The following is a 491046-nucleotide window of genomic DNA, read 5'->3' on the forward strand; positions in this document are numbered from 1 at the left end:
CCTGTAATGACTGGTGTTTCCACACATTTTCTTCACACAGTTGCTTCTGAGTTTGGCAGTGCCTTTGATTTGAAAACGAATTTCAAACTTTAGATGATCACACAGAACCTTTTTGGCATCATGGAAAAGAATATTTAGATCATAAAGACTTAAAGGAATGTAAGCTCGAGTTCCAAGTAGTTTAAACTTTCATTACGGAGATGCCGAAAGCCACATTGCTCTGCCTACACAAGGATGTTTATAAGTGATGCCATTTGTAACTCTGACTAATTAAATGAGAATTTAAAAGGATGTGAGAAAGAAAAGCAGGGATTAAAATTAATATTAACTGAAACATATAAATTCTACAGGATAGCAAATACCAGGATGGTGATGGTTCCTATTCACATCTTCTGGCATCGCGGGAAAACCACCTTGGAAAAACCAACAAATCCTTAAAATAACAGAAAAGCGCCAGCACTAACAGTGGTATACTTAGTAATCCCTGGGAAAATTCAAGGAAAGGAGAGTAATGAAATTCGTCACCTGCTGACTGGTTTCTGCTGCTTCAGAAAACAAAGAGCACATCAGATCAGGGTTCAGAATGCACGGCCAGAAAAGAGCGGAATTCCTAACAGCAAAGTAACCGACTCCATTACGAACACAAATCGCATTACCCCGTCCCAACCCCCAAACCACTGGTTCTCCAAAACTCAGTCCCCAACCAGCCACAGGAACATCTTCTGGGAACTCGCTAGAGGTACAAATTCTCAGGCTCCACCAAAGACCAGATGAATCAAAACTGGGGATAAGGCTGGATAATCTGTGTTTTCCTAAATCCTAAAGATTATCTTCATACACACTAAAATTTGAGATCCCCTGCCTTAAATGTCACATGATCCCTGAAAAGTAGAGATGCCCTTGAATTCTAACGGTTGTAACAGTTAGCAGTTATCAACACTTACCGTGAGCAAAGTGCTCTGCATCTTACTTATATTCACTCATTTAACCCTTACGTCAACCTTGTAGCTGCTATGTCCACGCCACCCACTAGCTCAACGGGGCACAGCGAAACTGAGTTCCTAAGAAAAGACAGTGGTCTTATGAGAACAGTGGGTTTCTTGAATGTAGACCTACCAGTAGCATAAACTGAGGAATGAAGAGAGGATTTTCATGTACATTTGAGGCAACCATAACTGGCAAAAATCTTCATAAAATTTTGAAATTTCTTTGGAAAGGCAAACGGGTCAAGGTCTAGTTTTTTCATGAATTAACTTCTTGAAATGGTTCCATTCTGATATCCTTCCTTCTGGTCCAGAATGGGATCTGGACTGGGGCCAGCTAGCCAGACGCATGGAGTAGTGCTAGTGGTAAGTAGGATGGCACGTACCAGCACATTCTATCCCTGCGGCCAGCCCCCCAGCCTTAGGAAATGAATGGATATTCTTAGCATCGGGGGATAGAAAATATAAAATAATTCATTTCTGATCATTTGACATTTTTAAGCATGAATCATCTGATGAAAAAATTAGATGAAGATAAAGATAAAGATGATGGGGTTAAAGTGTTTAAATGACAGCTAAAATCAGGGGGAAAAAAATAACAGCCTCTTTTTATCCCCTTATTTAGTTCTACTACCTCTTGTAGTGATCCTGGCTTGAAATCTTAAGGTCTTTTTGAGCATTCCTTTCTCCTCATTCTCTCACCCAAGAAATCACCAAGCCTAAAATTACATTGCTCAGACTCTTGTATATGTCACTTTCTTTCCATTACAACTTCCCTTGCTTTATCTCAGGCCCTTATGATCTCATCCTGGATTACCCCAACGGTGTCTGAATCTCCTTCTCATATTTATCATGGAGACCAGCCTCAAAGCCACTTTTTCCATGATACTTCCTTGCTCAAAACCCAGCAGAAATATTCCCTTAGTGACAAGGTAAAGTCTAAACTCCATAAATGTAAACATCTTCACAGCCTGGCTCCAGCTTTATCTCCTGATGTGAATCCTAAACCCGGATTGCAATGATCTCAGTGTCATGAGATCGAGCCCCACATGGGGCTTCTCGCTCAGTGCAGAGTCCGCTTGGGAGTCTCTCTCCTCTCCCTCTGCCCCTCCCCCCTATGCAAGTGTGCTCACTCTCGCTCTCTCTCTCAAATAAATAAATAAATCTTTTTAAAAAAGGGTTCCAAATAGATCTAATCCCTAAAAAGAATTTCTGAAAGAAATAAATAGCACTTTTAAAAGGACTATAATTATAATCAACGAGGCTAAAGAAAATATTGCATTCTTTGGGAAAAAAAAACAGTTGATAACAGTTAATAGGGAGAAAGAAGAGAAAAAGAAGAAAAGAAAGAATCAGCATTTTTGGAAATTAAAAACAATGTGGCTGAAATAAAACAAATCAACAGATGAGTAAATAGTAAAGTGGATATGCATATGAGAAAAATTTCAACTAGTGATTTGGAAGATCATAAGAAGTCTCCCAGAGTAGAATAAAAGGGACAAAAAATAGGTCTTGGCAAAAACACTAAGGAAAAAAACATAAGGAATCAAGCATGTAGTGTAAGAAACAAAATTAGCATTCTCTACCAACAGTGTGATGTCCAGCAAAACATTTAGAAAATTATTAAAATACATATGAGTTTACTAAACCAGATGGAAACAATATCAACATAAAAATCAGTAGCTATCTCACATGCTAACAACCACAAATTAGAAGATGAAGCCCATAAAGATTTCATTCAGAATTCAAGCAACACTCATATAATAATTGAGAATAAAGATAAAGTAAATGTGCAAAAGATATTTTTAGAATAACTGTCAATCTTACCAAGGACATATAATAAGCCTTAAATCTTAGAGAAACACCATGTTCCTGGATAGGAAGATTCAATATTGTAAGACTGTGAATTTGCCCCAAACTAATTTATAGATCAAAGAATATCCCTTCTTTTTAGTCACTTGAGTTTCAGTTAAAGAGATTTTACTGAAATTTTTTTCATTATTTCAAAAAGATTAAAATAAACACTTATTTTCTATAATGCATATAATAAGTCATTTATAAGACCTCTCCTTTTTTATTATATATTTTAATAAAAAAGAAAATTGGATTCAAAAAAATTACCAAAGAAGAAACATTTTTGCATTATTGAAACTCAAGTGACTAAAAAGAAGGAGAATATTATAGGGTTGAGATTTATCAGTGTTTTTTAAATAAAAAGAATTGGAAAAACCTGTTGTTTGTTCTTCTAATTTACAGGTTCTTTTTAATAATACAGCTTAGATTTTATGAGATTATATTTTAAAAGCAATAGTAAAAATAATATCCAGAGATGTTACAGTAAAAAAGTAGTTTTTTCTAATTTATTCCTATATATTTCATCTTCAAAATAATTCCTGATTTGCATTTAATAAATCAAAGAAAATACAAAAAGTGATTTGATTTCCAGATATATGTAATTTCTATCAATAAATTAACAGACCAGAAAAAAAATAAAGAAATCCCTCGTCATTCTAAAATCTATATAAAATAGATTCATGAATGAGCAAGATCATTTTAAAAAAGAAGAAAATCTGGCCTGACATACTACTCAATTAGGGTAACTAAAAATCAGCAAGAAACTAATCCAGAAATATACAGACTGGACAGTAAACAGAATAGAGACTCCAGAAAAAGATCCATGCATATAGGACATTTATCATCATGATGGTACTATTTCAAACCAGCAGGAAAATGAAGACTAACAGTAATCAATGTCATTAGGATCCATGGCTTTTAACCTGGTTTAAAAAGAAAAATAACAGTTATTTTATAATCTTATCTCACATCATAGGCAAAAATTCTTGATATAATAAAGAGCTAAAAACAAAGCTATAAAAATGTCAAAGAACTAACAAATACAGCTATTTTCATAGCTTTGAGAGGGCAGGTCTTCTTACAGAAGACACAAACCTCAGGTGCCATAAAGGAAAAAAAAATACCTGGCTTATTTGACTACATTAAAAACTAAAATGTCCTGTTTGGCAAAAAATAAATAAATAAATAAAGGTTTTTTTTTTTTAAAGAAAGCATCAAGTTAAAAAGCAAGCAGCACTCAGGGAAAAAAAGTTTACTGTTTATAAATAGAAAATGGGTTAAAATCCTTAATATACAAAAGTAAGGACTTCTTAAAATCTAATAGATAAATAGGCAATGAATTTTAACAGTTAAGACAAATAGACAAAAAATTCTCATTCTCAGTTTTAATCTAGGAAGTGAAAGTACTAGTGCTAACATTTATGAAATGCAGATGTCACCTCTTTTTGAATCAGATTAGTGAAAGCAGCAGAAACCGGTAATATCTAGTATTGGCGATGGTGTGAGAACATTGAGCATTTTCCATTCAATTTTGATTGGAGTATAAATCAGCACAGCCTTCTGAGAAGCATTTTGGTAGTTTTTACTGAAATTTAAACTGTGCTTACCTGCTTAACCAGAAATCATACTTCAAGGAATTTATTCTAGAAAAACTTGCACATTGTCCTGCTCTGTGCATCAGTCGTTAAGCATCTGCCTTCGGCTCAGGTCATGATTCCAGGGTCCTGGGATCGAGCCCCACATCGGGCTCCCTGCTCCATGGGAAGCCTGCTTCTCCCTCTCCCACTCCCCCTGCTGTGTTCCTGCTCTCGCTATGTCTCTCTCTGTCAAATAAATAAATAAAATCTTTAAAAAAATAAATTTCAAGTCACATATGTGCTATCTAAAAAAATTTGTTATACCTACATACCAATGAGCATTTTTGACAATAATTAGATATTTAAATAATCATTAACATCATAACATATATAAATAATTAATGATTTTAAAACAAATTCTTTAAAGATAATTTCTTTAAAAATACTGACCACATTGCCTACCATTGCATACCCTTAACAACTGCATAGTAAATATTTACATGGAAATTCTCTGTCTCTAATTTTAGGTACAGTGTGCAACTTTATTGTGTCAGTTGAGTCAATATGGTTCTCTGCTACAGACCAGGACAGTAGGCAAAAAAATAACCCCTCAAAGATGTCCACACCCTAATCCCCAGAACCTGTGAATGTGTTATTCAGCAATAAGGGCCTTCTAAGTGTGACTAAATTAAGGTGTTTGAGATGCGGTGATTATCCTGGGAAATCTGGATGGGCCCAGTATAATCACAAGGGTCTTTAAAAGAGCAAAGGGGAGGTAGAAGAATCTGTTTCAAAGTGATGTATAGTATGAGAAAGATTCAAATGTCTATTGCTGGCTTTAAAAGATGGAAGGAGGGGTGCCTGGTGGCTCAGTCGTTAAGCGTCTGCCTTCGGCTCAGGTCATGATCCCAGGGTCCTGGGATCGAGCCCCGCATCGGGCTCTCTGCTCAGCGGGAAGCCTGCTTCTCCCTCTCCCACTCCCTCTGCTTGTGTTCCCTCTCTCACTGCGTCTCTCCCTGTTAAATAAATAAATAAAATCTTTAAAAAAAAATAAAAGATGGAAAGAGGCCATGAGCAAAAGAATATGCACAGTTTCTAGAAGCTGGAAAAGGCAAGGAAATTAATTCTCCCCTAATGCCCCCATAGGAATTTAACCCTGCAGACATCTTGACTTTTAGCCCAGTGAGACCTATTTGGGATTTCAGACCTCCAGAATTATAAGATAATAAATTTGTATTGTTTGAAGCCGTAATGTAAAAAATTGTTTTAGCAATAATATATAACTAATACAATCAGACACTGTATCAGGTGATACAAACACTACCACATGCTCTTGCCTTTGAGATCACAGCCCTTCCAGTGGAGGAAATAGATACAAACTATAATTCTTCAGATAGATATTAAATGTCAATTTATAAGACTTTCTGATTCTTTTTAATTATGCATAATTTTATTATATCTGCTGATACACTGTCACTTTAGAACTCTGTAGAAGTCTGCATGTTATATAAAATTGATCTTGGTGGCTTGATTATTGGCTGAGAGTAAATAAACTTACAACTTTGTCCTAAATACCTCAGTCTTTACTATTAGGGTATGCTTCATGTCTTCCCGAATTCTATAGATAATGTTATGAAATTATTTATTATTAAAATAGGGATAAAAGGGACATTCACTTTCTATATTTCATTGTCAGCTTCACTTCAGAGTTTGGCAGACATTCATTAAATACATTATTGAGCATTTATGCATAAAACAGTTTGTGTAATAGATTTTTGAATCCTGAAATTTTTAGAAAGTAAGCAAAATGTTTGTGTCAGTTGGAAGTTCTTAAATGTAATTTAACAAATGAACCACATGGGAATTTCCCACTGGGGAAGAGAATTGCTGGCACTGCCCACAGTATTAGGGCCCCACTTACAACAGTCCTGTGAACCCCTCGTGGGCAGAGACAGGAAATGCTTTGTGAATATGCAAGCGGGAAGAAGTTTGTTAAGCTTGTAATCTGCAGGGCTGCTTCTACAGCGATTGCAAGTAGGTCTCCTCATCAGCCAAAACTAAGAGGAAAAAGGACAACTCAGTCTAGTTACCCCCTTGATGGAAAATTTCAAATATTTATGAGATGTTTTCCCTTGTGGCATATTTTACATTTCCTACACAAAATTTTCTCCAAATTAAAGTGCTTTTATGAGACTTTCAGTATCAGTCAGGGTCAAGTCAAGAGGCAGATATCACACCATTTCTCTTTTTCAGAGATAATCAAATAAAAAGCCTGGCCCCTAAAGTTGGTAGCAAGGTAACTGAACAGACAAGAGAACTCTAAGGTATTACAAAGGTAGCAACTACAAGAAGGAGTTAGCCCTCCCAGGACCAGGGGAAACAATAGAAAATGTTAGAATTATTAAAGTTGGGCCCTTAGAGATAGGAGCTGTGGAGTTAAAACTCAGATCTCCGAGAAGGTGGTGGCCAGGGAGAGTTGGTTTCTCTGAGATAGGACATTTTGAAGTGAATTCTGCAAGTGTCAGAAAACTTGAAATTGGACTCAGCTGCCGCCACCTGAAAATTCTGCTGCCACGGCGGCAGGGGGTGGGGGGTGTTGCCGGCGTGATGAGCACAAGAACCCCAAATGAACTGGAGTCCATGGGAAGAAAGCGGAAAAACTGGCAAGGAAAGTCTTTTCTTCTTCACACTGCCTCCCCTATGCAAGGTTCAAACAGGAAGTCCCAACTCCAACATCACAGAGCAGAATACAAAAGCATGGATATGCAGCTGAAAAACAACTTAACAACTGGTTCAGCCCTTCGACTATGCACGTCCATGGATACCCTTTCCTATAAACACAGAACAACACAGCTCTGTTTCCACGTAACAAGATGCAAATGAATTTGTATTAGTACAAACGATGTTGTATTAGTACAAACGAAGACACCCCTCTGTTCAAAATCAATGGAGGAAAAAAAAAATCTCAACAGTCATGGTATCTATCCCTATGCAATGCTACTCCCCCAATTTGGCCACGGTCCTATCTAAGGATTTTGATGGACTCCTGTCTCACGTTGAGGTCTTTCAACCATTTGGAGTCTATTTTTGTGTGTGGTGTAAGGAAATGGTCCAGTTTCATTCTTCTGCATGTGGCTGTCCAATTGTCCCAACACCATTTGTTGAAGAGACTGTCTTTTTGCCATTGGACATTCTTTCCTGCTTTGTCAAAGATGAATTGACCATAGAGTTGAGGGTCCATTTCTGGGCTCTCTATTCTGTTCCACTGATCTATGAGTCTGTTTTTGTGCCGGTACCATACTGTCTTGATGATGACAGCTTTGTAATAGAGCTGGAAGCCTGGAATTGTGATGCCACCAGCTTTGCTTTTCTTTTTCAACATTCCTCTGGCTATTCGGGGTCTTTTCTGGTTCCATACAAATTTTAAGATTATTTGTTCCATTTCTTTGAAAAAAGTGGATGGTATTTTGATGGGGATTGCGTTGAATGTGTAGATTGCTCTAGGTAGCATTGACATCTTCACAATATTTGTTCTTCCAATCCATGAGCATGGAACCTTTTTCCATTTCTTTGTGTCTTCCTCAATTTCTTTCATGAGTATTTTATAGTTTTCTGAGTACAGATCCTTTGCCTCTTTGGTTAGATTTATGCCTAGGTATCTTATGGTTTTGGGTGCAATTGTAAATGGGATGAACTCCTTAATTTCTCTCTCTTCTGTCTTGTTGTTGGTGTATAGGAATGCCACTGATTTCTGTGCATTGATTTTATAGCCTGCCACTTGACTGAATTCCTGTATGAGTTCTAGCAGTTTTGGGGTAGAGACTTTTGGGTTTTCCACATACAGTATCATATCATCTGCAAAGAGTGAGAGTTTGACTTCCTCTTTGCCGATTTGGATGCCTTTGATTTCTTTTTGTTGTCTGACTGCTGTGGCTAGGACTTCTAATACTATGTTGAATAGCAGTGGTGAGAGTGGACATCCCTGCCGCGTTCCTGACCTTAGGGGAAAAGCTCTCAGCGTTTCCCCATTGAGAATGATATTCGCTGTAGGTTTTTCATAGATGGCTTTTATGATATTGAGGTATGCACCCTCTATCCCTATACTCTGAAGAGTTTTGCTCAAGAAAAGATGCTGTACTTTGTCAAATGCTTTTTCTGAATCTATTGAGAGGATCATATGATTCTTGTTCTTTCTTTTGTTAATGTATTGTATCACGTTGATTGATGTGCGGATGTTGAACCATCCTTGCAGCCCAGGGATAAATCCCACTTGGTCAACACTTCTTGATCTTAAAGACTCTTCAACAATAAATTCATATACACCCCACTTAAATGTCTACATTTAAGGGAATGGAGATATTCCCTTCTACAAGGGAAACAAAAATTTTGCCTCTAACCTGACCCCTCTCCATTCTACTTACATCTATCCTATCTTCCACGATCTAGGTCTCTCCCCTGTGTTTGATAATTCCGGGTATTTTAAATCCTTTAAAGCCACTCTTGCAACAAAATTATTTATGACCTTTTGGATTGAAATCTTGTTTTAGAACCAAAATATTAGAACTTGTGCCTGCCAATCTGAATGATAACTATAGGAGAACATGTCCCTTTTCAATTTTTCCATCCTTTCTCCAGCCATCTAAAATGTGGCAGTAAGTGCCTCCCCTGGGGACTCTGCTGCCAACTTATAAGGGAAAAATGAAACCCTTGATTCAAGTTATTTAACCTGGGATACACTTGTCCACAAACCGTAAGTATTAGAGAAGCAAGAGCATTCATGGAGTGGCAAATCCCTCATCTTGAATTTTGTTTATTCAGGCCAAGAATTTGTTCTGTTCTTCTTCCTACTGAGCAAATGACTTGAAAGTTTGTTTCCAGTTTCAAAACTTGAGTTTTGTAGCATTTTCTTAAAAATATACTAATATTTAGCCAAATTTGTTTGTTTTGTTATTTGTTATTTTATTTGATCTCATGATAACCTTGGGAGATCAATATCACTGCCATTTCACAACTCATGAAGCTGAGGTTTTACTAGCACTCAAGATTATGGGACTGAAACCAAGATTTTCTCACCCAAATGTCTTCTAAACCATGAAAGCCCCTAGGAAATTTAACTTTATTTACTTTTTTTTAAAGATTTTACTTATTTATTCGACAGTGAGAGAGGGAACATAAGCAGGGGGAGTAGGAGAGGGAGAAGTTGGCTTCCTGCTGAGCAGGGAGCCCGATGTGGGGCTCGATCCCAGGACCCTGGGATCATGACCTGAGCAGAAGGCAGATGCTTAACGACTGAGTGACCCAGGTGTCCCCAGAAAATTTAACTTTAATAGCCTCCAGAATTTCTTCAACCTGTCTCATCTTTAGCCTTTCTAATTATATTCCATGCTATATATTGAAAATTATGCATATTCTAGCCATTGTAAGGATATAATGTTTTTTAGTATTTTGTTTATATTCCATATGTCTAGGAAACTTGCTATTAGTATCCTCTACATATGAATTGGGTGCCTTTCTTTTCCTTTAACTCAATGTAAAAATTCCTTATTATCTCCTTTTGATTATTCTTTCTGTCTGTATTAAGTAAGCCTGTTTCCTACTGTTTATTCCCATAGTCTTCCAAACTTTAAAATTAGAAGCTATTAGAGCTTCCTCTTTTTGAAGATGGTCCAAATTCCAAAGTATCAGATAATATGAGTCACAGTACCTGGAATGAATAAGTTGTTGAATGAGTTTTTCAACAAAGGTGAAGTTTGTTGGACACCTTTATAAATTATCCTAATTCTGCACTAGAGTTCCCTCAAATTCACATGGATTCTGTCTTGGCAATATACAATTCCCCTACTGGAAGGAAAATTCACTTGTATTATTAAGCAAAAATAATCTGTTTTTTTGCTATTATAAGCTAATGAAACTTATCAATAGCTTGTCTTTCTTTATGACTTGGCATCATCACAGTACTTTTTATTATAAATTCTACTCCTTTGGCAGTCTGTTTCAGAGATTTAAGTCATATATATGCTGTTAGGATTTTTCTTACCCTTTTCCTTTTCTCAGCTCAAAGAATTTTTTGTATTTACTATACATAAAGCATCTTGTGAAATCATTTTTTTAAAGATTTTATTTACTTATTTTGGAAGAGAGAGAAAGCTCGAGTGTGGGGGGGAGGGGCAGAAGGCAAGGGAAAGAATCTCAAGCAGACTCCCTGCTGAGTGAGGAGCCCCACTGGGGGCTCAATCTCATGAGCCTGAGGTCACGTCCTGAGCCAAAATCAAGAGTCGGATGCCTAACCGACTGAGCCACCCAGGCGCCCCAAGACATCTTTTATACAGTGTTGTTTCACTGTACTTTTTGTTTAATTATTACAATTATTTATTTTGCAATAATTTCAGACATAGATATTACAAAGAGTTCTTATTACTCTTTACCTAGCTTTGCTTTATTTGGATTTTACTAGCTTTTCCACTAATGTCTTTTTCCTATATGAGGATCTAATTCAGGATTACATCATCATCACCATCACAGATGATGTTACCAGGCTGCAGAGTTAAAGTCTGTCTGCCAGTTTTCTTTGCTGTAAAGTTATTATCCTTCCTACTGTAGTTAGTAAATATTTGGGGGAGGATGGTGACGTACTGAAAATACTCTGCTTCTCATTAAACATTCACCCACCAATGTAAGCATTCACTGGTGGCTTCTGCCTACCATAGTTACTAGTGTGATGTTCTAACGATTTTCTATTTCCTTCATTCCTTCTACAAGCATTAACTGAAATATTTCTGCAAGAAGGACTTGTCCCTTAGTCTCACTTATTCATTTATTTAATCATTCATTAGGTCAGTGTGAAAAAATAAATATTTTGTTATTTGAGCTGTAATTCAAATACTTTGGGTTTTTATGCTCTTGCTTGGATTATATGTTATTCCATTTGTTCTAACTCTGGCCATTGAAAGTTCTTTCAGGTTAGCTCCTATATCCTCTTGGTGTGTCTCCACACTTTTTTTTAGTATTTCCATATTTTCTGGCATCACCTGACATCTAGCCTTATCTCGAATTTTTCCTCCACAGCCCTGGAATCAACTATTACTCTAAGACGCTCTGACACTATTTAATAAGAGGATAATATTTAGAAAGCAAGACTTGGGAGTTAAGTATGTTCATGACGACTATGAAATCACTGCTTCTAGGAACCTCACATGTATGAATACCTTCTAATGCATGCACATATATCTGTATTTATTTCTGTATTTGTATATCTGTATATATTTAAAAAAATATATGGTTGATATTGATATCTCTGACTCCAATCTAGCACCACAGGGCTCATTCTGTTATTACTATGTTTATTTATAAATGCTTTGACAACAAAAGAAACGTGGCTTTCATTATCTACAGTAGATCTGCCTATCTATTCAACCCTATCATACATGTAAAGTAGTTTCAGATTTGCTAACCCACGCCCACTTGAAAAACAAAGTTACCAAGTACAGTGCATTGCGTGTCATCATTTTTGTCTTTAGCTTTATAGTATCCAGTCAAAAAACTGGTTTCCAAAGTCACTTAGGTCAGCTCCTTCCTTCCCTATTCCTTTCAGTGTAGTTTATCATTCGCGTGTCATAGTCAAGATCGCATCTTTGGTCTTCTTGATGTCCTGGTTGATTTTTTTATTAATTTACATACTTTTCATATAGAGTGGTATGGTTTTGACCAACGCATAAAGTTCTGTATTGACCACCACAGTACCATACAGAACAGTGCAATCAACCCCAAAATTCCTGTGTGCTGCCCCTTTGTAATTAATCTCTACCTCAGCTTTTAACCACTATCAATCATTAATCTGTTTTCCAACTCTGTATTTTTGTCTTTCTGGGAATGCTATATAAATGTGATTATATAACATACAGTTTTTTGTGCCTGGCTACCTTCACATAGCAAAATGAACTTAAAATTTACCTGATGTGTGTGCATGGTGGGGGTGGGGGTGGGAGGGTGGTTTGGCAACTTTCAGAAGGATACCGTGAGTAGCTCCATGGATTCACTCCTTGGTGAAACAACCATAGCTGGTAAAAATCATTATTAAGAACAACCATTTATAAAGTTTCTCTAAATTATCCTAAGGATATATAGCAAAGGAAGAAATATTTACTCAATAAAATCTACTAAATCTCAGTAAGAACAGCAAAAGTCTGTGGCATTTGGGCCACAACCCACTCCCTCCACCAATCCCCCCTCTCTTAGGCACCCCTGAGATCAGCAGGATAGAAGCTCCACTCCCAGTGGGTGCCTCCAAGAACACAGGGCTCCCTATCCACCCAGACCCCAGGCAAGGGCTACAGTATTTCTCCAGAAGGTGCAAGCCAACAGTATTTTTCATTACCAACCCTCCCCTACACCCAACCGCCCCCTCGTCAGCTCAGTACTGCAAAGTCTCTGTTTCAAGCAAGAAATGTTAGAAGTATAGGTCTGTCTTCTTCCACCCAGCTCTGACTCATAGAACAGAGGCTTTACCCCAGGTATGACAGGCCAAGAATACTGAGATCCCAGTTACTCTTGTCCCATCTTGCTCATAGAACAGAGATTCCACACTGGGAAAAGCAAACAAAAACACCAGAAGCTACCATTCCCACCAAGTGCCCTGCTTATAAAGCAGGGGTATCATTCTGAGAACCTACCACCGTCCCTGTCTACATCTCCAGAACAGTGCCTCAGAGACTTTGCCCACAGAGAGAAGGAAGCAATAAGAATGGAAAGATCAAGAATTCTCCCAAAGGAATTGACTGTATTTGGAAAGAGAATGGGTAAGTTCAGGACTAAGGATGCTCTCAAAAAAAATGGAAATTTGCTGGTAGGAAATTAATAGGAGGCTAGCAGCTATATGAAAGCAAAACAAAAGTAAACTGGAGGCCAGCTTATTTATCAGAGAGAACCAAAGAAAGAGAAAACTAAATAGACCCCTTCTTGGGGTCAGAACAAATCACAAAGACGGGCCTCAGAAAACTATCCCCTCAAAGGGGAACCAATTTAGTTGGATCAGACTATAGGGCTATTCATGCCCAGAGGCATTGCTAAAAACAATACAGAAAAACCTGGCAATTAATGGAGCCTAACAACCAGATGCGATACCAATCAAGGCAGACAATTTAACAGAGCGATTAGGGAAAATCAAAGAGAGATCTGCTAAAACCCCTGTAATCCTATGCTGAGACTACACATGCCCAAGGCGACACCTTCTGAATATAAACATCAGAGGGTTCAAACTGTAAGGGGGGAGGGAGAGGAGAGACTTCACTGAATCAGACCAGAAAAGTCTAATGACAATAACAAATAAACAAGAAATAACAACAAGCACTTGCAGAGTGGTGGTGAGGGACTCTGTACCCTAAATTGCTTATAATACATTATCTAAAATGTCCAGTTTTCAACAAAAATGATGACAAATGCAAAGAAACATGAAAATGTGACTCATACACAAGAAAAAGAGTAGGCAATAAAAACGACTTCTGAGAGTATCCAGATGTCAGACCTAATGGATAAAGACTTCAAAATAAGCATTATAAGTATGTTCGGAAAACTAAAGGAAACCATGCCTAATGAATTACAGGAAAGAATGATGGAAAGGTCTTGCCAAATAGAGAATATCAATAAAGGGAAAGAAATTATTTTAAAAGGACCAAATGAAACTTCTGGAGCTGACAAGTACAATAATTAAAATGAAATATTCACTAGAGGGGCTAAAAAGTAAATTTGAAGTAGGAGAAGAAAGAATGAATGAACCTGAAGATAAACTGATAGATTATACAGTCTGAAAAATAGAAAAAAGAATGGAGAAAAATGAAAAGACTCAGAAAAATGTGATACCATTAAATACAACATAGGCATAATGAGTGTACCAGGGAAGAGGAAAGAAAGGAACACAAAAATATTTAAATAAAAAATGGCTAAAAATTTCCCAAATTTGATGAAAACATTAATCTACACATCCAAGAAGCTCAACGAACTCCAACTAGGATCAATTTAAAGAGATCTAAACCGGACACATCTTAATCAAAATGTTGAGAACCAAAGACAAAAAGAAAATCTTGAAATCAAGAAAAAAACAACTTGGAAAACAAAAAGGGAACACCAATAAGATTGGCAAGTGATTTCTCATCAGAAACAATGCAGGCCAAAAGGCAGGGGATGTTATATTGAAAAATTTTTAAATTTCAAAAAAACAAACAAACCTGTCAATCAAGAATCTTACATACATACATCTTATAAAATTATTTGTCAAATAATTATTTTTCAAACAGTTTTTCAAAAATGTAAATGAACTGGGGTGCCTGGGTGGTGCAGTCAATTAAGCTTCCAACTCTTGGTTTCAGCTCAGGTCATTATCTCAGGCTCCATGCTCAGCAGGGAGTTGGCTTGAGATTCTCTCTCTCCCTCTCCCTTTGCCCTTCCCCCCTCTCTAAAATGAACAGATAAATCTTTTTAAAAAATGTAAATGAACTAAAGGCATGCCCAGATAAACAAAGACTGAGAGAACGTGTTGCTAATAGACCTTATAAGACATATTAAAGGAAGTTCTTCTAGTCCATAGGGAAAAACCAGTAAAGGCAAGTATCAAAATATGAAAGACATAATAAATGTATATTTCTTCTTTCTTCTCTTAATTAAATACAAAGGAAACCTTATTAAACATATACATATATGAGACCAACTCATTATATGAGTTTTTAAATCATTATATGAGGCCAGTATTACCCTGAAACAAAAACCAAACAAGACATAAGAAAACTACATGCATACATACATACTTTTATGAAAATAGACCAAAAAAAAAAAATCCTCAACAAAATACTAGCAAACCAAACATAGCAACACATAAAATGGATTATATACCATGACTGATTGAAATTTATCCCAGATATGCAAGTTTGGTTTGACATCTGAAAATCAATTAAAGTAATACACCATATCAATTAAAAAAAGACAAAGCTTACAGATCATTTCAATAGACACAGAAAAGCAACACTCTTTTCTGATAAAAAGCATTCAGCAAACAAATTCAAAGTAACTTCCTCAATCCTGATAAAAGGCATCTATGGAAAAGACCACAGCAAATGTTATACTTAATGGTAAGAAATTGAATGCTTTGCTCCTTAGATCAGGAACAATGCAAGAATGTCTACTCTTGCTACTTCTATTCAACATAGTACTGGGGGTTCTACCTAAGGAATTCAGGCAAAAATTGAAATGAAAAACCATCCAGATTACATAGGAAGATACCATGATCTTATATACAAAAAATTCCCAAGGAATCCACATTGCCTCCTAAAAAATTTTCTTGGAACTAATAAATGAATTCAGCATGATTGAAGGAAAAATCCATTTTATTTCCATGCAGTAGTAATTAAAAATATAGAAGTAAAATTGAGAAATCAATTCCATTTACAGTATCATCAAAAAGTAAAATATTCAAGTACAAAATTGGCCAGAGAAATACAAGACTTGCACACTGAAACTACAAAATACATTTTGCAATAAATTGAAGAAGATGAAATAAATGGAAAGACAGCATCTTTTGCTAAAATGGCAATACTACCAAAATGATCTGCAGATTCAACACAATTTCTATCAAAATCCCAACTAACTAATTAGCAGAAACTGACAAGCTACTCCTAAAATTTATGTGGAAATGCAAAAGACCTGGGAAAAAAATCTTGAAAATGAAAAACAAAGTTGGGGTACTCCCTCTTCATTTCAAAACTCTGACAAAGCCACAGTTCAAGACAGTGTGGTACTGGCAAAAGAACAGACATACAGATTAATGGAACAGAAATAAACCTTCACATTTACTATGAACTTTTTCATAAGGGTGCCAGAAAATTCAATGCGGGAAAGAAGAGTCTTTCAATAATTGGTGGTGGGCCACGGATTATTTATATGTAAAAGGAAAAAGGTAGACTCCTACCTCACACCATATGCAAAAACTACCTCATGGAATTAATTAAACTAAATGGATTAGAAACCTAAATGTAAAAGATAAAACTATAAAATTGTTAGAAGAAAACATAATCATAAATCTTTATATCATTGGATCAGGCAATGGTTTCTTGGATACAACATCAAAAACACAAGCAAAACAAGAAAAAAAACAGATAAATGAGACTTCAGCAAAATTAAAAGCATTTGTGCTTCAGAGACCATCAAGAAAATATAAAGACATCCCATGGGATGGAAGAAAATATTTGCAAGTCATATATATGATTAGGGACTTGTATCCAGAAGACATAAAGAACTGTTATAACTCAATAATAACAGACAAATAACCGAAGTGAAAAATGGGCAAAACATTTGAATAGACATTTATCCAAAGTAGGCATACAAATGGCTAATAATCACTTTGGAATATTTTCAACATTATCATTAGTTAAATGCAAATCAAAACCACAGTGAGATACCTCTTCATACTCACTTCTATGGATATGAAAGGAAGAAAGGAGAGAAAAAAATAAAGTAGAAAAAAAATAAAGTAAAGGAGGGAGGTAGAGGGAGAAAGAAAGATGGAGGAGGAAGGCAGGCAGGCAAGAAGGGGGAGACAAAGAAAGAAAAGAAAAAAGAAAAGAAAAGAAAGGAAAAGAAAAGAAAAAAGAAAAGAAAAGAAAGAAAGAAGGAAGGAAGGAAGGAAGGAAGGAAGGAAGGAAGGAAGGAAGGAAGGAAGGAAGGAAGGAAGGAAGGAAAAGAAAGAAAGAAGATAAATATTGGCAAGGAAGGAAGGAAGGAAGGAAGGAAGGAAGGAAGGAAGGAAGGAAGGAAAAGAAAGAAAGAAGATAAATATTGGCAAGGACATGAAGGACTTGAAACCTTCATGCATTGTTTGTGGGATTGTAAAATGGGGCAGCTACTTTGGAAAACAGTTTGGCAGTTCCTCAAGAAGTTAAATACAGAGTTACCATATGACCCTCCTGGCTATATATGCAATAGATATTAAAACACGTGTCTACACAAAGCCTGTACGTGAATTTACATAAAAGCATGATTCATAATGGACAGCATGTGGATACGAACCAAATGTCCATCAACTGATGACTGTATAAGTAAAATGTGGTGCACCTATACAAAGGAATATTATTCAGCCATACAAAGGAATGAAGTACATACTATCACATGGAAGAATCTTAAAAACACTACGCTAAGTGAAGAGCCACTCAGAAAAAGACACATGTTGAATGATTCTATTTATATGAAATGTACAGAATAGGCAAATCCATAAAAACAGAAAGTATTTTAGTGGTTACAGGAAGCTAGGAAGAGGGTAAAATGAAGAGGAAATGCTAATGGGGCTTTTTTTAGGGGTTATACAAATGTTCTGCAATTAGATAGTGATGATAGAATTCACGATGCTGTGAATGTGCTGAAAACCATGGATTATATACTTTGAAAGGGTAAATTTCCAGTATATGAATAATATCTCAATGAAGCTCGTAGCTTTAAAAAGGTCGCACACTGTATGACTGCATTTACTTAACATTCTTGAAATGACAAAATTATAGAGATGGAAGGAAAATTCATGGTTGCCATGCATTAGGAATGCGGCAGTGGTTGATGTGAATTGAAAGAGGCAGCAGAAGGGAGATAGCTGTGGTTATGGAACAGTTCTGTGCCTGAATTGTGGTCATGGTTACACAGATCTACACATTCATGTAATAAAACAGCATGCACTATACATATACACATTCTACTGATGTCAGATTCCCAGTTTTGCTGTTAAGCTATAATTATGTAAGTAAGATGTAATCATTGAGGGAAGCAAGTGAGGAGTCCACAGGACCTCTCTGTATCATCTTTGGAACTCCCTGTGAATCTAATTATTTCTAAATAAAAAGTTAAAAAAATATTTTAAAAACCTTCAATGGTCTTCAAATCCAATCTTTGTCAACCATGTCCTAATGATTAACCTGCTTCTCAATGAGTTTCTTAATACCTGAAAAAGACACCCTTGCATATAGATATAACATATTGCAGACTTTGAGGCAAATATATCCCTTGTTGCAAAGAAATTATTGGTACTCCTGTTTATTGATTAGTCTCCTATTTATTTAGCACCAACCTAGTATTGTGATTCTTTCTCCCTGGTGCTTAGCACACTGCTTTGCACACAGATGACACTCATGAAATATTGGACTATGAATGAACTGTGATCTTTAGGTCTCAGCAAACAGCTGTGGTAGCTCCATTTCATTACTGTAAAGCCTGGTCTAAAGGCAATCTCTAGTTAGGGCACCTTCCTTTTTGCATCCTTAAAGATTATTCTCTAGAGCAGTTTTGGTTCACAGCAAAACTAAAAGGAAGGTACAAAGAGTTTCCATATATCCCCATCCCCCACACATGCATAGCCCATTATCAACATCTGCCACTAATTATACCTTTACAAATAACCAACAATGATACATCACAATAACCCAAAGCATCTTCTTTTCCACATATAAATTTCTCAGTCTCTGAAAAGTCCTTCTTTCATTGTACTTCACTATAGTTTGCAGGAATATACTTCTCTGAGCCTAAAGACCATGCAATTGCCACTATATGTATGAGAATTTCATAACTTAGGTGAGCCCTAGTTGTATTCGTAAACTTGTTTGGAATAAGTCACTTAAAAAAAAAAAAAGAGCCACTTTTTCAATGACATAATGATATAATGTTATTGTGTGCCCTGGTCAGAGGACCCCAGAGTATAGAACAGCACCTTAGTACTTAGTCTACTATATGCTCCTTCATATAGGTGTCCCAGCTTCCCCCTACTGCAGTGGCAATTTGAGGATAAAATGGATCTCCATGGGACTAGGAACTGAATCGTATCCTGGAGAAAGCTCTCTAAAACAGATTACAATCCGAGATGGCTAGGAACAGGGATTAAAATGAGATCTTAGTCCAGTTGCAACACAGTAATACTGTTCCCCAAGACGCCCACACATGTCTATAATGATTAAAGTAGCCGATTTCCTGTAACGACTCTTGGGTTCCCCATTTCATCTCCTACCATAACTCCACATGCCATGCTCCAGCCATAACCCACCACCTGAGCTTCTCCTACAGCACCCCACCCCGCCCCCGGCCACCAGGCAGTTCCACATCACCCATTTCTTTGCTTGGTTAATGCTTCTGCCTAAAGTACCTTCTCGTCCACCATTGCATTTTCCAGAAAACATCCAGTCATCTTAAAAAAACACAGATCAATAAAAAGTGCCTTCGTTTGAAGTACTTTCACATGCACTATCTCACTGAAGTTTTTTTTTTTAATTAATGAGGCAGAAAGCATTAGAACCTCCATTTTATAGAGGAGGAAGCTGAGACACAGGAAGGTTGAGTGGTGCCCACAGTCACTCCATGAAGAAGTGGCAGAGCCCAAATAAAAGCCAGTTCTGTCCAATTATAAAGACCATGCTCATAAACAACACTCTTCTCCTTCCAAAGCATTCTGTGCTTCTACCATAGAATCCTCGGGGAATCTTCTAAAAATCCAGATACCCTTAATTCTGTAGTAACCTGTGGTATCAGAATCCCTGTTGCTGGAGCATACAGCATCTCTATTTTGAAAAAGTTCCCCAGGTGACTAATGCGTACCCTGTTTGAGAATCACTGCCTGATGATATAAAAGGGTTTACAACTATTGACACTTCCACGTAGCACTAAAAAATTGGATAGCATCTGAAACCAATTTTGAAAATTTAACCATTTTTCATAAAAGTTAAATGAGACATATCTATTTTGCAAAAATGAGAATCTGCAGAGAAGTATTTCCAAGAGTAACTGCATTCTGGTAACATTTTAATTACATTTTATAAATTAGCAAAAATCTGTTTTGTAAAGAAAATGAATTTAAATTATCTTTCATTTAAATTTTTGACAAGGAATCAACTACAATTGGGTGGAGAAGATCTGAACATTTGATTGAGTGTATGCCTGTCTCAGTGGTCCTCAGGCATCAGAAATAAAATCTCAACTATGATGCAGAAATATCAGGAAGAGTTCAGGCATCAACTACTCAGTGTTTCGTGTCTCTGAAACAGTAAAGGGAGAATTATTATAATCGGTCCATTTGAAATGTAAGGAAACACAAAGAATGGCGTAGAACAGTCCTCTGACATTTTAATAAGCATTGTTTTAAAGGGACAGAAATCTGAGGAAAAGGCAATGAAATCTGAAATTTTATTTTGCATGTTTATATAGGACTTCCCCTTTGCCCCTTTATACTTTAATTTTTTTAATGCAAGCCCCATTGTTCTTGCAGTTAGAGAACATGAGGTATTTGAAATAAGATTTTTTGGTGTGGTTTTTTTTGTTTGTTTGTTTTGGTTTTTTACTTTTTATTTGGAGATAATTTTAGACTTAAAGAAAAGTTGCAAAGCACAGCTCTCAAATACTGCTCCACCCAGCTTCTACCATTAACAGCTTTCCTAACCACCGTAAAACTATCAAAACCAAACATTGTACATGGGTACTATATTCCTTACTAACAGAGAAACTGTTTGATTTTTGAGAAGGATCACACTGGCCCTTCTCTCTGGACCAGGAGACAATCCAGGATCCCACATACTGCATGTAACTGCCATACCTTTTTTAGTGTTCTCCCATCTGGGACAGATCCTCAGGCTCTGCCTGGCATCACCTGGACACTTTTGAAGAACACTGGTCAGGGATTTTATGGAATGTCTCTCAATTTGAGTTGGTCAGATATTTTCCCACGATTAGATTAAAATCACGCATTCTGGACAAGAAGGTGATGTTATCAATCATTTCAAAGGACTCATGATGCTGATAGACCTTTTTGTTTGTTTGTCAGAGAGAGAGAGAACACAAACAGGGGGAGTGGCAGGCAGAGGGAGAGGGAGAAGCAGACCCCCCGCTGAGCAGGGAGCCCGACGTGGGACTCGATCCCAGGACCCTGGGATCATGACCTGAGCAGAAGGCAGATACTTAACCAACTGAGCCACCCAGGCGTCCCAATGCTGATAGATCTTATTACTGGTGATACTACTTGGGTCACTTGGTTAAACTGGTATCGGTAAGTCTCCTTCAGCATAAAGTTACTTGTTTTTCCTTTGTGACTGAGAACATGGAAGGATACTTTGAGATTCTACAAATATCCTCTTTTTCACTGTAATTTTAGCAACCATCACTGGTTCTTTCCTGCAACCGTTTTTACTGTGATGTTTACCTAAAGGTAATTTTCAATTCCCCTCACTCCTTCTATGTTTATTAATTGGGATCCTACAATCTAACCAGCTCTTTCCATTCTTCTGTATTTATTTATTGATTCAATTATTTATTTATATTAGGATGTACTCGTGGATATTCTATGGATTACGATTCATTACTATAATTATCTTATATTTATTTTGTTACTCAGATTGTCCCACTCTGACCCTTGGGAACTCTTTGAAGTTGGCTCTTTTGTACTTCTTCCATGTTCCCATCAATTTGTGAGCACTTCCTCACTGTCACCACAGGATGAATTATACTGTATTTGCTGTGAAAAATTGGGTGAATGATTTAAGATTTAGTACTGCTCAGACACGAGAAAATAGATTTTTTTCTCAGTCTTCCTGACCACTGCTGGCTCTGATACTTTATTCCTCTTTCTGAAAATTCTGTTTTCCCTCATACTCTAAAATATTTCATTTGCCAGAGAACAGTGAAGAAGTGTTAGATACACGTCAAACGCCTGACACAGAAAATTGATATTTATGGAAAGTAGTTTAAGGACAAGCTAATGATTCATTCCTACAGGTCAGAAGATTTTCTTTCTCTTTAGCAGAAAACCCTTTATTTTAATAAAAAAGTAAACAAAACCCCAATATATAAAGCATTCAAAAGTAAGAGTGTATTAGTATACACATATTAATACTAATATAATGTTCAAAACTATAACATCTGCTTACCCTACAATCAGTATAAAAATTGGGGCTCTACATTATAGTTCCAGTTATTTAATGACCTTTTCCATTCAATTTATTTCTATATTTTGTTTTGAGTACACATTTCATGAAAACCTTAATTTGCATGACAAAGCAGTTGCAAAGTATATGAACTTTTTGAGCACTTCTATTTAACAATGTTAAGGTTCTCTTCAAGGAAAATTATTCAGGAACTTTTCTAAAAAAAGTAAGAAATTTTGCTTTAAAGTTGAAACATCCAGGTTCTGGGTACTACAGAGAAATAAGTATACTCCACACTGTCTCCCACTGAATGTGGATAAAAAACCTCGACAGAATACATGGAGCAGCTATTTGAGGATTCAAAAGTAAACAGCAGCAGATGGATTGGGGAAGAACAGAATTCAAATACCACCATACAAGCAGTAAGTTTACCAATTTTTTTACTGCTGTATCCCCTGGTCTGAACTCATTACATAGGAAACAAAGAAGTGAGGGCCGGGACTTTGCTATAGGTTGAAGGTTTGTGCCCATCCCCCATGCCACCCTAATCCTTAGGTTGAAATCTAGTCCACCAGTGGGTGGTATTTGGAGGTGGAGTCCTGGGGATGGGGGGGCGGGGATCAGGTCACGAGGGTGGAGCTCTCAGAAATGGGATTAACACCCTCATAAAAGAGGCCTCCTCCGAGTGTGCCCTCCCCTCTTCTGCCAGGAGAGAACAAAGCATAAAATCAGCCGGCTATGAACCAGGAGGTGGATCCTCACTAAGACGCCAAATATGTCGGCATCTTGATCTTGGATTCTCCAGCCTCCAGAAATGTGACAAGTAAGTTTCTGTTGTTTATTGGGGACACAGTCTAGGGTATTTTTGTTATAGCAGCACGAATGGATTAGGATAGATGCAAACAGGGAAAGCTCGGGGAGAAGCCTTTTAGTTCCGGTTCAAGGAATGGGAAAGGGAATGCGTAAGACTCAACGAGAGACAGGAAACCCCCTGTTTCTTCTCTTTATCTATTCTCCTAGACCCCAGCTCTCGGGCAACGCTGTGGTAAGACGGTAGCAGCAACATTGACCAGCAGAGACAATGGGAGCCAGCAAAAGACCAACTCCTAAAAGAAGGGAACATTCCTTGAAGTTTGATGGAACTATAGTTTTCAAAGGGTGGACTCAAATCTGGTTGCACTTTTTTCCTCACTGTCCCGTTGCCACTTGGCCCCAAAGACAGGTGCAGTTGTGAAAGTGAACATGAGAATAGCATAACTAAAGCCATAGTATCTGGCCAGAGGACCAAAAAGAGGCACCCCAGGAAACTGGAAATTACCAAGGAGATCTTGAGAGAAGAACTTGGGAATATACTGCATTACACTACTTATGAATACCTGGACACATGCATACTCAAGGTCAACAAATCACACTTTGAGAACTGAATTAACAGATACAACACCACCCAGAACCCAGGCTGGCTATGAGGTGGTATATACACACCCCCAGGTTTGGATAGCTCTTCAAAAGTTTAGAAAATTGAACTGACATTAAGACTATTTCCCTTCAAAGGCTAATCAGAACTTAGTCTGAACCAATCACCTTGAAATGACCAATGTCATGTGAAAAACAGAGGGTGTGAAAACAAATGAATAAATTGAACTGAAAAACAACTGAAAAAAAATGACAAGGTCTCAGCGATCTGTGGGACAATAACAAGAATGTATGAATATTCTATTCATCCTGTTTACAACTACATTGTAGGTCTACATTGTGCTTGTAATTAGGGACACAAAGACCAATAAACACAAAGGAACCCGCTTTAAGGGAGTATATAAGATATCCTACTCTTTATAAAACTCAAGACCTAACTCTTCATGCTCATTCACATACAACAAATTAAACCCTCTCAACACTAATTTGTTCTTTGACAATGAACTTCTAACCTCTTGTGGTATCTTTTTGTTTTTATTTTGAGATATAATTTATATAACATAAAATTCATCCCCTTAAAGTGACTTTAAATATATTCTCAAGTTTGTGCAACCATCACCACTACCTAATTCCAGAACATTTTCATCACCCCAGAAGGAAACCCCATATTCCCTAGCAACCACTCCCTTACCCCTCTCCTTCCCTCAGTTCCTGGAAACCACTAATATATTTCTGCTCTCTGAATGGGTTTTATCTATTTGGAACATTTCATATAAATGGAGTCATACAATATGTGGCCTTTTATGTGTATCTCCCTTCACTTAGCATAATGCTTCCAAGGACCATTCATGCTGTAGCATGTACCCTTTTATGGATGAATAATATTCCAGTGCATAGATATACAACCTTTTGATTATCCATTCACCTGCTGATGAAAATTTAGGTTGCTTGTGTCTTTTTAGATATTACGAATAAAGCTTCCATGAACATATGTGGGCACATTTTGTACAAATCATATTTTTTGAAATCTTATACCTAGGACTGAAACACAGGGTCCAATGGTTACTGCATGTTTAACGTTTTGAAGAACGGCCAAACTATTTTCCAAAGCAGCTATACCATTTCACGTTGCCACCAGCACTGTGCAAGGGTTCCAATCCATCTATACCCATAACAACACCTGTTACTGTCTTTTTCACTACAGTCACCCTAGTTATATCACACTATAATTTTGATTTATATTTCCCTAATAATTTGTGAGCTGAACATCTTTACATGTGCTCAATGGCCATTTGTATATCTTCTTTGGACAAGTGTCTCTTTAAATCCTTTATCCATTTTTAATTATTGTATTTGTCCTTTCACTGCTGAGCTGCAGGAATTCCTTATATATTCTGGATACTAAATACTTATGGTATCTTTGACTCTAACTTGTAGGATTCCCAATGTACAAGTAGTCACTAGTCCAATCACTTCTTTTTAGTGTGGCTTTTATCTCTTATTTTCCAGACCCAACATAATCATTATAGTTCAGGCTTTTAACACCTGATGCCTAGATGAATCATTCAGCAACATAATCTTCTAATTGATCTAGGGCAAAAGCTTTCTAGAAGATCTTCTTTCCTGTGGTTTTAAAAGCACCCATCAAATCATCTTGCACTTGGCATCAAAATTAATATTTCCTACATATGAAGTTCTTAACTTACATGGCTTTATTAGGAAAGTCTTCAAATTCAAATCAATGCCTATATTAGCCCAACAATCTTTAAGAATTTTAGAGGTTGATAATATTTCAGAATTTAGGTACAAGGTTACTGTCCCTTTTTCATGAGGCATGAGTGAAGGCAGTACAGAGAAGCAGGTAAAAGAAGCAATCACATTAAAAATAACTCCCTACACACAGGATCTGGTATTCAAGAGGGCACGTTCTGCATGGAGCACTGGTGTTATATGCAAACAATGAATCATGGAACACTACATCAAAAACTAATGATGTCATATATGGTGATTAACATAACATAATAATAATAAAAAAGGAAGAAATGCATTTGAATTGCTGAAATAGTCTTTTAAGTTTTAATTTGAAAGAGAAAGAAACAAAGTCATGCTTTAAGAGCTTTGAGGGAAAAGGTAGATGAGGTAATGCTGAGCTGGTAGGGAGTCAGAGGCAAAGAAAGGGGAGGAAACATAGACTGATAAAGGATAAGGACTCTAGGGGCGCCTGGGTGGCTCAGTAGGTTAAGCGTCTGCCTTTGGCTCAGGTCATGATCCCAGGGTCCTAGGATCGAGCCCCACATCGGGCTCCCTGCTCAGGAGGGAGACTGCTTCTCCCTCTCCTGCTCCCCCTGCTTAGGCTCTCTCTTTCTCTCTCTCTCTATCAAATAAAAAAATAAATAAATCTTTGAAAAAAAAAAAGCATGAGGACCCTATCCTTAGTGAGTGAGTGAGGGGCACACAAAGTGTCTGTAACAGAAGGAGAGGTACATCAAGGAAGGTGAAGAGGACAAAGAAGATACTTAGTGCTATATATATAATATATAAGACCATTTTTGTTTCTAACACTGGGCCCACAGGGAAAATCCAAATCCTTTAGAGTAATATTTGAGTGCTTCACGATTAGGACCCAAGTTGCACTTCCAACTGAATCTCCTACCATCTCCTATAATGATTCTCAAAATACAGTTTGTACCAGAATAATTCTAGGAAATCCACATAAGCCAATTCCTGAACCTCATCCAAACACATTAAAAACCACTGGGCTTGGTTAGTTCCAGAAATATGAATTTTAACAAGGCCCCTGGATGATTCTAACCCAGGTGTTCTTTTGGAGAACACTCTAAAAAAACTACCATAAAACGTTTACATTCGTCTTTCAAAAAGGAGCAATAAATGGGAGACCAAACCTAGCAAGGTAAGGACAAAGAGACTAAGAAACCCAGCAGAGCACAGTCAGACCTTCTTAAAGGTGTAAGTATAAGTGGAAAGAGGGTGAGCACAAAGTACAAAGTAAAAGAAATTTAGCACATGGATATTCTGATAGGGTAAAGAACTTCAGGATCTCCCAGAAAGGCAGGGTGGAATGCAAGAGGGTAGGACTTCTGAAATGATGAGTAAACTGCTCAGCAGACCCTTTTCTCAACAACATAGCAAGTTAGCTTCTGGAAATTATTGTTAAAAATAATTTAAAGTCCCTGGAAATTATTGTAAGGACATACAGCAGATGAAGAAATATTCTCTCAAGGAAATCTCAGTCTTAGAAAGAAGTGAAAGTCTGGGGGGGGGGTGCGGAGCAAGATGGCAGAGCAGTAGGAGACCTAGATATCGTCTGGTCTCAGGAATTCAGCTGAATAGGGATCAACCCATTCTGAACACCTACGAACTAAGAGGAGATCAAAGAGGAGAGTACCAACAACTCTCTGAACAGAGAAGCGACCACTTACTGGAAGGTAGGACGTGTGGAGAAATGAATCCGAGGCGATATTCGAGAGGATAGACGGCAGAGGAGGGGGCCTCCGTTGGCAGCTTCTGGCAAGTGATAGAGCCGCGGAGCACAAAACCAGACCTTTTAGAAGTCGGCTCCGCTGAGGGACGTCGCTCCAGTGGCTAAGTGTGGGGTGGAATCCTCCTGGGACAGTGTGGTCTCAGGACCCTTGGGGTCACAGAAAGACCAGGGGTGCCTGAGTGCAGCAGAGCTCCCAGGTATCGGAGCGGGGAAGCCGGCTGCAGAGATGGAGCCGAGGCGCGGGCTCTCAGCGCAGGGTTACCATAAACTGTGATCCGCGGCCCACTCAGGCCACTGCTCCTCCAGCGGGGACCCAACAAGCAGCAGATCGGGGAAGACTCCCCTTTCTCCCCCAGGAGGAGCGGCGTGGGAACGCACCGCAGGGATCTGCTGGGTTTGGAGACTCCACACGGGGTCGGGTGCCAGAGATACAAACCTCAGTCACAGGCCGGATGAGCACGGAGTGCGGCCGGAGACCAGGGACACGGAAGTGACTGCTTTTCTCTGGGGGCGCACTGAGGAGCGGGGCACCAAATTCTCAGCTCCTCTGCGTGGAGATTGGGAGGCCACCATTTTCACCCTGGTCCTCCAAACCGAGAGCTTACAAGGAACAAAAGCTCCTGAGAGCAAACCCAAACAGTTTGCTTAGCCCCGACCGAAAAGCACGGGGCAATTCCGCCTCCGGCAAAGACATTTGGAAACCACGGCAACAGGCCCCTCCCCCAGAAGATCAGCAGGAACAGCCAGCAAGCCAAGACCAAGTTTACCGATCAAGGAGAACAGGAGAACTCCAGCGCTAGGGGAATACCGCACATAGAATTCATGGCTTTTTTTTTTTACCATGATTCATTAGTTCATCTAAGTTAATTTTTTTAACTGTTTTTTTTTAATTTTTCTTTTTCCCTTTTTCAACCAACATCTTATCAATCCCTTTCGAAAAAAAAACATTTTTTATTTTTCATTTTTTAGAGTCATACTTTATCCCTTCATAGTAGTTACCCTTATTTTTGGCATATATATATAAGTTGTTCTCTCTTTAAAATTTTGAGATACAATTTCTTCTAACAGATCAAAATATACCCTAAATCACTAGTGTATGGCTTTGTTCTAGTCTCCTGCCTGATCACATTCTCTCCCTTTTTTCTTTTTTTTAATCTTCTTTCTTTTTTCAAACAACTTATCTTATCAATCCCTTTTATAAAATCCTTTATAATTTTCATCTTTACAGTCATCGTCCATCCCTTCATTGTATCAACCCTTATTTTGTACATATATGTCTTTCTTCCTTTAAAATTTTCGGAGGCACTTTTTTCTGACAGACCAAAATACGCCCAAAATCTAGTGTGTGGCACTGATCTATGCACTAGCCTGATTATATTTGATCATATTCTGCCTTTTTTTGTATTGTTCTGTTTTTGTTTTTATCTTTTTTTCTTTTTTTTTTCTCTTTCTTTTTTCTTTCTTTTCCCCTGGTTTCAGGTCTTTTCTGATTTGTATACAGTATATTTGCTGGGGACGTTGTTAACCTGTTAGCATTTTGTTCTCTCATTCATCTATTCTCCTCTGCACAAAATGACAAGACGAAAAAAATCACCTCAGCAAAAAGAACAAGAGGTAGTACCGTCAGCCAGGGACCTAATTAATATGGACATTAGTACGATGTCGGACCTAGAGTTCAGAATCATGACTTTAAAAATACTAGCTGGGCTTGAAAAACGCGTGGAAGTTATTAGAGAAACCCTTTCTGGAGAAATAAAAGAACTAAAATCTAACCAAGTCGAAATCAAAAAGGCTATTGATGAGGTACAATCAAAAATGGGGGCACTAACTGCTAGGATAAATGAGGCAGAAGAGAGAATCAGTGATATAGAAGACCAAAAGATGGAAAATAAAGAGGCTGAGAAAAAGAGAGAGAAACAACTACAGGATCACAAGGGAAAAATTTGAGAGATAAGTGATATGATAACCCAAAACAACATTAGAATAATTGGGATCCCAGAAGAAGAAGAAAGAGAGAGAGGGGCAGAAGGTATATTGGAGCAAATTATAACAGAGAACTTCCCTAATGTTAGGAAGGAAACAGGCATCAAAATCCAGGAGGCACAGAGAACCCCTCTCAAAATCAATAATAATAGGTCAACACCCCAACATCTAATAGTAAAACTTACGAGTCTCAGAGACAAAGAGAAAATCCTGAAAGCAGCTCGGGAGAAGGGATATGTAACCTACAATGGTAGAAATATTAGATTGGCAACAGACCTATCCACAGAGACCTGGCAGGCCAGAAAGGACTGGCAAGATATCTTCAGAGCACTAAACGAGAAAAATATGCAGCCAAGAATACTATATCCAACTAGGCTGTCATTAAAAATAGAAGGAGAGATAAAACGCTTCCAGAACAAACAAAAACTAAAGGAATTTGCAAACACGAAACCAGCCCTCCAAGAAATATTGAAAGGGGTCCTCTAAGCAAAGAGAGAGCCTAAAAGCAGCAAAGATCAGAAAGGAACACAGACAATATACAGTAACAGTCACCTTACAGGCAATACAATGGCACTAAATTCATACCTTTCAATAGTTACCCTGAATGTAAATGGGCTCAATGCCCCAATCAAACCACACAGGCTATCAGATTGGATTAAAAAACAAGACCCATCGATATGCTGTCTGCAAGAGACTCATTTTAGACCCAAAGACACCCCCACATTGAAAGTGAGGGGGTGGAAAACCATTTACCATGCTAATGAACACCAAAAGAAAGCTGGGGTGGCAATCCTTATATCAGACAACTTAGATTTCAAATCAAAGACTGTAATAAGAGATGGAGAAGGACACTATATCCTACTTAAAGGGTCTATCCAACAAGAAGATCTAACAATTGTAAATATCTATACCCCTAACGTGGGAGCAGCCAATTATATAAGGCAATTAATAACAAAAGCGAAGAAACACATTGACAACAATACAATAATACTGGGGGACTTTAACGCCCACCTGACTGAAATGGACAGATCATTTAAGCAAAAGATCAACAAGGAAATAAAGACTTTAAATGACACGCTGGACCAAATGGACTTCACAGACATATTCAGAACATTCCATCCCAAAGCAATGGAATACATATTCTTCTCTAGTGCCCACGGAACATTCTCCAGAATTGATCACATCCTAGGTCACAGATCAGGTCTCAACCGGTACCAAAAGATTGCGATTATTCCCTGCATATTTTCAGACCACAATGCTTTGAAACTAGAACTCAATCACAAGAGGAAAGTCGGAAAGAACTCAAATACATGGAGGCTAAAGAGCATCCTACTAAAGAATGAATGGGTCAACCAGGAAATTAAAGAAGAATTAAAAAAATTCATGGAAACCAATGAAAATGAAAACACAACTGTTCAAAATCTTTGGGATACAGCAAAGGCAGTCCTGAGAGGAAAGTGTATAGCAATACAAGCCTTTCTCAAGAAACAAGAAAGGTCTCAAATACACAACCTAACCCTACACCTAAAGGAGCTGGAGAAAAAACAGCAAATAAAGCCTAAACCGAGCAGGAGAAGAGAAATAATAAAGATCAGAGCAGAAATCAATGAACTAGAAACCAAAAGAAGACTAGAACAGATCAACGAAACTAGGAGCTGGTTCTTTGAAAGAATTAACAAGATTGATAAACCCCTGGCCAGACTTATCCAAAAGAAAAGAGAAATGACCCAAATCAACAAAATCATGAATGAAAGAGGAGAGATCACAACCAACACCAAAGAAATACAAACAATTATAAGAACATATTATGAGCAACTCTATGCCAGCAAATTAGATAACCTGGAAGAAATTCCTAGAGATATATCAACTACCAAAATTGAACCAGGAAGAAATAGAAAATCTGAACAGACCTATAACCACTAAGGAAATTGAAGCAGTCATCAAAAATCTCCCAAGAAACAAAAGCCCACGGCCAGATGGCTTCCCAGGGGAATTCTATCAGACTTTTAAAGAAGAATTAATACCTATTCTCCTGAAACTGTTACAAAAAATAGAAATGGAAGGAAAACTTCCAAACTCATTTTATGAGGCCTGCATTACCTTGATCCCAAAACCACACAAAGACCCCATCAAAAAGGAGAATTACAGACCAATATCCTTGATGAACATGGATGCAAAAATTCTCACTAAAATACTAGCCAATAGGATCCAACAGCACATTAAAAGGATTATTCACCAAGACCAAGTGGGATTTATCCCTGGGCTGCAAGGATGGTTCAACATCCGCACATCAATCAACATGATACAATACATTAACAAAAGAAAGAACAAGAATCATAGGATCCTCTCAATAGATGCAGAAAAAGCATTTGACAAAGTACAGCATCCTTTCTTGATCAAAACTCTTCAGAGTATAGGGATAGAGGGTACATACCTCAATATCATAAAAGCCATCTATGAAAAACCTACAGCGAATATCATTCTCAATGGGGAAACGCTGAGAGCTTTTCCCCTAAGGTCAGGAACGCGGCAGGGATGTCCACTCTCACCACTGCTATTCAACATAGTATTAGAAGTCCTAGCCACAGCAATCAGACAACAAAAAGAAATCCAAGGCATTCAAATCGGCAAAGAGGAAGTCAAACTCTCACTCTTTGCAGATGATATGATACTGTATGTGGAAAACCCAAAAGACTCCACCCCAAAACTGCTAGAACTCATACAGGAATTCAGTAAAGTAGCAGGCTATAAAATCAATGCACAGAAATCAGTGGCATTCCTATACACCAACAACAAGATAGAAGAGAGACAAATCAAGGAGTCGATCCCATTCACAATTGCACCCAAAACCATAAGATACCTAGGAATAAATTTAACCAAAGAGGCAAAGGATCTCAGAAAACTATAAAATACTCATGAAAGAAATTGAAGAAGACACAAAGAAATGGAGAAACATTCCATGCTCATGGATTGGGAGACCAACACTGTGAAGATGTCAATGCTACCTAGAGCAATCTACACATTCAACGCAATCCCCATCAAAATACCATCCACTTTTTTCAAAGAAATGGAACAAATAATCCTAAAATTTGTATGGAACCAGAAGAGACCCCGAATAGCCAGAGGAATATTGAAAAAGAAAAGCAAAGCTGGCGGCATCACAGTTCCGGACTTCCAGCTCTATTACAAAGCTGTCATCATCAAGGCAGTATGGTACTGGCACAAAAACGGACACATAGATCAATGGAACAGAAAGAGAGGCCAGAAATGGACCCTCAACTCTATGGTCAACTTATCTTTGACAAAGCAGGAAAGAATGTCCAATGGCAAAAAGACAGTCTCTTCAACAAATGGTGTTGGGACAATTGGACAGCCACATGCAGAAGAATGAAACTGGACCATTTCCTTACACCACACACAAAAATAGACTCCAAATGGTTGAAAGACCTAAACCTGAGACAGGAGTCCATCAAAATCCTAAGGGAGAACACAGGCAGCAACCTCTTCGACCTCAGCCGCAGCAACTTCTTCCTAGGAACATCGCCAAAGGCAAGGGAAGCCAGGGCAAAAATGAACTCTTGGGATTTCATCAAGATAAAAAGCTTTTGCACAGCAAAAGAAACAGTCCACAAAACCAAAAGACAACCGACAGAATGGGAGAAAATATTTGCAAATGACATATCAGATAAAGGGCTAGTATCCAAAATCTATAAAGAACTTATCAAACTCAACACCCAAAGAACAAGTAATGCAATCAAGAAATGGGCAGAAGACATGAACAGACATTTTTCCAAAGAAGACATCCAAATGGCCAACAGACACATGAAAAAGTGCTCAACATCGCTCGGCACCAGGGAAATCCAAATCAAAACCTCAATGAGATACCACCTCACACCCGTCAGAATGGCTAAAATTAACAAGTCAGGAAACGACAGATGTTGGCGGGGATGTGGAGAAAGGGGAACCCTCCTACACTGTTGGTGGGAATGCAAGCTGGTGCAACCCTTCTGGAAAACAGTATGGAGGTCCCTCAAACAGTTGAAAATAGAGCTACCATACGATCCAGCAATTGCACTACTGGGTATTTACCACAAAGATACAAATGTAGGGATCCGAAGGAGTACGTGCACCCCAATGTTTATAGCAGCAATGTCCACAATAGCCAAACTGTGGAAAGAGCCAGGATGTCCATCGACAGATGAATGGATAAAGAAGATGTGCTGTATATACATAATGGAATATTATGCAGCCATCAAAAGGAATGAGATCTTGTCATTTGCAATGACATGGATGGAACTGGAGGGTGTTATGCTGAGTGAAATAAGTCAATCAGAGAAAGACATGTAATATATGACCTCACTGATATGAGGAATTCTTAATCTCAGGAAACAGAGTGTTGCTGGAGTGGCAGGGGGTGGGAGGGATGGGGTGGCTTGGTGATAGACATTGGGGAGGGTATGTGCTATGGTGAGCGCTATGAATTGTGCAAGACTGTTGAATCACAGATCTGTACTTCTGAAACAAATAATGCAACATATGCTAAGAAAAAAGAAAAAGAAGAAGATAGCAGGAGGGGAAGAATGAAGGGGAGTAAGTTGGAGGGGGAGACGAACCATGAGAGATGATGGACTCTGAAAAACAAACTGAGGGTTCTAGAGGGGAAGAGAGTAGGGGGATGGGTTAGCCTGGTGATGGGTATTAAAGAGGACACATTCTGCATGGAGCACTGGGTGTTATGCACAAATAATGAATCATGGAACACTATATCAAAAACTAATGATGTAATATATGGTGATTAACATAACAATAAAAAAAGAAAGAAGTGAGAGTCTGGCATTTGAGGCATGGCTCACTCCACTGACATCCCCTTTCCACCACCACCACCAAGCTCCAGAATTCCACGTGATGAAAGCTTTAACCCAGCACTCTACTCCAAGTAGGTGAGGCCAAGATAATGGGAGCTTCCTCTCTGCCCAGTTCTCACTCTGGGACTAGAGTTGTATCCCATTAGGGACAGGCAACTGTCTCTCTGACTTCCCTTAGCCTGTATTGCAGAAGCTTTATTCCAAGCAGGCATAGGCAGGAGGACGTACGTAGTAGGTCATAAAAATAAAGAGCTCCCCAGCTCTCCCTGAGGGGACTGAGGTTTTTGTTTTTTTTTTTTTTTGAGAGGTTGGAATGACCAGGCCATTTCATCCTCAATGACCTAAGGGGGTTGTTGAAAACAACAGGGATCTTTTTGGAGAGCAATTAAAAGAAAGCTGGTAGCTCCAGAACACAAGCAAAACAGCAGATAATCACCAAAAATTTAAAAGAGAGAACCAGGGAAGAGACCTTTGAGAAAAGCCCTCCTGGTCTCACAATCAACTCTTCATGTTAAGGAAGAGGTGCATGCATGCCAGGCTGTGCCCACTAGGAGCAATCAGAGCAATCAGAGCAAGACGTGGAGACAGATGTGAAAGCATTCATCACGCTGCATCCTGTCCCAGCAACAAGTCAAAAGCCTCACTGGCATGGGCTCAAACAATCTCCTACCAAACACTGACTTAAGTAAGCTACTCTGACCCACGGTGATGCCTAGGAAGCTATGCTTAAACACCAAATCACACTTATCTTTGCAAGTCTGGGCAACTGTGTGAGTGCCCAAGGTTGTGCTCTCTCAGAAGCAGATCACTGAGGGAATCCCCGAATTATTAGTCCCTGGCTGAAAGGAGGGAAAAAAAAAAAGTAAATTCCCTTTGCTGTGATAGCAGCTTCCAAGTCACACACACAACCAGCTACAAAGGATAAGAATCTAACTGGCTAAGAAAGACCTTTGCCCAAAAAGTGGCCTATGCAACTCAGGAGAGACCTGCAGGTAAAAGATAAAAGCAAGTGGAAACCATCTGAGCTGGGACCTCGGGGGTTATACATTGCAGGGAAAATGGACTTCACAGAATTGGTGCAGCCAAGTCACTGCTGTTTGACCTGTTAAGAAACAAAACAGCTCCTGGGGTCGAAGGGGATCTAATATGTCCAGATATCAACAAATTATGAGACATGCAAAGAAACAGTAAAGTCTGACCAATACACAGAAAGAAAACACTGGCAATAGAAACCACCTTTGAAGAGGCCCAGATGGTGGACTTAAGCAGGAAAAAACTTCATAGCAGCTATTATAAATATGTTCTAAGAACAAAAGGAAGCCATGCTTAAGTAATTAAAGGAAGATATGAGGACAATGTCTCATCAAAGATATCATATCAATAGAGAGATAGAAATATTCCAATTATTGAAAGGAACCAAATGGAAATTCTGCAGTCAAGAAGTACAATAACTGAGATGAAAAATTCACAGGAGGGGCTCAACCATGTATTTGAATTGTCAGACGAAAGAATCAGCAAATTTAGAGATAGATGAATAGAGTGTATGCAATCTGAAGAAGAGAGGGCAAAAATGAAGAACAGAGCCTTAGAGAAGTGTGAAACACCATTAAGAGCCCAAACATACACATAAGTAGCAGAACCATAAGGAGATTTGAGAAAGAGATGAACAGTATCGAAGAAATAATGGCTTAAAACTTTCATGAAAGTTTTCATGAAAAACATTAGTCTATACATCCAAGAAGTTCAGTGAACTCTAAGTATGATAAATGCAAAGAGAGTCACACACACCCAGACACATAATATTCAAAATGTTCAAAGACAAAGACGAAACCCTGAAAGGAGCAAAAGCAAAATGACGGATAACATATCAGGGAGCTGAATAAGATTAACCTGTAACATCTCATCAGACATCGTGGAAGTCAGCAGGCAACATATTAAAAGCATTAGAAGTAAAAAACTGTCAAACAAGAATATGATATCCAGCAAAACTATCTTTCACAAATGAAAGCAAAGTAAAGATAATCCCAGTTATACCAAAACTGAATCTGTTGGTAGCGGACTTATAGTTTAATAAATATCAAAGAAAGTTCTTCAGACTGAAAGTAAATGATACCATAGAGCACTGTGAATCCACACACAGATACACAAAAATAATACCAGTAAAATAATCACATAAGCAATTATAAAAAATATAATTACATATTTTTCTTTTCTTCTCTTGGCTGATTTAAAAAACTATTGCAATATACAATATGTATATAGTGTACTGTTGGACCTATAATATATAAATGTAATGTATTTAGCAATAATAGCACATGGGGAGTGAATAAGAGCAAAAAGGTGTACTGGATTAAGGAAAGAACATCAGATCCAACTCAAATCTTTAACTCAAATCCATAGGAAGAAATTAGGAAAATAAAATAAAATAAAAAGATTAATATAAAAAATCTATAAATATGTATTTGCTCTCATTTCTTTTATCAGCTGTCTTGAAAGATTCAATATAACATATTATATAGAGTAATAATTATAACAGTGTATTGCTGAGTTTCTAATATATATATAGATGTTAGATAGATGATACATAGATAGATAGATGATAGATGATAGAGAGAGAGAGAGATGTAGGAGTAAAGTTTCTAGATTTCACTGTAACTAAATCAGTATAAAAGTGAAGTCAATTCTTTTTTGCCCATCTTCCCACCCCTCTTGCCTCTGGCAACCGTCAGATTATTCTGTATTTACAGGTCTGATTTTGCTTTTCATTTGTTCGTTTATTCATTTGTTTTGTTTCTTTCGTTCTTTTTTTTTTTTTTTGATTTCACATAAAGGTGGAATCACAAGTCTTTCTCTAGGACCCTCTAAGTCAATCCATGTTGTCACAAATGGCAAGATCTCATATATTTTATGGCTGGGTAATATTCCACTGTGTGTGTGTGTGTGTGTGTGTGTGTCACTGTCTTTATTCATTCATCTATTGATGGACACTGGGGTTACTTCCCATATCTTAGTTATTATAAATAATGCTGAAGTAAACATAGGGGTGAATATATTTTTTTGAATTAATGTTTTCACTTTCTTTGGGTAAGTACCCAGTAATGGAATTATGGGTGAAAGGTAGTGGCAAATACAGGCTTCCAGTTATGGAATGAATAAGTCATGGGAATAAAAGGTGCAGCTTAGGGAATATAGTCAGTGGTATTGTAATAGTGCTATATGTGACAGATGGTGGCTGTACTTGTAACACAACATAACCTAAAAAGTCGCTGAATCACTATGTCATACACCTGAAACTAATGTAACATTGTGTGTCAGCTTTACTCAATTAAAAAGAAGCTGAAGTCAATTCTGATAAGATATATATTATAGGCCCTAAAGAAACCAATTTAAAAAAGCTCAAAATGTCATTTAAAGTTATGAAAGGAATTAAAATATTATACTAGAAAATATCTACTTAATAAAAAGAAGACAATGAAAGGAACAGAGGAATAAAAAAGAATGAGGCACATAGAAAACAAAAAGCAAAATGTCAGGTGTAAATCCAACCACATCAATAGTAACTAAGTATAAATGGCTTAAACAATTCAATCAAAAGGCATACATTTTCAGATTGGATTAAAAAAATAGGATCCAACTATATACTGTCCACATAAGAGATACTTTATATTCAAACATGCAAATAGGTTGAAAATAAAAGGATGAAAAAGATGTACAATGAAAACAACAATCATAAAAGAGAATGCAGTGGCTATACTAATATCAGAAAATAAATATTTTTAAAAATCTTACTAGAAATAGAAATTTATCCCTTTATCATCATAATAAAGGGATAATTCTTTAAGATGATATTACAATGGTAAGCATATGCATGTAACAACAGAGCCCAAAATATATGAGGCAAAACTGACTGAAAGGAGAGACAGACAATTCACGAATAATGGTTGGAGATTTCAACACCCAACTTTCAATAATGTATATAGTGACCAGGCAGAAGATGAACAAGGAAATTTAAGAATTAAATTTAAATTAAATTAAATTTAAGAATTAAATTTAAGAATTAAACAATGGTAAAAACAAACAAGACCTGACAGACATCTATAGCATTCCAACAGAATACACATTCTTAAGAACACTGCGAACATTCTGCAGAATGGATCCTATGCTGGGACATAACATAAGCCTCAATAAATCTGAAGGAGCTGAAATCATTCAAAGTATGTTTTTCAAACACAATGAATGAAATCAGAAATCAACATTAGAAAGTTTGAGAAATGCACACAAATGTGGAAATAAATAAAAACACTTTTAAATAATCAAAGTTCTGAAATTAACCCTTACATTAATGGCTAATTGATTTTGAACAACAGTGCCAAGAAAATTCAATGGGAAAATATTGGTCTTTTTAACAAATGATGCGAAAACAACTGGATATATCCATATGCAAAATAGTGAAGTTAGACTCCACACCTTACAGCATAGCATGCATACACACACACACACACACACACACACACACACACACACACACACGCACGCAAAACAGATCATAGACCTGAATGTAAGATGTAAAAATTATAGAACTCTTAGAAAATTTAACTGTAAATATTCATGTCCTTAGACAAGCAATGGTTTCTTGAGTATAACACCTAAAGCACAGGTAATCAAAGTAAAAGAGACAAATTGCAAATTCAGGCTCCATCTTAACTGCTGAGTTCTTACAGAATGTAGAACTCCATTTCAAGGTCCTGTAAGCTTTGAATACACCATTTTGTATCTCTTCCTCTTTCATCATTAATCAATCATGTTAGATAAGTTCTTCAAATATCAATGGTTCTCAGTTCCTGTCAATCGTTGCTCATGTTCAGTACCACCAATAATAAAACTAAAATGCTTTTTAATATAATAACTACAATAAAATGATAATGAAAAATGTTTTCATTTGAATAAATCTGTGAAATCATAACCTTTAATACTGGCTGTAAGAGAGACAGAAACACATATGGAGAGAATAGCTTTACAAAAAAAAAAAAGGAAACTTTCAGATATTCTCAGGTCACAAATAATTTCAGAATCACTGAACAGTAAAAGTGGAAACCCTCTATTAAATTCCTCTTAATCATTGAAAAGGAATTTATTAGTAATATGACAAACTGATTGCAAAAGGTATTTAAAAGGATGAAGAGTTCTTTGGTAAGTTGGGAGATACAGGCTTCCAGTTATGGAATGAATAAGTCATGGGAATAAAAGGTGCAACATAGGGAATATAGTCAGTGGTATTACAATAGTGCTTAAGTGATTAAGACATTTTGCAACTCCTTGTCAGATTTTAAACTTTTGTTAATTCATTAAATAGGATTCTTTATGCCTATTACTTCTCACTGCTAAAATGCCCAGAACATTTATGTGTAACTCTTCTGTGACACTGGACACACTTTACCTTAAACTGGACTGTGGGACCTCCTTGAATGTTTAATAGCTTTATCTTTGTTGATTCACTGCTTTCCATCATACCCTCCCCTTGCCAAATACCTAATACATGACTCTATGTATAATATAGCATACATAATATAGTCTTGTATAGTACATACATTGTGTGTGTGTGTGTGTGTGTGTGTGTGTGTGTGTGTGTATGAAGAGAGAGAGAGAGAGAGAGAAGGAGGGAGAAAGAGAGGGCAAGCACGCGACAGCCATCAGTTACTATTTGCTAAATGAATGAATGAATGTCTGAGTGAGTAAGCGGATTACATTTCCCCTTGCCCTGAACCATGCCTCTCGCATTTTCATAAAAAGATCAAAGGAAGGCTTTTTTTCTTTAACATAAATTCTACAATCTTATTTCCATCAACATCAATCAAGTAATGTCCAAGGCATTCCAGTTGGATATCTAAGTATATTTGTGTTATAATTCAAAGAAATTGGTGCCTCCAAATTTCTTAGCTATATTTAAAAAATGAACATAAAATGCCAGTAATGTTATACTATGTCCTTAATTTTTATTTGACATTTCAGTGGGTTTCCTCTTACATAATAAGAGATGAGGTTTCTTGCATTAGGATTCTTCTCAACAAAATAAAATTAGACATTACTGCCTAATACTTTATATTTTAATATAAAGTTGAAGGCTTTAACTCTCCATTTTTATTTCATTTAATCACTTAAGCCTAAAGCACACTATTTCTTCAAAAATTTAAAGTATATTCCCAGGTATCATAAGACAAACACACACATAATATATCTGAATTTGTTCACCACCTAAAGTGTGTCATGTATGTTCAGAAATACACACAAAATTTATTTTTTTGTCTCCTTTGTCTACCAGGAATTATTTCCAGACATATTGTTTTATCTAGATTTTCATCAACTGTTTTCCAGTTGCAGGGAGCCCTGTATGTGTATGTTTCCCAGCAGTGTTAGAGACAAGGATAGAATTGTGCTTGAGGTGTGTAAGCCCACCAGGACTATACAACCGCATTTCAACAAATATTAGCTAACGTTACGGAGAAGGCAATCTTTAAAATGCATCAAAAACGCGGGTATGTCTGTGAATGTGCACGCGCGTGCAGGAGCGCGTGCATGCATGAGTGTAGAAAGGGCTTGAAAAACAGCTTTGTATTTTGGGGTGCTTCTGACACTTACTATATGAATACTGAAAGCTTTTTTTCCCAGATGCTCAGATAGTTTGCCAGAATGTGCTAAAAAACCAAATCGCTTGGAGAATATGAGCTAGCCTAGAGATTAATAAAACCTCCAACTTCACAGGCTTCCACAAATAATGATATGAAAACAACAGATAATTTTAAGCTATCAAATATTTCAATACTTCACTCTGTTTGCTTCTATGACATATTTATCCCATACGAAAGATTTGCTAAAGGAGTTGTAATGGCCTTCTGGGACAGGAAGAAGAAGGTTTCTGTAGAAAATGTTAAATTAATTTTGATGGTGATACAAAGTTAAGGAAGGGTTGTTAAGGGATGGCTTGCTGCCATGGGGTGGGGTTTTGTTTTGGTATCCTTTTAGAGGCTGCAGGTGTTTGGCACCAGCTAAAATCAGGGCCAGCTGTGATATTTCAGTTCTGATACTTCCCTCCCAATAGTTCTCAGAAGTGATGCTTCAGGGTGATGTCTTACACCTGATGGATTCAACTTGTGTGGTAGAAATGTGAAGACTCTGTTAAATAACACCAGTTTGGCGACACCCTTTTGCCCTCTCTTCCCCACCCATGGGTCATGGCATCAAGGAGAGGAAAAAAAAAAACATTAATCAGAGATTCGTCATTCATATCAATATATTCTTTAATTGCGCAGTTCAGTTGAAGAATACACTTAGAATCGCCAAATACACAGTCTTAAGCAAAATGCAAAAATCAGGGTAACACAATCTCTTTTGATTCTCATGGTAGATAATGATGCTGTTAAATGCTCTCGGTGGTGGGATCCATACCTATTTTTGCAGGAATCTGAATAGTTTTTATTAAAAGCTGCATTTTCTTTTAAGTTTGTTTGGGTTGGAAAACCTCAAACCATAATGTATTTCATGCACATGTTCCCCAGGGTATGTTAAATAGGACCATACTGAGGTCATCTAGCAAGTTTTTTAAGCTTTTTAAGAATTCCTTTAATGTACTACACAATCTTGGCCTGATTAAAAAAAGATATTTTAAGAAAGCACTTAAAAAATGACTCTTAAAGTCGATATGCAGATAATCCATATTGCATTTCTATAGAATACACAGAGTTCTCCACAGATAATTTATCACCGAAGGAAAAAAAAAACAATAAAACTACCACTAAAAGGTTTTTGGATCAAAATTCCTCTAAGCTATCAGTAAATACAGACCAAAACCCCCACAGTATTCTTGACTGACTTTAACAGTGGATGCTTGGAGGACCCTTTCAACCTTTCAGAGTCTGCAGCAGATAATCAGAGGCTAAAATAAAAGGTAGACAACGTTGCATCTATCCAAGAAACAAAAAATCATCTGCTCTTTCAGCTGAGTCAAAAAAAAAAAAAAAAATCAGGTTTCCTCAGAACATGAGGCCATGATGAAATTATTTAGGTTCGAAATAGTTTCTACCATCAAGTACATTTTTGTTGTCTACCGAGCTCAAACCATAGATGAACGGTGACTGGTCCACTTGATAAGCAGGCCCCCAGAAAATCCTCTCCTGCACTTTGATGCTTCTGACTTTCCTTTTTTTCTTTTTGGTTAGACACACCCCTCTTCACTTCATCAAAGCCTCACTTCCAGCGCCATGTTCCAGGCCTTGTACTTCACCCAAATCAATTTTCCGTGGAGTAGCAGCTGTGCTGGCACAGTGAGCACGAGAGCCAGCCACGGGCGCCAGTGGCGGGTCCCACATCTGAGCACACGTGGCCAGTTCCATGCACCCCCGGGCCAAGAAACTCTACAGCTCATCGGGGGAAAAACAAGGGAGGACACCTTAAACGGAAATGATACTTTTACAGAAAATAAAAAATAAGAGGAGTTTCAGCCATCAGAAATGATGAAGGGTTGAGAAGTTCTTGGCACAGAGTTCGCGGATGCCTTTTCTTAAAAAGAATATTACAGCTCGATTTTTAAGCTAGGGATCCCCAACCCCACAGCCACACTGATTTTGTTTGTATCCGCCAAACAAAGGTCTTTGCATCCACCAAACAAATATAACCTTGAGCAAAGGTCTCCACCGAAGGTGTTTTTTAACAAAAATATTACCTTAAAGAGTACCACTGTAACCAGAGTCACTCCTGTGTCTTGAGCCTTTACCTCTGGCAATCCCTACTGCCCTTGATAAACATTATCTCATGTAACACGACAATATAGAGAAAAGATCCTATTACACCCCTTTACAGTTGAGAAAACTGAAGCCCAGTAAGTTTATAAAACTGCCCAACAATTTTGACTCCGTGGTCTTAAACATTAGGCAGTACTTTCCAAAGAAAGGCTATAGACAGAGGCTGTCAGCCCCAACCAGGGGACGCACAATAGCCCCTTGATCATTTGGAAAACCTATACTTGCCAGAGTTTAACCAACTCATTCATTCACGGATTCATACAACAGCATTTACTGTGTATCTGCTACCCATTTTAGATTTATTTTTTCAGAAAGGAAGAGAATTACTAAATTCATGCTAAATCCCTAGCAGTTGGTACATAAGTACAATAAAGGTTTGTCAAATGAACTTTTGAAAGTAGTCCTAAGACATAACTCCCTGATTTTTTCACATTTTACATTCCTTCCAAAATTCAAAATGATAATGGAATTCTTTTTAAAAGAGCCAAGTGTCCTTACCTCTCGTGCCAAACAGTCCTACATACAATGGCCACAGTCGTCCGTGCTAATTTTTAAAATGTAACAGTATTGCATTGCTCTCTTAGTCTTTCTAAAACTCCAGATAAATTTTATGTGCACATTTGGCATTTAAACTGTAAAGAACAAAATTATATATAAAAAAGACCAACTCCACTCTTGCAACTAGGGTAAAATTGTCAGTAATTATCACTGGATGATTAAGATTTTTTGATGTTAGAATAGTAACAGGAGCTACTTTTTGGGGATAAGAAGGCAATTTTCAGAGACTCCTGGGGTAGTAGCAAAAGCTAAAAATATGCCGTAGACCAATATTAGAAACTTCATGTGGGTCCAAAAGAGTTGAGATAGAACAATTAAAGTAATTAAACCGAACTACAAGGGAAAACTGGGAATGAAAAACCTAACTATCCTATTTTCAATCTGAAGCAGCCCATAAGCTGAACAATTTGAAGGGTGGAACCTTGGTTCCTTGTTCATCAAAACCTAGAAAACAGGTAATGTTAGAAGATACCCAGTGATTCGTCTCGGGTTAGCCTGGTGATGGGTATTAAAGAGGGCACGTTCTGCGTGGAGCACTGGGTATTATGCACAAACAATGAATCATGGAACACTACATCAAAAACTAATGATGTGGGCACCTGGGTGGCTCAGCTGGTTAAGCAACTGCTTTCGGCTCAGGTCATGATCCTGGAGTCCCGGGATCGAGTCCCGCATCGGGCTCCCTGCTCAGCGGGGAGTCTGCTTCTCCCTCTGACCCTCTCCCCTCTCATGCTCTCTCTCTATCTCATTCTCTCTCTCAAATAAATAAATAAAAAATCTTTTAAAAAAATAAAGTAAATGTAAGCCATTTATATTAAAAAAACTAATGATGTAATGTATGGTGATTAACATAACAATAAAAAATTTAAAGAGAAAAAAACTAATGATGTAACGTATGGTGTTTAACATAACATAATAAAAAAAAAGGAAGAAGATACCCAGTGATTTTTAAAATAACATTCTTTGTGCCTGAAAATACACAGGTGAAGCAACAGAAATGTTGATGATAAAACTCTTAGAAATGATCTCTAGAGAAACGTGCCCTCAAATCGAGTTAAATGCCAAGTCCTACACAGCTTGGTACCATTTTTAAGAAGGAAAATGATAGTAAAACCCACCCATTCCCCATTCTCTGGGGAATGGTGAGTAAAACTCACCCAACCTCATTCATTCAAAGTTATGAGTGAGAACACTGGTCCTCCGAGTCTAGTACATTTCAGAGTGTGCTCACTGCTGCCTCATGGTATGGAGCTATTAATCACCAGACATTAAACCACTGATGCAGCGAGGACCCTGTCATATAAACCCAGTACATATCCAGCGGGGCCCTTAATCTCAAATACTTATCGGCCATTGTTTTATTATGGACAAAGCCTTGGCATATTCACGATGTTGGCAGGAAGATAACACACAGCAGAATTCCTGAATCCACTCACTTTTTTTCTCCAGTAAATATCATGAACACTGAATTAAATACATGTCAATTCTCCCTGAAGCAGATACTCATGTAAAAGATAGGTACCAAAGTTAGAGTTAGGTCAGTTTTCAACAAAGTTCTCCTCCCCTAGAAAATCATATTTCAGTTTCAATAATTCATTTCAAAGAAAAACCAGTTATAATATAAAGAATATTTTTAGACCTATAATTTTGAAGTGTTGGAAGCTGATAAGATATGTGAATAATCATAGTGAAAGTTTCATAGAAAAATGGCGTTCCTCTACCTTTGGGATTAATATGCGAATCTGAGAAGCAGTAAATTGCTTGCAGTGATACTGATTAATGTAATAAATCAAAAATTATTTTGATAGCCTTTAAAAATAATAATTCGAACAACGTTATAGAAAAAAACTCATTTTTTCAGGTGATCCTGATTCCTGGGGCCCAAAATGAAGCTTATAAGAATTTTTCAGTACAAACCTCTATTCAAGTACAATTGATTCTTCACAAATAATGCACTTACTAATCACAACATATAAAAGCCTCTCATTTGCAAAATTAACCATGACTTGCTTTGTACACTTTAAGATAGCTGTCTGGTGAGATGTGGGCTGCAACTATAAAAGTTGTCATACTTCCTTCTACAGAGAATGATCTCTGAGGGCCTGAGCCTAACCTCTCAATTATCTACATTTCCCATTTTTCAGGAGAAACAAATGTCCTGACCTTGCAAACTTTATGTAGAGACTGCTGCAGAAATATGTTAGATCTGATGGACGTAAAAGTATGATTGTAGACAGCCAGTTCTAAATTGATTCTTTTTACTTCAGACCCACAGTCTAACTCAACCGTCAAAAATCACATTACATGACTTAAGCTCAAGACCAATGGCTCGCATGTATTTACGTGAATCAATCTGGATAAAGAGAGGCAATTTCTTGTGATTTTTAACTGCCATGTACTAAAAACTTCAAAAACCAAACCTGGGGTTCTGCAAATACGTTCTTCATGTCGTTGATTGGGCCATACGCAACCCCGCTGCCTTCAAAGAGGTATAACCACGTGCTGGTCATTTCTTTTTCAAACCTAGGAACAGACCCAAAAAAGATGCATTTTTACACAACAGTTTTTTCTCATATGGCCCTCTTTTGAAGCAACCAATAATGACAAAAATATGTTTCTTAGGCTTTCTTTGCTCCTAGTTTTAAGAATGTTGCCTAACTCAAACAACTTGACTTGTCCAGGAGTGGTAAGAATAGCCACCCAGCTCCCATTGTTTGAAGGTCCACCATTAGACATACAATCCCTCCTATTTCTGTGTCTGTGTGGTGGAGAAGACAGATTGTGTGGGAAGTGGTTTTAGCTGAGCTTCAATTGTTGTTGTATTGAGCACCTTATAAATATAACAATATAATTGCAATTTTGAGCATAATGTCATTGTGCAAAGTATTTTTTAGGTCTTGGGCATAGTACATCAGTTTAAGGTAGATTGATACACTAAATTATTCCTCCAAACAAAAAATAAACAAATGTAGTTGTTTTAAAAGAAAGCTATATGTTCGGAGTGCATGGGTGGCTCAGTTGGTTAAGAGGCCTACTCTTGATTTTGGCTCAGGTCATGATCTCAGGATCCTGGGATCGAGCCCCACATTGGGCTCTCTGCTCAGGAAGGAGTATGCTTCTCCTTCTCATTCTCCCTCTGTGATCTCCTTCTCTCAAACAGATAAAAATCTTTAATTTAAAAAAAAGAAAGCTATATCTTCTACCTCCATTATATTTAAAGTACACCACAATTAACAACCACAACCATTGGCCTAAACACAACTTTAGCTACTTATTTGCACTATGACTTACTAATCAGAACAAATCTAGGCATCTGAAGACTGATATATCAGTTTAGCCAGCAACACTCAAATCCAGCCAAGTCCTTTACCTCTGTTTTGTTTTTTCTATAATTTATAATTAGACTTCACAGACATAAAAGCTTATTTGATTGCCTTTATTTTCTCTATTATGTCTCAAGGAAAGGGGACCTAATTCATTAATGAGATTCACCGTTTGTTTGTTTTTTTAAGAGTTTATTTATTTATTTGACAGAGGGAACACAAGCAGGGGGAGTGGGAGAGGGAGAAGCAGGCTTCCCACAGAGCAGGCAACCTGATGTGGGGCTCAATCCCAGGACACTCGGATCATGACCTGAGCCAAAGGCAGACACCCAATGACTGAGCCACCCAGGCACCCCGAGATTCACCATTTTATATTTCTTCTTCACCATTTTATATTTCTTCTTGTTAAGACAGTGAAACAGAAATAAAATCTTGGATCCTCAAAGACAACTCAACAGTCATAATTTGTAATATATGAAGAATTTAGAATTACTAATTGTTAAAATAGCAAGCTATTTCTAGCTAAGTAATAATCTAGGTGAAAAGAGATTTTTTTTTAAAAAAGCATTAGGTATGAGGAATTCTTAATCTCAGGAAACAAACTGAATGTTGCTGGAGTGATGGGGGGTGGGAGGGATGGGGTGGCTGGGTGATAGACATTGGGGAGGGTATGTGCTATGGTGAGCGCTGTGAATTGTGCAAGACTGTTGAATCACAGATCTGTACCTCTGAAACAAATAATGCAACACATGTTAAAAAAAAGAAAAAGAAGATAGCAGGAGGGGAAGAATGAAGGGGAGTAAGTTGGAGGGGGAGACGAACCATGAGAGACGATGGACTCTGAAAAACAAACTGAGGGTTCTAGAGGGGAGGGGGTGGGGGGATGGGTTAGCCTGGTGATGGGTATTAAAGAGGGCACATTCTATGTGGAGCACTGGGTGTTATGCACAAAGAATGAATCATGGAACACTACATGAAGAACTAATGATGTAATGTATGGTGATTAACATAACAATAAAAAAATTAAAAATAAAATAAAAATATAAATAAATAAATAAAGCATTAGGTAAAATAGATTATTGACAACAAGCAGAAGGCTTCACTACTATGGGAGGGCAAGTGGAAATACAGTAGAAATAGTGTTCATGGACTTCTACTCAGCAATCTTAGATATAGCTAGAATTAATCTTAGGTTTGCAGATTCCATAGGAAATTATATTTGAGAATGCACTACTTCTTCCACTGTTTAAAACAAGGGTAAAAACAATATCAATACTTTGAGGGCACTTTCCTAATCTCATCATTTTGATGAATGAAGATTTTTCATTGTCCATTTTTAATTATAGCCAGTAATGTTAACTATCCCTACTTAGTACACAATCAAATACTTCACTTCTACATACTGAAAAGCATTCTTTCATGGGAACACCACCATGCAAGATGAAATGTCTTACATTAATCGATTCTTCACACCTTATTTTCTTTTCAATGACTATTCAAATCATCTCCTGGCCAAGACTTCCTAAGACATATATATCACCAGAATGATATATGCTGAAAGAATAAAAGAGATACTTTGAACCTGGAGCCTTTTCAATCCGGGTGTCAATCATTTAAATTTCCATAAGCAGAGCGTTATCGTGGTTAACCTGATAAATTTTCAAGACATGTGAATTTATCACCACCGGACTCACCCAAGTGGCCTCAAAGAGGTGAACAGAAAAGGCACGTCAAGATCCAAACAAACCCACTGCTGCAGGCTTACCAACAGAAGACTCAGGGGAATAGTTGAAGTTTTAGTATTTATATAAGCTTTTCACCACTGGGCAAAAGAGAGGGATTTATTTCATGTCATGGAAAACAACGGATGCACTTTGGAAAGGAGACTGGGGAGCAAGACAGTGTCTGGAGCTGCAGTGGTGACCACTGTTTGTGGACGTGTGTGGGCGTGGGCGTGGAAGTGTTCATAAATGCCTTCAACTCAAGCAGCCAGAGACAGAACATCGCAGCATTCTGCTGCTCCCGGAGGACACATCCCTCATTTTCTTCTGAAAATCTATCTCTTGATCTAAATCTGATGTGGAATCCTTTCCTTTATCTATGCAAAAAAAAACTGTAAGCACATGTTTTTATTAACCACAAAAATGCTGCTAAAAAAAAATGGAAATAGCTGTTCTAAATCACTTAGGGCAAAACAGTACTGAAGATAAGACAGGAAGGGTGTCCTTCAATGCGGTGTAGGGAGCCTCAAAGCTTCAGCCTCCTCTGGGAAGTTACTTGGAAACTCCTAAGACAAGTCAGATTTCATTGTGAACTTGCCAAATCAACCCATATATTAAATTTTAGATTTTTGCTGAATTTGCTTGCTGTAGATTGAATCATTTAGGTAGATGAAACATTGGTATGTTTAAATTTCTTAGCATCAAAATTTTACTTAAAGAACAAACAAAATACTTCTCTTTAGAGAATGGATTAAAGTTGCAGCCAAATCCAAGACAAGAGAGAAACCAAGATATACAGGCCATGAAGATGGAGTTGGAAATAATTCTAATATTAATGATTACTAAATGATGGTTAGTATATTTTATAGCTTTTCTCCCCAAAAGCACACTGTAAGAGAAGTATTATTCTCATATGACCAACAGGAAACCCAGGTTTGGAGAAATTAACTTGCTCAAGTTCATAAAGCTTTTTTCCCTCCAAACTTTTTTTTGAGGTATGACTGACCAATAAAAATTATATATATTTATTTTGTATAACATGCTTTTTTAGAGTGTGGTGCAATGCAGTGATTTAATATACATATACATCATGAAATGATTACCACAATCAAATTAATTTACACATCCTTCACCTCATGGTTACCATTTGTGTGTGTGTATGTGCGTGTGTGTGTGTGTGTGTGTGTGTGTGTGTGGTGAGAACATTTAAGATCTACTTAAGAACATTTAAGTATAAAATATGGCATTACCTTCAATGACCATACTATACATTCGATTCTCAGAACTTTTTCATCTTATAAGTGAAAGCTTGTACCCTTTAACCAGTTTCTCCCCATTTCCCCCATACCCTAGTCCTGGGCAACCACCATTCAACATTCTGGTTCTGTGAGTTTGACTTTTTAGATTCCACACATGAGTGAGATCAATGCAGTATTTGTATTTCTGTGTCTGGCTTATTTCACTTAGCACTAAGATGCTTCTTCACTTCTGTCCTCTATACCTCAAGATACATCTCCTTACATTAATACCCACTCATTCATTCCTGATGCTTTTAGCAAGAGTTTGTTTTGTCCCAGTCATGGGGATTACAACAGTAAAAAAAAATCCCTGTTTTCAAAGATCATACAATCTAATGGAGAACACAGCTAAGGAAATTGATGATTTGCAATGCAAGATAACAAGACAAAAATGAGTGTACAGCCTACAGCTGAAGTACCAAAGAAGGAGACCTGAACTGGGCCTGGGGAGTCAGGAAAGAATTCAAAAGCCAGGTGACATTTGAGCCAGCTGCTGAAGGATGAGTTAGCATTTTCCATGTGGAAGGTGGAAAGAAGGGTCTTCCAGAGAGAGCGATGTGTACAAAGACCCAACCTGGAAAGAATCTAAAAACTCCTGTGCCCTGAATGGCGAAGGACAAAATGGGAAAAGAAGGTTAGAACCAGAGTGCAAGGCATCTTGTCTGCTATGCTAAGGATATTGGATTTCCACTGGCCATGAGGCACCCAGAGAAGTCTTTCAGTGGGGGGCTGACATAATCAGGATCGGTACAGGGAATGGAAGGATACAAATGAGACCAGAGGCAAAGAAACTTGACAGGAGGCAACAGACTCTCTCCCTCTGATGCATCTTAAATCTCCCCCTCTATCAATATCTTCTGTGTTATTGTCAATAATAAAAAAATTTGGGGGGTGCCTCAGTCAGTTAAGCATCTGCCTTCAGCTCAGGTCACGATCCCGGACTCCCGGGATTGAGCTCCACATCGAAATTAATAATAATAATAATAATAATAATAATAAAGTTTTCATTCAAAGAAAAAGTTTTCTTGATATTCTTACCCTTTTGTTCCTATCCTATTTAGCCATTTCCAATCTGCCACGACTGCCTGAGCCTCTGAAATTTGACTTGTTCACCAACACCTTTTCTTGCCCGATCACCAGGAGTCTTCAGGGACCACTACCCAATATTCTTTTCATAGTCCTCATCCTATCTGCTCTCTGTGCATTTGATGCTGTTGACTATCTTTTTTTTTTTTAAGATTTCATTTATTTATTTGACACAGAGAGAGAGATAGTGAGAGAGCGCACAAGCAGGGGGAGTGGCAGGCAAAGGGAGAAGCAGGTTCCCCGCTGAGCAAGGAGCCTGATGTGGGGCTCGATCCCAGGACCCTGGGATCATGACCTGAGCTGAAGGCAGCTGCTTAACTGACTGAGCCACCCAATCCTATCTTTATATCCTATGCTATTGTACTTATTGGATTTTTAATACCTCTTTGGCCCTTTCTGTTTCTTTTATTAATTCTTTTACCTTTTCCTTCCAGTCCAAATTTTCTTTGTTCTCTTTCACTCATCTAAGTAATCCTGTCATCTCCATACAGATGATACCCAAATCTTTATTTCCAGCCCTAACCTTTCCCCAAGCCCCTCTTCCTAGTTACCAAGGGATATTTCTACTCAGATACACTATCATCCCCATAGACACAACATGCCCATGGATGATTAAGACTTCCCTTTCCCCTTGCCTGAATTCACACTCTTGGCTAAATTGGGAACTCTTTTTTTTTCATCATCTCTTATAATTTATACATAATTGGCCTATAGAATCAAGTTTTCAACAGTTAGGAACTATTTATCTAGTCCCACTGTTGCTACCACCGTTCAGGCCCTTGACTCTTCACACTGGGACTATGGCAATAGTTGATTAAAAACTCACTGCCTCCCAAGGTAAACAAAGGCAAAAATGAGCTATTGGGACTTCATCAAAATAAAAAGCTTTTGCACAGCAAAGGAAACCGTCAACAAAACCAAAAGACAATGACAGAATGGGAGAAGATATTTGCAAATGACATATCAGATAAAGAGGTAGTATCCAAAATCTATAAAGAACTTACCAAACTCAACACCCAAAGAACAAATAATCTAGTCAAGAAATGAGCAGAAGACATGAATAAACATTTTTCCAAAGAAGACATCCAGACGGCTAACAGACACATGAAAAGATGCTCAGCATCACTCAGCATCAGGGAAATATAAATCAAAACCACAATGAGATATCACCTCACACCTGTCAGAATGGCTAAAATTAACAAGCAAGGAAATGACAAATGTTGGCGAGGATGCAGAGAACCCTCTACACTATTGGTGGGAAGGCAAGCTGGTACAGCCACTCTGGAAAACAGTATGGAGGTTCCTCAAACAGTTAAAAATAGAGCTACCTTATGACATAGCAATTGCACTACTTGGTATTTACCCCAAAGATACAAATGTAGTGATTTGAAGGGACATCTTCACCCCAATGTTTATAGCAGCAATTTCCACAATAGCCAAACTCTGGAAAGAGCCCAGATGTCTATCGACAGATGAATGGATAAAGAAGATGTGGTATATAGATATACAATAGAATATTACTCAGCCATCAAAAAATGAAATCTTGCCATTTGCAATGACCAGGATGGAACTAAAGGGTTTTATGCTAAGCAAAATAAGTCAGTCAGAGAAAGACAATTATCATATGATCTCACTCATATGTGGAATTTAAGAAACAAACCAGAGGAGCATAGAGAAAGGAAGGGAAAAATAAAATAAGACAAAATCAGAGAGGGAGACAAACCAAAAGAGACTCTTAACCATAGGAAACAAACTGGGGGTTGCTGGAGGGGAGTGGGGTAGGGGGATGGGGTAACTGGGTGATGGGCATTAAGGAGGGCACGAGATGTAATAAGCAATGGGTGTTATATATAGCAGATGAATTACTGAACTCTACCTCTGAAACTAATAATACACTATATGTTAATTAATTGAATGTAAAGAAAATAAAATTTGATTTAAAAAATAAAATTTATTACCTTCAATTTTCCTCCTTTCAGTAAAATGAATTTTAGTTATGTCTCAAATTTGTCCAATTGTCTCTTTCCCAAGGATTACTATCTTCTCTCACACTAGAGAAACAGACTGTTTCTTCACTGCTAATTTAGAACACAGTTGGCACTCAATATTTGCTGAATGAATAGGCAACTAATTCGTCAGAATAAGAGAGTCTCGGTCACATTAGCTTGAATAAGTGGGGTGGATTACTTTCTCCCAAAATCTTGCTGAGACTAGGTTTATTTAGACATTGTGGTTGGGAGAAGAAAGACAATTTGAAGGTCTTTGGTTTAAATGTAATATCACAGTATCTCCTCTTTTCTTTCTTATTCCACACTGGTCTCTAAATTCTTCATAGAAATATGTCTTATGGAAAATAAATTTCAATTTCCCAACAACTAACTTACAAACATAATATTTCGATTTAGGGACTATGTCATCCAGAAAAATCATAAGATCTTAGGAATTCTAAAGACCTTAAAAATTATCTATTATTTGGGGCATCTGGGTGGCTCAGTCAATTATGCATCCAACTCTTGGTTTCAGCTCAGGTCCTGATCACATGGCTCATGAGATCGAGCCTAGCATCGGTTCCCATGCTCAGTGGGAGTCTGCTTGGATACTCGCTCCCTCTGTCCCTTGCCTCACTCATGCACACACACTCTCTCTCCCTCAAATCAATAAATAAATCTTTAAAAATATTATCTATTGTTTACTGTGTCCTACAAAACCATCCTATTGTGTGCACTGAAAGTATTTCTAGTAATAAGGAGCACACCGGCAGCCCAATTACTAAAAGTATCCAAACACAGGAAGTGTGCTACAATAGAAAAGGCAGGAGATGTGGATAGATCTGGGTTTCAGTCACAGCCCCAGCACCTCCCACCTATATGACCTTAATAAAATTGTCCGTTAATAACATCCACAATTTTTCAACTCAAATCTTAACTCTCACAACAATCCTGTGAGATAGGTATCAGCATTATGCTCATTTGAAACATGAGCAAACCAAGGTTTAGAGAGTTTAAGTAACCTTTTTAAGTCATATCAACATTAAGTAGTCAAGCCGGAAGTCTATATTGGGTTCCAAGCCCATGTGTTTAATTACTTTCTACTGCTTGACTCTAGGTAGCAAAGTCCAGAACAGCAGACCAGACAAAGCTCTGTGAGTCATGGGCTTCCAAAGACCAGACCCACAGAGGGCTTAAAAAGGAGTAGTTGAAGCCTAGCATCTTGACGTTACTATTAACTGAGAATCTTTTATGTACCAAACACCATAGGAAATATTTTGCATATTATTATTTCAAGTCATCACAATCCTGTGAGATGAGTTTTATGATTCTGATGACTAAAGAAATTAAGGCATAGAAAAATCAAGTAGGGAGGTATATGTAAGAGAAATCTATCAGCTCAAATCTATCAGCTGGTGGGATCTTGAACTGGTCTTTATGCTCGTTCAGTAGGGTAGACCGGCTAGAAGTCAGCATCAACCCAATCAAGTCCAACACACAGTGCCATCCTTAGGTCACGGCAAATCAGAGTTGGGGGACAGAGGGAAGTTAACCCTGTACTGGGTAAGTCACCTAGGCTCCAATATTCCCAATTTCTTTCCCAGTGACCATTGATCAAATCTATGGTCCCATAATGTCTCATAATATTGACCACCATATTCCAATCTGATCTTTTCAATTATCTTATGAGAAAGGACAAGTTATCCTTATTTTGAAGATGAAAAAATTAAAGCATAATTGAGACTCATGCTCCATCCAGTCTTTGTATTCCAGACTCAGAGCTCATCTCACTATGCACTCCTGCCATTTATGAAAGATAATAAACAAATCAATAGATGAAATGTATTTCCTAACCTTACCTAGCTTTGTGATGGTGGGTAAGTTGTTTAAGTTCTCTGAGCTCCAATTTTCTCATCCACTATAAGAAAATTATACTTGTAGATTCCTTAACACAGCACCCAGCATATAGTATCTAATAACTGCTATTTCAGTTAGTAGTAATGTCACTTACACTAAAAATAAGTAACAATAATAAAATGTCTAAAATTGCAAATCCAAGGAATTGTAACAATTTTTATAGCAGATCCTAATTACTGTTGATCATCTCTCAAGATATTCTATGGTTATAAAAGTATAAGTATACATATGTCAAATCATTATGCTGTGCACCTAAACCTAATATAATGTTACACATCAATTACGGTTGACCCTTAAACAACATTGGTTTGAACGATGTGGGTCCACTTATACACAGATATTTTTTTCGATAGATACAATACTGTCAATGATTTTCTCTCCCTTATGATTTTTCTTAAAACATTTTCTTTTCTCTAGCTTATTTTATTGTAAGAATACAGTATATAATACATATAACATGCAAAATTGAGTTAATCAATTGTTTACATTATCAGTAAGGCTTCTAGTCAACAGCAGGTTATTACTAGTTAAATTTGGGGGTAGTTAAAAGTTATACACAGATTTCAACTGTGTGGGGGTCTGGCAACCCTGACCTCCATGTTGTTCAATGGTCAACTGTATATCTCTATCAAAAACTATTTTTAATTTTAAAGATAAAAAGTCAAAGTCCAAGACTTCTAAAATGTATATACATGCTACCTTGTTGTTATTGCTTTTTCTAGAAAATACCAGTGTTTGTACTGAAGCCTCTAGGGGATTGGTGATGAAACCAGCATCAGGAATCTCCATTGGTCTTCATTATACCTGGAAATCCCATAGTAGATAGTGACAATGCAGAGATTTCAATCTAAGTAAGGAGTAATAAAGCAAACACATTTCACCAGGCTAGCAACCAGGAAAGCTGAAACAGTTTAAAGAGGTACCAACATCAATATAGCTTGTAGAGAAGCCACAGAGGTTAAATCTTGTCTTTTTGTCTCATCCTAGTGGTTCAGAGGAAGTCCAAAGTCTCAACTCCTATCAGTAATAAAAGAGAATGCCTACTGGGAGTCATGCTGTGTCCATAACTAGGTGAGGTCTCATTTTCCTAAGAGGTCCTTAGGTGCCCCGCCCAAATCTGGTGATTTAAAAGTCAGTGATGGCAACTGGGAGTCCTTGCCCTTTATCTTCACCTCCCACTAGAGTTTGTGAGATGCTCAGAGACACTTTCTTCCATGATCTTCAGAGTTTCTTGAGCAAAGAATATGGCAAGATTTGTGGCAAAAGTAAAATTATATCCCTCTTCGTTTCATCAATCTTTCCCCACTTTCGGGTCAGAACAGAAAAGTATTTCAAGGATAAACTATATACAGAGACTCTGTGACAAGACTTTAAATCTTTGAATCCCCTCAATCATTTTTCCACATAAAAATTCAGGACTCAAAAATGTAAGTTATTTTGGGGTTCTAGTTAGTTGTATTTTCAGAGAGGTTTTATATGAAAATCCAAATGTAACTGAACTAACATTGGAATACAACTTTATGTTGTAAAAGCAATCTTCAACACACACAATGATTTATTCATATAATTGGAAATATGAATCAATTTGCAAAAAAAATTCATATTTTTGCATAAGTAGAAAAGTATACCTGGTCTCGTTGCTATACTGTTTCTATGGTAGCATTGTAGATTTGCCAACCATGGTTTTCTGAAAATATGTTTCAAAATTTATATACCCAGAACCCATAATCTTTTAAAATTTGTATACATTAGTTCCATCCCCTTATATTAGTAAATATAAATACATTTGTGGATTTCCCCTAAGAGTGGCTCTCCAGAATAGTGGAGAAAAACTTCTCTTCACATCCCACCTTCTTGATTTATGAAAGACTGTGCCTTTAAACTCCAAGTAATTTTGCAAAAAAACAGAAAGCTAAATAAATATCTTGCAGAGCCTTAACAAAAACAATGGAGATTTGCAAAATACATTACACTGGAAGACAGTAAGAACTGAATACAACTTTGTAAAGATATGCTGTCCACATAACATAAAAGTTTTCAGAAGAGTTTACTTCAATATCATAGCAATGCTTCCCTAACATTTTTAAAAGAAAATTCAGGAATATTATCCACTAGAGTTAGTTCTTAAATTATTAAGTTTGTTTTTATTTTATTCTTGTAAAATATTTCAAACATGCGAAAAAGTCCATGAAAACTATGAAAGAAACAAACTGAGGGTTGCTGGAGTGGTGGGGGGTGGGAGGGATGGGGTGGCTGGGTGATAAGACATTGAGAAGGTTATGTGCTATGGTGAGTGCTGTGAGTTGTGTAAGACTGTTGAATCACAGACCTGTACCTCTGAAACAAATAATACATTATATTGTTAAAAAAAAGAAGAAGAAGATAGCAGGAAGGGAAAAATGAAGGGGAGGAAATTGGAGGGGGAGACGAACCATGAGAGATGATGGACTCTGAAAAACAAACTGAGGGTTCTAGAGGGGAGGGGGTGGGGGGATAGGTTAGCCTGGTGATGGGTATTAAAGAGGGCAGGTACTGCATGGAGCACTGGATGTTATGCACAAACGATGAATCATGGAACACTACATCAAAAACTAATGATGGAATGTATGGTGATTAACATAACATGATAAAAAAAAAGAAAACTATGAAAGAGAAAACTAAAGAAAAGAAAATAATACAAATACTTATGTCCCCTCAACCACCCTCATCATTAGAATCTTAACATTTTAGCATATTTGCTTCACATCTTTAAGGAACAAAATATTACTAACACAGGTGAAGCCCCTTTTGTACCTCTCCTTTACCTTACTGTCCTTTTTATTCTCTTCAGAACAAACACCATCCTATTATATATGTGTATGTATCTGTTTGGATTAATCCATGAGCAATATAAGGTATCATGTGGGTTTTTAAACTTTACACCAGAACTTGCTTTCTTATTGAACATTTTAATTTTAAGATCTATCTGTACACATACATAAGGATTTGGCTCAAGTGTTTTATCCACTGGGTGCATTCCTGTGTGAATATTCCACAGTTTATCTTTTCTCCTACTTATGGTCCATTATTGTTTCCAGTCTCTGATACCCACAACACTTCAATGGAACCTTATACATTTCTCTGTCTATTCGAATAGGATTGATTCCCTAAGGTATATATGGAGAAGCAGAATTGCTGAGTCATAAAGTAGACACATCATCAGCTGTATTAGATTTTGCCAGACTGTTTTCCAAAGAGCTTAGTGTCGATTTTTGCTTCTTCTGTGCTCCATATTCTCGACAACTTTTGTTACTGTCAGACTAAAGTTTTGTCGGTCGTGTAGAGGTAAAATGGTATCTCATGGTTACTTTAAATTAAGTTGCATTTCTCACAACTGAAGAAATTAAACATCTTTTCACAAGCTTAAAGGCTATTACATGGGTTTCATTTTTTTCTTTTCTTTCCTCTTCATATTTTTTGCACATTTCTCAGTTGGACTATTTTTCTTTTTTAATGGATTTATGCATTTTAAATTTCTTCTAGACTATAGCTCATCTTTTAATCTTATTTACCTTTTCATACAGAAGCTATTAATTTTAATGCAGACAAATCATGATTCTTGTCCTGTAAGGTTTTTGCTTTTCATGTTGGCTTAAGAAGTAGTTTCTAGCTTGTAAGCTTGTCATGAGGAATTAAATGTAAAGGTGTATATAACAGTGCATGGTACAAGTCAGTGTTTCATAGGTTACATTAAATAAATAAAACTACACTTTACTGAAAAGGGAAACTGTTGGCAAGGAGGGGGAACAAACTAGAAGTTTTGGAAACAAAAATTTGGTACAGGGCTACATTTCATAAATGGACAGCCTACAGATAATGTCTCTTTGGAAAAATCTGAGCAAACCAAATCAAACCAGTAGGATTCCACAAGATGCGGGCTGAAGTCTACAAAGAAGTAACTATAAACAGGCCTGTGACACTTCTAGAACACACAGACAAACAGCTGGAATTAGTTGGTCGGGCGTTTCTACCGTAAACAGAACCACAGATTTAATATTTCCTGTAATCTTCTCAGACCTTATTTCCTCTTTAGGAATTTATCTCTACTATTACTGATAAATTATGGTTAAAGTTATCCTTTTTTCCCTCTAGCATTCATTCACCAGCTCTCTCCTTTGTCTGAATGTCAAGCCACAGGCCACACAAAAGATGGAGTAACAGGGGTGCCTGCGTGGCTCAGTCGTTAGGCATCTGCCTTGGCTCAGGTCATGATCCCAGGGTCCTGGGATCAAGCCCCACATTGGGCTTCCTGCTCCACAGGAAGCCTGCTTCTCCCTCTCACACTCCCCCTGCTTGTGTTCCTGCTCTGGCTGTGTCTCTCTCTGTCAAATAAATAAAATCTTTAAAAAAAAATCTTAAAAAAAAAAAAGATGGAGTAAGAGTCCATCCGGGGAATCTAGTCACTTCCTTCCAGTACAGGGCACTTAGAAGTTCTCCTACGACTTGCTCTTAAACACATCAAGACACTAGGCTGAGTAGCCACTATTTCTTAAGGTTCACACGAATTATTACCACATTCACAATTCTGGTCCATATGAATGATCATTCACAGTTCAGAAACATACTCTCTTTTGTACAGATTTTAAATGAAGAGTGGGTCGTATGTTACAATGGTTTGACCAGGATTAGCTGTGACTGTCCATACAGCCCAAGCAGCATCACTGCAAACATGATATAGGGAAGTTGCCCACATTGCCAAGGTCCAGTGATAACTTACACCAGGGCTTCTCACATTAAAAAGTAAGCTTCCTGAATTGAGATCTCTTTATGAAGAACCACTAGGAGAACTATACACAATTATTGTAGAAAAAATATATAAATATCAACAGACACAAAAGAAAAAATAAAATCAACAATAACCTTACCACACAGAAATAATCTGTTTATACATAACCTTTAGCATTTTTGTATGAATATGTATTTTTTAAGAAATTTAAAACGGATCATAATGGGTTTTTTCTTTTTTATTGTGTTAAAATACACATAAAATTTACCATCTCAACCATTTTTTTAAAGATTTTTATTTACTTATTTGAGAGAGAGTGGGAGTGAGAGATCACAGAGGGAGAGGGAGAAGCAGACTTCCAGCTGAGCAGGGAGCCCAACTGTGGGGCTTGATCCCAGGACCCTGGGATCATGACCTGAGCCAAAGGCAGAGGCTTAACTGACTGAGCCACCTAGGCACCCCCAATCTTGACCATTTTTAATTGTACAGTTCAGTGGCATTAAATACATTCACAGTGTAAAGCAGCCATCACCACCATTCATACCCATAACTCTTTTGATCTCATAAAACTGAAACTCTATACCTACTAAAAACTAACTCCCCATCTCTCCTCCTCTCCAGGACCTGGCCCACCATTCTTCTTTCTGTATCTATGATTTTGACTACTCTGAGTACCTCATATAAGTAGAATCACACACTCTTTGTCTTTTTGTGACCAGCTTATTTCATTTACCCTAATGTCTACAAGGTCCACCCATGTCAAAGAATATTACAGAATTTCCTTCCTTGTTAAGACTAAATAGAAACTACAAAACATTTTTGAAAGAAATTAAAGACCTAACTAAATTGAAACATGTCCCATGTTCAGGACTTCTTATACTTAAAATAGTATTATTCAAAGCAATCTATAGATTCAGTGCACTTCCTATTGATATAGGAAATTGTAGAAATAGAAAAACCCATACTTAAATTCAAATGGAATCTCAAGGGACCCCAAATAGCCAAAACAATCCTGAAAAAGAACAAAACTACAACACTCATACTTCCTGATTTCAAAACTTATTACAAAGCTACGGTAATAAAAGCAGTGTGGTTTCAGCATAAAGACAGACATAGAGACTAAGGGAATAGAATAGAGAGCCCAGAAATAAACTCTCACATTTACACTCAGATGATTTTTGATAGGGTGCCAACACCATTCAAGGAGGGAAAGAGCAGGTTTTTGACAACTGGTGTAAGGAAAACTGTACATCCACATGCAAAAGAATGAAGTTGACCTTATCTAACACCATATACAAAAATTACCGCAAAATGAATTGTGGACCTAAATGTAAGACCTAAAACAATAAAACTCCTAGAAGAAAACATAGCACAAAAGCTTCACAACATTGGATTTGACAATGATTTCTTTGATAGGAAACCAAAGGCACAGGTAACAAAAGAAAAAATAGACAAATTGGACTTCTTCAAAATTTTACAAACTTGTACATCAAAAGACACTATTCATAAAGTAAAAAGGCAATACACAGGATGGGGAAAATATCTGCAGATGTGTATCTGATACAGGATTAACATCCAGAATATACAGAGAATTCCAAAAACTCAACAACAAAACCACACAATTAAAAAATGGGCCAAAGCTCCAAGTTCTCAGCTCCTCCGGGTGGAGATTGGGAGGCCACCATTTTCACTCTGGACCTCCACAGCTGTACTGAGAGCTTGCAGGGAACAAAAGCTCCTGAGAGCAAACCCGAGCAGATTGCTTAGCCCAGACAGACAAGGGCAGGACAATTCCGCCTCCAGCAAAGACATTTGGGAACCACGGCAACAGGCCCCTCCCCCAGAAGATCAGCACGAACAGCCAGCAAGCCAAGACCAAGTTTACCGATCAAGGAGAACGGGAGAACTCCAGCGCTAGGGGAATACTGCACATAGAATTCATGGCTTTTTTACCATGATTCATTAGTTTTTCAAAGTTAATTTTTTTAACTGTTTTTCTTTTGAATTTTTCTTTTTCCCTTTTCCAAACAACATTTTATCAATCCCTTTTTTAAAAAAACATTTTTCATTTTTCATTTTTAGAGTGATATTTTATCCCTTCATAGTAGTTACCCTTATTTTTGGCATATATACATAAGTTGTTCTCTCTTTAAAATTTTGAGATACAGTTTCCTCTAACAGATCAAAATATACCTTAAATCACTAGTGTATGGCTTTATTCTAGTCTCCTGCCTGATCACATTCTCTCCCCCTTTTTTTTTTAAATCCTCTTCTTTCCTTTTTCAAACAACTTCTTATCTTAATTCCTTTCATAAAATCTTTTATAATTTTCATCTTTAGAGTCATCTTCCATCCCTTCATTGTATCAACCCTTATTTTGTACATATATAAGTCTTTCTTCCTTTAAAATTTTGGGAGGCACTTTCTTCTAACAGACCAAAATATGCCCAAAATCTAGTGTGTGGCACTGATCTATGCACTAGGCTGATCATATTTGATCATACTCTGTTTTTTTTGTTTTGTTCTGTTTTTGTTTGTTTTTATCTTTTTCTTTTTCTTTTTTTTCCCCCTCTTTCTTTTTTCTTTCTTTCCCTTTCTTTTCCCCTGGTTTCAGGTCTTTTCTGATTTCTATAGAGTATATTTGCTGGGGACGTTGTTAACATGTTAGCATTTTGTTCTCTCATTCATCTATTCTCCTCTGGACAAAATGATGAGACGAAAAAAATCACCTCAGCAAAAAGAAGAAGAGGTAGTACCGTCGGCCAGGAACTTACTCAATGCGGATATTAGTACGATATCGGACCTAGAGTTCAGAATCATGACTTTAAAGATACTAGCTGGGCTTGAAAAAAGCGTGGAAGTTATTAGAGAAACCCTTTCTGGAGAAATAAAAGAACTAAAATCTAACCAAGTTGAAATCAAAAAGGCTATTAATGAGGTGCAATCAAAAATGGGGGCACGACCTGCTAGGATAAATGAGGCAGAAGAGAGAATCAGCGATATAGAAGACCAAATGATGGGAAAAAAAGAGGCTGAGAAAAAGAGAGAGAAACACTACAGGATCACGGGGGCAGAATTCGAGAGATAAGCGATACGATAAGATAGAACAACATTAGAATAATTGGGATCACAAAAGAAGAAGAAAGAGAGAGGGGGCAGAAGGTATATTGGAGCAAATTATAACAGAGAACTTCCCTAATGTGGGGAAGGAAACAGACATCAAAATCCAGAAGGCACAGAGAACCCCTCTCCAAATCAATAAAAATAGGTCAACACCCCGACATCTAATACTAAAACTTACGAGTCTCAGAAACAAAGAGAAAATCCTGAAAACAGCTCGGGAGAAGAGATATGTAACCTACAATGGTAGAAATATTAGATTGGCAACAGACCTATCCACAGAGACCTGGCAGGCCAGAAAGGACTGGCAAGATATCTTCAGAGCACTAAACGAGAAAAATATGCAGCCAAGAATACTATATCCAGCTAGGCTCTCATTGAAAATAGAAGGAGAGATAAAAAGCTTCCAGTACAAACAAAAACTAAAGGAATTTGCAAACACGAAACCAGCCCTCCAAGAAATATTGAAAGGGTCCTCTAAGCAAAGAGAGAGCCTAAAAGCAGCATAGATCAGAAAGGAACACAGACAATATACAGTAACAGTCACCTTACAGGCAATACAATGGCACTAAATTCATACCTTTCAATAGTTACCCTGAATGTAAATGGGCTAAATGCCCCAATCAAAAGACACAGGCTAACAGATTGGATTAAAAAACAAGACCCATCAATATACTATCTGCAAGAGACTCATTTTAGACCCAAAGACACCCCCACATTGAAAGTGACGGGGTGGAAAACTATTTACCATGTTAATGGACACCAAAAGAAAGCTGGGGTGGTAATCCTTATATCAGAAAACTTAGATTTTAAATCAAAGACTGTAATAAGAGATGAAGAAGGACACTATATCCTACTTAAAGGGTCTATCCAACAAGAAGATCTAACAATTGTAAATATCTATACCCCTAACGTGGGAGCAGCCAATTATATAAGGCAATAACAAAAGCAAAGAAACACATTGACAAAAATACAGTAAGAGTGGGGGACTTTAACACCCACCTGACTGAAATGGACAGATCATTTAAGCAAAAGATCAACAAGGAAATAAAGACTTTAAATAACACACTGGACCAAATGGACTTCACAGAACATTCCATCCCAAAGCAATGGAGTACACATTCTTCTCTAGTGCCCATGGAACATTCTCCAGAACTGATCACATCCTCGGTCACAAATCAGGTCTCAACCGGTACCAAAAGATTGGGATTATTCCCTGCATATTTTCAGACCACAATATTTTGAAACTAGAACTCAATCACAAGAGGAAAGTAGGAAAGAACTCAAATACATGGAGGCTAAAGAGCATCCTACTAAAGAATGAATGGGTCAACCAGGAAATTAAAGAAGAATTTAAAAAATTCATGGAAACCAATGAAAATGAAAACACAACTGTTCAAAATCTTTGGGATGCAGCAAAGGCAGTCCTAAGAGGAAAGTATATGGCAATACAAGCCTTTCTCAAGAAACAAGAAAGGTCTCAAATACACAACCTAACCCTACACCTAAAGGAGCTGGAGAAAAACAGCAAATAAAGCCTAAACTCAGCAGGAGAAGAGAAATAATAACGATCAGAGCACAAATCAATGAAATAGAAACCAAAAGAACAGTAGAACAGATCAATGAATCTAGGAGCTGGTTCTTTGAAAGAATTAACAAGATTGATAAACCCCTGGCCAGACTTATCCAAAAGAAAAGAGAAATGACCCAAATCAACAAAATCATGAATGAAAGAGGAGAGAGCACAACCATCACCAAAGAAATACAAACAATTATAAGAACATATTATGAGCAACTCTATGCCAGCAAATTAGATAACGTGGAAGAAATGGGTGCATTCCTAGAGATGTATCAACTACCAAAACTGAACCAGGAAGAAATAGAAAACCTGAACAGACCTATAACCACTAAGGAAATTGAAGCAGTCGTCAAAAATCTCCCAACAAACAAAAGCCCAGGGTCAGATGGCTTCCCAGGGGAATTCTACCAAACATTTCAAGAAGAATTAATACCTATTCTCCTGAAACTGTTCCAAAAAATAGAAATGGAAGGAAAACTTCCAATCTCATTTTATGAGGCCACCAATACCTTGATCCCCAAACCAGACAAAGACCCCATCAAAAAGGAGAATTACAGACCAATATCCTTGATGAACATGGATGCGAAAATTCTCACCAAAACACTAGCCAATAGGATCCAGCAGTACATTAAAAGGATTATTCACCATGACCAAGTGGGATTTATCCCTGGGCTGCAAGTTTGGTTCAACATCCTCAAATCAATCGACGTGATACAATACATTAACAAAAGAAAGAACAAGAATCATATGATCCTCTCAATAGATGCAGAAAAAGCATTTGACAAAGTACAGCATCCTTTCTTGATCAAAACTCTTCAGAGTATAGGGATAGAGGGTACATACCTCAATATCATAAAAGCCATCTATGAAAAACCTACAGCGAATATCATTCTCAATGGGGAAACGCTGAGAGCTTTCCCCTAAGGTCAGGAACATGGCAGGGATGTCCACTCTCAGCACTGCTATTCAACATAGTATTAGAAGTCCTAGCCACAGCAATCAGACAACAAAAAGAAATCAAAGGCATCCAAATCGGCAAAGAGGAAGTCAAACTCTCACTCTTTGCAGATGATATGATACTGTATGTGGAAAACCCAAAAGACTCCACCCCAAAACTGCTCGAACTCATACAGGAATTCAGTAAAGTAGCAGGCTATAAAATCAATGCACAGAAATCAGTGGCATTCCTATACACCAACAACAAGACAGAAGAGAGACAAATCAAGGAGTCGATCCCATTTACAATTGCACCCAAAACCATTAGATACCTAGGAATAAATGTAACCAAAGAGGCAAAGGATCTGTACTCGGAAAACTATAAAATACTCATGAAAGAAATTGAGGAAGACACAAAGAAATGGAAAAATGTTCCATGCTCATGGATTGGAAGAACAAACATTGTGAAGATGTCAATGCTACCTAGAGCAATCTACACATTCAATGCAATCCCCATCAAAATACCTTCCACTTTTTTCAAAGAAATGGAATAAATAATCCTAAAATTTGTATGGAACCAGAAGAGACCCCGAATAGCCAGAGGAATATTGAAAAAGAAAAGCAAAGCTGGCGGCATCACAATTCTGGACTTCCAGCTCTATTACAAAGCTGTCATCATCAAGACAGTATGGTACTGCCACAAAAACAGACACCTAGATCAATGGAACAGAATAGAGAGCCCAGAAATGGACCCTCAACTCTATGGTCAACTCATCTTTGACAAAGCAGGAAAGAATGTCCAGTGGCAAAAAGACAGTCTCTTCAACAAATGGTGTTGGGACAATTGGACAGCCACATGCAGAAGAATGAAACTGGACCATTTCCTTACACCACACACAAAAATAGACTCCAAATGGTTGAAAGACCTCAACGTGAGATGGGAGTCCATCAAAATCCTAAAGGAGAACACAGGCAGCAACCTCTTCAACCTCAGCCACAGCAACTTCTTCCTAGAAACATTGCCAAAGGCAAGGGAAGCAAGGGCAAAAATGAACTCTTGGGATTTCATCAAGATAAAAAGCTTTTGCACAGCAAAAGAAACAGTCCACAAAACCAAAAGACAACCGACAGAATAGGAGAAAATATTTGCAAATGACATATCAGATAAAGGGCTAGTATCCAAAATCTATAAAGAACTTAACAAACTCAACACCCAAAGAACAAATAATGCAATCAAGAAATGGGCAGAAGACATGAACAGACATTTTCCCAAAGAAGACATCCAAATGGCCAACAGACACATGAAAAAGTGCTCAACATCGCTCGGCATCAGGGAAATCCAAATCAAAACCTCAATGAGATACCACCTCACACCCGTCAGAATGGCTAAAATTAACAAGTCAGGAAACGACAGATGTTGGCGGGGATGTGGAGAAAGGGGCACCCTCCTACACTGTTGGTGGGAATGCAAGCTGGTGCAACCTCTCTGGATAACAGTATGGAGGTTCCTCAAACAGTTGAAAATAGAGCTACCATACGATCCAGCAATTGCCCTATTGGGTATTTACCACAAAGATACAAATGTAGGGATCCGAAGGGGTACGTGCACCCCAATGTTTATAGCAGCAATGTCCACAATAGCCAAACTGTGGAAAGAGCCAAGATGTCCATTGACAGATGAATGGATAAAGAAGATGTGGTATATATACACAATGGAATATTATGCAGCCATCAAAAGGAATGAGATCTTGCCATTTGCAACGACGTGGATGGAACTGGAGGGTGTTATGCTGAGCGAAATAAGTCAATCAGAGAAAGACATGTAATATATGACCTCACTGATATGAGGAATTCTTAATCTCAGGAAAGAAACTGAGGGTTGCTGGAGTGGTGGGGGGTGGGAGGGATTGGGTGGCTGGGTGATAGACATTGGGGAGGGTATGTGCTATGGTGAGCGCTGTGAATTGTGCAAGACTGCTGAATCACAGATCTGTACCTCTGAAACAAATAATGCAATATATGTTAAGAAAAAAAAAAAGAAGAAGTTAGCAGGAGGGGAAGAATGAAGGGGAGTAAATCGGAGGGGGAGACGAACCATGAGAGACGATGGACTCTGAAAAACAAACTGAGGGTTCTAGAGGAGAGGGGGGTGGGGGGATGGGTTAGCCTGGTGATGGGTATTAAAGAGGGCACGTTCTGCGTGGAGCACTGGGTGTTATGCACAAACAATTAATCATGGAACACTACATCAAAAACTAATGATGTAATATATGGTGATTAACATAACAATGAAAAAATTTTTTAAAAATGGGCCAAAGGACTCAAATAGACATTTCTCCAAAGCACATGAAAAGATGCTCATCATTACTCATTAGTGAAATGCAAATGAAAACTACAAAGAGATGCCACCTCACACTCATTAGTATGACTACTATCAAAAAACAAAAAACAAAAACAAAAACAAACATTAAAAAAAACAGAACCACAAGTGTTAGCAAGGATGTAGAGAGACTGGAACTCTTGTGTGCTGTTGGTAGAAATGTAAAATAATATAGCCACCTAGAAAACCATATGGATTCCCTCAAAAATATTAAAAATAGAATTGCCATGTGACCCAGAAATACCTCTTCTGAGTGTATACCTAAAAGGAATGAAAGTGGGGTCTCAAAGACATATTTGTACACGTGTTCATAGCAGCATTATTCACAATAATTAAAACGTGGAAGCAACCCAAGTGTCCATGGATGGATAAATGGTTCACAATGTTTTGAAAGCATTTAAAATCTGGCAATCATACGTCCAATGGTCAGGAAAGAGTTACATACCCACGGCATTTGGATATTTGTGTTTTATTTTCCTAAGGTGTGTGAATATTGTTTCAATAAACATCCTTGCAGCTAAATCTCTGTTAATGATCTTATTTCCTCAGGATTCATTCCTAGAAATGAAAAAGTTTTAAATGTGCATAATTTCAGAACACTTATATTTCATTCACTGAATAGGTATTTATTGAGTTCCTACTAAGTGCAAGGAAGTGTCTAGGGTTATAGCAGTGAACAAGACACAAAAATTCTCATCTTCTTGAAGCTTGTCTAGGAGAGAGGATAAATGAGTAAAATCCATATTACTTGTGGAAGTGCTATGGAGTAAAGTAAAGCAGAAAATAAACCCTTTCCATGAGTGGTTGTACCATCAATAGGATGACTTAAGAAGGCCTCAATGAAAAGAATAAATGTTGTCAAATGTATTGTATGAACAGTTTCTCTTACAGAAACTCAGAAAATAGGTATTATTTTTATCATTTGATTTGCTTTTTCCCAATTTGGTAAGCCAAAAAAAAGCATTTTGCTAATTACTAATGCTTTTATTTGTGTATCTTGAGTTACAAAATGTCTGATTGTATTCTTTCAACAATTTTCTACTGGGTTTTCTTCTTATTAATGTGTAAAAGGTTTTGACAAGTTTTGTATTTACCTTTAACTTTATTTATGGTTTTTAATGTATGTAATTTTTAGAATAATTCTGATTCTCAAGGACATAGGTGATAATAGAATTAGAACCCATAATTACTCATTTGCGTTATCCTACATCATATACACAATAATCTCGGCATAACTATTTTAATCCTACCACAAATATGATTTAAAAAATTTTTTTTACTATGCGGGCCCCAATTCTACCCCCATGTTTAATGTTCTGTATCTATGTATCTACATAGTCAGAATACATTGCCACTGCATATTATACTCTTTCCCTTCCACTCTCATTTGGTTATATTATATATATATTTCACATATATAAATGAGGCTTGCCACCAGTCTTTAGATCACTATCTCTACAGCCAATTTTGTTATCTGAAGCTCAATCTTTAGTAGATTACTCAATTCTTGCATAATTATTAATAATTTGTATCCTTTTTTACTTTAAGGTCAGATTTAATGGATATGAATATCCTTAGCTTTCTTTCTTTGAGTATCTTTAAAATGTTACTCCCTTTTTTTCTGGCATATTGTTCCTGAGGAAAAAAATTTGATAATTTAAATTCTTTCCCTTATAAATAATGTGTTCTTTTTTGCCTAAAGACTTGAAGCATATTTTTTTCTTTAAGTCCAAGAATTTTACTATGTCTTAGTGTTGTTTTTTAGAGTCAATACTCTCAGGTACATGGTAAGTTATTTCAATATATAGTTCAAATCATTTATTTAACCCCAGGAAATTTTCTTCAATTACAATGACTACCTTAAAAGTCTGGGAACAGATATTATTATGTTCTTAAATATTAAAAATGTCTTTTATGAAGTAAACAACTTCTTCCTTAGGGTACCAAATATGTGAGGATACCACATAAAGAAAGGAAGGAAATAAACACAAAATTCAGTGTAGCTGCTCCTTCTTCCCAGGGGGCAACAGAAGATGACATAGGTTAGTAACACACAAGTGGACTCACATTCTGGTTTTCGAATGAGTAGTACTTTCGTGGGTGTTCACTAATATTCTTTTGCTTTAACATTTAAATAAATATTACCTATTTTTTAAAGATTTTATTTATTTATTTGATGGGGGGCGGGGAGGGAAAGAGCACAAGCAGGGGGCCTGTAAACGGAGAGGGAGAAGGCTCCCCGCTGAGCAGGGAGTCCGACGCGGGTCTCTATCCCAGGACCCTGGAATCATGACCTGAGCTGAAGGCAGACGCTTAACTGACTGAGCCACCCAGGCGCCCCTTACTTACATTTTTTAAAATGTCTTTTATGACATAATGTATATTAGTTTGTGTTTCCAGACTTTATAGACACCCTGTTGTTTCCGTATTTGTTCTTCTCCCCTACTTTGGTTTCATACCTTGACTCCTATTAATCATGTGTTAGGTTTTTTCCCCACCATCTTCAACAGTTGATGCTTTCCTCCAATTCTTATTTGAAATATATTGTTCCATTGCTTTTTAATTTTTACAATTTTCTTTATTTTCACTATTTTCCTTAAGAATTATCTGTGTCGATTCCCTCTTGTGTTCGTTCTAATTTAATCCTGATTTTTTTCTTTTGTACCTAATATTTTCCTGAGTTCTTTCACTTAATTTCTGTGTGTTTCAAATTCTTAGTCAAGTTATTCTTTCATATCTTCTATCATTTTTAGTGTCTTTTACTTCATTTTTATCTGTTGTATGGGTATGTCTTTACGGCATATTTTCATTGCCTATAGGAATATGATTCTGCTTATTCTCTTTTTTAAATTTTATAATAACTCTGTATAGGATTTGAATCTCAGCACTTTCCTGTTACTTTCTTCTTTTTTATCTAAAATTAGTTTTCCTGAACTTTTAGAAGGAGGTTTGGTATAAATAGCATTCCTAACTTAAAGAATTCCATCTTCAGTTTTTTTGTGTAATATTAAAAAATATACGGCGTAGCGTGTTTTCCAAAACTTCCTGGCTCTGTCCTCCCCTCTTTTTTCTGTATGTTCTGTCCTTATCACTCATGTCCATATCCTGCTCAATTTTTCTTTCACTCCGAGCAGTTTTTCAGCATGGAGCCCTCTTCTGGAGGGTGATTTTCAACAATTCAGAGTAGCTATACAGCCCCAGAGCTTATCAGGAACCCCTGCACTCAGCTCCTAGTTTCAGTTGCTGTTCTCCAAATTGCTCTTCCCATGCTGAAGAATACCTCTAGATTATTCTGGACCTGAGCTGAAGTCTATGAGAGAGGCCCCAGTGCTACCCTCTATTGTTTCCCTTACAGAGAGATGCTGCTATTATTCTGGTCCCATGGATTTTGATGGGGGTTCAAGAAGATTCACTGTCCTTTTGTTATAAATGTTTTCCATGTTTTTTCTCATTTTGTTCTTTAGTAGCTCAGTTTTTATGTGAAGATTTGGGAGACCCAGAAACAATGCTGTCACCACCATGTTCCCAGAAATTCAAGGGTATTATTTTTTAAGAAATTTGGAGAAGCTTCCTTATATTGCAAGTCAGGTGCCATTTTGAGCTGCAATGAAGCTCATTTATGATTCAATTTTTTTAAATTTTTCCTGGCCAAGTTCAACCTCTTATCGCCTGACTAGCAGGTATCTTTTCATTACTTGCTTCTAGTCCTGAGCAGGATTGAAATATAGAACCCACGTGATTTATGATGCCTACCTCTTCTACTCACTTAAAATACACATTTAGACCATCAGCATCGTACCAAACATAATATAAATCCAGGTATATGGTAATGGAAAGCACCTCACCATAAAATGCAAGCCTGCAACTACTCCTTAATTTTCCTATCTCAAAACAGTTTTTTTTAATATATCTCTATTGAATTTGATTTGCATTCACTAAACAAAGGATATTTTCAAGTGAAGTACAAAAATCTACTACTTCACAAATTTACCCACTTTCTCATCTGTGTCTTTCATGAATGAATAGCCTTAGGAAAGAAAGGGCACATTATTTTGTTATTGTACACAACACACTAACATGAAAATGTTATGAAGGAAAAGAGTTATAGGATAGAGAATGCTATTTTTTTCCCAAAGGATCCCAGAGGTAGAATGAATTCTATTGGCAATGTCCTCCAAACCTTAAAACCCAGAAACGTGGTCCTCCAACCTGCTTTTGCAGGTTCATAGTACAGGAGGTACTCTTCCAGGGAAGACAGTACTTCAGAAGGGACTCACTTCGTGTTTGGAAATCTCTGAATAAAAATTCTAGCTTCCCAGTCTTTCTGCTCCTTTCCCACCCTCCCTAGCTCCACACACCCTGGTCTCCTTTCCCGGATAGAGAACCTAAGATTCCTTCCAGGTGAGAACCAATGCTATAAATGGTTGAACTCAACTGTTCACATCCATTCTAGAATCTGACTCTGGAAATGTCTTCCCATTGATCCTTGCTGAGTCCTGAGAAGCCTCACACCAGGGCGCCTGGGTGGCTCAGTTGGTTAAGCGACTGCCTTCGGCTCAGGTCATGATCCTGGAGTCCCGGGATCGAGTCCCACATCGGGCTCCCTGCTCAGCAGGGAGTCTGCTTCTCCCTCTGACCCTCTTCCTTCTCGTGCTTTCTATCTCTCATTCTCTCTCTCAAATAAATAAATAAAATCTTTAAAAAAAAAAAAAAAAAAAAGAAGCCTCACACCATGTTCTTCCCCACACCAGTCGTTTGCAGATCATGGCCTTCCAACAAGTCCTCTCTTCTCTGAGTTAAACACCCTGACATCTTTACCTACTCCTCAACTTGGCATATATAAAGAATTTAAACAATTCATAGCCTCCCCATCAGTAGGGAAAAACATTTTATTCAAAGGGAAAAGATGAAAATAAATCATCACAGAAAAACATGCTCAGCCCCACTTGTAATTTAAGAAATGCAAGTTAAATGATTTGAGGTATCATTATACACTGTAAGGAGTGGGGAAAAAAGTATGGTTACATATTACTGAGGTCCTACAAATTAACTCAGATTTTCTTGAAAACAATCTGTTAAGAAGTAATAAGAACTATAAATCTGTTCGTGCAGTTTGAGTGATTCCATTTGTACAGTGATATTCAAATCAAAGTTTCTAATGCAGTAAAAAAGTAAAAATATCCTAAATGCCTAGAAAACAGCAAAATGCCTTTGTATACTACAGAATATTTATACAACAGGTTAGTACATAAGCAATTTAAAGTAAATATATAGCCAATATACAGTAAATACTTTATACAATATACACAAAAATACTTTAGGAAACGCAAAAACAGAACTCACAATTGTATGTGCATATAATTATATCTAATTATGTATATACATTAACAAAACTCCATAAAACAATTTGGCAAGTTATAAATAGCACTAAATGTTCATCATATTCTCTTTTTCTTCAAAATTTCTCAAATCCTTAAAAGAAACCAAGGTGATTAAAGCAGTCTCATGGCTTCATGAAGAATATGGGGATCCCCACTAACCATAAGTACTATGGAGCAGGAAAAGGGCCTGGTCCATTTTCTATTGTATCCTTATACCAGGACAGAGCCTGCCATTTGAAAGCTGACATTTATATAGCATATTCTATGTGCCAGACATTGTTTTAAGCTCTTTACATGGATTACACATTTAATACAACAAGCCTGTAACATAAATGCTATTATCATCCCCATTTGATAGATGAGGATCCTGAGGCAGTGAGAGGTTTAGGTGACTTGGCAAGGTCACATAGTCAGTAAAAGGATGAGAACCCAGATAGTATGAGCTCCAGAGTCCATGCTCTTCCTGCCCCTCCCCTGTGCTGTACCACTTCAGGAAATGAGGAGGTGAGCCATAACAGCTGGTTGAATATACGTATATATGGAAGAATGGATCGATGGATTGATCAATTGACTGACAAATCATTTGCGTTTACGCTCTCTGGAACCTGAGAAAGGCAACTGACATATTAAACCCCTTTCCACTCTGGCGCTGTGCCAGGTGCTTTCATACATTATCTCACTAAATCATAGGAACAACGTTGCCAGGATGCATTATTACTGCCCATTTGTTAATATGAAGAAAGTGGGTTTTGTTCACTTGCTGTGGAATCTTGGAGAAGTCACCCTGAGACACAAAAATGATGCTTAGCAGAGTAGGAGCTGAACATATATTTGTTGAATGCAGGACTTTAAAATAACTTTTGAATACTTAGAAAAAGAAGTTGTAAGATTTCGCAGCCAATATGGTTTTCTTAGAGGCAAGTAACACCAAGCCCATCTATTTTCTTTTTTGATTGGGTTCTAGACAGGTATGTGAGAGAAATACTGTGGGCAGTGTTCCTGGATTCCACCAGAGCTACTCACAGGGTCATTAAAAATATCGCCTGTGGATAAGATGGAGAAATGTAGTTTGCATAATGACATAATGTGTAAATTTGAAGCCAGGCGACCATATACCCAGAGAGTTCAGTTTCAATCCTGGGTAGTAAGGATGGTCTCTGTTGTGGAACCGAAATGAGAATCAGGATGATGTCATGTTGGTGAGAGTTGTGCATAACAAGAAGCTGGTAGAGACAGCAATCAAGTTGGTTTAAACAGAGCCAATTTTGTCTTAAACAAAATTAATAAAAAATGTATTTAAGTCCAAAACTAATAAATGCACAAAGAAACAGGGCTTAATAGTAGCCAAAGGTGTTTTTTTTTTTAAGGTGATTTGTGGTCACTTAATACGAGTCAACATGTCAAGGGCTGCCAAATAAGAGTGAAAACTTGGACAGCAACAGAACTCTTACCCTAAGCAAATTAACTACCGCCCCACGATACTGCTGCTTGCCCTGTACCTACATGAAGTAACACTTACCTCGGGTCTGCCATATGCCAGGCATTGTGTTGAGAGCTTTACCTCTGTGTATTCACTCATTCAATGCTTTCACCAATTCTAGGGGTAAGGATTATTATTAATATCCCCAAAAATCTAGACTATCAAAGTCACACAGTTTGCCTAATCTCTTAACAATTAACAGGAGAGGACAAGCATCGAAAGCGGAGCAGTCTAATTCCAGCTTCAACTTACGTTAACCACGATTCGATCCGGCCTCTGACACTCATGGCTGCAGGGGCTGTGGATGCCCCAGGGCACGTGCCCTTGACCAGCATGAGTTCGGCTGCAGCTTAAGACAGTTCCAGCCTGTAGACAGCTTCCTATCTCAAATGCCTGCACCTTTTCCTTCTATGTGGGCTTTCTCCAACAGCACAGGAACTGGCTGCACCCCCAGGGCAATCCTGCAGCACCAGGGATACAAGATGGTAGATAAAGGACCAGTAATCCCCATTTTCTGGTGAGACAATTCTGAAGCATGTTCCACACTGTCTTCAATGTTTCCAGCAATACTGAGCCCCAGCTGCCCTCAATGGCAACCCGCTCATCAGTGCACCCTTCTCTGTCTTATTTTCCCCTTGTTTATTTGTGTTTCATGAGATCATTTCCCTAAAAAATTACCTGTACCCAAATCCTTGCTTGGGTACAGGGTCTGCTTTGGGGGAATCCCAACTAAGATACCACCCTTTGCTATTTCTGAATCACTCTTAAATCTTCTGCTAACTTCAAGTAATTAAGTAATTACTTAGTTTAATTTATTTAAGAATTTAAGTAATTTGTCTTTTTAATTGTACCATGGATAGCTCTGCCATTAATTATATGTGCTTTGATGGTTTTATGTTATAATCTAAACTAGAGCATGTCTTGGGGGGAAATAAAAGGGGTTAGCATGATTTTCTTCAGGGTCACCAACTAAACCCAATAGTGGCTTTAGGGAAGGGAAAATGGGAAAATAATGGAAGAGGTATATGAGACAAGAATTTTGAACTTAATCACTATAACTCAAATGAAATGTAGGTCCTTGCCCACCCTGTCACCCACCAGTGGACTCCCAGGACCAAACTACAGAACTGCCTCATTCTCAGGAATATTTCTGAGAGGCATGAGTTCCTGAAATCATTTTCTTTTTGGATAAGCTCAAAGGGAGTTACCGGTACTTAGAAAAATAAATCAACCTGGGCTGGCAAACTGGAAAACTCAATCATGCCACCATTTGTTACTGCGTTTGTAGATCACAGTCCCACTCTTCTAACTCCAGGAGTATTTCCCCCCAGGAGTCCTTTTAGGAGGCAGTGAAGTGGGACTGATAAATCAGTAATGCTCAGGTGCTGCTATCTTAGAGAATGAACAATTCAGACTTAGAAACAGCCTGGGAATGGGGAAAACAAAGGCCACTTGGGAAGGTGTCCTAAATGCAATCTTACTTTGTAGCTATTTTTTTAATTTTCCCGAAAAATAGCATTTTAATAATTACATGTTGTCTTCTGCTATTGTTGCATGGAAAAAAACAAGGGAACTCGCTCTCATAAAATTATTGACATATCTCAAATATACAGCTTTTGCATGTACATGTTGCTTTAAGATGCTTCATATGGTTACTGTTACAACAAATATGTAAGTTTTATTGAACAACACCATAAACAACGATGCATAAATTGTTAGGAGATTCTATTTTTGGCAGAATTCATTGGTGGACTGTGTTTCATCAAAATGTTCTTTCCCCCACTGAAAAATGAAAAGCTTTGTAGCACACAAACAAAAGACATGGTCCTTTTTCTTCTTAACCAACTTTACACAGTCAAAGCAAAGGATATATATAACTTTCTCGGGAAATTTATAAGGAAGAAAACTATTAGTGAAAACAGTAAAATGTAGAGGACATTATCACAAAAATTTAGCTACTTACCCAGATTAACATTAACGTTAGAAAAAAATAAAAAATATCTTTGATTTTGATATTCACACCAAGTGAAATTAAGAACATGAACTAATGACAGGAAGCATTTCCTTAAATAGCATTAACTTCTTACCTTAATTTTGACCTCTATGTTCTGTGCTATTCTTGGCCCTCAATGACCAAATGCTTATAATAAAATTGTTGGTATGTTTACCAACTAGGTCAGAGCACAGCATTTATTTTTTGGTTTTATTTTTGGTGTTATGTTGTTTGCTTTCTTAAAATGGGTGAAATTGTAATTCTCTCCTGAGACACCCATGGTTAATATTAACTAATACTTCTTTCGGTGCCTTTCCTTTGCTGTTAATATAGTTTATAATTTTGCCTTTTTAAATTAATATTATATAATATGCATCTCCCTTCCTATAAAATATTATCACTAAATTTAATTTTTGGTGAATGCACAATATTCTAAAATAAGTACTTACCTATTACCCTAATGCTAGATGTTTATGTGCTTTGCATATTTCATTATTCTGAGCAACTCCGCAAGCGTCTTTATCTTGATTCCTCTAAAGAGATTTACTAGAACGTAAAGGACGATTATTCTAAAATAGAATTACTAAGTCACTAAGATTAGTCACTTCAATGCTCTATACACCTACTGTCCAATTGCTTTCTCCTCAGCATGTTATGAACTTCTATGTCTTACTATGCATTAGGACACATTAATTATTACTCATATTTAATAAATACTTGAATGACTAAAAAAAGAAAAACATATTTGACCATCTTTATTTGCATATATTTAATTACTTGTAAAACCAAGTGCTTTTTCATATATTAATTTGACACTAGGATTTCAGGTTTTATAAGCTATTTCTTCAAGTTAATCTGCTGAGGTTGTTGTGGGTTTTTTTTTTTTTCTAATCTATTTGACTGTTCTCTTTGTAAAATAACTACCATTATCTGTAGTTACTGTTGGAAATATTTTCCCCACTTCATTTTTCCTTCAGTTTATTTATTGTGTTAACACTAGAGCTGTTCTAATATACAGTAGGAATTGTCATCTCTAATACTTTTTAAAAATTCATTTAGTCTATTTATTCTTGAAGACAAATTTTAGAATTTGCTAAATTCCAGAATTAACTCTGTTGAAATGGTGTTTGGATTTTGTTAAACTATTAATAATGGGGAAAAGTGACATCTTTACAATATTTAGTTTTCCTAGCAATAAGTTTTTGTAGTTTTGTTCCCATGTAACTCCCATCTATACCTTATTACCCTTTTCCCTAGGTGTTTTGTATTTGGTGTTGCTGCTGCTAGCCACGTATGGAATCCTTCCTTCATTACATTTTCGATGATATAGGAAAGTATTATTTTCTGTACATTGATTTTGTATTTGACAGCCTGCTTAACTCTATTGTTAAGTTGTAAATTTTTCTTAAAAGTATTATTCCTTTAATGTAATACACAGATCATTTTTTAATACTTACTTTTTTCATCTGACAAATATAATCATTTTAGTGAACAACCTGCATTTATTAGTGTGCATTCAGATATCAATTTTATTCTCTCTCCCAACTTTCAACCCATTCTCTGAATTTAGTTTTTTCCAAACCCTGGATAAAATTCTGGAAAGATTCTGTAGGCTTTCCAATTTGTCTTAGGCAATGAATGCATAGTCCTTTCATTCTGGGGTTTAAATAATCCGGTTCAGTCCACAAACTACATAACTCTACTCTGCTGCAATAGTAACAGTCAGAACCCCTGTGCAAATTCATTTCTAGGTTTCCTATAACTCTAATACTTGAGATAACTCTACTTAATTACAGAGTTTACTCTTTTAATATATATATATTTTTTAAAGATTTTATTTATTTGATAGAGAGAGACACAGAGAGAGAGGAAACACAAACAGGGGGGTGGGAGAGGGAGAAGCAGGCTTCCCGCAGAGCAGGGAGCCCGATGTGGGACTCGATCCCAGGACCCTGGCACCATGACCTGAGCCAAAGGCAGACGCTTAACAACTGAGCCACCCAGGCGCCCTCTTTTAATATATTTTTGTAATCTATCTGATATTACTTCAGTATCTAGTTTCCTAAATTATATTAGATTATATATCCTGATTTCCAAACTGTGTTTCAAGGCATGCTAACACCCTTTGATATGTTAAAAGGAGTTGAGGCTAGTGGAATAGAAAGGAGAAAAAAAAGTTTCTCTTAGCCACATTAGTTTGGAAATCACTGCTTGCTACATTTCTCCCTAGAGATTCATAATATACATCAGCATATTAATCTTGTAAGGAATTCTCTAAAAAAAATAAATAAAATATTTGTCTTCATTTTAAATATTGGCTGGCCTTGGGACTCATTTAGACAAATAAAATGTGATAGAAGAGACATTGTGCAAGTTCTGGAGTCCAGACCTCAAGAAGTCTTGTTTGCTTCTGCCTTTGCTCTTCAGCAGTGTCCAAAGACCACCATTATTATAAGCAAGTCTCTCTAGCCTGAAGGATTAAAAAGATGAGAAAGAGAACCAAGTGGCTCCATGTAGCCAACAGCCAGCGCTAGACATGTAAGGCCATCCTGAACTTTCTAGCCCAAATAACCCACTAACTAAAAGCAACCACTTAAGTGGACCCCAAATCCAGCAGAACAACCAAGCCAACCCTCAGAATCATGAGAAATAATAAATCACCATTGTTTTAAAACAGGGGCTCAAAAACTCAAAAATTTGATCCATGGGTCACATTTAGTCCACCTGTTTTTATACAACCCTCCAAAATCCTCCAGAATTTTATACAACCCAACAAATCCAAAAATGGATTTTAGAAGTGACATCACCAAGAAGCAACATACATCATTCCTGACTTTGTTAGCCCTCACAAAAACAACTCACAACTATTTAAGAACAAGACACCACTGAGAGAATCCTAGAACAGGGGGCTAAGGCTGAAGGACCCCCCCTGCCCCACACAGATCAAGGCAGACTGCATTAGAAGACTAAAAGAAGTGGCTACACCTTGACCATATTGCTCCTTACCCAGGCCAGTGTAGCACCACATGCAGAGGTCTCCCCTGAGGCTATGTTTCTTCCAGGAGGGGAACGAGAACCCAGGGGAAAAACCAGACGCATCTCCAGCATTGTGGGTCACTTTGCAGGAACCCCTACTCTGATCTCAGGCCACAGGGATTATAGGGGAATCTGTGGGGAGCAACCACTGGGGATCTGACCGTGAAGGAGGAAAGGAGAGGGGCTTGCAACAACCAGTGCATACTTGTACAGCCTGAGTAGTAATCCCAACCAGTGATTTTGCTCATTGCAGAACCACATCAGGGGCACACTCTGACCGGAGGACTTAGTGGAGTGCAGATCTGCCTGATTTGGATCCTCAAACAAGGAGCTTTGCTGGCCCTAGAGCTGGGTTTGCTCAGGCCCAGGCAAGTTGCTGAATCACAGTCCCACCCTCCTGGAGAGTGTCTTCCAGCCCCATCTTCCAGCCCAGTACAGCCCAAGCTGAGAAATAAGCAGGCAAAGCTAATCACCCTCAGAACAGAGTTAGTACAGCCATGAAATGATCCCATGCTACATACAAGCAAAAGATTAATTCATAGCAAAGGCTGATGGTAGCTCCCAGCCTTGCCCAATAAGATGGCCTGTTTGGAAAACTGAGAGTAGCCAGGTGCAGCCCTTCCCTCTACCACCCATGTAAGGGAGCTGAGCCATAGCCTCACCCACTATGGGGAGTGTCCTTCAGGCCCATCTGACTAGAAGGGCCAATAGCAACTCCTGGAAGCTGTGCAGCCTAGTGGGATTCAAGTGGAGAGGTGGGCTGGCAGAGCCCATAGTTTGCAGAACAAAGCCAGTAGCTTTGTTTGGTCAGGGATCTTAGGGGCAGGTTGGCTTGAGTTAAGAAAATGAAGAGCTTTACCAGCTTTAGAGCTGCTTCTCCTACTGTCCCCGGGCAGGACTCTAATTCATAGACTCCCTTACCACTGAATACAGTGTGCAGCCTGTCCAAACAGGGAACCTAACCAAAACACCCAGGAAGCTGCAGAGCTCATTCAACAGCTCTACATAGAGTGGCACTTGAACATAGAGCACAGCCTGTGGCTTCCCCATCTGCAGAGCAAAACCACTGGCCTCACCTGACCAGGGAATTCAGTGTATACTCTAGCCTGACTTGGGTCCCCAAGCAATGAGCTATACAGGCTCATTGGGTTCTGTCCTGCTGCCTTGCCAGGGCAGGGAGGCTAAATCAGAGCTCCAACTACTACTGAATATAGTACCCAGTCCCCACAATCTAGTAAGTCTACCAGAGGATCCAGGCAACGATGGGCCTATCTTAAATCCTTCCATGGACAGGGAACCAAGCCAGCAGTCTTACACAACTATCTTCAGGCATTGCCACAGCAGCTTCATCCCCATCCTCACAGCTTAAACAGTTGCCTTGCCCCAAAACAAATCATAAATCAAAACAGTCCCCACCTGCCCAAGGACATTACTGGGAGACATACCCAGAAACCCAAACTGACTGGTGAAGAACTGTCTCTGCCAAGATAAACCTGTTAAGTCTGGAAGAAGAGCCTGATGACTCAAACGCAGAGATACCAACATAAGGAATCAAGGATGGAAAACAGGTAAGTACGACATCAGCAAAGGAAAGTAATAAAGCTTTAATAAATGATTTCAAAAATATGGAGATCTATGAACTGTCAAACAAGGAATTCAAAATAATCCTCTTAAAGCAGTTTAGTGAACTATAAGAACACAAAGACAACTAAACAAAATTAGGAAAACAATGCACAAGCAAAATAAGAAGTTTGACAAGAATACAGCAGCCACCAAAAAGTAATAATAATAATTAAACAAACAGAAATCGCAGAGTTCAAAAATACAGTAACTGAACTGAAGAATGCAATAGAATTTCAAAGGAAACCTCGAACAGCATAAGAAAGAATCAGTGACCTAGAGAATAGGACATTGGAAATTATCCAGTCAGAGGCACAAAAAGAAAAAAGAATGAAAAACAGTGAAGAAAATTTACAGGAATTACAGGACACAATGGAAAGAGACAATATTTGCATTATGGGAAATCCAGAAGGAGAAAAGAAAAAGAGACAGAAAGTATATTTAAAGCAAAAATAGCTGAAAATGCCCCAAACCTGAGGAGAGAAAAGGACATCCAGATCAATGAGGCCCAAAGGACCCCAAACTGGTTGATCACACATAGGGCTACACTGAGACACATTATAATTAAGTTGTCAAAAGTCAAAGACAAAGGAAGAATTTTAAGAACAGTAAGAGTAAAGAGAGAAGTTACATACAAGGGAAACTCCATTTAAGACCACCAGCAAATTTCTTAACAGAAAGTTTTCAGGCCAGGCAAGAATGGGATGACATATGCAAAATATTGAAATAAAATTGCTGTCAGCCAAGAATGTAGGTATAGACCTGTCAACCTGTCCTTCAGAGATGAAGGAGGGATAAAGACTTTCCCAAACAAACAAAAACTGAAGGAATTCATTATCACCAGATCTGCCTTACAAGAAATGCTGAAGGGAGTTCTTAGAGTAGAAGTAAAAGAATGATAATTAGCATCATAAAAACATAAAAGATAGTGTATATCTCACTGGTAAGAGTAAATATGTAGTTACAGTCTGCAATATGCTGAGTAGTGCATAATTCACTTACAACTCTTGTATGAAAGTTTTAAAAAATGAGCATAGTAAAAATAACTACAATATTAGTTACATGGTATTAAAATCATGTAAATTTTAACAGCAATAGCCAAAAACATGAGAAAAAGGAGCAGTAAAAGTATAAAGTTCATGAATTCTATTGAAGTTAGGTTGTAATCAGTTTAAAACAGGGTATTAAAAAATTAAGACATTTTAGGGGCACCTGGGTGGCTCAGATGGTTAAGTGTCTGCCTTCAGCTCAGGTCATGATCCCAGCATCCTGGGATCGAGCCCATGTCGGGCTCCCTGCTTAGCAGGGAGTCTGTTTCTCCCTCTCCCTCTGCCTGCCACGCCCCCTGCTTGTGCTCTCTCTCTCTCTCTCTCTCTCTCTCTGTCAAATAAACAAATAAAATCTTAAAAAAAAAAAATTTAAGGCATTTTATGTAAGCCTCATGGTAACCAAAAAGGAAAATGCTGTAGTCATTTTAAAAAAGAAAATAAAGAATTCAAAGCATACTGATACAAAAACATCAAAACACACACACAAAAAGACAGCAGGATAAGAAACAAAAAACAATAGATCTCCAAAAACAACCAGAAAATAATCAACAAAAGACAAAACTAAGTCCTTATTTACCTATCAATAGCTACTTTAAGTGCAAATGGATTAAATTCTCCAACTAAAAGATATAGAATGGCTACATGGATTTAAAAAAAAAAAAGATCCAACAATATGCTGTCTACAAGTGACTCAGTTTAGCCTGAAAGACACACATAGACTGAGAGCAAAAGGATGGGAAAAGACATTGCAAGCAAATGGTAACCAAAAAAAGGGCAGGATTAGCTATACTTATATCAGACAGAATAGACTTTAGACTAAAAATGGTAAAAGGAGACAAACAGGGTCATTATATGATGCTAATGGGGTCAATCCATCAAGGAAACATAACAATTGTAAATATATGTGCGCCCAACATTGGAGGACCTGAACATATAAAGTGAAAACTAACACAGCTAAAATAAGAAATAAACAGTAATACAATAATAGCTGGGGACTTTAATACCCGACTCTTGACAACAGATAGATCATCCAGATAGAGAATCAATAAGAAAACAGCAGATTTGAATAACACTATAGACCAAACAGACCTAAAAGATATATAGAGAACATTCTATACAACAACAGCAGAATACATATTCTTCTTAAGTGCACATGGAACATATTCTAGATTAGGCTATGTTAGGCCAAAAAACAACTCTTAGCAAATTCAAGAAGATTGAAACTATAACAATTATTTTCTCTGACCACAATGGCATTAAACTAGAAATCAATAACAAGAAAAAAACTGGAAATTCATGAATACATGGAAATCAAACAACACTCTCCTGAACAACCACTGGATCAAAGAAAAAATTAAAGTGGAAACAAAGTTTCTTAAGACAAACAAAATGAAAACACAACATATCAGAACTTGTGGGATGCAACAAAAGCAGTTCTAAAAGGGAAGTTCATAGCAATTAAGGCCTACGTAAGAAGCAAGAAAGATCCCAAATAAACAACCTAATCCTATGTCTTAAGGAACTAGAAAAAGAATAAACTGAGACAAAAGTAAGCAGAAGAAAGGAAATAATAAGAATTGAAGCAGAAATAAATGATATAGAGAAATGAAAAGCATTAGAAAAGACTAACCAAACTCAGAGTTGGTTCTTTGAAAAGATGAACAAAACTGACAAACCCTAAGCTAAGTTAACCAAGTTAAAAAAGAGAAAGGACTCAAATCAACAAAATTATAAGTGAAAAAGGCTTTACAACTAACACCACAGAAGTTCAAAGGACCATAAGAAGCGATTATGAACAGATATACACCAATAAACTGGACAATCTTGAAAAAAAATGAGAAAATTCCGAGAAATATATAACTTACCAAGACTGAATCAGGAAGAAATATAAAATCTGAATAGGCAAATTATTAGTACAGAGATTGAACCAGTAATGAAAAATCTCCCAACACAGAAAAGCCCAGGACCAGATGTTTTATCAAATATTTAAAGAATTTACACCAATCCTTCTCAAACTCTTTGAAAAAAATCAAAGAGGAGGAAACACTCACAAAATCATTTTATGAGGCCAGCTTTATCCTGATACCAAAAAAAAAAAAAAAAAAAATTCTGCAAAAGAAAACTACAGACCAATATCCCTGATAAAAATAGATGCAAACATTCTCAACAAAATATTAGCAAACTGATGTCAGCAGCACACTAAAAGGATCATATGCCATGATCAAGTGGGATTTATCCTTGGGATGCAAGGATGGTTCAACATATGCAAATCAACCAATGTGATATATATCACATTGACAGAATGAAAGAAAATAATCATATCATCATCTCATTAAATGCAGAAAAAGCATTTGAAGAAAATCAACATCCATTCATGGTAAAAACTCTTAACAAATTAGGCATAGAGGGAATATATCAGCATAGTAAAGACCAAATATGACAAGCTGATAGCTAACATCATACTCAATGGCGAAAGACTGAAAGCTTTCCTTCTAAGATCAGGAACAAAACAAGGGTGCCCACTCTCACTACTCTTATTCAACATAATACTAGAAATCCTAATTAGATCAATCAGGCAAGAAAAAGAAATAAAATTTCACAAATGGAAAAGAAATAAAATCTTCTCTATTTACAGATGACATGATTATATATACAGAAAATCCTAAATGCTCAACCAAACCCTGTTAGGTCTAATTAATGAACTAAGTGAAGTTGAAGGACACAAAATTAACATACAAAAATCAGTAGTATTTCTATACACAAACAATGAATTTCTGAAAAATAAATAAATAAATAAATAAATCCCATGTATGATAGCATCAAAAACAATAAAAATAGTTAAGAATAAGTTTAACTATGGAATTGAAGGATCTCTACTCCGAAAACAACAAGACATTGATGAAAGACAGTAAAAAAGACACAAAGAAACAGAAAGATATCCTATGTTCATGGATTGGAAGAATTAATATTGTTAAAATGTCAAAAAGCCATTTATAGATTCAGTGCAATCCATATCAAGATTCCAATGGCATTTTTTACAGCAGTAGAAAAAAACACTCTGAAAATTTATATGAAGCCACAAAAGACTCCAAATAGCCCAAGAAATCCTGAGAGAAAAGAACAAATCAGGAGGTATCACACTTAATGATTTTAAGCTATACTATAAAGCTATAGTCATCAAAATGGTACTGGAATAAAAACAGACAAATAGACCAATGCAACGGAATCAAGAATCCAGATATAAACCCAAGCATATACAGTCAATTAACATTTGAAAAAGAAGCCAGGAATACTCAATGGAGAAAAGACAATCTTTTCAACAAATGGCACTGGGATAATTAAATATGCACAAATAAAAGAATGAAAATGGACCCATATCTTCTACCACTCACAAAAATTAACTCAAAATGGATGAAAGACTTAAATGTAAGACCTGAAACCATGACAATCCTAGAAGAAAACATAAGAATAAAGTTCTTTCATGTGGGTTTTGATAATGGTTTTTTGGATATGATACCTAAAGCACAAGCAAATGGACAAAATAAAAAATAAACAAGGAGGATTACATTAAACTAAAAGTTTTTGCAGAGCAAAAGAAACCATCAACAAAATGAAAATGCAAGCTACAGAATGGGAAAAATATTTATAAACCATATAGCTGTTAAGGGGTTAATATCCAAAATATATAAGGAACTCATACAACTTAATAGTGAACCAACCCCCCAAAATAACCCAATTAAAAACTGGGAGAAAGTCCTGAATAGACACTACTCCAAGGAAGAGATACAAAAGGTCAATAGGTACATGAAAAGATGTTCAACACCACTAGTCATTAGGGAAATGCAAATTAAAACTACAGTGAGATTATGTCACACCAGTTAAAATGGTCATCAAAAAGACAAGAGATAACCAATGCTGGTATGGATGTAGAGAAAAGGGAACCTTGTGCACTGTTGGTAGGAGTGTAAATTGGTACAGCAACTATGGAAAACAGTATGAAGCACCCTCAAAAAATTAAAAATAGAACTGCCACATATGATCCAGCAATTCCACTTATAGGAATCATATAAGTGGTTTTTTTCATATCCAAAGGAAATGAAAACATTAACTCAAAAAAAAAAAAGATATCTGCACCTCCATGCTCATAGCAGCATTATTTATAATAGCCAAGACATAGAAACAACCTAAGTGTCCATCAATGAGTGAATGGATGAAGAAGTTGTTTTGTGTGTGTGTGAGTGTGTGTCTGTGTGTGTGTGTGTGTTACATGACATATATGTGAACATACATTCTTTATTATTAATTAATATCATTATTAATATTATTTAGTAATTATAACATATCAAATACATAATATAATATTATTTATTATAATTTTAATATAATTATTATTTTACTATTATCCCCATGTATATGAATATATGAATAAATATTATTCAGCCATAAAAAATGAGGAAGTCCTACCATTTGTGACATCATGGATGGAACTTGAAGGCATTATGCTAAGTGAAATAAGTCCAACAGAGAAAGATAAATACTGTGTGACCTCACTTATACGTGGAATCTAAAAAAAAAGATCAAAGTCATAGAAAAAGACATCAGACTTGTGATTACCAGAGGTGGAGGGTAGGGGGAAGGGGAAATGGAGAAAAGTGGTCAGAAAATACAAACTGCCAGTTGTAAGATAAATAAGCACTAGGGATGTAATGTACAACATGATGACCACAGCTAGCACTGCTGCATGACGTATAGGAACACTAATAGAGTAAATCCTATGAGTTCTCATTAAAAAACGTACTGCATGGAGCACTGGGTGTTATACACTAACAATGAATCATGGAACACTACATCACAAGCTAATGATGTAATGTATGGTAATTAACATAACATAATAAATAAAAAATGGATTTAATATTGTTAAATGGTTGGAAGAAATCAAAAGAAGAATATCTCATAGCACATGAGAACCATATGAAATTCAGCTTTCAGGGGCACCTGGGTGGCTCAGTCCGTTAAGCTTCTACCTTCGGTTCAAGTCATGATCCTGGGGTCCTGGGATCAAGCCTGGCATCGGGCTCCCTGCTCTGTGAGGAGTCTGCTTCTCCCTCTCCCTTTCCCTCTGCCCCTCCTCATGTTCTCTCTCTCATGATCTCTCTCTTACTCTCTCTCTCTCAAATAAATAAAAAAAATCCAAAAAAAAAAAAAAAGGAATTCAGCTTCCAGTATCCATAAATAAAGCTTTAGTGGAATACAGTCATGCTCACTCATTGAAGTCCTGTCTACGGTTACTCTCTCACTACAGTGGTAGAGTTAAGCAGCTGTGGTGGAGATCATTTAGTCCCCAAAGTCAAAAATATTTACTATCTAGCCCTTTATAGAAAAAGTTTGCTGACTCGTTTTAAAGCGTTAAGTTTTAGGATGGTTTGCCATACCACAGTAGGTAACTAAGATTTTAAAATTGTAATCTTATTTAAAATTTTTTTACTTATACACTGAGTTTTATAATTTTATCTATGCTTGTATTTCTAAATTTATTATTGGTTTTTAAAATATCTCATTGTAGCTGGATTTTCTTTGTTGAAACTTACTAAGATTTTTTTTTGTAATCTAGTCTATAATCAGTGTTTGTAAATGTTCCCTAGACACTAGAAAGGATTCTGTGCTCTGTTAGCTGAATATACAGTGTGATATGTATCTACTACTTTCACCTCATTCAGTATAGTAAATAAGTCCTCTTTTTCTTTAATCTGCTTTAGAAAATCGCATGTTAAGTTATTATAAAAACAATTATGTTTCTAACAATTTCTAACTTTCTAACAGTTCTACCTTTCTATGTTTTAGAGTAGGTTTCTATATCCTGACATATTTAAAAATAGCTTGGAGCAATCAGTTAGTCTTATTTTGCAGATATAGTATATATCAATGACCACCAGAATGGGTAAACCCCAGGGCCATGAAGATCCAGGCCAGCACTCTGATTTTTCCTTTTTTGTTTCCCTTCATTAAATTGAACAGAGTACTGAGACTTAAATAAACTCAGACATTCCAGTGTCTGGATTTTTCTTTCCAAAGTTAGCAAATGAGAAAAAGAAAAACAATTCACAATAGAGGGAAGAAAAATCATTAAGAACGGAAAATGTAAATTTTACAAATTCAAAGATTAAAAGTTGTGTGTGTGTCTGTGTGTCTGAGGGTGTATTTATAAATGTCGGGGGTTAGGTGCAGAATGTCCACTTATTTTCTTTCCCTGGCCAGTATTATTCTAAATATAACATTTATAGTTAGAGAAAAGAGGGGAAAAAAGCAGTTATTCTGTGAGTACTATGGAAAAGGCATTGGTAATCAGGAGATTTCCAACGTGAGCCTCACCGATGAGCTGTGTGTTATTGGCCAAAACGTATTAAACTAGAACTAAGGTAGGTTTAGTCTGACATGGGGAGCAGTGAGAAGCTTGCCAGGACTACTGTGGACTGTCCAGGTGAAGGCGGTCAGAAGCAGTTGTTCCCCAGGGATGCTGGACAGCTGGTGGAAATCAGGACTCAGCAGGGATGTCATCTGTCAGCACTGGAGGAGAGGTGGAGTCAGCTTTTACTAGAAACATCAGTTAACCTGAGACCAAAGATCAGAGGAAGGCCTATGCTACAGGACCAAAGCTAAGAGGGATGAGAATGGAACACAGGCAGGGGCAAAGTAGTTGCCAAACAGAACCCAGTCTGGGCCAAAGGCAGGCAGGAAATCGGGCAGGGCAGGGACAAGTCTGGGAGTCTGAGAAGCAAACCAGAGTGTCAAGAGACTGAGTCAAACTCCAGATTCTCTGTCCAATTCAAGTCAAGAGCAAAACAAGGTCAGCCAGAAAAGTCTGGAGAACCGTGCCTACATCCTCCCAAAAGGAAGGCCATCTGAGTTAGCTTTGTGGAGTCTCCTACCGGATTGCACGGAGCCTCTAGCCATGATGCTGTAAGATTCTAGCTCTTACTCTAGGAAGGGGTTAAGTCCGCCGGTATTTGAAGCTCTATCCCGCTCCCCAAGTGTTTAGGACTCTAACATTCTATAAATCTAAAAATATACATTAAATTCCAATGGAGAAACAAGGGGATTAAATGTTTTATCCAGGGAAACAGAGTTTACTGGACTCCCTCCCACCACCATTGCCCCCTCCCCGCCCCCCGGCCGCCTCCGCACATACATACAAATATCCCACCACTACCATCTAATTCTTTCTACTAAAAGGCAGCATGGAATGGTTTATAGCCCTCCTGGAAAGAAAAAAAAAATGGGGGGAGCAGAGAGGAGGGAGATGACATTCCATTTCATCCTGACTCCCTTAAAGCCCTCATTTGAGTCTCAGTCACAAAGAATTCTCTTAACAGGGTGGAAAGCGCCCTGGTCACGAGGAGCTTGTTTGGAGTTGCAGTAGTCCTCTTTGCATCCTGTGAGCCAAAAGGATACATTCCAGGGCCGTGTTTCTTTCATTCTTTCTCCCTCCAGGCTGATTTTATAGCAACAACACATAGCCACTTAAATCTATCTCTAAAGAACCAACATTCAGAAAATGTACCACATAAAATACAGACATTTTACAAGGAACCATCTATTAGCTGATAATGGCCGAGCTGCCATGGAATGCATAAAAAAAACACATGTGACCCTCACCAAAACATCAGATCCATTTATCCCAATCAGCCCTCCGCAGTGAATGCCAGATAAACCTACAATAATATGATTCAAAGCATTATAAGAGGTCGGTGGGAGGAGGGTGCAATAAACTAAATATGTAGGTTGAGGATATACAGAAATCACATGAAATGCAGCCTCATAAGATACTAATAGAAGTCGGGGGAGGGGAAGCCTGGCAGGAAGATTTTAAAATGTGATCATATGGGAAAGAGAATATTAGACCAACCAAAGAGTTGCAGAGGGAGCAAACAATAAGTTTCTCTATATATATTAAAAACATGTAGACATGGGAGAGCCGATGGTTGCCAGGTTTAGAGAGGGGAGGAATGAATCAGAGTGAAAAGAGACTTCCCCAGCCTCCCAGCCCTGGCAGAAGTATCAGCGAGAAGAACTCGATCCCTGGGACTCCTGACTGTGACTGCGCTCAGCCTTTCACTCTGCTCTTCGACTCGCTTGGGTAGCCTGAGCTTTAATGATTTCTCCACTTTCTCCACGTTGAAATCTAGTCTGAGGAGAAAGTCTGAGAAAACTTACTTCCACTAAGGAATAGGAGTGCCCAGCGGAGACTCTGCTGGAGATTCTCTCCCTCTCCTCCCTCTGCCTCCCGCCCCGCTCTCTAAAATAAATAAATAAATCTTTAAAAAAAAATCGATAATTGCCTAACCCCTGAAATCAGCAAACTATGTGTAAGTAAAGGTTATATTCCATGGAATAGAGGTTCTTTCAAGCCCTTCTAAGTTCTATCCTACAGGTGGGCACTAATAAAATCCTCTCTGTTCTCTAAGCAAACCACTTATTCAAGAAGCCTTCATGCAAATAAGTGAAATCCAATTCGGAAGGTGATACATAATATCCACTTCTAGTTTCGTTTTAAAACAGTTTAGATTGTAAAAGGCAGGCTAAGGATAGGGAGATGGAGCCAGGAAAGGAAGACAGAGGAAGGACTAAAACAGGGATTTAAGAAAGGGGTAAGGGGAGGAGTAAATGACAGACAGTTGTTAGAAATTAAATATAGAGTTGAGCCTTAAACAGCACAGAGGCTAGGGGCGAACTGGGTGGCTCAGTCCTTAAGCATCTGCCTTCGGCTCAGGTCATGGTCCCAGGGTCCTGGGATCGAGCCCCACTTCAGGCTCCCTGCCCTGCAGGGAGACTTTCTCTCTCTTCCTCTGTCCCTCTGCCCGCTTGTGCTCTCTCTTTCTCAATCGCTTTCAAATAAATAAATGAAATTAAAAAAAAAAGAACAGCACAGAGGTTAGGGGCGCCAACCCCCCGCACAGTTGAAAATCTGTGTTTAACTTTTGACTTCCCTAAAATTTAACCACTAACAGCCTACCGTTGACCAGAAGCCTTACCGATAACATGAACAGTAGATTAACACGTATTTTGTACGTTACGTGTGTTATCTACTGCATTCTTACAAGAAAGTTAGCTAGAGAAAAGAAAACGTTATTAGGAAAATCACAAGAAAGAGAAAGTACATTTACAGTCCCTTCCTGTATTTATGGAAAAAAATGTAAGCAAACCTGTGCAGTTCAAACCAGTTTTGTTCAAGGGTCAACTGCAGCTTCATTTTCTACTAAGAATAAAAACTAAGGAAATTATAGATGTTGTTTAGCAGAAAATTAAATTCAACAGCTTTCAGGAAGGCCAAAAATATCCATTAAAACTGAAAAATTAACTGTAAAAATGACACAGAGGAACTCATGGATATATTTTACTTCCGAGTTCAAAGGCCCCACCTGAAGCTTTTCACAGAGGCTATTAACACCGCATAGCAACTAAGGAATACAAAATGTTTCATTCTTTATGAGGGTGCAGCCACAAATGCAAGGAATAACTTAAGTAGAGTGTTCACAAGTTCCAAATTCATTGCCCACACTGAGAAACAAGTGTCTCTTGAAAGGGAATAGACTATGAGCCATTAAGGTCCACTTTGGGTTTAAAAAAACAAAGCACTATTAATAGCCTTTATTAAGAATGCAGTACAAAGTTAAATGTATTCCAGGTCTTTTGAGCTATTTTTAATATTTCAAAAGCGTTCAACAGAAATCATTTATTTAGCTGCAAGGAGGTCACACAGGCCAGCTACACAATATCATGCTTTCCTGTCACTGGAATTAAATCAGTACAATAATAGTTGTTCTATCATCCTAATCAGGATTTGACTGGCAGTTACATAGAACTTTATTAAATAAAAATTGTGGAACTCATGAACTCTTTACAGCTTGGGAAAGAAAAATTTCTCCAAAATAGGGGTTCATAAGTAAAAAAAAAAAAAAAGGTACAGGAGAAATTTGATGGTAAAAGAAATTGGGGAACTGTAATTTAGGATGCTGAGGGACTGAGATTGTCCTAAAATAGACTGAGCACGGCTGTGTGCGGAATGTTGTGAAGCTGCTTTCCTGTGTGTTCTGGGTTTTAATTCTCAGGACGATGTAGGAATTGTTATGAACATTGTGTACTCAGGAAGCCCCCAGCCTGAGAGGAATCAGAGCACCAGCTCAAGGCCACAGAAGAAGACTCTGGCCTCACATTCAGGCCTTTTGACTTTCTGTGATCACAATACAGTCCTCTTAGGTGAGTTTAGAAACAGTTCCCATTTCCGGCTACCTTTGTTCTCTTTTAATTTGGACCTGACACTGGGAACTTTCCCTCTTTTCCTTTTGGCCAGTTCTGCCAAACTTGGATGGTTTTGCCCCTAAAAGAACATTTTTTTTTTTTTTTGAGTGCTGGAAACCCAAAGAGCCATTAGAAATAAAAATCAAAAAAGATATAGTCTCTTATGGTGCGTCGGTGTAGATTCATCGATCGCAACAGATGTCCCCCTCTGGTGGGGGCGTTGACAGTGGCAAGGCTGTGCATGGGTGGGGGCGGGGGTCACACGGAAACTCTCTGAACCTTCCTCTCAATAGTGCTGTAAACCTAAACCAGCTCTTAAAAACACAGTCTCTAAAAAAGTAAGAAATTAAGAAATTCTAAGATTATTTAAGAAATTAGAAATTGTCTTATCAAGGAGGACAACAGATGATAATTGAAGAGAGTAGATGCTTGGACGCAGTGGCGTGGGAGGGGCTGCTTACAACAGACAAGTGAGGCAGGAAAAGCTCGGAATCGGGTGCTCATTCTGAAGGACTGGTAGCAGCCAAGGAGACAAAGAAGCTTCCTTTATCCTTTTAGCAAAAAGCAATGAGCAGATGGGAAGACACAGAGGATTAAAACACCAGGCCACATTATAAGGAGTTGCAACAAGGTGGGAGGCAATTACATGTGTTAAGGTAAATAGTTTAGGGGCACCTGGGTGGCACAGTCAGTTAAGCATCTGACTCTTGGTTTCGACTCAGGTCGTGATCTCAGGGTCATGGGGTCGAGCCCCGCAGCAGGCTCCACACTCAGCTTGGAGTCTGCTTGAGACTCTCTCTCTCCCTCTCCCCCTGCCTCTCTCCCTCACCTCTCTAAAATAAATAAATAAATCTCAAAAAACAAAAAAAGGCAAATTGTTTAAACTTTCTCCTCAAAGCTTTGGAGACTCCCTGAAAGACCTAGGCAAGAAGCAAAAAGACCAAATTTGCCTGAATGGTACCAAGATGTCAGTTTTTAAAAATTAACATCATATTTAGGCACCTCTGACATTACAATCCTTCTATCAACAGCCAAAAAATGCTCCAGGTCCAACTCTCCAATATTCTGAACAAGTCAATTAAAAATAATTTGACACCAAGTTTTGGAAGTGATCAGTTAAGATGAAGCACTTTAATAAATCTTTGATTCAGTTCAACAAAAACTTGTTTAGCACTTCCGTTTAGAAGGCCCTGAACTATGGCATTTAATTTCACAGCGTTTTAATACATTAAACTCTGAAAATAAGTAAATATTCAATTACATATCAGAAGCTTAAGAAAAATCAGATCATTCAAAACCAAAAATAAGGGGTGCCTGGGTGGCTCAGTGGGTTAAGCGTCTGCCTTCAGCTCAGGTCATGATCCCAGGGTCCTGGGATCAAGCCCCGCATCGGGCTCCCTGCTCAGCGGGAAGCCTGCTTCTCTCTCTCCCACTCCCCCTGCTTGCATTCCCTCTCTCACTGTCTCTCTGTCAAATAAATAAATAAAATCTTAAAAAAATAATTACTTATTTCACCAAAGAAATTGCCACAGCATTTTAAAAGGTAAATTTATCTTACTCTGTTAATTTTTATTTATGTCATCTTAGTGTAACCAACTTTTTAGTGATGCCTTCACTAGGACTATATTGACATACATTTGCTGAACACGTGTAGCATTTTTCAAAAAGCAATTTAAAAGTTGCCATCAGTTTCTTTACAAGCTACTTTATTTTTCTTTTCCTTTGACATGTTTTCTCCCTAGGAAATTACACTCTGGCCAATATTTCCTCCTTTGTGGTTTCTTTTTTCTTCACCAACTTCTGTTTTTCCTTTAAGACCCATCTCAGGTGGCACCCACCTCCAGGAAGCCTTCCCTGACTTGACCACATTGAGGTAATGGTCCCTTCTCTAGGCTCTCGGCACCCTGTATGTTTGCCACGGCACTCAGCACACACTACTTAAACCACTGCTTTACTTGTTTATTTTCCTAATTTGATCATGAACCCCTCAAGAGCCCAGATCTCCTCCTCCATCTCTGTCGCTTCAGGACAAGTGCACACGGTCAGTGGCCAGTAATGGTGAAGAAAGGAAGGGAGAGAAATAAAACTAATTGTATTTCTATTTTCCCCGTCATTTCTCGTTTCCTTCCTCCTCATTTCATGTCTTCCTATTATTTCTCCCCAACTCCCAACACTATGTCTTTATCCTTCTCTTCTTGGTTTCAACACACACTATGATTTTCAATCTCTCCCTTGAGGTCCTTACGATTGCAAAAATGCTGATCCAGGACATGAGTAGCACAGGCTCAGGAGACGTTGCTCCCTGGCATTGCAAAGAAGGGGTTTGTTTTAACGGGCCCTGGATTAGTCTCTATTATATCTCTTCTGTGTTTTAGCTGGGGACTTTTAACATGCTTTAGCTTTGCACAGTTTTCAGTCTTCGCAGCTGGGTAAACAGACTTTCTGCAACACCCTGGATAAAATGGCAAGCTCAAGGGAAAAGTCTTCACCTTTAAATTAAAAAAAAAGAAATAAAGAAAAAGGGAAAAAAAGGGAAAAAAAAAAAAAAACCTTGTTCATGGCCACGGTCGGGGAATAGTAACACCTGAGAGCACCTGAGGGGAACTGTGTGTGTGCTGGCTGTGGACAACTCAGCTGATGACAAAAACATGCGGCTGCCTTCCTAAATGAGCCTGGCAGCTCTCAGAAAGGAGCATCAGACGGCAGTTAGCAAGAATAACAGAAAAGTGAGGTAAGTGACTGACATTTCTGGTAGGCTTTCAAACAAAGTCTATAGATTTCATAGGAAAACACCAAGGTGACTGTAGTTAACAGTGCTGTGTATTTGAAGGTTGCTAAGAGAGTACATTTTAAAACTTATCTTAAGAAAAAATTGTGTGACTATGTGAGGTGATGGATGTTAACTGATTGCGATGATCATCTTGCAATATATACAAATATCAAATCATTATGTTGTATACCTTAAACTATAAAATGTCATATGTCAAGTATGTCTCAATAAAACTGGAAAAAAATGTGTTTTCAGGGGCGACTGGATGGCTCAGTCAGTGAAGGGTCTGCCTTTGCTCAGGTCATGATCCCGGGGTCCTGGGATTGGGCACCACATTGGGCTCTCTGCTCAGTGGGAAGTCTGCTTCTCCCCCTCACTCTCCCTCTGTTCTCTCTCTCTCTCAAATAAATAAATAAAATCTTTTTAAGAAAAATATGTCTTCAGGCTAGATAGAAAATAGCGGTTGCTGAGAAACTCACTTTATGATGAAAATAATTCCTTTATTTCACAAGTTTAAGAAACTATTATGAAGTCCATCATAACTTTTACAACATGATTTTCTGGCCACCTCCCCCACTCTCTCCCTAGACCCGCTTCCCCCCCCCCACTACCCACCCCCTCCTTTAATACCTCCTCCACCCACTCCCTCCCTGGACCCACCTCCCTCCACACTCCCTCCCTGGACCCACCTCCCTCCACACTCCCTCCCTGGACCCACCTCCCTCCACACTCCCTCCCTGGACCCACCTCCCTCCACACTCCCTCCCTGGACCCACCTCCCTCCACACTCCCTCCCTGGACCCACCTCCCTCCACACTCCCTCCCTGGACCCACCTCCCTCCACACTCCCTCCCTGGACCCACCTCCCTCCACACTCCCTCCCTGGACCCACCTCCCTCCACACTCCCTCCCTGGACCCACCTCCCTCCACACTCCCTCCCTGGACCCACCTCCCTCCACACTCCCTCCCTGGACCCACCTCCCTCCACACTCTCTCCCTGGACCCACCTCCCTCCACACTCTCTCCCTGGACCCACCTCTCTCTCTCTCTCTCTGGACCCACTCCCCCCACTCTCCCTTTAGACCACTGAGCTCCAGGCTCACTGTCCTCTTGCTATCCTTAAACTCCCACCCATGCACCTGCTGCCTAACAAGCTTCTCCCAGTTATCTGCAGGCCCCTTCCCTCACCTCCTCCAGGACCCTGCTCAAATGTCACATTATCAGAGAGGCCCTCCCTGACCAGCTTCAGTGGAACAGCGAGCCTCACAACCAACTTTTGGCACTCTTCATTTTCCTTCCCCGCATTATTTGTCACCAAGTTACGTTGTCTCATCTAATTCTCTATCCCCAGTGCTCAATAAATATTTATTGAGTAAATAAACAAGGAGTAACATTTCATGTACCACTTTAGGGAGGCAATAGGACATATGGAAAAGAAACACAGCCTTTTGAAATTCTAACTATTCACTGTGTGTCGAACCTTGAGACTAACCTGCCTACACTTCAGAATACTCATCTGTAAAGTGGGACTAATAACATTTCTCTGGTAAGTCAAGGCATCTAATAAATGCTGGTTCCTCACCTTTCTTTCTCCCTGCCTCCTTTCTGTGGTTGGGCATTAGTGTGTCTGTGATTCACAGGTCCTGAGACAGCTGTCCAGTGAAAGGAACAGTATGTTCCGCACACATGGAACAGCACCATCCCCAACAGGTAAAGCAGATCCTGTTTCAGTCTGAGAACTGGGAAGCTGGAGCTGAGGAGTGGAAAGATGTCTCTTCTTTTCTGAAAGTGTTGTCATCTGACCGGGACCCCAAACAGAGACATCTGAGGATGGTTTCCTGAAGCTGTAGAACGGACCCTGAAGCATGACTGTGTTTCAAAATGATAGTAAGTCTGGGAAGCATTCCAGACAGAGAACAAAAGACACAGACTGGGAGTACGGCCCTAGCAGGGGCTTTACGCTGAGAAAAAGGTGGAAAGAAAAGATCATATCAGGCTGTAGAAGACCATGACATCAGATCTAGAAAGACCAGATTTAATCCTATAATCGAGAGCCACTTAACATTTTGAATATTTCATAGGAAATATAGAATCGTCTTGTGAAAATGATACATGTTTGCACTTTCATAGAGAATTCTGAATGTTGAGCACTGAACGGTACTAATGAATCCAGTGACGTTTGCTCAGGAAAATAAACGACAGTGTTGTAAATGGGAACGAATCACATCCTAATCTCCCCTGCTCATCACTGTTTGATCCACCAGGTGGAAGAGACTTGAGCTGGCAGAGACTGAAGAACTGTGGGTCACAGGAGAGCACCAAAAACCGTCAACAAGCTAACACCGGAGAGCAGGAAAGCCAACCTCTGGGCAGCGCGGGCTCCCTGTGGTCTGTGTTTGAACAGCAGGACCTAGGACAGTGTGACCTCCCCTATCAAATTTCCTCTCTTCAGGCTACCCCTCGTCTCTTCCATGGGATTCGATTCCTTATTCCTTGTTACATCTGAATAAAGACATAAGAACCTGCAGGGTTCCAAAATGATGAAATTTCCACTTCTGCATGTAGAAGAGGAGAAAGAAAAAGGTGGCAAATTATTTAATTCACCCCAAACAGAGAAAATAGAAATTAATGTGTTACAGATGCTGCTAAAAGTCTCTCCACAGCAGAATTCTAGGATAGAATATAGCCAGGAATAAACATTTCAGGGCCTTGGACACCAGTAACTTAACTTTGTGGTTCTTGTAGTTATAAAAGTGCTGGCATCTAAAGAACAAGATGACACTTGTATCTGCCAAGGTTTTGTATTTTTCTTGGGTCCACTCTTCTCACAGCATGGATGTGATTTATTTAGACTATCAAAGAGCTTTTGATAAGGCTCTCACAAATGCCTATTATTGAAACTGGGTAACCGTGGTGTGAAAGGAAAAAGTCCTATCAATGAATTAAATTGATTAAAAACTGCTGGAGAGGCAAAGAGGCAAAAAGCAGAAATAAATGGCCAATTCTCATGTGGGGAAAGGTTAATGACTGAGGGCTCTTGGGCTCTGTGGTAGAATCAGACTGATACTTCACCAACCACCAGGACAGGAGAGCCCATCCTTGTTCCTGTGTTCTCTGCAGATCAGCCCCACACAGAGCCCCCACTGATCAAAGAGCCAGGGGCACAAGGAATTCAGAGAACGGCCTGCAGTCCAGGGAAAGGCAAATAGGTAATGAACGTTGTCGATCCACCCAAAGATGCCCAAGTCCCAGGGGGACAGAAAGAGAAATGACAGTAGCAGAATTTTATTGTCTAAGAACTTTGATACACACTACAGAGAAAGACAAAGGCCCTTTCAAAAGACAAGACATGATATTGGAACAAAAGTCCTTCATTTATGGGCATGATGGGGGGAAAAAAATGTTCCACACTGAAGAACAGCTCATGTGGGCATTTAAACCAGCAAAAACCACGACGGCTACTCTATATAGAGATGTTTAGACATAAATAAAAGTGAAACTGGTAGGAAAGATTAAGAATCAGTACCCTTCTCTGAGGGAAACTTGAAAGGTTTGATGCAGGTTTTAACAAAAGCATAACCTGACATGAAGGAAATAATCTGGAAATCAAATACTCTCATTGATTAACATTAATCCCTTATGACCCATAACTCAATCTGGCATTTTCAAAACATCATCATGACAAACCTCACAGAACTTTCGACTTAAACTTTCTTTGTCTCAGTTTCCTCGTCTGTAAAACGGGAATAGAATTTACATCACAGGATGACTGTAAGCATTAAATGGGATCAGGTATGTAGAGCATTTAAACAGCAAAGGTAAAAAAAATTGTTAAATTATTGTTGTTACTGGTATTTATAATAGACTAAACCCAAACACATGCTACAGAAAAGCGATCTATTTCAAGCCATTGTAACTTTTCTTATTGATATCATTGTTATGAGTCACTATTTATTAAGGCACATAAAATAACTTTCAAATAAAGAAAAAAACATAGCTTTGAAATATCTTTCCACTAACCCATTCTGTGAAATGGAAGACAATTACAAGTTAATCTAAAAAAAGCAAAACACACACACACACACACACACACACACAAATCAGGCAAATGCTAAGGATACAGTCATTCTTAAATGTAGCAACAGTAGATCCAAGCTTACCGTGCAGATAGTATTTTGATAAGCTCTTTTCTATTCTGTACACGAAGGTGGTTAGTTTTATACTTGAAGTCATCAATCAGTTCAGGCAAATTCAAGATCTAAAGGGGAAAAATAATTTTAATGTATAATTCACAAGTTTTCGTGTACCTGCCTGTGAGTGCGATCATTCCGGGCCTACCAATACGCTCCCCAGGATCATTCCTTGCTGATCTTTACACTTCCAGACCTATTCCACCAACAAAGGAATAGAGACGGAAGGATCATGCAATCAGGATGGGTAATGCTATGACTGAGTTTGTCATTTATGAGAAGTTTTTGCTACATTTAAGTATGTGCCTACAGATGGGAGCACGAGCAAGAGTTATCAGATCCCCATAATAAGTCTTGTCTAGAGAGAGTAGGTAGAGAGATACAAAACTGGATAAAACTGACCTAGTTCTGAGAACCAATATCATAAGTACAAGTCTGCACTTACATGAAGGCCATCATCAACATATATCCTTTAGGTACATCCACTTATTTGTTCCACATGTAAATAAAATAATATTATCTGTCCCAGAAGCCCTATCCAGGATGTTGTACAAGGTGCTAAAATAAGGAAAAGCATATACATTTGCCCCAAATGCTCACCATTAAAACAATGTCAAATTAAAAGATATTCTTCCTTATAGAAGTGTCACTATTTTTCTTTAATATGTCTCCCTGAAGGAATAACAAATAGAAATGCTTTTATATACTTCCTCTTTTGCTCCTCCTCAATAAAGGGAAAATCTATCTTGCAAGTCCCTTTGGACATCTTGCAATTTTAACAAGACCATAATGAAAGTACCAAGTGGATTTGGAATGGAAAAGAAGTTTTATAAAGAATGTGTGGAGGCAGTGTTTGGCAGTTATGTTGGAAAGTCAGAGGAGCATTTATGGGCTCGGGGCAGGCCATGTGGCCTACAGAAAGCTTCACTACCCCAAGTAATGTATTTGCTTGAAATATAAACATTTAATGGTTTCATTTGTTTCCCACAGTTTAAATAAAATCAATCCATTAATCATCTCATAAAGGACAGAAAAGTGAAGGAGGTCCCCTGGAGTAAAGAGAGCATCTCCACTGTGTCATTTCTCTTTCGCAGGCTTCGCTTACTCGTTTCCTTGAGGAATAATAAAGACAGCAGTACTCCCCCAGATTTTAAAAAGCATCACCACATAGAGCGCCCTTTCTGAAAACCTCCCTGTCACCACACGTGATCCCAGAAGCAGCCCCCAGGCTTGTCCAGGAATGGAAACCTGCCCTCTCCTCCCTAGGAGTGAATAAGTCATTCCCAGAAGAAGCAAGTGCCTTCACCAAATCACAGGTTAAACCCGTAAATCTGGCCTCACCCAGAAATAGTATAAGCTGCATAAAAAGCTGCTCAGTGATTGTCCGCAGTGGTGACCGGGACGCCCTCGGATGTTCTCTGCATCTGACTCATCGGACCTCTTCTCTCTGTGTAAGGTGGTATGAAACAGTGGGTCAAAGTAATTCTGGTTCTGGCCTCAGCCATGCTGTTGTTCACAATGTTTCTAGAGAGACTGCTTCCAGTGCTGGGATCATAAGCATCCCTCACGTGCTTGAAAAAGTGTCGCCTGGGGTGGAATGAAGCGATGTTAGTGAAAGTACCTGACATATTGAGCACCAAATACACGTGAAGTATTCCAACAAGGTGCTACTTCCCCCCACAGAAATAATGAAGTATGCGTTTGTTCAAAGAAGACAGACGGGAAAGAGGGAGGAAGGGAGTGGGGGAGGGAGAATGTCTTTAATGAACCTTCATTTTCTGTGAATGTTTCTACTGTACATAAGAGTTCTGGGTTGACCTTTTGGTGCCATTTGGCTCCGGGCTCTCAGTTTCTGACAAAAAAAAAATCTGTAGTCAGCTGAGTCCGTGTTCCCCCACAGGTAATATTATTTTCCTCTGAGTGCTTTCCAAACTTTTGCCTTGGTCCTTTGTTTTCAGTGGGAAGACTTGGGTGTGTTTAGGCATGGATTTACTTGGCTCTATCTTATTTGGGGCTTGCTGAAATTATGAAATTTGTAGGTTTTTGTCTTTCACCAAGTTTGGGAAGTTTTCAGCAATTATGTCTTCAAATATTTCTTCAGCATGTACTCTTCATTCTCTCCTCCTGGGATTACAATGACATCAGTGTTACTTTTTGTTACTGTCCCCCAGGCTCCTGAAGATCTGTTCTTTCTTTCTTTCATTTCTTAGGAGGGGATCATCTTTTTTTCCCCTCTCTGTTGTTCAGAATGAATAATTTCTATTTATCTATCCTCAAGCTCCTTGACTGTCTCCTCTGTCATCTCCATTGTGTCACTGGGCTCATCCGGTGAGGGGTTTCTCTTTTTATCTGGTGGTCGTATTTTTCGGTTCTACAGTTTCTAATTGGTTCTTCTTCAGATCTTCTCTTTCTTTGCTGGACATTTCTCCTTTCCCATTTATTTCAACAGTATGTGTGATGCCTGGTGGAGCATTTTTATAATAGCTGTTTTAAAGTCTTTGTAAGTTAATTCCAACATCTGTGTCCTCTTGGCATTTGGCAATTATTGACTGTCTTTTCTCATGCAAGCTCTAGTTCTTCATATGCTGAGTAATTTTGGATTGTACCCTGGATGTTTTAAATATTATATTATGAGCCTCTGGGTCTTGTTTAAGTCCTACAGCAACATTTTACTGTTATTGTTTTTAGCAAGCAATTGATCTGGTTAGGTCCAGGCTGCAAGCCCCTACCTACCTTCTCTGTGCTTTGGTTCTAAGTGTTAGTTCAGTTCTCAAAGCCCTTGTGGTGCTGTTCAAATCCATCCCGCATGTGCCCCACTTAATGGTCAGGCTGCCTCCTGAGCAGTCATCTGTGGGTTAACTCAGTTCGCAACTTCTCTGGTGTGCTGGTTAGGATCAGATCAGCGGTACCTGCAGCTCAGGGCTGAGAGGAGGAGTTCACAAACACCTTCAAGGCTCACTTTCCAAAGTTCATCCCTTTCTGCGGGCTCTCTGGTTTCCTGGGGCCCCCCCTATAGTTAGCCTACTTCCCAGCATACTTCCAGGGAGGAGGTCCAGAGGAAAAAGCCACAAGGATTCACCCCTCTTTTCTGGGGATCACAGCACAGAGATAAAGAGGAAAAGTTCTCCTTCCTCGGAGTTTTAATTCCTGTTCATCTGCTGCTCCCACCACAGGGTTGTTTGTGGAGTATGGCATGAGAAAACAGACAGGAAGCAAAGATGCAGGATTTCCACACACTCTCTCTCTTAGAGCTCACTTTCGTGCTCCTCACTCCAGGAATGAAGGGCATCTCCTAGGGCTCAGCTCTGTTTCCTAGTGCCCACTTCCATGTTTTCGGCTCCACTGTATCCATGTAAGGAAATCACTGTAGAAAAAACTGGTAAACTTACTGCTGCTTTAGAGGTACTTTTTTTTTTTTAAGATTTTATTTATTTATTCAGCGGGGGGGAGGGAGGGAGAGCACAGACGGAGAGTAAGAGGGACAAGCAGACTCCCTGCTGAACAGGGAGCCCGATGCAGGCCTGGATCCCAGGACCCTGGGATCATGCCCTGAGCTGAAGGCAGAAGCTTAACTGACCGAGCCACCCAGGTGCCCTAGAGGTACTTTATTTTTTTTCAGAGGAACTGTAAATTCTGGTGTTCTTCCCCAGTTCTCCTACTACTTACTTTTCAGCATCCTCTTAGAGATGCTCCATGCATTGTATCCAGGTTTTATCACTGTGTTCAGTGGAAGAGATAGGGAGAAGTACGCTTACTCTATCTTACCCAGAACCAGAATCTCCAAACCTAAGTTTTATAGAGGCCATTTATGAAGTGCAAACTGTGAGCCAGGACTGGACTGAGTATTTTACTTATTTAATCTAACTCTTACAAAACTCCAAAAGTTATATATTAGGAGAGTTATATATTATAATCTTCATTTTACTGTGAGAACACAGATGCTTATTAGCAAAGATTAAGTGTCTTGCCAGAGGTCACCTGACTAGTGTCAAGACTCACGGTATGCCTTAGAAGTATGCTATAATGTCCTCAGACCACCTGCTCCAAAATCAACGACAAGGCTTATTAAAATCGAAGTTTCCTGTACCTCACCTCAGACATACTAAGTCAAAATCTTTGGGAATGAAGCTCAAGGAGACTTCTTCTGCATGCTAAAGTTGAGAACCAATGCATATTGCCTCTAATAAAAGAAACTTTCAGTCTAAATGACTTTTAAAAGGATGTCAATGTACTTCAAATAGGAATACCCATTAGTGTTGGCATCAATCAGCTTAAAATAGCTTACATATGCTTATGTTCCCTACTCTTCTGTATCATGTTAAGAGACATAAAATAGGATTTGCTCTAAGCCAAGGTTCACTTTATATGCAGAAAAATTTTCTGAACCCCAAGCCTTGAACCCATTGCTCTTGCTCTCACTCTAATTCCTGACAATAAGAACTCCTTAATAGGACCCGTCCCCAAGAAGTATTAGCCAGCCACTATATCAAATTCCATTTTGGAAAGAGACTAGGCCTAAGTAAATTCTACTCATTCATCACAGACAATACTGCTATATTTCTCCCTAGGAGATAGAGCTGCCCTATCTTTCATTATGGGCCTTACTTGGCAAAAGAACAATTGATGGGCTTACTGTAAAAAACTGGGAACCTCATCTTCTACAAGGCCGGTTTGAATGACAAGCCCCTCAGTAATAGATAAATCTGAACAAAAAATACTTAGAAGAAACCCACTATATATGGGATAAGGAAACAGGTCATTTTTCTTAGGTTAAAAGGTTTTTAGGGCATGTTTACATTTAAGGATATATAAAGTCAATCAGATTGCAAGGTTTGCTCAAGATGCCTAGTAAATGAGGCAAATAACATTAAAGTCCTCTATGCATAAAATTTTTCTTATGAGTATCTCAAAGAATTTGATAGACATGGTCTTAAGGGCTCATAGCAGGGATTATCGTTCATAACTCACATATGGAAAAGCAAGGTCAAGGATGCCATTCTCAAAGGCCCTCTGATGGTCTCCTTTTAAACAAATGTATCATAACACACCATCACAATAAGTCATATTTTAGTACTCAAACTTATGGCAAATATTCTGCTTTGAAATAAAAATCTTTTTCAAAAAATGTTCTTATGGATATTTATGAGGAAGTTCAAAAGTTTCAAACTGATCAGCAGTAATGAATCAAAAATAAGAAGAATTCAGTACAGTTATTTTCAACAGTGAAGAATATGTCAACCAGTAATTCCCCCCCCCACCCCCCTTTCTGGAGAGAGAAAACTCCAAAACATATGGCCCAGGAAGAAAATCTGTACTCATTTATAGCAATGAACTGGCTTTTACATCTCTGCAGCTAGAGTACGCAAATGACTTCACAGGCAACGGCTTCCGTATGTTTCATATTTTTAACATTGACCGCTCATAATAAAGATTCTTTGATCCGAGATCAAATGTTTGAATCCATTTTCTCTCCGCTTACTCAGAGTCACCGTTATGAAAGCTCCCCCTCTTTCCCACCTCAGCTGTCCCAGCCTTTCCTGTAATAGGAACTGTCTCCATTTGTCACCTTCTCCGTGGTACTTCCCACCCCTTTGCTGTGGTTTTTCGCTGTGCTCATTAACCTCTCATACAAAAGAGCCACAGTAATAAATAATTTTTGGACATAAGAAGTTAACGGCAATAAAGAGGGCTGCCCTAAGGAATTCACAGGCTTCTTTAATGAAACTGAAAGCTCACAGTGAGTGCTTATCTATGATTAGTGCAAGAAAATAAACTCCCCATCAGAAAAACATCCCCAGCAGGTGAGACCTCTCCCTACCTGCAAGAGAAATTAAAACAAAACCTTAAATACAGATTTTTAAAGCTAGATTATATTTCTGGGATTAGAACTGGAAAAAGTGAACAAGAACCTAAAGACAAATAAAAACAAAAAGAAACAAAAATCTAGGTAAGTAGTAAAAACATCAAATAAAAAAAATATCCAAGTGATGCCAAAAACTTAAAATCTTCAACATAAAATTATCCTTAATGATTCCAAGGCCTTTTTTAAAAAGCTTGTTGAGGAGCAACATTTTTAATATAACCTTAATTGCTAAACCTTAAATTAAAACATGAACTCTGCAGAAAGGTACTCATTAAACAAAGGCTAATTTGAAAAAAAAATGTTTAGTTTTCTAGTGGCTAATACAATAAATTTGGTATTACATTGTATTTGAGCCTAATTAGATCTCATGTTGTTAACAAAGAAATAAAAAAAAAAGGAAAGCGAGAAGAAAAATATCCTGGCATTAAAAATCCCTTTAAAATCAATTATTTTTCTTTCCCTTTTTTCATTGGACTGGTAGTCAGGTTCCTTTGGTGGATAATTTAGGCTACTATGTACTATGGTTCATTTCGAAATACAGCCGGATACCTCAAAAAAAATATATATATAGTCAGAATGCTAATTCAGGCCATGTCCTTAGCATTTGCGAGTGTAAAAATGGCACCCGGTTAGGGGCGAAAGCAGGGGATCTTGAGTTGGCTATACACTTAACAACATTGTTCTAGGCGAAACTGAACTTCCCTGGCTTTCTACAAAACAAGTTATTGCATAGATCATCCGCCCATCCCAGTGATTACAGATTACCTTGCACACAGTAGCAAACTGTTGGTTATTTCCTGCTCCAACCACAAGATATCCATCCTTGGTTTTAAAAGCCTAAAATAAATGAATAAATAAATAAATACAGAAATATATAATTTAATATATTGAAAATACCACAAAAATTAGTTATTAATTTCTAAAACTTCTATACAGAGAGCATGCTCTAAAGCAACATTGTTAATTAAATCCATATCAATTCATTAGTATATTTTGCTCTTATATTTGCACAGTTATTTTTATGTGGCATTTCAAAGCATTTCCTGGCTCTTCAACTAACTGTTGTAACATGGAGCAGGGGGGACTTAGGAAAACAAAAAAAAATTCTAAACTAAACTAAAATAGTTTTGTTGTAATGCATAACATGAAATTCTGTATTCATTACAGTATGGATTATTTGGCCTTCCCAAAGTTTTGTTTTGTTTGTTTCCATTTTTCCTTAGAGGGCAAAGAGCAAGAGGGTAGACTGCTTTCTACAAAGGGTAAAAAGAATAAATAGAAGAAGGGAGGGAAGGGAAGGAGGGAGGGAGGGAGGGAAGGGAAGGAGGGAGGGAGGGAGGGAAGGGAAGGAGGGAGGGAGGGAGGGAGGAAAGGAAGGAAGGAAGGAAGGAAGGAAGGAAAGGGGAAATGGGAGGGTGGAAGGGAGGATGCGTAAGCTGATACATTTCGTCTTTGAAGATCTCAAATGTAAACTCTTGGACAATCATCACTTTTCAGTAAGTGAAAATTGGCACATCTGGATCTCTGCATCTCATGTGGTTTTATGTACCTGAAAAATGTTTGTTGCTTCTAGGAGACATATTCCTTTGAGCAGCAAAAAGAATGTAAGTAATTGATCCTCCCACCTCCCAAAGCCCTAGACCCTCTGGAGAACTCCCTTCTCCACATCTGATCACAGTGCTGGCTAGAGGAACGGAACCTATCCTCAGAAGCCTCATTCCCATTTTCCTAAGTAAATGAGTTCCTTTAGTTTCCTTCATTTCCACGTAAAAATTGCTCTGTATTTTCACCTACTTTTTCTTCACTTACTGCCGCCTCTGAGAAAGATGACTTCTATCTTCCTTGCCGGGGCTTGCTCCTATGCGAACCCCAGTCCCATCTTTACTCACATCCTTCAGAACCCTGCTCAATCATCTGTGATCTCTTCATTCCCACTGGGTCCTTTTTTTCTGCTTCCAATTAGGCTTAGGCCTACACTAAAAATATTAACGGCAACAAAACAAAATTCCCATCAGTCCTGACACGCTTCTCAAAACTATCTTGAAATTTCCTTCCTTCCCTCCATCTCTACACGATATAAAAGTTCCACCTGCCTGTACTTCTTCACCAACACCACATTCTAGTGCCCTTTGTCATCAGGATTCTTATCCCATCACTACACTGACACTATTCTTTCTGGATCCCTCTGTATTACTTGGTACTGTTAACCATCCCTTCCTCGAGGAATCTGTCTTATCTCTAGGCTCCATCTGGGTTCATCTCCAATCTCTCTGACCTGTATTCCGCATGCCCCCTTTTCATGATTTTCTTGTCCTTAGCCTTCAGCATTCCTTAAGGACCTGTATGTGGTCCTTCACTACACTTCCTTCTAATGGTAGTCACTAGGCACATGTGGCTATTGAATTTAATTAAACTAAAATTAAATTAGCCAATCACAAAAGACCACATACTGTGATTGCATTTGTATGAAAAGTCCAAAATAGGCAAATCCATAGAGACAGAAAGCTTAGCGGCCAACCATGGCTGAGAACATTTGGGAGAATTTGGGGAGTAACTACTAATGAGTACGCAGTTTCTTGTGGGGGTGATGAAAATGTTCCAAAATTGTGGTAATGGCTGGACAACTCTGTGAATACACCAAAAATCACCAAATTGTACACTTTAAATGGGTAAATTGTATGATTTGTGGATTATATCTCAGTAGAGATGCTATTAGGAAAAATTAAAGTAACAGTTCAGCTCCACAGACACACTGGCTACAAGTCAAGCATTCAACAGCCACATAGTGGCTGCCATATCAGCACAGAGAGAGAGCACTTCCATCATTTCCATCACTGCTGTGTGGTGCTGGGAGACCAAAGCCAGTAGTTCGTAGGTTTTCTTTTTATTCTCCCTACCAGGCCTAACATGATATCTGAAAAATGTTAGGCAATGAATAAGTGGTTGTAAAATGTAATGAATCTCTCAGATAACTGCTTCCATATAATAGGATTGTGGCTAAAATGGATCTCAAGCAAAATACTATAATGGGGTTTATTCTATTTACATTTTTGCTTGTTTGGTAATGAATGCTACTAAAAAGATAACACATGAACTATTTTAAATGTTTGTTTTCCCTTTCACAGGGCAAAAGCAAAGTTAGTGTTATAAATAATGCATCAGTGTTTCTCAAACTATAGAAAGGGAATTTGCAATGGTGCTGTGAGCGAGGGGCAAAGGATTTTGAGCAGAGATGTGTCAACAACATAGTTGATAACTATGAAGGTACGTTTGCTTGGGTGTTTTGTTTTGTTTTGTTTTGTTTTGTTTTTGCAGGGAAAAACTGAGTTGGGGAGTGGATAAGTAATGTGAAGTAACAATGTGTGTTACCAAGTATAATGTGAAAAAAGCTTTTCAAAATTTTAGATTAGTGACATGATATTCAGCAAGTTTAGAATTTGGGAGATCCTCATTTTCTTTTAATTAATTAAGAAGCATTTCTTCCTTAAGCCTTAACTATACCATGAAATATATCTTTACCAATATACAATTTGCAAAATTTTGAGCACAGAGAACTAATGATCATAGAAAAATGAAGACTGAATAGTAGCTGAGCCACCAAACACAATTAAAGATCACCAAATAGATTTATAAGGATGAAGGTAAGACTGAGTTCTTTAAATACTTATTTGTTCCCTGTTACTATTGCTACAGTGTTTATTTAATAAATATATTTTTAGTAAAAACTTAAAACAATACTATTGGCTGAAGACTAAATAATTATGTCCCCCCAAGTTTCACATGTTGAAATCCTAACCCCAGTATGATGGTATTATGAGTGTGGAAATTAATAAAGGGAAACCCCACTAAAGTAGAGTCAGGAGACTAGAAGGAAAAGTCATACCACTCGGTGTGAATTACAAAAGAACTCTCAATTACAGACCCAACAGAAGAATTAGCAACAGGAGATAATGATCGATTATAGGCCCTACAGGAAAAGATGTACAGTTGACCCTTGAACCACACCATTGCCCCAAAACACAGTTGAAAATCCACGTATAACTTTTGACTCCCCAAAAACTTAACTACTGACAGCCTACTGTTGACCATAAACCTTACCAATAACATCAATAGTCAATTTATTAATGAAAGAAAGCATGGTCATATTTTGTATCTTAGATGTATTATATACCCATATTCTAACAATAAAGGAAATTAGAGAAAAGAAAATGTTAAGAAAGTCATCAGGAAGAGAACATACATTCATAGTACTGTACTGTACTTATTGAAAAATTTCCAAGTATAAGTGGACCCGTGCAGTTCAAACCTGTGTTGTTCAAAGGCCACTTGTCCACTGAATTGTCTATAAGAAATCGACTACCCCTGCAACTCAGCCAATGAGAAACCATCATCACCCTGAACTCTTGCTTTTGTCCAATGGTCTTTCATTCAAAACAAACCCTCTCAACTTCCTCCTTCATCTCCATAAAATAACATTCCTCTCCCTTTTTGCTTGGACTTGCCTATAGTTTTGCCATAGCTTGCATGTCCTGGTTGCAGTTCTCTGTTATTCCCAAATAAACCCATTTTTGCTGGAAAAATAACTGCCAGTTTTATTTTTAAGATTAACAAGAGCAAGAGCATGGCCATCTGCGAACCATGACACCAAATCTGCCTGGGCTCTCATCTTGGACTTCCCAGCCTCGAGCACGGTGAGAAATAAATGTCTGTTGTTTAAGCCACCTAGACTATCATATTCTGTAATAGCAGCGTGAGGATTAAGAAATTGGTACTGAGAAGTGAGGTGCTGCTGTAACAAATACCCAAAAATGTGCAAGCAATTTAGAACCAGGTAATGGGTAGAGGCTGGGAGAGATCTGAGGCACATGCTAGAAAAAGTCCTACACTGCTGTGAACAGCCTGTTCTGAGCTGTTGAGAGCTCAGAGAGAAAAGAGGAGAGCTGTAGAGAAAGTCTCAATCTTCTTAGAGAATACCTAAGGAATGCTGAACAAAATGTTTAGAAATATGGACAGGAAAGGCCATTGTGATGAGGTCTCAGATGGAAATAAGGAACATGTGTTTGGAAACTGGAGGAAAGGCAATCCTTGTTCTAAAGCAGCAAAAAACTGGACTGAATCATGTTCATGCTCCAGTTTTTTGTGGAAGGTAGAACTTTGCAAGTGATGAAATTAGGTATTTAGCTGAAGATATTTCTAAGGAAAATATTGAAGGTGCAACCTGGCTCCTTCTGACTGCTTATAGTACAATGTGAAAAAAGAGATTATACTTAAAGACAGAATTTTTCTGGAAAAGGGAAGCAGAAATTGAAAATCTGGAAAATTCCCGGTCTATATATATTGTAAAAAATAAGAAAGCATGGTCAGAAGAAAACACCAAGGATGTGGCCAGGTGACTGATTGATTGTCCTTCAGTAGGTAAATATATAAATAAACATCCAGACAATGGAATATTATTCCACATTAAAAAGAAATGAGTTATCAAGACATGAAAGACCTGGAGGAAACTTAAAGGCATATTACTAAATTAAAGAAGCCAAGCTCAAAAGACTACATACTTATGATCCCAACTATATAACACTCTGAAAAAGGCAAAACTATGGACATAGTAAAAAGATCAGTGGTTGCCAGGGATTGGGAACAGGAAGAGATAAATAGGCAGAACACAGAGGAACTTTAGGGCAGTGAAAATACTCTGTATGATACCATGATGATGCCTACATGTCATTATACATTTGTCCAAACCCACAGAACGCACAACACCAAGTTGTATGTTGTGAATTCTAATGTAAACTGCAGACTTTGGAGGATTATACTATGTCAGGGTAGGTATATCAGTTATAACAAATGTAACACTCTGGTGAGGGATGTTGATAATGGGAGGAGGCTGTGCATGTATAGGGAAGGAGGTATATGGAAAATCTCTACACCTCCTGTTAAATTTTTTTCTGAACCTAAAACTGCTCTAAAAACTAAAATTTATGTTTTTTAAAAAAAGGACAGCAAGAATCATCCTTGTCGTGATGATAATGTTCTGTATCTTGACTATATCAATATCAGTATCCTGACTGTTGATATTGCACTATAGTTTCATACAATGTGACCAATGGAGTACACTAGGTAATGGGTACATAAGATCCATCTCTATTATATCTTAAAATACATGTGAATCTACAGTTGTCTCAAAAAAATTTTTAAGTTTAATTTTTTTAAGTGATGGTGTATTAGATTAGGGCCCTGACAACAGAGATGGAACGAAATAGAGTCAAGAAATATTTAAAGCAGCATTATTTACAATAGCCAAATTATGGAAGCAGCCCAAGGGTCCATCGATTGATGAATGGATAAAGAAGATATGGTATACACAAACACACACACACACACACACACACACACACACACACACACACACTGGTTATTCAGCCATAAAAAAGAATCAAATCTTGTCATTTGCAATGACATGGATGGGGCTACAGAGTATCGTGCTAAGTGAAATAAGTCAGTCAGAGAAATACAAATACCATATGATTTCATTCATATGTGGAATTTAAAAAACAAAACAAACGAGCAAAGGGAAAAAAAGAGAGAGAGAGAAAGACAAACCAAGAAACAGACTCTTAATTATAGAGAACAAACTGATGGTCACCAGAGGGGAGGTGGGTGGGGGATGGGTGAAACAGGTGATGGGGATTAAGGAGGTCACTTGTTGTGATGAGCACTAGGTGATGTATGAAGTTGTTGAATCACTATATTGTACACCTGAAACTAGTATAATACTGTATGTTAATTAACTGAAATTAAATAAAAACTTTAAAAAATATATTTAGGTGGTAAAATCTGCTATAGTTGGTAATGACTTGAATGTGATGGTCAAGAGCTGAAGACTGGGGGAGAGCAAGATGTCATGCTGAGCTTTAGGTTTCTGAGGAGCTTTTGAGATACTCCTGTGGAAATTCCAAATGAACAGAACTTGAAGACCAGATGCAAGTCTAAATTGTAGATAAAACTTAAGAGTTGTTCATTATAATCTATAACTGAAGCCATCCCATAGACGAAGTCATTTAGGAAGAGAGTTCAACAGTTGAATAGGAAAAAAAAGGGGGGTAGCCAAGGGATGAGCCTGAGGGTCACCCCCATCTCAAGTCCAAGCAGCGGAGGAGTTATTCACAGAAGTAAGAGGAGGACCAAAGAATGCCCACAAGGTGGTCTTTGCTTCCCTCAGCAAATGCTGTTCTGGTGTCACAATGTGGACCGAATGAACTTTGAAGTGAATCACGGACTAAATAACAGTTAGGGGAATGGGGAGAGCACATGCAAACATCTGTTTGAGAAATCTGGTTGTGGTGCTCACTTCGGCAGCACATATACTAAAATTGAAATCTGGTTGTGATGGAGAAGAATCAGCAAAGCACAGAGAACACAGACTGAGAACGTGCAGGCTCCATGTTGGTGTGGTGGTGGGAAGCTGAGCAAGTTCCCACTGGATGCTTCTACTTTCTTTCTTTCTTTTTTTTTTTTTAATGAAATAAGGAGTGAGGTCATCAACTGAGAGTAGGGTTGGGACATATGAAACTGGAAGCCTGAAAAGAGTGGATAAGTTCTGACACCTCATTTAAGAGAATGGGACAGCAGAGTCACCGGATACACGTAGTTGTACTGAAAGCCCCACTGAGTGATACTCTCCATCATCTCTCAGACATAGAATAAATGGATATTTGCATTTACTGGGGTTTTGTCAGAGGAAAATAACAAAAAGATACAGATGCAGGAAAATAGGAAAACTGGCCAGAATGTTACTGGGTGATGGGCCATGGACTATCTGGCGATGGAAGAAGGTGGTGAAAATGGGAGGATGTTATAGATAGGGCAAAGGAAAAGGTGTCAGTGGATAAGAAATCCTGATGAAGTCAAAGAACAGTCATGATGGAAATGGTTGTACATCCAAGGTGGAAGAACAGGAGACCATGGATGGTCAGAATGTCAAATGCTTCATTCGGTGCTTGTTGAAGTGAAGCAGATCCAGTGGGATGTGAGAGCCACAGTATAAGATCCATAGACTCATTGTCAAAAGGTAGGGACTCAATAAATATCATCATTATTAAATAATTACTAATATACTGCATTCTACCTGAAATGAACTTCCTACTGTAGTCTAAGCCCTCAGATCCTGACTCCTGGGCCCTCGTCTACTCTGCAAACAACTCCTCTCTCTCTCTCTTTCTTTCTCTCTCTCTCCTCTTATTCCCTCTCACTCTCCATACTGAGCAAGTGACAACATGCCATGCACACACACTGCTAGTAGGCTTTCCATCACAGGGAGAACTCGCATCAAAAGCATCTAATTGGGCTACAAACTCTCATGGCTGGGGTGTTTCTCTTATAAGGCGTTCAGGCCTCAGGAGAAAAGAAAACACTGCTTCTGCATGAAATGATGGGGGAGAGGGCAGCAGTGGCAGGTGTCTACGGTTTTAAAAGAACGAGGCCAAACACAAGCCATTCTTCTTAGGACACCAGATTTATTATTCCCGAGAAAAGAAATGCTCCTTGCTGGGGGTTGCACTGATTCAAAGGTGACAAGTGTCACTGGTACGGGAGATCACACAGAAACTGCATGGTTTTCTTCACATTCTAGTCACGACTTACCTCCTCTCTTAGGGTATTTCTCAAACTGGGAAAAATATTGATGGGTCAAGGGATTAGCCATGTCAAGGCAACTGCACCACTTACAAGCAATTTGGGAAATGTAAAGACAAGAGAGCATGGGGAGTCAGAGTTGAGCAGTTTCAGGTGTAAAAAGGGACCCCACTGAGAGACTGAGGGTGGCGATATAAGTTACAGGAATAGAGAATACTGAGCAGACGTGAAGTCGAGAAATGAGAGGGTCAATCTAGAATTCCCATTGCTCTTGGAAGTTTCTATTGCTTCCTAGATGTTCTTCTTTCCCAGCTTCCAGACATGCTAACCTGGATGGATGATCTCTTAATTAGTGAGCTGGCTATGGATAAAACCTCAGAAGGACCTCTAGAAGTTCTTCAGCAATTCAATATATTAGCTGGTCAAGTGGAAAATGAAAAAAATAAAATAAAACTGAACCTTTCTGTGTCACCCTCTTAAGCTACGATATTGATGCATCAGTACTTCCTCTGGTCTAAATACAGTACACACAATGGGTAGTGCGTCTACTTCAAAAACAAGAGCACAAACTCCCAGGCTCCGGGCTTCCCGGGGCTACCTAAGTTTTAACAAGATTTTCTTCCACAAAAGGTAACTGTTGCAAAATGACTTCATCCTCCACTGGAAAAAGACATTCCCTGAAGTTTAACTCACTGCCATGAGAATGTTTTCTGGAATGTCAAGCAGTTACTGACTTTGGGTCTGTGCTAGTACACGGTGACAAATATAGAGCACTATTTCCTACCACAAACAGTTCAGTTCACCTTATGGTGCTGAAGCTGGCTGAGCCAGATGGCAATGAGGCACAAACCGCTTACAACTCAAGAACAGTGTCCTCCATGGGATGGAACTGTGCAACAAGTGGTTAAGTAAGGCCAGGAGTCGCCTACTATTTGGCTTTGCCTGGACATTTTTTTTTTTTCACGGTTTAAAAAAGTGTTTATTATTTCTGACTTTGGTGATATTAATCAAAAAAGTACATATGGGTAGTTATCAATCAATTGGTGCCATCATGAAGCACCTCTTAAATGGCCCATATGGCGCTCAGCCCTGGGGAGAGCGCAGAGAAGGAGCTGAGACTTCTGTCCTCAAAGTAGCTTCTCACTGGGTAGGGAGACAGGCCTCTAGGGCACATTTGCCTCTCTCCTAACAGTACCCATTCTCCTTTCTTCCGTGAAGGCGCTCTCCCCTGCCCTTTGGTCCTTGTGCTTCTGGGAGATCTGACTCCACCCCTACTCCAGGTCTGAATAGAAGTCAATCTCCTTCCCACACTGCCCTGGCCATGGGCTATGAGATTTTGACTGGAAGAGTGGTACCAAGGTCTTCCTATCTCCCACTGCACTGGAAGCTGGAAGGACAGAGTCCTGGGAGATGCTGGCAGTCGCCTTACGCCCAGGCGAGGCCACAGAATGAAATCGACACTGAAAGTATGGAACTGAGAAATGGGGAGAGGAAAACTGGATCTCAGGCACAACACTTGGACCCTGGATCAAGACTTGCCTGAAATGAACAACCCTCCTGGACTCTTCAGTTGCAAGAACCAACAATTAATTTAATTTAATTAATTAATTAATTAATTTTTGCCTAAGTCAGTTTGGTTTGCATTTTTGGTCACTTATAAGCCAAAGAATCTTAACTAACATAGAGACACTGTCTATAAAATGGAGTGAGCAATAAATGCCAAAGGTGAAGGGACCGCCATTATGGGCTGTCGGGGGGGGGAGTAACAGCGGAGGCGGAAAGGGGATGTCTGGGCTCCCGATGGGGACGGTGTGGCTGAGGGGCATTCTTTTTTTTTTTTAATTTTTTATTGTTATGTTAATCACCATATATTACATCATTAGTTTTTGGTGCAGTGTTCCATGATTCATTGTTTGTTCATAACACCCAGTGCTCCATGCAGAACGTGCCCTCCTCAATACCCATCACCAGGCTAACCCATCCCCCTACCCCCCTCCCCTCTAGAACCCTCAGTTTGTTTTTCAGAGTCCATCATCTCTCATGGTTCGTCTCCCCCTCTGACATACTCCCCTTTTCTTCCTCTCCTGTTATCTTCTTCTTTTTCTTTTTTCTTAAAATATGTTGCGTTATTTGTTTCAGAAGTACAGATCTGTGATTCAACAGTCTTGCACAATTCACAGTGCTCACCGTAGCACATACCCTCCCCAATGTCTAGCACCCAGCCACCCCATCCCTCCCACCCCCAACCACTCCAGTAACACTCAGTTTCTTTCCTGAGATTAAGAATTCCTCATATCAGTGAGGTCATGTGATACATGTCTTTCTCTGATTGACTTATTTCACTCAGCATAACACCCTCCAGTTCCATCCACGTCGTTGCAAATGGCAAGATCTCATTCCTTTTGATGGCTGCATAATATTCCATTGTGTATATATACCACTTCTTCTTTATCCATTCATCTGTCGATGGGCATCTTGGCTCTTTCCACAGTTTGGCTATGGTGGACATTGCTGCTATAAACATTGCGGTACACGTACCCCTTCGGGTCCCTACATTTGTACCTTTGGGGTAAATACCCCGTAGTGCAATTGCTGGATCGAACGGTAGCTCTAATTTCAACTGTTTGAGGAACCTCTATACTGTTTTCCAGAGGGGTTGCACCATCTTGCATTCCCACCAACAGTGTAGGAGGGTTCCCCTTTCTCCACATCCCCGCCAACATCTGTCATTCCCTGACTTGTTAATTTTAGCCATTCTGACGGGTGTGAGGTGGTATCTCATTGAGGTTTTGATTTGGATTTCCCTGGTGCCGAGCGATGTTGAGCACTTTTTCATGTGCCTGTTGGCCATTTGGATGTCTTCTTTGGAGAAATGTCTGTTCATGTCTTCTGCCCATTTCTTGATTGGATTATTTGTTCTTTGGGTGTTGAGTTTGATAAGTTCTTTATAGATTTTGGATACTAGCCCTTTATCTGATATGTCATTTGCAAATATTTTCTCCCATTCTGTCGGTTGTCTTTTGGTTTTGTGGACTGTTTCTTTTGCTGTGCAAAAGCTTTTTATCTTGATGAAATCCCAATAGTTCATTTTTACCCTTGCTTCCCTTGCCTTTGGTGATGTTTCTAGGAAGAAGTTGCTGCGGCTAAGGTCGAAAAGGTTGCTACCTGTGTTCTCCTTTAGGATTTTGATGGACTCCTGTCTCACATTTAGGTCTTTCAACCATTTGGAGTCTATTTTTGTGTGTGGTGTAAGGAAATGGTCCAGTTTCATTCTTCTGCATGTGGCTGTCCAATTTTCCCAACACCATTTGTTGAAGAGACTGTCTTTTTGCCATTGGACATTCTTTCCTGCTTTGTCAAAGATAAGTTGACCATAGAGTTGAGGGTCCATTTCTGGGCTCTCGATTCTGTTCCACTGATCTATGGGTCTGTTTTTGTGCCAGTACCATACTGTCTTGATGATGACAGCTTTGTAATAGAGCTGGAAGTCCGGAATTGTGATGCCGCCAGCTTTGCTTTTCTTTTTCAATATTCCTCTGGCTATTCTGGGTCTCTTCTGGTTCCATACAAATTTTAGGATTATTTGTTCCATTTTTTTGAAAAAGGTGGATGGTATTTTGATGGGGATTGCATTGAATGTGTAGATTGCTCTAGGTAGCATTGACATCTTCACAATGTTGATTCTCCCAATCCATGAGCATGGAACGTTTTTCCATTTCTTTGTGTCTTCCTCAATTTCTTTCATGAGTATTTTATAGTTTTCTGAGTACAGATCCTTTGCCTCTTTGGTTAGATTTATTCCTAGGTATCTAATGGTTTTGGGTGCAATTGTAAATGGGATCGACTCCTTGATTTGTCTCTCTTCTGTCTTGTTGTTGGTGTATAGGAATGCCACTGATTTCTGTGCATTGATTTTATATCCTGCTACTTTACTGAATTCCTGTATGAGTTCTAGCAGTTTTAGGGTGGAGTCTTTTGGGTTTTCCACATACAGTATCATATCATCTGCAAAGAGTGAGAGTTTGACTTCCTCTTTGCCGATTTGGATGCCTTTGATTTCTTTTTGTTGTCTGATTGCTGTGGCTAGGACTTCTAATACTATGTTGAATAGCAGTGGTGAGAGTGGACATCCCTGCCGCGTTCCTGACCTTAGGGGAAAAGCTCTCAGCCTTTCCCCATTGAGAATGATATTCACTGTAGGTTTTTCATAGATGGCTTTTATGATATTGAGGTATGTACCCTCTATACCTATACTCTGAAGAGTTTTGATCAAGAAAGGATGTTGTACTTTGTCAAATGCTTTTTCTGCATCTATTGAGAGGATCATATGATTCTTGCTCTTTCTTTTGTTAATATATTGTATCACGTTGATTGATTTGCGGATGTTGAACCAGCCTTGCAGCCCAGGAATAAATCCCACTTGGTCATGGTGAATAATCCTTTTAATGTACTGTTGGATCCTATTGGCTAGTATTTTGGTGAGAATTTTTACATCCATGTTCATCAAGGATATTGGTCTGTAATTCTCTTTTTTGATGGGGTCTTTGTCTGGTTTTGGGATCAAGGTAATGCTGGCCTCATAAAATGAGTTTGGAAGTTTCCCTTCCATTTCTATTTTTTGGAACAGTTTCAGGAGAATAGGTATTAATTCTTCTTGAAATGTCTGATAGAATTCCCCTGGGAAGCCATCTGGCCCTGGGCTTTTGTTTCTTGGGAGATTTTTGATGACTGCTTCAATTTCTTTAGTGGTTATAGGTCTGTTCAGGTTTTCTATTTCTTCCTGGTTCAATTTTGGTAGTTGATACATCTCTAGGAATGCACCCATTTCTTCCAGGTTATCTAATTTGCTGGAAGAGAATTGCTCATAATATGTTCTTATAATTGTTTGTATTTCTTTGGTGTTGGTTGTGATCTCTCCTCTTTCATTCATGATTTTGTTGATTTGGGTCATTTCTCTTTTCTTTTTGATAAGTCTGGCCAGGGGTTTATCAATCTTGTTAATTCTTTCAAAGAACCAGCTCCTAGTTTCGTTGATCTGTTCTACTGTTCTTTTGGTTTCTAGTTCATTGATTTCTGCTCTGATCTTTATGATTTCTCTTCTCCTGCTGGGTTTAGGCTTTATTTGCTGTTCTTTCTCCAGCTCCTTTAGGTGTAGGGTTAGGTTGTGTATTTGAGACCTTTCTTGTTTCTTGAGAAAGGCTTGTATTGCTATACACTTTCCTCTCAGGACTGCCTTTGCTGTATCCCAAAGATTTTGAACAGTTGTGTTTTCATTTTCATTGGTTTCCATGAATTTTTTTAATTCTTCTTTAATTTCTTGGTTGACCCATTCATTCTTTAGTAGGATGCTCTTTAGCCTCCATGTATTTGAGTTCTTTCCGACTTTCCTCTTGTGATTGAGTTCTAGTTTCAAAGCATTGTGGTCTGAAAATATGCAGGGAATGATCCCAATCTTTTGGTACCGATTGAGACCTGATTTGTGACCTAGGATGTGATCAATTCTAGAGAATGTTCCATGGGCACTAGAGAAGAATGTGTATTCCTTTGCTTTGGGATGGAATGTTCTGAATATGTCTGTGAAGTCCATTTGGTCCAATGTGTCATTTAAAGTCTTTATTTCCTTGTTGATCTTTTGCTTAGATGATCTGTCCATTTCAGTCAGGGGGGTGTTAAAGTCCCCCACTATTATTGTATTGTTGTCAATGTGTTTCTTTGCTCTTGTTATTAATTGCCTTATATAATTGGCTGCTCCCATGTTCGGGGCATAGATATTTACAATTGTTAGATCTTCTTGTTGGATAGACCCTTTAAGTAGGATATAGTGTCCTTCCTCATCTCTTATTACAGTCTTTGTTTTAAAATCTAGTTTGTCTGATATAAGGATTGCCACCCCAGCTTTCTTTTGGTGTCCATTAGCATGGTAAATGGTTTTCCACCCCCTCACTTTCAATCTGGGGGTGTCTTTGGGTCTAAAATGAGTCTCTTGCAGACAGCATATTGATGGGTCTTGTTTTTTAATCCAATCTGATAGCCTGCGTCTTTTGATTGGGGCATTTAGCCCATTTACATTCAGGGTAACTATTGAAAGGTATGAATTTAGTGCCATTGTATTACCTGTAAGGTGACTGTTAACTGTCTGTTGTCTGTGTTCGTTTCTGCTCTTTGCTGCTTTTAGGTTCTCTCTTTGCTTAGAGGACCCCTTTCAATATTTCTTGGAGGGCTGGTTTCGTGTTTGCAAATTCCTTTAGTTTTTGTTTGTTCTGGAAGCTTTTTATCTCTCCTTCTATTTTCAATGATAGCCTAGCTGGATATAGTATTCTTGGCTGCATATTTTTCTCATTTAGTGCTCTGAAGATATCTTGCCAGTCCTCTCTGGCCTGCCAGGTCTCTGTGGATAGGTCTGTTGCCAATCTAATGTTTCTACCATTGTAGGTTACATATCTCTTCTCCCGAGCTGCTTTCAGGATTTTCTCTTTGTCTCTGAGACTCGTAAGTTTTACTATTAGATGTCGGGGTGTTGACCTATTATTATTGATTTTGAGAGGGGTTCTCTGTGCCTCCTGGATTTTAATGCCTGTTTCCTTCCTCACATTAGGGAAGTTCTCTGCTATAATTTGCTCCAATATACCTTCTACCCCTCTCTCTCTCTCTTCTTCTTCTGGGATCCCAATTATTCTAATGTTGTTTCGTCTTATCATATCACTTATCTCTCGAATTCTGCCCTCGTGATCCTGTAGTTGTTTCTCTCTCTTTTTCTCAGCCTCTTTATTTTCCATCATTTGGTCTTCTATATCGCTGATTCTCTCTTCTGCCTCATTTATCCTAGCATTTAGTGCCCCCATTTTTTATTGCACCTCATCAATAGCCTTTTTGATTTCGACTTGGTTAGATTTTAGTTCTTTTATTTCTCCAGAAAGGGTTTCTCTAATAACTTCCATACTTTTTTCAAGCCCAGCTAGTATCTTTAAAGTCATGATTCTGAACTCTAGGTCTGACATCGTACTAATGTCCGTATTGAGTAGGTCCCTGGCTGACGGTACTACCTCTTGTTCTTTTTGCTGAGGTGATTTCTTTCGTCTTGTCATTTTGTCCAGAGGAGAATAGATGAATGAGAGAACAAAAGGCTAACAGGTTTACAACGTCCCCAGCAAATATACTGTATACAAATCAGAAAAGACCTGAAACCAGGGGAAAAGAAAGGGAAAGAAAGAAAAAAGAAAGAGAAAAAGAAAAAAAAAAGAAAAAAAAAGATAAAAACAAAAACAAAACAATACAAAAAAGGCAGAATATGATCAAATATGATCAGGCTAGTGCATAGATCAGTGCCACACACTAGATTTTGGGCGTATTTTGGTCTGTTAGAAAAAAGTGCCTCCTAAAATTTTAAAGGAAGAAAGACATATATGTACAAAATAAGGGTTGATACAATGAAGGGATGGAAGATGACTGTAAAGATGAAAATTATAAAAGATCTTATAAAAGGACTTGGTAAGATAAGTTGTTTGAAAAAAGAAAGAAGATTTAAGAAAAAAAAAAAAAGGAAAAAGGGAGAGAATGTGATCAGGCAGGAGACTAGAACAAAGCCATACACTAGTGATTTAGGGTATATTTTGATCTGTTAGAAGAAACTGCACCTCAAAATTTTAAAGAGAGAACAACATATATATATGCCAAAAATAAGGGTAACTACTATGAAGGGATAAAATATGACTCTAAAAATGAAAAATAAAAAATGTTTTTTTTTTTTTTTAAAAAAGGGATTTATAAGATGTTGGTTGAAAAAGGGAAAAATAAAAATAAAAAAAACAGTCAACAAAAATTAACTTTGATGAAATAATGAATCATGGTAAAAAAAAAAAAAAACCATGAATCTATGTGCAGTATTCCCCTAGCGCTGGAGTTCTCCTATTCTCCTTGATCGATCAACTTGGTCTTGGCTTGCTGGCTGTTTGTGCTGATCTTCTGGGGGAGGGGCCTGTTGCTGTGGTTTCCAAATGTCTTTGCCGGAGGCAGAATTGCCCCGCCCTTGTCGGTCCGGGCTAAGCAAGCTGCTCCGGTTTGCTCTCAGGAGCTTTTGTTCCTGCAAGCTCTCGGTACAGCTTTGGAGGACCAGGGCAGAAATGGTGGCCTCCCAATCTCCACTCAGAGGAGCTGAGAACTCGGGGCCCCGCTCCTCAGTGTGCCCCCAGAGAAAAGCAGTCACTTCCGTGTCCCCGGTCTCCGGCCGCACTCCGTGCTCACCCGGCCTGTGATCGAGCGTTGCTATCTCTGGCACCCGACCCCGCGCGGAGTCTCCAAACCGAGCAGATCCCTGCAGTGCGTTCCCGCACCGCTCCTCCCCGGGAAGGAAGGGGAGTCTCCCCGGATCTGCTGCTTGTTGGGTCCCTGCTGGGGGAGCCGTGCCCCAACTGGGCCGCAGATCACAGTTTATGGCCACCCCGAGCTGAGAGCCCGCGCCTCTGCTCCGTATCTGCAGCCGGCTTCCCTGCTCTGATACCTGGGAGCTCTGGCGCACTCAGGCACCCCCGGTCTCTCTGTGACCCCAAGGGTCCTGAGACCACACTGTCCCGGGAGGATTCCACCCCCCGCTTAGCCACTGCAGCGACGTCCCTCCGCCGAGCCAACTTCTAAAAGGTCCGATTTTGTGCTCCGCGGCTCTATCACTTGCCAGAAGCGGCCGGCGGAGGCCCCTCCCCTGCCGTCTATCCTCCCGAATATCGCCTCGGATTCACTTCTCCGCACGCCCTACCTTCCAGTAAGTGGTCGCTTCTCTGTTCAGAGAGTTGTTGCTACTCTCCTGTTCGATCTCCTGTTGAGTTCGTAGGTGTTCAGAATGGTTTGATCCCTATTCAGCTGGATTCCTGAGACCAGACGAAATCTAGGTCTCCTACTCCTCCGCCATCTTGCTCCGCCTCCTGCCTGGACATTTTTCATCATCGTAAACAAGCCACCTTGAAGACCTATTTCTAAATACAAACCCTGGCCCTGAATTTTAGAATAGCCTTGAGAGACACATGATATGCTGATTTCCTGCAACCCCAGATCCAGGCTGGGATTTTCCAATTCCACAGGAAACCTGAATGTCCAAAAATATACTTGAGGTTCTTCAAATCAATTTAATCTCATTTCAAATCAAACATTCCTATGGTCTTCAATCACACAGTTTCTGATATGGAGACCATGGCAAGGAAGAAAATGGAAACTGTCTTAATGTTTCTATATTCTTCACAAACTGTCAATGGGTATTATTTTTCTTATAAAAGAAGTCCTTTGTCATGAAAACCTGCTGTTATTCAAAAAGGCAGTCATCGTGCATATTGGACACAATGGAATATGGCACATGGCATTATTTTTCCTGGAAAGTATGGGCCAGAATCTGATTTTGATGATCCTGAATTGATTTCATTATCAAGAATAATAAGGAGATTATCTGAAATAGCCTACCAAAAGCACCCACCATTTAATGGCAAGCAACAAAAATCTTGGATGAGTCCATATTGATTTTTCAGGAGCACTTCAAGGTAAAAATTACTTGACTATGTTAAGCATTTTTTTTTTTAAGAGAGAGTGAGCGGAGGGGTGGGGGCAGAGAGGGAGGGAGAGAGAGAATCTCAAGCAGGCTCCACGCCCAGCATGGAGCCCAATGTGGGGCTCAGTCTCACAAACCTGAGATCATGACCTGAGCCAAAATCAAGAGTTGGAGGCTTAACTGACTGAGCCACCCAGGCACCCGTGTTAAGCATTTTTAGAGTGCTCCTTGTCTTATCTCAAACATGTTACAGCAATCACAGTCCCATACTAGTTATGTACCATCCATGAAAATATTATTTCTGAAAACAAGCCTACATTGATCTCAGACTAGTTCAAAACATTCATAGACCAGAACTTTATTCAAGATGTCACTTTCAAGAAAAAAAAATCAAGCTAGAAAAGGATATTGACTATAGTTACAATAAGAATATTCTAATGTGGATTGTAGAGTGGCTTGCCAGTAAGGTTTTCTAAACATAGCTTAATTCCATCATATTTCAATATTTTTCAATGACAAAACATAGGGCATCGACAATAGGAACAGGGTTAGGGTGAGGCCCTAACATTAGACCTGCCCACTAGACCTGAAGAGGCAGTGAGGTACAGGTCCAGTGACAGCAGAATTTCAGCCCAGAGTATGAAAAGTTTGAATAAGCATAGTTCAGGAAAGCAGTTGGCAAGATAAAGTATAGGGGTACAGGTAAGGGACAGGTTGAGAAATTCTGACAGAATAGTTCTGGAAAGTCCTACAGTAGGCAGTTGGCCACTGAGATGTACAGACAGAGGCTACAGGGTCCCAGTGATGGGAAGGAGGCTCAGAGACTTTCCTCCAAATTCCCCCACAAGGAATTGTGAAAACAAGGCAAAAGGTAGAGGGACAGGAACCAGGCAGTTAACTAGGTGAGAAGCTCAGAGATGGAGAAAAAGCAGAAAATTCAAAGGTGAAGATTATGTTCAAGGGGAGCTGGAGAATATAGGTCCTATAGTCAGAACAATGCGGGACTTAGTCCCCCTAATTAAGGACTTCTCTTTCTTCCCATGATCAAAATTTAGCCCATGCACAATGTCCCTTTTCAGAGGCCATTTAGTTGGCTGAAAGATCTCTTTCCTTATCTCCCTAATACTCATAGCCAAGGGTTTCCTAACCCATTATGATGTTTGGAGGCAAGGAAGTTGCTATCCTATAGGATGTGAGGAGAAATCTCCTCGCATCTCACATTGGGCAAGGATCCATTCATACTGCCACTACTCCAGCCACGAATTCCATCATCATCACCCCAATTCAGTATCCATGGCAGAGGTTGTTATGTAACTCTGGTAGTCCATCTTGAAGCATATAGGATCATCCTCAGTATGCTTTCCAGCAAACCCTGCAGAGAGCTACTCCCAAGTAATTAGACATGAACTGGAATTGAAATTTATTTTCCATCCAATATAAAATGGGTTCCCGTACAGAGGCTTGGAATCAAACTCTACAGATTCTCAAAACATCTTTGGGCTTGGCCTAAACATCATGGGAAGCTACTCGGTTTACACAGTGGAGAATAAGCACTTTAGAAAGATCCTGCTAACTCACAGGAAGAGGTAAAATGTAGTCCTCGTGGGATAACCAAGTATCTAAAACAAGTCAACTCCAGGGTCAGAAAAAGGGCACGGGAAAGCTCTGTCTTAAATATCTGTAGGCATTTCTAATTAAGGAAAGTGATAGAAAAGGTGGTAGGCTACAAATTCAGACTTTTCTGAGATTGCCATATTCAAGGGTCTGGACCAGTCCCTTACAGGACTTATTCCTTCTCTGGGTGATCAGCACCTGAGAGCCTGACCCAGGCAATCTAACGTGTATGTGAGTTAGATTAAGGTAGACAACAGGATGATAATTGCCACTGTAGAGTGAGAAAGAACCATATTAGAAGCCAGAATCTTTGAAGACTAAATGTTCAATAAATTATTTCCCTGGGAAACTAATAATAGAAAGGAAAAACTGTCAAATTGAGCATGGATGAATTACTTCTTGTCTCAAGTTTTCATTCATCTGGATACTGAGTCAAGCCTGAATCTGTCGATGGAAAGGTCAGTAGAGTCTTCTGTGTGTGGCTCCAAGAAACGGGGGTAAATGAGCCTTCTCGTTCAACAGGATAAGTCAGGCAGAATTAATAGAGAAGGGAGATCTCAAAATGTCCCTCAACCATTTACATTTCATGAAATACTCACACAAGAAGAAACAAGATGCACTCTGAATATTATTCTGCACATTCCTGTTCCAATCACTGGTGACCCAAAAAAGTTGGATTCACATGGGCAACATACACCATGACTGAGGTCATGGGAGTGTTATTGCAAGGTTCTTTTGCATCAAAATTTAGACCAACTGGGAGGCTGTCCCTTCCAAAGTAACTTAACAGCACAGCATTCTTACAAACACCCTGAACAGAATTTTCGGTAAGTCCTTCCAGTAGGTCAGAAGGTGCAGAAAGCAATAATTCCTTTCTGGTCTCCATAAGCACTTAGAAGATATTTGGTACTTCCGTGCATCCCTGCCAACATTAATAGGTCATATTAGCTAAAAAGTCAAAGGTAGCAGGAGATTCTGTTTTATTTTAGAGTTTATCTATTTTCTTTGTTTTGTGGGGTTTTTTTAAAGATTTTATTTATTTATTTGACAGAGAGAGACATAGCGAGAGCAGGAACACAAGCAGGGGGAGTGAGAGAGGGAGAAGCAGGCTTCTCGCTGAGCAAGGAGCCCGATGCGGGGCTCGATCCCAGGACCCTGGGATCACCACCCAAGCCGAAGGCAGACGCTTAATGACTAAGCCACCCAGGTGCCTCTAGAGTTTATCTATTTGAATAACTGTTATATTTTAGTTCCTCTGGGATTCACGTTCTGTAAATGAAGGTGGAAACTTATTCTGCATAAGAATTTTTATGCATAATAACAGAATGTGCTGAAATAATTTACCATTCCCTGTATCTTCAAACACTACAATCCTTCAACCCAATTGCATTAAATATGTTTAATTTTCATCTCAAACCCTATTTGAAGAAGCAGTTCCATACTTCATGTGGCTGACCATTCCTCAACCCTGGTTGACTAGAATAGTGTGGATACCATTCCCAAGCCAGCTAATAGATTCACTAGACAGGAATCAATTACATCAACTTAAGAATTTAGAAGGTCATGTCGAGGTAGGGCTGAGATGACCATATTAGGCTTAAATAAGTAAGTAAGAAAGCCTCAGAAAGACCACAACTGAGACGAAAGATGAGACTACACACAAAAGAAACAGATACAGACCAAGCAACTGCTCCCTGTCTGATGGTATCCTGATTCTCATGAAACCACACTATGTTTTTGGTTCTGCAAAAACTCTAGAGCCTTACAATAACCTCCCCCTTATCTATCTCATCTCTATAATTCAGAATTAGTTTGACTGCATTTCTGTTTGTTAGAACCAAAAAAGACTTAATCATAGATTTCCTAAACTGTGCTATAAGGTGGAAATTTAGGATCAATATATGACTGGAGTTCTCTTGCATAGTAGAGTTTTGGGGAGCAGCAAACAAGAAGGCTGGGTCTATATCTTATGGGCTCAATGTCTATTTGCCTAGCACAGGGCCTGATACATAGGAGATCCTTATACTTATTTGAAACTTTTTTTTTACTAGAGATTTTAAACTGGTATTTCCCAAACTTATTCCACAAAACACTATTCCATAAAGTGTTAATGACAGTCTTCTCTCTATTTTTCTCTCTCAGCACCATACACACACACACAAACTTTTTCATTTCTTCACTCAAATATGTTTGAAAAACGTGGGGCATTTGAAAAGGGGCAGGGAACTCATCAGATCTGTACAGAAGCAAAGACCCTACTGTCATTCAGAAGAATCTACAGAGTGTGATCTTTCGTTTTCTTTAGGGTAAGTTTCACAGATTAACTGATTTACTTAAAGTCTGATTTAATATTATCCCCTAACAAATAAACTATGCTGGCAATTTTATACAAGTCCTTAAGTAAAGGCTTTGGCTAAATGCCAAAAGAAAAATGCTGTAACGTATTTTACTTTAATCCATATTTTCCAACTAATTAGCTCAGTTCTTTTTTAATATGACAGCTAATTATTTAGATAGGGCAGGGTTTTTTTAAATGACCTTGAAATCTTGTAAATCAGGCGTTTGCAAAGACCAAATAATATAAATTCTTCAGGAACCTCTCTAAATGTTACAAAATTAAAATTCAGGTGACCACATCTATCCTGGTAAGCCCTGAGTTATATATAGAATTGTTGAATCATTATGTTTTACACCTGAAACTAATACAACATTCTATGTTAATTTTACCTCACTAAAATAAATAATAAAATAAAATTTAGTTTTTAATTATCTACACTATGTACAATAGATTATTTTGCTTATCAGATAGTAATTCCTCTCTGCTTCCATTTTCCTACCATTCACTCCTTCCTTCCATCCCTGGGATTGTGCTCATCCCAGAACACCAGCAAAACTACTCTCAAATGACATCCTAATCACAATATTTTTTCTCAAAGGCCTCACCTTTCTTTATCTCCTTGTTCCCAAACCTCCCATTTTACCATAGGGAGAAATGACACAATCATACTTCCTCCCGACTCCAACTTCTCCCAATCTATGGGATTTCCTAAGCTTTTCTCCTCAGCTGACCTCTCTTCCTCCTCCTTATCCTTTGGCTCTGTGACCTCACTTACTCACAGAGATTCAACCCTAACTTGACCAACCCACCTCCAAGGTGGTATTCAAAACTCAACTACTTAACTACCATCTAAACCAGGACAGGAACAAGTTGGGAAACTGCAACAAAGAAACACCCTCAAAAAGCTGGGACACATAAAGAGCTATTCCACCAGTAAAGTTGTAAATGAGAAAGATCCATTCATAAGAAGAGGGGAGAAAAAAAAGACTCCCCGGAATAATCCTAATCATGGTTTTTCCTTAAAAAGGTTCAAATTTATCGGTGATGCCATGGATTGCAAAAGCCAAAAAATTAACAAAAAATGGGTCCCTGCTTTCCACGGCCTTTGGGTACTATGCAAGAAGCAAATACAAATCCTACTTAGAAGGAAACCCTCAACCCAAATTGAAGGTGATATTCACTGAGGTAGTCCCGTTGTATTTGAGCCTATAATCCAACGTTATACAATATACACAGAAATAAGCTACCATGAGCCAGAGTTGGAAGAAACAATGAAAAGCAGAATAGAATCACAAGATCTTCAAAAAACAGTATTTCTAGAAATATAATATAAAATAAGCATGGTTAAGATCTTTTTAATATAGTATAGATTCAAACATATGAGAAAAGTATAAGTTACTCTTAAGAAAGTTACATTTTTGAAAGAACAAATATCATTTTTAAAAGGAAAATTGAAATTTAAAACTCAGTAGACATGTTAAAAAGCTGAAATAAGAATTCTTGCCTGAAATAGAGATTTGGAAAAATAAGCTAGATAGAGATTTGGAAAAATAAGCTAGATAGAATTAAGCAGAAAGAAGAAATCAAAAATTTTAAAGTGATACTAAGAGACAAGGAGGTTAAAATGAAAATATCCAATTACAGTTATAGATGGAGAGAACATAGAGAATGGGGGAAACACAGTATATAAAAGATGATGCCTGATAAATATCCAGAATTAATTAATTCTATAAACTCAGTGAATTCCAAGTGGGACATACAAAAAGAAATGGACAACTAGATAAACCATAGGAAAACCACCAAAGAATACCAAAGCCAAAGTAGGCATGTTAAAATCATCCAAAAAGAAAGGGCAGAATACCTGTAAAGCTTGTCATTTATACTAACAGCAGAAACCTCAAGAGCGATAATAAAACTGAGATATAACTCTAAACAAGATTTTTATACCTAACTAAAATATTCTTGAAGTATGATCTTGAAATAAACTCATGTTCAGACTAGCAAAATCTGAGAGAGTTTATCACCAACAGATCCTCACTGAAGTGGTTTCTAAAAAATATGCTTTAGGAAGAAATTGAATCTAGAAGGAATGAGATACAAAAAGGAATGTGAGAAAAAAATGCAAAATATATGAGTTAATCTGAAATACTAATATGAAAAAGAAGAAGGGGGATGGAAGAAGAGGGGAGGAGTGATCATCGTAGCAGTGGTGGTGGTGGTGGCAATATGGCAGCAATGGAAATGAGTCACAAAGATCTCCCTTAAAGAGAGAACCTGATGTGAGGTGACATCAGCAAAATGGCAGAATAGGAAGTCCCAGGCCCTTTCCCCCATGGAAACACTGATTCAATAACAAAACATAGATTAATTTCCTTTGTGAGAAATTCAGAAAATGGTTAAAAGCCTGGTGCACCCCAAGTGAGAATGAAACGAACCACATCAAAGTCAGTAGGAAAATCTGTGGCACTCATTTGCCATATTCCCTCCCCACCCCAGCTCAGTGAGGCATTATTGAGCAAAAACTCCCCAGCTGCTGACTTTTCCTTGGGGAAGGAAAGAAAAAAACAAAACGTATGGCCAATATGCAGATTTTCAGGTAGCCCTTTGCTACCTGAGGAACTGGATTTATCTTGCCTGAATCCAAGTGCTAACAAGAAGGGATGTTAGGTTGTGGGCCACTGAGAACAAAGGTGAGGGTGAGGACTAGCACACACTCTCTCACCATAGTCCCTCCCCCTGGTTCACTGTAGAAAAAGTGAAAGAAACCTCCCAAGTCCTGGCTTCTCCTTGGGGAGGGAAAGAGTTGGAGAATGTGTATAATTTTCCATATTTTCAGGGGGTTGCCAAGGGACAAGTTTCTGTTGTGCAAGTCTCAGAACACTTATAAGGACACAGCATACTCTAGATGCCTTAGGGTTGCAGACTGAAAAAGAGCCTTGGGTTGCATGCTACAATTTCAGAGAAACCACAGTATAACAGACCCAGGGTTGTACAGTGAAGTGGCTTCTCACTCAAAGGCAGGGAAAGAGGAATGGAGTTTGCATTCAATATTCTAGCACCTCAGGGGCTGATCAAGTGACTAGTTTCTGTCTCTCCAGTCTCAGAGCACTGATCAGACACAACATATACTAGATATCTGGGGCTGGGACCGAGGGGCGGGGGGTAGGGGGGGATGCCGAGGGGAGGTGGAATGAGGATAAAACGTTGCTGGGAATTTGTGTCACTTCCAGAGAATCTGCAGTAATGCAGACAGACACCAGAGGGAGCAAAAGATTATGAGCTCCTGAAAAACAAAACTGGCAAATCCCTCTAATTATAAATTTACACAAACCAATCCAGATAATATGCATCCACCAAAAAGATTTGAAGAACCCCTAGAATATCTAGCCAGGATAACTGGTAACAGTCTTTCCCTGTACAAAGCCACCCCATAAAAACTGGAAAGGTGGCCATGTTTTTTCAAGTACATGAATCCCAACACTAAGTTAGTTACAAGGTACATGAAGAAACAGATACATATTGATCCAATCAAAGAAACAAAATTAATCTACAGAAACTGATCCTAAAGAAATGGGTATGTTTGAGTTACTTGATAAAGAATTCTAAATGCCCATCATAAAGATGCTCAATGAGCTCAGGGAAATTATGCATGAACAAAATGAGACTACATCAAAAACAAAGAAAATATTAAAAAGAACGAAACTATTCCATTATATATATGGACCACATCTTCTTTATCCATTCATCTGTTGAATGGCATCTCAGCTCCTCCCACAGTGTGGCTATCATGGACATTGCTGCTATGAACATTGGGGTGCATGTGTCCCTTCTTTTCACTACATCTGTATCTTTGGGGTAAATACCCAGGAGTGCAACTGCTAGGGTAGCTCTATTTTTAACTTTTTGAGGCACCTCCATACTGTTTTCCAAAGTGGCTGTACCAACTTGCATTCCCACCCTTAGAGCTAAATACAATAACTGAACTGAAAAACAAAGAATTTGTTGTTCACTAAATTGAACAACAGCAGACTTGATCAGATTGAAGAAAGAATCAGTGAACTCAAAGATAGGTCATTTTAAATCATTCAGAAGAAAAAAAAGAAAAAATGATGAAGAAAGCATAAGGAACTTATGGGACACAATCATACAGACCAATATACAATTATAAGTATCCCAAGGAGAATAGAAAGAGGATCAGAAGGGTTATTGGAAAAAATGGCTAAAACTTCCCAAATCTGGGGGAAGAAATGGATATCCAAATTCAAGAAGCCACTCCTCCCCAGAAATCCAACTAGAATAAACCTAAAGCAGTCAACACCAAGGGGCACCTGGATGGCTCAGTCAGTTAAATGTGTGCCTTCAGCTCAGGTCATGATCCCAGGGTCTTGGGATCAAGCCCCACATCAGGCTCCCTGATCAGTGGGGAGTCTGCTTCTCCCTCTCCCTCCACCTCTCTGTGTGCTCTTTCTCTCTCTCTCTCCCTCAAGTAAATAAATGAATTAAAAAAAAAAAAAAGTCTCAGGGCACCCGGGTGGCTCAGTTGTTGGGCATCTGCCCTCAGCTCAGGTTGTGGTCCTGGGGTCCTGGGATCAAGCCCTACGTCAAGCTCCCTGCTCCACAGGAGGCCTGCTTCTCCCTCTCCCACTCCCCCTGCTTGTGTTCCCTCTCTCACTGTGTCTCTCTCTGTCAAATAAATAAAATCTTAAAAAAAAAAGTCCACACCAAAATACATTATAATTAAAATGCCAAAAGTCAAAAACAAAAAGAGAATGTTGAAAGCAGGAGGGGAAAAAAAGGCAACTCATCACACACAAAGAGGTTCCCATAAGACTATGAGCAAGATTTCTTAACAGAAATCTTACAGGCCAGAAGAGATGGGATGATATATTCAAAATGCTGAAATAAAAGAACTAACTACCAAGAATAGGATTTCCAGCAAAACTGTCCTTCAAGGGCGCCTGGGTGGCTCAGTTGGTTAAGCAACTGCCTTCGGCTCAGGTCATGATCCTGGGGTCCTGGGATCGAGTCCCACATTGGGCTCCCTGCTCAGTGGGGAGTCTGTTTCTCCCTCTGAGCCCACCTTCCTTTCATGCTCTCTTTCTCTCTCATTCTCGCTTTCTCTCTTATTCTCTCTCTCTCAGATAAATAAATAAAATCTTTAAAAAAAAACTGTCCTTCAAAATAAAAGGCAAATATTTTCCCAGATAAACATAAGCTAAGGAAGTTCATCACCACTAGATCTGTGTTATAGGAAATGATAAAGGAGTTACAACTGATACCACAGAAATATAAAGGGTCATAGGAGACTACAGTGAACAATTATATACCAACAAATTGGAAAACCTAAAAGAAATGGATAAATTACTAGAAATATACAATCTTCCAAGACTGAATCATGAAGAAATAGAAAATCTAAACAGACCCATAATGAGTAAAGAGATTGAATCAGTAATTAAAACCTCCCAACAAACAAAAGTCCAGGATAAGATGGCTTCGCTGATAAATTCTACCAAACACATAAAGAATACCAACATAATTAGCCATATAATTAACAGCAATCCTTCTCTAACTCTTCAAAAAACTGAATAAGGGGAACACTTACAAACTCATTTTAATGAGTTTGGCCCTGATGCCAAAACCTGACAAAGACACCAAACAAAAAAAGAAAATTACAGGTCAATATCCTTGAGAAAAATAGACGCAAACATCTTCAACAAACCAAATTCAACAATGCATTAAAAAAGGTCATACACCAAGATCAAGTGGGATTTATTCCAGGGATGCAAGGATGGTTCAACATCCACAAATCAATCAACATTGATAAGCCACATTAACAAAATGAAAGATTAAAAAAAAATACATGATCAGCTCAATATATACAGAAAAAAAATTTGACAAAATTCAACATGTATTTATGATTTTAAAAATCTCTCAACAAGGTATCTATAGAGGAAATGTACCTCAATTTAATACAGACCATATATGACAAACCCCAGTTAATATCATAATCAATGGTGAGGGGTGCTTGGGTGGCTCAGTCATTACGCGTCTGCCTTCGGCTCAGGTCATGATCCCAGGGTCCTGGGATTGAGCCCCGCATTGGGCTCCCTGCTCAGTGGGAAACCTGCTTTTCCCTCTCCCACTCCCCCTGCTTGTGTTCCCTCTCTCACTGTCTCTCTGTCAAATAAATAAATAAAATCTTTTCAAAAAAATCATACTCAATGGTGAGAAGCAGAAAGCTTTTCCTCTAAGATCAGGAACAAGACAAGGATGCCCACACTCTTCTCACTTTTATTCAACATAGTATTGAAAGTCATAGCTAGAAAAATTAGGCAAGAAAAAGAAATAGAAGACATCCAAAATGGAAAGGAAGAATTAAAACTGTCACTAGTTACAAATTACATGATACTATATGTAAAAAATCTTACAGACATCATCAAAAAACTATTGGAGCTAATAAATGAATTCAGTAAAGTTGCCAGATACAAATTTAATATACAAAAATCTGTATTCCTAAATACTACTAATGAAGTATCAGAAATAGAAATCAAGAAAAAAATGCCATTTATAACTGCATTAAATAGAATAAAATATCTAGGAATACATTTAATCAAGGAGGCAAAAGACCAGTACTCTGAAAGCTATAAGGCACTGATGGAAGGAAATGAAGACACAAATAAGTGGAAAGATATTCTATGCTCATGGATTGGAAGAATTAATATGTTAAAATGTCCATACTGCCCAAAGGAATACACAGATTCAATGCAATCCCTATAAAATCTAATGGCATTTTCCACAGAACCAAAAAAATTAATCCTAAAATTTATATGAAACCATAACTCCAAATAGCCAAAGAAATCTTGAGAAAGAAGAACAAAGCTGGAGGCATCAAGCCCCTGCTTTCAAACTATACTGCAAAGCAGTAGTAATCAAAACAGTATGGTATTGGCATAAAAACAGACATAAAAATCAATGTAACAGAATAAAGAGACCAGAAATAAACCCAACCATATATTGTCAATGTATGAAAAACGAGGCAAGAATATACCACAGGGAAAGGACAGTCTCTTCAACAAATGATGATGGAAAAACTGGATAGTTACATGCAAAAGAATGAAACTGGACCACTTTCTAACATCACATATAAGATTAACTCAAAATGGATTAAAGGCTTCAACGTAAGACCAGAAACCATAAAACTCCCAGAAGAAAACATGCAGTAAGTTCCTTGACATCCATCTTAGCATTGGTTTTTTGGATCTCACTCCAAAGGTGAGGGCAACAAAAGCAAAAACAAACTAAACTGAGTAACTAAAAGGCCTCTACACAGTGAACGAAATCAAAACAAAACAAAAAGATAATCTACTGAATGAGAGAAGACATTTGCAAATCATATATCTGATAAGGAACAAATATCCCAAATATATAAAGAACTCATACTACTCAAAGCATAAAAACAAACAATCCAATTAAAAAATGGGAAGAAGGCATGAATAGACATCTTTCCAAAGAAGACCTACAATGGCCAACAGACACATTAAAAGATGCTCAGGGTGCCTGGGTGGGTCAGTTAGTTAAGTGTCTGACTCTTGATTTCAGCTCGGGTCTTGATCTCAGTAGGCTCAGGGCATGGAGCCTACTAGATAGATAGATAGATAGATAGATAGATAGATAGATAGATAGATAGACAGACAGACAGATAGATAGTACTCAACATCACCAATCATGAGGGAAATGCCAACCAAATCTACTATAAGATATCACCTCACACCTGTCAGAATGGCTAGTGTCAAAGAGAAGAAATAACAAGTGCTGGCAAGGATGTGGAGAAAAGGGAATTCTCATGTACCTTTGGTTGGAGTGTAAATTGGTACAGCCACTATGGAAAACAGTATGGAGTTTCCTCAAAAAAATTAAAACTAGAACTACCATATGATCCAGAAATTCCACTTTTGGGTATTTATCTGAAGAAAATAAAAACACTAATTTAAAAAGATCCATGTAACCTTATGCTCATTATGGCATTATTTACAATAGCCAAGATACAAAAGCAACCCTAAGTGTCCATGGATAGATGAATGGTTAAAGATATGGTACACACACACACACACACACACACACGAATATTACTTAGCCATAAAAAAGAATGAAATCTTGCCATTTGCAACAACAGGGATGGACCTTGAGGATATTATGCTAAATGAAATAAGTCAGAGGAAGACAAACACCACTTGATTTTACTTATAAGTAGAATCTAAACAAACAAACAAAACAAAACCCAAACTCATAGATACGGAGAATAGAGTGGTGGTTGCCAGAGGGGATGGGGATTCTGGGAGGCAGGTGGGAAGGGGTTTGAACTGGGTGAAGAGGATCAAGAAGTTCAAACTGCTACTTAAAAAACAAGAAGTCATGAGGGTGTAAGGTACTGGCGAATACAGTCAGTAACATTGTATTAACTTTGTATGACAGATGGTAAGGAGACTCAGTGTGCTGGTCAGTTTGCAATGTATACAAACATCAAATCACTACACTATACTCATGAAACTAATATAAAATTGTCAATCATACTTCAGTTTTTAAAAAGACAAAAAACAATTAAAATTGCAATAGCAAGTCCTTCCCTATCAGTAATTACTTTAAGCATAAATAGATTAAACCCTTCCAATCAAAGACATAGAGTAGCTGAATGAATAATAAAACAAGATCCAATTATACAGTATGTACAAGAGACTCCCGATAGATTTAGGTCCACACATGGGCTGAAAGTGAAAGGATGGAAAAGACATTCCATGCCAATAGTAACAAAAAGTGAACAGTGGTGGATATAAAATGTCTTCCTACTTCCATATCTTCTACTCATACCTTAGCACCCACTATTTCCATAAACATTCACTGATCATAAACCCAGATATTCTCCAGTGATCTAAAACTTCAAGAGCCCGAGATCCAATTCCAGAATTCTCACAAGGTGGTTATCTTGCATGTGCAAGCAGAGTCGGGAGAGAAACTTGCAGTTAGGCCAGTCCAGGCTCTCCTGGCTCCAGATGTCAAGGCAACACGTCACAGTAATATTAGGTCTGATACCATATAGGGCTTTTTTTTTTTACTTTAATTTCAGCATTTTAAAGATGTCATCACATTGTCTCCTGGCCTCTACAGATTCTGTTTAAAAATCAGTCATTATTCTTTATGTTTCTCCTTCATACATAATGTCTTTTTCCCCTACTCTGGACTTCATCTAATCAATAAAGATTAATTAGATTCTGATGTCTTGAAGTTTTCAGTTGCCTGAGATTCTTGAATCAGGGGGTTGATATCTTTCATCAGTTTAGGAAAACTCCCAGCCATAATTTCTCCAAACATTGCTTAATCTACTTCTCTATCCCTTCCTTCTGGGATTAAAATTACACATATGTCTGAGTGTTTGCACGTGATCTATCTATACCTTATACTTTTTTCTGCTTATATTCTTTTCTTCTTCCTATCCTTTTTTTCTATCTTTTTTTTAAGATTTTATTTATTTATTTGAGAGAAGGAAAGAGCAAGAGAGAGAGAGAACAAATGGGGGGGAGGGGCAGAGGGAAAAGCAGATGCCCTGTGGAGCAGGGAGCCCAATGTGGAACTCGATCCCAGGAACCTTGGAATAATGACCTGAGCCGAAGGCAGATGCTTAACCAACTGTACCACCCAGGTGCCCTCTTTTTTCTATCTTGAACTTCAGTTTGGATTTTTTTTTTTTTTGACTTGTCTATAAATTCACCAATTCTGTCTTGCTGTGTGTAGTCTGTGATAAAATCCATCTAATGAGTTCTAATTTCAGATATATTTTAGTATTCTCTAATGCCCATTTAATTTATTTTACATTTCTGTGGAAATAGCCTATCTTTTTTTAAAAAGATTTTATTTATTTATTTGAGAGAGATAGAATGAGAGATAGAGAGCACGAGAGGGAAGAGGGTCAGAGGGAGAAGCAGACTCCCCGCCGAGCAGGGAGCCCGATGTGGGACTCGATCCCAGGACTCCAGGATCATGACCCGAGCCAAAGGCAGTCGCTTAACCAACTGAGCCACCCAGGCGCCCCTAGCCTATCTTTTCAATTATCATTATTTTGTCCATCTTTTCCTCTTATTTTTAACCTATTAACCACGATTAATTAAACCCAATAAAATAAAAAAATCCATATATCTGGATCATCTCTGTGTCTGTTGCCATTGATGATTTTATCTTATTAGTGATTTTTTTTCCAGCTTTTTCACATCTACAAATTTTCGGTTGTGGGTTAAACATTATAAAGAATATATGGCTAAGGTTCTGACTGATGTTAACTTCTTATAAAATTCCAGGATGCTTATGTTAAGTTTTGTTATGGCCAGCATTTTGAATTACCTGAGATCTTATCATGAATTGGCTTTAGCCTTTGTTAGGGTTGGTCTGTTTCAGTATTTTTCTTACTCATAGACATTGGTCTTTATTCAGAGGGTGTGGTCTTTCCAGGTTCTCAAAGTATTGGCAAGGCCTACTTTTGGCGGAGCATGTTGCAATTTATAAAGAATTTTCAGGGCCGCCTGGATGGCTCAGTCCTTAAACCCTGCATCGGGCTCCCTGCTCAGCGGGAAGCCTGCTTCTCCCTCTCCCACTCCCCCTGCTTGTGTTCCCTCTCTTGCTGTGTCTCTCTCTTTCGAATAAATAAACAAAATCTTTAAAAAAAAAAACCTCCAAAAAAAAGGATTTTCATATATGTTGTTTTATTTGATCAAATAGGTTCTCCTACTAAGAGAACTAAAAAAGAGTATTCTACACATACAACAAAACATCCAAAAGTTCTCCAGATTTGCTAGGCTATTCCTTGTCCCAGGACTATTTATTCAAGCCACCATCATTCATTCATTCAATACATATTTATTATGCACCTACTCTATCTGCTGGGTACCATATTAGGTGCTGGGAATACAAACTCAAATAATATATTTCCAAGAAGTCTAGTGTAAAAGCTTGCGATCCTGCGAATAAAGGGAGAAATGTGAGGGCTAACAAAAACAAAATGTCTTCTGTCTTATTTGTTTCAACATTTTTTTTTAATGGTTGTTTTTTGGCTTTAACTTGCAATGCTATGTCTACATCCTAAGAAGAATCTGGGAAGATCTAATGTACAAATGAATGGTTCTTATTCATTGTAAATTTATTTACGTCTATTCTATTAATCTTTAGTGCACAGGTTTTGCACGTAGTATGCCCACATCATTTCCTTACTCGAGCTACTTCAGGCTGCACAGATTTGCCATAAAAGTCTATGATCAATAGACAGAAATTAAGCCATAGAAACAGCTAAAACAAACCATATATCTTCAGGTCTTAGGATAGATCAGAAATCTGTGGTTGGGACAAATTTGTTGCTGACATTTTTGAGGTTGAGATGGATTATTATATGGCTTTATCAAAACCTGGAGCAGCATTTTGGAGACTAAACCCTAAACAGAGCTATAGCCAGTCAGCACAGAATTGACAACTCATTTTGGAGCATCAGCAAAAAAGAAACAAACAAACAAAAAAACACATTAGAAAATGCCTATCTAAAAGAAGAGATTTACTAGTTATTAGTCAGTTTTAAACTAGGTGGTTATAAGAAATACTAACCTGATGTTATTTAAAAGTCATCTTTCTAAAACAATGGAGGAGGAAAGTCCCCCCGTGATCTCTGAGTCTAGTCAGAATACAAACATTGAAATGCATCTTTTACTCAGAGCCTCTTGAGTCTGAGATATATCCAGCTCACTTGTGTATCTTGGAAGGCATCAGATTCCAGATGCTTCACTCCCTAAGATACTGATTACCCCACCTTGTTACCCAGCTCAAGGAAAAGGTTTCTGCCTTAATTTCTCTACAAAGTACCCCTTTTGTCTGTTCAGACTAGAATGCTATCCTAAATTGGGTGCCTTTGTTCGGACCTGAGAACATGGTAGGTAAGTTCTCGAAGCACTTTCTCAAGGGGTAGAATTCATCAGATCCTATATCAGATCTTCTACCACGGAGAGACTGAGTACTTGGACTTGTAGTGATAGTTACTATTTACTAAGCAGTTCCTATACTTGCCAGACACTATGCTAAACTCACTTTGTGATTTACCTTGTTTGATTATCAGCACAACCATAAGATATAAGTATTATTATAAATTTACTGTTGAGAAAACCAAACTACTGAAAGATAAGTGACTTCCTGAAGCTATTGATTAGCAGAGCCTCCCTGGAGCTTAGATGCTCTTGCTTTTCTGACTTTGAATCTACCTCCCCACTACTTGGACTGGTGCTTGACTTTCTGGGTCAACCTAACATCCTTAGGTAATTGCTACCTGAACATACCTGAGATCACAATATCCTTCATAAATGGGGTATAGCTCCATCCAGGTAATTTCATGGGGGCCACCCTCTCCCACCAGGTAAGGGTCTCCAGCACCAGCCTCCCCCAACCTTTTCCTTCAGCTATATGCTGTATGTCATAGAGCTGATGGTCACCTTGTAGAACCCCCAAACCACCTGTCCTATGTTTATAAAAACTTCAATTTTGTCTAAATCCCATTGTCATTTGTCCTCCCTAAATGTTCTGGCTTAGAGACAAGAGACCGGGATTGTGTTACTAACTTACTATATAGCCTTAGGCAAGTCACTTAAACTTGTCAGGTCACAGTTTCCTCACATAAATTTAGGGTGTTGGACTGGTCCCTTCCAGCTATAAAATCTGTGATTTTAAGATCAAACATGAAATCCTGATAGAAGGATTGTAATAAAACAGTGAAAAAAGAAAGAAAATGGTCTGGTCTAGAAGATCTTGCTTATTTTAAAGCAAGTGTTTGGGGCTATTTTATATATGTTTACATGCACTTAGAGACATTTAAAATGAGGACATTTTATAAGGTAAGAAACAAGAAAGCCCTCACACATGATATTTAAAATGTGGCTCCAGAGTTCACAACACCCTCATCATGTATAAATAGAACATAGCATTTACAACCACTTACTCTATAATATATTTCTTTTGGCTGAGAGGTAATGTTCAACTACATGAGTTTCTCAGAACACTGACCTTTGTTCTTTATGTTGTTGAATAAAGTAACGCTATTTTGTAAAGACATAGTGTCCTTAGGCACTCAATCTAATTATTACTGTGTTTCTTGTAAGTAATTATAATGGCTCCATTCACGGAGCACCCACTATTGGGTGTGACTCCATGCTTGGTAATTTACATACATAATCTCATTCTTCCAAAAGACTGCCAAATATTATTATCCCACTTAACTCAGAAGAAAATCAGGCCTCCGAGAATTCAGTAGCTTAGCTGAACACCATTAAATGAGAATCCGAGTCTGTCCAGCCTGTTCTGCCATTCTGCCTCAAAATAACTCAAAATAAATCTGTTGGCTATTTAAATAATAATATTAGTAAAATTTATTGAATCCTTATTGTGCAATAACCCTCTTAAGCCTCCCAGCAACATTACCAGCTAGACACTATTATTATCCCGTTTGCAGGTATGGAAACGAGATCACAGAGAAGATAAGCAGCTTGTGCAGGGGTTATGCAGTGAAAAAAAAGATGAATGCTCTCAAACCCCTTCCTGCAAAGCGCCTACCATGGGGGAAAGCTCTAAAGGAAAAGTACTCAAGTTTCTTCTCAAGTTTTACAAATTGATATTTAGGATGATTAGACTGACAAGACAATGATTACAGTCTCAACTCTGTCTCTACGATTGCTTCAGTTCCCCACACCTTGGTTCCCTTCTTTTTTTTTTTTTTTAGATTTTATTTATTCATGTGAGAGAGAGAGAAAGCATGAGCAGGGGGAAGAAGCAGAGGGAGAAGCAGGCTCCCCGCTGAGCAGGGAGCCAGATGTGGGGTTCGATCCCAGGACTCCAGGATCATGACCTGTGCTGAAGGCAGATGCTTAACCAACTGAGCCACCCAGGCGCCCCTTTGGCTCCCTTCTTTATGAAAACTACATTGGGCAAATTTCTATGCCCATTCCAGTGAAGTCCAAGATGATGATGATGATGATGATGATGACAATGATATCTTATAAATGATTATTTTATACTCAACTATTCCTATCATTTAACACACTACACATTAAAATTTAAACATCCAGATGCTTGGATGGCTCAGTCGGTTGAGTATCCAACTCTTGGTTTCAGCTCAGGTCGTGATCTCGGGTCATGAGATCAATGGAGCCCCGCGTTGGTGTTGAGCTCCACACTCAGTGGGGAGTCTGATTCTCTCCCTCACCCTCTGCTCCTCCCCCTGCTTGCACGCACGCTTTTTCTATATATATATATATATAAAACAAATAAATAAATCTTTAAAAATTAAATAAAATGTAAACGTCAAAAAAATTATAAGAGAAAGTGTAATTGATCACTCTGAAATAGTAAGGCTTGTTTTTTTCTTCTTGAAAATTGAGTATAAACAGTCTGTTCAGCCTACAGAGAGAAATATAAGAAATATTTTGTCAAAGAAAGAAGAAAAACTTCAAAATGGGGAGCATAAATAATATATGGCCAGTTGTAAAATATGTTTTAAATATCATAAAGTTTATGATAAACCTTAATTCCAAATAAACCCCTTGATGTTGTAAACAGACACTGTGCTAGAGTGTTTAAAAATATATACGCAGAATCAAATTCTCCATTGCAACATTATTTTTCCATTACCTTTTCAATAGCATCCTATGAAAACACACACATATAGAAGATGGATACTTTATGATAGCAACACATTGGAGCCAGTGTAATGAGGTTTATGTCAGTGTTTCCATTTAAGCTACTTTTTTCAGTAGTTAATGACTGCACATAAAAACGCAATTAACCGAAATCTGGCATCTGTGTTCTTAGTAAGTAACATTTTTAAAAAGTGGGGGGAGGAAAGCAACTGTTGACCATTTGGAGGAAGATTTTTTCAATTATTCTGAGGAACAGGTACCGTATAGGAAAGTTAAATAAAAGCTTTTGGCAATTAGATTTATAATATATTTTGGAAGTTTTGCCGAACAAATTAAATCATCTCTTTTCCTATAAAATAATCTGTGATTTCAGACACATGTACTATTTTACCAGATATGACATGCATCAGCAGTAACATTAATATTGTTCTACAGTCCCTTGTCATAGTATTTGGGAGTCCAGGTATTCCTAGAAAGGTGGTATAAGAAAGAGTAATAATGGGGGCGCCTGGGTGGCTCAGTCGTTACGCATCTGCCTTCGGCTCGGGTCATGGTCCCAGGGTCCTGGGATCGACTCCCACGTCGGGCTCCCTGCTCCGCGGGAAGCCTGCTTCTCCCTATCCCTCTCCCCCTGCTTGTGTTCCCTCTCTCGCTGTGTCTCTCTCTGTCAAATAAATAAAATCTTTTTAAAAAAAGAAAGAGTAATAATGAAATTAAATGTGAAATGAGACTCAACTTAGAATTATACCCCTGAAAACTGCTGACAGAGTTGGGAAGACACATCAGTGTCAGCTTTGCCGCTGGCTACTTTGTGTGAGGCAAGCAAACGATATAATCTCTCTGTGCCACATTTTTAATCTGATAATAATAATAGTACATATCTCATAGGACCCACTCATTCAAAACCTTGAGCACCTACTGGGGCAAATGGTTATAAACTAGACTTCCCGGGACTCCCTTTATTAAACTACAGTATAAGGTATTACATCATGGAAATTGCTCAAAATCAAGCAACTTTTAGTGATTTTATGTTTTAAAAGGGATGTTTGTTTTGGCAGCTGGTTAGTTGTCTACGATGGCAGGATGAAGAGCAGCAAACCATTTCAAATCATATTAATTGCTTGGCCATTAAAGAACATCTGCTTGGTTTAAATAAGACAAATCAGCAAAACTATCCAAAGTGGCCGATGTTTAATTCAACAAATATTCACTGAGCCTCTAGTTTATTTAGGGGAAGCACCAAAGATCACATCCAATATGGATTGACTGGAATATCTTGAAGAGGTAACAACTCCCAGTGTAAGATTTTCACTCAGAAAAAAAGAATGCATTCTAGGTAGAAGAAAAAAACATGCACTAACAGAACACACAAAATAGCCAGGAATATGTTTCGTTGTCACAAAAGGTTCAAAGAAAGTGAAAAACTGAGTCAGGACAAGTGTAAGCCAAATTGTGAAGAGCCCAAGAAAGGGTTTACACATGATTCAGTGAAAGATGTCTTGACAGTTTTTCCAAAGGATTAAATGAAATAATACACGTGGTAACTTTTAGCATAGTGCCTGCCACATACTAACCACTAAAACTGCTAGCCAATCAGTTGTTTATTTATTAAAAATTTAATTACACCTCATTCTAACCACTAACAAAATACTACCAACATAAACAAAGAACCCCCCACTTGCTCCCACCTTATCGCATGCTTATTATAAATTTAAGACTAACTTAGAAGCATTTAAATCCATTTTAATTGGATTCCACAGACTTCTAGGAATCAAATTTTTAAAAAGTACAAATAGTTCCTTCAGTCACCTAGACCTGGTCTTAGTCTGGGAGCAAATGGCACAAGTGGTAGAACTGGAATTCTCCAAAACATGGTCAATATTTTAGTATCCACAGAAAAGAGTTGAGGCAAGATAAAGAGCTCAGGGCTGGGAGAACAGAGCCCTTTTCTGAAAACTGTTCATTTAACCCTAATGGCTCAGGGTTAATGCACAATCGTGGGGATGGTGACAACTACTAGCCTTGGGGAATTCTCAAGGAAGCATTTCCTGACACCCTTCGAAAGCAGGTGCCGTACCTACTGTTTGGCTCACCACTATGTCCCGTGCCTGGCACACATTAGGTAATTGGTAAATATTTGTTGAAGGAATAGACGACAAAACAAACCAACAGGCTCATGGAATCAGGGCCAACCATCCTTCTAGACCAGAGGGCAGTAGCAATACTAGGCCTGGATTCTGGTAACGTATCCTAGAGTCTGGTCTGGTCAGGACAAGGAGGAAGATGTCACTTGCCTTATGACCTCTCAGTGCAAATGTGGATGATCCAAGAGGTGAGGTATTAAGGAGAAAACAAAGGAAAAGACAGCAACAGATCTCCAGGAACCGGACAATAAGACGGAAACTCAGGAAATTAGATGTAAGTGGAAAGCGGAAGGTAGAAACTAGAAATATCCCCAGAGCTGCAGAGGGTAGCTCCTAAAGGTCTTTGAAGGGCACCAGAGGTCTCAGGAATCAGTTAAGAGGCATGTATACCTGGCTGGACAAGACAGACTTTGAAGATCCAAAGATGTGGGAAAGTCAAGAAGGGGACTCAGTGAGAGAACACGAAGTGAGAACATGAACAGATGCATTTGATGAGAACCTAACTTGTTAAAGGAGATGCTGAAAACACAGTTGGAAAAATGGGTTGGAGCCTTTGACAGCATCCATGTTACCAAAGCTGGATTTTAGTCAATAAAACTTTCAAGCGCCTCTGTAAAGTTTATGAGCAGGGGAGAGACCTGATCAAAGCTCTGCTTCCAGGTTCAAGAGAGTCTATATCAGAAAAAAGAAGGGAGAAGGTAAAGTTTGTATAGGAGTTCAGGCAAACAAAACTGAGCCACTGAGTCAGGGTTGTGTCCATGGAAATGGAGATGCAAATCCCAGCAGCACAGAGAGCCCGTAACAGAAGCTCCCCTGTAGCACTTAGAAACTTCAAAGAAATGTGCACACATCACCTTTCTAAAAAGCAACTACATAATGGGATCTGACTCCTGGCCACTTCTATACCTTTGTGTCCCATCACAACTCTCAAGAAACTTTCTCTGCACTAGAAGCAGTAACGCACCCCACACAGTTACCCACAAACGGAACCTCACAGAATGCTACTCCTTGTCACCAGAATGTCCTCCACCCACCTTCTTTATTCTCACGCCTCAAAATTCACCTCAGCTTCTGATGTTCCTGAAGTTCTCTGATCTCCCTGTCTGTGTCCTCCATAGCAGCCTTCCATTGCCTGCCTCGGTATGTGCCCCACACGAGGTGCTGATTCACATTTTCTGTTCTCCCTCCCGGAGCTACCACCCATCACAGGGACAGGAAATTGAATTAGGGGCACAGGCTCCTTTTCTGCAGTTTACCACCCACATAACAACCTTGGGTCCCTTTCTCTTCTGCAAAATGCATGTAATACCTATGTCACAGGACAATTGCAAGAAGCCTAGGAGACAGCACCTGGAAACATTAAAACAGTGACTGGTGTAGCAGAAGCATTGGATCATACAGCTCTTTCATTGACATTTCTGCTGCTGTTGCAGATTAAAAAATGAAGCAGACTGGGCTACTTGCCCAAGGTAACCACCAAAGTCAAGGACTAGAACCAGACTTCCTATCGAGATCTCTAGTCTCTCAACCTGCTTCCATCCAGACAGGTCTCTTGGCAGTGGACCTCCCCAATAGCGGACTGGGACTATAAATTCACAGAGAGATACCAAGCTCTTGAATCAATTGGCCATTTCTTCCCACAGATATTAGACAAGAATAAATGTGAAGAGGGAGCACCAGAAGTACAAACTGAACATAGTGTATCATTGTGGCCAGAAAAAAAAATGGGGGGAAAGTAGCTTTTTACTGATTAATAATTATAACTCTCCTCCTTTTCCTTCTAATTCAAGCAAAAAAAAAAAATCACCTTTCCCCCTTTGCTAATGAATCAAGTGATTCATGAGTATATTGGGGATTCTGTCTAGGTTTAGAGTAAGCTAGCAATATACAAAAGTGGATGTGGTTAATTAAGTAAAAGGGGGAAAAAAACGAATGCCTGCTGCTATCAGATCTCTTTTTGCACTACTTTTTAGTAACTTTGTCATCAGCCAAAGAAATTCAATCAATAAAACCCATGAAGAACTATCCATTCATAGTATCCATTTACAATACATAAACATGAGCTTTGCCTTTTGCTCCATATAGTGGGAACTCACTGCCCCACAAACGAACACATTCCTTTATGATTCCGCTGCATTTCATTACATCAAAAAACTTAGTTAACATACTTTACACTAATGTTCTTCTTTACAATTACCTCTCCTGCCATAATAACTTGCAAATACACTTACAGCATTATACTGTAGGCAGGGACTAAGAAAAAAAACAAAGTGTTCTTTCAGGACCCTAATGAATCTTAAAATTCTGATTATAAACACTACAGTTTATGGATTCTGATGCTTAAGAACGCATTTTAATTTCTTTTCACTACTCCAAAATTAAGTTGTCCAACATGCAGAGGATAAATGGGAAAATGTCACTTCCTCTATTTTACAAATGAGAAAAACTAAAAATGATGATGCTCTTCATTTAAAGAACCTCCTGATAACTGACAGATTATACAAGTAATGTTGTCACTGCCTATCCAGACCCCCCATAACCTGCCCACTTATTACTGCTGCAACCAAAGTGGCTTAGGCCTTCCTCTACCATGGAACCCCTCTCCTGCCATAGTTGCTGGGAGTTAGGCAATGGCACCTGAGCAGTGGCAGCTCATCAACAGGCCAGCCAGTGACCTCTTCCTGACTAAAACTTTGAACTGATCCAATCACATTATTCTCCCAAATTTTTGATACTAGGAAAAGGAGATGCTGGGTCATTAGATGTGAAGCTCCTAGCAAAAAATACATTATGAAAGTGACTGAGGGACATGGCAAGGCAATAACACACGTGCCCCAAAATAAGGAAGGAGCAAAACCAATACTGAGTCGCTGGGAAGGAAGCCAATCGTTGGGAGATCCCAGTATCATCCAAGGAGAAGCAGAGCGGGCTGAGAGACCAGTTCCTAGAGAAGACACAGTTCCTGAGATTTCCAATCTGTGACTCCTTACAAAGAACGTCTTTTGACACAGTGGCTCTCTGCTTGCAATCAGAAACACAGTGATTTCTAACATAGTGTCTATTGGATAATCGGTACCACTATTTCAGAATTAAGGGAAAAAAACTGTTTCACAAAATGTAAAATTCAAATACATAACAGAAAGGAACATTTCTCCTCTTCAAACATCAGAAAAAACACACAACTTTGGGGTTATATTCACACACAAAAATACATGTTTGTCTTAAACCAGATGACATGTGAAGCTTGGGGCTCATATGAAATACAAATGCTTATCAGATGTATTGATTTTCTATGTTACATAATAAATTACTATAAACTTAGAGGCTTAAAATGGCACCCACTTATTATTTCACAGTCTCTATATGGCAAATTTGGGCACGGCTCGGGCTGGGTTCTCTGCTCTGGGTCTCAACAGCTAAAATCCAGGTGATGGCCAGGGTATGTTCCCATGGGAGGCTTACCTAGGAAAGGATCCCCTTCCAAGCAACCTGAGTTGGCTGATTCATTCCCTTGTGGTTGGAGGACTGAGGTCCTCAGGTGCTAGAGGCCACACCTCCACAAAAGGAGTTCACAATGTGGCTGTTTGCTTCTTCAGAGTCATCAGGAGACTGTCTCTCACCCCAGTCCATTAAGACAGAGTCATATCCTGCAACATAATCATACCAATGACTATCCCATCACCTTCCTAATGTTCTCTGGGCTACAGAAGCAAGTCTGAGTTCCACCTGTGTCCTGGGGGAGGGAATTAGACAAGGGCATGGGACCACTGACGTTCATCTCCTAATTCTGTCTACCACTTCAGACAATTATCATCACTGAGTACTGTGCTTCTCCCTTTTCTGTTTGCAAAATAAGCTCATCAAAATTCTTCTACTTTGGAAATGTGTTCAGAAAATTATGAAGAAACATTAGTTCAAAATGTGAAGTCCCACACAGACACCCTGTAGTGTAAGTGCTGACAGTAATCTCTGCTTGCCTAGGCATCCATTTCAAAGAGGCGTCCACTTCAAACAGGGGTTTGTTTTGTTTTGTTTTTTTAAAGTATGTTCCGGACCCAGCATGGAGCCCAATGCAGGACTTGAACTCAGGACCCTGAGGTCAAAGACCTGAGCTGAGATCAAGTGCCAGCCACAGGACTAAGTAGAGTCAGGTCACCACCAACAACAACCCCCCAAAGCACTTTTCTCTTAGAGATGTTGGTTGGTTTCTAAATTTGGTCACTCGTCTTTTCTCTTCCCCTCACTTTAAATTCCCACTCTTATATTTTAAATTCACCAATAAAGAGTGAGGTGGCAAAACCCTAGGCCTCTACCCTCAACCCTACTAAAAGCAGAATCCCCAGCCCATGCTCTTGCTCTCTCTCTCTCTCTACCTGTGATCCCAGTGTGGCCCCAGGTGTGCTGTGTAATTTCTAGGTCTTATAAGTGATAAAACTTTAATTTTCCAATGTTTCTTGATGGTTGTTGCTGAAGGGTGTCTTGCAATCCTATAAGAACCAAAAGGGATGGACCAACCACAACACTGGTGATTGATAGGCTGAAACCAGCACAAAACACACCCTCACTTGCCAAAATCAATACAGATTACCAAACTGCAAAAATGTTCTTATGAAATTAACACTTTTAAAGGAAATAAAAATAATTTTAAAGAGAACAAATCCCATAATCCCAAGGCAAAACTGATGAACATTCTCCATAATATTTTCCACTCATCATCCAGAAAGATGACAGATAGATGATAGATAGATAGATATAGATTCATGTATTTATGTTTATACAGTGGTTGTCATAGCACAGAAATAAATGAGATAAGCCTTTCCCAATACAGTCTATTAGGTTTCAGTGCCTGAAGATTCCATCAAGTTGATACATCATAATTTAAAATACCATGCTCCATTAGATACAGATTTGTTATTAGTTATTGCCATAAATAAAATTCCTCAGGAAAAATTCACAAAAGTGGGAATTTTGAGCCAAAATATAAAATCACCGCATGTTTCTTGAAAAGCATTGTCAAGCAGTTTTCAAAAAGTAGATTACCAGGTGCCTGGGGAGCTCAGTCGGTTAAGCATCTGCCTTTGGTTCAGGTCATGATCCCTGGGTCCTGGGATCGAGGTCCACGTCAGGATCCCTGCTCAGCTGGGAGCCTGCTTCTCCCTCTCCTCCATGCTTGTGCTCTCTCTTGCTATCTCTGTCACTATCTATCTCTCTCTCTCCAATAAATAAAATCTTTAAGATAAATTAATTAATTAATTAATTAATTAATTAAAAAGTAGATTACATAGTTTTATAAGGCCAAGGCAATGTGAAACTATTTAACTTCATTAAAACATCAGGTATCATCTATTTTTTGTGAATTTAAAGGTTGCAAAATTAATAATTCACATTAGTTTAAAAACTAGTAAGGCTGAAATAGCCTATCTATATTTATGTATAGGTTGTATCATTATTAATGTAAATCAAGTTCTTTGATCAATTTTCTATTGATGTATTTCTTTTCAATCCATAACAGTTCATTATATAGTATAGGTCATAAAATGAAGATAATTTTATGTAGCAATTTCTTTTTTAAAATGCATTCTATACTAACATATTTTATAAATAAATGTTTATACTTTTTTAAAAATGATAGAAAAAGACTAAAATTAAAAGAAAAACAAAACAACCGCCATTCAAGAGCAAACACAGAGAGAGCAGGAGTAGTAATATGAATCTTTGATGAGGCAGAATTTAAGTTAAAAGGATTTAACATGACAAAGAAAGGCATTATGCAATAATACAAAACATGATTTATACAACGAAGGTTTAATTTCAAAAACATATAACTTAAAAGTTAAATAACAAGAATGTTATATAAACAAAGTAAAGCAACTCAGAAGTAAAACAAACAAAACAAAATAAATAAAGCTAATAGAAATACAAGGAGAAATTCATAAATAACACAATCAGAGAGACATATTAATCTTTCAAAATACCATAGGGCTAGTACATTAAAAATATGTAAGCACATAGAAAAATTAAATAATATAATCAATAGAAAAATTGAATAATATAATCAGAAAACAAGACTCTATATATATATTATATATAATTTCACATACTATAACTGGAAAACATTTTATTTATTAATGTCCACAGAACACTTTTTTAAATAAATCACATACTTGAACACACACACACACACACACACACACACACACACACACACACTGCTTAAAAAGATTCAAAACCCAACAAATTATATGGGTCACTTCTGATTATAACCAGTAAGTCAGAAAAATATAATAAAAGTTAATAAAAATAAACCTCTTTGGAAATTGATCATTATTTTCTTAAGTAATCCCTAGATCAGAAAATCAATGAAAACCGCAATTACTAATTATCTATAAGATAATGAAAAGGAGAGACTAGTTAATATTCTTTATCTTACAGAAAAATGTAAAGTCTCAACTATTATTATTAAAAAATAAAAACTGGGGGCACCTGGGTGACTCAGTTGCTTAAGCTTCCGACTCCTGATTTCGGTTCAAGTCATGATCTCAGGGTCGTTAAATGGAGCCCCAGACAGGGCGTGGAGGCTACTTGAGATTCTCTCTCTCCCTCTCCCTCTGCCCCTCCCCCAGACACACTCTCATGCACTCTCTCTCTCTAAAAAAAATAACAGAAAATGAATAAATAACAACTGAAATAAAGGAACCAAGTATACATTTTAAATATTTAAATAGAAGCTACAAAATAAACCAAAAGAGAGTACAGAAATTAATAAAAGAAAAAGCTGATGAAATATATGAGAGAAAAACAGAAAAAAATTAAAAATTGACTCTTTGCTAAGACCAAAAAAATACATAAATTCTCACAAGTCTGATAAAGAAGATAAATAGTTAAAGTAGACAAAAAGAAATTAAAACAGAGACATAACAGATATAGAAAAAATTAGAAAAAAGTCTGAAAATTTTATATGCAATTCTGAGAACATATGTGAAAGCCTAACATAAATGGCTAATTTTCTAGAAAAATATGAACTACCAAAACTAATGAAAGAAGTAGTAAAACCTGAACAAACCACTAATGATGAAGATTATGAAGGCAATTAAATTATCATAATTTTAAAACTAATAATTTTTAAAGACATTAGGCCCAGTTAGATTTACAACTGAACTCTTTCCAGTATTTTTTTTTTAAGTTAAATTTTAGGTAGTTAACATACAGTGCAATATTGGTTTCTGGAGTAGAATTCAGTGATTCATCACTTACATACAACACCCAGTGCTCATCACGAGTGCCCTCCTTAATACCCATCACCCATCTAGCCCATCCCCCAGCCACCTCCCTCCATCAGCCCTCAGTTTGTTCTCTATCGTTAAGAGTCTCTTATGGCTTGTTTCCCTCTCTCCTTTTTTCTTTTCCCCTTTCCCATATGTTCATCTGTTTTCTTTCTTAAATTCCACATATGAATAAGATCATATGGTATTTGTCTTTCTCTGACTTATTTCATTTAGCATAATACACTCTAGCTCCATCCATGTCATTGCAAATGGCAAGATTTCGTTCTTTTTGATGGCTGAGTAATATTCCAGTGTGTGTGTGTGTGTGTGTGTGTGTGTGTGTGTGTGTGTGTGTGTGTGTACCACTTCTTCTTTATCCATTCATCAGTCAGTGGACATATGGGCTCTCTCCATAGTTTGGCTATTGTTGATAATGCTGCTATAAACATCAGGGTGCATGTATCCCTTCAAATCTGTATTTTTGTATCCTTTGGGTAAATACCTAGTAGTGCAATTTCTGGACAGAGTAGTTCTATTTTTAACATTTTGAGGAACCTCTATACTGCTCTCCAGAGTGGCTGTGCCAGTCTGCATTCCCACAAACAGGACTCAAATTCCAATGTTATTTAAATTATCCCCAATTGATCTATCAATATTTGCAATATTTCAAAAGAATGATACGCTATGATCAAAGAGGGAAACCAAAGATGATCAAGAAATATATCAAATGAATTGCATCCAAAACTTTTAAAAAATTCATATTTATGTATGAGTCTATAAACGGCACTAAATGGCACTTTATAAAATTCAGCAGTATTTTCTACTAACAGCCCCAAGTAAAATTGAAAGGAAATAAATACAGTAAAGACTATATAAAAAAGACTATATAAAAAGGCAAACATCATTAAAATCAGGATGACCCTTTATCCCAATTATTAGCCAAAACTGAGTTTTGAGATTCTAATATATGAAGATAAGAAATAAAGTAACTAACATACCTAGAAAATTAGACCTAGAAAACTCAAGACCCTAAAAAGAGAGCTGCTACAATTCATAAAGTAATTTGATAAGGTGACTAAGTATGTCATATGCAAAACCAACATTTTATATCTAACAAACACAAGAAATTAAAATAAGAAAACAAAACTGCTATTCACAATAGTGAAAAAACCTATGAGGTATTAAATTTTATTCTCAAATACAAAATAAGATTTTAACAAGTCAAGAGGCAAACCAGGTCCCTGAAAAGGAAGATTTGATGCCAAAATATAAATATATGTCCTCCCAATATGCACATACTTTGAAAGCATATATGTTTCATTTCTTCATTTCTTCTGGGTTGAAAGCAATCCAATTAGAATCATCATCATTTTGATTAGGTTAAAATGATTTTAATAATCATAATAAAATTTTAAAAAATGATTTTAAAATTCACGTGGAAGAATAAATGTGTAAGAAGAGAAAAAATACGAAAATAAGAGTAAGTTGAGGACTTGCCAACCATCTACTAACACTATAACATCATCTTAGTCAAACAAGAAATAAATAATTCAGTGGAATGGAAGAGAATCAGTAGTAGGTTCCAATGTATACAAGAATTTAATATGACAGAGATAAAAAACTATTTAGTCAAAATACTGTCAAAACTAGCTATCCATCTGTAAGTAAATTAAGTTGGACATTACTTCCCATCATATAAAGAAACATATTTCATATGGAGTAAAGATACAAATGTAAAAATAAGATAAAAATGGAATAAAATTTAAGAAAATAAATGGTGAGAAATCTTTTAATCAAGGACATTTTTTAATCAAAGGTAGAAAGCCCAAAAGCTCTAGAAGAAAAGTCAGATATATTTGACTAAAAACAAACACAGTCAAAGATGAAGGTTGGAATGGGAAAATACCAATATAAAAAGAATTCCTACATGTTGATAAGAAAAAATATTAAAACAAGCAAAAATATAATATGAATAGGAAACACAAATATCCAATATTATATAATAAAACAGCATTGCTCTTCAATTCCTTACCCATTAGGATTGGCAAAAATTTTAAAGAGTGATAATACCCATTATTAGAAAAAATTAGAGGTAGGACAAGAGAATTTACTGTTTACTGTTCACGAAAATGTGAATTGTTTCTTTGTTCCCTTAGTTACAGCAATCCCACTCCTGATAACCTATCCTGTGTATATAATAGCCATAGTTTATTCATATTTAAAGGAATGTTTATTACAGCATTTATTACCATGGCAAAAAAAAAATGGAAACAGTATACTGTCCATAAACAGGAAATAAATCATGTTATATCCAAGCCATGAAAAATTATGCAACTCTTTAAACGAAGTTCTTGAAAATGAAATACCCCAATAAGTATTATTACTGGATAAGTATTACTGCCTTTTCTTTACATTTTTCAATATAATAAAGAAAATATAATTCAGTGCTGTGATTTACAATTATTAATGACATGCAAAGATTTTTTTCATGTTGTTATTAGCCATTCTTATTTTCTTTTGTATGTGTTATCTCTTACTATTGCTCATTCTTCTATTAGGATTTCTGTATTTTCCTTATTGGTTTGCAAAAATTCTTTACATATAAGCACTTATTCCTCGACCATCAAATCATGTTATAAATGTTTTTATTTACCATACAATAGCGTATGTGGAGTGAGCTTTCTCACATACAGACACTTTACATCTTCAAATAGTTGAATCCATCAGTAATTTAATTTATCCTTGTATTGGACTTAAAATGTACATTGCCACCCAAAGAGTGTATAAATGCTTTCCCATATTTTCTTTGAGTATTCACAGAGTTTTAATTTTTTACATGTAAATCTTTAATCCATCTGGAGTTTATTTTGGTGTATGAAGTGAGTTAGGAATCTGACTCTCCTACTGAAATAGGGTTTTTGCCTGAAACAGCAGAGAGGAGCTCCAGGAAGGGGGTCACACACAGCCAAACAGTATACTTGAGGGGAAGCCAGGAGAAAAAGAAACTTGCTATGCAAAGCTGGCCTACAGAACTGCAGTTTCCCTACATATAGAGAAGAAACCACACAGAGAGAAAACTTCCCTGCTTGGGTGTCCCGTGTCTCCAACTTCTTCCAGATTGCTGGGTCACTAATATAAATTTACCCCATAAAGCCATTCCACTGTAGAGCTTAGGCAAGAATCCTAATATTATACAAGAGAATATTGTGAAAGGGCTCTCCCAAAAATCCATTCATGCAATTTATTGGTAAGTACATGGTCAGAATACATCTTTTTCACTTAAGAATATATCGATATGAAGATGAAATAATACCCATAAAGATGTTATGCCCTATAAAAGAAAATAAATACAACATGTAAGAGGTACTGTATATTTTAATGTAAATATGTAAGAGCATATTTTAATGTAAATATGGCAGAAAACATAAATAAATTTTAGAAAGCATTTATTTATACTCTCAAGTAAATTAAAGAAAACACGCTGGACTCTCCAAACAAAAAGAGTAAAGATGAGCTAAGGAAAAACCCTTGTAGGAAATAAAAACCAACAGAGTTAAGACAGACTGATTAAATAGAATTTAAAATTGCACTAAAACTCACACTTGTAAAGGTCAGCATCTATATTGCAAAAAATCTAAGTCATCAGAAGAACAAACTTTTAAACTTAGCCAAGGTGGAAAAGAAAGGGCCAAGTATTAAAATGGTCCAAAAATGATAAAAAGTATAGAAGATATAAAATGGAGATTCCACATAAAAATAATGTATTTTACTAAAGAAGAAATCTAAACAAATGAAACAAAAACATCTAATACTGCATGATAAATCTCTCTTAAATAAGAACAGTTGTTGTTTAATCTTCTCTTGGAAGAATTAAGAAAGAACAAGCATCAGCTACTTTTACAAACTACAATTCCTCTGAGCAGTAATAAGAATGTTGTCTTGGTCAGCACATTCAGCCACCAAAAATTCTTAGTTCCTGATTAAACTTTGTCTCCCTAACACGATAGAATAGATGCACCTATAAGAATTAAGCACTCCATTTGTGAGTCAAACTTAGTAGGAAATAAGTCAATGAGAGGAGAGTGGCTTCTGATGTGAGTCATAAGGACTATGGACAACTAGGAGCGTCTCTGGTCTAACAGACAAGATTTTGGGGGTTTGGAACACTATAAAAGGAATGATCAGATATGAAACCCTACTGGCGCCATCTAACTTCCATTCTCGAGCAGAATTCCTTTCCAACATATTTGCCATCAACAATGCCCAACCAGAAGAGGAGCATTTGAGCACTTGATCAGGGTTACTAAGTAAGATGGTGGGTTAAAGGGGGCAGGAAGAATACCCTACCATATTTTTTGTCCACCACACTCAATAAATTTCCTTTTTTACATGGCTGATTCATTGGCTTATGTCAGTGGGTTAGGGAGGAGTGAAATGAGCCCATTTTGCCAAGTCTATATTCTTTCTTCAGCTTAATCATAGTTTTTCCATAAAAAATAAGATTACTGAGCTAAATAAAAAATAGAAATCTGCTGACCAGAAGGCTTCACTCTACACAGGATACAACTAATTAGACCTAGAAAAACCCTGATGAATATTTTTCAAAGATAAATAGTACTTAAGTATTTTTTTAAATGGTAGGTTGACCTAGATGACTTCTTTACAATATGACATATGGAATAAAATAGTTTTCTAATGGGGAAAGATTGCTTAAGAATTCTATAGCCATACAAATTGTCACTCACTTGTAAAGACAACAGAAATATATTATCTGATATGCAAAGACTTATAAAATATGCCAGCTATGTATAATGGAGGAAAAATAAAATCTTGGAGGCGTATTTCAGTCATAGCCAGGTTAAATAAGACAAAAACCCCATGAATATGCAAACTGAGCTAAGAAAGAAATGGGAATGAGTATTGCCACCACTTAACCTCATAATTATACCTATACAGCTACTAAAATATAAATATAAAACAGTATAATAATTATTGAAAGAAATGATACATGAGTTAAAAAAATAAGCAGTGACTGAAAAAAAGTAAATAGTAACTGAGAGGAAAACTGAGATGAAAAGTAACAAAATATGCAAACAGAGATCTGGAAGTTGTAGAAGGAAGAAAATCAAAAGATGTAAATTCCTTTAACCCATATCAAGAGAAACAATCAATACAGTTTGTTTCTTAAGGTGGGCAATTAGAAAAATATAGTTTCAAGTAAGTTTTCTTGACACAAAATAATTTTTAGTAAAAATTAAAGCAAATACATACCCTCCAAATTCTTTCTTGAAGGAATACAGCAACAGGAATACAGAAAAGGGCAATACAGCGAGGTTTCAGAAGACACAAAACAAAGGGAACAACAGAAAAGGTTTTTTTTAATTCAATCATATGTCAAGAAGCAGAACCAAATATATCGGTAATATACGAATAAGCATTTATTTTAAAACTATATTTTAAAAGACATATCTAAATCAAAATTATTCCAAAAAGTTTAAAGTATATATAAGAATAAAAATGATAATAGCAAATACTGAGAGTGTATAGAAAGCTCTAGGCAACATCACAGGCATTTTACATCTAGTTACTGATTGAAATCCTCAAAACATCCCCATCTTACAGATGGTATAAAACTGAGGTACAAAGTAGTTAATTAACTTGCCTGAGGTCAAGCAGGTAGTACGTGGCATAGCCATGACCAAACCCTGGGAGGCTGGCCCCAGAGCACATGAGAGTCACAATACTGCCACCTGAAAGCAAGACAGGGGTGTGACTCAATGTGACCCCTGCAGATCTGTCACTCTCTCTGTGGCCTTCATTTCTGGACCAGGTCATACCAAACAAATAAAATAATGTCACTCAAGGAAACAAAAATTGTAGAATTCAGGACAAAACAATATGAAATCAAATTTAAAAATAATTAAAAATAACTAGATGAATGAGGGGAAGTTAATATTATACAGCTCAAGATCTGAATTGGCACTAATTAGAAATAATAAAGGATTGTATGGTGGCTTTGTAAAACCATAAGCCTCTGAATGATGGTTTGCTTCTTGAGGTCAGTAAAATAAAAACATAAAGGCTGTTTTTCCCTTAAAAAAAAAAAGAAATAATAAAGGATTCTGGTGACGTATCCAGCTACGAGCCATATATATATCATAAGCACTTACTAGCTGGCAAACATAATGGGAAAAGATCCTACCCACTGCAATTCCCAAAACATGTAAGATACCCAGGAATAGACAAGAAAAAAGCAAATGACTTAACATAAAAAAAAATCTGCAAACCCTGGCTGAGGGGTATACTATAAGAGTTGATTCATGTCATGTTCCTGGAAGAGATGATTCAATTATGGTTAACAGGTCAACTCTAGCCAAATTAATTTTTTATACTTAAGGCAATTCCAATCAAAATCAGAAACAATGTTTTTAACTTGACATTTTGACTCAAAATCTCTCTCCAAGTAAACACAGATAATAATAGGCAAGAAAATACTGAAAGAGAATAATGTTAAAAAACTCATAAAAGTAGAAGTCTGGGGTGCCTGGGTGGCTCGGTTAAGTGTCTGCCTTTGGTGCAGGTCACGATTCCAGGGTCCTTGGATCAAGCCCCAGTTCAGGCTCCCTGCTCAGCAGGGAATCTACTTCTCCCTCTCCCTCTACCCCTCCCCACTGCTCATGCTCTCGCTCTCTCTTTCTCTCTCTCAAATAAATAAAATATATTTTTTTAAAAGTATAAGTCTGAAACTGCTATAAAGCTAAAATAATGATAATAGAGATTAACTGGGAAAAAATGGAATAGAACATGAAGTCCAGAAAGTGGGCCTGTGTGTGTGTGTGTGTTCATAAAATTAGTTCGTATCACTGCGGGATTAAGTTAATGAGTGGTTATAAGTTAATGAGATAATGAAGGGAAATCCATAAAAATATGAACTGGACTTCGGCAGTAAAATTACAAATAATTTTCACCTTGTTGTGTTTCCATTTGCTTTGTCTTTCCTCAGCATTTTGATATTTTCCTGAGCTCTCCAAATTTCCAACATGGAGAAGGTTCTAACTGTGTAATTAGAAAAACCTCATGAATGTTATTTTAATGGTGTGGATTCAATTAGAGTTGTAATTAGGATAGAAAAATATGTTGTTTTAATCCTATAAACATGAGATTCCTTCCAAAGTGAAAGGCAACTGAGGGATACAAACGGCTTTGGTAACAAACTATAACCCAGATGAGGTGTGAAAGAGAAACGCGGTGAAAATCGCCTTAGTGAGCTGGGCACTGCCCTAGAAAAGCAGGGCTTGGGGAGAGGCTGCAGTGGGAACCAGGTCAGAAAGGTGTTCGGTGAGGCCACCTTCTGCAGGTAGGAAGGGGATGCACCCCAGGAGGGATATAGAAATCATCGAAGAAAGCCCATCCTTCTCAGTTGGCAGAGACCTGTTTCTAATATGGTTTCTCGAATAAAAACAGTCAAATCAAAGTGACTATTTTTTTCTAAATTACTACTAATGTAGATGAGCATCTCTAGAAAAAAAAATCACTAAAGAATATGTTCTCAGTAGTGGCTCCAACATACATGAGGAATAGAACAGACACACACACATACATTGTACACTGGAAATCAGGAGCGCCTGTCATTTAAAAGAAAGATGATAACTGGAAGGAATGCTCTAGGAATATTGTCTTTTTCTTTTTTTTCCAGAAAGGCACCACCTTCAACTTCCCTATTAAATTAATGACCACCAAAAGATCACAGAAAAGGACTGTTGGTTTGAATGACTTGGAAAAGCTTGCTGGCCTCAAAATCAACAGGTCACTAATATCCTTCCAAGGGAAATAGGTAAAACAGGACTAAAGAAAACATCTGAACTCAGGGGTAGGTTAGTGAGTTAACGGTAATAGAAAACTATCCCAGCCCCATTGGGGACTGAATCAGATGGCTCTTATTTCGGAGAATGTGTCCTGTTTTAAGCTAAGATAGTCTAGTTTAGATTGAATATAAACGAAAATGTTCTTCTCGGATAAGTTGCCAAATCTGCGTGCATTGAGAAATAGATTGGGAGGGGTGTAAAAAAAGGGTACTCCTATTACATATACTCCTTAAAAAGCCTTCTAAAGGCTCACACTTGCCAAATCCTTTTGCTGAGGACTGCCAAAATTGAATGAGGAAAGATCAAAAGCAAAGTATTGTCCATGGTGTTTATTCTTCAATACTTACAGACTGAGCTCAATATAATTCTTTTTTTTTTTTTTGGCATGATCCTCCTAAGTTCTGAAGCTATTTCTATCCTTTTACAACTTAAATTGGACTACTTTCAAACATATATATCAGATGAGAAATAATGATACTCATTTTGTTTTTTAATTTTTGCCATGGTAGTAGTACCATGTACACAAAATTTGATGTCCTCATCAACTTCATCAAAAGATCTATGATTAGGTGAATATGTTTACCTTAATTTCATATAATATTCTAACAAATGCATTCTGACTTTTATTTTGTTTTAATGAAACAAAATAACTGGAATTGCTCTTAGATTTAAAAGCCATTTCATCCAGCTCTTGAAATACTGCATAGCTACGTTTATTATATTTTTATTTGGGAAGCCAAGTAAGTCAGGGGAAAATTTGTCTTCAATCAACACACAGGTGTTGACAGCAAAAGTTAATCTTATGACAACAAAACCCATTGCAAGTATTTTTCTATGAGCTTGTGCATATGAATCCTCATTTTCATTCATATTTTCTGTTTTCTTTGTTGTAGTCTTTTAAAAGAAGACCTTGGAACTCTTTTTTTCTCCCCCAAAACTGTACTTAACGATCTCACATACATATCTGAAGCCTATTGAAAAACAAAATGTATTTAAGTTTTATTTTTGTAAGCTGAACTTCATTTCAACATGTTTTTAAACCAAGAACCTAATATATCATTATATTTCCCAGTTTTCCATTTACATGTATAAATTAAAGCTTAGCAAAAATAGCAAATAAAAAGAGAAGGACCTTTTGTTTCTACTCCCAAGCCAAATGATCACTGTAAAAATTCAGAATTCTCTAAGCTGTCAATGAATATGAATAAGCAATATTATTTACTCTTTATGACTAAGTTACAACTTTCTGAATAAAAGAGATTTGTATTAATCGCTCAGAACTGAACTACCCCTAATCAGATTAGCTCTCCAACACAAATAAGCTGCTTCACGGATTCCTAACAACATCACAGTAAAATCTGCTGACAGCATTATAGGATTTCAGAAATTGAAAGGGACATTTCCTTATTCTGAAAAATGCTAAGTTTATAAAATATTTTCTATAATAAGAAACACTGATATCATAAGAAGCAAAGTAAAATATGCTTTGTCATAAAATAAAATGTAAAACATGACATATTCAAATGCTAACTTTAAAGCAGGAAATATATTATCTTAATGATAATTTAAAAAAAAGACATTATCTTCATTACAGAAATGGAGAAATTGAGGTCCATATTCACGTAACTTCTTTTGCCCAACATACTAACAGTTAAATAACAGTTTGCTACCACACCTACAACTCCTACCTCTTTAAAACCAGCATCAAACATTGGTGTGAGTGAGGTCACTATGTCCTCACTGATCAGGACTCACTTACTCTTTCCAGCCACATGACTAGTGATCAATAAACTGATACCACAGCCTTATCCCAATAGTCCAGGATATTTCAATTCTTCTGGTCTCTGGGGTATCTGCTGAGGGGCTCTCACCTTTGATTTCCTATGCAGGAAGATAGTGAGGTTTAGGTGTGGAATTTGGTGTTAGGTGATGAAGAAGCCTAGAAATTAAACCACATACCCCAGCTCAGTATACCAGAGAGCTTTGCTGTGGTGTTTCAAGCTAAAGCCCAGCTAATTCCATCAAGACACTAGAATTAAGAACAGGAACCACTTAGTCCCAGCACTACAAGGGCACATTTCTCTGTCAGCAGTACAGACTTAGCAAAGCATTGGCCTAAAAAGTATTTTTCTCTACAAGAAGCTATGTTACTAAAATGACAGAACATCAGGAACTCCTCTATGCACAAAGAGCAACAAATGCAACCAGGCACCTCTCAAAGGAACAACTTTCCTCATATCAAGGAAGCTAAAAGACAACAGAGGTCATGGCCCGATACACAAGGTGTGCAAGGTGTCAGGGGCCTTGCCTTCCTAGTTAGTAAGGCTGATGTCACTTTCCCTCTTCTACTTAGAATCGTGGAGCAGTAACTCTGCAAGGAACCTCATCAGCTTTACTTCTTCATCTCACTGATGAGAAAACACAAGCCCGGTGAAATTCAGCAACTTGCCCAAGATCATTCGGTCAGAGCAAAGCTTCCTGAGATGCAGGCAGGGGCCCTCCCATTGCACAGGGCAGTGTTCCTGTGTCTGCTTCTGTTCCGAAGTGACCTGCACCTATGCACTTTGTGTTTGGTCCCTGCATGAAACCAGTACAGTTCCTGTCTGGATCCCCGCCTTATCTCCTTTTCCTGTGTCACTTAAAAACTGAGAAAGAAAACCCACAGAGAAAGAAAGAAAGAAGATAGAAAGAAAAAAGAAAGAGAGAGAGAGAGAGGGAGGGAGGGAAGGGAAGGGAAGGGAAGGGAAGGGAAGGGAAGGGAAGGGAAGGGAAGGGAAGGGAAGGGAAGGGAAGGGAAGGGAAGGGAAGGGAAGGGATGGGAAGGGAAGAGAAGAGAAGGGAAGGGAAGGGAAGGGAAGAGAAGAGAAGAGAAGAGAAGAGAAGAGAAGAGAAGAGAAGAGAAGAGAAGAGAAGAGAAGAGAGAAGAGAAGAGAAGAGAAGAGAAGAGAAGAGAAGAGAAGAGAAGAGTAGAGGCCAAGACTGGAATGATGATTCCATCAAGATTGATTACACTTCATCAGCCAGCGAGCCAGTCAGAAAGAATCACCAGGAGCAGATGCTGCTTCCAAAATTAATCTTCAAAGAGATTAAAAAGGCATGTTCACACTGTAAACTCAACCTGTTTGCCATATAGACAAAGAAAACACAAAAACATGCTTGCCATCAAACTGCATCAAATTAGTTCCATTCTCCTATGAAGAAATTGAGTAGAAATAAGTTATGAATCATCTGAGCACATCAAAGCCAGAGACAAGGGCAGTCTCAGACTGAGATTAAACATTTTAGCTACTCTGACCTGTGTCCCGGTCACAGACCATGTTTGGTCACATATCTTGTGAATTTCACAATGGATCCTCCATTTTTATGGCTGTATAACTTTCCTCTTTTGCCCAAAATACTAAGTTAAAAATATAGTTATTTTTAATTGCTATTCCCTTCAGGCTTGCAGTCCCTCTAACAAAAGCCTGTGTTCCTGAAAGTGTTATCATGTTTTTAATACAATAAGATAAATAAATTGTGCCATACTCAAGTGTGTGGTAAATAAAACCCTACCCAGCTTCATTCAGCATGACAAGTCTTGTTCTATTTATTAGTGAACAAAACCTGCATGGGATTCTTTATTTATTGACAGAAGGATTTTTATATTGTTTGGCTTCTCTACTTCATTATTTTTGTGCTCAGTCGGCAGCTAAGGCCCTTGCATTTTTGAACCTAGTAAAATCATGGAAAATGACGGCAAAAAAGAAAATCACTGTGTTTAACTTATAGTTTATAGTTATCTACTCCCCAAAGGCAAAAGAAGGAAAATGGAAAAATATATGTAAGAGTGAACATAGGACATGAGGAACAAGGTCACAGCTTGAAACGTAGTAAGTAACACAGATACCAAGACCAGATAATGCCTCCCTTCTTACGATCCTGTATTGAGCTGCCTCTAACTATTGGCAATGAAGTGAAGTGCAACATGAATTTTCCAGTAAAAAGTCTCTGGTGTTCTCACCTAAATCAATGGAAGACAGTAGTCCTCATCACTAAAACCACACATCAATCAGCAAGTTGGCAATGCTCGCTCTGGAGAGTCCAAAGCTTAAGCCGTTTGGAGACTGAACTTCCTCTCACCCTAAAAAGGGTGGATCCTCCCCAATCAGGATGAAGCAACAGGAGAGGACTTTCTGAAAGTTGAGAGGAGAAAAAGAGACTGAGAGAGAGAGAGACTTTATTTCCAAAGCCATTTAATGTAGCGCTTCATAAACGACAAATAGGAACCTCCATCCCCACACATTTAGGCCAAAAATAGAAAAGTCAGATACACTTTCAAAAGTGGAATTTTCGGAAAGAACACAAAGAAGATGGATGCGAATAAAGAGTCCCTGCAGAACAAAGAAAAATCCTGCCGTCTCCGCCATAGTGTATTGTTCATGGGCTTTACTTCCCTATGTTACCATCAATTTTGCTCCATGGAAGGTTATAAAAAGAAAAAAGAAAATGTCTGCTTCTTCCACCAAAAGCTGCCCTTCTTAACTGAAGCAGCTGATTTCCAGGCCATACGATGTCAGAAAGCACAGTAAGAGAGGACAGCTTGACTTTGTCCATCAGCCATAAACTGCGCTCCTGTAACCTTCTCTATTCGCTCATCTTTAAAAATCAACACAGATCACAACAAATCATCTCTAATGTCTCAACCAGCTCAAAAGAAAAACTGAGAGGATCGTAGATGCTCGGTAGCATGGGTTCTGGAACCACCCTCCCTAACAGTGTGAGCTTGGGGTAAGATGCCTTATTTTCTTCTGCAGGCCTTCATTTCTTCATTAGAAAAAGACTGGGGGGCACCTGGGTGGCTCAGTTGGTTAAGCGACTGCCTTTGGCTCAGGTCATGATCCTGGAGTCCTGGGATCGAGTCCCGCGTCGGGCTCCCTGCTCAGCGGGGAGTCTGCTTCTCCCTCTGACCCTCCCCCCTCTCATGTGCTCTCTCTCCCTCATTCTCTCTCTCAAATAAATAAATAAAATCTTTTAAAAAAGAAAAAAAGAAAAAGACTGGGAGGTGGGGGTAGATAATAGCACTTATTTCATAGATTGGGCATAAGGGATAAAGAAGATAATCCATAGAAAACATTAGGAACAGTACTAAGACACAGTAAATGTTCAATAAATATCAGCTATTATTGTTATGCGTGCTCACTGAATGAGGCAATCTGGAATGTCTGGTTAAAAAAAAATATTAAAGGGAGCAACCTGGAGCATTTCTGAAAGATTAGTGGAAAGAAATGGGATCATGGTTAAGGGCAGAGGAACCCTAACTAAACTAGAGTACTCTAAAAGTTGGGATTGGCTTTTCCGTAGGGATCCTTCTTTATTCAAATAGTGTATATTCACCAGGTTGCTTTCTCGTCTTGATTTATGGCTCTTGTTATTTCTGGTCTTATGTAAACTTCCCTTCTAGGAAGAAGGATTTGCTATTTTAAGTTATTAAACTCATTTCTAGCTGAAATCAGAATTTGGTCATTGTGAGTACATTCTGCCTAGGGCTTAATCACTCCTTAGATTAACTGAATGGCCAACTTCCAGATTGCAAAATTGAAGTACAAACCTCAAGGAATGAAGAGTCCTTAACCTACCTTTCTAGAACGCTCACAAGTTTAACTGACTCTTCTCTGCTTGGCCCCTAACGGTGTGCTGTGTAAGTTAGTAAATTAGCAGCCTCTCAAATTCTGTCCACTTCCGTCTTATCCAGTCTTCAGTGCCCACCACTTCTACTCTACTGGGCTGCAGAGCACCCACAGGACGGAGCCTTTGTCTACATCATCCGAAGGTCTGGCCCTGTTGCCACCTGATATAAAACACACCCCAGAGCAAGATAAAGTAAAATGAGCAAGGCGCTACTGGATCCTGTGTTGTCATATTATGATTTCTTAGGTTTAGTGTTAATAAAAGCCCAAGCAGATTTTTTAACCAGCTGGTAATGAGGGAAAATTCTCCTTTTTAAGACCAGAGACTGCAATATATTTTTTTTAAAGATTTTATTTATTTATTTGAGAAAGAGGGTGAGCACAAGCAGAGGGAAGAGGCAGAGGAAGAGGGAGAAGGAGACTCGGCCAGGATCCTGGGCTCATGACCTGAGCAGACGCTTAAACGACTGAGCCACACAGGCGCCCCGAGACTGCAATTTTTAAAAAAGTGTATCCGAGACAAGTCCAGAAGGAAAAAGCATTGGCCAATTACCTTTCCTTAATCTCAGAAGTTAAGAAGAATAATTGAGGATTAACAAGAAAGGGGTGAATCACAGATAGATTAAGATGAAAAAAAATGGTATAAAATAAAAGCATTTTAACAACTTCAGAGAGATGAATTACGCAGCTTTTTTGGATGATTACTTGTATTAGAGAGTTTCCTCAGGCTCTATCTACCCCGTCTAACTACAGATGTGGCAAGCTTTGCTGCCTCACACCCCACTTTTCCGGGGTATAGGCTCATACTCTACCTGTGGGAATTGGGTTGAAAGCGGTGTGATTATCCAAGGACACCGAAAGGTGGGTTGCCACTTAGGTGAGTAGGGTAGGAAGTAAGCAAAATGTGGAGGCACAAAGATCCATCACGTCGTTGAAAGTCAATGGAAGCCCTGCTGGCAGGGGGTGAGGACCTCACGCTTGCCACAGGGAAGGCAATAACAAATTCTTACTCAGATGGAGACTCAAGGTGGCTCCCAAGAGGTTCCCATCACAGTGGGCACTGGGCAACCTCTAGAAACTAACTCTGCGCCTATTCATGACCCCTGATTAAGAGCCCTTTCTCCTCCTTCTAGCTCACTCTCTCCTTCTTGCCCCACCAGGGAATCTTACCTAGTCTTCGTGAAGAGAAGCCCTGTTCTGCCTCATTGTGTATAATGGTCAGTTGTTGTACCTTAAATCTGTCGCCCAGCTTCCCATTCTTCTTTCTTGTGGCAACTGGACCTCCATTTTTTTCAGAGGAACTCTGAAAAACTCTCCCATTGTCAATTTATGCACTTGGGTAAAACTGACTCTACTCCTTGAGAATCAGAGTAAGATTATGAATTAAAATAAGTTAATCTTCCGACACAGACTCTGTCAGAAAAGAGAGGAAGAGGGAACACTTCCCAACTCATCTTATGAGGCCAGCATTACCCTGATACCAGAATCAGATAAAGATATTACACAAAATAACTCAACAAACAAATATCACTCAAGAATATGGACATAAAAATTAAGCGCACGCACGCGCACACACACAACAGAATTCAGCAACTTACACAACTTATCCAATACATCATGACTTTGTAGGGTTTATGCCAGGAATCAAGGTGAGATCCATTAACGTAATTCACCATACTAACAGAACAAAGAAGAACATCCACATAATCATCTCCATTGATGCAGAAAAAGCATTTAACAAAAAACACCAACTCATGATTTTTTTAAAACTCCTCAGCAAACTAGGAATGGAAGAGGACTTCTTCAATCTGATAGATGAAATCTATATAAAGCCTACAACTAGCATCATATTTTATAGACACTAAAGCATCCTTCTCTAATATCAGGTAAAAGCTGGGATGCCTGTTTTTACTCTTTCTATGCAACATTATACTGGAGGACCTAGTCAGAGCAATAAATCAAGAAAAAGACACGAATGGCATACAGATTAGAAAGCAGAAAGTCAAATAAGCTAGTGTGTTCATTTCACTGTCATGGCCTCTATTTGGAGATGGACACATGACCCAAGTCAGGCCAGTGAGGTCCAATTCCTAAATTTGAGTATGAACTCTCTTTTCTGTTGTGCTATCTTTTCTTGTGCTGAAGAGACTCTCAAGTCTCTAAGGTCCATCTCAAAGTCTGAGAATAGAGCTACCCCATTAAGTGCAGGGCCTGAAAATGACCTAGGGACATTGAACCATGAATCACGCTGGTTTGAGAGGACTTCTAACCCTGGACTGTTCAGCTATATGAAATAATAAAGTCCTTTTTTGGCTTAAGCCAATATGGGTTATCATCTAAGAGTCTTATTTTTTTTTTCTAATATCTTCTTTCATACCTTAAATCTCTGCAGGGGCCAGACTTTTGAATTCTTTTCCTGCTGTTTTTTCCTACCCCAAAGGTTGACTCTAAATCTACCTTGCATGGGTAAAGTGACATATAAATTAGGATATAAGTCTATTATCCTGTCACATGTGTGAAAAATAAATGTAATATGGTGAAAATTTTTTTTTAATCTCTAACTGGTGAGTCAAAGCCAATCCTCTGTAAACCTCTTCCAAAGCTTGATAATGTAGATTCATCTGTGATACTTCTGGATTCACTTCCCCCATGGCAATCATAATGAAATGGCAACCAGACACGGCAGATTTGTGCAGTGTAGATGTATAAAACATATATTTAATTATACTGATTATGGCCAAATTCAACAGGAGATATGAGAAGTATATACTACACACTGCATTTTCAAGCATGAAGGCTCAAAACAATTACTTTCCTCCACAACCCCAGGCCATCCCTTTATAAGTCCATCCTTGGTTCATTGCACATATTCTTCCTAGACTCCTACAAAAATCCTTCTCCAAAAGATGCTAACTAAGCCACATTTTTTCCACTCTGATTACTCTACACTTGTTTTATCTGTGGCTACTGTCATTTTAACATTATTTTGTTGTTGTTGTTTTTTTAAAGTATGCTTGTCATGGAGCCCAGCATGGGGCTTGAACTCACAACCCTGAGATCCAGACCTGAGCTGAGATCAAGAGTCAGATGCTTAACCGACTGAGCCACCCAGACACCCCATGACATTTTATTAATATGAAGACTGAACCTCATAATTGAAGTCATGTATTCTTTTCTAAGACCTCAGCTCTACTTGGTCAGAATGTCTTAGGATGGGCTAAACCCAAAAGAAGACCTTATTTGCTATATGATCACGGGCAGCACAAGTTTGGGAGACATAAAAGTGAGATCAGGAAGGGGGGGGGCCAATAAAAAATGAGATAATGATCAGATTCATGGTGTGGCCAGTTGAGACTCAATCCCATGGGGGCCCTTCTGGTAAGCCACAGACAATCTCTCTCAGAACTGTCTCATCAGGGAAGAGACAAGATGGGATATATATAACCACTGACAGCCATCCCTCACTGGTTGTGGGTTGCCCACGGAGGCATGAACTCCCTGGCATTTCTGAGCTAGCCTGTGTGGGTTAAGCAAGCAACTAGGACCCGGAAGTAAGCCCTCAGGCAGAGAAGCAGAGACACAAAGACTTGAGACGGGAAGCCAGCCATGACCACACTGTAGGAAAACTTAGAAGTAGATGCAAGCAGTGTGGAGTGAGATATCAACAGCATCAGTTACACAGTTACGCACATTATAAGCCGTCTCACATCTGTGATCACAAGAACACCGACATTCTTCTGTCTCCTCCTCATTGTCTCATGGATCTCTCTACAGTCTCCACACGCCTCTTCATTCCCCTACTTCACATATCATATTTCTAATTCTAAAATAGATACAATTCCCGTATTAAGTATAATCTATTCTCTTTTGATCAACATTATCCAAAAGACAAAAGAAACTTATGCCTGATATAATCTGTCCTTTTTCTGACCAGTCTGTCCTTGGGCTCCTCAAGAATGATCTTCTTGAGGAAACAGGAGCATTAACTTTCAAGAGTTTCAGGAATAAAGAAGACATAGTCCCTGCTCTCTAGCTGCCTAGCAGAGGGAAGAATTCAAGGTCACAAATAACTAAAACATAAGGCAGAATGAGCTAAGTGCCATAAGAGAGGTACATACAAAGTGCTTTGAGGGCCCAACGGAGATAAATATCACATCCAGTTGGCAGGATCGGGAAGGATATGTGAATGAGGGGGCTTGTGAGCTGAGCTTTGTAGGATGGATGGGATTTTGTCAGTAAAAGGTGGCTAGAGGGCTTTCTAAATATAGAGAATATTATAAGCAAAGCTCCAACCACAGAAAAATGCACACTCCTCTGAGAAACAGTCTGGTTTGGCCGAAGCATAATGTACACATCACAGAGGTATGCTGGGGGATATGGCTGGAAAAGACCACTCTGCATGCATTTTTAACCATTTCAGTAATTTATCATCAGAGTTTTCAACTCCTCAAAGTGGCATGACATCAATGTCTCTGGTGGTAAGGTCCATCAGCAGCATATTATTTTTTTAATACCAGGTTAGTGTTCATATTGTAAAATGTCTACAGTATCAAACTTGTTGAAAGGAAATGTAGGAAGTCAGAGGGGGTCATTCCCTGATGATCATATAAGGATGGTATAAAATTTAAGGGTCTGTGATCTTTTTTATCTCTGCCCAAATAGCTTAAAGAAAGAAGTGATGGTCACTGTTTTACAAAAGAGTGAGAATGAGCTAATAAAAAAAAAAAGATGAATGAACAAAATAAGTCAAGGCTTAATATTCTCTTCAACAGGTGTCCAAATCTACACATATATGTGAGTTTAAAAGGAAATTAGCCAAAGTAAATAGTGTGGGAAATCAATGTTAAACACATTTGTATGCATGTGGTTTTTCTCCACATCCTAGGGGAATTAATATTTTAGTCTTGCTACAGTTCCCTTATTAATCTTACTCTTACCAGAGTCAAATGGGAAGTAAATCTGCTAAAGCGTAATAACTGAAGCTAAAAGGAAATTGTTTCTTTCTTACAGAACAAATACTTCAGCCTGAAAACTGTTTTTGGACAGTCCTAATAGTTGTTTTGTCAACCCACAAATACACAGCCTTAGCCCAACTCATAAACACACAGTAGCATGAGCTCTTCTAGATCATACTAATCTGTCCCTACTTTTCAGAGCATACACATGTCGGAGTTGTGATAAAAGGTATTTTGAGTCACACTTTAATGTTCTTTCTAATTTACCTGAAATGAGTCTTAGTAGGAGCATTATTTGCTAAACAGTTTGCTTTTTGAATCTCTGCAATGCAAAAAAGGCAAGGGTCACTTCTTTGGGTAACGGCCTCACTATGAGTGTATAGGCTAATTTTGAGATATTTAATATTCATCTGTGATTTCCATGATTTTCCTCCCACAAGGCTAGGCTAAGATGACCTCTTATATGCTCTTGGATATAGTTTTCTGGAGTCTCAAAAAAGTTCTTGTTAGAGGCTGTCACATAAATTCAAGGTGTTTCTTAAAGAAAAGTTTGGTTCTGTCTTCAGGAACCACAGTTTGCCTGTTCTGTAGGAAGACAGATCCTCTCTATGTGCTAGAATAGAAATTAAAGTCCTCGTTTTCATAGCAGAATGTTAACTCTCCATTTAGAAGTTCTAAGACCTAAAGCAAGACTATCTGAATTGTTAAGCAATTCAGAACATCCAGAAGACAGCTTCTTGCCACAGAGTTCTCCTCAAATGCTCTGTAGCTTTTATTAAAAGGTTGCTGAGACAACTGGATGGATAAAGAAGCTCCCCTACTAGGTTCCTCAAAAAGTTGAAAATAGAGCTACTATACGATCCAGCAATTGCACTACTGGGTATTTACCCCAAAGATACAAAGGTAGGGATCCAAAGGGGTACGTGCACCCCGACGTTTATAGCAGCAATGTCCACAATAGCCAAACTGTGGAAAGAGCCAAGATGTCCGTCAACAGATGAATGGATAAAGAAGATGTGGTGTGTGTGTGTGTGTGTGTGTATATATATATATATATATATATATATATATATATATATATAATGGAATATTATGCAGCCATCAAAAGGAATGAAATGTTGCCATTTGCAACAACGTGGATGGAACTGGAGGGTGTTATGCTGAGCGAAACAAGTCAATCAGAGAAAGACATGTATCATATGACCTCACTGATATGAGGAATTCTTAATCTCAGGAAACAAACTGAGGGTTGCTGGAGTGAGGGGTGGGTGGGAGGGATGGGGTGGCTGGGTGATAGACATTGGGGAGGCTATGTGCTAGGGTGAGTGCTATGAATTGTGTAAGACTGTTGAATCACAGATCTGTACTTCTGAAACAAATAACACATTATATGTTTGAAAAAAAGAAGAAGAAGATAGCAGGAAGGGAAGAATGAAGGGGGGGAAATCGGAGGGGGAGATGAACCATGAGAGACGATGGACTCTGAGAAACAAACTGAGGGTTCTAGAGGGGAGGGGGTGGGGGGATGGGTTAGCCTGGTGATGGGTATTAAAGAGGGCACGTTCTGCGTGGAGCACTGGGTGTTATGCACAAACAATGAATCATGAAACACAACATCAAAAACTAACGATGTAATGTATGGTGATTAACATAACATAATAAAAAAATAATAAATAATAAAAAAATTTAAAAAAGAAGCTCCCCTATTTTCTGAGCTGGTTGGGAATGGGAGTAGGATGGTCTGGAGCAGATGAATGATTCTCAGACTTGAATCTGTATATATCCCACTTGAGAATTTTGTTAAAATGCAGATTATGAGTCAGGAGCGCTGGGTCAAGGCTCAAAATTCTGCATTTCTAACCACCTTCCAGGTGATGCCAATGTTAGCTCAGGACCACACTTTGAGCAGCAAGGGTGTAAAGCAGGAGTCAGCAAACTTCAGCCCATGCCCATATGGCCCATGAGATAATGGTTTTTACATTTTAAATGGCAGGTCGGGGGGAGTGGATATCAAGAGAAGACTATTACTTCATGACATGTGAAAATTATATGAAGTTCACATTTCAGTGGCCATAAGCAAAGTTTTACTGGAACACAGCCATGCTAGCTTATTTACATATTATCCATGGCTTCTGTTGAGCGACAGGGACTGTAGAGCCCACAAAGCCTGAACTACTTACTATGTGGCCCTTTCTAGAAAACATTTGCTGCCCTCTGGTCTAAAGCAGTGGTTCTCAACTCTGGCCACATGGTCACATCTCCTGCAGAGCTTTAAAAAATATTGGTGACCATGTATCACCCAAAATCAGTCAATCCAGAAGCTGAGGGTGATGGTGGTGTCATTATTTCTTGAAAGCTCTCCCAGTGACTCCTATTAGCAGTCAGGTTTGAAAACCACTGGTCTAAGGAAATACCCCCTTCAAACCCATGTCTCAGCACCTATAGACAAGGTCACCAAAGTCAAAGCTCGAAGTCCAGGTCAAGAACTCACGGCTTGTTCCTGCATGACCCTCTGCATTGTGGTCACTAGGAGCTAAGACACAATACCAAGCACAAGTCTTTAGGTGTGTTGTTGCTGTTCTGAACTCCAGCACTTCAAGACTAGTAACAAAGCTTTCCCACTCTATGTATCTCTCACCACATCCACTTCCAAGAATTGTCATTGCTTCCTTCTTCCTCCAGATGGCTGAAACCAGCAAGCTGCATTATCACCAGACTAACACACATGACTTGTAAATGATCTACAAGTACACCCATCTTCATTCCTCTCCTTCCTTCCTCCAGCAAAGGAACGGCCCTGTAATCCCATGCCAGGTCCCCATCTCTTTAATCTAGCCCTGAGGCCTCACTTGGGGCCTGCTCATGGGTCGTATCTTCTCCTGTGTCTTTAACCTCTCCCTCTCAGGGGCCTCCTTTCCCACAACCTAGAAACCTGCTAAATTCTATTCCCTCCCTTCCAGAAAAAAAAAAAAATAACTACATGTATATGTACATTACATATATATATATATATATACACATACACAATACACACACACACATATATTTATATATTCTCCTTTAGCTACTACACAGTCTTCTCCCTTTATCAACCAAAATACTTGAAAGAAAACTCCTAACCTGCCATCTCAATTGCCAGCCTAACATTTGTGTCTAAAACCAATCTGTCATGATTTCTGTCAACACCATTGATCTCTTCTTGTGAAAGTCACCAGTTATCTCCATTGTCTTGTTCAGTGGATGTTTCTCAACTCTTGTAACACTGCTCTATAGCACTGCAAACCTGTTTATCAACTCCCTGAAACTGCTTCTCTGATGCCACACACTGTTGGTCATCATATCTCTGATTATTCTTACTCTGTCTCCTTAGTAGGCTCCCCTTTGTTCACCCAACCCAGGTACCCCAGCTCGATAGCTCACTATTCTCACTTGCACCATGATCTTGATCACTTCAGAGCATGATGTGAAAATATAAAATGTAAAGTTCTACAAGAACATCTGCTAATTTTTAAAATGTGAAAATGTTCTGACTTGTGTTTTTCCAGTGATTTGTATTTAAACTAATTTCAATTCCAAAACCAGAATTCTCTCATTATATTATAAGCCTGTTATAATTACCCTAAGGAAAATAAAATGTAACCTATTACCAACATGCCTACTAGCCTGCTTCATTAAATGCTTATCATTACAGCATATTTTTCAGTGGTGTGTAAGGGGGACTCAAACAAATATATTCCAGGTGCAAACTCTGTTATTCAACAGACTGAACCAGATTCTTTTTTTTTTTTTTTCAGTCTTAACCTTGGGACTTTCTACTTCATTTTTCTACTTTCAGTTGAAAAGTGGGTGCAGGCATGTAGAAACCAAAACTCACAGAGGCTTTGACAGTATGGTGGGTCTGAGCCACTCTCCTCCTCCCATATGCAAAGAAGATGTTTCCTTCTGTACTTGTAACCAACACCAACTCATCCACTCACACCCTGTGTTTCCTTGGGTGGGTAAAAAACTCCTTAGGCCTCATATCCTTCTCTGTGAAATGGGGATAATAACCTATCTCAGGAAGGTTTAGGGAGCATGAATGAGAATGCACAAAGACGTAAAGGACTTAGCACAGGGTCAGGACACCTACACATGGTCCCCTTACACAGACTTACTGAGTACCAGGCAGTGTTCTGGGTATTTGATATACATTACTTCCTTTAAGCTTTACCAGCCCCATGGGGTAGGTACTATTATCATCCTCCTTTAACAGATGACAAGCCATCTGTAAACCACAGTTCTGATTCTTTCACAGGACAACAGGACCAGATAAATGGGATTAGCACTAACCACTCCAAAGGGTTCAGCAAGAAAAATAAATCCTAATGCCCTAAGGCATCCATTGCATGGAACAAATTAACTTCTCTCCTATCAAACTAGAAAGTACCATCCACAGGAGAATTATGAATAACAGTGGTTCAAATAGTTTTCTGCTTTCTGTTGTTCAGTTGAAAAACTCCAATAGAAAAAACTACATATACCCTCAACCCTATCCAATTACTCTCTGCCTTTGCCTCAGCCTAACCCACAGCCATGGTCCTATTTACCCAAGTTACAGAGTCTGATTCCCTATAGTAAAGAAATCAGACCAGACAGGTAGGTCAAGAACATTTGTTTTCGAGGGATGTGATATAAAAATCTATACTTGGGTATGTGGTGGAATAATTCATTGAGATATCAGCTAGCTGTTTGGTTTTACTGCTGTTGAATGACGGAAAAGAGTGAAACAACATTTAGTAGTTTGTATTTTCAATTTGGCCTTCTTATACTCCACTCCTACCTTCTAAGAACGGATGACCAGGCCTTCTGCACTCCCTTGCCACAGTGTGGGCTGCAGGGCTGAGGCAGAAGTAACCTGAAGAGAACCTCCTTTCCTTGCCAGAGTTTTCCAAAAGCCTTGTGCTATGGAAAAAAAAACAACAACAAAAAAAGCTAATGCATTCTGGGTGAGAGTTACAGATAAAGGTGGGGACAGGGATGGCACAAGCAGTCCCAGGCTTAATGAAGGGCCGGAGGTCTGTGGGATCTTCAGTAAAGGCATCTAGGGCCTCCCCCTTCCAGAGTTCCAGCAAAGAGGTTGGGTTTCCATAGGAAACGCCAGCAAAGTGGCCACACAAGACTCCATTCGGAGCACCTGAGCCCCCTAACTCCCCACACGCTGGGTGACACAGTAGCCACAACACCATCAGATCCCAAGGGACTGCCTGGGGAGATGAAAGCTGGTATATTAGGCAGCTCAACTAAGGGGCTCTGGAAAGGTAGGCAAGGCTTTTGTTGTTGTTGTTGTTGTCAAAATGAGTAAGAGTTATGGATGCCAAAAACATCCTACAGTGCACAGGATAGTTCGACATGACAAAAACTGTTCAACCCAAAATGCCAGTACGCTGGGTTGAGAGAAACTGGTGGACAATGGGTATCAAAGTGGAAACTAATTTGGACCAAGACCAAGGATCACCTCTGAGCGCTGTTCTGGGCGACACCCCCAGGAACCGGACGCCATAACTTTGTCAGTGAGAGAGGGAGTGCCTTTATGACTGAAACTGAATTCCCTTTAAGCTAGTGGGATGGGAGTTCAGAGTTGGGTTTAGGTTTATTTAAAAGAAATAAGTAATGTGGCATTTCTTACAAACACTGGGGCTTCCTGAGAAGATTGATATGCCCTATAGCTATTTCATTTTTAAGAGTATAGTGTCAAAGCCTTTCTGAAGGCATGATCAGCTCCAATCCTGTCTTCTGAACACTCCTTTTGTACTCTATTTTGTACTGTAATGGTTCTGAAAATGGCTTTCCAGATTGCATCTATGTCTAAATGCAATGAAGAAAGAACCAAACCATGTTCCTGTCCCTAAGAGAACACTCCATATTTCTTTATTCTGAATTTCTTGTGAAAAAGGCAGCAGTGATTATATTTTTAAAGTTTTATTTTTAAGCTATTTTATTTATAATCAATAAAATCTGGTTAAGCATCTGTATATGCATCCATCCCACCTAACAATTGTTACATGTCACAAGAAGATTGGCAAGAAAGGACTTGGGCAATGCTTTATAAAGTGACACAAATTATTAGTTTCATGAGAAATGTCCACACATCACCTTAAAAGCTGTAAACAGCCACGTGCATGAAAAAAATAATAATAAGATTAGAAAGAGACATGAAGCATTTTCAACTCTTGTAGAAAAATAAATTTGAGGAAAGGAATAAAGCATTCTTGATGTAGCATCTTCTCCACAAGTGAAAAAAATACTATATGGTATAATTAATCTTTATACCTTTCCTAAAAGGAAGGAGGGGACAACACAATCCCTTTTTGTATATGGGAGAAGCAGCACAAGTTCAGGTTTCTTGCCCAAGGACAGTGATCGGTGGAGATGGTATCCAAATACTACATGGACGGGGCGCCTGGGTGGCTCGGTTATTAAGCAATTGCCGTCAGCTCAGGTCATGATCCCGAAGTCCCAGGATCGAGTCCCACATCAGGCTCCCTGCTTGGTGGGGAGCCTGCTTCTCCTTCTGACCCTGCCCCCTCTCATGCTCTCTCTCTTTCTTACTCTATCTCTCTCAAAAAAAAAAAAAAAAAAAAAACTTACAATACTACATGGAGATGAAGGTGCTAGTTAGATCCCATTCTCTTACTGTATCTTTGTACTGTATCTTTGTAAAAAGATGTCGCTCACTGAACACTTAGTATATAGAAGGCAGTGTGCTTCTGATATTCATCTCACTAAAGTCTGACTAAGAGGTAGATCTAATTTTCCCCATTTTACAGCTGGAGAAACTGAGTGCAGTGACATTAAGTAGCTTATACAAGGTCACCCAGCAAGTAAGTACTGACTGAAATCCAGCCAGGATGGTTGGACTCCAAGGCCATGCTACCAGCCATGAGTCCTCCTTCTCTTTTTACCCCTCACACAGTAAGGAGAGTCATGCATTTCAGAATTAATACGGATTTTTCCTAGTGACCATCAAGGACTCTGGCACTGACAACTAAAATATGAACTAACAGAACTATTTTCAATTTCCTTGAAATGTTAAGATCATTGAAAAGAGCCCTGGCTTTATCTTCCATATCACACCGTACTTTTAATTACTTGTTTAACATGTCAAACACAAGACCCTTGAGGATAGGACTCTCAACACTTAATCACAGTGCCTGGCACATAGTAATCTCTCAATAAACCTTTGGTGAATGATGATAGGAGGAATTCTTAATCTCAGGAAACACACTGAGGGTTGCTGGAGTGGGGGTCGGGTGGGAGGGATGGGGTGGCTGGGGGATAGACATTGGGGAGGGTACGTGCTAGGGTGAGCGCTGTGAAGTGTGCAAGACTGTTGAATCACAGATCTGTACCTCTGAAACAAATAATGCAACATATGTGAAGAAAAAAAAAAGAAGATAGCAGAAGGGGAAGGATGAAGGGGGGGGAAATCGGAGGGGGAGATGAACCATGAGAGACGATGGACTCTGAAAAACAAACTGAAGGTTCTAGAGAAGAGGGGAGTGGGGGATGGGTTAGCCTGGTGATGGGTATTAAAGAGGGCACGTTCTGCGTGGAGCACTGGGTGTTATGCACAAACAATGAATCATGGAACACTACATCAAAAACTAATGATGTAATGTATGGTGATTAACATAACAATAAAAAATTTAAAGAAAAAAAAAAAACCTTTGGTGAATGAATAATTGAAGGAGCCAGCAGCCTCATAAGCTAAAGGACGTATGGCATAGTGTGGTAACATCTGGCTCAGTAAGACTCCATTGTCAACTGCTGGATCATGATTGACTTAAAGTGAACCAGTGGTCCAAAGAGACAAAACAAGAGCAGAGACGAACAACTGAAACTCCACCTAACTACAAAGCCTTTGAAAACTCTTCACAGGAGAACTAATGGCTATCCCCCCAACCTAGTCATGAAACTCTCATACTAGGTTTTCTCCACATTTCCTAGATCACACTTACTTCTATTCTTAAATTGCATGTATTCATCTTTGTATCCCCAGCATCCCTTAAAGTAACTATGCATTCAAGCTTTCTTTATGTTCTACCCAGTGTCCTTAGCATTGACCTACGGTTATGATTTATTTATGCCCCTTTTTAATATTGGCTCTCCTTTATCTTAGTACTTATCTACAATCAAGTCTCATATTCCAAATTTATTTCCCACTATCTATCCCTTGACCCATTTTAGTATCATCTAAAGAGAACTACCTGCTGATGTCCTGACAACCTTCTTCTTTGCTCATGCAGTTCATTTTGCACCAAATGCCCTTCATTTTCATGCTTGAGCCCAGCTCAATTATCATTCTCTCCAGGAAGCCTTCACAAACTCATTCCAAATTGACGTAATTCTTTCCTCATCTCAATTTCCGTATTTTATCTGTATTTTTCTGTTGACATGTATAATTTTACTCTATAAATTCAGATACCGTTTTATATTCCCTACTAGATGATAAGCTCCCTAAAGTCAAATGCCACCTATTATTCACTTCTGTATCTTTCACAGCAAGTAGCACAGACTCTTCCACTAGCGGTGCTTTATAAATTGAGTAAATAAATGAACGAACAAGAAGTTAACTGCATCTTTGTTCTGTTATTCTTATGTCTTGAACCAGGCTTAATAGAAAGGGCATTAATCATAAATCCTAGTTCAATTTTTCTCAGAAGTAGCTATGAATCTTAGGCAAGTTACTTAACCTCCAAGGGTTCTGGTTTCCTTGTCTGAAAAAGGACATGAACTAGAACTGCTCTCTCAGGCCAGTATGAACGTGTCAATACATTATACAGTATAAAATATGTAAAAAATTCCAAGCAGAGGGAATATGATTCTCCTTCTTACGCTTTGCCTAGTAACTCTCAGTGTTTTTTCAGAGCTCAACTCATCATCACTTCCACAGAGAAATTTCCCTGATGACCATGACTACATCAAATCCCTCCACATAATGCTCTTACAGCGCTATAAATCTCCACTCTTCAGGACTTAAGATACTGATGATTTTTATTCGTTTCTGTATTATTTAATTAAAGTCTATCCCCATGTATCCCCTCTATATTTAATAAAATGAATAAATGAGTGTAATCTATCTTAGAATATGAGATCTTACAAAGCAGAAGTATTTTTTTCAGTAGTTTTCTTTGTAACTTATATAACCATGTATGTTTTAGCACTTAAATGCTTTTCAAAGATGATGGACAAAAGCTAGGTGATCACAACTTCAAAGAGTTAACATAGTTTTCAAAACATCTAATTTGACATTTCATGAAAAACTATATATTTAAAGAATATGGTCTCAGACATTTCTAAGCATGAAAACTAAATTAAAATTCTTTTGTTTTATTTCAGCTTTTTGCTATTTTCATCTGTATTTTTTCTCTACTTAACAGAAATGTATCTATAAAAGAACTCATTACATGTGTTTTCTTGGATCATTAGTTAGGTAAAAATACCAATTTAGAGATTCTATGTAAGATACAGAAAGTAAACCCACTATTATAAGCAGAGAAAAAAACAAAAATGTTTCTTCGTAAATAGACACAATTTAATATTTGATTTTTAAATCAACAAATAAAAATTAAACAGATTTAATTAGTTAAATGAAATATCAGTGAAATCATCTTTTATAAATGCTAATCTTTCATGTGAATAATAAGGAAAGACTACAACTTGTCTTAAGGATACAGCTAATCAAAGCAGTAGGAAATAAACTTTGAAATGCTCAACTTGATATGAACATTTGAAACTTACTGGTTTCTTTATCTCATGAATATATCTGAATTAACACAAATATAGTAGATTTAATAAGTTGTAACACCTTATTCCTCACTACGTCCCCATAAGCCATTATCATTAGCGCTGTAATTACGAGTTAAAGGTATGATCTTAGACACAAAGCCAAAGCTTCGTATCTTCTTTCACGTGCTCCTTTCTAAAAACTTGGGGAGTATTCTTTTCCATAAAATGGAGAAACTGACTGAGACTAGTAACCCATGACCTCTTCCTATCCAATAAAGTGGAGTGGAAGTGCCAAATCCTTGAGAGTGATGTTCTCTCAAGGGACAACATAAGATGAGCTAAGCTCATTCATTCCCTTCCACCTTAAAATAGCTCTTCACTTTTTCAATCATAAATATATGAAGAGTATAAACATGTGAAGAGTAAACCTACAAGCAATAAAATTCTATTCCTGACAACATAATTCTGAGAGTCACTAGATTATGCAAGATCCTGAAAAATGTATTCAGTCTATCAGAAAAGCCACATGCCCATAAAACTCTTAAAACAGGCTACCCAGGGACATATGAAAATAAATATATGACAGAGCAGTGCTTATATTTAAAATACCTTAGGTGTTTTTTGAAAAATAATACCACCACTATTAAATAAGAGTCCATGTCTTAATTACCAAACTCAAGAAATTTCTAGGGTTATACAGATACCCCTCCCTTGATGGTAGGACCTACATTTACTCCAGGTCTATGTAATCAGCAGCACTTGCATGATGTGTTGCATGAATAAGTTCAGTTCATCAACCTCTTCTAAAATAACTGTCCAGGGGCGCCTGGGTGGCTCGGTCAGTTAAGCATCTGACTCTTGGTTTCAGCTAAAGTCATGATCACCAGGTCCTGGGATCGAGCCCTGTGTTAGGCTCCGTGCTCAGGGAGGAGTCTGCTTCTCTCCCTCCCCCTCTGCCTCTGCCCCTCCTCTCAGATGTGCACTCTTTCTCTCTCTCTAAAATGAATAAATAAATCTTTAAAAATAAAATAACTGTCCAAAGAAAAGAATATAAAATAAATATAAACACAAATGATTATCATGAAAAAAAAAGATCACTCATTGATCTGTTCCTTAACTAAAACCATTTTTCCAGATGTTATGTAGTTATCTGGTTTGATGGAATTTTTGTGTGTCTGTTTGTGGTTTTTTAATAATTAGGATATCTGGTACAGTGAGAGAGACAGGGGGATGACATATTACGGACTTGCCAATATAATCCTTAATGTATTAAATTTCATTACATCCACACTAGCACACCACCACTGGGTCTCGAGAGTCTCCTGAGACACAGAAATAACCTCATCACACTGGTTTAAGAAATTACTGAATTTTATAATTTTTTCTGAACGACCAATCAATAAATTTAGGGGTTTCTTGTGGAGAGGGGGTTGTTTGTTTCATTTTTTACAAAAGCAAAACTGGTAATGCTTTGTAGATGGGGCTTTTTTTTTAAGGAATTGGAGTTTAAAAGAACATAAAATTGTGAAGATAACATATTCACATTTTAATATTTTATCCATGTGAACAAAAAAAAGTACTATAAGACTTGGGCAAACAAATCTAAATAATACAATTGCCTTATAACATTCTTGCACAAGTGAACTAAAAATACAACTTACATATTATCAGAAGTTTCACATTACTACTACTACTATTTCTATTATTTATATATTACATATCCAGCCACATTCAGGATCTTCTATTATTTATATATTACATATCCAGGCACATTCAGGATCATACAGACCTGCAACATAATACTATTATAAGAACTGAGTTGACTCTTGAAGAATCAAATGAAAACAAAATGGATTCTATCTCTCATTTTCTCAACACGTTCCACTGTACTCCTCCCACTGAGAAGAAATATTAGTACATCCTACGTGGAAATGGCATTGCTAGAGTGGCACAAACTAGGAGTGACTGCAGTAAGAAATTGACCTCATTAACAAACTACAACCAGAAAGAAAGGGCTACACACTTATTTTTTAAAACCAAAACTCTCACTTGACAGACATTTACTATTTATTTTAAAGTAAATAATTCTGTATCATCTCAAAAAGTCAGTACAAAGCAGAAACTGAATCACTAAACCTCTACCCCCAAAACCTAACAAAATAAATACAAAAAGGAAAAAGAATGATAATGTGCAAGCAGCAAACGGAGGAAGACAGCAATAACACAAGTGTTGATACGTGCCATCAGAGAAAAGAGACTGAAGATTTATGATAGCAACCTTTAGCTCCTTTCATTATTGTCAAGAAGCATTGTGGAGATGAGAGAAACTGAATCCAGAAAATTCTGAAAATTCTTACTGATATCCCCTAATCAGGAATGAAGTAGAATCTAGGGGATGAGATGCAACCCAAAGAAAAGGCCAACAGGAATGGGGGGGGTGGGGGGAAAGGCCAGTAATGCCACTTCAGAGCAGAGCATCTAGTCCCTCCAGAGGTAAACCATAAATACAGAAAGCGTGATTCAAAGGATGCACCATTTGGCTATTCCCTGTTTAGGAGGCAGGCTACACACTCTCCATTACCTCAAAAAAGAAACAGAAACAAGGATTCACAAAAAGCAAAGAGAAAGAAAAAAGAAATCATGCTAAAACTATAGTGAAGTCATGAGGCAAAACTACTGTGAAGTTCTCTCCCCTCCATCCTTTAAAAACACTTTACCCAAGGGGCGCCTGGGTGGCTCCATCGGTTAAGCATCTGACTCTGGATTTCAGCTCAGGCATGATCCCAGCGTTCTGGGATCACCCGCATTGGGCTCCCTGCTCAGCGGGGAGTCTGCTTGAGGATTCTCTCTCTCCCTCTTCCTCTGCCTCTGCCCCTCCTCCCGGTTCATGCACTCGCGCACGTTCTCTCAAAAAATGAATAAATAAAATCTTTAAAAAAAAAAAAAAACCTTTATCCAAAAGCCACGTGTTGGAGAGACATCAAAAAAAAAAAAAAAGAAAAGGAAGGCTAAAGACCCCCAAAATCCTCTCCTCCACATAACAATAAAATCATTGGCAAAAATAGTCGATAACAATTTTCCAGGACTCTGAAAATTAACCAAAGGCTTGTGGCAATTCAGAGAGCATTTATTTCAGAAGAACAGCTAAATCACAGTAAGAGCAGTGAGGTTTATGGCATTTTAACTTGACCTGTTCCCATCCCCCAGCTCTCAGCTACACAGCAGCCTTGAAAATCAATAGTCTGCGATCAGAGTGAAAACCAGCAGTCTAGCAGCCACTAGAGGATACAGAATGGGGTTGGAACATTCAAAGCCTAATTAACAGATAATTGTCAGTATTTGACCTATCTGGAAGACTCCATTTGAAAGCCTTCTTTTTTCATTAAGTTTTTTTTTACTTTTAATTCCAATACAGTTTACATACACTGTTGTATTAGTGTCAAGTGTACAAGATAGTGATTCAACAACTGTATACATCACTCAGTGCTCATCACGACAAGTGCACCCTTTATGGAAGGCTTCTTTTTACCTGACTCTGACTCGGAGTTCCCTCAGTGTGAACAGCCTTGTCTCTGGGGGCATTTATTAATTGTTTAACATCACTGCTGACTGAGGCAATGGTTAACAATCGGGACAAACAAAAGCCTAAGCAAAAAGCTTATCAAGGGAAATCTGGGGAATGAAAGAAATGTCCATTAGGAGTTTTGAAAAGCGTCAAAATATTCCTGGAAATCTAAAAGGTCCATTCACATGTATGGGGCTGTTCGCTTGCCCAGGGCTGTGCACATGCTCAGAAAAGAGCTAAGACCCTAGCTCTCAGCTGTGACTGACCTTGAAGCTCTGTGCAAGCAGGAAGTGAAAAGGAAGGCAGAGCTGTCAACTGCCTGGCTGAGTGTGAAAGACATATGTTCCAGGGAGCCCCTCAGCAGAAACTGGGAAACTTACTGGTTCCAGGCATTTACGCAAATCTCTGTCCATTCATTAACTGATCACCTGGCTAACAGAGGTCACACACAACGAAGAATACAGGCTTTACAGATTTAGCTCAGAAAAATCATTAGGCAAACAACGACAACAAATCCTGAAGAGAGAGTAGAATCTGATTTCCAGACTTGCCACATAATATGTTTTTCAAGTCCTCAGACTATTCTTTATTTACATTTTAACATGAAAAATTTCAAATACAGAGAAGAGTTGAATAAAGTTCATAATACCCATATATCCACTACCTCGAATCTACAATTAACATTGTATTGCATCTTTATCACCTATCTATCCATCCCTCTATCTACCTATCAATATACACCTCTTTTTCTCTTCATTTTTTTACAGTGCACTCCAAAGTAAGGTGCAGATAATCAGTATCTGTCCCCCCAAATACTTTAGCAGATGTATCATTACTTAGTGTTTAATATTTTTTTAGTTTTTTTCCCCTTAGGTAAAATTTCTATACAACAAAATGCACAAAATTTAAGTATACAGAAATTTGTGCAACCTAAACCTCTCTCAAGATACAGAACACGACTCACCCCCCCAAAAGGTCCCTTCTACCCTTCTCAGTAAATTTCTCACCCTTTCCTAGCCCCCCAGAAGCATTCACTGTTCCAATTTTTCTACCCAGATTATCTTTACCTTTACCAGACCCAACCATATAAATGGACTCATACAATATGTACTCCTTTATGTAAGGCTCCTCTCACTCAAAACAATGATTTTTAGAACCATCCATACTATTTTTTAACATATATTTAACATTAATTTACCTACTTCATGAAAATGACAAGATGAGACAAATGCCCACTACGATAAAGAAGGGGATTAGGTAGTATTCCAGAGGAAGACTAAATTCTAGAACTAAGATAATGTGGCCCCTTTTTTCATATGTGAATTCATCTTTCAGGGAATTAGCTGATAATTCCCCAATAAAGAGAGATGGAATGTCCATTTTATTTAGCACATCAATGTCATTGAATCCGATGCTAATGAGGTCATCAGAGTCAACATTGTGAACTATGGCTGCTTTGAATCCTGTTCTCTGTGAATTTAAAACCTTTACATCAAAATTACAATCAAATCTTCTAATTAACACAATGAAAGTGCCAGATGAATTGTCTTTCAGTGGTGGAGGCATTACAGGTTCATAGGCATTCTCTGGCTTCGAGTTAATCAAAAAACCCTTTAAACCTTCAGCTGGAAGTCTATAACCAAATCTTGCTGGGAGGTCATCAAATGTCTGAGATGCATTTTTAAAATTATATGCTTAAATGCCTGCTTTTACCATAGATTTAAGAATACAAAGAGCTGCTTCTCCCTCTCCCACTCCCCCTGTTTGCATTCCCTCTCACTGACTGTGTCTCTCTCTGTCAAATAAATTTAAAAAAATAAAATAAAGAATGCAAAGAGCTGGACAGTCAAGATGGTATAGACTTGTGTGGCCAACAGAATGAGCATCTCTATGGAGAGCAACATCTCAATATAAAATCACCAGACTGGCTGATGGGGCAAGGATGAAACCTTATCCCCTCTGCACAGTGTCCAAGCTGAGATCCAGATGGATGGAACCGAGACCCACCAATGCCTTAGACAGAGTCCCGGTCACATTGTTAGAGATGCAAGCAGCCCAAAGGCTGAAAGTAAGAACCAGTCACCCAGCTAGGAGCCATGCTGACATCAGCACTCCGGGCCTGACATGCGTCATCCCCAGGACTCAGCAAAAGTCAAACCTGCCACATAATATTACATTAAATGTGCAATTTTCAAAAACAACAACAAAGATATGAAATAGGCAAAGAAACAAAATTTACGGCCATTAACAGGGAAAAAAGCAGTCTACAGAAACTGTTTCTGAGGAAGGCCAGCCATTGGACTCACTGGACAGACTTGATTAGCCTCCTATGGCTGCCATAACAAATAATCATGAACTTGGTGGGTTTAAGCAACATAAATTTATTCTCATATAGTTCTGGATTTCAGAAGCCTGAAATTGAGGGGCTGGTATCACCACATTCCCTCCAGAGTCTCTAGGGAAGATTCCTTTCCTTGTCTCTTCCACCTTCTGATGATTGCCAGCACTCCTTGGCTTGAGGCTATATCACTCCAATCCCTGCCTCCATCTTCACATCACTTTCTCCTATTTTGTGTATCTCAAAACTCCCTCTCCCTATCTCTTATAAGGATGCATGTGATTACATTTAGAGCCAACCCACGTAATCCAGAATAATCTCTCACCTCTCAAGATCCTTAACTTAATCACATATTTTGCCATAAATTACTCTTCTGCCATGTAAGGCAGGCTCCAAGGATCAGGACATGAATATATCATCAAAGCCACCATTCAGCCCACTACAAAAATTTTAAATCAGCTATTTAAAATATCTTCAAGGAATGAAAAGAAACCATGTGTTCTGAACTAAAGTATGAAAGCAATGTCTCACCAAATAAAGAATATCAATAAAGAAATTGAAATTATAAAAAGAACCAAATAGAAATTCTTAAGATGAAAAGTACAATAATATAAATTAAAAATGCACTTAGAAGAGCTCAATAGCAAATGTGAGCTTACAGATGAAAGCAAAGTTGAAGATAGGTCAATTCAGATTACCTAGTCTGAGTAGCAGAAAGAGAAAAAAAATTAAAAAAAAATTAAAAACCTTCAGAGACCTGTGGAACATAATCAAGTTCACCAATATAGGCATAATGGGTATCCAAAAGGAAAAAGGAGGTGGGGGAGAGAGAAAGAGGAAATGAAGAGACAAAAAGAGAGAGATAAAGAAAATAAAACAAAACAAATTTAAGGAATTGATAGCCAAAACATCCTATCTTTGATGAAAATATTTTTCTTAAAAAACCACCTATACATCCAAGAAGCTCTGTGAACACCAAGTTGGATAAATCAAGAGTTCCACATGTAGACATAACATAATCAAACAATCAAAAGATAAAGACAAAGAATCTTGAAAGCAGGCAGAGAGAAGAGACCAATCACATAGAAGAGAGCCTAAATAAGATTAACAGCTGATTTCTCATAAGAAATCATAGGGGCTAGAAGATAGTGGGATGACCTATTTATAGGGCTAAAAGAAAGGAAAATGTCAACCAAGAATCCTGTATTGGGCAAAACTATCCTTCAAATACTAAGGACAAATTAAGATAAAAAATGAGAAAATTCATTGGAAGCAAACGTGCCCTACAGAAAGTACTAAAGAGTTCTTCAAACTGAAATGATAGGACATTAGAGAGTAATTCAAAATCATATAAAGAAATAAAGAATACCAGTAAGTCAACTACATGACCAAATATAAAAGACAGTATAAATGTATCTTCATTTGTAACTCTTTTTTTCTCCTCCTGGTTTAAAAGACATCTGCATTAAAGCAATAATTATAAGTCCATGTTGATGGATATATAATTATAAAGATAAAATTTGTATGAAAATCACAGCAAAAAGGAATAGGGAGAAAATGAAGCTGTAGAAAAAAAGTTTTATATAATATTGACATGAAGCGGCTATAAATATATAAACTAGATTTTTTAAAAGATTTTATTTATGTATTTGAGAGAGAGAGTGTGTGTGTGCACGTGCATGCAAGCTGGGAGAGGGGCAGAGAGAGAGGGACAAGCAGACACCGCACTGAGCACAGAGCCCTACAGGGGGCTTGATCCCACAACCCTGAGATCATGACTTGAGTAGAAAACCAAGAGTCAAATGCCTAGCTGACTGAGCCAAACAGGCACCCCCCCAAACAAGATTTTTGGGTTCACATGAAAAAATATCCAAGATATATTAAATGAAAATTGCAAATGGCAGAAACATATTTCTATTATAATCAAAATCGTTTCGATAACAAGTAGATAACTGGTTAACTATATAGAAAGATAAATAAAACCAATGACAGATACATACCATATAAAATTTCTAGAAAAATACGTAAGGATGTATTAATAGTAATTAACTGAAAATGGAATTAGAGGGAAGGAGAAGTTTTACTTTCTCTTTACAGCCTTTTCTGGCATTTAAACTTTCTACATTCAAAATGTAATCATTATATAATTTTTTAAAGAATTAATATTCTACTTCAGCAGTATGAAACTGTCATCATATATATATATATATATATATATATATATATATGAGATTCCCCTGTTGCTATTACACATTAAATTCCTGTTACAATACACAATGGAAAAACATCTTCCACACCCTCCATCTGACATGGGAATCTATGGCACATTCTCTTAACAATACCCATCGTATTTTTTTCTTCAATTCTATTCCAACTATCTATTCATTTGCAAATACTTATTTGAGGATCCATTCTGTTGTGGAACTAGATTCTGAATTCATAATCCCTGTCCTTACAAAATTTACATTCTCTGAGGATACTGTGGGGTACATTACTATGAGGATATGTTACTACAAATATGTAAGTAGACAAAATAATTATAAGTTGATTAATGCTGTGGTGAAAATTAACAACACATAAAGAACAGAATAAAGGTGGAAGGAACTTACTTTTTAGATAGGGCTAAGGAACTTACTCTTCAGATAGGTCAGAGGTAATCTCTCATAGGAGGGATAGTTGTGCTGATAGGTAAAGAACTTAAGGAATAAAAACAAATTAGCTCCATCTTCTCCATTAGAGAAGAACATTACATGCAGGAAATAAAGCATGTGCAAAGGCCCTGAGGTGGAAAAGAAGCCCATGATTTCAAAATCCAGATTTAGATATAAATACAGATATAGATATCCATAGGTAATTTCTCATAACCTTATTTCTCCACCAAAGGCTCAAAAGTCCATTGGAAGAAAAGAAGCAATGCCCCCCACAAAGTATCCAATCAAAGGGACTTGCCTTAATTAGGTATCCCAGGAAACAATCTTATACATATGCAAAAAAAAAAAGAAAGAAAGAAACTGCACTTTCTACTCTTCCCCTGACCCTAAAACATTTATCAATAAAACAACATGCTTCCAGTGTCCCATAAAATTGTACTACTAACCTCAGCCAATGTTCAGAGCAACACTCAGGACTTTACATCACTTACCACGATTCCTTTTCCAAGTTCAGAACACAGCTTTGTGTTCTGTCTACATTAGTGTTGTCCCAAGAAATTGGACCCACCTCAATTAAGCTTGAAATTTCAGGACCTCCCTTCCAAGAACTCAGCCTCATAGATCACAATATAATTTCTACTCACTTGGACTATGGCCAACTCATCCAATCTAGATCTCATGGAAGTGGGGGGGGGGGGGGCCTTGGGAGACGTAGGAAAAGCAGCATCCATAATCCAGTCCTTAACAACTTCCTACCAAAGTTCCCTGGATAAAAACCTACGCTCAGCCCAGATGAAATCGCTCTCTATGTTCACCTTCATGTTTTCCTCCATGTTCTTGTTCATGTGATTCATTCCACTCAGGACTGCATATTCAAAGAACATCAGAGTCTGAGCAGATATTAGAAGTGAGAGCAGTTAGATGGGAGAGTAGTGGAGACTGAGACAAGTAGAAAATGCTTTTTCTACCTAAAGCATTCAAATTCAGACTTTTTAAAAAATATCTTATTTATTTATTTGACAGACAGAGAAAGCACAAGCAGGCAGAGAGGCAGGCAGAGGGAGCAGGAGAAGCAGGCTCCCCCGCTGAGCAGGGAGCCTGATGCAGGGCTTGATCCCAGCACCCTGGGATCATGACCTGAGCCGAGGGCAGACACTTAACCAACTGAGTCACCCAGGTGCCCCTCAAATTCAGACTTTTTAAAAAACACCAGACTAGTCATACCAAACTCATCTGCAGGCTGAATCCAGTAAATGGATCATTCATGTAGTGTGTGACATCCTTAGTTCCACACATCTAGATTTTGCATTTCCTTGAAGGCTTTCAGGTCTTGCCTCTCCCATAATATGTGTGCTGATCCCCTTAATATGGACTAACACTTTGCCTCTCTATCCAGTTGATGGAAAGAAAGAGTAAAGAATATGGAGCCAGAAGACTTGAGTAAAACTCACTTGCTCACCTGTGACTGAAGGCAGTATCTCTGACCCTCAGTTTCCTCATGTGTAAAATATGAGGTCACTTTGAAGGTTGAATCAGAAAATACAAGCAAAAATCACCATATAAATATTAATTCAATTTGTAATTATTGATTTTCCTCATCCTCAACCCAGAAATAGCTTTTGCTCAGGGCTAGATTAATTAATATCCCTCTTTCCTGAATCTTTTCCTGTATAAACACTTGCCCAGGAAAGTACCCGACACATTTGATCAATGTTTTGTCTTATGGTTTATACAGTAGCAACGTGCATCTCTAACATGGTGCCAGGTAACTTAGATGCTTCACTAGGAACTTCAAGTCTTACTTCACAGCAAAACATTAAAAATTAAAAAAAAAATTTACCAGAACATTTTTGTATTTGACCAGATACAAAAAGGGGCCTAGGTATATATGCCAATGAACTGCAGACATAAAAAGAAAAAATTCATATAGCTATTTTGTACCTACCTATGTGAACTCTTTATGATAATGAATTCAACTTGCATATACTTTTTATCTACAGAATATTTGAAACATCCTCACAGATTTCTATTACTCCTGTCATTGACTCATTCCTATTAAAACCAGTTATCTTGTCAAAACCCCTGAAAATACTTTCCAAAAGTGATTTTCCACAAACAGAATGAGTCAATCATAGATAAGTCACTTGTCTATCTCTGCTGTACAAAAATAAATTTGCATTCAACTTCCAATATCAAGGACAATCAGAAATACACACATACAGACAGACTGACATCCACGGACACTCAGTATCTTCCTGATTTAAATATGAGGACTTCCTTGTATTACATTCTTTCTTCAAGAATACATACTCTCCCAATGAACAATTTTCACATTTGAAATTAATATCCTCAGATTATATTAACTTAAGAGTAATTTTTTTACATTTTTTATTTTATTATGTTATGTTAATCACCATACATTACATCATTAGTTTTTGATGTAGTGTTCCATGATTCATTGTTTGCGTATAACACCCAGTGCTCCATTCAGTACGTGCCCTCTTTAATACCCATCACCAGGCTAACCCATCCCCCCACCCCCCTCCCCTCTAGAACCCTCAGTTTGTTTCTCAGAGTCCATAGTCTCTCATGGTTCGTCTCCCCCTCTGATTTCCGCCCCCCTTCATTTTTCCCTTCCTACTATCTTCCTTTTTTTAAACATAAAATGTATTATTTGTTTCAGAGGTACGGGTCTGTGATAATTTTAAAATCTCATAATTTTCAGGGATAAAATCTATAAAACTTTAGGGTTACCTTCCACTGATCTAAATTTGATATAAATCTTACTCTATTATAGTGAAGTGGAAAACCACAGAATTAAATACCTGTTATTTCTAGAATCATTTAACTTCTTCATACAAAGTGAAAGGGGACAAAAATGGGACTTTCTAACTTCAAATCACATCACCTAGGAATTCACACTATCACAATTTTACTCCTTTAGGTTTCACTGATAGTGTTCTCAATTATGAGTTCTCTGAAACTGTTTAGTAATAATTACTGCTATGACATACAATTAAACCAAATGATATAATTTTTATATACAGTATAAATTTTTACTTTTAGAGTTGGCTTTTACAAATAATTCTGTCTTTATAAATTTGTGCTACAACTTATTTTTATGAAAAATCAATATGGATTTGAGATTATGAATTCTTAGAGGACAGCATACCTAGGTTACTTGCATTGAATCTTTCACAGTTATTTGATTCATGATGTATCTGCTCCTTATAGTCACATTTATTGCTATGTTTTACAACAAATAGTACCTTTTCTTGTAAATAAACATTCTTCATGGAATATTCTTTTTTCTTAGAAAGCATTCCCTATAATCTTTAATTTTCTCTTTCAAAGTTTAAATAGATATTGGTTTAGTGGCCTGAATAATTTTATAGCTTTCCATTGACATCAAAAATTAATTCTATTAAGAATGAAAATAACATTTGAATGGTGTTTTCCACCTGAGAAAAATCTATATCCCTCAGGAATATATATGTACCAGGAAAATCAGAAGAAGCAAAAGTATGAAAGATATCCCTATACAAATGGTAAATAATGTAAAAAGAGCTCAAAAGAAAAAAGTGTTTAAGATCAGCTATGGTTCTTTTTTTTTTTAATCAGATTCATGCATTTGGTGTGGAAATAAGAGAAAATTATAAAAACAGCTAACCATTCAGTATGTTTCAACAGCCAGTTTTATTAATCAATTGCACAGTGCTTTGTGAACATTAATTAATTAAAGATGTAAGGTCTATGATCTGCAGTACATTTCGTAATGGCTTTAATCGGTCTTCAAAATGCCAGATGACTAATAAGAAAGAAGCAGACACCTGACAGATGATGTTACAAAAACTGTCTCCGTGTGAATCCGCCAGCTCTTCAACTCTTATTCCATTGCTGGACTTATAAGAAAACAGGAAGAGCGTCAGAAAAATAAAATTCAAAAACAAAACTTAAAAAAAAAAAAAAACCCTCAAGCCAGTAAGACCATGTCAAAAACACACACACAACCCTGGATCTCATTTGAAGCATGTTACATAATCCTGATTTTTTAAAAAACACATTGTACTCCTCATCCTATAATATTTTTAACACACACATATATACACCCCAAGCAAATAATTATGTTTCCTGTTTATTTAAAAGAATTATAAAGAATTTCCTGTGAACATGACTTTTAAATTAGGGAGGAGAAAATCAAAAGATTCTTTTCTTCCCATACCTCAGGAAATGAAATGGAAGTTTTGTTAATAATCTTTTTGAATATCAGTACAATGCTAAACATTATCTCTGAGCAGTAATGATTAAGGTACTAAGGAAACAATACCAAAAGTCTTTAATGACTGAAAATGTCTTCTAAAAATATTAAATTTAATGAACCTCTGGTGCATAGCTGAGACTTCTTAGTGATATTTTTAAACAATGTGTACTATTTTTTCAAGTTCCCAAACATACTCAGTTAGCAGAAAACAAAATATAATGAATTCATTATCTATATTTTTTTAAATTACTTTAGAAACTTGAAGTGCCTAGGAAATCATGCCCTTCATCTGACTCCACACCTCCATTCCTTGAAGGTTAATAACTGACTTTTTTTTGTACAGTAACCTTTCCTACTCTTTCCTCACTGGCATCACTGCTTACTGTCTGTGTGCTCACAAGCTGTAGGAGAAATCAAAATAACAAATCAAACAAAGCACTGAATGCAAAGCGTAAAAAAAGAGTTCCTGGCTCATCCGGCACTATATTTAACTTCTGGAGTCATGAAAAGTAACCAAACAACATTTACTGAGCACTTATATAGCAATAAACTGTTTTCAAGTAATTGAGAGAGAGAGAGAGAGAGAGAGAGAGAGAGAGAGAGAGATAATGCAAATTGAATAAGTCACAGCTGAGAACTTGGTCAAAATGGATTCTTCTTTTCTGGCATTTTTATGACTGTTTGGAATAATAAAACAACTAGCATAAAAGAAACATGGTCTTTTGAGTTGGGACTACCTAGTTCTGTATCATTTGTTACAAAAGTCTCTGGGCAAGTCATGTCACTTCTCTGAGAATCAGTTCATCCATCTGTAAAATAATAATAATAATATATGTTGCACAATGATACTAGGAGTTATTTAAGATGAAGTGTTTAACACAGGACAGGTGCTTGATAAATTAGCACTGAGCTTGTTATTTGTTGGTTTGAAGCAAATTGTGTTCACATTTTTGCACAGATGCAAATTATAGCTGAGGCACTTTATAAAAACACTGTTTTCTTATTAAAAAGTAATATACACAAATTGTAGAAATGTTTAGAAAACACTGAGAAGCAAAAGAAAAAATGAAAATCACTCCAAATCTTAAAACTGAGATAACCACAGTTAACCTTTAAGTATATCTCCACCTCCCTGCATCTTTCTCTCTCTGTCCCTCTCCCTCTCTCCCTTTCTCACTTTACACATTACACCCATCCTAAGCATGTTGAAAAGAACCCCTGCGGGTGAGGATCCCTAGGTACAGTTCTTCCTGTAGCCCCAGCTACATATAAAGCAATCAGCTTCATACAGAGAGACTTAGCAATTACCCCTTTGGCGGGAAATTACTCTTTTTTGATCCTTCAGGTTGGGCAAAGTTAGAATATGTGTGCAGGGAGGAGCAGGCAAAGTTCAGAGCCCCACAGATCTCCCGTGAAGAGGAATTTACATTTTGAAAAGGCCTCCAGATGATTTTGAAAATTAGCAAATTGGGGAATCCATACATTATAGGAAAATGGAACTTTCTTCAATTTTATGATTGCCTAGTTCTGAGTAGTGGTAAATTAAAATCAATACTAATGTCAGCTGTGGATATGTAGCCAATGAATATACTCTGTCCTTCAAGTCTGAACTTCAGACAATGGCAGGCAAAGATGACCACTCTATGCCATCATTATATCAGGCCAGTGGAGGAGAAGCATCTAGTCAAGAGAGAGTAAGAAAGAATACGGAACTCAGAATACAAGCAGTCAAGGACAAGGGATCCATTTGTTTACTTATTCTTTTTTTTCAAGACAATACATACTGAGAACCTACTATGTGCCAAACAATGTGTTACATGAGAGCAATACAAGAATAAGCAAAACAGATCCAGCCCTTGCCCTTACTGAATTTATGACCTATTAAGACAGATAATGAACATTACACAAGTAATCACAAAAAACAACACATATATATAAAGTCTTAATAAAGGGAGATTTGACTCAGTAGGCAAGGGCAGGAAGAATGTAGTCAGGGAAGACTTCCTGAGGAGGTGACTAAAAGATTAGTAGGAGTTTATGAGGCAAAGAGAGGAGGCAGAGAGTATTCCAGGGAGATGGAAAATGTCAGGAAGAAAGGCTTGGAGGCTGGAAGAAGAGTGACTTGTGTGAGGAAATGAGCAGGCAGTTTACATGGAGTGCAGTAGAGACGGAAGAGAATGGTGGAAGATGAACAAGGGCAGGGAAGCAGGGACAGACCATGCGAGCCAGGAAGGCCAAGTTAAAAACTGGGTCTTCAATGCTTGTGAGGCCAGAGTGGCAGCAGGGGAACAACGAGAATCTGCAGTATTCTGAGGGATGATGGACCAGAGTGGGGGCAGCTGTGATGGAGGTAAGTGGACGTGACAGTAGAGATCTGAGAGACACTGAAAATAGGTATCTTTACCTTACTTAGTTGAATCTTACGTTCTTAATTTCCATTATATTTATTCTTACTCTTATCTTCCTATTCATGGCAAATGATGTTGGGTTTCGTTGTACAGAAGTAAAACAGTTTGGGGGGTTTTTTTTGAAAGAGAGAGCATGTGGGGTGGGGGGCGCAGAGGGAGAGAGAGAATCTTAAAGCAGGCTCCATGCCCAGTGCAGAGCCTGTCACGGGCCTCACACTCACCATGACTTGAGCCAAAATCAAGAGTCGGATGCTTAACAGACTGAGCCACCCAGGCACCCCAACACTTTTTTTTTTTTAAATAAGGGATATTTTTGGTGTTGTATAGTGAGGTGATATACTTTTAGTAAATATCTTAATGCCAGCAGTTTTTTCAAATGGGTTAGGTTTTTTTTGGTTTGTTTTTGTTGTTTGCATTTCACTTTGTAATTTTTAAAACTAGAACTGTTTTCATATATTATTAGATTAAATCATATTTTACAAGTAAAATGACTAAAAGCAAATTCTTATCCTATCACATAGGTCAAAACTACATTTTTTTCTGGAATTAGATAGTAGTAATAGTTATACAAGCTTGTGAATATACTAAAAAAACCAGTGAATTGTACTTTTTTAAAGGATTAATTTTATGGCATATGAATTATATCTCAATTTTTTTAAACTATATTATTGCTTCCAGACTTAAGCTTCACTTTCAACTTTCCCTCTCTGTTGGATATAATCATTAATACTTAGAGCTATACAGTACTACAACAGAAAAGGTAACCACACACACACACACACACACACACACACACACACACACACTGAGGCCAGATACATGTATGAATGCCTTTGCCAAGCTCCCTTCTCTAGCACGCAGACTTAGTACCCGAGTCTTTAACCACAGCAGTCCTTTCCATCCTACACATCCTAGCAAGGGATACTTTAGTTGGCAGTGATGGAGACCTTGGAGGATCATGATGATTGATTACTTGATTGGTTGGTTGATTGGTCTTTGAACAAGGTCATCCGAATCAAGCACATATGATGCAGCTACACCTGATGCCCCTGAAGAGTACTGTTTCCTTGGACTCTGAGTCAGCCCCCTTGTCTTCCTGTCCTCTAGGACCTGACTCGTAAGTGTTATGGTACTCCATATTCTTTACTGGGATCTCTTCTCACTCTAAGCCAGAGCTTCTCAAACCTTGACCCAGGTGACCCTGGATCAGTGAAGTCAGAATCTCTAGGGACAGGTCTCAGGCATTAGAATTTTTTTAAAGTTGCCCAAAAGATTCGAGTGTGCAGTCAGGAAAGAAAACTACTGTTCTTCATTCCCTCCTGAGATAATCTCATCCACTCAGTCACTTTAATTAGCATCTTTATGCCAATGACACAAAAATTTGTACCTCTGGTTCCCACCGCCTTCACCATTCAAATTAAAACAACACTAAACAACAAAATAAAATTTTACTTTTTAAATTAACATAAAATTTAAAAGTATGCTGAAGTTTAAGTAACTTCTTTCTAAATTTTTCTCATTTTCTCTCTCTTTTTTGAGGTGTGAGGTGCCTGTGCTTTGCTGGTATCCCAAAAAAGTGACTAGAATGCCTGCCGGGAAATCAGACACATGCTAGAATTTTCCTTTCCTTTCCTAAGTTTCCTTAAGAAATCAATTTAGGAAAAATTACAGATGTTGGAGCAGGGAGGAATCTCCATCTGAAGATCCCATAAGCACCAAAAAAATCAATGTGTCTAAAAAAGAACTCATCATTTCCCCATTTCTCCAGACAAAACCTGCCCTTCCTCTCATGTTTCCTATCTCAAGGAATGGCACCAACAACCACTCGGAGGCTTAAGTAAAAACCTTGGGCATCAAAATTAAATCCTCCATGTTTCATATATCCTCACTTTCAATTACAGACCAAGTAATATCACTTCTAAATCTTTAACAGGTCTTGTCTCTGCTTTATCTCCATCCTCTTAACCACCATTTCCTCTCGCCTGGAGTACTGCAACAGCCTCTTGACTGGTGTTCTTACCCACAATCTTTCCTCGTTCTGCACTACCACCAAAATTGTTTTTCTAAACACAAATGCCTTTGTGTACATAAAACCTTTCAGAGGCTCCTTCCTGCCCTTAGGATAGTGTTCACATTTCATAACATGGTTTGCAAGGCTTGTACAAACCTCTCCAGATGTTTTCACGGACCCCTCTGCTGCTAGCCCAAGGCCCCTATCACTGCTTCACCTGGCTTCAGATTTCCTCTTCTGGGAAATTTCTCGTCTCCCAAAACCAGGTTAGGTGCCCCTTTCATTCATGCCCATATCATCATGCACTTACTCTGTTACTACAGCAATCACTAACTTGATTGTCTTCCCAGCAACAAGTTAGCTCCTTAGGAGCAGAGACAGTGCCTTATTCTTCACTGTTACCCAGTGCTTGGCACATTGTAGGTGCTCAGTATTGTTGAAATAAACATTTATTTATTTATTTATTTATTTAATAATAGCCATTAGTATCCATTCTCACAAATTTCAATAAAATCCGCATTAATCCTCTTCAAGAAAAGTTAGAATACAAGGAAAACAGTAGTTAAAAAAATCTTGCACACACATGTACAGCAGACCCATGGGCTACCCTGTGGATATTAAAAGGCTGTAGTTCATTTATCCAACATTTGTAAGTAGTTACTGTTTAACTCTGCCCATAATGACCTTGTATTATGCAGTGTCAACAGTCACCTAGTCATCTCATATTAAGAAATATTAAAGCATGAAATCTGTCATTTAATATAAATAATAGCTACCATTACCATTCTCCAAGCACTGTGCTTGGCAGTTGACACATATTGTCTCATTTAATCTCCATAATCAAGCTCTAAAGTAGATCATATTACAACTTGTCAGAGGAATAAACCAAGGCTCAGTAAGGGTAAGCACCTTGCCTACAGAACACAGTTAGGATGTGAAAAAACCAGTATACCAACCCTTCTCTTATATACCCTTGTAGCAGAAAAAGAAAATGAACAGGAAACTTGTACTTACATAGCGATGTCACATTTAATCTTGCTCTAGTAACAGAACACAAAGTTAAGGTTGCGGGATTGATAAAATAGTGCATATCCGTGGAACACACCCCCATGCCAAAGCTTAAGAGCTGACTGAGTTCTTTACTTGCATGTGATCTAAATGAGTTTGAAATGTAGCATAAAGTACACTTTTGGCTAACAGTCACAGTTACCTGTATCCTAGAGTCAAAACACGTTCCTGAAAGTACACATCAATTGGGGAGGGGAAACTTTATTTAAATACTCTAGCATATTAAAGAGCTAAAATACACTGAGTTCACCCTCCTGGAAAATGCAATTAGCTACTACCTTCTTTGGCTTGAAATTCTTTCCTTGTAGAAAATTCTTTCATTTTCTCTACATAACTTGTTTTAATTGAAGTATAACTGACATGCAACATTAGTTCAGGTGTGCAACATAATGACTCCACATTTGTATACATTGTGAAATGATCACCACAGTAAATCTAGTTACCATCCCTCACCATACAAAGTTACAAAACAACTTCTGTGTGTGTGCTGAGCTTTTAAGATTTATTTTCTTAGCAACTCTCAACTTTACAATACAATATTATTGACTACAGCCACCATGCTGTACATTACATCCCCATAACTTATTTATAACTAGAAGTTTGTACCTCTTGATTCCCTCCAACAGTCTCATCCATCCCTCACGTTCTCCCCTCTGGCAACCATCAATCTATTCTTTGTATCTATGAGTTATGTTTTGCTTTATTTGTTCATTTGTTTTGTTTTTTTAGATTCCATATATAAATGAAATCATATGGTATGTGTCTTTCTCCATCTGACTTACTTCACTTAGCATAATATTCTCAAGGTCTATCCACATTGTCATAAATAGCAACATTTCATTCTTTTTTATGGCTAATATTCCTGTGTGTGTGTGTGTATGTGTGTGTGTGTCCATATCTTCTTTGTCCATTTATCCATTGGACAATCCATTATCCATCAATGGACACTTAGATTGTTTCCATACCTTAGCTATTGTAAATAATGCTTCAATAAACATCAGGGTGCATGTAACTTTTGAAGAAACTGTCCTTTCCCCATTGCTATCCTTGGCTCCTTTGTCATAAATTAATTGACCATATATGCTTGGGTTTATTTCTGGGCTCTTTACTCTGTCCCATTGATCTCTATGTCTACTTTTTTGCCAATACCACAGTGTTTTGATTACTATACTTCGTAATACTGTATGAAATCAGAGTGTAATACATACAGCTTTGTTCTTCTTTCTCATAATTGTTTTGACTATTCAGGATCTTTTGTGGGTCCACACAAAGTTTAGGATTGTTTGTTCTAGTTCTGTGTAAAATGTCACTGGAATTTTCATAGAGCTGCATAACATTTTTAAGGGATTTAATGATAATACCTAATGGTAAAGAGTCCTATTGAAATAGTCTCCAGAGAGTTTTACTTATCTGCTACACCTCTCTCACACCTGAATTACCTGATCCCATATATGTGTATGATATAAGATAAATCATTCATTCATTTCATTCATCCAACAGACTTATTATAGGCTATATTTTATATGCCAGAAATTGTCTATCATTTACTTACTCAAAAAACACTTACTGGGCATCTATGTGCTGGAGATTTAATGCTAAACAATAAAGTCAGCTTTTCCTAATTTTGTATGCCACCTGTTAAGCAGTGCCTTACTATCGGTATTGTTCAGTGTCTCTGAGATTCTAAGTGACTCAAGATAATCAGTAGACTCAGCAGTCAGCAAACAATGGCCTACAGACCAAACCTAGTCTGCTGCCCATTTTTGTTCGATCCACAAACTAAGAATTATCTTTACATATTTAAATGGTTAAAAAAGCAAAAGGAAAATAATATTTTATAATAGATAAAAAATTGTATGAAATTCCAAGTTCAGTGTTCATAAATAAAATTTTTATTAGAACACAGCCATGCTATCTTTTCACATCTATGGTTGCTTTTGCACTACAAAAGTCGAGTGCTTGTGACAATGACCCCATGTGGCACTCTCTCTCATGGCTGTGCACCTGCGTGGCATATTATAAATCACAGTGATGCAGTTTTTCATATGTATTACCTAACCACAACTTTTTATGACCAGTGCATACCCATCATGTCAAAACAAGAGGAGAAGTGTACCATACTTTTAGCACACACTGGAACATGGACTCTTTTTTTATTAAATTAGATACCAAAGTATTTTGTTTATTATTCAGAGATATTAGATCCATGTGAAAAGAATACAATATACACAATTAAGTGCTCATCACAATATTCCAACTCCTAGGAAAAGCAGTGGTCAGAAAAATCATAAAATTCAAAACAGAATATCTCATCACAGAATTTCTTCATAAAAGTATAAAATAATAAAAATGAGACTGCAACCACAGTCAGTTTCTGAGTGGCTCACATGTTAGCCAAGCAAGGAAAGCCTTTTACCAATGGTGAGCTAATTAAATTGTGTTTGATTGCAGCAGCTGAAGCAATGTGTCCAAAGAAAATAAACTTGTTTAGGACTATTAGTCTTTTGGTAAGAACAGTTGTTCAAAGAGTTGAAGACATTGGGAGCAATATCAGTAGTCAATTTAAAAATGAGGCAAATTATTTTGAGTGGTTTTCCTTGGCTTTGATGAATTGACAGATGTTATGGATACTGCTCAGTTTTCTTTATGAAAAGAGTCAATTTTGCTGATTTTGAAATGATGAAAACCTAGCCTCTATGAATAGGCTACATGGCACAACTACAAACAAGACTATTTCCAAAGAAGTTGAAAAAGCACTAATTCAATACAACTTAAGCTATGTGTTACAACTTAGGGTGGTAAAAATTATGCGTGGAGCAAAAGAGACTCAGTTGGACAAGTTTGCAGAGTTTGTAAAAATGCCGGGTGTTCAAAGCCAAGGGCTAGTCATTGTATTATTCATCAGCAGGTACAACTGAGGAAAACATTTCAATCTATCAAATGACATTCAGCCTGCAGTGTTAATGGTGATTTTCATTTGCTCTGATAGCATTAACCATCGTTAGTCTCATGAAGTTTTCTCAAAAATAATAGGGGCGCCTGGGTAGCTCAGTCAGTTAAGCAACTGACTTGATTTTGGCTCAGGTCATGATCTCAGGGTTGTGAGACTGAGCCCCACAACAGGTTCTGCACTCAACACAGAGTCGGCTTGAGATTCTCTACCTCTCCCTTTCCCTCTGCCCCTCCCCTCTGCTTGCACTCTCTGTCTCTCTAAATAAATAAACAAATAAAATCTTAAAAAAAAAAATAGAAGCTGAATAGTCTGACCCAACTCTCCCACACAGCAGCACCATGAGCTTAACAATGGTCAAGTCTGACTGTGATTTTTTTTTTTTTTAAGCTGAGGGTCAAGAATGAGTCTTTTCCTTGAAAAGAGAGCTACCATATGATCCAGCAATTGCACTACTGGGTATTTACCCCAAAGATACAAAGGTAGGGATCCAAAGGGGTACATGTACCCCAATGTTTATAGCAGAAATGTCCATAATAGCCAAACTGTGGAAAGAGCCAAGATGTCCATCGACAGATGAATGGATAAAGAAGATGTGGTACACACACACACACACACACACACACACACACACACACACACCCCAATGGAATATTATGCAGCCATCAAAAGGAATGAGATCTTGCCATTTGCAGTGACGTGGATGGAACTGGAGGGTGTTATGCTGAGCGAAATAAGTCAATCAGAGAAAGACATGTATTATATGACCTCACTGATATGAGGAATTCTTAATCTCAGGAAACACACTGAGGGTTGCTGGAGTGGTGGGGGTGGGAGGGAGGGGGTGGCTGGGTGATAGACATTGGGGAGGGTATGTGCTAGGGTGAGCACTGTGAAGAGTGCAAGACTGTTGAATCACAGATCTGTACCTCTGAAACAAATAATACAATATATGTTAAAAAAAAAAAAAAGAAGAAGCTAGCAGGAGGGGAAGAATGAAGGGGGGGAAATCGGAGAGGGAGATGAACCATGAGAGACGATGGACTCTGAAAAACAAACTGAGGGTTCTAGAGGGGAGGGGGGTGGGGGGATGGGTTAGTCTGGTGATGGGTATTAAAGAGGGCACGTTCTGCGTGGAGAACTCGGTGTTATGCACAAACGATGAATCATGGAACACTACATCAAAAACTAATGATGTAATGCATGGTGATTAACATAACAATAAAAAATTTAAAAAAAAAGAATGAGTCTTTTCTGAATAAGAACCACCCTCAACCACTATAAATGAACAACTGAATAGCTTTGGAACTGAGCCTTTCCTGCAGAACTGATAATGCTTTTTAATGAATTCAGCCCAAAATTATAAGGCAAAACAGAACTAACATGCAAAACTTTTACGGTGATAAAGTCATTTCGTTGACAACTAATGTTTGAATCACAAGTATTGTCAGCCTGCTTTATGTATTTTCCATGCTGGCAAAAGTTAAAACAAAAAGTGAGAGTCCCATTCCCACACAAACTTGCAGCAGATATGTTTTCTGAGTGCAAACTATAGCAGTGTTTTTCAGACTTCCAGGCAATTACAAAGGACACTTCCATATTTCAAAATCCATTTAACTGTGCAATTGAGGACCTTCCACCTGACTTTCAATTTTAAGTGATTAATCTGCAATATCCATGTAAAAGGAGAGCACCAGGAGAAAAATCTACTAAATTCTACAAATGCTGTTCAGGCAATGAATATGCTTGATTAAAATCAGCTGCTGGTGGATTGATATCACTACTTGGCAGTACCTTTTCTGAACAAAAAACACTTTCAAAGATGAAATATGTAAATTCTTACTACAGATCAACATTAAGGGAAAAACATTTGCAACAAATTCTGGCAATAGGGAACACTAACTTTGTACCCCAATTAAATAAAAATGTTACCATCCCCCCAAAAAAGATTTCCATTCCTCTCATTAGCAAATCTGTTTTATCAAAAAAAAATTGTACTCATTTTATTTATTTAATTAATCAAACTTTTGTGAAAATTTATTTTCTCTCTTATTGTATAAGTACTTGCATAATACCCTCAATTTTGGCTCTTGGCTTGCAAAGCCTGAATTACTATCTAGTCCTTTACCAAAAAAGTTTGCCCACCCCTGCTCAAAAGGGTTGGGGGTGGGGCACCTGGATGGCTCAGTCGGTTAGGCTTCCAATTCCTGATTTCAGCTCACGTCATGATCTCAGAGTCATGAGATCGATCCCTGCATCAGGCCCTGCACTGGGTGTGGATTCTGCTTAAAATTCTCCCTCTGCCCCTCCCGACTCTCACTCTCTCTCTCTACGGAAAAAACAAGATTGGTGGTAAAATGGAGCATGTCACAGTCTTCAAGGAGCATAAACTGTTTATATCTCCCAAAAGTAGAATAGGTTACAAAAATATAAAAATAAAAAATTATCATAGATTATGATTGATATAAATCAAAAAGTCTTTAAGTATAACCTTGTCTGAAAAAGGAACAAAGTACGACATACCTCCTAAGACTCTTACCAAAACATCTGACACAAATTATCACATCAGGAATGATGAAGAAAGAATCTTTGAAGAGGCTGGACTCCCTTTGGGTCCCACAGCCTCCACAAAGATGCTCGACGTCCCTAGTTGAGAATCCAGGGAAGTCAAGTAACAAGGAGGAGGTCAGAAGGATCCAGTGGCCTGGAAATTAAGAGTCCTCCTTATTTATCTGGGCACCATGCAAATCTCCTGGACTTCCATACAACTTAATGGAGAGGTCAAGCACCAAAATAATGACTGAGATACAATTTCCCAAGATGAGTTAAAGGTTCACAGCCAAATGTGAGTCAATGCAAAAAAAAAAAAAAAAATGCATACGTATTTGTGGACACAAGTCATAGTTGTACATGAGATGGCCAACTTCCTAACCATGTGAGGACTGAATGGAATAAATTATACAAAGTATTTAGCTAAGTGCCTGGGGCCAAAAATATTGGCTATTATTAAAAAAAATATTGGCTATTATTAATATTTATCCAGCCACATCTGTTACTACTCTCCTTTCACATTCCATGCCTCCTGTGCTCCTTGTTATTCCTGAGTTGCCAATCTTTTGCACTTCTGTGCATCAGCACATAATGTTCCTTCTCCCTGAAATTGCCATTTCTTTTTTTTTTTCTATTAACATATAATGTATTATTTTATCAGGGGTATAGGTCTGTGATTCATCAGTCTTACAAAATTCACAGCGCTCACCATAGCACACACCCTCCCCAATGTCCATCACCCAGCCACCCCATCCCTCCCACCCCACCCCCACTCCAGCAACCCTCAGTGTGTTTCCTGAGATTAAGAGTCTCTTATGGTTTGTCTCCCTCTCTGGTTTCATCTTGTTTCATTTTTCCCTCCCTTCCGCTATGATCCTCTGTCTTGTTTCTCAAATTCCACATATCAGTGAGATCATATGATACTTGTCTTTCTCTGGTTGACTTATTTTGCTCAGCATAATACCCTCTAGTTCCATCCACGTCGTTGCAAACAGCAACACTTCATTTTGTTGATGGCTGCATAATATTCCATTATATATACACACCACATCTTCTTTATCCATTCATCTGTCGATGGACATCTTGGCTCTTTCCACAGTTTGGCTATTGTGGACATTGCTGCTATAAACATCGGGGTGCATGTGCCCCTTCGGATCCCTACATTTGTATCTTTGGGGTAAATACCCAGTAGTGCAATTGCTGGGTCGTAGGGTAGCTCTATTGTCAACTTTTTGAGGAACCTCCATACTGTTTTCCAGAGTGGCTGCACCAGCTTGCATTCCCACCAACAGTGTAGGAGGGTTCCCCTTTCTCGGCATCCCCGCCAACATCTGTCGTTTCCTGACTTGTTAATTCTAGCTATTCTGACTGGTGTGAGGTGGTATCTCATTGTGGTTTTGATTTGTATTTCCCTGATACCGAGGGATGTTGGGCACTTTTTCATGTGTCTGTTGGCCATGAAATTGCCATTTCTGCCTTATCGCCTGATTATTTTACTTTGTCCAACCTCCATCCATTCTCAGTGTACTCTGTCCTGCTCAGTACTCTTGACACTGACCATATGGACTGCAGGACCCAGTTCCCTTGCCAGCCGACTTTTAACTAGATTTGACCAATGGGAAGAGGAAAAAATGGAGGTATTTCTTAGCAGCTCCCTCCCAGCTTAGGCATTGCACCTCTGGAAGAAGCCAGGTGCCTCCGTGACTGCAGCCTCAACCGGCCCCTCGTCCACAGTACCAGCTCTCAATGGGCTCCAGGACCTCTGTTTCCTCCTTGTCCTGTTGGCCGTGTAAAGAGGTAATAGTTTCCCACTCGGAGCGCCTCCCCATCCCTTCTTTGCCTTCTGCCTACACTGTCACATGCAGTACCGGATTTAAACTATCAGGGCTGAATTTGTTTCCTGCTAACCCCCTGGCTGATAAATCTGCCTAGCAGATTCTTCTTCAGCCTTCTACATTCTGCCTGAATAGATGCACTTCTATGAAACCCTGCTCAGCAACACTTTTCCTGAGGACTCCCTTGTTGGTGTTCCTCTCATACTTTCTTCATCATATTGTGACTGGTTTTACATGTCCCCAACAGAATGTCAGCTCCTTAGGAAACAGAATCATACCTTGTTCACTGATTAATCTGTGGCACCTTATATAGTGTGGAAGAAGAGAGGGAGGAGACGGAAACACTGTAAATGTCCTCATTTACTCTCTGATGGGGAGGAAGGCAGAGGGAGCTGGAAAATGCCTAAAATAATGGCCTATTAATAGGGTTCCCCATCCCACTTGTTTTCCTCAATGTAGCACTTTTTCCTTAAAATACTTTCTAAGACTCTTAAAACAAATATCATAAAAATGAAAGCAGAAAATAGTGATAGTCATCAAAAGAGCTGTAACATGAACCTGAGACAAACCCAGAATCTTCAATTTTATCAGAAGTGACTGAGTGGGGGGAAAAAGGAGAAAGAGAGAGAGAGAGAGATGGGGGGAAAGGTTCAGACACATTCATGTTTGTTATTGATGAAGCTGATGATGGGTGTCATATTTGTCATACTTAAGATGCTATAATATTAAGACTAATTAATGGTAAAATCTTCAAATTTTATATCATATGTGGTAAAAAAAAATTCAACTCCATCAGGCAAAAGTAACAGCACAATAGAATCTTGAAATGACTAGACTATAAAAGCAGAAAAACTGATACTAGTTTGGCCTAAAAATTGATTTTATTGGGGCACCTGGGTGGCTCAGTAGGTTGCCAATCGATTTCGGCTCAGGTCATGATCTCAAGGTCATGGGATCAAGCCCCGCATCGGGCTCTGCACTGAGCATGAAGTCTGCTGGAGATTCTCTCCCTCTCCCTCCCCTTGCTCAAACTCATGCTCTCTTTCTCGCTCATTCTCTCTCTCAAATAAATAAAATCTTTTTTAAAAAATTGATTTTATCTTTACTACAAGAGTTATTTACTACAAAAATAAGTATCTGAGCCTAATTTCAGAAAACTGCAGTTTTTGTTCGTTTGAGGTGTTTTTGTTTTACCCAGTTGTCAGGTACCCTTCATTCTCAATGTGTACACAAATCACCTGGAGATCTTGGTACACTGCAGACTCCGATTCATTAGGTCTGAGATGGAATCTGAGATTCTGTGTTTCTGTCAAGCTCCCTGGTGAGATCTATGCAGCTGGTCTGTTAGGAACTTTGAGTAGTTAGACTGTCTGTCCCTGCTCTTGTAGTTTCACTTCATTTTTTTTTTTTATTTTATTTTTATTATGTGATTTTCTCAAGCTTTAGCTGCATCAGAATCACCTGGAGGCTTGAGAAAACACAGATTCTTGTTGTATCTTGACTCTGATGGTAGGACACATAAAATTTCATTTAACTAAACACACTCTCCAGTGTATGTTAAACAGGTGAAAATGGATCTCTATATTATTTCTTCAGATTACATGTGACTCTACAGTTATCTCATAACAAAAAGTTCACACACACACACACACACATATACACATTTCTAGGCCCTAACCCCAGAGTTTCTGAGTCAATAGACCTGAGATGTGGCCTGAAAATTTACATTTCTAACAAATTCCCAGGTAATGCAGGAAGTCTGTGGACCACACCTTGAGAACTGCTGATGTCAAATAGAAAACCATTATTTGGCTGCAGATTAGAATCACCTGGGGAGCTTTTTAATAGCTCTTAATACTCAGTCCCACCACAGAACAATTAAACAGTCATTTCTGGGGGTGAAACTTGAGCATTCATATTTTCTAAAAAGCTTCTCAGCTAATTCTAATGTAAAGTCAAGACTGAGAACCACTAGTCTAGAATTAAAATCTTTATTTGTTCAATCATAATCTACCTTACATCATTTAAGAAAAATGTACATATTAGCAAATTTTCCACAGACTAAAAAATGAAGTCAGAAAACAAAAGTTGGCAAAGCTGCCATTAAGTAGAACCTTGCTTTTACCCCAAACTCTAAATGTGATGTCAGGCAGTCATTAAAGACTGCTTATAAATGTTTTGTTGACAAAATTAAGCCTTATTTGTTCTGGAGATTTTCTAAAAACAGCCTTGGAACTCTGATCACAGTTATTACCTAATCCACAAGGGTGTGGTATGAATTAATGAGATAATGCTAGTAAGGGCTTGGAGAATCTTGGAAGGATAGTGGAAGCAAATACGCACTATTATTAGAATATTATATTGAATCCCAAAATAAATCTCGTAATACATTCAAGGAAATAGGAACATAATTGGCTTATTTTTTAAAACGTGGAAATAAACATTAAAATATTTTCATGGGAAATCATAAAATTTGACAAAAGGGAATCAATTATTGTCATATTTCAGGATGGAACATACTTTCTAAGCATAACAACTGCGAGGTCACCAAAGGAAAATTATTAAATGTAATACCTAAGCATAACATTTTATACATTAAACACGGAAACAAAGCTAAGAGACAAGCGAGGGAAAAAGCAGTTGCCACAACCGCGAGGGGGGAGTGGTATTGCCGACGGCACAGCCAGCCCACAAGGGGACCAACGGCACGACACTCGAAAATCACAGTCCATTCAGTACAGACTTAATAGCCGAGAAAAAACATTCAAAATCATTAATATAACAAAGAAAAACAAAACAGGAATGAGTATGTTTCACCTATCAAATAAGCAAAGATTTTTTTAAACAATGTGTAATTTATAAAAAGTGTAAAGTATTATCTATTACTCTTCCCATATTTCCATTTGAATGGATATATTATTATACACATGAAATGGTTTCTCTATTTTATATATATATATACACGTATGTATTTTTTTTTTAGAGAGAGAGCAGGCACATGTCAGAGGGAGAAGGGGAGGGGCAAAGGGATAGAGAGAATCTGCAGCAGGCTCCACACCCAGTGGGGAGCCCAATGGGGGGCGGCTCAATCTCATGACCCTGAGATCATGACCTGAGCTGAAATCAGGAGTCTTACGCTTTACTGACTGAGCTGCCCAGGTGCCCCAAATGAAATGATTTTTAAAATAAGAAAAAGAACATGACCAGGATAAAGTGTACTGGAACGGAAATTTTGCAGATTTTCCGCTAGGTATATTCTAAACAAACCAAAATACCCACTGAGAACTCACACGAGTAAAAATCAACACTGATGAAAATGCAAAAAGACCTTGTTAGAGCCACGAGATAACACCACTGGTGGGAGCAAGTGGTACAGCCTCCATTTTGCAACTGAGAATAAGCAGTATTTGAAAGCAGGGATCTGGGAGGAATTTTTGCGCTGACAACTCCAAACAGAAAGCAGAATAATAAGGGCTAGAATCAAATATTTCAGACAGGAGACTCAGTTTATACTTGGAAAGAAAGACTATTATAATGTCAGATACAGAAAGTTAGTCGCTGAGCTCAATCAACATACTGGAACCAAAGGGTGGTGAAGTGACCTAATTTCCCTGATGGGACTGCCCACTCCTGTAATGCCTTTTGAATCTAAATTTGTATTAGTGAGTATTTCACATTAAGATTTAGAAGAAGCCTTTAGAACAGCAACCAGTAGTGATGAGCACTAAAGAGAAGCGAAGCCACCTACTTTGTTTGCCAGCAAACACCAGACAACACAGATGAGAACTCAATGAGGATTATACATAAGAGAGATGGAGAGGACCTATAAAATATTATACCATATAGGGGCACTTGGGTGGCGCAGTCTGTTGGGCGTGGGACTCTTGGTTTCAGCTCCAGTCATGATCTCGGGGTTGGGGAATCAAGCCCTACAAGGGAATCCAAGCTCAGTGCAGAGCTTGCTTGGGATTCTCCCCCACCACCCTCTGCCCCTCCTGCTTGAGCTCTCTCTCTCTCTGAAATAAAGAAATAAATCTTTTAAAAAAATATTCTACAACACAGAAGAAAAAGAACATAGAACTCCAGAAACATGAAAAGACAAAAGTTTCAAAATTATTTATGCACATGCTTTATTCACTCAACGAAATTCAAGGAAATGTGGTCTCTCCAAAATAGGAGATAAGCCATAAGATTTTGAGACAATAGCACGAGCCAAGGGTCAGAAGAACTTACAGTAGAGGCAGACAAGATACTATGACAAAAGTATATTAAAAGCAAAAAGCGAGATTCAGCACTGCAGAGACTGGAGTAAGTCATATGGGGAACAAACCTCAAAAGTTCTTCCAGAATGAAGAAGAAAAGGAACAAGAATGAAATTGAGGAGACATAATAAATATGGAAGACAGACAGATAACCGACAGAGAGAGAATCTGGTATTTCTAAAGAAGAGATAAAAAGATAATGGGAGGGGCGCCTGGGTGGCTCAGTCGGTTAAGCGGCTGCCTTCGGCTCAGGTCATGATCCCAGAGTCCTAGGATCGAGCCCCGCATTGGGCTCCCTGCTCAGCGGAGAGCCTGCTTCTCCCTCTCCCTCTGCCTGCCGCTCTGCCAACTTGTGCTCTCTCTCTCTCTCTCTCTCTCTCTATTAAATAAATAAATAAATAAATAAATAAATCTTTTTAAAAAAAAGATGTGGGAGTACATCTTCCTAATTAAAAAAAGACAGGTTTGTAAATTAAAGACCCAAAAAATTACTAAATTAAGATCAATCTAAAAATATCCTGCTGCAAATTTCAATTCCAAGGGGGAAAAAAAACCACCATTTTGATAAATCAAAGATGAGATTCGTTTTTATAAAAAACTAAAACTAGGGGTGCCTGGGTGGCTCAGTCGTTAAGCATCTGCCTTCAGCTCAGGTCATGATCCTGGGGTCCTGGGATCGAGTCCCGCATCAGGCTCCCTGCTCAGCGGGAAGCCTGCTTCTCCCTCTCCCACTCCCCCTGCTTATGTTCACTCTCTGGCTGTGTCTCTCTCTGTCAAATAAATTAATAAAATCTTTTTTTAAAAAAACTAAAACTAAATTTGAATTATTTGAAATACAAACAATAATCAAACACCTAAAATTAGAACAAAGACCTGCTGACAAATAAAGGCACTAATAAAACTATAAGAAAACATTATATAATTATAGAGCAGTGATCATAAAGGAAGCTGAACAGCTGAAGAGACAAATAACTACTATGAACTAAAAATTATTCCCCAAGAAAAAGCCCTGGAGTCAGAGATTTTAGGAAATTTTTTTATCAAACATTCAAAGAAAAGATACCTCCTATTACATAAAGGGTCAGCTTCAAAGTTGCTTAGAGACTAGCTCTTAAATGTTCTCACCACACACACAAAAAAAAGAAAGGATAATTATGTGACTTAATCAGGTTGTTGGTTAACACTATGGTGCTAATCATGTTGCAATGTATAAATGTACCGAATCAGTGTGTTGTATACCTTAAACTTACACAATGTTATATGTCAGTCATATCCTAATAATAAAAAAAGATTTAAAGAAAGAAGTTCAAAGCTTCATAAAACCGGAAAACTTACTTTGATCCCCAAATCTAGCACTGCCCTCAAATTACAACCTGAAACATAATAAAGAAAACTTAAGACTCAATGCTTAGAAAAACAGATGTAAAAATTTTAAGTAAAATGTTACCAAATTAGATCAGCAACATATAAAAGAAAAATAAACTATGACTGAATACAATTGGTCCCAGAAATATTTGAATAGCTCAATATTAAGAAATCTATTACACTAATGCATTAATCAGTAAGTGAAAGGGAAAATCCTTGCCCAACAATCTATATGCTCGGTGAGATTCCTAAGAAAACTTGAAAGGGATTTTCAACTTGAAAAAAACTTTTTCCCTATTTTGAAAGAAATCATCAACAAAAAATCTAAGTAAATACTGAAAATGAAAACAAGGGGCAGATGTTCACCACAGAATATCAGAGCATATTATGGAGTCCCAACGTGACACAGGTTTGAGAGGAGACATCAGTAGAAGCAACAGAATCGAGAAGCCAGAAAATGACCAACATATGTAAAATTAATATGTGACAAAATTAGCACTTCAAAGAGTGGGCAAAGAATAGATTACTTAAATATTCTGGAATAATCAGCATGTTATTAAGAGGAAAACACTGTTAAAATTTACTTCATATGACATAGTAAAATAAATTGCAGGTGAATTTAAAATCCAAAAAATGGGAAGACAAAATTATGAAAGTACTTTTAAGAATTACTCCAAAAACATAAATCTTAGAAGACTGATGGATTTGATCCCATTAAAAAAACAAACTATTCTGTATAAATAAAACCACCACATATAAAATTCACATGCGAATAAGAAAAATACTGCAACTATATATCAAAAGATTAATACTGTCAACATATAAAAAGTTTTACAAATCAATAAGAAAAAGATTAACTCCACAAATGATTAATGGAACAAAAAAGGCAAAGAAGCTTACTAACCAATAACCAATAGAAAAACGGTAGTGAAGGCAGAGGAAGCAGAACATATAAACCCCTAGGGTTGAGCTAGAGCACAAGACAAAGAGCAGGTGCTGATGATGGCTGGGGAGAGAGTGACAAGATACTAAGAATTTGAAATAGGAAAGAAAAACAGGATAGATCCCTTCTATGACATGTTAAGTTTACATTTAAACTCAAGTGAAAAAGATGTACCGTTGATGCTTTTCAATGTCATAAGTGACAATAATCTAACATAATAATCAAATCCATAAAAATGCTAGGAAAACCAAGTGGGTAATTTCCTCTTCTAAAAATCTTTGATAGTTCTATACATGCCTATTCATCACATCATCATTTTTTAACCCATTTTTAACACTAAAAACCATGTTTTTGAAAGATACATAATGATATGGCAGATGCTCAGGATAAAGGAAAATGGAAGAGATAGACATGCACACCTATATATACATATCTCTCCAACCTCTCCAAATATACACACAACCACATACATAAAGACAGCACACACACATTAAAAAAAGAGAAAGAAGTGACTAGAAAAAATGCACACAAATTACAGTAGTAGTTATATTATCTCTTGGATGCTGGATTTCAGTATTTTCTCTTTTACATACTCATATTTATTGTCTATAAAAAACTAACATTAGGTTATTCTGGCTATCTCAAAATTTAATTTGCCATCCATGCAGCTCAACTCAGTATATTTACACATAAGTAAAAATATTATTTCCATAAACTTTTCTTATCCAGTCAATTTCAACTGTTAAATTATAGAATTTCATTGTTTTTGTTATTATTTCCAATGGCTTCCTGATAAACTTTGTAATTTACTGAACATTTCTTTGTTGGCAACAATGACATTCCATATATAAATTTAGAAACATTCAAGCTTATATTAGAGCAAAATCTATAATCAGAGCCACACAGGGTCAAGAGAAGACAGAAATCCAACTGTAAGCAGGACCAACCTCTCATCCCACTTAAAACATATAACATATGACACATATATACACATGTGTACAAATATATGTGCACATATCTTTACGTACATGCACACAAGTTATGACATAATAGGCAAGTCAAGGGTCCACCCAATTCCATTTTTCCATGTATAACAGTATCACTAGTATTTATAGTTTCTTCACTGATTTGTGGGTATTTTTACCAGGCTTCATAAAAATGATTACTTCCTCATATGTATTATGTCTACACAATCCAAAAAGGCTTTTCTATAGGCAAAACTAAATGAGAAAATCCAGATCTTAAGAGAAATCAATTTACTGTTTTATATAAAATAAAATACTTCTACAAAATACCTAAGCATAAAAAAAAAATCATGTAATTATTATTAATCCTGGTAGATAGCCTGTCCTGGGATCCTGGGAAAGGACGAGTGTTTTATTCATCCTTAAATATTTCATGGGGGTACAATGAAGAAAGACAAGGTGATGAGATAGTTCTAAGCACAGAAAATGTGGACCATAGTTAGAAACATGAATGATCTTCAAGCAAGTACCCAAGAACAGAACCAGGTAGGAATGCAAAAGTCAGCTGTCAAAAACAGACTAGAACAGCCACAGTCAAATCATAAATGACTATTCAAGAAGTCTAGAACTTTAAGGATATTTCACAAATCAATAAGAAAAAGATGAAAAACCATTAGTAAAATTGCTTAGTGATCTGAACAGGTAAATTACAAAAGCAGAACTAAAATATGACTAAAATAAAACTCTTCCTCACTTGAGATCAAATAAATATCAATTGAGATAAAAAGGCAGTATCATTTTTCATCTGTAAGTAGGCAAAGTTTTTTTAATGATCATATCTAGCGTTGCTGGCAAGAGTGAGGAAAAATCAACACTTCCATATATTGTTGATGGGTTATTTTTTTATATCTTTAAAATTTAGGGCTGTCCACCTGCAAAGGAAATATTTATGTCTCTGTGTGAGATAGGGAAGAAAAATCTTTCCTAAAAACAATGGCAACTTCTTACATGGCACTTAACCCAGCCAGGTCCAAGTACTAGAATATTAGTCTGCTCAGGCCGCTATAACAAAACACCACAGACTAGGTAGCTTCAACAACAGACATATATCACAGCTCTGGAGGCCAGAAGTCCAAGATCATAGTTCTAGCCAATTAAGTTTCTGGTAAGAGCTTTCTTCCTGGCTTGCAAACAGCCAGTTTCTCGATATGTCCTGACATGGCCTTTCCTCAGTGCATGCACAAAGAGGGGGCGATGGGGTGCACAATGGGCTCTCTGGTGCCCCCACCCTTGTGACCTCATTTAGCCTTAATTACATTCCATAGAGTAAATATAACCACACTGGGGGGCACAAACTTTCAGTTCCTAATATTCCACCCCTGGCCCCCCAAAATCCATGTGATTCTCACATGCAAAACACATTCATTCCATCTCGACAGCCCCAAAGTCTTAACTCATTACAGCATCAACAGTAAAATCTGAAGTCTTATCTGAAATTCGCCTAAGTCAGGTTTGGGTGACACTCAAGGTACGGTTCATCTGAGACAAAATTCCTCTCCAGCTGTGAACCTATAACACCAGACAAGTTATGTGCTTCCAAAATATAAGAGTGGGACAGGCATGGGGGAGACATTCCAATTCCAAAAGGGAAAAACTGGAAGGAAGAAAGGAGTGACAGGTCCTAAGGAAGTCCGAAATCTAGCAAGGCAAATTCTAGTAGATCTTGCGACTCCAGAATAATCCTCTTTGGTTCAGGGCCCTGCCCTCCAAGCCTGCTGGAGGCGCAGCATCATCCCCATGGCTCCGTGGGACTGCCACCACAGCTCTCTACAGTGGTTACCCGGCACAGTGGAACCAAAGAGGGGAGGCCCCCCCAAAACCAAGGAGCAAACAGCCTCAACCTCTGGGCCTGTGGTGGGAGGGCAGCCCTGATGATTTCTGAACTGACCTTAAAGTTAATTTTACCTTTTTCTTGAAAGATAACCAGTATTGCAACTGGATGGCTCTATGATCCCTTTCTGGAGAATCCCAGAGGTCCACAGCCTTCCTTCATTCCATCCTGTCTCCATCCCCTTCAGTTCAAATGGCGGCATCATATAATCTTTTTATCAAGTAATACTTAGCCATGCCTTTGGTGTTCTCTTCTGAACATATTTTCTCGTTTTTTGCAATATGGACAGGCTGAGAAATTTCCACATCTTTAAGTTCTAGTTCCTTTTAGTTAACAATTCTTCTTCATCTCTCTCCTCTTGTATTTTACTGTAAGAAGCCACACTGGGGGCTAGGGCTTCAGTATATGAACTCTGAGGGACACAAACATTTAATCTGTATATATACATAATGATGTATATATGTGCACGTGTGTGTATATATATGCAGATAAGATACATGAACATATATGCACATTTGTGAATATGCATATATGTGTATATATAGGTATTTATGTGTGTATACACGTTTTTAGATTTATAAAATTCTAAGTACAGCCTGTAAGGTGGATTCTATTTTACTATCATTTTTATAGTTGAGGACTTGAAGCACAGAGAAGTTATATAATTTTCTCAAGGTCACATAACCAGAAAATTGTATAACCTGTATTCAAGCCTAGATAATGTGGCTACACAGTCTATGTTTTATTCACTATCCCATAGTTATTTTCTCTATGTTTCATTCTCTATGGAATGAAAAGAAGAAAACAATAATAGGTACAACAGAGGTGTTTTTTTTTAATTATGGGAGAATATGCTTAAACTTTATGAGAATAAATTAGAACACTTAGATTACATGGACAAATTTATAGAAAAAATGTAACTGAGTAAAACTGACTTAAAAAGAAATAGAAAACCCAATATATAGATTTTTAATCTGTTTTAAAAATCTGTAATTTAAAATCTATCCATCCAAAAACTACTATGCCCATTTAGCCTAATAGACTGTTTCTACAAAACTTTTAAACAGGTAATTCTAATCTAGAGAATGGCAAAGGAATGGATATTCTTTCTCTCGTTTTGTGAGATTTACATAAACACCAAAACCAAACAAGAACAACATGAGAAAAGAAAGTTCTATGCCAGCTTACTTATAATGTAAAACAGATGTAAAACTCTAGAAAAATAAATCTATAAAGGTGTAAAAATGATATGTTATACCCACAAGTTTTCCTGGGAATGCAAAAAAATGATGTAATATTAGAAAATCTGTTTATATAATTCAGGCAAAGTTGAAGATCTACATACCTATGGTCCAGCAATTCTACTCTCAGGTCTAGGTTCCAGAGAACTTCAGACACATGAACAACAACAAAAATGTACAGAAATGCTCATGGCAATGTTGTAAAAGTAAAAAATGGGAAAACAATCTAAACATCATTCAACAGGTGCCATACCGATAGAATGGAATAATGTAGGGCCTGAAAAACGAATGTATTTGAACTATTTGTGTTAATGCAGATAAAACCTACAAAATGAGTTCAAAGATAAAAAGGCAATTTTCAAAATGATGTATCAGCACCTAAAACAGTACTATGTATTGTTAAAAGGCATATATGTACATACAAGACTAAAAGTATTCACGACGTTGATAATACCAGATTCAGGACAGTATTCATCCCTGTACAAGGAGGCGAGGGAGCAGAAGGTCCCCACTGCGCCTGCCGAGCCACGACTTGTACACACACAGGCTGTGAATGCTCAAACCCTCTTCTCGCCATTCTCCCTCTTACTTATCAACCTTCTACGCAGTCTTCAAGATTTAAATCAAATTTCATATCCTATACAAAGACTTTTCTGATTCTTCTGGTTACTTGCTCTTCTGGGATCCCACAGTTATTGGTACAAACCACAATTAAAGCACTAATCATAAAATTCATTTGTCTCAAAATCCTGTCTTCCCCACTGTGGCTCCTTCTACAAACTCTGGAGGATCCCACTTAAAGAAATTCAATTCAGTTCAGCAAGTCTCTAGTAGGAATCAAGCCCTAGATTCTTAATCCTTGGCTGAGTGCTATGTTGCTAAACATATTACATGTTTCCTGCCTTCAAAAAGATTATATTTACCAAAAAACAAAAAAAAAACCATTTTAAAGACAAAACAATATACATAAAGCTATTAGAGATGCTATCCATCAAACATGCTAGGTAGAGGAAAGAACAATTTTGGAAGATCATGATGGAAATGAAATTTAAGCTGGAACTCTGAGAGAGAAGGGCCCAAGGGGTATATAGAGTGATACTGAATGGATCTTTGGAGACACTTTCTATTTTTCTTAAGATTTAATTATTTATTTGAGAGAGAGAGAGTGAATGCACGAGAGGTGGGTTGGGGCAGAGAGGGACAGAAAGAGAGAATCCTCAAGCAGACTCCCTGCTGAGCACGGAGCCCAACTCAGGGCCCTGAGACCATGACCCGAACCACAATGGAGTTGGCCACTCAACCAACCGAGTCACCCAGGCACCCCGGAGACACTTTAAAGAAAGGGTCAGCAAATTTTTTCTATGAACAGCTCACTGTAAATATTTTCAGCTTTGCAGGGCGTATGGTTTCTGTCACAACTCTTCTGTTGTAACACAGTAGCAGCCATAGATAATACATAGTCAAATGCCCATGTCTGTGATCCAATAAAACTTTATTTATGAACACTGAAATTTAATTGCACAGAGTGTTCATGCATTATATAAAATCCATGGGTTCATGTGTTACATAATATTCCTTGGATTTTTTTTAACCATTGAAAAATGTAAAAACTGTTCTTAGCTCATAGACCACATAAAATCAGGCACAGGTTGGATTTGGCCCATGGGCCATCGTTTGCCAAGCCCCAATGAACTAAATCGACCTGAAGGTAGGTTGAGGACTAGGAGCTGATAATGAACGCTAAATGCTGGAAGGTCAGGACGGATGTGCATATGAAGAGCTTATAAATACCAAAATAAAATATACATACTAATAAATAATGCAAACAAAAACATCAATAAGACAATGTTTTGTGAACTCATGTGTGCGGAAACACATCCCAAGCTGGCAATTTAAATTTATAATTTCCTGAGTTTTAGGAAGTAAGAAAGAAAAGAAAGCGCAATTATTGAACCAGAATGTATCTCACCACAGTTGCATCGGGGCTAATACAAGCCTGTGGAGTAGCCACTATTCGCCCTTCTGGAAACGTTTACATGGAAGGCATGGAGGAAAAAGAGATCAGACTTCCTACTAATAAAAATTTTTATAGGTGAAAAAGGGGCAGGAATGGTGGGAAGAAAAAGATGTATTTTCAAGCTTGAGGATCAGCCCAAGAGATTCTGCTCTCGATCAAGTTTTGTGAAATGCCATCCTCTCTATAGGTATCTCTGGTTCCTTTTCCTTTTTCTTTTTTCCTAAAAGATTCTATGCCTGAAATACCAGGCATAGTTTCAAAGAGGTTTCTGATTCCTTGGCTTTGGAAAAATCTAGATTTAAGTCCCAACTCTGCCTCATTTGTGGTCACCCTGTCCAGAAACTTTCTATGAGGTGACACGCTGGTAATTATTATAGATAAATATTCATGAGTTACTAGTCCACAAATTAATTTATATTTTGCAAGTAATTATAACAGCTGTGAGTTAGTGAGCCGATGGTAATCTCTAATAAATATAACAATAACAATCTTAGGAATTAACAGATGGATTAGGATAGGACATTTTGAGATAAACCTGAGAGTGAAAAGCTGATGCAGATCTGTGTACTTGCGTATAACTATGGAAATCACTCCACAGCTTAGCCTTGATTTTAAACAAACAAACAAACAAAGATGTTTATCAACAGTCACTACTGCACATAGAAAGCTTCTTATATGCCACACTTCTAAAATCGGCAAGATAGTTTAAGCTACATCACTTCAAGACTGAGGGCGACCAACTGTTAAGATATTGGGACTGTCTCATAACTTCTGATATTCTGGGAATGGAAGGTGTTGATATGGGTAATAGATGGCCAAGACGTTTCTAAAAGGCTCTTGAGAATGAATGCCAAAGTACTCTCCACAGGGCCCACCACTCTGAGTTAAACATCTAGTAATTACTAACTAAACAGAGACATGTACCTTTGGGTGGAGGGAACTCTATGATTGATTACTCTGTTGAAAAATCAGAGTTCAGAAAAAGATCATTTGTCTCTCATTTACTTTCCTGAGATTTGATTTCACTTTACGTCCCTCATCCTCATCCACAAAGCAAGGAGTGATAGCTCAGATCTTTCCTCTCCATTATTCTGCTGGTCTATAGCTTACAGAAAGGTAGCTTTCAACTAAGTATAAAGTCCTTAGTGACAATTAGAGCTGTTTAAAAATTAAATCGTCTCCCTTGTAGGAAGCAAGCTTCTTGTAGCTGAGTTGGAGAGAAGCTGGATCAGCATCTGGAATGGACTATCCTGGGCCAGGTGAATGAGAGAATGAATGATTTCTTCCAACAAAGAGAGTCTAATTTCATCAGGTCCCCCCCGAGACTCTGCATTCAATAGTTGCCATGGACTGTGGTTCTGGGCAATTTTACATATATTTAATTTGGTCCCTGTAACAATTTTTGAGGACTGTGTCAGGAGTTGAAACCAGGTATTTCTCATGTTCCTTTCTAAGATAGGACAGTCAAAACCAAAACAACACAAGACACAATGGTTTGGCTTCACATGGGATCCTCCAACATGTGGCCTGTTTAGAAGGATGAAATGACTGTGGAGCCAAATTCCCTTCCTGGCTCCTAAACAAAAGCGGTTTCTAAATCATTCAGAGACCACAGTTTTACAAGTTGAGTCTGGCTGCTCCCTAAACAGGGAGCACTTCTCACAATACAGGAGCCTCCCTGCCACCTTCTTCACTTACACAATCTTTCAAAAGCTCGTTCCTGTTGATTTTTTTAAAAGATTTTATTTATTTATTTGACAGAGAGAGACACAGCCAGAGAGGGAACACAAGCGGGGGGAGTGGGAGAGGGAGAAGCAGGCTTCCTGCCACGCAGGGAGCCCGATGCGGGGCTCGATCCCAGGACCCCGGGATAATGACCGGAGCCAAAGGCAGACGCTTAATGACCGAGCCACCCAGGCGCCCCTCGTTCCTGTTGATTTTTAATTTCACTGGCCAAAAGAGCTCAGTCCTGCACCCTCTGAAATTTCATTGTGTACTCTTCCAGATTATCTATAAACACATTTACTAAAGAGGCCCAGCAGAAATCCCCGGAGGGGCCTCCCTGTTTACACATCTCCATCAACAGCAGGCTCACACATCCTCCTTTTGTTTCCTCCATTCATACCTACGTGTGACAAAATCGTCCTCCTAATACGGCAACACAATCTGGAATAGCTTTGTTGTAAAACTTTGTTAACTGACTCCTTGAAAGTCCAAACAAATTACATTTGTTGTTCTCTTCCTGGTGCTTCTGTGCCTCCTCCAACAACATGTTCTAGAAAACAGAATGCTTTTCTCCATTCATTACACTAAGTGGTCAATGATCCTACAATTTTTGAAGTTTACCAACATGAATGAGATTCACCAGTAGACTTTCAGCAGGTCTCTACCTTAGAATGGAAACAAGAGTGGAATTCACTAATAGAGAAAAATAAGTGTAATAAGTTATCTTACACTTGGGTCATTTATTCCCTTGAGCTTCTTCAGACCCTTATAAGGGACGCCACAAAGTTTCAGCAATTTACTTATATCCAGCACACCAAACAGGTAGAACATCCGGTTCCCTTACCGCCATTTGATCTAATACTACATCTCTCGCCTCTTTGCTTCAAAAGACATGATGACAGTGGAAATTTCTGTTTCAACAAAGACCAAAGCAAAGAATTCACTGAGGCTCCAGATCGCCTTTCTTCCCCGTGAGCACATCTTTCGCACCCTGATCATCAAGCAGTCCCATTGATTCCCCAGCTGACCTTCTGCCTTTCATGTATAAAAAAGCTTTTATTTCTGGATGACAGTCCTTTTTGTGCTGTTTCTTCAATTCCTTTACAGTCTGACTTATTTACACCTGACCTGTCACACTTTGAGGCCTTCCCTGTTCTCACTTGAACCATTTTTTGCCTCCTTCCCCCCCACACCCCTACTTTTGTTTCTTTTACACTTTATGAGATGGATGCAAAAGTTTTTATATGAGCTCCTAATCTTTGGTATGTGACATATTTTCCTGCCCTTCCATTAATGTTTTTAAAGCATTTCCAGGTTTCCTACAAGTTACAGCTTTTTAAAATATTACTTTCAATGTTAACTTCATGCACACATTGATTTGATCATAGTTCCATTCTCTAAAACTGAATAATAATGTGACAGGATATTTTTCTTTTTTTTTTTTTTTGCCTTTTACTCCCCTTCAGAAGGTTGAATGTAATTGAGTTGTGAGCATTATTACAATAGTCACAGATAATTTCCTGCACCAATCCCTGTCTAATCTGAGGCCCAAGCCCAGTATAATTCCATTCCTTCCTTAATTCTGAAACTTCTTGCCTTATGAAACAGATATTTGTGTGAGATCTTCCAGTCTCAGGGTGTGATTTCCCTTATAACTATTATTTGGTCTAATTTTCCAGTGTTATCAAAAGAATTTCAATATCTTTACCCAAATTGGTCTTTGGTGGGGAATCTTAACCAGGGTCCCCGGATGGGTTCTAGGAGGTCTGAGAAGCTCCTGAAATCATAGGCAAAACCATGTATAGACATGGAATGTGTACTTTTCTGACAAAGAATTCCACAGTTTTCATCAGTTTCTCTCAGAAATTATCAAACAAGTTCAAGATCTACTTGTCCAGTGTCCCTAAGTATATTATTATTGAGCACGATTTTCTCATCCACAGTCTTTATTTCTCCAGCACTACTGTGTGCATTTTTGTTTACTGTTTTATTATACCTATTCTGTTTTCATTATTTCTGTATATAAAATGTTATAATCCCATCAGTTCATCCATCCCTAATATTCCCATACATTTCCTAACCCTGCAGGACCAGTTTTCTCCAGTTTCTACCAGTTTTCTCCTTCTACCAAGCCTAAGGGGAGAAAAATGGAATTGGGATCCTTACTTGCTACCAATCATTCTATTGACTATTTTTTATACTTCTAGAGTTTATATATCCAGTATGCATTTAAATACTTGAGGCTTTGCTTCTCTACAAAACTGTCAATTTTCTGTTTATACAGATGGATGGTTTTGCCATCCCATCTTCATCCAGCACACCACAGAACCCCCTTCTCCTCTCACTACTCCTTCCCCACCCCACCAGCATTGCCCTAGCAAGGTCTGTGTCAAACTGGGTCTCATGCTTCCTCTGCACTTATCAACTTTCTCCCAATTTTTAGGTTAAACGCTAAACTGCCACTTAACAGATTTGCTACACACAGAGCTCATTTTCTGGCCCCCCACATTAACACAACACCTCAATGCACCATTATATTTGCTGAACAAACCTCAGATTCTTTTGCAATCTACACAGTAACACCATTATAAGTTTTATGCCCTACCCCCCCTCTTCTTTGAACTGGACTGAACTTACTGATTTGACTCCTTGCAATGGAAACAGGAATGATATGGGAGGGGGAAAAAAAGATTGTTCCATGCCCTCTGTAAGGTTTTTTGAGAACGCATTTTAAACAATTACCAAAAATATATATTAAAATTAACTATGTAAAAAAAAAATCCAATGCAGATTCCAAAAGTCTAGCAAAAAACGTGAGAGTGTATTTTTAAGATGCATCATGCTCACAGTTCTTAATATTTTTAATCCTCTCCTACTTGAAGCAGTGCACTCATACAGTTACTGTTGCATCAAAATCTCCATTGTTCTTCATCAACAGGATATTATCAAACGGTAATAATGCAATTGCCTACAATGCAATTGCAAAGACTCGTACAAGAATGTTCTCAGGATGAAAGATCTCCTCAGCCTTCTGCACAGCAGCTTATCGAGTCGGCTGCTAACCAGGTCATGTTCCAGTGACCCCCACGATCCAGAGGTCCTCCAGGACCACAAAGGTCATTCCAAAGCAGTTAAGATAATAAAGAGCCAGGCAAGCTGAAACGAATGTTGCAGAAATTCATGGAGATTTGGCAGTTTGCATCTCAGGGGATCTTTCTGTTAGAAACGACGTTTAAATTGGTGAACAGGATCCTGGGCCAGCCTGTCATGCGGATGTACCAACTATCCTAACAACGCTCCCAATTCTGCCAAACTCGATCACCATTTTATGAGGAAAGTTCCACTGAGCGTTGCAGTGTAGACTATGGGGAGAACTTCTCTCCTTTCTCACCTTGCTGCAGTCCTAGGATCCACATCCTCCCCACCACTCTCCTACCCTACTGATCTGTTCCGCACCAACCCACCTCCTCATCACACGCACACATCTGCCAGGCAGAGGGAAGGAAGACTCCTCCTTGATTTGGAGCTGTCCTCTGGGAGAGACAAAGATTAGGAACCGGGGCTCCTGCCACAGATGGTGGAGGTGAGAGAAGAGGGTAAGCCACAGGGCTGGGGTCTGTGGGATGGGCACAATAATGATGAGAAAAGCTACCATCAACTAAACATGAATGTCCCAGACTCTAAGCCACATACTTTAGATGCATGGTTTTGCTGAATTATCACCACCACCCACGGAGGCAGGAAATATTATCCCGATTTTACAAATGAAACTGAGGCTCCGTGAAAGGAAGCAGTTTGCCCAAGGTCTGACTCCAAAGCCCATGCTTTTAAATAATACATCTAAAGTCTGCTGCTGTATCTGGCAGCATCTGACAGCTCAGCAGCAAAAATTAAAAAGACAGGAGGGAAGGATATTCAACAGTAAAGGGGATGGTGGTGGAAAATCCTGTCCCCACAGAAGTAGAAATCTGGATCATGGCTAGGAATGGGAATGAGCATTTTCGGCTTGTTTTCCATAATTTGATACTGCTTTTGAAAATGAAATTGATTTCCAGGAAAATGCTTGGAATGCTTCCTTCTGGTCCTTGTCATTAAGAATCACATCACAATAAATGATGTTGCAAAAAGGACTCTAAAGCTTAAAAGTAAACACTACAGCCACCTTAATTATTTTGAACAAAAGAAAAATTATATTTAAGTAAAACCATATTGTTTAACATCAATAAGAATATTTACCTGACTGAAATCAATCCAATTAAACATTCTGCATTTATATGGTGATATTATAAATTAAATGCCCCTCCCACAGACCAAGGAGAGGAAACATACACTCACCAAACACAGCAAAGCGCACACACACACACACACACACACACACACACACACACACACACCTGCTACTTTATGAGTTGTTTGCTACCCTTGTTAACTGAAACAGATGAAAAACCACATCAGACTCAGAGGGAGGAGAGTTTTGCAAGGGTTTGATTTATTTCAAGAACTAACTTTTCTCAAGCTGGGCATCTGGCAAAAAAAAAAAAAAATGGACATTCTAAAGCATAGTCCTTAACCTTTTCACCCCCTTTCCTAATATGCAGACCGAACCAGTTGTTAACAGGACTTGTCCTAGGGGCCTCATACGTCTCTGGAAGTATATCATCTCCCTGTGGATTTTACTCTACAGTAAAAGTTACCATAAATGTCCCTTATATTCATCTTCATGGCTGGAACTAACGCCCTACAAGATTACACTTGGGGCATTTCTTTCTAAGCAGAGTGAACTCGATCTTTTTTGTAAAACCACCCTTGAGACACCCCAAGAATTCAGAAAGGTCCGCACTTCCTCCCACAATCACACAGAGATTGATGCTAATTTCAGGATACAGCCTTGCTTCCTTTCTGCTCTTAATCACTTCTATGGAAATCAAAGCTTTACGTTTATTCTGCATCGCTGTGCTGAGCAGGCCGGGATGCTGTTCTCTCTGTAAGGCAGTCAGTCCAAGCATCTGTAGCATATTCTGTGCTAAGGTTATATAATGACAGAACTGGCCCAAGCAACAATGGGCTCCAAGGAGGGAGATGGAAGGCATGAGTGCTAATTCAACAAAATGAAAATCATCCCCAGGAATCACTCCCCAGGACTTTGAACCAAAAAGAAAGGTAGTTTTACCTTAAATTATCAATGTGAATATCAGTAGCTCTAAGGATAGGGAGGAAATCACCTAATAATGTGCTCATTATTCACAGATTTTTTCCAAGTCCCCATTGAAAAGTGCCATCCCATTATCCAGGTTACAAGAGTGACATCTAGTGGATTCTTAATGCAATGACCAAAAGGATTTCACATGAACTTTAGACCAGGGCTTCTCAAAATCTAACATGAAATCGAAATCACCTGAGGATCTTGTTAAACGGCAGATTCTGGTTCAGTAGAAGAAACTAGAATCTATTCTTTCTAACAAGCTACAGGTAATGCTGATGCCACCGCTCCATGGACCTTTAAGAGTGGCCAGGACCTAGAACATTTCGCACCTGCTTTTACCTTCAGGAAAGAAAAGAGGGAAGGGATATTTGAGAATCGTTTCCAGGTTAAAATTAGGCCAAATGAATTAACATGATTTTTTTAAGTTCCCAGTTCACTAGCTCAACTCAGCATGCACACTTACAATCTCCTGTCTGCACAGAGTCCCGACACCAGTATTCCTTATCCTAAATGCCAGAAACAAAACCAAGATGGAAAAGACCTTCCTTCACAACCACATTTATTTGTGGCATGATTTGCTCAAGTCTCCAACACAGGATCACTTCAGAACTTAACATCTTGCAAGTTTTCTTTCATTGTTATTATTTCATTTGCCCAATAGTGATTTATAATATAAAAGTAATTGGTACCATTATCAGTTCTTTTTTTCCCCCAGGTACCCTGCACCTGAGCAGGAAGCCGTCGGGGTATTGTCTAAGCGCCAAGCACACCTACTCAGAATTTCAGCAACATTTGCCCTGGACACCCCTAAGAACAGAACAGGTTGTGTGACTACATCCAAATCCAGCCATTTCCAGAATCCAGTCCTATGTGATTTATCTGAGCCAGAGAACCTTGACCTCCATGCAGAACCACCAGGCTGTACTCTCCGCTGTAAGGTCAGGTGTGAGCAACTCCACAGAGGGGCCCCACTCGGACTCCTCCTGCCAGAGCTTCCACCTCAGCTACACAGACCCCGTCTTTGGTTCTAGGTCACAGTTCTAAAAGCCATCAACATTGAGGAAAAGCAGTCTCTCTTACCCCAAACACACACACAAACATGTACAAAACCCACTTTCTAGTCCAGTAAAATCCTGTAGGGCAAGTGGATTGATCTAAGACCATCACTTCTTCAACAGTGGAACTCCTATTTCAAACAAGGAAACAAACAAAAGTGGAGCTGTTTGGGCTGAAATGGAGCTGGAACACTTGGAGATCTGCCTACTTGATTTCTCCCCAGGCTGCCTGTCGCTACGCACCCCTGAATACTCCTCTTCATGCCCCAAATACTCCTTCCCACCCTAAATCCCACCCCCAGCTACCACCCAGTTTGAATCAGAAACGATGGGTCTCACAATAGCTAAAACTATCCCAAGCTCCTTTATCACTCAAGGACAATATTGTTTTCATTACCCAGATGGAGCCAGAGATACCTGTTTCATTATAACTTGACTTAGTTATGATTCTAACAGTTTTAGCAGCAGCAATGAAAGGATTTACTCAAAGGATGTACCACCTGATTTCCTGATGGAAATTTGCTTTTAAGTCATAATTAAGGATCTCTGTAATGAGTAAACAACAGAATTGTTGATACCTCTTCCATTACTCTTGGCAGTCCTAAAGGGGAAAATAGGTAGAGGAAAATGTCACATAATTCTTCCTCAAAAGGGGGACAAAGATAGAAAATGAAACTCAACATGCCAGTTTCAGTAAGTAGGACTGCATCGCTTGCTTACATAGTAGGGAAATCTGCCTTGGTAGAATTCCAGTTACAGCACTTCCACGGGACCTCGGGCAAGTTAGTCATCTCTATCCTCAGTCTCCTCATCTGAAAGTGAGGATAGCGCAGTACCTATTTCAAGGGGTTGTTGTGAAGACTGAATTAATGTATGTTAAGGTAGTTAATAACCAACACGGAGTCATCATTCAATCAACATTACCTCTAATGATGATTACAATTATTCACATATTATTAAGAATAATGACTATTAATATTCTCCTTTAACTGAATATTCAAAATGGTATTTGATTCTCTTGGATAATTTTAGCCAAAATTTTTTAGGTATGATTTATTCCTTTTTTTAAATTCAAGTGTAATTAACCTACAATGTTATATTAGTTTCAGGTACAGAGTATAACAATTCAACAATTCCATAAATTTCTCAGTGTTCATCAAGATAAGTGAGCTCTTAAACCCCTTTATCTATTTCACCCACCCCCCCCAACCCACCTCCCCTCTGGCAGCCACCAATGTGTTCTCTGTATTTAAGAGTCCATTTTTTTGCCTTTTTGTTTGTGTTTTGTTCCTTAAATTTCACATATTAGTGAAATCATATGGCATTTGTCTTTTTCTGTCTGACTTACTCTCACTAAATATTATACCCTTTAGGTCATCCATGTTGTTGCAAATGGCAGGATTTCATTCTTTTTTATGGCTGAGTAATATTCCATTATATATATGTGTGTGTGTGTATATGTATATCACATTTTCTTTATCCATTTATCTATGGATGGACATTTGTGTTGCTTCCATATCTTGGCTATTGTAAATAATGCTGCATAAACATAGAGATGCGTATATCTTTCCCAATTAATGTTTTCATTGTCTTTGGGAAGTACTGGATCATACGATAATTTTATTTTTAATTTTTTGAGGAACCTCCATACTGTTTTCAATAGTGCCTACACCAATTTGCATTCCCACCATCAAATTTTAGCCAAAATTGACAGGTATAAACAACATACAGTCCCATCGATTCCACATATATATTGAGAATACTAAGAATGCAAGAGAAGCTAATAAGATCCTAAAGGAATTTCAGCTATATTCCTTGAGATACAGTGCCTGTACTTGTGTCTCTATTTCACCTCTTAGTGAAATGCATTAAAAAAAAAACATATTTATCAACTGGAGGCAATTCTGATTTTTAAAAATTCCATTAGTTTTTGAACAGTCATAACTATATTTATTCTTTGTGCAATATGTTCTTAAACACCATATTATCTAATTTATTTTAAATTTAAGAATTTTAGGGGCACCTGTGTGGCTCAGTTGGTTAAGCGACTGCCTTCGGCTCGGGTCATGATCCTGGAGTCCCACATCGGGCTCCCTGCTCAGCAGGGAGTCTGCTTCTCCCTCTGACCCTCTTGCCTCTCGTGCTCTCTATCTCTCATTCTCTCTCTCTCATATAAATAAATAAAATTTTTAAAAAAATAAAAATAAAAAAATAAATTTAAGAATTTTATTTTAAATCAAAGCAAGCTGAACTTTTTCTCAGGAAAAGCCCAGACAGTGGCAGCTATTTATGCCAGTAGCTGGCATATCTGCCCTTTTTTTATCTGCCTGCTGGACTGCTCAATTCTCTATATTTTTAGGATTGTGCCAAAGTCCTCATCACTTGGCTTCAAAGTAACCAGAATCTTCAAATAAAAAAATTTGTTTTGTTTTAACAAGAATCCAAAATTCATAAGGACCTGAGGCACACATAAGCTTTATAGCAAATATTCAAAAGCTACCTTGCCAAAAGCTTTGGAACAAAGGGGATGGGAGAAATTCAGACAATTCATGCCTTAATTTAACAAAACAAAAAAAAAAAAGACTTTTGAATATTCTAATGTGTCAGTACTGAGTTTTCAGAAACCTGTGAGATGTAACCTAATGTATTCCCTATCACCACCAGCACTTCTGTTCCAAATGAATCTCTAGGTATTTTTTACTGGGTAAACATTATCAAAGTTCATTGCAGTCTTAAGGTTACAAGAACAGAGTGTTTAAAATATTCTATAGTTATCTCGCTTTTTAAAACTGGGGAACAAATCACCACAATTTTTGGCTCTCAAAGGGAGATGTATCTTTTATAGAGATAGGTTCCCATCTTGTGGGCTTCTCAGAGATTACTTCTGAAAATCATTTTTGTCATGCTTCATTTTGTTAACCGTGAGTTTAGACTAAATCTCAATTAACCAGACAATTCAGTAAACTAGAAGTTCTATTCCCTTTGACAACTAGATGATATTGCTATATACAATTCTCCTCAAACTGTATTTCTTTCAAGAAGTTGGTATGAGAGTTCTCAGTACAAGGAGAATTTTTTTCCTTTTTTCTTTTTTTTTTCGTAACTATAAGAAAAGATGGATGTTAGCTGAAGCTATTATAATCATTTCACAATATATGTAAATCAAACCATCACACCATATGTCTTAAACTTAGACAGTGATGTATATCAATTATTTCTCAATAAAACTGGGGGAGAAAAGAATGCTACATTTTGGTAATGGCTCAGCTCTGTAATTTCTTTAAAAGATGATCTAAGATCAGTTTTATAAAACAAACAAAAAAAATACCATAGCATGTTGCTCTCCTTTCCATTTGGAAAAAAAAAAAAAAGAAATTGAAGTAGAAATTCCCTTAAGAAAGAAATTCAACTATGTACATTTATTCTTTATTTTCTCTGCCCCTAAGCTGCCATGGATAGTTTTCATAGAGATTATTTAGTAGCTTCCTAGAAACTATTTTACAAAGTTATAATCATTAGTTCAACAAAAATAAAAATAGGAGCCACTTTCCATTGAATTCTTACAAGAGTCAGGTATGGCACAAAACACCTAGCATACACTACCTCATTTAATTCCTTCAAAAAACATGGAAACAATTATAATTATTGACCTTTTTGCATAGGAAGCAGCTAACACCAGGGATATTAAAAGACTTGTCCAAGATTTCACAGTCAATAAGTGGCGGAGTCAAGTTATGAACCCAGGTCTGACTCCAAAGCTCAAGCTCCCCCAGCTGTGCCTGCTATACGGCTTTTGAATTCCTTGAAATCAAGGGCCCAGTTCTTCCTCATCTGGAAGTCTTCAGGAATTAAACCACTGTCTGCTCCATAGGGGACTCAAGAAATTATTGCTTAATTGAAGAATCAAGAGTCATTTGAAAGCATAAATTGAAAACACAGTAGACAGAAACCTACAATTAATTGCCCCACAGCTCAGAATTCAAATATATTTCAAGGTCCCTTATTAGGTTTGATACCTTCTAGAGTCATAATAAATAGGTCATCTGTCAAAGAGATGATGGAAAAAGATTAAAAGAATTCTACCATCTATTGAAGAAACTAAAAGACAGGCATCCATAATGTATCAAGCACCAAAAGAACCATTAGTTTGGATATAGCAGGAAAGGAAACAAGTTCTGAAATATTAAAACCATGGTTCTGATCCAGGTCCTCTGACATTCTACCTATGGCTATAGCCAAGTTGCTTTCTCTCTCTTGGTCTCCCTTTCATCAGTATAAAATAAGAAAAAAATTATATATACACACATAAAATGGTTACAGAGTATATGTTCAATGGAAGCCTGCATGATTTTTTTACTGTTATTACCAATGCATCAATTAAATTAAAGATGTGATACTATATGCCTGTTTAAATTATACTTTCAAACTTCAGTGAATGCTTTAGTGTAACTATGGTAAAAAAAAAAGTCACACAAGAAGAGACACATGTATATCATTTATATTTTCACTTTTTGAAAAAAAAATCCTTGACATGGGTTAAAAAAAAAAAAAAAGATTCCCAAGGTTACCTAATCTATTATGATTCAACAGCATTTTAATGTTTTCTAAGGAATGATAGCAAAGTGCTGCATCTCTTCAAACTTGGAATTTACTGCCTGTCTGAGTCTCTGCTTGTGCCAAATTAAATATACAGTATGTCCATACCAGAAATAACATAGCACAGCTTCCTGCTCTATTCCTTGGTTGAATGAGTCCAAACTGAGTAAAGGAAGACATGATTTTATTTAATCATCTGAATAATTGTTTTCTTCAATTTCTTGAATTAGAAGGTACTCCAGGAAAAAAAAAAAAAAAGGTTTAAAAGAAATTGCCATGTGAATTATCAGGCCATTTAAAGGAAAAATTCTTTTTGAAGGCCCTACATTTGAAAGGCTCAAGAAAAAGCATAAAAAGAGTCATGTTAATGAACTGCTCAGAAAGTCAGCTTCACCTAGCTACTCCACAGCACCCAAACTGCTGAGGACTGACGACTGCAGCATCTCTTGGCCTGTGAGGTCCAAGTAAATTGTAGACTAATGCTTCTTCCCAGCAGATACCAGCCAGAACTCTTTTGAGGAATTTTGTAATAGAAGAGCATGGAGAAATGGGATGGTAGATGGAAAAAGATGCCCTGGGGGTCTAAGGAAGGTTGCTGGGTTTTTTTAAGGTGAAGGACATGGTCGTATCATTAGCCACTGATAGATAATGCAGGTGTTAGAGGAGATAAAGTGCAGGAGCAATGCCTTTAAGTAGGGAAAATGTGGGAAGGGACAAGTCATCCATTGTGATAGGAAGGAATGAAGTGAACACACAAGTAGGAGCTTGGGGGGTATGGCAGAAGAGAGATGAAATAGTTCTCTTCCAATTGCATCCGTTTTCAGTGAAATAAGAGACCATCTTTGGCTAAGGATGCAGAGGGGGGATGATCTGAGGAGAGAGAAGTGAAATAGTCATCCCACAGAAAATAAATGTGTAGGTAGTGTGCCAGGATTGTGGGTAAGGCTGAGGGCCCACTTGAGAAAGATGGCCGTGAACTGAGAGTAAGACTGTTGACAAGGTAGCTATGTTTTCCTCCCGCCATACACTACATGACTGTAGGCATGGAAGAGAAGGAGAATTAAGTTTAATCAGCAATGGGATTCTGCCAGCTGAATACAAAGGAGATGGTATAGTCACCAAGAAAAATAAAGTCTCGATCAGGAACATTTTTACTCATAGTGCAGCATCAGTATCACCTGCAATCAGGCAATGCATCTTCACAAGATCTCTATTTAGAGATTCAGATGCATCTGAAAGTCTGAGAAATACCTGAGTGGTGGCCAAGTAAAAACAAGAAAAATCATTAAGGATGTCACTGGGGTCATCTAAGTGGATTGTAAAGCCACGAAGATTGTTGACAGAAGAAATGACTGGGTCAAAGGAAGAGATGCACAGAGCCATATGGGAATGAATGTCCAGGTCATAACAGTTGACCTGGAAGGCTTAAAGTCCTGGTGGTGATTGAGGCAAATGTCTAAAGGATGATGAGATTGGTGTTCTTTTAAGGGAAGGAGGTAGTTGTGGTTGTCTCATCCCCAGGTTTGGTCTCTTTGGCAGTTTATACCGATCACGAGGGCGACGCTGTCACTGAAGAAGCTGTGGTTTTACAAGAAGGACACAGAACCCCGTGAGCTTCTCCAAGGCCTGCTGCAAGGAGTACAGACTGGGAGAGAGATGGTCTTATGAGGAACACAGAGAGAGCTGAGTAGGCTTCCGTTAGATCCACATGCGAGCACGTTCCTAAGGGCAGAGAAGCAGTACGTTGTTAAGCATTTAGGATAAAGGTGGCCACCCAAAGATCTGTGCTTGCACTAACAAGCACAATAATTCTGTTTAAGAGTAGAGAAATTTATTGATCTCGAAGAGAAGCAGAAAATAAAAAGGGAGAGAAGGACGAACAGAAACGATAGGGAGACTGATATGCTCTTCAGGATAGTGCAACTCCCTAGTAGCAGCCAAAGTGCATGATTAAAAAGATGAGACCTCCTATCTGAGATTGTACAAGTTTCATGTATAAAAATCTCCCCCATCTTCCTTGAAAAAATACAGTATAGTCTCCTCTCTTCATGAGTATATTTGTGAATGGATCTTCTATGATACTGGAGAGAGGCTGAGGTAAGTGAGGATCATGAGCCCACAAGGCAGAGGAGAACATGCAAATACAGGCTCCTGGGATGTTGAAGAAATTTGAGAGAGAGTTTTGGATAAATGCAGGTTATGCAATTAGGGGGATTATGATATTAATCATATATGTAAAGGGAAGTGGCCCCACTGATAAGTATGTTACACAATAAAATAGATTCTTTTTGAAGACCGGCCAACTGCTTTTTCTGCACTCTCCTCTCCCAGCCCCCCAAACCCTCCAGTCATTATAAATATAATTGTTTGAACGGCTGAGAAACATTTCAGGGCACCTGGGTGGCTCAGTAGATTAAGCCTCTGACTTAGGCTCAGGTCATGATCTCAGGGTCCTGGGATGGAGCCCCAAGTTGGGCTGTCTGCTCAGCGGGGAGTCTGCTTCTCCCTCAGCCCCTTCCCCTGCTCGTACTCTCTCTCTCAAATAAATAAATAAATAAATAAATAAATAAATAAATAAATTCTTTAAAAATATATATATATTTACATGAACATTATGTAAATATTAATCCCTTGGGCTATGTGTTTCTCAGGGGCAAGGCCCAACAGTAATGGAAACAAAAGAAGCACTGAAATCCACAAGTTCTTTTTAAAAATCTGAATTCTCATGGGGCACCTGGGTAGTTCAGTCAGTTAAGCACCCAACTCTTGATTTTGGCTCAGGTCACGATCTCAGGGGTGTGAGATCAAGCTCCAAGTTGGGCTATACACTCTGTGTGGAGTAAGCTTGTCCCTCTCCCTCCCCTTCCTTGCTCTCTCTCTCTCTCTCTCTCTCTCTCTCTCCACCCACCCCACCCCTCTGCTCTAAAATAAATAAATAAATAAAATCTAAAAATCTGAAAAGCATCCAGAATATGTTCAACAAGTAGCAAAATGACTATCTCAATGCTGTCTACTTTTGTTTAGCTTATTCATTTTTAAAAAGTTGGCAAAGAATAGGGAGGAAAGAACACAAGTGGATAATCAACCTGAGAAGTTAAAAATCGCGTATATGTAAAATAACACACAAATCAAGGATCACTACTTTTCAGAAATTTATATTCATGCCTTCAAGGTCTGTGATCTTTCAGATGGGGTTCAACAAGAATTAAGGAGAGTAAGCGGGGTACCTAACTAATTTCTGAGACCATCAGGGTCTTCCATTATAGACGTTCAGCTCAAAACTCAGACAACTCAAATTAGAGGCAAAGCTATAATTATTATAGAAAACTGAATTATAATTATCCTGGCACTCACCCATAAAAATATTTCCCAAATCTATTTTAAAAATTAAAAACAGACCAAGGTCTAGAAGCATATCTAGGATCTATCTTAGTATGCTAGTTTCATTCAAGCTGAATTTGCATTTGTTCCTTAATCACAGTGCTGAACCAGTCCTCTACCAAGAGGAAACAAATTAATTCTGAGTTCCTGAGGAAAGACCGTAGTAGATCTTCTCTTATTTCTTACAGATAATAAAGCTGCAATCAACTGGATCAAATCAGCACAGTATCCACTTTATGTGACTGGGACAATTCAAGCAGGAAAAGTATAGTTCTGTCTTTAAAGAATTCTGTCTTCCCATATCCTTTCCTACCATAATAAAAGCCAAGGATTCTAAATTTCATTTTACCTCACAGTGAAATAATTGAGAGCATACCCAAGATGCCAGAGCTCTTGGTGCAAACCCTCAGGAGGGACAGCAGAGGTCTATACCAAACTTTTTAAAAAGACATTCTTTAAAAAAAAATAAAGTAAAATAAACTATAAACCTTATACTAGAACATAGTGAACACCTCCCACGTGATGTGATGTGGAATTATACTATAAAGCTTTCCAAGTCAAAAACACTTTCTCCACACACCAAAAACTGAAGACTAGACTTCCATTATTAGTGATGAATTCCCATGGGTTCCAACATGTCCCTCTGCTTAAATGACTATAAGAGGGATTTCCATCATCAATGAGGAGGGTCAGTTAGTTGATGCAACCCTTTAGCTAGGAGCAAGTCTGATGGAGAGGGTGTGGGTTGGAGTAGAAGGCACTGGAATCATAGCACTCTCTTGTCAAAGGTAGCAGGATCTGAAGGATTAGCCAACAACGAGGCAGATCAGAGTTGGGATCCATCTATTCAATTCAGGTATGAAATTTCCTATCTGAGAAGTGAGAAGGCTAAATTTGATGATACCTAAAAAGTGCAAAATTGACACTTTTGTGAAGCATGGTAGGTCTGGCTAGAAGTGTAAGGGTTAGCCACACAGGGCTCAGACGTAGGGAACCAAAATGTCACTAATGCTGATCATAAAAGCACTGCTGGGGGCACCTGGGTGGCTCAGTGGGTGAAGCGTGTGCCTTTGGCTCAGGTCATGATCTCGGGGTCCTGGGATCGAGTCCCGTGTCGGGCTCCCTGCTCAGCAGGAAGCCTGCTTCTCCTTCTCCCACTCCCCCTGCTTGTGTTCTCTCTCTCTCTCACTGTCTCTGTCTCCGTCAAATAAATAAAATCTTCTAAAAAAATAAATAAATAAAAGCACTGCTGGAGAAAAGAGGGAAGGCACTGAAGAAAATGTTCTACAACTGTAACTATGTCAAAAGGCAGTTCTACAGGGAAATCATAGTAACGCCTCACATGTAAAGAGACCATAAATAGAAATGGAGAAAAATTCTAGACTCACGTTGGGTCACTGAATTGCTCAAATTTTTATTAAAAGAAATGGGAAAGAAAGTAGCGTGGCCGAAGGAAATAATGTTCTTAAGACTAAAAGTATGATTAGCAGTGTTGATGGATTTGCTGGCAAATGGAAAATGCTGGCTTTGATGTGCTGCGTCAAGAACACTCGCTCTGAAATGGTCACAGTAAAATTCACTCCTTCCTTCAACAGATATTAATATGGTGCCTGGTACGAGCTTTTGCTGGATGTGAGAAAGGATACAGTGATTAAAAAAAAAAAAAGACACCTCTACTCTTAAACTTCCAACATCTGACAGAAGACATAACAGATACATCAGTAAATACAGTGGAAAATGATACAATCGAGTCAAGCAAAGGTTAGGGGTTTGGAAGAAGAGTTGGAGTTTCTGTTCTCATTTTTATTTGTGAAGGATCACAGTTCCTTCACATATTCATTCACACTAGCCAACGTCAAGAATTTCTAAGGACAAGTTTAGACACTTAATAAAGAACAGCAGTTCCTGAACCATCTGCTTTGCTCTGAAAATAAAGATCCGTCACACGCAAATTTTCATTTTACTCCAACCCTGTGAGAATATTATTGTCAGCTGGGGTAGGTAACATTTGGTTTATAACTGACATGGTGAATAAACCATGCTTTATAAAATGGCTATAATCAGTGCTTCTTTGGGGTGAAAAAAAAACCAAACCATCAGATGAGACCAAAAGTCACTCACTTTCAGCAAGTTCCTTTGATCCATTTAAGTGTCCTATTACTAATCTTCTGATGAAGAAATGTGCAAAACACAGAATTTAAAATAAACAACAGAACCTTGTTATAGTCAGACAAAGATATATAACAGGATATCCTAAAAGTTTTTCTTTCTTAAAAAGGGAAATAATCTCCCAAACTCATATCATACAAAACTGCAAATCAGAGTAGCCCAACCCTATGTTGTGTGTATCATTCCTACCTGGTAAGGAACAATACTGCCGTGAGCTGTGCCCCAACGTTTTGCTTCCTTTTGGCCAATAAGATAATTAGCAGCTACCTGGGTCAAACATGCCACCTGCCAGGAGAAAAAAAAAAAAAGGTAGTTTACTCACAAGCAGAAGGTTATACTACAAAAGCTCTCATTTGAATTCACTTCATGTCATTGAAAAAAAAAAAGAGAGAGATAGAGAGAAGCAACTCCAAACAGATCAACAAATATACAGGCGTCATCATATAAAGAAAGGAAGAGCAGTATTACATTATTGCATGAGACTAAGTATGAATAACATTCTGCGCTGGAAAAGATTACCTGAAGACAGGGGTCGTCCCTGTAGATAAAACCTTGGGCCAGCCTTTAGCATCAAGACCACAGCAAAATACATGAGCAACCAGTACATTCCTTTCCCCTTTTCACCCACATCCTTTTACTTTCTGTCAAGATGACAAAAAAAGAGCCTTTGTCATCACTGAGCAGCTGAACCAGTCATTAGCCATATTCCTTTAAATTTCTCATTTCATGACAAAAATAACAATAATTAACCTCTATTTTGTTTACGTCGGTTCAGTCAAGTTTTCTGTTACTAGCTGCCCAAAGCATTCTTACTGACACAGAGGATCCAAATTGTTTGACTTGTTAAAATTCCTCAGTGAATCATCCTCATTTACACAAAAAGTGCTCTACCCCTCTCAACTTAGTCCTAACCCCACACCCTCATTATTATACTTAGTTCAGTTTTCAAAAGCCCTAGATCTATTAAAGGGGTCACCTAAAACCTCTGACTCCTTCAGTATTTCATACACATAGCTTGAAAACCTACAATAATTCAATTCCATATGAGGATAACATGAGGATAATGAACTTGATTCCCAGTGACCCGCCACAAGGAGCTTCTGTTCCCACAAATACCCATGCCTCCAAGGGCCCAAACTATGGAAAGACAAACCTAATAACAACCTTCCATAGTTTCCAGAAAAAAAAGCTTCTGGCCTCATAACATAATCTTGATATACCATGGGCTCATTTTTCCCATCCTAGACCATCAGATGTGATGGGGAGTCTCCCAAGCCAGCAAGTCAAACAGATCCCAAACTGAGTTTGGCTCCTGCAACAACTCCAGGGGTGGTTTTTCAGGGCTTGGGGAAGCCACCTGCGATTGGCCTCTACCTGGCCCAGCGGCTTGCCTCCCACACAGCCTATCAATAGGGCTCAGCCTGCATGAATCTCCTTAGAGCAGCATTCTCCTTTACTTTATTCTTGGGATTGACACTCACTTTTATGTTCATTTACTGCTCTGTTGAAATTGGAACTGCCTTATGGCAGCTGGTTCGGCTGTACTGCCCAGGTGGCAAAACTAATAAACTTTGAGTCATCCACTTCTGGACCTCCATCTGGTCTCGGGCATTTGAACCATGGAGCATTCCAGGGCTGCCTGGGGCTGCCTAGCGCTAATCACCATTTCACAGATCACTTCTGTGTCTTTCAAAATGGAAAATCAAATCAACATTTTGTAGTAAAAAATGCACTGGATGGGAAGTCCAGTTTCATGGTTTCTCATTTCTGTCAACTCTAAGTAGTTGTACGACTGTAGGTATTTAATTGAACTACTTTGACCTTCAGACACATTCTCTATAAAATCTTGGGCATTTGACCAAAATGGATGGTTTTCAATCTTTTTTTTTTTAAAGCAGAACTCTTGTATCACACCGAATAATGCATGAAATCCTAATATATGAGCAAGTAATACCCCAAGTGTTCTTGTTGAAGCAGAAGCAGGTCCCCAATGTCACCCTGGGCAGCATGAACACAAAACATAATTTGCAAAATAGTAAATGGTCTTATATGTGCTTCCAAGGTCTACACCTCTGACTATTACTCTTCCTAACAGTCTGGCAGATACCAGAGATGCAATTGTAGTCATTTTCCCATAAAAGCTCCTCCTGAAATTGGCAAAATTTTCTCAAGTCTGAGGTTTTTCTCTAAGAAAGGTTTATCTTTGATCTAGCTCTGTTGAAAGTGGGGGTGGGGGTTGTTCCTTTCAAATAAATTCCGGTGAAAGTCACTCTCCAAGTTGCTCTGGTGCTACTGGAGGCCAAGTATCCACATTAATAAAGGTAATTCTTTGCAAGCAAAGAATCATAAGAGGCTTGGTATTTCTACTTTTTTAATTTCAAAGTCAACTGCTAGGCAATAGACCAACATCAGCATAGCTGCAAGAGGTAGTGGACTGGGGTTCCTGGGTGGTTCAGGTGGTTAAGCATCTGCCTTTGGCTCAGGTCATGATCCCAGGGTCCTGGGATCGAGCCCCACACTGAGCTCCCTGAACAGTAGGGACTCTACTTCTCCCTCTCTCTCTCTCTCTCCCTCCACCCCTCCCCCTGCTCCTCCTCTCTCTCTCTTTTTCTCAAATAGATAAAATCTTAAAAAAAAAAAAAAAGAGGTAGGACTGACTGGATGAGCTCAGGTTAACCTGTGATTCCTAGATGGATCTGAGATGGTTGACAGGAGTAGGTATGGACTGGATTCTAGGCTGGAGATCAGCCTGATTGCCTCATTTCTGGCCCATGCATGACCTCTTTCTTTCTTCTCAATTTTGACTTCTGTGTTTCTGACCCTACCTTGCTAAGCTGTATCTTTTGACAACTATTTCATAAAAGTAGTCCTATTTAGAGTAATTTTGAATGGACACTCAAAACTCATCTGATAGACTGTTTCTAAATGGGATCTCTATCTATTTCTTCCACACAATGGTAACTCATGAAAACAAAAAGCATTTCAGAACTAGCAGGCTCCCACTGGGCAGAAAGGTTAGATAAGATTTTAAGCCACGGCCACCCAAAAACAAAGCATGATTTGTCAGTAACTATTCAGAGGCAAATCTGGGGGGAAAAGAATTCTATTTTTAAAAAAGAGAGAGCAACAGGGCTAAACTTAGCAACCCACTGTTTACAAGCGGCATTGCAAATCTGAGAGTAATCTACTATTTACAATGAAGTATTTTAAGGCAGGAGAAGGGGAAGAAAGTCAACAGCTATGACGTGATTATGTATGAAAAATCAGGCTTCCTGGCAATTAATGACAAATTTTCCACAAACCAAAAGAATGCAGGATGTGACTTTTACGTTAATAACTATATGCTGTATACCCATTCTAAATATTGCATTAGATCATTACTTTCATCCCCTAAACTTAGGCTCATTATTTCATCATGTGGATGCTATATAATTTACTCAGAATGTTGCCTTTATATGGTTTCATCTAAACAAAAAGGCCAACTTTGGTTTAATAATAATCATTCTGACAGCAAAACTATTATTTTAGATAACATAGCGGGTCCTGGTATTCTGTGTGTCTAACCAGAAAACCAACGGGGTGGTCAAAGTGGATCTCAAAGGTCACAGCCCCAAAAGACATGAGGAAGAATACACCCGATTATTTTCCACAGCAGCCCCATGCTGGCTGCCACCCCATGTCTCACTTCTACCAAATGAGGATTGAGCTGCAATAATAGAATCTTTCATCTCCAAAAGGACAACCAAGTATGATGAGTAAAGTGGGGAAAACAACACTCAAACTCTGGTCCATTGCATCATAACTGGTGGGTTTTTCCCTCCTGCTCCCTTGCATGACTCTGGCTTCCAACTGAGCTGGACTGAACACCAGTCATTCTTCACTTCTTCACCCGCCCATCTCTCCACCCACTCTTGAAAGCCCATTTTCAACACCACCATTTCCATTAAGTCCCCCTCATCACCGAAGCAAAAAACTATTTTCCCTGCCTCTGAACAAACACAGCACCTTAACCTGCCTCACCTTCCGGCCTTATTCCGGCCTCACCTTCATAGTCTAGCTAAGAAGACCTAGATCAGTGGTTCCTAAACCTAGCTGTGCATCATAATCACCTGGAGAATTCTTGGACCCCACCCCGGGCCTACTGAATCAGACTCTCCAGGGATGGAGCCTGGGGAAAAAAAATAATTTAACCAATGCATCATTCCTGCACACCAGATTTGAGAACCAAAACCTCAGGAAAATCTAGCCAAACCCCTTAATATTAGAGATGGCTAAAGAAAGAAACAGAGGGCGCCTGGGTGGCTCAGTTAGTTAAGCGACTGCCTTGGGCTCAGGTCATGATCCTGGAGTCCCGGGATCGAGTCCCACATCGGGCTCCCTGCTCAGCAGGGAGTCTGCTTCTCCCTCTGACCCTCTTCCCTCTCGTGCTATCTCTCATTCTCTCTCAAATAAATAAATAAAATCTTTAAAAAAAAAAGAAAGAAACAGAGAAGGAAATAACTTATCTAAGGTCACACAGCTGGTTAATGACAGAACTCTAAACTCCTCCAACTATAGTGTCCTCCCATGCTACAGTATTATTCATAGCTGATCCTATCCCTCCTTTTCAACTGGAACTATTTCAGGGTAAGAACTGTGTACTGCAAACTCTTCGTACATTCTCACAGGACCTAACGTAGAGCTTCTGCACTAATTTTTTTAACACACAAATGAAAACAGTAATTATTAGTTTCTTTATTCAACAAATACGAGTGCTGCTTTGTAGAAGGCATTGTGTGAAGTACTGGGTATGCAAAAGTAAATGGAAAGATGTAGTCCTGCCCTCTTTGGACTTAAGAAAAGTGAAGAAGACAACTAAACAGTTACGGGAACTGCCATGGGGAGAAGTTTAAAAGAGAATAACATGGGTGAAAGCCCTAAGGCAAGAGAGTGGCATATAGGAAAGAGAAGAAAAAAGAGAAAAGGAAAAAAAATCCGAAAGTAGACCAATGTAAGTGAAGCATGACAAGAAAAAGATGGGAAATGAAATCGGAGAGGATGACAGATCACACCACCTCCTGCAGGTCATGGGTAAGGAGTCATTCTCTGCACACCTTTCAAAATGATCGTTTTATTTTTTTAAGTCATCACTACACCCAACGTGGGGCTTGAATTTACAACCCCGAGATCCAAAGTTGCATGCTCCGCTGACTTAGCCAGCCAGGAGCTCCTCACCATGATCATTTTAAAATCAAGAATTAGGGGCGCCTGGGTGGCTCAGTCGTTAAGCGTCTGCCTTCGGCTCAGGTCATGGTCTCGGAGTCCTGGGATCGAGCCCCGCATCGGGCTCCCTGCTCGGCGGGGAGCCTGCTTCTCCCTCTCCCACTCCCCCTGCTTGTGTTCCCTCTCTCACTGTGTCTCTCTCTATCAAATAAATAAATAAAATCTTTAAAAATAAAAATAAATCAAGAATTATAGCACATCATCCTTCTTTTTAAAACTCATAGGGCTTCCCACTGCATTTGCAATTAAATCCAAAGAATGGACTAAATAGAGACAAGAGAAAAAAGGGGCCAGTTACGGAGATTGTGAAGGTCCAGGCATAAGTTGATGATAGCTCAGACTAGGTTGGTGGCAGTGGAAACAGAAAAACTGGTGGGTTTAAGAAATATGTTAGGGACAGAATGGACAGAACAGGTTTCTGCCTGAATATCTGGGTAAGCTTGAAGGCATTAACAGAAATAAGGGAGTCAGAGAGAGGAACAAGGTGAAGGGAAAGAAAATAAGAATCCACCTTTGCATATGTTGAATTGGAGATACCTGTGAGACAATCATTCGGGCTGGAGTCACCAGCATCTAGAAAGTATTTAAGTCATTCCCTAAGGGAAAATATAAAGAGGTAAAATTAGAGAAGAAATTATAAATAAGATAAAACAAGAGAAGGTGAGTCTCCATGTCAAAAACAGCCCTTCCTCTAATCATATGGCCAATGATGCAAGTACGAACTACCAGTGCCAATATAGCCCAAAATGGGGGGTAAGTTAAATAAACTACGATGTCCATATGTAACAGCAGACAAAGTAGGCATTTCAAATGATGCAACAGAAGAATATAGTCCCATGTGGGGAAACGTTTACAATTTTTCTCAACTTTTTATTTTAGAACAGGTGGAGAATACAGAAAACTTACCAAGATGGTAAAGAGTTCCCATATACTCCACACCCAGTTCCCCTATTACTTTTATTTTTTTCTCTGCTTGACTGCAATTTTTATTTATTTTTTAAATTTTAGTTGACACAATGTTACCTTCGTTTCAGGTGTACCACATGGTGATTCAACTTCTCTATACTTACGCTGTGCTCACAAGTGTAGCTACCATCTGCCACCATACATCTATTACAGAGCGACCAACTATATTCCCTACTGTGCCTTTCATCCCCATTGACTTATTCATCCCAATTCCCCTATTATTAACATCTTACCTCAGTGTGATCCGTTTTTTACAATTAAAGAGCCAACATTGATGCATTATTATTAAAGTCCATATGTTCAGACTTTCTTAGTTTTTAATGTTCTTTTCAGTTCCCAGATCCCATTCAGGGTACATATCACACGTTATATTTAGTCATTGTTTCCTTAGGCTACTCTTGACTGTAACAGTTTATCACACATTGACTTTGACAGTTTTGAGGAGTATGGATCAGATATTTTTTGGAGAATGTTCCTCAATGGGGACTTTTTTGTATGTTTTTCTCATAATTAGAAAATTATGGGTTTGGATTTATAGGGGTTTGGATTTTGGGAAGAAAGCCCACAAAAGTAAAGTGCCATTTTCATCACATTATATCAAAGGTACAAATTATGGATAGGACTTATCACTGTTGGTGTTGACCTTGACCACCTGCCTGAGGTGGTGGTTATCAGGGATCTCCACTGCAAAATCATTCTTTTTTCTTCTCCCCCTTTCCACACTGTACTCTTTGGAAGGAAGTCATCAAGCACAACCCACACTTAAGGGGTGAGGAGTTATGCTCCTCCTTCTTGAGGATGAACTGTCCCCATACATTATTAGAATTCTGCACAGGAACTTTGTCTCTTCTCCCCTATTTATTTATTCAATCATTTCTTTATATCAGCACAGAGTCATGGGTATTTATTTTATACTCTGGGTTATAATCCAATACTACTTTATTTTGTTGCTCAAATCATTCCATTCTGGTCCCTGGAAGCTCTTTCACAACTGGCTCCTGCATCTCTCTGACATAAACCCCATCATTGTGAGGTTTTTTTGTTTTTAGCACTTCCTTTTCTTGTGGCACTACAAAATGCTCCAGGCTCATCTTTATTTTTTTTCAAGATTTATTTATTTGAGAGAGAGAGAGAACAAGTGGGGGCAAAGGCAGAGGGAGAGAGAGAATCTCAAGCAGACTCCTTGCTAAGCATGGAGCTGGATGCGGGGCTTCATCTCACAACCCTGAGATCATGACCTGAGCTGAGACCAAGAGTCAGAGGCTCAACCAACTGAGCCACCCAGGCACCCCCAGGTTCATCTGTAGATGTCCTGTTCCAGTCTTATAGGAAAGCACCAAAAAAAGAGGAGTCATAAGGTAAAGAAAGGGAATGTTTATTTTATTTATATTAATATATTATAATAAACTATTATTTATTTTAGTGTCAACCAGCACCTCATTCATTCATTCACTTATTCAAAAATCTTGATATCACACCTACTACATGCCAGGAACTGTTCAAGGCACAGGGGATATAACTGTGAACAAGACAGACATGGTTGCACTCTCATGAAACTTATGCTCCACGGTAAGGTACATTCAGGCCTAAACAAACACGAAAACATCAAGAAATGATAAGAGGGCTTTTCTAGACTAGCAGGTTAGTAAAAGCCTCTCGGAAGATGTTACACTTAACCTGAGACCTGTAGAAAGCATGTGAAAAATGTAGGGCAATGTTTCTAGGCAACAACATCAATTAAGAGACTTTATTGCGGTAAAAATTTACCATATTTCAGAACAGAAAGAAGGTCACTGTCTCTGGAACATGGTAAGTAGAAGAGACAGTTAAGGAAGCAGGCAAGCGCCAGATCATGTAGCTATTGCAGGCCTGGGTAAGGATCTGGGATACAGGAAGCCACTGATGTATAAGAACTGGAGAAGCCAACTGTTATATGCAATATAAAGCGGACAATGAATGAAACCAAATTATCTCATGTGAGGTTGGTATTACAACCTCTATTTTACAGATGGGAAAACTAAGCCTAGGGAGATTCAGTGTCTCACCTAGATACACCTAGAACAGCAAGGTGGTCAATGGCAAAACTACGGTTCACACGCAGGTCACTCTACTTTCTAACCCATCCCTACACCACTTACCTCCTCTCTCTCTGTCCAACCTCCCGGCTCCCACTCCCTCTCACCCTCGTAGCGCTTGGTTTCACGTTCTGCATCCTTCATCATATCCTTGGCTTCACAGTCTATATTCCCTGCATGGGCCCCCAAATCACTCAAGTGGACTGGAATCCCTACACAATCATTCAGTTGTCCTTTACATTTGCTTAGAAAGCACGTCACTCACTGAATCAGTAATTCTCCTCACATTCTTCTGCTCAACTTCACTCATTCACTAACTATAAAACATCTTCTGGGGGAAACAGATTAAAAAAAAAATGAAGGGGCCAGCATTCATAGAGAATACACCTTTTAAGACTTATCCTCCCATCAGAAAGAACTGTTAAGATCCTGACATCTTTTTCATCCTAACACCATTACTTTACATGTCAAAACTTCCTATGCAATTTAATCCGCCACACTTTGTCCCTCACACCTTAAAGTAAATGGAATCCTTCAGAATCATTAGGGTTGAGGAAGAACATTCAGGAGTAGAGAAGGTATTTTGGCTGTCCCATGTTGAAAAAAGAATAAGAATTCTACCTGTTCATACTACATTTACCATTTCAAGCTTCTAGTATTCACTAGTAGCTGATGTTAAAAGCTAATGCTTATTAAGCACTTATTGTGTACTGTTCTAAGCATTTTATGTGAATTATCTCATTTCATCCACATGACAACTATATGAGAGACCCATTTTACAAATGAGAAAACTGAGGCACAGGGCAGTTTAGAATCTGCCCAAGGATTATATACCAAGTAAATGGATAAGCCGGGACCTGAACTCAGCTAGTCTAGATCCTGGCCTCCTATACTACATTTCATACAGAATCAGACTCCTTAAAATTTCTGAATGAAGGGGCGCCTGGGTGGCTCAGATGGTTAAGCATCTGCCTTCAGCTCAGGTCATGATCCTGGGGTCCTAGGATCGAACCCCACATCGGGCTCCCTGCTCAGTGAGGAGCCTGCTTCTCCTTCTCCCTCTGTGCTCCCCCTGCTTGTATTCTCTCTGTGTCTAAAAAAAAAAAAAAAAAAAAAAAATTCTGAATGGCCATGATCCTGGGCAAGTTTCATGGGACTGTCCTACCTTGGTAAAGAAAAATCTGTCATTAAACCTCTTTTTCTATTAGGTAAACCTCTACAGATAAGTTTGACCTTAATTATTATGTAATACTTAAGATTCAAAGACTTCTGCTTTGCTGCAACTATGTCTTGGCTTCTATTCCAATGTAATTAGAAATTAACTTCAACCTATAAACATTTTACTTGTAAATATTGAAAAAAACCAGTAGAGCTGTTATGTAATTTTAAAATCTCTACTTTTATTTGTTTAGCAAAGGAAGAACATATTATCAAATCCTTCTCTTCATGGCAATTTTTTAACTTAATGAAAGGAGCATACACATTTCACATTCCTCTGAACTATCACTAATGGTAGTCAAATCATACTAATGTTTATTTTATGTACTGAACTCAAAAGAAAAAATATTTGCATTATACTCAGAATAATTTTGCCAATCCATCTGAATCAAAATCAGACATGAAGAAACTGGATATCAAATGCCAGAAGGTAAGACCAGACAACACAGAGAGACAGAATTTCAAAAGCATGTTTAGGATAATACATCAAACATATTTCTTACCATTAACCACTGACCCAGTCAATCATATCACTCAAAAAGTGGTTATGAATAACTAAAAGAAAAAATGTGATGAGTAAGTGGAAATATAGAAAAGTAACATTTAATGACATGGTTTACTTATTTAGTCCTATGATGTCTTCAGTTTCAAATGTTTTCTTCAAATATGGTTTTACATTTTATATAACTTCATTCTTTAAAATATTTGTATTTGGGGCACCTGGGTGGTTCAATCAGTTAAGTGTCCGATTCTTGGTTTCACTCAGGTCATGATCTCAGGGCCCTGGGATCAAGCCCCACGTTGGGCTCTGCATTCTGTGGCGAGTCTGCTGGAAATTCTCTCTCCCTCTGCCCCCCTCCTCACATATTTTCTCTTTCTTTCTCTCTCAAATAAATAAATCTTTAAATTATTTGTTTTTAAAAACACATGAATAAACAAACAAAAAGCAGAATCAGACCTATAAATATAGAGAACAAACTGATGGTTGCCAGAGGGAAGGGGTAAGAAGGGGTGGGCAAAATGGGTGAAGGGGAGTGCGAGATACAGGCTTCCATTTTTGGAATGAATAAGTCACAGGAATAGAAGGCACAGCATAGGGAATATAGTCAGTGATATTTTAACAGCACTCTATGGTGACAGATGGGAGCTCCACTTGTGAGCACAGCGTAAGTACAGAGAAGTTGAATCACTATGCTGTACACCTGAAACTAATGTAACGTTGTGTGTCAACCATACTCAAAATATTTTTTTAATTTCTGTTTTAGAATAAAGTAATACATTGTTCTGCAACACTAGTTTTAAAAAGAAGTTATGAGAAATGAAAGTTGCTTTTGTTTATTGCTTCCTTCATGCATTTAGCACAGATATTTAATAAGGCCTTACATGCAGAGCACTCTGTCAGGTGCAGTCAGAGATCCCAAAATCAATAAAAGAGAGTTTTCTCTCTCAAGAAAGTTAAAATCTGTAACTCAAAATAGAAATAATCAGCCCCACAAGAGACTTTTAAAAAAAATATCAAGTAAAGACAAAAAGTGACATTTGAGCTGACCCTTTGGTAAAGGGAATGCAGTCATGTGAAAACAAGGAAAAGGGCCTCCTTCTTTACATGAAAGAACTGCTATAGGCAAAGTCACGGCAGAGATGGAAAAGTATTGGTTCTTTTTGAATGAATGAATAAAAATAAAAACTGAGACAAGGCATTATATTCGATGAACAGACCATAAGTGATCATTAAGATGCAGTGTCAGTAAAGCAGTAAGAACAAAATCAAGATTAGCGGGAACTAAGGAATGAATGAAAAGAATACAGGAGCCACAAGAGTACTTTTGAGGCTTGTGTAAAGGAGAAAGAAGGGAAGGAGAGAGAGTGTACAGCAGCTCACACACGTTGAGCAAGAAGATAAAGGTTTTATTTTTGAAGATAAAAAAAAAAACCTGAAGTGCATTTTATTATGCAATAAGCAAAAGGGATAAATGGAGTCTTAAGCAAGATTGACAAGGATAAGAAAGGAAGTACGAGTGAAGGGGTTATGGTTTAAAATGTCATCTCTCAGTGAAATCTTCCCTAAATAATGGCTCAGTTGCTGTCATTTCCTCTTCTAGCTCTCTATTAGGATGGAGGCTTCATGAGGGAAAAGACTTGTGTGATTCATTTGCTTCTCTCCCCAAGAGCAGGAACACTACCTGAGAGATGCTGTAGGCCCTCAGTAATTATTAAACTTGGGAAAATGAATAAATGACACAGTTTTCCTCTAACTTGGGAGAAGAATCTTTTTTTAAGATTTATTTATTTATTTATTTTAGAGGGGCGCGAGGCTGTGGAGAGGCAGAAAGAGCAGGAGAGAGAGTCTTAAGCAGACTCTACGCTGAGTTCAGAGCCCAACACAGGGCTCAATCTCACGACCCTGGGATCACGACCTGAGCCAAAACCAAGAGTCAGATGCTTAGAGTCCGCCACCCAGGCACCCCTGATGAAGAAATATTTCAAGTGAAAAAGAGAAAATTTGGATGCAATCCCCACAGGAAAGCAGAATAGTAGAATGCATCTTCAGAGAATGCAAAGAACAGGTTGAGATTTGCCTCTTTGTCCCTCTAAACCCTGGCTCTGCCCACTGGAGTCAAACAGAACAAGTCCATTCCTTCTTTTACCATGTACCAAATGGATAAGCAGAGAGGCTCAGTTAGAGAGCCATGTCAGGGCCCAAGGCTTCACCTGCAGGGTAAGGAAAACAACAAAAACAGCCCAGGGAGAAAAAGGGAATCTTCAGGGTTCAAGACCTCACTGGGCTAAAAGGGAGTATATGATGATACTCACGACTTATGAATGGGTGGAGAGATGAAATTACAAACTCTTCCCTTAAGTCAGAATCAGCCTGGGAGTGGAGGTGGGTGAGTCTGTAATAGGGGTACCAATAGGTCCTAGGAGGGAATTCAGAGGCTAAGAAGTTGACTAAAGGCTGACTCCCACTGACCTGGATGATCCCCTTCAATGTTCCATAGAGACCTGGGACACTGGGTGGCTCAGTCAGTTAAGCGTCTGCCTTCAGCTCAGGTCATGATCCCAGGGTCCTGGGATCGAGTCCCTGCATTGGGCTCTCTGCTCAGCAGGGTGTCTGCTTTTCCCTCTCCTTCTGCCCCTACCGCCTCCTGCCCCGTGCTTGCTCTCTCTCTCTCTCTCTCTCTCGCAAATAAATAAATGAAATCTTTAAAAAAAAGTTTTTTTAATGTTCCATAGAGCCCAAGATGCTGGTTGTTCTCCAGAAAGTTGTGGTTCATTTTAAGAAGAGCTTTAGACACTTTCTTTAGCCATGTTAGTCCAAGGTAACTTCTCTAATTCTCTATTGAGCTTGCATGGGTCTAAGATGTGGATGCTGTGAGAACAGAAGAAATGGCAAGTCTGAGAGACATCTGGAGAAAGGAATTCCCTGTAGTCTTACAGGGAATAGAAAAGAAAGTACAGAGGAGCTCCAATGGTTTCAGCCTGGACCCTAAAAGGAATGTGAATTTGCTCACAGAAATGGCTTTCCTGGTAAAGAAATAGGCTGGGGTTTCTGTTTGTTGGGGGTTTGGGGAGGAGAATATACTGATTTAAAGTTGTGGTTGGCATGTCCAAGTGGAGATACCCATGATTGGTTATATATCCAGCTGCTGGAGCCTAGATGATGGTGAGAGAAAGCCATAGATGTTCGGGGGCCATCCACACAAAGACTATGATAGGCATGATTCTAAGATGGCCACCAGAATTCCCATCCCCTGGCAAGGCACCCCATATAATCCCTTCCTTTTCTGATGGGATGTCACTTCCATGATTAGGTCAGTAATCAACTGACCATCGGTTAATAAAAAAGGAAAATTGTGGGGAATGGGCCTGATCTAGTCAGAGAAACTTTTAAAATAAGGTGAAACTGAACCAAAACATTGCTAGAACTGATACATGAATTCGGTAGTCACAGGATACAAAATCAATATACAGAAATCTATCCCATTTCTATACACCAATAATGAAACATCAGAAGGAGAAATTAAGGGACTCCTGGGTGGCTCAGTCCGTTAAGCGTCTACTTTCACCTCAGGTCATGATCCCAGAGTCCTGGAATGGAGCCCCCACATCAGGCTCCCTACTCTGCAGGGGAGTCTGCTTCTCCCTCTCCCCTTGCCCCTCCCCGCTGCTCATGTTTTCTCTCTCTCTCTCTCTCTCTCTCTCATACAAATAAATAAATATAATCTTAAAAAAAAAGAAAGAGAAATAAAGGAATCAATCCCATCTACAACTGCACCAAAAACTTCAAGATACCTGGGAATAAACCTAACCAAAGACATGAAAGACCTGTACTCTGAGTACTATAAAACACTGACGAAAGAAACTGAAGACGACACAAAGAAATGGAAAGCCATTGGAAGAACAAATATTGTTAAAATGTATATACTACCCAAAGCAATATACAGATTTAATGCAATCCCTAGCAAAATACCAACAGCATTTTTCACAGAGCTACAACAAACAATCCTAAATTTGTATGGAACCACAAAAGACCCCAAATAGCCAGAGGAATGTTGAAAAAGAAAAACAAAGCTGGAGGCATCACAATTCCAGACTTCAACTTGTATTACAAAGCTCTAGTGATCAAAACAGTATGGTGCTGGCACAAAAGCAGACACGTAGATCAATGGAACAGAATAGAAAACACAGAAATGAACCCACAATTATATGGTCAATTAATCTTGGACAAAGCAGGAAAGAATATCCAATGGGAAAGAGACAGTCTCTTCAACATATGGTGTTGGGAAAACTGAAACAACATGCAAAAGAATGAAAGTGGACCACTTTCTTACACCACACACAAAAATAAATTCAAAATGGATTGAAGCCCTAAATGGGAGGCCTGAAACCATAAAAATCCTAGAGGAGAACACAGGCAGTAACCCCTTTGACAACGGCCATAGCAAATTCTTTATAGGTATGTCTCAAGGGAAACAAAATAAAAAATAAACTATTGGACCTACATCAAAATAAAAAGCTTCTGCACAGCAAAGGAAACAATCAACAAAACTAAAAGGCAATCTACGGAATGGGAGAAGATATTTGCAAATGACATCTCTGATAAAGGGTTAGGATCCAAAACATATAAGAACTTATCAAACTCAACACCCAAAAAACAAATAATTCAGTTTTAAAAATGGGCAGAAGACATGAACAGACGTTTCTCCAAAGAAGACAGAGGCCAACAGACACATGAAAAGATGCTCAACATCACTGATAATCAGGGAAATACAAATCAAAACTACAAGACATCACCTCACACCTGTCAGAATGTCAACAACACAAGCAACAACAGGTGCTGCCGAGGATGTGGAGAAAGAAGAACCCTCCTGCACGGTTGGTGGGAATGCAAACTGGTGCAGCCACTCTGGAAAAGAGTATGGAGGTTTCCATCCAGCAATTGGACTACTAGGTTTTTACCCAAAAATACAAAAAGAGTAATTCAAAGGGATACATGTACCCCGATGTTTATAGCAGCATTATCTACAATAGTCAAATTATGGAAACAGCCCAAGTTCCATCAACTGATGAATGGATAAAGAAAATGTGGTACACACACACACACACACACACACACACACACACACACACACACACACACTAGAATATTACTCGGTCATAAAAAAGAATGCAATCTTGCCATTTGTAATAACACGGATGGAGCTAGAGAGTGTAATGCTAAGTGAAGTAAGTCAGTCAGAGAAAGACAAATACCATATGATCTCACTCATACGTGGAATTTAAGAAACAAAACAAATGAGCAAAGGGGGGTAAAAAAGAGAGAAAGAGGCAAACCAAGAAACAGACTCTTAACTATAGAGAACAGACTGATGGTTACCAGAGGGGAGGTGGGCCGGGGTGGAGGGGGGGGTGTGGCGGGAGGTGGGGGCAGGATGGGTGAAATAGGTGATGGCGATTAAGGAGCGCACTTGTGATGAGCACTAGGTGTTGTATGTAAGTGTTGAATCACTACATTGTACACCTGAAATTAATATTACACTGTAAGTTAACTAACTGGAATTTAAATAAAAACTTTAAAAATAATTAATTAATCACAGTTACGCTCAGGGAGACATGCTCCCACTGGCCTTGACAACAGAGCCCGCATGAGCTCTACAGCCACAGGAACTACATTCTGCCAACAACCAGAATGGGTTTGGAAGAGGACTCTGAGTCCCAAGTGAGAGCCGCAGACCAGCAGACACCTTGACTGTAGGTTTTTAAGTCCTGAGCAGATGATCCAGCCCTTCCTGGACTCTTCAACCACAGAGACGATGAGATGATACGTCTGTGTTATTTCAAGCCACATCTGTGTTAATTTACTATGTGGCAATAGGGAATTAACACAAGGCTGAAGCCATCGAAGATGACTAGGATGGGTACTCACAGGGAAAGCAGAGGACGAGGGCACAGCACTAGAGTCAACCAAGTAGAGGACAAAAAGAACAGAACTTGCACGGAATCTAAAGGTAGTAAGTATAACAGAAGGTGTGGTGTCTGGAGGCCAACGGAGAAACTCGGTAAAAGGAATAGTGTTGAACGTGTGTCAAACAGCCGAGTGAGGTCAAGAAGGAGGACACTGAGCACCTTGGACTCAACAAAAAGAAATTAGCCTTCAAAGGCAGTATCTGCCAGAAGAGTGACTGGAGTGGGTATCATAACGAAAAGGATTAAGAAAAGCAGGTAGAAAGCAGAAAACTCAAATACAAATAATATGTTAAGTTTGGCAGTGAAAGGGGGAAAGAGACAGAACAATAGCTGGAATGTGTAGCCAAATTACCAAAAATGGTGTCAAGTGAAGACCGTTTGTGAGGTTACCTTTTCCAGGGTCTATCGTCTTTAATAGAAAATTAATGAAGACACAAAAGCCTTAGAGCTAAAGGAATGAATCTCTCTTAGTGGAATTTCAGGCATTTCCCCCAAGTTCATGGGAGAAGGATTTTATAATTGAGTCATTTTCCTAAAACCTTTAAGTTGCAGAGCTATATAAAACAACCCTGCATACAACAACAGTTTATCAACCAAGTTCTGATATGAGAACAAAAATTAATTTGCACACTCTGCCTACATCTGATCCATCTCACTGATTAAAGTCCAGGAATGTAAAGGTGATTCAGATGATGATTTTTGTCTGGCCATGTCGCAGGGCACTGCTCTCCCAAGCTTCTGTGGAACGGTTCCCAGAATAACAGACTCACCAGCATGCAGCACCTGATTAAGTTCTTTAGTGGTGACTCTTCTTAAAGTGTCCTCATGGGAGTTCAAGGGAAAGGCACAAAGCCCAGTGTGAATTAGGACAAGAAATCATGTCAGTGACCAAATGATTCAGCAGGTAAAATATGTGTTACGTCATTATAATTCAAGCAAAACTTCATGCAGTGAATATAGGTACACAGTGCCAGGGACTGCCATGTTAGTTAACAAAACCAACTCAGTGATTTAAAAAAACAACTCTAAGGACACCAAGAGAGAAAAAACACATTCAGTAATTTTATATACTAATTCTGTCTTACTTGAAAACTTTAATCTTGAATTTACATTTCATTGCTTCATTCAGCAAATATTTTTTGAGTGACTACTTTGTTGCAGGCAGCGCCCTAGGTGCTAGAAACATAGTCGTGAAAGAGATGGATTCTCTGCCCTCATGGAACACAGAATCTAGTAAGGAGACCTGTTAAACATGTGAAGCCTAGTGAGGACTTTGGGGGCAGCAATCTGACTGGAAGCAGGCCTCGGGGACTTGTCTCAAAGTTGACTTTGTATGATAAGCACATTCTTTTTCACACTTCCCTGCCCCCTCCTGCCACCAACACACAAAATGCTTTTAACAAATAAAACTGCCATGTTATAGCCATCTTTACTAATTTGAGAGTCTCTTCCCAGGAACAGAAACAATGAGAATACTCTGCTATCTATACAAACACAATCTCATCTCTATTCTTACTAACATCTCACCAGACATCAAAATCAAGGAAACTGATTTCAGACCTTAGCTAACTTATATCACAGTCAGAACTCATCATCGACAAGCGCAGCACAAGCTGGATGGGTTTTAAGATCTAAGCTGCAAATTGTGGACGTGTTTGGACTTTTCAACCTCACCTCTAAGAGACCTCAAAGGTACACCGACAGAATCAGCCTTTGATGACATACTGTATCATATAACCATATTCTCATATGCCCCTCATTTGGGACATTTGCATATGATCTGCATTCTAACATATCCTCAAATCTGTTTTTATATGCTGGAAGACTGTAACATGATAGAACCCTTAAGGAGCCACTCTGCTTTGTTGTGTCAATTCTCATATTCATCAGACAATGATCATTCTCTTAAGCCACATCCTCCACCTACTCCTTAACCACAAATGGAGGGCGAGACAGTTCTGAAGAGGGCAGAGTCTTTGAATCTTTTTGACATCCTCAGCATTTTTGTGGAAAGAAATTTGGATCCTGAGTCTCAGTCTCAGCTTAGCTTCTCACAACAAAGTTCTGAACCCTGACTCAAGTTTGCAAAACATAACCAACTTTCTCACAACTCTGTTTATGATTTCAGAATAACACTGTAAGAGCACTTTCAAAACACTCAAAAGGAAGAACCATGAAAAATTACCCTTTTAAAAAAACATATTATCCAAGCAAATACAGACCAAACAGCTAACATGGGGTTTTACTATATAACAATTTAGTAATTTCTATGAATTAGATTGTTTTCCATCCTTCATGGATACAAATAATCCATCTAGGAAAAACAATTCCCACGGACGGCAAAACAGGTTAGTCAGCTTTAGAAATTCCAAGTATATTGATTGTTTTTATTAATGAAAGAAATTTCTGAACTGCAAATCTTTTTAACTTTTATAAATATTAAACACACATTAAAACACTGTTGGTTCAGAAAAATGCCAGTGGAACCACTGATTAAAAGTCAACATTTGCACCTGAAAGGAATATGACACTGTATGTTAGTTATACTGGAATTAAAATTTTAAAAAAAAATCAACGTTTGATTGAATCAAATCATTTGAATAAAACCATTGATTAAATCTGCAGTTAGACTATAAAGTTGCAAAAAATGAATTCTAATAAGATCTCTAAGACAAGTTATCAGCGATTTACCTCCAGGGGTTGCGAAGTGGCAGCTCATGAGCATGATTCAGTTCACGACTATATTTTGTTTCGGCTACGTAGTATTTCCAAAATTAAAAAGTTGTATATAAAAATGCAAATTTCTTATTTCAAAAAATTGGAAATCTGGCTACACTGGGCAGTGGTATGGTAGAACTAGCTTATGCTGGCTCTGCAGACGTGACTGATAATACCTCCTCCAAACATGTTCAGTAACAATCTCAGTAGAGGCTTGAAATTAGCTACGTGGAAAAATTTACACAAATGAGAATTATCAAATGCTACAGATCACAGCTCTTTTTTTTCTTGAAGAAAGCCAGTGGAACATTTACAAGCATACACCACACTTGGGACCACAATCTCACATGGCAGCAAATGCTGGAGTGAGTAGTGCGATACCTCCTTAGCCCATCTCCACCACCATTCCCTACCGTTTATCTGGCTCACTTCACTCATTTTAATTACCTGCCTGGCGTATTTTAGTATTTAACTTTGCAATTCCTGGTTTATAGTCCTACTCTCTTCAAAATCACTCTCAGATGGGGAAAAAAAAAAAACCTCTTAGATGATAACAAAGAAAAAAAAAAACACTAAGCCACTATGCTTCCTTGATAATTAAAAACAAAGACCAGGCTTAAATTCAATACTGTTGGACAAACTGAAATCCCATCTTTAGATTCTTTCTTCCCCCTTTTCTAACCACGGTGTTGTTTAGGCAAACAAGAACACTGTGATGATTTTCAAGTCATAAACCGAACAGTTAGCAAAAACAGATATTTTGTAAATAAGAGAAGTACTGTTTAGTTGTATACTTCTAAGAAACAAAAAATGAAAAACTGAGAATTTTTATTTCCAGGAGGGAAAGATCATCATTGCTTCACAAAACTATGAAGGCTTTCAGTTTGTCTGCAGACAAATGGCTATTTGACAGAAATCTTGAAAACCTGGGCAGAAAAACTCCTGACACAAGACAAACCTCTGATTAAATGACTCTCGATAAGAACGTCTGAACATGAAATCAGATATGATAGTGGTCAGGAAAACTCCCTTTCATGTCCCATTACGTGGGTTCACATACAGATGACTGTTGCTTAGCCTGCCCTAATACATAGGTCGATGCTGACAAAGACAATAATGCTTTCATTTATCCCTGCCTTCCCTTGGGGCATGAGCATCAGAGTCCTACCCACCAGAAGAAAAGCATTTTCCAGAAACCACTACCACGGTCTCAAGAACAAAGACAGAGGACAAAATTTGGGAAAGAACACAGACAATGGAAGTTCCTAAAACGGTTCCCTCCAATGGGTTTTGTATTTCTGAATACTGTCTTAGCAATAATCACCACCACCATAAGAAAGGGGCAATATGGGCATCTGTCAGGAGTCTCACCTCAGTGCACCACTTCTAAAATTCGATCTCCTCTCCTCTACCTCCCATTAAACTTGTTTTCAGTCTCAGACCTACTTTAGCATAATCACTGGCCTTTTCTTTTTTTTTTTCCAAGATGCCCAAAAATAACAAGTATTCGGAATTCTATCCTAGCCCCAAAATTATAATAAGATCAATTTTACTGTAGCAACAAATCAAGGATAGTAAAGCCAGGGGAAGAAAGGAAAGAAATAAGGAGGAAAGGTGGGAAGGACGGAGGGGTAGAGCAAAGAAAGAACATAAGCGTGTTTTGAGGCAACATGAGAGAAAGGGACCAAGATGAAAAAAAGAAGAGAGCAACAGATTGCTCTTCATATAAATTTTGAGCTGGGGTAGAATCCAAATACTATTATTGATCACCGTGAAAAACATTTTGCCTCTGATTTTCGACATTGTGTCCCATATGTGGGACATTCTCCAGTATACATGGAAAACCTCAGGAAATGATCCAGCTACACTTAAAAAGAGTTTATTGATAATGCCAAAAACAAAAACAAAGCAAAACAGTAACAAAAGGAGCACGAATTTTACCCATATTCAGTAATTTGTACTAGCTGTACTAATTTATGTGGAGCTTTGTTTCAGTATATTGACTTTCACTGATTTAATGCTAAAGGCTTGGGCCTCAGTTACCACAAGATTTACAGAGTTCTTTTTTATTTTATTGTATTTTATTGTGTTTTATTGTATTGTATTGTATTCCAGTATAGTTAACATGCAGGTTATATTAGTTTCAGGTATACTGAGTTCTTTCAGTAAAAGAACTCAAGGCAAGCCCGAGTATTTCTACTCAAAATGCTCATTTTATACTGCAGCTAACTGGTAAAGATGTATTTCCTGGACTTAGAGCAATGATCTCAGCCCTCTGCCTAGACTAAGCTTCAGCCAGCGTCCGCAGCTCTCACCTGCATAACAACAATAAGCAATATGTCATCAGTGTTTTTAGTTTAATTTTGGTTGAGACATCGTAGCATGCACATTCCCTCAACTGAAAAAAAAAAAGGCAGTAGCAAAGTATGACTTTTACTTTTTAATGTCTATATTCTAAATAATTGCAAGACTTAATCAAAAGTAAAGGCTTTGGGTAAAAAAATCAGTCTCTGCTTGCAACCAATATGCTCCTGAATGTCAGGACATGCAAAATTAAGAAAGTCAGTAGTAAAGTGAGAGTGTGCAGAAGAGGGGCTGAGAAAAGGAAACAAAACAGGAAAACTGAGGTAGAGACACTGGTAATAATGATAATATAATAATAAAAGTGAACACTTATTTAGTGCTTCTTATGTAACAGGCTCTGCGGTAAGCACTTGACATACATTAACGCATTTTAATCTTCGCAACCACTGTAGGAGGCAAACACTGTTGTTAGCCCATTTCCTGAATGAGGACACTGAGGCAGAGAGCCATTTTATGACTTGCCCAAGGCCTTAGCTACTCAGTAGTATACTGAGGAGTCAAATCTCAGCACTCCGGCTGAAGAGTCCATGCTCCTAACCACTACTCCATAGTCTAAATAGGAAGGTTACCAAATGGAGAGAGGTTAATTCAACAATAAGTTTAAAATTAAGTTCTAAAAAAAAAAAAGCAAGAGCTGAGACTTTACCTTATAAGGGAAAAAAAATACATTTTTCATTCAGATTCAAGCGTTCTACCTAATAAACACAATACAAATTTTATTGTGTATTTGGCAACAGGGAACGCGTGCAATGACAAACAATAGAAATGCATATAAAAAGCCTTCTCCAGAAAGACGGGAGCACAAGATTTCAACCACCAAAGAGAGCGGATTTCTAGTGCAGTTCCTGAGCCCACAGTGCCATCCAGTGATAAGGCAGGTGAATCACGTGTCCATCGTCTTCTGCAGGTTACCATAATCTTTTCAATAACTAATCTAGAATTTTCACATAAAAAAAGAAACTTACATGAGTAATACCTATCTTTTAATTTACTATAACTTTTACTCTTTTAATTTACCATAACTATAAACTTACTATAACTTTTAATTTACTATAATTTACTATAACCCTTACATTTAAATTTCCCCCCACTCATTTCTTAATTAAACATAATATGACTTTGACAAGAACAACCCAAACTGTTAACTTGCGGGGTAAGAGAAGTTGCCGGTAATTAGTAGAGTACTTCATTTTCCTCAAGAAATCATTCAAACTATTTACTAATAGCATCGGTCACTCAGTGACGTTACAATACTGTCACCATAAAGAGTACTTCAGCGCTTCTTAAAACTTTTCAATTCATGGATAATGGAGTTCAAAAGCAGTCAGGGACGAGGGCTAAAACATCCACTCAAAGAGCAACCCAAATTGTGGGGAGCCCCCCATCAGCAGGACTTGCACCATGGACCTCCAAAATGAGGCAGAGGTACCACAAGGTGGTGGTAGAGAGACAGGTGTAGGGAGAGGAGCTGAGCAAGCATTGAACAAGGCAAAATTTATCGACAGACCTAAATAGACAGGTAATTATTTTTAAAAAATTCTCACACTGAGAATGTTTACCATATGACTTAACTGAATTCTAAGGTTTAGTTGTCATCCAAAACCATAATATTACATAGCTGGTTATATCCTAAGATAAAATAATTACATATGTCCATGGAAGCCATTCAAGAAAAATTCATTAGTGAGTTCTTTTAATAAAATCTTTTTTTCTGAAATATTCACCAAACTTTTAATAATAGTTATTGTTAAGGAGTGGAAATCCAAAAAAACTTTCAGTTACTAAGTTATACACATTTGTATATTTTTAACATTTTTTTCTGAACATGCATTTCTTTTGTTGAAAATGCGGAAAAGTCCTGTGTTCACTCTATTACAGTCAGCGGGAAGAAACACTGAATAAGACATTTTCTCTCTTTTCTAAATATATCCCTTGTACATTTCAATCATAATGCAATTGATATTTTCACATACACTTCTAAAACTCAGCTTTTTGCTTAAAATCACAAAGAACAAAGAACTACTTACAAATTTAATTATTTGGTCAAATATATTTCCCAGTTACCAGCTAAGCCAGACTTTTAAATTCTTTCATTTTTAACATGCCATGATTGATAACACATCTACGGGTGTAAATATGATTAAGAAGACAAATATGTGAACTTTGGTCGCCAGTATGTGAGAAGTGGAGTCTGACTTGAGGTTCATGTCTGTGGCCCCTGGAATGTCCCTCTCTCCAGCTGTTTTCCTTTAAGGCAAGGGTTCAGGATCAAGAAGAGTTCCCACACTCCTCGAGACTGTAAAGTCACACTGACCAGTCAGCTGCTGATTTGCAGCTAACCCACACTGTCATTGTCTAAAGTTGTGCTCAGTTTACCTTAAAGTCAGAACACTAGGGTTCTTTCTAAGTCACTTTATGTTCTTTTAGTTCCCTCTCTAGCTAAAGGAAGCTTGTAGAGCAAAGACCTGAAGTACAGTGATGTCTGTAACTAAACCCACTGGCCAGCCAAAAACGTTACATCAGGTATGACTTGAGTTTTGATTACAAGTTATTTGGGGGCAGGGCGCCTGGATGGCTCAGTACATTCAGCATCAGGGTTTCTGCTGGGTTTCCGCTCAGGTCAGGATCTCAGGGTTGCGCTCAGCACAGAGTCTGCTTGAGATTCTCTCCCTTTCCCTCTACCTCCCCCTCGGCCCCTCTCCCGGCTCCTGTGTGCATTCACTTCCTCTCTCTCTCTCTCTCTCTCTCTCTCTCCCCTCCTCAAATAAATAAAATCATTTTTAAAAAATTTATTTGGGGCAATTTTAATGCCATTTAATTTTAAGAGTATCAAGATGGTATATGGAAGAGATACACCTTGCAGGTTTACTCTAACACACACCTTCTTTTAAAATTGTGACCCACGGGACTATTGCATCAGAGTCACCTGTGATGCTGCTTCAAAATACAGGTTCCTGGGACACTTGGGTGGCTCAGTTGGTTAAGCATCTGTCTTCAACTCAGGTCATGATGCCAGGGTCCTGGGATCAAGTCCTGTATTGTGTTCTCTGCTCAGTGGGGAACCTGTATCTCCCTCTCCCTGCCACCCTCCCCACCCCCGCTTGTGTGCGTTCTCTCTCTCTCCCTCTGACAAATAAATAAATAAAATCTTAAAAACAAAAAAACAGAAAAAAACAAAATGCAGGCTCCTGAGTCCTGCCCCAGACCCACTGGAAGTGAATGTTTGAGTGTGAGGCCCAGGAAACTGTTTGGGTTTTTTGTTTGTTTGTTTCTTCTTTAATCTCCCCGGAACCATGACACAGCCATTAGAAAGGCTAAAATCCAGAACACTGACAATGCCAAATGCTGACAAGAATGTGGAACAACAAGAACTCTCATTCATTGCTGGTGGGAATGCAAAATGGTACAGCCACGCTGGAAGACAGCTTAGGGGCACCTGGGTGGCTCACTTGGTTAAGTGTCCGATTCTTGATTTCAGCCCAGGTCATGATCTCAGGGTCATGAGATCGAGCATCACATTGGGCTCTACACTCAGTGGATTCTCTCCCTCTCCCTCTGGCCCTCCCCCACTCACACTCTCTAAAATAAATAAATAAAATAAAATAAAAAAGACAACTTAGTGGTTTCTTACAAAACTAAATACACTCTTACCGTATGATCCAGCAATATACTCCATGTTGTTCACCCAAAAAAGTTAAAAACCTACATCATTCAAAAACCTATATGTGGATATTTATAATAGCTTTATTCATAATTCTCAAACCTTATCTTTATTCATAATTGCCAAAACTTTGTTTATTCATAATTACCAAAGCTGTAGTACATCCAGACAATGGAATATTATTCAGCATCAAAAAGAAATGAGCTGTCAAGCCATGAAAAGACATGGAGGAACCTTAAATGCATATCATTAAGTGAAAGAAGCTAATCTAAAAAGGTTACATACAATATGATTCCAACTATATGACACTCTGGAAAAGGCAAAATGATAGTAAAATGATCAGTAGTTGCAGGGGTACGGTGGGAATGAGTAGGCAAATGAGTAGGGTAGTGAAAATATTCTATATATTATAATGATGGATATATGCCATTATACTTTTATCTAAACCCATAGAATGTACAACAACGAGCCCTAAGTTAAACTATAGACTTGGGGAGATTATGATGTGTCAGTGTAGGTTCATCCTTCGTAAAAAATGTGCCATTCTGGAGAGTGATGTTGATAAAAGTGAAGGAGCAAGGAGTATATGAGAAATCGCTGTACTTTCCTCCCAATTTTGTTGTAAACCTAAAACTACTCTTTAAAAATTTTTTTAAAAAGAAAGTTCCTTCATGATTTTCATACATCCTAAATTTGGGAATCCACAGATTGTGGAGTAGCAGTTCTCAAACTTTGCTGTGCATTAGAATCATCTGGAGCACTTTTAAAAATCCCAATGCCCAGGTCATATCCCATACCAATTAAACCAGAATCTCTGGGGGTGAGATACAGGCAACATTTTCTGAAATTTCCAAGTGATCCCAATGTGCAGCCCAGTTTGAGCACTGATTATAAAGGTACAGGTCAGAGACCAAATTCAGTATTCCTTGTGTCTAGGCATACTCAACCTAAAGTTTTTAACAATAACAACAAGAAAAAAATGTTTAATACCCACTTAGTCATGGTGGCAACAAATAAAACCTAACACCCTGCCAATTAAGAAAAATGTTAAGTATGGTTTAAACATGGAAAAATACTTACTACCAATATGACAACATACAAGGGGGAGCAGAGTTTTTCAACAGTTTGAGTCGAACAAAAAGGAAACTTATTTAAGTCCAGCTTTCACTGACAGAAAACTTATGCTCTGAATATTGCAAATCAGTTTCATTACATATTATGATGGAGGAAGTGACAAATATTATACATTTTTTTTCATACTGTTAGAAATCAATCTGCAACAGTTTGGGGTTATTTATAAGATGCTGAAGCAGAATGTATATCAAAACAAACTATTCAATTCAGTACCCATGTCAGAGAAATAAAATGATTTGTCGGGTCAAATCTTTTTTCTGTGATTGAAAAGACTTGACAGATGAACTTGGTTTTCCCTCAGTGGCTTACAAGACACTACATTATTAAACTTGAGACAATATATCCAAATACAGTGGAAAAAACTACAGTCACATAATTTAAAAAGCACATTTCTACCCAAAGAAGTGCAAATTTCAGACTCAAACTGGGCCTACAGATTGAACAGAACACAAAAGGATAATGTACTCATTTTACTATTGTGGCCTGGCTTGAGTTCAATAAAATCAAAAATATAAAGAATTATAGAACTATTTGGTGGAAAGGAAGTCATCATTTCAGAAAAGACTCGATTTACATTTCAAATCACGCTTTAAGTTTTTGCAGCTTCCTTTAGAGAAAACCTCAGAACGCATTTGTATTATCATCTATCCTGTAAGTGTGGTTCAGTTTCACAAAGAATTGATTGAACTGAAAACAAACTATCCCACCAAGAGGACACAGTGTTCCTGGAATTTTAGAGATAAATCTATGGATTCCAGAGCTGCCCTGAAATTTCTGGCAACAGTCTCTCAGCAATGTGTTTTAAGTCCTCTGCCCTTGTGAAAATTCATCTAAAATATAAAATTGCTGAAATTAAAAATGAGTACCTTAACTGGTAATGCAAAGCTTGAATGAGAATTGATATGGACCTTAACTTGAACAGAACATAAGTTCTTTAATATCAACCAAAATTTATATATAAAACCAAACTTTCTGCCACTTTCTGCCACAGGCACTTGGGCCTGCTAAGGTGGTGAATTAGTTTCCTATTGATGCTCTTACAGATAGATGACCCCAAATTTAAGGGCTCAAAAACAACACAAATTTGTCACCTTACAGTCTGGGAGGTCAGAAATCTAAAATCACTGTCACTGGGCCAGCAAGGCTGGTTCTTTCTGGAGGCTCTCTAGTAAGAATCTGTTTCCTTTCCCCTCAGAGCTTCAAGAAGCCATCTGCATTCCTTATGTGTGTGGCCTCCTTCCTCACACCACTCTACCTTCCTGCTATCACTATTGTAGTTCAAACTACCGACTCTGATTGTCCACCCACCTGCTTATAAGGACCTTCGCAAGTACAAACGATAATCTCCCCATCTCAAACTCCTAACTTCATCACATCCACAATGTTCCTTTTACCACGTAAGGTAACATATTCACAGGTTCTGGGAGTAAGGACATTGACATCTTTCAGGCCATTATTCAATCTACCACAGATGGTAACAGCGAAGAAGCAGACGGTTAAACATTGTCCCTTTCAACACAAGTGGGCAAGGATTTCTTTTACTAGAATTTCTAATACTAGAATTTCAACATATCTACCCTTTCTCCTGCGTTCTAAGACTGTTCTGCCCATTGCAAAAGCCACTAGCCACATGTGACCATTGAGCCCTTGATGAGGATATTCCAAATGAAGATGTGCTATAAGCATAAAGTGAATATCAAATGAGAAAGACTTAGTACAGAAAAAAATGTAAAATATCTCTTTCTTAATTTTATATCAATTTTACAGTGTGAAATAAAAATATCTTGGGTATATTTTGTTAAATAAAATATATAATTAAAATTAATTTCATTGGTTTCTTTTTACTTTTTTTATGATAGCTGTTAGAAAATTTTAAATTACATATGTAGGGAAGTAGTACTTCTTTGATGGTTAATTTTATGTGTCAACTTGACTGGACTAAGGGATGCCCAGATATCTAGTAAAGCCTTATTTCTGGTGTTCCCAGAGAAAATTAGCACTTCAATGAAGGGCAAATGAAGATCACCTCACCAATTCAAGTGGGCATCATCTGATCCAATCTATCACCCAATCTGCTTGAGCTGGAGCATCCATCTATTCCTGCCCCCAGACATCAGTGCTACTGGTTCTTGGGCCTTCAGACTTGGACTGAAGTAAATTACTAGCATTTCTATATCATATATATATGTCTGTGGCTACACACACACACACACACACACACACACACACACACACACACACACACTAGGTCTGTTTCTCTAGAGAACTCTGATCAATACAACTTCCAAAATGAAATACTGGAAAAATTCTCAAGATCAACCTTTTCAGAATCTGAAAGTTAAGTAAAGCCTTGGAACAACTGATGAATGATTATTCAAGAAAAATGACTGAATTTAAGTAAGAACAGTAAGCTTTATGATGTCTGATTTTGCCATAATTCCCTCCACTTCAACCAGCTCTGAGGCAACCTTGAATACCAACAGCCTCAAAGGTAGCTGAGAATACCAGCAACCTAGAAGCCACAGAAGTAAGCAGAATGAGTTTGAAGCTTACAAAAAAGCCCCATCACCAGAAATCTGCCACTATTTAAATTGTCTGGCAGTGCCCTGGAAAAGCCCCATTTTCAGAGTTGCTTTAATTTGACTTACACCTCAGAGCTTACTCAATACGAAAAGCCCTAACCTGAGGACATTTGTGAAAAACAATCAGCAATAACTGTTTAACATCACAGCTAGCTGAGGTGGCAATACTAATTGAAGCAAACAAGAGGTTACCCAAAAACTTAAAAAGAAACACTGGGTAAAGAGCTGTCCATAGGGAATATTGAAAAGCTCCAACATATTCCCTGGGAATCTAGAAGGCCACAAGCAAATGCTAAGCCACGTGCATGAACAAGAAAGACCCGAGAAGGCCTAATGTTTCACTTACAGCCAACCTTCAGGTTCTGCACAAACATTAAGTGAAGGCTAAGGTAGAGTTGTGAACTCTGCCCCAACACACACAAAGCTAAAGCTAAGAGATATATCAGCTCAAGGCGGTTAAGAAACTCTCTGCCTACCTTCAGCAGTCTAACCCTTTTACTCCTCAGGCAATTGAACTGAAGATCTCTGGCCAGGTTGGCTCACCAGTGTGGTCTGAAGGTCTGAGGGCAAAGAGGTCAGACTGCCCACGCCTGTGAGAACTAAGGACCCCTTTCCTTTCCTCTCCTACTCTGTCCCCCTGAGGCCTCCATTCCCAACATGTGATGCACTTGATGGCAGAAGCTTGTCCAGGATGAATCCACACACATTTTGAACTCAGATGGGACCCTTTCCTGATGCTGGCTGACTCTTAGTTACCTTACTTCTTGCAGGCTCCCCTTTTTTCCTGTGGATCCAGACACCATCTTGTTCTATAGGCAAAATACATTCCTACATGTCTGAGTGAATCCAAGAATTCCATATACAAATAATGATTCAACAGGATTCCAGCACATACCATCAGAGGATCCCCTCCCCCTAAATCCCATGGACCTGGCCACCAAGGAATTTCACTCAAATCGCCTACCAGCACATTAATGTAATACCATGCTCTGGTCTATAACTGCATAGAACCTCCTGTGACTAACAACTTCAGGTAGGGACAGCCTGCCCCTACCCCTATCCAGCATGAATAACTACTGAAGATGAGACCTCTGCCCAAATGCCAATTTGTCATTGTCAGGGGGAATGTAGAGGCCACTTTTAGGCAACAGACTTGAGCAATGGAAACCTGAGTAGGTAAAAGGGCCCACAGTGACCACCAGGCTGGATGCAAACAGGCTCATTAGGTGACCCACCTCAAAATATCCATAAGCCCTAGCTGACCAATGTGTTACTTACAACTCAGCACAGGTACCAAAAAAGGAAAATTCCATTATGTTCCCATACCACCTCACTTCCCCTCTTAACTATCACCCCCATCACTGCCGCCTGGCAGTCTCTCCTTTGCTGTCCCGCCTGTGGCTCCCTATGTATTCAATAAACTTCTATCTCCTAAAAAAACAAAAAAAGGCAAGAAAGAAATTTTCTGCCTGATTAGCAGCTGACCACTAAGCTAACTGAGCACAGACTTCAGTGGCTACACAAGACAAAGAATAAAGACTTTATAGAATTCATTTGGTAAAGTCATTAAACAAACAACAGCAACAACAATGAACCCTCAGGAACAGGAGAAATTCAAACTCCATAGTTTCTACATTCTATTATTTAAAATACCCAGCTTTTAACAACAAAATTATGAGATATGAAAAGAAATGGGAAAGTATGGCCATGTGGAAGTAAAAAAAAAAAAGGGCGCCTGGGTGGCTCAGTTGGTTAAGCGACTGCCTTCGGCTCAGGTCATGATCCTGGATTCCCAGGATTGAGTCCCACATCGGGCTCCCTGCTCAGCGGGGAGTCTGCTTCTCCCTCTGACCCTCTTCCCTCTCATGCTCTCTATCTCTCATTCTCTCTCTCTCTCAAATAAATAAATAAAATCTTTAAAAATTAAAAATAATTAAAAATAAATAAAAAAAAAAAGGCAGTCAATAGAAGCTGTCTGAGGCATTTTTCCAAAGAAGACATCCAAATGGCCAACAGACACATGAAAAAGTGCTCAACATCGCTCAGCATCAGGGAAATCCAAATCAAAACCTCAATGAGATATCACCTCACACCAGTCAGAATGGCTAAAATTAACAAGTCAGGAAATGACAGATGTTGGCAGGGATGTGGAGAAAGGGGAACCCTCTTGCACTGTTGGTGGGAATGCAAGCTGGTGCAACCACTCTGGAAAACAGTAAGGCGGTTCCTCAAAAAGTTGAAAATAGAGCTACCATATGATCCAGCAATTGCACTACTGGGTATTTACCCCAAAGATACAAGTGTAGGGATCCAAAGGGGTATGTGCACCCCAATGTTTATAGTAGCAATGTCCACAACAGCCAAACTGTGGAAAGAGCCAAGATGTCCATCGACAGATGAATGGATAAAGAAGATGTGGTATGTGTGTGTTTGTGTGTGTGTATATATATATATATATATATATATATATATATATATATATAATGAAATATTATGCAGCCATCAAAAGGAATGAGATCTTGCCATTTGCAACGACATGGATGGAACTGGAGGGTGTTATGCTGAGCGAAATAAGTCAATCAGAGAAAAACATGTATCATATGACCTCACTGATATGAGGAATTCTTCATCTCAGGAAACAGACTGAGGGTTGCTGGAGTAGTGGGGGATGGGAGGGATGGGGTAGCTGGATGATAGACATTGGGGAGGGTGTGTGCTATGGTGAGCACTGTGAATTGTGCAAGACTGTTGAATCACAGATCTGTACCTCTGAAGCAAATAATACATTATATGTTTAAAAAAAAAAAGAAGAAGATAGCAGGAGGGGAAGAATGAAGGGGGGTAAATCAGAGGGGGAGACGAACCATGAGAGACGATGGACTCTGAAAAACAAACTGAGGGTTCTAGAGGGGAGGGGGTGGGAGGATGGGTTAGCCTGGTGATGGGTATTAAAGAGGGTACGTACTGCATGGAGCACCGGGTGTAAAACACTAACAATGAATCATGGAACACTACATCAAAAACTAATGATGTAATGTATGGTGATTAACGTAACACAATAAAAAAAAAAAAGAAACTGTCTGAGGAAGTCCTGGTGTTATACTTTCTAGACAAAGATTTTAAATCAGCTACTATAATTATGTACAAAGAAAAAATTAAAGAAAAGAATGACTACAAGAGTGGAGTCCAGAGGAGAGGAAAGAATACAGTGAAAGAATAAATATTTGAAAAAGCAATAGCTAAACACTTCCCAAATTTGATGGAAAACATTAATCTACACATCTAAGAAGCTCAATGAAAGCCAACCAGGATCCAAAGACATCCAAATCTAGACACATCAGAAACAAACGGTCAAAAGGCGGAAACAAAGAATCTTGAAAATAGCAAGATTTCTTACCTCATTTCTCAATAAAAATCACAGATGCCCATAGGATAACATTTTCAAAGTGCTATGGTAGGGAGAATGTCAACCAAGAATTCTATTTCTAGCAAAGTTATCTTTCAAAAATAAAGGAGTAATTAAGACATTCCTAGCTAAACAAAAAAAAAGGAAAGAATTTGTTGTTAGTAAACCTGCCCCACAAGGAATACCAAAGGGAGTCCTGCAGGCAGAAATGAAACACACACACACACACACACACACACACACACACACACACACACACTAGACAGTAACACAAATCCATACAAAGAAATAAAGAGCACCAGTAGAACTAGCTAAAATAAGTAAGCATAAAAGACAGTATAAATATATTTTGTCTATAAACCCTTCTTCTCCTACCTGATTTAAAAGAGACCTGAATAGAGCCTATCATGGTAAATCTGCATTGATGAGCATAAAATGTATAAAGATGTAATATGTATGACAATAATAGTGCAAAGAAGAGGGAAGGAAACAAAGCTATATTAAAGCAAAGATTTTACATAATATTCAAATTAAGTCGGTATTAATCCAAAATAGATTATTTTAGATTAAGATGTTAATTGTAATTCCTAGGGTAGCATTGATAACCAAGAAAAAAATAATATATATATTTCATATATATTAAGGGAATTATAATTGTATACTAGAAAATATCTGTTTAACCAAAAAATGTATTAATGAAGGAACAAAGAAACAAAAAAGACATAAGCATATGTCAAATAAAAAAAGCAGAGATTGGCAGAATGCATAAAAAAATTGACCCGACTATATTCTGACTATAAGAGACACACTTTAGATTCAAAACCACAAAGAGGTCAAACTAAAAAGATGAAAGAAGATATACCATGTGTCATGGGCTAAATAGTGTCTCCTCAAAATTCACGCATTGAAGTCCTAACCTTGGTACTTCAGAATGTGATCATATTTGGCTGAGTGCCTGGGTGGCTCAGTCACGGAGTCGGCCTGAGATTCTCTGCCACTCCCTCTCTCCCCTGCCCCTCCCCCCATTTGCACTCTCTTGCACTCTCTCTTTCTCTCTCAAATAAATAAATAAATAAAAATCTTTAAAAAAATAAAAATGTGACCATATTTGGGACAGGGTCTTTTAAGAGGCAATTAAGTTAAAATGAGGTCACAAGGATGTGCCCTAATCCAATGTGACAGATGTCTTTATATAAAGAGAAAATTTGGACACAGATGTGCAAAAAAAGATGATGTGAAAACACAGGTAAACGTGACCATCCTCAAGCCAAGAAGAAAGGCCTGAAACAGATCCTTCCCTCATGGCCCTCAGAAGAAATCAACGCTGACAATACCTTGACCTCAGAGTTTAACCCTCCAGAATTATGAGAAAATAAATCTCTAACGTTAGAGTCACCCAGCCTATGGTACTTTATTATGACAGGTCTGGGGAATAATACATCATGAAAATGGTAGCAAAAAAACAGACAAAATAGACTTTAAAACCAAAAAATTGTTACTAGAGGCAAGTTAATTCATCTTATAATGATAAAGTGGTCAATTTATTAGGAAGACACAACAATTATAAACATGTATGAACCTAGTAACAGAGCGCTAAAGACCTGAAGCAAAAACTGAGAGAACTAAAGGAAGAAAGAGACAATCCAACAGTAACAGATGGAGACTTAAATATCTCACTTTCAGTAATGGATAAAACGAGTAGGCAGAAAATTAACAAAGAAATAGAAGGGTAGAAATGCAAACCAAAACCACTTTACACTAATTACTTTACAGCAGCTGAAGTAAAACTTACAGAGAATAATGAGTGGTAGCAAGGACCCAGAAAAATTAGATACTTCATAAATTCCTGCTGAGAATGTAAAATCATGCTGCTGTTTTAGGGGAAAAAATGACAGGTCCTCAAAATATTAAACATAACATTACCATATAAACCAACTAGATCTAACAGCCATCTATGTAACAACCCATAAGAGTAGCAGAACACACATTCTTCTCAGGCATACCCAAAACATCCTCTAAGACAGATCATTCACTAGGCCAAAAACAAGCCTTGGTACATTTAAAAAGACTGAAATTCACACAAAGAATGTTCTTCAGGGGCACCTGGGTGGCTCAGTTGGTTAAGCACCTGACTTCGGCTCGGGTCATGATCTTGGGGTCCTGGGATCGAGCCCCACATTGGGAGTCTGCTTATCCTTCTCCCTCTGCCCCTCCCCCCACGCATGTACGTGCTCTCTCTCAAATAAATAAATAAAATCTTGAAAAGAAAAGAATGTTCTCCAACTATAATGGAATGAAGTGAGAAATTAATAACAGAAGGGTATTTGGGAAATTCACAAATGAATGGAAATTAAACAACACATTCCTAAAAACCAATGGATCAAAGAAGAAATCACAAAAGGAAATTAGAAAGTAATTTGAGATAATGGAAAAGGAAAACACAACATACCAAAATTTATGAGATGAAGGTAAAACAGTTCTTAGAGGGAAATTTACAGCTGAAACCGCCAATATTTAAAAATAAAAGACCTCAAATCAATAACTTAACATTCCACCACAAGACACCAAAAAAAGAAAAGCAAACCAAACCCAAAATTAGCAAAAGGAAGGAAATAATAAAGAGCAGAAATAAATAGAATGGACAACACCAATAGAGAAAACCAATGAAATCTAAAGTTAGTTCATTGGAAAGATCATCAAAATTAACATATCTTAAGGGAGACTGAGGGGGAAAAAAGAGAGAAGACTCAAGTTACTAAAATCAGGAATAAAAGAGTAAGCTTGTCTACTAACCTTACAGAAGTAAAAAGGATTGTATGAAAATACTACAAACAATCATATGTCAATAAGTTAAGTAACCTAAATAAAATGACAAGCTCCTACAAAGACACAAATTACTGAAACTGACTAAATGATAGAAAAACTAAATAACTATATAACAAATAGATTGAATTAGTACTCATAAAACTTACAAAAAAATAAATTAAAAATCCAGGCTTTTTTAGCTTTTCTGATGAAGCTGTTTTCTACCAAACAAAGAAAAATTAATGTCAATTCTTCACAAACTCTTCCAAAAACTAAGAGAGAAGGGAACAACTCATTCTTGAGTTATACCTGATAACCAAAAACAGAAAAAAGATCCAGAAGAAGAAAATTACAGACCAATTCTCCTTTTTAATAGACCCCAAAATCCTTAGCAATACACTAGCAAACAGAATACAGCAACATATACACAAGATTAGACAACATGACCAAGTGACATTTTTCCCAGGATTGCAAAATTGGTTAAATATACAAAAATCAATGTAAACCAATCAATATCAAATAACATATTAATAGGATGAGTGATGCAAGGCAAATCATGATCTTAATAGTTGCAGAAATAGTATTTCCCAAAATCTAACACCTTTTGTGATAAAAACATTCAGCAAACCAAGAACAAAGGGAAATTCCTCAACCTGTTAAAGAGCATCAATGAAAACAACACAGCTCACCTCATACATACTGGTAATGCTTCGCTCTGAAATAAAGAAAAAGAAAAGGTTGCCTGCGTGCCACTTCTATTCAACACTGTACTAGGGTTCTTTCTACCCAGGGAAATTAGACAAGAAAAAGAAATCAGAGGCATCCATTTTGAAAAGGAAAAAGTAAAACTATCTCTATTCACAGATGATGTGGTCTTGTATATGGAAAATCCTATAGTATACACTAAAATACACTTAGAACTAGAAAAATGAACCCAACAAGGTTGCAAGATATGAGATCAATATGCAGTCATGTTAAATTCTAGTGCTCAGTGTTGATCACTGTACTTATTAAAATCAGTCTCCTGGGCGCCTGGGTGGCTCAGTTGGTTGGGCGACTGCCTTCAGCTCAGGTCATGATCCCGGAGACCCTGCACTGAGTCCCGCATCAGGCTCCCTGCTCAGCGGGGAGTCTGCTTCTCCCTCTGACCCTACCCCCCTCTTGTGCTCTCTCACTCTCTCTCTCAAGAAAATAAAATCTTTGAAAAAATTTAAAAAAACTAAAATCATTCTCCCAAAAGACAAGATTTATTATCTTTGTATACCCTTTGGAATAGCTAAAACATATTCCCAAACATCCCTATTCACCATAATATTATACTCCTAGCATTGGACATTTAAATATGTAAGTCCATAAATAAATTAATGAATACTGGGAGGGCCTTATACACTTGAGAGTAAAAGTATAGCAGTCTCTGGATCCAGACCAAGTTCAGGTTCTAGCTCTACCACTAAGTAAATGACTGTGTGACACAGGGCAAGTTACATTATTATTCTGTGCCTCTGTTTCCTCCTCAGTAAAATAGGAACAAGAGAGCCATTGAGGAAATAAATTAGTTTATATATGCAATGTGCTTAGAACAGTGTCTAGTATAAACTCAACATTATATAAGCTTTACTATGTTGTTAAAGACATTCTCAATAATGCAACTTTGGAGAATACAAACAGCCTATATAATACAGTGTCTGCTCCAAGGTCAGCAAACTGATGGCACTTTCCCAGTGTTGCACCTTGGCAGGCACTGTTGTTAATAATCACAACAGTACAGTCTTAATCTTCTCAACACTGGTCTCCAGTCAGCCAAGTAGCAAAAAAGATTAAAGCTGTTTGCAGTCCTGTGTTCTTTCTACCATCATCCCGCTACAACAGCACCAGAACTCAACTCTTACCCTCTAGGCTTGACCTAGTGCCCTGACAATAAATACCTTCCCCACTTAAAAAAAAAGAGTCTGTTACTGACTCCTAACTTCTAATGGGCCTACTAACTATAGATTATTGGGTTATTATTTAAATGTCACAACCCATGTTTATTCTTCATATGATTATTAATAAATGGCCAGATTTAGTGCCAGTATTTAGGGAGCCAAAAGCTCCCTACTATACTTTTACTCTCAAGTGTATAAGGCCCTCCCAGTGTCAACTTCAAGGGATGTCTTTCAGTCATTTACATCAACCTTTTATCAGTTCCTAGAGCACGCCAAGTCTTGTCCTGCTACAGGCCTTTGTATTTATTGTTTCATCTCTCTGGAATAATCTTGCCATGGCTAACAGAAATGCCCCTCTTATCTTTATTACACTGTTTATTTCTTTCTGCAAATGTATCACTTATTACTTGTTTTTTATCTACATCTTCAGTGACAATGTAAATTTGATATGGCAGGGAACTTGCTGGCTTCCTTATCATTTATTATATACTCTGGCATACAGTAGATGAGAAACAGGGATGGGTGGATGGATGGATGGATGGATGGGTGACAAATAGATTCTGTTAGTGCAGATTCAACTTCACTTCTTACTGCCTACAGGGAGTATCAATCGGTTAAAAAAGAGATATATATAATAACTTTTAAGGTGAAAATATATTTAGTATATGGCATTTACCACAACAGAAAGGTAAATTAAAGCATTTTAGAAGATTTCCTATGAAAATGGTTGAAACCAAAGTAGTTTCCTTTTAGCCTTCAGTCATCTAGAAAATGAAATCAACCAGAATACCCAAATTCCTAAGGGCTTCAGCTAATCAACATTTAATTATATACTGCTGGTATATAACGACTCTAGGCTACAAAAAAAAAATTAATAATTATATATTGCTGGTATATAAAGACTCTAAGCCTATAAAAAAATATTCCCCATTATACTTCAAATACATTCTGTAAAGAACTAAAGTGATTGGGGGCGGAGCAAGATGGCGGAGCAGTAGGAGACCTGGATTTCGTCTGGTCTCAGGAATTCAGCTGAATAGGGATCAAACCATTCTGAACACCTACGAACTCAACAGGAGACCGAAGAAGAGAGTAGCAACAACTCTCTGAACAGAGAAGCGACCACTTACTGGAAGGTAGAACAGGCGGAGAAGTGAATCCGAGGCGATATTCGGGAGGATAGACGGCGGGGGAGGGGACCTCCATTGGCCGCTTCCGGCAAGTGATAGAGCCGCGGAGCACAAAATTTTAGAAGTCGGCTCCGCTGAGGGACGTCGCTCCACTGGCTAAGCGGGGGTGGAAACCTCTCGGGACACTCTGGTCTCAGGACCCTCAGGGTCACAGATAGACCGGGGGTGTCTGAGTGCGGCAGAGCTCCCAGGGATCGGAGCGGGGAAGCCGGCTGCAGAGACGGAGCCGAGGCGCAGGCTCTCAGCTCGGGGTGGCCATAAACTGTGATCTATGGCCCAGTCAGGCCACTGCTCCTCCAGCAGGGACCCAAAAAGCGACAGATCCGGGGAGACTACCCTCCCTCCCCTGGGAGGAGCGGTGCGGGAGCACACCGCAGGGATCTGCTGGGTTTGGAGACTCCACACAGGGTCGAGTGCCAGAGATAGAAACGCTCGGTCACAGGCCGGATGAGCACGCAGTGCGGCCAGAGACCAGGGAGATGGGAGTGATTGCTTTTCTCTGGGGGCGCACTGAGGAGCGAAGCCCCGAGTTCCCAGCTCCTCCAAGTGGAGATTGGGAGGCCACCATTTTCGCCTTGGTCCTCCAAAGCTGCACCACAGCTTGCAGGGAACAAAAGCTCCTGAGAGCAAACGGGAGCAGCTACCTTAGCCCGGACCGACAAGGGCAGGGCAATTCAGCCTCCGGCAAAGACATTTGGGAAACACGGCAACAGGCCCCTCCCCCAGAAGATCAGCAGGAACAGCCAGCAAGCCAAGACCAAGTTTACCGATCAAGGAGAACGGGAGAACTCCAGCGCTAGGGGACTACTGCACATAGAATTCATGGCTTTTTTAACCATGATTCATTAGTTTTTCAAAGTTAGTTTTTTTAACTGTTTTTTTTTTATTTTTCTTTTTCCCTTTTTCAACCAACATCTTATCAATCCCTTTTTTAAAAAACCGTTTTTTATTTTTCATTTTTAGAGTCATATTTTATCCCTTCATAGTAGTTACCCTTATTTTTGGCATATATATATATAAGTTGTTCTCTCTTTAAAATTTTGAGATAGTTTCTTCTAACAAATCAAAATATACCCTAAATCACTAGTGTATGACTTTCTTCTAGTCTCCTGCCTGATCACATTCTCTACCTTTTTTTTTCTTTCGTTTTTCTTTTTTTTTTTTTAATCTTCTTTCTTTTCTCAACTTCTTATCCTATCAATCCCTTTCATTAAATCTTTTATAATTTTCATCTTTACAGTCATCTTCCATCCCTTCATTGTATCAACCCTTATTTTGTACATATGTCTTTCTTCCTTTAAAATTTTAGGAGGCACTTTTCTCTAACAGATCAAAATACGCCCAAAATCTAGTGTGTGGCACTGATCTATGCACTAGCCTGATCATATTTGATCATATTCTGTGTTTTTTGTATTGTTCTGTTTTTCTTTTTGTTTTTTTTTCTTCCTTTCCCTTTCTTTTCCCCTGATTTCAGGTCTTTTCTGATTTGCTTAGAGTATATTTCCTGGGGACGTAGTTAACCTGTTAGCATTTTGTTCTCTCATTCATCTATTCTCCCCTGGACAAAATGAAAAGATGAAAAATATCACCTCAACAAAAAGAACAAGAGGTAGTACCGTCAGCCAGGGACCTACTCAATACAGACATTAGTACGATGTCAGACATAGAGTTCAGAATCATGACTTTAAAGATACTAGCTGGGCTTGAAAAAACCGTGGAAGTTATTAGAGAAACCCTTTCTGGAGAAATAAAAGAACTAAAATCTAACCAAGTTGAAATCAAAAAGGCTATTGATGAGGTGCAATCAAAAATGGGGGCACTAACTGCTAGGATAAATGAGGCAGAAGAGAGAATCAGTGATATAGAAGACCAAATGATGGAAAATAAAGAGGCTGAGAAAAAGAGAGATAAACAACTACAGGATCACAAGGGCAGAATTCGAGAGATAAGTGATACGATAAGACGAAACAACATTAGAATAATTGGGATCTCAGAAGACGAAGAAAGAGAGAGAGGGGCAGAGGGTATATTGGAGCAAATAATAGCAGAAAACTTCCCTAATGTGAGGAAGGAAACAGGCATCAAAATCCAGGAGGCACAGAGAAACCCTCTCAAAATCAATAAAAATAGGTCAACACCCCGACATCTAATAATAAAACTTACGAGTCTCAGAGACAAAGAGAAAATCCTGAAAGCAGCTCAGGAGAAGAGATATGTAACATACAATGGTAGAAACATTAGAATGGCAACAGACCTATCCACAGAGACCTGGCAGGCCAGAAAGGACTGGCAAGATATCTTCAGAGCACTAAACGAGAAAAATATGCAGCCAAGAATACTATATCCAGCTAGGCTGTCATTGAAAATACAAGGAGAGATAAAAAGCTTCCAGGACAAAGAAAAACTAAAGGAATTTGCAAACACGAAACCAGCCCTCCAAGAAATATTGAAAGGGGTCCTCTAAGCAAAGACAGAGCCTAAAAGCAACATAGATCAGAAAGGAACACAGACAATATACAGTAAGAGTCACCTTACAGGCAATACAGTGGCACTAAATTCATACGTTTCAAGAGTTACCCTGAATGTAAATGGGCTAAATGCCCCAATCAAAAGACACAGGCTATCAGATTGGATTAAAAAACAAGACCCATCGATATGCTGTCTGCAAGAGACTCATTTTAGACCCAAAGACACCCCAGATTGAAAGTGAGGGGGTGGAAATCCATTTACCATGCTAATGGACACCAAAAGAAAGCTGGGGTGGCAATCCTTATATCAGACAAATTAGATCTTTAAAAAAAGACTGTAATAAGAGATGAAGAAGGACACTATATCCTAATTAAAGAGTCTATCCAACAAGAAGATCTAACAATTGTAAATATCTATACCCCGAATGTGGGAGCAGCCAATTATATAAGGCAATTAATAACAAAAGCAAAGAAACACATTGACAACAATACAATAACAGCGGGGGACTTTAACAACCCCCTCACTGAAATGGACAGATCATCTAAGCAAAAGATCAACAAGGAAATAAAGACTTTAAATGACACACTGGACCAAACGGACTTCACAGACATATTCAGAACATTCCATCCCAAAGCAACGGAATACATATTCTTCTCTAGTGCCCACGGAACATTCTCCAGAATTGATCACATCCTAGGTCACAAATCAGGTCTCAAACGGTACCAAAAGATTGGGATCATTCCGTTCATGTTTTCAGACCACAATACTTTGAATCTAGAAATCAATCACAAGAGGAAAGTCGGAAAGAACTCAAATACATGGAGGCTAAAGAGCATCCTACTAAAGAATGAATGGGTCAACCAGGAAAGTAAAGAAGAAATTAAAAAAATTCATGGAAACCAATGAAAATGAAAACATAACTGTTCAAAATCTTTGCGATACAGCAAAGGCAGTCCTGAGAGGAAAGTATATAGCAATACAAGCCTTTCTCAAGAAACAAGAAAGGTCTCAAATACACAACCTAACCCTACACCTAAAGGAGCTGGAGAAAGAACAGCAAATAAAGCCTAAACCCAGCAGGAGAAGAGAAATAATACAGATCAGAGCAGAAATCAATGAACTAGAAACCAAAAGAACAGTAGAACAGATCAACGAAACTAGGAGCTGGTTCTTTGAAAGAATTGACAAGATTGATAAACCCCTGGCCAGACCTATCAAAAAGAAAAGAGAAATGACCCAAATCAACAAAATCATGAATGAAGGAGGAGAGATCACAACCAACACCAAAGAAATACAAACAATTATAAGAACATATTATGAGCAACTCCATGCCACCAAATTAGATAACCTGGAAGAAATGGGTGCATTCCTAGAGATGTATCAACTACCAAAATTGAACCAGGAAGAAATAGAAAACCTGAACAGACCTATAACCACTAAGGAAATTGAAGCACTCATCAAAAATCTCCCAACAAACAACAGCCCAGGGCCAGATGGCTTCCCAGGGGAATTCTACCAAACATTTCAAGAAGATTTAATACCTATTCTCCTGAAACTGTTCCAAAAAATAGAAATGGAAGGAAAACTTCCAAACTCTTTTTATGAGGCCGCCATTACCTTGATCCCCAAACCAGACAAAGACCCCATCAAAAAGGAGAATGACAGACCAATATCCTTGATGAACATGGATGCAAAAATTCTCACCAAAATACTAGCCAATACGATCCAACAGTACATTAAAAGGATCATTCACCATGACCAAGTGGGATTTATCCCTGGGCTGCAAGGCTGGTTCAACATCCACACATCAATCAACGTGATACAATACATTAACAAAAGAAAGAACAAGAATCATATGATCTTCTGAATAGATGCAGAAAAAGCATTTGACAAAGTACACCATCCTTTCTTGATCAAAACTCTTCAGAGTATAGGGATAGAGGGTACATACCTCAATATCATAAAAGCCATCTATGAAAAATCTACAGCAAATATCATTCTCAATGGGGAAACGCTGAGAGCTTTTCCCCTAAGGTCAGGAACGCGGCAGGGACGGCCACTCTCACCACTGCTATTCAACATAGTATTAGAAGTCCTAGCCACAGCAATCAGACAACAAAAAGAAATCAAAGGCATCCAAATCGGCAAAGAGGAAGTCAAATTCTCACTCTTTGCAGATGATATGATACTGTATGTGGAAAATCCAAAAGACTCCACCCCAAAACTGCTAGAACTCATACAGGAATTCAGTGAGGTAGCAGGATATAAAATCAATGCACAGATATCAGTGGCATTCCTATACACCAACAACAAGACAGAAGAGAGACAAATCAAGGAGTCGATCCCATTTACAATTGCACCCAAAACCATAAGATACCTAGGAATAAATTTAACCAAAGAGGCAAGGGATCTGTACTCAGAAAACTATAAAATACTCATGAAAGAAATTGAAGAAGACACAAAGAAATGGAAAAACGTTCCATGCTCATGGATTGGAAGAACAAACATTGTGAAGATGTTAGTGCTACCTAGAGCACTCTACACATTCAATGCAATCCCCATCAAAATACCATCCACTTTTCTCAAAGAAATGGAACAAATAATCCTAAAATTTGTATGGAATCAGAAGAGACCCTGAATAGCCAGAGGAATGTTGAAAAAGAAAAGCAAAGCTGGCGGCATCACAATTCCGGATTTCCAGCTCTATTACAAAGCTGTCATCATCAAGACAGTATGGTACTGGCATAAAAACAGACACATAGATCAATGGAACAGAATAGAGAGCCCAGAAATGGACCCTCAACTCTATGGTCAACTCATCTTTGACAAAGCAGGAAAGAATGTCCAATGGAAAAAAGACAGTCTCTTCAACAAATGGTGTTGGGAAAACTGGACAGCCACATGCAGAAGAATGAAACTGGACCATTTCCTTACACCACACACAAAAATAGACTCAAAATGGATGAAAGACCTAAATGTGAGACAGAAGTCCATCAAAATCCTATAGGAGAACACAGGTAGCAACCTCTTCAACCTCAGCCGCAGCAACTTCTTCCTAGAAACATTGCCAAAGGCAAGGGAAGCAAGGGCAAAAATGAACTATTGGGATTTCTTCAAGATAAAAAGCTTTTGCACAGCAAAAGAAACAGTCCACAAACCAAAAGACAACCGACAGAATGGGAGAAAATATTTGCAAATGACATATCACATAAAGGGCTAGTATCCAAAATCTATAAAGAACTTATCAAACTCAACACCCAAAGAACAAATAATGCAATCAAGAAATGGGCAGAAGACATGAACAAACATTTTTCCAAAGACATCCAAATGGCTAACAGACACATGAAAAAGTGCTCAACATTGCTCGGCATCAGGGAAATCCAAATCAAAACCTCGATGAGATACCACCTCACACCGGTCAGAATGGCTAAAATTAACAAGTCAGGAAACGACAGATGTTGGCGGGGATGCGGAGAAAGGGGAACCCTCCTACACTGTTGGTGGGAATGCAAGCTGGTGCAACCACTCTGGCAAACAGTATGGAGGTTCCTCAAACAGTTGAAAATAGAGATACCATACGATCCACCAATTGCACTACTGGGTATTTACCACAAAGATACAAATGTAGGGATCTGATGGGGTACGTGCACCCCGATGTTTATAGCAGCAATGTCCACAATGGCCAAACTCTGGAATGAGCCAAGCTGTCCATCAACAGATGAATGGATAAAGAAGAGTGGTATATATACACAATGGAATATTATGCAGCCATCAAAAGGAATGGAATCTTACCATTTGCAACGACGTGGATGGAACTGGAGGGTGTTATCCTGAGTTAAATAAGTCAATCAGAGAAAAACATGTATCATATGACCTCACTGATATGAGGAATTCTTAATCTCAGGAAACAAACTGAGGGTTGCTGGAGTGGTGGGGGGTGGGAGGGAGGGGGTGGCTGGGTGATAGACATTGGGGACGGTATGTGCTATGGTGAGCCCTATGAATTGTGCAATACTATTGAATCACAGATCTGTGCCTCTGAAACAAATAATGCAATATATGGTAAGTAAAAAGAAGTAGAAGATAGCAGGAGGGGAAGAATGAAGGGGGGTAAGTCGGAGGGGGAGACGAACCATGAGAGACTATGGACTCTGAAAAACAAACTGAGGGTTCTAGAGGGGAGGGGGGTGGGGGGATGGGTTAGCCTGGTGATGGGTATTAAAGAGGGCACATTCTGCGTGGAGCACTGGGTGTTATGCACAAACAATGAATCATGGAACACTACATCAAGAACTAATGATGTAATGTATGGTCATTAACATAACAATAAAAAATTTTTTAAAAATTTTAAAAAGAACTAAAGTGATTTTCCTAGAAATTAAATCTCAGCCACCATGCTTATTGTTAGTGGTTTACTTATCCTTAGCTACAGTGATGGCATAATAGTTGGGGCCAAATAGACAAGTTCCACTAGGAATCGGTTGGTCCATAACTTATGGCAGGTATACAGCCACTATTAATTAGACAACACAGAAGGATATGATAACACCATTTTATTCTACATAAAATTTTCCAATCCTAGAATGTACAAGGATGAAGGTAGAATCATTTAAACTTAGCAACAAAAACAAATTGTTCCAACTCTAATAACAGAGAATATAGGTGATTCTAATAGTGTCAGTCCATTAAATTCATTATTCTACAAGATTCTGCAAAGACAAAATCTAAATTTGGTGAATATTTGTCAACATCAATGGACCGTTCTCCTCGACTCTTTTATATCTTGATCTTAATTATGTTTCTGTTTTTCAAAGAGTTTTGAAAGGACCAAATTGTTTTAAAGTATCTAATAAGAGAATTAAATTAGATCACAATGAAATTTGTCCTGTTTTATTCTTTTCTCCTTTGAGATACTCTCCTACTAGTAATTATCAATTATTATAATTTAAAAGCTCTAGTTTCCCTCACTATGGTTCATGTCATATAAAAATATGCAATGCCAATGACTCTAACTAAGGATTTTAGTACACAAAACCAGAGCATCCTCCCAACACACTTATATTTCACTGGATTTTCTTAAAAAAAAGAAACATGTTTTATATTACAGCCAACTTGTATTCAATCCAACCAATAGTATAAAATAATAACATAAAATAATAGATTATCTAAAATTCTTATTTTCGTTGGAAGTCATCTGATTTTTCACTTTTGGGTGTGTCTTTACCTTTACCTAATTAGTCATCTTGATATCATAAATGTTAATACCTATTTGTATCCCCTGAACTTAATAAAGCAGTGTGAGGCCTTAGGGAGAATGCCAGTTAAAGAATGGAAACTGGAGGATTAAAAATTGGCCTCAAGTAACGAAGGATGATCAGGCTGACGTGGGCCTTCATGGCAGGAATGCATCAGGTTTGTCAAAAAAGGGAGGTGCAAATGCAAACTCACAGTTCTCTGATTTCTTAAGCTTTCTGATATGAGCTCCTCTTTTTTCCTCTCCCTGCTCCATGCTGTCAAGGTCATAGTCTACTGCTTTTCTCCCTTCCCATCCTCTGTTCACCCTTCAGCATGATCTCAACTTCCAACAACCTCCACTTCCTTCCTGGATACATAATTTCTTTCCCCACAAATCTGGCACATTTACAGACTATTCCTAAGGGAATTCTTCCAGAGCTGACTTATCAATGAGGCATAGTGCTCACCATACTTCAGAGGTACACAAAATGTTTTAATTTTAATTTCAAAATGAGAAAAAAAATTAACACAATAATAATTAATACATAATAATGAATTATATTCATCTTTATACCAATGCAGCTACAGTTCTTAGTATTTTTATGGAGGAAAGGACCCACAAAGGTAAAATCATCTAAGGCCCACAGAATCATAATGGGCCCTGAATTCTGAGTCAACCCAGCCCTACATCCTTCCCCACTAAAAACTGGACCTTTCTAGCCTCATGGGTACAACCCAGACCAGAAGTGACTGTATGAGTATTTATTTCAAAACCTGATTTATGGTAATGGTTGCATAACTCACTAACTGTACTAGAAATTATTAAATGGTCCCTTGAAACAGGGTGAATGTTATGATGTGCAAAACATACCTCACTAGGTCACTTGGGTGGCTCAGTCAGTTAAGCATCTGCCTTCAGCTCAGGTCATGATCTTGGGGTCCTGGGATTGAGTCCCGTGTCAGGCTCCCCGCTCAGTGGGGAGTCTGCTTCTCCCTCTCTCTCCACCCCTCACCCTACTCGTGCTCTATCACTCTCTCTCAAAAAAAAAAAAATCCTTTTTAAAAAATATACCTCACTAAAGCTGTTTTTAAAAAAGACATAGGATAAAAAAAGAAAAGCAGAAACACAGGTATCTAAAGACACAAAAAGATCAATCTCAGATTACTATACTTGTTTGAAATTCACAAATTTATCCACAAAAGTGTGCTACAATAATGATAGCTGAAATTTTATCTACCCTAAGTATGAACAGTATTACAAACATGGAGAAAGAATAATGACATCAAAAATGCCAAAACATTCTATATGTGAAAATAATTATGGAAGTTTGGTGCTAAAAAGACTCACTGTCATAGTAATTAGGGGAGCCTGGTTACAATTAAGTACAGGAAGGATATTAAAACTCCCCAAAGATATTTCTGTAAGCCACAACAGAAGAATAAGAGCAACAGAATAATTGGTACCACATCCAAACCCACTTCCTTGTTATTTACCAATATCATCTAAAGAATACTGTTTAGATGCTGACGTTAGACAATCTTCAGTTGACAACTTTAAATCATATTAAGACTAAAAAAAAAAAATCAAAGAATTTTATGACAAGGGTTAAAAGTTCATAGCCTTGAAACTACGAAAAATTTGGTGCCCGCTTGTAAACCACATCCTGGCAACTGTCGTGACTCTACAATGAAATGGTTTTGTTGTGGTTGAGACAATCAACTCCGAGTTAATAATTAGCTACTATTCAAATCAAGTGCAATTTGTGTAATTGTACACTAGATCACTTTTAAGAGGAGTACAAAATTTCATTTTTAGCAACTGATATTGAATGTTATAATCATTCATCTGTCATCCTATGTAATGCAATCAAAATGGGTGGAAAAGTATGTTTTTTGCCCACTGCATGAAATCTCAGTCATTTTCCAGGCAGCTGAAATTAAGTTCAAATGTTATCTGCTCAATGCAGGTGAACATTTATACAAAAAAAAGAAAATGAACGCATTTTTTAAAAAGTGAAGTTTCCTATTATATTACTTTGAAAAGTACCTAGAAATAGCACTTCGCGTTTACATAAAGCAGAGTTTAATCATTCTGTGGTTTGGTATTTTGATCTAGCATCTATAAATGTTATCTTAAATTGAAAGACTAAGTTAGTCAAGATTTCTCTATTATGAAAAGTTATAATAATTATGATAAAATAATTATGTCAACAACTACCTTTTTAATCTCAGCACATTTCTAACACTGCAAAATATTTTTTCAGTAACCTAATAATATTAATGCTAGTCAACAGAAACTTTTCAATTTACAAAGAATTTTTCACATCCTTTAGTGCATTAGATTCTCAAAACAACCCAGTATTGTTAGTATAATGTTGATTGGCCCCCCAGCATCGATTTCCCCTGCCTCTGGCCAAAAAATAACCACACCATTCTTTGGAGAAATCACATCTCCCCAGGTACAGTCATATGGTTTGGGTGGAGTTAACCCCATCCCTAGTACATAGAACAGCTTAAGCCAAATAACATATTTTTTAGTCCTCATTAATTGGTTCAGGAATGGTCACTTAACCCAGTGAAATATATGATCTTATTTTCTGGGGCTTCTACAAAAAAAGGTCTTCCTTTTTCTTCCATGGAAACTGCTAAAAGATTCTGTAAGTTTCCTTCATGGTACAGTATAAAGATGTAAGATCTGGTACCAGAACTGCTTCAACAATAGCTCCACATAATAAAAGATGGAGAAAAAGGGACTTGGAAAAGGCAGACAGTGCAGGATAGGAGTGAAAAGTAAAGAAAGACAAGTGGGAAAAAGACAAACAGAGAAAAGAGATGCCCAAGGCTCAAAAAGCACATATGAGATGAGAAGAAAAGAAGTAACACAGAGTCAAGAAATAGGGTAGAGGCAAAAAGAGATGAACAGAGGTTGGGCGGCAGTGGGTGAAGAGAATGAAAATGGTCTTATTAAGTTCCTGGGTGGCTCTGTCGGTGAAGCGCCTGCCTTCCGCTCAGGTCATGATCCCAGGGTCCTGGAATCGAGCCCCACATCGGGCTCCCTGCTCCGTGGAAAGCCTGCTTCTCCCTCTACCCTCCCCCCCTGCTCATGATCTCTCTCTCTCTCTCTCACTCAAATAAATAAAATCTTTAAAAAAAAGAAAATCTTATCACCCACTGCGCTGCACTTCAGACTGGCTTCAACATAAACTATTATCTGTACCACTGCCCTTTGAAGCTCTAGCACTATTCATAGCTCAGAGGCTATTCTGCTTGTGGGAACAATAGCATGTATCCAAGGAGACAGTGTCTTTTGTTGAAAAGACCATCACCAACAGAATTGCTAGATAAAGAAACAGAGGGCTTAAGCAGTTAAAATCCAGATTCCTAAGCATGACATACGAGGCCCTTAATACTCTTGGCCCAACTGTGTTCTAAAACCCTATGCTACAAAGAACTACATGGATCACCTCCATCTCTCCTGTATGACACCACCTCCAGTACTAAGCCTTGAACAGATGTGTCACCTCTCACTCCAACCGAGCTACCACAGCGCCTGGGACACAGTGACTCCTCAGTTGACCAGAGCTCATGAAAAACCCACTCCAAATGTTCTCTTTCTCAAAATTCTCATATTTCAGCAGAAACACTTGTCCATCAGGTTAAATTCCATGATAGTTTTCACTCACTGGATCTGAACGTGATTAGATAATGCTTCAGAGGGGCCCACTATGTCGCACTGTCTTATTCTGACTCTTGGCATGCAACGTGGAGGCAGGAGGGGCCAGTCCTGTTCTGTGTTCCCTTGTTACTGAGGGGTCTTTTGCTTCCTCTGCCTCTTACTAAATTTGCCTTCTCCCCTGGAGCTTCACCACAGGAAAGCTGGATCTTGCCTGTCCCTCAGTGCCAAAGCTTTTGTCTTTATCACGTAGGGAAAAGAGAACCAGTCAGGATATCAGAAACTAGAATTCTGGCTGTGACTCTGTTGGTCAAGCAGATCAACATTTCCTAGCTTCAGTTTCTTTGTAAGTAAAATAGGAATAAAAATTCCTGCCCTATCCGCCTGGATGCCAGTTGAGCACTGAACTCTTGGTTTCAGCTCAGGTCATGATCTTGGGGTTGTGAGATAGAGCCCAGACTTGCACTCAGCGTGGAGTCTGCTTGGGATTCTTTCCCTCTCCCTCCCCCTCTGCCCTTAACCCCACTCCAGCTCTTGTGCTTGCTCTCAAATAAATAAATAAATAAAATCTTTTAAAAAACTCCTGCCCTACCTACCTCAAGTGATTATTATGGAGATCATATAAAACAGTAGATCTGAAAATCCATAGCTCTAAAATAAGACTTAATTGATTTTTATTGTTAAAAGGTAATGACAATAGCCAAGATAGGGAAACAATCTAAGTGCTCATCAATGGATGAATGGATAAAAAAATGTTGTACATATTTACACATAATGCAATGTTATTCAGCCATCAAAAAAAGGAGGAAATCCTGCCATCTGTAACAACATGGATGGACCCTGAGGGCATTATGCTAAGTAAAATAAGCCAGTCAGGGAAAGAGAGATACAATACAATCTTGCTTATATGTGGAATCTAGAAGGAATTTTTTTTTTACTTAAAAAAAAAACTGAGCTCATAGATACAGAAAACAGATTGGTGGTTGCAAGAGGCAAAGGGTTGGTAAAATAGGTGAAGGGTGTCAAACGGTACAAATTTCCAGTTATAAAATAAATAAGTCACAGGGATATAACAGACAGCATGGTGACTATAGTGAATAATACTGTACTGCATATTTGAAAGCTGCTAAGAGAGTAGATTGTAAAAGTTCTCCTCATGGGAAAAGCAGATCACAACTATGTATCATGATGGATGTTAACCAAAGTTATTGTGGTGATCATTTTGCAATATATACAAATATCAAATCACTATGTTATCCATCTGAAACTAATATAATGTTTTATGTCAGTTCTACCTCAATTAAAAAAAAAGGTAGCTAATGAGTCTTAATCACACTAATAACCTTAGCAAACTTTAACCAGATTAGCTACAGCAAATAGGCTAAATCACTGCTACCAGGTTTGCTAAAAGCAAATCATCTCATCATTAGTTGTTTATCAAGTGCTTATCCTAACTCCATGGTTTTCTACATTTTTCTAATCTTTCCTAGCAAACCTAAGGGCCATGAGACATACACATTGCTAACAGTGGGTGTCCTATTGATCTCAAAAGATTGGGAGAGCCCACTATTTGACAAATACTAGGCTGCATTTTGAGGATACCACTGTAAGCAGGAACAAACATTCCTGCATTCACGGGACTTACAGGCTTAGGGGACAACATGAACAACAAACACAGACACATATCCAAAATGACTAGAAAGCACGTATGTGAGCATGCATGCATGCGTTTGTATTTCCGTACCCTCACTTTGAAACAGCCCCACCAATGATACCACCCCCCTCCACTCTCATCCCCAGGGAACCACACACCTCCACATCATGAATCATTGTGTTAGGTGCTGGAAGAGAATTAAATTCTACCAAATGCTACAAGAGAATTTCTTCCAAAGCTAATTAATCATTGACATATAAGTAAAGCAGACTAGGTAAAGATCAGGAGACTTAAATAGAGTCCCAAATCCAGGACTGGCCACATAATTTGCAAGTACTGGTGCAAAGTGAAAAAAATGTAGGGCCTCTCATTCAAAAATAATTAAGAATCCAAGGCAGTGATAACAGAGCATTTAAACTAAGCTTAGAACCCTCTGTGATTGCACAGGTCAAACCCCCTGAAATCATCCTGGCTTCCATCCTTATGGAATGTGTAACTTGTAGCCAGTCACTTACCCTACCTCAGGTTCCTTACAGCTATAAAATTAGAGGAGGGAAGAAAAGGCTTTCAGCTTCTTCTCATAACTAACATCTGTGTTTCTCTATTTAGAAGACAGTTCATTCATTTGGAGAGAATTATTTTACCCTTTTATATAACCACTAAAATGCTCACTGTGACTCAAAGCTAATGTTGAAACTCCATATGTAGTATTTTACCTTTAGCCATTTTGATTTTTTTTTTACCTCTAGACAACTCCTTAATTTTATCTACGAGAACAAATCTCCAAAGCAGTTTTCCAAGTTTACTAGTCTCCCATCCATGCCATTTAAATCTGAAATTCCTAACTGAGGTCTCCATCTATAGTCATTTTTCCCATAGTAAAGTATCTCCTTGCACAAATTTGGTATTTTCTTTTTTTCTCTTCCTGAACAATTATCTATTCTGTATAGGCATCTGGGTCTGTTCCAATAAAAAGGAGGCAAAATGTCAATTTTAGAGTTAGTTAACCTTTTAATTCCACCAGTATTTAGCATGACATAACTGATAACTATCCAAACCAGGGGTTCTTAACCTAGAGTCCGTGGAAAGAATTCTGGGAACTAATTAACTTGAATGGAAAAAAATTGTATCTTTATGTCCATCCAACTTCCAACTAAAATTTAGCATTTTCTTCAATTATGAATGTAGGCAACAAAGCATAGGAATATTAGTAGTACCTATGGCTTGATCACCAATAAATATTATCCATATTTTCATATCATATTCTAGTTATTGCAGGTATCTTAAAACATCATTTATGTTCGACATTACCTCAAAATTGCAATAGTTACTAAGCCCAATAACAGATCTTATGGTTTAATGTGTTAGTAAAAAATCATGTTATTACAACACAAAATTGGTTTTTACACTGAATTAACTGTATTTTAATATAACTTGCTTCCCATGGAATCCTAAATATATCATTTTATGCATCTAAAAACATAATTCTGAAAAAAGGTCCATAGCCTTCACCAGACTATTCAAAGGATCCACAGTACAAAAAAGGTGAAGAAACCCTGGTCAAAAGAAGTTACAGAGCTCATGTGACAATAAAATAGAACCAAATGTACTCCTGTCTCACAAGTAGTAATAGAACCATTTTAATATAAATAGTCTTTAAAATTCGAATTCAACAGCAATGTCTACATACAACAAAATCTTCATGGTCTGTTTATTTTAACTTAACAATAATTAAGTACACCAAAATAGAACAGCTTTTGCTGTTGTTGTCTGTGGGTTTTTTCTGTTTGTTTGTTTTTTATTTTTGCACATGTGACCACAGGATTTAATATGAGATAGTATAAACCAGATACATGTCTTTACACCACAAACTCAAAAGTTCTTTGGATTGGTACCTGAGATGACAGCAGGTTACAATCAATGAACAGTCCTTTCCCCGTTTTATATCTTTGTATCAGTCCAGCCATAATGGCTCCATATGCATACAGGCCAGTAGCAAGATCAGTCATGGCCACTCCTGGACGAACTGGATCTCCATCCTGGGTTCAGTGAGAAAAACAGAGAGAACTGAAAATTGAAACCATCACATGATTTCTCAAATATTCTAAGATCAAACAGAAGAAAGAATTGTTTATGACATGTGCATGCACACACACAAAAGGAATACAAGGTGCTATGGTGATTATCTGCTGGTGGTAAGAATATATTTATATTTACTGTATTTTTCATCTCCTACCAACCAAACTAAACCAAATCAAATCAAATTAAATATTTTTAAACATGTCCAGGGGAGCCTGGGTGACTCAGTCAGTTAAGCGTCTGCCTTCCGCTTGGGTCATGATCCCAGGATCCTGGGATCAAGCCCCACATTGGGCTCCCTGATCAGTGGGGAGCATCCTTCTCCCTCTGCCTGCCACTCCCCCTGCTTATGCTCTCTCTCTCTCTCTCTCTCTCTCACTATCTCTCTCTCTCTGTGTCAAATAAATAAAATCTTTAAAAAAACACACGTCTGAAGTTCCTTCTTAATGTATTTACCTTGTTTATCCTAAAAAAATAAATAATTGAATTTGAATTTAAATGAGTAAATCTACTGGAAACGAAAGAGAACTTTTTTTTTTTCTTGTTGGGTAGGAGGCTCTCCCAGGAAAAAGAAGGCAGAAGACCTGGTCTATTCTCCTTATAAGCATGCTAATTACTGACAAATATACTAATGGTATTTGCTTAAAAAAAAAAAAGTACTTATCCATAGAAGGCTTTTAGCAGAATACCCTTGTTTTAGAATTACTATGAAAACAAACATAGAATCTATAGGTTTATAAGGGATGGGACATCACCTATGCAATTATTGGAGTATAAAATGAAATGTTTCACAGCCTATAATGTTCCCTATTGTATGAGATACTAGAGATCATATCTACTGCTCTGGGATTGAGAATTTTGTCTATTGTGAAAAAAAAGAATCTGAGGGTCTCTCTTAATGTCCAGGACCCCTTTCTGCTTTTCCTGTGCCTTTTGGTACCTTGTATCCTTAAAATTAAAAGTAAAGCTTAATACTGATTAACATTTTCAATTCATGTCAGTCTGATCTGACAATCCAATCTTTGACCTATATGTAAAGATATTAGAACAGTGCCTGGCAAACAATAACTACCCTATAAAAATTAGCTAACATTATCATTAACATTATCATCAGTCATTGTTATGTCATAGAGGTCCTATTTTGCACTATCTTGAATTCTGTTAATCCTTTCATCACACAGAATACCTAAAAAAGCCTACATTTCATCTGGTTGATACACTCATTCAATCACTCCCTTATTCATTAATTCCAGCTGTTATTCAATCATTTTCAGAAGCTGGTTTTTTCTTTCCTACAATCCATAATGAACTGTATCAATCATCTTATGAGAGTGCTAAATAATGTTAAAAGAAAGTAAATGAGAATATATAATGACTAAACTTTTTCTCTGCTTTTAAGTCAATTTCACAGAAGATAAAGCAATTAAAACTGGAAAGCTCTGGCTGTTTTCTACCTATTATGATTGGAAAAAACTTGTAGTAGCTTGAATCAGTAAATTTAAAATTAAATTTGTCATTGGGATTTAAGATTATTTATGTGTTAAAACTGAGAGACAAGTTCAAATTTAAGTTTATAGATACATTTTCTCACTATAAAATGAATAAACTCATATTTTATCTGCTCTACTTCTCAGACCAGTAGGAATAAATGAGACAATAAATCCTTTATCTTATATTTAAACTTCCTGAAAAGGGGAGACTATACCTGATTAATATTCCAAAAACATCATCACATTATCCAGAATAACAATATGAGATTATAAGCATTAAATAAACATTAACTCATCAATATATTAGAAAAAACATTATCACTGTTAGAAGTGACAATTTATGCCAAATAATTTCAGTGAAACACCAACTGAAACCGGCTTACTAACACACTTTAGATTCAAAGATGCAAATAGCCTGAAAAAATGAAAGCATGGGAAAAAATATGTCATGCAAACAACAGCCATAAGAATGCTGGAGTGGCTATACTAATACCAGACAAAATAGATCTTAAGACAAACCAAAAAAATGTCACTAGAGAAAATAGGATCATTGCACTAGGAGGATATAACAACTATAAGCACATATGCACCTAACAATAGAGCTGCCAAAAAACAAAAAGCAAGGGGGGCCTGGGTGGCTCAGTCATTAAGTGTCTGCCTTTGGCTCGGGTCACGGTCCCGGGGTCCTGGGATCAAGCCCCGCATCAAGCTCCCTACTTGGCAGGAAGCCTGCTTCTCCCTCTCCCACTCGCCCTGCTTGTGTTCCCTCTCTGGCTGTCTGTCTCTATCAGAAAATAAATAAAAGTCTTAAAAAAAAAAACAAAAAGCAAAAAGTGACTGATTTGAAAGGAGAAACAGATACATCAGGAATACTAGAAGGAGGTTTCAAACTCAAATATGAACAGTGAATACAACAACTAGATAGTCATATTCTGTTGCATATATGGACCACATCTTCTTTATCCATTCATCTGTTCAAGGGCATCTCGGCTCTTTCCACAGCTTGACTATTACGGGACATCGCTGCTATGAACATTGGGGTGCATATGGCCCTTCTTTTCACTACACCTGTGTCTGTGGGGCAAATACCCAGGAATGCAATTGCTGGGTCATAGGGTAGCTCTATTTTTAATTTTTTGAGGCCGCCACAATGTCTTCCAAAGTGGCTGTACAACCTGCATTCCCACCAACAGTGTAAGAGGGTTCCCCTTTCTCCACAACCTCTCCAACATTTGTTTTTTCTTGCCCTGTCAATTTTTGCCATTCCAACTGGTATAAAGTGGTATTACTCAGCCATCAGAAAGAATGAATACCCAACTTTCACATCGACATGGATGGGACTGGAGGAGATTACGCTAAGTGAAATAAGTCAAGCAGAGAAAGTCAATTATCATATGGTTTCACTTACTTGTGGAACATAAGGAACAGCATGGAGGACATTAGGAGAAGGAAGGGAAAAATGAAGGGGGGGGAAATCGGAGGGAGAGATGAACCATGAGAGACGATGGACTCTGAGAAACAAACTGAGGGTTTTAGGGGGCGGGGGGTGGGGTATGGGTTAGCCCAGTGCTGGGTATTAAGGAGGGCACATACTGCATGGAGCACTGGGTGTTATATGAAAACAATGGATCGTGGATCACCACATCAAAAACTAATGATGCATTGTATGGTGACTAACATAACATAATAAAATAAAATTAAAAAAAAAAAGAACAACTAGATAGAAAATCAAAAAAGAAAGAAAAGATTTGAACACCATAAACCAAGTATATCTAATATCTAGAAAACACTTCAACAACAAAACACATATTCTTCTCAAGTGCACATGGAAAATTCTCCAGGACAGACAATATCATAGGCCATAAGACAAGCTAAAATAAATTTAAAAGTAGTGAGTTCATACAAAATATGTTCTCAGGTAACAACTGAATGAAATTAGAATCACTAACAGGGGCATATTTTGGAAACCCAAAAGTATGTGGACGATAAACAACATAATCCCAAAACACTAATGAGTAACAAAGAAAATCACATAAGAAATCAGAAAATACCTCAAGATGAATAAGAGGCATCCATATTGATAAAGAAGTTAAACTGTCCCTATTTGCAAATGACATGATACTATACATAGAAAGTCTTAGACTCCAGGGGTGCCTGGGTGGCTCAGTCGTTAAGCATCTGCCTTCAGCTCAGGTCATGATCCCAGGGTCCTGGGATCCACCCCCACATCGGGCTCCCTGCTCAGCGGGAAGCCTGCTTCTCCCTCTCCCACTCCCTCTGCTTGTGTTCCTGCTCTCGCTGTCTCTCTCTCACTGTCAAATAAATATATAAAAAATCTTTAAAAAAAAAAAGAAAGAAAGAAAGTCTTAGACTCCAGTAATAAATGAATTAAGTAAAGTTGCAGGATACAAAATTAATACCCAGAAATCAGTAGCATTCTATATACCAATAACAAAATAGTAGAAAGAGAAATTAAGAATACAACCTCATTTGCAATTGTACCAAAAAGAATAAAATACCTAGGGATAGACTTAAAGAGGTCAAAGACCTGTACTTTGAAAACTATAAAACACTGAGTAAAGAAATTGAAGATGAAACAAATGGAAAGATATTTCATGCTCATGGATTAGATGACTTAATAATGTTAAAATATGCATACTACCCAAAGCAATCTACAGATTCAATGCAATCCCTATCAAAATACCAATGGTGTTTTTTTGACAAAAATAAAACAAATAATCCTAAAATTTATATGGAACCACAAAAGACCTCAAATAGTCAAGGAAATCTTGAGAAAGAAAAACAAAGCTGCTGGGGGGCGCCTGGGTGGCTCAGTCGTTAAGCATCTGCCTTCAGCTCGGGTCACGATCCCAGGGGTCCTGGGATCGAGTTCCGCATCGGGCTCCCTGCATGGTGAGGAGCCTGCTTCTCCCTCTCCCACTCCCCTTGCTTGGGTTCCCTCTCTCACTCTCTTTCTGTCAAATAAATAAAATCTTTTAAAAAAAGAGAAAAGAAAAGAAAACGCTGCAGGTATCACAATTCCTGATTTCAAGTTATACTACAAAGCTGTAATAATCAGGGCACCTAGGTGGCTCAGTCATTCATTAAGTGTCTGCCTTTGGCTCAGGTAATGATCTCAGAGTCCAGGATTGAGTCCCACACTGGGCTCCCTGCTCAGCTTCTCCCTCTGTCCCTCACCCCACTCATGCTCTCTCTCTCTCAAATAAATAAAATCTTAAAAAAAAAAAAGCTGTAGTAATCAAAACAGTATGGTACTGGCACAAAAACAGACATATAAATCAATAGAACAGAATAGAGACCCAAGAAATGAACCCACACTTATACGATCAATTAATCTATTACAAAGGAGCCAAGAATACACAATGAGGAAAAGACAGTCTCTTCAATAAATGGTGCTGGGAAAACTAAACAGCTACATGTAAAAGAATGAAACTGGACCACTTTCTAATACCATACACAAAAATAAACTCAAAATAAATTAAAGACCCAAATGTGAGCCCTGAAACCATAAAAATTCTAGGAGAACACAGGCAGTAATTTCTCTAATATCAACTACAGCAAAATTTTTCTAGATATGTCTCCTAAGGCAAAGGAAACAAAAGCAAAAATGAACTACTGGGACTACACCAAAATAAAAAGCTTTTGCACGGTAAAAGAAACCACCAACAAAACAAAAAGGTATCTAATGAATGGGAGAAGATATTTGCAAATGATATATCCAATAAAGGGTTCGTATCCAAAATACGGAAAGAATTTACACAACTCACCACCAAAAAAACATATAATCTGATTAAAAATGGTCAAAGGACCTGAATAGAGATTTTTCCTTAGAAAACATACAAATGGACAACAGACACATGAAAAGATGCTCAACCTCACCAATCATCAGGGAAATACAAATCAAAACCACCACGAGATATCACCTTACACCTGTCAGAATGGCTAAAATCAAAAAGACAAGAAATAACAAGTGTGAACAAAAACATGGGAAGAAAGGAACCTTCGTGTGCTGTTGATGGGAATGTAATTGGTACACTCCATCCTGTAGAAAACAGTATAAAGTTTCCTTAAAAAAATAAGAATAGAAATACCATATGATCCAATAATTCCACTAATGGGTATTTACCCAAAGAAAACAAAAACAGTAATTCAGAAAGATATATACACCCCTATATTTATTGCAGCATTATTTATAATAGCCAAGATATGGAAGCAACCTAAGTGTCCATTAGTAGACAAATAGATAAGGAAGATGTGGTGTGTATGTACATGTGTACCCATGCACGCACACTGAAAGATTACATAGTCATAAAAAAGAATGAGATCATGCCATTTGAGATAGCATGGATGGACATAGAGGGTATTATGCTAAATGAAGTAAGTCAAACAGAGAAAGACAAATATTATATGATTTCCCTTATATGTGGAATCTAAAAAACAAAACAAATGAATTAACAAACAAAAAGCAGAATCATACTTATAAACACAGAGAACAAACTAATGGTTGCTAGAGGGAAGGGAAGTGGGAGGTGGGCAAAATGGGTGAAGGGGAGTGGGAAATATAGGCTTCCAGTTATGGAATGAATTAGTCATAGCAATAAAAGGCACAACATAAGTAATATGACAGATGGTAGCTACACCTATGGTGAGCATAGCATAATGTATAAACACATGGAATCACTATGATGTACACCTGAAATTAATATAACAGTGTATGTCAACTATACCCAAATAAAAAAAAAAAAACTTTTAAAAGAAAATGTTTCAAGATGAATGAAAATAAAGGTACAACATACCAAAATTTATGAAATGGAGCTAAAGCAGTATTGGAGGGCAATTTATAGCTGTACATACCTATATTTTAAAAGAAGAAATATTTCAAATCAATAACATAGCATTCCCCCTTTAGATATTGGAAAAATAAAGGAAACTAAACTCAAAGCAAGTAAAAGGAAGGAAGTAATACAGAGTAGAGCAGGAAATAATGCAATAGAGAATAGTAGTCCAATGGAGAAGATCAACAAAAAAAAAGTTGGCTCCCTGAAAAGATCAACAAAAGTGACAAATTTGTACCTGAACTTTATTTTTTTAAGATTTCATTTATTTATTTGAGAGAGAGAGAGAGAGCATGAGCAGAGAAGAGTGGTAGAGAGAGAAGCAGACTCCTCACTAAGCAGAGGGCCCAATGCAGGACTCAATCCCAGGACCCAGGGATCATGACCTGAGCCAAAGGCAGATGCTTAACTGAGCCACCCAGGCGCCCCTGTACCTAAACTTTAAAAAAAAAATAAGAAATAAATCTAACAAATAAATAGAAAAACTGAATGGATATATGACAATTAGAGAAACTGAATTTGTAATCAAAAAGTTTCCAACAAAATTTAAAAAGTCCAGGAAAATTCTACCAAGCATTTTTTAAAGTTTTTATTTAAGTTCCACTTAGTTACCTATACAGTGTAATATTAGTTTCAAGTGTACAATACAGTGATTCAACGCTTCCATACATCACCAGGTGCTCATCACAAGAAGTACAATCCTTAATCCCCATCACTTATTTAACCTATCCCCTCACCCACCTATTCCCTGGTAACCATCAGTTCTCTGTAGTTAAGAGTCTGTTTCTTGGTTTGCTTCTCTCTCTCTTTTTTTTCCCTTTGCTCAACTGTTTTGTTTCTTAAATTGCACATATGAGTAAAATCATACATCTACCAAGCATTTAAAGAATTAACATTAATTCTTCGCAAATGCTTCCAAAAACCAAAAGAGGAAAGAACACCACTCAACTTCTTCTAGGAGGCCAGTAATACATTGAGATCAAGCCACACAAAAATATCACAAGAAAATAAAACTACACAGGCCAATATCTCTAATGAGTGTGAACACAAACAAATTCTCAACAAAATACTAGCAAATTGAATCTGGCAATATACAAAAGAATTACACATCATGAGTAATTGGGATCGATTTTCTCAGGAACAATGTTGATTTAATATTTGAAAATCAATCAGTATAACAATCAAATCATTAAAATAAAGGAAAAATGCAAAATGATCATCTTGACAGATGCAGATAAAGAATTTGATAAAAATCCAACAACCTTAATGATGAAATATTCAATACACTAGGTAAAGAAGTGAACTTCTTCAATCTCAAGAAGGACATATGTGAAAAAAACACAGGTCACATCATAAGTAAATGTGAAAAATTGAATGCTTCCCCCCTAATATTAGGAACAAGAGAAGGATGCCTGCTCTCATCACTTCAATTCAACATTATACTGGAGGTTTTAACCAGTACAATTAGGAGAGAAAAAGAAATGAAAGGAATCTAGACTGGGAAGAAAGAAGTAAAACTATATTTGCAGATGACATACATAGTAAATCCTTAGGAATCCACTAAAAAACTCTTAGAACTAACAAATGAGTTCAGCAAGTTTGCAAGATACAAGGCAATATATAAAAATCAACTGTCTTTCCACACAGTAACAATAAACAAAATAGGGGCACCTGGGTGGCTCAGTCATTAAGCATCTGTCTTCAGCTCAGGTCGTGATCCTGGGGTCCAGGGATCAAGCCCCGCATGGGGCTCCCTGCTCTGTGGGGACTCTGCTTCTTCCTTTTCTTTTGAACACCAAAAAAACCACACACATACACACGTACACACATGCACACAAACACACACACACACACACACAAATATGGGAGTAGCTGGACATGTCAGCATGTTAAGTAGAAGAAGAATTTATGAAATAATAATGCAATTCTGATATATTCTAAAATTCAAGAGGGCAATCTTGTTTCAAATATAGTATACTGTCCATTTAAAAAATTTTTTTTTCAAGTCACATATCCGATGAGGAACATATAACTAGAATTTATGAAGAAACTCAATAATTTACAACTCAAATAATAAGAAGGCAAATATGCCTTTTTTTTAAGATTTTATTCATTTATTTGAGAGAGAGAGAATGAGAGAGAGAGAGCACATGAGAGGGGGGAGGGTCACAGAGAGAGGCAGACTCCCTGCCAAGCAGGGAGCCCAATGCAGGACTCGATCCAGGGACTCCAGGATCATCCCCTGAGCCGAAGGCAGTCGCTTAACCAACTGAGCCACCCAGTGGTCCCGCAAATAAGCCATTTTGCAAAGGATCTGAATAGACATTTCTCCAAAGAAGATACACAAATGGCCTTTACGCACAGGAAAAGATGCTCAACATCACTAGCCATCAGAGAAATGTAAATGAAAACCACAATGAGCTTACAAGCCAACAATAAAAAGACAACCCAATTTTAAAATGAGCAGTGTTGACACACTTTCAAAAAAGGATATACAAATAGCCAATAAGCACATGAAAAGATGCTCGACATCATTAGCCATCAGGGAAATGCAAATGAAAACTAAAATGAGCTTACAAGCCAACAACAAAAAGCCCGATTTAAAAATAAGCAGAGGGTTTACACACACATTTCTCTGAAGATGAAGACATACAAATAACCAATAAGTACATGAAAAGGTGCTCAAGATCACTAGTCATCAGAGAAATGCAAAGCAAAACCACAGTAGATACCACACCAAACATACTAGAAGAGTTGTCATGAAAAAGAGAAATACAGCAAGTGTTAGCAAGGACGTGGAAAAATAAAAATTCTTATACACTGCAGGTATGATTGGAAATGCTGTGCTCACTGTGGAAAACAGTCTGGCAATTCCTTAAAGGGTTAAACATAAAGTTACCATATGACCCAGCAATTCTACTTCCAGGAATATGCCCAAAAGAATGAAAGTATAATTCCTCACAAAAATGTGTCTCTTGTCCTGAAATATGGGCTAAATGGGGTGGTACTATCTCTATATACCAACAGATAAGGGAATTTATCACTCAGAACACCACAAAACACATTTGGGGAAGAACAGGTAATAAACAGACCTTGCTAAGCAATGTGCACTACAATTCCATCATAATTTATTGGAAGAAGTGGATTTAGACTGATATGTAGACTCTTAGAAATTAAGTAATATTTGTATTTTACTAAATTTTAATTCTTGAAATCAGTAATAGAATAACTTTTTTCTTAGTAACTTAGAAACTGCTTTAAATGTACTTAGCTCTTTTAATAAATTAATATAGCCCTTTTGTAAGAACAACTTGTGGTGATATTCCTATAAAACTGAAACAGGTATGCTTCTCATCAACAAAGGCACAAGAAAAGGAAGACTCTACTTAAGAACTAAGACATACAATTATAGCGGGAAAACAAAGTATGTATTAAATATATTGTCATGGGCATCTGAATGGTTCAGTCAGTTAAGCGTTTGACTTTTGATTCCGGCTCAGGTCATGATCTCAGGCTCCTGGGATCAACGCCTGGTTAGGGCACTACACTAAGCAGGGAATCTGTTTGAGATGCTATCTCCCCCTCTCCCTCTGCCCCTCCCCCCAACTCACGCATGTGCATTTTCTCTCTTTCTCTATCTCTCTAAAATAAAGAGGCAGGGAGCAAGATGGCGGAGGAGTAGGAGACCTGGATTTCATCTGGTCTCAGGAATTCAGCTGAATAGGGATCAAACCATTCTGAACACCTACGAACTCAACAGGAGACCGAAACAGAGAGTAGCAACAACTCTCTGAACAGAGAAGCGACCACTTTCTGGAAGGTAGGACGTGCGGAGAAGTGAATCCGAGTCGCTAGTCAGGAGGACAGATGGTGGGGGAGGGGGCCTCCGTCGGCCGCTTCTGGCAAGTGCTAGAGCCGCGGAGCACAAAATCGGAACTTTTAGAAGTCGGCTCCGCTGACGGACGTCGCTCCAGTGGCTAAGCGGGGGGTGGAACCCTCGCGGGACAGTGTGGTCTCAGGACCCTCGGGGTCACAGAAAGACCGGACGTGCCTGAGTGCGGCAGAGCTCCCAGGTATCAGAGCGGGGAAGCCAGTTGCAGAGACGGAGCCGAGGCACGGGCTCTCAGCTCGGGGTTGCCATAAACTGTGATCCGCAGCCCAGTCGGGCCACTGCTCCTCCAGCAGGGACCCAACAAGTGGCAGAGCCGGGGAGACTCCCCTTCCTCCCCCGGGAGGAGCGGCCCGGGAGCACACCACAGGGATCTGCTGGGTTTAGAGACTCCACACGGGGTCGGGTGCCAGAGATAGAAACGCTCAGTCACAGGCCGGGTGAGCACGAAGAGCAGCCCGAGACCAGGGAGACGGAAGTGACTGCTTTTCTCTGGAGGCTCACTGAGAAGCAGGGCCCCAAGTTCTCAGCTCCTCCGAGTGGAGATTGGGAGGTGGGAGGCCACCATTTTCACCCTGGTCCTCCAAAGCTGTACCACAGCTTGCAAGGAACAAAAGCTGAGAGCAAACCCGAGCAGCTTGCTTAGCCCGGACCAACAAGGGCGGGGCAATTCCGCCTCCGGCAAAGACATTTAGGAACCACGGCAACAGGCCCCTCCCCCAGAAGATCAGCAGGAACAGCCAGCAAGCCAAGACCAAGTTTACCGATCAAGGAGAACGGGAGAACTCCAGCGATAGGGGAATACTGCACATGGAATTCATGGTTTCTTTAACCATGATTCATTAGTTTTTCAAAGTTAATTTTTTTAACTTTTTTAATTTTTCTTTTTCCCTTATTCAAACAACATCTTATCAATCCCTTTTTTAAAAAAACATTTTTTATTTTTCATTTTTAGAGCCATATTTTATCCCTTCATAGTAGTTACCCTTATTTTTGGCATATATATATAAGTTGTTCTCTGTTTAAAATTTTGAGACACAGTTTCTTCTAACAGATCAAAATATACCCTAAATCACTACTATATGACTTTGTTCTAGTCTCCTGCCTAATCACATTCTCTACCGTTTTTTTCCTTTTCTTTTTTTAAATCTTCTTCTTTCTTTTTTCAACCAACTTCTTATCTTATCAATTCCTTTTATAAAACCTTTTATACTTTTAATCTTTACACTCATCTTCCATCCCTTCATTGTATCAACCCTTATTTTATATATATATATATATATAAGTCTTTCTATCTTTAAAATTTTAGGAGGCACTTTTTTCTAACAGACCAAAATGCGCCCAAAATCTAGTGTGTGGCAATGATCTATGCACTAGCCTGATCATATTTGATCCTATTCTGTTTTTTTGGATTGTTCTGTTTTTGTTTTTATCTTTTCCTTTTTGTTTTTTTTTTTTTTCTCTCTTCCTTTTCTCTTTCTTTCCCTTTCTTTTCCCCTAGTTTCAGGTCTTTTCTGACTTCTATAGAGTATATTTGCTGGGGACATTGTTAACCTGTTAGCATTTTGTTCTCTCATTCATCTATTCTCCCCTGGACAAAATGACAAGATGAAAAAAATCACCTCAGCACAAAGAACAAGAGATAGTACCGTCAGCCAGGGACCTACTCAATACGGACATTAGTAAGATGTTGGACCTGCAGTTCAGAATCATGACTTTAAAGATACTAGCTGGGCGTGAAAAAAGCGTGGAAGTTATTAGAGAAACCTTTTCTGGAGAAATAAAAGAACTAAAATCTAACCAAGTCAAAATCAAAAAGGCTATTAATGAGGTGAAATCAAAAATGGGGGCACTAACTGCTAGGATAAATGAGGCAGAAGAATCAGCGATATAGAAGACCAAATGATGGAAAATAAAGAGGCTGAGAAAAAGAGACAGAAACAACTACAGGATCAAGAGGACAGAATTCGAGAGATAAGCGATACGATAAGATGAAACAACATTAGAATAACTGGGATCCCAGAAGAAGAAGAAAGAGAGAGAGGGGCAGAAGGTATATTGGAGCAAATTATACCAGAGAACTTCCCTAATGTGGGGAAGGAAACAATCATCAAAACCCAGGAGGCACAGAGAACCCCTCTCAAAATCAATAAAAATAGGTCAACACCCCGACTTCTAATAGTAAAACTTATGAGTCTCAGAGACAGAGAAAATCCTGAAAGCAGCTCGGGAGAAGAGATATGTAACCTACAATGGTAGAAACATTAGACTGGCAACAGACCTATCCACAGAGACCTGGCGGGCCAGAAAGGACTGGCAAGATATCTTCAGACCACTAAACGAGAAAAATATGCAGCCAAGAATACTTTATCCAGCTAGGCTATCGTTGAAATTAAAAGGAGAGACAAAAAGCTTCCAGGACAAAAAAAAACTAAAGGAATTTGCAAACACGAAACCAGCCCTCCAAGAAATATTGAAAGGGGTCCTCTAAGCAAAGACAGAGCCTAAAAGCAACATAGATCAGAAAGGAACACAGACAATATACAGTAAGAGTCACCTTACAGGCAATACAGTGGCACTAAATTCATACGTTTCAAGAGTTACCCTGAATGTAAATGGGCTAAATGCCCCAATCAAAAGACACAGGCTATCAGATTGGATTAAAAAACAAGACCCATCAATATGCTGTCTGCAAGAGACTCATTTTAGACCCAAAGACACCCCCAGATTGAAAGTGAGGGGGTGGAAATCCATTTACCATGCTAATGGACACCAAAAGAAAGCTGGGGTGGCAATCCTTATATCAGACAAATTAGATCTTTAAAAAAAGACTGTAATAAGAGATGAAGAAGGACACTATATCCTAATTAAAGAGTCTATCCAACAAGAAGATCTAACAATTGTAAATATCTATACCCCGAACGTGGGAGCAGCCAATTATATAAGGCAATTAATAACAAAAGCAAAGAAACACATTGACAACAATACAATAACAGTGGGGGACTTTAACAATCCCCTCACTGAAATGGACAGATCATCTAAGCAAAAGATCAACAAGGAAATAAAGACTTTAAATGACACACTGGACCAAACGGACTTCACAGACATATTCAGAACATTCCATCCCAAAGCAACGGAATACATATTCTTCTCTAGTGCCCATGGAACATTCTCCAGAATTGATCACATCCTAGGTCACAAATCAGGTCTCAAACGGTACCAAAAGACTGGGATCATTCCCTTCATGTTTTCAGACCACAATGCTTTGAATCTAGAAATCAATCAATCACAAGAGGAAAGTCGGAAAGAACTCAAATACATGGAGGCTAAGGGAGCATCCTACTAAAGAATGAATGGGTCAACCAGGAAAGTAAAGAGGAATTAAAAAAATTCATGGAAACCAATGAAAATGAAAACATAACTGTTCAAAATCTTTGGGATACAGCAAAGGCAGTCCTGAGAGGAAAGTATATAGCAATACAAGCCTTTCTCAAGAAACAAGAAAGGTCTCAAAAACACAACCTAACCCTACACCTAAAGGAGCTGGAGAAAGAACAGCAAATAAAGCCTAAACCCAGCAGGAGAAGAGAAATAATAAAGATCAGAGCAGAAATCAATGAACTAGAAACCAAAAGAACAGTAGAACAGATCAATGAAACTAGGAGCTGGTTCTTTGAAAGAATTGACAAGATTGATAAACCCCTGGCCAGACCTATCAAAAAGAAAAGAGAAATGACCCAAATCAACAAAATCATGAATGAAGGAGGAGAGATCACAACCAACACCAAAGAAATACAAACAATTATAAGAACATATTATGAGCAACTCTATGCCAGCAAATTAGATAACCTGGAAGAAATGGGTGCATTCCTAGAGATGTATCAACTACCAAAACTGAACCAGGAAGAAATAGAAAACCTGAACAGACCTATAACCACTAAGGAAATTGAAGCAGGCAACAAAAATCTCCCAACAAACAACAGCCCAGGGCCAGATGGCTTCCCAGGGGAATTCTACCAAACATTTCACGAAGATTTAATACCTATTCTCCTGAAACTGTTCCAAAAAATAGAAATGGAAGGGAAACTTCCAAACTCTTTTTATGAGGCCGCCATTACCTTGATCCCCAAACCAGACAAAGACCCCATCAAAAAGGAGAATGACAGACCAATATCCTTGATGAACATGAATGCAAAAATTCTCACCAAAATACTAGCCAATAGGATCCAACAGTACATTAAAAGGATCATTCACCATGACCATGTGGGATTTATCCCTGGGCTGCAAGGCCTGTTCAACATCCACAAATCAATCAACGTGATACAATACATTAACAAAAGAAAGAACAAGAATCATATGATCCTCTCAATAGATGCAGAAAAAGCATTTGACAAAGTACAGCATCCTTTCTTGATCAAAACTCTTCGGAGTATAGGGATAGAGGGTACATACCTCAATATCATAAAAGCCATCTATGAAAAACCTACAGCGAACATCATTCTCAATGGGGAAAAGCTGAGAGCTTTTCCCCTAAGGTCAGGAACGCGGCAGGGATGTCCACTATCACCACTGCTATTCAACATAGTATTAGAAGTCCTAGCCACAGCAATCAGACAACAAAAAGAAATCAAAAGCATCCAAATCGGTAAGGAGGAAGTCAAACTCTCACTCTTTGCAGATGATACTATACTGTATGTGGAAAACCCAAAAGACTCCACCCCAAAACTGCTAGAACTCGTACAGGAATTCAGTAAAGTGGCAGGATATAAAATCAATGCACAGAAATCAGTGGCATGCCTATACACCAACAACAAGACAGAAGAGAGAAATTAAGGAGTGGATCACATTTACACTTGCACCCAAAACCACAAGATACCTAGGAATAAATCTAACCAAAGAGGCAAAGGATCTGTACTCATAAAACTATAAAATACTCATGAAAGAAATTGAGGAAGACACAAAGAAATGGAAAAACGTTCCATGCTCATGGATTGGAAGAACAAACATTGTGAAGATGTCAGTGCTACCTAGAGCAATCTACACATTCAATGCAATCCCCATCAAAATACCACCCAATTTTCTCAAAGAAATGGAACAAATAATCCTAAAATTTGTATGGAACCAGAAAAGACCCCGAATAGCCAGAGGAATGTTGAAAAGGAAAAGCAAAGCTGGCGGCATCACAATTCCAGACTTCCAGCTCTATTACAAAGCTGTCATCATCAAGACAGTATGGTACTGGCACAAAAACAGACACATAGATCAATGGAACAGAATAGAGAGCCCAGAAATGGACCCTCAACTCTATGGTCAACTCATCTTTGACAAAGCAGGAAAGAACGTCCAATGGAAAAAAGACAGTCTCTTCAACAAATGGTGTTGGGAAAACTGGACAGCCACATGCAGAAGAATGAAACTTGACCGTTTCCTTACACCACACACAAAAATAGACTCAAAATGGATGAAAGACCTAAATGTGAGACAGGAGTCCATCAAAATCCTATAGGAGAACACACGCAGCAACCTCTTCGACCTCAGCCGCAGCAACTTCTTCCTAGAAACATCGCCAAAGGCAAGGGAAGCAAGGTCAAAAATGAACTATTGGGATTTCTTCAAGATAAAAAGCTTTGCACAGCAAAAGAAACAGTCCACAAAACCAAAAGACAACCGACAGAATGGGAGAAAATATTTGCAAATGACATATCAGATAAAGGGCTAGTATCCAAAATCTATAAAGAAGTTATCAAACTCAACACCCAAGGAACAAATGATCCAATCAAGAAATGGGCAGAAGACATGAACAGACATTTTTCCAAAGAAGACAACCAAATGGCCAACAGACACATAAAAAAGTGCTCAACATTGCTCGGCATCAGAGAAATACAAATCAAAACCTCGATGAGATACCACCTCACACCAGTCAGAATGGCTAAAATTAACAAGTCAGGAAACGACAGATGTTGGCGGGGATGCGGAGAAAGGGGAACCCTCCTACACTCTTGGTGGGAATGCAAGCTGGTGCAATCCCTCTGGAAAACAGTATGGAGGTTCCTCAAACAGTTGAATATAGAGCTACCCTATGATCCAGTAATTGCACTACTGGGTATTTACCACAAAGATACAAATGTAGGGATCCGAAGGGGTACGTGCACCCCGATGTTTATAGCAGCAATGTCCACAATAGCCAAACTGTGGAAAGAGCCAAGACGTCCATCGACAGATGAATGGATAAAGAAGATGTGATATATATACACAATGGAATATTACGCAGCCATCAAAAGGAATGAGATCTTGCCATTTGCAATGATGTGGATGGAACTGGAGGGTGTTATGCTGAGCGAAATAAGTCAATCATAGAAAGACATGTATCATATGACCTCACTGATATGAGGAATTCTTAATCTCAGGAAACAAACTGAGGGTTGCTGGAGTGGTGGGGGAGTGGGAGGGATGGGGTGGCTGGGTGATAGACATTGGGGAGGGTATGTGCTATGGTGAGCGCTGTGAATTGTGCAAGACTGTTGAATCACAGATCTGTACTTCTGAAACAAATAATGCAACATATGTTAAGAAAAAAGAAAATGAAGAAGATAGCAGGAGGGGAAGAATGAAGGGGAGTAAGTCAGAGGGGGAGACGAACCATGAAAGACAATGGACTCTGAAAAACAAACTGAGGGTTCCTCTAGGGGGTGGGGGGATGGGTTAGCCTGGTGATGGGTATTAAAGAGGGCACATTCTGCGTGGAGCACTGTGTGTTATGCACAATGAATCATGGAATACTACATCAAAAACTAATGATGTAATGTATGGTGATTAACATAACAATAAAAAATTTTTAAAAAATAAAGGGGGAGCTGGGTGGCTCAGTTGGATCAAGTCCAGCATTAGGCTCCTTGCTCAGGGGGGAGCCTGCTTCTCCCTCTGCCTGCCGCTCTCCCCTGCTTGTGCACTTGCTCACTCTCTCTCAAATAAAATCTTTTAAATAAATAAATAAAATATTTTTAAAAAATTAAGTCTTCCCAATTACTCACTTTTCATATTCATTCATGTATTTCTGCACTCTCACTGTTACCAATGTTGTTTTCTTAAACTCTCTCAACCCCATTCATTCATGCATTTCAAAAGTAAAACCTGAACATTAGTTTAAAAAAAAAAAAAACTAGTGAAATCTGAACAAAGTGTAGTTTAGTTAATAGTACTGCACCAATGTTAATTTCTTAGTTTTGATCACTGTACTACAGTTTTGTAACGTGTTAACATTACAAAATGGTAAAGAGTATGGGCTGAAGGGTACAGACTACAGGTAAGGGTATTGGTAAAGAGTATAGGAATTTAGGTCATCACAGTGACCTAAAGTATAAAATTAAGAATTTTAAAAATATTATTTCCCATACATGATTTAAGACTGTGTAATATTTTCACTCATTCCTCCATATCTATTCCCACTACTTTCAGAGCTTACCAAATAGATTTTTTAAAGGAAGGAAGGGTGGAAGAAAGAAAAATCATGTGTTTTTCTAAGTTATTATTTAAAACCTTGTTTGGTTAAAAAAAAAAACGTAAGAAACTATAAATCAATTCTGGCAAATGTTCAATAAATTGGCATGAATTTGAAAAGTCACGCAAGCATTTTTCTTTTTAGTTATATTACTCAGCCTAATTACTTCATAAAACAACAAAAATGTGAAAACTTTTTTTTAAGTAGTTGGCTTCATTTCCGAAATAAATTATCCTTAAAGGTATCTGTCTAGATGTCATACTTTTATTTCATACTGAGTCATTCATTATACTAATGTAATTTACTGAATATTTTGTTTCTACCTTGGGGCCCATGAATATTTTAGTGACCTATTTTCTGAAATATGAATTCTTCCACCATTTACTAACCGTGTAACCTCTGGAAGTTTCTTAGCCTTTCTATTTTTTTTCCCAATTGTCAAAGGTAGGTAATGATCAAATCTACATCATCAGTAGGTATGAGAATTAAATAAGAAAAGTTATATAAAAGCACTGTACGTACAAATGTAACTTTTTACAATCATGCTAGGAGACCATCAGAAACATTTAGCAATAATCCAAAGGAGAGAGCCAAAGTGAACCTCAATTAAGGAAGAGGGCATGCATTGACTCCAGAGATACTTAGAAATTTGAATTCTTAGACTTTGACTACTGATTGGGTGAAAAGAGAAGTTAAAATTAAATTAATTTTGAAAAACAATCAACAGGAAATTAAGTTTCTTAATAGGAAAGTAATATTTTGATTATGAAAATCATTGTAAGTATGACTTATAGCCCCAACTAGTAGGGAAAATATCTTTAGTACAAAGGGCAACATGGAGAACAAAAAAAAATGGTATATTCAGATCAAACAAGTATTTTAGCACACAAGAATGTAGATAGTCACTATAGTCACGGCCTTCACATTTCATGGGCTCTGGAATTACACAGTATCTGAACCTCCTATTCTAAACGCATGCTCTACCTCAAACCACTCATTGAAACTAAAAATATGCTCATAGTGACATTCACACACAAATGTCTACAAAGCAATATTTCCCTTACAAGAAGGAAATTCCATGTAATGGCTAAAACACTGAACTCAGAGCTATAGATCCAACTCCTCACTTCACTTTCCCACCTATAAATAGGCACAACAAAATCTATCATTACCTGCGCCTTACTGACACTATGGAGGCCTCCAGCCTAAATCACATCTTTTTAGAAGTTGAAAGGATCTAATAGTTCAGTTCCCTTATCAGTGAAGACAGAAAAGCAGGAAAGTGTATAGTTGTTAAGATAACAATCTGTGCTACTTACTAGCAAACAGATACCCGGTAAGAAAGAGAAAATAGTGTTCCCACTGTAATACATTACATCTAGGCTTTAGGGGTGGACAGTACCAACAGAGAAAAACCTTCAGATGTTTCACCTAAAGACTGGAACAGGAAGATCACTTTTCTTCATCAGAAACCAAAAGACTTGAAGTCTCAACCCATCCATCACCCACACACCTCCATCTCAACCTTGACAAAGCACAAGTCAGAAATCAAAATCACAACAAACTGGGACCCCAGAAAGAGGGAAGAAAAAGAGAAACTGAGAAGACAAGGGAGAAAAGATCAGAGAGTCCATATCGAACAGGGAGCTCAAGGGAAAATGTAATAAACCAATTTGTGCCATTCTCTGGCTGCTAGTGAACGCTTCATTACTATTATGAATTTCTTTCTGGTAATAAATTAAAACTTTTTGTACTTCTAAACATTAAAAGTATAACTTAGAGGTATTAAACTTACAGAATATAATTGTATAGTGCACTTTAAAACCAGTATCTAATGCTTTGCACAATCAGGAGTAAGCAATCCCTGTTATAGACAAGGAACTGAGGAACAGCTAGGTTAATTAAATACTGTAAGATGTTAAAATCATTTAGTAGCTGAGTCAGGCTGAGACCCCAAATCAAGTGACCTTGAGTCCACTGCATCTACCACATTACCACATTCAACTGTCTTCCTTAAGGATTCATGACCAGGTCTGGATTCTTGACTTTCTTCCATTTGGTGAGCCAGTAAGAAGCTCCCTTCAGGTCTCCTGCATATCCACAATGTTATATAAAACATCATGCTTTTCAAGATGCTTCAACATATGCTGTTACATTTAGCTCTCAGCAATAATTCTATAAGTACCAATATTATCTCCGTTTTACAGATTATGAAGGAAGGGTTTAGATGACACATGAACTTGTCAAAATCATAGAGAGCAAATGCTACAACTAGAACTAGAACTCTCAAATTCTGACCCTAAAGCTTCTGTTCTTTTCACTGCCATTTGCCTCCATACATTATTCTAATTCCAATATCCATCATCTTTCCTTTTCAGATAATCACTAAAGAGCAAAAATTTTAAAGATGTGAGGTGATTTGTCATTTCTACCACCACAGTAGAAGTAATCAGTCCTGATGTGGATGGATTGTTCAACACAATTCAAGTGAGTTGCAAACAATCTAATGCACTTACTGAGAAACACGATTTTACCAGTGTGAAAAATGTAAACCAGATGTTTTTCAGAAAATTGGAAAAATCCACTCACTGGGAGCCCACCAAATTAAAAAGTAGACAAAATTACAAATTTTCAAAAATGTTTAACATACCAATTACAATATTTTCTTATCCAGCAATTAAATACCATCTAAATCATTTTGAGTTAACTCCCACAGTGAGATGCCCAAAATATCACCCCGCCTGGCTGTCCTCCGGAGTTTAAATAGGGTAAGACTGGGAGAAAATGGAATGGATGGTTAGGGAATTGTGATATTTTAAGAGATGGACTAAGAAATAATTTGGAAATTTTTTTGCTTCTTTCCATGTTGTTCTTCAAGAATAGTTTCTGTGTTATAGTTTTCTGTGTTGCATCAGAGAGAAGCAAAAACAAAAAAGTCAGTATTTCTTCTTTATATTAAGATTTTTGTTTTAATTCCAGTATAGTTAACATACAATGTTATATTAGTTTCAGATGCACAAGATAGTGATTCAACGATTCTATACACCATTACTCAGCGCTCACCACAGTAAATGTACTCTTAATCCCCTCACCTATTTCAGCCATCCCCCACCCACCTCCCTTCTGATAGGCTTTATTTTAAATGAGTTCCCTCAGTTAGTTTTTTTCAACAAGAATATTTTTTACTTGAAGAATACTTCAGAATACATGGTTCTAAAAGCTTTATTTCAAACATCCCATCCAAGAAAAATAAAATACACATTTTCTCTAAGTACACATGGATGAATCCCCTGGTCAAATCACATAAAAGGAGACAAAACAAATATTTATAAAGATCATAAATGATAAATTTAAGAAGACTAAAAAGTAAACTTCTGAGAAAAACAACATTCATATCCACTAAGATCTGCGTATAATCAATCCTGGACACAGTCTTATATTATATTTCAGCAAGTTGCTCAAGACCACCCCAGACTGCAGTCAGGAGTAGTCTATAGCTGGTACAATTTAAGTAAGCCATACCTAGAAGCAACAAAACAGATGAACTCTTGAGGGTTTTTCCTATCCTATGATTTTACCTATATCATTTAATTTCTTTTCCCATCAATAAATGATATCTCAAAGACTCACACTATGAACTTTGAATGCAATCACTTTTGATGGAAAAATCTTTCCACATCAGTACTACACATTGTCCAATACAATTCTTCCTGAACCCTCCACATGCATGGAATTGCTAGAATAAGTCAAATAAAAGCATGAAATAATCTGGTGAAAACGATTATTTAGTTGTTTTTGTTATTTAGTCATGAATAAGATTAGATGGAACCAGTAGCATATTAAGGCCAATCTTAGTGCACAATAATAAGCCATTGGCACATAAAGAAAAATGTATCTTTCTGGTGTCTCTGGCAGTGCATTTGCTTTATCCAAATGGATTATCAAGTCATTAAGATACAAGTTTATTTTATTTTATTTTATTTTAGGTTTCTTTTTTTTTTATGTTCAGTTAGCCACTGTATCATTAGTTTCTGATGTCGTTTTCAATGATCCATTAGTTATGTATAACACCCGGTGCCCATCACAACAGATGCCCTCCTTAATACCCATCACCCTGTTACCCCCTCCCCCAAGTTCCCTCCCTCTGAGACCCTCAGTTCGTTTCCTGGGGTCCATAGTCTCTCATGGTTCATTCCCTCTCTGATTTCTCCCCCTTCAGATTTCCCTCCCTTCCCCTGTAGTCCTCCGTGCTATTGCTTATGTTCCACATATGAGTGAAACCATATGATAATTGTCTTTCTCTCCTTGACTTATTTCACTCAGCATAATACTCTCCAGTTCCACCCAGGTCAATGCAAATGGTGAGTATTCATCTTTTCTGATGGCTGAGTAATATTCCATTGTATATATGGACCACATCTTCTTTATCCATTCATCTGTTGAAGGGCATCTCGGCTCCTTACACAGTTTGGTTATCACGGACATTGCTGCTGTGAACATTGGGGTGCACATCACCCTTCTTTTCACTACATCTGTGTCTTTGGGGTAAATACCCAGTAATGCAATTGTTGGGTCATAGGGTAGATCTATTTTTAACATCTTGAGGAACCTCCATACTGTTTTCCAGAGTGGCTGTACCAGCTTGCCTTCCCACCAACAGTGTAAGAGCGTTCCCCTTTCTCCACATCCTCACCAACATTTGTTGTTTCCTGTGTTTTCCTGTGGCATTTTTCAAAGAGCTGGAACAAACAATCCTGAAATTTGTATGGAACCAGAAAAGATTCCGAACCACCAAGGGAATGATGAAAAAGAAAAATAAAGCAGGGGGTATTCATGTGCCTGACTTCAAGCTATTTTCCAAAGCTGTGATCACCAAGACAACATGGTATTGGCACAACAACAGACACATAGACCAATGGAACAAAACAGAGACTCCAGAAATGGACCCTCAACTCCATGGTCAAGACACAAGTTTTAAAAGGTGAAGAATAAATGGCGAAACCATATCCTTTTTACCTGCTCAAAATTGCTCTCTAATGTGTCAATAGATAACTACTCTATTCCCTTCATCCTGGTTCCTTCCTCCGTAATTAGGTTAATAATGACACTAACAGGGGCACCTGGGTGACTCAGTCAGTTAAGCATCTGCCTTCAGCTCAGGTCATGATCCCGGGGTCCTAGGATTGAGCCCCACATTGGGCTCAGTGCTTGGCAGGGAGCCTGCTTCTCTCTGCCTCTCTGCCTCTTCTCCCTCTGCCTGCCACTCCCCCTGCTTGTGCTCTCTCTGTGTCAAATAAATAAATAAAAACCTTAAAAAAAAATGACACTAACAGTAGAGAAGGTTTATGTTAAGAGCATTAAAACTTAGTCCATAACCAATTTTTACCACAAAGCCATGAAAAGATCAATTAAAGCTACAAAAAGTCCATTGTTACTAACAGATTTCTCCATAAAGTGGGACGATTGCACCTAAATCCCACCTGCTCTTTACGTAGCATTGCAGCATGTTGAAAGACTGTGGCAGATTGTATTTCCCAGAGATGGTACAATATCTCCCATCCCATGTGCCCTTCTAGTACCTTGCCACTTCTGGATCCTTGAATCTGGGTGGGCTTGTGACATGTTGAGAAGCAATAAAATGCTACAGAAGGGTTAGAAGGTGACTCCACAACTACCGACTACGTCACAAAACATACATGTAATGATCTCTCGGCCTGGCTCAGTGGAACACTTGTGCAAGCAGAGCCCTGAGCCCCCATGTAAACAGTCCACATGAAGAAGCCCCGAGATTACATGGAGAGATGCCTGGCAGCCCCAAGCTGCTCCAGACCCCCTCTCTGTTTCTGCTTTACTACAATTGCTTGAGAAACCTCAAGCCAGAACCACCCAGCTAAGCCCTTCCCAATTTCCTGACCCATGGAAACGATGAGAGTTATTAAATAACTGTTTTTGTTTTAAGTCGTTAAGTTTTGGGGTGACTTATTACACAGTAATTGTCAGCAGAACAGAAATGAGGGCTTACAACTGACCAAGAAGAAAACTGACACACATCATGGATGGGGTACCTAGGAAATACCAAGATACCAGCTGCAGTCTTGACCCTGTTCTGTGGTGACAGTTCCTCAACCTCCCTTACCTGTCAGGAGAGGAAGTATGATTTACTAACCCAAGTGTGAGCTTTATTAAAAATCCAAAGTTCTGTTCTCCAGTGACAGTGACTATAAGCCCAGTATTTAATACCTGTGCACCTGTTTATTCTCAACCTACAAAGAGAAACACTACTTCTAGCATTTGAATAAAATCACATTTGACTCTTACTGAAAGGTATGGCTCTTGACACAGACTTCAGTATCATTCCTCCTAATATTTTAGAATTTTTCATGCCAAAAATGCACGTGTCTATTCCTCTTTGAACATGTAGCAAAAGATAGAAAATTAAACTTCCTTCTCAAAAATTAATGTGGAAACTATTTCTCAGTTCCCACCAAACAGGGTTATGGTGCCTGACGTGGCCAGCCAGAGGGACAACAATGGGTGACAAGAATGTGCTTCAGTGGGGCACCTGGGTGGCTCAGCCGTTAAGCATCTGCCTTCGAGTCAGGTGATGATCCCAGGGTCCTGGGATCAAGCCCCGCATCGGGCTCCCTGCTCGGTGGGAAGCCTGCTTCTCCCTCTCCAACTCCCCCTGCTTCTGTTCCTGCTCTCACTAACTCTCTCTCTCTGTCAAATAAATAAATCTTAAAAAAAAAAAAAGAATGTGGTTTAGAACTAAGACTAACTGAGCTAAATCTTATTTCCTCAAAGCTGCAGACTGCCCTTTAGGGACCCCTTTAAACTCCCCCTTTATAGTCATTTTACCCTGATCTTATGTAGATAAAAATACCAGGGTGCAGAATGCACACTGTGATCTGCAGCCCAGTCTCCTAGTGGAGAGGCTAACTCAGAATTCAAACTCTCATTAACTTTCCACCAAAATTCTTTATGGTTCAAAAGGCAATTCAGGACACTCTGCGGGTGCCTGGGTGGCTCAGTTGGTTAAGTGACTGCCTTTGGCTCAGGGAATTCCAGGACGGAGTCCCGCATTGGGCTCCCAGTCTGCTTCTCCCTCTGACCCTCCCCCACTTCATGTGCTCTCTTTCTCTCATTCTCTCTTTCAAATAAATAAATAAAATCTTTAAAAAAAAAAAGACACTCTGCATCCTTCTTTTTACAGTGTATAATTACTGTATGAATCAAACACTACATCCCTGACTGGTCAATCTTTCCCACAAAAGAACTTTAAAAAATCTATTGCTTACTTTCCAAAATAAAACAGTAAATAAAGACTCCTAAAGCTGTAAAAACTCTCAAAGGGGCATCGGGTCTAAGCTGCTACCTTTAGACAGGTACATTTCTAAATCTTCCAACAATGATGATTATCCTCTCCTTAAAGATCTCCAGAGAAAGGAGAACCATTGTTGAGTGTCTAGTACATACCAGGCATGTGCCAGAAAGGGGAATGAGCCAGCATTATCTCCCAAGTGCTTGCCTACACATTATCTCATTTAATCTGAGGACATCTTTCAAGACATGTGTTACTATCCTCATTTTTACAAATGAAAAAAAAAATGAGGTTCAGAGATGTTAAGTGTGACTAGGATTCCTGTCTCAAAGCCCAGTATCTTTCCACCCCACCATGCTAGAAGAAAGGGCATGACCTATTTCTTTAGGCACTGCACTGTTCAACACCCGAATGGTCAGAAAGTTCTTCATTCAGCTAACTAAAATCTCTTCTCTGATGTGAGCTCACGTTCTCTTATTCATTATTCTATGAACAATGAAAATAACTATTCCACATTCTCTCCCCAAACATAGATAAAAACAGAAATCAAACTATTTCTTTGCCCTATTTACAGTAAAAAATCCAGTCCCTATAGGCTTTCATTGAGAAAAGTCAAAACAAAACAAAAAACACTATTTTATATCCCTGGGATAATTTTGGCCATTCTTTTCAGGATCTTCCCCGATTATAAACTTTTTCAAAGCACGATGACTCAAAATAAACACAAATCTCTAAAGAGTAATGATTTACTGAGATAGAAAAAAAAAAGGAGGGGAAAGATCTTTCTACTATAAGATTCAAAAACAAAAACATTAGAAAGAAACTTGTTTAAATACTTTTTAATCTTTACCTCAGGCTGTATATTTTTTTCAAATATTTTTACCATATTTTTCCAAACAGTCACAACCCAAAAATTCTCTTATTCACATTTTCTGAGAATGAGATGTTTACATGAAGTGGTCTACCCAATTGGAAAGATTCTCTTTTTATTTTTATGTCTCTTAAAGAACTTTAGAAAGAAACTCAAATGCCATAGAGGTTGCTACACTTTATCAACCTCTTATTTTCAAATGGAAGTTGAATCCTTCCTGGAACAATGAGAGATTACAAATTCATACGTAGCAAACCATCAGTGAGTACCAACTATGTAGGACATCAGTATTATACCCTAGGATACAAAAGTAAGTGTCCTAAAACACTTTCCCTGAATTATGCCCCTTATATTCTAAGGATAGAGATAGACATACAATTAACAGCATAATGAAAATTATATAGGAACATAGAGAAAGAAGTGGCAAGTTTTGCCTAAGAAAGCTATGTAACTAAAGGATGAACAAAAGTCCTGGATATTAGGGGAACCAATGACATTTTGGAAGAAGAATTTTAGATTCATGATCCCATCCCATATATTAAGGATGTTCACCCATCCCAACCCCAAGCACTAAAATGCTAATAACAACCCAAATACCTCACATGTCATTTTAAAACTCCCCTGGAGTAAGGGTTGGGACTACTACCCCAAATGAAAACCACCACTAGAACACAGGATACTTCACACTCAGAACTGACATAGTGAAGAGACCCATCAACTTACTTCTTAGTTATGGACAGTAGCAGGGGAAATGGAGTAAAAGAAAGGTGAATGATTAAATGAATAGGAAGATGGGTTTAAAAAATTACGAGATAATATGGTCAAGGAATTTGTGGTGTAGAAGATGCAATCAGAGAGTACAGCCCAAAATGGAATCTTCATATATAACACAAAATATAAAATGTGAACATATAAATTAGTTTAACAAACTGTCACTGAGTAAACATAACTCTAGAACAGGCATTGAGCAAGACTATAGCGTGGTTCCACCGATAATTCGTGTGATGCTTCTACCATCACTTCACAATTTTACAACCACCATCTTAAAATAATGTCTTCTCTATTTTACAGAGGGGGAAACTAAATGCAAACAACATGTCCAATGATACACTGAATGACAGGATGAACATTCAAACCCAGATTTCTAATTCCTGACACCATTCAATGAAGGTGTTAAACAGGTCATCAATGAAGATGTTATAAGTGTTCAAGATAGGGGCGCCTGGGTGGCTCAGTCGTTAAGCATCTGCCTTCGGCTCAGATCATGATCTCAGGGTCCTGGGATCGAGCCCCACATCGGGCTCCCCGCATCGGCAGGAAGCTTGGTTCTCCCTCTCCCACTCCCCCTGCTTGTGTTCCCTCTCTCACTGTCTCTCTCTCTCTGTCAAATAAATAAAATCTTTAAAAAACAAAAAAGTATTCAAGATAATGACAAGAACTGGACTTGACAAGACAACTGTGAGAGTCAAGTACCTGGATAACATGGTGGAAGAGAGACAAGACCAGGATGACTGAAGCTGGAAGCATGGGAACAGAGAGTTTGTGCAGAGACTTTGAAAGTAAGAGCGAGTGTTGGCCTACGTTGTAGAACCACAGACCAGATGGGGGGACGGACGGCAAGAAGACTGGGACACCACCCCTAGCTTGAAGTTTGCAGAAGGTGCAATATCCAAAAATGACCATCCTCCAATTGAGAGGAATTTGAAAAAAGTAAATATTACCTATACATAACACAAATAATATTTCAAAGCAATTACCCCAATCTATAGAGTCTCTTTCTATATTGATATTAAATGTCCCTTGTGTCCTACAACATTTAAATAAACTGTTTATATTTACTTTAGTCTTTCCTCCTGGTTTAAAAAAAAAGTTTATTTTTTTTAACATTTCTTTGGGATGTTTCCAACTTGTTGACATTTCTCTGGCATTTTTGGTGTTTACAAATCAACTTAGTATTACAATTCTAGGAGTACCAGTGCTATATATAGATAAACTATAATAATCTTGCTCAAAAAAAAAATCATTCTTGCTCTGCAATGTGAAACAAGAGTGGATATTGACAGTATCAAAAGAATCAACATAAATAAATAATCTGAGTAAAATGCTAAATAAAAATAATTTATTCAAATTGATTGTATTTACTAGACAGTTTATAGAAAGATGGTAACAATAACAGCCTCTATAACAAGAACTACTGACCATTAAGAATCCTCACTCCCAAACAGACTAGGCACTGAGACTCCCTCACCCCAAAAAGGGTAATACACATGCACCCTCACTCTTCAGTCTACGTAAACCCAACATAATTTTTTAGATGAGACAATCTTAGACTGATGATCAAAAGGAAGTATCAGGGGAAAATGAGATTATAAGAGAAAATATGCAAACCTACAGATTATAAGCAGACTATTCAGCCTGTTTTAACTCTTTCATGGAATGAAGAAAAATAAATCACATCTTGGGGCGCCTGGGTGGCTCAGTCAGTTAAGCATCTAACTCTTGATCTGGACTCAGGTCATGATCTCAGGGTTGTGAGATGGATCCTAGTTAAGATTCTCTCTCTTCTTTTCCCTCTGCCCCTCCCCCCATAAATAAATAAATAAATAGATAGATAGATAAATTGCATCTTATCTAAACCTCCTGCTATTGTTCTTTCCTATTGCAATTTATGGGTAAGTTCAAACTGAAGGACATCCCTACTACTATTCTCTTTCAAAGTTTAAAGCAAATATTTGATTTTTATCCTATGAAAACTGAAGTATCATTAAACATACATGTGTTAAATTTTTGAAAAAGGAACTTTCTAGAAAAAAGAACATGTACATTTTTAAAAGCATCTGAGTTACAGAAAAAGAAATGGTGATAGAGAATAAATTCAACATCTTAAACTATAGGAAACTGCATGACTTTTCATACTATAAAGAAATTTTTAGAAAGCATTGGATATTTCAGAATAAGACATAATCCTTCCAGAATGAAATGCTTTCTCTGAAAGAAAACATTTATTTCAAATAAAGGAGTCCTTTCCTCCCCAAAGAAATATAGTTCATTTCTTGAAAAACTGGGATTGTGTGTGTGTGTGTGTATATGCATGCATGTGTGTGAAATCTCTTATTAGAACCCTATTTTAGAGGAATTTGAGGATTTTTGCATTCTTTCATTAATTTCATAGATGACTCTGTCTTTCTTTGTGTTTACTTCCATTTAGGGGTCAAATGTGAGAAAAACAAACCAAAACTATGTTGTCAAATACACTCTATAGAATAACAGCTAAAATATCAAAGCTTCAGTAATAAATATCAGTAGTGTTAATGTCAGTCACTCTATGAGGCACCTGGGTGGCTCAGTCCGTTAAGCGTCCAACTCTTGATTTAGGCTCAGGTCATGATCTCGGGGTCATGATCTCATGAGATCAAGCCCCAATCATCCAGCTCCACACTTAGCAGGAAGTTTACTTGAGATTCTCTCTCTCTTCCTCTCCCTCTGCCCCTCCCTCCACTCACGTTTTCTTGAGCTCTCTAAAACAAATAAATAACACTCCACAAAATAAATGAAGAGGAGCACCTGGGTGGCTCAGTCAGTTTAGCATCTGCCTTCAGCTAAGGTCATGATCCCAGCATCCTGGGATCGAGTCCCACATCGGGCTCCCTGCTCAGTGAGGAGTCGGCTTCTTCCTCCCCCTGCTCTTATGCTCTTGCTCTCTCTCTCCCTCTCAAATAAATAAATAAAATCTTGATTAAATAAATAAATAAAAACTAAATGAATAAATAAATAAATCCAATTCTACTTAATTAAACTAAATCGAATAGTCAGTAAACAACAAATCAGCTGTACATACGGGGAAAAAACATGATTATTTCTTTTCTCTAAATTTATTTGCAGTGTCACTGAATTGACCTAGGATCTAGTTGTTTTAACACATGTAAATGTATATCTACATTTGGTCAACCAATATTTGAGTGCCTGCTAGATTCCAGGCATTGCCGTAGATCTGGGCAGTAAAGTAACAGCAAGTTCTTAACCTCACAGAGCTTACATTTTAAAGGTGAACACAGACAGTAAGTGATAAACTGGTAAGAATAAAATATAATTTCACACATGATGGGAAGTGCTACCAAGAAAAATAAAGGAGGGTAAGGCATGGGAGAGTAATTGGAAATCTTGTGGGAGGGGTGGACAAGCTAAAAGGGTTGTTGTCCTTTCAGGACTGAACTCTACTCAATAGGACATTAATTCAAGTACTCCATTTATTGAGCACATATTCTTATTTAGGCACAAAATAGGTGTAATCTTAACGACAACCATGACAAATAGGGATGTTATTGCCATTTTACAGATGAAGAAATGGAGGTTCATAGTAGCTTGTCTAAAGTTACTTAGGTAAGAAAGAGCACATTCAAACTCTCTGTAACTCCAAAGTCCATGCTCTTTGCACTATAGCACACAACTGCTCGGATATGGATCAAAATGGCCTCACTGTTTCCAAACTACAGTTCCTTACCAAAAGTTATAATGTTCATTAGCTTTAATAAGTTTTAATAAATCAAATCTTTCTAATACACTATATTTCTGAGAGATGTTAGGAAATGAGAGGAATGATATGTTCTTAATACTAAAAATTCAGTACTTTGAGAATTATTATTTAAACATCTGTAGTAATAATATTTGAAAAATCTTACTAAAATTTGCTATGTCTCACAAAACATCTTCCACTGTTCGGATGCCATCCCAAAACATTTACTATAATAAAACTACAGTTTATCAATACATGGTTTATCCTTAGGATATTTTTATCTTGAAATCTTATGTGACCTACAGAGTTATAATTTTAATAAACAAAATGTTATTACATGTCATTTCATTCAGAAAAATCCAAGTTAACAATTGGAAAATTCCTATTCTCTGCTAGTGAACAGACACATTAAAGCACAATTCTACCAACCCATTTATACTTTGCTCCATCATCTTGTTTGTGAAGTTTTTCTGTTTTTTGTTTGCTTGCTTTTCCTAGGTCATACAAATTGGTCCTATTACCAACCAAAGAAGGATTGGGGAAAAATTTATGTGGTAACTCTGAAAGGTAGAGGCTATGAAAAGAGCCAAAGACTGAGGTGCACCCATGAGGTATAGCTCCTCACTTCTCCTTCCTTGCCCAGACAGTAGTAAGGAAAGATTGGTTTAGTTGACCAAATCCTGAGAATCCAGATCAAAAATCTCTAATAGGAAAGAAGCACAATGAAAGGGGGGAAAAAAAAAAAAAACCTCTGAAAAAAGTTAACAAAAATACCATTAAAGGAGGGGTGCCTGGGTGGCTCAGTTGGTTAAGCATCTGACTTTGGTTGGTTTCAGCTCAGGTCATGATCTCAGGGTTGTGAGATCAACCCAGTGTCAAGCTCCACACTCAACCCAAAGTCCACTTGAGATTCTTTCCCCCTCCTTCTCCCTCTCCCTCTGCTCCTACCTGCTCCCCCAATTGTAGCCTCCAGCTTGTGCTCTCATGCTCTCTCTCAAATAAATAAAATCTTTAAAAAAATAATAATAATAACCTTAAAGGAGAAAGTCTAAGGCCAAGAACCAAGGCAAAAAAATGCCACCAGGATCCTTGTCCATACATATGGGAGTTCCATTCACCCTTAGCTGGCTGAAACAGGCCTAGCACAGTGCACTTATTAGGGTCTAAGAAAGAGGGCAACACTAAGCCCCAGTAAAGGTTGCAGTTCTGCAAGACTTGGCCTCATACCACACCTTTTCTTCAACTTGCCCCCTTCTATTCCTATTCCTCAAGCAACTCCAAGTTGGGGAAATGATTGTTGCAGTCCAGAATTTTACTGCTATGGAACTTGACTTAGAGCTGGTAACACACAGATAGAGTAAGTGAGTAAAAGCACTTAAGTATAAATACTAACTAAACTTTGACTAAGTAAAACTACCAAACAGCAACAATTGGGAAGTGACAAAAGGGAGATAGAGGGAAGAAATGTAAAAGTGATAATAATTTACTCATAGCATGAAATCAACACATAATGTTTAAAATTGAACATGAAGGTAGTTAACGAAGCATGTAATCACTCAAGTGTCATTTTTTTTTAAAGATTTATTTATTTGAGAGAGCGAGAATGAGAGAGAGAGAGCACATGAGAGGGGGTAGGGTCAGAGGGAGAAGCAGACTCCCCGCAGAGCAGGGAGCCCGATGTGGGACTCGATCCCGGGACTCCAGGATCATGACCTGAGCTGAAGGCAGTCGCTTAACCGACTGAGCCACCCAGGCGCCCACTCCAGCATCATTTTAAAGGTTTTCATAATCTCTCGTCTCAACCTTGAAGGGATCTGTTATGAACAATTATTTTTGTAAAGAAACATTTAGCTAAATTTGAGCAATGCCTTCCATTTCACTGCAGTTTATTGTTCCTATGGTAAATTCAACTAAATTTAATACTTATTTGCTTTAAATTAACAAGAATATCATGATCAAGAGATATTATGATCTTGTTGTTATGAAATTATTTCCATTCATCATGCCCTGTGAATATGTCCACTTATAAAGCATAAACAGATGTCTGGAATGATGCTCACCAAATACTACTATTAGTAACTTCTGAGTGGTGAAATGAGGATAATTTGTTGTTTTCTAATCCATTATTTCCTGCATTGCTTAACTTCTTTTTTTTAATTTTTTTTTAAATTCCAGTTAATATGTAACACATACAGTGTATTATTAGTTTCAGGTGTACAATATATTGATCCAACACTTACATACAACACCTGGGGCTCATCACAAGCACCCTCCTTAATCTCCACTACCTATTTAACCCATCCCTCCCTCCCAACTCCTTTCTGGTAACCAACACTTTGTTCCCCGTAGTTAAGAGTCTGTTCCTTGGATTGCCTCTCTCTCTCTTTTTTCCCCTTTGCTTATTTCTTTTGTTTCTTAAATTCCACATATGAATGACATCATATGATATTTGTCTTCCTCTGACTAATTCACTTAGCATGATACTCTCTAGCTCCATCCATGTTATTGCAAATGGCAAGATTCCATCCCTTTTTATGACAGAGTAATATTCCACTGTGTGCCACCTCTTCTTTACCCATTCATCCATCGATGAACAGTTGGGCTGTTTCCATAATTTGGCTATTGTAGATGATGTTGCTATAAATGTTGGGGTGTATGTATCCCTTTGAATTAGTATTTTTATATTCTTTGGGTAAATACCTAGTACTGCAATTGCTGGATGGTAGGGTAGTTCTATGTTTAAATTCTTGAGGAAACTCCCTGCTGTTTTCCAGAGTGACTGTACCAGTTTGCAATCCCACCAACAGTGCAAGAGGGTTCCTTTTCCTCCACACCCTCGACAATGTTTGTTGTTTCTTGCGTTTTTCATTTTAACCATTCTGACAGGTGTAAGGTGATGTCTCGTTGTTTTAATTAGCATTTCCCTGATGATCAGTGATGGTGAGCCTCTTTTCATGTGTCCGTTGGCCATCTGGATGTCTTCTTTGGAAAAAATGTCTATTCATGTCTTAGCCCATTTTTTAACTGGACTGTTTGGTTTTGGGGGATGTCGAGTTTTATAGGTTCTTTGTAGATTTTGGATACTAACCCTTTGTTGGATATGTCATTTACAAAAATCTTCTCGTATTCCAAAGGTTGCCTTTTAGTTTTGTTGATTGTTTCCTTCACTGTGCAGAAGCTTTTTATTTTGATGTAAGCTCAGTAGTTCATGTTTTTATTTTGTTTCCCGTGCCTCAGGAGATATATCTAAAATGAAGCTGCTATGGCTGATGTCAAAGAGGTTACTGCCTATGTTCTCTTCTAGGATTTTTATGATTTCAGGCCTCACATTTAGGGCTTTAATTCATTTTGAATTTATTTTTGTGTATGGTGTAAGAAAGTGGTCCATTTTCATTCTTTTGCATGTGGCTATCCAGTTTTCCCAACGCTATTTGTTGAAGAGACTTGTCTTTTTTCCATTGGATAGTCTTTCCTGCTTTGTCCAAGAGTAACTGACCATATAATTGTAGGTTCATTTCTAGGTTTTCTATTCTGTTTCATTGATCTAGGTGTCTGTTTTTGTGCCAGCACCATAGTGTTTTGATCACTAGAGCTTTGTAATATAAGTTGAAGTCTGGAATTGTGATGCCTCCAGCTTTGCTTTTCTTTTTCAAGGTTGTTTTGGCTATTCGGGGGTCTTTTGTGATTCCATACAAATTTTAGGATTGTTTGTTCTAGCTTTGTGAAAAATGCTGTTGCTATTTTAATAGGGGATTGCTTTGGGTAGTATACACATTTTAACAACATTTGTTCTTCCGACCCATGGGCATGGAATGTCTTTCCATTTCTTTATGTCATCTTCAATTTCTTTCATCAGTGTTTTACAGTTTTCAGAGTACAGCTCTTTCACTTCTTTGGTTAGATTTATTCCTAGGTATCTTGTTTTTGGTGCAGTTGTAAATGGGATTGATTCCTTAATTTCTCTCTGTACTGCTTCGTTATTGGTGTTTAGAAATGCAGCAGATCTTGTATCTTGCTACTTTGCTGAAATCGTTTATCAGTTCTAGCGGATTTTTGGTGGAGCCTTTTGTGTTTTCTATGTGTAGTATCACGTCATCCTGCAAATAGTTGAAGTTTTAGTTCTTCCTTGCCAATCTGTAGGCCTTTTCCCTTCTGTTTGCTGTGGCTAGGGCTTCCAGTGTTATGTTAAATAACAGGGTTGAAAGTGGACATCCCTGTCTTGCTCCTGACTGTAGAAGAAAAGCTCTCAGTTTTTCCCCACTGAGGATGATATTAGCTGAGGGTTTTTCATATATGGCCTTTATTATGTTAAGGTATGTTCCCTCTAAAACTACTTTGATGAGGGTTTTTATTATGAATGGTGTTGTACTTTGTCAAACTTTTTTCTGCATCTATTAAATGATCATATGGTCTTACCCCTTCCTTTAATGACGTAGTGTATCATGTTGATTGATTTGCAAATACTGAACCACCCTTGCAACCCAGGAATAAACCCCACTTGATCATGGTGAATGATTCTTTTAATTTATTGTTGGATTCAGTTTGCTAGTATTTTATTGAGAATTTTTGCATCCATGTTCATCAGGGATACTGGCCTGTAGTTCTCTTTTTTAGGGCAATGCTTATCTGGTTTTGGTATCAGGGTAATGCTGGCCTCATAGGATGAATTTGGAAGTTTCCTTCCTTTTCTATTTTTTAGAATAGTCTGAGAAGAATAAATACTAACTGTTCTTTCTTCTCTTACTTATTTTTTTTTTAGAGAGAGAACACGTGTAAGCAGAGAGGGGGAGAGGGAGAGAATCTTAAGCAGGATCCACACTCAGTGCAGAGCCTGACAACAGGGCTCAATCTCAGAACCCTAAAATCATGACCTGAGCCGAAATCAAGAGTCAGACACTTAGCCAATTGAGCCACCCAAACACCCCACTAACTCTTCTTTAAATGTTTGGTAGGATTTGCCTGTGAAGCCAGGACTGGCCCGGACTTTTGTTTGCTTGTAGTCTTCTTTTTACTGATTCAATTTCTTGCTGGTTATCAGTCTGTTCAAGTTTTCTATTTCTTCCTGTTTCAGTTTTGGTAGTTTATGTTTCTAGAAATGTGTCCTTTTCTTCCAGATTGTCCAATTTGTTAGCATATAATTTTTCATAATATTCGCTTATTTTGTACTTCTGTGGTGTTCATTGTTATTTCTCCTCTCTCATTTGTGATTTTATTTGGGTCCTTTTTTTTTCTTTTTCATAAGTCTGGCTAGAGGTTTATCAATTTTATTAATTTTTTCAACGCTCCTGGCTTCATTGATCTGTTCTGTTGTACTTTTTTTTCTTAAATATTTTATTTATTTATTTGTTTGAGGGAAAGAGCATGTGAGAGAGTACAAGCAGGGGGAGCAGCAGAGGGAGAGGGAGAAGCAGGGAGCCTGATGCAGGGCTCAATTCAAGGACCCTGGGATCATGACCTGAGCCAAAGGTAGACGCTTAACTGACTGAGCCACGCATGCACCCCTGTTCTAGTTTTGTTTTGGGTTTTTTTTTTTCCGGTTTTTATATTATTTATTTATGATCTACTTTTTGTTACTTCTTTCCTCTTGCTGGCTTTAGGCTTTATTTGTTGTTCTTTTTCAGGTTTGTTTTTTTTTTAAAGATTTTATTTATTTATTTGAGAGAGAGAATGAGAGCCAGAGAGCATGAGAGGGGAGAGGGAAGAGGGTCAGAGGGAGAAGCAGACTCCCCGCTGAGCAGGGAGCCCGATGTGGGACTCGATCCCAGGACTCCAGGATCATGACCTGAGTCGAAGGCAGTCGCTTAACCAACTGAGCCACCCAGGCGCCCTGTTGTTCTTTTTCTACTCCTTTTGGTGTAAGGTTTGGTTATATTTGAGAGACTTTTCTTGCTTCTTGAGGTAGGCCTGTATTGCTATATACTTCCCTCTTAGAACCACTTTTGCTGCATCCCAAAGGCTTGGATCATTGTGTTTTCTGTTTCATTTGTTTCCATATATTTTTAATTTCTTCTTTGTTTTCCTGATTGACCCATTCATTGTTTAGTAGCATGTTATTCAACCTCCATGTCTTTGTGGTCGACTTCTAGTTTCATAGCGTTGTGGTCAGAAGAGACGCATGGTATGACTTCAATCATTTTGTATTTCTTGAGGCCTGTTTTGTGACCTGATATGTGATATATTATGGAGAATGTTCTGTGTACCCATGAAAATAATGTATGTTCTGTTGTTTTAGGATGAAATTTTCTCAATAAATATGTTATGTCCATCTGGTTCAGTGTGTCATTCAAACACATTGTTTCCTTGTTTATTTTGTTTAGATGATCTATCCATTGGTGTAAGTGGGGTGTTAAAGTCCCCTACTATTATTGTGTTATTATCAATTAGTTCCTTTACGTATGTAATTAACTGTTGTATACACTTTGGGTGCTCCCATGTTGGGTGCATAAATATTTACAGTTGTTACATCTTCTTGTTGGATTGTTCCCTTTATGATTACATAATGCCCTTGTCTCTTTTTACAGTTTTTGTTTTGAAGTCTAGTTTGTCTTATATAAGTATTGCTACTCCAGATTTCTTTTGACATCCGTTTTCGTGATACATTTTTCTCCATTCCCTTACCTTCCACCTGCAGGTGTCTTTAGGTCTAAAATGAGTCTCTTATTGGTAGCATAAAGATAGGTCTTGGTTTTTTTAGCCATTGTGACACCCAATGTCTCTCAATTGGAGTAGTTAGTCCATTTACATTGAAAGTAATTACTGATAGATATGTATTTATTGCCATTTTATTACTTCTTCTGTCATTGTTTCTGGAGATTTCCTCTTATGCTTTCTTGTTTTTGACACTCTTGATCTCTCTTTTGCACTCAGAGAATCCCCTTTGATATTTCTTGAAGGGCATTTTAGTTGGTCACAAACTAACTTTATAAAACCAATTACTTTTAAAAATAATTTAAAATAAAATATAAATAAAAATTACAAGTTACTTCACCATTAACTCTGACTAATCAATGATCACCTATGTTTTAAGCAGTGTCACCTCAGGATGGTACATGAATTAAGGGCAAGTTGATTACTTAATACAGACTATTTAATCTCTTTTACTAATATAGTAATATTCATAATTAATGAATAAGATTAAGATCAAGGAAACATATTATCCTGACATGAGTCATAAAATCAGAAAATATACCTGATGAGTCTAAGAACTCACGATCGCTGTATTATTTAATGAGACACTATTGTTACAAAAATAATACATTGAGCAAAAATATCTCGTCTCTTGGAGGGCAGAGCAAGATGGCGGAAGAGTAGGAGATCTGGATTCCATCTGGTCTCAGGAATTCAGCTGGATAGGGATCAAACCATTCTGAACACCTACAAACTCAACAGGAAATTGAAGAAAAGAATAGCAACAACTCTCTGAACAGAAAAGTGACCACTTTCTGGAAGGTAGGACTTGAGGAGAAGCGAATCTGAGGCAATATTCAGGAGGATAGACGGCGGGGGAGGGGGCCTCCGTTGGCAGCTTCTGGCAAGTGACAGAGCTGCGAAGCACAAAATCGGAACATTTAGAAGTCGGCTCCACTGAGGAACGTCACTCCAGTGGCTCAACTGGGCGTGGAACCCTCGCAGGACAGTGTGGTCTCAGGACCCTCGGGGTCACAGAAACACTGGGGGTGCCTGAGTGTGGCAGAGCTCCTGGGTATTGGAGCGAGGAAGCCAGCTGCAGAGACGGAGCCGAGGTGCGGGCTCTCAGCTCGGGGTTGCCATAAACTGTGATCAGCGACACAGGTGGGCCACTGCTCCTCCAGCAGGGGACCCAACGAGCGGCAGATCTGGGGAGACTCCCCTTCCTCCTCTGGGAGGAGCGGCGCAGGAGTGCACCACAGGGATCTACTGGATTTGGAGACTCCACATGGGGTCGGGTGCCAGAGATAGAAATGCTCGGTCACAGGCCAGGTGAGCACGGAGAGTGGCCAGAGACCGGGGAGACGGGAGTGACTCACGGCTTTTCTCTGGGGGCGCACTGAGGAGAAGGGCCCCAAGTTCTCGGCTCCTCCAGGGCAGAGATCGGGAGGCCGCCATTTTCACTCTCCTCCTCCAAAGCTGTACCGAGAGCTTGCAGGGAACAAAAGCTCCTGAGAGCAAACCTGAGCACATTCCTTAGCCCAGACCGGTCAAGGGCGAGGCAATTCTGCCTCGGCAAACACATTTGGCAACCACAACAACAGGCCCCTCCCCCAGAAGATCAGCACGAACAGCCAGCCAAGACCAAGTTTACGGATCAATGAGAACGGCAGAACTCCAGCGCTACGGAAATACTGCACATAGAATTCATGGCTTTTTTACAATGATCCTTTAGGCTTCCAAAGTTAATTTTTTTAACTTTTTTTTAATTTATCTTCCCTTTTTCAACCAACATCTTAAAATCCGTTTTTTTAAAAAAACATTTTTATTTTTCATTTTTAGAGTCATGTTCTCTCCCTTCATAGTAGTTACCCTTATTTTTGGAATATATATCTAAGTTGTTCTCTCTTTAAAATTTTAAGATACAGTTTCTTCTAACATATCAAAATATACCCTAAATCTCTAGTGTATGGCTTTGTTTTACTCTCCTGCCTAATCACGTTCTCTCCCCTTTTTCTCTTTCTTTCTTTCCATTTTTTAAATCCTTTTCTTTCTTTTTTCAAACAACTTCTTATAAATTCCTTTTTAAAAATTTTTTATAATTTTCATCATTACAGTCATAATCCATCTCTTCATCATATCAACCCTTATTTTGTACACATGTAAGTCTTCCTTTCTTTAAAATTTTAGGAGACACTTTCTTCTAACAGACCAAAATACACCCAAAATCTAGTGTGTGGCACTGATCTATGCACCAGCCTCATCATATCTGATCATATTGGTTTTTCTTTTATCTTTTTCTTTTTTTTTCTCTTTGTGTTTTCTTTCTTTCCCTTTCTTTTCCCCTGGTTTCAGGTCTTTTCTGATTTGATTAGAGTATATTTCCTGGGGACGTTGTTGACCTGTTAGCATTTTCTTCTCTCATTCATCTATTCTCCTCTGGACAAAATGACAAGACGAAAAATATCTCAACAAAAAGAACAAGAGGTAGTACCGTCTGCCAGGGACCTACTCAATACTGACATTAGTGCGACGTCGGACCTAGAGTTCAGAATCATGACTTTAAAGATACTAGCTGGGTTTGAAAAAAGGATGGAAGTTATTAGAGAAACCCTTTTGGGAGAGATAAAAGAACTGAAATCTAAGCAAGTCGAAATCAAAAAGGCTATGAATGAGATACAATAAAAAATAGGGGCACTAACTGCTAGGATAAATGAGGCAGAAGAGAGAATCAGCGATATACAAGACCAAATGATGGAAAATAAAGAGGCTGAAAAAAGAGAGATAAACTACTGGACCATGAGGGCAGAATTCGAGAGATAGGCGATACGATAAGATGAAACAACATTAGAATAATTGGGATCCCAGAAGACGAAGAAAGAGAGAGAGGGGCAGAAGGTATATTGGAGCAAATTATACCAGAGAACTTCCCTAATGTGGGGAAGGAAACAGACATCAAAATCCAGGAGGCACAGAGAACCCCTCTCATATCAATAAAAATAGGTCAACACCCCAACATCTAATAGTAAAACTTACAAGTCTCAGAGACAAAGAGAAAATCCTGAAAGCAGCTCGGGAATAGATACATAAACTATAATGGTAGAAATATTAGATTGGCAACAGACCTATCCACAGAAACCTGGCAGGCCAGAAAGAACTGGCATGATATAGTCAGAGCACTAAATGAGAAAAATATTCAGCAAGGAGTAATATATCCAGCTAGGCTGTCATTGAAAATAGAAGGAGAGATAAAAATCTTCCAGGACAAACAAAAACGAAAGGAATTTGCAAACACGAAACCAGCCCTCCAAGAAATATTGAAAGGGGACCTCGAAGCAAAGACAGAGCCTAAAAGCAGCATAGACCAGAACGGAATACAGACAATAGACAGTAACAGTAACCTTACAGGCGATATAATGGCACTAAATTCATATCTTTCAATAGTTACCCTGAATGCAAATGGGCAAAATGCCCCAATCAAAACACACAGGCTATCAGATTGGATTAAAAAACAAGACCGATGGATATGCTGTCACCAAGAGACCCATTTTAGACCCAAAGACACCCCCACATTGAAAGTGAAGGGGTAGAAAACCATTTACCATGCTAATGGACACCAAAAGAAAGCTGGGGTGGCAATCCTTATATCAGACAAATTAGATTTTAAAACAAAGATTGTAATAAGAGATGAGGAGGGACACTATATCCTACTTAAAGGGTCTATCCAACAAAAAGATCTAACAATTGGAAATATCCATGCCCCTAACATGGGAGCAGCCAATTATATAAGGCAATTAATAACAAAAGCAAAGAAACACATTGACAACAATACATTAATAGTGGGGGACTTTAATAACCCCCTCACTGAAATGGACAGATCATCTAAGCAAAAGATCAACAAGGAAATAAAGACTTTAAATGACACACTGGACCAAACGGACTTCACAGACATACTCAGAACATTCCATCCCAAAGCAACGGAATACATATTCTTCTCTAGTGCCCATGGAACATTCTCCAGAATAGATCACATCCTAGGTCACAAATCAGGTCTCAAAAAATACCAAAAGACTGGGATCATTCCCTACATGTTTTCAGACCACAATGCTTTGAAACTAGAACTCAATCACAAGAGGAAACTTGGAAAGAACTCAAATACATGGAGGCTAAAGAGCATCCTACTAAAGAATGAATGGGTCAACCAGGAAATTAAAGAAGAATTTAAAAAATTCATGGAAACCAATGAAAATGAAAACACAACTGTTCAAAATCTTTGGGATACAGCAAAGGCAGTCCTAAGAGGAAAGTAGATAGCAATACAAGCCTTTCTCAAGAAACAAGAAAGGTCTCAAATACACAACCTAACCCTACACCTAAAGGAGCTAGAGAAAAAACAGCAAAAAAAGCCTAAACCAAGAAGGAGAAGAGAAATAGTAAAGATCAGAGCAGAAATCAATGAAATAGAAACGAAAAGGACAGTAGAAGAGATCAACGAAACTAGGAGGTGGTTCTTTGAAGGAATTAACAAGATTAATAAACCCCTGGCCAGACTTATCCAAAAGAAAAGAGAAAGGACCCAAATCAACAAAATCATGAATGAAAGAGGAGAGATCACAACCAACACCAAAGAAATACAAACAATTATAAGAACATATTATGAGCAACTCTATGCCAGCAAATTAGATACGCTGGAAGAAATGAATGCATACCTAGAGATATATCAACTACCAAAAGTGAACCACGAAGAAATAGAAAACCTGAACAGACCTATAACCACTAAGGAAATTGAAGGAGTTATCAAAAAACTCCCAACAAACAACAGCCCAGGGCCAGATGGCTCCCCAGGGGAATTCTACCAAACATTTCAGAAAGAATTAATACCTATTCTTCTGAAACTGTTCCAAAAAACAGAAATGGAAGAAAAACTTCCAAACTCATTTTATGAGGCCGCCATTACCTTGATCCCAAAACCAGACAAACACCCCATCAAAAAAGAGAATTATAGACCAATATCCTTGTTGAACATGGATGCGAAAATTCTCACCAAAATTACTAGCCAATAGGATCCAACAGTACATAAAAAGGATTATTCACCATGACCAACTGGGATTTATCCCTGGGCTGCAAGGCTGGTTCAACATCCGCAAATCAATCAAGGTGATAGAATATATTATCGAAAGAAAGAACAAGAATCATATGATCCTCTCAACAGGTGCAGAGAAAGCATTTGACAAAGTACAGCATCCTTTCTTGATCAAAACTCTTCAGAGAATAGGGATAGAGGGTACATACCTCAATATCATAAAAGCCATCTATGAAAACCTACAGCGAATATCATTCTCAATGGGAAAAAACTGAGGTTTTGAATTGACCCCTACGGTCAGGAACGTGTCAGGGATGTCCACTATCACCACTGCTATTCAACATAGTATTAGAAGTCCTAGCCACAGCAATCAGACAACAAAAAGAAATCAAAGGCATCCAAATCGGTAAGGAGGAAGTCAAACTCTCACTCTATGCAGATGATACGATACTGTATGTGGAAAATCAAAAAGACTCCATCCCAAAACTGCTAGAACTCATACAGGAATTCAGTAAAGTGGCAGGATATAAAATCAATACACAGAAATCAGTGGCATTCCTATACACCAACAACAAGACAGAAGAGAGAGAAATTAGGGAGTTCATCCCATTTACAGTTGCACCCAAAACCATAAGATACCTAGGAATAAATCTAACCAAAGAGGCAAAGGATCTGTACTCAGAAAACTATAAAATACTCATGAAAGAAATTGAGGAAGACACAAAGAAATGGAAGAACGTTCCATGCTCATGGATTGGAACTTATCAACAAATACCGTGAAGATGTCAATTCTACCTAGAGCAATCTACACATGCAATGCAATCCCCATCAAAATACCATCCACTTTTCTCAAAGAAATGGAACAAATAATCCTAAAATTTGTATGGAACCAGAAGAGACCCTGAATAGCCAGAAGAATGTTGAAAAAGAAAAGCAAAGCTGGCAGCATCACAATTCCAGACTTCCAGCTCTATTACAAAGCTGTCATCATCAAGACAGTATGGTACTGGCACAAAAACAGACACATAGATCAATGGAACAGAATAGACAGCCCAGAAATGAACCCTCAATTCTATGGTTAACTCATCTTTGACAAAGCAAGAAAGAATGTCCAATGGCAAAAAGACAGTCTCTTCAACAAATGGTGTTGGGAAAACTGGACAGCCACATGCCGAAGAATGAAACTTGACCGTTTCCTTACACCACACACAAAAATAGACTCAAAATGGATGAAAGACCTAAATGTGAGGCAGGAGTCCATCAACATCCTAAAGGAGAACACACGCAGCAACCTCTTCGACCTCAGCCGCAGCAACTTCTTCCTAGAAACATCGCCAAAGGCAAGGGAAGCAAGGGCAAAAATGAACTATTGGGATTTCTTCAAGATAAAAAGCTTTTGCACAGCAAAAGAAACAGTCCACAAAACCAAAAGACAACTGACAGAATGGGAGAAAATATTTGCAAATGACATATCACATAAAGGGCTAGTATCCAAAATCTATAAAGAACTTATCAAACTCAACACCCAAGGAACAAATAATCCAATCAAGAAATGGGCAGAAGACATGAACAGACATTTTTCCAAAGAAGACATCCAAATGGCCAACAGACACATGAAAAAGTGCTCAACATCGCTCGGCATCAGGGAAATCCAAATCAAAACCTCAATGAGATACCACCTCACACCCGTCAGAATGGCTAAAATTAACAAGTCAGGGAACGACAGATGTTGGCGGGGATGCGGAGAAAGGGGTACCCTCCTACACTGTTGGTGGGAATGCAAGCTGGTGCACCACTCTGGAAAACTGTAGGGAGGTTCCTCAAACAGTTGAAAATAGAGCTACCCTATGATCCAGCAATTGCACTACTGGGTATTTACCACAAAGATACAAAGGTAGGGATCCGAATGGGTACGTGCACCCCGATGTTTATAGCAGCAATGTCCACAATAGCCAAACTGTGGAAAGAGCCAAGCTGTCCATCAACAGATGAATGGATAAGGAAGATGTGGTATATATACACAATGGAGTATAATGCAGCCATCAAAAGGAATGAGATCTTGCCATTTGCAACGACGTGGATGGAACTGGAGGGTGTTATGCTGAGCGAAATAAGTCATTCAGAGAAAGACATGTACCATATGACCTCACTGATATGAGGAATTCTCAATCTCAGGAAACAAACTGAGGTTTGCAGGAGTGGTGGGGGGTGGGAGGGAGGGGGTGGCTGGGTGATAGACATTGGGGAGGGTATGTGCTATGGTGAGCCCTATGAATTGTGCAATACTATTGAATCACAGATCTGTACCTCTGAAACAAATAATGCAATATATGGTAAGAAAAAAAAAGAAAAAGAAGATAGCAGGAGGGGAAGAATGAAGGGGGGGAAATCGGAAGGGGAGACGAACCATGAGAGATGATGGACTCTGAAAAACAAACTGAGGGTTCTAGAGGGGAGGGGGGTGAGGGGATGGGTTAGCCTGGTGATGGGTATTAAAGAGGACACGTTCTGCGTGGAGCACTGGGTGTTATGCACAAACAATGTATCATGGAACACTACATTAAAAACTAATGATGTAATGTATGGTGATTAACATAATAAAAAATTTAAAGAGAAAAAATAATACATTGAGGAGCATATATTTTAAACAATGACCAAATATAGAATTTTTTAAAAAGGGAAGTATGTGTTTGTGTATGTGGGTTTAAGAGGAGCTATATCTCTTTTTGCAAGCATACTTTGTTATAAAGCAATTCGCTTTATTGCCTTTCACAGATAATTTAATTTTTACAAACTGAAGGTTTGTAGCAACCTACATCAAGGAAGTCTATCAGCACTATTTTTCCAACAGCACTTGCTCATGTCGTGTCTCTGTGTCACATTTTGGTGATTCTCACAATATTTCAAAAGTTTTCATTATATATTTGTTATGGTGACCCGCTATCAGTGATCTCTGATGTTACCACTGGAGCCTGAAGATGTGATTGAATTGCTGCAATCTCATGATAAAACTTTTAATAGACAAGGAGTTGCTTCTGATACGTGAGCAAAAAACGTGGTTTCTGGAAATGGAATCTACTCCTGATGACGATGCTGTGAAGACTATTGAAATGACTAAAATAGATTAAGAATATGACATAAACTTAGTTGATAAAACAACGTCACAGTTTGAAAGGATTGACTCTCAAACTATGAACTCTGGTAAAATGCTATCAAGCAGCATCACTTGCTGAGAAACAGTTAGTGAAAGGAAGAGTCAATCAATACAGCAAACTCTGTTGTCTTAGTTTAAGAAACTGTCAATGGGTAAAACTATACCCATATAGTCAATACATCATTGCTCATCAATTAACGAATATAACCCTTCTTGATGTTTAATGACTTATTACTTAGAACACATATTACATATTTATCAGTCATTTACTTTCCACAATCTCATACTCATTGATTTCCTTCCCAATCCCTTCTCCACATGCCCTATGCATTAAAAAAATGAGATAGCTAGACAGATAGATAGATACTTGTTTTGAGTAATAACTGGTTAGCACTGAGCAATGAACATGAAAAAAATAATATGATTTCATTTGAAGCACAAGATCATAACTTAATCATAATATATAGACCTTAATAAGTCATTAACTTCTGTCAGAGACTATCAAAGAATATCTGCTGCCTCCTTTAATGCAAATAATAATAATAAATAATAATACTAAAACCTCTCATAATGCTTCCAAGTGTTACCCATAAACCACCTCCATTAAAAGCATTTGAGGCCATCATTAAATATGCATTACTGATTTGGGTTAAAGCTCACAAGAGTGGGGCTGAGGAATCTGCAGATATACCAAGCACTGGCTGATTGTTTTATGTACTGTCTTGCATTATATACAATTGTGTGCTTTCATATTTTATAAAAGACATTTTATTTGCTTATTACAATATCTTGAAGAGAAAGGATGTAAATATCCCTTCCAGATACACTTCACTGAAACACAGAAAAGCTATATGATATGTTCAAGATCAAGCAGCGCAAGGCCACGTATGCATTTATTCATTCATTCAACATGAATTTAGTGAGTGCTGACTAAGCTCCAGACTGGTTGAGGCATAGAGACACAGCAGCAACAAAGCAAAGACCATGGTCTTATGAAGCTTATATTCTCCTGGGGTGCATTTTAGGCAGCCAGTAAACATTACACAAGAGTAAATTAGATAAAGCCAGGCCTCCAGACTCTTAATTGAATGCTTTCTCACTACATCAAATGGTTGATTCACTAACTGTAACGTATCATATCATGTAGCATGCATAAGCAAGATGCAAATACAATAAAAATCAGGATTCATTCTTCAGGCAGTATGGAGAGTGGATATAAGCATTGGGGTATAAGGAGTAGAGCAAACCTGGGTTCAAAGTCTGGCTTTGGCGCTTTATATACCAAGGCAGCACTCTGGACAAGTTATCTAAGTCTTTAAGCTTTAGTTATAGAATTCATCAAAACCTACCTGGAAGGATTGATGCTAGGATCAAAACACATAACAGGCCCGTGTTACCGGTTCTCTCTTTCCCCACAATCAAATAGGAATCTTATCTGACAACACCACAGCACACCTAACCTAAAAGGTTAGATTTTAGGGCGCCTGGGTGGCTCAGATGGTTAAGCGTCTACCTTCGGCTCAGGTCATGATCCCAGGATCCTGGGATTGAATCCAGCACAGGGCTCCCTGCTCAGCGGGGAGCCTGCTTCTCCCTCCCCCTGTTTGTGCTCTCTCTCTCTCTGTCAAATAAATAAATAATATCTTAAAAAAAAAAAGGCTAGATTTTAGATTTAGTGGAAGTCAACTGTCACCAGTTTGCTTAAATTTCATCATAAAGACTGCTTTCACAAATTTTATCCTATATTATATACTTAGATGATGCCCCTTTGGGATAAAAACCGCAATATTATCCCATTATTAAAAAAAACATGCATTTCGAGTGTTTTAAATCACGATACTAGTCTATATACAGTGAGACTATCACTCATTTTCTAGGCAGAAATATATTAGATCATCACTAAAAAAGTGTATATATACTAATGCGTCTTCTCTTATCAAACTATGAGGTATTATAATAAGTCCCTAAACAGTAATTCAGCTCCCAAGTCCTACCTCTCCAACTTAATTATCTCCTTTCTTTGCCAGCTTAGAACAATCCAGTGACACTGGCAATCCTTTGTTTCCTCAAACCTACCAGAATCCCCAGCAGTTAGACACCATGCATGGTGATGCCCTCTGGTCACCACCCTAATGCCTAACTGGGTTCCACCTTAAACGTCTGGTACTCAGAGAAGCCCTCCCTGACCATCCATCCTAGTGAGAGTGGGCTGCACTGTAAAGGGTGATGTGGTGAAGCCTCGAGATAATGATAAATGATGGAGAAGCCTGGGTTCCAATCAGTCATCTGACAAGATGGAGTTATGCTCCAACACAAATACACAGCTGCGTGGGTCGATAAAAGTTCACAAGCAGCATGATATAACTAGCAATAATGCATCCGCATTGGTTAACTGACAATATTAGCCAGGGCTTTCAGAAGTGATCCCTCCTCTGCCAAGGTATAATGCATTGCTGATAACAGGGAGTTCTATTAAGGGCAACTCCCAACATGGCACAATTCTCTTCACTTCTGCTTTTATCCCTGGCTGTCAAACAGCATTTTGCAGAGAGCTTTGGAAGTATGATAATGGTCTGAGGCACACTGTGACATACATCAATAGGATACTGAGCCTTTTTTCAAAGATCTTTTTATTTGTAGCTAATGTTTATTTTCTGTTAATGTTTGTTTCCTCCACTTAAGGACTGTGCCTACCCCATCGCCCGCTGTATGGCCAGTCCCTGCCAGTTCCCAGCTTACAGAAGGAGTATGTGCAATAACCACTGGATAATAATAACAGTAATAATAATCACTGGATCAATGGATTAAGAAGTAAGGGTGTGTCCATGTGAAAGAAATACGGTGTATAGAAGTTAAGTTTACTTAATACATGTAAACTCTACAAAATAGTGCCGGGCACCTAGTAAGCACCCACTCAATGCTGTCATCATGTGCTTAGCTAGGGACAAAAATCTCCCAAGTAGGATAACAGAAGAGAGAAAGGCTGTGAGTGACTGACAAATGACCACTGTGTGGTTAACTCCATCAGGGCAGAGCGCAGCAGAGTAAAGGAACCACAGTAATCCATCACAACAGCAGTTGCTGAGCTAATTCATTTTAACACGTGAATATACAAATTTAACAGCCCAAGATCTTTTCACATATTCACGGTTGAGTTCAGCACTCTTAAAATAAAACCGCTCACAATAATCATGTCTTGTACACACAAGCACTTCTATGGGATAGAGCAAAGAGAGAGAGATCCATGCTCCATTCTCCCAGCGGATGGAAAGAAACCCGGCACCCTTAAATATTTTAAGGAAAAGTCACACATTTTTTTCATAGACTCACAAACATGAAACAGACAATGAAAGTACAAATACTTATATTTCAAGTCACCAACATCCCACAAGCTGCTTTAAAATTAACAAAAAGAAGTAAAGGCTGCAAAAGATTTGAAGTCCCTCTGCCTCCATTCATCCCAGAACCACAGCCGTATTTCCTAAAGAACTCACTGACACAAGTGATTCGAGGAAGAAACACCTAAGTGGAAAAAGTTTTTTACACCTACCAAGCCAAGCTGTTTTGGAAATGAGTGTCTTTCATTATTTTTATTTATTAGGCTCTCACACTTTCCTTTAACTATCATGCCATTCTTACTGTTTTCTCAAAGAGTCCATTCCCTAAGAGTCTTCAATGCAAGCAAACACATTTTAGCCATCTGTATACTTTTTAGGAAATTTCCTACCTATTATTAATAAAGAGAGATTCCTATAAAATCAAAGAATTCTCCCACTGTCAGAAGCTAAATGTATGTAACAATCAGACACAACTCCACCTGAGGCTTTAAGTAACAAATTTTAAAATACATTACAGTGAAGGGAGGAGCAAGATGGCAGAGGAGTAGGAAAACTGGATTTGTCTGGTCCCAGGAATTCAGCTAGATAGGGATCAGACCATTCTGAACACCCACAAACTCAACAGGAGATCGAATTAAAGAATAGCAACAACTCTCTGAACAGAAAAGCGACCACTTTCTGGAGGGTAGGACGTACGGAGAGGTGAATCTGAGGCGATATTCGGGAGGATAGATGGCGGGGGAGGGGGCCTCTGTCAGCCGCTTCTGGCAAGTGCTAGAGCCACGAAGCACAAAATCGGAACTTTTAGAAGTCGGCTCCACTGAGGGACGTCGCTCCAGTGGCTAAGCAGGGGGTGGAATCCTCGCGGGACAGTGTGGTCTCAGGACCCTCAGGGTCACAGAAAGACCGGGGGTGCCTGAGTGTGGCAGAGCTCCCAGGTATCAGAGCGGGGAAGCCGGAAGCAGAGACGGAGCCGAGGCGCGGGCTCTCAGCTCAGGGTTGCCATAAACCGTGATCTGTGGCCCAATCGGGCCACTGCTCCTCCAGCAGGGACCCAAAAAGCGGCAGATCCAGAGAGACTCCCCTTCCTCCTCCGGGAGGAGCGGCGCGGGAGCACACCACAGGGATCCGCTGGGTTTGGAGACTCCACACCGAGTCGGGTGCCAGAGATAGAAACGCTCGGTCACAGGCCGGGTGAGCACGGAGTGCGGCCGGAGACCGGGGAGACGGGAGTGATTGACTGCTTTTCTCTGAGGGTGCACTGAGGAGTGGGGCCCCGAGTTCTCGGCTCCTCCATGGCAGAGATCGGGAGGCCGCCATTTTCACTCTCCTCCTCCAAAGCTGTACCAAAAGCTTGCAGGGAACAAAAGCTCCCGAGAGCAAACCCGAGCAGATTACTTAGCCCGGACCGGCAAGGGCGGGGCAATTCCGCCTCCGGCAAAGGAATTTGGGAACCACGGCAACAGGCCCCTGCCCCAGAAGAGCAGCAAGAACAGCCAGCCAAGACCAAGTTTACCGATCAATGAGAACGGCAAAACTCCAGCACTAGGGGAATACTGCACACAGAATCCATGGCTTTTTTTCCCCATGATTCTTTAGTCTTTCAAAGTTAATTTTTTTAACTCTTTTTTTTCATTTTTCAATTTTTCTTTTTCCCTTTTTCAACCAACATCTTATCAATCCCTTTTTTAAAAAACTAATGGTGTTGGGAAAACTGGATAGCCACATGCAGAAGAATGAAACTGGACCATTTCCTTACACCACACACAAAAATAGACTCAAAATGGTTGAAAGACCTAAATGTGAGACAGGAGTCCATCAACATCCTAAAGGAGAACACACGCAGCAACCTCTTCGACCTCAGCCGCAGCAACTTCTTCCTAGAAACATCGCCAAAGGCAAGGGAAGCAAGGTCAAAAATGAACTATTGTGATTTCTTCAAGATGAAAAGCTTTTGCACAGCAAAAGAAACAGTCAACAAAACCAAAAAACAACCAAAAGAATGGGATAAGATATCTGCAAATGACATGTCAGATAAAAGGCTAGTATCCAAAATCTATAAAGAACTTCTTAAACTCAACACCCAAAGAACAAATGATCCAATCAAGAAATGGGCAGAAGACATGAACAGACATTTTTCCAAAGAAGACATCCAAATGGCCAACAGACACATGAAAAAGTGCTGAACATCGCTCAGCATCAGGGAAATCCAAATCAAAACCTCAATGAGATACCACCTCACACCCGTCAGAATGGCTAAAATTAACAAGTCAGGAAACCACAGATGTTGGTGGGGATGCGGAGAAAGGAGAACCCTCCTACACTGTTGGTGGGAATGCAAGCTGGTGCAACCCCTCTGAAAAACAGTATGGAGGTTCCTCAAACAGTTGAAAATAGAGCTACCATACGATCCAACAATTGCACTACTGGGTATTTACCACAAAGATACAAATGTAGGGATCCGAAGGGGTACGTGCACCCTGATGTTTATAGCAGCAATGTCCACAATAGCCAAACTGTGGAAAGAGCCAAGCTGTCCATCGACAGATGAATGGATAAAGAAGATGTGGTATATATACACAATGGAATATTATGCAGCCATCAAAAGGAATGAGATCTTGCCATTTGCAATGACGTGGATGGAAGTGGAGGATGTTATGCTGAGCGAAATAAGTCAATCAGAGAAAGACAGGTATCATATGACCTCACTGATATGAGAAATTCTTAATCTCAGGAAACAAACTGAGGGTTGCTGGAGTGAGGGTGGGGTGGGAGGGATGGGGTGGCTGTGTGATAGACATTGGGGAGGGTGTGTGCTATGGTGAGCGTTGTGAATTGTGCAAGACTGTTGAATCACAGATCTGTACTTCTGAAAAAAATTATACATTGTATGTTAAAAAAAAAAGAAATATAGGAGGGGAAGAACGAAGGGCGGAAATTGGAGGGGGAGATGAACCATGAGAGTCGACGTACTCTGGAATACAAACTGAGGGTTCTAGAGGGGAGAGGGGTGGGAGGATGGATTAGCCTGGTGATGGGTCTTAAAGAGGGCACGGTCTGCGTGGAGCACTGGGTGTTATACGCAAACAATGAATCATGGAACACTACATCAAAAGCTAATGATGTAATTAATGGTTAATAACATAACAGAATAATAAAAAATAAATAAAATATAAATACATAAAAAATAAATAAAATAAAATAAAATAAAATACATTACTAGTTATTAATACTGCAGAGGGAAAAAGAGACCCTCCACTGTGTATACACGCCACATGAAGGTACTCTGAAAGAAATGGGCATCTACAGTCTGGTCTAGTCAGCCATTCTGCTTCACAGAAGGAATATTCAGAAGTCATACCCAGGTGCCTATATCAAGCTTGAATAATTATAATACAAATGCAAAATTATAACACAAAAACAGATCAAGTGTTCGTCAATTGATCTGTTGCTTCTTGCTAAAATAGAAACTGTTATTTTCCATGGGGCCATATTGACATATAACCTCCAGTACATTTGTAATAAACACTTCCATTTTCAATAAGAATTCACTTTCCCTAGTTTCTTCTTAAAATTAACTTAAACTTAAGCTTATAGGTTAGTTAATAGAGAAATCCCTTTGGAATAAACAGGGGGGAAATTTATGAATATTCTAAAGAATGATACCTACCTCAGGCCCTGTGATATGCATCAGACCAGAAACAGCAGAGGCAACAGCATCATAACCAGCTCGCTGAGACAGTGGACCTGTCTGACCATACCCTAAAATGGTAAGAATAGTCATAGTCAGCATGATGCAGGGAGAGCAAGAGTACAATGACATGTTAAAATCCTTTGTAGTCAGAAATCTTGCAGCAATTTATTACTATGAGATTGATAGTATCCCCTGAAAAGGAAGAAATAAAAATTATTTATGATCTTGTACACCGGAAGACTGCAAACTGGTAACTTGAGGGACAGTTCCCACCTACATGAATAGTCTGTCTGGCCTGAAGAGTGTCCTCAAATGTTATTTAGTTTCCAACATTTTTAAAAAGCAGGAGATAGCACATAAAATGCAAATTTCTGACTTTTCTTGAAAAATCAGAACATAAGTTCAAAACCAGGCACACGCAACAATCAAAGTAACAGCTCTTCCCTTTATACAGGTAAATAAATTCTCCAATTTGCCATTCCTCCACGACTCTTACTGCTTTATGCCTGAGCCTGATTCACTCATTTAATGTTACCTCCCAGCTCCATTCATATATGTTACTCTTGTTCTATACAAAACATATACAAAGTAAAATGAAATAGTGTCTCTCTGGATTCTGCTTACATATTTCCTCAGATAGATAGATAGACAGATACACATACATATATATAAATAAAAATGATGACTAAAAAAATTTTTTAAGGATTTTATTTATTTATTTATTTGAGAGAGAGAGCATGAGCAGGAGGGGAGGAGCAAGGGGAGAGCAGAAGCAGACTCCCCACTGAGCAGGGAGCCCAATGTGGGTCTCGATTCCAGGACCCTGGGATCATGACCCGAACTGAAGGCAGACGCTTAACCAACTCAGCCACCCAGGCGCCCCAAATAAAATTTTTGAACATAAATATGATTACATGATGTAACAGTGCTTTTTAAGATTACAAAAAGAAGGTGAAGGTATTACTTTTTTCTTTTCTTTTCTTTTTTTTTTTTTTTTGCCATCAGCAAAAATCAAGAGAACACAATAGTTTCTCCTGCTCTCCTCAGTCTTGGCACTTATTGTTGAATGATAAAGCTTATTTCAGGTGCTACATGAATCTGTCTCTATATCTTATGTTACCAACCAGAGAGAGGACACATGAAAAGCCTTCTACAGCCATCAGCTATTAGCTGAAATTTCCTGCATACCTCATTTTAGAAAAACCAAAAAGGGGTTTCTCGGGGCCTTCGCTTGCTTCTCCAGCCACCTAGAATGCTCTCCCTCCATTTCATTCCATATATCCACACACCTCACGCTCCGTCACATCTTCCAAATCTGCACTCAAACATTTCCTTACCAGAAAGACCTTCCCCAGAGACCTTTTATAAAAGAGCACCCTCGGGCGCCTGGGTGGCTCAGTCGTTAAGCGTCTGCCTTTGGCTCAGGTCATGATCCCAGGGTCCTGGGATCGAGTCCCACGTCAGGCTCCCTGCTCAGCGGGAGGTCTGCTTCTCCCTCTCCCACTCCCCCCCTGCTTATGTTCCCTCTCTCGCTGTGTCTCTCTCTGTCAAATAAATAAAATCTTTAAAAAATAAATAAATAAAGAGCACTCTTGCTTCTCACTCTTAATCCCCCTTACCTGACTACATTTGTCTTTGTAGCACTTATCACAAGATATATAATATAGCTATGTGTTTACTGATTTCTGTCTCCTCTGCTACCAAAATGTGTGCTCCAGAACGTCTTTCTATTTGAGTCAATGCTGTAGTTACAGCATCTAGAAAAGTATTCAATAACATTCATTGAATGAATGAATATTTGTCACATAAAATAATTAAAAAATAATAATAATAAAAATATAGGGGCACCTGGGTGGCTCTGTCATTAAGCGTCTGTCTTTGGCTCAGGTCATGATGCCGGTTCCTGGGATTGAGCCCCGCGTCAGAGTCCCTGCTCTGCGGGAAGCCTCCTTCTCCCTCTCCCACTTCCCCTGTTCGTGTTCCCTCTCTCACTGTGTCTCTCTCCGTCAAATAAATAAATGGAATCTTTAAAAAAAAAAACGAATGATCTATAACAACTAAATTAATAAAGAAACTAAGGAAGTTTTTGTTTTCTTTTTTTTTTTACCAAAATGGCAATACAGAGGGTTCCTGAATTTTCCTCCTCCCAGAGATGCAACAAATGTACAGCACCGCATGGAGAAATTCCCTCTTAGAGAAATTCAGAACTAGTTGTTTGACTCCTGCACATTGGTGATAGAGAAAATACCCACATCTAAATGGGTGTTGTCCAGGCACAACACCATATAATCAGGAGGGAATGCCCAACTCCCAACTTCTCCCCAAGGAGTGAAGGGTTTGGACCACACATCTGGAGTCCCAACTTTTAAGGCTCCCACCTGGGCGGCAGGCCCCCAAAGCACCTAGCTCTGAGACCCAGCAGACCTTACATTCACAAGACCCATCAGACTACGACAAACAGAAAAAGAAGTTGCTGACAGGCACAGGAGCACTAACCACAGCTATCTTCCCAGGGATCAGCACAGAGGGATCAGGCAAAACCATCCATCTCCTAGCCTTTCCCTGAAAAGGGTCTTCCTGCATACTTTACAAGCTGCTACCTAAGGATTTGGACTCTAATTTTGGTATATGTGCTGCCGAAGCCAGCACTGGAATTAACATATATCTAGGTGCTAACTGCAATCCCACTTGGAACCCAAAAGAGCTGGTGGGTCACACTCCAACAATACGAGGTCAGCAGTGCCTCTCTGGAAAAATCTTCTATACATGTCTGGCACACTAGCTTTTGTACCTAGTGCCCAAAGGTTGGGCCCCCAGATCACTTGACTCTGACAGCCAATGGGTTTTGCATTCACAAGTCCCACAGGGCTATACCAAACAAAGAAGCAGTTTTTAAACAGGCTCAGGAGAAAACTCCATGGATATACATCCAGGCAGAAGGAGAAGGCAGAAACACCTGTCTCTCACTTTCTCCCCAGAAGGAGTTTGACTCTACTTTTCCCAGCTGTTCTCTTATATTAGAAGGTCCACCTTCTAATCAACATGAATCTAGGTGCTAATTGCTATCATTCCCATGGGGCCATTGATGGATCTTGGCACACCCTCAACCATACAAAGAAAATCATAAAGATTTGAGGGAACCTGGAGCTCAGGCCAGACTGATTGATGAGATTCATCTCCTAAACAGGACCAGTCTCAAGGCTTGAGAGAGGTGGCTTTTTAGCTAATAGACAGAAACCAACACAGAGAATCAAAGAAAATGAAAAGGCAGGAATATGTTCCAAACAAAAGAAAAAGGTAAATCTCCAGAAACTGATCTCATGAAAATGGAAATAAGTTATTTATCTGATAGAGAGTTCAAAATAACAATTACAAAGTTACTCACCAAGATCATATGAGCAATGCATGACCAAAGTGACAATTTCAACAAAGAGAGAGAAAATATTAAAGGCACCACAGAAGATTTCTAGGAAGGGAGGAGGAAGATGGCAGAGGAGTAAGACACCTAAATTTCGTTTCGTCCCAGGAATTCAGCTAGATAGGAATCAAACCATTCTGAACACCTATGAACTCAACAGGAGATCAAAGAAAAGAATAGCAACAACTCTCTAAACAGAAAAGCGACCACTTAATGGAAGGTAGGACGTGCAGAGAAGTGAATCCGAGGCGATATTCCGGAGGATAAAGGGCGGGGGAGGGGGCCTCCGTCCGCCGCTTCTGGCGAGTGATAGAGCAGTGGAGCACAAAATCGGAACTTTTAGAAGCCGGCTCAGCTGAGGGACGTCGCTCCAGTGCCTAAGCGAGGGGTGGGACCCTCGCGGGATAGTGTGGTCTCAGGACACTCGGGGTCACAGGAAAACCAGCGGTGCCTGAGTGCAGAATAGCTCCCAGGTATCGGAGCGGGGAAGCCGGCTGCACAGACAGAGCCGAAGCACGGGCTCTCAACTTGAGGGGGCCATAGATCGTAATCCCCGGCACAGTCAGAACACTGCTCCTCCAGCAGGGACCCAAGAAACAGCAGGTCCGGGGAGATTCCCCTTCCTCCCCCGGGAGGAGTGGTGCAGCAGTGCACCGCAGGGATCTGCTGGATTTGGAGACTCCACACCAAGTTGGCTGCCAGAGATAGAAACGCTCGGTCACTCACTGATATGAGGAATTCTTAATCCCAGGAAACAAACTGAGGGTTGCTGGAGTGGGAGGTGGGGGGGGAGGGATGGGGTAGCTGGGTGATAGACATTGGGGAGGGTATGTGCTAGGGTGAGGGCTGTGAATTGTGCAAGACTGTTGAATCACAGATCTGTACCTCTAAAACAAATAATGCAATATATGTTAAGAAAAAAAAACATAGCAGGAGGGGAAGAATGAAGAGGGGGAAATCGGATGGGGAGACGAACCATGAGAGACGATGGACTCTGAAAAACAAACTGAGGGTTCCAGAGGGGAGGGGGTGGGGGGATGGGTTAGCCTGGTGATGGGTATTAAAGAGGACACGTTCTGCGTGGAGTACTGGGTGTTATGCACAAACAATGAATCATGGAACACTACATCAAAAACTAATGATGTAATGTATGGTGATTAACATAACAATAAAAAAAAAGAAACGCTCAGTCACAGGCCGGGTGAGCACGGAGTGTGGCCGGAGACCGGGAGACGGGAGTGATTGACTGCTTTTCTCTGGGGGCGAACTGGGGAGTGGGGTCCCGAGCTCTCGGCTCCTCCAGGGCAGAGAATGGGAGGCCGCCATTTTCACTCTCGTCCTCCAAAGCTGTACAGAAAGCTTGCAGGGAACAAAAACTACCAAGAGTAAAGCCGAGCTGGTTACTTAGACCAGACCGGCAAGGGCGGGGCAATTCCATCTCCGGGAAAGACATTTGGGAACCAAGGCAACAGGCCCCTCCCCTGGAAGATCAGCAAGAACATCCAGCCAAGACCAAGTTTACCGATCAGTGAGAATGACAGAACTCCAGAGATAGGGGAATATTGCACATAGAATTCCTGGCCTTTTCCCCATTATTCCTTACTCTTTCAAAGTTATTTTTTCTTAACTCTCCATTTTTTTTTGAATTTTTCTTTTTCCCTTTTTCAATCAGTATCTTATCAATCCCTTTTTTAAACAATCTTTTTTATTTTTCATTTTTAGAGTCATATTCTATCCCTTCATAGTAGTTAACTTTATTTTTGGTATATATATATATAAGTTGTTCTCTCTTTAAGATTTTGGGATACAGTTTCTTCTAACAGATCAAAATATACCCTAAATCTTTAGTGTATGGCTTTGTTCTAGTCTCCTGCCTGATCACATTCTCTCCCCTTTTTTTTCTTTTTTAAATTCTCTTCTTTCTTTTCTCAACCAACTTCTTATCAGTTCCTATTATAAAATCTTTTATAATTTTCATCTTCACAGTCATACTCCATCCCTTCATCGTACTTACCCTTATTTTGTACATATACAAGAATTCCCTTCCTTAAAATTTTGGGAGGCACTTTCTTCTAACAAACAAAATACCCCCAAAATCTAGTGTGTGGCAGTGATCTATGAACCAGCCTGATCATATTTGATCATATTATGTTTTTTGTTTGTTTGTTTTTATCTATTTCTTCTTTTTTCTTTCTTTCCCTTTCTTTTCCCCCAGTCTCAGGGCTCTTCTGATGTGTTTAGGATATATTTTTCTGGGCTCATTGTTACCCTGTTAGCATTTTGTTCTCTCATTCATCTATTCTCCTCTGGACAAAATGACAAGACTGAAAAAATCACCTCAACAAAAAGAAGAGGAAGCAGTACTGACTGCCAGGTACCTAACCAATATGGACAGTAGTAAGATGTCAGAACTAGAACTCAGATGATGATTTTAAGGATACTACCTGGGCATGAAAATAGCAATAGAAGATATTAAAGACACCCATTCTAGAGAAATAAAAAAAATAAAATCTAACCAAGTCGAAATCCAAAAGGCTATTACTGAGGTGCAATAAAAAATGGAGGCTCTAACTGCCAGGATAAATAAGGCAGAAGAGAGAATCAGTGATATAGAAGACCAAATGATGGAAAATAACGAAGCTGAGAAAAAGATAAACAACTACTGGATCACAAGGGCGGAATTTGAGAGATAAGTGATACCATAAGACAAAACAATATTAGAATAATTGGGATCCTAGAAGAAGAAAGAGAGAGGGGGGCTGAAGTTATATTGGAGCATATTATACCAGAGAACTTCCCTAATTTGGGGAAGGATACAGTCATCAAAATCCAGGAGGCACAGAGAAACCCTCTCAAAATCAATAAAAATAGGTCAACACCCGACATCTAATAGTAAAATTTACGAGTCTCAGAGACAAAGAGAAAATCCTGAAAGCTGCTTGGGAGAAGAGATATGTAACCTACAATGGTAGAAACATTAGATTGGCAACAGACCTATCCACAGAGACCTGGCAGGACAGAAAGGATGGGCATGATACTTTCAGAGCACTAAACGAGAAAAATATGTAGCTAAGAATACTATATCCAGCTAGGCTGTCATTGAAAATAGAACGAGAGATAAAAAGCTTCAAGGAAAAACAAACACTAAAGGAATTTGCAAACAGAAAACCAGCCATACAAGAAATAGTGAAAGGGGTCCACTAAGCAAACAAAGAGCCTAAAAGTAACAAAGACCGGAAAGGAACACAGACAATATACAATAACAGTCACCTTACAGGAAATACAATGGCACTAAATTCGTATCTTTCAATAGTTACCCTGAACATGAATGGGCTAAATGCCCCAATCAAAACACAAAGCCTATCAGACTGGATAAAAAAACAAGACACATCGATATGCTGTCTGCAAGAGACTCACTTTAGACGCAAAGACATCCCCAGATTGAAAGTGAGGTGTGGAAAATCATTTACAATGCTAATGGACACCCAAAGAAAGCTGGGGTGGCAATTCTTATATAAGACAAATTAGATTTTAACCCAAAGACTATAATGAGAGACGAAGAAGGACACTATATCCTACTTAAAGGGAATATCCAACAAGAAGATCTAACAATTGTAAATATCTATGCCCCTAACATGGAAGCAGCCAATTATTTAGCCACTAAATAACAAAAGCAAAGAAACACATCGACAACAATACAGTAATAGTGGGGGACTTTAACACTCCCCTCACGGAAATGGACAGATCATCTAAGCAAAAGATCAACAGGGAAATAAAGACTTTAAATGACACACTGGACCAAATGGACTTCACAGACATATTCAGAACATTCCATCCCAAAGCAACAGAATACACATTCTTCTCTAGTACCCATGGAACATTCTCCAGAATAGATCACAGCCTAGGTCACAAATCAGGTGCAACAGGTACCAACATATTGGGATCATTCACTGCATATTTTCAAACCACAATGCTTTGAAACTAGAACTCAATCACAAGAGGAAAGTCGGAAAGAACTCAAATACATGGAGGCTAAAGAGCATCCTACTAAAGAATGAATGGGTCAACCAGGAAATTAAAGAAGAATTAAAAAAATTCATGGAAACCAATGAAAATGAAAACACAACTATTCCAAATCTTTGGGATGCAGCAAAGGCAGCCCTAAGAGGAAAGTATATAGCAATACAAGCCTTTCTCAAGAAACAAGAAAGGTCTCAAATACACAACCTAACCCTACAACTAAAGGAGCTGGAAAAAGAACAGCAAATAAAGCCTAAACCCAGCAGGAGAAGAGAAATAATAAGAGATCAGAGCGGAAATCAATGAAATAGAAACCAAAAGATCAATAGAACAGATCAACAAAACTAGGATCTGGTTCTTTGAAAGAATTACAAGATTTATAAGCCCCTAGCCAGACTTATCAAAAAGAAAAGAGAAAGGACCCAAATAAATAATATCACCAAAGAAAGCACAATGAACACAAAAGAAATATAAACAATTACAAGATAATATAATGAGCAACTATATGCCAGCAAATTAGATAATCTGGAAGAAATGGATGCATTCCTAGAGATGTATAAACTACCAAAACTGAACAAGGAAGAAATAGAAAACCTGAACAGACCTATAACCACTAAGTAAATTGAAGCAGGCAACAAAAATCTCCCAACAAACAACAGCCCAGGGCCAGATGGCTTCCCAGGGGAATTCTACCAAACATTTCAGGAAGAATTAATACCTATTCTTCTGAAACTGTTCCAAAAAACAGAAATGGAAGGAAAACGCCCAAACTCGTTTTATGAGGCCACCATTACCTAGATCCCCAAACCACACAAAGACCCCATCAAAAAGGAGAGTTAGAAACCAATATCTTTGATGAACATGGATACAAAAATTCTCACCAAAATACTAGCCAATAGGATCCAACAGTACAATAGGATTATTCACGACGACCAGGTGAGCTTTATCCCTGGGCTGCAAGGTTGGTTCAACATTCGCAAATCAATCAACGTGATACATTACATTAACAAAAGAAAGAACAAGAATCATATGATCCTCTCAATAGATGCAGAAAAAGCATTTGACAAAGTACAGCATCCTTTCTTGATCAAAACTCTTCCGAGTATAGGGATAGAGGGTACATACCTCAATATCATAAGTCATCTATAAAAAACTCACAGCAAATATCATTCTCAATGGGGAAAACCTGAGAGCTTTCCTCCTAAGGTCAGGAACGCGGCAGGGATGTCCACTCTCACCACTGCTATTCAACATAGTATTAGAAGTCCTAGCCACAGCAATCGGACAACAAAAAGAAATAAAAGGCATCCGAATTGGCAAAGAAGAAATCAAACTCTCACTCTTTGTAGATGATATGAAGCTTTATGTGGAAAACCCAAAAGACTTCACCCCAAAACTGCTAGAACTCATACAGGAATTCAGTAAAGTGGCAGGATATAAAAATCAATGCACAGAAATCAGTGGTGTTCCTATATACCAGCAGCAAGACAGAAGAAAGAGAAATTAAGGAGTCGATCCCATTGACAATTGCACCCAAAAGCATAAGATACCTAGGAATAAATCTAACCAAAGAGGCAAAGGATCTGTACTCAGAAAACTATAAAATACTCATGAAAGAAATTGAGGAAGACACAAAGAAATGGAAGAACGTTCCATGCTCATGGATTGGAACTTATCAACAAATACCGTGAAGATGTCAATTCTACCTAGAGCAATCTACACATGCAATGCAATCCCTATCAAAATACCATCCACTTTTTTCAAAGAAATGGAACAAATAATCCTAAAATTTGTATGGAACCAGAAGAGACCCCGAATAGCCAGAGGAATGTTGAAAAGGAAAAGCAAAGCTGGCGGCATCACAATTCCAGACTTCCAGCTCTATTACAAAGCTGTCATCATCAAGACAGTATGGTACTGGCACAAAAACAGACACATAGATCAATGGAACAGAATACAGAGCCTACAAAAGGACCCTCAACTCTATGGTCAACTCATGTTCGACAAAGCAGGAAAGAATGTTCAATGGAAAAAAGACGGTCTCTTCAACAAATGGTGTTGGGAAAATTGGACAGCCACATGCCGAAGAATGAAACTGGACCATTTCCTTACACCACACACAAAAATAGACTCAAAATGGTTGAAAGATTCCATATGAGACAGGAGTCCATCAAAATCCTAAAGGAGAACACAGGCAGCCACCTCTTCGACCTCAGCCGCATTAAGTTCTTCCTAGAAACATCACCAAAGGCAAGGGAAGCAAGGGCAAAAATGAACTACTGGGACTCCATCAAGATAAAAAGCTTTTGCACAGCAAAAGAAACAGTCCACAAAACCAAAATACAACTGACAGAATGGGAGAAGATATTTGCAAATGACATATCACATAAAGGGCTAGTATCCAAAATCTATAAAGACCTTATCAAACTCAACACCCAAAGAACAAATGATCCAATCAAGAAATGGGCAGAAGACATGAACAGACTTTTTCCAAAGAAGACATCCAAATGGCCAACAGACACATGAAAAAGTGCTCAACATCGCTCGGCATCAGGGAAATCCAAATCAAAACCTCAATGAGATATCACCTCACACCAGTCAGAATGGCTAAAATTAACAAGTCAAGAAACGACTGATGTTGGCGGGGATGCAGAGAAAGGGGAACCCTCCTACACTGTTGGTGGGAATGCAAGCTGGTGCAGCCACTCTGGAAAACAGTAGGGAGTTCCCTCAAAAACATGAAAATAGAGCTTCCGTACTACCCAGCAATTGCACTACTGGGTATTTACCCAAAGATACAAATGTAGGGATCCGAAGGGGTACGTGCACCCTGATGTCTATAGCAGCAATGTCCACAATAGCCAAACTGTGGAAAGAGCCAAGATGTCCATCGACAGATGAATGGATAAAGAAGATGTGGCATATATATATATATATATATATATATATATATATATATATACAATGGAATATTATGCAGCCATCTAAAGGAATGAGATCTTCCCATTGGCAACAACATGGATGGAACTGGAGTTTGATATGCTGAGCGAAATAAGTCAATCAGATAAAGACGTGTATCATATGACCTCACTGATATGAGGAATTCTTAATCTCAGGAAACAAACTGAGGGTTGCTGGTGGGGGGTGGGAGGGATGGGGTGGCTGGGTGATAGACATTGGGGAGGGTATGTGCTATGGTGAGCACTGTGAATTGTGGAAGACTGTTGAATCACAGACCTGTACCTCTGAAACAAATCACACATTATATGTTAAAAAAAAAGAAGAAGAAGATAGCAGGAAGGGGAAAATGAAGGGAGGTAAATCGGAGGGGGAGACGAACCATGAGAGACTATGGACTCTGAGAAACAGAGGGTTCTAGAGGGGAGGGGGTTGGGGGGATGGGTTAGCCTGGTGATGGGTATTAAAGAGGGCACATACTGCATGGAGCACTGGGTGTTATACACAAACAATGAATCATGGAACACTACATCCAAAACTAATGATGTAATGTATGGTGATTAACATAACATAATAAAAAAATTTAAAAAAACACAGAAATCATAGAGTTGAAGAATAAAATAACCAAAGTGAAAAATTCGATGGAGACACTCAACCACAGACTAGATCAATTGGAAGAAAAGAACAGCAAATTAGAAGACAGGCCGTGGAATACATCAAATCAGAGGAGCAAACCGGAAAACGAGTGAAGATAGCTTAAGGGACTTATGCGACATCATCAAAAAGACCAAGATATGCATTAAAGAGGTCCCAGAAGAAGAGAGTGAAAGAGGCAAAAGCTTATTTAAAGAAATGCCTCAAAATTGCCCTTATCTGAAAGAAAAAGCAAGATACCCAGATCCACGTATCCCAAAAAGTACCAAATAAGATGAATCTGAAGAGATTCACACCCAGACACATTATAATTAAATTGTCAAAAGTTATAAAGAGAGAACCAGCAAGAGAAAAGCAACTTGTTGCATACAAGAAAACTGTTTTAAATCTATCAGTGAATTTTACAAAAGCCATGCATGTCAGAAGGGAGTGGAATGAGATATTCAAAGTGCTGAAATAAAAATGTTGCCAGCGAAGGACACTATCTCCAACAGCATCCTTCAGAATCAAAGAAGAGATAAAGAATTTTCCAGACAAACAAAACGGAGGACTTCATCACCACTAGACTAGCCTTACAAGATATGTTAGAAGGAATTCTTCAGGCTGAAACAAGAGTGCTAATTAGTCACAGTAAAACATATCAAAGTATAAAACTCACCGGAAAAGGTAAATATATAGCTAGATTCAGAATACTCTAATGTTGCATTGGTGGTGGGTAAGTCACTTATGTAACTGTAATAAAAAAGTTAAAATATAAAAGTATTAAAAACTCCCATAACGACAGTAATTTCTTAAGGATACATTTAAAAATGTAAATTGTGACATCAAAACCTTAAAATGTCAAGGGAGAATGTAAGGATTCATAAGTTTTGTAAACATCCAAGTTAGGTTGTTATCAGCTTAAAATACACTGTCATAGGGATGCTTGAGTGGCACAGTCAGTTGAGCATCCAGCTCTTGGTTTCAGGTCACCTTGTGACCTCAGAGTCATGAGATCAAGCCCCACATCAGGCTCCACACTCAGCGAGAGTCTGCTTAGCACTGTCTCTCCCTTTTCCTCTGCCCCTATGTGCTCTCTCTCTCTCTCAAATAAATAAATAAATCTTAAAGTAAAAGTAAAATAGACTTATAAATATAAGATGTTTTACATAAGCTTCATGATAGCACAAAGCAAAAACCTATAGCAGATACACAAAAGAGAAAGAAATCTAAGCATACCACCACAGAAAATCATCAAATCATAAAAGTAGAAAACAAAAGAGGAAAAAAAAACAGCAGTTACAAAACAACCAGAAAACAATTAACACAATTACATATAAGGTCCATACCTATCAATAATTACTTTAAAGCAAATGCATTAAATTCTCCAATCAAAACACAGAGAATAGCTAAATGGGTTAAAAGAAAAAAAAAAAGACCCAACTACATGCTGCCTACAAGAGACTTACTTAAGCTTTAAGTACACAGACTGAAAATGAAGGGATAGAAAAAATATTCTATGCAAATGGAACCAAAAGAAAGCAAGGGTGGCTATACTTATATCAAGTAAAATAGACTTTCAACCAAAGACTAATAAGAGACAAAGAAGGGCATTACATAATGATTAAAAAGTCAATCCAATGAGAGGATATAAAATTTGTAAATATTTATGAACCTAACATAGAAGCAACTAAATATTTAAAGCAAATATTAACAGACATGAAAGGAGAAATATACAGCAATACAATAACAGTAGGGTTGAATACCCCACTCTCAACAATGGATAGAGAATAAAGAAAGAAAATCAGTAAGAAATCATTGCACTTAAACTACACGTTAAACCAGATGAATTTAACAGACATTTATAGAACATTCCATTCTAGAGCAGCAAAATACACATTTTGCTCAAGCATACACATGAAACCTTATACAGGACAGATCATGTGTTACGCTGCAAAACTAGTCCTAATTAAAGAAGATTGAAACCTTCTTAAACACTTTTTCTGATCATAAAGGTATTAAGCTAGAAATCAATTATAAAAAGAAAGTTGGAAAATTCACAAATACATTGAGATTAAACAACCTTCTGCTGAAAAAAACCAATGGGCCAAAGAAGAAATCAAAAGATTAACCAAAAAAATTTCGTGAGACAAATGAAAATGAAAATACAACTTAACAAAACTTGTAAGATACAGTAAAAGCCATTCTAAGAGGGAAGTTTATAGTGATAAATACCTACAGTGAGAAAACAGAAAGATCTCAACCTAATTTTACACCTCAAGGAACTAAGAAAAAGGAGAACAAACTAAGGCCAAAGTTGCAGACAAGGAAATAACAAAAATCATAACAGATAAATATGAAAAAATAAAACAATCATTAGCTAGATAATTAAAAAAAAGAGATAGAACTCAAATAAGAAAAATTAGAAATGAAAGACAAGTTGCAACTGATGCCACAAAAATACAAAGGACATAAGAGACTATTATGAACAATTATACAACAACAAACCAGACATCCTATAATAAAATGGATAAATTCCTATATATGACCTATGAAGAATGAATCATGAAGAAATATAAAATCTGAGTAGACCGAGAGGCGGAGCAAGATGGCGGAGGAGTAGGAGACCTAGATTTCGTCTGGTCTCAGGAATTCAGCTGAATAGGGATCAAACCATTCTGAACACCTACGAACTCAACAGGAGATCGAACAGGAGAGTAGCAACAACTCTCTGAACAGAGAAGCGACCACTTACTGGAAGGTAGGGCGTGCGGAGAAGTGAATCCGAGGCGATATTCGGGAGGATAGACGGCGGGGGAGGGGCCTCCGCCGGCCGCTTCTGGCAAGTGATAGAGCCGCGGAGCACAAAATCGGACCTTTTAGAAGTTGGCTCGGCGGAGGGACGTCGCTGCAGTGGCTAAGCGGGGGGTGGAATCCTCCCGGGACAGTGTGGTCTCAGGACCCTTGGGGTCACAGAGAGACCGGGGGTGCCTGAGTGCGCCAGAGCTCCCAGGTATCAGAGCAGGGAAGCCGGCTGCAGAGACGGAGCAGAGGCGCGGGCTCTCAGCTCGGGGTGGCCATAAACTGTGATCTGCGGGCCAGTCGGGGCACGGCTCCCCCAGCAGGGACCCAACAAGCAGCAGATCCGGGGAGACTCCCCTTCCTTCCCGGGGAGGAGCGGTGCGGGAACGCACTGCAGGGATCTGCTGGGTTTGGAGACTCCGCGCGGGGTCGGGTGCCAGAGATAGCAACGCTCGATCACAGGCCGGGTGAGCACAGAGTGCGGCCGGAGACCGGGGACACGGAAGTGACTGCTTTTCTCTGGGGGCACACTGAGGAGTGGGGCCCCGAGTTCTCAGCTCCTCCGAGTGGAGATTGGGAGGCCACCATTTCTGCCCTGGTCCTCCAAAGCTGTACCGAGAGCTTGCAGGGAACAAAAGCTCCTGAGAGCAAACCGGAGCAGCTTCCTTAGCCTGGACCAACAAGGGCGGGGCAATTCTGCCTCCGGCAAAGACATTTGGAAACCACAGCAACAGGCCCCTCCCCCAGAAGATCAGCACAAACAGCCAGCAAGCCAAGACCAAGTTGATCGATCAAGAAGAATAGGAGAACTCCAGCGCTAGGGGAATACTGCACATAGATTCATGGCTTTTTTTTTTTTTTTTACCATGATTCATTATTTCATCAAAGTTAATTTTTGTTGACTGTTTTTTTATTTTTATTTTTCCCTTTTTCAACCAACATCTTATAAATCCCTTTTTAAAAAAAAAAAAAAAAACATTTTTTATTTTTCATTTTTAGAGTCATATTTTATCCCTTCATAGTAGTTACCCTTATTTTTGGCATATATATATAAGTTGTTCTCTCTTTAAAATTTTGAGGTACAGTTTCTTCTAACAGATCAAAATATACCCTAAATCACTAGTGTATGGCTTTGTTCTAGTCTCCTGCCTGATCACATTCTCTCCCTTTTTCCTTTTTTTTTTTTTCTTAAATCTTCTTTCTTTTTTCAAACAACTTATCTTACCAAGTCCTTTTATAAGATCTTTTATAATTTTCATCTTTACAGTCATCTTCCATCCCTTCATTGTATCAACCCTTATTTTGTACATATATGTCTTTCTTCCTTTAAAATTTTAGGAGGCACTTTTTTCTAACAGACCAAAATACGCCCAAAATCTAGTGTGTGGCACTGATCTATGCACTAGCCTGATCATATTTGATCATATTTGATCATATTCTGCCTTTTTTGTATTGTTTTGTTTTTGTTTTTATCTTTTTTTTCTTTTTTTTTTCTTTTTCTCTTTCTTTTTTCTTTCTTTCCCTTTCTTTTCCCCTGGTTTCAGGTCTTTTCTGATTTGTATACAGTATATTTGCTGGGGACGTTGTAAACCTGTCAGCATTTTGTTCTCTCATTCATCTATTCTCCTCTGGACAAAATGACAAGACGAAAGAAATCACCTCAGCAAAAAGAACAAGAGGTAGTACCGTCAGCCAGGGACCTACTCAATACGGACATTAGTACGATGTCGGACCTAGAGTTCAGAACCATGACTTTAAAGATACTAGCTGGGCTTGAAAAAAGCGTGGAAGTTATTAGAGAAACCCTTTCTGGAGAAATAAAAGAACTAAAATCTAACCAAATCGAAATCAAAAAGGCTATTGATGAGGTGCAATCAAAAATGAGGGCACTAAATGCTAGGATAAATGAGGCAGAAGAGAGAATCAGCGATATAGAAGACCAAATGATGGAAAATAAAGAGGCTGAGAAAAAGAGAGAGAAACAACTACAGGATCACGAGGGCAGAATTCGAGAGATAAGCGATATGATAAGATGAAACAACATTAGAATAATTCGGATCCCAGAAGAAGAAGAGAGAGAGAGAAGGGCAGAAGGTATATTGGAGCAAATTATAGCAGAGAACTTCCCTAATGTGAGGAAGGAAACAGGCATTAAAATCCAGGAGGCACAGAGAACCCCTCTCAAAATCAATAATAGGTCAACACCCCGACATCTAATAGTAAAACTTACGAGTCTCAGAGACAAAGAGAAAATCCTGAAAGCAGCTCGGGAGAAGAGATATGTAACCTACAATGGTAAAACATTAGATTGGCAACAGACCTATCCACAGAGACCTGGCAGGCCAGAAAGGACTGGCAAGATATCTTCAGAGCACTAAACGAGAAAAATATGCAGCCAAGAATACTATATCCAGCTAGGCTATCATTGAAAATAGATGGAGAGATAAAAAGCTTCCAGAACAAACAAAAACTAAAGGAATTTGCAAACACGAAACCAGCCCTCCAAGAAATATTGAGAGGGGTCCTCTAAGCAAAGAGAGAACCTAAAAGCAGCAAAGAGCAGAAACGAACACAGACAACAGACAGTTAACAGTCACCTTACAGGTAATACAATGGCACTAAATTCATACCTTTCAATAGTTACCCTGAATGTAAATGGGCTAAATGCCCCAATCAAAAGACGCAGGCTATCAGATTGGATTAAAAAACAAGACCCATCAATATGCTGTCTGCAAGAGACTCATTTTAGACCCAAAGACACCCCCAGATTGAAAGTGAGGGGGTGGAAAACCATTTACCATGCTAATGGACACCAAAAGAAAGCTGGGGTGGCAATCCTTATATCAGACAAACTAGATTTTAAAACAAAGACTGTAATAAGAGATGAGGAAGGACACTATATCCTACTTAAAGGGTCTATCCAACAAGAAGATCTAACAATTGTAAATATCTATGCCCCGAACATGGGAGCAGCCAATTATATAAGGCAATTAATAACAAGAGCAAAGAAACACATTGACAACAATACAATAATAGTGGGGGACTTTAACACTCCCCTGACTGAAATGGACAGATCATCTAAGCAAAAGATCAACAAGGAAATAAAGACTTTAAATGACACACTGGACCAAATGGACTTCACAGACATATTCAGAACATTCCATCCCAAAGCAAAGGAATACACATTCTTCTCTAGTGCCCATGGAACATTCTCCAGAATTGATCACATCCTAGGTCACAAATCAGGTCTCAACCGGTACCAAAAGATTGGGATCATTCCCTGCATATTTTCAGACCACAACGCTTTGAAACTAGAACTCAATCACAAGAGGAAAGTCAGAAAGAAATTCAAATACATGGAGGCTAAAGAGCATCCTACTAAAGAATGAATGGGTCAACCAGGAAATTAAAGAAGAATTTAAAAAATTCATGGAAACCAATGAAAATGAAAACACAACTGTTCAAAATCTTTGGGATACAGGAAAGGCAGTCCTGAGAGGAAAGTATATAGCAATACAAGCCTTTCTCAAGAAACAAGAAAGGTCTCAAATACACAACCTAACCCTACACCTAAAGGAGCTGGAGAAAGAACAGCAAATAAAGCCTAAACCCAGCAGGAGAAGAGAAATCATAAAGATCAGAGCAGAAATCAATGAACTAGAAACCAAAAGAAGAGTAGAACAGATCAACGAAACTAGGAGCTGGTTCTTTGAAAGAATTAACAAGAGTGATAAACCCCTGGCCAGACTTATCAAAAAGAAAAGAGAAATGACCGAAATCAACAAAATCATGAATGAAAGAGGAGAGATCACAACCAACACCAAAGAAATACATACAATTATAAGAACATATTATGAGCAACTCTATGCCAGCAAATTAGATAACCTGGAAGAAATGGGTGCATTCCTAGAGATGTATCAACTACCAAAATTGAACCAGGAAGAAATAGAAAACCTGAACAGACCTATAACCACTAAAGAAATTGAAACAGTCATCAAAAATCTCCCAAGAAACAAAAGCCCAGAGCCAGATGGCTTCCCAGGGGAATTCTATCAGACATTTCAACAAGAATTAATACCTATTCTCCTGAAACTGTTCCAAAAAATAGAAATGGAAGGGAAACTTCCAAACTCATTTTATGAGGCCAGCATTACCTTGATCCCAAAACCAGACAAAAACCCCATCAAAAAAGAGAATTACAGACCAATATCCTTGATGAACATGGATGCAAAAATTCTCACCAAAATACTAGCCAATAGGATCCAACAGTACATTAAAAGGATTATTCACCACGACCAAGTGGGATTTATTCCTGGGCTGCAAGGCTGGTTCAACATCCGCAAATCAATCAACGTGATACAATACATTAACAAAAGAAAGAGCAAGAATCATATGATCCTCTCAATAGATGCAGAAAAAGCATTTGACAAAGTACAACATCCTTTCTTGATCAAAACTCTTCAGAGTATAGGGATAGAGGGGACATACCTCAATATCATAAAAGCCATCTATGAAAAACCTACAGCCAATATCATTCTCAATGGGGAAAGGCTGAGAGCTTTTCCCCTAAGGTCAGGAACGCGGCAGGGATGTCCACTCTCACCACTGCTATTCAACATAGTATTAGAAGTCCTAGCCACAGCAATCGGACAACAAAAAGAAATCAAAGGCATCCAAATCGGCAAAGAGGAAGTCAAACTCTCACTCTTTGCAGATGATATGATACTGTATGTGGAAAACCCAAAAGACTCCACCCCAAAACTGCTAGAACTCATACAGGAATTCAGTAAAGTAGCAGGATATAAAATCAATGCACAGAAATCAGTGGCATTCCTATACACCAACAACAAGACAGAAGAGAGACAAATCAAGGAGTCGATCCCATTTACAATTGCACCCAAAACCATTAGATACCTAAGAATAAATCTAACCAAAGAGGCAAAGGATCTGTACTCAGAAAACTATAAAATACTCATGAAAGAAATTGAAGAAGACACAAAGAAATGGAAAAACGTTCCATGCTCATGGATTGGGAGAACAAACATTGTGAAGATGTCAATGCTACCTAGAGCAATCTACACATTCAATGCAATCCCCATCAAAATACCATCCACTTTTTTCAAAGAAATGGAACAAAGAATCCTAAAATTTGTATGGAACCAGAAGAGACCCAGAATAGCCAGAGGAATACTGAAAAAGAAAAGCAAAGCTGGCGGCATCACAATTCCGGACTTCCAGCTCTATTACAAAGCTGTCATCATCAAGACAGTATGGTACTGGCACAAAAACAGACCCATAGATCAATGGAACAGAATTGAGAGCCCAGAAATGGACCCTCAACTCTATGGTCAACTTATCTTTGACAAAGCAGGAAAGAATGTCCAATGGCTAAAAGACAGTCTCTTCAACAAATGGTGTTGGGAAAATTGGACAGCCACATGCAGAAGAATGAAACTGGACCATTTCCTTACACCACACACAAAAATAGACTCCAAATGGTTGAAAGACCTAAACGTGAGACAGGAGTCCATCAAAATCCTAAAGGAGAACACAGGTAGCAACCTTTTCGACCTTAGCCGCAGCAACTTCTTCCTAGAAACATCACCAAAGGCACGGGAAGCCAGGGCAAAAATGAACTATTGGGATTTCATCAAGATAAAAAGCTTTTGCACAGCAAAAGAAACAGTCCACAAAACCAAAAGACAACAGACAGAATGGGAGAAAATATTTGCAAATGACATATCAGATAAAGGGCTAGTATCCAAAATCTATAAAGAACTTATCAAACTCAACACCCAAAGAATAATCCAATCAAGAAATGGGCAGAAGACATGAACAGACATTTCTCCAAAGAAGACATCCAAATGGCCAAGAGGCACATGAAAAAGTGCTCAACATCGCTCGGCATCAGGGAAATCCAAATCAAAACCTCAATTAAGATACCACCTCACACCCGTCAGAATGGCTAAAATTAACAAGTCAGGGAATGACAGATGTTGGCGGGGATGTGGAGAAAGGGGAACCCTCCTACACTGTTGGTGGGAATGCAAGCTGGTGCAACCCCTCTGGAAAACAGTATGGAGGTTCCTCAAACAGTTGAAATTAGAGCTACCGTTCGATCCAGCAATTGCACTACTGGGTATTTACCCCAAAGGTACAAATGTAGGGACCCGAAGGGGTACGTGTACCCCAATGTTTATAGCAGCAATGTCCACCATAGCCAAACTGTGGAAAGAGCCAAGATGCCCATCGACAGATGAATGGATAAAGAAGAAGTGGTATATATACACAATGGAATATTATGCAGCCATCAAAAGGAATGAGATCTTGCCATTTGCAACGACGTGGATGGAACTGGAGGGTGTTATGCTGAGTGAAATAAGTCAATCAGAGAAAGACATGTATCACATGACCTCACTGATATGAGGAATTCTTAATCTCAGGAAAGAAACTGAGTGTTACTGGAGTGGTTGGGGGTGGGAGGTATGGGGTGGCTGGGTGATAGACATTGGGGAGGGTATGTGCTACGGTGAGTGCTGTGAATTGTGCAAGACTGTTGAATCACAGATCTGTACTTCTGAAACAAATAACACAACATATTTTAAGAAAAAAGAAAAAGAAGAAGATAACAGGAGAGGAAGAAAAGGGGAGTATGTCAGAGGGGGAGACGAACCATGAGAGATGATGGACTCTGAAAAACAAACTGAGGGTTCTAGAGGGGAGGGGGGTAGGGGGATGGGTTAGCCTGGTGATGGGTATTGAGGAGGGCACGTTCTGCATGGAGCACTGGGTGTTATGAACAAACAATGAATCATGGAACACTGCACCAAAAACTAATGATGTAATATATGGTGATTAACATAACAATAAAAAAATTAAAAAAAAAATCTGAGTAGACCATTACTAGTAAGGAGATTGTATCAGCAATCAAAACCATCCTAAAATATAAAAGTCCAAGACAAAAGGGCTTCACTGGTGAAGTCTACTAAACATTTAAAGAAGAAATAATATCAACCCTCCAAAAAATAGAAGAGGAGGGAATGCTTCTAAACTCATTTTACAAGGCAGCATTATCCTGATACCAAAACCAACAAGAACACTACAAGAAAAGAAAATTACACATCAATAACCCCAAAGATACAAAAGTCCCCAGCAAAAATTAGCAAAACAAATTCAACAGAACATTTTTAAATACACCATGATCAAGTGGGATTTATTCCAGGAATGCAAGGATGGTTCAACATCCACAAATCAATCAATGTGATACATCACATCAAGAAAATGAAAGATAAAAATCATATGATCATCTCAATAGATACAGATAAAGCACCTGACAAAATTCAACATCCATTTATAATAAAAACTCTCAACACATTCATTATAGACAGAATGTAGCACAACATAATAAAGACCAAACCCAGATCCAATACCATACTAAACGGTGAAAAGCTAAAAGCTTTTCCTCTAAAATCAGGAACAAAACAACAGTACTTACTCTCTCCAAATCTATTCAACATAGTATTGGAAGACCTACCCAAAGCAATTAAGCAAGAAAAAGAAATAAAATGCATCCAAATCAGAAAGGAAGAAGTAAAACTGTTTATGAATGACATGATCCTACATATAGAAAACCCTTAAGACTCCATCAAAAAAAACTGTGAAACAAATTTGGTAAAATTTCAGGATACAAAATCAAGATACAAAAATCTGTTGCATTTGAGGTGCCTCAGGGATTCAGTTGGTTGAGTATCTGACTCTTGGTTTCAGCTCAGGTCATGATCTCCGGGTTGTGGCTGAGCCCCATGTTGGGCTCTGTGCTCAGTGGGAAGTCTGCCTGAGATTTTCTCTTTCCCTCTGGTCCTCCCCCCACTCGTGCTCTCTCTTGCTCTCTCTCACTCAACTAAATAAATATTTTTTTTTAAACCTGTTGCATTTCTATACAACTAACAACAAATTATATGAAAGAGAAATTAAGAAAGCAATCCCATTTACAATAGTATCAAAAACAATAAAATATTGGGGGACTTGGGTGGCTCAGATGGTTAAGCGTCTGCCTTTGGCTCAGGTCATGATCTCCAGGTCCTGGGATCGAGCCCCATGTCAGGATCCCAGCTCTGCCTCTCCCTCTGCCTCTCCCCCTGCTTGTGCTCTCTCTCTCAAATGAATAAATAAAATCTTTAAAAAATATATTTGTAATATATTAACCAAAAAGATCTGTACACTGAAGATTATAAGACAATGATGGAAGAAACTGAAGACACATTAAATGGAAAGATACCCCGTGCTCTTGGACTGGAAGAATTAACATTGTTAAAATGTCAACACTTCCCAAAGCCATCTATAGATTCAACACAATTTCTATCAAAATCCCAATATCATTTTTTATGGAATTAGAAAAATAATCCTAAAATTTATATTAAACCGCAAAAGACCCCAAATGGCCAAAGCTATTGTAAGCAAAAGAACAAAGCTGGAGACATCACACTTCTTGATTTCAAAATATATTACAAAGCTACAGTAATCAAAACAGTATGTGGTACTGGCATTAAAACAGATAAATGGACCAATGGAACAGAATACAGAGCCCAAAAATAAACCCATGCATATATGGTCAACTAATCTTTTTGACAAGAGTACCAAGAACACACAATGGTAATGGACAGTCTGTCCAATAAATGGTGCTGGGAAAAACAGATATCCACATGCAAAAGAATGAAATGGATCCTTATCTTACACTATACACAAAAATCAACTCAAAATGGTTTAAAGACTTAAACATAATATCTGAAACCATAAAATTTCTAGAAGAAAACATAAAGAGAAAGCCCCTTCACACTCACCTTGGCAATAATTTTTGGATATGACACCAAAAGCATAGGCAAAAATTGACAAATGGAATTATAATAAACTAAAAGGCTTCTGTGAAGCAAAGGGAACAATCAGAAATGAAAAGGCAACCTACAGAACAGGAGAAAGCATTTGTAAACCACGTATCTGATAAGGGGTTAATATCCAAAATGTATATGGAATTCATACAACCAAATAGCACAAAAAAATCAAAATAATCTGATCTTAAAAAGGGCAAAGGACCTGAATAAACATTTTTCCAAAGAAGACATAACAAAAGACCAATAGGTACATGAAAAGGTGCTCAACTTCACTAATCATCAGGGAAATGCTAATCAAACCCACAGTGAGATAGCACCACACTCTTGTTAGGATGGCTATTATCAAAAAGACAAGAGCTAACAAATATTGGCAAAGTCATGCAAAAAAAGGGAACTCTTGAGCACTATTGGTGGGAATGTAAATTGGTGTAGTTATTACAGAAAACATTATGAAAATTCCTCAATAAAATAAACTAAAAATGGAAATACCGTAAGATCCAGCAATCCCACTTCTGGGTATATATATCAAAAGACAATGAAATCAGTATCTCCATAAGGTAACTGGACTCTTATTTTCACTGTAGCATTATGCACAATAGAAAAGATAAAGAAACACGTTGCACACTTTAAATGCATACAATTTTGTCAATTATTTCTCATGCAGCTTGGGAATAAAGAAAAAATGGAGATATGTAAAACAAAATCCCCAGATAAAATTATCACTTAGCATTAACAAATTAAAGAAGTTTAAGATTAAGTTATATTTATCATTACTGATGACAGAAAATATGTCACAACATGTATCTCCTTTATGCATTATTATGGAAAATTTCACACATAAAAGTAGAGAGAATCATATAATAAATCCATTAGCAACTTCCAAAATTATTTATTCATAGACAATCTTCTTTCCACTACATTTATTTTTTGGTTAAAACTATTGTATGCCTCGGAGGTCCAAAATGGCAGAGTAGGAGACCTAAATTTCGTCTCATCCCAGGAATTCAGCTAGATAGTTATCAAACCATTCTGAACACCTACAAACTCAACAGGAGATCAAAGAAAAGAATAGCAGCAACTATATGAACAGAAAAGTGACCACTTTCTGTAAGGCAGGATGTGCGGAGAAGTGAATCTAAGGTGAAATTTGGGAAGATTGACCGTGGGAGGAGGGAGCCTCCAACAGCCAGCTATCAGCAAGTAATAGAGCAATGGAGCACAAAATCGAACTTAACAGAGGTATGCTCTGGTAAGGAAGGTCACTCCAGTGGTAAAGGGGGTGAGGGGGTGAAACCCTCGCTGGGACAGTGTCATCTCAGGATTCTTGGGGTCACAGAAAGACTGGGGTGGGGGTGCCTGAGTATGGCAGAGCTCCCAGGTATTGGAGCAGGGAAGGTGGCTGCAAAGAGTGAACCGAGGACTGGGCTCTCAGGTTGGGGTTGCCATAACTAAGATCTCCAGCACAGTCAGGCCACTGCTCTTCGAGCAGGAGCCCAACAATTGGCAGATCTAGGGAGACTCCCCCTCCATGCCAGTAGTAGTGGTGGGGGGAGCGCACTGCAGGAATCTGCTGGGTTTGGAAATTCCAAACGGGGTTGTGTACCTGAGAGGGAAACACTCGGTCAAAGGCAAGGGGAGCACGGAGTGCGGCCAGAGACCAGGGAGATGGGAGTGATTGACTGCTTTTCTCTGGGGGCTGAGGAGTGGGGCCCCGAGTTCTTGGCTCTGGGGCCAGATATTGGGAGGCTGCCATTTTCATTCTCATCCTCTAAAGCTGTACAGAAAGCCTTCAGTGAATAAAAGCCACATAGAGCAAACTGGAGCAGATTACTTGGCCTGGCCCCTGCAAGGGTGGCGTAATTCTGCCTCAGGCAAATACATTTGTGTATCAATGCAACAGGCCCCTCTCCCAGAAGATCAGCAAGAACATCCAGCCAAGACCAACTTTACTGATCAATGAGAACTGCGAAATTCCAGCACTAGGGGAATACAGCAGACAGAATACATGGCTTTTTTTCCCAGGATTCTTTAGTCTTTCAAAATTAATTTTTTTAATTTTCTTTTTTTTTCTATTTCCTTTTTTTAATTTTTCTTTCCTTTTTCAACCAACTTGTTATCAATTCCTTTTTTAAAATGTTTTTTTATTTTCATTTTTACATTCATATTCTATCCCTTCATTGTATCTAACCTTATTTTTTGTGTATATATAAGTTTTTCCTTCTTTAAAATTTTGGGATGAAGAGTCTTCTAACAGACCAAAATATACCCTAAATCTAGTGTATGGCTTTGTTCTTTTCACCCGCCTGATCACATTCTCTCCCTTATTTTTTTTAATCTTTTTTCTTTCTTTCTTCAACCAACTCATTATCAATTACTTTTTTAAAATCTTTTTAAAATTTCATTTTTACAGTCATATTCTATCCCTTCATTGTATTTACCCTATTTTTCTGTATATATTTTTTTTTCTTTAAAACTTTTGGAGGCAGTTTCTTCTAACAGACCAAAATACACCCAAAATCTAGTGTGTGACTCTGTTCTATTCATCAGCCTGAACGTGTTCTTTTTTTTTTTCTTTTCCCCCTGATTTCAGGTCTTTTTTGATTAATTTAGGGTATATTTTTCTGGGATCATTGTTACCCTTTTAGCATTTTGTTCTCTCATTCATCTATTCTCTCAAAAAAATGACAAAACAGAAAAACTCACCTCAAAAAACAGAAGAAGAGGCATTACCGACTGCCAGGGACCTAAACAATATGGACATTAGTAAGATGCTGGAACTAGAGTTCAGAATAACGATTATAAAGATACTAGCTGGGCTTGAAAAAAGCACAGAAGATACTGGAGAATCCCTTGCTGGAGAAATAAAATCTAACCAAGTTGAAATCAAAAAGGCTATTAATGAGGTGCAATCAAAAATGGAGGCTCTAACTGCTAGGATAAATGAAGCAGAAGAGAGAATTAGTGATACAGAAGACCAAATGATAGAGAATAAAAAAGCTGAGAAAAAGAGAGAGAAACAACTACTGGATCGTGAGGGGAGAATTTGAGAGATAAGTGATACCATAAAGTGAAACAATATTAGAATAATTGGGATCCCAGAAGAAGAAAGAGAGAAGGGGGCAGAAGGTATATTGGAGCAAATTATAGAGGAGAAGTTCCCTAATCTGGGGAAGAAAACAGGCACTAAAATCCAGGAGGCACAGAAAACCCCCCTCAAAAGCAACAAAAATAGGTCAACACCCCGACATCTAATAGTAAAAGGTGCAAATCTCAGAGACAAAGAGAAGATCCTAAAAGGAGCTCAGGACAAGAGGTCTGTAACCTACAAAGGTAGAAACAAGACTGCCAGCAGACCTATCCACAGAGACCTGGCAGGACAGAAAGGACCGGCATGATATATTCAGGGTACTAAATGAGAAAAATATGCAGCCAAGAATACTATATCCAGCTAAGCTGTCTTTGAAAATAGAAGGAGAGATAAAAAGCTTCCAGGACAAACAGAAACTAAAAGAATTTGCAATCACCAAACCAGCCCTACAAGAAATATTAAAAGGGGTTCTCTAAGCAAAAAGGGAGCCTAAAAGTAACATAGACCAGACAGGAACAGAGACAATATACAGTAACAGTAACCTTATAGGAAATACAATGGCACTAAATTCATATCTATCAATAGTTACCCTGAACGAAAATGTGCTAAATGTCACAATCAAAAGACACAGGCTATCAGATTGAATAAAAAAAAAACAAGACCCAGATATATGCTGTCTGCAAGAGACTCACTTTAGACCCAAAGACACCCCCAGATTGAAAGTGAGGGGATGGGAAACCATTTACCATGCTAATGGACATCAAAAGAAAGCTGGGGTGGCAATCCTTACATCAGACAAACAGATTTTAAACCAAAGACTATAATAAGAGATGAGGAAGGACTCTATATCTTACTTCAAGGGTCTATACAACAAGATCTAACAACTGTAAATATTTATGCCCCTAACATGGGGGCAGCCAATAATATAAGCCACTTAATAACAAAAGCAAAGAAACACATTGACAATACAATAATAGTAGGGGACTTTAACACCCCCCTCGCTGAAACAGACAGATCATCTAAGCGAAAGATCAACAAGGAAATAAGGGCTTTAAATGACACACTGGACCAGATGGACTTCACAGATATTTTCAGAATATTCCATCCCAAAGCAACAGAATACACATTCTTCCCTAGTGCACATGGAACATTCTCCAGAATAGATCACATCCTAGGTCACAAATCAGGTCTCAACCGGTACCAACGTAGTGGGATCATTCCCTGCATATTTTCAGACCACAGTGCTTTGAAACTAGAACTCAGTCACAAGAGGAAAGTTGGAAAGAACTCAAATACATGGAAGCTAAAGAGCATCCTACTAAAGAATGAATGGGTCAACCAGGAAATTAAAGAAGAATTCTTAAAAATTCATGGAAACCAATGAAAATGAAAATGCAACTATTCAAAATCTTTAAGATTTGAAAATCCACCAGCAAAGGTGGTCCTAAGTGGAAAGTATATAGCAATAAAAGCCTTTCTCAAGAAACAAGAAAGGTCTCATAGACACAACCTAACACTACACCTAAAGGAGCTGGAGAAAGAACAGCAAATAAAGCCTAAACCCAGCAGGAGAAGAGAAATAATAAAGATCAGAGCAGAAATCAATGAAATAGAAACAAAACGAACAGCAGAACAGATCAATGAAACTAGGATCTGGTTCTTTGAAAGAATTAATAAGATTGATAAACCCCTGGCCAGACTTATCAAAAAGAAAAGAGCAAAGACCCAAATAAATAAAATCATGAATGAAAGAGGAGAGATCACAACCAACATCAAAGAAATGCAAACAATTACAATAACATATTATGAGCAATTATATGCCAAAATTTAGACAATCTGGAAGAAATGGATGCATTCTTAAGAGACGTATAACCTACCAAAAGTGAACCAGGAAGAACCAGAAATTCTGAGCAACCCATAATCAGCAAGGAAATTGAAGTAGTAATCAAAAAATCTCCCAACAAACAAGAGCCCAGGGCCAGATGGCTTCCCAGGGGAATTCTACCAAACATTTCAAGAATTAATACCTATTCTTCTGAAACTGTTCCAAAAAACAGAAATGGAAGGAAAACTCCCAAACTCGTTTTATGAGGCCACCATTACCTTGACCCGAAAACCAAAGACCCCAACAAAAAGGAGAATTACAGACCAATATCCTTGATGAACATGGATGCTAAAATTATCACCAAAATACTAGCCAATAGGATCCAACAGTACATTAAAAGGATTATTCACCATGACCAACTGGGATTTATCCCTGGGCTGCAAGGTTGGTTCAACATCCACATATCAATCACTGTGATACAATACATTAATAAAAGAAAGAACAGGAACCATATGATCCTCTCAACAGACGCAGAAAAAGCATTTGACAAAGTACAGCATCCTTTCTTGATTAAAACTCTTCAGTGTAGGGATAGAGGGTATATACCTCAATACCATAAAAGCCATCTATGAAAAACCCACAGCAAATATCATTCTCAATGGGGAAAAACTGAGAGCTTTTCCCCTAAAGGTCAGGACATGGCAGGGATGTCCACTACCACCACTGCTATTCAACATAGTACTAGAAGTCCTAGTCTCAGCAATCAGACAACAACAACAAAAAATAAACAAATAAAAGGCTTCCAAATCGGCAAAGAGGTCAAACTCCCACTCCTGCAGATGATATGATACTTTATATGGAAAACCCAAAAGACTCCACCCCAAAACTGCTAGAACTCATATCAGAATTCAGTAAAGTGGCAGAATATAAAATCAATGCACAGGAATCAGTGGCATTTCTATACACAAACAATGAGACAGAAGAAAGACAAATTAAGGAGTCGATCCCATTTACAACTGCACCCAAAACCATAAGATACCTAGGAATAAACCTAACCAAACAGGAAAGGGATCTGTACTCAGAAAACTATAGAATACTCATGAAAGAAATTGAGGAAGACACAAAGAAATGGAAAACGTTCCATGCTCATGGATTGGAAGAACAAATATTGTGAAAATGTCTATGCTACCTAGAGCAATCTACACATTTAATGCAATCCCTATCAAAATGCCATCCACTTTTTTCAAAGAAATGGAACAAATAATCCTAAAATTTGTATGGAACCATGAAAGACCCCAAATAGAAGAGGAATGTTGAAAAAGAAAACCAAAGCTGGTGGCATCACAATTCCAGACTTCAAGCTCCATTACAAAGCTTTAATTATCAAGACAGTAGGGTCCTGCCACAAAAACAGACACATAGATCAATGGAACAGAATAGAGAATCCAGAAATGGATGCTCAACTCTATGGTCAACTAATCTTCAACAAAGCTGGAAAGAATGTCCAATGGAACAAAATCTCTTCAACAAATGGTGTTGGGAAAATTGGACAGCCACATACAGAAGAATGAAACTGGACCATTTCCTTACACCACACACAAAAAATAGACTCAAAATGGATGAAAGACCTTAATGTGAGACAGGAGTCCATCAAAATCCTAAAGGAGAACACACGCAGCAACCTCTTCGACCTCAGCTGCAGCAACTTCTTCCTACACATCACCAAAGGCAAGGGAAGCAAGGGCAAAAATGAACTATTGGGACTTCATCAAGATAAAAAGCTTTTGCACAGCAAAGGAAATAGACAACAAAATCAAAAGACAACCAACAGAATGGGAGAAGATATTTGCAAATGACATATCCAAAATCTATAAAGAACTCACCAAACTCAACACCCAAAGAACAAATAATCTAATCAAGAAATGGGCAGAAGAAATGAACAGATATTTCTGCGAAGAAGACATCCAAATGGCCAACAGACACATGAAAAAGTATTCAACATCACTCAGCATTAGGGAAATACAAATCAAAACCACAATGAGATACCACCTCAAACCTGTCAGAATGGCTAAAATTAACAAGTCAGGAAACGAAAGATGCTGGCGGGGATGCGGAGAAAGGGGAGCCCTCCTACAATGTTGGTGGGAATGCAAGCTGGTGCAGCCACTCTGGAAAACAGCATGGAGATTCCTCAAAATGTTGAAATGAGAGCTACCCTATGACCCAGCAATTGCACTACTGGGTATTTACCCCAAAGATACAAATGTAGTGATCCAAAACAGGCACATGCACCCCAATGTTTATAGCAGCAATGTCCACAATAGCCAACCTATGGAAAGAGCCTAGATGTTAAAGAAGATATGGTACACACACACACACACACACACACACACACACACACACACACACACACACTGGAATATTATGCAGCCATCAACAAAATGAAATGTTGCCATTTGCAACAACATGGATGGATCTAGAGGGTATTATGCTAAGCAAAATAAGTCAATCAGAGAAAGACAAGTATCATATGATCTCACTGATATGTGGAATTTGAGAAACAAGGCAGAGGGATTATAGGGGAAGAGAGGAAAAATGAAACAAGATGAAACCAGAGAAGGAGACAAACCATAAGAGACTCTTAATCTCAGAAAACAAACTAAGGGTTGCTGGAGGGGAGGAGGGCGGGAGGGATGGGGTGGCTGGGTGATGGACGTTGGGGAGAGTATGTACTATGCTGAAAGCTGTGAATTGTGTAAGACTGATGAGTCACAGACCTGTGCCCCTGAAACAAATCATACATTATGTGTTAATAAAAAATTTAAAAAATACTATTGCATGAAGAACAAAGTAAAACCACAAAAAAAGTCTTGATTCAGGTGAAAACCAGTCATACAAAATCCTAGACTCTGCCCTGTTTGTATTCCAACTTCAAAAACAAAATCTGTAAATTCTGAACTGCTACTTTTTAAATCTTTAGATAAGCAAAAATGGGATATGACGGGAACACAATGGGAAACAAAGTATAAAGCAACATTCTCCATGCAAAAATACCAAAATGAATACCAAGCATTTGGAGTGAATTTATATTCCGGAATAGCTAGTTTACAACTATAAAGGGCACCCTAGACCAGGCTTTCAGTATTCCAAACAATAGTTTTTAAACCACTGGTATCTCCAGCACTAAACAGGCCCCCTGGAGCAGAGAAAAGCTCCAGCAGAAGACAGGAACGCTGTGTTCCATGAACCACCTGTTATCTCAACAGGAAGTCAAGAGAAGGAATTAAGTTTCAGTCCGCTCTCAGTGAGGAAAATCAGGTGCTCAGGAATCTGGACAGGAGCCCAAATCCCCCAAATGGGACAAATCGAGGGCCCATACCATCAGCACAACTCTAAAGGGAGTCTTCTAAATAAAGGCCTGCAGGAAAATATGCTCAGAAAAACAACTTGCTAAATAAAAGTGCACCATATGATACAAATTCTTTTGTTCAGTTTACAACAAAGAGGAGGCATAAATACCTAATTACTTTAAATTACAACTTCCAAATATTTCTTTTAAAGACAAATAGGGGCACCCAGGTGGCTCAGTCTGTTAAGGATTCGACTCTTGATTTCGCTCAGGTCATGATCTCATGGTCGTTAGATCGAGCCAGGCCTCTGGCTCTGTGCTGGATGTGGAGTCTACTTGAGATTCTCTCTCTCCCTCTCCCTCTGCCCCTTCCCCCACCTTGAGTGTGTGCATGCTCTCTAGCTCTCTCAAAAATAATTAAATTTTTAAAAATAAAGAGAAATATAGTTATTCTCATGGAGGCAGTATAGCATAGTGAATAAGGATGAGTTTCAGGACTGAAAAAAACCTGGATTCAAATTATTGCTCTGCGAACTACTAAATCTTCAACAATTTATTTGATCTCCCTGAACATCCATGTATGTCTTCATCTGTAAAATGGCAATTTTATGCTTATCGCATAGATTTCTTATGACGATTTTATTTGATAAGACAACATAAGCAAAGTGCATTTTACATTGAGAGCTAAATATACTTCATTAATAAATATGCATTAATCAATACACTAATAATATAGTAGCTTACCTTTTCTACAAAATATTGAGAATAAAAAGAAGAAAACTGCCTTGAGGTTTGTTGAAATGATGAGAATAAATACTCTAAGCATTGCAATTATGTTAATAACACATAAAAATTGAAAGTTTTTGTACTTGGAAACTTACATTTGTTCATTTTAGAAAAGAAGCTGACAATAATAGAATAAATGTTTTTTTCTTATAATACTGATGAGGGACAGAAGCAGAAAAATGTTCATCTTTAGCCTGGAAGGCTGACCTATAGCCTGCATAGTTTCTATAAGGATCAAATATGTGCTGGTTGCTACATTCTTAAAGGGTCTCATGACTGCTTGTACATCTCACTGATGGTTCGCATCAAACTAAATGATAAGCACCAGAGAAATCTTGCAAAACTATTTTACAAGTAGGAATTCAAAGAAGACGTTTATGATCTAATATTCCCTGCACGTCCCCTCCCCCTTGAGCACTAAACATATAACCACCAGCTTCATACAGCAAAAAGTACAGCTCTTTCTGCCCATGGGTCCTGTCCCCATGCCACTTAAATAAACTTATTAAGTTGCAGCATTCAGCCTCCCAAGAATTCTCTTTCTTGACCATTATACTTGACCATCCCGCAACAATATGAGTCAAAAATTATTCCACCTTTTCATCTTACACTTAACCTTAACTATTTGAATACTGACTATCAGGACTACCAACAAATATTTCTGACAATAAACAGAAAGTTTTAAAGCAGGGAACTAATATTATCAAATGGTATTTTGTAAAGCTTACTCTGTTGGCAATGTGAGGGGTGATTTATTAATAATTTAATAAAGAGCTGAAAAAAATGGTAAGCATATCCATATAGTTCTTTTTAGTTTTATTCTAGCTTTATAATTCCAAAATAACCATGATCAAAATCCAAAATAAAGAGAAAAAAATCTAAGCATGTCAGTTCTATTGTATGTTCAAGTAATGGGGTGAGGAAAATGAAAGAGGTTATGGAAAATCAGAGAGGAACACTTCACATTCATTCATTCTTTTCCTCGCTTTCTTTCTCCTCTCTCTATTTGTCAATCTCTCTGTCTCTCTCTCCCCTCCCACCCCCTTACTCACATTTATTTTAAGGAGCAACCTCGCCATCTTGTGGCTTTTATGAACATTGACTGTAAAGTTTGCGTTTCCAGACAGAAGCAAAACTGTGAGGAAAACAAACCTTAAAAAGATTTCTTCTTTTAATATCTGCCCTGAATACTAGATGATCTGGCCTTCCCGCTCCTGGCTTCATTCATCTTTCTTATTATGTCTAACTGTGTTTTCTTTTTCTCCTTAACTTCCAAATGCTTAGAAAGCAGGAGGTCCCACTGGTGCTTTTGCTTTCTGTAACTCCTATGACACCTCCTACAGTGCTCAACACGCTATCAAAGGTTAACCTTCTGAGGGCCGAACAGCCCTTGGACAAACTGGCGAGAAGCTATGAACTCTCCCCCCAGAAGAAAATAACAACATATTTCGAATCCCATTCGTGCACCCCTGGTGAAGAGGCAGATCAAGGGCCCTCGGCAAGCAATCACTGCTTGTCTCTGTCCACTCCAGGCCCACAGCACCTCCATTAGCAGCATAACTCTCCTGAGGCGGATCAGTTCAAGGACAGCTGTGAGGCTTCCAAGCAACCGAGAGCTCCAGCATGAGGCTTTGTCCTGATCATAAAGAGAAGAGGGAACAAAATAAAGGATCTCTCATCTAGCCTCTATCATTAGCCTCCTGCTTCTGGCCTCCCTCCCTCATGCTTGCCTCTTGTGATCATAGTGATCTCCCTAAAATCTAAATCAGAGCATACTACTTTCCTGCCTAGCGCTTTCTACGGGCTCTCTAAGTCACCTAGAGCAAATCCAAACTCTTTATCCTTGTGTCTTAGTCATTGTCTGCTCTCCAGACTAATCACATCAATTTTCCCACTGCCCTCTACCTTGAGTCCCACTGGTCTTCTTGCTGTTCTCTGAATACACCCACAGCTTCTTTCCATCCTGGAGACTCTGCACTACCTAGAATATTCTTTCTTCCCATCTTCACATGGCTGGCTACTACTGATCATGTGATCCTATAACACACCCTCCTCAAAGAGGCCTTCCCTAACCACCCAATCTAACATAGGTTTCTAGGAACTCCTTAGTGTTTTATCATATTGTCATTCTCCCTAAAGTACTTATCACTATCTGATATTTAACTTTTCAGATATCAATATATGTCTCCTCTCTAGAATGTTTGCTGTGACGGAGGTGTATGTTCTCTGTGATGTCTTCAGCACCTACAATAATGTCTACCATTATCTCAGCAAATGTGTATTAAACAAATAAATGAATATAAATAAATTAGTTAGGGAAATAGAAATAACACATCTTCTACTGGCTATAAAACAAAGATTAAACTGTACTTCTCTGGTAATACCGGAAATAACCTCTTTGGGGCTTGGAGGCAAGAAGAATATGGGAAGGTCCAGGCAATTAAATTTCCCAGGTTCAACCACTGACATTCCCCAAGAGTCCATATACATCTTTGGCCTCCTCTCTTATTTTCAGTGTTCTCTCTAATGAATTTTATCCTTACCACAGCTCCAAACAAGATACTGGCAACACTCTATCTAGAATAATAATGACTATTTATCAAGTTATTATGTATTAGACACTGGTAGATGTTTGTCCACTAGGTCACTTAATTCACATAAAAACCTTATGAGTTAGGTACCATTATCCCCTTTTTACAGCTATAAAATCTGAAGCTTAGAAAGGTTAAGTGACCTGTCCAAGGCCACACGGATAGGAAGTAGCAGAGCTAAGATTTTAACCCAAGTCTGAATCCTTATACATAAAGATGTTTGTTTGTGTGTGTACAGACATCTCCACCAAAAAAATCCAAGATACCACAAGCTTAAAGATGCCCAAACAGAAAGTATTATCTCACCTCAGTACCCCCAACAGGCCACCGATCCAGACTGCTCCTTCTCCCATATTCACTTCACTGAATGAAACTTCACTCAAAGATCTGCACAATCCAGAAACCTAAGAATCATCCTGGACTCTTTTCTTTCAGTTCCTGCCCATATCCAATTGGTCACGAATTCCTTCTTTGATCTTCTAACTAACTCTCAAATCCATCTAAGCAATAGCTTACTTACTGGTCCCCCTGCCTCAGTTTACTGTTCACATGGCTACAAAGACCTTTCAAATATGTAATTCTGATCAAGTCATTTCCCTTATTAAATTCTTATTAAGCTGCCCTACAGGATAAAAATTCCTTAGTATGACAGACTGAGTCTTTTGTGACCTGGCCCCTAACTACCCCATACATCTTACCTACTGTCACTCCTCCAAACAACTCATACTTAGTATAGCTGCTCTCCAAATATTCAAGGCTCTTTCATTCCTCTGGGCCTCTGTACGTGCCATTTTACTTGTGGCCCCCACCTCCCCCATCTGTCTAGTAAAGATAATCCCCTTCAAGATACAGACTTAGTCGATAATAGGTTATTATGGACAATAAAGCAGGTTTCAAAGAGGACTACTATCTATCCTGTTAATGAATTCAAAAACAAAACAGGAGTATGTTTAAAGCTAATATCATGCTATTCACTAGATAGGTAATACCACTATTCCAGCAACTACAGAAATTCCAACAATGGATTATTTACCTGAAAGAAGATCAGAAGGCAATAAAATATTTTACAATAAATAAAGTAATCCTTCAAAATACATATAAATACAGTTGACTTTGAGCAATACAAGTTTGAACCATGTGGGTCCACTTACATGCAGATTTTTTCCAATAAATACAGCATAGTACCATAAATATATTTTCTCTTCCTTATGATTTTCTTAATAAAACTTTCTTTTCTCTAGCTTACTTTATTTAAGAATACGGTATATAAAACATATGAACATACAAAATATGTGCTAATTGATTGTTTATGTTATTGGTAAGGCTTCCAGTCAATAGTAGGCTATTAGTAGTTAAGTTTTGGGGGCCAAAAGTTATACGCAGATTTTCAACTGCATGGGGGGTCAACACCTCTAACCCCCACATCTTCAAGGTCACTGAATCTGGACTTTGTTTCTTTCTTTGCCCATTTTCTCATGTATAAAATGTTTCTGAATCTAAAATGATACATTATGAACTACTGATGGATTTTATTTTTTTTTAAATATTTATTTTCTTATCTGTCCACTGGAAAGGCCTAGAACCAAAGACTAACCCAGTGGCAATGAGCATTCCCTCTATCCAGACTGTGGTCTCTAAATGCCATTTCCTACCGAATGGCATTCCATGGAAAAATGGTTGATTCCAGTATGGGGCAGGGAATATACAAAATTCACCTAGAATATCTTGTTATACCAGAAATCAAGGAAGCTATCAAAGACTACTGGTCATGTCAAAAAAAAAAAAAAAAATGCAGAATACACACCTGAAAAGGCCCGCAATGGCCAAAGATGAAATCATTTTGAGTATGAATAAAAATAATAGCTGCATCAAGTATGTTAAATTCTGAAAATTCATAATGATATTTTTTTAAATCATCAGTCACCCTTGGAGGATAAGAGGGAATAAATTCATTATTATAACAATTGGTATTAAATAAAGGGGAAGAATTTACACGTATCTTGCCTTTACTAATCAAAGCTAATCAAGTAGCTGATGAGAGGATATCCTTTTATAGAATATTTCCAACCAACATATGAGGAAGCAATGGCAGAATTAGGATATTATCATTTTGTAATTTCTAATGAATTAATAGATCTAGGCAATCATCATCAATGATTTCTAACATCACAAAGAGAGCAATAGCCTGCCTTTATGTGCCTCCTAGTGGAGCTACACATCACCTTCTATGAAATATTCTTAACCAAAAAAATCAAACCAAAATCTGAGCAAGCCTACAGATGTCAATTTTTAAAAAACAACAACAACAACAAAATTAAACATATGGGAATGTAATCAGCAAAATTCAAACAAGACAACTAAACTGGTTTTTTAAGTAAATAAGTTACAAGAAAAAAGAGATTGAGGAGGAACTATATAAATTAAAGATTTAAGAAACATCAATCAGTTGCAGGGTGCCTGAGTGGCTCAGTCAGTTAAGCATCTGCCTTCGGCTCAGGTCATGATCTCAGGGTCTTGGGCTCAAGGTCCTCAGCCCACATCAGGCACCCTGCTCAGCTGAGAGTCTGCTTTCTCCCTCTCCCTATCCCTCCTGCCCCCCGCTCATGTGCCCTCTCTCTCTCAAATAAATAAAATCTTAAAAAACAAAAAAAAAAAAGAAACATATCAATCAGTTGCAAGGACTAGACTTCATTTGGATCTCAATTCAAAATAACAAACTGTAAAGAGAAAGAGGGAGAGAATTGGGGCAATTTTTTTCTTTAAATTTTTTATTGTTATGTTAATCACCATATATTACATCATTCGTTTTTGATGTAGTGTTCCATACTTCATTGTTTGTGTATAACACCCAGTGCTCCACGCAGAACGTGCCCTCTTTAATACCCATCACCAGGCTAACCCATCCCCCCACCTCCCTCCCCTCTACAACCCTCAGTTTGTTTTTCAGAGTCCATCGTCTCTCATGGTTCGTCTCCCCCTCCGATTTCCCCCCTTCATTCTTCCCCTCCTGCTATCCTCTTCTTCTTTTTTTTTTTTCTTAACATATCTTGCATTATTTGTTTCAGAAGTACAGATCTGTGATTCAACAGTCTTGCACAATTCACAGCGCTCACCATAGCACATACCCTCCCCAATGTCTATCACCCAGCCACCCCATCCCTCCCACCCCCCACCACTCCAGCAACCCTCAGTTTGTTTCCTGAAATTAAGAATTCCTCATATCAGTGAGGTCATATGACACATGTCTTTCTCTGATTGACTTATTTCACTCAGCATAACACCCTCCAGTTCCATCCATGTCGTTGCAAATGGCAAGATCTCATTCCTTTTGATGGCTGCCTAATAGAGAATTGGGGCAATTTAAACACCAATTGCAAATTTAATGATATTAAGGAATTATACTCATTTTTTTATTTACATGTATTGGGTGTTGTGCTTTAAAAAGAGCTCTTTTCTTTTGGATATATTCTGCAATATTTAGAAATGAAATTATATAAAATCTGAGATTTGCTTTTAAATAATCAGGGGAAGGAGGATATGTGGGATTATAGACGAAATAAGACAGGCCATGAGGTGATTGTACCTGTACCTCAAGAACCATTACACTACTCTCTCTACTCTCATGTAACCACATTAAATGTCAAAAAAATAAATTTTTAATGATATGAAAATTTCACTTTGTACATCTAAAAGTACACCAAGGAATATTAAAGCTGAATGGGTCTGAGGCAAAAATTCTGGCTTTACAGATGTGAAAACTGAGGCCCACAGATGTCAAGTGACTTATCCAAAGTCATAAAGCCAATCATTAGCAAAACTTGAACGAATACTCAAGATTTCAGTTTCCCGATCAGGTTCTCCTTCATCTGAACAGGAGAGTTTTATTCTATTGAAGAATCTTCTTAGCCACTTTCTATTTTAGACAATTATTTCAAGAATAATAGTTGACATGTACAGAGCACGTGCTACGTGCTGGGAACCGTGCTGGAGCTTTGTGTCACGTCATCACAGTATCACAAAAAGTACATGCGGTACTTGAATTACTACTGGGAAAAATGAAATTAGGAGAGACTAAGTGCCTCACCCAAGGTCACACAGCTACTCACCATGATTCTGTAAGTCATCATCAAACTGTGGACACTCATTACTGTGTAACCACTTTTCCAAAACATTGCCATGAATATTAACAGTTCATACATTGTTCCAAGACCAAAAATGTGATATATATATATATTTTTTTAAGATGTTATTTATTTATTTGGCAGAGAGACAGCGAGAGAGGGAACACAAGCAGGGGGAATGGGAGAGAGAGAAGCAGGCTTCCCGCCGAGCAGGGAACCCAATGCGGGGCTTGATCCCCGGACCCTGGGATCATGACCTGAACTGAAGGCAGACACTTAACGACTGAGCAACCCAGGTGCCCCAAAAATGTGATATATTAATCATTAGGTTTGCTGTCTCAATAACCTTTGAAATTAGATCCCTCAACTCTCTATCACAGAGAGAGGCAGCAAAACTGGTTGACTAATTGTACAGCACCTAAAGCATCTAAAATATAATACTAATAAGCATGCGTTCCTAGTCAGAAAGGGTAAGTAAACTTGTAAGTTAAGCAGTATTCTGCCATGAGGCAAAAGCATACTAAGAAAATACAAAATTAAAAAAAAGTTTACACTGATGATACCTGTCTTTATCACAGAATTACCACTTTGTTCTACAATATACAATTTGAGGATGTTAATACACAAAAGTGTGTTTGTTTTAAAATTGTTCCTTATGCATAGGTTTCATTTTCCCCAACCAGTTAACATAACAGTAAGCACACAGTAAGCACTTAATGAACATCTGTCACCTGACTGGTGCATATTTTTGTATTTTACAGTATTTCATGCATGCCTATGATATTCTTCACATAAACTATCAAAATAAATGTTTTTATAGGACTGACAGGAGTTAGGGATAACTGGGTATCAAGATACTGTCTTGTCTATAATATACACAATGTTTTTATGGAAAAGTTAATACTTTTCAATACTCCCATCATCAAACTGGAATCTACAATTCAAAGACTTTCATGATCATGTCAATACATCCTGCTAAAAGTGACTTTAACTATACACACACACACACAAAATTATCCTAAATCTCAGAAGACTTATTCAAGTATGGAAGGAAAAACACTATTATAAACCAAACTTATATAATGAAAATAAATTGTAGAATTTGTCCTCAAATCAAGAATTCAAATATAGGAACGCCTGGGTGGCTCAGTCAGTTAAGCGCCTGCCTTCAGCTCAGGTCATGATCCCAGGGTCCTAGGATTGAGCCCTGCTTTGGGCTCCCTGCTCAGTGGGGAGTCTGCTTCTCCCTCTGCCTGCCATTCCCCCTGCTTGTGTGCTCTCTCTCTCTCTCTCTGTGACAAATAAATAAAATCTTTAAAAAAAATTAAAAAAAGAATTCAAATATATTTTCATGGGGTCTAAAGAAATTATATTAGCAGTTATATCTATATCCCAAGACTCAATTTTCTATAAGACAAATGCAGCTCACATTCTGATAAATGCCCCATAAAATCATTAAAGAATAATAGAATTACTATTGCTATGTATTTTTCATTTTCAGGTATAAAATCAAATTTTAAATGTCAGAAATATAAAACATACTCTGCAAGTAGAAGAGAAAATAAAAATTCGGCCAGACTCTCACATAAAACCAATTCCCTATAGCTAGATTCCCACACCCCAAATAGCAGCACTACGTCAGACTATGAAAGAACATTCTAGGCAAAGAACATAAAAATGTTCAGTACTGACCTCTTTTGAGAGACTAAACATCATCTCAAATCAAATCCAGATAAATGGATAACTCGACTGAGTAACAAATTAGCAAGAATCACCTTTAGCCTTCTTTCATTGCCAAGAGAAAAATACTCAGTTAAGTACAGTCTACATCTTACTTAATAGAGTTCAATGAAACAACAGGATAACAGTAACCCAAAGAAGAAAGATGTCAAATAAAATCCAGTAGTCCTTGAACTGCCCAAAGCTGGGAGCAATTAAAGTCTTTCCAAAAGTGCAGACTGCTAGGCAAGCAATGTTGCCTAAACAAGGAAATATATATATATGCGTATACAACAAATCCAAAAGCAGGGAAATAACAAGAAATCGGGACAAATAGTATATAACATGTAATGGCACTGGTGAAAATAATCCTTTGTAGAATAAACTGAAGGAAGCTTTAAAAAGGTTTACAGTTAACAGCACATCTAGTGCTCAGACCTGGTTCTTTAAATACCAGTCTCCACTCAGTGGAACCAGGCTCCTCGGAGAAACGGTCGATTCCCAGACTAGGACAGGGCGCGAAGGGGGCAGGAAACAGGATGAACCTAGAACATCTCATGCCATAAATTTAGGAAGTGCTCAAAGAATAGCAAGGACGTATCAAAAGGACACAGGGGACATCCTGAAGGTATGCCCACTGGCCAAATCCAGGGCAATCTGAGCATCAAAATAAATAAAAATAAAGGATTGGAACTGATTGAATAAAATATGAACTCAAGAGTCAACACTGATATAAATAAAGGAAAGGGAAAGCTCTTCTCTGTTGTAGAAAGGGACACTTTTGTTACTCTTATTGGGTTCATAAAGAAATGTAGATAGATGATGGATTATTAGATAGATAGACAGATAGATAGAGGCAGAAAGAAGGTTCAAGCAAAAGTATTTGTATATTCAAGTCCATGGGATCATAAACTATAAGTAATGAGTTCTAACACACACCTGAACACCTTTTACCTTGCCCCTGTGCTTGAGGAAGAAGAGGAAGATAGAGAGGAAGAGGAGGAGGGGAAGGCAGCAACAGTGAAGAAAGAATAGCTACCATTTCCTGAACACTTCCTTGTAATAACCCTATACTAACCTTATAATAACCCCTTCTTATAACCCTAAAATTTACAGATGAGAAAATTGCACTTGGAAAGGGTAGGTAATTATCCAAAGCCACATAAGCAGTAAGTGACAGAGCCAACATTTCAACCAGTCTACTGTATAGGGGACGACCCCGCTGCTCTTTTTGCCCTGCTTTGATCTGAGCAGTTCCAGCTTCATCTGTGTTAGGCTTCTCTATAAGATATTTGAGGAAAAGGCTAAGTAACTTTAAAACACTGTATTACACTATTCTCCCTCACAATGCTCCTCGATATCTCCCTGAAGCTTCAGTGAGAGGATCACTTGTGAAGACACAACACCGAGGCTATAGAGAGGTCAGGACCAGCTAAGACCAGTGCCTTGAAGCAAAACTTCAGAAAGGAAAAGAACACCCACCACAGTGCTCAAACCCAAAATAGGAACCCGGAGAGTCATTTCATTTCTAGTAAATCAGTTACAACATTTTTTTCCACTAATGTTGATTTGATAAGTACCTACTGAATATCTACGATGTAAATGTTACTTGCAAGAAAATCAGTGGCATTTAAGAAAAACCACTGGTGTCCAATAATGACAGAATCCAACTCTACGTAGCTTCCCCTTTTGCTAAGTAAGCATAGTCTAATGCATCCATGCTTGAGCATATGCTAGCAGGGGTGGGGGTAGAGGTGGAGTAAAATGAGAAGTACAGTCAGTAGGGAATGTCTTACTTAATTGGTACTATCATGGTGACCTAGGCTTGGCAGGGGTTAAAAGCCTATTGGTTTCATAGAGTACTTCAATGGCTTCTTCAAAGACCTCCCCTACTCCATCAGTGGGAGTCTCTCACCTCCAGGGTCTCTTTACACTGGAGAATCTCTCTCTTTCCCAGCTAATCACCTATGTTCCCGACTCAGCCCCAGACATCAGTAGTACACCACCAGCTTCCTTCTGCCCTCTTCAACAGGATCTAAAGCAGTCACACAGTGTTTTTCTCTTTCTCATTCTGATCCACAGGAAATATTGGCAAGACCACAGTGGCTCCCAAACCGCAGCCCTCCAGACATCCTCTGTCTCCCTAAATATCTCAGGCATGAATCACATATCAATCCATTTATCTACCCAGCTCAAAGGAACAAACACCAAATCCTCCCAGAGGTCCCATTCAAGGTCCTTTCCTTTGGTTTAAGATTATAAATTTGCAGAACTATTTCTTTGGAAACTGTAAGTGTTGGATTAAAATTTTTTTAATTTAAAAATGAGTATGGAATTGCACCAAAATCATACATAGTTATCTCAGGGTGGTGGCATTGTAACTCATAATTATGTTCTTTTTTGTAGTCCTCTATTTTCAGAATTTCCCACAATAAACATTTATCCCTTTTATGACTGACAAAAAGCAATAACAGATATTTTAACTAAAGAAAAACATAGATAATGTAAATATCTGGTTTATTCTATAATTAGATGTCTAATGAACAATAGTTTTAAAGTGTACTTCCCAATATCAAAGGAAAGCTGCTTTTTTTTTTCCTAAGTGCACGGCAAATGTCAAGAGGAGATCTAGCTATACTCATCTATATATCTCCACCAATGGTAAAGACGCTGACTCAAAAAACAAAAAAAATTGCCCAGTTACCGTATTCCCACTATAAAACTATAGTTTTATGTCAATAAACTTAACTTCTTCATTGTCTGAACTAAACTCACATTAAGATGAATCACATTTTTTTTCAAGAATCCAAACAAGGGCAAAGGAAGATGATTCCAAACATTTTGTGTCAGGGTTCAACATTTTTCTGCAGATAATCCAAAAATAAATAATTTAGAATTTACCATGCTAGAATAAGAAACCAAGGTGAAGCTAACATTATTTTGTAGGAAATACGTATTTCTATTTATTTATGGAACTGTGCCAGGAATAGAAAACTTCCCAAATTATATGAGAAATCACTACATAAAAAGTATCCTCTGTTGCAGCCCTCAGTTAAATGTCTTTGATGAAGTGATTAGAGACTTTCAGATTTTGTCATCTCCACATGCAACTTCGATTAAGCAGTTCGTTCCTCCATTATCACTCAGGGACTATCACTTGGCCTGATGGTCCGATAGCCTGAAAGTACTTGGTAACAGACTTATCAAAAAGTTGTGAACCAATGCCAAGTTTCCTCCTGATACAGTCAAGTTCCAAAGCCAGCTTTATGCTTTTAATTAATACTATCTTTGCACCAGATGTAAATAAATATCTGGAACACTCTGGGAATATCATTAGACCCAGATGAAATATCAGGGTTCTTCTAACTTCTGAGTTAACATGGCAACAGCCAGGCCACTTTGCTTTCTTTCAACATCCCATCAAAATACCTATGGAGAGATATAGTAAAGATCAAAACCTGGGGGGTGCAGGGTAGAGAGGGGGAGGAAGAAAGAAAGAAAAACTTTGAAGGGAAGATAACATCACCGACAATGTTTAGTGGAGAATTTCCACTAAAAGCATCATTGCAAAGGATTAAGAAGCACATTCTTGAGTGATACATCATATGCATACTATTCTGAACCAGAACCATACAGACCACCTTCAAATAAATAGGAAAAAAAGAAAGGGGTTTTTCCCCCCACATGTTCCTATGCTAACGAAAACCAGCCAGAGATTAGGGTAGACTTCCTTATCTTTACAAGGTCCTAATTAATTAATTGATACTGTTTATGAGGCAGTGAACAGAAGATCAAGAATTCTAAGGAAAAAAGTTTGTTCAAAGGGATTTTTTTAATAAGGTCCCTTTTAATTTCTACATTAAGTTATTATCTGCAATGGTTTCTTTCAGTCCTTTGCAGATAAGGACTTTTTAATTTTTTACTTTTGTTTTATTGTGTCTGCTTGATGTTTGCTTTACACATGCAAACAGCAGTCACCACCCCTACAACCAGCATGCCTGGTGTAAAGAGGTTCAGTCATGGGAAGTCTCCACACACATGGCCTGCTCCCTGCCTCTCCAAGAGACAAGGTGACCTGATATTTATACTTGTGATGACTGATCATCCAATGACAATTAATGAGTGATATTCTATTACAAACCTTCTTTTCTCATTTGGAGCACTGGGAGCCAGGCTTCCTTTATTCTGTAATAGAAATAATACTACCACAAAGTAGTACATGTGCATAGTTCCCTGAACAGTAAAATAAGCATCTCTTGCTTTCATCCCTTTCTTTTAAATTGTGTGAACTGTCCTCTTGGAATGAAACTCCCTAACCATGCATAACCAACTCAAGGGAGACTAGTTACAGGTTTTCAAGGCCATCTTTTTCCAGAAGGATTAACACATAGCAAGTGGCCAAACATCCCTGTCCAAAAATACAAGATTTTCCAAGAGTACCCCGGCACAGTGAGTAATTCTAGAATCTATAAACTGCATTAAAAAGGGGGGGGGGGCACCTGGGTGGCTCAGATGGTTAAGCATCTGCCTTTGGCTGAGGTCATGATCCCAGGGTCCTGGGATCGAGCCCCGCATCGGGCTCCCTGCTCAACGGGGAGCCTGCTTCTCCCTCTCCCTCTACTGTTCCCCCTGCTTGTGCTCTCTCCCTCTCTCTGTCAAATGAATGAATGAATGAATGAATGAATGAATGAATAAATTTTTAAAAAAAGAAAGATTTCCAGAACCAGAATTTGGGTCCTCCTTCAGTCCCATTCACTTTTCTGTTTCTATAACCAATCAAAATCCTACAAATTCCCAGTACAAAAGAGGGACAAATTGCATAAGGATTGGTAGATGGACAGGATACCAGGATGCTTTGATACCTAAACAAAAGCACTGAGAGCAGAAGCGAAGACAAGAGTATTTCTGGAAGCAATTCAGGGTTGGGAAGTTGGCTGGGGATGGGTTGGGAAGGGACTTCACATGATACCTGTGGCCCTAGCTTCACCATTGTATCAGGCAATAAAAGCAAGAGACTAAAAACCTCAGCACAGCAAACCTCTAGCTAAATTCAGACATGGATTCTATGAACAATCAACCATGCGATCTAGTGTTGAGAAAGGAGAGACACCAGCATCCAAGTGGAGAGAGAGGAGGACAACACTCCACCAGCAACATCCTTGCATGTGGCCTCCCAGTGTCCCGTTATCCTTCCCTCGTCCTTACAGAAAGAGGGCACAGGGGTGCCTGGTGGCTCAGTCGTTAAGCGTCTGCCTTCAGCTCAGGTCATGATCCCAGCGTCCTGGGATCAAGCCCCGCATCAGGCTCCCTGCTTGGCGGGAAGCCTGCTTCTCTCTCTCCCACTCCCCCTGCTTGTGTTCCTGCTCTCTCTCTCTCTCTCTCTCTTTCTGTGTGTGTGTCAAATGAATAAATAAATCTTTAAAAAAGAAAAGAAAGAGGGTACAGATAAATTATAACACCCTTCTGAAACAAGCTTAGCCAGCTTGTCCCTTCATGCTTCCTTTTTTATTTAAGTACAACTGACATACAATGTTATATTAGTTTCAGGTGTACAACAGAGTGATTTAACAATTCTGTACATTACTCAGTGCTCACCAGGACAAGTGCAGTCACCATCTGTCACCACGCAACGTAATTACAATATTACTGACGATGTTCCCTATGCTGTGCTTTTCATTCCTGTGCGTTATGTATTTTATAACTGGAAGTCTGTACCTCTGAATCTTTTTTACCTTTTCACCCATCTCCCACCCACCTCCCTTCATGCTTTCTTGCAAGCTATCTGTGTATCTGCACCAAGAAAAGAAAAATGAAAAAAATTTTTAAACAGTTTTGTTTCCCAAAACAAGTAAAGAAAATAGAACAGGGCTTTCCTATGGATGGAAACTGTCAATAAATTTCACTTTTGATCCAGTATCTCTGTCCTACTAAAGATAATTATAACCACCTCTTTCCTAAAAGGTCTGAGCTGTGGGTTGCGGTCACCTACCTCCACTTACTAATGGAGAAACAGCCGTTCCAAAATCCAGAGCCATTCAAAATACAAATGTTCCAAACCCTCAGCTATCTCTAAATATTATTTGCATTTGATAAGAAATAAATGACAAACAAAACTTTTTGACTAGCTCTTGTTTGTTGGCATCCTAAAAGTTCTGCATCATTGTGGTTAAAAATATCAGTGTATATTATAGCCCAGAAAAAGGGAGACACCACTAATTTTGATTGACTCGAAAATATCTGCCCATGCCAGAAACTTTGGGGATCCTTCTCAGTCCTTTACCTCATTCCCCACATCATCAAGGCCTATCAATTTGACACCTGGATTATCTCCTAGATTACACATTCCCTTGTCTCCATACAGCCTTTCCATTTTAAGTCTCAGTGTAGACCCAAGACATGCCTCATGAAGAACATCACTGTAACCCTAACCTCGGCTCACAGTCCACAATTCTGACACACAAAGAGGCACAGATCACAACCCTACTTAAAACTGTCCAATGGGTTTCCGGGCACAGATAGTGAGCTCTCCCCATTCTGACAGAAATAACCAAAGAACTACAAAAAAATGGGGGAAATCTGTAGCTGTGGCCTCCAAATTATGAGGAACTTATATTACACACATTTGAAATGGGATTAATTTGAACATAGGTCTAGAGTGTAGATATGTAACTCACCCCCGTAAGCTTCCTTTCCTCACAGGAAAGCAAGAGTAGAGAGTATGGAGTGGTAAAGGCAGAACAGCAAGACTGCCTAGTTCAAAATCTGGTTCTACTGCTTACTGGCAGGGCAATCCTGGACAAGTCACTGAACCGGCAGAGCGATCCTGGACAAGTCACTGAACTGGCAGAGTGATCCTGGACAAGTCACTGAACCAGCAGGGGGATCCTAAACAAGTCACAGAACCGGCGGGGTGATCCTGGACAAGTCACTGAACCGGCAGGGCAATCCTGGACAAGTGACTTAACCTCACTGTGCCTTAGTTCTCTCTCTTAATACATATAAAGTGACAAACAGTACCTAACATTCCTTATGTTCAATAATTGCTATTATTATCCCACTATAGTATAGAGTACATGAGGGCAGGGATTTTTCTGTTTCATTCATTGCTGAGTTCCCAGGGATAGAAAGGCCTGGAAGGAGGAAGGGCTGTGGGAAAATGTTTGCACCATACCAGTAAGTGTTTTCTCTACAGATGTGCCTCAGAATGAAATTTTCAGAAGGAGAAGGCATGTATTTTAGTGGTCAATAACAAAATGGTTCTGTTTGGTTCAAACAGTGCTGTTTCATGTTCTCATCAGGCCACTTACTACGTGGATTCAGCCTCAAAAACCTGTAAAAATGGAGTTAATACCTATCCACCTCACAAGGCTATCTTGAGGATTCGGTGAGAAAATGTATATAAAAAAGCACTTAGTTGCAGGGCTAATGCAAGGAAAATAAAATGAACATGTCCTAGTGCCAGAAAGTGATGTTAAAAAAAGGTAGGAGGAAGGGGAAAAGTTAGAGGACAGGGAGAGACAGGTAGGGAGAGAGAGAGAGAGCAACAGGGAAGAAAAGACAGGAAAAGATGGAGGCATGTCAGAAAGACACAGAATCCAACCTAAAAGTGCAACCCATGGCCAAAGCTGGAGAAACTTTAACAGTTCATTGTTGTTGTTGTTGTTGTTGTTGTTTGAGACAGAGAGAGAGAGAGCGCACACAGGGGAGGGGAGAGGGAGAGGGAGAAACAGACTCTCCACTGAGCAGGGAGCCCGATGCGGGCTCAGTTCTATGACCCTGGGATCATGACATGAACCGAAGGCAGATGCTTAACCGACTGAGCCACCCAGGTGCCCCAAGCTGGAGAAATTTTAGCAGCAAAATAAATAACAAAAGCAACTGACTATAACCAAACATGTAAGACATATACGCATGAGTCTGTGCTGATATGAATGAGTAAACAAATGAGGAAAAATGGACAAATCTTCCTTTCAGAATAATTACAAGTATCTATAGATACTGCCCCCCCCCAGAAGGTACAGCTTAATTCCCCTTTACTTGAGAGTAGGCTGAGCTTAGGGACCAGCTTCCCAAAAATACAGTACAGAAAGGGAAAAGTAGTGAATTTATAGTGAAGAAAGCTGGCAGACACCACCAGGAGATCAAAGTTAACATCATCAGTGATGGGTCATGTTGATATTGTGTATCCCTGACACGATGCCATGAGAAGGGCATTTCACCTCTGTGATGTTCCTCCCAAAGAACCCAACATCCCAGTTTAAGCATCAGATAAACCCAAAGTGAGGGACGTTCTATGAAACATCTAACAAGCACGCTTTGAAAGTGAAAAGGACATAAAAATAAGGAAAGCCTGAGGAGCCGTCACAGATTGGAGAAATTTAAGGAAACATAATAACTATATGCAACACAATACCCTAGAATGGATTCTGGGCCCAAAAAAAGACATTAGTGAAAAAATTGGTAAAATCTGAATAAAGTCTGGAGTTTAAAATATCATATCAATGTTAATTCCTTAATTTTGATTGTTATAGATGTTAACATTAGAGAAAGTTAGGCAAGGAGCATATACGAACTCTCTGCACTATCTTTGCTCCTTTCCTGTCCACCTAGAATTATGCCAAAATACAAATTTTTTAAGGACTTATCCTATCCTTAACATACGGCACCGATAAGTGTTAGAAAATAAACAGAGCACCTAAGATGGAGAGAAGAAAGGGCTGGAGCCCAGTGATCTAGAACAGATTGGCTCCAGCTTGGGCAGGGTCCCTAGAGGCTTTCTCTTAGATCATATTTGGTGGAAACCAGTGAGCCTCAGAAGCAACAGAACCAGGAACAGTACGAGCCACAGACAGGGCAGCACTCAGATTATATGTGTGTGACAAAAAGCACTGTCCTCCTTCCTGCCCTCCTCCCACGGCTACCTCTGCTAACCTCTAAGGCAGGTTCTCAACCCTGGCTGCACATTTGAATTACCTGGTGAACATCGGAAAAAAATATGAGCCAGGCCTCACCCTACCCTCTCTGAGATTCTGACTGAATGGGGCAGAGCCTGGCATCAGTATTTTTTTAAATGATTTCAGGTAATGCAAATGTGCAGTCAGGGTTGAGAACTGCTCTCTTAGAGGAAAAGTGACCTTAATCAGGACCCACTCACAAAGGGACACTTGTACCACACATGTAAGTACTCCTGGAAATTGTTGGAAATGTTGGGGGAAAGAAAGCCATAGCAAAAACAAAGAGCTGGCATGGAACTGGAAATATATATAATATAGGGGGTAAGTGCTTTCAAAACACTAAAAAGGGACAAAGTGTCAGCAGGGATGGGAGAGTTGGAAAGAGAGTTACTTCTGCTCTCTCTTAGGAGACCACATTTACCTGAGTCCTAAATGAAACAACAAAGCCCGCATTAGAAGGGCTGGATAAAGAAAATCCAGGCATAAAAGTCATGCACAGAGACTTGCACTAAGAATTAGCTTGGAAGTTTGAAGAACAAGAAGAACGCCCGTGTGACAGGGGTTCAGTGAGCACTGTAGTCCAGAATATCCTGTAAGATGAGGTAGATAGAGGCAGGGTTCTACAGGCCATAGTGAGGGGTCTGGGAGGGGTTTTGAGGGAGTGCCTTGAGGGTAGAAAGCAGGAGAGTAACATGATCTGCTTTGCAGTCACTCTACCTGCTATTGGGAGGACACAGCAGTAGAAAGGAGAGACAAGGAGGACACTGCCGCAACCCTCTGGGCTGAAGCGAGGTAGCTTGGACATTCTGAAAACCTGAATTTGCCTTTGTTTATCTGAAACCCCACTGGTTAAATAAATCACCGCTAAATCAAAAAATGTCTGAACTAAAAGGTATTTCAATTCAAGGTCAAACCAGCCCTCGTTTGACAGAGATATAATCATCTTCTAAGGATTTAGGACTCTACTATATAGGGCCTAGAGCAGAGGTTAATGTTTTTCAAACCAAAGACAGCAGCAGAGGGCTGGCAAATATTCTTACGGATAAGTGTTTTCTTTGAGTATTTTGAATTTTGTAGTTTCAATTCAATAATAACCCCCCCAAAATAATTAACACCAACATATCCTAGTTGTCTAATTGACAACTTCATAACTAAGCACTAACCTAGAATTTCAATGCATGCATTTATGTGTTTACAACCAAGTTTGCTCCAAATGAAATCCAAATGTCATGGTGCACTATTCAAAAACAGGTTTTGCAGTAATTTCAAAGAAGGCAAGTGCTGGGAGAAAGGCATCTTGCGTAACTGCAGTAAGTACCATATTCCTTTTGCGAGTGGATGAACAACACGGATCTTAACTTCGTACCGACTTCTAACTGTGCAGCAGCAAGCAAGTGTGGAGAAAAAACCACAAAGGAGTTTTACTATCACTAATTCCAACAAGAAGTGCTGGAGACATTTAATGCAAACGTCAATAACGCCTCACGGCTAACCTCAGGTTTGCTCTAATATAATTTTCATTAAATACAAGTAATACACATACTTAGTTCATTAAGTTAAATAGTATTACAAGATTTATAACAAAAAACCACAATCCTCCATCTCACACTTCCCTAGGCTCGAATCCCACTACCCAAAGACAACCATTTCCAACTCTTCTAGGTATTTCTTCTAGTATTTACCATAATAGTTTTAAAATGATCTCCATATAACTATGTCTTGAATATCAACTTCAGACATTAAATATTAGCTTTCTGCTATGGAAGATGTGGATTTCGTGATCTTACATCATGTCCCAGATAGAGTCATATAGCAAATTTTGGTATTTACCTTATTACACTATGAAAATATTGTCGGGGCACCTGGCTGGCTCAGTCCGTAAAGCATGTGACTCTACATCTCAGGGTCGTGAGTTTGAGCCCCACATTGTGTGTGGAGCCTACTTAAAATAAAAAATACCATATACACAATGGAATATTATGCAGCCATCAAAAGGAATGAGATCTTGCCATCTGCAACGACGTGGACGGAACTGGAGGGTGTTATGCTGAGTGAAATAAGTCAATCAGAGAAAGACATGTATCATATGACCTCACTGATATGAGGAATTCTTAATCTCAGGAAACAAACTGAGGGTTGCTGGAGTGGTGGGGGGTGGGAGGGATGGGGTGGCTGGGTGATAGACATTGGGGAGGGTATGTGCTATGGTGAGTGTTGTGAATTGTGCAAGACTGTTGAATCACAGATCTGGACCTCTGAAACAAATAATGCAATATATGTTAAGGAAAAAAAAAAGAAGAAGATAGCAGGAAGGGAAGAATGAAGGGGGGGAAATCGGAGGGGGAGACGAACCATGAGAGACGATTGACTCTGAGAAACAAACTGAGGGTTCTAGAGGGGAGCAGGTGGGGGGATGGGTTAGCCTGATGATGGGTATTAAAGAGGGCACGCTCTGCGTGGAGCACTGGGTGTTATGCACAAACAATGAATCACGGAACACTACATCAAAAACTAATGATGTAATGTATGGTGATTAACATAACAATAAAAAATTAAAAGTAAATAAATAAAAAATACCAAAAAATTACCAAAAAAATGAAAATATTGTCTACTTCTGAGCCACACTATCTTTCTCTTTCTCTGCTTTTCAGTGTGCTTAGTTTTTTAATGTACCTATCCCTAAATCTTTCCCCACTCCCTTTCCAATAGAATTGAACTTCCCATATAATGACCATAAACATCAGAAAATCTCTAAGTTCCACTTTTTTTAAAATTGGAGACAACCTACTTGGAGTCCTGTGTCCTCCTGTCCAGCCTGGGCCAACTGTTCTCCAGACCTGCTGCAAAGCCTGCTTTCCAGAGCTTTCCTACACCTAGCTCTGTGCTGTTGAATCTGTGCTGTTGAATCTCTTGTTTCCCAAATCCCAGGTCTTCCTTCACTACCATTGAATTATTAATTTAATTATTATTATTATTCCCTTATTTTGGTGGAAAACATCCTTCAGTAGCTTCCAGAGAAAGTATGCAAAGAAGCAAAACTTCTGAATTGAGTAAAAGTTACACATCTGAAAACCTTTACTCTTAGACTTGATTTGTCTGGGTGTAGAATTCAAGATTAAATACCATTTTGCATTAAAATTTGGAAGGTTTCCTTCTAGTAGATCAAGATAAATAATTGTATTATCCAAATCTTCCAAATTGTTAATGACTTTTCTTGGTCTACTGGTCCTATCAATTACTGAAAAAGATGTATTAAAATCTTCAACTATAGGGGCACCTGGGTGGCCAGTTGGTTGAGGGTCTGCCTATGGCTCAGGTCATGATCCCAGGGTCCTGGGATCAAGCCCCACATTGAGCCCGAGTTGGGCTCCCTGCTTCCCCCCCTCCGTCTGCCCCTCCCCCTGCTTATGCTCTCTCACTCTCATTCTCTCAAATAAATAAAATCTTAAAATAAAAATCTTCAACTATATCTGTGAATTTATGTTCTTCCTAAGTTTTGTCAATTCTTATGTACTATGAGGCCATATTATTTGTGGTATGTATCTTTAGAACTGTCAAAATTCTCATGAATTTATCATTACCAACCATGTGAATCATAAGCCATGAATCCTTATCAAGTACCCTTTAAGAATGCTTTCTGCTTTAAAACCAGCTTTCTTTTAATGTTTACATGCTACATTATTTTCCAGCTTTTTGTTCTCAACTTTTCTGAATTATTCTGTCTTAGATGTGTCTCATAAGTGGGGCACCTGGCTGGCTCAGTCAGTAGGGCATGTGACCCTTGATCTTAGGGTCAAGAGTTCAAGCCCCACCTTAGGTGTGAAGCCTACTTGAAAAAAAAATTTTTTTTTAAAGTTTAGGTCTCATAAGCAATATTTAGTTAAAGTGTGGTTTTTTTTTAATCTAGTCTGACAATCCTTAATATTGACTGGTAATGTTAATCTATTTATATTTAAAGGAATTGTAGGGGCGCCTATGTGGCTCAGATGATTAGGCGTCTGCTTTCGGCTCAGGTCACGATCTTAAGGTCCTGGGACCGAGCCCCGCATCGGGCTCCCGGCTCAGTGGGGAGCCTGCTTTTCCCTCTCTTTCTATTGCTTCCTGTGCTTGTGCTCTCTCTCTCTCTCTCTCTCTCTGTCAAATATATAAATAAAATCTTTTAAAAAAATAAAATAAAAAAATAAAGGAATTGTAGAGCAGCACCAGATCCAAGACAGCAGCCAGCAGAAGGCTGATGAAGGAGCTTGAAGAAATCCGCAAATGTAGAATGAAACACTTGGGTGACATCCAGGTCGATGTAGCTAATGTACTAACTTGGCAAAGACTTACTGTTCCCGACAAGCCTCCATACAATAAGGGGGCCCTCATCATCAAAATCAACTTTCCAACAGAGTACCCATTCAAACCACCAAACATCATTTGAAACAAAGATCACTGGAACAATGATGAGGGGGCAGGTATGTCCGGTAATTAGCACTAAAAACTGGAAGCCAGCAAGTAATTCAGTCCCTTGCAGTTCTAGTGAACAATCCCGAGCCCGAGGACCCACTTCGGGCTGGCCTTGCTGAAGAATAAGGACCATGAAAAATTCTGTAAGAACGCTGAAGAGTCTGCAAAGAAACACGGGGAGCGACCGACTCCAGCAAGTGTGCATGGGAAACCCCCCCACAGCAGTGCACAGAGACACCCCGCAAAGCAGGACTCTGGAAAACTGACCAGCACCGCCGCCTGTTACAGTTACCCACTTTCTACTCTTCTTAATCAAAAGTGGTCTAAGTAACCTGTAAGAAAGGATTAAAAATTGAAGAGGTTCTAGTTCTGCTTTCTTTGTTTTAAAAAATCACTCCTTCAATCCTCATTCTTTTAAAGAATGGTGTTTCTTTTCTTGTCCAAATTGATCCAAAATCTTCAATTTACATTTAGCCCTAAAGGTTAAAAAAAAAAAAAAAAAGAAAAGAAAAGAAAAAAAAAAACAACCTTGCAGTACCCTTTCTTTCCCTGCCCTTGCAAACTCCCACTTTCTTGCATTCGGTTTATCTTTCACCCTTTCACTTCCCCAAGACCCTTCTCCTCCACAGAGAAGAGACAGCTCCTGGTGATTCTGGTGGCTTCTCCACTCCCATGTGCACTGCCCCCTGTGGGAGTTGGTGCAAATTGTCTTTAACTCCTTCAAAACACGGATCAGATTATATCACTCCTCTGCTCAAAAATCCCCCAGGGGCTTGGGATCTCAGAGTAAAAGCCAAAGTCCTTAAAGCTGCCTACAAGGGCATCCTTGGATCCATGGGATCCAATCCCCAACTACCTCTCTAATCTAAACTTCATTAATTGTCCACTCACTCACTCTGATCCAGCCATATTAACTCCTCAAGTTTCCTTGAACAAGGAATTTGCTTAGAATGTTCTTTTTCTAGATATGAGTTTATATGATGCATTCCTTCACTTCATTCAGGCCACTGCTCCAATGGCCCCCCACCTATGGGGCCTTACTTAACCCCCTCTTCCCCACTGATGGTTTTCAAAGAATAGTTTTCTGAACTTATCATAATGGTCAAGAAACCTGGATACCTGAATGACTGCATGAGCAAGGCCCCCACTGACACAAGTTAGACTGTGACATAAGAAAAAAATAAACCTCTAGTATATAAAGTCATTGAGATTTTGGAGTTATTATAGCAATTTTCTATTTTAAAAAGTTGAGGTAATTTATTAGTGTTAAGGATTGAGTCCTGGCACCAGACTTGTGATTTTGGACAAGACTCTAGGCCTCAGCTTCATCACTGAAATAAAAATAATTAGTATACCACGTTAATCTTTATGAAGACCAAATGAGGTAATGCATGTAAAGTTTTGACCACACAGTAAGATTCAATAAATAGAAGCTATTATTAGTTAAGGTAGAGATCGTTAATTTACGTATCAATTTGACTGGGCTAAGGGATGCCCAGATAGTTGGTAAAACATTATTTCTGGGTGTGTCTGTGAGGGTATCTCAGGAAGGGAAGAGCATTTGAATCAGTGGTCTGAGTAAAGATCACCCTCAGCAGTGTGGATTAGCATCATCCAATCTGCTGAGAGCCTGAATAGAACAAAAAGGAGGAAAGGCAAATTTTCTCTCTCTCTTTGCTTGAGCTAAGCCGTCTGTCTTCTGCCCTCAGATATCGGCACTGCTGGTTCTCAGACTTTCTCAGACCAAGATTTATACCAGGGCCCCTCCCTACCCCATACTCAGGCCTTCGGATTTAGACTGAATTACACCACAGGCTTTCCTGAATCTCCATTTGCAGAGAGTGGATCATGGGACTCCTCAGCCTCCATAACCTCATCAGTCAATTCCTATAATAAATCTCTTCATATATATCGATATCAATAGATAGAGATATCCTATTGATTCTATTTCTCTGGAGAACCCTGACTTATACAACATGTAAACTGGCATTTGATAGCAAACACATCTGCTAAATTGAAAATACAGAACTGGAGAGAACCCGGGGTATGGTACTTAAGGAGATAAGGGAAAATATGAAAAAGCATTTGCCTTGAATTTGATGAGGACATATCTAGAGACAGGAAAGGATTTTCAGCAGAAAGTAGGACAGTATCAATTTAAAGGGCATTCAGTCAGCAAAGTCATCTGCCTTTCTATAGAGCAAAACAAAAGGTTGACTTTTTTAAAAACATGTATACAGTTTAAATGTTGCACAATCCATTCTTTAAAATTTTATGTAATATTGACACAATTTTTGCATTTCAGGAAACATATGTATTATCAAAGCCTTCTCAACACTTTCTGTCCCCAAAGCTACCATCCAAACTCTCATCCCTCCCTTACCCTAAAAACTCTTGAAAAATTGACAGCTTGTTATTTTATTTTATTACCTCCCATTCAGTCCTAAACACCCTTATAATTTCGCTTCTTCTCCCAGGATTCTAGTGAATTGTTCTTGCAGGATTAACAATAACCTCTTAATTGTTTAATTTAATGGCTTATTTTTCCAGCCCACATCCTATTTGGATCAATAATGAACCTAATGAACATCTGTTTGAATTATTTCTTTTTTTTTAAGATTTTACTTATTTATTTTTTTAAGACTTTATTTATTTGACACAGAGAGAAAGAGCACAAGCAGGGAGAGCGGCAGGCAGAGGGAGAAGCAGGCTCCCAGCTGAGCAGGGAGCCTGATGTGGGGCTCGATCCCAGGACCCTGGGATCATAACCTGAGCCAAAGGCAGATGCTTAACCGACTGAACCACCCAGGCGCCCCTATTTATTTATTTGAGAGAGAGAGAGAGAGAGAGAGAGCACGAGTTGGGGCAGAAGGGGGAGCAGAGGGAGAAGAACAAGCAGATTCCACGCTGAGCAGGGGGCTCGACCCCAGGACTCTTAGATTATCATGACCTGAGCCAAAATCAAGAGTCACATGTTTAACAGAGTGAGCCACCCAGGCACCCATTTCAATTACTTCTGCATTATGGACATCATGCTAGTATTAGAAGAGCACAGGAAAAAAGACACAGTAGTGCTATCAAGGGTGTTCGCAGACTCATACTTGAGGGGAGAGGGAGGTCAGCTAGAGAACTATATTATATTGCGGAGAATGGGTGGCTCAGTAGGTAGGGCATCTGCCTTTGGCTCAGGTCATGATCACAGGGTCCTGGGATCAAGCCCCACATTGGGCTCCCTGCTCAACAGGGAGCCTGCTTCTCCCTCTCCCTCTGCTGCTCCCCCTGCTTGTGCTCTCTCTCCCTCTCTGTCAAATAAATAAAACCTTTAAAAAATAAAAATAAAAGAGTTACCTTATATTGCTTGGCATGGAGTAGATACAACACTTATTTTGCTGAATGAATGAATGAATGAATGGGTGGATGCATGCATGCATGCATGCATATTTAGATGAATAAATACAATCTAATAAATGTTAAAATCAAAGAGTATAAAAGGGGCTATGAAACTACCAGGTCAAAAATGTCCTCTGCATAGTATCTGACACCGATCGTTTTATCTTCCCCTTGAAATTGTCTCTTCCCTTGGCCCCCAATATTGAACTTATTTTCATTTTTCCCAGATCCCAGAATGGCTCAAGCTAGGCAATTTGAAATCATCTCAATTCCTCTCTTTTTCCTTTCTTTTGGTCACTCAATGCATGTGCTAAATCCTTCTTTGATCCACCCCTCCACTCTACCCCACTGCTTCTGCTTTGTTTAGACTGTTTTCTCCCATTACTTTACTATAACTAATGAACTGCTGTCAGGATATGCTCTGGTTAAATGCAATTCTCTACCTGCAGTTAATTATCTTCCTAAAATGGATCTGACCAGAGCATTTCCCTGCTTAAAATCTCTGATGATTTCCTATTAATAACAGGATAGAGACTGAGCTTGTAAATCTGGCATATACAGTCCTCTTTGTGGCCTCAATTTACTTTCCAAGCTTCATCTTCTACCTCACGCTTTATCCACACAGACCTCTGCACTGTTCTTTGAACACACCATGTCGGTTGTGTCTCAATTCCTCTGCCAAATTGATCCTACTGTCTAAAATGTCTTTTACCTCCATTCCCTGCCTAGGGGAAAAAAAAAAACTAATCATATTTCAAAAGTCAACTTAATTATGATCTCCTCTGTTAAGACTTCCCTAGGACCCCACCGCCACCATGGAGTTAGCCAACCCCTAATCTGTGCTTCATAGCACTTCTATCCATTCCTTAAATTGATCTGTAACTACTGGGTTCCATATGAACTATCTCCTTCCCCAAGAGCTATTGGCCACCCATGTGCCTTATTAATCTTTACGCTCCTGGTACCTATCAAAGTATTTGTAGAGGCCACTTTTAGGCAAACAGGCTTGAGCGATGGAATGTAGAAAGGGCCCACAGTGACCATCTGGCTGAATACAGGCAGGCCCATCAGACGACCCACCTCAAAATATCCATAGGCCCTAACTAATCAATGGGCTACTTACAAGTAGGCACAGTTCCCAAAAAAGGGAAGATTCCATATGTCACCATACTTCCTCATCTTTCCCCTTTAACACAGCCCCCATGCACTGCCTCGTGGCAGTGTCTCTCCTCTGCTATCCTGCCCGCTGCCCCCTTGTGGAGTATTTTATAAACTTCTATCCCCTTTGTTCTGCCTCCGGTGAATCCTTTCACTGCTCGCGCCACCAGCCAGCTTCCACCAGATCGTTGCCCCACATTTGGGGGACCCCATCCAATTGAGACACCCCATTTAGGTACCACAGTATCTACATCAATAAATATTTCTTTAATGGGTAGCTATCACCTCAGTATAGGTTCCACAAATTCTTTTTTTTTTAACTTAGAAAAGATTCCCCATTTGTATTCTTTTTTAATTTTGATTCATAACAAAGCAAAAATAACTGCATTTTAATATGGAATACAACAAAGTGAGCACAGAAAGCAGCACTGAGCCTGAGAATTTGGGAAATGTTAGGATGTGAGGACTAACATATTTAGTTCAGTCTCTGACCTGAGAAATGGTAGCTGGAGAGCAGCTTCCTGTCAGTTTTGAGTATCATTGTCCACATGCCAGAGCAGAGGGTATGCGGAAGGGAAATGTCTGGAGTACTCAGGTCTGAGAAAAACATTGCATGTGAAGATTGTATCACTTTTATGGATTCCATTTGTATTTCTATTTAATCCTTATAATAACATTGCTGGGGGAGGCACCAGCATCAATGTTCCTATATTATAGTCAGAAAACAGAGATTAAAAACTTGACAAAAGTTATACAACCATAATGGTAGAACTGGGAATTCAACCCAGGTCCTCCAACCCCTGAGCCTTTGCTCTCCATCATGTAGTCTCATGAAAAAGAGTTCCAGGTAGGACTAGTATTATACCCGATATAAAACTGACATAATATAACCTGAAACATATTTAATGATTTAATGTCTTTAATCTCTCCATAATAATTTACAACTTTGAAGGAACATTCATGAATTACATCTCAGACTCCACTAGAAGTTTATGAGGTAAGCAGGGCAGATTTATTTCCATTTTAGAGATGAGGACATTTAAGATCAGATCAGTGTAATAATGACTTCCCCAAGGTCACAAGATACTCTAATACAAGTCTCATAAATCCTCATTGAGAGTTTTTTTGGATTATGCTGCATGGTATTTTTTATAATTGATAAGCAATTAATATATCATAATTACAAGATCTACCTATATGTAAATTACACCAATTATGTATTTTATATGATAATACATAATAGATGCTTAGCACAGGGCCTAACACATAATAGACAATAAGTCTTAGATATTATTTTATAGAGCCAAATCTTTTCCTGATTCTGTTTCTTATTACATCTGTAATCTCTTTTGTTGTAGAGAATTATTTTCGTTCTTGGGAATGTAGGCACAGGACTCAGATTCCCAGCTTTAACATCATAATGCATTTTCTATCCGAAGGATCCTCAGAGTTTCGGGAACAAATAAATAAATAAAATAAAATAAAAGGAAAAGGGTGGATTTTTTCCTCTCCATCCTGTGGTGTCATCCTACCTTCAGGACATGAATACCAAATGCTCTAGATCTGGGGCCTGCAAATTCTGTCAAGCTCCAGATAGTAAGTATTTTAGGCTTTGTGAGTTGGGGGTGGGGGGGATGTTCTCTGTTAAACTACTCAACTCTGCTGTTGCCACACAAAAATAGCCATAGATAATATATAAACAAATGGGCATGGCTGTGTTCTTATAAAACTTAATTTTCAAAAAATGACAACTGGACAAATCTGGCCCACAGGCCCTTCCAGGCCCCTGCTCTATGTAACTGAATTGGGGAACTGCAAAGAATCCAGTGAAATGCTGGGAGTACAGTGGTAGGCGGCACAAGAGGGAAATATATTTCAACAGTTGCCTCTCCACACCTATGTCTCACAATGTGAGATTCCTCCTGTGACTTATCCCTCTTCCCCACCCCCTATTTTCACCTGAGAAGTATTTGAGCCACACTGTCAGTGATTCCATGCCTTTCATATTAGTTCTGGTTGTTTTTAAGACTGCATAACTCAAGGCAGTAAAAAGGACAGACCAAAGAGCTTACATCCATAATCTCCATGGCCTCCAGGTGTCCTAAGAAACAGTTCAAGTCCAAAGGACAGATCAGACCTGAAATGGTGGTGGGAATAGAGGACAGAAGCATACGGTATCCCATTCAGAGAAGCAAAAGACCCACAGAAGCACTGAGGATAAACACTGAAGACTCTGTTGCTGATAAATGATCCTGAGCACCTTCAACTAAACACTGATGGGTAAAAGATCTAACTGAGGTTATCTGTGTGGACACGATGTACAGCTTAGTGGAATTACTGTACCCATATGCTGGGTTAGAAACAGAACTGAGAGTACGTGAGACCCAAGCACCCGAGACACTGGACGGGAAGAAGAGTAGATGATTCAAAATATAAGGATGGTAAGAGAACACATAAAATTCTGGGTGTATCTAACTGAGGTGAAGGTAGGTCCCCCACTACCATTTTGGCTTTCCTTGGAGAGCTGTGAGAAACAAGATTGAAATTTCTGGCTGGAGTAGTGGAAATGTACCCTCCTAGAAATATCTGGGACCAGAAAATTTCATTTGTCAGATTGAAAATATTTAAGTAATTCTATCTTTATTTCAAAGTAAGACCAGCAATTCTCATAGATTATAACTTATCATGATTATAACTATTTATCCTAACAGGCAATTCTTCTCTCCAGAAAGTATTCATTTAAATGAATAAATATTTGCCTCAATCCTTTGAGTATTTCCTAGACAATGTTAGGAATGATAAATTATTTACAATGGAATGATAAATATAGGGTGAAAAGCAGTAAGAATCTAAAGACATAAAAGTAGTATTACGGAATAGGATTTTGACCCAAAAAATGGAATGTTAGTCAGTATTTAGCATTAAGCAAATTTACAAGTATATTCTAATACATACATACATATATATATATGCTAATCCCATCAGACTGAAAAGAAACAAAAAACAAAATTCCTGAAGTAAAGGGTTTTTAATTTATACCCATAAGAATCAGTTTATTCTTGAATAAAGGAGTATTTTATATATTCAATACTTAGTCATCAAGTATTTTTATTTGCATACCACTATTGCAAATATAGCAAAACATTTTCTTGTGGCTATAACATAGTAATTGCAATTTTTCCCACAGTATACCTTGTAGCTTAAACTACTCTTTTTTTACTTAAATATTTTCTTTTACTCTATTTTTTAATTCTCATTTTTACTTTTTCAATTGTGATAAAGTATACACAAAATAAAATTTACCATTTTAACCAGGTTTAAGTGTACAGTGCAGTAACGTTTATGTTGTTGTGCAACATCACCACCATCCATCTCCAAAACTTTTCATCTTACCAAACTGAAACTTTGTATCTCCCCACTCTCCCCTCCCCCCAGGCCCCAGGAATGACCCTTCTACTTCTGTCTCTATGAATCTGACTACTCTAAATGGGATCCTAAGTATTTGTCCTTTTGTGTCTGGCTTATTTCACATAGCTAAACATCTTCAAGGTTCATCCACATTGTGGCATGTGTCAGAATTTCCTTCCCTTTTAAGCCAAATAATATCCCATTGTATGTATATACCATATTTTTGTTTTGTCTTTGCATATACTGTATTTTATTTATCCAATCATCCATTCATTAATGGACACTTGATGTGCTTCCAACTTACGGTCATTTTGAATAATGCTGCTATGAACATATATGTGAAAAATCTGTTCAAGTCCCTGGTTTCAACTCTTTTGCATATATACCCAGGAGTGGAATTGCTGGCTCATATGGTAATTCTGTTTAAATCTCTGAGGAACCTCCACTGTGGCTTACATTAGTATACATACCCACCAACAGTGCACAAGGGTTCCAATTTCCCCATATCCTCACCAACACTTATCTTTTGTGGGGTTTTTTTTCATAGTAGCCACCCTAATAGGTATGAGGTGGTATCTCATTTTGGTATTGATTTGAATTTCCCTGATAATTAGTACTGTTGAGCATCTTTCCATGTGCTCATTGGCATCTGTATACCCTCTTTGGAGAAATGCCCATTCAGGTCCTTTGCCCATTTTTTAATTGGCTTGTTTCTTAGACTACTTTTTCTTATACCCAAATATGTTTGCCAAATTTTTTGACTTTGGTATTTTTTCACTTGATAAACTTTTGTGGGTTTTACATTCTTTACAAATCAGAATCACTGATTCCACAATCTGATATTCCATCAACATCTCTGATCTTTCAGGATTGCGTGACTATTACTTACTCTACAAGCTTTTAAGTTCTGTGATTAAAAATACTGTAGTTCAAGTAAAGGATTGAAAGTTGTAGTATTGCACTAATGCTGGCTTGGAAGACCAACCAAAGAATGGAAAAAATATCATTAGCACGCATGAAATAAATGCTATCTAAATTTTATCTAACATTTATTTTTTGCATCCTTTTAAGTGTAACATTTCTTATCTAGCATTACTTCTTTAAATTTATGGATTTATTTCCCAGGCCTATTACCATAAAGGGAAACAATTCAGTTCGATGACAGGGTTTTGGGATGATGGCTAAGTTTTGACATGTGTTATCTGGCACGATCCATGAATCATTCGAATTGTGAAGATTTTGAAATAATTACTACTTTAACATGAACTAAAATTATCCTTTTCCCGCTTGCTGGTCCCCAAGAAGTTCTTTAAATTGGGAACCATTATCCATATATTAGAAATCAGGGGGCACCTGGGTGGCTCAGTCATCAGGCATCTGCCTTCGGCTCAGGTCATGATCTCAGGGTTCTGGGATTGAGCCCCGCTTTGGGCTCCCTGCTCTGCAGGAAGGCTGCTTCTCCTTCTCCCACTCCCCCTGCTTGTGTTCCCTCTCTTGCTGTGTCTCTGTCAAATAAATAAATAAAATCTTAAAAAAAAAAAAGAAAAAAAAAATCAGAGACCAAAGGTGAGACCAACTGATTCTAGATTTATACTATATTGCTAGGCCCAGCCTATCTCTTTGCTTCTGGAATTGTAAAGCATTGAGAATACAGCTCAATCTCCTTCTCAAATCTTGAATTCCTCTGTTATTGATCAGTAGTAAATGAAAAATAAAAGTAACTAGGGACTGGAGTAGGTCAAATATACGTTTATGTATAAAATTGTGCCATGAGATAGTACTCATTGCATATTCATAAATACACCCAGCAGAACTCTTGTAAGAAGAGCAATTTTGTCTCTTTTAACATAATGGAAGTCATTTGTTCATGTTCCAGTCCAGTAGATTTTCTTAATTTCACAGTTTCATAAAGAGTTCCCAAGGGAAACTATCATAATGTTCCTTATATCCAGTAACAACTCAGTATCAGCTTTAAAGCGGTATTTGCTATTGGGAAAATATCTTTATTTAGAAATTATGTATATGGAAAACCTTGACCTTTGCACTTGTGTTTAAATATTTGAAAATGCATGTGAAATCAGTCAAAACACTTTTATCATTAAATATTATCCTTTCGTACTTAAAAATTTTGAAGACAGAAATCCCAGGTTTGTTCTACTTAGTATTATTCATTACCACCCAAAAAACATATTTAACAAAATTTGAGTTAAAGAATATTCAAATGGAACTCTCTTGTCTCAGTTCATCTGAGGCTTCAAACCCAAAAAGAATGCCCTAAGTGCCAGAACACCAGTATGGGCGACGCTAAAATAGTATGAAACCAGTTTTGCTACCCTTAGCTTGTCATCCTTTTGAGGGTATGCAATTCTCCCTCTCCCACTCCCCCTGCTTGTGCTCTCTCTCTCTCTCTCTCTCTCTCTCTCTCGTTGTGTCTCTCTGTCAAATAAATAAAAACAAAATCTTAAAAAAAAGCATCTGAGGTCTTGGCCTGTGTTCTGAGAACTTGAAATTACCTAAGGACCTGACTTGTTGCCTAAAAACATACCAAAACCACGAGGTTATGGTTTCATCAGTTAAACGCAGCGAAAGTAACAGGTTTGGAAGTAAACTGCACTCCCACCAATGATGAAGAAGAGAAAGAAGCAGTTTGCCCTATTAGCCAAGCGGACCATCAGAAGAGCAGAACTACTCACTTAATAAAAGGAATTCCACCCATAGGGACTGTCTATAGGATCATGTGACCTAAACAGTCTGTGTACAGAGGACCACAAAAAGACAGGGGCTGATGGGGAGGAACTGCAGTCTGAGGTCTCAGGATCCTACAAAGCTCCCCACAAAAAACAAAGAGCCACCAACTGAGCTGCAGGCACACAGAAGTCTCCAATGCAGGGCTCCAACTACACCAGTCAACTAAAGACTTTTTGTGTACCCATTAACTCACTTCCCTTTCCCTAAGACTCTGAAGGAATTATACATAGCAACTAGCAATAGGGAAGAGAGGAAGAATGAAGAAACTATCACCTTCCAACACACACACACTCTCTCTCTTTCTCTCTCTCCCCCCACCCCACCTCTCTCTTTCTCTCCCCAGGTGCCCAAAAAGGCAGGCCCAAGTTACAGAAAGGAAAAAGTCATAAACTGCACAAGGATCTGTAGTTATGGTTTTAGATTGGGCTGGATTTTTTAATACTTTAAATGAAACAACCAGGAAAAAAATCTATAGGACTTGCCTGGGATTTCATCCATGAACAATGAAAATGAGTCAAGAGTGCAGGTTGCAGAGGTAGGGTGGGAGAGAATAAAGTTTCTGCTTCTACTCCACTGAGTCCAACTTGTACAACACATCTGTTATATGTGTAAGGGTAAAAAGAAGTATTTAAAGATAAAAAGGTTATTCCCTTTGGGGATAAAATAAAGGCATAAAGTCACTTTCTGGAGTCAGTCCATGTCTACAGACAAAATATAATCTCAGTCCCTAGCTTTATGGGCTGTGTTTTGAAATCTTGTATTTATGTGCTAAGTTTCTCTTCCCCTGCAGAGATGGTGTCACTGTTTGTTTAAATAATGAGTTTGGTATGAAATGGTAAATATGTCAAACCACACTTTTGCTGGGGATCATTGACTATAAAGTTGGACAGATGGCCACAATACTCTGTATTTCTGGAGAAAAAACATTTCCTGAGAGAACAGGGTGCAACCAAGACATTCCTAATTTAGACCAGTAGTTTCCAATTATTTTGACTGTCAGGGCCCTTTTAATGTCATATCCATACTGATTATTTATTCAATCTAGAAATGATGCTTACTGCCATGTGAATGCCATGTGAACTAAACTGGACTACAATTTTTAGAGGTTAAACAACAACAACAACAAAACTTGCCCATTGTTATTCCATTTGACTCAACTTTGAATCTCTCTTCTTTCCTTCCTTCTCTTCTTTCTTCCAACCCCCTGTCCCTCCATCCATTCCTCCCGCCTTTCCTTCCTTCCTTCTTTTTCTCCCCTTCAACATGTTTATGGATTTACAGTGCAAGCAGGCTTCTAGTTATTCTTCCTTAAGAGATGCGGTTATGTGGTAAATATGCAGAAAATGATGAGAATATATATACACACACACAGACTAACTCACTCCCGAAGAATCCAAGTGCAGCAGTGTTTTGTTTTGTATTGTCGTTGCCATGATATGAATGTTGGATGCAGTTGCTGGATGATTTGCCATAGCCATTTGGGCTCACCGTTCTCTGCTACTGACACTATGGAGGTATGGTGATTTCTTCAGAAATCTAAAGAAATTTTATCTTAATCACTATCTCTGGAACATGAACTTTCTTTCAAGGTCCAATGTTGTGTTTTTTTTTACCTTTTTAAACAGCTTTATGAAAATATAATTTATACAGCATTAAATACACCTATTGAAAGTCCATAAATCAACATATAGAGTTTTACAAACATCACCACAATCTAAAAAGTTTGCTTGTGCTTCTTTGCAGTTAATCCCCCAAGCCCATCTCCAGCCTTAGGCAACCACTGATCTGCTTTCCAGCTTATAAATTTGTCTTTTCTTAGACATTTCATAAAGTGGAATCAGACAATACCCAGCCTTTTGCATCTGGCCTTTTTCATACACCTTGATGTTTTTGAGGTTCATCCATACTGTAGTATGAATCAGTACTACACTCCTTCTGATGGCCAAGTGGATCATGCTCTTGTCATCATATGTCTAAAGTCACAGCCAAAGCCAAAGGTCATGCAGCTCTTCTCATATGTCCTTCTTTTGTGCGCTAATACGGTTAGCATAGATTTTGAAAGTTGACCAGCCTACATTCTGGGGATGAATCCCACTCGATTGTGATGTATTATCACTTTATATACTGCTGGATTCAATTTGTTCATAGTTTGTTGAGTATTTTTACTTCCATGTTCATGTGGGATATTGGTCTTTGGTTTTCCTTAATTGAAATGTCTTCGGTTTGGAATCAGGGCAATGCTGGCCTCATAAAATGAGTTTGGAAGTATTCCCTCCTTTTCTATTTTCTGGAAGAGATTGTGTAGAATTGGTAGTATTTCTTACTCAATGTTTGGTAAGACTCCCCAGTGAAACCACCTGGGCCTGAAGTTTTTTCCAAAGGGTTTTTAACTAAAAATTTAATTTCTCTAATAGATATAGCACAATTCACATTATTTCTTCTTGAGTGAGTTTTGGTACTTTGTGTCCTCCAAGGATTTATTCTGTTCTATTTCATTTCAGTTTTTAAATTCATGGGCATAGAGTTATTTGTAATATTCTGTTGATATCCTTTTAATGTCTTTGTTGTTAGAAGTGATGGCCCTTCTTTCATTCCTGATATTGATTAACTTTGAATCTTCTCTCTTTTTATCTTGGTCAGTATGACTAGAAGTTTGTCAGTTTTGGGGTTTTTTTTTTTTTAAGTATAGGTGACACACAACATTACATTAGCTTCAGGTGCACAACATAGTGATTCAACTTCTCTACACACTATGTTACGCTCACAAATGTAGTTACCTTCTATCCCCATGCAATGCTATTACAATATTGTTGATTATATTCCCTGTGTAGTGCCTTTTATTCCCATGACATATTCACTCCATAACTGGAAGCCTGTACCTCCCACTCCCCTTCACCTATTTTGCCCACCCACTCCCCACCCCCCGCAAGTATCAGTTTGTTCTCTATATTTCTAGGCCTGATTCTACTTTTTGTTTATGTATTCATTTGTTTTGTTTCTTAGTTTCCACATATGAGTGAAATCATATGGTATTTGTCATTTTCTGACTTCTTTCACTTAGCATAATGCTCTAGGTCCACTCATGATATCACAAATGGCAGACCTCATCCTTTTTTACAGTTGCATAATTCTATGTTCAATGTTTATAATGAAGTTCTTCTGTGAGTTAATCAGTATTTGATTCCTACTATTTTAAAGATTATTTTTAATGTAATCTGTATCATATCCCTCTCCTGCTCAAATCCTTCCCAGTATGCCATAGCATTTGCACCCCTATACAGTGTCTTCTCAAGCATTCTGATTGTTTTTTGGTATTTCAGGTACATTGGCTTTCTCTTAGGCTTTTAAAGGAATTTAGATCCTTCCTACCTCAGGACCTTTGCACATGGGGTTCTTGCTGCCTGAAATGCTCCTCCCTTTGATCTTTGAATGGCTGGTTCCTTCTCATACTTTAGTTCTATCAAATGATAAGTCCCCAGAAAGGCCTTTTCTGACCATCCTATTTACACTATGCATCCCCTCCATCCCTGTCACAGTACCTTGTTTGATTCTTTCTTAACAACACAATTTATTAGTACATGCCATACGATTTTTTTAACTTCTTTATAAAATGTCTCTAACACTAGGCTGTAAGCTCCTAAAGGCAGAAATCATGTCTGCATTGTTCATCCTGTACACTCAACACAGCCAGGAAATACAGAAGCTCAAGAAATATGCATTGGAGTGGGAGAAGGGAGACAGAGGAAAGGGGGGAGGGAGGGAGGGAGGATGGGAGGGAATTATTTGGGTATTTCTGGATCTTTTGTTATATTGAACATAAAAGGGTATACAGACTAATATAACAAATATGCATGCATATTTGGCAAATATAGTTGAAGTCCTGTGTATGTCCCTTCCCTGTCCCATATTCCTCCCTCCCCACTTCCCAGGGGTAATCATTCTCTTAAATTTAGTATTTTTCACTACCATGCATGTCTTTATATTTTAGCCACACTTAAGTGAATTACTAAAAAATATATACAATTTTTATTATCTTAACTCTACATAAATAGTATCATCCTGCATATCAGCTTTCATAACTTGCCTTCTTCACTGAATTTTATGTTTGGAAAATTCATCTAGTTGATTTCATACTCTTTCCACTGCTTAATGGTATCCCATTCATTATATAACACATTTAACCATTTTCCTCCTGAAATATACTTCATCTCATATATTCACCTTTTTGCTATTACAAACAATGCTGCTATGAACCTTCTTCATGTCCCCTCATGCATATGTTCGAGACTTTCTATAGGAACGTACCTGAAAGTGAAACTACAGATCATAGGGTAGACTCATGTACAATCTCAAAAGAGCTTGCCAAATTGCTCCCAACATGGATATCATTTTCCAACATGGATATCAGTCCTCCAGCAATGTTCACGGACTCCTTTGCTTCATCCACACTTGGTAGTGTCAGACTTTTAAATGTCTGTCAATCTCTTAGGTGTGAAGTGAAATATTATTCTTGTTTTAATTTGCATTTTTCTTTATTTAAATTTTCATTAGTTAACATACAGTGTAATTTGCACTTTTCTAAAAACTACTGAGCCTGAGTAACTTTTTACAGCCATTCAGGTTTCCTTTTCTGGAGCTTGCCCATTTGTCCATTGAATTGTTTCTCTTTTTTTCTATTTGATTTAAAGGAATTTTTAATATATTCGGGTTATTAATCCTTTGTCAGTTATCTTCCAAGGATCTGTGACTCAGCTCCTTGCCTTTTTATGGTGGCTTTTGATGCACAAAAGTTTTTCATTTTAATAAGCAGTCAAGTTTATCAATCTCTTCCTTTGTAGTTTATACTTTTCGTATGCTGTCTACAAAATCTTCCCTGCCCTAAGGTCATAAAGACATTGTCCTATACTGTTTTCTAAAAGTTTTAAAGTTTTACTTTTTATATTTAGAGCTTAAATCAATATTATGTCACTACACAGAATAAACTCAAGACGAATTTTATCTTTCCCCATAAGGATAACCAATGTTCCACCATCAATTATTGCATATTCTATTCTTTAATGATCTAGAGTATAAGCCCTAAAAAAACAGGTTTCCATACATATGCCAGCATGTTTGAGCTCTCTATTCTGTTCCATCAATGTATTTCTTTATCCTCATACTAATACCACACCATCTTATTACTATGGGTTGTATCAGTCTTTATATCTAACAGGGCAAATGTGCCTACCAGGTTCTTCCTTAAAACTGTCTTAGCTATTCTTAGCTCATAAGTAGAGCTCTCAGACTTTTTTCTATTTAAAACTAAAGAATGGGTCTAACTCTCTAAAATATTCTCTTTGATATGAGTTCTGAGGTCCCTCTTGAGGACCTATCCTCAAGCAGAATCCTGTAATCTGTCCATACAAGGACAGAGATTAAGAAAATGCCTTTGGGAAATTCACAAAAATCAGAAAGGTACTTTGCAAAGCCCTTTCCCAACCCCCAAAAAATTATTAAAGGGCATACACAATGTTCCTTCCACAAAATTAGTCTAATCAATAATATAATGCAATGTTTATCCTTCTAGGAAAAAAGAGTAATGAAGTTAATAAGAAAAAAGTAAATATTTTAAAATGTGGTAGAGAGGATTTTTACTGCTAAGTTTTTATAATTAATAACATGCTCAGAAGAAACAAAGGAAAGAAGGCACAACTTAAAATTAAAGCGCCATGGAGAATATCATTATACTTCTAAAAGTATAGAGAGGTAGAGAATGGTCAGTTTAAAAAACAAAACTTCTTTAAAAATATAAATAAACCCTTTCCGAGATTTTCTCTACCCACTGGTACAGAGGAAACACAAGTTTTCTCAAAAAGTAATTCCTAGTGAATTATAGCTTTTTAAACACTGCCCCCTAATGTTCATACTCTGAAATGATAAGAGGACCTTGCTAACAAAAAGAATCAGGTCCTTCCTCCCTTGTGATCCGTCTAACATTCTTGTCCTGCAGACCAGATTTCACAGACTGAGGCAATCTCAACCACAGAACTGTCAGAGTGCATTAAAATAAATCTTCCAACCATTCTAAGATTACTCTCATCAGCAATAAGGCCAACATGTGAGTGAGAACAGACTATCTGGGCTTGGACAGCACTGACAGAACACTAATGCCACTGGGAAACATCAGGAAAGTCCAGGATCCCAATCATAACATGTGCAACTTTAGACTGATCTAATCAGTCTTATTAAAAAATATCAAAAACAAACACTGATTACCAAGAATATCAAACTTTTACAAAAGAGGTGGCCCTTACTTTATATACACACAAATTCATGACTCATAAATGACCTCTGCTTCCAAAGATTCTGTTGACATTTAGACTCCCTGATGAGTAAATATGATTAACAACAAACGAGAGAAAAGAGCAAGAATATACTATTCTCAAGTCAAGCTGTTCAGTGTCTTGTAATCACAAAGTCCATGTCATCACCTAACAATATAAGTTATAACAATATAACATATAACAATGATAAATGTCTAAATATGGAAAGCATAGAGGCACTTAATATTTAGTCAAGAGGCCTGAGTTTTAAAGCCATCTGGCATTAAATAACTGTGCCCTTGGACATTCTGAACCTGTTTCCTTATCAGGAAATAAAGGAGAATGAACTGTATGGATGTTTTTCTCATGACTGTCAGGAGATGGGGGTGTAGAGGATTACAGAATTATGGAAGGTGCTTGTTCAGACTGCAAAGGCCTCTCCCCATCATCTCCTTATTCCTCCCATCCCTATCACTGAAAAGCTTATCAAATCCCCACTCCCCCCCTAGCTGAGAACTTCTGCATTATACAATCTATCTACAAGGCCCTTTGACACCCTTAAATGTTAATATGGGATCTGAGAACTGGAAGAAAACTCAGAGATTCTCTAACCACAAGCCAAGACCCAGAAGAACTTTGGCTCTAACTATAGTCAGTGATAGATGTGAAACTTTGGGAACTGTGAGGCTTCCCAAGTGGAGTAGCTTTTTTTTTTTTTTAGATTTTATTTATTTATTCGAGAGACAGAGCACAGAAGCAGGGGAAGGGGCAGAGGGAGAGGAAAAGCAGACTCCCCGCCAAGTGCGGAGCCGGCAGCCCGATGTGGAGCTCCATCCCAGGACCCTGATATCATGATCTGAGCTGAAGTCAGATGCTTAACCGACTGAGCCACCCAGGTGCCCCTCAAGTAGATTAGCATTTTGTTTGGCTGGAGGATGTGATAAAATACATTATTATTCCTAATCTTTACCCCTCTTGAAATCTACACTTTGCCATGTAACTCTGTAGTTCCTGCCACGAGAGTAGAATATATTTCACCATGCATTGGTATTGGGCTTGGTTGAGTGACTTGCCTTAACCAAAGGAATGCAAGCAAATGGGATGTGAGCTAATGCTTTAAACGTGCTTGTGAGGTTAGGCTCATTCTCTTGCACTCTTGCGTTTCACTATAAAGAAAACATGCATTTGGTAGCCACAGGTCCAAGGAGTATAAGAGACAGGTAGAGCACACCAGGACCCCAACCCGAAACTTGGAATCTAATCAGTCTGGATCAGCTGAACCTCAGCCAATGCAAATTCATGGGAATGAGAAATAAATACTTACTGTCATAGAAGATTTCACATTTGCTAGATATGTAGCATTTTTATGATAACAAGGTAATTTGAACATAATATTTTCCCTATTTTAGTAATTTAGACCTCCACATTTCCACTGAACTGTGAGATTTTTAAGGAAAAATCTTTCCCTCTCTCTGACACATATAAATATTGATATATACACATAAAAATTGAAGTGTGATTACATATCTATAAAATAGTACATCTAAGAAAGAGTCAGATTTAGCAGCAAAGAGTCATCTACTATGTACAGACCCTGTCTCTCATGCTGATTCAGTATAGAAGTTAATGATCATTGGGCTCATCATTCTCTCTAAAATAATACCAACCAAACACTGCAGTTATAGCTTAATTTATATAAAAAAGCACTACATAATTATACTGTGAAAAGCATTATTTATACTAAAGTAATATGTCATAGTCAAAGTACTATTATATCTCAATTAACCTGAATGCATAGAAACAGAAGTATTTTGGTTATTATTACTTCATGACTAATAAAGAAACAGTTTTAATCCTATTGCTCCTCAACCACCTCAACCACTCCTACCCTAATTCAAGCCACCAGCATCTCTAGCCTGGAGTAGTTCAATAGCTTCACAATTGTTCTTCTACTTCTACCCTTGTCCTCTACAGTCTATTCTCAACACAGTAGCTAAAGTGATCCTTTTAAAAATATGTCAGTTCATACCATTCTTCTGTTCAAAACACTCTATTAACTTACAAACTTATTCAAAGTAAAAGCCAAATTCCTTAAGAGTTTCCAACAAGCTCTTCGTGATCTTGCTAACCAACATCTCCCTGTTTTTCTTCCTGTTACATTCCCCTTGGCTCACTCTGCTTCAGCCACCCTTGATGGTCCTCAAATATGCCCAGCACATTCCTGCCTTAGGTCCTTTGCACTTGCTGTTTCTCCTTCCTGAAGCCATCTTTGCCAATATCTACATGATTCACTCCTTTACTTCTTCCAGGTCTCTGCTCAAATGTCACCTTATCAAGGGAGTCTTCTCTCTTTTTTTTTTTTTTTTATTCATTTGAGAGAAAGGAAAAAAGCATGAGGGAGAAGGGGCAGAAGGAAAGGGAGAAGCAGGCTCCCTGCTGAGCATGGAGCTCAACACAGAACTCGATCCAGAACCCCAGATCATGACCTGAGTGAAAGGCAGGTGCTTAACCAACTGAGCTCCCCAGGTGCCCCCAAGGAAGCCTTCTCTTATCTCCAAGTATAAAATAGCTCCTCCTAACCCTATCCCTCTTGCCCTACTTTATTTCTCTTTAGCCCTTATCACTACCGGCCTCAATTACAAAAAAAACTAAAGAATATGTTCATTTATTTACTGTCTATCTCCCTAACCTATAATGCAAACCTCCATGAGAGCATAAATATGTACTATTCACTGCCACATCCCAGAACCTTAGAATATTGCCTGGCAAATCATAGGCCTGCTGTAAATATTTGGTAGATGAGTAAATAGACTGCAAATATTAGGAATTTTTCTGATAAAAACTATTAATGTAACTCAGAATTTTCAGAGCCACTTTTCTATATTGCATCCCTAATTAATAGTTAAGTGCTTAAAAATATGTTTAACTAATATGATAACCTTTTTTCCTTGGACCTAAATACACACACACACACACACACACACACACACACACACACAAACACCCACAACATTCCCTAGCTAAACAATCTGGAGGACTTTATAGCACTCTTTTCCTTCACCTGGGGCTTAACACTTTTGAATAAATTAAAGGGATATGTTAATTTCCTGTGCTACCCAAAAGCCAACTAATGTTGCACCTACAATTCTACGTATGAATTAACAGTACTTTATAAATGTCTGTAAAATATCAATAGAAAAGTTGGCAAAAAGCTATAGGCATACAATTCAAGAAGAAATACAAATAGCCAAGGGGTGCCTTGGTGGCTCAGTTGTTGGATGTCTGCCTTCGGCTCAGGTCATTATCCCAGGGTCCTAGGATCAATCCCCGCATCGGGCTCCCTGCTCAGCGGGAGGCCTGCTTCTCCCTCTCCCACTCCCCCTGCTCATGTTCCCTCTCTCGCTATGTCTCTCTCTTTCAAATAAATAAATAAAATCTTTAAAAAAAAAAGAAATACAAACAGCCAATAAATACAGGAAAAATCTTCATTTCAGTTAATATTCTTTAATGATTAATTGAAAGGTGAGGGCTAGGGAGAACAGAATCACTTCAAGAAAACCAACACTAGCAAGAGGTTTCTTACATGGACAAAGAAACCCAATAACTGGAAAATCTACTCACTAACAAGGGTGTGGGGTCGAAATACCTGTGATGGAACAGTAGACGATGTGAGGCGCAATCTTGTCTATATCTTCATATCCCAGGCCCACGGCAGACAGTTTGCCAGGGACGTAGTTTTCCACAAATACATCACAAATGGCTGCAAGCTGAGGAAAGAGGGCGAGATGCATCAGACTTCTTAAGGGACTTCCAAACTTGAAACAGATCCCCACATGACACAATCCGAATTTCAGTAAACACAGTTGATCCTCACATTGTGATAGTCCAGAAAAATCACAAGAAAAGTAGAACTACAAAGTAGAATTAAATGAACATAAAGGCTCTGGTCAACTACTTGAGATATTACTGCCAATAAAGAATGGCCATTAAAATATTCAGCAAATATCATGGTGTTAAGTGTATCTGGTCACATTAAATGTAAGAAATATCTAGGTTATACGGTCCAAATACAGTCTCAAGAAGCTTAGGTAGAAAAGTTAAAATATACATATAAAAATATATGAAAAACATCTCAAACCCTTTATGAAAAACTAAACACAATGTCTTTGCTATTCTCCATCCTTACTATGTAACATTCCTCATTACAACTTGCATATAAAGGTACCTAATACACGTAAACGTGATTCAGAAATGCTTTCATACTTTTCAGATGCTTCCTTTCCAAAGAGTTCTAAATGTATTTAATTAACTATTAAAAAAAAACCCATTAAACTGTAACCCAGTGAGTCAATAAGTCAGAAACAAGGCCAGAGTTTGATTCCCAGATCACTGCTATCTGAACTTGAGGACAATGAACCAACATAAACCTTAACCTTAAAATTTTCAAAATTTCAATTGTGACTCCATATCTTTTAAGGTCTGTTTTAAAGTCATCCAAAACTTATACTATTTCACCCAGAGAAATTCATTGCACTAGTTCTTTTTTTTTTAAGGTTTTATTTTTAAATAATCTCTACACCCAATGTGGGGCTCAAACCCAAAAGCCCAAGATCAAGAGTCACACACTCCACCAATTGAGCCAGCCAGGAGCCCCCATTATAGTAATTCTTGAACATATCCAAGTGCCTAATAATTATTCAACAATTTTTTAATTGCCCTTTTCACATAGATTTAGATATAGTCACACATACAAACTAACATAATAGAATAAGATTCTAGATAAAGGATGGGCAAATTTTTTCCATAAAAGGTCAAATAATAAAATATCTTCACCCATCAGAAAACTCCCTCTGAGTTATATTGCTCTCCACTCGAACTACAAGTGTTATATATGACAATTACTTCAGGGGAGACCAAGTGTTTACTGCATTTCCCTGATACAATAAAATACTAGGAAATAAAGTAAGAATAGTGGTTTCCAGTTTTATTGGTGATCACCTCTTCCTCATCTAAATGCTCACAACTCACCTAAAAAATCTATTCTGGAATCTGACCCACAATAAAAAGCAAGAACAATTTTGTATGATTAGAGAAGCTACTATCTTTTTCTTTCTGAAAGGGAAAAAAGAAAATCTTCCATCCAGTCACAGCATAGTAAATAAGAACTAAAATTAATTTGAAATATAGGGTATCTAATTCTGAGTTCTCTTCATTAGATGTAATTTAAGAACAGTGGATATCAGAAGTAGAAAGGAAACTGATGATAATAATTTAACCACATTTATGAATAAGGAATCATAAAGTAATTTTTAAAATGTTATCAGAGAATATGCTTATTGGTAGGAAATGTATTCTGAAAGATTTCAGCACAAAGTTTCATATCTTCCACTTTAAAATAATTCAAGGAGCACTTGGGTGGCTCAGTCAGTTAAGCATTTGACTCTTGATTTTGGCTCAGGTCATGATCTCAGAGTCATGAGATCAAGCCCTGCATTGGGCTCCGCGCTCAGTGTGGAGTCTGCTTGAGATTCTCTCTCCCTCTTCCTCTGCCCCTCCCCCTGCTCACTCTCTCTAAATAAATAAATCTTAAAAAAAAAAAATAGGGGCGCCTGGGTGGCTCCATTGGTTAAGCATCTGCCTTCAGCTCAGGTCATGATCCCAGGGTCCTAGGATTGAGCCCCGCATCAGGCTCCCTGCTCAGCGGAGAGACTGCTTCTCCCTCTCCCACTCCCTCTGCTTGTGTTCTCTCTCTTGCTGTGTCTCTCCCTGTCAAATAAATAAATAAAATCTTTAAAAAATAATAATAATAAAATAAAATATATAAAACAGTTCAAAAATACACACACACACGTAGGTATACATACATAAATAAGCAAATACAGCAAAATAACAACATTATTGCATCTAGACATAGGGTTAAAGAAAGTTCATTATACTCTTCTTTCAACTCTTTTGTAGGTTTGAATTTTTCATGATAAACTGTTGGAAGAAAATAAAATCCATGACATTACTCTGTGGACCATAACATGTGCACTAGAGATATTGTGACTGTCAACTAATTAACATAGAGAATTATTTGAAATATAAATGACGTGTCAGAAAGTTATCAAATCAAATTGCTATGGAATTGCTACAGAAATTCCAGGCTCCACATAGCTGTTTTTGGTTAGCCTAGGAGACAAAGGAGTCATATTTTTTGAAGTTCTCATGTATCCAGCTGATTGCTTTGTATGCTACTTTGGAACCGTTTCCATAAACTAAACTCATTATATTAGCAATCATAGCCACAATGCTCTGAATACAGAGGCTGTTTTGCTACTCTTAAACTAAAAGAGAAATCGATGCCAGAAAGATTAAAAAGACTAGGCAAAAAATAATTTTCCCCCAGCAATAAAATATATAACATGCTAAAAGCTAGAAACGTATAACTAGCTAAAAGCAACAGACATGAATAATGTCCCCATACAATCTATGTAAGTTTAATATGACTTGAAATGTACTTTATTATCACCAGACACGAAGAGAAATCAAGCCCATAATGAAAGTTAATTCAAAGTTTTTGCAGGATGGTAAAAGACTGGCAAGATCCAAAGACAGTGAGAAGGAAGTCCCAGAGATTCCTTTACTTTGGTCAGAATTACATATGTAGGCCTAAAGTACTCAAATGTACACTTATGTCTTAGTAGCAAGAATTATGAATTCCACCTAATACTCCCCCATTGAGAAGCTCTAATGAAATTGCAAAGTATCTGCTCAGTCAAATCTGAAACCTTGACTACTTAGGATAAAATATCAGAATGCTCTGAAATAGAAGCAAAAAAGAAAGAACTGTGACCACTGAAGATGAATCTGAGAGAGAGAACAGAAAAAGGAGAATTAAGGCGAGAACAATCTCCTAAAAATAATTAGATAAATCAAAATAACCACTGAGGAGAAGATAAAAAGAATGGTCTGAAAATAAAGACCATGGGAATTGGGTCCAAAGTGAGGGTAGACAGTTGCAGAAAAAAAGAGCAGGGCAACAGCAATGGAGAAAAAATTAGAAAAATCAAACTAAGTTTCAATTGAAAAATAAAACAAAAACAAACAAATCTAAGTTACACTATAGAAAACCTGTATGAAAACAGAGCAGTAAGATCACAAAAATTATCCAACTCTGTGTTCAAAATATATCTAATAAACAAAAAGTCTACATTTGCTGGATTGACCCAAGAAAATGAAAGTCGGTGCTAATTCTGATCTTACTAATTAAAAGACATTATCTCTCAACCAGCCAGATAGATAAGGAAAGTAACAGCAAGGCAATGATGTTAAAGTTGATGCTTTGATATGAAAGAAATTTGGGTATTTAGCTCTCTAATCACATACACTTATATCCATTAGATAAGATTTTTTTTTAACATATAATGTATTATTTGTTTCAGAGGTACAGGTTTGTGATACAACAGTCTTACACAATTCACAGAGCTCAATAGCACACAACCTCCCCAATGTCTATCACCCAGCCACCCCATCCCTCCCACCCCCCACCACTCCAGCAACACTCAGTTTGTTTCCTGAGATTAAGAATTCCTCATATCAGTGAGATCATATGATAAATGTCTTTCCCTGACTGACTTATTTCGCTCAGCATAATGCCCTCCAGTTCCATCCATGTCGTTGCAAATGGCAAGATTTCATTCCTTTTGATGGCTGCAAAATATTCCATTGTATATGTATACCACATCTTCCTTATCCATTCATCTGTCGATGGACATCTTGGCTCTTTCCATAGTTTGGCTATTGTGGACATTGCTGCTATAAACATCGGGTGCACGTACCCCTTCGGATCCCTACATTTCTATCTCTGGGGTAAATACCCAGTAGTGCAATTGCTGGATCGTATGGTAGCTCTATTTTCAACTGTTTGAGGAACCTCCATACTGTTTTCCAGAATGGCTGCACCAGCTTGCATTCCCACCAACAGTGTAGGAGAGTTCCCCTTTCTCCACATCCCTGCCAACCTCTGTTGTTTCCTAACTTGTTAATTGTAGCAAATCTGACTGATTTGAGGTGGTATCTCAATGAGGTTTTGATTTGGACTTCCCTGAAGCCGAGCAATGTTGAGCACTTTTTCATGTGTCTGTTAGCCATTTGGATATCTTCTTTGGAAAAATGTCTGTTCATGTCTTCTGCCCATTTCTTGATTGGATCATTTGTATTTTGGGTGTTGAGTTTCATAAGTTCTTTATAGATTTTGGATACTAGCCCTTTATCTGATACATCATTTGCAAATATCTTCTCCCATTCTGTCGGTTGTCTTTTGGTTTCGTGGACTGTTTCCTTTGCTGTGCAAAAGCTTTTTATCTTGATGAAGTCCCAATAGTTCATTTTTGCCCTAGCTTCCCTTCCCTTTGGCAATGTTTCTAGGAAGAAGTTGCTGCGGCTGAGGTCAAAGAGGTTGCTGCGTGTGTTCTCCTTTAGGATGTTGATGGACTCCCAACACACATTTAGGTCTTTCAATCATTTTGAGTCTATTTTTGTGTGTGGTGTGAGAAAATGGTCCAGTTTCATTCTTCTGCATGTGGCTTCCCAACACCATTTCTTGAAGAGACTATCTTTTTTCCATTGGACATTCTTTCCTGCTTTGTCAAAGATTAGTTGACCATAGAGTTGAGGGTCCATTTCTGAGCTCTCTATTCTGTTCCATTGATCTATGTATCTGTTTTTCTGCCAGTACCATACTGTCTTGATGATGACAGCTTTGTAATAGAGCTGGAACTCCGGAATTGTGATGCTGCCAGCTTTGCTTTTCTTTTTCAACATTCCTCTGGCTATTCAGGGTCTTTTCTGGTTCCATACAAATTTTAGGATTATTTGTTCCATTTCTTTGAAAAAAGTGGATGGTATTTTGATAGGGATTGCCTTACATGTGTAGATTGCTCTAGGTAGCATTGACATCTTCACAATATTTGTTCTTCCAATCCATGAACATGGAAAGTTTTTCCATTTCTGTCTTCCTCAATTTCTTTCATGAGTATGTTATAGTTTTCTGAGTACAGATTCCTTTCCTCTTTGGTTAGATTTATTCCTAGGTATCTTATGCTTTTGGGTGCAATTGTCAATGGGATCGACTCCTTAATTTCTCTTTCTTCTGTCTTGTTCCTGGTGTATAGGAATGCCACTGATTTCTGGGAATTGATTTTATATCCTGCCACTTTACTGAATTCCTGTCTGAGTTCTACCAATTTTGGGGTAGAGGCTTTTGGGTTTTCCACATAGTTTCATATCATCTGCAAAGAGTGAGAGTTTGACTTCTTCTTTGCCAATTCAGATGCCTTTTATTTCTTTCTGTTGTCTGATTGCTGTGGCTAGGACTTCTAATACTATGTTAAATAGCAGTGGTGATAGTGGACATCCCTGCCGTATTCCTGACCTTAGGAGGAAAGCTCTCAGTTCTTCCCCATTGAGAATGATATTCGCTGTGGGTTTTTCATAGATGGCTTTTATGATATTGAGGTATGTACCCTCTATCCCTATACTCTGAAGAGTTTTGATCAAGAAAGGATGCTGTACTTTCTCAAATGCTTTTTCTGCATCAATTGAGAGGATCATATGGTTCTTGTTCTTTCTTTTATTAATGTATTGTATCACACTGATTGATATGCGGATGTTGAACCAAACTTGCAGCCCAGGGATAAATCCCACTTGGTCGTGGTGAATAATCCTGTTAATGTACTGTTGGAGTCTATTGGCTAGTATTTTGGTGAGAATTTTTGCATCTATATTCATGAAGGATACTGGTCTGTAATTCTCCTTTTGGATGGGGTCTTTGTCTGGTTTGGGGATCAAGGTAATGGCGGCCTCATAAAATGAGTTTGGAAGTTTTCCCTCCATTTCTGTTTTTTGGAACAGTTTCAGAAGAATAGGTATTAATTCTTCTTGAAATGTTTGGTAGAATACCCCTGGGAAAACATCTGGCCCTGGGCTTTTGTTTATTAGGAGATTTTTGATGACTGCTTCAATTTCCTTAGTGGTTATAGGTCTGTTCAGGTTTTCTATTTCTTCCTGGTTCGGTTTAGTAGTTGATACATCTCTAGGAATGCATCCATTTCTTCCAGATTATCTAATTTGCAGGCATAGAGGTGCTCATTATATGTTCTTATAATTGTTTGTATTTCTTTGGTGTTGGTTGTGATCTCTCCTCTTTCATTCATGATTTTATTGATTTGGGTCCTTTCTCTTTTCTTTTTGATAAGTCTGGCCAGGGGTTTATCAATCTTATTAATTCTTTCAAAGAACCAGCTCCTAGTTTCGTTGATCTGTTCTACTGTTTTTTTTGGTTTCTATTTCATTGATTTCTGCTCTGATCTTTATGATTTCTCTTCTCCTGCTGGGTTTAGGCTTTATTTGCTGTTCTTTCTCCAGCTCCTTTCTCCAGCTCCTTTAGGTGTAGGGTTAGGTAATGTATTTGAGACCTTTCTTGTTTCTTGAGAAAGGCTTGTATTGCTATACACTTTCCTCTTAGGACTGACTTTGCTGCATCCCAAAGATTTTGAACAGTTGTGTTTTCATTTTCAATTGTTTCAGTGATTTTTTTTAATTCTTCTTTAATTTTCTGGTTGACCCATTCATTCTTCAGTAGGATGCTCTTTAGCCTCCATGTATTTGAGTTCTTTCCAACTTTCCTCTTGTGATTGAGTTCTAGATTCAAAGCATTGTGGTCTGAAAATATGCAGAGAATGATCCCAATCCTTTGGTACCGGCTGAGACCTGATTTGTGACCTAGGATGTGATCTATTCTGGAGAATGTTCCATGGGCACTAGAGAAGAATGTATATTCTGTTGCTTCGGGATGGAATGTTCTGAATATATCTGTGAAGTCCATTTGGTCCAATGTGTCATTTAAAGTCTTTATTTCCTTGTTGATCTTTTGCTTAGATGATCTGTCCATTTCAGTGAGGGGGGTGTTAAAGTCCCCCACTATTATTGTATTCTTGTCGATGTGTTTCTTTGCTTTTGTTATTAAGTGGCTTATATTATTGGCTGCTCCCATGTTAGGGGAATAGATATTTACAATTGTTAGATCTTCTTGTTGGATAGACCCTTTAAGTATGATATAGTGTCTTTCTTCAACTCTTATTATAGTGTTTGGTTTAAAATCTAATTTGTCTGATATAAGGATTGCCACCCCAGCTTTCTTTTGGTGTCCCTTAGCATGGTAAATGGTTTTCCACCCCCTCACTTTCAATCTGGAGGTGTCTTTGGGTCTAAAACGAGTCTCTTGCAGACAGCGTATCGCTGGGCCTTGTTTTTTTATCCAATCTGATACCCTGTGTCTTTTGATTGGGGCACTTAGCCTATTTATTTTCAGGGTAACTATTGAAAGATATGAATTTAGTGCCACTGTATTGCCCGTAAGGTTACTGTTACTGTGTATTGTCTGTGTTCCTTTCTGGTCTATGTTACCTTTAGGCTCCCTCTTTGCTTAGAGGACCCCTTTCAGTATTTCTTGTACGGCTGGTTTCCTGTTTGCAAATTCCTTAATTTTTGTTTGTTCTGGAAGCTTATCTCTCCTTCTATTTTCAATGACAGCCTAGCTGGATAGAGTATTCTTGGCTGCATATCTTTCTCGTTTAGTGCTCTGAAGATATCATGCCAGTCCTTTCTGGCCTGCCAGGTCTCTGTGGATAGGTCTGTTGCCAATCTAATGTTTCTACCATTGTAGGTTACAGATCTCTTCTCCCGAGCTGCTTTCAGGATTTTCTCTTTGTCTCTGAGACTTGTAAGTTCCACTATTAGATGTCGGGGTGTTGACCTATTTTTATTGATTTTGAGAGGGGTTCTCTGTGCCTCCTGGATTTTGATGCCTGTTTCCTTCCCCAAATTAGGGAAGTTCTCTGTTATAATTTGCTCCAATATACCTTCTGCCCCTCTCTCTCTTTCTTCTTCTTCTGGGATCCCAATTATTCTAATATTGTTTCATTTTATGGTATCACTTCTCTCTCGGATTCTGCCCTTGTGATCCAGTAGTTGTTTATCTCTCTTTCTCAGCTTCTTTATTTTCCATCATTTGGTCTTCTATATCACTGATTCTCTCTTCTTCCTCATTTATCCTAGAAGTTAGAGCCTCCATTTTTGATTGCACCTCATTAGTAGCCTTTTTGATTTCAACTTGGTTAGATTTTAGTTCTTTTATTTCTCCAGAAAGGGTTTCTCTAATAACTTCCATGCTTTTTTCAAGCCCAGCTAGTATCTTTAAAATCGTCATTCTGAACTATAGTTCCAACATCTTACTAATGTCCGTATTGATTAGGTGCCCCCTGGCAGTCAGTACTGTCTCTTGTTCTTTTTTTTTTTGAGGTGATTTTTTCCGTCTTGTCATTTCATCCAGAAGAGAATAGATGAATGAGAGAACAAAATGCTAACAGGGTAACAATTACCGCAGAAAAATATACACTAAACAAATCAGAAGAGACCTGAAACTGGGGGAAAAGAAAGGGAAAGAACAAAAAAAGAAAAAGAAAAAGATAAAAAAAAAAAAAAGAATATGATCAAATACGATCAGCTTGGTGCATAGATCAGTGCCACACACTAGATTTGGGGCATATTTTGGTCTGTTAGAAGAACGTGCCTCCCAAACTTTTAAAGAAAGAAAAGCTTATATATGTACGAAAATAAGGGTAAATACGCTGAAGGGATGGAATATGACTGTAAAGATGAAAATTATAATGGATTTTATAAAAGGAATTGATAAGAAGTTGAAAAAGAAAGAAGAGGATTTATTTATATTTTTTTAAGATTTTATTTATTTATTTGAGAAAGAGAGAATGAGAGACAGAGAGCACAAGAGGGAAGAGGGTCAGAGGGAGAAGCAGATTCTCTGCTGAGCAGGGAGCCCGATGCGGGACTCGATCCCAGGATTCCAGGATCATGACCTGAGCCGAAGGCAGTCGCTTAACCAACTGAGCCACCCAGGCACCCGAAAGAAGAGGATTTAAAAAAAAAAGGGCGGGGGGGAGAGAATGTGTTCAGGCAGGTGACTAGACCAAAGCCATACACTAGAGATTTAGGGTATATTTTGGTTTGTTAGAAGAAACTGTATCCCAATATTTTAAAGAGAGAACAACATATACATACCAAAAATAAGGTTACATACTATGAAGGGAAAGAATATGACTCTCAAAATGAAAAGTAAAAAAGATTTTTTAAAAAAGGGATTGATAAGATGTTGGTTGAGAAAGGGAAAAAGAAAAATTCAAAAAAAAATTTTTTTTAATTAACTCTTAAAGACTAAAGAATCATGGGGAAAAAAGCCATGACTTCTATGTGCAGCATTCCCCTCGTGCTGGAGTTCTGCCGTTCTCATTGATCAGTAAACATGGTCTTGGCTGGCTGTTCTTGCTGATCTTCTGGTGGAGGGGTCTGTTGCCATGGTTCCCAAATGTCTTTGCTGGAGGCAGAACTGTCCCGCCCTTGCCGGGGCGGGCTAAGTCATCTGCTCGGGTTTGCTCTCAGGAGCTTCTGTTCCCTGCAAGCTTTCGTACAGCTTTGGAGGATGAGAGTGAAAATGGAGGTCTCCCAAGCTCCGCCCCAGAGGAGCTGAGACCCTGGGGCCCGCTCCTCAGTGCGCCCCCAGAGAAAAGCAGTCAGTCACTCCCGTCTCCCCGGTCTCCACCGCACTCCGTGCTCACCCGGCCTGTGACCACGCGTTTGTATCTCTGGCGCATGACCCCACGTGTAGTCTCCAAACCTAGCAGATTCCTGCAGTGTGCTCCCGCGCCGCTCCTCCTGGAGGAGGAAGGAGAGTCTCCCCAGATCTGCCGCTTGTTGGGTCCCTGCTGGAGGAGCAGTGGCCTGACTGTGCCGTGGATCACGGTTAACCCCGAGCTGAGAGCCCGCGTCTTGGCTCCATATCTGCAGCCGGCTTCACCGCTCCGATACCTGGGAGCTCTGCCGCACTCAGGCACCCCCAGTCTTTCTGTGACCCCGAGGGTCCTGAGACCACACTGTCCCGCGAGGGTTCCACCCCCTGCTTAGCCACTGGAGCGACGTCCCTCAGCAGAGCTGACTTCTAAAAGTTCCGATTTTGTGCTCTGCTCTCTATCGCTTGCCAGTAACGGCCGACGGAGGCCCCTCCCCCGCCGTCTATCTTCCCAAATATCGCCTTGGATTCACTTCTCCACACGTCCTACCTTCCAGAAAGTGGTTGTTTTTCTGTTCAGAGAGTTGCTGCTATTCTTTTCTTCGATCTCCTGTTGAGTTCATAGGTGTTCAGAATGGTTTGATCCCTATCCAGCTGAATTCCTGGAACCAGATGAAATCCAGGTCTCCTACTCCTCTGCATCTTGTTCCTCCTCCTTCATTAGATAAGATTTTAAACTTTAACAAAGATGACAAGCAAGTTTTATCTCACATGATGAATCCAATTTCATGTGCATCGGGAACAATAATAGCTAATACTTACTGAGTACTAACTATGGGGGGCACTCTTCTATACATTTTACATAAATTAACTCAATTCTAACAACAACCTTAAGAAGTAGGTACTATTATTATCCCTATTTTACTGATAAGGAAACTGAGGCATAAAGAAGTCAAATAACAACCAAAAAACAAACCTACGTAACCTACCTGAAGTCACATAGCTAGTAAGTAGAGAATCTCAGCAGTGGGGCATTAGGGTGTGTGCCAAACCATTACACAATCTTGCCCCTCAAGGAGAGATGCTGAGATCAGTTGTGGACATATTAGCCATCTGAATAAACGTTAGAAAAAGCTTGGGCTCTCCAGTGATGTGACCCACATCACTGGGTTCAAATTTCAGCTCTTGCCTTTACTAGCTATTTAATCTTTGAAGTATCACATGAGCCCCATGAGACTCATTTCCCTACCATGAAAATGAGGATTCTAATACCCATTTACAAGTCAAATTCTGAGGATTTGAGGAGATAATATATGGAAAGTACCCAATCCTAAGATGGGATGCAGAGTAGGCATTCAGTCAACATTAGATAGCATTATAACTGAAAACTTTCAGAGTAGAGAAATATTATACACAACATACAAGAAATTAGAAAGCAAATTTACTCACAATAAATGTAAAGTTAAACTTTTTTTAATTTTATTTTATTATGTTATGTTAATCACCTTAAACTCTTAAATGGTATATATAGCAAAATTAGAGATTGCCAATGAAATAAAGTTTTAAAACACTTTTACTCTGATGTTCAAATCCCCAGTTAAAACCCAGGTGGTAAGATGTCTTCCATAGAGCATACTGTACCTCTTTGATGATTTTCACCCCTTTTGGATCCTTCATGTTAACAGCTATACTCTAAAAATTAAAATATATATATTAAAATAGTATCATAAAGGTTTTCATATTATTGACAGTTCAATAAGGGAGCCATTCATATCCTATGTTCTCCTCTTAAAGCAAGTGTATTTTCCTCATGAAGAAACATTTAAATTATCTTTACTGATTTTATTTGCAGTGTGACTATATTAGGATGATACCAAGGATAACAGTAAAAATTTTTCAAATAATACCAAGTTAGGCAATTAGCAATCTCCAAAAGAATAAAATGTACAGAATCAAATAATTTCTTTCTTTAATAAAATTATTTCCATTATAAACAATTACAAATTCTCGTGAAATATTTTATGTCAGTATAGAAGGAAGATTAGTAAAAAGCTCTCTTGTTTCTATTTGGTACCTGGTGAATGAATAAAATTTCACCTTATTTTAAATATTATATACACAAAAAAGGATAGAAATGAATGAGCCAAGATGATATCAAAAGTTTTGTTATTACAAGAGAATTACACAAAAAAACAGAGAAAGAAATTATATTCTTACTTTTTTATTTCGATTAACACTGAGAAAATAAGTACTTTCTGTCCCCACAAAAGGTGGCCCCCAAGTTCGTGTATCATCACCAGCTCCTGAAAATAATAGTATGAGCTATTAATATTTAACTCTTAAACATCATGAGACATCCAAACCAACGTTCACCCATCATATACATTCACAGGTGCCTAAACAAAATCAGCTCAATTCAGTGGAATTCACAATTTAGAGGAACCGTAAGAACTTGCTGGAACTGTCCAAACTCTACCTGCTCATGTTATTCACTAAGTCCTACCATATCATCTTTACTAGAATCCATCCCTGAAAGTCAATATCCAGAAAGAAATATCCTATTAGCAGTCTTTAGATTTAATAAATGTCAAATTTAAAAGAAAAAACTACTCTCAGTTTTTGGCAAGCAAAAAGTAAAAATCTTCAGCAGTTTAGGTCAAAAAGTAAAAAGCTTTGGCAGTTTAGGTCAGCTCTTTCTATGCTTCTTGGCATTAAATGTGCAAAGAAATGCTGAGTCTGTAAAAGATTTTTGTTAAATATTATTTAAACCAGAATAATGGCAAGTGAGATTTTATAATAAAATGGCATCATAAATAAATAAATCTTTAAGTTTCTGTGAAATCCCAGAAATAAACCCAAGCATATATGGCCAACCAATGTTTGACAAGGGAACCAGGAACACTCAAAGGAGAAAAGACAAGTCTTTTCAACAAATGGTGCTGGGATAACTGGATACTCACATGTAAAAGAATGAAACTGAACCTACATCTTACACCATTCATCACTCACAAAAATTAATTCAAAAAGGATTAAAGACTTAAACATGAGACTTAAAACCATGAAATTCCTAGAAGAAAACATAGGAACAAAGTTCCTTGACATGGGTCTTGGTAATGATTCTTCTGGACTTAAGCACAAGCAATAAAATCAAAAATAAACATTTGGAGGGGCGCCTGGGTGGCTCAGTCGTTAAGTGTCTGCCTTCGGCTCAGGTTGTGATCCCAGGATCCTGGGATCAAGCCCCGCATTGGGCTCCCTGCTCAGCGGGAAGCCTGCTTCTCCCTCTCCCATCCCTCTGCTTGTGTTCCCTCTCTCAGTGTGCCTCTCTCTGTCAAATAAATAAATAAAATCTTTTAAAAAATAAAAATAAAAAAATAAACAAGTGGAACTACATCAAACCGAGAAGCTTCTGCACAGCAAAGGAAACCATCAACAAAGTAAAAAGACAACCTACAGAATGGAAAAAAATATTTGCAAACCCTATAGCTGATAACAGGTTAATACCCAAAACATACAAAGAACTCACACAACTCAAATAAAAAAACAAATAACCCAATCAAAAAATGGGCAAAGGACCCAAAAAGATATTTCTCCAAAGAAAACAGACAAAAGGCCACCAGGTACAGAAAAAGAAGCTTGACATCACTAGTCATTAGGGAAATGCAAATTAAAACCACAATAAGATAATCACCTCACACCTGTTAGAATGACCATCGTCAAAAAGACAAGAGCTAACAAAACAAACGTTGGTGAGGATGTGGAGAAAGGGGACCCCAGGTACACTTTTGGTAGGAATGTAAATTCATACAGCCACTTTGGAAAACAGTATGAAGGATCCTCAAAAAATTAAAAAGAGAACTACAGTATGATCCAGCAATTCCACTTCTAGGAATATATCCAAAGGAAACAAAAACACTAACTCAAAAAGATATGCACCCCAAGTTCATAGCAGCATTATTTACAATAGCCAAGATACAAAAACACCTGTATCCATTGCTGGATGCACGGATAAAGTTGTAGTATATATACACAATGGAACACTTTTAAGCCATAAAAAATTGAGGAAATCCTACCATTTGTGACAACATGGATGGACCCTGAAAGCATTATTAAATAAAGTAAGTCAGACAAAGACAAATATTGTATGATCTCACTTATATGTGGAATTTTTAAAAAAAACCAAACTCATAGAATAAGAGTTCAGACTTGTGATTACCAGAGGTGGAGGGTAGGGGGAAGGGGAAATGGAGAAAAGTGGTCAGAAAATACAAACTGCCAGTCGTAAGATAAATAAGCACTAGGGATGTAATGTACAACATGATGACCACAGCTAGCACTGCTGTATGTTATATATGAAATTTGTTAAGAGAGTAAATCCTAATAGATCTCATCACAAGAAGAATATGTTTCCCTTTTTTCTTTTCTTCTTTCTTTTCTTTTTCTTTCTTTTCTTTCTTTCTTTTATCTACATGAGAAGATGGATGTTAGCTGAACCTACTGTGGTAACAATGTATGTAAATCAAACCATCATGCCATTTGCCTCAAACTTACATAGTGATGTATGTTAATTATTTCTCAACACAATTGGGAAAAAATTTTGTGTTATAGCAACAAATCATAAATGGCAAAATAAGTTTTGAATAGCAGGTTCATTTAATTTCAAATAGTATTCTAGAATAAAATTTTAGTCAACTAGGTCTTGCTTCAAAGTAAAAGTTTAAAACCATCAAATATAGGGTGTTTTTTTCCTGAACATCTACTTCAAGGGATATATTTGTATTAGATTCAAAGATAACACTATAGCGTTACAGATAAATTTTCCTTTGCACAAAAAGCAACTGACAATGTAGACAGGGCTCAGAAAATCAATCAATGATTAAATGACACAAAACAGTATCCTTATTTTAAGGATTTTATAATATAAGGTCTGATTAAATATTGATATCAGAAACTAATCACTATATAAGTAATTACAATTATTTATCACTAGCCCCCAAGAAGACACTACTTGTGAATATGAGTTAGAGTTTAAATTCTAATCTCATCTAAATAATATAATTAATCTATTAGCCCATTAGACTTTACCACTGAAACTGATCAAGAAAAACAGACACAGCCTTTTGGAAAACAAAACAAGAGGCCAAAGAATAGACTCATTTATTAAAAAAAAACAAAGAGAAAAACAACCTCACAAGAGAAAAAGAGAGGACACAGGCCAGAGGAGAAAAGAAGTATTAGTTCTAGGGGTGCCTGGGTGGCTCAGTCTGTTAAGCAACTGCCTTCAGCTCAGGTCATGATCCCAGGGTCCTGGGGTGGAGCCCTGCATCAGGCTCCCTGCTCAGCGGGGAGTCTGCTTCTACCTCTCTCTCTGTGCCGCCCCCCGCTCCCCACTCATGCTCTCTCACTCTCTCTCTAATAAATAAAATCTTTAAAAAAAAAAAAAAGAAGCATTAGTTCTAACTGGAAATGAACCAGTAACAAAACAAAGCAATCAATGGTAAGCATCAAATGGAATGGCATGCCCAAAACATCAGGGGAAAAATGAGCTACAAGATCCCAGAAAGGCAATCTTCCAGTAATAAACCAGTAAGAAGAGGTTTCAATGAAAAGGTAGGTATGAATCTGGATCTTCAGGACCAGACAGGACCTGTCAGAGTCAAGAGAAAGTCCAGCTACTTCCATTTTTTTGAAGCTTCCAATACATTAATTTTTTTTTTAAATAAAGCAACGTCAAGGTAGGGCTAAAATTAGATAATTTTGTATGTTTACATTCATCTCTCAGGTGGAGATAATATCAGGAATCTTAATTGGAGGCCTACGTGGCTTTCCTACCCAGGGCTTTAGAGAGGATCAGTGGCCTCTGGAAAGAATCAGCATGGATGGTACGTGCCAAGAAATAAAGACTAAAGAGCTGCCATCTTGCGTCCTCGTGTGTGTGCACCTAATCTCAGCTGGTCCACTCGAGACCCCCTGAGCGCCAACCCTATTCCCCCACGCGGTCCCACTTCTGCTCCAACAAGATGAAAGAAACTATCATGAACCAGGAGAAACTCACCAAACTGCAAGCACAAGTGCACATTGGTGGGAAAGGAACTGCCCACCAAAAGAAGGTGGTGGTTCATAGAACTACGGCAGATGATAAAAAAACTTCAGTTCTCCTTAAAGAAGTTAGGGGTAAACTATATTTGTGGTATTGAAGAAGTGGATATGTTCACAAACCAAGGAACAGAGATCCCCTCTAACCACCCCAAAGTTCAGGCATCACTGGCAGCGAACACTTTCACCATTCAGGCCACGCTGAGACAAAGCAGCTGATAGAAACGCTACCCAGGATCTTAAACCAACTCGGTGCAGACAGTCTGACTGTTTGAAGAAAGACTGGTTGAAGCTCTGCCCAAACAATCTGTGGATGGAAAAGCACCACTTGCTACCGGAGAGGATGATGATGATGATATTCCAGATCTTGTGGAGAATTTTGATGAAGCTTCCAAGAATGAAGCAAACTGAATTGAGTCAACTTCTGAAGAAGATAAAACTTGAAGAAGTTACTGGGAGCTGCTATTTTATATTATGACTGTTTTTTAAAATTTTGTTCATGGATCTGATAAAATCTAGATCTCTAATATTTTTAAGCCCAAGCCCCTTGGACACTACAGCTCTTTTCAGTTTTTGCAGCTAATTAAGCTGAAGAAGACTGGGAATAAAGTTTGAAACAAGGTTAATAAAGTTCTTTGCCTAGGAAACAAAAAAAAAAAAAAAGAAAGAAAGAAAGACCAAAGGTCATAAACTGGGAACACTGGCAGTTGAGAGATGTTTTATTTGACCCACACACAATTTAAAGTTTTTAACTAGCTGCCATGATTTCAAAGTCTGGAGATCTCATATAAAATTTCAGACTGCAATATTTCAACACATTCAATCCATTCAGCAAATATTTATTGGGCATCTACTATGCTACAGACAGGGCTCTAGGCAGAGCAGACACAGCAGTGAACAAAAGACCACACCCCTGCCCTCATATCCCTGCCTATGGGGCACAATCCATGAGTACCAGCAACATCATTTGCTGCCCTCCCTAGGTTACTACAGAACCAAGAAAAAGAAAATTTATGTACTCTTTGATTATAAAAATAAGAATAGTCCCAAGTCAGAAAACTATAACCAAATTTTACTTATTAAAGAACTGGAGGGGTGCCTGGGTGGCTCAGTAGGTTAAGTGTCTGTCTTCAGCTCAGGTCATGATCTTAGGGTCCCAGGATCAAGCCCTGCATCCAGCTCCCTGCTCAGCGGGGAAACTGCTTTTCCCTCTCCCTCTGCCTCTCCCCCTGCTATGCTCTCTCTCTCTCAACTAAATAAATAAAATCTTTAAGAAAGAAAGAGAGAGAGAGAAAGGAAAGAAAAGAAGAGAAGAGAAAAGAGGAGAAGAGAAGAGAGGAACAGATGGATGAACTGGAAAAGTAGACATGAAACAAAGACTAGTTCTCTCCTGAACTTTGAAAATCCTGCCAAGTCACTTTTCCTCAGATCTGTTGAATAACTATCTCAAAAATCCAAAACAGTTAAACACATAATATAAACATTAAAATGCATCACACAGAAGGGTTAAGGGAAAGAGAGCAATCAGGAAAAAAACAATGAACAATGACCTACTGGGACCAAAGCCCGATACCAAGTGTATGATTATGGGATGTAAAGGCCTAGACAAAGGAAGGTACCCCCTACTGAAGAAATGAAAAAGTACAAAGGAGAAATAAGGCCTACATAAATAGGGAATAATGATCTCTAAAATTAATATAAATACAAATATTTAGACTAGCGATTAACTGAAAGAGCAAGAGAACTTAGATCGGATGCTCCGTCTAGGATTGGAAGACCCAATGGCTGAAATCAGAAAGTGCTGTGGTGTTGAATTAGCATAATAACATGGAAATTAAAGTTTTATGAAACCTGGAAAAGAAAAAAAAAGGTATTCAGCAAGAAAGTAAACATTATTCAGCATGTATCCCACAACAACCAAAAGCGATAAACATCACTGACTAGGTAAATGAAGCATTCATTTTATCTGGAAAGTAGGATTCACCAGGCTCTTCTACCACTTGCAGCCTGATAAATATAGGGTCAAATAAATACAATATAATAATATAGAATATTCCCCATGCTGATCAGAGAATCTTCTGCTAATTGCTTTGGCCTCCTAAGAAATCTGTTTAGCAGAAAGTTGAATCTTCTACACCAAGTATTCTACTTTATAGCGTTTAATCACTTATGGGAGATTAATAAGGTGATGTAATTATAAACTTATCTTTTATGAGTCTTGCAAATATACTCACATTATTCAAGGCTAGACCATTTTCACTGATTTGGTAATTCTGTTCCATATCCATAAGGATCCAACTTGAAGAATAAATAATAATGCTAAGTTTTGAAACCCTCCACAACAAGCTCTTTATAGGATGATGTGGAGGATTTGAGAACATGGACTCTGCCCTTTAAGTGCTTGTAGGAGAGAAAGAGCATACATAACATTGGTTTAAACAACTTTCAATAAAAGCATGAGCTAAAAACCAAAATACTAAGAAGGTACCAAACAAAAGTGAGAATTGTGTACACAGAATAGATTTATTTGGTGGACAAATGGGAAAGATGTGAGATGAAAAACAAAAACAAAACTAATCTCAGCTTCAATGTTTCTCCTGCAAAATCTTTAAAATTATAAAATGAGAAAACGTTTGTTTTATTAAAAACAGAAAAGAATGACTTTTATTTTTTTTTAAGATTTTATTTATTTATTTGACAGAGAGAGACACAGCGAGAGAGGGAACACAAGCAGGGGGAGTGGGAGAGGGAGAAGCAGGCTTCCCGCGGAGCAGGGAGCCCGATGTGGGGCTCGATCCCAGGACCCTGGGACCATGACCTGAGCTGAAGGCAGATGCTTAACGACTGAGCCACCCAGGCGCCCCAAGAATGACTTTTATATCAGAGTATCTGGGTTACTTTTAGAAGGACTCTGATTCCTTTTCTTTCTCTCCTTCTTGTGTGTCCTGCTTCCTCCCTTTACTCTCCCCTCTGCCTGGCCTTCCCTTCATTCCCCAGCAAGGGAGTGTGGCCAGGCCAACTCTTAAACTCAGTCTCAATGGTAAGGCTTGTGTGGGGCTAAGGAGGGCCAGGACCAGAGCTGAGTGCATGGATACTCCTTATTAGCTGTGTGACTTTGGACAAATTGCTTTATGTCTCTGTGTCTCTGTCTTCTCATTTATAATCTAGGCATAATAAAACATCAGCCCATAAGGTTATTGTAGAGATTAAATAAATTAATACAGGCAAAGTGCTGAGACCTGTGCCTGACACCATGATAAGCGTTACCATCACTATTACTACATGGTGCATTTCAGTCTCTACCGGAGGCTTTCAGGTACGTGTGAAGGGCCTGGCTGAAGCCTTAGCCCTGGGAGCTTATAAAAAGTAAGAAGAAATCATTAGTCTAGGGTCAGAGCAAAATAAAGGAATGGAGAAGAAAAAATAATCATTTCATTTCAATTCTCTCATCCCATATACAGATACATGGTTATTAAAAACAACAACAACAACAACAGTTAAAAACTGTATCAGTTTGGGGTACCAGGATGGCTCAGTCGGAAGAGCATGTGACTCTTGATCTCAGGCTGTGAGTTCAAGCCCCACGCTGGCTTCAGAGATTACTTAATAAAATCTTTAAAAAAGAAAAAACTGCATTAGTTTCTATGTTTTAAAGGGAATGATAGCTTTACCTGGTCTTTCCACTTTTATAACTTCTGCTCCAAGATCTCCTAAATTCATAGTAGCAAAAGGTCCCGCCAATACTCTACAATATTAACAATGACAAATAATTACCACCTTGAAGATTTTTATATTAATTCTTAATAGCTCATTAACACAGACAAGCTCATATAATGCTAGTAAGAATTAAAACTATTAAAACTGTTTAGAGTAGCAATTTGGCCTTATGTACTATGAGCTTTAAAAAAGTATATTCCCTTGGGGCGCCTGGGTGGCTTAGTCAGTTAAGCACCTGCCTTCGGCTTGGGTCATAATCTCAAGGTCCTGGGATCAAGCCCCGCATCTGTGCCCTGCTCAGCTGGTAATCTGCTTCTCCCTCTGCCCCTCCCCCATCATGTGCTCGCATGCACATGCTCTCTCTCTCTCTCAAATAAATAAATAAATAAATAAAAACTTAAAAAAAGTATATTCTCATTGATGCAGTAATTCCACTTCCAGAATTCTATGCTAAGGAAGAAATCCTAAGATTCCCTGAGGCAAAAATTTATGTAAAAGGAAACCTAATTTATAATTGTGAAATACTGGGGGATGAGTAATTATGTGACAACTATATAATAAAGTATCATCTTACCTTTTTCTCAAATTTTGAATGACATGGAAAAATACACAAAATATAACATTATCTTTTAAATGTGGGTAAAACTGTAATTTCATTTTTTTTAAAGATTTTATTTATTTCAGAGAGAGAGCATGAGTAGGGGAAAGGGCAGAGGGAGAGGGAGAAGCAGACTCCCCACTGAGCAGGGAGCCTGATGCGGGGCTCAATCCCAGGACCCTGAGATCATGACCTGAGCCGAAGGCAGACACTTAACCAACTGAGCCACCCAGGTGCCCCTAAAACTGTAATTTCAATATGGTTCTAATTTTTGTTTTTAAAAATTATATATAAATATGCAGATTGGAAAAATGCACAAATATACTAACTGTCTCTTAGAATAATGAAATTATAAAGATTTTTCTTTTTTGTGTTCCTTTCTAAAACTTTGATAAGCATTATAATCCAAAAAACAAATGAACGGTTATTTTTTTAAAGAAAGGAAAAATTCAATCACCAAAAACAGATAAACCAATACAAACCTTGTTAGATCCAGAATTTTTACACCCTCCAGTGGCTTCATATTGTCAGTATCTGGCAAAACAGAAAACATTTGAAGAGTATTGATTACTAATTTTCAGGAGGAAGAATGCAGAATTCTTCATATTCTGTTTTAATTAATCTGTATTACTATCAAAAATATGTTTTCCTTCACAATAGTTCTGCTTTATATGTAACACAGAAACCTTGACCTGATCCAATTAAGTCAATCTGTAAAAATTACAGCAGCTAATAGCCAATTAATAAAGTCCACAGCTACACTTAAGATAGTTTGTCTAAAGATATTTGCAAATGATACATCAGATAAAGGGCTAGTATCCAAAATCTATAAAGAACTTATCAAACTCAATACCCAAAGAACAAATAATCCAATCAAGAAATGGGCAGAAGACATGAAGAACAGACATTTCTCCAAAGAAAACATCCAAATGGCCAACAGACACATGAAAAAGTGCCCAACATCCCTCAGCATCTGAGAAATACAAATCAAAACCTCAATGAGATACCACCTCACACCCGTCAAAATGGCTAAAATTAAGAAGTCAGGAAACGACAGATGTTGGCGGGGATGCGGGGAAAGGGGAACCCTCTTACACTGTTGGTGGGAATGCAAGCTGGTGCAGCCACTCTGGAAAACAGTATGGAGGTTCCTCAAACAGTTGAAAATAGAGCTACCCTACGACCCAGCAATTGCACTACTGGGTATTTACCCCAAAGATACAAGTGATTCAAAACGGGCACATGCACCCCAATGTTTATAGCAGCAATGTCCACAATAGCCAACCTATGGAAAGCGCCAAGATGTCCATCGACAGATGAATGGATAAGAAGATGTGGTATATATACACAATGGAATATTATGCAGACCATCAAAAAAACTGAAATCTTGTCTGCAACAACGTGGATGGAACTAGAGGGTATTATGCTAAGCGAAATAAGTCAATCAGAGAAAGACAATTATCATATGACCTCATGGATATGTGGAATTTGAGAAACAAGAAAGAGGATCATAGGGGAAGGGAGGGGAAAAACGAAACAAGACGAAACCAGAGAGGGAGACAAACCATATGAGACTCAATCTCAGAAAACAAACTGAGGGTTGCTGGAGGGGAGGGGGATGGGAGGAATGGGGTGGCTGGGTGATGGCATGTCCTATGGTAAGCGTTGCGAATTGTGTAAGACTGTTGAATCACAGACCTATACTCCTGAAACCAATAATATATTATATGTTAATAAAAAAAAATTTTTTTAAAGTTTGTCAAATGAACAAAATGGTGGGGGAGGAACATATAGACTGAGCACAGGATTTTTAGGGTGCTGTGTTAATATAGATTGTAACAAATTATAACAAACATACCACTCTGGTGGGATGATACTGATAAGGGGGGAATGTGTGCAGGCAAGGGATACATGGGAAGTCTCTGTACCTTCCTCTCAATTTTGCGGTAAACCTGAAACTGCTATTAAAAAAAAATAAAGTTAGGGGCGCCTGGGTAGCTCAGTCATTGGGCGTCTGCCTTCAGCTCAGGTCATGATCCCAGGGTCCTGGGATCAAGCCCCCCACATCGGGCTCCCTGCTCTGCAGGAAGCCTGCTTCTCCCACTCTCCCTGCTTGTGTTCCCTCTCTCGCTGTGTGTCTCTCTCTGTCAAAAAAATAAATAGAATCTTTAAAAAAATAAAAATTAAAAAAATAATAAAGTTAAATTCTTGCCAAACGGCTTACAAAGTTTAGATCATGATGACTGATATCAAGCTGACTTTTTGAGGAAAAATGATAACTACTGGTTCAATTTTTTAGAGCAGTTTTGGATACCGGCAGTAAAATGGAGCAGAAAGTACAAAGAATTCCCATGTGCCTCTTTTCCCCACAAGTGCACAACCTCCCCCACTTTGAACTTCCCTCACCAGAGTGATACATTTGTTACAACTGATGAAGATACACTGACAGGTCACTATCACATAATTTAGAGTTCACTCTTGGTCTTGTACATTGTATGGATTTAGACAAACACATAATGACATATGCCAAACATTATTATATACAGAATCGTCTCACTGCCCTAAAAATCCTCTGTGCTCGATTCATCCCTTCCTCCCCTCAAAACTCTAGAAACCAATCCTTTTACTGTATCCACAATTTGCCTTTTCCAGAATGTCATATAGTTGGAATCATATAGTAGGTAGCCTTTTCAGATTGGCTTCTTTCACTTGGTAATATGCATTTAAGTTTCCTCCATGGCTCGAAAGGTCATTTCTTTTCAGTGCTGAATAATATTCCATTACCTTGGTATGCCATTTTACTTACCCATCCACCTATAAAGGACACTTGATTGCTTCCAAGGTTTGACAGTTATGAAGAAAGCTGCTAAAATGTTGTATGCACGTTTCTGTGTGGACAAAAGTTTTCAACACATTTGGGTAACTATCAAGGAGTGCCGATTACCGAATAGTATGGTAAGAGTATGTTTAGTTTTCCACTCCATCTTCCAAAGTAGCTGTACCATTTTGCATTCCCACCAGCAATGAATGAGAGTTCTTCGGTTCAATACATTTTTTTAAAAATCTCAATGCAGCTCCATCAGCAGTGGAAGTAACAGAAGTCACACATTTACACATACACCATTATAGTCTTGAGAAGGATCATAGTGGCACAATAATTCTTAGCTAGGAGGGTCCCCAGGCCACACTGATCTAGTAAGAAATAATCAAAGTCCATGTAGTGGGCATTTTGTCCTTGAAACCAGCCAATTTATTCTTTTACAGTAAGAAATTGCTATCCCAGCAATAGGAAATATGTGAAGTCTATGGAACTGGTACATTATTTTCTTGGAAACACACTTATGTAGGAAGCTAAATTATACACAGAGGATAAATTGATGAGTAGAGGATCAGAAAAAAGGAGGTAACTAAAACTATATTTAATATGGTAAACTGTTACAGCAATGGCCTCCATGAATCACACTTCCAGATATCCACACCCTCATATATTCTCCTTCCATGTAGACTCTGGGCTGGGACATCTGCCTTGCTTTAGCCAAGGGAACACTAGCAAACCTGATGCCCGTAGAGGCTGGAAAAGTGCTTACACAGTAGAGCTTGACTTTTTGGAACACTTCCACCTTCACATGAAGCAGCAGATGAAAGAACAAATGGAGAGAGGCTTAGCCATCCCAGTGACTGTAGCTGTCCCAGGTGAGGTCCAGACATGTGGGTGAAGCCATCTTAAAACACCCAGATCCAACCAGGTGAGTGAGTCCAGGTGAGTCCAGCAGGACATTCACAGAACTGAGGAAAAATAAGCCACTGCTGTTCTAAGCCAGTAAGTTTTGGAGTGGTTTGTTGTACAGCAATAGGTAAACAGACACAATGGCTTATGGCAGATAGATCCTTTCAAAATGTAAAACATACGTCATTCCTCTGCTCAAAATCCTCTAATGGCTTTCTACCAAACTGAGAATGAACTCCAACATCTTCCCACAGCCCACAGACGCTGCTTGCTCTGGCCCTCTGCTACGTTCCTAGCCATGACCCTTATCCCTCCCTCTCATGCTTCTCCAGCTACATTAGCTTTCTTGCAGTTCCTTGAACACACCGAGCATATTTCTGTTTTAAGGGTCTGTGGCAGAAACAGAGATGGACCACCCAGATTCCCCTTCAAAGAAAGGAATTTCTGCCCAAACTACAAGAAGCATGGTTAACTTACAACTCCAGTATTAGCTTCCTCAAGGCCCACCTCAGCTTTCCTCAGCTGAGAGCGCTCTGTTCTCAGGACAGTCCTTGGTCAAATGACCGAGCAAAGTTGGGCAGAAAGGCCTGGTCATTTCCTCCACCAAATGCAGAAAGTTGTATCAGTTCTCCTTGGTGTACTGCTCTGGAACCATTGGGCTGGCAAAGAATTTGAGAGGTGCATGCAAGTCTGATGGCTCCTCTGCCCAATCCTATTTCCTTCCTTTCCCTTTCATAGGTGTTACTCCCCAGTAAATCCTTTGTCCTTCCAACTCTGTCTTAACATCTGCTTTCTGGAGAATCTGAGATGTGACAGGACTTTTGCACTTGCTATTCTCTAGACCCGAAACTCTTTTTCCTCCATACACTTGCATGTCTTGCTTACTTCACTCAAATTTCTGCCCAAACACCACACTCTCAGAGAAACCTTGCCTGATCATCCTATCTCAAACAGCACCCCTCTGGATCTCAGTATGTTTTAGTTTTCTTTATAACATCTACCCATTACTTCACATTACATTATACGTTTATTTATTTATTGTACTACTTACTGTCTTTTCCACTAGAACGTAATTTCAATGAAGGCAGAACTTGTCTATCTTGCATCTCCCTCCAGAACAGTGGCTGGCACACGGTAGGCACTAAGAATTAGTTGAAGGGTCACACTGGGAAGGGGTGAGGGACAGAGGCAGGAACTCATATACTTAATAATTCATATGATCATTGCAATGGACTGAATGTTTGTGTCCCCCCAAAACTCATAAATTGAAATCCTAATCCCTGAGGTTATAATATTAGGAAGTGGGACCTTTGGGAGGTAATTAGGTCTTGAGGGTGGAACCATCATGAAGGGAATTAGTACCCTTACATAATGAGCCCCAGAGAACTTCCTTGCCCCGTTTCTGCCATGTGAGGACACAGTAGGAAGTCAGCAGTCCTCAACCCAGAAAAGGACCTCACCAGAATCCAACCATGTTGGCACTGTGATATCACATTTCTAGCCGCCAGAACCATGAGAAACAAATTTCTGTTGTATATAAGTCTGTGATATTCTATTATAGCAGCCCAAACTTACTAAGATCATTAAAAGAGACGAGAATCTTCAAAGTCAGGTAGCTGATTTTTCTCTAACCTGGACAGAGCTTGAATAGGGTGGGAAAAGACACAGTAAGGGGAACCCGGGTGGCTCAGTCGGTTAAGCATCCAACTCTTGATTTCGGCTCAGCTCATGATCTCGGGGTGGTGAGATCGAGCCCCAAGTCAGGCTCTGTGCTCAGCAGGAAGTATGCTTGAGATTCTCTCTCTCTCTCCCCCTCTGCCCTTCCCCTGCTCTCAGGTTCTCTCTCACTCTTTCTCAAATAAATAAGTAAATCTTAAAAAAAAAAAAAAAAAAAGGAAGAAAGAAAGAAAAGACACAGTCAAACAAAGACAGTGAAAATGCTCTGCCAAAGAATTCAATGGGCATTTGGAGGTACAGGTTAAGCTTAGCAGCTGGAATGGAAAGGAAAATCAGACTGAGGAGAGGAAGCTGAGGGAAAATGGCAGGTGAAAAACTACCAGGGAAAAATTTCCATTAACAAGACAGCTAACAGAACTTTTCTTTAATATATTACAAATAGAATTAGATTTTAGGTTATATGTGGTACCTCTCCAAAATTACCAAATTAATTCAGTAAAGCCTGGTACAAACCCAAGTACCTTGTGTGAGTGGTTCTTGGGAAAATTTTTAAAAAGGGGGTGAGTTAGAGCTGGGGCAGAGTGAGTAGAACAGGTACATGAGGTAGGACGTGAGCGAAAGCTCCCATTAAACAACCTTTGTCCCTACTATGTGCTAATCATTCTATGAAGATACAGTGTGAGAGGCATCAATCTCTTCCTCCTCAAGTATCCCATGGTCTACTGGGGAAAACTGAAACATACAATGACTATAATGATTAAGAGCACTACCCCTAGGTTCAAATTGTTACTCTATTTACTAACTTGTGACCCCGTTCTACTTTGATTTCCCCATCTGTAAAACAGGGATAATACTGGGACCTATCTCATAAGGATATTAAAAAATTAAATGAAACATTGCCTTATAAGCATTTAGCCATGGTGCTTAATAAATGTCAGCTACTGTCAGTATCATTTCTATCTTCTCCCCAAACTTGCTCCTGTGTTCCTTAATTCAGTGAATGGCACTCCTACCCACTTGGTTACCCAAGTCAAAAACCCAAACAAAATCCTTGAACCCTCTCTCTTTTTGCACCCCTTAAATTTAATAAAGAACCATTTAGTGCATATTCTGTCTCAAAAATATCTCTTGACTGGCTTCTCTTCTCTCATCCCCACTGCCACCACTGTAGCTCAGGTCACCGTCAACTCTCTCCTGAGTTACTCTAACAACCTACCAATTCTTCTGGCAGGCTTCAATCTTGGCTCTCTTCAAAACAACCTCCATAGAGGTGCCTGGGTAGCTCAGTCGGTTAAGCATACAACTCTTGATCTCAGCTCAGGTCTTGATCTCAGGGTCATGAGTTCAAACTTGTTGGACTCCACACTGTTGGACTCCACACTGGGCGTGGAGCCTACATTTAAAAAAAAAAAAATAAAAAGAAAAGAAAAAGCACCCACCATAATGCTGCCAGAATTATTTTTCAAAATGTAAATCGTCCCAATCTTTTCAACCATATCTGTTTCTCATTCTTCTGTTCCCTATCTCAGTTAATGGCATCATCAACCACTCTAAGATAGAATTTAGAGATCTTCCCAGACATGTCTTCTTCACTCCCCACATTCAATCAGCCATCAATTTTCTGTTAAATCTGTTCTATTCTTCCCCAGTTCCCTGGTACTGCCTCCACTCAGGCCTTCATCATTTCTTGTCCCACCTGCCTGCAAAAGCTTCTTAACCTATTTCTGCCTAACCTCTGTCCCCACCAATTCATTCTCAACACTGCTTCCAGAGTAATCTTCCAAAATGAAGAACCCATTATGCCACTTTCTTGTTCATTCACACATTTACTCATGATCCTTTCCCTCATGAAGCTTACAGTCTATCGTTCCTCCTAATATTGCAAACGAGGCTATTGTTCATAGTTTCACTCCTGTCCACCTTCTCAATTTCAATCTGCAAAAAAAGAAATGTCTTACTAGCCATACTTCTCTCAAATCTCTCGCATTTCTAGGACACTGGATGTGTTCTTTCCTCTGACTGTAATAATCCTCTGCCCTGTCTCACCTAGACAAGTCCTTCCATCCTTCATAAGTCAGCATCCTTAGAAGGCACTCCTGCTCACCACAGCATCCTGAGCAAGTCTCTGCCAATAGCATTCTTCTGAATTATGACTTACTAGTTAGTCTTGACCAGATAATAAACTCTTGAGAAAAGAGACTTTCATTCTGTATTTCCAATATCGAACACTAGCACCTGATATGTAGTAAGAACTCAATAAATCTTTGTGGAAGGAAAGAAAGGACAGAAAGGAGGAAAAAAATGTCCTCACATTTTGCCACAATGTATTAATAGGTTGCCATAATGGAACATCGTAAAAAGTATTATGTAGGCCCACTGCAGCAATTACAAGTAGGGCTTCTTGACGCCCACGATGGATGCTGCAGGGTTGTATAACCTAATCTCAGAAGTGACATGTTATCACTTCTGCCATATGCTATTAGTCACACAGGCCAACTGGTGCACAGTTAGGGAGTGCTAACGCAAGGGTGTATGAGGAGGTAAGGATCATTGCAGCCATTCTAGACACTGGGTAATACACTTGAAGTGGTTTCGATTTGTATTTCCATGATGACAAGTGATGTTGAGCACATTTTCATATGCTTATTGGCCATTATCATGTCTTTTTTACTAAACATCTGCTTCAAACTTTTGCCCATTTTTAATTCAGTTCCCTTAATGACTGTACACAACATTGCTTCAAGCACCCTTAGCATCCTTGTCATTTAACACACTGCAAAATAAACATCAAGCTGATGGAGAGGGGCTGTCGGTTTTGTCCCCTATAAAATCAAGTTGGGGCGCGTGCGTGGCTCAGTCATTAAGCGTCTGCCTTTGGCTCAGGTCATGATCTCAGGGTCCTGGGATCGAGCCCCACATCGGGCTCCCTGCTCAGTGGGAAGCCTGCTTCTCCCTCTCCCACTCCCCCTGCTTGTGTTCCCTCTCTCGCTGTGTCTCTGTCAAATAAATGAATAAAATCTGAAAAAAAAAAATAAAGTTGCCTAACTTCAAATTCCTTGCTACCCAACAACCATCTCTTCCCAAAACAGCTACTGCAAATCCTCTCCACTTGATAAGCCTCCAAATGCCTTTCTTCTCTAGCTTTCATGTCAAATAACCTTACCGGGAAATTCTTCTTTGGGGAAGAATTTTATCAACCCAAGAGAAAATAACTAAAAATACTGATAGTACTCATTCATACATTAAAGGTCCAGCCATATTATCCTATATTGAAATTTGTCAGTCAAGAAGCCTTATTTTAATGTGCTAGGGCTGCCATAACAAAATACCATACACCCGGGCGCCTGGGTGGCTCAGTTGGTTAAGCGACCGCCTTCGGCTCAGGTCATGATCCCGGAGTCCCGGGATCGAGTCCCACATCGGGCTCCCTGCTCAGCAGGGGGGTCTGCTTCTCCCTCTGACCCTCTTCCCTCTCGTGCTCTCTATCTCTCTCTCTCTCAAATAAATAAATAAAATCTTTAAAAAAAAAAAAAAGAAACCAAAATACCATACACTGAGGGCCTTAAACGATAGAAATTATTTTCTCACAGTTCTAGAGGCTAGAAGTCCAAGACCAAGGTGTCAGGAAGTTCAGTTTCTCCTGAAGCCTCTCTCCTTCATTTGCAGATGACCACCTTCTTGCCACCTCTTCCCATGGTCATCCCTCTGTGCACTACATCCCCAATATCTCTCCTAACCTCTTCCCATAAAGACACCAACCATGGGCGCCTGGGTGGCTCAGTCAGTTAAGCGTCTGCCTTAGCCTCAGGTCATGATCCCGGAGCAAGTCCTGCATCAGGCTCCTGGCTCAGTGGGGAGTCTGCTTCCCCTTCTGACCCTCCCCACTGCTGTGCTTTTTCTCTCTCTCTCATTCAGTCTCTCTCAAATAAATAAATAAAATCTTTAAAAAATATATAAAAAAAAAAAGACACCAATCAGCAAGGGCCCACCAGAAAGGCCTCATTTTAACTAAAATTATCTCTTTAAGGGACCTACCTCCAAAAATAGTCACATTCTGAGGATCAGGGGGTTAGGACTTCAACATATGCATTTGGGGGGACATAATTCAGCCCATAACAAAGCTCTACCCATGCATGCAGTTTCCAATCAGCTCTCTTACTATCCATCTCTTATCATGTAGAACAGCCAAAAATCAGCAAAATATAGGGAAAACTGGTATCAAGAAAGAAAGAGACAAAACAAACATGAAAAAGAAACTGAGGGCAAACAGATATAAAGCAGGTAAAAGAAACTACCATTACGATTCCATCAATATGACATTCTGGAAAAGACAAATGATAAAGATAGAAAACAGGTAAGAGTTGGGAGAAACTGGGGATGAAGAGAGGGAATGACTGCAAATTTTGAGGGGTAAGGGAAGTGTTCTATGCCTTAATTATGGTGATGGTTACATGACTCCATATGTTTGTCCAAATTCACAGAACTAAATACCAAAAAGAATTTTACTGTATGCAAATTTTACCTCCATAAAAAATTATCAATATTATCAGAAATATGAAGAACTTGCACCTATAAAACAGAAAAAGATACTTGTAAAAAAATATTTAGAGAATAAAAATATGATCTTGGAACTTGAAAAAAAGATACAAGAATGAAAACGAAAGAGAAAGGCAGAAAAATAAAAATAAGATGGGGCACCTGGGTGGCTCATTCAGTTAAGCAGCAGACTCTTGATTTAGGCTCAGGTCATGATCTCAGGGTCCTGGGACTGAGACCTGCTTCAGGCTCCACACTCAGCAGGGAGTCTGCTTGAGGATTCTCTCTCTCTCTCTCCCTCTGCCCCCTCCCTGCTCACTCTTTCTCTCTCTCTCTCAAATATATAAATCTTAATAAAAAAGATAAAGATAAAAAAATCACCCAGACAGAACAAAAAGAAATAATAAAAGTGTAAAATGAAGAAGAGGGAGGAAAAATAAAGGATCAGCCTAGGAATTCTGATAATATAGGCTTCTCAAAGAGTGAACAGCAAAAACAGAAGAGAAAACATTAATAAACAAATAATTCAGAAAAAGTTCACAGAACTGAGTGAATTTCCAGATTGAAAGGGCCCTCTGCATGCCCTGCACAGATTTTAAAAAGGTACACACCATTTTGAAAAGATGTATGCACCCTTATATTTACTGCAGCGTTATTTACAATAGCCAAGATATGGAAGCAACCCAAGTGTCCACCAACAGATGAACAGATAAAGAAGACATGATGCACAGACACACACACATACACACAATGGAATATTACTCAGCCTCAAAAAAAAAGATGCAGTCATGCCTTTTGCAACAACATGGATAAACCTACAGGGTATTATGCTAAGTGAAATAACTCAGAAAGACAAATAACATGTGAAATCTAAAAAACAAACAAAAAAATGAACAAACAAACCAAAAGCAGAATCAGACCTATAAAAAATGGATGGTTGCCAGAGGGGAGAGGGGTAGGAGGATAGGCAAAATGGGTAAAGGGGAGTTGGAAATACAGGCTTCCAGTTACGGAATGAATAATAAGTCATGGAAATAAAAGGCATGGCATAGGGAATATAGTCACCAATACTGTAATAGCATTGGGCGGTGACAGATGGTAGCTAAACCTGTGATGAGCATAGCATCAACGTACAGATTTGTCAAATCACTATATTGTATATCTGAAACTAATGTAACATTTTATGTCAACTATACTAAAATTTTAAAAATTAACTAATTTAATTAAATTAATAAAAATAAAGACACACACCAAGAATGAATAATTCATGGGAATGAAAGGTACAGCATAGGAAATACGGTACATGGTGTTCTAATAGCATTGTATGGTGATAGATAATAGCTACACTTATGGTGAATACAGCATAATATATAGAGTTGTCCCACCATGATATTATACACCTGAATCTAATGTAACATTAGTTCAATAAAAAAATAAAAAATAAAAAAATGACAAAGTGCTAGAAATTTAAAAAACTAAAAAACTATATTAAAAGACACACATATGGGGCGCCTGGGTGTCTCAGTCATTAAGTGTCTGCCTTCAGCTCAGGTCATGATCCCAGGGTCCTGGGATCGAGTCCCATAGCGGGCTCCCTGCTCGGCAGGAAGCCTGCTTCTCCCTCTTCCACTCCCCCTTTTCATGTTCCCTCTCTCGCTGGGTCTCTCTGTCAAATAAATAAAATCTAAAAAAATAAAAGACACACATAAAGTCCCATCAGTGTAAGAATTTGGAACATTAAGATTTTTTTTCTCTGCCAAAATCAGATCTAAAAACTTTCTAGGGAGAAGAAAGCATATGTAAGGGATTAGCTAGCAGAATGTCACTGAACTTCTCAACAGTACTGGAAAATAAAACTTAAAAATGGAACAAAAACCTTAAAATTTTGAGAGGAAAATTTATTTCTCTTTTATTTTTTTCCTTATTTATTTATTTATTTATTTATTATTTCTCTTTTAAATTCTAAACCCAGTCAAGCTCTGAGTCTTGTGTGAGGGTAGAAAAAGAATATTTTCAATCATGCAAATTTTCAAAAACTTTACCTTCCCATTCTTTCTTGGGAAAATTATTTCTAGAGGATACGCTCCACCAAAAACAGAACAAGAAATAAGAAGATATGGGGTCAGAAAATGGTGGATCTAAAGGAGGAGAAAGATGAAAGGAGTCCTCAGGATGACAGTAAAGAAAATAGTAACACAGTAGCTGAAATATTTACACTTATGGTACAGTTGGGAATGAATTAAGGAAAGATATTGCAAAAGCAAATAAAGAAGCCAGACAAATATTAACACAAGGGAAAACAAAAAGGTATATAAGAGCAGCAATGAAGTAAAAATATGAAGAATAATTGTATAATCATAACAATATAAATACTGAATATTTGTCTAGCAAAATTTATTATTTGGTAAGATGAAAAGTATATGTGTAATTGTTGGAAAGGTGGTGAAAGAAAGCTAGCCTTTATCACTACAGATAATGCCTAAAAACAAAATCAAGAAGTAGCATTATAATCATGTTAGTTAGAGATCTGGAGGTAAAAACTAAAAGAAACAGCTAAAAGAACTGAAATTCGTTGTCCCTAGGAAAAGGAAAGGGGCAGAGAGAGACATAAGAGGCTACTGTTTTTCATAATGAACCTTACAAATCTGAAGGATATATAAAACCTTGATTTTCAAAAATTAAAAAATAATAAGTTATGTTAAATTCATGAGCAACAGGTGAAGTATCATTTTGCTGTGCTGCCCCCTGCAATGTTGTTTTTTTTAAAGATTTTATTTATCTCAAAGGCATGTATCATATGACCTCACTGATATGAGGAATTCTTAATCTCAGGAAAGAAACTGAGGGTTGCTGGAGTGGCGGAGGGTGGGAGGGATGGGGTGGCTGGATGATAGACATTGGGGAGGGTATGTGCTATGGTGAGCGCTGTAAATTGTGCAAGACTGTTGAATCACAGATCTGTACCTCGGAAAAAAATAATACAATATATGTTAAAAAAAAAAAGAAGACGATAGAGGAGGGGAAGAATGAAGGGGGGGGACATCGGAGGGGGAGACGAACCATGAGAGACGATGGACTCTGAAAAACAAACTGAGGGTTCTAGAGGGGAGGGGGTGGGGGGATGGGTTAGCCTGCCTGGTGATGGGTATTAAAGAGGGCACGTTCTGCATGGAGCACTGGGTGTTATGCACAAACAATGAATCATGGAACACTACATCACAAAGTAATGATGGTGATCAACATAACAATAAAAAATTTAAAAAAAAAAGATTTTATTTATTTGTCAAAGAGAGAGAACACATGCATGAGCAGGGGGAGGGGCAGGCAGAGGGAGAAGCAGGCTCTTTGCTGAGCAGGGAGCCCGATGTGGGACTCAATCCCAGGACCCTGGGATCATGACCTGAGCCGAAGGCAGATGCTTAACGACTGAGCCACCCAGGCGCCCCTTCATTTGTATTTAGGATCTTAGAACTTAACAGGATCATGTGTAGATCACATTTCCTCTTTTTCTATATGGATAGTCAGTTTTCCCAATACTCTTTCTTAAATAATTTATCATTTTCCTACTGATTTGAGATTTTCTCTTCATCATATAACAATTTTTCATTTCTATGTATGGCTGTTTCTCTCTCCATTTGTTCATACGTTAATATGTTTTAAAAATTATACTTTTTTTAAACCTTATAGGCTAAATATTCTTCCCTCCACAAAAATTTTAATTCCTGGGATTGAGCCCCACATCGGGCTCCCTGCTCGGCAGGAAGCCTGCTTCTCCGTCTCCCATTCCCCCTGCTTGTGTTCCCTCTCTCACTGTCTCTCTCTGTCAAATAAATAAATAAAATCTTTAAATAAACAAATAAATACAAATGAAATTTAAAGTAAATGAAACCATTAAAACACTAGAAAAAGATGAAAGAAATATGTTGCAGTTTTGGTTGAGGAAAGCTCTTCTCTACCCAAAAAAAATTTGAAATTAAGTCATCAAAGTTGATAGCTCTGATACATAAAATTTTAAACTCAGTACAATGACAGATACCATGATTAAACTTAAAAGATTAATAACAGACTGGAAGGATGGAAACATTTGCAATAAAAATAAAAAACAAAAGGTTTCTACAACATATAAAATACTATTAGAAATCAGTAAGAAAGAGGGGCACCTGGGTGGCTCAGTCGGTTAAATGTCTGCCTTCGGCTCAGGTCATGATCCCAGGGACCTGGGATAGAGTCCCGCATCAGGCTCCTTGTTCAGCAGGGAGCCTACTTCTTCCTCTGCCTGCCCCACTCCCCCTGCTTGTGCGCTCGCTCTCCCGCTCTCCTTCTGACAAATAAATAAAATCTTGAAAAAAAAAAAATTGGGGCGCCTGGGTGGCTCAGTTGTTAAGCATCTGCCTTCAGCTCAGGTCATGATCCCAGGGTCCTGGGATCCAGCCCCGCGTCAGGGTTCCTGCTCCGCAGGAAGCCTGCTTCTCCCTCTCCCACTCCCGCTGCTTGTGTTCCCTCCTTTGCTGTGTCTCTCTCTGTCAAATAAATAAATAACATCTTAAAAAAAATTTTTTATATTAAAAAAATCAGTAAGAAAGAAAAAAAGCTCAATGGAAAAACAGGAAACATATATATAACTCTCAATTCATAGACAAACAAAAATTTCCAATATGTATAGCAAAAAATGTTTATAGCAATTTCATCTACAAGCAGAAGATGAAAATTATTACAATAAGAATTTTTTTCTCACCAGATTGGCAAACATTTATAAATTACTACCCAATATTGGCAAGGGTGTGGTGAAATGGGCACTTTCATACACTGCAGACTGTAAATCACTAATGACTTTGTAGGGCAGCAATCTAACACTTCCCATAAAAATTTTAAATATTAATATCCTTTGACTCGGTTCTCCAGTTGGTGGAATATAATTCACAAAAAGATTCCACAAGTATGCCTAGACATAGGTAACAAAATGTTTATTGCAGAACTTTTTTGTTTTGATTTTCTGTTTTTCAATCAACATTGTTAAAAACAATTTATATATAATAAATTATACAATTAAGTTTTGCACCTGACTGGCTCAGTAGGTAGAGCATGTAACTCTTGCTCTCAGGGTCCTAAGTTCATGAGTTCAAGTCCCACGTCAGAAGTAGAGATCATTTAAAACAAAAAAAAAAATTTTTTTTAACAATTAATTCAGTTTTGACATATACATACACCAGTAAAGTCACCTCCACAATCAAGAAATAGAACTTTCCATCACCTGGAATCCTTTGCAAACTATCTTTCCCTCCACTCCCAGCCTTAGGCAACATTGCATTTTTCAGAATTTTATGTAAATGAAATCATTTAGTAGGGACTCTTTTGTGTTTGGCTTCTTCCATAAAGCATAATAATTTTGAGATTCATTCATGTTGTTGCATTGTTTAAAAGATTTTATTTATTCATTTTAGAGAGAGAGACAGAGAGGACGAGCAGGAAGAGGGACAGAGGAAGGGGGGGAAGCAGACTCCCCGCTGAGTGGAGAGCCCGACCCGGGGCTGGATCCCAGGGTCCCGAGATCATGGGTGGAGAGCCCAACCCGGGGCTGGATCCCAGGGTCCCGAGATCATGATCTGTGCCGAAATCAAGAGATGGCTGCTTAACTAAGCCACCGAGGCGCCTTCATTGTTGTATTTTTATAAGTGAGTAGTATTCTATTATTTGTTATCCATTCAGCTATTGATGGACATTGAGTTGTTTCCAATTTTAGTCTACAGTGAATCAAGCTGCTATGAACATTCACGTACAAGTCTTTGCGTGAACATGTTTTAATTTCTCTTGAGTAAATACCTAGTGGAATGGCTGAGTAATACGGTAAGTGTATCTTTAAATTTTAAGAAACTGCCAAACAGATCTCCCAAGTGCTTGTACAACAGTGTGTGAGAGTTCTAGATGCTCCACATCCTCACAACACTGGGAATTGCTATTTTTTTTAATGTTAGTTATTCTAATGGGTAGATAACGTTTCTTGTTGTGGTTTTAATTTGCATTTCCCTGATGAATAATGTTGAACATCTTTTCATGTAATAATCGGCCACTCATATATCTCCTTTTGTGAATTGCCCCTCTAAGTTTAATACTGAAGTAAATTATTCAAAACCATACAAAAATCCACCAATAGGTGAAAGGTTAAATAAGCACTGGCACATTCATACAACAGACTCTCAGGTAGATATTAAGAAAAATGAAACAGATGTATACATCCTGACATGAAAAGTTGACCAAGATATATTTCTAAGTTAAAAAAAAATCAAAATATAGAATAGGATGTATAATATGATCTTATTTTGTAAATATACATAATAACAATAAGAATGTATGTTGGTAGGGGCACCTGGGTGACTCAGTCAGTTAAGCAACCAACTCTTCATTTTGGCTCAGGTCATGATCTCAGAGTCATGAGACCAGACCACCCAGTGTGGAGCCTGCTTAAGATTCTCTCTCTCCCTCTCCCTTCCCCACACCCCCCTACCAGCACCACATACATGTGCACTGTCTCTCTCTCTCTCGCTCTCTCTCTCTCGCTCTCTCCCTAAACAAAAATAATAGTAATAATATATGTTGGTAGTTGTAGGAGCATTCATAAAATTCTATCAGTGGTTAAATCTTGGGGAATTTATGCAGAACTTTTACCAACTAAGTTATATATTTCTGTAATTTTGCTTGTGATTATGTTTCTAATCAGCAAAAAAAAAAAAGCAAAAAGTAAAAACATAAAGAATCAACAAAATTAAAGAGAAAAATATTTTCAAGAATAAAAACATATAAAAAGACCTCAAATATAAGAAGATATTTTGACATTAGGAATGAATGTACAAGTAATTCTTGTTCCATAGTTCTCCAAAAGTACTGGTCATCTGTACTCAGATCTCTTTTTAGGGCCCCTGTTTTATTTCAAATGATGCATGAAATACATTTAGGGGTCTCTTCATCCCATAAATCTCATTTCATTACAAATCTATTAAGAGAAGTCTATTACTTCTCTACCAATGCCATCTCACAGCCCTAATAAATTAGTAAAATTTTGGGGCACCTGGGTGGCTCAGTCGGTTGGGCGACTGCCTTCGGCTCAGGCCATGATCCTGGAGTCCCGGGATCGAGTCCCGCATCGGGCTCCCTGCTCGGCGGGGAGTCTGCTTCTCCCTCTGACCCTCTTCCCTCTCGGGCTCCCTGTCTCTCATTCTCTCTCTCTCAAATAAATAAAAATCTTTAAAAAAAAAAAAAATTAGTAAAATTTTGTTTACCGAAGCAAAAACTTTTAAACTGAATTCATTTCACGTCAGGCAATAGAATTTTACTTGTATGATCTGAGAAGACACTCAGAAAGAACTTCCAGAGCACAGTGAAATCAAAATCAATGAATGAGTTTTACACAGTGAAGAGCATGAACTCTGGAGACTGACTGGATTCGATTTCCTGCTCCAGGACTTACTCCCTACTGAACTTCAAGGTAACTTCACTTCTCTGAGCTTGTTTCCTCATTTGAACACCTAAATCATAGAGTTTGCAAGGATTAAATGAAATATTGTATGTAAAGTGTTCAGCACACTTTTTGGCATATAGTAATTGCCTGCTAAAAGTTTACTTTTGTCATTACTATCACTATCATATATGTATCATGTAGTCACACACATTACATAGTCACCCCCTATTAAAGTAAATGACTTATTCTAAATGTTAAAACGGAAAGAAAAATACATGATTATTTTAAGGAACAGAAATAAATAGGACTCTCAATACTCTATACTTAAGAAGGATATCTACACATCCATATTTTGCCAGTTTGTGAAAGACAAGATAAGTTGGATGGCAATAAAGGGTAATTATAGGAGGAAGAACAGTTGGAAAGGGCATCAGTTGTTAATTTGTTGTGATATATCGAGCAGCTTGTATATCGCTCTATCTTATTTAGCCTCTAGGATTAAAAGCTATTATAAGGATACGGCTGAGCAATCATGCAAAGAAGTATAATTATAATGAAGGCGCCATCAATTCTATGCTTGCCAGAGCTGCTTCTAAGACTCCCCTGGCATTTGGCCCTAAGGTTTTCAGGACACAAATAAACTTGAGCAACACCAGAGTAGACATAATTGACAGATGCCCACCTAAGTGGCTCATCTGTGCGACAGCAATCATGGCATCCCTCCCCACTGTACTAGCCAACATAAAAAAAAAAAAAAAAAGCCAAGTCATAAAATAAACTGATCAAATAACAGATCAAATAGAACATGTAATATACACTAGAAGGATTTTTTAATTTGATATTTTACAGAGAACTTACCTACCAGAACTTAGGAGTGAGAAAGCAGAAGATGGACATTTTTTCAAAGCATGTTCTTAGTCTGCTGAAGCTTTATTTAGAACAGTTAGCAGGATGTTTTCTTTCTAGCATGTGTTAGAAGTCTTGAAAAAAAGCTCTGTTCCTAATAGCATAGTTTGACAGGTAATTATAAGAGTTCAGAGTACTTTAAAAATTAGTGTCCACTGGAATACATTCCAGGGAAAGTAGAATTTCGGAGCTGTAAAAAGCTGGTGTGGGAGTGATGCTCAAGTTACAAGGCAATCACACCATTTAGAGACAACCAGAGGATAGTTAGGTGGGTAATAACTTACAATAATTTATAATCCACCTCTGCTGACACCCTGTTTCTTAACAACTGTCCTTCACCTATAAGAACTTAGCTATTACTTGTGGGATTTGCAATCAAACAGGTTTTGGAACTGTTGGGTGCCACTATTTTAACAAAAACTTGAGAAGTTTATAGGAAGAACAATGCAAAAAGATCAGACAGGGGGCTTCTGAGTCATGAATAAAGCACGCCACAACCAAAATACAAGTCAGTGTTAATCCAAAATCCCTCTGCTCTTCCAACTTCCCAGCTTTCTTTTGCAGTTAGCTTGGGGTGAAATGCCTGGGCTCTGGCCAATGAAATGGATAGGCACAAGTAACACAAGCCAATTCAGGCCTGATCCTTAAAAATATCCCATGAAATCCTCCAGGCTTCTCTTCTCCTACTACTGTGACCTTGGAGGCTGCAAGTTTCAAAGAGTGAAGCTAGATGTGCAAAAAAGATGTTTTTATTGTATTAAGTCACTAAGATTGCGGGCTAATTTGTTACTGCAGCACAACCAAGTCTATCATGACCACTAGAGATACCCAGCATTGAAGGAGAAAAATGGTAGCCTCTAATCAATATCACAGCATCAAAGCTAATAACTGATAAGTCCATTTCAGGAGTTTTACTGTCCCTTTAGCAGCAATCTTCAAACTGAGATATGTGAATACTTTCCTAAGAGGTACATGAATCATTTTAAGAAATCAATTTCCAGGTTTTCAACTTCCATACATATTCTTGCCTAAAACTGATCAGCCTATGACTAAGCCTTCTTTCATAACCCTTCTCCCCACTAAGCTAAAGAAAAGCATATTCGTCACCATCTCAGATCTTACTCTCACCTTAGTTCATATTATAAAATGTATTTAAGTGTTAAAAACTTTTTTTTTCCTAGGAGGTAGACCACAATACAGATTGGTATGCGGAAAGGTGGAACACTACCAATTTATAGACTTTATAAATCAATTTAGAGTTAGAGAATTTATAACCAAAAGTCAGCAAGCCAGAGGAAAAAAATTCAATGTTCAGGACTCATTAGTGGGCCATCCTGAAGTTAACTACTCAGATGTTCAGAAGTGGCTGAACCATGAACTGGTGGAGCAAATGACAGTGACTAACTACTGGAATATGAGTGCTCACAAACCCCAGAGGCTCCTTGAACTCAATGCTGGTGGTATGGCTGTCCTCTCCAAGAAGACTAACCAAAGGTAAGTTATTTGCACAAATAAGAAAAAGGCATCCCTTCTAGAGAACTGGCAAAACAGTGCTCACTCTAGGTTGTTGATGAAACGCTGTCATAAGTACTCGAGGGAAATTATAATTTAGTCACAGCAAAGAAGAAAATGTGTGTGCAGGGAGTGGGAGAGGATGCTGCAGTGTTAGACTGTGAACAGGATGAGCCCTCTTTTGACACACAAAAAAGATACTGAGTCCTATTCTACAGAACACTGCAAATATTTAACTAAGAGGAAAAGAAGGGAAGGGAAGGCATAGGAAGGGGCAGCCTGGAAGAAGTGTGTAGGGTGGATATGCATGTGAAAAAGAATATGTTTTACAATTTGATTTGCTTTTAACAGCTTCCAGTGGGTAATTCTGAAGAGCAGGAGAGATGTCTAGAGAGAATTTAGGATGCCTTCTGTGTGAGGGTCTACGGAACCCTCCCAGAAACTTCTCTTCAAGTAGTAAAGATAAATATTACTCTTCAAGGCTTTTAGAGTTTTGGGGGATGGAGAAAGGAAAACAAAGAGCATGTTTCCACGTACAGAGGCAGAACTTAATGTGGCCTAGCATATGTTCATGTTACAAACTCGTTAAGACTGTTAATACAGATTATCAAATTGTCCATGAGAAAGGCAGTATTTATACTGGCACCAGCAGTGTATGAAAATGGTATTTATTCTCCATCATCTTCCATAACCCTGGATATGATCTCTTGGTTTTGTGGGACTTTTTTTACTTGTTTGTTGCAAATTTGACAGTTAAAAATTTGCATGGCACTGTCATTTTAATTTGCATTTAATGACTTCGGAAATTAAATTCTGAAAGTTTTTCATATTTGTTCTTGTTTCATGTCTTCTCTTACAAATTATTCTTATAAATTCTCTTATAAATTATTTTGCCCCATATTGCTAACTCACATTTATCTTATTATTGATTTATATGGATTCTTTATGCAGTAATAGTATTAACCTTTTACCATTCATTTTTTGTGAAAGTAACTTTTCCCTATCTCTTGTTTGCTTTTTTAGTTATATTGGAATTTCGCTTTTAAAAAAATCATTTTACTGGGGCGCCAGGGTGGCTCAGTCGTTAAGCGTCTGCCTTCGGCTCAGGTCATGATCCCAGGGTCCTGGGATCCAGCCCCGCATCAGGCTCCCTGCTCAGCAGGAAGCCTGCTTCTCGTGTTCCCTCTCTCACTGTCTCTCTGTCAAATAAATAAATAAAATCTTTAAAAAAAATAATTTTACTTTCCACCTCTGGTATTATTTCAAGATTCCTCAAGACTACCCATATTTCCAGTGATTTGCTAAAAGGATTCACAGGACTCAGCATATAGTTGTATTCGTGACTAAGGTTTATTACAGCAAAATGATATATGACAGGGTCAGCAAGGGAAAAAGACAGGCACAGTCTGGAAAAATCCATGCACAGGCTTCTTATGTTCTCTTCCTTCTGTGAGGAGCCACACCAAGCAGCTTCTTTCTCCAGAAACAAACAAACAAAAAATAGGGCAGCATGTCCAATGCTTCTACTCAGGGAAGCCTATTACAAACTCAGAATCTAAGGTTTTTACTGAGGGCTATTCACAATGACATGCTCTGTTTCCCATGTACCAAAATTCCAGACCAGAGGAAAAGCAGGTTCACCATAAATCACAAGGATTGTACAAACCACCTAGGCACCCTTATTAATTAGGAAGCAGTTCAAGTGCCAAGTTCCCAGATGTCATCCAAGGGCTAACCTTCTAAGATGGTCCTTTTAAATACAGCAGCCTGAGGTGGCTCAGTCGGTTAAGTGTCCAACTCTTGATTTCAGCTCAGGCCATGATCTCAGGGTCCTGAGATTGAGCCCCACGTTGAGCTCACATTGGGTGTGGAGCCTGCTTGAGATTCTCTCTCTCCCTTTGCCCCTCCCACTCTCTCTCTCAAAAAACCCTATGTATTTACATAGGGCGCCTGGGTGGCTCAGTTGGTTAAGCGACAGCCTTCGGCTCAGGTCATGATCCTGGAGTCCCGGGATCGAGTCCCACATCGGGCTCCCTGCTCAGCAGGGAGTCTGCTTCTCCCTCTGACCCTCTTCCCTCTCGTGCTCTCTATCTCTCATTCTTCTCTTTCTCTCAAATAAATAAATAAGATCTTTTAAAAAAATAAATAAATACATAAATACAAAAAATTTTAAAAATTAATAAAAAGGACAGCAGCCTGAGGCCTGCTATGTTAACTCTTTTCTGCACAGGTACCAAGTTCTCCCAACCCTAGATTATATAAATGCTTATGTATAGGTGGGTTTCCCACTTAAAAAGCTTTTATTTTCCTATTTAAAGAGTTAAGCTATCTAAGGCTTATTTTTTTCTATTTCAATATTAATAGTTGCTTCTTGGATAAGCAATTAATATTTTTTCTTGCTTTCTGTTTTTTTTAAACACTTCAGGTTACCTACAAAATATATGTATTTTTTTAATAATTGGAAAAATACAAAAATACAACTTCCAGTGAAATTAAAATTTTATTTTCTGATTTCAAAATAAAAATTTGTGTCTTGAAGACAATAGTTATACTCTCTTAGGTTTTCCTTCATATTGAAGTACTCTGTCAGCGATTTTATTCTCAATGAAAATTTTTGTGAGTTAATGCTTTAACACCTGTGTTACACCTGAGTAAAGAGTATTAGTCTACAGGGGAACCTGGGTGGCTCACTCGGTTAAGTGCCTTCATCTAGGGTCATGATCCCCGGTCCTGGGATCGAGCCCCCACACGGGGAGCCTGCTTCTCCCTCTCCTGCTTCCCCTACTTGCGCTCACTCTCTCTCTCAAATAAATAAATAAAATCTTTAAAAATATATATTAAAAAAAGAATATTAGTCTACAGGAAGTCATTATGTAACAATTCACCTGTGCTTGACTACTACAGAAAATGCATACATGCTTAGAGTTGAAAAGAAGATGATTAACAGTGAAGTTTGGCTCTCAAGAGAATCCTGAGAACAAGTTGCTTCTAATACTTGCTTTATCAATGAAAATATTATGTAGGTGATAGTTAAGTGATCCACTTGTTCAGTATAGGCCTAATCCTGTCAATGACTGAACTAATCACATCCTAGAGAAGCACTGACTTTTTTACTACTGGAAGTCTTTAACATGAAACAGCTAATAACAGGACCTCTATAAGGAAAACAGATAATCTGAAAGTTGCAGGAAATATTAAGGTAAAGCTTATACTCTAAATATACATACAAACATCTCTATACATAAAAATTATTAAATATACTCTCCTGTAATATGAAGTGTTTTACATCAAAAACATATGTTTTTAATATTTACATTTATGCATTTTTAGCCTGAGAGTAAACACAAGGTTCTGGAGCAGAGGTCAGAGTTATTATTACTTATACCACGAAATGTATCACTTTTCCCACACCTAATACGCCACAGGCATCATAACAAGAGCCAGTTGGTTAGGCCGGTCCATACAGGCGTTGAACCACAGGAAAGGTCCCCAAAAGTATGAATGTGGGAATATGTATATTATAGTTGCCCAACTGCTACCTTTCCCTGAGAAAGGCAGGAAAAAAGCTAATCTTCCTAATGTAAGTAAATTCTCCTTAGAAAAGGGAAGGTCTTAGAGTTCTTACCCTTTGGAATGTAAATAAACGTCTCCCAAGGGAAGATTAACTTCACAAAGTTTACAATCTCAATCTTGAATGTCTCCCAGGCTCTGAGTTTTATAACCTTTGGAAAAAAGAACAAACTTCCTGGGCATTCTCTAACAATCTAATCTCTTAACAATCTTTTATTTTCCAAATCTTGCCCTTTAACCCAGGTTCTAGTTTTCTTGGCTTTCAAAGCTGTGACCATGCAGAAACATGAAAATATACACTTCTTGAAACTATACAGTAAAACAAACCAAAACATTTATATTCACAGCTCTTGTTAATATCGGACACCTCCTAAAATATTGGCTTTCACACCCTTTCTGGAGAGCCCTGGGAATTCCTCAGAGGTGTCCCAGAAGCCTCTTTTCAGAGGGCCATTTAGAGGTGCAGAGTGAGCAGGGCTCTGAAACCCCAATTCCTGCTTCAAATACAGCCTATCCGCTCTCAAAATTTGGGCTTCCAATTATGCTTTTTGAAGATGAGGCTCTACCAAAAAAACAAAAACAAAAAAAAAAAAATTGAAATCCATTGGGGGGAAAAAAAAAACAAAAAATCTTAGGCAACCTAAATAAAATAAAAACCTGTCTTATAGAAACAGACATGGTTCCATTTACATTTACACTTAAATTTCCTTGGCTTGGTGCTCTTACTTGCATTGATGTGAAACCTATAAAACACATACCACCACAAAGTTAACTGATTATTACTGGGGCTCCCCATATAGTTCACAGGTACTCAGAAAGTTCTTGATGTTCTGTCTGTTGATGTCCTATGTATACAATGCCATTTGAAAAAAGGAACTGAACACTTCCATGAAAGCACTGCCCTATCCAGTATCCTGTTTTCTACTGCTGATCCTCCCTAAACAGTGCTGTAATTCTCTTTTGGGGGGAACCCAAACCTCTGTTGCTCACAAAAGTAAGAAGTGCCCTTTTCTCTCCACAGGACTGAGACTTCAGGCAGCAGTCACCATACTCTCATATCCACCATCCCAGTTCCTCTCTTTTCTACTTCCATGTAACCCAACATAAAACTTCATCCCCCTCCCCCTCACCTCTCTTCCCCTGAACTCACTACCATACAAATAAACTCAATACAAATAGATGCCTCAGACCCACCAGTTCAGGCACCCAGATTGCAATTCCCATGCTAACAAATGGGAAGATTCTAGCAACATTTATAAAAAATCAATATTAAGGTTATATGTGACAATCTCTAAATCTAAAATAATATGCTATACAGCACTTTCAAAATTTTACAATGTTTATTTATCTATTGCATTTTTCAAAGGGCAGACTGAGTGGATCAGTCGGCTAAGCGTCTGCCTTTGGATCAGGTCATGCATGATCCCAGGGTCCTGGGATGGAGTCCACGTCAGGCTCCCTGATCAGTGGGGAGTCTGCTTCTCCCTCTGCCCCTCCTCCCCACTCATGCCCTCTCTTTCTCTCAAATAAATAAATAAAAATCTTAAAAAAAAAAAAAAAGGACAGACTGATTGCCAATTTATTCATCTTTACTTAGGGGAAAAAAAATCTCCTGGGATTCAAGAAGCCTGAGTTCTGATTGCACCTCTGCTTGTTATGTGAACTCAAGCAAGTCACTTAACTTCTCTTGGCCTATTTCTCATCTCTAAAAAGGCAAATGGCCTATTCTCAGAAGGGATCCAAGTGGAATTTGGAGTTTTCATATAATGATTAAGGATTAACTCTCCCTTAACCCTCATACATACCTGCAAACCTAATGAAGGGCACACTGTCATGTATAATCTGTCAAAATTTTGCACCTTATTTCTTCCCTTCCCCCATTTTTTTTAAAGATTTTATTTATTTATTTGAGAGAGAGAGACACAGCTTGGAGAGGGAACACAAGCAGGGGGAGTGGGAGAGGGAGAAGCAGGCTCAATTGAGCGGGGCTCAATCCCAGGACCCTGGGATCATGACCTGAGCTGAAAGCACACGCTTAACGACTGAGCCACCCAGGCGCCCCCCCTTCCCCCATTTCTAATGCAAGTTCGTATGTGTAGACATATGAACAAGACATCACTATAAGGAAGAACATTCTAGAAGGGTAAGCCAAGTAAAAAGACAATACTGTATTTTAATCAATTCTGCAATCATTTGCCAGTTATAAAAAAAAAAATCAACAAAGGTAATTTTGGTCCCCACCACCCTCATTTTTCTGCTCCCTTTACCCAAAAAAGTAGATTGGTTGACGGTCGAAAAGGTAAGACAAGCGAGAATCGCTGAACGATAATGATGTGACCGACCCAACCGTTCATTCGATAAATATTTGAGTGCCCAATTATCAGGCATTAAGCTAAGCACCAAAGACAACGGCCAAAAGCTAAATTTTGGGCCAAGACAGAAATACACACTAAAGTGGATAATCTGGGGTCCTCACCCCTTAACTGCATCACTAAGCCTTGATGGCATTATCCCGACTTGATCGATTCTACGGCTGTGTCTAAAGGAGAAATGAGATGAACAGAATTCCCTCAGAATAAATAACAGAAAGCCCTTTGTGTCTCCACTCCTCAAGGAGGATGCAAGCTGAGAAGACATCACACTTCCGCTAGCCCTGTCACCCCGCAGGTCATACACACCTGCCAGGTGTATAGGCTGACAAGCACAGGTCAGGGCCACCCGCCGGGCTGTGATTTCAGGAGTCCTAAAGTTCTTTAAGATTCTGTTTCCCACGAGCTGATTTGACGAGTCAGAGTGGACTACCATTCCCACACTCTGAGGGAGTAAAGAAAGTTCTACAAAACGGTAGTAAATTTAAGCCACATCTTCTAAATAAAATCCTGGCACAGGTGTCTGGCACAAACGCGTGTTTTATTAGACATGAGGTGTCATGCTTGGATTAGCACATTTTTCTTTATAACCAAACGTCTGTGAAACAGTCAAGATTTTCAGAGCTTTCGTCAATGTTTTCTTTGAAAATCAGCATCTCTGCCTCGGAGCCACCTCCCTAACCCGCTTCCATTTAACAAGAACAAGGAAGGGAGTAAAGTCCGACATTAGTTAGCACAGCCTCTCCCCCCAGTTCTGCAGAGCTTACTCTGAAATCCTTTCTGAAATGCGGCCGGGTGTACCTTTTCAAAGTGAGTTAAACTCGGGAGACGAGACAGGGTAGGGGTAAGGCACAGACGCGAGGCGTCCGCCCAGTACGACCCCGCAGGGGCGACCTCTCGGCCCCCGGCCCGGACGCCGAGCAAGGCGACCCCGGGGCGGCCGGGGCGCGGGGCCAGGCCGGCCGCGGGGCCACCGAGCGAGGGCCCCGAGAGGCGGGAAAGGCCAATGGGTGGGCTGCGGGGGCAGGAGACACTTCGGGAAAGCGCGGGCGCTCGCCCTATGGCGCCGCCCGAGGGGGAGACTGGGGCCGGGGTCCCCTTCGCCGCGCGGACCGCGTCTCGGAGGGTACCTGACTGCGGGCGGCCGGTCCACAAAGCTCTCCCGCCGCCCGGGCGGAAGAGAAGCCCGGTTCTCCGCAGAGCCACGACCCTCGCCACCGTCGCCAGCATCGCGCGCCTCTCAGATATCCTAGGTCCCCGCGTGAGGGAAGAGCGCAGCGCGCGCCGCCCACCGCCTCAGGGGGCGCCCGCGAGCACTTCAGGCCCCGCCCCCCGCCTACTGGGCGGGGCCCCGCCGGGCACTGTTATCCCGGCAGTGCTTTCTGGGCCGTGCTTTCCGGGTCGCGCCTTCCAGTCCGCGCAGTCGTCTCGTCAGTCGGTCCCGAGCAGGCACCGCAAGACCATAAAAGCCTTTGCTGGAACCGAGTGATCGGCTTTTGTCCTTTTTCTGTCTTTACTTAAACCCGCTTAATCTCTACCCAATTCGGTAACCCACTTCTACCCTGCGCTTGACGGAACCTTTGTGAGGCCGGAACCGATATGCTATATCGCGCTGGCGGCCAGGGGACTGTTTTGGCAGAGGACCACCGAGTCTGTGAGAAGGGTTGGTCGGGACAGTTCCGGCGGGAGAACGCGGCAGTGAGGTCCTCGTCTTCGTCTCCTGATATGCACCGACAGAATTTTCGACCCCCGACTCCTCCCTACCCCGGCGCGGGTGTAGGAGGTTGGGGTAGCGGGAGCAGCTTCCGGGGTACCCCGGGCGGAGGCGGACCGCGGCCGCCCTCCCCTCGGGACGGGTACGGGAGTCCGCATCACACGCCGCCGTACGGGCCCCGGTCTAGGCCCTACGGGAGCAGCCACTCTCCGCGACACGGCGGCAGCTTCCCGGGGGGCCGATTCGGGTCTCCGTCCCCTGGCGGCTACCCTGGCTCCTACTCCAAGTCCCCCGCGGGGTCCCAGCAGCATTTCGGCTACTCCCCAGGGCAGCAGCAGACCCACCCCCAGGTAATAATAGCCAGCGTTTGCCGAGCTCTTACTGTATGGCAGGCATGGTACTAATAATAATCCCTTTACATGGATTATTTTGTCTAATCCTCTATGAGGTGAGATACTATTGTTGGCCCTGTTTTGCAGATGAGTAAACTGAGGCTGAGAGAGAAGTTAAGTAACTTACTTTAGGTGACCTTAAGTAGCAGAGCTGTACTTTGTTTCTAGAGCCCTCCTGCTTTGAACTGGTACACTGCCATTCCTACACAGATTTCCCTAATTTCCTATCCTTTGCCAGGGATCTTGCCAGTTCGTCTGAGTATATTATTCTCCGAGGGGTAAAAAAAGCGAATGAATCCCCAGCGTAGAGCTCATCTGAGTTCAAGGGTTACAGACTGGTGCCATTTTCCTTCTACTGGCACGCTTTTTGGGGCAGGGCGGGGTGGGGGGGCTAAGGTGGTGGAGGGGGGAGCTTCAAACTACACTGGCTTGTGCTCCAAGTCTTCTTAAGGAAAAATCGGTGATTTGGGAAGTTTCCCATTCCTCTCAGTGAGAGTGAACACAGGAGACCGAGGGAGTGTTTCTGGTGTGTCTAGGATTTCTGTGGTTTAAAACTTGAACGGTTTCCTACTTTTCGTTGTGCTAAACCAACCCCACCCCTTTTGAGTCTGGAGCTAAGTAGATAAAATTTCATAGGATGGAAAGGTTCTTGAAATTTTGAAGTTGTAGGGTTAAAAAAAAGTTTTAATTTCCTTCCAGAAAAAAAGGTGGAAATTTTAAGGAAAATTTGAAACACAATTTATTTCATCACCAGTTGTTAGTTCTGCAGTTATTACATTAGAAATCGAAAAGTATTTGAGCTGACAGTTGGCATGGAATTATTAATACATGAGTATGTCAAATTGGCTTAAATACTTTTACAAACAAAAACACTAGATTAAAGGAAGAATGGACTTTGCATTTGAACATGTTCGGGTTCAAAACACAACTTTTAACTAGCAATGTGATCCCCACTAGCTTTAAAAAATAAGTGCCAATTATCGCTACAAAACATTTTTTTAACTGATGATTTTTTTTCTAAAGGGTTCTCCAAGGACATCTACACCATTTGGATCAGGGCGTGGTAGAGAAAAAAGAATGTCTAATGAGTTGGAAAATTATTTCAAGCCTTCAATGCTTGAAGACCCTTGGGCTGGCCTAGAACCAGTATCTGTAGTGGATATTAACCAACAATACAGCAATACTCAAACATTCACAGGCAAAAAAGGAAGATACTTTTGTTAACATTTCTGAAATTCACCCGGAAGCTTCATGTGTCAGGAACATCTTGGACAAAACTTTTACCCATGTAATTAAGTTGAACCCTAAGATGGTGACTTTGAATAATTAGTTGAGTCTTCTTGGTATTTTTCATCATATCAAGTATTGTTGATATTAGAAAAGACATACAGTAGAATAACTTGCAATATTTAGCTCTTTGAAAGTGCCTACCACATTTTAGAAGATTTACAGTTTCCAGATATTTAAAGTTCATGGTTATATAATGGACATTTGTCTTTCAATGGTTTTCCAATGTTTTAAAATAAAACATTTTGTCTTTCTAGATATATTGTGGTTTTGTCATATGCTAAAAAAATAGAATTATTAAAATAATGCCTGTAATCACTTGCTTAGAACTCATAGGTAAATATTTTGCATACTACTTTTGAAAATGAAATAAACCATCCTTTGAGCTGTAGACAGTTCTATATTTGTTCACAGGGAAAGAGGGTGAAGGAAGAGAACAGAAAAGAATTCTATTCATATTTATTATAACCATTGTTCTTTGTGCATATTTTATGTAATGCTTTTGTAAATGCATTGAAACTTGATTGAAAGTCACAGAAACCCACTTAAAGGGTATTTATATTTTTTATACTCATTTAACTGGAAAGGGCAATGATAGACCTATTTCTTGCATAGACAGATTAAAGTGTTCTGTATCTGAATTTCTCAACATCTCTCAATATTATGGAGTCATTTTCTCTTGAGAGCCAAGGAAGATGGGTACCAGCAGTCTGAAATCACTTCCTTTGTGAAGAGAACATCTCCCAACACTGTCCATCCCAGGAAAGACAGATTTGTCATGCCTGGATCATGTTTCTGTAGTCCTGAACTAATAATTGGCCAAGGCAGTGAGGCCTAATTAGCTTGAACTATGAACCTCCCCCATAATGAGATAGGGTCCCATAATCTTCAGCCCCACTAGGCCTGCCTGGATTAGAAGAGCGGTTTTCCAAAGGAAGGGCTGCTACGTGTGTATACCTACATTAACTATTTCTCCCCAAATATTTAAACAAAACTGAGTCTTCTAACATTCAGGCTTTTTAGATATCTTGAGATCACAACATGATGAAGATAGAGCTAGTTAAAATTCTCTTTAAACATTCCCAAAAAGAAACATCTAAAAATGAAATGGTCACACCACCTATTTGAGCCACACTCAGTTCTTATCTGTTAGGTCTCTCACAGAGGCAAAGAAGAAAAGGAGAAGGGAAGGAGTTTAGACTAATAGAAGCTCCACGACAGCCAGGACTATTTCTACCATTTAAAAGCTGGATGAGTTATTTAACTTCTCTATGCCTCAATTTTTTCATATGTAAAATGAAAATAGTACCCATGTCATAGAGGTGTTGTGTTTGAGGATTAAAAGGGTTTATATGTGTGCAACTGTTAGGCCAGAGCCTGGCACATAGTAAGCACTCAATAAATGGTAGCTATTACTTTCTCATTCACCCCTATAGAGCCTCAGCTGTTAGAATGATGTCTGGGAAATAGTAGGTGCTTAATAAATACTTGGTGAATGAATGCAGACATTCTGATTATAACTACTGTATTGCTCTGCCTTGTCTCCTGTTATAAAAGGGATAGTAAATTAGTAGTTTTCCCCCATATTTCTTTATTCTCTAACGTCTTTCCCAGATGATTTGAGGTCATGAAGTATGATGAAAATTAGAGCAAGTAGAATACTTTTGTAACCCTTGCAATGAATTTTATAGGTAAGAAGTACTATCTTTAGGAAATGGCATTTGGAAATAATTATTAAACCACCTCTTAAGAGATCACTGGGTTATTGGCAAAGATGAAAAAGGAAGTCAGAAAGGATTTCGTGCCAATGTATTCATAGCATATTTGGAAGATACACAAATTGTAACAGTTCTAATGGTTTACGTGCATTTTATTTCACTATAAATGTAATATTAAACAACTAAATGTAAAAATTCTTTCTTGCCAAGTCACCAACATCCACTTCCTGAGCTGACCTTTTCTGACTTTCCTAAGAGAAACTTTTGTCCTCAGGAAAGGTGCATTACTGTTTGGCTCTAGTTGGTAGTGTATTCAGTTATCAAAAGTCTTGCAACATTGATAATTTGGTTTGTTTCTATTATTAGTCTATCTTTGTTTAGCTGAATGAAAGAATTGATCATTCTTTAAAATGAAAATAATTGTTTTTTAGTGTTCCAAAATACACATTTTTATACCTCCATAGAAATGCTATATAACTTAGAAAAATTTTTAGTTAAATATGCATCTTAAATATTCAGGTAACTAAAGAACAGAAGTTGGGTCTTCAAACAAGGGTGTGTGTACTTCTGGGAGTCTTCAACCTTCTAAAGGAAATGCAGGCATAGAAAACTTTCCAGATTCTCAGTTCCCATATATATCCCTTTGTTAAAATGATCTGTCTAAAGAACATTTCCATGTTCAGTGGATCATGCCAGTTCTCCTTTTTACCTCTGCCTTTTGATTATCACCCTCTCCCATTTTACATAAGAAAACTATGGCAAACTTGTATTTTATAAAAATAACCCCAACAATATTTCAGGTCCCACATAGTCTTATAGAACCTTGCACTACGCCATCAAGATGTGAAGTTACATCCCTTCCCTTTGAACCTGAACAGACCTTTCTGACTGCCCAATTTAAGAAAGTATGGTGGAAGTTTTTATTATGAGTGAAGTGTGGTCTTAGAAATGGGTTTATTGGCCCATGTGGAGATGTTCAGGATTTAGGTATGTTGTCAAGTAGGAAATAGTATAATGATAGTTTTTGTTTAATGGCCTTGCCTTTTTGTTTCCTGACTTCAAAAAACCATTTTTCCTGTGGGTGAATCATGTGAAAGTAAAGCAGAGAGCAAGAACATAACATGAAGGTAAAGTTACCTTATTTTTAGGCAACAAACAAATGGTAAGATTACTTGCCTCATCTATTTTAGAATTTTAGAATATTCAAATTGGTACAAAAGCATGATGGGTTTTGGTGAATGCTATCAAGCAAACTATTTTCACCATTCTCCATAACAGTGAAGAGCCTGATAAATATGTCTCGAACCTGTCTCAGCATAATTAGCATGGTTTCAAGGAGGAAGAAGTTAGAAGTTCCATGTTTATTTCTGACATACTAATACTAGATTTTCCAGTGAAAAGATCCCATATCAAAGGTAAGTTCATGACTGTATATTTTTCGGATTCTTAGGAGAAACATTCTTAATAACCTTTGCCAGTTCATTATCAGATTCTGTAAATCCATATTAATTTTTTACCTGGCCCAACTCTTCCTTATTTCCTATTTTTTCATTCTTAACATGTATTTAGTTTTAAGTTAACAAAAATATATTATGGGTTTTATTGTAAATAAGACACATAATAATCATTGGTATACTTTGCATGTTTCCTGAACTTGGTAGTGATTCATTTTCTTTTTTTTTGCTCCTAATTTCCACAATCTAATTCTTCATCTAATCTAAGACACTGTTGCGTGATTCACTCTACATACCACTTAGTAAAAACACTGCCCACTAAATTATGATAGGCCACCAATTGTAAGATGCATCGCAATTTCAGAAATGTGAAAATGTGTATCTTAGATAAAATACTATAAACAATAATCATAAAAGCAGAACATATACTCATGTATAAATGGAATAAATATCCCCCAAAATATACACTAGGACATAGTGCATTTAATTTTAGAAAATCAGTTTAGTTATGATTAATTCTTTTCAGATACTTCTATTACATCCTAATTCTGTAAAAAAAAAAAAAAATGTTTTTCAAACAAAATTTCTAATCTATATAGAATTATCCTCAAGAAATCCATGCAATTTCTAATTTTGTAGGGGGTGTTTTTTACTCAGTTGTGTCTTAATTTTAAGCTCTATGAGCAAGATGACTAAGTGAAAGAGTTACAGATAAGTCTTACTAAACATCTTTGGTTAACTTTCCAAAGAATTAAGAAGGAAAATGGCTTGAACAAGCAAGGTCTTTAGTGAGGGTGGTTTTCAATTTTTTGCTTTCAATATTGAAGAAAGCTCAGATTGTCAGTTAAAATCATTAAAAATAATTTGATGACAGACTCGGTTTATAATTTTTGACTTAAAAAGAGTCCAAGAATTGAGTGGCATCACTATAACAGAATTCTTTCTGTTCCTTTTTACTATATACGTACATTTTCTCAGCTTTTATATCTATACGTAAAAAATAATAAAATTGATGTCTTATTCTAGCAATGGCAGAATTTATCCATGAATATGAGAAAATACAGCACTGTCCATCTCATTGAGATACATTTCCAATAAACTTGTGTTTTTAATACTTTATTAAAGTTAATTTTTTTTATCATTTGAATAGTAGTGATAATCCAATGTTCAACACTTGGAGCTTTATAGTTGGAAATGTATTTTTTTAATTTCTAAAAATATTTTTTATTTCAATAAATACGTTTTTCATGTATTTTGGGACAGATGTATAATAGAGTATCAATAAAAGACTTTGAAGCAATACACTATTGCAATGAGATAAAATTACATGGGAGAGTACAGTGGAGATACATATGGGAATAAAAAAGCATAAAATTTCTGATAACTATTTTAAGGAGTGATGGTGAATATCAAATTGCTGTGATATATTGATTCAGCTGGATACCTTAGTATTGTACTAGATTTAGCTTAAAATTTCAATATTACAGAAATGACTTCCTTTTCAATTTTTAAGATTAGGTAAAAATGTTTTTATATTGACTTGAATATGTATAAGAGGGTATATTACTTTTCAAAACATTTTAGAGAATATATGACCAAAAATTTTAAAGGTCTGCAACAGAGGAGGAAGAAAGGAAATATAATAAATTATAAATCCAAAAGAAATCAGGGAAGGAAGAAAAAGTAAAAGTGACAGTAGTAAGTCTGAATATATCACAATGAATCTAAGAAAAATAAAAATTCATTTTAAAGAAACAGATTGGATTAGGAAAATGGAATCCATCTATCTGCTGGTTTTATAAAGATACATCTAAGGTAAAGGGTTATAAGGGCGCCTGGGTGGCTGTCAGTTAAGCAACCAACTCATGATTTGGGCTCACGTCATGATCTCAGGGTCGTGAGATCAAGCCCCACATCACGCTCCACGCTGGGCGTGCTTAAGATTCTATCCCTCCCCGCAAATGTGCTCTCTCTCAAAAAAGAAAAAAAAAAAATGAAAGATTATAAAATGAAGGGTTATAAAAAGATTCAAATTCACAGTGGGGATTTAGCACATCTCTACCAGATATGGATATAGCAGGCAAATGTGGAATTTGTAAGGATAGAAATGGTGCATAAAACAGAGATTATAGGTAATATATGCATGTTCTTTTCAAGTACAGCATATAGTAACTTTTATAAATGTTCTAAATCACAAAGAGCCTGCAATTTTCAAAGATTTGATTGAATATGCAGACCATGTTTTCTGACCAAAATGTTTGATAAATTTAAAAAGTACCCTCCATCAAAAAATAAAATAAGTCCATGAAACAGAAGACAAACTGTAGAGAATGTTAAGAAAGCAAAAGCCTGTTCTTAGGATAAAATAAAAACTGACAAAGGGGGGAAAAAAGAAAAAATACATAACATTAACCTTTGATGTAACATCAGAAACTATGCAAAAAAAAAAAAAAAGACTACAGTAGGAAAACAATAGTGATGGAATCACCAAGAAGGATAATGCAATAGTGCAATGAAATAAATCTTCATTATTGCATCATCCTTTATTTTTTTTATTGCATTGCCCCAAGTACTGCATCATATTTTAAGAAGGTATAAAAGAAGTCTAGAGACACTATCCATGTAAACGTTTTAAGCTTTCATTGAGCAGTTAGGAATTTGTCATTTTTTATTTTGCATTCATATGGCATAGAAAAAAATTAACAGGGATTTCATGATTGTTATACAAATGAGCACTCTGGGTTCTAACCCTAACTATAAATTTTCAGATGACAGTATCCTAGAAAATTTTTCTCAAATTCAGGAATCAATAAGTGAACATTTCTAAGGACAAAAGGAAATACATCCTCATCTAGTTAGTCATCCAAAGAAAGGACTCATCACACAATACTGTGTTATAAGAACATCTTTTGTGTTTGTTCATCAAAATTTACATGATAGAGTTTATAAGACAAATTTTAAAGCAGGTGCATATTCAAAGGTGATTGAAATGGAGTAAATGATATAAAAGTGAAAAATCAATTGGACTGCACTAATTGGTGTTTACAAACCTAAAAGTGAAAATGTTTTGCAATTATGAAGCACAGAATATAGCCATCTTCAAAAATGTGACATCAAAGTTTTAAACTATATTGCATTTTGAAGATTCATGTGTAAGAAGAACCAGGAGGAATACTAATACAGAGCCCATTAGAGATATACTTGGAATCTGGAGTCAAGATTTATAAGTTGAATATGTTCTAGGCTTTATGACAGTTAAGGAATGTCCATTGCATTTGAGGTACATTACCCAATATCTCATATTAATACCAGGAAAACCAGGAAAATAAAAATTTGGGTTTGCTATGTTTATATTTTTATTCAAATTTCTAGTAAAGTTGTATCTCACTGTATATTTAGTCTGTACATTTTGCTGAACTTAAAATACTTTTAAAAATTAAAAGGGTCTTTTGGACCCAGATGACAAATGTTTATTTTTTTTTCTGGTATACTGAGGAGTAAGATGAAGAAATTATATTACTACTGTAGAGGCTTTGAAAGTCACTCAAACATAGTATGACCAAAGTATTTGAAAACAGATGAAATGAGTAATTTTTTAGAAAAGAACATGATCAAAATTAAACAATAGGAAGCCAGAATAAACCAGTAGCCATGATAGATACTGAGTTGATAATCATTCTCCCCATAAATGACACCAGACCTACCAATCCTTCATGGAACACATTAATTCCTGTATCACAAAAACTTAACTAAAAAAAAAGAAGAAAAAATATCCAATGCAGCCTACAATCTTCCTATTAACTTGATCTCAGGCCTAGCCAAGGACCTATAAATGGAAATTGTACAATCTTTAACTTATGTACACAGTCGTCAAAAATCTTAAATAAGATCACAATTCAGCAATTACTGGTACAACAAGAGAAAAGTGAAGAAAAAACTAATAGGGTGTATATCAGGATTGCGATGATGTTTTGGCATCTGCAAATTTATTTCTATATTACACCTGACTAAAGGAGAGGATCCATACTAATAACTCACTAGATGAAGACAACGCATTTCTTAAAATTACACAAAAGTCTTTGAGAAGTGGGAACGGAAGAGATCTGAGGTATGAGAGCTGTAAAGGGAGAGAAGAAACTATTCCTATTTGCAGATGATGTCTGTGTACAACTCCAAGGGAGGCAAACTTTTGAATTAATTGCTCTGGATCCAAGAACAATATACAATTAACAGCATTACACCAATCAAAGAAGACAGTGAGTAAAAATGGCTCATCCTCCATAGCAAGTTGCAATAAATCTTGTAGGGGGGAAACTACAGAGAAAACTGCAAAGCATTTTTTAAGAACTTTTTAAAAAGCATGACTAAATGAGTTTATTCGTGGATGGAAAGACAATATTATAAATATGCCCATCCTTAAATTATAAATTTAATCCAATAAACTCAATCCTTATAGACCTTGCAAAACGATCCAAATATTTATATGGAAGAGGAAATGGTCAAGATCAGTCATAATACTGTTGGGAAATATAAGCAGACTTGCTCTACCAGGTAAAGAAACTTGTAAAAGTTTCTTTGGTGTATTAATAACAGATTAATGACACAAAAATAGAGACCTCAGAAACACACATTTATAGAAACTTAATATATGGTTAAGATAGCACTGCAATTCACTGGGGAAAAGACAGACAATAAGTGCTAACAAGTCAAATATTTAGGCTTATGAAAAAAGTAAAAGTGGATCCTTAACACCATTCAAAAGCAAAATTTTCAAGTAAAATAAAGACCCAAATGTGAACAGTAAAACTAAAAAGAAAAAAACCACATAGGCAGCAGCATTTTTTTATGAACTTGTAATAGGGAAGGATTTCTTTTTTTTTTTAAGATTTTATTTATTAGAACAAGCAAGCACACAAGCAGGGAAGCAGCAGAGGGAGAAGGAGAAACAGGCTGTTGAGCAGACAATATATTAAAAGAATTATATACCATGAACAAGTGGGATTCAGTATTTAAAAATCAATGTAATTCATCACATTAACAGGCTAAAGAAGAAAAATCATGATTTTATCAATATATGCAAAAAAGTAGTTGACAAAATCCAGCACCCATTCATGATTAAAACTTTCAGCAAACTAGGAATAGAAAGGAACTTTCTCAATTTGAGAAAGAATATCTACAAAAACCTACAGCTAATATCATACTAATGGTGAGAAAATAAGTTTCAGTGAAGAAAAGGCAAGGATGTCCCCTCTCAACATGGCTTTTCAATGTGCTGGAAGTCCCCCCCCAAAAAAAGGAAATTTTTTAAAGGTATACAAATTTAAAAGAAATTAAACCCTATTCACAAATGACACGATTGTCTATGTAGAAAATCACAATTAAAAAAAAAAACCTGAAATAAGCAATTACAAAAAGCTTGCAGTATACAAAGTTATTTAATCAAAGTTAATTGCTTTCTTATATACAGCAATGAACGATTAAAATTTGAACCTAAAAGTCCAATATGGTGGGGTGCCTGGGTGGCACAGTCAGATGAGCAGTCAACTCTTGGTTTTACATCAGGTTGTGATCTCAAGATCGTGAGATTGAGCCCCAAGTCAGGCTCCACACTAAATCTGCTTGGGACTCCCTCTCCCTCTGCCCACCCACCTCCACCCCTTGCTCTTTCTTTCCTTTTCTCCCTCTCTCTAAAAAAAAAATATTTTTTAAAAATCCAAAATGGCTTACATTAGCACCAAAAAGAAAAAAAAAAAAAACCCTCAAGTATAAATCTAACAAAATATATACAAGATCTCTATGAGGAAAACTGCTAAACTGGTAAAAACAAAGTAAATGGAGATATGCCATGTACACAGGTAGGAAGACTCAATAATGTCAAGATACCAGTTCTTCCCAATTTGATTTATAAATTCAGTTCAATCCCAATCAAAATCCCAAGAAGTAATTTTGCAAATATTGACAAATCAATTCTAAAGCTTAATTGAATTAATAGGCAAAAGACTGTGAAGTTTAATTATAAAAGCAAAATAGCCAACAATATTGAAGAAGAACATAGTTGGAGAACTGGCACTACCAGACCTCAAGACTCCTATAAAGCTACAGTAACCAGGAACATGTGGTATTGGTGAAAGAATAGACAACCAGGTCAATGGAGAAATAGACCAACACAAAGATAGCCAACTGATCTTTAGTAAAGGATCAAAGGCAATGCAGTGGAGAAAGGACAGTCTTTCAACAAATGGCACTAGAAGAACTGGAAATCTACAGGCCATAAAAAGTGAATCTAGAAGTACACCTTTCAAAAAAAATTAACTGAATGAATCATAGACCTACATGTAAAACAAACCTATAAAAGAAGATAACATAAGAAAATCTAGGTAACCCTGGCTGTGATAATGACTTTTTTAGGTACAACACCAAAAACATGATCCATAAAAGAAAAAGTAAGTTAAACTTCATTAACATTGAAAATTTCTCTGCAAGACAGTGTTCAGAGAATGAAAAGTCAAGCCATGGATGGGGAGAAAACATTTGCAAAACAATGAGATACTGTTGTTACAATGGTTAATCCAGTGGCTAAAATTTGAAACACTTAACAACACTAAATGTTTAGAAGGCCATAGAGCAACAGGAACGTTCATGCGTTTCTAGGGAGAATGCAAAATGGTGGCAATTTCTTAAAAAACTAGATCTCATACCAAATGATCCAGCAATCATATTCCTTGGCATTTACACAAATGAATTGAAAACATGTCCACACAAAAACCTGCACATTCGTATTTATAACAGCTTTATTCATAAATGCTAAAACTTGGAAGTAACCACATGCCAAGAGGTAACAAACTGTGGTATAACCATACAATGGAGTTATCCAGCAATAAAAAAAAAAAAAAGTTATCAAGTCACGAAAAGTCATGGAGAAAATTTAGAAGCATATTGCTAACTGAAGTCGATCTGAAAAGCCTACATCCTATCATTCCACCGATGTGACATTCTGGAAAAAGCAAAACTGAAAACAGTTAAAAGACCAGTGGTTGTCGGAAGTTGGAAGGGGTTGGTGGGTGGAGGGAGGAATGAATAGGTGAAGCACGGGATATTTAGGGCAGTGAAACTATTCTGTATGGTGCTGTTAATGGTGGATACACGTCATTATATACTGACCCACAACCACAGAATGTACAGCACAATGAGTGAACTCTATGGCTTTATATGTTAAATAATGTATTGTTAATGGCTCGTCGGCTATAACAAATGTACCATACTAATGCAAGGTGTTAATAGCAGGGGGAATGGGGATAAGGGAGGATGAGGGGGTATATGGGAACTTGCTGTGTTTTCTACTCATTTTCCTGTAAACCTAAAGTGAGAAAAATAAAGTCTATTAATTTTAAATATTTTTTACTTTGACTTCAGTGTGGAAAACAGAGTTGATGATAGGTTCTTGAAGACCATTTAGTAAGTCATTAAGATAATCAGGGTCGAGGATGGTCATGAATTGCATTAAGATAGCCACAGTGGAGTTGGAAATGGATGGATTCCAGGAATAAGGAGGTTTACAGTATCAGTTCTACAGCTTGCTTCTGTGTGAGAGAAGGTATTATTCCTTCTTTGTTTTTCTCTCAGTCCCATTACCTTATGTATAATCTGCGTTAAATGTTTGTAAATGCCTAGAATTGAATTATCACTGGGCCACCTTAATTCTGTATACCTTTAAATATACATTTGCAAAAATCATTCAACACAAATTAAATTTTGAAAACATGTGTACAGCAAATACTTTAATTGGCCTTCAACTTTCATTCCCCCTCCATTGTTAGAAAGCTGTTTTCTTTTTTTTAAATGCTTCGACTCCTTTGCACCCAGTTTCTGAATTGAAATTTGGTTCTGCCAGTTAGATACACTCTCCCAAGATTTGGGAAGCAGAAGTAAGTCAGAGTCTGTCTTCAGCGTGCCTTCTGGCTGTCACCATTGGTTAGAAAGATTGTGTTTTTTCCTAAGAAGATTCCAAGGTTGATTTGCCAGCCTTCCAGTTGCCTCCAGCTTCTTGATTTAATTCCCTAGGGCCTGGGTGCAGGTGTCTTCCTGTTACCTAGATGCAGTTGCTGCTGGTGGTGTCTCCAGTTCTAGCCTGCCCTCAGAGCAGTAACCTCCCTATGGACAACTTCTGTATTTTCAGAGACCATTCCAGGGGCCCAACTTAGATCCTGCTCCTTCAGGTGTTCCAGTGGTGTTATAAGAACCTTCCCACTTAATAAATATAATATATTTTGTTTCATGCCTTGAACTGATTGGTTAGATGTAACACAATCCATAGAGATACCCCAGGTAAAGTTTTGCTGTTACCTGGAAATCCCTCTTAGTTTGTTTTTGTAAAGGGGAATGAGGAATGGGAAGAGAACAGATAGATGATCCTGTGAGACTGAAATTGTTATATACAGACCAACTCTCATTACTTCACCATACAGTATCAGTGAGTGGGCTGTATAGATTATCCAAATCCTGATAGGTTACTAACTTATTAAGAGTTAAGACTTGTTAAAGAAAGAGCACCAAAAACCAATGCCTATGAAGCTAGAGTAACAAGAGTCAAAGGAAACTGTCAAAATTTTATTTTTCTTTAGGTGACCATATCATCTGGGATAAATATATTTGGTGGGGTTTCATGACTCTAGCACTCAAATTTTTTTTATTTAAATCGGTTTAACATATAGCACATTATTAGTTTCAGAGAGAGAATTTAGTGAATCATCAGTTGCGTATAACACCCAGTGCTCATTAAATCAAGTGCCCTCCTTCATGCCCATCACCCAGTTACCCCACCTCCCCTCCAGCAACCCTTGTTTCCTATAGTTGAGTCTCTTGGTTTGTCTCCATCTCTGATTTCATCTTATTTTTTTCCTTCCCTTCCTCTATGTTCATTTGTTTTGTTTCTTAAATTCCACATATGAGTGAAATCATATGGTATTTGTCTTTCTCTGACTGACTTATTCCACTAAGCGTAATACCCTTTAGTTCCATCCATGTCATTGCAAATGGCAAGATTCATCCTTTCTGATGGCTCAGTAATATTCCATTGTATATATGGACCACATCTTCTTTATCCATTCATCTGTCAATGGACAGCTGGGCTCTTTCCATAGTTTGGCTGTTGTCGACACTGCTGCTGTAAACATTGGGGTGCGTGTGCCCCTTTGGATCACTATGTTGTATCCTTTGGATAAATACCTAGTATCTAGTACTCAAATTTCATTTCCTCTTTTTTATTTTATAATTAGGGTAAGCTTTCACCATAAGAAAGTATCAGCATGCTTTTCATTTGTTTTGATTTTATCAAACAATACTAGATCTGTAATTCAATGCTGCTGAAGGAATATTTAAGTAAACACTGCATATTACCATTCCCTTTGGTCTTTTAAATTGTTGTCAATCCTTTGAAAGTCAGAATCCCTAACACTTCTTGTAGAACAGTGAGCTCTATGGTACTGAAGCATCTCCAACATGCAGCAATGAGAGAGGATTGGAGAGGCAAGAGGAGGAGCCATTTCTCTTGCCATCTTTTTCTGACCTGCTTTTACATGTGACAGAAGCTGAGAAATTAATCGCTTTGTAAGTTTGTACTAAATGCCTGATGTAGAAATGCAATGATGCCAGATTTCCCCATTTTTCAAATGACTCCTAGAATCTGGACTTTTTTTTTTTTTCCCACAAAAACCCTCCCAGTTTCACACTAATTCTTTAAATGTTTAAATACTTTGAGTAAAAGAAAACCACCAATAAGCTGAATCCCAACCTTGGGTCATCAGCTTATAAACTTTGTTCTGAGTGATCAGCAGAGAAATGTATACATGTTGTCCCTTAGTAAATGCTTTTAATGTCACTCAGTAAATGCTGGGCCAGGGATGGGGGGAGGTCACTTTTTAAGCTAGGATTGGAATCTATTAAGGAAGTTTTCTAAATAATCCCCAAATATGTAGATAAAAAGGAATTCTGGTTGGTTGACATTCTACATGTTAGGACCAATTTTGTAATTCAACAAAGTTTAATGGATGATTGTGATGGGTTTTTTCTTTAATGTAATTAACATCACTACTTGAGCCTATAGGATGTGTGATGAAATTCCCATTGAAGGATAATACTGTATTATGAATCCGGAATTTAAAACAATAACAAACATCATCTCAAACTTTGGTACTATGTACTATGCTATAATCATTTTAAATTCATAACCCTAGAAAATGAATTAGACCAAAAATCAAAGCTATAGAAAATAGATGTTAACAAAGTAAAAGTTTGTACATTGCTACAGTTTTCTTTCCAAAGCCACATGTTTTTCATGCCTATACAAAATTCTGTATACTGTCATGAGCAAGTGTTTATCACTTTCAGCTATACGGCATTTACTAAGGAAAAAATTTTAGTGTCTCGGTCTATGACGTGAATTGGCTAAATTATCTAACTGAACAAGGCAAATTAAAATAACCAAGGTTGAGCTGTTTTTTTATTTTGTTTTCTTTATCATAGATACTTCATAGGACAGCAGTTCTGGTTAATGTTTGCTACTTCTGATGACAGAAATAACCTACGTTCCTTATGAGAAATCCCAACAATTCAGGAATGTGTAAAGTAGGATGTAAAAGTCTTGTGACCCCAATCCAGTTAGAGGATTAAATCTTTCCGAAGATTTTATATGCACAAATACTTTTTAAAAAGGTATCATGCTAGATGAACAGGTTAGTATTAACCCACTATAGTTAGACATTATTGTACTGGATTCAAATTGCAAGGTTCAGGAAATCCAACTTAAATTGACCTACACAGCAAATGTACTTTATTGACCCAAGTCCAAGGCTGGCTAGATAGAGGAGCTTAGATAATATTACCAATTCTTGGGTTTGCTCCCTTTGGTTGGTTGGTCTGCTCTTTCCTGTCTTGGTGCCATTTTAGAGCAGACTTGCTTGGTGACAGTAAGGTTGATACAACCCTTAGCAACCCCAGTGGGAAGGAGAGATCCTACCTTCTTAGTTTCACAAGAGTCTTGGAATTGAGTCTCACATTGACTAAGTGACATGCCCATCCCTGAAGCTCATGTGACTCAGAGAATGTGGTGTTGATCAGTAGGTCACACCTGGGGCACTCGCCATCGGCAGAGGCTGAGGAGAGTTAGCGGCTCTCTGAATCATGAAGACAGAGCAAAGGAATGCGTAGCTTCCCAAAAGGAAGCAGAATATTCTTGACAAAGGGAAAATGAATGCTAAGTAAGAAAAGACATTCAGCTCCCAGCAGCCCTGTTACCATTTATAGGTTTCTTTATACATACCCTGTTTTCCATTTATATTTTTAACGGTAGATTTACAGAAAATCTGCAAGGATAGGACAGAGAGTTTCCATATAGCCTCCACACAACTTGCCCTGATGTTAACATCTTACATAACCACAGTACATCTGTCAAGACTAAGAATATTAAGCTGCAGGCTTTGGATTTCATCAGCCTTCCATTACTGATCGTCTTTTCTAGGATCCAGTCGAGGATTCGTTGCATTCGGCGTACATACACTTTTTAAAATAGTCGCACCTGATAGCTACCATATATGACAAAACACTTCTTTTTATAGAGACAACTCTGTCTCATTATTCATCCATCCTGAAGTTCAAAAAAGCTCTAGATGATCTGTATTTCTCTTTTTAGGGGACACAGTTGAGCCCCTAACACACTCCCATTCTCACTTTCAGTTGACGATGTTGTTCCCTATTTTCAGGTTTGATACAGTACAACTCCTTATGGCAAAGTGTGACTGAATCACATACTTAACCAATTCACCACACTCAATATGCAGTGGTGGAAAGGAGGTTATTTACAGTTAGAAGGAGGAAGAGGAGGAGATGAAGAAGGATGACAGAAAGAAGGAACCAAGGAGGGAGGGAGGGAGGAAGAGAGGAAGGAAGGGTTCCATTAGGATGGGAAAGAAATGAAAACACACATATAACATACCCTAATTGAAAAGAATAGCAAAGTCTCTCTATCTGGACAGTAAAGTGAGGTTTTTCATTGGCCGTGGTTCTCTCTGAATCTCTTGTCTCTGGTATATGCTAATATCTGAGGCTTTTTCCTTCAGGGGACTGCTGCTTTTTCCTACCAAGTGCTCTGTCTTTCTTGGACTGACTGACTTTAACTTTGTGTCATTTTATTGTCTTATTGGATATACTGTTATAATTCTACTTCTGGTGAAGGGTTTCCTCTTTACATATAAAGTCAGTATTTGTTCATTGATATTGAGCTTGTATGGTGTGCCAGACACGTTTCTAGAGGCTGAAAGTAGAGAAGAACACAACAAAACAAAAAAACTGGTGCCCTCGGAGTTTGGGGAAAAATTGGTAACGCAGGAGAGAGAGGTGAGCTGGAGGGAAGTTCCTGGTTTGGCAAGAAGAGATTTTTCTGGGAGTCCCAATGGTTTATCCATGGTAACAGGAAAGGAGTTAATGAAATTGGGGGCAGTTAGTGAAAGGTGGAGGTGATTTGGTAGGAACTTTGGAATTTCTCATTTCTGTATCTGTAAAATAGGGAACAGCATCGTCAACTGAAAGTGAGAATGGGAGAGTGTTAGGGGCTCAATTGTGTCCCCTCAAGATTCCCATGCTGAAGTCCTAACGTCTCGTACCTAAGAATGTCACTGTACTTGGAGATTAGGTCTTTACAGAGGTGATTTCGTTAAAATGAGGCCCTAATCATATGACTTGTGTCCAGATAAGAGGAAATTTGGGCACATGGCCATGACATGTGGGCGCACACAGAAGGAAGACCATGAGACTACCCGGCAAGAAGGCGGCATTCACATCTCCAGCAACTAATACAGGAGGAAGGTACTGGAGCTTTGACGAGGTTTCAATGCCGCTCATTGAAAAGACACACCAATATGTTATTAGGAACTACAGAAAAGGAAAAACCCTGCCAGTTAAAGCATGACATGTCATAATGGCACCTGTTAAGACACACCGTCATGCCAGAGACACTTAGTGTGAAGACGTGTGTGTTCTAGAACCGATGACATGGTAGGATAGCCTCATGGGTCCACAATGAGACATGATCATGAAAGAAAGTGAAACTGGTCAGCATGTTTGTTTTTCCAGCTATGTTCAGCTGTGCGCATGCGGGCATAAAGCGGATCTAAACAGTGTTTCCGCAGCTTGGGTCTCAACAGGGTTTTCGTTTTTTCAAGTGAGTACCGGAAAGCCAGGGGGTGCCCAAGGTAGCTGAAGAGGTAGATGAGGGCGAGATTCTAGTGAAGCAGGTAGCCAGAGCGCCATTACTAGGAGGGGTTTCAAAGAGCACTGTAAGCAGTATGCTGGAAATTGAGATTCGTGGGGGGGATTATGTTATCGGTGTTGATAAAGCCCAGCGTATGACAAGGGTATGAGCCACTGAGATGGGGTGGAGGATAAGACCAGGCTTACTGATTTGATCTTCAGCTGTGGGTATTCGGTTCTACAGCCCATCCCCTTTTTTGTTTGTTTGCAATCCTGTGTTTAACACCCAAGAACTCTGATTCTTACTTTTGTCAGCCTTTTTCTTTTTCTTTTTTTAAAGATTTTATTTATTTGAGAGACAGAGAGCACAAGCAGGGGGAGGGGCTGAGGGAGAGGGAGAAGCAGGCTCCCCGCTTGATCCGGGACCCCAAGGTCATGACCTGAGCCAAAGGCACACACCTAACCGACTGAGCCACCCAGGCGCCCGCCTTTTTCTTTTTTTTTATGAATGCTTAATAAGAAGTGACTCTCCAACATCCTTTTAACCATGGTAATCTCATTGCTCCTTTCAGTAGTTGAATTGGCAATGTCTGTGTAGCTCAGTTCTGGCTATTGAGATGTAATTCGTAAGAGGTGATCCTTCTGCTCTAGAGTTTTGTTTGTGACGTTGGAACAGTCACAACAGTCTTGCGACCCCACTGAAAACAAAACCAATACACAGAGAAGGACAAAACCAAGAAAGCTACAAGGAAGCAGAGAAGGAGTCCCGACACCATGCCTGGAGCTTAACTTTTTTTGGATTTTATGAGAATAAATTTGCTATTGCTTATGCAGCTTTGAGCTGGAGTTCCCGTTATGTACAACCAAAACGTGCTGACCTGATAGAGAATGTGGTTAAAGGAAGTGGGATGCTTCAAGGGGCACCTCCTAAAGTGTATATAAATAGCAAGGTGAAGGAGGTAGAAAATTGGACAATGCGATCCCCACTGTCCCAGGTTTGGATGACCTTTGCATTTGGCTAGGTTGTCACCTTATACGTTGGGACACCAATTGTGCACCTACAAAAAATGTAGTATTAGGAAAACGGTAGGGGAAAAAATTAGGATGTTGGAATACATTGGCTATTTCTTGTAGCCTACAGGAAAAGAGCTGCGTCCAGCCACAAGTGACCTATCTGAAAGCAGAAATCCTTTCTAGGTTCAGCCTGCAAAAACCATGAGGCTTGAAAAGCTGAATTCTCTGCCCCAGGAGGTAGAAGACATAGGAGACAAGACTGAGGGAAAAAGATAAACTACCCTGCCTTTTTTCAGAACTATGGAATTATGAGTCATTCCTTCCTACCCAAGGCTATTGTTTCCAAAATGCCTCAAGGCCAGATGTCATTAAGGAGAAAGAGAGATGAAGAAGAGATTACAAAAATGAAGCCTGGATCAGATGGTTAAGCATCTGCCTTCAGCTCAGGTCATGATCTCCAGGTCCTGGGCTCGAGCCCCATGTCTGGCTCCCAGCTCAGCAGGGAGTCTGCTTCTCCCTCTCCCCTTGCTTGTGCTGTCTCTGTCTCTCTCTCAAATGAATAAATACAATCTTAAAAAAAAAATGAAGCCTGGAATGAAGGGGGTCTCACTGTGTTATCACACTGCTCCCTCAGAAATATTACACATCACGGGGGCGCCTGGGTGGCTCAGTCATTAAGCGTCTGCCTTTGGCTCAGGTCATGATCTCAGGGTCCTGGGATCGAGCCCCGCATCGGGCTCCCTGCTCAGCGGGGAGTCTGCTTCTCCCTCTCCCTCTACCCCCCTACTTGTGCTCTTTCTTTTTCAAATAAAATCTTTAAAAAAATATATTACATCCCAAAAGACAAAAAAAGCAATTCAATCGGTATCCTTTTAACAGTACATTTGCAATTATAACAAGTTTTGTTAACTATAAATTTAATACATGTATTCTCATAGCTTTCATAATCATTAAAAATCAGGTACCAGGCAAACTTTCTTCCCGGTTATAGAATTCCCCCCCATCTCCCCCCACCCCCATTGTAAGTGGGTTCTCTGTGCATAGTTTTCTGCTACACCAATTCCACTAGCATCAGAAGGATCTATATTTAGTGGCTCTGAGCTTGGAATGTCTCTGAAATTTTTCACCGTGTGGTCTCCCCTTATGTGTTCATCGTTTTCTATTCAAGTTTCTCCAACTTCATTTGCTTTCTGTCTTCCCAGAATTTCTAAAAACTTCGGGGACACAGAGGCCTGAGTTCCAGTGCTCTTACTGTATTGTAAAAACATACACACATTTCTGGAGGACAGTGTGCTCAATATGCTAATCTCTCCCTGAACCAGTTTCTTCAAGAAAATGTTTTTATGTGGGCCTTAAAATAAGTGGTTCTAAGTGGACTCTGGAGCAAGACTGATTGTTATGGCCTGAATGTTTGTCTCCCCCTCCCCCCTTCCCTGCAAATTCATAAACTGAAACCCGAACCCCCAGTGTAGCTAAATATGAAGTAAGGAAGTAGTTAAGGTTAAATGAGGTCATTAGAGTGGCCCCTGATCCACTAGGATTAGTGTCCTTAGAAGAACAGACGCCAGAGGGCTTGTGTGCCTGTTCCCTCCCTCCCCGCCCCTCTATTTCTCTCTCTCTCTCTCCCTACCCACACACTCAGAGAAAGGCCAAGTGCGAACACAGGGAAAAGGTGGCCGTCTCCAAGTCAGAAGAGAGCTCTTACCAGAAACTGAACCCTGCTGGACCTTTATCTGGGACTTCCAGCCTCCAGAATTGGGAGAAAGAAATTTCAGTTTAAATGTCAGCCCCCCATGGGGCTGGTTTAAACCCCAACCCTGCTTATAATGGATTATGTGACCATGGGCAATTTGCTTAATGTTTCTTCACCAGTATCATCTTCTGTAAAATGTACTTATGACTGGTATCCAGCTCCTAAGACTCATTAGGATTAAATAAGTTAATATTTAGAAAGGGCTTAGAACCGTGCCAAACACAGTAAACACCAGAGCGTTGGTTAAAGAATCAATACAGCAAATGCAGTCCTAATTTCTTGAGTGTTTCCTGTAGTGTCTTTTGAAAAAAGCTGAAACCATTCCAGCAAAATGTTACTTAAGGCCGTTCTACAAACTATCAAGATGACAGTAAAAGTGCTTAAAGGTTCTGAATTCTACCTGGATCTGAAGATACCACTTAGAGTAATTACAAGAAAACATGACCTTCTTCCTAAATTTAATGAAGTACTATTAGTGCTTTTGTGTTTCGTTTGGAGTCACAATAAATCTCTTGTTTTCTACAAGTTTTGCTTTTTCAATCTTTCACATTTAGGCCTATGATCTCTCTCTCTAACTATTGAATATGATATGATAGAGGACTCAAGCTTCATTTTCCCCCCACATGGATACCAATTACTACAGCAACATTTATCGAAAAGGTTATTTTATCTCATTGAATTACATGAAGGTGAATGTGTATGTAGGGGTTTATTGCTGGACTTCTATTCCGTTCCATTGGTCCCCATCTACCTTTGTGTCAATACCATAGTCTTAAAAGCTGTTGCTTTCATTAAGCATTGAAGATCTGATAAAGTTCTTCAACTTTGTTCTTCCAGGTTTCCTTGGCCATCCTGTTCCTTTCCTACTTGCTCTTTAATTTTAATGTTGATGTGTCTCTCTCTCTCTCTCTCTCTCTCTCTCTCACACACACACACACACACACACACACACACACACACACACACACACCCCTCTGCTGGGATTGGGATTGCATTGAATCTATAGATAGCCCAGTATGAGTAGAATTAATATAATAATACTGAAGCTTCCAATCTGTGAGCCTAATACATAATCAGCTAGCTCATTCTCTCTCTCTCTCTCCCCACACTTTTAGGTCTCCTTTAACTTCTCTTGGCGATGTTTTAGAGTTGGGTTTTTTTTTTTAAGATTATTCATTTATTTATTTATTTATTGGAGAGAGAATGAGCGAGAGAGAGCATGAGCAGGGAGAAGGGGAGAGGCAGAGGGAGAAGCAGACTCCCCCCTGAGCAGGGAGCGACACGAGGCTCGATCCCAGGACCTTGGGATCATGACCTGAGCTGAAGGCAGACGCTTCAAACCGACTGAGCCACCCAGGCGCCCTGTTTTGTAGTCTTTAGTATAGAAGTACATCTTTTGTAGGGTTTCTTCCTAAATATTTGATTTTTTTATGTTAATGTTAGTGATGTTTACTGAATTTCATTTTCCAACTGTGCTAGTATATATAAATACAATTGATTTTTGCATTTCGATCTTTTATTCAGTTTCCTTGCTAAATTAATTCAGTTTGTAGTTTCTTTTGTATTTTCTGTCTGCAAATAAAGACATTCTTGTTTCTTTTTTTCCCAGACTTTACATTTCCCCCCCTTGCCTTATGGCTCCGACCTGTAGTAAAATACTGACCAGCAGCAGTGATAAACATTCTTGTCTTGTCTGGACCGCAGGGAGAAAGGGTTTGCTATTTCTCCATTAGGTATGTTAACTTTGGTTTTAAACAGATACCCTTTATCAAATTAAGGAAGTTCCCTTCCATTTCTGAGGATCTTTATCATAAATGGATGTTTAATCTTCATGCTTTCTGCATTTACTGAGATGATGATACAGTTTTTCTTATGTGAATGTGGTAAGTTGCGCTGGTTAATGAATTTTAACCCAACCTTGCATTTATGGAGTCAACTCCACTTGGTTACCATACCTCCATCATTGTTTTGTTTTTTTAAATACGGATTTTCTAACATTTTGTTAGGGATGTTCAATGAGAGATATTGGCTTGCACTTTTCTTGTAAAGTCTGTGTCAGGTGTGGGTTGTCAGGATTATGCTGAACTCATGAGTTGGAACATATTCCTTCTCTAATTTCTAAGAGTTGTGTAGAATCACTGCTTTTTCCGTGTTTGGAAGATTTCATTAGCAAAGCATTCTGAGCCTACAGTTATATTTGTTTTGTTTTTTGAGGGAAAAGTTTCTCAATTATAGATTCAACTCCTCTCATAGAAATAAGACTTTTCAATTTCTTCTCCTGCCAGTCTTAAGTTGTATTTGTCTGTTTCGTCTATCAAATTTATTGGGAACAAAGTTGTTAACAAGAGTTTTTACTGTCTGGCTTCCTTAATATGAAGCTTAAGAACAGGCAAAACAACCAAAGGTGATAACAGTTAGATGAGTAGCTCCTAGGAGTACTGCTTGGGAAGGAGCATGACCTTCTGGAGGGATAGGAATGTTGTCTATCTTGATCTGGGTGGTGGTTACATGGGTGTAAACATATATAAAAATGCATTAGATGCACTGACTGTTACTTTAATATATCCATGTTATAGTTACATAAAAGTTTAAGGGTGAAATTAAAAACAAAACTGACATGTGACTCTGATGCCCACCCAAGGCTGAAGCTTCTGTATTCAAGTGGGACCCGAGACAGCCAGTCTGAGCGCTGATGGAGACCTAAATTTCCAAAGTGAGAGGTTCCAGTGCAGGAAGACTTAGACCATTTCCTTGTAGCAAACATAGAACTAGCCTACTCTTATCTCCTCCAGTGCAGGTGGAGAAAGAAAAGGTGTTTAAGGAAAAAGTGTTTAAAGGAAAAAGAGTGGATGAACTACACACAGACAGTTCTCCGTTAATCACTTCTTTCTGATGTTTAAGATGAGACCAGACAGAAGATACTTCAAGACAGTTTTTATATTCTGTGGAAAGCCTCAAGGGTGAGTGTATTAGTTGTTGACTAAACTCGGTATCTTCCAACTTAAAATTTATTGTATTACAAAAAGATATTAAGATAAAAAGCAAGTATGAATGAAGCAGCAAAATTGGCCCTTCACCACTCCCACCCAGTCTGTCAGTAACAAGACCATTTGGAAGCGCTTACTATATACCAGGCACTATCAAGTTACTTAACCCATAAAACTTTAAAATTGTACCCATTTCACATGTGTAAAAACTGAGAACCAGAGTTTCAGTAACTTGGCTAAGATTATACAGATCAATACATGGTAAAGCCAGAATTTGATGCTGGCTTAGAAACCTGCCTTTTAAACCTGTGCTGTATAATAACCCACAATCAGTTTTAGGTTTTAAAATCTTTTTCTATACACTATAGACATATTTCTTTACTCATAGTGGAATCTTAACAATATTTATTCTCCAAGAGATGGATATTTAGGATGTTTATGCTTATTACTTTGTAAATAATGAGATTATTTATGAATAACAGATTCCCAGAAATGGAACTATGTCATAGTGCATCTTCCCTTCCTCGGTGTTTTTAATTTTTGTCATTCAGACCCACAAAAATGTGTATTTTAAACATTTGCTCTTTTTGACTTTAATATTTGTACTTGTATATAACCAATTGCCCCGGCAAACTTAATGTCTGGTAGAGCAAGTCCAAACTCTTGTGTTTTTTGTTTTTGTTTTTTTTTTCAAAATTACCTTGGCTATTCTTGGCCCTTTGTTCTTCTGTATAAATGTTTCTAGCAACTTTCTCAAATCGCATATTAATGCCATTAATTTTCCTATAGATTCTCTTTGGTGTCCTACATTGACAGTCTGCCATGAAGAACTTTTTCTTCCTTTCCAAACCTACTTTCCTCTTCCTTCCTCCATCTCCCCAGCTCTTTCTTAACTGTGTAACCAAGACCCACCACAAAATATTGAATACCAAGTAGTAACTAATAGTGGGCATCTTTGCCCATTCCTAATCTTAAAATGAACGTGTCTAACATTCTATCCCAATATATTCTATTGGCATTAGGTTTAGGTAATGATTATAATAGTTGTGTAACAGAGCTGAAACATCATTATTATTTTAAATGAATCTAAAATCATGAATGTTACTACCAAAAATACTGAAGGCAGTAGAGGGCTAGAATATAGGGAAAGTCAGCAAATTTCTTTTTATATAGGTGATGGTCTATAGCAACTCCTGTATACCTGAGGTTACTCATTCAAAAAATAGGTTTACGTACGTCTTCCAAACATTTAAAGCTGAATAGGAACATACAAATCAACAGAAGGCCCCCAAACACAAATTTTAAAAAGGGAAAAAAAGAAAGTAAGTTAGCAAAAGGCTAAAAACAAAGCCAGCAAGGTGGCATTAAAAAAAAAAAAGGTAAAAGAGAGTATAAAATAAACTGACAGAAGACCAAGTAACTGTGATAATATTAAAACTGGACCTAGTAGAATTAAAGGTTAAAAACTTGAATAGATGGAACAAAGATTATGAAGTTATGAACCTGTAGGTCCTGAATGTAGCACAGAATATATAAAACAAAGAGGATTCGGGATATAAGGAAAAACACATACGAGCAGTATGAGAATTTACATTTCTCCTTGAGAGAAGCAAAGCACAGGTAGTAAAAATCTGGAGAATCTTAGCAGTATTCCATTAATGATATTGATTTAATGGTTATATGACAAATTGTACCAAAGGACATACCCTGTGCCAGAGCACCAGGAAATATTTACAAAATGTGTTTGCTTAGCAGGCTAAAAAGAAATCCTTAATAAATTCTCAAAAGCAGACTGTGCACACTGACTATATGTAATAGAAACTGTAAGTTATTAACCAAAAACTAAAGTAAAACATAAAAAATTTCCAGTCAGCCATCTGGAAATTGAAACACACTATCCTAAAATAATCCTTGGATCAAACAAGCAATCAAATTTGCATCCACCAAATATTTAGAAAACAATAATGAAAACACAGCATTCTCAACCTATGGGATGGAGCCAAAGAAAACAGAGAATTTGTAACATTAACATGGTTTTAGAATTGGAGAAAGATAAATAAGTGGATCAATAATGGATCTTCAAGAGGTAGGAATAAGTAAGGGAAGTAGAAGAAAGGAATCCAAGTCAAAATGCCGGGGAAAGAAATGAGAAAATAAGGAATAGATCCTTTTCCCCTGGTGGTGAAAGAAAGGATGGAGACAGAATGGGGCAAACCCTCACCAGTCTAAGAGAAGACACAAAAAGAATACATTAGGATAGATAATACATGTATTTACAACACTGAGATTATTAAGTGCAACTATATGCTAAAAACATTTTACTTTTTTTAAAAGATCTTATTTATGAGAGAGAGCGAGCACGAGAGCGGGAGAGGGGCGGAGGGAGGGAGAGGGACGAGCCGACGCCCCACTAGTACGGAGCCAACAGGCGGGAGCTCGGTCCCAGGACCCGGAAATCATGACCAGAGCTGAAGTCGGACACTTAACTGACTGAGCCACCCAGGCGCCCCGTGAAAACATTGTAAATGTAAGACAGACCACATGATGAATTTCCAGAAAAAGGAAAATTACCAAGATGTACTCAAGAAACAGAACCCTGAACAGAGCAAGAACACATGAGGAGGTAGACAAATGAAAACATCACCTTCCAGAAGAGTCAGGTATATCTGGGTATAAATAAAACAGCGTCAACTTCAATAGATAGATAATTCTCACAATATATAAACTATTCTAAATCAAATGAAACATGAGATAGTTTTCCAGTTTATTCTGCAAAGCTATCAAAATGTGTTAATGAAAACTAGACTTACCTTTTATGCATAAACATAAATACAAAATCCTAAATACGGGGTTAGTCAATAGAACACAGCATTTTAAATGAGTGGCTCAATATTAGATTCTACTAACATAGTTGGAGTCTACTATCAATAGCTCAAAGGAGAAAATCTATATACACCTAACGGTAGACACTAAAAAGTCATTTAAAAAAAATTTAACATCTGATCCTAATAAATGGGCTTCACACATATTCTTAACATAATATTCTATTTCTAATCTGTACTTTAAATTACACAGAGGAGTGAAATACTAAAAATTAGATATTCATAAAATCAGAAGAATGCCCAGTTATCATATTCAATCAACTGAAAATTATTAAAAATCATAATAAAAGTTAATGTGGCCAGTTTTTTAAAAACCCACATGACCTCTTTCCTATTTATGCAGTGACTAGTTTAAAATATTACAGTACTTATAATAAGAAGAGGCCATTTCTAAAGGCAACAAAAATATCTTTTGGAAACTTTTTAAAAATACCAACATATCAGAACTGTGGTAAAGAAAATTTTGGAACATTTAATGAGGGACATGTGAAAAAACCCAATTTTATGCTCTCGACGTAAAGACTCCCAAGTAAATTTAAACACTTAATGTTTCCAGTTAGGATCCTAACAGGATACCATGGGGAAAGTGATCAAAATGATTCTGACAGTCACAGGGAAAAATAAACAGGCAAGAATACAAAACTTTGAAAAAGGGACACTTAAGTTCCGTCCTACATTGTTGTCTGCAACGTACTACACATTGTTCTAAGAATTGAAAATACAGTGATAAAAAGACTAAAATGACAGATGCATAATTTATAAAGATATAATCCAAGCGAACTTGTAACAGAAGAAATCAGGGTGGAACGTAACTGAA

The 491046-nt window shown here is 38.4% G+C and overlaps 2 protein-coding genes and 1 pseudogene across 2 annotated transcripts; 1 reads left to right on the plus strand and 2 right to left on the minus strand.

The window, feature by feature from the left end:
* Positions 1-45267: 45267 nt before the first annotated feature.
* Positions 45268-463046, minus strand: SUGCT (succinyl-CoA:glutarate-CoA transferase). The gene is made up of 12 exons (XM_028108970.2): positions 462917-463046; positions 436519-436570; positions 435393-435466; positions 427843-427928; positions 427267-427317; positions 415648-415768; positions 341371-341462; positions 288877-289020; positions 236366-236461; positions 106009-106080; positions 99351-99448; positions 45268-45974 (listed from the first exon to the last, which is right to left on the minus strand). Exons 1-12 carry the CDS (start codon positions 463014-463016, stop codon positions 45836-45838), a joined length of 1125 nt encoding a protein of 374 aa, XP_027964771.2. The 5' UTR covers positions 463017-463046; the 3' UTR covers positions 45268-45835.
* Positions 184495-185195, minus strand: LOC114213650 (E3 ubiquitin-protein ligase RNF13-like; annotated as a pseudogene).
* A 134-nt stretch (positions 463047-463180) lies between the features above and the next one.
* MPLKIP (M-phase specific PLK1 interacting protein) lies at positions 463181-467233 on the plus strand. Its single transcript, XM_028108861.2, has 2 exons — positions 463181-463850; positions 464916-467233. The coding sequence occupies exons 1-2, from the start codon at positions 463386-463388 to the stop codon at positions 465114-465116; spliced, it is 666 nt and encodes a 221-aa protein (XP_027964662.1). The 5' UTR covers positions 463181-463385; the 3' UTR covers positions 465117-467233.
* The last annotated feature ends 23813 nt before the right edge of the window (positions 467234-491046 follow it).

Source organism: Eumetopias jubatus, unplaced genomic scaffold (genome assembly GCF_037043125.1).
Source record: "Eumetopias jubatus isolate StellerSeaLion01/CBP00866 unplaced genomic scaffold, mEumJub1_p1.0 scaffold_14, whole genome shotgun sequence".
NCBI lineage: Eukaryota > Metazoa > Chordata > Mammalia > Carnivora > Otariidae > Eumetopias > Eumetopias jubatus.

Coding starts and splice junctions, on each gene's coding strand:
- SUGCT (XM_028108970.2), bottom strand. CDS start 463,016: ATGCTGGCGACGGTGGCGAGGGTCGTGGCTCTGCGGAGAACCGGGCTT. Junction 427,929..435,392: donor TATAAAAGTGGAAAGACCAG/GTAAAGCTATCA, acceptor TATTATTTTCAG/GAGCTGGTGATGATACACGA. Junction 236,462..288,876: donor GTAACCTGCTGTCATCTCAG/GTACCAATCCAA, acceptor TTCTCCTGGCAG/GTGGCATGTTTGACCCAGGT.
- MPLKIP (XM_028108861.2), top strand. CDS start 463,386: ATGCTATATCGCGCTGGCGGCCAGGGGACTGTTTTGGCAGAGGACCAC. Junction 463,851..464,915: donor AGCAGCAGACCCACCCCCAG/GTAATAATAGCC, acceptor TTTTTTCTAAAG/GGTTCTCCAAGGACATCTAC.